This window comes from Schistocerca piceifrons, chromosome 6, assembly GCF_021461385.2.
Source record: "Schistocerca piceifrons isolate TAMUIC-IGC-003096 chromosome 6, iqSchPice1.1, whole genome shotgun sequence".
Taxonomy (NCBI): domain Eukaryota; kingdom Metazoa; phylum Arthropoda; class Insecta; order Orthoptera; family Acrididae; genus Schistocerca; species Schistocerca piceifrons.
In genome coordinates, this window is record NC_060143.1 from 229769460 (window position 1) to 230346175 (window position 576716).

The 576716-nt window shown below is 42.5% G+C and overlaps 5 protein-coding genes, 1 non-coding gene and 1 pseudogene across 16 annotated transcripts; 2 read left to right on the top strand and 5 right to left on the bottom strand.

Annotated features, from left to right (window-relative positions):
- Positions 1 to 14704: 14704 nt before the first annotated feature.
- LOC124802666 (guanine nucleotide exchange factor MSS4) lies at positions 14705 to 88178 on the bottom strand. Its single transcript, XM_047263577.1, has 2 exons — positions 87634 to 88178; positions 14705 to 15518 (listed from the first exon to the last, which is right to left on the bottom strand). The coding sequence occupies exons 1-2, from the start codon at positions 87787 to 87789 to the stop codon at positions 15264 to 15266; spliced, it is 411 nt and encodes a 136-aa protein (XP_047119533.1). The 5' UTR covers positions 87790 to 88178; the 3' UTR covers positions 14705 to 15263.
- A 111-nt stretch (positions 88179 to 88289) lies between these two features.
- On the top strand, positions 88290 to 188290 carry LOC124802664 (PSME3-interacting protein). 7 transcript variants are annotated; one of them, XR_007017137.1, is made up of 9 exons: positions 88372 to 88414; positions 88838 to 88959; positions 108930 to 109028; positions 131804 to 132026; positions 139789 to 139916; positions 158948 to 159278; positions 159900 to 160029; positions 175266 to 175434; positions 188081 to 188290. XR_007017137.1 is itself a non-coding variant. In XM_047263576.1 (7 exons), exons 2-7 carry the CDS (start codon positions 88863 to 88865, stop codon positions 159961 to 159963), a joined length of 942 nt encoding a protein of 313 aa, XP_047119532.1. In that variant the 5' UTR covers positions 88290 to 88431; positions 88838 to 88862; the 3' UTR covers positions 159964 to 160609. The 7 variants fall into 7 exon arrangements, 3 of the variants coding, with proteins under 3 accessions (XP_047119532.1, XP_047119530.1, XP_047119531.1); XR_007017135.1 differs by lacking the exon at positions 188081 to 188290 and adding an exon at positions 179822 to 180047; XR_007017136.1 differs by lacking the exon at positions 175266 to 175434 and having other exon boundaries at positions 188081 to 188233.
- On the bottom strand, positions 174290 to 273652 carry LOC124802661 (embryonic polarity protein dorsal-like). 5 transcript variants are annotated; one of them, XM_047263568.1, is made up of 13 exons: positions 273379 to 273652; positions 273121 to 273168; positions 271745 to 271930; positions 264055 to 264311; positions 257930 to 258173; positions 254185 to 254328; positions 241534 to 241632; positions 237928 to 238158; positions 234284 to 234337; positions 220329 to 220481; positions 214910 to 215229; positions 183512 to 183885; positions 174290 to 175060 (listed from the first exon to the last, which is right to left on the bottom strand). In XM_047263568.1, the coding sequence occupies exons 2-12, from the start codon at positions 273131 to 273133 to the stop codon at positions 183568 to 183570; spliced, it is 2019 nt and encodes a 672-aa protein (XP_047119524.1). In that variant the 5' UTR covers positions 273134 to 273168; positions 273379 to 273652; the 3' UTR covers positions 174290 to 175060; positions 183512 to 183567. The 5 variants fall into 5 exon arrangements, with proteins under 5 accessions (XP_047119524.1, XP_047119526.1, XP_047119525.1 ...); XM_047263570.1 differs by having other exon boundaries at positions 174291 to 175060; positions 271847 to 271930; XM_047263569.1 differs by lacking the exon at positions 273121 to 273168 and having other exon boundaries at positions 174291 to 175060.
- On the top strand, positions 190223 to 198285 carry LOC124802667. The gene is made up of 3 exons (XM_047263578.1): positions 190223 to 190314; positions 197787 to 197984; positions 198081 to 198285. The coding sequence occupies exons 1-3, from the start codon at positions 190272 to 190274 to the stop codon at positions 198146 to 198148; spliced, it is 309 nt and encodes a 102-aa protein (XP_047119534.1). The 5' UTR covers positions 190223 to 190271; the 3' UTR covers positions 198149 to 198285.
- On the bottom strand, positions 235239 to 237909 carry LOC124802663 (embryonic polarity protein dorsal-like). The gene has a single exon (XM_047263573.1). The coding sequence runs from the start codon at positions 237830 to 237832 to the stop codon at positions 236699 to 236701; it is 1134 nt and encodes a 377-aa protein (XP_047119529.1). The 5' UTR covers positions 237833 to 237909; the 3' UTR covers positions 235239 to 236698.
- Positions 273653 to 449164: 175512 nt separating the features above from the next.
- On the bottom strand, positions 449165 to 449282 carry LOC124803648 (annotated as a pseudogene).
- Positions 449283 to 520729: 71447 nt separating this feature from the next.
- Positions 520730 to 520803, bottom strand: Trnat-ugu. The gene has a single exon. It is a non-coding gene; the product is annotated as a tRNA-Thr (tRNA).
- Between the last annotated feature and the right edge of the window lie 55913 nt (positions 520804 to 576716).

The following is a 576716-nucleotide window of genomic DNA, read 5'->3' on the forward strand; positions in this document are numbered from 1 at the left end:
ATTTCAGATGTAATCTTAGAAAAATTTGGGGAAAATTTTCTAAAGGAGATGGAGGTGTTGCACAGCAGAAAAATATCCTGGGCAAATGTAAAATTTTTGAAGTCTCCCCTGGCCACCTCTGAGCCAAGCCAAGACAATGTCTTCATTGGAATGTCAAACAGGCAGGAGATCTTATATTGCAAATAGCACAACACGCAACCAAGGCAACTACTACACACAGCTGAATCGCCAATGCAGCAGTTATGACCTCACTGTGAAGGAAGCATAGCATCCTGCCAACAACGCACAGTGGAGTAATAACACACAAATCGTAGGCAAGTTCGACTTCCAACCCACTATCACTGCAGCAAGTAACAAGTTGAAAGCCTGAAACAAAAGGTCAGATTACTGCAGTGCGCTGAAGTATACTGATAAGCCCAAAAAACCAAGTCACATTTAGTCATCCTTGCCAAGAGACATCGTCTTTGACAGACAGCTACAAATATTTGGGTTCCTGAGCCCTGCAGGTATTCAGTTCCAGTAAGCCAGTTCCATAGCAGGACCTACGATGCGCTGACTACCATTCACCAGATGACTACTACTATTGAGACAGCAAGCAGCTCACTGACCTGCTGGACTTATCCATTGTGAGCTGGCACTGTCTCCTCTGCTGTCATGAAAACTCTGAGCCTTCTACACTACTGGCCATTAAAATTGCCACACCACGAAGATGACCTGCTACAGACGTGAAATTTAACCGACTGGAAGAAGATGCTGCGATATGCAAGTGATTAGCTTTTCAGAGCATTCACACAATGTTGGCACCGGTGGCGACACCTGCAAGGTGCTGACACGAGGAAAGTTTCCAACCGATTTCTCATACACAAACAGCAATTGACCGGCGTTGCCTAGTGAAACGTTGTTGTGATGCCTCGTGTAAGGAGCAGAAATGAGTACCATCACGTTTCCGACTTTGATAAAGGTCGGATTGTAGCCTATCGCGATTGCGGTTTATCGTATCGCGACAATGCCACTCACGTTGGTCGATATCCAATGATTGTTAGTAGAATATGGAATCGGTGGGTTCAGGAGGGTAATGCGGAACGTTGTGCTGGATCCCAATGGCCTCGTATCACTAGCAGTCGAGATGACAGGCATCTTATCCGCATGGCTGTAACGGATAGTACAGCCACGTCTCGATCCCTGAGTCAGCAGATGGGGACGTTTGCAAGACAAAAATAACCTGCACGAACAGTTCGACGACGTTTGCAGCAGCATGGACTATCACCTCGGAGACCATGGCTGCGGTTACCCTTGACACTGCATCACAGACACGAGCGCCTGCGATGGTGTACTCAACGACGAACCTGGGTGCACGAATGGCAAAACGTCATTTTTTCGGATGAATCCAGGTTCTGTGTACAGCATTGTGATGGTCGCATCCGTGTTTGCGACATCGCGGTGAACGCACATTGAAAGCGTGTATTCATCATCGCCATACTGGCGTATCCACCCGGCGTGATGGTATGGGGTGCCATTAATTACACGTCTCGGTCACATCTTGTTCGCATTGACGGCACTTTAAAGAGCGGACGTTACATTTCAGCTGTGGCTCTACCGTTCATTCGATCCCTGTGAAACGCTACATTTCAGCAGGATAATGCACGACCACATGTTGCAGGTCCCGTGCGGGCCTTTCTGGATACAGAAAATCTTCAGCTGCTGCCTTGGCCAGCACATTCTTCAGATCTCTCACCAATTGAAAATGTCTGGTCAATGGTGGTCGAGCAACTGGCTCGTCACAATACGCCAGTCACTACTCTTGATGAACTGTGGTATGGTGTTGAAGCTGAATGCGCAGCTGTACCTGTAAACGCCATCCAAGCTCTGACTCAATGCCCAGGCGGAACAAGGCCGTTATTACGGGCAGAGGTGGTTGTTCTGGGTACTGATTTCTCAGGATCTATGCACCCAAATTGCGTAAAAATGTAATCACATGTCAGTTCTAGTATAATGTATTTGTCCAATGAATACCCGTTTATCATCTGCATTTCTTCTTGGTGTTGCAATTTTAATGGCCAGTAGTGTACTACTGGCTCACTTGGGGGCAAACTGATAGTGTTCAGCACACTGTCATACAGTCACTGTTCCAGCGAGGCACGCTAGCTGCTGCCCAGCCCTCCACACCACTTCCCTCCCCAACTTGTATCTGTGAGTGGACATCAGCATCCATGAACTTCCTCTAATGGAGAGGCTGTGGAGTAACTCTGCATGACCATCATGTCCCATGCAGTGCTGCTGGAGTACTATCTCAGATGTCCATGAATGTGCCCTAGTACACAGTGTCGTTGAGCTGTTGGGTGTCATTGCCAGACAAGTAGCGCCTGCCACCAGCTGGGCTGGCTGCCTTGCATATCACTGCTTCTGCTGTGATGATGCCCTCAACTGTACAGACATGTATGCATCATCATGTTCCAAGCTCACATGTTGGTACCACTGCCATCACCAATGCTGTGCAGATGACGATTCAATTGTAAAACCAAAACCAATAAGTGTGTAAACTGGTAACGCTGTCTTGTCAGTATCCCTGGGCTACTGACAGACCCTCACCACCCCCATCCACACTTCATCATTCTTCTAGTATAAGAGTCACATGCTACTGATCCCTACAGTATTTCAAATATAGAAATCATCAATATGTAAGAGCACAGTTACTGTTCAATAGCATCATGTACTTACATAATAAACCAGCTGGCAACTACTGACGAAAGTTCACATCACTAGTTCCCAAAACTTTAAAGTTCATGCTTAAAAGATTTAGAATATGGATAACCATACAACATTTTGATTTGTAACATACACTGATTAGTCAGAACATTATGACCACCAACCTACTATTGGGTTTACATCAATAGTAGGACAGTGGTCATATACACCCACCCAGGCAATAGCATCATCATCTGGCAAGGAATGACTGCTAGCTGGACACATGCACAGTGCACCAAGTATCTGTCAGCGCACTGTCTGTGCGTAGAATGGGGACGGTGCGCAATCTATCTGAATTTGACCGAAGGCACATTCTAATGGCCCAGAGGCCTAGCACAAACATTTCTGAAACTGCACGACTTGTCAAGTGTTCAAGGAGTGCTGTGGTGATTATCTTCAACCAAGGTCAAACCATCCAGACATTGTGGGGTCGGATGTCATAGGTGGGCAGACTGGTAAAACAGGACAGGCAATGAACTGTGGCAGAGCTAACATCTGACTTTAATGCTGGGACAAGTACAAGTGCATCTGAACGCACAGTGCACCAAACTCTCTTAACAATGGGTGCTGGCAATTGACAAGCCGTGCATGTGCCAATGTTAACACCAAGACATCAGCAACTATGACAAATGAGCACGTGAGAATTGCACAGTGCGATGAATCCCAACACCTTCTTCATGCCGTAGGAGGATGCAAATCTGTCGTCTTACAAAGCGAACAACTCCCGGACACCTGTATGGAGGGACGGAGACAAGCTGGTGGCAGCTCCATTATGCTGTGGGGGGAACATTTACAGGTGCATCCGTGAGTCCAGTGGAGCTCATCCAAGGCACCAGGACGAGAAAGGAGTATTGTACAATGGTTGCAGACCACACACACCCCTTCATGATGATCATGTTTCCCAGCAACAGTGGCATTTTTCAATAAGATAATGCACCATGTCACAAAGCCAGGAATGTGATGGAATGGTTGGAGGAACACAGTGGGGGGTTCCAGTTGATGTGCTGGCCCCCCAACTTGCCAGTTCTAAACCCAGTCAAACACGTCTGAGATGTGATTGAATGAGGTGTCAGAGCTCAATGGCCCCCTCCCAAGAATTTACGGGAATTATGTGCAGATGTGGTGCCAACTCCCTCCAGCAACTTACCAAGGCCTCATTGCTTCCATGCTGCGACACGTTGCTGCTGTTACCTGCACCAAAGGTGGACATACCAGCTGTTAGCTAGTGATCATAATGTTCTGGTTGATCGGTGTTTGTACTTATAAATTCCTTGATAATTATGTTGAAGTGTCACAATGTAAGCATTACGTAAGATCAACTTATACATATCATACTCAGATATATTTGGAAATATCTAATCGCCTGCATATTGTGGAATACAGCTGCTTCCATAAGCTGCAAATCTCTATGAAGTGAATGGAAGACGGTTCCCAATATACCAGTTATTAGTGCTTCATCATTTTTCATTCCCATATGGATCACTGGAAGAATGATTGCTAAATGCCTCTGTGTGTGTGTGTGTGTGTGTGTGTGTGTGTGTGTGTGTGTGCTGCAATCAGTCTAATCTTGTTTTCATGCTCTCGTTGGGAGTTACACACAGTAGGATGGATGGAGTATACTCCTAGCTTCCTCACCTAAACTGGTTCTTGAAACTTTGTAAGTAGACTCTCATGGAAAAGATTGTGTCTGTCTTAAGGGTGAGGCCAGGGAAGGTTCGCAACCATAGCATCATGACACACTCCCATGGGTAAAATAAACTTGTGACTCATACTGCTCTCCTTTGTATCTGTTATCCCTTATTAGACTTACTTGGTATGAGTACCACACTCTTCAGCAGTATTAAAGGAGAGCTCCACAAGTGTTTTGTGAGCAATCTCCTTCATAGCATATTGCATTTTTCTAGTATCCTTTCAATGAACCAAAGTCTGTAATCTGTTTTACCTATTTTACATACCTACAAATCATTACAGTGAAATATTTGTGTAAACTGTCTGATTCTAATCTTGATTCATTAATATTGTAGTCACAGGGAATAACATTTTTGCATTTCCTATATCCCATTTTATTACGTACTCCCACTCCACCTCTCAATGACATAATTCTTTACACTTTTCATCTCCACTTCTCAGGCTGCCCTATCATCGCTGAACTAGGACTGACATAGCACTTATCTTTGACTTCCTATACTTGGTTGCCCTACCTTTCATCTCTGTCGCACAGTAGAGCGACCTGATTCTCCTTTCTAACCTAAGTGCATATATATATATATATATATATATATATATATATATATATATATATATTTTCTCTCTCTACTCAAAGTTAGCACTGCTCGGCCATTCTGTATTCTTGTAACACACTCATATTTTCTAATGGTTCTGTTCACATGACTGTAATAACTATTGACCAACATACAGTGAAACTATATTTCTCTCTTAACTCTATAGTCCTTTTGAATTGCCTTCTAGGTTTCAAAGCTATCAATAGTGATTGACAGATGGAAAATACGTGCATTTTCTATGAACTTTTTCACTCTACTAACCTACTGGTATGCAAGATTCACAACAGGTCCCTTTCTCCTGTTCAAATGATTTGGTCCCTTGCCATTCAGTAAGTTATCATCTAGAAAATTTGGCTTTAGAATGTGTGTTAGACTTGAAATATAAGCTATAAAATTTTTCAGTAAATGATGTATACAGCCAACTGGTTACATAAAGTTCATTGTAAAAAGCCCTGACCAGGTTTCAATACCACTAAGGGAATACAGTCACATTAATTAAGTTACATTCAAATTGTAAGTATATACGAGGGCTATTCAGAAAGTAAGGAATGTTTTGGCATAAAAAAAAGAGAACTAAGTACAAGAAATACATTTTATTATATACATCCGAAAAAGCAAATGACATACTACTTTTCCACATAGTCAACAAACACACACAGAGGCACTTATCAGAGCCGTGGACAAGCTTTGAAAGACCGTTGTAAAATTCTGCCGCCTGAGACTTCATCCAGTGAGTCACGCCCACCTGGAGTTCCGCGTCGTCATCAAAGTGCTGCGTTGCAAGCCAGTTCTTCATCTTGGGAAACAAGTGGAAGTTGCTTGGTGCAAGATCAGAGCTGTAGGGCAGATGAGGGAAAATTTCCCATTTGAATTAAGGAGGTTTTTTTATTGTGGTTTGCCATGTGAGGTCGGGCATTGCCATGCAAAAACAAAATTTGTGGTAGCCTAGCTTTTGAGTGACAATTTCAAACAACATAGTTTGTGAAACTTGTGGAAAAGAAAGTGAAACCTTCGTTATTGTGAAACAGCAGTTTTCACAGATCGTTTCATCAACTTAAGAAACAAGATCATCAGTCACAATGCTTGGACGTCCACTCTTCTCTTCATCATGAACGTTGGTTTGGCCATTTTTAAACTGAATGCACCATTTCTGGACGGAACATTCACTCATTATGTTGTTTCCGTTCACTTCGCACAGTTCACGATAAATTTCTGTAGGTTTTAGGGTATTTTTTTTCTTTTTTCAACAAAATCGTATCGCAGACCACACCTCACAACTGGTGGGATTTTCAATTGCAGAGCAAATTTCAAATTAGAATATTGAAAAAACCAGATGTCCAGATATGTTCCCGCTGTCACGGATGGATGCCGACAGCTGCCGAGCACGCACATACCAAAATATACGCGATCAGCGCATGCTTAGCGGCATTGGACGGAAACATTCTGTACTTTCTGAATAGCCCTCGTATTATGAGCTAACATGCTATACATAAAATCCATAATTTCTACTGTCTAACTTGAGTATCTTAGCTCATAATGTATGCTTACAGTTCTAACACAATGTAATTCATGTGACTTTATTCCTTCTGAAGAAGATACCCCTTAATGGTACTGAAACCTGATCAAGACCTTATACAAAAAATTTTAAGCAAGTACTTGGCTATATAAATCAATTACTGAAAGTTTATTTGTTTTTGCTGCTGTTAGCCATCCTTAAAATTGTGAGCTATAGAAAATTCGTAACACTTGGATCAGCAGTCATGTGGCACTTGAGTCTTATAAGTAAGGGTTTAGAGGTTAACTTACTTTATTGTCAAGATGAAACAGCTGTCACTGAAATTGATCATGTTATGCTTAGCAGCATTTTCTACCACATGGTGGTGAACTCTGCTCTTGGCCACAGTTTGCTACTGACCATTCATTCTGATGGATAGCCGATTGATGGTCTTCCCCAGATAAAAAGCTTTGCGGAGGTTTCACAACCCATGTCATCTGGACTATTTCCTCCAACATCAGCACCTCTGAATTACATACATGGTGGTTGGCCTTGCAATTGTCCTTCGATATCTCAATTCTCCTAGACCCTGTCCCATGACCCTAACTTAACTCGTACCTCCTCTCCACAGTCTAACTCTTCTTCTGTTTTATCTACCCAGCCAATCCTACCCTCCCCCTGCGCCACGGCGTGTCTGCATAGAACTGTTGGTGCCACAATCCTACCCTATGCAAATGTTACCTCTCCCTCCCAGCCATCAGCCACCCTTTCCCAACCCTCCCCCTTGCTCCTCATCCCCTTTCTCTCCTTGTCCACTCCATCTGACAAACTCTTCACACCTATTATTTATATTCTACCAACCACTTTCCATTAGCACCGTAGCCACCCAGAATCCCAAACAGCTCCCCTGGTTCAGATTCACTGTTCACTGATGATAACATCATTTTGACCGAGAATGAGGATGCCCTATCCAGATTCCTTCAGAATCTCAATACCTCCCCCTCCCAATTCATCGCTTCCCCTGGTCTTTCTAGACCATCAAGCCACTTTCCTTGATGTTGACCACCTCATAGATGGCTATCAGTACCTCCGTCCACATCAAACTTACAACCACAAACAATACCTCCATTTTGATAGCTGTCATCAATTCCACACATCCATGGTCATTGCATCTGCAGTGATGAGCAGCCCCTCTTCAAATATATCGAGTATCCCACAGAGGCTTTCAGACAAAGTACCCTCCACACCTAGTCCAGAAGCAGACCTCCGTGCCTTGTCTCCTCAGTTACTTACCGTTCTTCACCTACCCACTGTCCAGCCACAAAGGCTGGAACTTGGCACCTCCCAGCACTGGAGCAACTGAATTATTTTATGTGTCAGGGTTTCAACCATCTCTCGTGCCTTGAAATAGAAAATATTATCTCTACCCCTCCCACTAAGGTACTCTGCCTCCCACTACAAATATTCTCATCAGTCCCTATTCCATGTCTGCTCACAACACTTTGTCCTACAGATTATATCCTCATAAAGAGGTGAGATGCAAGATCTATCCCACACACCTTCCCATTACCACCCACTTCAGTCCTGTCACAAGCATTTCAAACTCCATCGAAATCAAGGCTACCAGTGAAACAGATAGTGTGTTCTCCCAACCTCTATGCCCATATCTGCTGCTGCTGCTGCTCCTGCTCGAGCCTCACACAGGTGTTCCAGTGCCCTCCCCCAAGCATAGCCTCCGGGTGTTGCACCTAACAGCGTACCGTTCACACTCGCAGACACAGCACCGCATCATCATCTCCCATTCCTATCCTGCTATGCTACTTCTGTACACCTAGTAACACCACCAGCTGAAATCACTACTCACTTCAGTTGGGGTTCAGTCCATACACAGTAAGTGCAGTGCATGTTTGAATATGTGTGTGTGTGTGTGTGTGTGTGTGTGTGTGTGTGTGTGTGTGTGTGTGTGTTTTCTAAATCTGCAGAACTTTGCCCAAAAGCTTAGTCTATTTTCAAATGTGCCTGTTCACTGCTTCTTGTATACTCTACGTCGTATGACTTAGCTAACAATTCCCTGACCAGTAGATCCCTATGCAATATATTTGGGTGAAAAACAATGTTCATGGTGGACTATTTCAAAAAAGCCTGGTGGTGTGGCATGTCATAGGGCTATTTTTGTTTTTAAAGTGCTTGTCAGAACCAGTTCTTTGTAGTGACTATTGTCTTAAACAGTAACAAAGTAATTAATGTTTATTAGTAGATCAAAAATAGCCACTGTGGTAAACCACAATCACATCCATCTAATACCACAGCAGTTGTCATCTGAAGGAATATGTGCATCCCTTCCTAGCAAAAACAGATGTATTATTGTAGGTGACAAATAATGCAAAAGGAAACTGCTCTTTAACTCCAAAGCAACCCATCCCTGAGTACTGTTCATGTGGTTTATATCACTAATAAGTGAGAATTGTTGAAATGCTTCAACCAAGTCACTTACTTCAGTTCACAGACACAAACCTCAAGCACCGTCACGACTACTTACTCTCGAAAAGTATTTTCAGAAGAAATCTGAAAAGTTATTAATATCCTTACATATGTAGCATACTACAATCACAATAATCAAGGGAGTAAGGCAGTCTTTCACTTCTGTACACACACTGAGTGGATAGTAAAGGTATGAATAAACCCTTATGTTACGCTTTTTTTATACTCCTGTGGCATCAATACGACCAAACTGAAGAACATATAATGTATTGTAAAAGGAACCATTAAAGTGAATTACACATTTCTACAGTTATTAAGCTGATCTAGAGGCACTTAACAACTTGCATTTGTTGGATTCAGGGAAACAGTGTTGTCTTAACGTAAAATCTGCTGGTGAAACACACAAAGATTTATTAAAAACAACAAAGTACCACATAAAATTATATTAATCAAAATTTTAAGTGTTTGGACAGGTATGACAGCAAATAACTCTATGTATCCACAACAACAGACAATCAATCTGAAATTTCTAAAAACTGTTCACAACTTAGCAAATACAACAATAAGTAACATGTATGGTACTGCAGAAATGAAAATATGAAGCTGCTACTGAACAAATTCACCATGATGAGAGAGTAATAACTGGTTCAAAACAATGGTAGTGCCAGGAAAGCAAATTTTAGTTCTGACGCTAAAATCTGTGCGCCTGGCAGAGAAACAAAATAGATTTGAAACTAGAAAGCAATGCTACAGTTTCATTAATATGACCAGCAACGTAAGACATGTATTTGAATTGCTGTAAACTGACACAGCTACAAATAAATCATTTCAGTAACACATACTATATCTCAATTAGATTTTTTTGCCACGAGATGTGTGAATTTTCTACTGTTGACTGCCCTACCGAGGCTTGACTGAATCACCGTGATATCTTTCTGCAATTTCTCATTAGATACTGCTTTACTAAAAGCGGGATAAGGATACACTTCTACAGAGTTATTAAAAAGCCTTTACTTTACAAAAATTTAACTTCTGATTTTTTTTTAGTGCAGATCTGCTGGCCTTACAACTTCCCAACATGTTAATGATAAAGATTATTTTTCTCTCAAACTACAGAGCAGTTTCCTTCTCCCTTTCATTTTTGTGATGAAACACATAATAGACAGAGTTCTCAGAAAATGTAACAAAATATCGTCCATTCAGTTATTTACAATATCTATTAATTTAGTCATACTCCAAGTCTAAAGTTACAATATTTAACAATTGCAATATTTTACACTACAAAGAGGAAATATTTGCTTCAAAAATAATTTTATTCAATGCCTGAAAGACTCAGGGTATCAAACAATTAATATTCTAGATATTTATATCACGTAGAAAAGCGAAAGCTGCAGTGAAGGCTCGACCCAAGTGGTCCCATATTGGCGGTGAGTGCACTTCCCTGCCTCAGAGCCAAATTCCAGTGCTTGAGGCTGCACACTGTAGGTGATCACATTCAGAAAATGCTGAAGGACACAAAGCAGTTAAATATTTACTAAATTTCATTCCTATAGTTATAAGGCAGTAAACTATCTCAAGAAGCATGTAAAAGTTTGAATAAACATAACATTCTAATGAGAAACTACAAAGATTGAAATACTGACTCACATAAAATGACTGAAGAAATGTTAACAACACTAGCACAGGAATTCTAATTTTAGTGTTTAGAAAAATGTAGACGACAATATGTAATGTCTTTATATAATGAAATAAGTGATGGGTGAATTGCACAATCATGGAATAAACGATACATATGTACAATTACTCTGCACTGCTATGGAAAGAAACAGTTTTGCACAAGACTTGAGACAGACAGAATAAAACAATAAGTATTTCTAGATGCCAGACTCTACAAAGTTGCACTGTGTATAAGTGGGAGAACAGTGATTTAGATCTTACAACATCAGCTAATGTGTTCACAGGTTCTGTGGACAAACATAAAGCTTCACTTATTTTCTAACAGTGTTTGAACATTGTTAAAGATTGTTAACGTCAAGTATTTTGCTACTGCCTAATGTTGACATACAAATAGAAGTAAATTTACCACACATTGCAAAATAAGTTCAATTACAACTCATTCTCAAAACTGTATATTTCATTTTCTAGTTTTATAGTTGCTACTTAGATAGGTAAAATTGACAGCACATTTATAGTAATGAAAGAGACTAATGAAATTATCAAAATAAAGGGTGATTTTTAACAATGGTGCCAAACTACTGGAGGGGTAAGAAACAGTAACGTCTAATGAAAAGGGTGTTTCTGGTGATGTATGGTTTATATGCTGATGGCCAAGATCAACCCTTTCACAAATTATCTAGGATTGAAAATTCCTGTTAGCTGCATGACAATAGCAATACGCTTTGCAAACCGACTTCTGTTTTGCGAAACAAAGGTAACTACTTGTGATAAATGTAACTGTCACCATGCAGATATTAAACTGGCAATTGGAGACAACCTGCAGGTATCAAAATAATTGCTTTCTTGTTGTTTCACTATGCTCAGTATAGCTCGAATTAGCACAATAGTACGTAGCAGTTAATTGACAGCTGTTAAAGCTGTTTTCAACAGCTGTTTCACTTTGTTAATGTAAATTCCCACATCCCAGAAGGTATTCCTCGAAGAAGCGATCCAAAGAATGCAAGGAATGACTAACTCTGTACAGTACAGCCCCATAACTGTCAAGTTTTATTATCAGCCAAAGAGTGACAGTGTCTCCCATATTGGTGGCAGTATTGTTCACTATGTCTCGTGTGTTATTTGACTGCCATTCATCCCCAATACCAAATGAGGCATAGCTGCACTTGAAGACAGGAAGACAATGTGTCCCATGGAAAGAACTTCCTGCTGTACACTAGTGCTCCAGCCCACATCCTACTCCAACAGAGCAGCACAACCACCATGCTACCCACTAGAATAAACTCCACTCCAAGTCGCGTGGTATGACTAACAGGTGTCTAGCATGGAAACCTTGCCTTCACACATGCATGTGTTACACCTTCTATTGGCAACAGTCTCAAGCAGTTTGCTTCTACTGTTCAAAACCAACTTAAACGTGTTGCACAGAGGCAGCTGAGATAAAAATGTCACGTTTTTCGGCAAGTAGTAATGCTGAAGTAATGTAAAAACTATACAATAGACACTTTAACATTAATGGCGCTTCATTTAAACAACATTCCTCTGTCTAATAGTAGGTAGCAGTGAGGGTTAACTCAGAGGATGAACTACTGGCACAAAATTAAAAATGTATATCAATGACATAAGAGAGGAAATCCTACTTACCACTTAACAACCTGAAGCAGGAGAATCAGAGCAGAACAGAACATAAAACAGACATTCTTAAGCTTTCACTGAACATTTTCCACTGTCATCCTTACTCTGAAACAACATTTTATTTTCATAAATATATTATTAATTTACTTTTCCCTCGCAGTATAGGAGACGACCCTATACTCATGTTGTTGTTTTGGCAGTGGATTAGAAAATGTTTCTCTTTAGGGTCTAGAACCAGACAAAAGATACCATGAAATGAAAATTCAATGCATAAGACAGTCAAGAAGTGGACTAACACTTCACTGCATCTCATGTGAGAAGCAACTACACAGATGACAACTTTTAATTAATGATTTATGTAAAATCTCACCACTGTAATTAAAAAATGGAATACTTCACATGGAAGCAAATCAGTTACATTTTCAACAAAGAAGACAAGATGAAAGTGTAGTCCAGTCACACCTAATCATGCCAAAATTTGGGCACACTATTCCTTGCTTTTCTATCATTATATACAAGTCACCAAATAGATCAAAATGATGCTTATTCAACTATAGTGCCTTTCTATCTCTGGCAGTATTGGTGCTCATATGCCCTTCCCTTCCTCTAATCTACTAATCATCATATCCCTCCAAATGTTTAAGGAAGATGGAGGAGGGGGGGGGGGGGGGGGGGGGGGGAGAGACCTGAGACGGTGTGCAATTTTTAACATGTAACTACTTATTGTGCAAACACAAGTGTCTTGCATATATCAAATCTGTGTTACCAGTCATAACAGAAAACAACTTAATAATCTTTGAATACCAGCACATAATTGAATGAATTAAGAATCTAAATTATATGCTTTCTTTATTGTAACATGCAAGCCCACATTTAGGAGGACTGTTGAAGCAAAGCAGCTATGTGGTGTTGTCACCTCCCAGTCACTTGCAACGGAAACTGGGAACTGTAATATCCAATGTAGCATATCCTGACACAAAATGAAACCAAGACAACAAAGGAAAGCTGAAGTTATGAGTACCAACTGCTGAAAAATAAAAAATAAAACTAATGTCCACAGGTAACTAAGGGCCTTGATCACATACATACTAATGTCAATGTAGACTTGTTTCATCCTGTCTTGTTCTCTTGCCTGGTCATATAAAACCATATTTTTTAAATTATGATTAATTCAAATGCATATGGTATGTGTCCAACAATCATCAGGCACATCTGATACATGAAAGATGATATAATTTTTGAAGGACACTTCTGATAAATGGCAATAGCCTAAATGAACAATGTATTATTCGCTAGCAGTACCCTCAAAAAGATACGACTTCAACTAACGAAGTCAATAGTTCTGTATAATAATATACACAATAGTTTTACTCTCCATTATGGAATTGCTACTTTAAGGAAGAAAATACACTGGTTCTGTTAGACAAATCAGCTTCACATAAAGTCTATTATGTAACAGTATGATTCACTCAGCATCCATATTTTTCTCTAGTGAAAACACTGAGGAACCACTTACATTAGGAACTTGAAACATAATTATTTTCATTTAAAAATGTGTGCACATATACAACATATAATTACAAATCACGAGTAATAGTTCACACTTGCTGCAGAACAGCTTGGCAATGTGCATTAATTATCAAAAATGCATGCATAATCTTCGGCAATAATATCACAACAGTAATAAACTCAGTAATAACCTCAGGATTCTAATTTTCCAACATAAAACTCTTAAAATCTCTGAAAATGAATGATGACTGACAGCAGTGCGGAAAAACAAAAATTAATTTCACATTGGCAGTGTTTCTACCATGCACAATAAGCATACTGCTTATAAGTGTGAGAAACGTAAAACACACTGGATAATATTTATAACAACCAAAAACTTCAAGTAAACCATGTTTCACTAATAACATACATGAAAGCAACATCTATGTTATCAGACCAACCTGAGACAGCATTATAACGAACATTAATTTACAGAAAAAACACACATGTAATTGATGAACAGTAAGATATTAGCCCTGAAGTTATGGAAATGCAGCATCTAAGATTTTATTCAATTATTTCATATTTTACTCTAGTATACGTTCTGTGTGCAAAATTGTGCAGGATTTGAGAATAATGTAAATCAATATGGTTTTTATAACATTTTACATTAGCTTTACATTACCATTTACTTCTGTGACAAGCAAATATAGGTGCAGTCCAACGGCACTGATGCAGAACCCTTTGCCGGTGGATCACAAAATATGAACTTTCGCCATCACAATCAAGCAAATAATGGATAATAAAATTTTTAAAGCAAATTAGACTTTGAGCTTTACTGTTATGAATATTTTAATAAAATATTACTAAGTATTTCAGCAGCTGTAAAAATGAAAACAAATAATAACTCAAGCAGTCAACAGGTTAATGTATTAGATCAGTCTGTTTACATTTCACATGCCCACAATGTCTTACACAAGTTAACCTTATCTTACAATAGAAATTACAGCTCAAACTTTGGAAAATTTCATGTCTCAAACTCAATCTCTGTTGCCACTACTTCCTCTAGAGTGAAATGAAACTTCTATGTCTGGAAGCACCAAATGATACTGACAGAACTTATACACAATACATGACACACAATTAACGGTTTCCATAGAAACTATCACAAAAAACCTCACACATTTGTGCAGTCTGTGGTAGCTGATATGTGAACCAAAACTGTATTCTAATGAAAGTATAAACCTGTATTTTGCACAATACATTTAATAAGTAACAGGCTATGAAGTTCACTGAAGAGAGAGAATGATTAACATTTTCTCAGAGTATGCACCTGCTATTACAATGAAAGAAATAACAAGAAGGAAGACACAGAATGGTGCCTGGCATATTGTTGCAAAAAACTAAATGGACTGCATAGACCAGAGTGCACCAGCAGACATAAAAAATATAACTGATATGCACTAGATGTTGCCAGAGATATTGCCATGTAACACACGTGAAAGTGCTACGTAGCTGGTGCGTGCTGCAATGTCGTACCAACCAATAGGGCCCACTTCGCAGTCAGCACACGCCAAGTACTTGACGCCAGAAACTGTATTTGAGAATCCCACATTTTCAAATGAATACATATCTTCAACAACCCAGTAGTCCTTTATCACTTCTTCTTCAGGGTTACTCGGCACTTCCGATTTCTGCTTCATGTGGGGCAACGGGAACTGTGGACAAGTGTTCAAATGAAAACAGCAACTGAGCACAATTAGGTATTTTTCTACGACTGTCATATGTTACAATGAATTCAAATAATCTCTCTCACTAAATTCTGTGTGTGTGTGTGTGTGTGTGTGTGTTTTTTTTTTTTTTTTTTTTTGTGGTTTTAGGGCGCAAAACTTCTATGGTCATTAGCGCCCAGCCCGTGACGTAGGAAACAGGAAAAAAACGAAATTTAAAATCAGCAGCAAGGGGAACAAAGTCATAAAATTTGAGAAACTAAAGGCAGAAGGAATGCTTAAAAATCCCCTATAGAAAGGGGTTGGTTGCCCCCCCCCCCCCAAAAAAAAAAAAAAAAAAAAAAAAAAAAAAAAAAAAAAAAAAAAAAAAAAAAAAAAAAATCAAATGACTGACGTCATTTCACTGTCACTAATAAACTGTAGAACGCGGTCAGCTGAGCGCGTGTCATCTGCTAAAATCAACGATAGATCAGGCGATAGCTGTAGACGGGAGCGTAACGGATTAAAATAGGGGCATTCAATTAAAAGGTGTCTGACCGTCCACAGCTGAGAGCAGTGGGGACAGAGTGGGGGAGGATCACCGCTTAAAAGATGTCGATGGCTAAAAAGACAGTGCCCTATCCGGAGTCTAGCTAAAATTACCTCCTCCCGACGAAGCGTTCGGGAGGAAGAGGTCCAAGCACAAGGAAGGGCTTTCACTTCCTGCAATTTATTGTGAGGAAGTGTTGACCAATGCGCATGCCATAAATGAGCAACTTGGCGACATAAACCGCTCCGTAGATCGGTAAACGGAAGAGACTGAATAGCTGGCCGAGGAAGAGAGACTGCAGCCTTGGCCGCTATATCGGCCGCCTCATTCCCACAGATACCAGCGTGACCCGGGAGCCAGAGGAACGCCACCGAGACGCCCCCCAGGTGGAGCAAGCACAGACAGTCCTGAATCCGGTGGACCAGCGGGTGCACAGGGTAAAGAGCTTGGAGACTTAGGAGAGAGCTGAGAGAATCTGAGCAGATTATGTACTGTATCCGCTGATGGCGGCGGATGTAGTGGACAGCCTGGAGAACAGCGTAAAGCTCCGCAGTATAAACCGAACACTGGTCGGGAAGCCGAAAGTGATTTGGGGTGTCGCCAACAATATAGGCACTCCCTACACCTAACGATGTTTTCGAGCCGTCGGTGTAAATAAATGTGGCTTCCGTCATTTATGCACATAGAGCAGCAAATGCCCGACGGTAGACAAGTGTAGGGGTACCATCCTTGGGAAATTGACATAGGTCTCTGAGCAAGTCGATGCGGGGACGGAGCTAAGGCGGTGCTGTACCACAAGTTGTCAAGAAGGTTTTAGGAAAGCGGAAGGAGAGAGAATGGAGCAGTTGACGGAAGCGGACTCCCGGGGGTAGTAGGGAGGAGGAGCGGCCTGCATACCCGACATCAAAGGAGGTGTCGAAAAAAAGGTCATGGGCTGGATTAGCAGGCATGGAAGACAGATGGCTAGCATAACGACTCAGAAGGACTGCCCGCCGATTGGACAGCGGAGGTTCAGCAGTCTCAGCATAAAGGCTTTCCACAGGGCTGGTGTAAAAAGCTCCAGACACTAAACGTAATCCACGGTGGTGGATAGAGTCGAGACGCCGAAGAATAGACGGCCGAGCAGAGGAGTAGACTATGCTTCCATAATCCAATTTCGAGTGCACTAAGGCGCGATAGAGGCGGAGAAGGACCACTCGGTCCGCTCCCCAGGAGGTACCCTTCAGGACACGGAGGGTGTTAAGGGAACGCAGACAGCGAGCCGAAAGATAGGAAACGTGGGAGGACCAGCACAGTTTTCTGTCAAACATAAGACCCAAGAATTTAGCGACGTCGGAAAACGGAAGGTTGACAGGACCTAGATGTAAGGAGGGCGGAAGAAACTCCTTACGTCGCCAAAAATTAACACAAACGGTCTTACTGGGTGAGAAACGGAAGCCGGTTTCGATGCTCCACGAGTGGAGGAGATCGAGACATCCTTGAAGACGTCTTTCAAGCAGGCTGGTCCGTTGAGAGCTGTAGAAGATCGCAAAATCGTCCACAAAGAGGGAGCCCAAGACATCAGGAAGGAGACAATCCATAATTGGATTAATGGCGATGGCAAACAGTACAACACTCAGCACGGAGCCCTGGGGTACCCCGTTTTCTTGGGAGAAAGTACGGGAGAGAGTAGTGTTCACCCGCACCCTAAATGTGCGCTCTGCCATAAATTCGCGAAGAAAAAGGGGCAGCCGGCCTCGAAAGCCCCAAGAGAACAGTGTGCGGAGGATGCCTGTCCTCCAACAGGTATCGTATGCTCTCTCCAGATCAAAAAATATTGCTACCGTTTGGCGTTTCCGGAGAAAATTGTTCATGATGTAAGTGGAGAGAGCAACAAGATGGTCAACTGCAGAACGATGCTTTCGGAATCCGCATTGGGCAGGTGTTAAAAGACTGCGGGATTCCAGCCACCAAGCTAAACGGTAATTCACCATACGCTCTAAAACCTTACAGACACTTTCCTTTCCAGGTTTCGGAACGGGAACGACAATAGCTTCCCGCCATCGCCTGGGAAAGGTACTGTCGGTCCAAATTCGATTGTAAAGGCGAAGGAGGTAACGCAGGCTATGGGTTGATAAATGCAGCAACATTTGGACATGGATACCATCCGGTCCTGGGGCGGAGGAGCGAGAAGAAGAGAGGGCATGTTGGAGGTCCCGCATGGAGAAAACAGTATTGTAGCTTTCGCGATTTTGAGAGGAGAAAGCAAGATGTCGCACTTCCGCTGCACGTTTCTTCGGGAGAAACGCTGGCGGGTAATTTGAAGAGCTCGAAATCTCAGCAAAGTGCTGACCCAATGAGTTAGAAATTGCGACGGGGTCCACTAAGGTATCATGCGCGACAGTGAGCCCAGAGACCGGGGAGGAACTAGGCGCGCCTGAGAACCGTCGAAGCCGACTCCAAACTTCCGAGGAGGGAGTGAAGGTGTTAAATGAGCTAATAAAGAATTTCCAGCTTGCCTTCTTGCTATCGCGGATGACGCGACGGCATCGCGCATGGAGCTGCTTATATCGGATACAGTTTGCCAAAGTTGGATGGTGACGGAAAATGCGAAGAGCACGTCGCCGCTCACGTATTGCGTCACGGCATGCCTCGTTCCACCAAGGAACTGGGGGGCGCCGGGGCAATTCGGAGGTGCGTGGTATTGAACATTCCGCAGCTGTGAGAATAACGTCGGTAATATGTGTGACCTCATCGTCGACGCTGGGAAAGCGACGGTCATCGAATGTCGCTAGAGACGAAAAAAGTGTCCAATCGGCTTGGGCAAACTTCCAGCGTCGCGAGCACATGTATGGCAGTTGAGGCTGCAGTCTAAGAACACATGGAAAGTGGTCACTCGAGTGTGTATCATCAAGGGCGAACCATTCGAAGCGCCGAGCTAGCAGAACAGTACCGACCGCAAGGTCCAAATGAGATAAATTTGTCGTGGAGGCAGACAAAAATGTGGGGACCCCAGTGTTGAGGCAGACTAGATCCGCTTGGTGGAGGACGTCTAGCAATAGTGTGCCACGTGGACAAGGATGTGGAGATCCCCAAAGCGGGTGGTGGGCATTGAAGTCCCCAACCAGCAAATAGGGGGGTGGAAGCTGACCAAGAAGATGAAGGAGATCAGCTCATGCCATTGGTGTGGACGATGGAATGTATACCGTACAAAGAGAGAACGTGTATCCAGAAAGGGAAAGACGGACGGCGACAGCTTGGAAGGAACTGTTTAAAGGGATTTGGTGATAATGGAGAGTATCGTGGAGCAGAATCATGAGTCCTCCATGGGCTGGAGTGCCTTCAACAGAGGGGAGGTCATATCGAACGGACTGAAAATGAGGGAGAACAAAGCGGTCATGGGGACGCAGCTTTGTTTCCTGAAGACAGAAGATGACCGGCGAGTAGGATCGTAAGAGGATCGACAATTCATCCCGATTGGCTCGAATGCCGCGGATATTCCAGTGGATAATGGACATAGGGTGAACAGAAAATGGAGGAACGTGACCAAGGGTGCTGTCAACTCAACGACTGCTCAGAGCTTGCGACCGACAGCATGGAATGGCATTCAGTCGAAGGCAGAAGATCCTGATCCATAAGTTGGTCAGGAGCAGCTCCAGACACCAACGATCGGCCAGTTGACCGGCCACCAGCAGTGCGCCTTGGCGACACAGAAGACGGCCGAGGGCGATTTCCGCCAGGTGGTGCTGTAGATGGGACACGCCTTGGCGGAGAAGGAGAGGAACTGTGTTTCTTCGTAGCCTTCTTGGAAGTATGATGTTTAGATGAAGGAGGAACCGATGGTTGTGAAGTTGCGGTACGTAAAAACTCTTCACGAGAATGCTCTTTTTTCGAAGACTTGGCGTCTGACTTTTGGGCTCGAGATTTAGCAGAACCCGACGAAGGGTGAGCCATTGAGTGGGCAGGCGAAAGTGGTGAGGTTGAACGGGCGATCTTTGTGCTGGCCGATCTGACGACCGTGGAACTAAAGGTGAGGTCGCAAGTCTGCGTGGCCGCCTCCTTTGTTGGCCGAGGAGAAGCAAGGACAGTGCTGTATTTTCCTTTCTGAGGCACGGTGGGCTGTCGACTGGCGAATAATTTGCGAGCAGCAAAGGTCGACACCTTTTCCTTTACTCTAATTTCCTGGATGAGCTTTTCGTCCTTAAAAACGGGACAATCTCGAGAGGAAGCAGCGTGGTCACCCATGCAGTTGATGCAGCGAGGGGATGGAGGTGGACAAGCACCCTCATGGGCATCCTTGCCACACGTAACACATTTGGTCGGATTGGAACAGGACTGGCTGGTGTGATTGAACCGCTGACATTGATAGCAACGCGTAGGGTTTGGGACATAAGGGCGAACAGAAATTATCTCATAGCCTGCTTTGATTTTTGATGGGAGTTGAACTTTGTCAAATGTCAAGAAGACAGTGCGGGTTGGAATGATGTTCGAGTCAACCCTTTTCATAGCCCGATGAACAGCTGTGACGCCCTGGTCAGACAGGTAGTGCTGAATTTCTTCATCAGACAATCCATCGAGGGAGCGTGTATAAACGACTCCACGCGAGGAATTTAAGGTACGGTGCGGTTCCACCCGGACAGGGAAGGTGTGGAGCAGAGAAGTACGCAGCAATTTTTGAGCCTGGAGGGCACTGTGTGTTTCCAACAACAGGGTGCCATTCCGTAATCTGGAACAAGACTTTACAGCACCCGCAATTGCGTTGACACCTTTCTAAATAATGAAAGGGTTGACCGTGGAAAAGTCGTGACCTTCGTCAGACCGAGAAACAACAAGGAACTGTGGCAACGATGGAAGAACCGTCTGTGGCTGAGACTCAGTGAACTTACGTTTGTGAGCAGACATAGTGGAAGGTGAGGAAACCATTGCGGAAGAATCCCCCATGATTACCGGCGTCTCCGATGGCGCGCTCCTTCCTTGTGGGGGCCCTCACCGAGGGCACACCCGCCTTAGGTGATTGTTCACACCTCAGGTCACACCTCCCGACAAACGGACGGAGGGACCAATCGGCACTTTCGGAAGGTATCAGCTCGGGTAACCAGCCCTCCCTGGGCCTGGCCGTTACCAGGGGGTACGTACGGGTCCTACCTGTCTACCCGGGGCGGGGAATTACGCGTTACCCCGTCACCGGCTACGCATGGAAGTGCGTGGGTCGGCCTTCAGACACGCACAGGGAGGAAGAAAGAGACAGGGAAAGGAAAGAAGAGAGGTCTCAAACGCCGCAGCGGAGAAAAGGGTAAAGAGAAGAGGTAAAGAGAAGAGGTAAGGAAAAGAGAAGGACGAAGAAAGATGAAGACATACAAGCAAGGAAGGCGAAGAGTGCGGTACATTTACAAGCGTCCGTCTCCGGACGTAGGCACAAACCATACTCCCAGAGGGGGAGAAAGGGAAGGAAAGAGCCAGAGGTGAGGGGGGGGGGGGGCGAAGATGGGGATGGGGAAGGATACGGAAAGGGGGGGTATGCAGCCCGGAAAAGAAGGAAGGCCACATTAGCTCGGGGTCCCGTGCTCGCTACACACGTATCCACAAAAGAGTTGTGGATCCCCTGGGGTGTGTGTGTGTGTGTGTGTGTGTGTGTGTGTGTGTGTGTGTGTGTGTGTAGGGGGGGGGGCGCACTCTACTGCATAAAATTTTTTTGAGTATGATCATGCACTCTAATATTGTGTCATGTTGAGACTGCTCTATCATGCGACAACACAAAGAAAAACAAGAATAATTACTGCTGTACACGTGGAAACAATGTGGTGCACATCTCTATGAACATTGTGCAGCAGTACAAAACTATGCAAGCTTAGTAATTTATTATGCCTGCTGAAACAGAGAAATACTTCTTCCGCCAGGCAATGTAATGTTTAATAAGTTTTTCCTATTTTTTACTTTCTAAAACAACTGCTCTAAAAGCTCTGAAATCTACTGTTACTCTATGGCTTTACATTTTCAAATTTATCTGCCATACCCCACCATTCTCAGTTTTGGAAATTTGATACACAGATGATGACGATGATGATTTGTTCCATACAGAATTAACCAAGTAAAGGTGATTTAATTCAGACAGATAATTACAAACCAGATGAAATCTGACCAGCTGAACAAATTATCCTCTCAATCTGAACAAACTGCTCAACTACTTCTAAGTTCAAAGTTTTGAATCAGAAGCAAATCCTTAAGACTGCAAGTAAATAGCTATGCTGTGTATTAAGGAAAGTCAGAATAGCATTGGTAGGTACTAGCATACCCTTGTTACAAAATTTTTCAATTCATTTCCCACCTATGGTAGCTGAAAGTGAACAACCAAAATGGAAGAATTTTGTAATGACATGAAAACGGAAGGGATTTGATGATAGCTTTATTGGCTACATAGGAAGCATTCAGCTTTAAATATAGTAATGAAACCTGGGAAACTGTGGCAGCAAAAGGAGTACGGAAGTAACTGGCCAAGTAAACCAACTATGATGGGCAACAAGAGGCATATCAATGAGCAGTGCATTTCGAAAGAGGTCCATCAGACTTTTGTACTGATCACCAATAGCCAGAAAGCTAAGATAAATCAGTCTGGTTCTAACATTTCAAGATTTACATTACTGTTTTCAGTTCTCAAATCTTCCTTTGCTCAACAATTGTTGTTTTCTTCATCAAGTGATATGGATGCTTGAGCAGTCACTTAGGCCCACAATGAGCAACACCAGATTTCTTAGTCATAGTTCTAGCAGGCCAAGGCAGTACAGTCGAAATTGGTCCATGGAAACAGAATGACAGGTTAGATATCCGAGCAGGAGACCTAAGGCAGATGCCTCTGTACTCTTATACAATCAATAGGTATTAATTACATTGGAAGCTATGTTAACTTTCTTTTTTATAGATCTGCATTACCACCGCTTTATTAGAACTGACATTCATGTATGCCGGCACAGGTGAGACGTACCTCCATCTACCTGCCTTCATAGGAATACTTCACTCATTTTAGTGGACAAACCAGTCTCTCTACATATTGCTTTCTTCCCCTTCACTTCGCTGTGCATGCACACTCTGGATATCATCAGATATTCTGTTAATAATCATGAGCCTAACTCAGACCAGGCCTCTTCCCTGATATAACTCTTGGGATGGTTACTGAACATTGAGTCTAGTACAATGAGCAGGAATGAACTATATTATAATCCACAAAAATCCAAGATCTATTTTCTGTGACACTGAGCATGAATGTAGCAGATTAACTGAACCTACCAACATTAGGTCCCATCCTGTACCCCAATTATGTGAAATGTGATTTCACATGCGTACAGACAGTAAGCGAAAAGAACATTGACAATATTTCTTGGGTGTCTATATTAGTTTCTAGAATGTAGACTGTGTGGTAACACTGAAGTGTAATGTTATCCAAGGTCTAGGTGAGGCAGGAAGGTGACAGTCTGGTGGCAAGTTGGTGAAGCCAACAAATATGGATACGAGATCTTAGGTGCGGTGACATACTGACCTGTAGCGAAGCCTAAGATCTATGTTAGGTTGGAAGGTGGCATTTTTGTTGAGTGTTGGCGAAGTTAATCCAGCAGAGCTTACAATAATATATAACAAATTGTACTGATCTCTTGCCACTCCTTTTTCCAATAGTCCCATTAAGAATTCTCAGTTTACCAAAGTCACAGTAAGACAAAAAAGTAAGGAATAAAGATTAGGATTTAATGTCCCATTAACAATAAAGACCTTACTTACAGACAAGAGCACCATCTCATACTAGTGTCAGTGTATGCAGCACATGTTGGGTATGACACTGTTTTATGTTTTTTGTAGAGTGAAGTTTGAAACTTAGCAGATTTTGCTGTGACATTTTCCTTTTTCTTATTTAGTCTCAAGATGACAGCCATACGGTAGGAACAAGTTATGTTGAGGAATGTTTATGATGTAACAGAATTAGTTCTCCTGGTTTCTGCAGAAGGAATACTTTTTTTTCTTTTTTCCTTTCAAACTGGCGTCACTGTGTCATGACCTGGATAAGCATTAACAATGCTTCAGGTTACTTCTGGTAGTAATTTGGGACATACGAGGTGTGGCTAGAAAAAAACCGGACTAGTACTGGTGAAACAATAAAACGAATGCAATAATGCTGAAAGTCGTGTGGCCTGTCACGTGACTCTCGCTCCGCCTACTGCTCGAGTTTCATCTGCCTCCTGCACTCAGTCTGCCCGTGGCGTCTGTTTTAAGTAGTTGACGTTTTGTCTGTGCGTCGGAAAATGTTGAGTGTACAGAAAGAACAGCGTGTTAACATCAAATTTTGTTTCAAACTAGGAAAATCTGCAAGTGAAATGTTTGTAATGTTACAACACGTGTACGGCGATGATTGTTTATTGCGAACACAAGTGTTTGAGTGGTTTAAACGATTTAAAGATGGCCGCGAAGACACCAGTGATGACACTCGCACTGGCAGACCATTGTCAGCAAAAACTGATGCAAAAATTGAAAAAAAAAAAATCGGTAAACTTGTTCGACAAGATCACCGTTTAACAATCAGAGCAGTGTCTGAGTTAACAGGAGTTGACAAGGAAAGTGTTAGGCAGATTCTTCATGAAAGTTTCAACATGAACAAAGTGTGTTCAAAAATGGTTCCAAAGTGTCTCACAACTGAACAGAAGGAACGCCGAAGAATGATTTGTTCTGACATCCTGGAAAACATTGAAAGTGATCCCACCTTCTTACAAAATGTTATTACTTGCGATGAATCGTGGTTTTTTACTTACGATCCCAAAACTAAACGCCAATCAATGCATTGGAAAACTCCTGGTTCTCCACAACAAAAAAAAGCACGAATGTCAAAATCGAAATTCAAGGCAATGATGATTGTTTTTTTTTTTTGACATCAAAGGGATTGTGCACATTGATTGGGTACCAGAGGGATAAACAGTGAATCAGCATTACTACATTAGCATCCTGGCTACCCTACGTGAGCGAGTACGGAGAAAACGGAACGATTTGTGGAGAAAAAAGTCATGGATCCTTCACCAAGACAATGCCCCAGCTCACAGAGCGTTGTCAGTGAAGACGTTTTTGGAAAAACACAACATTCCCATCTTAGATCATCCACCCTACTCACCTGATTTGGCCCCCTGTGACTTTTTTCTTTTCCCTAAAGTCAAGTCAGCTTTGAAAGGAACTAGATTTGAGACTGTTGAAACAGTAAAAGAAAAAGCGACGGTAGTAATGTATGGACTTACCGAAAATGATCTGCAGCATTGCTATGAACAGTGGAAAATTCGTATGGAGCGGTGTAGACACCGAGGAGGAGAGTACATTGAAGGAGATAACATGAAATTGTAAATAATTGTAAATAAATGTTTTTTCCAGCATCAGTTCGGTTTTTTTCTAGCCGCACCTCGTAATCTCATAGCAATTCAACAAGGGAATTTGAATGTCTTGTTTTTTCCCCTCAGGAGAAAACATTCTAGTAATGTCTTTCAAAAGCCAAATCCTCTCCAACTTGCATATATGGACTGTTTCCACCTTATTGCCACACATTCAGGTCTAGTTTAGTCTCCTGACAGAGAGTATAAGTGTGATCAGTTCAGACTTCAACTCAATATGATTTTATGAGCAGATGTAGGTGGAGGAAAACTTAACATGGGAGACACTGCAATGGTTAGATGATGTCTTCCAGAAACACAATGTGTAAGTATGTAAAGTTAGTAAATATGTCAAAGTCACTATACAGTCAGTCAGTGATCACCCTGTTACTGAAACAGAACATGAGGAAAGTCAAAATACTAAATTAAGTCTTCTGAAATTAGATGTCTTGTATTATGGTTTGTCTTTGCAATAACATCATAAATATCAAAATGATAATAACAAGGGGTTACAGAACAGAAAATCAACTAAAATTGCTAAATGGAGAAAAGACAATGGGAGTTCATGGGACACCTGTAAGTTTTATATAAATTATGCAAAACAACTTCCTCACCTAACAGCAGTTTACTGTAGGTCATTTGAGAAGTGAGGCACTTCAAACAACTGAAAAAAGGCCTCCGTCAGTTTATTTTCCAGGATGATCATCTGACAAGAGCATAACTACAGGCCAAAAGGCCAATATTACTGTTTTGGAACTATAGAACATGTTTAAATCTCCTCTGTAGGACTCAATAATGACTTCGCAAATACTAATCTTGCGAAACACTCATTTGTTTTCTTTTATGAGACTTGATGCCAATGGTAAATCGTGATCATAGAAGAATTTATTGCACTGCAATAGTTAGTCTTGATCTCAAAATAATTTTTATTGAGTACTAGTCTTTACTTCAAGAAATGAAACCCACAAGCAACAAAATTGTTTAGAGATCACAGCAGATTATGTTCCTTGACTCCAGAAGGTCGAGTGAACAAAACAGAGCTTGCAGAATATCAGACTAACTTCGGGAAATGATTGAAGGCTTCCAAGCATACAGAACTCAGCAAGTAATTCTTAATGAGGAGAACTCTTTGGCTGTGAGAGTAATTTTGGGCAAGCCCCAAGAGAGTTGTACAGTCATTGCCATCCGTGATTTACATGTATGATCTGTTGGATAACACTGGAAGCTCAAGAACATTGTTTGCTGATTGCTCTTGTACGTAGAGAGACCAACTCCACAAAATTTTAGCAAAATGAAAGAAAACTTGCTCCAGGTTGACAATTAGTGAAGGAACTGTCATTTGATCAACCTAAATTAAACACACTGCATATATAGGCAGAAAGAGCCCCTATTGACTGATTTCAGAAACACCACAATAATTACAGAAAAGGCAGGTTGATTTAATGAAGGAATATTTTACATTCGTGTAATTCATTTATGAAAGATGTAGCCGACAACACCAATACTTGATTACAGTTTGTTCCATCAGGAACCAGAACCAGGCAGAATTAATAGCAATGACAGAAGATCCGTATTATAGTTGAAAATGTATCCATGGGTTGATTTAGCAAGCAAGCGAGTGTCAAGAAGATGCTCATCCAACTTCATGTAGATGCTGCAAGGGAGGCACGGCACATCATCACACAGGTTTACTCTTAATATTCCAAGGACCTATGTTCCAAAGAGTTACAAAACATATTATCCTCTTCCATTCTGCAAAATGGCTATCATGCTAGCATACAAGGAATCTGTCCTCATATGGAGGTATACCAACAGTTCTTCCCAATCACCATTCACGAATGCAACAAGAAAGTGTGGAGGTATCATGATCACACTAAAGTATGAAATGCACTTACGGTGTTGGCAGCTCTTGTGTTGTGTACTGATGTTCACAATTCGTTGATGTTGGTCACAGTCAGTCAAATGATAGTGTATGGTAGCCAATGAGAATCACTGAATATAAAGGTTTCTTTCAGCAGAAGATACAAATTGATTACATTTGTTTTCAATATGGAGAGCAACAGAATAACTTTCATTTTTCTGGTTATAATGAATTTTACAGTTGGTTACTGATTTTCATATTTTATTCGTGACTGAAAATAACTACACGTGATGACAGACTAATCTGTTGCAAAGCCTGCAGCCTTGGTAAGGTTGAAATGTGACAGCGTGGTTGACAGTTGGCATAGCCAATAAATCTCCACACGAAAATATAACTGCCACAATAGACTGATGTGTAGCACAGCCCAAGATATACATTCACCGTCGCACTTACCTACTTTTATGTCGTCTTTTCGATTTTGCCAAAAATTGTGACAATGTAGTTAAAAGTTAACCCAGTAAAACAACATACCAGCTAACTTTATTTGTGAACATAGGAAATTGCGAACAAGCTCTCCCATTGCCTCTCGACACGAGACTGACAACTTGTCATATTCAGTTCCTATTGTTCAACATGCAAGTCGTTACCAACATCGGCATGCGATACAAGAGCTGTTGACACTGTAAGAGCACTGTTACGAATGATGGTGCCCACTTTGCATCGTAATATGGCTTGCGGAGTGTAAAAGTAAAGATCAGTCTGCTAAGAAGTTGGTAAATTAAGCCTGGCAGCACTCTTTAAAAATAACTTCTCACAATTTAGCTTTTCGATTTTCTGCCTGATGAGCTTGTCTATCTTGTGAATTGTTCGTCTTTGATAACTTGAAATTCTGAAGTGAGCCATCACATCTTTCACAATTGTTTTTGTGTAAAGAAACAGGCCATTCCATTTTCAGTTGCATTTGATCCTTGCATAGTCCATTTTTTTAATTGCTTACCTTTGAAAGAATTGATACAGATTAACATGTTTTGCCCTTTGAAAAGTCTACTAAAGTATGACCTATCACAAATGAAGTTTCTCACTGAAGAATCCTCGATTTTGTGCTGATTTTGCCCTGAAACTCCTCATGCACATGCGGGACTTGCTTTCATTTATCAATTTCTGAAACTCTTCATAGAGGTCTTCTACTTTCTCATCAGAATCTGAGGATGCTAATGGCACTAGTCTGACGTTTTCAAACAAGTTCTTTTATTATAACAAAATCCCATGAAGTATCAAATCTGGTATACCATTGTCAATCTAAATAGGCCCACAATACAAGCAGCCAAAACTGTAACAGTTTTAGGTAATGTAATTTATTCCTATATTGTGTTGCGTAGTGCCCATCAAGGAGGAAAAACTTTACAGATGTGGAACAAGTCAAGGTATACATTAAAATGAGACAACAGACATCACAAGAACTTAATTTGTACATAGCATTAACAATGGATTATAAATATACTGCTTAATGCTATTCACATTTACACCATCTTAATTTAATCACGTAAATGAGTAAGAATTCTGTTACTTTAAAAAAAGTTGCTTCTTCCCCAGTTTCATACCACAAGGTGTTCCAGCACAGCAGTTACAAGCTTTCGAGAGGGAGTACGCCTATAGGATGGAAAAACCACATAGCAATGCATGGTTGGAAATGCTTTCCTGGCACAGTAGGGACTACACAAAACCCAAGAAAGGAAGGACACAAACAGGTTGATAAAACATGTTTATTATGCCTCGTACAGCAGAAATCAAGACATAAGAACAAAAATAGACAACAATCATCATCAAAGAAGGTTTTCGAAATTATGACCTCCGACCATGATGCAGGCCTCACATCTCTGGCACATGGAAGATGTGATGTCCTGGAAACTACAGGGCATGTCTCCGACTTCCCCAGCGGCTGCCACAATGTGCGCAAGGTTCTCAGCACTGTTGACGGGGCTTTTGAACCCAACTGTCTTGACGTATCCCCCAGAGGAAGCAGTCAAGGAAAGTGAGGTCTGGCAATCTCATTGGCCAATGCACCGGACCATCCCAGCCAATCCAATGTTGACAATACACCGTATTCAGGTGGCAATGCACATTAAGACTGCAATGTGATGGGGACCCATCATGCTGAAACTATATGGCAGAACACATCGCAGTGTGTAAGTGTGCCCCCTCGAATCGCTGGGGCAATACTTGCTGAAGAAAGATGAGATAGGTTGCACCTGACAAATGTTAGAGCAACAAGTACAGCCCGACAAGGTGTTTCCTGACATTGCCGATCCATGCATTAACTGAAAACTGTCTGGGCTGCACGGGCTCTTGTTGCATGTGGGTTCTCCTCCAACCACACACGGGTGTTATGTGGATTGAACTTTCCCTTCCACATGAAGGTCACCTCATTGGTGAACAAAATCAGGGTTGGGAAGTGGAAGTCTGTTGTGCACATCTGTACATACCACTGCGCAAAGGACACTCGTGGAGCAAAATCATCTTTGTCCAGTAACTGCACGGCAGGTGCAGGGGGTTGTTCATGACTGATTGGTTGATTAACTGAGAGGATTTATGGGACCAAACAGCGAGGCCATCAGTCCCATGATTCCGAAGTTAGTCACAGAAGAAAGAGGGTCTGCTAAAAGTGGATGGATCCAGTCAGGGGAGTCAAATTATAAAATAATGAAAATAAAACACATACAGAATAAAGCGTAAAAGCTGAGACCAAATCTAAAAGCTGGAAAAATTGGGCAGTCATTCCATGGGGGAGTGGTCATGGGGTCCTAGACCAAGAAAACACGAAGAGAGGTCGCAACTACAACCACCCTGCCCCTGCCCCAAGAGTAAAGTAAAACCTTATATCCGGAAATGAAAACCACTTTCACGGAGGAAACTCAGGACCAGTTCAACCATCCGTGAGTCATCTGCTAATACTAAATTTAAGGAATCAAGAAGACTATACTTAGCATGGAGGGCCAAAAGAAGGGGACAATATGTGGGAAACGAAACTCAAAAAATTGGAGAAACTAAAACCAGAAGGAAAGCTTGAAAAACCACTATAGAAGGGGGTTGGTTGCCCCCAAAAAGAGCTTCAAATGGCTGACATCATCTTACTTGCACTAATAAACTCGAGAACGTGATCGACTGAGCGCATGTCATCTGCTAAAATGGAAGATATATCAGGCGACAACTGTAGACGGGCGCGTAATGGAGTAAAATAGGGGCACTCAAGCATAAGGTGTCTTACCATCCACAGCTGAGAGCAGTGGGGACAGAGTGGGGGAGGATCATCACTTAAAAGATGTCGATGGCTAAAAAGACAGTGCTCTACCCGGAGTCTAGTTAAAATTACCTCCTCCCGATGACGCGTTCGGGAGGAAGAGATCCAAGCACAGGGAAGAGCTTTCACGTCCTGCAATTTATTATTGGGAAGTGTCGACCAATGTGCATGCCATAAAAGAACACGATGACATAAAACACTCCATAGATCGGCGAAGGGAATCGTGTGAATAGCTGGCCGAAGAAGAGAGACCGTAGCCTTGGCCGCTATATTGGCCGCCTCATTTCCACAGATACAAACGTGTCCTGGGATCCAGAGGAACGCCACAGAGACGCTCTCCAAGTGGAGCAAGTGTAGGCAGTCTTGAATGCGGTGGACCAGAGCTCCAAGTGGAGCAAGTGTAGGCAGTCTTGAATCCGGTGGACCAGAGGGTGAACAGGGTAGAGAGCTTGGAGACGGAGGAGAGAGCTGAGAGAATCTGAACAGATAACATACTGTATCCGTTGATGGCGACGGATGTATTGGACAGCCTGGAGAACAGCGTAAGCTCCGCAGTATAAACCGAACACTGGTCGGGAAGCCGAAATCGAGTTGGGGTGTCGTCAACAATATAGGCACTCCATACACCAAACTATGTTTTTGAGCCATCAGTGTAAATAAATGTGGCTTCCTTCATTTGTGCACATAGAGCACCAAATGCCCGACGATAAACAAATGAAGGGGTGACATCCTTGGGAAACTGATAAAGGTCACGGAGCAGGCAGGTCCGGGGCCGGAGCCAAGGCAGTGCTGTACCCCAAGCTGTCAAGAAAGTTTTAGGAAAGTGGAAGGAAAGAGAATGGAGCAGTTGACGGAAGCAGATTCCCGGTGGTAGTAGGGAGGAAGGGCGGCCTGCATACCCTAAATCCAAGGAGGCGTCAAAAAAAAAAAATGTCATGGGCCGGATTGGCAGGCATGGAAGACAGATGGCTAGCATAACGACTCAGAAGGACAGCTCGCCGATTGGATAGCGGAGGTTCAGCAGTCTCAGCATACAGGCTTTCCACAGGGCTGGTGTAAAAAGCTCCAGACACTAAACGTAATCCACGGTGGTGGATAGAGTCGAGACGCCGAAGAATAGACGGCCGAACTGAGGAGTAAACTATGCTTCCATAGTCCAATTTCGAGCACACTAAGGTGCGATAGAGGCGGAGAAGGACCACTCGGTCCGCTCCCCAGGAGGTACCATTCAGGACATGGAGAGTGTTGAGGGATCGCAGACAGCGAGCCTAGAGATAGGAAACGTGGGAGGACCAGCACAGTTTTCTGTCAAACATAAGACCCAAGAATTTAGTGACGTCCGAAAACGGAAGGTTGACAGGTCCTAGATGTAAGGAGGGCGGAAGAAACTCCGTACGACGCCAAACATTAACACAAACAGTCTTACTGGGAGAAAAGCGGAAGCCTGTTTCGATGCTCCAAGAGTGGAGGCGATCGAGACATCCTTGAAGACATCGTTCAAGAAGGCTGGTCCGTTGAGAGCTGTAGTAGATCGCAAAATCGTCCACTAAGAGGGAGCCCGAGACATCAGGAAGGAGACAATCCATAACTGGATTTATGGCAATGGCAAACAGTACAACACTTAGCACGGAGCCCTGGGGTACCCCATTTTCTTGGGAGAAAGTACGAGAGAGAGTAGTGTTCACCCGCACTCTAAATGTGCGCTCTGCCATAAATTCGCAAAGAAAAAGGGGCAGCTAACCTCAAAAGCCCCAAGAGAACAGTGTGCAGAGGATGCCTGTCCTCCAACAGGCATCGTATGCTCTCTCCAGATCAAAAAATATTGCTACTGTTTGGCGTTTCCGGAGTAAATTGTTCATGATATACGTGGAGAGAGCAACAAGATGGTCAACTGCAGAACGATGCTTTCGGAAACCGCATTGGGCAGGTGTTAAAAGACTGCGGAACTCCAGCCACCAGGCTAAACGGCAATTCACCATATGCTCCAAAACCTTACATACACTACTCGTGAGAGAAATGGGGCGATAGCTAGAGGGGAGACGTTTGTCCTTTCCAGGTTTCGGAACAGGAAAGATGATAGCTTCCCGCCATCGTCTGGGAAAGTACTGACGGTCCAAATTCGATTATTAAGGCGAAGGAGGTAACGCAGACTATGGTATGATAAATGCAGCAACATTTCGATGTGGATACCGTCCGGTCCTTGGGCGGAAGAGCGAGAAGAAGAGAGTGCATGTTGGAGTTCCTGCATGGAGAAAACACTATTATAGATTCCACGATTTTGAGAGGAGAAAGCAAGAGGTTGCACTTCCACTGCACATTTCTTCGGGAGAAACACTGGCCGGTAATTTGAAGAGCTCGAAATCTCAGCAAAGTGTTGACCCAATGAGTTAGAAATTGCGACTGGGTCCACTAATGTATCATGCGCGACAGTGAGCCCAGAGACCGGGGAGAAACTAGGCGCGCCAGATAACCGTCTAATCAGACTCCAAACTTCCGAGGAAGGAGTGAAGGTATTAAATGAGCTGGTAAAGAAGTCCCAGCTTGCCTTCTTGCTATTGCGGATGACGCAACGGTATTGCGCACGGAACTGTTTATAGCGGATACAGTTGGCCAATGTAGGATGGTGTCTGAAAACGCGAAGAGCACGCCGCCGCTCACGTATTGCGTCACGGCATGCCTCGTTCCACCAAGGAACTGGGGGGCATCGGGGCAATTCGGAGGTGCTAGAAATTGAACGTTCTGCAGCTGAAAGAATAACGTCTGTAATATGAGTGACCTCATCGTCGATGCTAGGAAAGTGACGGTCATTGAATGTCGCTAGAGATGAAAAAAGTGTCCAATCGGCTTGGGCAAACTTCCAGCGTCTCGGGCGCATATATGGCAGTTGTGGCTGCAATCAAAGGACACATGGAAAGTGGTTACTCAAGTGTGTATCAGCAAGGGCGAACCATTCGAAGTGCTGAGCTAGCGGAACAGTACTGACCGAAAGGTCCAAATGAGAGAAATTTGTCGTGGAGGCAGACAAAAATGTAGGGTCCCCAGTGTTGAGGCAAACAAGATCCGCTTTGTGGAAGACGTCTATCAATAGTGAGCCAAGCGGACAAGGATGCGGAGATCCCCAAAGTGGGTGGTGGGCATTGAAGTCCCCAACCAGCAAATAGGGGGGCGGAAGCTGACCAAGAAGTTGAAGGAGATCAGCTCGTGCCATTTGTGTGGACGATGGAATGTATACAGTACAAAGAGAGGAGGTGTATCCAGAAAGGGGAAGACAGACAGCAGCAGCTTGGAAGGAAGTGTTTAAGGGGATTGGGCGGTAATGGAGAGTATCATGGAGAAGAATCATGAGTCCTCCATGTGCTGGAGTGCCTTCAACAGAGGGGAGATCAAATCGGACTGACTGAAAATGGGGGAAAGCAAAGCGATTGTGGGGACGCAGCTTTGTTTCCTGAAGACAGATGATGATCGGCGAGTAGGATCATAAGAGGATCAACAATTCATCCCGACTGGCTCGAATGCCGCGGATATTCCAATGGATAATGGACATAGGGTGGACAGAAAATGGAAGAATGTGACCAAGGTTGCCCTCAACTCAACGACTGCTCAGAGCTTGCGACCGACAGCGTGGAACGGCATTCAGCCGAAGGCAGAAGATCCTGATCCATAGTTTGTGCGGGAGCAGCTCCTGCCACCAGCAATCGGCCGGTTGATCGGCTGCCAGCAGTGCGCCTCGGCGACACAGAAGACAGCCGAGGGCAGCTACACCAGTTGGTGCTGTAGATGAGACATGCCGTGGCGGGAAGGAGAGAAACTGGGTTTCTTATTAGCCTTCTTGGAAACAGGATGTTTAGATGAACGAGGAACCGATGGTTGTGAAGTTGGGGTACGTAAAAAATCTTCACGAGTAGGCTCTTTTCTGGAAGTCCGGGTGTCTGACTTTTGGGCTCGAGATTTAGCAGAGCCCGATGAAGGGTGAGCCATAGAGTGAGCAGGTGACAGTGGGGAGGTTGAACGGGCACGACCGTGGCACTAAAGGTGAGATCACAAGTCCGCGTGGCTGCCTCCTTTGTTGGCCGAGAAGAGGCAAGGACAGCGCTGTATTTACCTGTCTGAGGCACAGTGGGCTTTCGACAGGCGAATAATTTTCGAGCAGCAAAGGTCGACGCCTTTTCCTTGATTCTGATTTCCTGAATGAGCTTTTTGTCTTTAAAAATGGGGCAATCTCTAGAGGAAGCAGCATGGTCACCCATACAGTTTATGCAACGAGGGGATGGAGGTGGACAAGCACCCTCAAGGGCATCCTTGCCACATGTAACACAATTGGCCGGATTGGAACAGGACTGGCTGGTATGACTGAACCACTGACACCGATAGCAACGCGTAGGGTTTGGGATGTAAGGGTGAACAGAAATTATCTCACAGCCCGCTTTTATGTTCGATGGGAGTTGAACTCTGTCAAATGTCAAGAAGACAGTACGGATTGGAACTATGTTCGTGTCAACCCTTTTCATGACTCGATGAACAGCCATTACACCCTGGTCAGACAGGTAGTGTTGAATTTCCTCGGCGGACAATCCGTCGAGGGAGCGTGTATAAACGACCCCACGTGAGGAATTTAAAGTGTGGTGCACTTCCACTCGGACAGGAAAGGTGTGTAGCAGTGAAGTACGCAGCAATTTTTGTGCCTGGAGGGCACTGACTGTTTCTGACAACAAGGTGCCATTTCGTAATCGGGAACAAGACTTTACAGGACCTGCAATTGCGTCGACACCCTTCTGAATAATGAAAGGGTTGACTGTGGAGAAGTCTTGACCTTCGTCAGACCGAGAAACAACAAGGAACTGTGGCAATGATGGAAGAACTGTCCGTGGCTGAGACTCATTGAACTTACACTTGTGAGCAGACATAGTAGATGATGAGGAAACCATTGCGGAAGTATCCCTCATGATTACTGGCGTCTCCGATGGCACGCTCCTTCCTTGTGGGGGCCCTCTCGGAGGGCACTCCCGCCTTAGGTGATTGATCACACCTCAGGTCACACCTCCCGAGAAACAGACTGAGGGACCAATTGGCACTTTCGGAAGGTATCAGCTCGGGTAATCACCCCTCCCTGGACCTGGCCGTTACCAGGGGGTACGTACGTGTCCTACCTGTCTACCCGGGATGGGGAATTATGCGTTACCCCGTCATTGGCTACGCATGAAAATGCGTGGGTCGACCTTCAGACACGCACAGGGAGGAAAAAAGAGAAAGGGAAAAACAAAGAAAGGGAAAGGAAAGAAGAGAGGTCTCAAACGCCACAGCGGAGAAAAGGGTAAGGAGAAGAGGTAAGGAAAAGAGAAGGACAAAGGAAGGACAAAGACTTGCAAGCAGAGAAAGCGAAGAATTTTTTTACATTTTCGAGCGTCCGTCTCTGGACGTAGGCACAAAACATACTCCCAGAGGGGGAGAAAGGGAAGGAAAGAGGCGGGGAAAAGGGGGGGGGGGGGGGGGCGAAGATGGGGGATGGGGAAGGATGCGGAAAAGGATGGTATGCAGCCCAGAAAGGAAGGAGAGCCACATTAGCTCGGGGTCCCGTACTCGCTACGCACGTATCCACAAAAGAGTTGTGGACCCTCTGGGGCAATGCATAGACAGCATAAAACAGTGGACTACTCCTGAGTTGAGCAGAAGGAAGAGCACCAAATTGCAGTAGACTCCTTGATTGTGGTGAATGCATTACTATGAGCAGTAGAACACCAGATGTCATTCCATTTCTGGGCAAAGAGAGATTTGACGTAGATCCGCTTATCCTCAGTTGGAATTGTGAAAGGAAATGGGGGGTAGGTACCTGCTTCTCTAGCCAAACAGTCAGCCAGTTCATTCCCTGGGATGCCCACATGACTTGGGACCCAGAGAAAGACAACTGAGCAGGCAGCACAGCCAAGGGCAGAGATGAGGTTATGGATAGCAGAGACCAAAGACTGACGAGAGTAGAATCGGTCGATAGCCTGCAGGCTGCTCATTGAACCTGAACAAATTAAAACACTGTGGAGGGAGGCCTGAGAAACAAAAAGGAGGGCTCTGTGAATGGCTAGAAGTTCTGCTGTGAACACATTACATGATCCTGGCAATAGATGGTCTTCTAAGCCAGCACGAGACGTGAAAGTGTATCCCACCTTATCGATGGTCTTAAAACCATCGGTGTAGAAGATGGTGCACTCTGGAACTCTGCAACGATGGCATGTAAAAGACACCAGAAAACCATAGGGGTGACAGATCTTAGGACTCTATAATAGATCAGTCCTAATGTGTGGTCTAGGCACCATCCAAGGGGGTGTATGGGAGGAAAGACACAGGGTGCATTCCAGTGAGTGGAGACTCTGACAGGGGGAAGTGAGACGCATGCCAACTGGCAATCCCACTTGTGGGCTGGAGTCGGGAGGAAGAAATCCCTCGTTTGCAAAGAGGACAGGGTACACAGGACGGTCAGGGAATTGGCGAATAGCGATTGCATAAGAAACATATTTGTAGTGAGGGTATCCCTGCTTCTGTGAGGAGACTGTCAACAGGATTAGTGCGAAAGGCACTAATAGCCAGACACACCCCACAATGGTGAACAGGGTCATGCAGCTTCAAAGTGGAAGGAGATGCTAAGCCATAAACCTGACTACCATAATCTAGTCTGGGCAAAACTAGAGCACCGTAAAGATGGACAAGAGTGGCACAGTCTGCACTCCAAGACGTGTGGGCCAGGAGGCAGAGAGCATTAAGCTTCCGCATGCACAGTCTTTAGGTTGCGAATATTGAGAAGCCATGTCAGCTTTTTATCAAAAATACGGCCCAAGAAATGGGACTGTAATACAACATCAAGGAGCTGGTCGCCTAAATAAAGTTCTCGATCTGGGTGTACTGTGGGTCAATGACAAAAATGCATAACCTCCATTTTGGAGGGAGAAAACTGGAAGCCACGGGAAGTGGCCCACGCAAAAGGCCCGTCATATGGCGCAGGTGCTACCAAGTGGGAGCTGCACCAGATGTAAAAATCGTTGACGTACAACACCACGGTAACCAGAGGCCCAACATAGGTTAAAAGTCCTATGATGGCTATGAGGAAGAGTGTGACACTTAGCACACAACACTGTGGGATACCGTTTTCCTGAATCCGAGTGGCACTGAGTGAATTGCCACCTTGAACCCAGAATAGCTGGAGAGATAAAAACTCATGTATAAAAATCTGAAGGGGACCACGGAAGCCCCAGTCGTGGAGGGTAACTAAAATTTGATGGCGCCAAGCCATGTCGTATGCCTTATGTAGGTCAAAGAAGACTGCAACAAGGTGCAGGCAGTTAATAAAAGCCTGTTGAGTGGCTGTTTCCAATCTGGGTAGATGGTCAGTTGGAGACTCTCCTGCCCAGAAGCCACACTGATATGGGGACAAAAGGCCTTGATATTCGAGTACCCAACATAACCTGAAGCTAATCATCCTCTCGAGCAATTTACAAAGTACATTCATCAGGCTAACTGGGTGGTAACTGTCTAGAGATGCAGGGTTCTTCCCGGGCTTAAGGACGGGGATAACTATACTAACTAACCATTGTGATGGAAAAGCACCTGTGAGCCAAATGCGGTTGAAGACCCAGAGGAGGTGTTACATCTGGGGAACGTCCAAGTGTTGGATCATCTGGTTGTGGTTGGAATCCGGGCCTCAAGAGGTAAGAGCCTGCAAGAATTCCCGTTCAGTGAAAGGTTCATTATAGGGCTCAGCATGGTGTGGGGAGAAACAGAGGTGGTCTGTACTACTGGTTTCTGCTAGAGAAAGGTCACAGGATAGGAAGATGACATCGATGCTGTTGCAAAGCGTGTCATGAGGTGTTCTGCAAGGACCAATGGATCAGAGCACAGAGCACTTTGGAGGTTAAGACCCTGTACAGTTGACTGTCGCTGGTGGCCCAGAAAGCTATGGAGCTTGGGCCAAACCTGTGATGAAGACGCATACGTCCCCAGGGAGGAATCATAGTGCTCCCAGCATTCCTTTTTATCCTGCTTAATAAGGTAACGAGCCTTAGCACGGAGACATTTAAAGGGAGGAGACTGGTTTGTGAAGGGTGTTGTTCAAATCACTGCAGTGCCTGTTGGCGGTCCTGGACAATGACTGCAACATCCTTGGTCCACTATAGTACCGGTTGATGATGAGGGGACTTGTACATAGGGAACAGCAGTGCCAGCAGCATGAAGAATAGTGGCAGAGACGCCTTGCATGACTGCACCAATGGAATTCGAGAGGGAGGTGTCAAAGGGCACAGCAGATGTATATAAAGGCCAATTGGTCCTGCAGAATGCCCGGCGTGAGGGCCTGCTGCCAGCCTGGTGGCAGCAGGGGAATGATAGAATCACCAGAAAATGGTCACTGTCACAAACGTCATCAACGGATGACCAATGTAGGGATGCCAAGAGAGCAGAGGAGGAGATCATGAGATCGATAGCAGTAAAGGTGCCATGAGTGGCACTGAAGTGGGTAGAGGAACCATCATTGAAGAGAGAGAAATCTATACCCATAATAAGTTGGTAAATTAGGAGACCCCCTACCTGTTGAGTGGCACTCCCCCCACAGTGGGTGGTGGGCACTGAAGTCCCTAAGGAGGAGAAATGAGGGCCAGAGTAGCTGGATTAAGACAGACAGTTCAACATAAAGTGACCTACCTGGAGGGAGATGGACATTGCAAATGGTGATTGCCGGAGTCATTTGCACTCTTAACCACTATTGCTTCCAGGTTGGTATGCAGGGAGATCCAGTCATTAATGACATCAGAGCAAACCAAAGTGCAGACCCTGCCAGTTGCTACCCCAGGGCCGGCAAGGTTCCCACAGAACGCCCGAAAACCATGAAATGTTGGAGAGTGGTCATCACGGAAATGCATTTCTTGAAGAACAAGACAGACTGCAGAATAGGAGGAGACAAAACTTTGTATTTCCAGTAGGTGACAATAGTATGCAATTCAGTTCCACTGGATGATTGTGTGGCAAGAGTCAAGGTTAGACATAAAGAAGCCACGTCACACAGTCAGTGGTCATCACCGACAAGGATGGGGAGACATCCATAAATAAGATGTCAGACTCAGATTGGGAGGGGGGACATGGCACCTCCGCAGGAACCAGTTGGGCCTTGTCTTGGGACTACGTCTTCTTTTCCTTCTCCTCTTTCAGTGGAGGAGGGGGGCAGGGCACAGAGGGAGTACAGGCATCTGCAAGATCTGGAACCAAAAGAGAGCAGGTGATCTTGAGGTGCACAGATGGTGTGTCTCGTGGTCGAGTTATGGTAGAAGTCTTCCAACCTTAGAGATAGGGGGGAGAGGGGTCCCAGATGGGAGGTCGTGGGAACTGCATGGGAGGCGGAGGGGAGAGGGGCATGGGGCTGGGGTAATGAAGAGGTAGGAGGGTTTTTTTTTTTTTTTTTTTTTTTTTTTTGGGGTTTAAGGGCGCTCAACTGCTGAGGTCATTAGCGCCCAGTCACTGGTGTTAGAGCACACGGAATCTGCTAAAACTCAAGGAGATGGGGGACACCAGAAGGACCTGACAAAGATGCAGATAAAATAAGTAAAAAGGTTAAATGTCTTTGGACAAGCCAGTTAAAGTTATAAAACGCAGAATACGAGCAGCTGCTCGAGCGTCATCAGCTAAAACATCTGGTAAAGTAGATGGCAGGGACAGGATAACACGAAATTGACTAAAACGGGGACACGACAATAAAACATGGCGCACTGTTAATGCCTGACCACAAGGGCACTGCGGGGCTGGGTCACCGGAGAGCAGGTAGTGGTGGCTAAACCGGCAATGCCCAATCCGCAACCTGGTCAGAAGGACCTCCTCACGCCGAGATGGTCGGGAGGATGTTGTCCAAGCAGTTGGGAGCGGTTTTACTGCCCGGAGCTTGTTTCCTTGGAGGGATGACCAAGCATCCCACCACAACGACACAAGCCTCTTACATATATCCCCACGAACGTCAGATGATGGGACACAATGGGAGGCTGGCCGAGGCAGGAGGACTGCAGCCTTGGCTGCAGCATCCGCAGCCTCATTCCCAGGCACTCCTACATGTCCGGGAACCCACAGAAAGCGGACAGAACCACCATTATCAACGAAAGAATGGAGGGACTGCTGTATCCGTTGAATCAAGGGATGGACCGGATTGGGAGCTCCAAGCAAGGCTCTGAAGAGCACTGAGTGAGTCAGAGCAGAGTACATACGATGAATGGCGGTGGCGGCGGGCATACTGAACGGCCTGATGGAGAGCAAAAAGCTCGGCCGTAAAGCTGGAACATTGGTTGAGGAGCCGGTATTTAAAGGTGGCGGCCCCGACGACAAAGGCACAGCCGACACCGTCGTCAGTTTTGGAGCCATCGGTGTAAATAAAGGTGTGACCGGCAAGTCGAGCACGAAGTTCGACAAACTGTGAGCAATACACTGCAGCCGGAGTACCCTCCTTCGGGAGTGAGCTGAGGTCGAGATAAATAGGAACCGGAGCCTGGAGCCAAGGTGGTGTCGGGCTCTCACCCTCTCTGAAGGTGGTAGGGAGGGCAAAATTCAATTGTCGAAGCAGATGACGGAAGCGGACTCCGGGGGGCAGCAGGGCAGACACACACAACCCGTACTGACGGTCGAGAGAATCGGCGAAGAAGGACTCGTAAGAGGGGTGGTCGGGCATAGACAACAGCCAGCAGGCATACCGACACAGCAGTACGTCGCGCCGGTAGGTCAATGGTAACTCGGCAGCTTCAGCATAAAGACTCTCGACAGGACTAGTGTAGAAGGCTCCGGTCGCAAGACGTATCCCCCGATGGTGGATGGAGTTGAGCCGGTGTAAGAGGGATGGCCGAGCGGACGAGTAGACGAAGCTCCCATAATCCAGCTTCGATCGAACTATGGACCGATACAAGCGAAGTAGGACAGTGCGATCTGCTCCCCAAGATGAACCGCTAAGAACTCTGAGGACATTAAGGGAACGTGTACAACGGGCCGCCAAATAAGAGACATGTGGAGACCAACACAGTTTCCTGTCCAACGTGAGCCCTAGAAACTTAGTTGTGTCCACGAATGGGAGAACAACGGGACCGAGATGTAAGGATGGCGGAAGGAACGCTTTATATCGCCAAAAGTTGATACAAACCGTCTTCTCTTCAGAGAACCGGAAGCCATTTGCCACGCTCCAAGAGTAGAGGCTGTCTAGACAACGCTGAAGGCAGCGCTCCAGGAGGCATGTTCTCTGGGCACTGCAGTAGATCGCGAAGTCATCGACAAAGAGAGAGCCTGAGACATTAGGTGGAATGCAATCCATAATTGGATTGATCGCTATGGCAAAAAGGGCTACGCTCAAGATGGAGCCCTGAGGCACTCCGTTCTCCTGGAGGAAGACGTCGGACAATACGGAACCCACACGTACCCTAAACTTTCGTTCCGTTAAAAAGGAATCAATAAAAAGGGGCAGGCGACCGCGTAGGCCCCACCTGTGCATAGTGCGGAGGATACCTCCTCTCCAACAGGTATCATAAGCCTTCTCCAAGTCGAAGAACACGGCTACCGTTTGGCGCCTTCGCAAAAAGTTGTTCATGATGAATGTCTACAAGGTCACAAGGTGGTCAACAGCGGAGCGGCGGCGACGAAAGCCGCATTGGACATTAGTAAGTAGATTCAAGAAACCAGACTAACCGAGCATTAACCATGCGCTCCATCACCTTACAGACACAGCTTGTAAGAGAAATGGGGCGGTAACTAGAAGGAAGGTGTCTATCCTTCCGGGTTTGGGTATAGGAACAACAACGGCGTCACGCCAACGCATGGGGACTTGACCTTCGGTCCAGACGCGATTGTAGGTACGAAGAAGGAAGCTTTTGCCCGCCGGAGAAAGGTGTGCCAGCATCTGAACGTGAATGGCATCTGTCCCCGGAGCAGAGGACCGGGACAGTGCAAGCGCACGTTCGAGTTCCCGCATAGTAAAGGGGGCATTATAAGTTTCCAGATTCAGCGAGTGGAAGGAAGGTCGCCGAGCCTCTTCTGCCTCTTTCCTGGGAATGAAGGCAGGATGGTAATGGGCGGAGCTTGAAACCTCCGCGAAAAAGCGGCCAAAGGCGTTGGAGACAGCCACAGGATCAACAAGGACCTCATTACCTGACGTCAGGCCAGGTACTGAGGAGTGGGCCTTAATGCCCGACAGCCGGCGCAGGCTACCCAAAACGACGGAAGAGGGAGTAAAACTGTTAAAGGAGCTGGTGAAAGAGGCCCAACAAGCTTTTTTGCTGTCTTTGATGACTCTACGGCTTTGCGCTCGGAGTCGTTTGTATTCAATACAATTCGCCAACGTAGGATGGCGGCGAAAGGTGCGTAAAGCACGTCGTCGAGCACCCTACAAGCCTCGTTCCACCAGGGGATGGAAACGCGACGTGAAGAAGAAGTAGTACGAGGAATGGAACATTCGGCAGCATTGATGATAACAGCCGTGAGGTATTCGACCTGACTGTCACAACTGGGAAAATCGTGGTCCGGAAAGGTCGCCAGGGAGGAGTAAAGTCCCCAGTCAGCTTTCAGTATGTTCCAGCTCGAAGGACGTGGGGATGGGGTGTGGTGCAGGAGACGAACGACACAGGGGAAGTGGTCGCTCGAATAGGTGTCAGAAAGGACATACCACTCGAACCGACGGGCAAGAGTGGTTGAACAGATCGAGAGATCCAAGTGGGAGTAGGTATGAGTAGAGTTCGAGAGGAAAGTCGGGGCGCCGGTATTGAGGCAGACAAGATTGAGATGGTTGAAGACATCCGCCAAGAGTGAGCCTCTTGGACAGGATGCAGGAGAGCCCCAAAGGGGATGATGGGCATTGAAGTCGCCAAACAATAAGAACGGCGGGGGAAGCTGAACGATCAGGTGCATCATGTCAGCCCGACTAACAGCAGATGACGGTGGAGTGTAGATGGTACAAACTGAAAAAGTAAAACCAGAAAGAGTAATGCGGACAGCTATTGCTTGGAGTGGGGTGGTCAATGGGATGGGATGGTAATAAACATCGTCCCGAACGAGCAACATGACCCCACCATGAGCTGGGATACCGTCCACAGGGGTGAGGTCATACCGCTCCGAGGTATAGTGGGTAAAGGCAATACGGTCAGTCGGGCGCAACTTGGTTTCCTGGAGACCAAGGACGAGCGGACAGTGCAGGCGGAGGAGCAGTTGTAATTCCTCCCGATTAGATCGAATACCTCTTATGTTCCAATGAAACAACGCCATGGCTAGTCAAAAGGTTGGGGGAACGAGACGGGGGAAGAGCTGGTCACCTCGACGGCCGCGGAGGGCCAGGTTGCGAGGGAACAACACTACAACCGATGGGAGGCGGATCCGGTTCCATCGACTCGTCGCCAGCCGCGGCCGCTGTCCCTGGTTGTGTAGGAGGGGCCGCATCATTTGCCGACGAAAGGCCGGCGGAGTGCCTGGCAGCAGAGCATCCCGGCGAAACTGAGGACGGCCGGGAGCAGCGACTCACGGGTGGAGCGTCAGACGAAACGCACCGGGGTGGAGAGGGGGATAGAGATTTCTTCTTGGAGGCCTTCTTGGAAGGCCGAGGAGGCACAGGGATGGTGGGCTGGACCCGAAGAAGGTCCTCACGCACGGGGTCCGTTTTGGAACGCCGGACCTCGGAAGCTGGGATCCGGAACGTTGCCCCGATGGACGCCTGAGAAGAGGATCGCTTCACAGGTGGCGTGGGGAGAGGAGGAGGAGGAAGCGTGGCCCCTGGGGCAGAGGGGGTGGGGGCCACGGGGGAGGAGGATTTGGAAGGGAGGGATTTGGGAGGCGGAGGCAGAGCCCCCTGATGGGCGGAGGAGGCGGAGGGGGGACAGGATAGGGGTGAGGATACCGCAGAAGCAGTGGACACAACTGAGGCGAACGAAGTGGTCAATGACACGGGATGGAGGCGGTCGTACTTCTTCCGGGCCTCAGAATAAGAGAGCCGATCCAAAGTTTTGATTTCTTGTATCTTCTTCTCCTTCTGATATGCGGGGCAGTCTGAGGATCTAGGCGAGTGGACGCCAGGACAATTAATGCGCCGAGGTTGTGGGGTGCATGTATGTTCCTCACGAAGAGGACGTCCACAATCGCCACAAAGGGGCTCAGCCTCACACCATGAGGACATGTGCCCAAAGCGCAAACACTTAAAACAGCGCATAGGAGGCGGGACGTAAGGTCGCACGTCACACCGGTAGCACATCACCTTTACCTTCTCTGGGAGAACGTCCCCCTCGAAGGCGAGGATAAAGGCCCCGGTGTCGATGCGACGGTCTTTGGGGCCGCGCTGGACTCGCCGGACGAAATGCATGCCTCGGCGCTCCAGGTTGGCCCTGAGCTCCTCATCAGATTGTAGCAGGAGGTCACGATGAAAAATAACCCCCTGCGTCCTATTTAGTGCCAGATGTGGGACAATGGATACTGGGATGTCCCCTAGGCGGTCGCACGCCTGGAGCGCCGCCGACTGTGTGGCGGAGGTGGTCTTGAGAAGAACGGACCCTGAACGCATCTTGCTGAGAGCCTCGATGTCCCCGAAGACGTCCTCAATGTGCTGAACAAAGAACATGGGCTTGGAGGTGGGGAACGTCCCCCCATCGGTTCGAGAACAGACCAAATAGCGGGGGAAGTACTTCGCCCCAAGCCGGCGGGCCTGTCCCTCCTCCCACGGAGTGGCCAAGGGGGAAAGGGCAGGAGAACCAGAACTAGAAACGGTACCTTTTCTTTTGAAAGACTCGGCCGCAGAGCGACCTGATACATGTTGACGTTTCATCTGCGAAACGTCCGCCCCGATACCACCCACTCCGACCAGGGGCTCTCCCCACGGGCGCCACCCAGCCGCAGCAAGGGCCACCTGGCAGGATGACCATTGCCGGGAGTCCTGATGCCCCAAGGAGACGGGCATCTACTCCTTGGCCGACGTGGGGAGGGTGCAGCTCAGGCATCGGCAGTACGATCCCTGTGTTGTCAGGGGGCTACAACCTAGAGGGTACATGACGACCCCACCACAACGGGCTGGCTACCGTGCTGGATTTCTGGTGCCATGGAAAGTCCATCATGATCGCTGGTGCAGATGGAGATGCACTATGGGCGTAACTTGGACAACCCATCACGCGTTGAGGCCCAATTTAAGGAATAGTGGGTATGGTTACAACGCCAGTGCAATGCTGAGTGCCAAGGTCTTAGTGCACGTAGGACCAGTGGTACACCATGTAAGGTGTCCTTCCCCAAAAGGCTCGTACTTCTGTAGAATTTTGAAAAATGGAGGTCAAACCCCAAGGGGGACCATCACATAGAAGGCCGAAACGGTTGAAACTCCTTTTAGTCGCCTCGTACGACAGGCAGGAATACCGCGGGCCTATTCTAATCCCCGGACCCGCAGGGGTGAGGTAGGAGGGGGAAAGGATGTAACAGAGGCAAGAGTGGAAAATAGTGACACTAGATGGTGTCTCTCATACTTTTGGCGAGCCTCAGTATAAGACAGGCAATCAAGGTACTTTTACTCTTGGATATCCTTTTCTCTCTTGTAAGCTGGGCCATCCAGCCAGTGAGAGGGGTGGCAGTCATGACAATTGCCACACACAGGTGGTGAAACACAGGGGCTTTCCTCATGGAGTGGGTGACCAGAGTCAGCACACAGAGGGTCCGCCGTACATTGGGAAGACGTATGCCCAAAATTCAGGCACTTAAAGCACCTCATGGGTGGTGGGACTTACAGCTTCACGTCACATCTGTAGCACACAACTTCGACCTTCTCTGGGAGGATATCCCTCTCGAAAGCCAGAATGAATGTGTCGGTATTGGTGCAGTTGTCTCTGTGACTCTTCTGCACACATCTAACAAAATGAACGTGTGTCACTCCAGATTAGCCCAGAGTTCCCCATCAGTTTGCTGGATGAGGTCACTATGAAAAATCACTCCCTGGACCGTATTCAGAGGTTGGTGAGGAGTAATAGACACTGGGGTATTGCTAAGACAATCACAAGCACAAAGAGCTGCAGATTGGGCAACAGAAGAGGCTTTGAAGAACAGAGAGACCAACTGCATCTCACTAAGAGATTCCACTACACCGAACTTGTCCTTGATATTCTCCACAAAAAAATGGCTTTTTGGCGATGAATGTGTCCCCATCCACACTAGTACAGACGAGGTAGCGCAGAAAGTGTTTCATCCTAAGACTGTGAGCCTGGCCCTCCTCCCATGGTGCAGCAGGGAAGGGAAGGCTGCCAGGTCATGGGAAGCAGCATTCAATGATCCTTCACTATTCGAAGAGACGGCCGTATTTTTGCAGCTTGATATGCTTCATGCGCCAAGCATCTGCCCTGATACCATCCATGATCAGGGGCTCTCCCCATGGGCACCACCCAGCCACAGCAAAGGCCACCTGGCATGGCGGCCGTTTGTTTTGTTTTGCTTTAGGGCACAAAAACAACTGCGGTCATATGCACCCAAGTCAAAACTATAGAACACAACATAGGAGTTAAACAAATATACGTCAGTACCTGTGGACGGAATAGGAGACAGCTAAAACAGGCTCGTGGAAAACAGTCTAAAAAAACACCATACAGAAATGGAGGTCCAAAACTAAAAATTAAATGGCCTTCGACATATTGTTTTGGTGGATAAAAAGTAAAACGCGGTCGACACCCTGTGTGTCATTCGCTAAACTGATAAATCAGACAGCAAACCCAAACTGGAACATAAATTGTTAGAAAAAGGGCATTCCAGCAGGAAGTGGTGGACAGTTAAAATTTGGGCACAGTGTGTACAAAGTGGTGGTGTAGCGCCACTTAGCAAATGACGATGGCTAAAAAGGCAGTGCCCAATACGTAGCCGAGTTAAAATAATCTCCTCCTGGTGGGAGGGCCACGAGATGGTCGTCCAAGGCGCTGGGAGACGCTTAATACACTGAAGCTTATTCCTGTGAAGGGAGGACCATTGGTGATGCCAAAGAGACACTACCTCTTGACAGACGGCAACACAGAGATCATCACAGGGAATATTGGTACTCGCGGGCTGAGGTACAAGGACTGCAGTCTCGTCAGCAACCTCATTTCCTGGCAGACCGACATGACCAGGGACTCACAGAAACATGACACTGGCTCCACGAAGAGTGAGTGAGTGACAGTTTTCCTGGACCCGCTGCACTAAGGGATGAACACACAGACTTTGGAGGGGACTGACTGAATGAATCTGAGCAGAGGACACAATTGTAAAGGCTGTGTCGCCAAATGTACTCCGTGGCCTGATACAAGGCGAAGAGCTCGGCTGTAAATACTGAGGAGTGTGCCGGAAGCCAATATCGAAAGGCATGGGTGCCAATGACGAAGGCACACCCGACCCCATGATCAGTCTGAGAGCCATCAGTGTAGACAACTGTACTATCGTCAAATTCCACATGAAGGATGGGAAACTGGAGGCGATAGACCGAGGCTGGAGTAGCGTCCTTAGGAAGTGAATGAAGGCCAAGGTTAACATGGGCTGCTTCACGAAGCCAAGGTAGTAAAGGGTTCACACCCACTGGGAAAGTTGCAGGTAGTGTGAAATTAAGCCGCCATAGCAAGTAGCGAAAGCAGACTCCAGGAGGTGACAGAGAAGAGGGACGAGCCCCATACTGACGGTCAAAGGAATCATTAAAGAAGGAGGCATAGGAGAGGTGGCCACGCATGGCAGACAAAAGGCATGCATAACTGCTGCAAAGGAAGTCGATGCTCCAGGAGTAAAGACTATCAAGCCAGCACTGAAGACGCCGCTCAGTGAGACAGGTCCATGGAGGACTGCAATAGGTGGCAAAATCGTCGTCAAAAAGGGAGGTGGTGATGCCTGGTGGGAGACAAGCTGTAATAGGGTTAATGGCAATAGCAAAGAGGAAGACACTCACGACAGAACCTTGAGGCACACTGTTTTCCTGGATAAAGCTGTCCGACAAGGCTGAACCCACATGCACCTTGGAAACTCGATCTTGTAAAAACGCCGGAAGGAAACAGGGCAGGCGGCCACGGAAGCCCCATGTATAGAGTATGGAGGATACCAGTTCTTCAGCAGGTGTCGTTGGCCTTCTCGAAATCGAAAAACACGGCCACAGTCTGGGATTTCCGCAGAAAGCCATTCATGATATTGGTGGACAAAGTAACAAGATGGTCAATTGCAGAACACTGTGTTGAAATCCACATTGTGCATTCATCAATAAATTGCGAGACTCTACCACGATACCAGCCGGGCATGAATCGTACATTCCATCACCTTGCAAACGCAACTGGCAAGAGTGGCTAGAAGGAAGGTTTTTGTCCTTGCTGGGCTTAGGTATAGGTATGACAGTGGTGTCACGCCAGCATCCGGGAAATATGCCCTCTGCCCAGATGCAGTTGTACGTGTTAAGCAGAAAGTGCTTGCCCGCTAGAGAAAGGTGCTGCAACATCTGAATGTGAATGGTGTCCAGCCCTTGGGCGGATGATTGGGATGAACTGAGAGCACAATCGAGCTCCCTCATAGTAAATGTGGCATTGTAGCACTCATGATTTGGAGAAGATAAGGGTATCGCCCAAGCCTCTTCCACTCGTTTCCAATGGAGGAAGGCAGGGTGACAGTGCAAAGAGCTCCAAACTTCCACAAAATGGTGGCCCAAGATGTTGGAGATAGCAATAGCGTCCACGATAACATCGTCTACTACTGTCAGGCCAGAAATTGAGGAATGGATCTTGGTTCCAGAGAGCCATTGGAGGCTGGCCCACATGACAAAGGAAGGGGTGGAACTGTTAAAAGAACCAGTGAATGAAAGCCAGCTAGCTTGTTTGCTATCCCGAAGAATGCAACGATACTTTGCATTCATCTGTTCATAAGGAATGCAGTTTGGCATCATAGGATGACAGTTAAAAACGCGGAGAGCACATCTCCGTGCGTGAATTGCATCACAGCATGACTCAGTCCGCCAAGGGACTGGAACACCGTGTGGTAAAGAGGAAGTGTGAGGAATGGAACGTTCTGCAGCAGTAAGGATAATGTTTTGTGAGATAGTCCACTTGGTCATCACAACTGGGTAAATCTCGTTCTGCGAAGGTCACCAGGGAGTAGTGAAGCTGCCAATCACCCTTATCAATAGTAAGTAGGTCATGCTATGTAATTATGTGTATGTAACTTTGAAGTGATTGTTCTGTACTAGTTAAGATCTTTGCATTGTCAGAGGGGAAGTGGAAGTTTGTGTGTGTGTGTGTGTGTGTGTGTGTGTGTGTGTGTGTGTGTGTGTGTGTGTGTGTGTGTGTGTGTGTGCGCGCGCGCGCGTGTGCGTGTGCGTGTGCGTGTGCGTGTGCGTGTGCGTGTGCGTGTCAATACCGTGGGTGCCAAGTGAGGCATTCGGAAGCTGATTTATGTTGAAATTGCCTTGGATGTGGTTTTAACTGTAATATGCTGCTCTTACCTAAACGTGCAAATGACTGAGTATCCTGTTTCTGAATGATCATTGAATTGTTTCTGATCTAAATGTGACAAAGTTTCAGTGTTTAAGTGTATAAATGTTGCTAGTTAAACCACCTGCTTCAAGGTAATGAAAAAGGCACATAATTTGACTTACAGGAAATTTGATTTTTGCCTTGACTATTACCATAAACTAATTTCTGAAGTTTTATCTGAGAATAACGTTTGAACAAATTGCTATATGGTGTTGAAACACAAACAAATTCAAGTGGGGTTAGAAATCCACATTAGTGTAATGCAATTTGTCTCTGAAATAGTTACAGAATTTGCCTGCAGAGTACATAATGGGCCCCACTATATTCTTTTCTATCTATTATGAATATAATAGAGGGCAACATTCCACGTGGGAAAAATATATCTAAAAACAAAGATGATTTAACTTACAAAACAAAAGCGTTGGTATGTTGATAGACACACAAACAAACACAAACTCACACACAAAATTCAAGCTTTTGCAACCCATGGTTGCTTCACCAGGAAAGAGGGAAGGAGAGGGAAAGACTAAAGGATGTGGGTTTTAAGGGAGATGGTAAGGAGTCATTCCAACCCCAGGAGCGGAAAGACTTACCTTATGGGGGGGGGGGGGGGGGGGGGGGCGGGGGGAAGGACAGGTATACACACTCACACACACGCTTATTCATCCACACATATGCAGACACAAGCAGACATATGTAAAGGCCTCTATTATGAGGAAGTTAAATTGAATATTGCTTTGGCAAAAGGAAGCTGAAGTAGTCCCATAAAAAAGAGCATGAAAAAGTGTTTGTACTGTGTTAATTTATTGGATTTGTGATGTTTGTGTGTTAAACCAGGACTCTTGTCATGCTCACTTAATTAATGATTGAGATAGTAATTATTATTAATAGGAGGAAAGCGCTATTTATCTTTCTGTGATAGCCAATTTATGCAAATGATAATTACTGCTATATACTGTTTAGTTCGTCTGGTAGTCGTGTGTGTTCATTGCACTTTACGAAGAGAAAAAGAATGAAAGTCCTTTTTGCAAAATTATATATAAATTCTTTGAACTTAATGTCCCACATTATTATGGCTGATTAGACTGGTGACCATTTATTATTTCGTTCACGTAAACTTTCACTACTTACATTATTTCCTAAATTAAAGTCTTTCAATTATCTATTAATTGCCATAGTAATGAAACTTATGTTCGATACCCTCTGTCCATTAGGTTAATGCATGGTCAAACAATTCAAAATTCCTCCCAGAGGGTAATGCTTATTGTATGTTAAAGTCATATTTGGCACAACGTATGTATAGGTGTTGTAAGCTGCCATATGGGGCGTGCATGCGGATGGGGCAGGAGTCAGCAAACAAAGAGCACATGGGAAATGGTCGCTCGAGTATGTGTCAGAAAGAACAGACCACTCAAGACAATGGGCAAGCTGGGCAGTGCAAAAGGATAGGTCCAAATGGGAGTAGGTGTGTGAGGAGTCGGAAAGGAAAGTGGGTGCTCCAGTGTTGAGGCAGAAGAGGTTAAGTTGGTTAAGATCAGCCAAAGCCAAGTGAGCACCTCTCTGACCGGTACTGGGAGAACCCCGAAGGGGGGGGGGGGGGTTGGTTAGTTGGTTTGAAAGAGGGGGGGGGGGAGACACCAAACTGAGGTCATCAGTCCCTTGTTCCCAGTAAAATAATTACACGACGGAAAAAAGAAAAGAAGGGAGACATACAGCACAATAACGAGAGAAAGGAAGAACCGGGAGAACGACAGAAGGACAACCAACACTACTATGGAAAAAAAAAAAAAAAAAAAAAAAAAAAAAAAAAAAAAAAAAAAAAAAAAAAAAAAAAAAAAAACCATAGAGAGAAGCAAGAAACAGGTAGAAGGGGGGAAAAAAACGAGAGCAGATGACAGTGGGTGGATAACTATGAGAATAAAAAGGAAAAGCCATCCACTCTGCGACACATTAAAACATCCGCCCTAAAAGCATTAGAGTGGAGAACACAAACGGACAAAGAACATGCACTAAAACTTATATAGAATGATAAAACCCACCGTAGCATATAAAATGTAAAACTAAATTAGCCGATGAGGCGTTGTAAGTTAAAATTAATGGCAACAAGTCCAGTAACTGAAGAGCCCGTCGCAGGGCAGCTAAAGGAGGACAGCTCACCAAGATATGGACCACTGTCGGCCAGGCACTGCACCGACACTGAGTTGGGTCATCACGGTGCAAGAGGTAGCTGTGTGTCACCCAAGCGTGGCCAATGCGGAGCCGTCAGAGAGCCATAGAGTCCCTATGAGAGGCCCACATGGAGGACTGCCACACATTCGTAGTCTCCTTAATGGCACCCAGTTTGTGGTGCGTGCTGAGGTTATGCCATTTCGTCTCCCACAGCCGCAAAACCTTGGAGTGTAGTACTGAACGCAGGTCCTCTGCAGAGAAGCCAATCTCCATAAGCAGTTTCCGTGTAGCCTCTTTGGCCAGTCTGTTGGCAAGTTCACTGTCTGGGATCCAATATGACCTGGGGTCCAGACAAACACCACTGAACGACCGGACAATTCCAGGGCATAGATGGACTCCTGGATGGTCGCTATCAGAGGATGGTGAGGGTAGCACTGGTCGAGAGCTTGTAGGCTGCTCCAGGAGTCAGTACACAGAGGAAACACTTCCCCAGGGCATGAACGGATGTGCTCAAGAGCACGAGATATAGCCACCAGTTCGGCAGTGAAAACACTGCAGCCATCGGGCAAGTAACGCTATTCAATATGTCCTCCATGGACTTACTGAAGCCAACGTGAGCACCAGCCATCGAGCCATCAGTGTAAACCACTTCATGGCCTCAGTACTTGTCAAGAATTGAGGGGAAATGGAAGTGGAGAGCAGCAGGGTTAACTGAGTCCTTAGGGCCATGCAAAAGGTCCAGGCAAAGCTGCAGCCTAAGTGTACACCACGGAGGTGTAAGTGAATGGACTTTAAGTATAGCTGGTACAGGCAAGAACTCCAGTTCAGAATGAAGGGATCGGACACGGACTGCAATTGGAAGCCCTGAACTGAGCCATCGATGTGGGAGATGAACCGCCGTGGGTGGGAAAAGGAGACGGTAATTTGGATGCTCAGGAGAACTACGAATATGAGCAACATAACTGGCCAGCAATTGTACACGCCTAATCTGCAATGGAGGCACTCTGGTTTCCACAAGGACGCTGGTCACCGGACTCATCCTAAAAGCTCCTGTCACTAGGCGAATGCAACACTGGTGCAATGCTGAGGGTGCCGTCGAACCATAAACCAGACTCTCATAGTCAAGGCAGGATTGAACAAGGGTTCTGTAGAGCTGCGGTAGTGTAGAGCGATCTGCACCCCAGTTTGTGTTGCTCAGGCAGCGGAGGATATTGAGGTGCTGCCAGCACTTCCTTAAATGGATGAAGGTGAGGAAGCAAAGTCAATCGGGCATTGAAAACCAATCCTAAGAATAGATGTGTCTCCACTACACAGAGTGGATCATCATTAAGGTAAAGTTATGGTTCTGGATGAATGGTACGACGCCAACAGAAGTGTGCATAACACACGAATTTGTGGCCGAAAACTGGAAACCGTGGGCTAGAGTCCATGACTGCGCCTTGTGGGTGGCTCCCTGTAGGCGCCACTCAGCAACACCAGTACTGGTGGAGCAGTATGAAACGCGGAAGTCGTCTGCATAGAGAAAAGGTGAGACGAATGGCCCTACAGTTGCTGCTAGACCATTAATGGCCACTAAAAATAGAGACACACTCAATACAGAGCCCTGCGGGACCCCATTCTCCTGGATATGGGGGAACTATGGGAGGCACCAACTTGGACACGGAAAGAACAAAGAGACAGGAAATTCTGGATAAAAATCGGGAGTGGGCCTTTGAGACCCCACTCGTATAATGTGGCAAGGATATGATGTCGCCAGGTCATATCGTACACTTTTCGAAAAACGAGAAAGACGGCAACCAGGTGTTGGCATCTGGAGAAGGCTGTTCGGATGGCAGACTCTAGGGACACAAGATTATCAGTGGTAAAATGACCCTGGCGGAAGCCGCCCTAACATGGAGCCAGTAGGCCACGTGACTCCAGGACCCAACCCAACCGCTGACACACCATATGTTCCAGCAGCTTACAAAAGACGTTGGTGAGGCTGACGGGCTGATAGCTATCCACATCAAGTGGGTTTTTACCGGGTTTGAGCACCGGAATAATGGTGCTCTCCTGCCATTGTGATGGAAAGACACCATCGCACCAGATCCAGTTGAAGATGACGAGGAGATGTCACTTGTAGTCAGACGAGAGATGTTTACTCATCTGACTGTAGATCCAATCTGGCCCAGGAGCTGTCTCAGGGTGATGTGCAAGGGCACTGAGGAGCTCCCACTCTGTAAAGGGTGCGTTATAGGATTCACTGTGGCATGTAGTAAAGGAGAGGACTTTCCCTTCCAGCCGCCGTTTGAGAATGCGAAAGGCTGGGGGGTAATTCTCCAATGCAGAGGCTCGAGCACAGTGCTCAGCAAAGTGCTCGGCAATCATATTTGCGTCGGCAGGTAACACGCCATTTATGTTAACACCGGGAGCACCTGTTGGGGTCTGGTACCCGAAAACACCTTTGATCTTTGCGCAGACTTGTGCAGGTGATGGACATATGGTACTCAATGGTCGAGACATCTCTCTCCCAACACTCCTGCTTCTGTTGTTTGATAAGTTGGCGAAAACGGGCACGGAGCTGTTTAAAGGCTCCAGGGAAGGGTGCCACTTATGCCACCGTAGAGCTCGCCGACGCTCCTTAATTGCTTCAGCGACTTCCGACAACCACAAAGGGACTGTCTTTTGCCGGGGGCACCCTAAAGAGTGAGGGATCATGTTTTCTGCCACAAACGATTGTTGTAGTCACCTGCTCAACCATCACATCGATGTTCCCATGTGGGGGAGATTCAATGGTGACCGCTGAGGTGAATGAAAGTTTCCCAGTCTGCCTTTTTTAAAGCCCGTCTGGGCAGGCGTCTGTAGGCTTGACACTAGGGCAGTGACAGCAAGATGGGAAAGTGGTCACTACCACACAGGTCGTCATGTGCTCTCCAGTGGATAGATGGGAGAAGTCCTGCGCTGCAAATTTATAAATCAACGGCTGAGTAACTACCATGAGCCACATTGAAATGTGTGGCGACCCCAGTATTCAAGAGGCAGAGGTCGAGTTGGGACAGTAAATTTCTGATATCTCTGCCAGAGCCAGTAAGCATGGTGCTACCCCACAAGGGGTTATAGGCATTACAATCTCCCCCAACAGTAGGGAAGGTTTAGGGAGTTGATCAATCAGTGCAGCTAATACATTCAGGGATACTGCACCATCTGGAGGAAGATATACATTGCAGACAGTTATTTCCTGTGTCATCCTATTCTGACAGCCACAGCTTCAAGAGGGATTTGAAGGGGCACAGGTTCACTACAGACTGAGTTTAGGACATAAACACAAACTCCATCTGACACTCGATTACACTCTCTACGGTTCCTGTAGTACCCTTTATAGCCGTGGTGGGCAGGGATCTGCATTGCCGGGAACCAGGTTTCCTGGAGAGCAATGCTGATAGCAGGTGTAAAGCTTAACAGTTGCCATAGCTCAGCCAGGTGGTGGAAAAAATCGCCGCAATTCCACAGGAGGATGACATCATCGTGAGACTGGGAAGGCATGGAACATTCAATGAGGCAGTTTTTGCCTCAGGGTCACCTGCTGCCACCGATTTTTTGCCTGAGCAGTCTATATCCATTTTGTCTGATGGTCCACTGAGATCTAGGTCCTTAGTGGATGCCAGAATCTCCACTTCATCTGCAGATGCAGAGCTTGGAGGTAGTGGTGGTGTGGGTGCCACCACAATTCCCTTGGTCTTGGGGATGTTTTTGGATTTCTCTCGCTGTTCCTTGGATTTCCCCGGTTAGGAGGACTACACCGATTCAGTCTCCAAGACTGAGGATGAATGTGATGCCCTGTGACCCGCTGATTTTTGGCTTTTCAGCCACTGGCAGGTGTAATCTTTCTCACTAGCAGAAGCATGGGAAGGGAGTGACCCAAGGGACCCCTTCCTAGCAAAGCAGCCGAAGAAGTTGTATGCTTCTCTGGCTTAGAAGTGGGGATGGATGTCACCGATGGCTGGGAGGGGAGGGGGGGGGGGGGGTTGCACCTGAAGGTAGGTGGTGCAGGAGCAACTGGGAGAAAGTGTCTCCCACGGGGGCAGGTGCAGTCTTCTGGCTCAGAGGTGACTGGGGTTGGCAGAGCTGATGGGGCTAGAACTGTTGTAGCAGTAGCGAAAGACGACGTCATGCGTACAGGATGTAGGCGTTCAAATTTCCTCTTAGCCTCAGAGTAGGTCAACGCTCCAGGGTCTTGTACTCCGCGATTTTCCTTTCTCTCTGGAGAATACTGCAGACTGGCGAGCAAGGTGAATGGTGCTTTCCACAGTTGACACAGATGGGAGGCGGGACATGTGGAGTATTGGGATGTGATGGGTGTCTGCAATCTCGACATGTGACACTGGAAGTACAGCGGGAAGACATATGACCAAACTTCCAACATTTAAAGCACCACATTGGGGGAGGGATATAGGGTTTCACATCACAGTGGTAGACCATCACCTTGACCTTCTTGGGTAATGTATCACCCTCGAGGGCCAAGATGAAGGCACCGGTGGGAACCTGATTATCCCGCGGAACCTGGTGGACACGCCGAATGAAATGTACACCTCACCATTCTAAATTGTTGTGCAACTCATCGTCGGACTGCAAAAGAAGGTCCCTCTGAAATATGATACCCTGGACCATATTTAACCTCTTATGGGGCGTAATGGTTACAGAAACATCCCCCAGCTTGTCACAAGTGAATAACGCCTGTGACTGGGCAGAGGATGCTGTTTTGATCAAGACTGACCCAAATATCATTTTGGACAAGCCCTCCACCTCCCCAAACTTGTCCTCTAAATGCTCAACAAAAAACTGAGGCTTGATCGTCATGAAAGACGCCCCATCAGTTCTTGAACATACATGGTACCAGAGCGAATAAGCCGCTGCCATCCTTAGCCTAACGTTCCTCCCATGGTGTGACCAGGGAGGGAAACAATTTGGGGTTGTACTTCTGTGCATTGAATTGAGCCTGTAAACGCTTAGAGACTGCTGGTGTTTGACCACTAGCAGCAAGAGATGATGTACTACGCTTCATCGTGTGTCATCCTCCCTGATGCCACCCACTCCGACCAGGGGGCCTCCTCACGGGCGCCACCCACCCACAGCAAAGGCCACCTAGCAGGATGGCCATTGCTGGAGGTCCCAATACCCCAGGGGGATGGGCATCTACTCCTTGGCATATTTGGGGATCTAACAGCACACGCATCAGCAGGCATCCCTGTGTGGTCAGAGGGCTCCAACCAACAGCAACAGGGTACATGGCAGCACCACCACAATGGACTGGCTACCGTGCCGGATATCGGATGCAACCAAGCAAACAAGTCCATTATCATCAAGGCATAGAAAATGATACTGCACAGTTGATATAAAAATACACACCCAGGAGGATGACCTCGCCCAACAGTTGGCGAATGAGCAGAAATGCAGATCCACGTCAACGAAGGATGCGATAGGTTTCAGCGCATGATGGACACAATGCACCATGTAAGGTGCCCTTCCCCAATTGGCTCTCTTCGGGAAATTTTTGAAAAATGGAGGTCAACCCTACAGGGGACCATCAAAAAAGGCTGAAACGTGAGAGACTCCTTTTAGTCGCCTCTTATGACAGGCAGGAATACCTCAGGCCTATTCTAACCCCGGACCCGCAGGGGGCCAGAAGGGATGATGTGCATTAAAGTCACCGAGTAGCAAAAACGGAGGAGGTAGCTGCCAAATAAGCTGAAGGAAGTCTGCCTTGGTGACATCGAAGGACGGAGGTACATAAATGGTACAGAGGGAGAAAATCAGGCGGGGAAGGAAAAGGCAAACTGCAACAGCTTGAAGACAGATAGTCAGAGAGATGGGTTGACTATGAAGGTCATCCTGTATGAGCAGGATGATGCCCATATTAGACGGAATGCCAACCTCATGGGGAGAGGTCAAGATGAATTGGTAAGTAATGTGAAAGCTCAAAGCGGTCATAAGGGCGCAATTGCATTTCCTGAAGGCAGAGTACAAGGGGATGCTGCGAAGCTAAAAGCAGCCGAAAATCCTCTTTGTGGGACCGAAGGCCGCGAACGTTCCACTGCAGAACAGTCATGAGGAGGAAGAGATGGAGGAGTGTCAATTTGGCAGGCGCCAAGTGACAGCTGGTGTAGAGTCGCTACTACAGGGCACAGGAGGATCCTGCTCCATGGTGTTCACAGAAGCATCGGCTTGCTTGTGCGGTCAGTCTGTGGAGTCCAATGCTGAAAAACGTTTGGTGGTGCGCACCGGTGAGATAGAGGCTGGCCGTGCTAAGGTACCACGTGGCGACACTGTCTAACAGGATCTTCGAGTTGGCAAAGGACAAGACAGTTTGCCTTTAGCAGACTTCTTCGAGCCTTTCCAGTTAGAGGAAGACTCCGGTGTTGTTTGGCTGGAGGGATAAAGGAAGTCTTCACAGGAGTACTCCTCCTGTCCTTTCCTGCCTACTGGTTGTGTAATCTGTGGCTTCGCCCCCTGATGCGAGAGTTTGACTGTTTGTTGCACAGCGCGGAACGGGGGGATGGCGTTGCTATCTTGACACTGGGCGATTTCACAACCTCCGAGCCAAATCTGAGGTCGCATGTCAGCGTGGCCATGTCCTTCATGGAGTGAGGGGTAACAAGAACAGAACTGTAGATGCCAGATGGGAGAACACAGGGTTTGTGACTAGCCAATAACTTGAGAGCTACTGGGTAAGGCACTTTTTCCTTTACCCAAATCTCTTGGACAGCCCGCTCATCTAGATACATGGGACAATCCCGAGAGGAGGTGGCATGGCCACCATTGTAGTTGATACAATGAGAAGAAGGAGGCAGACAATCGCCCTCATTTGCATCCCTGCCACAGGTTACACATTTGGCTGGGTGTCAACAAGATGTTCTAGTGTGGTTAAAACAATGATACTGGTAGCAGTGCATTGGGTTTGGAATGTACGGCTGGACTGTGATAATTTCATACCCTGCTTTGAGCTTGGACAGCAGCACCACCCTATCAAAGGTGAGGAAAACAGTGTGGGTGGGCACTAAGGAGGAATCTATCTTTTTCATTAAACGATGGACGGCAATGACACCCTGATCAGAGAGGTAAGATCGTATTTCAGCCTCTGTTAGACAGTCAAGCAGCCTGGTGTAAATTACACCACAGGAAGAATACAAACTTCTGTGAGCCTCGACACGAAAAGGGTAGCTGTGGAGAAGTGAGGCAGCAAACAGTTGTTGTGTTTGAGAATCAGAAGCCGTCTCCAAAAGCAAAGTGCCATTCTGTAAACGAGAGCAGGATTTCACAGGGCCAGCAATTGAATCAACGCCTTTCTGAATAATAAATGGATTGACTGTGGCGAAGGACTGACCATCTTCAGTGCGTGAGACCACAAGGAACTGTGGTGCAGCGGGAAAGGTCTTCGAATCAATAGCTTCATAATGTTTACATTTTGTAGACATTAATTGGGAAGATGAGTGACTCGTTGCGAGAAAATCGCCCACAACTGCCAGCATATCCGATGGCGCGCTCCTTCCAACTGTGGGCTCCCTTCACAAGGGGGCACACCCACCTTAGGTGATTGTTCACACCTCAGATCACACCACCTGAACATCTCACAGAGGAACCAATCGGCAATTTGGGAAGGTTGCAGCTCAGGTAATCACCCTCCCTAGGCCTGGCCTCTACAGGGGGTACATGCGAACCCTACCTGTCAACCCGGGGCTGGGAAATACACGTTACCCAGTCACCTGTTACACATCAGACACGTGGGCCGGCCATCAGGAGTGCACAGGGAGGAAGAAGAAAGAAGAGGATCCTCAAACACTGAAGTGGAGGAACAAGAGCAGAAGGGAAACAAATAAAGGAAAAGGGAGTCAAAAATAAAGGTGAGACTGTTCGTATGTCAGCGACAGAATGCAGAACATCCCAATAATTCCCCAGATATGTTCCCCAAGGGAGGGGGAAAAAAGAGCGCGAGAGAACAGACACGCAGCATGGAAGGGAAAAATGCTGCAAAGGCTAGGGCCATGTGGTAGCCAAGCACGAAACCACCAAAGAATGGTGAACTCTCCCAGGGGATGGCGGCCATTGTTGGGAGTTCCGATCCTCCAAACAGGCAAGCAACCACTCTTTGGCATACATGGGGCGGGAACAGCTCAGGTATCAGTAGTGTGATCCCTGTGTTTTAGGGGTCTCAGCCAGATGGGTACATAACAGCCCTACCACACAGACTGGCTACACGTGCTGGTGACCTACCATGGTGGAAGGAGACTACAGGGGGGAAGGGAGAGGGGAAGTAAGGGGGGAGATGAATCCACATCATAGACACTAGAGAGGGATTTGGGGAAGAAATGACTCCCACTAAAAACAGAAAATTTAGAAGTGAGAAGTGGAGGTCACAGGGAACCAAGTTGATAGCCAGGTCGATACAAATCAAAATACCGAGACAGGGGAAGGAAGGGGCGCGTCGGGAAAGGAGCGAGGATAGGGAGGGAGGGCACTGTGAAGGAAATGCAGCCAGGGAAGAAAGAACTGACTGCAATAGCTCAGGGCCCCATGTGTGCCACACACAAACTCACAAAAGAACCATGAACTCCCTATGCAGGGGGGGGGGGGGGGGGGGGGGGCAGTGTTGTCATGCAGAATCTGCAAGACACTGCTGTGGGAAATCCCAATATCACAATGACGTCCTGCATACTGGAACTAGGACTGTTCTGCACTAGTCCCAGCAGTCTTCTTGTTAGCTACCATTGTTAATGTTTGCTGGTGGTGTTGCGTCTCCTCGGCTGAAGGCTCCCCTTTTGGACAGTCTCCTGTGCAAGTGTGCAAAGAAGATGTGGCAGTTAGTTTGCCTTGTGGGGTAACATTGAGTGTATAACCGCTGTGTGCCTCACCCACTGCAATCAGTGGCCCCATATGCCAGTTGCATATCAGCAAGCTCTGCGTACATTTACCGTGCCATCCTACTTCCACTCTGTCGGCAGGTGAAATGGATCTTCACTGTGATTGCGGCCACAATGATCGCACAGATGCTGCATCATCTGACATTGTGGAGTAGATATCGCCATCTACCGCATACACCAGTCAAAGCAGTCCTACAGTCCTAGCTTTTTAGCTGTACAAAGCACATTAAACACATTTTCTTCCCCTGTTCGTATCCTTCCTTCCTTTTTTGTGTTGTCACTAAAGTGCCAGGAAAGCATTTCTTATCAGGCATTGCTGTGCGATCTTCCATTGTCTAGATGTTCTCTCTCTCTCTCTCTCTCTCTCTCTCTCTCTCTCTCTCTCTTCCCCCTCCCTCCCCCTGAAAGTTTGCGACTACTGTGCCAAAACACCCGGCATACCTCTGTGTACCCGCTATTATACAGGGCGAGTCAAAAGTCCTTGGACATCTTCATAAGTTGGAAGATTAAAGGGAAAATTGAAATGTGATGATGGGAACATAGGTTTGACGTGGGGCCGCAACTCTTGAAATCTGCCATTTTGGATTCAAGTCATTTTTTTTTTAAATGGGAAGGGAGGTGTATGACACATCAAATAACACTCGCTTCAGCTCTGGGATTGAGTGGTGTAATTTGTGTAATGTTATGTAATATGCTCATGTGTTTTCTCTTTTTCAGTAGCATAGAGTTTTTATTTCAATAATTTCACGTTCCCATTATATCACTGATTTATGTCTTGTGCATGTTATAATCACAATGTGGTCTATATATTTGTGATTTGGCTATGCCAGTCTTCATGCACTGGACTCCCATTTGGGAAGACCGTGGTTTGTTACCCATCTGTCCATCCCGACTTGGGTTTCATACTTTTCCCAAGTTGCTAAGGTGAATCCTGGGATGGTTCCATGACTGACTTCCTTCCCTACCCTATAATACTTTGTTAATCTTTCATATAGGCATACACTATTTGTGTGTCCTCTGAGTCTTTTACGGTGGCATGTGTGTATAAAATCTTCTCAGTTTTCAAGCCGCGCGAACTGGAATAAAATTCTGGAGCTTTCGATGGCTATCCCCGCCATTGTCGTCTGGAGTAGAACTACTGCCTGCCGGGCCGGCACAATTTGCTGCTTATATACACACTATTACGGCAGCTGGCACCAGTCAGAGAAGGCCGAAATGACGTGTGTGGAAGGTGAGTTGGGCAGCTCCGGCCCCGCTGCGGGACTGAATGATGACGCGGGGGGCTGGCGCCACATTTGAATCTGCTGCTCCCACCTTCCTAGAAGCTTCTTTGGACATACAAAGCCTGCTCCCATGTCACACTCAGTGTATACCCCTGGTCTCTGTTAAAACTGTTGCTGTTCACTCTAATCCCAGCCACCTCTTTTATAATGGAACCCCAGTACTTTCACACATGGGCCAAGACTCTCATGTTCTCGAACTGTACTTTGTGTACATTTTCCTGGCAATGCTCAGCTATGGCTGACTTATTGAGCTACCTTTGTTTAATATGTCTCTTGTGCTCAGTACAATGTTGGGATTCCATTATAAAAGAGGCTGCTGAGATTAAAATGAACAGCAACAATTTTAACATAGACCAGGGGTATAAAATGAGTAGAGTGTGGGTGTGGGATTTGGATGTTGAAAGAAAGCTACAATGGATGCTTAATGCTTGTCAGGGGGCGGGAGTGGCAGTTTCAAAAGCGGCGCTGGACCGTTGCTCCACCTGACGTCACAAAGTGCCGCAGTGGCCCAGAGCTCCTATGAGCCACCCAACTCACCTTTTGCACGTGCATATTTTCGCCCCTCCCTGTTTGGTGTCAGTGGCTGTAATTGTGGGTATATAAGCAGTAATTCAAGCCAGCCCTCGCAGTCAATATGTAGTTTTACTCCTAATGATGATGGTGGAGATAGCCATCAAAAGCTTAAGAATTTTATTTGAATTAATGTGGCTTGAAATCTGAGAAGATTTTATCATATATTATTTCTGTAATGTATCTGACACGACCAATACTACATTCACATCTATACTCTGCAAACCACTGTGAAAGTTGGTTGGTTTAAAAGGGGAGAAAGGGACCAAAGTGCGGGGTCATCAGTCCCTTGTTCCCAGTAAAACAATTACCCAAGGGAAAGAAGAAAACAGAGAAGATATATGGCACAATAACAGGAGAAAGGAAGAACAACAGAAGGACAGCAAACACTACAATGGACAAAACAGGATGAGAAAACCAGAGAGAGACACAAGAAACAGGGAGAAGAGATTAAAAACAAGAAAGAAAAATTACCATGGCTGGCTGACCACGAGAACACTCAGCCACTCTGTAACACATTAAAACCTCCTCCTTAAAAGTCCTAGGGTGGAGGACGCACAGGGACAAAGGACATGCGCTAAAACTCAGATCAAATGATAAAACCCACCCTCACGAATAAATCGTAAAACTAAAGCTGCTGTTGAAGCATTGTTGTCCGACATCGAAGGTAGGATGCTGGGAAAGTTAAAAGTCTGCTGCAAAGTGGCTAAAAATGGGCAGTCCAGCAAGAGTTGGACGACTGTTATTTGGGAGCCACAGCAACACTGAGATGGGTCCTTGCAATGGAGGAGGTAACCACATGTGAGCCACATATGGCCAATGTGGAGCCAACTAAGGACAACTGATTCCCTGCGAGAAGTCCACAGGGAAGACTTCCACACATTCGCAGTCTCCTTAATGACACACAGTTTGTTGTGCATACTGTTATGCTCCTCCGTCTCCCAAAGCTGAAAAACCTTGCAGCGTAAGACGGAATGCAGATCAGTTTCAGGGATGCCCATCTCCAGGAGCGGTTTCCGCGTAGCCTATGTGGCCAGCCTGTCAGCAAGTTCGCTGCCTGGGATTCTGAAGCGTCCTGGGGTCCACACAAACACCACTGAACGACTGGACCATTCCAGGGCAGAAATGGACTCCTGGATGTTCACTACCAAAGGATGGCAAGGGTAGCACTGGTCGATAGCTTGTAAGCTGCTCAGGGAGTCAGAACAGAGAAGAAACGACTCATCAGAACAGGAACAGATGTACAGAAGTGCATGAGATATGGCCACAAGCTCTGCAGTGAATACACTGCAGCCAACGGGCAAGGAATGCCATTCAATATGGTCTCTGTGGACATAGGCAAAGCCAACATTACCATCAGCCATCGAGCAGTCGGTGTAAACAACTTCAGAGCCCCGGAACACATCAAGAATCGACAGGAAAAGACAGCGAAGAGCAGCGGGATTAACGGAGTCCTTAGGGCTGTGCAAAAGGTCCAGAAGTGCACACCATGGAGGTGTATGTGAATGGACCTCAAGTAGAGATGTTAAAGGGAAGGACTCCAGTTCGCAGAGAAGGGATCGATGCGAACCGCAATTGTGAGCCCTGACCTCGGCTGGTGATGCGGGAGATGAACTGCTGCGAGTGGGAAAAGGAGACGGTAATTCAGAAGCCCAGGAGAACTACAAATGTGTGCAACATAGCTGGCGAGCAGTTTTGCACATCGGATCCACAATGGAGGGACTCCAGCCTCCACCAGGACACTGGTCACCGGACTCATTCTAAAAGCTCCCATCGCTAGGTGAATGCCACAGTGGTGCAATGGGTCAAGTAAACGCAATGCTGAAGGCACCGCTGAACCGTAAACCGGACTTCCATAATCACTGCAGGATTGAACAAGGGCTCTGTAGAGCTGCAGCAGCATAGAGTGATCTGCACCCCACTTGGTGTTGCTCAGGCAGCAGAGGCATTGAGGTGCTGCCAGCACTTCTAAGGCTGATGAAGGTGAGGTAGCCAAGTCAATCAGGTTTCAAAAACAAGTCCTAAGACTTGATATGTCTCCACTACAGTGAGTGAATCTTCAATAAGATGAATTCTGATTTCAGATTAATTGTACGACGCTGACAGAAGTGTGTGACACATGACTTCGTGGCTGTAAACTGGAAGCCGTGGGCTAGAGCTCATGACTGTGCCTTGTGAATGGTTCCGTGTAGGTGCCACTCAGCAACACCAGTACTGGAAGAGCAATATGAAATGTAGAAGCCATCCGTATACACAGAAGGGGAGACCTACGGCCCTACAGCTGTTGCTAGGCCATTAATGGCCACTAAAAATAGAGATACACTCAATACGGAGCCCTGCGGAACGCCATTCTCCCGAATACAGGGAGAAGTATGGGAGGCACCAACTTGGACACGGAAAGTATGGAGGAACAAGAAGTTTTGAATAAAAATTGGGGGCGAGCCTCGGAGACCCCACCCATACAATGTGGCAAGGACATGAAGTCGCCAGGTCGTGTTGTATGCTTTACGTAAGTCAAAAAAGACGGCAACCAGGTGTTGGCGTCTGGAAAGGGCTGTTCGGATGGCAGACTTTAGGGACACAAGATTATCAGTGGTAGAGCGACCCTGGTGGAAGCCGTCCCAACATGGAGTCAGTAGGCCACATGACTCCAGGATCCAACCCAACCGCCAACACACTATACATTCCAGCAGCTTACAGAGAACATTGGCGAGACTGATGGGCTGATAGCTATCCACATCAAGCAGATTTTTATTGGGTCTTAGCATCAGAATGATGGTGCTCTCCCGCCATTGCGGTGGAAAGATGCCAACGCACCAGATCCGGTTGAAGATGACTAGGAGATATCACTTTTAGTCAGACGAGAGATGTTTACTCATCTGACTGTGGATCCAATCCGGCGCAGGAGCTGTGTCAGGGCGATGTGCAAGGGCACTGAGGAGCTCCCACTCTGTAAAGGGGGCGTTATAGGGTTCACTGTGGCATGTAGTGAATGTGAGGACTCTCCTTTCCATCCACCGTTTGAGAGTGCGAAAGGCTGGGAAGTAGTTCTCCGACGCAGAGGCTCGAGCATACTGCTCAGCAAAGTGCTCGGCAATCGTGTCTGCATTGGTAGAGAGCATGCCATTGATGTTAATGCCAGTGGCACCTGTCGTCGTTTTATAAGCAGGCAAATGCAGGCACGGAGCTGCTTAAAGGCTATTAGGTGCTCCATCACTGTAGAGCTTGCCGATGCCCTTTAATTGCCTCAGCAGCTTCCGGCCATTACCAAGGGACTGTCTTTCACCGCGGGCACCCTAAAGAGCGAGGGCTCGTATTTTCCACTGCAGAAGTGATCGTTGTAGTGACCTGCTCAATCACAACATCGATGGCACCATGTGGGGGAGATTCAACGGTGCCAGCAGAGGTGAAGGCTACAGTGTCTGCCTTTTTTAAAGCCCATCTGGGTAGGCGTCCATGGGCATGACATTGGAGGAGTGACAGGAAGATGAGGAAGTGGTCACTACCACACAGGTCGTCATGTGCTCTCCAGTGGATAGATGGGAGAAGTTCTGCACTGAAAATTGATAAATCAATGGCCGAGTAACTACCATGAGCCACACTGAAATGTGTGGCGGCCCCAGTATTTAACAGGCAGAGATCAAGTTGGGACAGTAAATTTTCGACATCTCTGCCATGGCCAGTAAGCATGGTGCTACCCCACAAGAGGTTATGAGTGTTACAATCTCCCAAAAGTAGGAAAGGTTTAGGGAGTTGATCAATCAGTGCAGTCAATACATCCTGGGGTACCACACCATCTGGAGGGAGATGTACGTGGCAGACAGTTATTTCCTGCATCATCTGTATCCTGATAGCCACAGCTTCAAGAGGAGTTTGAAGGGGCACAGGGTCACTACATGCCGAATTCAGGACATAAATGCAAACTCCACCTGATACACTTATATTCACTATGGTTCCTGTAATATCTCCTATAGCCACGAAGGGCAGCGGTCTGCATTGCCGGGAACCAGGTTTCCTGGATGACAATGTAGGAAGCAGGTGTAAAGCTTAACAGCTGCTGTAGCTCAGCCAGGTGGTGGAAAAAACTGCCGCAATTCCACTGGAGGATGACATGATCATGAGACTGGGAAGGCATTAAACACTCAATGAGACAGTCCAAACCTCAGGGTCACCAGCAGCCACTGACTTATTTCCTGAACAAGCTATATCCATTGTGTCTGAGGGTCTGGTGAAATCTAGGTCCTCAAAGGATGCCAGAATCTTCACCTCATCATCAGACGCAGAGCTTGTAGGTAGCGGTGGTGTGGGTGCCATTACAATTCCCTTGGTTTTGGGGATCGTCTATCTGGATTTCCCTCACTGATCCTTGGGTTTCTCTGGCTGGGCCTCAGTCACTGATTCCATCTACGGGACGGAGGATGATCATGAAGCCCTACAACCAGCTGCTTTTGGGCAATTCATCCAATGGTGGGTGTCATCTTTCCCACTAGCAGAAATCTGGGAAGGAAGTGAGATGAGCCGAAGAAGACTCCGATGGTTGGGGGGATAATGCTCCCGAGGTAGGTGGTGTGGGAGCAACAAGGAGGGAAGTGCCCCCTCCCCCAACACACACACACACACACACACACACACACACACACACACACACACACACACACCCCATCGTGGGGGTAGGTGTAGTCTTGCGGTTCTGAGAGCCGACTGGAACTCCCGGAAATTCTCTCATAGCAGCAGCATAAGAGAAGGTCATAGCCACAGGATGTAGACATTCAAATTTCCTCTTAGCCTCAGTGTAGGTAAGTCGGTCCAGGGTCTTGTATTCCATGATTTTCCTTTCTCGCTGTAAAATGCTGCAGTCTGGTGAACAAGGGGAATGATGCTCTCTGCAGTTGACACAGATGGGAGGTGGGGCACAGGGAGTATTGGGATGGGGTGGATGTCCACGATCTCAACATGTGATGTTGGAAGTACAGTGGGAAGACATATGGCTGAACTTCCAGCACTTAAAGCACCAAATTGGGGGAGGGATATATGGCTTGACATCACGGCGGTAGACCATCACCTTGACATTCTCGGGTAACGTGTCACCCTCGAAGGCCCTGTGGACTATAATACCCTGGACCATATTTAAGCTCTTATGAGGCGTGATGGTAATGGAAACATCCCCCAGCTTGTCACAAACAAGTAATTCTTGTGACTGCGCAGAGGATGCCGTTTATATCAAGACTGACACTGACTGCATTTTGACCAAGCCCTCCACCTCCCCAAACTTGTCCTCTAAATGCTCTTAAAAAAACTGAGGCTTCATCGAGACAAAGGAGTCCCCATCATCTCTCATACATACGAGGTACCAGGGCGAATAAGGTTCACAGTCATCCTTAGCGTGGCATCCCTCACATGGTGTGGCCAGGGAGGGGAATGATTTAGGATCATACTTCCTTGCATTGTCCTGAGACTTGCAATGCTTAAGAGACTGCTGGTGTTTGATCACCAGCAAATGGTGACGTGGTATGCTTCATTGCGTGTCATCTACCCTGATGCCACCCACTCCGACCAGGGGCCCTCCCCACAGGTGCCACCCAGCCGCTGGCTGGCTGGATGTCCATTGCCAGGAGTGCCGATGCCTCAGGGTGACTTGCATCTACTCCTTGGCATATGTGGGGAGTTAATGGCACAGGCATCAGCAGAGCAATCCCTTTGTAGTCAGGGGGCTACAACATGGCATGGCGTGGTACATGGCAGCCCAACCACAACGGACTAGTTACCATGCTAGATATGAGGTGTATAGAATTCCATGGTCATTGTTGGCGCAGAAAATGACACTGCATAGTGGGTGGAGGAAAATGCAACCAGGAAGGTGTCCTCACCTAAGATATGGAGGATGAGCGGGACTGCAATTGTTGGACGAGAAGTGGGCTAAAGTTCTCAATGCACAATGGACACTTTGCACCATGTAAGGTGCCCTTCCCCAATTGGCTCGGTCTTCGGGAAAATTTTGAAAATTGGGTCAAACCCTACAGGGGACCATCACATAAAGGCCGAAAGGTGTGACTCCTTTTACTCGCCTCTTACAACAGGTAGGAATACCTTGGGTCAATTCTAACCCCCGGGCCTGCAGGGGGGAAACCACTGTGAAGTACATGACAGAGGGTATGTCCCATTGTAAGGGTTAATAGGATTTTCCCCCTCATTCCATTCATGTATGGAGCACAGGAAGAATAACTGAATGCCTCTGTGCATGCTGTAATTATTCTAATCCCTCACAATCCTATGCGAGTGATATGTAGGGGTTGTAGTATAATACTAGAGCCATGGTTTACAGCTGGTTCTTGAAACTTTATTAGCAGGCTATCTCGAGATAGTTTACATCTATCTTCAAGAGTCTGCCACTGCAGTTTCTTCAGTATCTACATGACACTTTCCGATGGATCAAACAAACCTATGATCACTCGTGCTGGTCCTTTTCTTATATTTTTTATTAAAAATGAAACTCCTCCAGCTGTACTTAAGATTTTATATTTACTTAGTTACTAGTTTCGACACTGCATCAATGCCATCTTCAGGCCTGTACACTTTGATGAAATCAGTTGTGTGTGGCGCAGTCTAGAAGTCCGCAGTGAGACCAACACGTGCTCCTATTTGATATGGATCCCACACACTTAAACAATATTCTGGAACTGGTCGCATGAGTGATTTGTAAGCAATCTCCTTTGTAGACTGATTGCACTTCCCCAGTATTCTAACAATACACCGAAGTCTAAAAAACCTGCTTTACCCATGACTGAACCTATGTGATCATTCCATTTCATATCCCTACGAAGTGTTGCACCCAGATATTTCTATGAGTTGGCGAATTCCAACAGTGACTCACTGACATTATAGTCACAGGATAATATGTTTTCTCCCTTTGTGATCACTGCACCACTTTGAAATATCAAAACCTTACTGAATATATATGCAGCTTCTTTCAGATAGTACTTCATTATACAAGGGTGAGTCAAATGAAAACCTTAAATATTTTTTAAAATACTATTTATTGTACAGAAGTGGTACAAAGCTGTATCACTTCTCAACATACTCTCCCCCACGCTCAATGTAAATCCTCCAGCGCTTACAAAATGCATAAATTCCTTTAGAATAAAATTCTTTTGGTAGTCCGCGTAATCACTCATGTACCGCGTGGCGTACCTCTTCATCAGAAAGGAACTTCTTTCCTCCCATTGCGTCTTCGAGTGCTCCAAACATATGGAAAGCACTTGGGGCAAGGTCCAGTGAGTATGGTGGATGAGGAAGACACTCAAAATGCAGGTCTGTGACTGTTACAGCCGGGTCATTCCATGTCAATTTAACCAATTTGAGAAAATGTTCCAGCTGATAGTCTCAGATTTGGCTGAAATTTAGCACACCAATGCTACCAAGTGTGGAACACTCATGTACAAGAGTACCAATTAGTTCCAGAATTATGGCTTGTGAAAGAAGGTGGTGTGACATGGAAATTGCAAACCGCATCTGGTAATCTATCTTCAGACCCAACTTCAGGTCTTAATAACTTTGGAACTATTCCACACAGTCCAGTGAAAATTTTACAACCCAGTAACATCCACTTAGAGAACACACTCTATGAATCATAACACCAACAACATATTTCTGAGGGAAAATAAAAAATTTAAAAATGTGATTAAAAAATGTAATACGTTAAAAGGTACATACTGTATGTGCCCTCTATGCCAAATATAATTCACTCAAAAAGGGTATAAATTTTTTGTGGTAAGCTTAATGTGGCCTAAATACACACACAGAACTCATCTTGCCCATATCAGTAACACAAACAGAGTTACATGCACACAAAAATACAAAAATTTGAAAAATTACCTTAAAAACATGGATTTTCGAAGTGGGGTAGCACAAAAGGGACAAGTGGTATCCAACCCAAATTTAAAACACTGCATAAGTAGACCATAATATAATTTGTGGCAAAATTTCAACTTGTTATTGCAAGGCATTTGCGTACAATAAAAGTTGACAGAGATGTATATGGTTACGTTTCTTTTAACACGATTTAGCAAGTAATAGTGATGATGCAGACAGCTTGTTTCAGATAAAGCTGCAGCAATTGATGGGAACCATTAGGCAACAGAAAGTTAAACAATGGTAGTTTTCAGGGACAGAATGAGTCATTGTTAGGCAGGAACAACAAAGGAAACAAGCAACAATTACAGGTTACTAATGTTTTTAAGATTCTAGTTCAGACTGGTCAGTACTGTTGTGGAAGGTCAGGATGGAGGCAGAAGAGTGTACTAGTGGTGCTTTTGTTCAAACAAGTTGCAGTATTGGTAGAGCACAAGCATCTGAATGTCATAAAACAACATATGGAACAAAATGTGACATTCGCTTTGTACTGTATGATCTGGATGAATCGGACCAAGATTTGTTGCTATGGAGATCTGGGATACATCCTGTGGGCACAAGAAGTACACTTCCAGGAAACTTTAGCGTTTGTTATCATCATATGAAAGTGTTTCTGGATAAGTATTCTTTCCTACAAAGATGTTGTTTTGATCCGTTTCAGTTTGGTTGGTTGGTTTGTGGGATTAAAGGGACCAGACTGCTACGGTCATCGGTCCCTTTTTCCAAATACTAAAAACACCCACAGAGAATAAAAAACGATCAACAGAATAGATGACAGACGACACAGGACAAGAGAAACTTAGACAAAGACCAGACAAAATGAATTAAAATCACACAGAGGGTGACAGTGGTTGGCCGAACATAGAAACAAAATAAGGAGAAGCCAACCTTAAATAACTGTCGGGTGCGGCCAATGCAGAGCTGACAAAGGACGACTGAGTCCCTGTGGTTGCCTCGCATGGATGACCACCACACAGTCGTCGTCTCCTTGATAGGACGGAGTTTGTTTGGCACAAGCAGGTTGCGCCATTCTGTGTCCCATAAATCGAAAATTTTTCGGCGTAAGATTGCCCGCAAATCAGTCGCCGGGAGGCCAATCTCCAGAGACGTTTACTGGTGGCCTCTTTTGCCAGGCGGTCAACATTTTCATTGCCAGGTATCCCAACATGGCCAGGGGTCCACATAAAGACCACAGATCGGCTGCAATGGGCAAGAGTATGCAGGGACTCCTGGACAGCCATCACCAGACGAGAGTGAGGGAACCACTGGTCTATAGCTCGTAAACTGCTCAGGGAGTCGCTACTGATAACGAAGGACTCACCTGAGCAGGAGCGGATATACTCTAGAGCAAGAAAGATGGCGACCAGCTCAGCAGTGAAAACACTGCAGCCAGCCGGCAATGAACGTTGTTCGGAATGGTCCCCTGGAGTTAGAGCATAAACAACACGACCAGCAACCATTGAACCGTCGGTGTAAACAATGCTAGAGCCCTGATACGTGGCGAGGATGGAATAAAAGCAGCGGCGGAAGGCCTCCGGAGGGACTGAGTCCTTCGGGCTCTGTGCCAAGTCAAGCCGGAGGCAAGGGCGGGGCACACACCACGGGGATGTACACAGATGGGCCCAGAAAGGAGGTGGAACAGGGAAAACCCCAAGCCCGGAGAGAAGATCTCTGACACAGACCGCAATCGTACAACCCGATCAGGGCCAACATTCTGGGAGATGGACGACTGACTGCGGGAACAGGTGACGATAATTTGGATGCCCGGGGAAGCTACAAACATGGGCAGCATAAGTGGCCAGTAAATGTTGGCGCCTTAACCACAGTGGAGGGACACCTGCCTCCACAAGTATGTTGTCCACAGGGCTGGTCCGGAAGGCACCAGTGGCAAGTCGTATTCCGCTGTGTAGGATTGGGTCCAGCACCCGCAACGCAGATGGGGATGCTGAGCCATAAGCCAGGCTCCCATAATCCAGACGAGACTGGATTAATGCCTGGTAGAGCCGTAAGAGGGTAGATTGGTCGGCACCCTAGCTGGTGTGGCTCAAGCATCGTAGAGCATTTAGATGCCGCCAACACATCTGTTTAAGCTGCCGAATATAAGTCATCCAAGTCAACCGGGCATCAAAAACCACACCCAAAAACCTATGTGACTCCACCACAGCAAGAAGTTCGCCATCAAGGTAAAGCCACGGCTCCGGATGAACAGTGCGTCGCCAGCAGAAATGCATAACGCAGGTCTTGACAGCCGACAACTGAAAGCCATGCGCTACAGCCCAAGACTGCGCCTTGCGGACAGTGCCCTGCAGCTGACGTTCAGCAGCTGCAATGCCATTAGAGCTATAGTAAAAGCAGAAGCCGTCAGCATACAAGGACGCTGAGACAGACGTTCCCACCGCTGCAGCGAGCCCGTTAATTGCTATTAAAAACAGGCACACACTTAAAACAGATCCCTGTTGCACCCCGTTCTCCTGAACTCAGGAAGAACTATGAGAGGCCGCGACTTGCACGCAGAAGGTACGATGCGCCAGAAAATTGCGAATGAAAATCGGCAGCAGACCCCGAAGACCCCAATCAAGAAGTGTAGAGAGGATGTAATGGCGCCACGTAGTATCGTACGCCTTCCACATGTCGAGAAAGACAGCGACCAGGTGCTGACGGCGGGCAAAGGCCGTACAGATGGCTGACTCCAGGCTCACCAGATTGTCAGCGGCAGAGCGGCCTTTACGGAACCCCCTCAATCGCCGGCTCACCATCCGTTCGAGCAACTTGCAAAGAACGTTGGTGGGGCTAATGGGGCGGTAGCTGTCCACCTCAAAAGGGTTCTTGCCAGGTTTCAAAATGGGGATAACAATGCCTTCCCGCCATTGCGACGGAAACTCTCCGTCAACCCAGACACAGTTGTAAAGGTCGAGGAGCCGTCGCTGGCAGTCCACTGAAAGGTGTTTCAGCATCTGACAGTGGATGCGATCTGGCCCAGGAGCGGTATCAGGGCAAGCGGCTAGAGCACTGTGAAATTCCCACTCACTGAATGGAACATTGTAGGATTCAGGATGGTGGGTGCGAAAAGAAAGGCTCCGATGTTCCATCCGCTCTTTAATGGAGCGGAAGGCCAGTGGGTAATTCGCAGAAGTGGAACTCAGAGCAAAATGCTCTGCCAAGCGGTTGGCAATTATGTCGGAGTCAGTACAAACTGCTCCATTCAGTGAGAGCGCAGAGACGCTGACAGGGGTCCGATAGCCATAGAGGCGTCGAATCTTGGCCCAGACCAGCGATGGAGTGACATGGAGGCTAATGGTGGACACATACTGCTCCCAGCACTCCTGCTTGTGTTGGCGGATAAAATGAAGGGCTTGTGCACGGAGCCGTTTGAAGGCGATGAGGTGTTCTATAGAGGGATGTCGCTTGTGACGCTGGAGCACCCGCTGGTGATCTTTAATCGCTTTAGTGAACTCAGGCGACCACCAAGGCACAGTCCTCTGCCGGGGGGATCCAGAAGAACGGGGAATGGCAGATTCTGCGGCAGTAACGATGCCGGTGGTGACCGAGTGAACCACCGCATCAATGTCGTCATTAGAGAGAGGCTCAATAGTGGCAGTGGAGGAGACCAAGTCCCGGTCAGCCTTATTCATAGCCCATCGGCAAGGGTGCCCAGAAGACTGACGCTGTGGCAGCGACAGAAAGATCGGAAAGTGGTCACTACCACACAGGTCGTCATGCACTCTCCATTGGACAGACGTTAAGAGGCTAGGGCTGCAGATCGAAAGGTCGATGGCGGAGTACGTGCCATGCGCCACACTGAAGTGTGTGAAGGCACCATCATTTAAAATCGAAAGATCGAGCTGTGACAATAAATGCTCAATGGTGGCGCCTCGACCTGTTGCCACTGACCCACTCCACAGAGGGTTATGGGCGTTGAAGTCCCCAGTAACAAGAAAGGTGGCGGCAACTGGGCTATCAGCGCAGCCAGGACATGCTGCGCGACATCACCATCCGGTGGAAGGTAAAGACTGCAGACGGTAACAGCCTGTGGCGTCCACACCTGAACAGCGACAGCCTCTAAAGGTGTTTGTAGAGGGACAGACTCGCTGTGAAGAGAGTGAAGGACATAGATGCAGAAGCCACCAGACACCCTTTCATAAGCTGCCCGGTTCTTATAATAACCCCGATAGCCACGGAGTGCGGGGGTTCGCATTGCTGGAAACCAAGTTTCCTGAAGAGCAATGCAGAAGAAAGGGTGAAGGCTGATAAGTTGTCAGAGCTCAGCTAGATGGTGGAAGAAACCGCTGCAGTTCCACTGGAGGATGATATTGTCCATGGCTGAGAAAGGCGTGAAGAGACTGGGAAGGCAATTTACGCGGCTTGTTCACTCGCTGCCACCGATTCAGTACCCGTGCGAGTGACATCCATGGCGTCTGAGTGACCGGCGAGATCCAGGTCTTCAGCAGACGCCAGAATCTCGATCTCATCCTCAGACACTGAGCTTCTAGGAAGCGGTGGGACTGGTGCCACCGCACTGTCGTGATTTTTACGAACCTTTTTCTTCTTCTGTGTGTCTCTCTGTGCCTTCTGTGGTTCAGGCTGGGAGGGCTTCCCTGGGTCAGTCTCAGGGACGGACGACGACCGTGACGCCCTATGACCAGAGACCGGTGGTTGTTTGAGCCATTTGCGGGTGTACGCTTTTAAACCAGTCGGAACTTGTGAAGGGAGGTCTCCAAGGGACTCCTTCCTGGCGAAAGGAGCCGAAGAAGTCTTACACTTCCCCAGCTGGGAAGGGGGAACTGATGTCCCCGATGGTTGGGGTGGTGTTGCTCCTGAAGTAGATGGAGCAGGAGCAACAGGGAGTGAAGTGGCCCCCACCATCAAGGGGCAGGTGAGGTCCTTTGATTTTCAGAGCTGACTGGAAGTGGTAGAGCTGATGGAACTGTAACAGGAGTGACAGTGGCGGCATAAGAAGACGTCATGCGCACCAGATAAAGCCAATCATATTTCTGCTTAGCCTCAGTGTACGTCAGTCGGTCCAAGGTCTTGATTTCCATATTTTCCTTTCCTGCTGCAGAATCGGACAGTCCGGCGAGCAAGGGGGATGGTGCCCTCCGCAGTTGACACAGATGGGAGGTGGGCACATGTAGTATCAGGATGGGATGGACGACCACAATCGCGCGACATGAGGCTGGAAGCACAGCGGGAAGACATATGGCCGAACTTCCAACACTTGAAGCACCGCATTTGGGGAGGGATACATGGCTTTACATCACACCGGTAGACCATCACCTTGACATTCTCAGGTAATGTGGCACCCTCAAAGGCCAAGATGAAGGCACCGGTGGCAACTTGATGATCCCTTGGACACCGGTGGACGCGCTCGACAAAATGGACACCTCGTCGCTCTAAGTTGGCGCGCAGCTCGTCATCGGACTGTAAAAGGAGATCCCTGTGGAAAATAATGCCCTGGACCATATTTAAAATTTTATGGGGCGTGATGGTAACGGAAACATCCCCCAGCTTATTACAAGCGAGCAAGGCATGTGACTGGGCAGAGGATGTGTCCTCTAAATGTTCTACAAGGAACCGAGGCTTCACGGATACAAAGGATTCCCCATCAGCTCTGGTACAGACGAGATACCTGGGCGAATATGTCTCACTTTCATTCATTGCCTTTCATTCCTCCCATGGTGTGGCCAGGGAGGGAAACGATTTGGGGTCATAAACATTAGCTTTAAAATGAGCCCTCGAACGCTTAGAGACTGCTGGTGGCTGGCCACCAGTACAAGAAGATGTGCCACGCTTCATTGTGTGTCATCCACCCTGATGCCACCTACTCCGACCAAGGGCGCTCCCCATGGGTGCCACCTAGCCACAGCAAAGACCACCTGGCAGGATGGCCATTGCCGGGAGTCCCGATGCCCCAGGGAGATGGGCATCTACTCCTTGGCATACGTGGGGAGTTAATGGCGCAGGCATCAGTAGAGTGATCCCTGTGTTGTCAGGGGGCTACAACCAACAGGGTACATGGCAGCCCCACCACAACGGACTGGCTACCGTGCTGGATTTTAAGTGACATGTCATCCATGGTTTTCGTCTGTGCAGAAAGTGGCACTGCACATCGCATGGCGGAAAGTGCACGCAGGAACGGATCCATGCCCAAGAGATGGAGAGCGGGCAGGACTGCAATGCGACGACGAATAAGCTGGCGAAAGATCTCAATGCAACATGGACACAATGCACCAAGTAAGGCGCCCTTCCCCAATCAGCTCGCTCTTCGGAAAAATTTTGAGATATGGAGGTCAAACCCAACAGGGGACCATCACATAAGGTCGAAACGTTTGAGACTCCTTTTAGTCACCTCTTATGACAGGCAGGAATACCGCGGGCCTATTCTTACCCCTGAACCCGCAGGGAGGTCCACTTTGGTTTCATAAGAAGACAGTGAAGTGTAGCCTCAGAGAAATTGATATAAAATCAGTATTGAGAGTAAATCAGTGCATGGGACTTAACATGAAACCAGGACAAAAGTTATGTTCCAGGTGTGTTACACTGCTAAAAAAATGATGAATATTCTGATAATTTACATGACAGTGACGAATAGTATCAGCCACCCACAATCACAGTGACTGCTCTTGGTTTGTCTCCCATGAAGACATACAAAGTTGGGAAAAGAGACAGGCCCCAGCTATGGTAGAAGAAAATTACACGAAGCTCAAATGGAATTAAAACACAAAACGGCTCACACACTAGTGGTGGAAGACGAAGAACTATCTGCTCCAAAGGAACAGAAATCATGCCAGAAATGCTCTGACTTGAACAAAATTGTGCACAATTTCAAAGAAAAATGTGCCATATCCACACGCCAGAAAAAAGCAGCTCTTCTTACCCTTGCACCTTCCAGCTGGTCTATTCACTACACTACAAAGGAATTCAATGTTTCTACATATATGGTAAAGCAAGCTAGGAAAAGAAAAGCAACCCAAGGAGTGATTCCACAACTTCAGCAGGCTCAGGGTAAGCAATTGAGTTCAGAAATAAAGGTGCTAGTGTCGGAGTTTTATGAAAATAATGACTACAGCTGAATAATTCCTGGAAAAAAAGATTATGTAATGGTGAAAATGGGAAATGTACTTTTACAGATGCAAAAAAGACTGTTGCTATGCAACATATCAGAACTATGTCAAATTCAAGGAAAAGTATCCCAATACCAAAGTAGGTTTATCATCTTTTTTCAATCTTCGGCCAAAATGGGTTGTGCCTGTAAGTGCAAGGGGCACACACAATGTTTGTGTATGTGAGACCCATCAAAATGCTAAGCTAATGTTTGCTGCTATAAAGGATTCTGATCTGAATTACAAAGGTGCAATGAAGCTGCTAGTGTGTGACATCAGTTCCTACCAGTGCATGATACACAGGTGTGAAAAGTGTCCTGGTAAGGCAAATCTTTCAGAACACATGAATAACAAACTGTATGGTGAACGCCTTATGGATGATGATGAACTTGTTTCTTATAAACAATGGACACACATGGATCGCATAAGTCTTGAAACAAAGCAAAGTACAGTGGAAGATTTTGTTGAAATTTGTTATCAAGAAATGGACAAACTGACCACACACAGTTTCACAGGAACAGCACAATTGGCTTATCTCCAGTTTTGTAAGGATAATTTGAAACAAGATGAAATTATAGTAATACTAGACTTTTCTGAAAATTATGCATTTATAGTTCAAGATACCATCCAAGGATATTATTGGGACAACAGTCAAGCAACTCTCCAGCCATTTGCGATTTACTATAGAGGTGAATCAGGTGATGTGTCTGTCATGAACCTGTGTGTTTCTAGTGACTGTTTAATTCATGATGCCACTGCAGTTCATGCCCACATTCGCACTGTCATGACATACGTGAAACACAAGCTGCCTCACATACATTTTGCGAAATACTTCAGTGATGGGCAGCTAGTCAGTGCAAAAACTGTAAAAATCTCAAAAATTTATGCATGCATCACCATAATTTTCAGATTCACGCAGAACGGAATTTTTTCGCAACAAGTCGTTGGTAAAAATGTATGTGATGGTATTGGTGCTACCATTAAGTGCATGGCATCACGAGCTAGTCTGCAGCACCCTACAGAAGGTCACATTCTAACACCTCTTCAGTTATTTACCTGGGTACAGAAAAATATCTCTGGCATACAATCAGTCTGTGTTTCGAAAGATGAGGTGAAATCAGTCGAAGAGTTGCTAAAAAGCAGACTAGAACACGTTAAAACTGTTGCAGGCACAAGGAGCCATCATCACTCCTCTTCAGCGGACTACGGCAATGTGCAGATGAGCAGACTGTTCAGTTATAACTATAGGTTCATGCGCAACATGTGTCTTCACAGTGTGTGACTCAGGATTCAGAAGCAAAAGCAGCAACATACAACCAGGTTGCTATGTTATTGCTGTTTATGATGACAAATGGTACTTAGGATGTGTTGCAGGGTGCTGTGAAGCAGAAGGTGACGTATTTGTGAACTTCATAGGACCAGAAAGATCACTTCATTGGCCTCGTTTGGCAGACAAGTGCTGGATTCCTTTTGAACATATTCTTATGACAGTTCCAGTTCCTATCACAGTGTCAGGAAGACAGTACAATTTGCCACTCAATGTACAGAGTACAGTAACTAAAGTGTGGGAGAACTTCTGTTCGATGCACAATCGACTGGTTTTTAGCAGTTAAGGTGCCGTAAACATTAATGATAGGTTGTGTTAATCTGTCTATATGTTGTGCCTTAGTGATTAAACAGTTGTGGGAGAGGATAAGAAGAGGCAGAACAGTTTACGATACGTTTTTACAAAATTGTGTTTTGGAACAATGGCCACATCACCAAATACATCTGTCAACTTCAATTGTACACAAATATCTTGCAATAACACGCTGAAATTTTGAGATATATATCATTATGGTCTAATTATGCAGTGTGTGTAACTTGGGTTGGATACCACTTGTCCTTTTTGTGCTACCACACTTCGAAAATCCATGTTTTTCAGGCCATTTTTTAAGTTTTTGTATTTTCATTTGCATGTAACTCAGTTTTTGTGACTGATATGGGCATGATGAGTTCTGTGTGTGTTTAGGCCACATTAAGCTTACCACAAAAAAATTTACACCCTTTTTGAGTGAATTATATTTGGCATAGAGGGCACCTACAATCCGTATTACATTTTTCTAATCACATTTTGAAATTTTTTATTTTCCCTCAGAAATATGTTGGTGTTTTGATTCATGGAGTGTGTTCTCCATATGGATGTTACTGGGTTGTAAAAATTTCACTGGACTGTGTGGAATATTTGCAAAGTTATTAAGACCTGAAGTTGGGTCTGAAGATAGATTGCCAGATGCGGGTTGCAATTTCCGGGTCACGCCACCTTGTTTCACAAGTCATAATTCTGGAATTAATTGGTAGGGGAAACTAATACTTTGTACACGAGTGTTCCACACATGGTAGAATTAGTGTACTGAATTTCAGTCAAATCTGAGACTATGAGCTGGAGCCATTGGTTGAACTGACAGGGAATGACCCAACTGTTGTACGGGCAGTGTGGGGCCCTGCATTGTCATGTTGCAAAAGAACACCTGCTGACAGCAATCCATGTTGCTTGATTTGATTGCAGGCTGCAGATGATTTTTTAGGAGATCTGTGTATGATGCACTGCTGAAAGTGGTCACTAAGCATGTAATGCTACAAAATGACGCCTTTTTCATCCCAAAGGAGAGTCAGCATAACCTTCCCTGCTGATGGTTTTGTTCGAAACTTCTTTGGTTTTGGTGATGAGGATTGGCACCATCCCTTGCTCGCTCTCTTCGTTTCCGGTTGGTGGAAGTGAACCCAGGTTTCGATCCCAGTAATGATTCTTGCAAGGAAGCCATCACCTTCTCGTTCAAAGCGCCGAAGAAGTTCTTCACAAGCATCAACACGTTGTTCTCTCATTTCAGGAGTCAGCTGCCGTGGCACCCATCTTGCAGACACTTTGTGAAACTGGAGCACATCATGCACAATGTGGTGTGCTGACCCATGACTAATCTGTAAACACGCTGCAATGTAATTCAGTGTCACTCGGCAGTTTTCCTTCACTATGGCTTCAACTGCTGCAATGTTCTGTGGAGTCAACTCGTTATGCCTGACCTGGACAAGGATCATCTTCCACTGAAGTCACACCATTTGCGAACTTCCTACTCCATTCGTAGACTTGCTGCTGTGACAAACAGGCATCAACGTACTGAACCTTCATTCATCAATGAATTTCAATACGTTTCACACCTTCACTACGCAAAAACCGAATAACAGAATGCTGTTCTTCCCTGGTGCAAGTCGCAAGTGGGACGGCCATCTTTATACTGATACTACGACGGTATGTGTGCATTTGCACTATGCTGTCACCTACAGGCCATTCTGCACGCTGTTTGTAGCACGCTTACCAAATTACAGGATAATGGTGCGAAATTTCGATTTGTTATTACAAATTTAAGGTTTTCATTTGAGTCACCCTCGTAGACAACTACAAAAAATGGATTTTAGTATTAATATTGTTTGCAAGGTCATTAATATACATGAACAGCAATGGTCCCAACACACTTCCCTGGGGTACAACCAAAGTTACTCGTAAATCTGACAATGCCTCTCCATCCAGGATAACATGCTGCATTCTCCCTATCAGAGTCCTCAATCCAGTAACAAATTTCACTTGATATCCTATCTGATCGTACTTTTGACAATACATGTATCTGTGGTTCTGAGTTAAATGCTTTTCAGAAATCAAGAAATACTGCATCTACCTGCCTGCTTTGATCCAAAGCTTTCAATATGTCATGTGAGAAAAGTTCAAGCTGGGTTTCGCATGACTGATGCTTTCAGAATAAATGTCAGTTGGAGGGAGGTCATTCCGTTCGAGATACCTCATTATGTTTGTACTGTTGGACTTCATGATCTATGGATGAATAAATCAAGCCTACAAGAAAATTATTTTTATGTCTTCTATTGTGACAGCGTATGTCCCATTTCAGCTTATCAGTAACAAAAATCCTTACCCTTAATCAGTAAACGTACTGGTGTGAGTGTGGGAATTCAAAGATCCTTAAATGGTTTCTGTACGATACACGATTATCTACTTTACACACTATTCTTATTGCTTGATTCTGCTGAATACTTAATCTATTTTAAGTGCACTTCTCCACAATAAAAATCCATTACACAACAGGCAGTGAAAAATGTGCAAAATAAGCCAACACACTTGTCTTTAGGTGAACAAGTTGAGACATGCTTCTGAAAGCATTATACAGGGACTGATCTTGATAAGATCAGGTTTGATTCCCTGTGGAAGCAGATGTAACCCACGACTATATTTCTAGAAGTAAAGGGTAGAGCAATAATTCACAGTCATGCAACTGATTGCTATACCCTTTGCTACGTCTTTATTACATTATCCCTGTGTTGATGTCATTTTAACTTGTTATCCAGCAAGACCCCAACATATTTGTCACATTGTGCTTCATTTGGTGTATGATAAGGTTTACTTCTGATGCGACTCTGCAAGCTTTCCTGGCGGATATGTTGTATACAGTCTTCATGTTTACCACCGGATCATGATGAGCAAATTCCACAATATTACACAGAATATCACAAATATATACCTAGCCACCAACAAGATTGAACCACCTAAAGATGTCGGATAGTTGCTCTGAGGAAATATTGTGGAATTTGCACAACGTAATCAGGTGGTCCCCCTTCTTGAACCATGGACCTTGCCGTTGGTGGGGAGGCTTGCGTGCCTCAGCGATACAGATAGCCGTACCGTAGGTGCAACCACAACGGAGGGGTATCTGTTGAGAGGCCAGACAAACGTGTGGTTCCTGAAGAGGGGCAGCAGCCTTTTCAGTAGTTGCAAGGGCAACAGTCTGGATGATTAACTGATCTGGCCTTGTAACAATAACCAAAACGGCCTTGCTGTGCTGGTACTGCGAACGGCTGAAAGCAAGGGGAAACTACAGCCGTAATTTTTCCCGAGGGCATGCAGCTTTACTGTATGATTACATGATGATGGCGTCCTCTTGGGTAAAATATTCCGGAGGTAAAATAGTCCCCCATTCGGATCTCCGGGCAGGGACTACTCAAGAGGATGTCATTATCAGGAGAAAGAAAACTGGCGTTCTACGGATCGGAGCGTGGAATGTCAGATCCCTTAATCGGGCAGGTAGGTTAGAAAATTTAAAAAGGGAAATGGATAGGTTGAAGTTAGATATAGTGGGAATTAGTGAAGTTCGGTGGCAGGAGGAACAAGACTTCTGGTCGGGTGACTACAGGGTTATAAACACAAAATCAAATAGGGGTAATGCAGGAGTAGGTTTAATAATGAATAGGAAAATAGGAATGTGGGTAAGCTACTACAAACAGCATAGTGAACGCATTATTGTGGCCAACATAGATACGAAGCCCACACCTACTACAGTAGTACAAGTTTATATGCCAACTAGCTCTGCAGATGACGAAGAAATTGAAGAAATGTATGATGAAATAAAAGAAATTATTCAGATTGTGAAGGGAGACGAAAATTTAATAGTCATGGGTGACTGGAATTCGTCAGTAGGAAAAGTGAGAGAAGGAAACATAGTAGGTGAATATGGATTGGGGGACAGAAATGAAAGAGGAAGCCGCCTGGTAGAATTTTGCACAGAGCACAACATAATCATAACTAACACTTGGTTTAAGAATCATGAAAGAAGGTTGTATACATGGAAGAACCCTGGAGATACTAAAAGGTATCAGATAGATTATATAATGGTAAGACAGAGTGTTAGGAACCAGGTTTTAAATTGTAAGACATTTCCAGGGGCAGATGTGGACTCTGACCACAATCTATTGGTTATGACCTGTAGATTAAAACTGAAGAAACTGCAAAAAGGTGGGAATTTAAGGAGATGGGACCTGGATAAACTAAAAGAACCAGAGGTTGTACAGAGATTCAGGGAGAGCATAAGGGAGCAATTGACAGGAATGGGAGAAATAAATACAGTAGAAGAAGAATGGGTAGCTTTGAGGGATGAAGTAGTGAAGGCAGCAGAGGATCAAGTAGGTATAAAGACGAGGGATAGTAGAAATCCTTGGGTAACAGAAGAAATATTGAATTTAATTGATGAAAGGAGAAAATATAAAAATGCAGTAAGTGAAACAGGCAAAAAGGAATACAAAAGTCTCAAAAATTAGATCGACAGGAAGTGCAAAATGGCGAAGCAGGGATGGCTAGAGGACAAATGTAACGATGTAGAGGCTTATCTCACTAGGGGTAAGATAGATACCGCCTACAGGAAAATTAAAGAGACCTTTGGAGATAAGAGAACGACTTGTATGAATATCAAGAGCTCAGATGGAAACCCAGTTCTAAGCAAAGAAGGGAAAGCAGAAAGGTGGAAGGAGTATATAGAGGGTCTATACAAGGGCGATGTACTTGAGGACAATATTATGGAAATGGAAGAGGATGTAGATGAAGATGAAATGGGAGATACGATACTGCGTGAAGAGTTTGATAGAGCACTGAAAGACCTGAGTCGAAACAAGGCCCCCGGAGTAGACAATATTCCATTGGAACTACTGACGGCCGTGGGAGAGCCAGTCCTGACAAAACTCTACCATCTGGTGAGCAAGATGTATGAAACAGGCGAAATACCCTCAGACTTCAAGAAGAATATAATAATTCCAATCCCAAAGAAAGCAGGTGTTGACAGATGTGAAAATTACCGAACTATCAGCTTAATAAGTCACAGCTGCAAAATACTAACACGAATTCTTTACAGACGAATGGAAAAACTAGCAGAAGCCAACCTCGGGGAAGATCAGTTTGGATTCCGTAGAAACACTGGAACACGTGAGGCAATACTGACCTTACGACTTATCTTAGAAGAAAGATTAAGGAAAGGCAAACCTACGTTTCTACCATTTGTAGACTTAGAGAAAGCTTTTGACAATGTTGACTGGAATGCTCTCTTTCAAATTCTAAAGGTGGCAGGGGTAAAATACAGGGAGCGAAAGGCTATTTACAATTTGTACAGAAACCAGATGGCAGTTATAAGAGTCGAGGGACATGAAAGGGAAGCAGTGGTTGGGAAGGGAGTAAGACAGGGTTGTAGCCTGTCCCCGATGTTGTTCAATCTGTATATTGAGCAAGCAGTAAAGGAAACAAAAGAAAAATTCGGAGTAGGTATTAAAATTCATGGAGAAGAAATAAAAACTTTGAGGTTCGCCAATGACATTTTAATTCTGTCAGAGACAGCAAAGGACTTGGAAGAGCAGTTGAATGGAATGGACAGTGTCTTGAAAGGAGGATATAAGATGAACATCAACAAAAGCAAAACAAGGATAATGGAATGTAGTCTAATTAAGTCGGGTGACGCTGAGGGAATTAGATTAGGAAATGAGGCACTTAAAGTAGTAAAGGAGTTTTGCTATTTGGGGAGCAAAATAACTGGAAGAAGAGAAATTTGTTAACATCCAGTATTGATTTAAGTGTCAGGAAGTCATTTCTGAAAGTATTCGTATGGAGTGTAGCCATGTATGGAAGTGAAACATGGACGATAAATAGTTTGGACAAGAAGAGAATAGAAGCTTTCGAAATGTGGTGCTACAGAACAATGCTGAAGATTAGATGGGTAGATCACATAACTAATGAGGAGGTATTGAATAGGATTGGGGAGAAGAGGAGTTTGTGGCGCAACTTGACTAGAAGAAGGGATCGGTTGGTAGGACATGTTCTGAGGCATCAAGGGATCACCAATTTAGTATTGGAGGGCAGCGTGGAGGGTAAAAATCGTAGGGGGAGACCAAAAGATGAATACACTAAGCAGATTCAGAAGGATGTAGGTTGCAGTAGGTACTGGGAGATGAAAAAGCTTGCACAGGATAGAGTAGCATGGAGAGTTGCATCAAACCAGTCTCAGGACTGAAGACCACAACAACAACAACAACAACCAGGTGGTAAACCTGTGAAGACTATTTACTTCTGACGTTAAAAGCTAATTATTGTTTGTTTGAAATTGCATAATGTATCTTAGTGACAAGCTGTTGGATGTGAACTATTTGGCGTTCTGTTATGTTATCATCTAAACTGTGTCTGCTAGGATTGAGTTTGTACCTTGATTAGTATGCTCGTGTCTTCAGTAAATTACAGCATTTGAACTGCCCTATAAAGTCATTGGACCATCATTTATGTACCTTAGAAATGAGAGCGGATCCAGTACCAATCTCTGTGATACTCCACATGTTACATTCACCTGTTTGAAACCATTTTTATGTCCAGGGTTTAGTCTTAAAAAATTAAATAGATAAATTACAGTCCTTAAAAAGAAAATGCATTGCGTGCTGCACATTAAGCTTTTTTTTATTTATCTAGTGCACAAATGACACTATACGGACTGAAAATGACAGTTAAATTGTTATATGTTGAAAACAGTGACCACAAGGAACTTCCAACCAATGTGGTGCCTAAGAGAAAGCTTTTTGGCTTAAAAGTAATGAATTGGATGCTGATCTGTAAGTAATTTTCCATTTTATTATAAAAACCTTGAAAAACTGTTTTAAATCTATAACCTATAAGTGCAAATGATAACCTGCATGTGTAAATGAAAAAATGATGTAATATTTCAGGACACCGACTGAAGATGCTTTGCAACTAATGTGAAGTTTATGGTTGCACACGATAAATAAAAGAAAACTTCATATGCAGCCTGCAAAAGGCATTTTCTGAATTACTGCAAAATTCATATACAGCTGCTGCAGGAATAGCCTGCACAAGAAACTTGTTAAGTACATGTTTAATGGAAGCACCACAATTTTCCAGAAAGATTTCTTGTTGTCTGTACAACCTTTTTCTTTTTTAACCAATGTCTTGTGAACATCAAAGCCATTAGAAAGATCAACGGTGTTAGTGATGGATGGCATAATATGCAGCTGTAACATGTCTGGCGAGTTAGTTTAGCATTTAACTGAGTCTATTTGAGAAAATACTGAACAATGGAAGATCCATGATGGAATAATGACAATATTATGAAAGCAACAGATTGGTACTTACAATATAGTGGAGATACTGGATCACAGACAGGCACAACGAAAAGAATGCTAAGCAAGTAAGCTTCAGTCTGGTTTCAGAAGCCAGAGACAGTGGTCATGTGTGCAAGTTGCATTTCCATGACTATTTGTGTGTGTGTGTTTCTAATTTGGAAGTAAGCTTACTTGTTTAGCAGCCTTTTCATTGTGCCTGTCTCTGACTCAGCATCTCCACTATATGGTGACTAGCAATCTAACCCCCCTCCCGTTTCTGCATGTGGTTTGAATCTTTCTGAATAGGAGTCCTGCGTTGTAACTGGTACATCACATCATTCTGTGTATCAAAGTGATCTAAAATTAAACAGGTAATATATGAATATAATACTGTTAGAATGCAGAATATGGTTTAATTTTAGCTAAATAGCCTACAACGTGCTGAATTTGTTGTGGTCTCAAGCGGGAAATAACTATTACAGCATAACTTCTTGTAATGACACTCCAACAAGAAAAGAATGTAATGCAATATGGAGAATTTATCTTTTGAAGCAGGGTAACAATTAATATAGGCCTACCAATCCTCTTTAAGAAAAGTGCTTGTGAATGAACAAAGAAAGGGTGAAGATGACATTATAGTAAATATTACGTTTTCTATATTAATGACAGAACATCTGTGAAGTTTCATTCATGTACCTCAACCTGCTTGTAGACACCCATTCCTGGATTCAGAATCTTCGACGGGCATCGTTGGCACCTGACAACGTGTCTGTTCCTTCCGTTCTCAATTTCCTCTTGCAAAGGAAACGTTGTGGCAATTTTTGGATGAGCCGTTATATTTCCTGAAGCCATGCTTCCAGAGAGAAAGGAAAATTACGACCAGGACAAATTGTTAACTGTACATGCACATTTATGCTATTATATGGCGTTTTCTGATGGAGAGTTGTGGCGTTCCCCTTTCGTAACTCTATATTGATTTCATTATGTTCAAAAATCAATCAAGTCATATTTTTTGTGCAATTTGTATATTTTGAAATCTAAAGCCCGTTTCTTCTTTGGTGCATACCTGCAACAAAAAGTACTACCTCATTCTTTGCTTCTTAATAGTTATAATAAAGCCACCAACAGTACAACGTTACTGATTTCATCGTCTCATGCCATTTCACACTTTTCAAATGCCTCCCAACACCTACTGCGGTACTGACGGATGTCTAGGGTACCGGTGTTCGTACAGAATGCATGTTTGTAAGATCTTAGGTTTCGGAAGTATCGAAATGCGACAGATTATTTTCTGATAATAACGCATAATTTGTAAAAAATCTCAGATGTTTAATGTCGGAAATTCCATAAACTTATAAAAAGCGTTAGCCTGTGAATTTATTCTTTAACATATTAATTAGGCAGATGTCGCTCTATGCTCTGAGTTATCTTTCCTTCAGAGAGTTTGGAAAGTTGTGAGGAGAAGTATTGGAATGTAGTGAGTTTTGAGAAAGGGTAATTTTATTTACAGCAAAAACGGCTAGACATTTTTAATAAGATTTGTAGGAAGGCAAAAAAATAAGAACGAATAACACTACTGGGCTTGAGAATTCTGAAACGGTTTAGCTATCTCCAGCTGTTCCGACAAAATTCAGCTTTTTAATAAAGCAAACATATTGTGTATTATTTAGTGCCAAGTTTAAAAGTGTAAATAGAAGCACTGGTTCCTAATTTCCCCTGCCCCTACCCCTATAACTATTGTTTCTACTAGAATGTTGAAATAAACCGTGCACAAACGAGTTCTTCGACAAAGCTAGGAGTCTTTCTGAAACGGACCCTGTTTTAAACTTTCAAACTTTTAAAATAACTGACGTCTCACCATTGTATAAAATGCATACAAGCCGGAATTTTCACTTTGCAGCATAAGGAAGAAACATCATATCGGAATGAGTTCAGGCTTTATCTCAGAAGCAGAACTCGCGGAGCGACGAAGGATTCGACAAGAGCAGTGGGATAAAGTTCGGAAGCCAGGACAACCAGAAGGTAAGTATTGTTGGGCACAGGTGGGAGGATACAAAGCAATGACTGCGTCTTGTGTAGTAGAAGCTTGTCGGGAACAGAAACATGTTTTAAATTAAATGGGGTTTAAAGGTTTTCAGATAGTGATGATGATAAACATATCCCACTTGTTTTGAATGTAATGTGTCTTCATTATCATTAATATGAGCCAGCACAGCTTATTCACGTAAAGTTCAGTAAAATTTTGGAAATGTCTTTACGTAAGCTCGAAATTCACTCCTAGAAGCTGATGATGCCTTATACAGCATGGTCTCTGCACTATCAGCAACAATGGTGTTCATTACTGTCATATGCAGTATGCACGAATTTAAATTGGAGGATTTTTATCTTATCCATTACATAACAATAGCGTATGTGACAAAGGTTTGACACAAGCCATAGAGCCGCGCATTTTCTTCTTGAAGTCACTCCAAATGAATGGGAAGTCAGTTGGGATCATTGGCATATGGGCTATGAGAAAACTTGCCTGCTGCTGCATCTGTGAGGATAGTAGTTTCAGCAGCAGTATTTTGCAAAGTTTAATCTATATATTAATAGAATTATGAAGTCTTGGGCTATTCAGATTCCGTAGTAGAATTCTAATCATAACCATAAATACAACTTTCCTGCTTTCTGTTAAAATCAATTGCAAGTAAGAAATCAAAACAGGATGTAATTGTATGTGCAATTTTTGTGTGTAATTTTATATAAGATGAAAGAATGTGCATGGGAAAACCAGTTTGTCTGATGGTTTAAATGTCATGCTATCATACTTAAAATTGAGTGTGAGAAAGAAAATGAAATCACACATTTTCGTAGCACAGTAAAGTATAGTGTTATCTTACTCACAGTTGGTTTTTAACAGAAAACCTATCTATTATTGTTTCAAAAATGTATGTTGCCTGTGTCCATCTGAATCTTTATTAGAGTAATTTGTAATAATTAAAAATTAAATCGGTCAAGTACTTTTCGAGATTTTTGCCAACAGTGTTTTCTCTTTATATAGTAATAGTGAATGCGGCAATGTTTTGCGGTTTCTCAATATGTACACGAATTGGACACGCATCCTAAACTATTTCCCTCCCTCCCGCTGCCCATCTCCTTTTCCCCCTCTCTTGTCCATTCTCTCCTCCCCCACCTCCCCCTCTCTGTACATCACCTCCCCCCAAATCAGTCTCCTTCTGCCCCACTGTGTGTCCTCTGGTTGTTAAACTTACTTATATTCTTTTTTTTTTAATTTGTCTTTCTGTGATTTATTCAGTTTCAGCCTACTTTTCATAACTAGTAAATTATTGTAGGATTCTATACCTGCTTCTGGAGATCTTTGCAGTTATTTTAAGTCCCTCTGTTACCATCATAGCCTTTAATCAGTCTTAAACTTTTCAGTGTCTTCATGTCCCTTCCTTATACTACTGTGTTATTTTATGATTCTTGGACAAAATATTGGCAATGGATTAGCTTATGAACTGTGCCCACATCCACTTACTGATTTTCCTTTTCTGCTTTTAATTTAATGTCTTCCTTCACTAATTGAATAATTACTTAATGTATCTGCCTCAGTTAGAATAATACAGTCACTATGCTGTTCATTTCAGTTTGGATTCTTATTTTCTTGTTCATTATTAGACCTACTCCTGCATTGCTCCTATTTGTTTTTGTGTAGATAACATCATACTCACATAGCCGGAAATCCTCTTCTTCATGCCATTTCAGTTCTTTAATTCCCACTATATCTAACTTCAACTCAGCCATTTCTCTTTTTAAATTCTCAAGCTTCAGCATGCTCTGATCTGTAGACTGCCAGATTTGTTCTTTTCTAATGACAAAATGTTCCTGAATAGACTGCTCAGAATTACAGACGAGGGACTATTTTATCTCTAAAATACTGTATCCAGGTGGATGTCATCATCATTAAACTATAAAATGGAGCTACAAGTCCTCAGAAAGTAGAACAACTGTAGTGCCCCCTTCCCCTCTTTAACCTGTTCACAGTGCCAGTTTAACAAGAAAATACCGGTTGAATTACAAGACCAGATCACGTATTGAAAGGGAAGCTGCCCCTCTTCAGAAACCAAATGTTTGTCTAGCTCTCTGATGTGGTTGCACTTCTGTATGGCTGGTTACATTGTTAAGGCATACGAGACTCTTCACCATAACAAGGTTCATAATTGCTGGGAAGGGGGCCAAAGGCTGTATTAACTACTAAATATAAATTAAATTGAAGTTAGACGTCATTTAATGAGGACTTTCTGACATTTTATCTGAGTGAAAACAGAATTACAATAACTTACACGGTTCTAGAAACATCTGATGTGAATTGCTTAGCTGAATTTCTATGTGTAATCTATATGAAATTAATGACATCCACATCCATGGAGGCCCCAGGGGTTGGAGGAGTGAACAGCCCCCATATATGCAGGAGACCTGAGGATAAGGGCAAAAGTGGCTGGTGCAAGAATCACAATGCCCTTCCGTTGGAGCATAAGATGATGGAAGCAGTGACGGGCAGTCAAGTTGGGATCCATGGTGATGTCTGGCACTGGTGTGGGCGGTGGAGGTGACGTTGCTGCAGGCGGAGGCTGCTCATGTTGTGTCGAACCGGCAAGGGGTGGTATGCACTCCAGCTGAAGCGCCACTGGAGCTGCTGGCAGAGGCTGCAAAGGCATAGGCTCTTTGGGTGGAGCGGTTGCTGCAGTGGAAGAGGAGGTTGGAACCCTTGCTGGTAGGCGGTAACCGGCAAAGGTGGTGTTGCATCTCTGATGGGATGGGTGCTCACCCAGGTGCGGAGCTCATTTTGATGCCACTGGACTTCCTGGTTGCCTGTCCATGGGATGTAGATGTGGCAGCTCTTCTGATGGATGATGACTGCTGGTATCCAGTGGGGGTGCTGACCAAAACCACACACCCAGACTGTTGTCTCTTGTGTAAAACCTGGTACACCAGAATGTGATAGTGAGTGAGGTACAGGACAGAGGATACGGAGCTGTGTACTTGGCTGGTGCCCGTGGAGAAGATCGCTGAGCTATGACAACCAATAGGACATGTGCAGTAGGTTGTCAGAAAAAAAATAAAAAAATACATCTCTGTGGCGGGGGAGTCTTGCAGGTATACTTTTTCATCATGCAGTTGGCCTCCATGCTAGATTGTGGGTGACAGGAAGCAGAGTGAACATGGAGAATGCCTGACCGCACACTGAAATCATGAAATACCTGGGACAGGAACTGGCATCCATTATCAGAAACGAAGGTCACTGGAAAACCTCCCATTGACAGTGTACGGATAATGCGAAATCGCATCATTGACAGTCAGCTTGAACACTTTCGGAAATGAACCTGCATTTCCAGGGCTGGGTTCCTGGAGGCCATGGAGAGTGATGACCTGGGAGCTTCTTGTTGACTACCAACACTGGGTCACACGGCAACCAAGTGTACTAGCTCATGGTCAGTGCTGAGCCATAAATGTGTCTGTGAGCCAAGACTTCGGTGTGGGAAACATGCCAGTTCCCCTCACATAACAACTGTAAAATGTCCTGCTGCAAATGCCTGGGGATGACCACCCCGAGGAGCTTCGTTATCATGCAGAGAAGAGGAGGACTGCATTTAAGACCAAAAACTGCCCCCCCCCCCCCCAGCATCAGCTGTTGGTATTGATAAAGGATAAATGATGGGTTAATGATCATGACACACTTTGACTCATCATCCAACATGTGATATGCTTCTGAAAGGTCAAGTTTGTAGAAGAACTGACCCCTGCTAAGTGCATGAAAAATGTGTCAGTATGCGGCAGTGAGTATATGTCAACCAAGGACTGTGAATTCACTGTTGCCTTAAAATCGCAAAGGTGGAATTTACCAGAGGGTTTCTTAACCATGACAAGGGGTGTGGCACATTCACCTGAGGAAATGGGAACCACAACCCTGAAAGAGGCCAACCAGTCCAGCTCTGCCTTGACTTCGGGGTGGAAGGCCTGGGGAATCTGTAGCACACAAAAATTTAGGACAAGCTAACTGCTTCAAGGCTATGTGGGCTGAAAAGTCTGTGACACATCCTAGGCTTTTCACAAAGATATTCTGAAATTCTGAGCAAAGAGATTAAAAAGACTGATAGGGGACCTTGGCACATACCAATTGTATGGAATCTGTGACCAAAAAGCCAAAGGACTGAAAGGCATCAAACCCAACAAGATTTGCTGAACTAGTGTTGTAGACGACAATAAAGGTAACAGCTTGGGTCACTGATTTGTGGGTGACTTTCGCCATGAATTGGCCAAGCATGGGGATTCAGTGTTTACCATATCCCTTTGAGGTGCCTATTTACTGGCTACAACTATGAAATACTGAAATCTGAATAGGTTTGAGCAATAAGCGGGGAAGCTGCTATGCCAAGGACTGACTGCAGGTGCAGCTGTAGCGGGAGAACCAAAACCTCGATAAAAAGCTTCTAGGAATCACGATAGGGAATCATCCCTGACAATGACACTTCCTGAATATTCTTTTCCACAGTCTCTGATGTTGCCTTCTGTGCATTTGAGTAGAAGACTATCACAATGTGGCCTTTTTTCCAACACTTACAGGCAGATGGCCCAATTTTTGGGACACTCTTTATCTGTCGTGTTTGAAGGCAACAGGGAGCGGCAGCTGGAACACTGTAGATGGGCTGTGCAGGTATCACCAAACTGGCCGGCTTGCACCACCATGATGTCATCATCTCCAGTTGCAGTGGGTGAGGCTGGGCCATCCTGTACCGCTGCACTAAGCTTCCAGTTCCTGACCAGTGGCTTGTTAGACCTCATACTACTGAGCAGTTGACAAAACCTCTTTGAAGGAGGGGTTCTCTTAACTGGAAGGCCTGTTGCCAGACTTCCTTATTCAGGGCAGACCGGATGATAACATTGCGAACCATGATGCCTGCAGACGACTGTTTTGACTTGTCCGTGACAAAGTTGCACTTGCGATGAAGGCCGTGGAGGGTCGCAGACCAGGTACAATAAGACTGAGGGGGTCTGCTTCTTGCATTGGTTAAATTCAACCCTAGTGGCCACGATGTATGTGCAGCTGCTGTAATAGGGAGCTGGCTACAAACATAGTTGTCAGATGACAATGAGGAAGGTTCCGTAATGGGGCCATCTGCCCCAACACCTGGTACAACGTGGGAGAAATCCATGACAGAAACAGTGTACAACATAGCTCTGCATCTGTAACCTGGAAGACATGGAAATGCTGCCCCAGGTGGTGTTCGTATATCTCTCCTTCTTTCACTGCCACATGGACTGGCAGGTACTGATGACGAAACTGAGACAGAGATGAATTTTTGGAGAGCAATGCATGCAAAACCACACTAGATGACTGGTACAACAAACTTTATTATGTTTAGAAAGTAACTTATTACAGTGGTTATGCTAGCCACAGAATGACTCACAATAGCAGTCCGATAGCACACGTGTAACTGAGTTGTAGCTGACTGGGCCTGCCTCTAAAAGCTGTCAGCCAGGCCACTAGAGTGTGCAGACGAGAGGCAGTGCACGCATCCCCGAGTGGCAGCCTCTTATGGTTGTCCAACTGCTGGCTGTGTCTGCCGACTTCTGTGCTGCACCTTCTGACTGCTCCCCAGATCTCAGGTGTGGATCTATGCGGGTCACTACACGTGTTCTTTTGTACCTGCCAGACCGTATTTGTGGTTTCTGTTCACTGTCTTCCAAATTCGAGAAGGGTATTTAGTGCATGAAAAGATATTTAATGGAAGCTTTTAATGGAAACATGTATTTCCATTTGAGTACCTCATACATGTTTGAAAAAATTGCATATGCACTGTGCTGTACTTCTTGTGTGCCAGTAATATCGCCATTCTGAAACATTAAGATCTTTTTTTAGTCCATTGAAATTATGTACTGCTTCAGTGTTATGTCTTCACAACTAACAAGGAAATCTGTCGTAACTAACTTACTCCCAAGACGACCACGGAGAAAGAAACGAAGAATGTAAACATGCCATTGATGATGAGGTCGTCAGAGATTGGACACAAGCTCAAACTGGGGAAGGAAATTCTCCATGTCCTTTCAAAGGAACTATTCTGGCATTCAGCTTAATAATTTCAGTCAAATTATGGAAAATATAACTCTCAGTAGGCAGTCGGGTGTTTGAACTACTGTTCTCCTGATTATAAGTCCAGTGTCTCTACCACTACGCTTCCTTGCATGGTCCCAAGAGCACCAATTGTCCTTCTAATGTTCAAGACACCAAAGGCTGAACAATATATCTGGATGTAGTGGAACTTGGTAGCCGGATGTTTTTCCATGAATTACGACCCACAGTGCTCTGATACTTACCATAGGACCAATGGCCTTTGTAGTCTGGTCCTTTCAACCGCCACAAACCAACCAACTTACCATAGCCACTCGTATCAAATCGTGATATAGTTTGAAGGCAGAAATTCACAGTTGATACACACTATTGCCTTCTATCATGACTCTTTGATAACTGTAGTGGCATGTTAAGTAACACCTGTCACATGTGTGAGAAAATCTTCTTTTCATCAAGGAAGACATCTGGATACCAGCTGCTTCAGACTTGGCATATTGTTGCACTATCCATCTTCAGAAAAGGATTTCTTGAGGATGTGTTTCTTGAACTTTTTCCACCATATCAAATATTCCGTCATATTCTCTGCATGCATCTAGGATATTATGAATTCTTATTCTTAGAGGCCTATTTCAGCTGATAACCTTTCGGCCATTTTCAAGGCAATCATGATTACTCCATAGTGTTGTATAAAGTTATTTAAAAATCTTGCAAGTGACTCACCTTGAAAATGGGTGAAAGATTGTCAGCCAAAATATGAGACCAAGAATTAACAATATCCTAGTTGCACACTCAAAATCTGATGGAATGTCTCTTGAGGAGGGTATAAGTTATTTTCCAGTATGAAATTTTCACACTGCAGTGGAGTGTGCACTGATATGAAACTTCCTGGCAGATTAAAACTGTGTGCCGGACTGAGACTCAACCTTGGGATCTTTGCTCTCTCAGCTGAGCTACCCAAGCCATACTCACTACCTGTCCTCACAGCTTTACTTCTTCCAGTACAATGTCTCCTACCTTCCTAACTACACAGTAGTTCTCCTTCAAAACTCACATGTTTGGCAGTCCAGGAAGAAAGGAAATTGCGGAGGTGTCGCTTAGCCACAGCCTGGGGGCGTTTTCTGAATGAAATTTTCACTCTGCAGACGAGTGCGCACTGACTGATATGACTGATGCTTCAACTCCGGACCTATGACTTTCACGGGCAAGTGCTGTACCATTGGAGCCACCCAAACACTTCATATGACCTATCTGCACAGCTATACTACTAGCATGCAAAAGGCAAAAGGTCTCAGGTTTGAGTCTGTGTCTGGCACACAGTTTTAATCTTACAGGAAGATTCATATCTGTGCACAATCTGCTGTGATGAAAATTTCAGTTTGGAAACATCCTCCAGGCTGTGGCTAAGCAGTGCCTTTGGACTAGCCTTTCCCCCAGGAGCTAGTCCTGTAAGTTTCACAGGAAAACAGGAAGACGACACTTCTAGGTAATGCCTAGAAAATACATTCTTAAAATTTGAGCAATTTGCTGCTGTTAGTAATGTAGATATCCAATGCTGATGGTGAAAAAATGATGTAAAACACTTTTTTTCAGGTTTTCTCAGGAACCGCTTAGGAACTAATAGTGTCTCCATGAGCCCCTTAAGGCACACCATAGACTACATCTAATTCAAACTTTGACACTACTGTATGATAGCTACAGTAAATTGATCTTTCTGTTGGGTATATAAATAGTCCCTAGCCCTATGGCTATCGACAACACTTGACCCTACCTTTCTATCACCAATAGAACCTGAGGTTTGAGACCCAGTAAAGTCTTGTTTTTATGCATGTAGGTTTGGAACGTATCAGTAGCGCATGCAGTCGCATGTGTACCAATAAAAACCCAATTAAATTTCATGCAGTTTCTATTCCAGAAATACATGGTATCAATATTTCATTCATCATGGGCATTCATCTCTGCCCACCCCAATCCCCAGGTACAGGGTTCAGCAACATGTGTTGGTTGGCACGGCTCACTGTTCGACTCTTGGTGCATACAGTCTTCCCAAGACTCGCTGAGTGTCAACTGCTGGGTGCCTTCTTGCATTGTGGCTGCAAGTGCAGAGTTCCGTGCCGAACTTAGCTGATAGCCCTCATCCCTGTTAACAGGATTGTCACGGTGCCTTATCTCCACTGATACTTCGATGGTGCTCTTCCAAAATTCATTAGCTCAGCACAACATTTTTGTTTCGTCAGATACAAACATAAGTCCTTCACAGAGGCTATCTTACACCACTGCCAATTTATCTTTATGGCCCAGGTGTACACATCGAATGCGTTCCGTGGAGCATTACGAGATGCAGCACTGTGTTTGCCTGATGTACTGATGGCCAGACTCATAAAGGATGCAATATATAACAGTTACTTGCAGTTGTTGTTTGTGCTTCACAGAGCCACACATATTTCTTGTTTTCTGTGATGCTCAAAAATTGGCTTGATGTAGATTTTTCAGAGGATTCTTGCAAATGGTGAAGCCATTTCAACATGTACCCACCACAATGTACTTCAAACGTGGTGAGTAATTCTGTGAGCAAGTTGATGGGTTCACCACTTTCCCCTGGGATTGCCGATCTCTGTATGGAGCTCTTTGAGGAGATTGCACTAAAAACTGTATGGCTCAAACCAAACACTTCTTCTGTTATGTGGATGACACCTTCGTTGTGTGGGAACACGGCAGTGTGTCCCTGGTAGAGTTCCTGGACCACCTGAACAACGTCTATCAAAACATACGAGTTCACAGTGGAGCTAGAACAGAATGGATGTCTTCTACTTTTGGACATTCTAAAAAGAATAAAAACAGACAGTACCCCGGGACATACAGTCTACAGAAAGAAGACACACACAGATCTGTACCTTCATGCTATGAGCTGCCATCATTCAACACTGTGGTGCACTCTGCTGATGACTGTAGTTCAGAGGGTATGTGCCATTTGTGACAAAAACAATCTTCCAGCTGAGCTTCAACAGCTTAGGAATGTTTTGTCAAACGGGTACAGCAAAGTGCAAATTAGACGTTAATTGAAGAAAGCATATGAAAAAGAAAATACATGTTACTAAAGAAGTATCGATACTTTGAAGGGTGGTAGTACTCACCAAAACAAGAAAAATAAGTCCACTAAATGTTGGTCTTGAATTGCATACTTTCTGAGGTAAGTCCAATAAACACGGGTCCAGAAGTGCGTGTTTTCTGCCATAAACATGTATTTACAGGTGGTGTTCAACATGGCGTCCATTCAAGAAATGCACCCCTCTGCCCTCCATTGTAAGGAATGACACACACTTTGAAATATACCTAGTGGTTGTTGTACCTGCTGGCATGCATTGAAGATGCGACCCTGGAGTGCAGCACCGCATTGATTGGCGTGGCATTTTCTTCAAGTTTCCCTGTTACCAAAAGTCTAGGGGATTGAGATCTGGGGAACGAGCAGACCAACAAGGTGCCTCCCCCACCCTTACCCCCCTCCCCCGACTAATCCAGCGGTCCTGAAATGTCTGTGTCAGATGTTCACGCACATTGTGAGGAAAGTGTGTTGGTGTGCCATCATGCTTGCACCACAGTTGTATACGCCGATGCAGTGGCACAGCCTCCAGCAGGGTAGGCAATACATCAATGAGAAATTCCAGATAATGTGCCCCAGTTAACCTTTGTGGTACCATGTGTGGCCCTATTAATCTGTTGCCAATTATGCCTACCCAAACCTTGATTGAGAATCGGTGTTGATGCCCTGTTTTGTGAATTGCTTGGGGATTTACATCTGCCCATATGTGCTGGTTATATGGAAATTCACACCACCATCTCTTGAACCCTGCCTCATCGGTAAATAAAATCTGAGATGTGCGCAGTGGATCTGTGGCACACTTCTACAACAGCCATTGACAGAACTGCTGTCTGCCATGATGATCCTGTGGTCTTGGGGCCTGAACACACTGTAGATAATATAGGTACAGCAATTGTTTACAAAGTACCCTGCAGATAAGAGAGTGAGACACACCTTCCGCTGCTGCTAATCATCACACACTGGTCTCAGGGTTTTCTTCCATTGAATGTAGCACACACTTCTCCACGACAGGCATGTGGACTGTGCGGGGCAGTCCCCCATCGGGTACCTGTATCCCTCAGATGCTGGAAAGTTTGCCAAATAGCTTATCAGAGGGCATGGATATTTTTTATGCGTAAAGGGTGCGGCTCACATGCTACATCCATTGCAGAATATTGTGTCCACCATTTCATTTGATGAGAGTAGGCTTCCATTGCTAACAAGTGGTGGAAGAGAGAAAATGTAAATGTACTACACCATTTGTATGTACAAACAGCACAATAATAGTAAACACATAAGTGAATCCACGTTTGGAAGAAAGTAAAACACCATGATATGTACCCAGGGGTGATGGTACTGTGCAATAAGGCACACAAACATGATGAAAACTAATGTAGCTTACAACACAACTTGAACCACATAACTTTCTGCAGACCACCTAATGGTAGGTGGAGTACTGTAAGACATTGTAATATCCTACCGACACATTTGCTGGCCCGCTTGTGCAACAACTATGCTAATATCCGCAACCAAGCATCACACAGCCTTTCCTATAAACATGGATCCATCCCAAAAAGTGTGTGTTCCTGGATCCATTTTTGTTGGACTTATTTTTCATGTTTCGATGAGTACTACCAACTCTCAAAGTATTAGACACCTGTTTTTGAACACACTGTATGTGCGTGGCCCAACTGCAAATACTGAGTATAAATAGCATCCCTTGCAAGTATGGCTGACAGTACATTGGACAAATACAGTGCTGCATCTTATAACACAGCATGGAACACCTTAGGTATGTACACATTGGGCATAAAGATAAATTAGCAGTGGCAGAACACAGCCTCAATAAGGGTAATTTTTTCGACTTTGAGAACACAAAGTTGTTGTGCCGATTGGTAATGGCTTTTGGGAATGCATCACCAAAGAATCAGCTGAGTTAAGGCTCCATGACAATCTTGTCAACAGGGATGAGCACCCAGCAGTTGACGCTCTGCGAGTGTAGGCAAGACTGAATGCACTAAGAGTCAAACTGTGGTCCATAACCACACCGCCGCCACTTGCAGTTCCAAACTAAAACCTTCTTCGTGGAAGGGAGATGGATGGCTACCATACCATGTGACACCCATGTAGCTGCGAGGGTGAGTTGTGGGGCTATAGCGGCAGACATGAACAAACTGCACTTACATTTATTATGTTGTCGTGGGCTGGAGTGGTTGGCCACTACCTCGGTACCATTGGGTTGCAGCAGTAGGTTGTTGTCAGGATGTTGGCTGTCAGTAGCATATGTGAACAGCATCAGTAATCAAACATTTTATTCGGTTTCAAGTTACAACCCTTGTAACATCGGCCCATAGCAGCTATGCCACCTGTCTGGGCACGTGTTGACAGCAGCAAGGCTGGCGGTTGTGGAAGCAGTGGCCAGCTTGAATTAAGCACAGAATAAGACTGTTGTTACTGAATGCCTGTGATGGTATGTGTGCCAGCCTGATGTGGCTCTACAATTTAAGGCAGCGTACTTCTGCAGGCACGGAGGCCTTCTGTGATTCTCATAGTGGAAGACGTGCTCTAACAGTGGAACCTGCCTGTATGAGCGGTGGTGAGCAGTGACAGTTTGCCTTCACAAGTACTCCACTCAGGACACGAACTGCTGCTCTCCAGGGGAGGAGCCCAGCTGCGGCTGAGGTGAGCCTGAGGTGGCCCACTAGGTGAAAGGCACCAAATCTCTGGGAGTAGACTTAGTCCCAGTACGGAGCTCGTTGGTGGTGGAACCAATATCTTGTGGTGGCAGAACCAATGTCTTGTGGTGGCAGCTTGCAGAACCATGTTACCCCATCACACGGTGTGTACCTCCCGTCATAGCAAGTGCTGCCTGACAGTAAAAACTTCGGATAGAAATGTCAAGTATTTATACTGGTTAGGTGCTCATTTGTTGTGCCGGGTACCACTGCTAACGTCGCACAGCGAATCAAGGCGGCAGTGAGTAGGTGTGGAACTATTGTGCTGTTGCTGTGGTCGGTCCACCTTTTTGCCGTGTCAGCAGTACTCCAAGTGATGGCGTCTGACACAGTGATGTTTTGGCTCTACACACACACACACACACACACACACACACACACACACACACCCCAAAGGCCTTTCTTGGGCCTTATCCATATTGTCTAGTTAATCTTTTATTCATTATGCCTGGCAAGAAGTGTGACATGTGCCTGGTTATGGGCTGTGTTATTTTTGGTGCTCAGTATTCCCCTCTAACTATAAACTGTTGTGGAGAGGTTACTGTCTTCCGAGAGTAGTAAGTAATATCATTTTGCTTTTTCACCAGTGTACTTTTTGAATACAGACTATACTCACTGGGGTATCAGACGTTTGATAAATAACAGAAAAGCTTCTTATAATATTCCTTTAGTGTTGTCAACTTACTTGGTAGCTGTGCAATTGGAAATCACTCGTACTTGTTCCTTCATGTCTTTTTAATTTACCCGAGGGTGAGTCTTCTGCATGAGACCATTCTTCAAGTTTCCTTCTGCAAATGCTTGTCATTAACCTCTGATTGTTACAATGCAGCATTATTTATCTCCCTATTTCGGTTTTCATTTTTAATTCATACCACTATTAACTGCAAACAAAAGTGATGGCATGGTGAAGTATTAAGCGCAAAAGGTCTTTGCACTTCTGAGCTGTCATCATATTGTTCTGAAACAGTGTACTTTAATTTTAGTCACCGTACCCTTCTTGGGAATCCTGGAGATAATACTAAAATTATCGTCACTTCCTATAAGCAGCATTTCTCTCCCTGAACTGTGACTCATTTTAGTCATTGCTTGTTACTCGTTTAAGTCATTGCAAGATCTCATGCTAACAAACATTGTGAACAGTGCATTTTCGGCTGCATTTGTTGCATGATATCATCTACGTTGGGAAAGAAACATAGTTACTACTCGCGGGTGCAGTGTATTAAATGAGAGCCGCCATTTAGGTGACGTATCCTTTAGCTAACAGAATGGCAAGATCATCAGGACTGTAACTCAATATGACCATTAGCTGCTGATGACTGAATGCTATGGAGTAATACAGGATGTTTCAGCCCAGTGTTTACAAATTTTCAGCAAAGATAGAGTGCACCTGGACAATGGGAAATTCACATGGCATTCCTGGCACGGTATTAACAACATGAAACAAAGAAAGGAAGGACATAAAAAAGGTCAGAAAACAAGTTTGTTATAGTATAGCTGAAACTGAGAAATAAGAACAAAAACAGGCTATGATTGGCACCAAAGAAGGTGTTCAAAATTATGAACTCGAACTGTGATGCAAGTCTCACACCTCTGGCATATGGACTCTCATGCGCCAGAGATGTGTGGCGTACATTATGGTTCGGGTTTGTAATTTCGAGTGCCTTTTTTGATGATGATCATTGTCTCTTTTCATTCTTATTTCTTGATTTCTGCTGTACTAAGCTCAGTAAAACTGTTTTGTGACCTGTTTGTGCTCTTCCTTTTTGTGTTTTGCATCATCATTACCACACAAGGAAAGCATTTCTACCAATGCATCGCTATGTGAATTTCCATTGTCTGGACGTACTCTCTCCCTCTCCCCCTCTCTCTCTCCCTCTCCCATGAAAATTCTGAAAATACAATGTGATAGGATAGATAAAAAAATCTAGCAACCAAGTGAGAGCAGGAGAACACACGTATAAAGGTATTTAAATTTGAAAGCTTTCGGAGCCAGTGGTTCCTCCTCCTGGCTGATGGGTTGAAGGGGAAGGAAGATGAGTGAAGGAAAAGGACTGGGGAGGTTAAGGAAATGGGGAGAGTTGGGAACTCGTTGTTAATGAACTTTTTATGGATAATTATGTAATGCAACCATGTGACCTTTTTTAGAGTATTTTTCTTAGAACAAATATGTGAATGTCGGAAGTCTTAACAATTTTTTGTAGAAGTGTTTAATTGTGTTATGTGATAGATTATCTGACCTTGTGACAGTCCCTAAAGAGGTGATTTTCCTCAGGTCACTTTTTTTTTTTTTTTTTTTTTTTTTTTTTTTTTTTTTTTTTTTTTTTTTTTTTTTTAAGAGTTTGTTGACTTCTGTGAAATACACTTGATTGCAAACAATTCTATTTTGTGTGGAGGGGGGGGGGGCACTGTCCATCACCTTATACCTTATTTCCTTTCAATGTACTATGTTTTCCTTATCTATTGTAGTTGTTCCATTTCTTTCAGCGCTTGGGTGACCAGAGAGCCCAAGCAGTAATGACTGATTCACTTTAACATGTCCAGTGCCATGTGGCGTCACCTCAGACGTATCTGGGCAGATGAAAGTCATGTTGATGTAGATATTTGCTTTCTTTCTTTCTTTATTTCTTTCTTTCTTTTTTTTGCATGTTCTTATCGTCGTAGCACTGCTGGGTTTGAAGAGATGCAACATTAACAAGTATGTGTTGTATCCTTGCCCTCACCTTAATAACAGATATTTATAAAATAAATGCACCAGTTACAAATGAAACAGGATTTTTGTGGAAGGGTCAAGACTAGGTTGGGCACGATAAATTATTTTACAGCCTGAAGACCAAATTGTGGTGTGTTCATATATTAGTGGCATTGTGGGCATGAGCCAGACTACCTGTCCAAAGCAACAGGGAGAGAGGGGGTTTTGTTGTCTTAAATGTCCTATTGTTTGTACTCCAGCCAGGATTCACTGATAACAGATTATTTTGATATAATTATGTAGGATTCTAATACCATTTACATATATACTTTTAGGTTTCTATCTATACTAACAATAAAACTATAAAACCACCATGTCTGTACCTATACATCGAAAATATTTGCCAAAAACTAATTTCAGGTGATGTAAAATGTTTTTAAAAACTTTATCTGTCTGTCTGAACATGCTAATATCCAAAACTACTGGACAATTTTTCGTGAGGTTTTCACTGGTACCTTGAGCTTAGCTTGGGGCAACATACAGGCTTTATTTCATCAAAACTGGATCACAGAAAGAAAAGGATATCTCAGTTTAATGTTTTAGGAGTCTGTTCAACTTAGTAGTTCCGATGTTTACCTCAGTGACATGATCATCATCGCACAGTACTCCAAAGAACCAGTAGATAGTGTTGTTAGTTTCAAAGTACACCAAAGAACCAATAGATGGGGCTGTTAGCTTTGTTTTTTTTTTTTTTACCACAGGGATCAAAGTAGTTTCGAAAGTTTACATCAGTGACAGAATGAAGTGCCGCAATCTTATCTTCATAAAATAAAACTAACAATGAATTTATTTAGCTAGGATATATGGATTTACTGATTTGCTTTGTGTTCTAAAAACTTAATGAATTTGCTTTGCTTCTTTCAGTAGGTTTTATTTACGAGGTGCGTGCGGGAAGTAATGAGACTGATATTTTTATCTATCAAGATTGTAATTTTTTTTCAACTAATAACATTGTCTCCTTAAAAGTAGTTCCCTTTGGCAGCTCTGCACCAACGGAGTTGTTGTCCCCAGTTTTGGTAGCAACACTGAAAAGCTTCAGAGGCGACATCCTTTTAAGATATTTTTCAATTTTGGGAAAAGAGAAAAGTCACAAGGACTCAGATGAGGTGAATAGGGAAGGGCTGTGGAATACAGGAATGCCTGTTGAGGTCAAAAATTCTGAGAAGCAAGTGGCCATGTGACTTGAAGTGTTGTCATTGTGCAGCATCGAATTGTAAGCTATGTCCAGTCTCACTTGATTCACCCTTTTCTTGAGCCTTTTAAGGATATCTTTATAAAATACGTGGCTGACAGTTTGTCCTGTAGGAACAAATTCCTTGTGAACAATACACTTACTGTCAAAAAAGCAAATCAGCATTGTTCCAGCTTTTTTTGGATGAGGAGGTGCGTCGGTGTGCCATTCCTCACTTTGTTGCTTTACCTCAGGAGTGTATTCGAAAATCCAGGTTTCATCATCTGTGATCACATAACTAAACCACTCATGCTCATTGGCAGTCCGCTCAAGAAGATCAGCGCACATGGTTCTTTGATATTCCTTCTGCCAAGCTGTGAGGTTCTTTTTGGCACAAGCCAGTCCCATGTACAATACTTTGGTCTAAATTTGATTTACAGTGCAAGTGTTTAACAGGTCACCCATCATCCTTACTGTTAAATGTCGTTCGGATCTCACAAGAGCACACACATGTTCAATGTTCTCATTGGTTTTTTAATTTGGAGGTCTTCCTGAGTTAGGTTCATACTCAACATATTGTTGACCTTCCTAAAATGAACTGTGCCAGCGATAACCTTGTACTCTTGATAAGGGGTTTTCCACCTAGGTATGCTTCAACTTTTCAAAGGTCACACTCACAGATTCTCCGAGTTTTGTGTTAGACTTGATGGCAAAACATTGCACTAAATTAAGCTGTTCCATTTTTGTAAAACACTACAAAAACACAAGTTCACTGATGGCGCTCTCAAAAATCATGTGATGGCTGTACATAGCTGAAGCTTGGACTGAGAATCTGGAAGGGATGAACACACCAGAGTACGCAAGTGGAAAAGCAGTGTTGGTAGATCGCTCGCAGCATTGTCTGTCTCATTACTTTTCTCAAACCATTCGTATATTTGACTTCTGATTAGGAAATTTATTGAGTTTTCTTTGAGATTTGGATACTTACTTTTGTTTTATGTGTGATAAAAATGCCTCAAAAACTGTAGAGTCTTTCTCAATACACTGGGGAACCATTAAAAGACAGAGAACTTGCAGATCTTAAGAATCTAATTAAGATAGTGAAATGAAACTCACTGCAACTCGAGAACATCAGGCTTTAATGCACTCTTTGGAAACTCCTTCTGCAAGTGAGGCACGTCATAAGTCTGAGAGAGAATGTCACACATTATCTCACTGCTTACAAACCCTTACTCAGAGAGAGAACTGCCAAAGTTCTCATTGTATCCACACAAATCTTTCTCAATCTTTTGAAAGCAAAACAAAATGAGAAGTGTAACTAAGCACTGTTCCTCACTGTCACACATTGTCTCGTGTCTCTGAAAGAGAGTCCTGACTGAGCACTGACCATGAGCACCATACATTGTTTTGTACTTCAGAAAGTTTCACCAAAAGAGGATCCTTCTTAAGTTCTCAGCATTTTGGCATAGCTGCTTCATGGTCCCTTGAAAGCAGTGACGAACGAGTAGTGTAACTGAGACAGATTGTGAGCACCATTCATTATCTTATGTCTCAGAAATGTTTATGCAGCATGAGAGCACTTAAGTAATCATTGAGATCGTCACAATATTGCTAGACTTTTACAGAGCAATGATGCGCACCAACGGTGTTCAGAATTAGCTAGGGAGAATTGTGAATGCACACATTAAGATCATGAGAATTTTACAGTGAGTAAGAGGGAGAGACCAGACTTAATATAGCAGATACAAATAACAACTCATAAAAACTCTTGGCTTTGTGAAAGGCCTATATTCACACCTCAAAATGATCAAGCTGCAAGAATTAACTCGGACGTACTTACTAATATTGAAGGAGAAAATGTAGAGTGTGTCTCTGTTAACAGAGTTACCAAGCAAGACCACATATCAATTATCCAGCGAAATTTTTAAATTCTTTTACTGCACATGGCATTCCATTACACAGAATTAATTTGAAAAATGGCATCCTGATTTTTCTGTTGTGAAGTTTAAGCCCACTGAAACTGCATAATGGCATGAGGCTGATAGTTACTTCTCTCAAGTGTAACATTGTAGAACCAGAAATTTTGATGAGAAGCGGTACAAGTGACCAAGTTTTTGCACGCCAAATCCTGATTATTTCTAACAGTTTCCCATTTCACTTTGATTATATAAAACTCCTGGTAAGTTTGTTATGATAAACAAAGCACAAGGCCAGACATTGCATGTTGCACGCATGGAGCTTAGTGTCAGTTGCTTTTCACATGGCTGGCTATATGCTGCTCTTTCCAGTGTTAGTAAAGCAAATAAGCCCAATCATACTATTTCAAATTTTGTCTACAAAGAAGCCTTATCAGTCAAAAATAAAATTCCAGTCTTACAAAGTCTCGGGCATACCTATAAATAAATATCTGGGTAATGTCAGGTTTTTCACCTAGTATTTTTATTGAATTAAATAGCAAACTGTTTGCGTGCAAGAGAAAGTTTTCACAATATAATAGCATACTTAATGAGTCTCCGTGCCAAAATTTTTAGAATGTATTCGTGAGATTGTTCTACTTTCCCAAAATTCCAAATTAATATGGAGTTATATGACAAAGTTTAATTCTTGCATTGCTGCACAACACTTTTGCTAATATAACTCAATGATGCAAAGCATGTGACTGGAATGACAACAGAGCATTGGGGTGATGCGTAGTGTGTTTATGTTATTTTATTCCTTTGTAGTTGATTATTGGGAAGAAGAGAATATTTGCAGTAAGTAATTAAATTTATTGCTCGAACAGTCCACGGGTTTACTGCCAGTCCATAGTGTCCTACGAGCACAATATTTCGACGATCAGACATGTCGCCATCGTCAGGTGTGCTGATAAACTGACCTCCTGAGAGCGGGCAGCTGTCTTAAATCACCTCCCTCTGCGAGGCATGCTCTCTGCAGTCCGTGCCCGTGGCCTCACATTGACAGTCGCTGAGACTCTTGCGTCAGCATCTGTGGTGGCATCGGTGTAATTGCCTCGTCCGTCCTGGTCGCCTGTTCGTTTTCTTTGATAAGCATCTTTTTAATTAGACTCAGTGCTGGTTCCCATGTCTTGCTGATGTTATAGGTGCAGTCTCGATTGATGAGTCCGTCCCTGGTACGAATTTCGATAGCCTCTCCAACGACGCTGTCCCAGTATTTAGATGTCTGTGCCAAGACCCTGGTATGTTGGTAGTCCATTTTGTGATTTTTGGAGAAGCAGTGCTCTGCGACCGCCAACTTGTTGGGGTACCTAAGTCGAGTGTGCATCTGATGTTCTCCGCAATGATCTTCGATGGTGCGCACTGTCTGTCCAATATAAGTCTTCCGACACTGACACGGAATCTGGTATTGCTGGCCTTCTGCAAATCGAGATCGTCTTTGACACTTCAGAATAATGCTGTTGTTTTATTGGGTGGTCAAAAGACAGTTCCTACTCAGTGTTTCCTCAATATTCGTCCTATTGTCCTTGATAGTGCGCCAGTATACTGTATATAGGCAGTGGCTATCTCTTCCTCTGTGACTTCTTCCGTCTCCACGTGCTGTACTTTAGAGGTGGGGCGGAGAGTATGTCTGATCTGCCATTCCAAGTACCCATTTTTCCAGAATACAGTTTTGAGGTGTTCCAGTTCATGGGGCAGACGTCTCGACAACTTCAAGCTGTGAAAGACTCAGATATCCTGGTCTCAGCAACCGCTGACACGAGGCCGTGGGTGCAGACAGTGGAGAGAACGCTTCACAGGGGGAGGGAATTTAAGATGGCCGCCCGCCCTCAGGAGCTCAGTTCGTCAGCACACCTGACGATGGCAACATGTCTGATTGCCGAAATATTGTGCCTATTGGACACTATGGATTGGCAGTACACCCATGGACTGTTTGAGCAAGAAATATACCGAGAGAATCTGAAGAATCAAATTAAATTTTTTTCTGATTCTTAACTTGTTCAAGAGTTAGAACTAGTTGGGGAGAATTACATATGTAAGTGTCAAAATCTTGAGAATTTTACTTTGAGTTCAACCATCTGTTTCACTCTAACACATGGTTTAACATGGTACTGTCCCCATCACTAGGGATGTGTGGTGTGATACATCATTAATTAATATTCATCTCTTTTTGCTTGTGGGTGTTCACAGAGTGTCCTGAGGAGGAATATGATCCTCGATCACTGTTTGAACGTCTTCAGGAACAGAAGCAGAAACGAGAACTGGAATATGAGGAAGCACATAGATTGAGTGAGTAAAACTTGTTGTATTTATATAATTTTGATTGTAATTTTTGTTAACTGTTTATAAAATTATCAGGCCGCCTCTGGTGTAATTTCTACACATTTATGAGATATCATAAACTGAAGCCCTCTAAAATCTTGTCAGTAGACAAACCCAGTAAAGTCCCATTTTTATGCCATATTTTAACTATGGTGTCTCACAGATAGCATTATGTGCTAACAATTAGATGTTTAGTTATTGTATTTACAGTGACGGGTAGTTTACATGCTGTTAACTGTGATAGAAAACAAGGGCTTCCTTATTCATTAGTAAAATTTTGTTTCTGTGTGGATCCATAGATACTAAATACTGCGTAAAAGAAGACATGGTCCATTGTAGGTTGTAATTTAAACATTCTTTAATTAAATAAAGAATGTTTACATTATGGTTTACAACAAACCATGTTTTCTTTACTCAGTTGTTAATAATTGGGAAGTACTTGCAGTGCGCTAAAGTGAGTCATGTATTTCATATAGCAGTTGCTATTTGTTGTTCTACTGTTTTTGGCCAAGCTAATAAATAATGGAACTTAGGCGCAGTAAGTTTCAAACTTTAGTCAAGATTAAATTTGACACTGTTGTCTTTATTTACAAATGTCATAATAATCCATCAAAAGAACTGTTGTATGAGGCAACAACTTTACTTATTGTTTAATACGTACCATATGCTACAACATATAATGTGACCAATATATAATTAGTTTATTGCTCAACATTGGTGTCTTTATCTACAAAATGGAATAATCCATCAAAAAAGTTGTTGTATGAGGCAGCAGCTTTTAACTTCTTGCTCAATACATACCATGTTCTAAAACAAATACTGTGATCAATATATAACTAGTATATTGCAGAAGTAAATACAGAAATAAATCCCTTCAGTAAACTTGGTAAGGCCTTACTTCTCAGAAAAACAAAGTACCTGCCCTCTTCAAATTATGGTATAGAATAACTTGAATGCAGCATGGTTACTTGCTGAGCAGTTGATCTGGGATCGATTCCTGGCCACCACAGGAAAGTTCTCTCTTTTACATAGGAGTGTGTGTTCAACACCATGCTATCCACGAAATTCCAAACTGTCTTGGCATGAGTAATTTTTCTTTGCCTCTCACGTCGCTCCAAGTAAGTAATGTAACCAATATACATTACTGGCCATTAAAATTGCTACACCACAAAGATGACGTGCTACATAAGTGAAATTTAACCGACAGGAAGAAGATGCTGTGATCTGCAAATGATCAGCTTTTCAGAGCATTCACACAAGGTTGGTGCCGGTGGCGACACCTACAACATGCTGACATGCGGAAAGTTTCCAACCGATTTCTCATACACAAACAGCAGTTGACTGGCGTTGCCTGGTGAAACGTTGTTGTTTCCTCATGTCAGGAGGAGAAATGCGTACCATCACGTTTCTGACTTTGATAAAGGTTGGATTGTAGCCTATCGCGATTGCGGTTTATCATATCGTCACATTGCTGCTCGCGTTGGTTGAGATCCAATGACTGTTAGCAAAATATGGAATTGGTGGGTTCAGGAGGGTAATACGGAACGCCGTGCTGGATCCCAACAGCCTCGTATCACCAGCAGTCGAGATGACAGGCATCTTATCCGCATGGCTGTAACGGATCGTGCAGCCACATCTTGATCCCTGAGTCAACAGATCGGGACGCTTGCAAGACAACAACTATCTGCACGAACAGTTCAACGACGTTTGCAGCAGCATGGACTATCAGCTCGGAGACCATGGCTGCGGTTACCCTTGACGCTGCATCACAAACAGAAGCGCCTGAGATGGTGTACTCAATGACGAACTTGGGTGCACGAATGGCAAAACGTCATTTTTTTGGATGAATCCAGGTTCTGCTTACAGCATCATGATGGTCGCATTCGTGTTTGGCGACATCGCGGTGAACGCACATTGGAAGCGTGTATTTGTCATCGCCATACTGGTGTATCACCCAGCGTGATGGTATGGGGTGCCATTGGTTACACGTCTCGGTCACCTCTTGTTCGCATTGATGGCACTTTGAACAGTGGACGTTACATTTCAGATGTGTTACATGTGGCTCTAGCCTTCATTCGATCCCTGCGAAACTCTACATTTGTACAGGACAATGCACGACCGCATGTTGTAGGTTCTGTGCGGGCCTTTTTGGATACAGAAAATGTTCGACTGCTGCCCTGGCCAGCACATTCTCCAGATCTCTCACCAATTGAAAAGTCTGGTCAATGGTGGTCGAGCAACTGGCTCGTCACAATACTCCAGTCACCACTCTTGATGAACTGTGGTATCGTTTTGAAGCTGTGTGGACAGCTGTACCTGTACACACCATCCAAGCTCTGTTTGACTCAATGTCCAGGCGTATCAAGGCCGTTATTATGGCCAGAGGTGGTTGTTCTGGGTACTGATTTCTCAGGATCTATGCACCCAAACAGCGCGAAAATGTAATCACATGTCATTTCTAGTATAATATATTTGTCCAATGAATACCCGTTTATCATCTGCACTTCTTCTTGGTGTAGCAATTTTAATGGCCAGTAGTGTATAATTAGTACATTGCAGGAGGAAATATGGGAATTCCTTCAGTAACTTGGTAAGGCCTTACTTCTCAGAAAAACAAAATACTTGCCCGCTCAAATCATGATAGAGAATGTAATGTTCCTGTTCTCATTGTTCACTACTGATAGTGGACATAGATTAACTGCAATAGCAGTTTACTCCAAAATAATAAGTTTATTGCACTGCATTTCCAGTTATTCAAGAGCAGGAACTGAGAGAAATATTGTGTTCAACTTTTTGGATTGCTGATCATGACAGTTGATTATAGTCATTCCATTGGCTGCCTGAATTCTTTCAGTTTAGTATGCAACTGGCTGCCTGAATTCTTTCAGTTTAGTATGCAACTTGTGAAACTGATTTTTTTAAAAAATAATTTTAACATGTAATTTTGGATAATACTTCAATGTATTTTTGACTTTTTGGTTAAATAAAATCAAAAATAGTATAACTGCAATATAGAACACACTTGTCGTGTTTGCTCAGCCACAGCTTTCCATACTGTTTGCCACAATCCAACTGTGTTGCAACCACTCCTACTCAGAATAGAAAGCAAGTCAAAGATCTAATTTACTTTCAAGGATAGTGGATCATAATTTTTGTGAGTTGGTTAACAATAATATTTTCATTATTAGTTTTCTGTACAGTTGTTAAAATAATTTGGTCTTACAGAAATTAATTTGGTAAAGTGCAATAACTATTTTGAAACATTTTAATTAGATGAATTAAATAAAATAATGTTTCTAATAACTGATTTTGGATGTGACAGGATCACATGAATAAATGCTGTCTATACAAACTTTCCTTAAAAAAATCAATATAAGGAAAAGATAGATTGTTACTTACTGTAAAGATGTGTTAAATTGCAGACAGTTACAATGAAAAGACACAAACACATTAGCTTTTGGCAATAGCCTTTGTCAGAAAATGAAAGACGTGTGTGTGTGTGTGTGTGTGTGTGTGTGTGTGTGTGTGTGTGTGTGTGTGTGTGTGTGTGTGTGTTTTTAAAAAACAGCTATGTTAGGAAACAATGGCTTCTGCATTTCTGTGGTTTCACATAAATGGGCCGCACTGAGCGCACTAGTTAAATTTGTTGCTCATGCAAAATACAGGGACTGAAATTTCCTGTCAATACTTCTTATAGGTCAGAGCAAATGAAAATTAACATTGTTTTCACAATGTGGTGTATTTAAACCAGTAATGTTACTGTTACACAATTAACTGGACCAGAAGTAGCAGGAGTGTTGCTAACATGAATGAGAATTGCCTGCCTGTGGCTGGGAGTCTGATTGGGTGAAAGACCTAGATATTAAATAACTTCATGGAATCATTTGTAGCCCATGAAACTGGAGAGTTGGCTGACAACCCCTATGGGGATGAGATGCCAAGTTGTGAGGTCTGTGGGTTATCATTTTGGAATTCGGGACAAATGGTCCTTCATGATTAACAAGGTAATTTTTCCAGTACAGAAAGCCTACAAAGCATACAAAAGTCCATCTGCGTGTGTGAGTGTAGAAATCTGTTTGGATGCTTTTTTGTTATTCTTGGTGTCTTCAGTGGTTTAGGAAGTGCGGACTGTTTGGTAGGAAGAGCCCTCACAAGTAGAACATGGAGTCGTTAGTTAGCCGGAGGGGATGTTCACTGGAAGAAGCAGATTTGGCAGAGTTTAGTTGAAGCAAGGAAATGTATTTCTTTCCATGGAAATTTACATGTTGTGTTTATTTGTGTCTTTTGACTATTAATGTTGAACGGGATTTCTGTTTTGTTGTGTGGAGATTCACCAGATATCGTTATGGGCCAGTTTTTGAGGTGTTGTATGAACTGTTAGTGCTGTACGTATTCTTGTCTGTTGGTTTGATATTGGAACCTTTCTGGAAAGTAGATGGATTGCTACAGGGCATTAATTATTGATTTTGGAGTAATGAGAAGTTTAAACCCACATCATGGGTTAAAGTATGCCAGGAGACTGGGATACTGTGGAAGTACAGATGATTAATCTGGGTCAGCCAATAATTGTTCCCGATTGACCCTAGATTACTAAATCCTTGTAAAAGTTTTGATTGCCTAGGTTATAAAACAGGACTTTTGGATTTAATTTGGTATGTAATGTATCGTAGGAGATCTAATAACTGTAATTAACTAGTGTATAGCCTATAACTTATGACTTCCTTTGAATAAAATTCGGAATAGTAAACTACGATTGTTTAGTAGCAATGTAACAACCCTCCCCCATAGTGTTCTAGGTTTAAATGTTAAGAGCAATATGGTATTTTTCCATAGTTGTCCATTTTTGTACTTTTACTGTATTTTCCACATTTTTTCCATTTTTACTATATTTTCCACAGTATTATGAAAAGGGTGGTTGCTATTCACCATATAACAGAGTTGCTGAGACCACAATCTCTGGCCGTGTGTGTGTGTGTGTGTGTGTGTGTGTGTGTGTGTGTGTGTGTGTGTGTGTGTGGGCGCGTGGGTGGGTGGGTGGGTGGGTAGGTGGGTGGGTGGGTGGGTGGTTGGGTGAGTGCGCGCGTGTGTGTGTGCATGCATGTGTGTGTATGCTGTTTATTTTCGACAATGGCCTTGTTGGTTGAAAGCTCATGTTCCAGCAGTCTCTTTGTTGTGTCTATGTGTGACTCACCAGTTTTTTTGCTTTGACTGTGATTGGGACTTTGCACAACAGCTCTATAGCTTTTAAGAGAGATGAAAGTAATATTTCAGTGGTTGGTAGAACCTAAACTTGTGCACTGTAGTAATAAGAAACTATTCAAGCAGGCAAATTTAATACACTAAGATTTGCAGAAAAGCATCCAATTACAAAACCCCTCATGCTCCTTCAGTATTACTTAATAGCTAACTTCATCTACTACTGTGAGCTTAACATTTACTATATGACATTGATAAATATCTACGCAATAGATACTTATTAATATAAAACATACAGAATGGAGCTCCTTCATTTGTTTGTCTATGTATTAGTTCTCTTCAGTTTGCAACTCAATGCCAAGGGCTTTTACACAAAGCCTTTCATTTTGTGTATATTTTATCTTCATTCATTTTCAATACCTTCTTGCTCTTTTGGTCTTCAGTCCGAAAACTGGTATGATGCAGTTCTCCACACTAGAGTCTCCTGGCCAAGCATCTTCATCTCTGAATAATGACATGCAACATACATCCAGTTGAACCTACTTACTGTATTCATGCCTTGGTCTCTGTGTACAATTTTTACCCAACACAGTTTCCTTCTGTACCACATTGACAATTCCTTGATGCCCCAGAATGTGTTCTAACGGCTGATCCCATCTACAATGTGGGAAGAGATAGATTGCTACTTACCATCAAAATGACTTGTTAAGTTGCAGACAGGCGTAATTAAAAGACACTTACACACAAGATTTTGGCTGCAGCCTTCATCACAAAAAGAGAGAGAAACACACACCATTCATTCACTCAAGCAAGCACCCTAGACGCACCATTACCGCCAACTCTGGCAGCTCAGACCACATTCTGGTCTGAGCTGCTGGTGTTCGCGGTTGTGTGTACGTAAGGGGTGCTTGCTTGTGTGAATGAATGGTGTGTGTTTCAATATTATGAAACAGATAGCTGCTACTCACCATATGGTGGAGATGCTAAGATGCAGATAGGCACAACAAAAAAAAGACTGTCAGAAAGTGAGCTTTTGGCCAACAAGGCTTTCGTTGAAAATAGACAGCATACAGACAGACACTCGCGCAAACACAACTCACACACACATGACTACAGCCTCCCTGTGTGTGTGTGTGTGTGTGAGTGTGAGTGAGTGAGTGAGTGAGTGAGAGAGAGAGAGAGAGAGAGAGAGAGAGAGAGAGAGAGAGAGAGCTGCATTTGCATGTGTGTATGTTGTCTGAAAGCTCACTTTCTGACAGTCTATTTGTTGTGCCTATCTGCGATTCAGCGTCTCTGCTATATGCTGTGTAGCAGTTATCCTTTTCATAATATTATTACTCCCCCTGCAGGTCCAGGGTAAGAATAGGCCTGAGGCATTCCTGCCTGTCATAAGAGGCGACTAAAATTAGTCCCCCCCCCCTCAAGGGGGTAGTTTGCGCCTGCATCCGGAGACGAACGGTTCACCGACTTACATTTGTGGTCATTTTGGTTTTTCGCTTATTCTGGTTTCTTCCTTCCTTTGTTTCCTTTCTTTGTCCTTCTCCCTCTCTCACTGTCTTCCTTGCTTTTTACCTTGCCTTCTTCTCCTTGCCTTCTTGTCCACCCTATGGTCTCCGCCTCGGCGTTTGAGACAGTCTGTCCTTTCTCTCCCTCTCTCCCTTGTTTTTCCTATTCTTCTTTCTTCCCTGTGCATGCCTGAAGGCCGACCCACGCGTTCGCACGCGTAGCCGGTGACAGGGTAAAGCGTAATTCCCTGCCCTGGGTAGACAAGTAGGGCCCATGCGTACCCCCTGGTAAAGGCCAGGCCCGGGGAGGGGTGATTGCCCGAGCTGACACCTTCCGACCATGCCGATTGGTCCCTCCGTCCGTTTCTTTGGAGGTGTGACCTGAGGTGTAAACATTCACCTAAGGCAGGAGCGCCCTCTTAGAGGGTCCCCACAAGGAAGGAGCGCACCATCGGAGACGCTGGCAATCATGGGGGATTCATCCGCAATGGATTTCTCTTCTTCTTCTCTCTCGACTTCTGCCCAAAAACGGAAACTTGACCAGCCACCAGTGACAAAAGTACTACCGCCTTCCCCAAAGTTCCTCGTAGTTTCTAGAACTGAGGACGGAAAGGATTTTTCATCTGTCAACCCTTTCGTTATTCAGCGGGGCGTAGATGCCATAGCCAGACCTGTCAAGTCTTGTACCAGGATGCGTAACGGTACCTTGTTGTTGGAAACTGAGAGCGCCTTTCAGGCACAAAATCTCCCTCGGGCCACACTCCTGTACACGTTCCCTGTCCAGGTGGAGGCTCACCGCACTTTGAATTCGTCGCGTGGTGTGGTATCTACTAGATCACTCGACGGATTGACTGACGAGGAAATTCAGTCTTTCCTCACTGAGCAGGGTGTGACTGCTGTCCATAGGGTCATGAAAGAGGTTGACAATGACCTTGTACTGACCCGGACACTTTTCTTGACCTTTGATAGTGTTCAGCTGCCATCGCGTATCAAAGCGGGCTATGAGGTTATTTCTGTTTGCCCCTATGTCCCGACACATACGCGCTGCTACCAGTGTAAGCATTTTAACCACACCCGCCAGTCTTGTTCTAATGTGGCTAAATGTGTCGCTTGTGGCAGGGACGCCCTTGAGGGTGACTGTCCACCTCAGTCTCCTCGTTGCGTGAACTGTCAGGGTGACCATGCAGCATCCTCTCGCGACTGTCCCATCTACAAGCATGAACGCTGTATACAGGAAATTTGGGTCGAAGAAAAAGTGTCCACCTCGGCTGCTCGCAAGCTTTTTGCTAGTAGGAAGCCCACGCTGCTCCCAGCGGGGAAATACAGTACCGTCTTTGCCTCTCCTCGGCCTACCAGGGAGGTATCGACGCAGACATGCGATCTGACCTTTAGCGCTACAGTCGTCAGTTCGCCCAGTGCTAAGATCACCCGGTCAACGTCTCCTCTTCCTCCTGTCACCCCTAAGATGCAAGCACCTTCATCAGCTTCTGCCAAGACTATGACCCAGAAGTCTGATGCACAGGCCTTCAAGAAGGAACCGTCCCATGAAGACTTCTTACGTACCCCGAACTCCTAGCCATCGACCAGTACTTCGACTAAACGACCTTCCAAGAAGGCTCATAGGAAGAAAAGTTCTCCTTCTCCGCCATGACGCGTTTCTTCTCCTGTGCCACCCAGCGTTTGCCGCCCCAGGCCGTCATCCGTTTCGCCTGGCTGCACTGCTGGTAGCCGAACATCTGGCCGTTCACCGGCGGAGGAAGCTCCCCCTCCCAACCATCTTAACATGGTGGCTGACGAACCTATTGAACAAATGGACGATGACTCTCCGCCTATTGATAGCGGCAGCAGTGCTCGCTCGAAGCCAGGCCCTCAGCGGCCTTCGAGTTGACCCCTTCTTGCTTCTCCTTTTTCTTCTCATGATGGCACTTCTTCATTGGAATATTTGCGGAATTCGCTCCAACCGAGAGGACTTAAAGTTGCTGCTACGCTTGCACTGTCCGCTCGTAGTAGCTCTTCAGGAAACGAAGCTATGCCCATGCGATCGTATTGACTTGGCACATTATACCTCTGTGCGTTTTGACCTACCCCCTGTAGCAGGTACTCTGGCTCATGGCGGGGTTATGTTGCTGGTCCGGGATGATATCTACTACGATCTCATCACATTGCACACCAATCTGCAGGCAGTTGCCGTCTGAATTACTCTCCCCACTTTCACATTTACCATTTGTACTGTTTACACTCCATCATCGTCTGCCGTTACTAGGGCAGACATGATGCAAATTATTGCTCAGCTACCTGCACCATTTTTGTTGACTGGAGACTTCAGTGCCCACCATCCCCTTTGAGGCTCTCCAGCATCCTGCCCGAGAAGCTCCCTGTTAGCAGACCTTTTCAACCACCTCAATCTTATCTGCCTCAATACTGGCACCCCTACTTTTCTTTCGGACACAACTCACACCTATTCCCATTTAGACCTCTCTATATGTACTACCCAACTTGCACGTCAGTTTGAGTGGTACGCTCTTTCTGATACGTATTCGAGTGACCACTTCCCTTGTGTTATCCATCTCCTGCATCATACCCCATCTCCATGTTCAACTAGTTGGAACATGTCCAAAGCAGACTGGGGGCTCTTCTCTTTCAGGGCGACATTTCAGGATCAAAACTTCGCAAGCGGCGATAGTCAGGTCACACACCTCACACGGAAGTCATTCTCACTGCTGCTCAATATTCCATCCCTCATACTACTTCTTCTCCACGTCGCGTACCGGTCCCCTGGTGGACCGCAGCATGTGGAGTCGCTATACATGCTCTTCGACGTGCTTTACGCACCTTCAAATTCCACCCTACGATGGCGAATTGTATTAATTATAAACAATTACATGCGCAGTGTCGTCGTGTTATTAAAGAAAGCAAGAAAGCCAGATGGGCTGCTTTCACAAGCTCCTTCAACAGTTTTACTCCTTCTGTTGTCTGGGGTAGCCTGCGCCGGCTATCTGGCACGCAGGTCCACTCGCCAGTTTCTGGCTTGATGGTCATGAATGACGTCCTTGTGGCCCCTGAGGATGTCTCCAATGCCTTCGTCCGATTTTTCGCAGAAGTTTCGAGCTCTGCTCATTACTGCCCTGCCTTCCTGCCCCGAAATCAGACAGAGGAGGCAAGGCCACCTAACTTCCTCTCCTCGAATCATGAAAGTTATAATGCCTCATTCACCATGCGGGAACTCGAAAGTGCACTTGCCCGGTCACGGTCCTCTGCTCTGGGGCCTGATTCTATTCATATTCAGATGCTGAAGAACCTTTCTCCTGCTGGTAAAGGTTTTCTTCTTCATACTTATAATCACATCTGGACTGAGGGTCATGTTCCCACATGCTGGTGCGAATCTATTGTTGTCCCGATTCCTAAGCCGGGGAAGGACAAGCACTTGCCTTCCAGTTATCGACCCATTTCCCTTACCAGCTGTGTCTGTAAGGGGATGAAACGATTGGTTAACTCTCGTTTGGTTTGGCTGCTCGAATCTCGACCGCCTACTTACCAATGTACAATGTGGATTTCGTAGGTGCCGCTCTGCTGTTGACCATCTGGTTATGTTGTCGACCTTCATTATGAATAACTTCTTGTGGAAGCGCCAGACAATGGTTGTGACACCTGTTGGATGGTGGGCATTCTCCGCACCATGCATACGTGGGGCCTTTGCGGTCACCTCCCTCTTTCTATTTGTGCATTTTTTAATGGATCGAAAGTTCAGGGTATGTGTGGGTTCTGTCCTGTCCGACGCCTTTCGCCAGGAGGGGTGCCACAGGGCTCAGTTTTGAACGTCGCTCTCTTTGCCCTAGCGATCAATCCAATAATGGATTGCCTCCCAGCTGATGTATCAGGCTCCCTTTTTGTGGACGATTTTACCATCTACTGCAGCGCGCAGCATACATGTTTCCTGGAGCGCTGTCTTCAGCGTTGTCTTGACCGTCTTTACTCCTGGAGTGTTGCCAATGGCTTCCATTTTTCAGCCAAGAAGACGGTCTGTATTAACTTCTGGCGCTACAAAGAGTTTCTCCCACTGTCCCTAAATCTTGGTCCCGTTGCTCTCCCATTTGTGGAGACAACAAAATTTTTAGGTCTTACATTTGACAGGAAACTTAGCTGGTCTCCACATCTGACATATTTGGCTGCCCGTTGTACCTGTTCCCTAAATGTCCTCCGTGTTCTCAGCGGTACGTCGTGGGGAGCGGATCGCACCGTCCTACTTCGCCTTTATCGGTCGATCGTCCGCTCAAAGCTGGATTATGGGAGCTTTGTATACTCCTCTGCACAGCCGTCCATCTTACGCCGCCTCAACTCTATACAACATTGGGGTCTATGTCTTGCGATCGGAGCGTTCTATACTAGTCCTGTCGAGAGTCTTCAAGCTGAAGCCGGTGAATTGCCACTAACCTACTGGCGCGATATACTACTTTGTTGGTATGCCTGTTGGCTATTATCAATGCCCGACCACCTGTCTTATCGTTCCTTTTTTGACAACTCTCTCAACCGTCAATACGGGTTGTATGTATCTGCCCTGCTACCCTCTGGAGTTCACTTTCATCGCCTCCACAGCAACTTGATTTTCCTCTCCCTGCAACCTTTAGAGTGGGCGAGAGCCTAACGCCACCTTGGCTCCTGGCTCAGGTTCGCGTTCACCTTGACCTCAGTTCTCTCCCAAAGGAGGTTACCCCAGCTTCAGTATACTGCTTGTGGTTTGTTGAACTTCGTTCGAAGTTCATTAATACGATCTTCATTTATACAATCTTCATTTATACAGATGGCTCTTTATGGGTACCGTAAAGAGTATATCCCTGGTTGGAGTTCCGAGAGTGAGGAGTTACTAAAAGAATATGAAGACCATCCTAACTCTGACAATGCAACAAGCCTCCTCCAGTCCCTGGGTGATAATCGAAGAAAGATCTGGCATGAAACTGTGGGGTCCCTAGATTACACCCATTCTAGCAGAAAAGCCTGGTCTATCATCAGGAAATTAGACTCTTCAAACCCTACAACAAAAAGATCAAAAAATGCCATCAATTTGAATGACTATGCTAAACACCTTGTGTCAGTTACAAAGAATATAAAGGACAAGCAAGCCAAAAGGGATATCAAACTACAGTTGAACACCAAGAAAAGAGCAGCCCTACAGTCTTCCGAATTCTCTACTCCATTTCAAGAAGAGGAAACTAAAGCTGCAATCAAAAGTATGAAACTTGGAAAAGCAGCTGGATATGATGGAATATACCCAGAATTCCTGGCTCACTGTGGACCAGCTACAGTAAAATGGTTGACCAACTTCCTTTCAAACATCCTGCAAACTGGAAACATCCCACATCTGATGAAGAAATCAAAAATATTAGCCATACTGAAACCAAATAAAGATCCCACAAAAGTGGAAAACTATCGTCCAATAGCACTCTTAAGTATCACTTATAAACTCCTTGAGCGTCTGATCTACAACAGAATCTGTGAAACAATCAACCATCATATTCCTATCGAGCAAGCAGGATTTAGACCTGGGAGAAGTTGTAACGATCAGGTACTATCTCTCACTACGCACATTGAAAATGGGTATGAGAAGAAATCAGTAAGTGTGGCTGCCTTTTTGGATCTATCTGCTGCCTATGACACTGTCTGGCGAGAAGGACTCCTTTTAAAATTTGTGAGTGTTATCCCATGTCGTAAACTCACGGCCTTACTCAACAATATGCTAAGCAATAGGTACTTTCAGATCTACTCAGATAATGATAGGAGCAGAATGTTTAAACTAAATGACGGCTTACCTCAAGGGTCTGTTCTGGCTCCCCTCATTTTCAATTTGTATACACACGACTTACCAGAAACATCTTCAAGGAAATTCATATATGCTGATGATATTTGTCTGGTGACTCAGTGCTCCAACTTTGCTGATGCTGAAACTATTCTATCCACTGATCTGGAAGCCTTAGACAAATATTTCAAGAAATGGTGCCTCCACCTAAATCCTCAGAAAACAGTTATATCTGCATTCCACCTACGTAACAGACAGTCAAATTACAAACCAGAAGTTGTATTCAGAGACCAAGTGTTGCCATACTGTAGTACACCAAAGTACCTGGGATTAACACTAGATAGAACTCTGTCTTTCAAGCAGCATTTATCAAATGTGGCTGCTAAAGTTAAAACTAGAAATAATATCCTTCAGAAGCTTGTTGGTACATCATGGGGAGCCAATACTAACGTCCTGAGATCTACAGCATTAGCTCTGTCATATTCTGTTGCTGAATATTGCTGCCCAACCTGGATCAACAGTGTTCACACTAAGAAGGTAGACGTGCAACTCAATCAGGCAATGCGATTAATCACAGGATGTATTCGGAGCACAAACACGCTGTGGCTGCCGGTTCTAAGCAATATCCCACCTCCAGCCCTAAGAAGATCAGAAGCTCTCCTAAAGACGTGGAAAAACATTCAGCAGAACCCCCAGCTCCCCATCCATCAAGATATTGTACAAGGAACACACCAACGCTTGAAATCGAGGAAACCACCATGGCGCACAGCACTCGACCTTGAAGGATCTGCTTTCAACATTAACAGTTCATGGAAACTCCAGTGGGATCAGTCTTCAGTAGCCAATAAACATCTAGTCGAGGACCCTTCCAAGCAGACGCAAGGATTTGATCTTCCAAGGCGTCAGTGGAGGATCATTAACCGCATTCGAACTGGACAAGGCAGATGTGGCTATCTACTGCACAAATGGGGATGGGTTGGCTCTGCAAATTGTGACTGTGGTGCCCCCTCACAGACGATTCATCACATTGTTGCTGACTGCCCTCATCGTACTTTCAGAGGAACTTTAATGGACATTCATCGTACATCGGATGAAGCAGTCAAGTGGATTGAAGAACTAGACATAGAGCTGTAAAATTGTACGAACTTGTGATTGTACATTTTAGTCCTGAAAATATTGTATATAAATGTAAATCAATGTACACATCATACGATAAATAATAAAATACAGATGGCTCTAAGACCAGTGACGGCATCAGGTGTTCTTTTATTGTCGGGGCACACAATTTCAAATACCGGCTCCATGGCCATTGTTTGGTCTTCACAGCTGAGCTATTTGCCCTCTCTCAGGCTGTTCTTTACATCCGCCTCCACCGACAAGCTGCTCTGATTCCCTGAGTGCCATCCAGAGCCTCAGTGAACTGTATCCGGTTCACCCTTTCGTGTACTGAATCCAACGCTCTCTTCAGCTGGTGGACAACGGTTCTCCGGTTACTTTTATGTAGGTTTCTGGCCATGTTGGTATCCCTGGGAACGAAGCTGCAGATGCCGCGGCCAAGGCTGCGGTCCTCCAGCCTTGGACAGCTTCTTGTTGTGTGCCTTCATCTGATTTTAGAAGGGTCATTTGTCAGCGCATTTTATCGCTGTGGCATGCCAATTGGTCTACACTTACTGAAAACAAGCTTCGGGCCTTGAAACCTCTCCCCACGGCTTGGACGACCCCTTCACGCCCTTCTCGGTGGAAGGAGGTTGTTTCGGCCCTGTTACAGATTGGACACTGCCGGTTCAGCCACCGCCATCTGCTGACGGCTGTGCCGGCGCCGTTCTGCCCATGTGGGCAGTTGCTGACGGTACGCCACATTTTAACATCCTGTCCGAATTTTAACACACTGTGCATTGATCTTGGCATGCCATGTACTCTGGATGAAATTTTAGCGGATGACCCAGGAGCAGCTGCTCGCGTTCTTCATTTTATCCACTTTCTCTTTTATTCCTTTCCCCCATTGCATATTCACCTATCATTCCCATCCGTTTCCTTTGATTTATTTCTAGCCCCCTTCCACAATCAAATTTTCCTTCTGAACAGCTATTTGGCATATAAACTTGTGCTATTGTTTTCGGTGTCGGGTTCATGTCCATCTCAGCTGTGACGATGCATTCATCGTGCTGTTCATAGTATCTTACCCACATTCCTTTTTTCTTATTCATTAGTAATCCTACTCATATGTTACGTTGCAGAGCATGCTCTACAACATGGCATTCGTGGCTTTTGTGCCTGTTTCACCACACTTGCCTTCTGGATTCTTCCCCCAGACACCAGTTTCTCAGAGCTCTGGAGGTGGCAACTAGCACTACAACATGTCCTCTGTTCTTGCGACCCACCTGGCCTTAATTTACATTAATTTCTTCCAACTCAGCTTTTCTTCATTGTAACTACTCTTTGCTTCACTCTGTTTTAGTTTTCTACATCTTTCATTGTCTTTCCCGTCTATTTTTCACCACCCCCTCCAACCTATATTATGTACAAAGCACTTAGCTTTCCACTCTTATTAACTCGTGCACGATGTTTTAGTAGTAATCTCTGTATTGCATATTACATTGTCTTCCACCTATAAGCTCTCAGGTTTTCAAATCTCGTCTGATGGAGTCCCCATCAGTCTTTCCTTCTCATCCTGTAAGGTAAGTCTCCCCTGACCTGTGGTTCTGGGTGACTTTCCAGAAATCTACCCCTTTTCCTAGATCTCTCCAGTCCTTTTCCATCACCTTTCTTCCTTCCCCTTCAACCCTTCTGCCTGAAGAAGGAGCCACTGGCTCTGAAAGCTCGCCAATCACAACAGTCTTTTGTGTGTGTGTTCTGCCATCACTTTGTGAGTAGATTTTTTTATCTATCCAATTAAATAATTTTATCAATAATTGATTGTTTTTGTTGTTATATTACCCCTATTTGATTTTATATTGATAACTCCATATGAACCTGACCAGAAGCCCTGTTCTTCCTGTGACTGCCTTCACTAATTTCCATTATATCTAACTTCAACCTGTCCATTTCCCCTTTCAAATTCTCTCCCATTCTCTGACCCATAGAATGGTAAAGGTAAACAGTAAAGATTCACATTCTATCCCTAGGCAAGTCAATCAAGCCCAATCGACCACTCTCATCCTCTGTCAGTGGTGTAATTGGAAGTGGTATGGAGGGGCATATGGTCAGTACATTGATCTTTCATTCTTTGTCTGGTTTCTTGATGTTCAAACCATTGCAGATCAGTCAAGAAGCTCCCCAGCTGGTCCCATGAGGCTGACTGCACCCTGTACCATTTCTTCCACAAAGGAAAAATCTCTGGAAATACTGGGAATTGAACCGGGATCCCCCATGGGGCAGTCAGCCAAGCTAACTACTCTGTTACATAGGCAGACTGACCATTAGAATGTAGATCAAATGGAAGTAATTTTGCTACCAGAATATTTCACCCTAGAGGATGCCATCATCTTCTTCCTATACAGCAGAACTTCATGCCCCGGGGAAAAATACTGGCAAATACTTGCTTTTAGCCATTCGCAGTAGCTGCACAGAAAGACCAAGTTTGCTAATACTACAAAGCCAGATCTGTCACTCATCCAGAATGTTGCCCAAGCAACTACTGTAAAGGCTGCTGCCCTTCTTCAGGGAGCACATGTTTGCCTTGCCTCTCCATAGGCACCTCTCAATTGAGGCTGCAACTATGGTACAGCTGTATGTGTTGTTGAGCCACACCACCTATTTTTTGTTGTTGTTTAAAAGTATGTAATAATGTTAACCTTTGTGTTGTAAAGAATTAAACTTTCATAGTGAACGAGTTGTTGGTGTTTTTAGCCGTCACCTGGTTGGTGTGTGGTGTGTTTGGGGTTATGGAATTCTGGATATTGATCGTAATATACATAATAAACAGTTCCCAAGTTTCCTATATATACATATATTTTACCATAAAGACTGATACAAATGAACACTGCATGAACTACAAAGGCAGACTGACTTAAACATGGCGGCTCGTCAGAGCGGTTAATGTTCCAAAGATTGTAATTTGTGTGGTCGATGTGACCTATCAACGCCATACCAAGTGGTCCAGCACTGGTTGCTTGACCATCTCAGAAAAATTTTATATTTGCCGGGTGAATTCCCCAATGTTTAGTACTCTCAACAATATTTTTTTTTAAAAAAAATATTGTTTATTGTTTTGAAATGGTGGCCATATTTGTTCCAGGCCGCATGCGTTTTTTCGTATTTGCAAGCATTTGCATTTTTTACAATTATTTAGAAGTGGATTGTCCTCTGCCTTTGAGATAAAATGCATTTAGTTCAACACACTCTGGGCTACAAATTAACATCATTATCACTTAGCTGAATGTGTTCTTTGATATATTTTAATAGTTCAAAGTTATCAGCCACAAATTAAAAAAACTCTATTTTTGAACAGTAGTTTTCCAAAGAAAGATTAATTTCTCAGCTTTAATATTTTTTCTGCTATTACACTGTATAGTATAGTTACTTTTTATAGAGTATCAATGGTGAGCAGCTTACACTTTAAAATAATACACTATTTTTAAAAATGGATTTTTTTTTAATTTTCCATTTTCTTGCCTGCAATATCTTTGTTGGGGGACCAGATAAAAATCTGAAAATTTCACAGTTAATAGACCTTTATGATATCAAACTTCAGTATAATTTCAACTTTGAGATTCATTTGAAAGTTATGGAAAAAAGATTAAAAACAGGAGTAAAAAATACATTTTTGTAACATCTGTGATATCTGGTTGGCTAATCAAATAAAGTATACCAATTGCATAATGTAACACACCACATTACACTAGCTCATGATTATTTGTCAAAACAGTGCTGTGGTAATTGTTTCAGCAGGTTACCAACTGCATCTGCAAGCCTATACAAGTCTGATTGTTGTCTTCCCCTTTACACCAAAAGTTGTCTACTCACACTTATTTAGCTAGAAGTTCTTGAAGTGTGCTGTTGAAAAATGGTGTCTCAGTGTGCTTTTGATGTTATTATTAATGAAGCATGTCATAAAAGTGTGTATGGAGTGTATCCTAAAGACATTGCTTTAATCGAAGATTACAGTGAAGAAGAAAAAGTGTTGTTTTACTTACAAGTCAGCCCAGAGGTCAAATCAACATGCAAGTACCATGAAATGAAATACTTAAAAAAATTTCATCACGTTTTTGATCATTCTTGGATGGACCCTTTTGAGAAACATAAGAAACCTATAACAACAACAACATTTGATAATTATTCGAAAAATAGAAGCCATTTTGTCAATCTCATAGCAGGAAAATCATTGTGTCCAACATGTTATTCTAAGATATTTGTAATTCACAAGAGATAGTGAAACCTCAGATACAGAATTTTGTGACTTACCAGCAACCATTAAAAAAGTAGATACAGCTTGTGTAATCCTGGGTATATCGCCTGCTAGTAAGATTAGAAAACGAAGTCGGTATGAAAGACCAAGTGCCTTGAATCCAAAAATTGAGAAAATGGCAGCTACAATCAAAAAGAATTTGGAATTTTCATTTTAATATACAATTTGTACTAAAACAGATTGAATTTTTAAAACTTCACCAATCAAATATGATGATTTGTTCTAAAAACTAAATGCAGTACGTGAACGAAAGAGGATAAAATTAAGATTATCAGTTTACTGCTGATTTCTTGGAGTCGAACAAAAGTTAGTGATAAATTTAAAGTGTCAGAATGTCTTGTTAACAAGCAAATTAGTAAAAGAACAGGGAATTTTACCAGCATTACAAAATAAAAGTGCATATAATTTGGTAGATGAAAACACAATCAATAAAGTTATTAAGTATTATGGCAATGACAATAACAGCTGTTTGATGTCTGGCAAAAAAGACTGTGTTTCTGTGATAGAAAATGGTTCTAAAATTCAATTTAAAAAAAAAATCCTGACATTAAAATTGGAAGATCAAAGTTTTGTGAGTTGAGACCAAGATGGTGTGTTGTTGCAGGGGCATCTGGCACCCATAATGTTTTTGTGTGTTTGTATCATCAGAACGTAAAGTTGATGATAGATGGGGCCAATCTTTGAGTTGACTATAAAGACATTTTGGAAGTTATGGTATGCAATATTGACAGTTACAATTGTATGATCAAGGGAAAATGTGAAGATTGTCCAGGCAAACAAGCCTTACTTGACATGTTTGAAGAATCTGAAGAAGACGATTTGATGCCTGACAATATAAAATACAAGCAATGGGTGACACAAGACAGAACTGAAATGGTGACAGTCATAAAATCATGAAGAGTTTTTTGAAGTGTTGGTGGCTAACCTTGAAAACCTTAAAATGCATCATTTTATTGCAAAAGCTCAAAGTAAATTTTTGAAAGACAAAAAGCAAACCTTCGCAGCTGATGAACACTTAGTTCTTGCTGACTTTTCAGAAAATTATCCCTTTGTTGTTCAAGATGAAGTAAAATGGCACCGCTGGGTAAACAAACAGGCCACAGTTCATCCATTTGTATTCTATTATAAAGATGAAGATAAACTAATGAACCACAGCTTCTGTGTCATAAGTGACTACCTTGAACACAACACTACAGCAATGCACATTTTTCAACTAAAATTAACAAACTACATTAAACAGCACCACTCTTCCATAAAATAACTGATTTACTTTTTGGATGGGGCAGCAAGTCAATATAAAAACAAAAAAAAAAAAAATTATTAACATCTCCTTTCATAAATAAGATTTTGGGTTTGATGTAGAATGGCACTTTTTTCCTTCATGCCATGGGAAGAATGCTTGTGATGGTGTCGGGGGTACAACAAAGCGAGCTGTCACAAAAGCAAGTCTGCAGCAGGCTGATGACTTTTTTGGTGAAGTTGATAATATTGACTGTCAAAACCAAGATGTACATGTTGTATTTTATCACCCTCCAGGACCAAGGACATCTTTTTAAAAAATTGAGAAGGATCAAGTTTGGATGCCACTTAAAAATGTACTAAGGAAGCTGTCTCCCATGGAATTTACAACTGTGACTGGGCGACCTTATAATCTAACACACGAACTGAGTGAACAAATTTCTCAAATGTTCAGTGAGCGATATATTAAAAACCAATAACAAGAGAACAATATAATGTAATTAGTAGGCTTATTTTCAATAAAAAGTAGGTAATCATAGATATGATTAAATTATATACTGTAACTGAGATATTTTATTCCATTAGCCAAGATATCGCAGATGTTTGACTTGTGTTTGTAATTTTTTTTCCATAACTTCCAATTGAATCTCAAAGTTGAAATTTATACTGAAGTTTGATATCATAAAGGTCTATTAACGGTTAAATTTTCAGATATTTATCTGGTCCCCCAACAAAGATATTGCAGACCACAAAATAGAAAAATTAAAAAAATCAATTTTTTAAAATAGTGTATTTTTTTAAGTGTAAGCTGCTCACCATTGATACTCTATAAGAAGTAACTATACTATACAGTGTAATAGCAGAAAAAATATTAAAGCTGAGAAATTAATCTTTCTTTGGAAAACTACTGTTCAAAAATAGTTTTTTTCGTTTGTGGCTGATAACTTTGAACTGTTAAAAATATATTGAAGAATACATTCAGCAAGTGATAATGATGTTAATTTGTAGCCCAGAGTGTGTTGAACTAAATGCATTTTATCTGAAAGGCTTAGAACAATCCACTACTGAATAATTATAAAAACTGTAGATGCTTGCAAATACGAAAAAAAGCGTGCGACTGGGAACAAATATGGCCACCATTTCAAAATAATAAACAATAATTTTTGTAAAAAAATATTTTTGTGAATACTAAACATTGGGGAATTCACCCAGCAAATATAAAATTTTTCTGAGATGGTCAAGCAACCAATTATTTTTTTCTTGGGCCACGTAGTATGGAGTGACCCTTTGAGTTTGGGCTCTGGATAAGTTTGCAAGAATCATTAGAAGACGTTACAGTTTTTTACAGTTATTTAACATCGTTGGAAGCTCATGTATTTAGAGAGAGAGAGAGAGAGAGAGAGAGAGAGAGAGAGAGAGAGAGAGAGAGAGAAATGTGGAATGAGCATCAAACATAATGGGACTATATTTTATCCAGAACTATATATTTTATGTTCATATGTTTTGTCAATGTTGCCCTCTGTTTTATGTTAGGAAAGTAAAACTCCATTCTAGCAAGAAAGATGTCATTAATGACACTAAATTGTAGTGTATCAATTGTCATTTTATGGTGCATACAATACAGACAGTGGCGAAGTCATGATAAGATTGCTTTTAGTTACCCATTTTGCCTTTGTCAACCCTTTGGCAACTTTTCCTTTTTTCCTGTCCTACATCATGCTTTCAGCTGTGTGGTGTCCTGATCAGCAGTCCCATATTTATACAACAAGAAACTTCTGTTGTGATTCCCTTTTAAGTAACCCTTAACCTTGTATAAAAAGTTATGAAAGTGATCTCTGAAAAATGATTATATTTCAGCACACACAACAACTCGGAAGCAAGGGATAGCCCCCAAACAGCGTGAAGTGTATCACCCAAACACCCAGGTATTGTCATATATTTGTTGTCAGCAAAAGTGATTCCTCTCCCACAATCCCTATTGGCTGTACACATTGAGTTGCAAGCCACGCTGAATTATAATCGAATAATATTTACTACTCCTCCCCCCTCCCCCTTCCCCCCCTCCCTCTTCCCTAGTCACCACACACACACACACACACACACACACACACACACACACATTCCTGCCTTCTTATCTTCACACTAGCCTCTTCTTCTTATGCCTTTAACCTACTCTAGATCCTCCACAGTCCCCTGGGCTCTCCTTTCTTCTCTCAGTGTTCCTTCTAACAGTCCACTAATATGCTTGTGCCCTAAGTGTTTCCCATCCCATCCCATCCCATCTCTCTCTCTCTCTCTCTCTCTCTCTCTCTCTCTCTTCACACACACACACACTCTATGCATTACTGTTCCACCACCATCCACTCTGGCCATGAATGCTAATCTACTCAGTAAGGTGGCTGCTTGGCGAGACTGTTGTCACTGTACTACTGTCTGCTGCTTTGCAAGCATTCAGTTAGGTGAGAAACAAACATCTGTTTCTGTGGTGTGTTTCTTAGGCAGAGATGGTGAACCAGCACAGGATTTGTGTAGACAGGTGTGGAATATCATCTGAAAATCACACACAGGCAGCCGGAGTACCAAACCTGTGGCTGCTTATCAGCTACATAAATTTTATCTACATCTGTCTTACCTCCACACTTCACAATCCATTGCATTGTACATTAAACTGCACAAGCAGGCCAATTGTGCCAGTGCTGATAAGTGCCACTAAGTTCTTTTCAATTGCACCAACTGATATTGCACTTTTTCTCTGTGTTTTTTCACTATTTCTCTCTGTTTTTTCACTATTTCTCTCTGTTTGCATTCAAGGTTCAGACTGAATTTCCTGTTCTTCCCAGAATTTCTCTTGGCTCAAGCAAGACATTCATCTTTGACAGTGTTTTGTGTATGTAACACCATGTTTTGGGTTCCAGATCAAATAAGTACCTTTGCAACTGGTGGGACGAGTTGTCACTTCACAGGTTGAAGGAAAGGAACAAGCGGAATTTCACACAGTCAGGTGCTGTGGTATTTGGAGTAATGTATGGGTTTATGACTGCTGTTGAGTGAACTACAATAAGATTAACTTCAAAAAATACAGCAAAGTGCAATACTAAATTTGATAAATAGCCATGAAACAGAATAGATGTGTTTCTCTGTAGGAAGCAGAATCATAATTCGGTGTATTGAAAGTGTACAAATTATCATATTTTCAGCGCTTCCTTTGGATCTGTGTTAAAAGGATAATTCTTTGCAATTCAATGTTCCATAACAACAATATGCCATATGCACCCATGGTCTTTTTTTATTTTTTATTTTTTTTCACAAATGTTTCTTGCTACAGATCTTTTTTTTATGAAATTTGTTGTAAGTAAACTAGCATTGATGAAAAGGAACAACACAGAAAGCAATAATAATTATAGTGCAATAATCAATGCACAAAAGATGACAAAATAACAGCTTACATTTGACAAAGCATAACTGCTAGTTCTTGCTTTCATATTTCAGTATACTTGAGCTTGAAGGAGTTCATGAGAGCTGTGTAACTAATTTTTTACATAAACGAACTTGGAATTGTTCTCACAATTGACTGAAAGTCATGTAGAACTTCTTTTCTCTGCAGAGAATATGATAAAAGGCCTTGATGATGATGAGATAGAATTCTTGGACCTTGTCGATCGAACAAAGCTTGAGGCAGAAAGACTGAAGTCACAGGAGGAAGCAAGAGAGATACGTGACTTCCGTGATGCAGTTGCTCGTCAGCAGGAACGCAGCATTGAGGACAGAATCAACTCCGAGATCCGTTCGCGACCACCTTCCACTGCATCAAGTCAGAGTTCTGCCAGGTGAAACACAATATATTGGTCATCTTTTTACGGTGTTATAAAATATTTGGTTGTAAATATTAGATTTATTGAAGCTATAATTCTTTTCTAAACTATGTAAATTGAGCCATAGTGAGTTTATTGTTGTGCTGTAGACAACCACTCACTGTGTCTTGTATAAGAAATTGCATGTTCTTGCATGTCCGCTCCCCCCCCCCCCCCCCCCCCCCCTCCTAAAAACGACACACACACACACACACACACACACACACACACACACACACACACTCTTCAGTTTTTCTTCAGTGCTGCAGAGAGGTTAAACCCTTCCACATCGGCAGTTTGACCACTTGATTCACCTGTACCGTGCTACTATGTTCTTCATTTAACAAGTAGTCCCCATAAGAACTTAAATACAAGCAATTCAGCTACACTGTTAGCTATGCATCTGCCTATTCCTACAATTGATCACAGCAGTTCAACTGCTTTTGACCCTATGTATTGTGTGAGCCTGCTGTATGGCCATGTTGTTTTATGTGGTTTCTTCTTTTGCGTGACAGAATGGATTTCGATTTAGGAACTTCTGTTATCAAAGCAGAACGTCATCCTACAATGAGTGTGGCTCCAATTTCTACAGACTGCAGTCGTGTGTGTGTGTGTGTGTGTGTGTGTGTGTGTGTGTGTGTGTGTGAGAGAGAGAGAGAGAGAGAGAGAGTTGTGTTTATGCGTGCGTGTGTGTCTTGTCTATTTTTGACGAAGACCATACTGGCTGAAAGCTTGTTTGTGACAATCTTTTTGTTGTGTCTATCTGCGACTCAGCATCTCTGCTATATGGTCAGTGGCAACTTCCCTTTTTGTTATATTGTTACATTAAATCATTAATTTTCCATTGTTTGATCCTACAATTTGGAATTGAGGTAATGATGGTTACATCAAGAAATTTGAAAATGTAGTTCTTTGGAGACCTATGTAAAAATAACACCTCATCAAAAACACACTGGCATTCCAAAATAGTTACCAAATTCTGTTGAGTTTTCCTTTTAATTTTTTATAAATTCTAAAAAAAAGAGTATGTATTTTTCATGAGTTTAGCATTGGATGAAGCCAATACTTCCTCTGACTTTTTTTGCATCTGTTTTCTTTTCAGTGACACAGCAAATAGGAGCAGTTCCTCATCTCACAGCTATCTTGGGCATATATATAGATATTGCCACAGAGACTCTTGTGCACATTTCAAACGTCCACCAGTGAGTCAACCACAGTGTGTAAAATGCCAGTGTGGAAGTAACCTTATTGTTCAGTGATAACATGCTAGCATCTGGAATATGGAAGGCTGTGTAGTTTCACTAAAACAAGTATCAAACTTTCCATCAGTTACATCCATGAGTAGGAGGAAGTGAAGAGTAGTTCAGGCAACTGCTTTAGAGATTTCAAATGGGAATACACAGAAGACTGTTCTGGAAATCTTAAGTAGCAGCAGAAGGGAAACTAGATATTGTAACAGTGGTTTTATTAAGTCTGCTGCACAAGCTCTGACCTCAGGTAGCAGCATACACTCACTTGTCTAGGGAATATATAATTGTGCTGTATCTCCAAATCTACAAGTATACTTGTTTAATTTATCATTAGTGTATTAGTGTATCTCCTTTTGAGTTCCGTTTCTGTTTGGTAAGATACTTTAATATCTATCTCACAGGTTGTCTTAGCACAGTCAAACAGAAAAAAAATCATGCTGATAAAAATCTGTTATTTCTATATCCCTGCTTTAGTGGGTGTACACAACACAAATCATACATAAACATAAGCACATTCACAATTTTTTCATACTCCATAACATAGCTGGTAAGGTGTGTATGCTGTGAATGATGGGAACACAGTGATGTTTGGAGATTGGGCAAGATGAAAATGAGGGTAATGTGAACCATTCCAGAATATTATTTGTGCTAACAGCCGCTGGAAATTATAATGCATTGCAACTGTATTTGAGAAGCTTTTGTGATAGCTATCCTTCAGCAGTCTCTCTGTGCTATACTCCAATAATTTAGTGCACTACGAACTATCCTTCAGCAGTCTCTCTGTGCTATACTCCAACAATTTAGTGCGCCATGAAAGATACCTAGATTGTTCAAGCTCTCTGCACAGCACAGCAAATATTATTACTTGCTTGGTTGGTAGGTTCACAAGATTTGTTGCAATAGAACAAGAAAAGGATGTCATCATTCAACAGTTGATCCTCAAATATCTTTAGGCAATTAGTAACATCAGTAAACTGTTAACTTTAATCTTAGTTTCACATTCTTTTGCTGCTGCCACCATTATTTTCGAAGTATGTTTTTCTCTCCTACAGTTTCATATGGTCATTGCTGATATCTGTCCTGTTAGTGACTTAGAAATATAATCTAGTCAGGAAACAGGCTTATTCATTTTCTGCACTTACTTGTAGGTGGGGGGCACGGTTAGATCTGCCATAGTTTTCACATTTTTGAAGCTTTCACTTTCTGTCCTCAGCAGTCGTGTTCAAATACAATGCAGCACCAAAGAAACTTGTATAGGCCTGCATATTCAAATGCAGAGATATGTAAACTGACAGAATACGGTGCTGTGGTCGGCAACGCCTATATAAGACAAGTGTCTGGCGCAGTTGGAGTTTGAACATGGTGTTGTAGTTGGTGCATGCGCGATAGGACACAGCATCTCTGAGGTAACGATAAAGTGGGGATTTTCCCATATGACCATTTCACGAGTGTATTGTGAATATCAACAATCCAGTAAAGCATCAAATCTCCAACATCGCTGTGGCCAGATAAAGATCCTACAAGAACAGGACCAAAGATGACTGAAGAGAATTGTTTAGTGTGGCAGAAGTGCAACCCTTCTACAAATTGCTGCAGATTTCAATGCTGGGCCATCAACAAGTGTCAGTGTGCAAACTATTCAATGAAACATCATCGATGCGGGCTTTTGGGGCCGAAGGTCCATTCGTATATGCTTGATGACTGTATGACACAAAGCTTTACGCCTCATCTGAGCCCATCAGCACCGACATTGGACTGTTGATGACTGGAAACATGTTGCCTGTTTGAATGAGTCTTGTTTCAAATTGTATCGAGCGGGTGAACATGTATGGGTGTGGAGACAACCTCTTGAATCCATGGACCCTGCTTGTCAGCAGGAGACTGTTCAAGCTCTGCATTGGTATGGGGCATGTACAGTTGGAGTGATATGGGACACGTAATAGTCTAAATATGACTCTGGCAGGTGACATGTATGTAAGTATCCTGTCTGATCACCTGCATCCATTCATGTCCATTGTGCATTCCAGTGGGCAGGAACAATTCCAACAGAACAATGTGACACCCCATATGTCCAGAATTGCTACAGAGTGGCTCCAGGAACACTCTTCTGAGTACCCCCTGCGGGTTTGGGGGTAAGAATAGGCCCGCGGTATTCCTGCCTGTCGTAAGAGGCGACTAAAAGGAGTCTCCAACGTTCTGGCCCTTATGTGATGGTCCCCTCTAGGGTTTGTCCATATTTACAAATTATTACGAAGAGTGAGCCGATTGGGGAAGGGTGCCTTACTTGGTGCATTGTGTCCATCATGCGTTGAGACCTTTCGCCAGCTTACTCGTCGTTGCATTGCAGTCCCGCCTGCTCTCCATCCCTTGGGCACGGATACGTTCGTGGGTGCGCTTTCTGCCATGCAAAATGCAGTGTCGCTTTCTGCACTGATGACGACCATGGACTACTTGTCACCTAATATCCAGCACGGTAGCCAGTCCGTTGTGGTGGGGCTGCCATGTACCCTGTTGGTTGTAGCCCCCTGACAACACAGGGATCGCTCTACTGATGCCTGCGCTGTTAACTCCCCACTTATGCCAAGGAGTAGATGTCCATCTCCCTGGGGCATTGGGGCTCCTGGCAATGGCCATCCTGCCAGGTGGCCCTTGCTGTGGCTGGGTGGTGCCCGTGGGGAGGGCCCTTGGTCAGAGTAAGTGGCATCAGGGTGGATGCTTTTCGCGGATGATGCTGTAGTATACAGAGAAGTTGCAGCATTAGAAAATTGCAGCGAAATGCAGGAAGATCTGCAGCAGATAGGCTCTTGGTGCTGGGAGTGGCAACTGACCCTTAACACAGACAAATGTAATGTATTGCGAATACATAGAAAGAAGGATCCTTTATTGTATGATTATATGATAGCAGAACAAACACTGGTAGTAGTTACTTCTGTAAAATATCTGGGAGTATGCGTACGGAATGATTTGAAGTCGAATGATCATATAAAATTAATTGTTGGTAAGGCGGGTGCCGGGTTGAGATTCATTGGGAGAGTCCTTAGAAAATGTAGTCCATCAACAAAGGAGGTGGCTTACAAAACACTCGTTCAACCTATACTTGAGTATTGCTCATCAGTGTGGGATCCGTACCAGGTCAGGTTGACAGAGGAGATAGAAGAGCGGCGCGTTTCGTCACAGGGTTATTTGGTAAGCGTGATAGCGTTACGGAGATGTTTAGCAAACCCAAGTGGCAGACTCTGCAAGAGAGGCGGTCTGCATTGTGGTGTAGCTTGCTGTACAGGTTTCGAGAGGATATCTGGATGAGGTATTGAATATATTGCTTCCCCCTACTTACACTTCCCGAGGAGATCACGAATGTAAAATTAGAGAGATTCGAGCGTACACGGAGGCTTTCCAGCAGTCGCTCTTTCCGCGAACCATATGCGACTGGAACAGGAAAGGGAGGTAATGACAGTGGCACGTAAAGTGCCCTCCGCCACACACCGTTGGGTTGCTTGACGAGTATAAATGTAGATGTAGATGTAGACACGCAGTGAAGCGCGGCAAATCTTCTCTTGCTGGTGGCCAACCACCAGCAGTCTCTAGGCGTTCGAGGGCTCACTTTAATGCTAACATGTATCACCCCAAATCGTTCCCCTCCCTGGCCACACCATGGGAGGAACGAAAGGCTATGAATGACAGTGAAATGTATTCGCCCCAGTATCTAGTCTGTACAAGAGCTGATAGGGAATCCTTTGTGTCCATGAAGCATCAGTTCTTTGTAGACCATTTAGAAGACAAGTTCAGGGAGGTGGAGGGCTTGTCAAAAATGCGGTCTGGGTCAGTCATGATAAAAACAGCATCCTCTGCCCAGTCACAGGCCTTAAGCGCTTGTAAGAAGCTGGGGGATGTTTCTGTTACTATCACGCCCCATAAAAGCTTAAATATGGCCCAGGGCATTGTCTTCCACAGGGATATTCTTTTACAGTCCGATGACGAGCTGCACGCCAACTTAGAGCAACGAGGTGTCCATTTCGTCCAGCGCGTCCACCGGGGTCCGAGGGATAATCAGGTTGCCACCGGAGCCTTCATCTTGGCCTTCGAGGGTGACACATTATCTGAGGAGGTCAAGGTGATGGTCTGCCGCTGTTACGTCAAGCCATATATCCCTCCCCCGTTGCGGTGCTTCAAGTGATGGAAGTTCGGCCATATGTCTTCCCGCTGTGCTTCCAGCCTCATATGTTGTGATTGTGGTCGTCCATCCCATCTCGATACTCCATGTGCCCCGCCTCCCATCTGTGTCAACTACGGAGAGCACCATCCCCCTTGCTCGCCAGACTGTAAGATTCTACAGAAGGAAAGGAAAATAATGGAGTACAAGACCCTGGACAGACTGACCTACACTGAGGCTACACGGAAATTTGAACGGCTTCATCCCGTGCGCATGACATCATGTTATGCCGCCACTGTCACTCCTGTTACGGCTCCATCAGTTGGATCACATACAGTCAGCTCTCAGAGCCGAAGGACCACACCTGCCCCCTTGATGGTGGGGGGCACTTCCTTCCTTGTTGCTCCCACACCACCTACCTCAGGAGCAGCAGCAGCCCCCCCCCCCCCCCTCCATCCCCCAACCACTTCTAAGCCGGAGAAGCCCCCCCCCCTCTGGCGATGACAGCTAGAATCCAAGGCGATGTCGGAAACCGAGCACGCATTTCGACAGAGGACACTCCTGTGACAGTTGCCAATGCGAAAGCGTTTCTACGCCAGTATTTTGTTATAAAGCTGGTGCCGGAACTTGCAGTCTCTAGTGATGGACGCTCACCGGAAGATGGCTGGACAATTGCTAGCCGAAATTTTGTGGCAAGAAGTCAACATGATCCGGCTGCAAACCCGAAACCTCATCGAACAGGTGTTAATCGTGCTCCTAAATTACAGTACAGTATACAGTTCTGTATTGTGAATATACTTGAGTTACTCCTTCGTTGCCACTCCAAGTAACATAACCACTTGAGCTGATGCAACAGTTGGGAGCTGAAGCAGAGCTAATGGTTTCATTTTCCTTCTGCTTATCCAAATTCTGTTTTCTTATGAACCTCTTACTATAGCTTTTACTAGCTTCATAGAATAGTGGCTATATGGATGTGTGAATGAAGTGAAGAAAAATGCAACTTGAGTATATGTTGTGTAGGTATATTTCAAAAGTTCAACTCTTGTAGCAGGTGCACATATCGTGTTATACTAAATGACATCTCTCAGAAGTTTCCTGCAACAACAGTGGAAATGTAGTGTTGCAAAAAAATTTGTCCCAGTACAATGAATTCACCCTCTTTCAGACTTCTCTATTAAATAAGCAAATAGTAATTCAATTTTATGGAAATCAGTTCTGTTAAAAAATCAACGAAACTCATTCAAACAGATTCACGACAGGCTTGGCGAACAAGACTGGTTATATGAATCCAATTGACGTGTTTAAAGAAACAAAAATGAAACACTTCACATACAGAACCAATATAAATATGAGAGTGTAACACTTTGTAGGAATATGAAATGTAATGATCACTTAGCTTCAGTTGTGGGTAAAGCTGGTGGTAGATCTAAGTTTATTGGTAGACTACTGGGGAAGTACAGTCAGTCTGTAAAGGAGACTGCTTGCAAATCACTCATGTGACCTGTTCTAGAATGTTGCTCAAGTGTGTACCAAATAGGACTAACAGGGGATGTTGAACATATACACAAAAGGGCAGAATGAATGGTAACAGGTTTGTTTGATCCACGGGAGAGTGTCACAAAAATACTGAAGGAACTGAACTGGAAGACTCTTAAAGGTAGACCTAAACCATACCTAGAAAGAGCCAGCTTTAAATGATGATTATAGGAATATACTACAATCCCCAATGTATCACTCACATAGGGATTGTGAGGATAAGATTAGAGTAATTATTGAATGCACAGAGACATTCAATCAATCATTCTTCCAATTCTCCATACATGAATGGAAGGGGAAGAAACCCAAATAGCTGGTACAATGGGGCGTACCCTTTGCCAAGCACCTGGTTTGCAGAGTATGCATGTATATATAGCACTTATACATGTGAAAAATCATACTATCAAAATATTCAGCTTACACTCAGTTCAGTACTGTGTCCCAAAAATTTTACTGCATTACTTCCAAATAAAGTGACTGGGCTAGTGTGTCATTGCTTGCAGTTTGCTGTATGTGTGTGTTGTTTTGAGCTTAATAATTCGGTATCCTTGCTGTTAACTTATTATCTTGCACAGCAAAATTGAAATATAGGTAACCAGGTCATCACCACTGTATTATACTCAATTATTTTACAATCACAAAAAAAAATTATTAGTTTCTCTTAATAAACTTGATGCTTCCATTTGTAGGTTATGCTTTACTGTTTGTGAAGTTTTACCATGGTGAATATCAGCCATTTTCATAAATCAGTCAAACACAGCTATTATTCTGTTTCATATTAGGCCCATTTTTCATGTTGCAGCAGTCGCAGTTCTCAGGCACGTTTGCTAACTGGAGCAGTCAGGAAGCGCCGAGCACCATCCCCTTCATCATCCTCCACTACAGCTGTTATGGATGGAGGCAACTCTCAGCCAAAAAAGAAACCTTTAGGTGAGCACCGCTTTTTGATGCAAGCCAGAAACTTTTTGAGATTACTTAGCCTTTTTTGTGGCTTAGGATATTGTAATTATAATGTTGTATCAGGATTAATTTGAGTGTGTGGTATATGTGTAAATTCCTAAGTGGAAATATTGGTTGCAGTCATTGGATTCCTAGGAACTCCCTAGCACATGAAAACTGTGTGTCAGACTGGGGCTCTAACCCAGAACCTTGCCTTGTGCAGGCAGTTCTATTATTGACTAAGCTATCCAGGCACAACTTAATACTGGCCCTCATAGCTTTATTTTTGCCAATACCTCTCTCCTACTTTCCTAATGTCACAGGAGATATTCCATGAAGTTTGGAAAGTAGGAGAAAGGTACTGGCAAAATTACAGCTGTGAGGGGCCAACAGTAACTCATGTGGATAGCCCAGCTGATAATAGAATTGCTCGTGAAAGGTGAGCCCTGGTTCAAAGCAGTTTTAATTTTCCATGAATTTTCAAAACAGCACACACTCTGCTGCAGAATGAAAGATCCTGATTGTAAGAGTTCTGTTCAAAAAATCCCGAACTTTGTCCACACCATTTTTCTACGCTGATCTTTTACTTATTGTGCATGGTCTCCTTCAACAATCTGTCCTCCACAACTGATACACTGCTCCCAATGCCATGTCTACTTACGGAAGCAATCTTGATACATCTCTTGCTGGATCGCGTGAAGCACTGTCTGCAAATTTTGTTTTATCTGTCTATTGTTGCAAATCTTCATCCTTTCAATGGGATTTTCAACTTTGGAAGTAAAAAATAGTCCACAGGGGCCAGGTCTGGAGAGCACGGAGGATGTGGCAGCGCAGTGATTTGGTTTTTTGTGCAATAGTCAAACATCAACAGGGATGAATGTGCAGGTGGGTTGTCATGATGCAAGAGCCATGAATTGGCTTGCCACATTTCAGACCGTATCCCTCTCACATTTTCTCAAAGGCGTTACAGCACGTCCCAATAGTTCCATCGATTAACAGTGTATCCCTGTGGCATGAATTTATGATGAACCAATCCTTCAGAGTCAAAGAAAACTATCAGCATGGCTTTGACAATTGACCTGACTTGACAAACTTCATTTGATATTGGAGAGCCTTTGTGAAGATGGAACCTTGGTCTCAACATCATAACTGTAGACTCACCAGTTATGATTCTCATAAGCAACATCTCGTTCTCATTTGCGTGATCGAAAGTCTCTTCACAGATTGCGAGGCGAAGATCTTTCTGGTCTTGACTTATGAGCTGTGAGATGAACTTGGCGGCAACATGATGCATTCCAAGATGCTGTGTCAGGATTTCGTGACATGATCCATCTGAAATGTTATATTTGTCTGCAGGCTCTCGGACAGTCATTCTTCGATTGGCATGCACAATTTTGTCGACATTCCTGAATGAGCGTCATCGGTAGATGTCAAAGGGTGTCCTGAACGAGGTTCATCTTTAACTTCTGTCTGACCATTTTTAAACCATGTGAACTATTTCGTAACACCAAGTACAGCTTAAGCACTCATCCCTGCATCACTTGGTGTGTGACTGTAATAGTTTCTTGAGTTTAATGCAAAATTAATTTATTTAGGTTACTTTATTCAAAAAGTATTGTTACTGGTTTCAAATTGGTACAATTAAAGAAAGAGGGCTCTCATACAACCAATGTAACTTTACAAAAGCAATTTGTGGCTAGTTATTACTGCACACCATCAAGAATTTGTTTCACATAACAGCCACAGTCTCCAATCACATCTTGATTTGACAAAATTGTATCTAAGTCATTTAACATAAAAGAAGGTTAAGTGTCATGGTTCCTATTTTACTCTTAAGAAGTGCTTTCCTCCCCCACTTCTATGTATTCCTTGCATTAATTGTAAAGTTCTCTTCACTTTAATACTGTCATATTATCTGTGAAGCTGGTACCACTGTTAGCGAAATTTATTGTCATTACTCCCTTGAGCTCCTCTTCATGTTCCAATGAGATTTTGTGATTAATTGTTTACTAGACCATTAGTTACTATTGTTTATTATAAGGTGTACAACTTTGCTTCCACCTTTTTCCCCAACATTTGAGGCTTTAGTGAAACAAATTGGTTACATATTTATCATTCAAAGTATTTTCCATCGCTGGCCACTACTTTCTCCCATCCTTCGGGCAGTGAACGAATCCCGTGTCGAAAAAATTGTTCATCTTAAAAGCGATCCACTTCTTCATGAGATCAGAAGTGTTGGCCAGCCAGGCCATGCACCATTGATCTAAACAGGTGATAGTCAGAGGGAGGAATGTCTGGAGAATACGGCAGGTGGGGTAGGACTTCCCATTTTAATGGTTCCAAGTTCATTTTTACCTCTTTTGCAATGTGGAGTCAAGCATTGTCGTGCTGCTGCAAAATCACTTTATCGTGCTTCTCGCTGTATTGTGGTCATTTGTCTTTTAATGCTCTGCTCAAACGCATTAATTGCATTTGATAATGAGCACCTGTGATTGTTTCGCTTGCTTTTAACAACTCGTAGTACATGACGCCGAGCTGGTCCCACCGGATGCAGAGTATGATCTTGGAGTCGTGAATATTCGGTTTGGCCGTTGACGTGGAAGCATGACGAGGATATCCCCATGATTTTTTGCATTTAGGGTTATCGTAATTAAACCGTTTTTCGTCCCCAATCACAATGTGATGCAGAAATCCCTTCTGTTTTTGCCTCTGAAGCAGCTGTTCACAAACACCATTCAATGTCTCTTGGTTTCAGCTCACACGGGACGAAAGTTCCTATTTTCTGAATCATTCCCATAGCTGTAGAATGTTTTGAAATGGCTTGCTGTGTCACTCCCATTAATCATGCCAATTCTTCTTGAGTTTGACGCAAGTCTTCACTCAGCAATGTCTCCAATTCTGAATCTTCGAAAACATTCTCTCTTCCACCACTATGCCTGTCTATGACGTTAAAAATCACCATTTGTGAAGTGTTGAAACCACTCACGACACGTTCTTTTACTAATAGCGCCCTCACCATACGTACTTGAGAGTATTCGATGAGACTCAGCTGCTGTTTTCTTCATATTGAAACAAAACAGTAACACCTCCTGCAAATGATGAGAATTAGGCTCGTAACGTGACATTTTCAATCAAGAACAATTTTATGATGCCGACACAAATCGACTAATGTTTGAATGAGGTTCTGTTGACCAGAGGTCCAAGCTAACTGCCTGATGTCTGCAATCTGTTTCTTTCGACCGCTACTTACTATTGTCGCTACCTATCGGCAAACAGCGGAAGCAGAGTTATACACCTTGTAATGTTAGATTCCTGGGAAGATTTTGAACATGTTCGTTGGGTGAAATAAAAGTGCACTGGCTATATATGCAGGTGATACAACAGGTCTCCATTTTCATCTGTGGATCACCTGGAACCAGTTAGTTGCTTACTGTCATCACTGATACCATTCATGGGTAATTTATTAATTTTCATTCCATTTCATCATAAGGATCATGTCCAAACTTCTTCTGTGTACCATTTTCGGAGAAGGATATTTTAGTAGTTTTACAATATTTTCAGGTCTAGATCTTTATAGCTCCTTTTCTGTGTTCTGTACTGTAAGTCTATCAGAAGTTCAATATCTTTGCAGAATGGAACAGTGCTTGCAGTTCAAAAGCTACTCCACAAGTAGAAGAGCATGTATTTGTCTCCTCCCACCTTCACAATAGGTGTGCCCCTCCGGAATCTGTGTGATCTACACTTCCTTTTTTTTTTTTTTCACCTTATCCTCCCTTCATTTCCAAGGAAGGACGTAGCAGCTCCCAAAGCTGGGCTAATTTCTTTTACTTTTATATGTGTGTATTGGCAGTACCAAGAATTTTTTCTTCTGAAGGTAAGTGCTGAACAACAATTCCGTCTCATACTTTTTATACTATATCAGTCCATGGTGCTGTTGTACCACAGGACTTGCTTTTTTAGCTTAATTCACAGTATTCGGCTTCTGAGACAGAAAAGTTTGTTAGATTGTGCTGAATGAAATATATGAACTTGTTTAGCAATCATTAGTCTGATACACAGTCTATCTGACTACAGGTTATAGGTGGCTTTCCACACTTGTTTAACCAAAATAAGATTGGTTCCTGGTTTCCACCTCAGAAATGTGATAAATAGAAGTTCAAATACAGATACACAGAATCAAAATTTAAATGCATCACAATACCGTATTTACTCGAATCTAAGCCGTACTCGAATCTTAATCCGCACCTGTAAAATGAGACTGGGGGGGGGATCCCGAATCTGAATCTAAGCCACACCTGAAATTTGAGACTCAAAATTCAAGGGGAGAGAAAAGTTTTAGACGGTACCTCCAAATAGAAACAAAGTTGGTCCATTGTAACATGAGACACAGTTTAGGTCGAATGGATGAAGATACAGCTACAGTAGTTTGGTTCGAGTCGTAAGCTTAACAGTTAAGCTGTACCAAGTAGCAATTGCTATGTGTTAGGCGGTCTGTCCATATTTATACGTACTTTGTCTGGTTTGAATCGATTGCTTATTTTGCTTTGATCTGATAAGTGCCGTTCTCTTTGTTATAGGTGTTTATGTCACTTTAAGCTGAAAATGCATTATCGTATTGTGTCATGCATTGTTTGTCGCATTCTTGTAATGAGTGTTTACGAGCTGTCGCCGCTCGCATCATGGCTTGCTTTTGTGCGCGCTACCGCAGCTTACAATAAAAAAAGGGGAGGAATTGTCCCGTAAGCGAAACAATGGCAAGAGACTATTTTTTGTTACTTACACTGCTACTTTCTTTGATAATGATCAACAAGAACCAATCCCCAATCGCCAGCTGGACAAGCAACATCCTCCACTAGAACGGGTTCCTTCCCCTCCCAGTATTCTGGTGATCTGCAACCGGATACCAGCCAGTGGCTGACGGAAACAGTTGTAACGTGGTCGCCATGCCACTGGACCCCACGTGCACTGACTCAGTAACTGAGGCGAAGTTCCTGGTGGCCCCTGCTGTGCCACCAGATCCCCTCCCCCACAGCCTGCTTCAGAACCAATGTGTATTGATGTCGTATCCTCACAGCAGTAGATCCTGAGGCATGATGTGCCTCCATGGTCCCTTCATTTCTCCACAGGATACTGATACCATGATCCTCCAGTGAAACTGTAGTAGTTTATTCTGCTATCTGGCTGAGCTTTGATGTATCTTATGCATTTCCTGTGCTTTTTGCATTGCGTGCCAGGAAATTTGGTTCCCAGAATTGTGAACCCCTACCCTCTTTGGTCATTTTAAGAATCAAGCTGACTGTGACAGAGCGTCCGGTGGAGTTTGTATTTATGTTCTGGACTGTGTCTACAGCGAATAGGAGCAACTTGTTACAACACAGAGAATGTGGCTGATTGTGTGAGGATATCTCCCTCTGATGGTGAAGTGTCTTAGAATGTATTGTCTGCACTGATTTCTTAGTTCCCCCCCCAACCCTTCCTCATTTTGGATGTCGTCAATCCCACAACCCTTTGTGGGGTGGAATTATGACCAGTCTGCAGTAAAACTATAGAAACTGTGGTTGTATAGCTTGATCATCTTCTCCTGAATCCCTGTGCTCCCACACTCTTCATTTTGGTGTATTGATGTTATTCGGCCATTGATCTTTCCATTTGCAACACTGGTCTTTTGCCTTCCATCCACTGGAGAGTCCATGATGGCCTGTGCAGTGTGTCCAGTGAACCTCGAAATCTTGAAAACTTGGAAAAAGCTGGGAATTTTCAAAATCGGGAAAAACAGGGATAAACCTTAAAATTAAAAACCTTCACCTTTTAAAAAAATTTTCGGTGCCGATAATATTGATATAATGGATAGATAAAAAAATCTACGCACCAAGCGGCAGTAGGGAAACATGCACACGCGTACACACACACACACACACACACACACACACACACACACACACACACACACACACACACCCGCGAGCGCACACGCACACACACACGCGCGCGCGCGCGCGCGAAAGGGTTTAACCTTAAAAGGTTTCGGAGCCAGTGGCTCTGTCTTTTGGCAGATGAGTTGAAGGGGAAGGAAGAGGGGTGAAGGAAAAGAACTGGAGAGGTTTAGGGAAAGGGGTAAAGTCCAGAAAAGTCACCCAGAACCCTGGGTCAGGGTAAGCTTACCAGACAGGATGAGAAGGAAAGAGTTTTTTCCTTTTCATCTCGTGCGATTGCATCAGTACTGAAACCAGTTAAACACCCCCTTTAGATGGACAGCTATCACCCACTTAGTCTCACTAATGTTCGCTACAAATTGCTTGAACTGAATGTATGGTGAGCCAGCAGCTGTGTTTGTAACTTTTGTAACTTTAGTCTTGGGCACCCAAGGTGGTATTTGCTGAGGCCTTTCTACTGCTGACAATTTGGTCTGCCTAGAGCATGCAATATGGTCAGTTTCTGCCTGGCATCAACACCTTATTGCTGTCTTCTTCAACTTGCAAAAGGCTTATGACACCTCATGGCATCATTATGTCCTCGTTACCATCCATGAAGTGGGGTCTTCAGGGCCCCATTCCAAAATTTTGTCTGAAACTTCTCATCACACTGTACTTTCCAGGTTCAAGTTGGCACTTGCCACAGTATCGCCCGTATGCCAAAGAATGGGGTCCTGCAGGGCTCTGTATTGAATGAGCCCCTTTTTCTAGTAGCTATCAATGGTTTAGCTGCAGCTTTGGGGTCTGCAGCATCACCCTCACTGTACACTGCAGATGTGTGGGTTTTGCTGAACGCCAACAGCAGGATGCCATATGAAAGGCGCAATACTTGGCTGTCGCCCGTGGCTTCCATTTCTCAGAGTTGGACTCTACCTCAGTGACCAGTTGCTCAATGTGGTAGAGTCTTATCGCTTTCTGGGACTGGTTTTCGATATTTGCTTGACTTAGCTTTCCCATCTTCTCCACCTTATGTGAACGTGCTGGTCACACCTTAATACTCTCTGCTGCCTCAGTAACACCAGCAGGGGTGCAGACCATTCTACACTTCTGCAACTTTCTGATCTCGTTCCATCTTCATTGTGGGAGTCTGGTATATGGCTTGGCCGTACAGATGCTGAGCCTGATACACCATTATGGGGTCCAGCTTGTGACAGGTACCTTTTGAACCAGCCCTGTAAACAGTCTACTCGTGGAGGCTGGGGTCTCTCCACTACAGATCAGGCTCCAACAACTGCTACTCAACATGTGATATACATTCGCTGCTGCCCTGTGCATCTAAACTACCATTTCATTCTTCCTGTTAGGAAGATTTGCCTCCCACAACAGTAGCCCAAGACGGGAATCACTATTGCAATTTGCATGCAATGTCTCTATTCTGAACTCCAACTTCCCCTACTGTCGCATCTTGTCAGGGAGCAATTGCTTAGCCCCCCATAATCTGTACTCCACCCTCAAATCTGTGTTGACCTGTCCTTTGGACCAAAAGACTCTGTTGACCCAAGGGCTATTTGCACCTGTTTCTGGGCATTTTTGATGCATTGCCGGGTTCGGAGGTGGTATACACTGAGAGCAGTGCTGTTGACGGACAAATTGGTTTTGTCCTACACACATGCAAGGTGCAGTGAACTATGATGTGTGCTGCATGGATGCAGTGTATTCACTGCACAATTGGTGGCCATTGCTCGAGCCCTCGGGCATGTTAATTTTTGCACTAGTGAGACATTCTTAATCGGCTGTGGCTGTCTTAGTAGTCTTCAGGCTATTGACCAGTGCTACCCTGGCACCACTTGGTTGCGTTTATCTAAGATCACCTGTCTGACCTTCATCAAAGTGGACGATTGGTCGTCTTTGGACCCCAGGTGATGTTGGGACACCAGGGAAAGAACATGCTGGTTGGTTGGCAAAGTTGAGTATCGAGATGCTGACTTTGGAGATGAGGGAACCAGAAATGGATCTTCAGTCAATTCTACGCCATCAGTTGTTGTAGGCGTGGAACACAGACTGGTGTGGCGTGATTTCTCTGAACAAACTGTGTACAGTAAAGGGGACCAGGGTCATGTGGTAGTCTTCCTTTTGTGCTTCTCACAGGCAATCTACCTTCCTCTGTCGGCTTCATATTTGCCACGTGTATCTGACCCATGGCTTATCCTGCTGATGGTGGCCCACATCCTACTACACTGCCCCAATTTGGCCTTCTTACAGTGACAGGTTGCCTCTAGTGCTGGCAGACAATGCCAGAGTGGCTGATCTAGTTTTATGTTTTCCCCACGAAGATGCTTTCTCCTCCTTTCTGGGAGATAGGGTATGTTGACCTTGGTGGCCGCTTGAGGGCTAGGTGGTGTACCTCGTCACCTGCTCTGAAACAGAGGAGCCATGGCTGCCATTTCTTGGTGTTCCGACCTAGCTCCTGTGCTCCCACCTTTTTGATTCTTCTTACTCTTTTACATCTGTTGTTGATTCTCGTCATCATCATTTTCTTTCCTGAGATTTTATCAATTTGTCCACATCGCTTTTTTCCTTGTGATAATGGAGCGTGAGGAATCAGGTGCATCTCCCATCGCTGTAACGTGTCATAGGGGCCTCCAACTGCTTTGTGTGTGGAGTGACTCACCCACTTTTACCCTCTTAACCCTCTCACTTCTAGTTTCTTGTGTCTCTAGGTTTTATTGATTCTCAGTCACAATTGGGTCCATCAGGATTTCTCTTCTGTGTCCTTCCTCTCAGAGGACTCTTCCTGACTTGATGCATAAAGGATGGAGGTACTGAATACGTCATAGTGTGTGATCTTTTTAACCCCATCAGTCCAATCGTTCTTGACACTCCTCCATTGTATGTGATCTTACGATACAAATTTTTTGAATTCTTTCATAAGACAACCACTTAAGATTCTGCACCAGAAAATAAGGATCCACTAGTCCAATGTGGATATAGTGAGGGTTTATTTAACCTCTCCCCTAGAGTGAGGCTTTGATCTCCTTGTATAGCTATTCATTGTAAATCTGTCACTGTTGAGCCCTAAAAGGTCTATTCACAACAAATTACAAAAAATCATGTTGCCAGGAATTATCTGATTTGTGTTGTTCTGTACTATAAGATCCTTAACTTTATGGATGAGGTGTCCTCTGAAAAAATCCAACATCAACATTTTCCCCCTGTTAAGCAAAGAGCCTGGCATTCTGTTCCAAACAACTTCCAAAAGATCTAACATCAGATCATTTGTCATCCATCCCTTTTCTTGACAGCTAAAGACATGTCTTGCAGGCAGTTTTTCTTTCAGTATCATTTTCGTATTAAGGCTACACAGCACCACTTTATTTGTGGCCTTCTCATTGCCAGAATTTCTTATAGGCCAATTTTAATGCTGTTCACATTGACAGTAACATTTGACGGCATATCAAAATAAACAGGCACATGATTTGTTGTTATTCATATGGTGTAGCAAATAGTCAGTCTGTTTCATGAGATTGATTATATGATGCTGGTATGGAAGTAGTTTTTCATCAAATGCTGCGAGACGTGGAGCCAATTTTGTTCTATATCGTAATGTAGGTGTCTCCCCCTTTGTCACATGCACACAAGCCAATACTTACTTCTATTTGAATTATATGACACATGGAATTGGAAAATTTCTGTTTATCTCTAGCACGCTCATTTGGGTAATTTTTTAAGTAACCAAGAAGTCTTCATTGTATTTCTCTTGCACATACTGAACAAGCTGCTGCTCCAGTTTGTCAAACCTTTCCTGCTTTGCTCCCTGGAAAGTTTGGCTTGTAAAAATGACTTTCTTTAATTTCTAACAATCTTATGGAAAGGATAGAATGCTGCGCTCCATATAGAGGAGACACTGAAAACACACATGCATTCACATAAGCTCAACTCAGACACACAGGACCACTGTTTCTAGCCGCTGTCTGTGGACTGCAACTGCATCTGACGGGAGCAAAAATCTAATATGGAGGTGTATGCATGAAGGAGGACAGATAGCAGGGTTGGGATGGGGATAGGCATAGCCTGCTTGTGGGGAGCATGTAGAAATGTGATGTGGACAGTGTAGGGCTGTTAGGTGCAGTCGTGAGGTTGGGAAATGGGAGAAAAGTATAGGAGAAGAAGACTAGTGGATGTGTTGGCAGAATAGAAGCAACTGGGTGGTCCAGCTGTCTCTTGGCCACTGTTTGGTGCTGGCCATTCACGCGAACAGCTTATTATTTGTCGTGCTCACATAGAAAGCAGTACATTGGTTGCAGCTTAATTTGTAGATCACATGGCTGCTTTCACGGGCAGCCCAGCCTTTCAATAGGATGGGAGATGTCTGTGACCAGAATAGAATAGGTGGTATTGGGAGGATGCATGGGACAGCTCTTGCATCCAGTACTAATGCAGTGATATTAGCCATGAGGTAAGGTGTTGGGTGCAGGGGTGGACAAGGGATGAACAAGGATATTGCATAGGTTATGTGGGCAACAGAATACCTCTGTGGGAGTGTTGGGAAGGATACGGGGTACAGTATTACTCATTTTAGGGCACAATGAGACATAGACGAAACACTGGCAGAGAATGTGATATGTGATTCAGTTGCTCCGGTCCTGGGTGGAACTGAATCATGGGAGGAGTGCTCCTTTGTGGTCGGATGGTGCATATGTGGGAGGTGGGAGGTGACTGGAGAGGCAAGAGATGGGAGATCTGTTTCTGTGTGAGGTTGAGAGAGTAATTTTGGTCTGTGAAGGCGTAAGTGAGACCTTTGGTATATTTGGAGAGAGACTGCTCGTCACTACAGATGTAACAGTCACAGTGGCCAGAGACAGTGGTTTTTTTGTGTGTGTGTGTGTGTGTGTGTGTGTGTGTGTGTGTGTGTGTGTGTTTGTGTTTGTGTTGAGTCTTTGTCCAATTTTAAAATGATTTCAATTCCGTCTGCAGATATATCCAGGCAAACTGCAGTTTAAACATAGTAGATGTTGATAAAAGCCAAGGTTTGCCCTCACATTTGCCCTAATGCTCTGCCAGGCTGTCACTGTTCCCCCTCCAACCCTTCCAAATTCTTCAAATCAAATCTGCACATGCACTCAGTTGAAAAGCATCTTCTGTAAATGTAAGGGCGACCCCTATACTTATCTGTCACACTATATAAAAACATTGATCTCAGCAGAAATAGTTTAATCTTAAAATGTAAGACAAACCTGTGTTTTTTAAATTATGATACGTGGCAAAATCTTCGTCTTCTACTCAGGTAAATCTGTAATGCAGGAAGTTTAGACGGGGAAAAAGTTGTTAATTCTGGTGAAAAAATGGGTAAGGGAAGGACAGATAGAAACAAACTGCACAGCTGTCATTTAGTCATATTATTACTATGCATATGTTTCTTCTAATTCTTATTGATCAAGTAAAAGAAAGCATCAGTACACTTTTCATTGTTATAGAGAAACAAAACTTGTGTTTCATAACAGGTTTGTATTGACTCCACACTGCCTTTCAATCCTCATCTGTTCCGTTACTGTGTTCATAACTAGAATGCCCCCCTGCGGGTCCGGGGGTAAGAATAGGCCCGCGGTATTCCTGCCTGTCGTAAGAGGCGACTAAAAGGAATCTCCAAAGTTTCAGCCTTATGTGATGGTCCCCTCTAGGGTTTGACCTCCATCTTTCGAAATTCTTCCGAAGAGCGAGCCAATTAGGGAAGGGTGCCTTCATGATGCACTGTATCCGTCGTGCGTTGAGATCTTTAGCCAGCTTTCTTGTAGTTGGAATGCTGTCCTGCTCGTTTTCCATCTCTTGGGCGAGGATACGTCCCTGGGTGTGATTACCGCGCTGCACTGTGCAGTGTTACTTTTTGCTGCGACGACGACCTTGGGCATTTTTGCACCTAAGATCCAGCACGGTAGCCAGTCTGTTGTGGTGGGATCGCCATGTACCCTGTTGGTTGTAGCCCCCTGACAACACAGGGATCGCTCTACTGATGCCTGCGCCGTTAACTCCCCACGTATGCCAAGGAGTAGATGCCCATCTCAATGGGGCATCAGGACTCCCGGCAATGGCCATCCTGCCAGGTGGCCTTTGCTGTGGCTGGGTGGCACCCGTGGCGAGGGCCATTGGTCGGAGTAGGTGGCATCAGTGTGGATGACACGCAGTGAAGTGTGGCACATCTTCTCTTGCTGGTGGCCAGCCACCAGCAGTCTCTAAGCGCTCAAAAGCTCACTTTAAGGCTAATGTGTATGACCCAAATCATTCCCCTCCCTGGCCACACCATGGGAGGAACGAAAGGCTATGAATGACAGTGAAATGTATTCGCCCCAGTATCTTAGTCTGTACATGAGCTGATGGGGAATCCTTTGTGTCCATGAAGCATCAGTTCTTTGTAGACCATTTAGAGGACAAGTTCAGGGAGGTGGAGGGCTTGTCAAAAATCCGGTCTGGGTCAGTCATGATAAAAACAGCATCCTCTGCCCAGTCACAGGCCTTAATCGCTTGTAAGAAGCTGGAGGATGTTTCTGTTACTATCACACCCCATAAAAGCTTAAATATGGCCCAGGGCATTTTCTTCCCAGGGCATTGTCTTCCACAGGGATCTTCTTTTACAGTCCGATGACGAGCTGCACGCCAACTTAGAGCAACGAGGTGTCCATTTCGTCCAGCGCGTCCACCGGGGTCCGAGGGATAATCAGGTTGCCACCGGAGCCTTCATCTTGGCCTTCGAGGGTGACACATTATCTGAGAAGGTCAAGGTGATGGTCTACCGCTGTTATGTCAAGCCATATATCCCTCCCCCGTTGTGGTGCTTCAAGTTATGGAAGTTCCGCCATATGTCTTCCTGCTGTGCTTCCAGCCTCATATGTTGTGATTGTGGTCGTCCATCCCATCTCGATACTCCATGTGCCCCGCCTCCCATCTGTGTCAACTACGGAGAGCACCATCCCCCTTGCTCGCCGGACTGTAAGATTCTACAAAAAGAATGGAAAATAATGGAATACAAGACCCTGGATCGACTGACCTAAACTGAGGCTAAGCGGAAATTTGAACGACTTCTTCCAGTACGCATGACGTCCTCTTATGCCGCCACTGTCACTCCTGCTACAGTTTCCATCGCTGCACCACACACCGTCAGCTCTCAGAGCCAGAGGACCACACCTGCCCTCTTGTTGGTGGGGCGGGGGGGGGGGGGGGGGGGGGGGCGGGCACTTCACTCCCTGTTGCTCCTGTTCCATCTACTTCAGGAGCCACACCCCCCCCCCCCCCAACCATCGAGGACATAAGTTCCCCCTTCCCAGCCGGAGAAGCATAAGACTTGTTCGGCTCCTCTCGCCAGGAAGGGGTCCCTTGGGGATCTCCCTTCGCAAGTTCAGACCAGCAGAAACGCGGATACCCGCAAGTGGCTGAAACAACCACTGGTCGCTTGTCGTAGAGGCTCACAGTCGTCGTCTGTCCCTGAGACTGACCCACGGAAGCCATCCCAACCTGAACCACCAAAGGCACAGCAAGAGAAACAGAAAAAGAAAAAAGGTTGCCAAGAATCCCGACATTGCGGTGGCACCCGTCCCACCGCTTCCTAGAAGCTCAGGTCGAGATTCTGGCATCTGCTGGAGACCTGAATCTCGCCGGTCCCTCAGACGCCATGGATGTCACTCACGCGGGTACTGAATCGGTGGCAGCGAGTGAACAAGCAGAGTAAACTGCCTTCCCAGTTCCTTCACGCCTTTCTCAGCCATGGACAATACCATCCTCCAGTGGAACTGCAGCGGTTTCTTCCACCATCTAGCTGAGCTCCGACAACTTATCAACCTTCACCCTTTCTTCTGCATTGCTCTTCAGGAAACTTGGTTTCCAGCAATGCGAACCCCCACCCTCCGTGGCTATCGGGGTTATTATAAGAACCGGGCAGCTTATGAAAGGGTGTCTGGTGGCGTCTGCATCTATGTCCTTCACTCTCTTCACAGCGAGTCTGTCCCTCTACAAACACCTTTAGAGGCTGTCGCTGTTCAGGTGTGGACGCCACAGGCTGTTACCGTCTGCAGTCTTTACCTTCCACCGGATGGTGATGTCGTGCAGCATGTCCTGGCTGCGCTGATAGCCCAGTTGCCGCCACCTTTCTTGTTACTGGGCGACTTCAACGCCCATAACCCTCTGTGGGGTGGGTCAGTGGCAACAGGTCAAGGCGCCACTGTTGAGCATGTATTGACACAGCCCGACCTTTCCATTTTAAATGATGGTGCATTCACACATTTCAGTGTGCCGCATGGCACATACTCCACAATCGACCTTTCGATCTGCAGCCCTAGCCTCTTACCGTCTGTCCAATGGAGTGTGCATGATGACCTGTGTGGTAGTGACCACTTTCCAATCTTTCTGTCACTGCCACAGCGGCACTCTTCTGGGCACACCTGCAGATGGGCCCTGAATAAGGCTGACTGGGACATGTTCTCATCCATGGCCATTTTTGCGCCTCTTTCTAATGAAGCCATTGATGCGGTGGTTCACTCGGTCACCAACCGGCATCGTTACTGCTGCAGAATTTGCCATTCCCAGTTCTTCTGGGTCCCCTCGGCGGAGGACTGTGCCTTGGTGGTCGCCTGAGATCGCTGAGACGATTAAAGATCGCTGGCAGGCGCTCCAGCATCACAAGCGGCATCCATCTTTAGTAAACCTCGTCGCCTTTAAACGGATCTGTGCGCGGGCCCGCCACATCATTCGCCAACACAAGCAGGAGTGCTGGGAACGGTATGTCTCCACCATTGGCCTCCATGTCTCTCTCTCGCAGGTCTGGGCCAAGATTAGACGCCTCTATGGCTATCGGACCCCTGTCAGCGTCCCTGCACTGTCACTGAATGGGGCAATTTGTACTGACTCCAACATAATTGTCAACCGCTTAGCAGACCATTTTGCTCTCAGTTCCGCATCTGTGAATTGCCCACTGGCTTTCCGCTCCATTAAAGAGCGGTTGGAACATCGGAGCCTTTCATTTCACACACGCCATCCTGAATCCTACAATGTCCCATTCACTGAGTGGGAATTCCACAGTGCCCATGCCGCATGCCCTGATACAGCTCCCGGGCCAGATCGCATCCACTGTCAGATGCTGAAACACCTCTCCGTGGACTGCCAGCGATGCCTCCTCGACCTTTACAACCGTATTTGGGTCGAGGGTGAGTTTCTGTCACAATGGCAGGAAAGCATTATTATCCCCGTTTTGAAACCAGGCAAGAACCCATTGGAGGTGGACAGCTACTGCCCCATTAGCCTCACCAATGTTCTTTGCAAGTTGCTCGAACGCATGGTGAGCCGGCGGTTGAGTTGGGTACTCGAGTCTCTGGGCCTTCTGGCTCCGTCTCAGGGTGTTTTCCGTAAAGGCCGCTCTGCCGCCAACAATCTGGTGAGCCTGGGGTCAGCAATCCGTACGGCCTTTGCCCGCCATCAGCACCTCATCACTGTCTTTTTCGACATGCGGAAAGCGTAGGATACGACATGGCGCCACCACATCCTCTCTACGATTCATGGTTGGGGTGTTCGGGGTCCACTGCCGATTTTCCTACGAAATTTTCTGACGCATCGTACCTTCCACGTGCAAGTCGCGGCCTCCCATAGTTCCTCCCGAGTTCAGGAGAGCAGGGTACCACAGGGATCTGTCCTAAGTGTCTGCCTGTTTTTAATTGCAATTAACAGGCTCGCTGCGGCGGTGGGAACGTCTGTCTCAGCTTCCCTGTATGCTGACGACTTCTGCCTCTGCTATAGCTCCATTGGCATTGCAGCAGCTGAACTTCAGTTGCAGGGAGCTATCCGTAAGGTGCAGTCTTTGGCTGTAGCGCATGGCTTCCAGTTCTTGGCTGCTAAGACGTGCGTTATTCATTTCTGCCGGTGACGAACAGTTCACTGTGAGCCGCGGCTTTATCTTGCCGGCGAACTTCTTGCTGTGGTGGAGACATACCGTTTTTTGGGTGTGGTTTTTGATGCCCGGTTGACTTGGCTCCCACATATTCGGCAGCTTAAACAGATGTGTTGGCGGCATTTTAATGCTCTGCGGTGCTTGAGCCACACCAGCTGGGGCGCCGATGGGACTACCCTCTTATGGCTCTACCGGCATTAGTCCAGTCCCATCTGGATTATGGGAGCCTGGCTTATGGTTCAGCATCCCCATCTGCGTCGCGAATGCTGGACCCAATCCTTCACAGCGGTATCTGACTTGCCACTGGTGCTTTCCGGACCAGCCCTGTGGACAGCATACTTGTGGAGGCAGTTGTCCCTCCACTGCAGTTACGGTGCCAACATTTACTGACCGCTTATGCTACGCGTGTTTGTAGCTTGCCCGGGCATCCTAATTATCGTCTTCTGTTCCCACAGTCGGTCGTCCATCTCCCAGAACGTCGGCCCTGGTCGGGTTGTACGATCGCGGTCCGCGTCTGAGAGCTTCTCTCCGGGCTTGGGGTTTTCCCTCTTCCACCTCCTTTCCGGGCCCCTCTGCGTACACCCCTGTGGTGTGTGCTCCGACCTTTCCTTCGGCTCGAATTGGCAACGGGCCCGAAGGACTCAGTCCCTCCGGAGGGCTTCTGCCGCCGCATTTATTCCATCCTTGGCACATATCAGGGCACTGGCGTTGTTTACACGGACGGTTCGATGGCTGCTGGTCGTGTTGGTTATGCTCTGACTCTAGGGGACCACTATGAACAACATTCATTGCCAGCTGGCTGCAGCGTTTTCACTGCTGAGCTGGTCGCCATCTTTCGTGCCCTAGAGTATATCCTCTCCTGCTCAGGTGAGTTCTTTGTTGTCTGTAGCGACTCCCTGAGCAGTTTACAAGCTATCGACCCGTGTTTCCCTCGCTCTCATCTTCGCTCTCATCTGGTGATGGCTGTCCAGGAGTCCCTCCATGCTCTTGCCCGATGCGGCCGCCCTGTGGTCTTTGTGTGGACCCCGGGCCATGTTGGGATACCCGGCAATGAACATGTAGACCGCCTGGCCAAACAGGCCACCAGTGAACTAACTCTGGAGGTAGGCCTCCCGGAGACTGATTTGCGGGCAGTCTTACGCCGCACAGTTCTCTCGCTTTGGGACACTGAATGGCGCGATCTGACCACACCTAATAAACTCCGTGCTGTCAAGGAGACGACAGCTGTGTGGCGGTCATCCATGCGAGCCATTCGCAGGGACTCAGTCGTCCTTTGTCAGCTCCTTATTGGCCACACCCGACTGACGCACAATTATTTACTGTGTCGTGAGGTCCCGCCTCTTTGTCGTTGTGGGGCGGCCTTGACGGTGATCCACATTTTGTTGTCCTGTCCACTTTTAACTGTGCTCAGGCAGACGTTTGCGCTGCCTGATACGCTCCCTGCCCTTTTAACTGATGACTCTGCAATGGCAGGCTTAGTTTTGTGTTTTATTCGGGCAGGGGGCTTTTATCAGTTGCTCTAAGTGTTTATCTTTATTTTGTGTTGAGTCTGGCTTTTGGCCTACGGTTTTAGACTGAGTTTTTAATATGTTTCTCGGTGGTTGGCTTTTCCTTTCTTTCTCTACGGTCGACCAACCACTGTCACACTGTGTGTGATTTTAATTCGTTTTGTCTGGTCTTTGTCTAAGTTTCTCTTGTCCTGTGTCGTCAGTCTTCTTTTCCTTGTTCACTTTTATTCTGTGTGGTTGTTTTTAAGTTTTGGAAAAAGGGACCAATGACCATAGCAGTCTGGTCCCTTTAATCCCACAAACCAACCAATAGCTAGAATGTCTCTCTTAGCTCTGTCACTGCTACAGATGTGCTCTTTGCATTCCATGCTGAGGCAGCTTATGTTATGGTTGTACTGCTCGCCAAATGCTGGTGCCTGTGCTGAGAGACAGTATTCCAGCTGAAATGAAATACTTATCACCCAATTCTTCAAAAAATGTTAGGTGAAAAAAAAATTGGTTTTTGCATATCTTACAAAATAATATCTTCACTCAATAAAGAACTGAATTTCTTTTCTTTATCTGTCATACTCTGCTGCAGAAAATTAAGTAAAACTGTATGTGAACTTTGCATACAGTTCATTTTAGCTCATACATGGCAGTGAATGGAATGCCGGTAATGTATCGTGATTTTATTTAAAATTGAGAGCAGAATGATTCTTCATTTTGTTCTTGAGTTAATGGGTTTTATATCTGATGGACAGTTGGGTGCAAAGCACCCTGTTCCATCCATGTGAACGTGCCGGCTTCTGTGAAATACTTATCATGAGGTTTTAGGTGGACAAAAAATATTTGCACTTCTTACAGTATGATATCTTTGCTGGATAAAGGACTGAATTCCTTTTCAGTATGTGCCATAATTACTGTGGTGCATCAAATTAAGTAAAACATTGCACAAAATTTGAACAATTTTGCAGAGGTGTGGTTGAATTTGGCTTGTGCATTGCAGTGAATGAAATACAGATAAGATATTTAAATGTTATTTAAAACTGAAAGTAGAAGGATATCTCAATATCTGAAGGATGGTCACGTGTGGTGTTCCATTCGTATCCTTGCCATTGTGAATCATGTCATCATAGCAATCGTTTATGTTTCATAAAAGAATCAAGATACCAAAACAAGGTGTTTTTGCAAATAATGGGGCAGATATATTGTGTATTAAATACTCGAAACTTTTTTATTCACTGAGATATGGGAGTAGCTCATCTGCAGCAGTGAGAGATCAGCAGCCCATGACACATTCAGGTGGACAGAGCACTGTAGGAAAACCTAAGCGGCACGCATATATAAACCCATAATACCTGGAGAATGGCGTAGCAGTACGTGTATACATGCCTACAGCAGCGAAAGATAAGTCATGCGTTTTGAATTCCTTTTTCCTCTCTTACATTACATCTCTCTCTGTTGTTTTGATTTTACTGTTGCTATGAGTTGTTCTTGCTGTATTGAACATTTACAAACTACCAATGAAATGTCAGAGATTATAACATTAATGTTCTTACCTTCAAGCTTCATTGTAAATATCATACCTTTGGGAGGGCAGCATAAAGACATCTACTGTAGGGTTATTTAAAAATGTATGTGCTGTCCTGTTGAAATAATAATCACCCTTAACATGTCTTTATCTCTTTTTTACAGAAAACAGCAATGAACAGAGTAAAACAGAAGATGACAGTGGCAGCTCTTCAGATCATGCTGAACTCAACAGCCGTGAGACTGAACAAAATACCTCTCCTGCTTCACAGAATTCTGTCAAGAACATCAGTAGTCTCCACTGTATTGGTATCTTACCAGGTTTAGGTGTTTACCCTGACTCAAGTGACAGCGAGCAGAGTTCAGACACAGATGCGGAGCTGACTCTATCATCAGGCTATGACCTACTAGGTCGGAAGCTGGCTACAGGTGCCGGAGGTGCAGCTGCACGCAAGGCTGCACAGCAACAGGCCAAAGCTGCTGATGCATCGGGAAGGTGAGCGCTCAGCGCTCGTCATCACAACATTCTGCGAAAGGATTGCCTACACATTCCACCTATGCGTTTCTGCTATGTTAGAGTTGTTGGCTGGTGCATTCGGGAACTGACCCTTTATCTGGAATTCTGTGTGAGGCTTGTTTTCCAGCCACTCTTTCATAGTTACAGGAGACATTTCTTAATTGAATGACATATCTTGCAATAGTGCAAAAAAGAGTTAGTAAAAATATCCATAACTGTGCTTTCAGGTCGTTAAACTGTGGTTTTTAAAGGGACAGATATTTCCCCCCCTCGAAATTTCACATATGTTGAACAATGTATAATTTGTTGAAGTATTCTAGATCTGGGGGCTTTGGGAATTTATATCCACATATTTTTACAATTTGCATTGAAAATTCATTTTGGCTGTAGAACAGATGGGTGGAATGGCACAAAGTTCTGACTTTGGCAGTTGCTTACATTTCATTCTCCTGCCCTTCTTTGCATTATCTTACTTTTTACCCATATGTTGTGCATATCTAATCATTGCAAGAAAAATAAAGTGCTGTACTCTTTCAATTGCTGGACAGAACTTTCAACTTGTGGGAAGGTGCTGAAAGTTGATGGTTGTTCTGATTGCAGTGAGGATGTCGATCCAGGTAGTTATGGCAGCTGCATTGAAGATGATGAATATTTCAGTGAATGAAGACATCGTGATCCAATCTGGAGGATTCCACAGCTTCTATCTACAGTAGTAACGGAACATATGAAAGTCAGTTGTTTAATAATGTGTGTATTTTGTTTTATGTGCTTTCAGTATGAGTAGAAATAAAAACTGAGATGCTAATATGTGTGATACGTCTTAGGCAATTGATTCCCACCACTCATTGTTACTGAAATACTAAAAACAAATGCATAAAATGTAAAACTGTCATGTTTTAAAATATTGCAATGCTCATTTAATTGCTTTGTTATGTCTCCAAGCCACGTGTGAACATTAATGTCCCAGTGATTGGTTAACACATCCTTGCCCAGGCACATTTGGCTTATGTTGATTTTGTTACAACCAAGGATTAATGTTAAAGTTGTCTCTTTGTGTTTGTCTTTATTTCCTATATTTTGTAACTGTAACCTGAGTGTTTGTCTTAACAGTATGAAAATGAAATAACTGCATCCAAAAATGCATGTTTGAGGTTGAGTTCAGTTTGTAGGTAGATTTGTTTTGCCTAAGGTCATCTGTTGTATGTGTATAGAAGATATAAATAGTGTAATGCATAATCCTTACGACAGGAAACAGCATTTGTACATTCATACACCGGAAAGAGTTGAATAAAAATATAAATGTACAATAAGTTTATTTTTGAGTATACACACTAAGTTTGTCACACATTCATGTAAATTAAATGTAAAGTAAAAAACAACTTGTTTTGCAGATTATTTTAAATAAGTTGATTGGATGCTATATTTCTGTCAAATTTTTATGCTAAAATGGAGCATTACATGTTGAGTCCTATCATATCCCTAAATAAAATCCCATGAAACAAAAAGAGGGAGTTAGGAGGAGTGGCAAGATAGAAACTGGAATCCAGAATGTTCTGTAGTGTATAGACCATGTAAGTTTGTAGAGGTAGATGTCTGTATTAACAAAGGAAAAATGTGAAGTTGGATTGGGGCATACATTTAGGAAAATCCAAATAGTTAATAATGGAGACATCAGTTATTTTGTCAGATCAGTGACAAGGGAAAATTGTCCAATCTGACATGTCAGAACTCGCCGTGAAATTTTTTCCACAAGAAGAATGCAACCAAATAAACAGTGTCAGAATTTCAGCTGCTAAGACACTGTGCATATATATATATATATATATATATATATATATATATATATTTTTGAATGCAACCAAATAAACAGTGTCAGAATTTCAGCTGCTAAGACACTGTGCATATATATATATATATATATATATATATATATATATATATATATATATATATATATATATATATATATATTTTTTTTCAAACTGTTGAAAATTGCCAACACCAGAGCTGGAGCAGACTGCTCATCCAAAACACATCTGGCACATGGCTTTACATGATGATGCAGCAGTCAACAGATAACAGAACACAATTTGATTGTAATCTGTAAAGTGTACTTCAGTTTCCATTTGTCTTTTCTCTGCTGCAATTGTTGACAATTATTTTTCTCTTGAATTTGCAACTCGTTCAGTATCTGTCTTAGAAACTGTGAAGACAAGATTAGTCTATTACAGCACATACTGAGGCAGTCAAGAATAAAAGTAAATTCTTCCTGCAGTCGTTATGTTAATGGAACAAGAAGAGACCATATTTATATGTGGTACAGTGGAAGTATCCTCTGCAATGCATTTCACAATGGTTTTCAGACTATGGATGTTTAAGTAGATGTAAGCAATAATAGTTAGCAGTTCTTTTTACATTACTGGTACATTTTAATGGTGGAGATAGAACTGAATTAATATTCATTGTTTTCTTGATTTATGCCCCCTAGTGTAATCTGTAATCTTACAAAGGTGAAGTATGAATAATGTTCTATGCAGTAAACATCATGTAATTCTCCAGAAGTCCAACATATGCACAATTTGTTGGGTAATTTCATGAAAATTCAGTCAAATGATGTTGGCATTTTGATATTAACTGCGAAAACATCAGAAAAATGGGAAATAAGTCTGTTGATTCTGGAAATTGTGGTTTGTGTGATTATAGTTGTGCCAATATGAATTCAAAGCAAGAAAACCATCCTAGCCCAAGGAAACCATGCACTGCAATAGCTTTGAGTGACAAGGAAAAGCTTGTGAATTCTTGGTTAAACATAGAGGAGGAAAATGCTTACCCGACACATTCGTACTCAATAATGCCAATGATGGTTATGAGTGGATTACAATTTCCACTTTTTTATGTCTATCTTCAGGAACTTCATGGCAAATCATGACCAAAAGTTAAGAAAAGGACTTAATTTCCAAATATCTTTTAATGGCTGTATCAGAATCTGGAAAATGGAAAAGAATAATTTTTAACGTTTCATTCAATACTTGTGTGTGGAAAATGATTCACTGCTTTGATGGACTCTTGACATAGAGAAATTTTTTCAGGAATATGACAAAAAGACTGTTGATGTATGGATTCACACCAAAACAATTGTGTGATTAGGAAATTGTCAGCAATACAATTTCCAGTAGGTCAGGGTCATTTCAGGTTTATCGGTGGAACAATATTCATAAACTTCAGTCATTTATACATTATCAACGGGAATACTGCATTATCAAATGTTTCCTGGTACACAGCATAACAAGCATGATGACAGGCCATTTCTTACACCACCCTAATTTTGGCTAAGTAAAACTAATAATGACTGAAGTGTCTAAATGTATTAACTTTGCTTTTGTTGTGTGTGCCTAGTGTAGGGAAAATGTTGGGTTTCCATCACTCAGTAGCACAGTGGTTTCAACTATAGAGAATAAATTTAAGAATCCATTCCATTGCAAGTAATATGTACAAAATCCGAAAATTGTCATAATAACTTTGCTACATAACTTATTAAATCACCACCACCTTAGTACAACAGCTAGGTAACTTGATTTTTGCCCTTCTGAGTTATGTAAATGACTCTTGCCTGCTTGATGCTCTCTAATCAATGCTACAACTGGATATCTCTTAGGGTTTACTGTTGGGACACAATACACATTTCAACAAATAGGTAAGTATCAAACCAGGAAGTATTTATGTGCCACAAATAGAACCTTGAGTATCCAGTTGTGCTGTAACACGAACTGCCAGTGAGGACATAACTATAATGCAAGCAGTAGATATCTTAAGTTACCTAGTTATAATATGTAATGAGCATTCAATGTTAAGATGTTTATGCAGCCTGTGCATCTGTAATATGGTCTAAATTGCCAGTAATGTTTGTTGAGCATTGTTTTTTCATCTTCTTTGTGTGGCATTCCAGTTTATGCTGAACAGAGTGATGTTTGTTCTTTAACAATTGCTGAATGCATTGAATCACATTCCATTTCACCATGACCAACACTGAATTTTAAACCAATAACCTTCTATGTTAGTCATTTCCTGAATAGTGATCAAGTACATTGCAACAACAGGTTTGGTTAGAGTGTGTCCTCCACAGTAATTGCTGAAACAGGAAATGTGGTTTACCATTACAAGGAGAGATTGATATACTCGTACATACGGGTTGCTATCTCAAAGTTTTCTCCTTTTTCCTTTACTTCTGACCACATGAAACAATCTCTTTGTTTTGATTTTATGTTATGCACTGTAAAATTGAAAGGTTTCATCCTTTGAAGTAGTTAGTGCCAACAAATTTTGCTGGAGACTTACAAAAGTCCCATCTGAGTTTGGTGCTTGTTCCTTCCTTTGGTTTTTTGTTTCTTTTCCTCTTGAGCCCTGTCTTTAGCTAAAAGGTGAGCATTATAATTAGGTGTAAGATCGTCTTCATAGGCCCTAGCAATACTGTATGCCATGCATAGGCAACACTTTTAGCAAGTCATTTGTACGCATATTTCCAGTTTCTCCCTGTGGTGGTATACCACGTTTACTGTGTGGAGAAAACAATCTAAACAATTTTGTTGCTGCCATATGTGAGCTTGCTGTTCAGGAAATAACTAACCCTATAAACCATGAATTTAAAATTCAATGTGGAATGGGACTCAATGCCTTTGGCAATCACTACAGGACAAAACAGAGTCAGAAAAGTGAAACAGCCTGCTGTCTAAAAGACTATTGCCAGAAGCGCATGAAGTAACACCTGTATTGCCACAGGGCTTTTAGGAAAGAGGATGTGCTGGCTAAACTTTTTTTGTTGTGCGATATAAAGAAGACTATGATGAAGAGTTTAGAGCTCTTCACTATAACAAGAAAAATCAACAAGATCTCCTTGTCAGACACCAGATTTTTGTACATGTCCATCCTTTTTATAGCACAGGAAAAGTACGAGGGTCACTTCAAAAGAAATGCACACTATTTTTGTAAAAATACATTTTTCATTCTGCATGTGTGAAAGTTTTACAGTGTGTAGATACATCCTTCCTGCTTGTTTTCAAACTTAGTTCAACCTTTTCCCATGAGTGGCACCGTCACAGCATGTCTTCAAATTCATATTCTTGAGGAAAAAACCTTGTTTCACAAAGCGCCTAGCATCCAGCGTACTTTGGTCTATCGATTATTCGTATGACTTTGAAACGTGTCCCTGGCAGTGTTTGAACATCGCTGAACAAATTCTAAGTTGATTTCTGAATGAATCATAAGTGGTTTGTGAATGCGTGCATAGTGTGCGTGATGTCTCTGCCAGTGGAATCCTCGTCATATCTAGAAATAAACTTTCCTGCAGGCAAAAGGGGCTATAAGAGCTGAGCAGAGTATAGCCGAATGAAATAAAGGCAACCACTATCTAATTATGTGGTTGATTGGGTTTGCGAATGATGAGCGTTGTTATGATTACCAGCGAAATCCATAGAATCAGACTACCAGAGTGCGAATAAACGACTAACAGGAATAACAGGTAAGAAAAAGTACGTATTATCTTATCGGTGTATCCAAGAAAATGAAATTTTGACATAAAATTTTTGGCCAGATCGCTATACTAGCAAGGGCCAGTTGTACAGTCTCCGACTAGCAGCCACTTTAAGGTCTATTCTGGAAGTAGTGTGGAAAACGTGTCGTACGAACAAGTAACAATACCTAACCGGAGAATAATCGCAGGATAACTAAACTGGTGATTCTGGCAGAATTAGTGAAGTTAACCGGCGAATAAGCTTTGACATTGGCAGGAATCGATACAGAATTAGTAATGACAACATTGTTTGTTAGAACGAGGAAGGAGAAGAAACAGTGACATCACTTAAATTATGGAAGAATATGACAATTCCAAATTTATATAAAAATTTCGCACTACTACTTTTCGATCTCGTGCTTGAGAAATTGGGAGCGTACGAATGAAGTGTGAAACTATTTCCTAACGTAAAGCTTTTTGCTTGTAGTAGGCCTAATAGGCATTTGATATTGTTACTTTGTGAATTATATTCTGCCGTGTTATAAAAATGACCATTTCTGCCAAAACAGTCTGGTTTATTTGGCGTGTGTTACAATTGCTGCAGTATTATAAAGACCTATTTTGTTTTATCTCGCAGACAGTGACAAAATACAAGTAATCAGGTTGAGAAACCACACCAGTCTTGGGCCTATTTGTAATTACAGCTTTTTCAGTATTAGACAACAGCATTTCGATTTTTCATGTAGCAAAACGTTTGACAAACTTTGATGAGGTAACAGATCCTTACGCAGAAAGGAAAGCAGCCTTGTAAAGCTGTAGCAAGATTAGAGAGAACAAAATTCTAGGTGGAAGAAATGTGTACTGTCTTGCCTCTCTCTTCTCTTTACTGGTTTTATGTATCCTATACTTAATTTTATGTCACACAAAGCAGCAAGTTGTTAGCTAAACAGTTGACTGGAAGCAGGAGAGGCACCATAGGACATTTTAATTTCCACTGTCCAGAATATATTCTGATGGCATCCAGTACAAAATAGACACGTTTCAATTCCACAGACCAATAGACAGGGACGTGCGATACAAGAATGCTGTGTGAAGAGCTGTGGCGCTGCACTTTGGCACACTTAAAATCAAATAACATGTCTTACAATTCCTCTGACACGTATGTTTTATGTATCAGACTCTTCAGAAAGATGTGCGCTACAAAATGAACATTTTTTGAAAATTTGATTTTTTTTAAATTTTTGACATCCTATCTCAAACACTCGAGGGACGCCCCTATCTACTATTGTCCCTGTTCGGAAATATCGTAGATACGGGTCTGATGCGCAGAGCAGTCTGAGTTACAATAAGGAAGCAGGTAGTCTCCATGTGACCCGTGTGTACATTTAGTGTTTTTGCTGTTTCCTCATTGTCTACTGCACTCACGTCAAATGAAAACAAAATTGATTTCTTTGGCCGGGAGCTATCATGTGAATTAAAATGCATTCACATAATTATGGAAGGCTAAAATACATTATTAGTTCAGATTTTATTTTATTTTATTTCCACCTTTCTGACAGTCAAGCATTAACTGCCATGCAGAACAATGAAGTTATTTTTATCGGTTTGCTGAAGAAATTTTCTTTTATTAATCTTTTCCCCTGAGGCAGTCAGTATATTTGAAACAAGGGTTTAATTTCAAACTATTGGCTAGTTTCAACTATTCGGTGCATTTCAAGTGTACATTTTCATCTTCTAGCACGTATGGCATTATGTCATAACAAAGAACCAGACATGAGATAACAAAGTACTGGTACCCAAGGAAATTTACATCCCGAAACCACAATGAAAAGGTTAATATCAGGTCGATGCCTACTTCACTGGCAATCTGGGACTCATTTATAAATCAGCTCTTTGATGACGAGCCATTTAGAAGAATTTATAGCCCAGAAGATCACACTTATATGTCATTATTAAAAAATTTACTGGCACATTTGTGTGATATATCTTAAAATGTAATACGTGCATAAAATACCAACATTATATGGGAAAGCTTAGCTTCTCTTGCAGCGCATTGGCCTTAGAGACCAATATTATATGTGAAAGCTTTGTTTTTCTTGTAGCACCATTATATATATTAATTTAAACCATTAACTTTTCCTGTTCGTGTGTTCGCGCTACTTAGCAGTGATGTTGCTATTGGCTGATTACACCACGTGTCCGAAGCTCTGAATATCCACTGTCATCAGCTAGCGAGATCACGTGACACGAGCTATGACTGGCTTACAAATATGCATCGCAATCTCGATTTCAATGCTTTGGAAAATAACATTCGGTGTTTGGTGGAATTCGAATTTATACTTTTGTAAAACAAAAATATGCACCGTACATGTTACTGTACATCAAACACCTTTCCAAAAGGTGTTTTTCACCTGAGTTCTGTTTTCTGAAGCGCCGGGAAATTCTATGCTCATGTATAAAACCATAACCATTCAAAGGACTGATAAGTTATACAGTTCCGAGAGAAAATATGCTGTCAATTAGGAGGGAAAAACTATCTTTCCACCCGGGAAAAAGTGTATTTTTAGCCGGGAAATCCGGGAATTTTTCTTCCTTGTCTGCGTATATACCCTGAATTGGACAACAACAAATAAAAGAGTTACATAATATTACAACTTTAGAGAAAACGTGTTAGTTTGCACCAAATTTAATGGTTATTGACTGAGCTATGAAGAAAACAATTGAAACAGAACACTGTCGGTGTCAGTGACAGAACACACAATATCAAAAGGACATAAGAGTGGAAACTCCAGCAACTAAGAATGTGTGCTCTGACAGACCTACATTTGGAAGTGATAGGTCTGGCAAGCCAGCTTCTGAACAAATGAAATTGCTTTCAAACAGAATGGAAACAATGCAGTGATAAAATAACTATATTTCTCCCTCTAGCAATATTATTAAACACTGTTCAATATCCAGTGCTACATCACAACTAAGGAGGAGAACACACACAACTCATCATTGATCCTGCCAGAATTGTCAGCCTTAATATTCCAATACAAAGAGGCAAAATAGAAGAATGCACGGACTTGATGAAAATCAACATACTTGGACTCAGTGAGACCAAATGGAAGGGACAAAGATCAAAAGAACTGAGTGGGATATCATCTATCCTGGTCAGGAGAATCCAAGCAAAAAACTGTGGTACTATTATGGGTCATCAAATGAAAGATCGTGTGGTCGATGTAAAATCTGTTTCTGATCAGATTCTTCACATTGTACTAAAATTAAGTTCTTCCAAGAATATCAGCTTCACATGGTGATATCACCACAGGCTGGTTGTGAAGATGACCTTAAGGGAAGAGTAATAGAGGAAAGAACAGTTATCACAAGTGATATGAAGGCCGAATGGTGACTGCAAGAGATGGGTACGAGAGTATTCTGTGGTCACATGGGCAGCTCCACAAGAAACACAAGGTAATAGACTCCTTGACTACAGTATGAGGAACTAACTTGTAGGGGTGAACTCTTGGTATCACAAACAAAAAAGGTATAAGATCGAAAGATATGGATGGGAATCTCTTGTATAGTATATTTTGACTGACAAACAACAGCAAAATAGATTGCTAGATGTTAAAGTGATCACAGGTTCCTCATTGGCTGATATAGATTCAAAATGTTAAAACTGAGAAGGGCACAGGAAGAGAAACTCAGGACATCGAAACTGAAGGCCAGTGATAGAGAAGCAGAGTTGGAAGACAACATCAGGAGAGAAGTGGAAAGATCTGAAGAAAATCTTGTTACGATACTGAGAAGTTCTGTGGGGGAATCAGTGGCACAAAAATAAATGGAAGGAAATGCCATTGTGTAATGACAGAATAAGAACTGCTATTCTGAACAAGAACATGTTTACAAAATACTTCATTGCCCATAATGAGGAACTATGCAGTCACTAAGAAATATGGAGGATGTTAATGGCAATATGAAAATGATGTATGAGATGTTGAAGAGAGATAAGGAACATTCCAAGTACCTAAAAAATGTGTGGAAAGAAGAGACGGTACCTGCTGACTGGAAAATGGGCATTATAATCCCAATTTTCAAGAAAGGTGATAGAAAGGGGAAACTTTATGAAATAATTGTACAGAGTAAGAGGGGAACACTGTATGAAGAAAATCCCTTGGAAGAACAGTACGGATTCAGGAAGGGAAAATAGACAACTGCTTTAATTTTCTGTCCCCGCCAATTAATGGAAAAATACTAAGAATGCAACTGTGACTTCTTGTTTGCCTTTCTGGATGCAAAGAATAGGTTCAATACAGTGAACAGTGAAAAGGCGTCGAAACACTGAAGAAAAATAGAATACAAGATGACATGGTACACGTAATCAAAAATTTGTATGAAGGTGCCAACTGTAAACTTCAAACATCCATAGGAATGACACCCACACTTGGCACGAAATCTGGGTTAAGACAAGGTGAAATTCTGTCTTCTCTCCATTTCATTACTGTAATGCACAAGATCCACAGAAAAGTACATCAAATCCTTAAAGCTGATAAAATGAAAACTGTGCTGATGCCTACATCTGTGGAAAAACACTAAAGAACATCTTCAAGATTAAATAAAAACCTGGGCAAAAGTTACTAAAGTATATGATCTCATCTTCAGCAGAAGAAAAGTTTGGTGATGGTCAAGAACAGAAATGGGCAATCAATGGGACATTTTGAAATGGATAGGAAACGGCTACAGATGACCCATCATTTCAAATATTGTGGCAGTGTTGTCTCTTATACTGGTTCCATAGACGAAGTAGTCACTCAGAGAATTCACACAAGCAGAAGTTTCTATCAAATAAAGACATAATATGGAACAAGAAAGAGCACTAAAATGTATCATCTGTGAATACTAGTACAAGGTTTGTTCATAGTGTGGTCAGAAATATTCAAAGCAATAGCAATCTTACATGAGGAAATCTGAAAACAGGTCCAAGTTGTAAGACAAAATAATCTCGCAGCAGCTGAAATGGTATGATGTTGCCACATGGACAATAGCAAGCTGTTTGGTGGTGTGATTTGAAACTGAGACATAAGACCAACTCTCTGGTAAAAGGACATGGTAAAATCTGCTTCGAGCAAAGAGGGCATACCTGGGGCTCCTTATATGACTCATGGTGTGGGCGATAAGAGAGAGACAATAGTAATAAACTAATACAGAACCAAGACCTGTTTGGTGGTAAGAGATGTGTAGGCACAGCCTTCACAGAAGTGATTTTAAACCCAGAGCAATATTTTCAGTGGAGAGAAGTCATGTCACTACAGAAGGAATAGCTAATTGTAACAAATCTTGCAGCATGCCTGTGAATTGCTTTAATGTGTCCCTTAATTCCGACCTGGTGGGAAGACACTCAAGAAAGGGTTGCACAAGTACTCTGTAAACTGTCTCCTTTATATATGAGCTCTCTTTTTCAGAATTCTCCCAATAAACAAAACTCAACCATTCGCCTTCTGTACAACCAACCTTTATATGACTATTCCATTTTGCCACTTTTCAACATTACTCCTAGATATTTAATTAGCTTTACTGTCTTGAGCAGCAAACAAGTAATACTGTATTTGAACATTACAGGATTGTTTTTCCTACTCATCGGCATTAACTTTCAGCATTTAGAGCAAGTTGCCATTCATTGCACCAAATAGAAATTCTGTCCAATTCATCCTGTATCTTCCTTCAGCCAGTCAACAATGACACTTCCTGTAAACAGCAGAATCATTAGCAAACAGTCGCAAACTGCTGCTCACCCTATCTGTCAGATCATTCATATGTATAGAGAACAAGAGTAGCTATCACACTTCCCTAGGGCAATCCTCATAACACCCATGTGTTAATCCTTTTCAGGTCAGAACACTTGTTTTGGCAAAGCAGTAACTGAAAGTAATGCCAGCTTGTAACTCTTATAGAAGAGCGCATTACTCCTTCAGCAACTGTTTTGAAGGCATTAAGATTCAATTGTACTTTTAAAAAAATTATTGTTTCTATACAGTCTTGTTAATTTTTAAACAGGCTGCGAATGTTAGGAACTTAATTCACTCACCTACCAAAGCTTGCTTGTCTCTATGTCTGAATGTACACTATAAAGCAGTCAGATGAAAAAAAAATTACAATTTTACATAAACACCTTTTAGTAACTGTCAAGTAAGACTGTGCTGAGGTGCCACAGCCCATCATTCTTGCAAGTCTATAGGGTGTTACAAAAAGGTACGGCCAAACTTTCAGGAAACATTCCTCACACACAAATAAAAAAAAAGATGTTATGTGTACATGTGTCCGGAAATGCTTAATTTCCATGTTAGAGCTCATTTTAGTTTCGTCAGTATGCACTGTACTTCCTCAATTCACTGCCAGTTGGCCCAATTGAAGGAAGGTAATGTTGACTTTGGTGCTTGTGTTGACATGCAACTCATTGCTCTACAGTACTAGCATCAAGCACATCAGTACGTAGCATCAACAGGTTAGTGTTCATCACGAACGTGGTTTTGCAGTCAGTGCAATGTTTACAAATGCGGATTTGGCAGACGTCCGTTTGATGTATGGGTTAGCACGGGGCAATAGCCGTGGCGCGGTACGTTTGTATCGAGACAGATTTCCAGAACGGAGGTGTCCCGACAGGAAGACGTTCGAAGCAATTGATCGGCGTCTTAGGGAGCACGGAACATTCCAGCCTATGACTCGCGACTGGGGAAGACCTAGAACGACGAGGATACCTGCAATGGACGAGGCAATTCTTCGTGCGATAACCCAAATGTCAGCGTCAGAGAAGTTGCTGCTGTACAAGGTAACGTTGACCACGTCACTGTATGGAGAGTGCTACGGGAGAACCAGTTGTTTCCGTACCATGTACAGCGTGTGCAGGCACTATCAGCAGCTGATTGGCCTCTACGGGTACACTTCTGCGAATGGTTCATCCAACAATGTGTCAATCCTCATTTCAGTGCAAATGTTCTCTCTATGTATGAGGCTTCATTCCAACGTGATCAAACTGTAAATTTTCACAATCAACATGTGGGCTGACGAGAATCCGCACGCAACTGTGCAATCACGTCATCGACACGGATTTTCTGTGAATGTTTGGGCAGGCATTGTTGGTGATGTCCTGATTGAGCCCCATGTTCTTCCACCTGCGCTCAATGGAGCGTGTTATCATGATTTCATACGGGATACTCTACCTGTGCTGCTAGAACAAGTGCCTTTACAAGTACGACACAACATGAGGGTTCATGCATGATGGAGCTCCTGCACATTTCAGTCGAAGTGTTCGTAAGCTTCTCAACAACAGATTCGGTGACCGATGGATTGGTAGAGGCGGACCAATTCCATGGCCTCCACGCTCTCCTGACCTCAACCCTCTTGACTTTCATTTATGGGGGCATTTGAAAGCTCTTGTCTACGCAACCCCAGTACCAAATGTAGAGACTCTTCGTGCTCGTATTGTGGACGGCTGTGATACAATACGCCATTCTCCAGGGCTGCATCAGCGCATCAGGAATTCCATGTGACGGAGGGTGGATGCTTGTTTCGTCGCTAACGGAGGACATCTTGAACATTTCCTGTAACAAAGTGTTTGAAGTCACGCTGGTACGTTCTGTTGCTGTGTGTTTCCATTCCATGATTAATGTGATTTCGAGAAGTAATAAAATGAGCTCTAACATGGAAAGTAAGCATTTCCGAACACATGTCCACATAACATATTTTCTTTCTTTGTGTGTGAGGAATGTTTCCTGAAAGTTTGGCCGTACCTTTTTGTAACAACCTGTATATGACATAAATGATGAATCACTGTGTAGGGTCAAGCTCTCCTCCTGCATCTGCTTCAACTCCACTATATCCACATCCCAACCATATACTCCCATGTATTTTGTCTTCTCTGACATCTTATTTTCACATGTCACAATGTCTAATGAGAATTCAGGAGAAAAATAATTCCTGTTAATTCCTACACATAAGTAGATTTTACGAAATTCATTTCCACTGCCAGTCTTGAAATACGAATGAAGGGAAAAAAATGGGTGTCTGTGGCATAATATGTGACAATACACATACTGATGAGACAAAACATTATGATAACCTGCTTACTATTCCATCTGTGGACTGCAATACAACAGCGATTCTGCATGGCATGGGTTCAACAAGTCCTTGCTAAGTGTACGGACCTGCATGGCACAAAATGTCTAAGGACACGTCATGCAATTACCGCAGTTATAGGCTCACAGTTTATGGGTGCGGAGCTGGTGTCCGATACTGACCAAGACATGTTTCATCAGATAAGGTGAATTTGATGGCCAAGATCAAGGTCCTCAACTACTGTAACATGGTTATAGCCTCATGACATGGGCAATTATCCTGCTGAAAGATACAACTGCCATCAGGGAAGAAATCAAGCATGAAGGCATACAGGTAGTCCACAATAATTTTAACAGTACACAGCTGCACTGGTGCCTTTGATCATACTGGATATACTAGCATAATGTTGCACTCACAGGCTTGCTTGCGTCCATGGCGCAGTGTGCATTTCGAGCAGACCCTCGCCAGGACAACAGTATATATGAACATGTGACATGTGAAACAAGAACCCACCAGGCGTGACATTTATACTGATCTATAGTCCAGTCTCAACGATCTTGTGCCCATTGCAACTGTAACTGATGATGTCATTGAGTCCACATGGGAACATGTAGGGGTTCTCTGTTGCAGAGACCATGTTCAAAAGTTGTGCATTGAATGGTGTGCTCTGAAAGAATTTTGCCTGCACCAGCATTGCACTCTGTCATCAAATCTGCAGCTGATCACCTCCTATCCTGCTTTACTGAGAGGGCAAGTCAGGATCACCACATTCTGTGTTGAGGCACAACATCCAATACACTTGTCTCCTGCATGTGTTTTCATTTTCCTTCAACCACTTTCCATAGAAGCTCAAAACAGAAAACGCAAACAGCCAACCGGCTTCGGCATTTCTGAGAGCCTCATTACTACGTAGATGCTGGGCCATAACAACATGCTGTTTGTGAAAGTCTCTTATGTCAGTGGATTTTCTCATGTGCAGCCAGTAGTAATGCTAGAATGATTCTCCACTTATGTACTTTCCCTGACGCGTCACACTCGCAATGCCGCCTGATGACTTTCTACCTCACAGTGCGCAGTGGTCACAATATTCTCGTTCATCAGTGTACTTTTCCTCAGTTACGACTTTACCACTGAACGTTCTTATTTGTGGGCATATCCATTATTCAACACTTCTATAGTTAGATGAGTTATTACTCTAAATGTACAATTTTGTATCAGTTTCATTTTTCAGTATAAGGAAAAGGAAATCTGTAATGGGAGAAGCGAAATTTTCTGTTTTAGGTTTGCAGGTCATCCACATTGTAGCAATGAAATAACATACGTGACTGAAGAAAAGAATGGCAAATATCTCATGCAAGTAATGGATCTGCAGTCACATTTATTTTAGCTGTGTTTATATAACTGGCTTGTACTTCAAAGTGCATAAGAAAATACATGAAATCAATACAAAGTCACTACTGCAGATACAAAAATCAATTAAATACCAGGCTGAGAGATCAGAGAAAATATGAAAATTGAATGTGTATATTATACTCAAATACAACAACTGAAATAAAATCAGTGTACACTGTTTACTGTAAGCCATTGGCTTACAGAATAAAAGTGAGCAACAGTAGTATTTTGTTTTTCCTGCTATAAAAGTTTTTGTATAAAATATACAAATAAAAGTCCACATGAATAAAATGTACAATGGATAAAAGCCTCATAAAAACAACATTCATCAATAACATTTACACAAATTTGCTTAATACAGTCATTTCCTGCCAGCTTTGTACATTGTTTTACAAGTTTCAAGAGCACTTAGCACTGGAGACCCAAGTGCACTCCACAGCCAACTTTCATTGCACATAATGTATGACATCAATCCGAGATCACTTCTCGAATTTCTCATGGTGTGATGCAGATGATTCGTAACTGGACAAATGATGCACCTGAATTCACTAGAAAATGCTACGTCTGAACTGTACCGTTCTCTATTTGTATAATCTGTCATTACTTTTCCTAGGTGTACTGAAGTCCAGTTTCTTTTATTGCACAGCAAACTGACTGGATGTCGTTGTTGCGTCCCACCACATTTGTTAGTGCTACACTCTTTATCCTCACAGGAGTTACTACTTACACATTCACTGTTCTGCTGGAGGCCACACTCCACTCAGATCTGTAACAATACAGTAGAAAAACAAATAACATGTATATCATAAACACAACAAAGAATAGTATTAATTACTTACTTACAAAAAATAAAAAGTTTTATAAATGTTATTGTGCAAACAGGAAGTAAGCATATGAATGTATTCATTGAAGCATTATACCAAACCACTCCAAACTGATATCAGGTCCTTTCATTTCTGTCTATTCTGCAGGTCTAGAGCTCTAGCATTACCCGTGGAAAAATACAGCACTATCACCTGGCATACAACAAGGGATGTATGAATCCTGTGGTACAGACACGTCGAAAGTACTAAGCTCCCGAGCCTTCAGCACTTTAATGTTTTTGGATCACCAGAAAAATGATGGAAAGTCAATAATAAAGTAAGCTATCTTAACTTTCAGCAATGGAGCTCAATATTGTATACAAGTTTTCATACTGCACCAGCAGAACTACGGAAAGGAGTCAGAGAAAGATCTGAGCTGATTCCATAGTCAATGTGGACATATCGTAATAAAAATTAAGAACTATCTGTAATAACACACACTCCGGGTTGGAGATGTGTGTGTGTGTGTGTGTGTGTGTGTGTGTGTGTGTGTGTGTGTGTGTGTGTGCGCGCGCACGTGTGTGTGTGTTATTTTTCTTCTAAAAATGCTAAATCTGTAAGAGACTTCCTGTTGTGCCAGCCTGCAACTCAACATGTCATCTTTAAGCTGAGTAGCAATCTAATAGATATTCATGTGAACCAAAAAGAAGAATTATGGATTAAGGACACGGAAGAAATTCTGAAGTTAAAAAATTTTTTGCCCAATGGGGAGCCATTCGAAATCCAGAAATAAACCCCCCCCCCTTCCCCGTTGAATGGATAACCCTAACAGCTTGCAATTTATATCTGTTTTCACTGTTATTATCAGCTATGCTTAACAGATCTTCCAAGGTAGAGATTTTTCATATATCTTTACTGGCTTGAACATATCAATATACAAAATATGTACTGGTACTGAAAACTTTAGAAGCTGTAATGTAGCTTGTGAATGAGTGGTGTCTGAAAATGTGTCACCACCTCAGTTTCCTTGCCTGAATTATCTACCGGGAAAATAATGTTGTACAGAAACTCAGGTCGGTGCAAAATAAATTTTTAGTTCAAAATTGTATCTGGCTATATTCAAAGTTAATTGCTGGCCATTAAAATGGAAATAAATAACAAAATTTTAAGTAGTGTGTGTGTGTGTGTGTGTGTGTGTGTGTGTGTGTGTGTGTGTGTAGCATCAACAACAGCACTGATCGAGATGAGCACTGAGTCAAAATGAGCTCAGATGGGACATTTACTTGTGGTCTTGCATTATTCTGTTGAAAGCTAATGTCACAGAGACCTTGAAGACAGGGCACAGCCATCAGCCTTTACATGTCTGAAACGTAATGCCTGCTGTCCCAATTACCATAAGAGTGAATCAGAGGTGATAATTGTAGAGTACTCTACGGTACCCCATAACATTACTCAAGGTGCTGAATCAGTATGACTACCGAATTCCGACACATGCTGGTAGATGTTTCTCTTTCTTACACAAGGCAAAGCACAATCACACAAACAAAAAACATTCAAATACAATTTACAAATGGGAATCTTGTTACAAAATCTTTCATTAAACACAGACTGTAGGTGGCGTTACTCCTGCTCACTTTATGCGGTTGCACTGAAATGTTAATCATGCTATCATTCGAGCTTTTTGTACATTTTATGACACTTTGATGTTTGTTGTATGCTTTCTTCACTGTGTTCCAGTTTTAATGGCTAGTAGTGTATTTAATAAATTAGAAATTCTTGCATTGAGATTACAATACATATACTCACTCACAATTTTTGCTGAAGGGAACCCAGCACTGAGCAAATTACCTATGGGTGATCATAATAAAGCTGGTACCCATTTCTCAAAAACTATTTGCTCAAATCACACTAAATTTGAAACTTACACAAGTTGTCATATTTTCTTCAAAGCATTTTACTTGTACAACAGTATCATTGTTATCAGTAGAAATTTATCGAACGTATGAGACTTAAAAAATTGGCATTTAAAAAAGTATTACCAAAATATGTATCACACCTTTTATTTGACTGTCATAATTCTAGGACACTTTAATGAAAATGATGCATTAAATTTCTGTGCCTAGTTTCACTGACACACACGTATTAGTTTCGGGGAAAATTGTACCTAAAACTAAAAATTTTATACTTCCAGGAAAATGCAATTAAAGTTTTTTGGTATGATATGTTCAACTTAGAGCCCACAGCTCCCAGTCTAGTGATCAGCATTGCTACCTCTAGATCATGGGGTCCTGTGTTTGATTCTCAGCCAAGTCAGAGATTTTCTTTGCTCAGGTACTGGGTTTGTGTGTTGTTATCATTTCATTCATCTCACTTTCACTGACGTGCAAAGTTGTTGAAGTGGCGTCAAACAGAAAGACATGCACCACGCAGCCAAACAACTCCATAAGGTGTCTCCCAGCCAAAATACTATACGATTTCATTTCATTTCTTCAAAGTTAAAATTTGCCACGTACAACACTGCCAACAGGTTTCTATATCCTACAGCTTATGTTTGGAGCCTCTTTTTAAAAATCTGGCCTCTTTTGTCATCTGTACAGCACTTTTCTTGGCCTCCCACACCCTCAACTGCTAAACTGACAAGTGCACTCTTCATGTTCACTCCAGGCTCTATGTCTGTATCACTGAAAACTTCTATCCTGCTGACTGACCCTTCATTGAAACACAATATTACATCCATGAAACCAGGTTTTAGGGATTTGAGGCACACAAATACTGTTTTAGGCAAGCATTTCAACATACAGGATGCTTTGGACAGAGAGAATGATACGGCTCCTCGTCTGTAGCAACCCTGTGAAAGAGGAGGGGCCACACAGCTTCCCTCATTTCTTCTAAATTATTAGTCTTTCACCAACCTCCTACCTAAATGTGTTTGGGCACGATCAAAACATTCAAGTTTCACAATGTTCAGTTCTTTGTTTGGATTATATTGCACCACACACTGAAAAATCTTACTGTCAAAATCACCCATATACCCGGCACAGTGTTTCACCTCTGAATGATTGAACTCTTTGCCTACACCAATAACTTTCATTTCTCCACTGTATCTGCCAGAAATTTTCACTCATCATTACATAATCTTATCAGGACTTGCACAAGCATTCAAATAATCAAGAACTTTCCCAAACTGAAGAGACAACACTTTGAGAGAAGTGTGACCTTTCTTTTGCCATACGCCATCAAAATCTGCAGGATGTCTTTTGCTTCACTTACAGTAGCACACTAGGCATCAGCTCTCATTGATTCCAAACTTACTTTCTCCACTTTTGTTCAACAACTCCAAATAAAAATTGAATTTTCTCAGTGGAGGTGGCAAATCTATTCCACACTGTGTCTGTACAACCTTGTTGCCTTCGCCAATACATCTCATTCCATACACCAACCTCACACTTATGCTGTGCATCCATGCATTTGTTGTCTTACAAGTAGAGGTCCCAAGTAGTGGGATCACATTTTTGAAACCGCCTATAGACTGATGTAGGTTAAGATCCCAGGTATCACACCCTGCAGCCATTCACCCTGATGGAAGGAGGCATAAAAAAAAAAAAAAAAAAAAAAAATATTCAGAATCTGACATGACACTCGTTAGTTTTAAATAAATTCTGATGAATGGACTGGCTGTGTAGCATAATGGACATGGTAAGGGCCTCACATGCAGAAGATTAAATGCTTAACATTTTTTAAAATCTTTGTCAAAGTAAGTTTGGTCATTATTTTTATTCATTTATCAATAATTGATTTAAATGTAATTTTTTATTTCTATTCCTTTGTCATATCATTTTAATCACAGTATGAACTTTTTTATTTGTTCTCATTTTTTATTTGTATCATTCTTCTTCCACTTGGAATGTTTGTGAATGTGAATTTAATTACATTTTAACATTTGAAAATGTTGTTCTATCAGCTACAAACAAAAGACAAAATAATCTATTTCTATTGACTATGCAATATCTAATTCCCCAGCTCATGAGCGTATTAACAGATTATCGACAAATGCTAATTTAAAAAGAGGTGATTTATCATATGTACGGCACTACAGCACCAGAAAATGGGCTTTACTTGCAACAGAACCCACAAACTATATCTGATTTCTAGGTGGGATGTGTATGATACTGCAAGCAGACTGTAAAGCAATTCACTTATCATTCTCTTTATAATTCAAATTGTTATTCTTATTTTCTAAAAAGGTGTTAAGAAAATAAGATCAGTAATAAATGTGATAAGACAACATTATCTGTTAAACAAGATCTTACACAAAAAGAACTGGAACAGAGTCGAAATGAAACAGTTGAGTGTATACTGAATCTCTAGTTTAGTGCTTTTAGCATTTTTAATACTTATTCATTAAAAGACCTCTTTCAGCCAATGGAGAAGGTTTTAAAAACACTTCTGCAGTGTGGAAGTCAATATCTTGTGTGCATGTGTGTGAGTAATATCATCAGTTTTACCTCAGGTGTTCTTGTTTCAGAAATCTGTAAGTAGACACTCATTTTCTGTTCCATGTACTGTTAATACTATCATATTTCAATTTCTTTACTGTCAGCTGTAGAGCAGTAAGGCATAAATTATGTACTTTTATTGTCAATATCCAGTTAACATACTGAGAATTGCCATCATGCCTTTTTATTCTACTACTTGATATTGTAACTATAGTTTTTTCTCTGCAGCTCTGGTCCAACAATCTTAACTCTGGTTTCTACAGCACAGTAGTAGTAAGAAGAAATGGAAGTGAATATGTGAGAATAAAATATATTCTAACAGAAAATTAGGGGAAATGTGTATTTCAGGCAAGTTGTGATAATGTAAGGGAGCATTTCTGCTTATCTATGTAACTGGTGGAATTTATAGACAAATTGTTGCAAAGAAATAAATTATTATTATAGTAAATGTGTGAGAATGTGGTACAAAGGACTGAGTGATATTGAAGTTCTTAAGAATAACAACAGAGTGATAGTTACAGAAAAAATCTGACGGAATGCTAAGTTCATATCTTGACAAACAGCACGCTATGAAACAACAAGTCTTTACCTTGGTGCTTGTTTCAGTATGTGGGTTGTTTGAAAGTTACCTCCCAGCAACATCATCTCAAAAGTATGCAGTTTGAAATATGCTTTGCCACTTACACAGGGTGTACATAAAGTCTGGGAACACTTTCAATTATTTATTGCACATAACTAAACATTGTACCTACGTCATACATACTGCATTTTGAAGAGCAACTCTGAAAGTTTTTTTTACAAATATTCGATATGTGAACCACAAGTGACCCGACAGACGTCAATACGGTAATCAAATTCTTGCCATACCCGTCCCAGCATGGCATCACTGACTGTGGCAGTCGCTTCCCATATTCTCTCCTGAATCTCTGCTACATCATGTGCTAGAGGCGGTACATACACCAGATCTTTAATGTGTCTCCACAGAAAAAAGTCACATGGAGTGAGATCTGGTGATTGGAGAGGCCATTTCACGAAGCAGCTCGCTCCGCACCTAAACTCGCCACGTTTGCGACTAGCGCTGACTATCGGCAAATTACCAAACTATGCTGTGGCAGTATACATGGGGGAGGGGGACACTTCCAGGGTTTCTCTTCAAAATGACATATGTATGGGGGCTATTCAGAAAGTAGGGAACGTTTTGGCATACAAAAAAAAACTAAGTACAAGAAATACATTTTATTATATACATCTGAAAGAGTGACTGACATACTACTTTTCCACATAGTCACCAAACACACTGAGGCACTTATCATAGTGGTGGACAAGCTTTGAAAGACCTTTGTCGTAAAATTCTGCCGCCTCAGACTTCCGTCAGTGAGTCATGCCCGCCTGGAGTTCGACATCGTCATTGAAGTGCTGTGTTGCAAGCCAGCTCTTAATCTTGGGAAACAAGTGGAAGTCGCTTGGTGCAAGATCGGGGCTGTAGGACGGATGAGGGAAAATTTCCCATTTGAATGAATTAAGGAGTTCTTTAATGGGGTTTGCCATGTGAGGTCGGGCATTGTCGTGCAAAAACAAAATTTTGGATGTCAGCTTTCCTCGGCATTTGTTTTGAACTGCTCTTCTAAGGCTGTGCAAAGTTTGACAGTACTGGGCAGAATTTATGGTTGCTCCACGTTCAACAAAATCAATAAGAAGCACACCTTGCCTATCCCAACTTCCTTGCTGACAAGGTTTGCAAACATTTTCTTGATTTTTGGGGGGACCTCGTGTGCTCCCACTCCGTGGACTGTAATTTTGTCTCACAATTGATGTGTTTCACCCTAGTCTCGTCACCAGTTATGATTCGATCCAGTAATGAATCACCATGTTTGTGGTAGGCCTCCAGATATGTCAACATTGCCCCCATTCACTGTTCTCCATGGTGCTCTGTAGGCATTTTGGGCACCCATCTTGCACAAAATTTGTGATAGCCTTGCTTTTGAGTGACAATTTCAAACAACAAAGTCCGTAAAACTTCTGGAAAAGAAAGCGAAAGCTCCATTATTGTGAAGCAACAGTTTTCACGAATCGTTTCATCAACTTTAGCGACAAGATCGTCAGTCACAATGCACAGGCGTCCAATCTTCTCTTCATCATGAACGTTGGTTCGGCCATTCACTCATTACGTTGTTTCTGTACACTTCACACAGTTCACGATAAATTTCTATAGGTTTTAGGTTTTTTGCCAACAAAAACTCTATCACAGACTGCACCTCACAACTGGCAGTATTTTCGATTGCAGCGCACATTTAAAATTCAAATATCGAAAAAACCAGACGTGCAGACATGTTCCTGTTGTCATGGATGGATGCCGACTGAGCTGCCGAGCATGCACATACCAAAATATATGCAACTGGCACACGCCTAGTGGTGTCACATGGCAATGTTCCCTACTTTCTCAATAGCTCTCGCATGATATCTGTACAGTGTTTAGTTCTTGTGCAATAAATAATTGAAAGTGTTCCCGGACTTTATGTACACCCTGTACTTAGCGCCCAGCATACACTTACTATCAGTTTCGCTTTAACTATTACTGTATCTCCTTTCCACCCATTAACTCCCCCCACACATAGTTACAACTTCTGTACCAATTTTCTGCCAGCGACTGTTTAATTTCCTTTCTGCTCAAGTTTCATATTTTGATTTCCCCCCTCCACAATTGCATCTTTCTTGTTGCTGTTCAATTCTGTTCTCCCTACATCAATCATCTCATCCCTTACCTCTGATTTTAGAACAACCCTTTTTGTACTTTCCTTTACTGATCCCTGTTCATCAGTTCTTTTATTCAAAAAGAAATGACCCACAATAGACTAGTGATCTAAAGGATGTACAATCTGGACTGAGGTCTCCCAACTGTTAACAATAATGTGACACATCTTCATGATAGCCTTAATTACATCCCCAAATTGTTTCCTCCGATTTCCCACAAAGTGTCTGCTCATTTTTAACTGAGAGTAAAACACTTCTTTGCGAATCTGATTATTAGATAGGCAAACTACCTGATCTGCCCATCATAAGTGGCATCTTAAAACTATAAATTCTTTACTGGTTGTATGTCTCTCTCTCTCTCTCTCTTTTTGGATTAGGGGCACTGAACATCGAGGTTATCAGCACCCAACTGGTGATATTGTTCCCACTTTGTAAGATGCAGTCTGTACAGCTCCAGGATTCCGATCCTTAAAATAGGGTGGGAATTACAAGTGAATTTCATTTGACGATCTTTGTTGCAACACTGACCTCGTGATTGTAAAGTGCTTGAGATCTTATTCTGCCAAAGAATGCTCCAGCATAGTTAACTCTGTATTCAATTTCTGAATCTATATCTGCAATTGATGGGAGGATGCTGCCCAGATATGGAAGAGTGTTGACTAGTGGAAGACTTACTCTACCGATGACGATACTGGTATTTCTTTGTCCTTCCACAAGTGCAGGTTTGTGAAGAGATTGTGTTTTATTAGTATTGCCTTCATCATATAGCTGTTAAAGAAGATGAGCACAACATGAAGAAATTGGGTGATTATGTTCTTAAACTTTCACTGTCGCATTTTGAACTTCTTTGACAGGTAATCACATGGTATGAAACACGACAGTTTGATTTTGATCCATAAAGCAAAATTAAGATGTAGGGATCCAGGCATCCCAATGCCCACATGCAATGAAGCTATGACTCCCATAGTTATCTAGCAAAGTCATGGACACGATGACTTTGGAACTGATTTACCTCAGTCACAGTACACAAAATTTAGAACTAAATTTGTAACATTTATATAAAAAATCCAATGTTATGGAAATTGTCACCATATTAATTCAGATGGAAAGATGAGATGTTTAAAAATATATGGGAATAATAAATTTCAAAATTGTGACAGACATTACCTCCTACTTCCATGATTTGCAGGGATCTTGCTTGCACCTTGTGCATTAGCAGACTGTCAGTGTCCAGTTCCTTTATACATGCTGTTCAGACTGCAAATGTCCTGCATGGTAGTGTTTGCGAGTCTTGTCAGGCTGTCAGTCATGTTAGTGCTTCCAGCTGCCTCTGTATTTGCAGCTGCACCTCCTCCATCTGTGAGGTTCAAGTTGCTGGACAGATTCTCCGATAGTGAATTGTAGAAAAGACCAAAGTTAGCCAAATCGCCTGAGTCGATGTTTCCCAAACTCAGTTGCTGACTGTCCAGGTCTAGGAGTTCAGTGCCACCTCCAGCACCACTGGTTACATCTGCTATCCTCTGTTGAGGCACTTGTACCGGCTGCAACAAACATGCAAACAATGTGGAGACATGTGAAGCTGTATACCTGTTTTAAAAACTGTAAGTAATTTTAAAAAATGGAAAATCCAGGATGGAATGTAACAATATAATGAAAAGGATAGTTGCTATCCACACTATAGTGGAGATGCTGAGTCGCAGAAAGACACAACAAAAAGTTTCTGACAGTCTTTTTTGTTGTGCCTTTCTGTGACTCAGCATCTCCACTAACTGGTGAGTAGGAACTACCCTTTTCATTACATTGTTATAAGTAATTTTATTTACACAGCTTGACAAAAAAGTGAAGCACCCACAAGACACAGTTGGATGTCAATGTTACCACCAGTGGATACGTAAATAATTACAACTGAAATTCTCAGTGACCAGCAGAATGACAACCAGAGTGCATTAGTATTGTTCACTTTTAGTGTTGTTACCAGGACGGGTAGGGTACATAAGGGGTACAAACAGTGATATATGTTGAGTGTTTACTATTAAGGACACAGAGATGTTGCATACCACATGTAAGACAGTGTCATCAATACCTGATTGTTTGAAATGGGGCTCAATGTGCTTTTACATTTTGCCAGTTGGTCTACTAATGTAATATTCAGATTTGTGAGGCATTTGAATGTGTCAATGGCCGGACGTTTGATGGCTTGGGAACGTGAGGGCAGGCATATTTGTTTGTCAAGGTTCCAATCGATCACATCTGATCACCATGAAGGAAGATCACTGCATCATGCATGAAGCACATTGTAGTGTCTTTCACCTCTGCACCAACCATTCAAGAACAAATAATGGATTCCTCACAACATTCTGTGCTATGCTGTGCCATTAGTTAGAGACTAGCAGTAGCCGTACAAGGGAAATACCATCCCTCGCACTGGTTGCTGTGTTTGAGGTGGTATCGTAATCAGGTGGCATGGACCACTGATGAATGGTATCACATTGTTTTCAGCAATGAACATCAGTTCTGCATTACCATGGATGCCCATTATCATCAAGTATTGCAGCAACCGGGGTAGCAATGTTGTTCTTCCAATGTTTTAGAAAGGACAGTGGTGTTACTTCTGGCATGGAGAACCAGCAGGTGTGACTTCAGGTTATGGTCACAGACATCCTGCGTCCTCATGTGTTACCTCTCATGCAACAGTATCTGTTGTGTACATAGTTCCGTGTAGTCAGCGCGTGCACAACTTGACCAATAGAGTGCGCCCCACTAAGCACAACAGCGCAGGCGCAGCGCTCGTCCGTCTCCGCACTACGAGATGGCGCTGTCTTAGAGACGGACCAAATTCTGCTTCCGCCGGTCTGCGTATTAATATGTAACACAGCCAATGAGATTGCTGCTAACGTAGAACCTTTTCTCCTCGTGGATCACACTTGCGCAGTGATACCTGAACGCTCGAGGTATTATAACGAGTGTACGGACCTCCGATTAGTCAGTCTGCATTAGTCTATAGTCAAGTTTCAGTCTGCGCCTAATAATATTATCATATTCCTGTACATAGCCATGAAGATAAATGAATAGATACTTTGTCAAGCATCAGAAATATGTGAGAATAAGATTAACGTACCAAGACCAAAGGAACTTCAGATTGTCAATTGTAAACAGCATCCAGACTCAAGTTATGTAATATCTATGCCTTTTTATTATTTTAATAAATGTGTGTGAAAATTAATCAAGTTCTGTTTAAAGTTGGTCACCGTCAATCTGCTACTCTAAGCGTGCAAGTGGCATTTCTATCGTCTGACCTAACGGCAGAAGATAAACACACCACGATCAGACCATGAGACATTTTGCTGACGCTCGCCTACTTCGCTAGAGCGACAAGTCAAATAATCTGATGGTGTGTGTAGCGAAGGTCTTACAGTACACACACTACAGTATCATGGTGCCATTTTTTAACATGACACTGTTCATCCACAAACGGTACATCTCTATGAACTGTCTGTGTGATGGTGAGGTACTCTGCAGCTGAGGTACTCCTGAGTGCCTAAATAATGTGTGTGGGCGCAATAATGACGTTAACTCTGTCCCAGTGTCAGTATCCTAGATATCAAGGACCAGTTACAACAGTTACGGCCCAGCTTGCCTGAGAGTATACAATGCTTTTACGACACTTGTCCAAACCCAATCAGTGCAAGTATCCACGTCAGATGACGTGCAACATCACACTGATAAGTGGGCTGATACTGATAAGTTCGCCTGTAATTTTGACTTGTTATTGTAATCACTGGAATAACACAACATGTCCTCTGAACCCATGATGTTTCATTTTGTTTCCTCTTGCCCTTCAGTCTGCTTCACTTTTATTGTCAGGCTGTGTATATATAGAAAAAGTTAATCACTGCTGATCTGTAAATGCTTTAAGTCAATTCTGATCATCTGAATATGATAGTAAATGCACAAATCACGGCAATCATTCTAAGGGCACATAATAGATGAGGAAACTATATGGCAATATAAAGTATGCTTTTGCTGCACTGAGAGTACAGGTAGGTAAGTGATGGATCAATCATCTTGTTAAATAAACCTTCCGTGTTGTAAAAAAACTAGGAGCTATGAGTCTTGTCAAACTCAAATGCCCCCCCCCCCCCTTGCATGCGCGCGTGTACACACACACACACACACACACACACACACACACACAAAGAGAGAGAGAGAAATACTGGCTTGTGGTATCTGTATAAAGTGGGGCATAATGCGATATGCCACAATCGCAAAAGGGAATGGAAATAAATTCCATCCTTTGAAAAAGAGTAAGCAAATTCTCTGGGATGTCTCCGTATACAATCATCAATCACTGTAGCAGTGGTACAATACCCATGTGCCACAGAAACTGAGAAGTCATATTGCTGGAAGTAGTTCATTATGGAGTGAGAACACATTTTTGCCTACATGGGAATGTTGCATGACAACATTGCAAAACTACTGACTGCTTGAAAGAAGACACAGGCCACATTTGGCTCTACTGTAAATTCCAAAACTCATAAAATTTTGTTGAAGATAAAGGTGGCATATATCTCTAGAAGCAGTTCTCTATTGGATGGGTGGATAATGACTTTAATGTTTGAACAATGACTGAAAAGGAAGCACACTGCGCACTAAAATACATTGTTGTACTCCTGGAATTCTGTTGGTAGCTGTTTCAATGTTCACGGTGCTGTTGTCATAGCTAACTGCCATTATCTGCAGATTGGCTAAAATCTTTGTTTTTTTTCCAATATTTGTAGAAATCTGTGGTTGGAATTTTAAAATGTTTTTTACATTATGTTTTAAAGGCACTAACAAAACTCCAATTAAGTAGTATTTGTACTATAAATGGAATTGGAAAAGAAATGGTTATATTCAAATAAGAAAGTAAACACATGATATTTTTGTTTAAATTTCTTTCACAACCAATTTACACAACAAACAAACACAAGTTCAAAGTTAAATTGAACGTTCATGGGGCAGAACAGTGTGCACGCACACCTGCTGACGTCTACTAAGCAACATAACAAATGTTTCAATAACAACATATTTTTACATTGATGCCAGCCGCTACTGATACCTAACAACCACACTAGAAACTATGAAGTCTGCAGATTCTGCAGATGTTTATGGGTGTCTCAAATATATGTTCAACATCATGAAAAAATATGTAGAATACTACGTCTGCCACACTTTCACATTTTCTGTAGTCACCATAATATTACACAAACTGCACATTGACTGTTAAAGTCTTACATGAGGGTTTTTTATTTGGAAAGTTTGCAGTCAGTGGATACTATACACTACTGTAGGAACATGTGGCTCAGGGTTTGGAAGTCTACCGATAGGCACCTGACAGACTTAATTCCAGCTAGACAAAGCCGATATTTCTTGATTGTTAGATCATAACTGATTACAAAATTTGCATGTGCCAATTTCATAGCGAGATGGAACGGCACTAACAAAGTAAGTGTGCGCTCCCATTGCCCTGGTGTTGTAATGAGATCCACACTTGATGCATGCTCCCACATACAGCTTTTGTCAACACAGTATTTCTCAAGTGAGTGTTGAGCCCTGCAAACATTCTTGCATGGTAGTTTTATGTTGTCTGGCCATAACCCTTTTTAATGCTCTTTTATCATGTTTTGTCTATACCGTCATTGCCATGGATACTGTCAGTTGAGAAATGTTAAAAAAGTTCAGCCATTTTCTTCGCAGGTGCTCCTGCTAACTGCGCACCAACAAGATGCCCTTTTACGAAACCTGAGGAATCGTACATTTCACTATCGCAGAACAAAGCATATAATACACTAAAAGAAAACCTCCAAGACTTGGAACGTCAACTGTGCACCGCAGTCAAATCACAGTATTTATGTGTACCCAGTGGTGTCAGCTTGCAACAAGATGTAATAAAGTGTATGATGTTCATATTATTTGGTCCATCCCCTGCATGTGTTGTAAACAAGCACTGAATATTTCAGCTGCTACACTTTATTATATAAGATAAAGTGATCCCTGGTGAAAAAACCAGTCAACTAAATAAAAAAATTGATTTTAATCCTTAACAGAAGAATATTAAGTAACTTGGGGCAGTTAATGTTGCGTGTGATGAGGGAACAGTATTGGAAAAAATGGATGAACAGTTGAAGTAGATCTGAACTTCAATTAAAGATACCGCCATCAATCAGATGCTGGGATGAAAGGATCACAAGATCAAAACATTTTGCAAAATTCTACAGATCTGTTGGTCAGAATAAACTTAGAACAGCAAGTTCCCAGTATGTCTGGATTAATACAGACCTGAAACTTCACGGGTTGCCGATAAACTTGAATAATCCAAAATACATGTTTTTACCACAAACTGCAATTTACTGTATTTTGAAACATGTAATATTTGAAAGCCCATTGCATTAGTTACAACTTATTTACAAAACTACACTTAGAACACATTTTATATTTCATCACCAGTTTTCTGTTCACTTTCCAGAAATTGTCCCTTTTCTCTGTTTCTGCACATCATTTGCTCTTTTCTTGACTAAGGTTCTTGTTTACCAGACTGCCAAAATCAGAAGTACAGTTAAAAGAAGTTTGTCCTATACACTAAGGATGCAACACATTTCTGTGCAGAGATGTGTGTGATAACTGATCCCATAATGATTGTATGCCTATTGCACAAACCGGAGAAAGTTTTACTGCAGTTTTTCTCTCTTCTAATAAATCTATAACTTCTTATATCTCTTCAATCATTAGAACAGTACATTTGCTTTTGTTTTTGGTCACCTTCCTAGTACCCATAAGTTGTCCGCAACAAGAAATGTCACATGGATCATCACTTATTTCCAATGGTTTATTTAAAAAGCTATTGCTGAGATCTGTTGGCGGCTAGAAAAGTACAGTCAACAAGATATTATTCCTCATGGCAATGTTAACAATAGGCTTTCATTTTGTATGAACTCAGAGCAAGAATTCTGAAGACAAGTGTCCCAGAAAAAAACTAAATCATTTTCTTTTGCTAATGGCTTTATGTGAGTTTGAAATTATGGACTTTTAGCTCCTAGAGGAAGGACTAGACAAAAATATAGACAGGAAATTGGCCATAGACATGCTACATGAATAGAGAACGAGCTTTACCAGAAGATGAAATGGGAAACAAAGGAAAAATATATCAGGGATGTTCAACAGTGAGCTTGGGACCTGCATTGTCTTCTGGTGGTAAAACATGAAAAATTCATTCCAATAAAAACAAAATACTTATGGCTCGTATTGTTTCAAAATCTGCAAACCATATAATCCAAGCCTGGGCAACAGAGAACTTTTAGTACTACCAAAATGACAAAAAATAAGAGACAACATGCATGAAATGATAAAAAAAAGAAAGAAATACAGATCAGGTATCAAAGAATGAAAACGTAAATCAAGGCAGTGAAGTAAAAATTCTGCTGACAATTGTACTAACTATACAAATTCTCAAAATTGACATTTCCTTATGAGTGGGGAAAGGTCAATTTCAACAACTTCTTGCACAACCTCATGTTCTACAAAGATATATTACAAATTTTACATGCAAAAAGCTTGTACCATTAAACCTACAATTTGTGCAACTTTTTCACATCAGAGATAGTACTGCACACAAATCTTGTCAGTGATTAAATACCAACTATGATATAGTTCCGTCAACAGTTTTTATTGACAATGCCACATTCACATGGGTGACAACATACCTAATAATATCCACTGGTGGTTGCAAATTCCAATTTCATCTCTATATCAAGGTATTGTGTAATATGAATGGTAATAAATCTGAAGGTTATTTTTATTCTTGTTACATAATAAGTAGTAATTGTTTCGAAGTGTAAAGAATTTTGGTGACAATGAATTTCAGGTGAAGAAATGGATACCTAAAGTTGGGATGCGGGGAATGAATGACATGGTGCAGCACAAGCATTTTTCAAGTGAGACAATATTTCCATCACACTTACTTTTCTGACAAGCCGGTTGTTATAGTTCATTATCTGGCCACTTGAGCTTTAGACTTAACATAATTAGATTTTCCAGAATGAGATTTTCACTCTGCAGCGGAGTGTGCGCTGATATGAAACTTCCTGGCAGATTAAAACTGTGTGCCCGACCGAGACTCGAACTCGGGACCTTTGCCTTTCGCAGGCAAGTGCTCTACCAACTGAGCTACCGAAGCACGACTCACGCCCAGTACTCACAGCTTTACTTCTGCCAGTACCTCGTCTCCTACCTTCCAAACTTTACAGAAGCTCTCATGCGAACCTTGCAGAACTAGCACTCCTGAAAGAAAGGATATTGCGGAGACACGGCTTAGCCACAGCCTGGGGGATGTGTCCAGAATGAGATTTTCACTCTGCAGCGGAGTGTGCGCTGATATGAAACTTCCTGGCAGATTAAAACTGTGTGCCCGACCGAGACTCGAACTCGGGACCTTTGCCTTTCGCAGGCAAGTGCTCTACCAACTGAGCTACCGAAGCACGACTCACGCCCGGTACTCACAGCTTTACTTCTGCCAGTACCTCATCTCCTACCTTCCAAACTTTACAGAAGCTCTCATGCGAACCTTTCAGAACTAGCACTCCTGAAAGAAAGGATATTGCGGAGACACGGCTTAGCCACAGCCTGGGGGATGTTTCCAGAATGAGATTTTCACTCTGCAGCGGAGTGTGCGCTGATATGAAACTTCCTGGCAGATTAAAACTGTGTGCCCGACCGAGACTCGAACTCGGGACCTTTGCCTTTCGCGGGCAAGTGCTCTACCAACTGAGCTACCGAAGCACGACTCACGCCCGGTACTCACAGCTTTACTTCTGCCAGTACCTCGTCTCCTACCTTCCAAACTTTACAGAAGCTCTCATGCGAACCTTGCAGAACTAGCACTCCTGAAAGAAAGGATATTGCGGAGACACGGCTTAGCCACAGCCTGGGGGATGTTTCCAGAATGAGATTTTCACTCTGCAGCGGAGTGTGCGCTGATATGAAATTAATTAGATTTTTGTTAATGTGGTTGGATGTAGACAGATGTATACAGTAGAAAGGTGGGTACAGAAGCTGAGCTACTGCTACCATTAAGAAACATAGTGAGGCAATAAGGTAAGTTCTTATTGAGCCTATTTACATGTGCTGAAGCCAATAGTGGAATTCTTGAAACATTTTTGCAAACTTTTGAAAATTAATTGCAAAGTATTGAAAATTAATTGCAAAGTATTGAAAATTAATTGCAAAGTATTGTAAATTTATTGCAAACTGATGAAGACGTATTATGAAAGGCTGTAAAGCTGTAAAAGTACAAAGCAATTAGAACCAAAAATGGAACTACTAAATAAAATCATTTTGTAATGATAATATACAGTTACAAGTGATTATCTTCAAAAACCAATTGAAATAGAGCAGATGTCTACATGAACAATTTGCACCCAGTGACCATTCTACCATCTCACGGAACACTGACCTTTCCGCCCTCTACAGTCACCACCAACTTTATTATACAGATTAGGATGAATGTCAACTCAGGTGAGCAGACTACTGTCTTCAATTTACACATTAAAGCAAACCCATAGACCAAGTAGCTTCCGTTACAGATTGCAGACCTTATAATAATTTGGAAAGCTTTTAGCCATCTAAGATGAAGCAGTTGGTTGAACCTTTTACGCATTCCTCATAACTGGAGCTGGAGTTTAATACAAATGCATGGTATGTACATATTTTGGCCATTTGGGGAGAAATGCTTATTTTGAATATTTTTTTCTATATAACAGCATGGATTTAGACTGTTATGACAGCCTCCATAGCCAAATGGTTAAGAGTCGCTGCCTATGGTGTGAAAGAAACTGGGTTCAATTCCCAGTACCACCCCAAATATTTCTGAGACAAGGAGCTCTGGTACGGGGTCCACTCAGCCCCGGTCAGGCCAAATGAGAAGCTGCTTGAATAAATAAGCAGCAGAATCATCAGAATTCATCAACTGGCAATAATGGCTGGAGGAATTGGTGACATGCCGATCACGTCACACAATTATAGTTCACTCCTCATACTGCCTTCTAGGCAGCAACTGGCTAGTCAGAATAGGACTATGGCCTAATCTGTGAGTGGTGTTTATTTTATTTACATATATTATATAATTTTTCTGGCTTCAGTGCACATAATACAATAACTTGCATGATAGCATCTTTTACTGATGTTTTTTCATATGAACTATGCCAAAATTACAGAACATGAATAATTTCAGTAATTTTGTTACAGTCTATCAACTTCAAAGTGAGCTCAAGCACCCTAGTCTGGCTCGGTAGATGTCAACAGACTTTGTGCCTTGTTTCACTGCTGTCAATCCTTGCTATCTGTCGGTGGCTGGTACAAATTACTGTACTTGAGCTATATTGCACGAAAAATACGTTAACAGCACTGCAAGAGATACTTGCCTCACAGCACTGCAAGAGATACTTGCCTCTGCCAGATATTCTTCCCTGCTCCTTAACCTGCAATCACCTCTGATGTGAGATCAATATGGAATTTAGAAACTGTATACCAATCATTATTTTAGAAGTGAAAAATTTTAGAAATTGTGAGCAGGATTTTGCTTCATAGAACTGTATGCAAAATACAGCAACAACACATCACTAAATCTTTTCCTTTCTGTGTTTGGTATTATGAAGTCAGCCAACAATGAAATAATTTTCATTATCACTGACAAAGAAATGGGGTTGGATTTTATATGGCCCAGTATTTTCTACTAGAGCTGCAAGAAGAGACCTTACATTAAAATGGATCGAAGGAAAGGAAATTCTAAGAACGGACAGGGTTGACATCTACTGTGAATGTTGCAATAAGGATGATGTGTAATTACTTTATTAGTACTAGACAGTTGTGTATTTTAAATAATATTTTTCTGACCAGTTGTATACAACATATCAAACCTAACAAATATATGTGTAAGAAAAGAAATGTCGATATAGGCTACATTTTTTTTGTACATCAAATACTCAAAAAAGTTTCAAGTAGATCAGCACCTAACTTCTGCATGTCATAGGGCAAAGACGAAACTACGGAAAGACAAAAAGAGTACGAAGTGTGCATCACTTATTAATACAAAACAACTAAAAGAACATAAAATCCATTTCTTGTGGTTTCAACATGCTGCTTTGCTAGGAGCAAACATACTGTTTGAAAAACTGTCATATACCACATTTGAACCAATTTTAGAAAAGTACACAAAAAATTACGTCCTGGATCCAACCACCTTATGCAGAAGTTACCTTCAAGTATCATATGCACAGGTAAGTGAAAAAGTATTTAAGTCAGTCAGTTTCCATGTACATTTACAAACATGTAAAAATTATTTATTTTTGACAGTGTGTCACGGAAATGCAGTAATTTTATCTTACAAAATTCTTGGCCGAACACCTGCGATTTCAATTATCTTCTTCCAAGAATGTAAAAATAAACTGTTATGAACTTAAACTCAACTCAACCTCAATATTAACTTATCATCAATTAGGTGATAGATGAATTTTGAAAGGACTTGGAAATCCCAAACATATGGGCCTCTGTTGACAAAACTAGTGACTGTATGGGAAAATATATTGCAAATCTGACAGTTGGAAAATTAACTGAGGACAGACTAGGACAATGTCACCAAGTGTTTGCAAAATGCAAACCACTTAACAGTCACGATTTTCTTTATGAAGGAGTGAATGTGTAATTGTAAACAGAAAAAAACATTTGAATAGTCTGTAAACATTTTAGTAAGCCCGTGTGCCATTGTTTCAGTCAGAAGAAGTCAGTGAACTTTGTAGCTACTACCTGTTGTTGTAGTTTGTTGTTGTGGTCTTCAGTCCAGAGACTGGTTTGATGCAGCTCTCCATGCTACTCTATCCCATGCAAGGTTCTTCATCTCCCTGTACCTACTGTAACCTACATCGTGCATTCATCTCTTGGTCTCCCTCTACAATTTTTACCCTCCACGTTGCCCTCTAATACCAAATTGGTGATCCCTTGATGCCTCAGGACATGTCCTACCAACCGATCCCTTCTTCTAGTCAAGTTCTGCCACAAATTTCTCTTCTCCCCAATTCTATTCAGTACCCCCCTCATTAGTTATGTGATCTACCCATCTAATCTTCAGCATTCTTCTGTAGCACCACATTTCGAAAGCTTCTATTCTCTTCTTGTCCAAACTATTTATCGCCCATGTTTCACTTCCATGAATGGCTACACTCCATACAAATACTTTCAGAAATGACTTCCTGACACTTAAATCTATACTCGATGTTAACCAATTTCTCATCTTCAGAAACGCTTTCCTTGCCATTGCCAGTCTACATTTTATATCCTCTCTACTTTGACCATCATTAGTTATTTTACTCCCCAAATAGCAAAACCCATTTACTACTTTAACTGTCTCATTTCCCAATCTAATTCCCTCAGAGTCACCTCATTTAATTCGACTACATTCCATTATCCTCGTTTTGCATTTGTTGATGTTCATCTTATATCCTCCTTTCAAGACACTGTCCATTCCATTCAACTGCTCTTCCAGGTAATTGCTGTCTCTGACAGAATTACAATGTCATCAGTGAACCTCAAAGTGTTTATTTTTTCTCCATGGATTTTAATTCCTACTCCGAATTTTTCTTTTGTTTCCTTTACTGCTTGCTCAATATACAGATTGAATAACATCAGGGATAGGCTACAACCCTGTCTCACTCCCTTCCCAACCACAGCTTCCCTTTCGTGCCCCTCGACTCTTATAACTGCCATCTGGTTTCTGTACAAATTGTAAATAGCCTTTCGCTCCCTGTATTTTACCCCTGCCACCTTCAAAATTTGAAATAGAGTATTCCAGTCAACTTTGTCAAAAGCTTTCCCTAAGTCTACAAATGCTAGAAATGTAGGTTTGCCTTTCCTTAATCTATCTTCTAAGATGAGTCGTAGGGTCAGTATTGCCTCACGTGTTCCAACATTTCTATGGAATCCAAACTGATCTTCCCCGAGGTCGGCTTCTACCAGCTTTTCCATTTGTCTGTAAAGAGTTCATGTTAGTATTTTGTAGCCGTGACTTATTAAACTGATAGTTTGGTAATTTTCACATCTGTCAACACCTGCTTTCTTTGGGACTGGAATTATTATATTCCTTCTTGAAGTCTGAAGGTATTTCACCTGTCTCAAACAACAAAGTTAGGAAACTACTGCGAAAGCAAAGAGAGCTCCACTCCAAGTTTAAACGCAGCCAATACCTCTCCGACAAACAGAAGCTAAACGATGTCAAAGTTAGCGTAAGGAGGGCTATGCGTGAAGCGTTCAGTGAATTCGAAAGTAAAATTCTATGTACCGACTTGACAGAAAATCCTAGGAAGTTCTGGTCTTACATTAAATCAGTAAGTGGCTCGAAACAGCATATCCAGACACTACGGGATGATGATGGCATTGAAACAGAGGATGACACGCGTAAAGCTAAAATACTAAACACCTTTTTCCAAAGCTGTTTCACAGAGGAAGACCGCACTGCAGTTCCTTCTCTAAATCCTCGCACAAACGAAAAAATGGCTGACATCGAAATAAGTGTCCAAGGAATAGAAAAGCAACTGGAATCACTCAATAGAGGAAAGTCCACTGGACCTGACGGGATACCAATTCGATTCTACACAGAGTACGCAAAAGAACTTGCCCCCCTTCTAACAGCCGTGTACCGCAAGTCTCTAGAGGAACGGAGGGTTCCAAATGATTGGAAAAGAGCACAGATAGTCCCAGTCTTCAAGAAGGGTCGTCGAGCAGATGCGCAAAACTATAGACCTATATCTCTGACGTCGATCTGTTGTAGAATTTTAGAACATGTTTTTTGCTCGAGTATCATGTCGTTTTCGGAAACCCAGAATCTACTATGTAGGAATCAACATGGATTCCGGAAACAGCGATCGAGTGAGACCCAACTCGCTTTATTTGTTCATGAGACCCAGAAAATATTAGATACAGGCTCCCAGGTAGATGCTATTTTTCTTGACTTCCGGAAGGCATTCGATACAGTTCCGCACTGTCGCCTGATAAACAAAGTAAGAGCCTACGGAATATCAGACCAGCTGTGTGGCTGGATTGAAGAGTTTTTAGCAAACAGAACACAGCATGTTGTTATCAATGGAGAGACGTCTACAGACGTTAAAGTAACCTCTGGCGTGCCACAGGGGAGTGTTATGGGACCACTGCTTTTTACAATATATATAAATGACCTAGTAGATAGTGTCGGAAGTTCCATGCGGCTTTTCGCGGATGATGCTGTAGTATACAGAGAAGTTGCAGCATTAGAAAATTGTAGCAAAATGCAGGAAGATCTGCAGCGGATAGGCACTTGGTGCAGGGAGTGGCAACTGACACTTAACAGACAAATGTAATGTATTGCGAATACATAGAAAGAAGGATCCTTTATTGTATGATTATATGATAGCGGAACAAACAGTGGTAGCAGTTACTTCTGTAAAATATCTGGGAGTATGCGTGTGGAATGATTTGAAGTGGAATGATCATATAAAATTAATTGTTGGTAAGGCGGGTACCAGGTTGAGATTCATTGGGAGAGTGCTTAGAAAATGTAGTCCATCAACAAAGGAGGTGGCTTACAAAACACTTGTTCGACCTATACTTGAGTATTGCTCATCAGTGTGGGATCCGTACCAGATCGGTCTGACGGAGGAGATAGAGAAGATCCAAAGAAGAGCGGCGCGTTTCGTCACAGGGTTATTTGGTAACCGTGATAGCGTTACGGAGATGTTTAATAAACTCAAGTGGCAGACTCTGCAAGAGAGGCCCTCTGCATCGCGGTGTAGCTTGCTCGCCAGGTTTCGAGAGGGTGCGTTTCTGGATGAGGTATCGAATATATTGCTTCCCGCGAACCATACGCGACTGGAACAGGAAAGGGAGGTAATGACAGTGGCACGTAAAGTGCCCTCTGCCACACACCGTTGGGTGGCTTGCGGAGTATAAATGTAGAAATGTAGATGTAGATCTCGCTCACCAGATGGTAGAGTGTTGTCAGGGCTGGCTCTCCCAAGGCTACTATCTATCTCTGTTATATAACAGTGTTCTCACAGGCTTAATGTAATTTCATTCTCTTAGCCTCAGATAGTACAATATTTGGGCATGAGCTGCTTTGTTATGTGCTGTCACATTACTTTGTTACTTCTGAGTTCCATGTGACATTTCTACTACAGTGGATGATTGGTATGAAGCATATGCTGCCCCCACATCATGAGGTGATGGAACCTGATTATCCACACATCACTTCTCTCCTTCCAAAATTGCATGTGCTCCTTCCCCTTGACCCACAAACCAAGGAAGCTGTGTTTGCTAAAATGTCTACAGACTGTATGCCGTGTTTTGAAATGTAACTGTAATTTGATATTTTCATTATTTTTTTTAGGAATACTGAACCAAAAAAAGGTCCTACCATCGTTAAAAGATGCTGCTCCATATGTGATGAAGTCTGGGAAAGCAATTAAAATATTTTATCCTAACCTAAAGAACATTACATGTTTGGCCTATATGCTGTATTGTATAACTGAAACCGTAGGTCTAAAATATGCTCAATATGAATATGCTGATATCCTCAACAAACAAGGTAAATAGTCACACAAAAAACAAAGGTTTAATGATTCTGATGGTGCTTAATTGAACTATATGCTGACTTTCTTTCTAACGATGATATTCTTAAAAGCATCTGCCCCTGCTGCCGCATTAGAGATTTACTGGCAGATTCACCTCTACCACAACAGCCTGTTTTAACTAGAGGTGGTGCCTGGATAAATGCTGCTATCTTTTTACTATGATAATTTTAATGAAGTAGGGTCAGGTAAGAGACAGTAAATTACCATAGATTTGTTGAACTTAACTGTCAGCTTCATTCTATTGAAAAAACTCTAAATTACTGCGCCATTAACTGATTTTTTTTCTTTCTTTTTTTAGTTTTAGGTCACAGACACTTTTGAAGCCACTGCTGCAGTCTGCATTAAAGATGTACAAATGGCATTCAAGAAACAGATTTTAAGCAAGGTCTTATTTACATCAAATCAAGTTTTGTGCATTTGACTGCAGCAACAATGAAGCTCAAAGCCACAGGTATATCACTGATGAAATCTTTAATAATTATTGAAGAGGTTGAAAAATCTTTGCATGCATCCTATGGAGCTCAAAAGATATGCTGAACAAATACTGATTTTAAGTGTATGAAATAAAAAAAATATTTTTTGGCAAAAATACAAAAGACTTTCAAACTGGTCTCACTCTGCCTGAAATTTCTTCATGTTGTATGCACCTATCACTTCCTGTGAAGCAGTAAGTTCATTTTCCATGAACAAAAATGTTCTGTTAGATAAAAGCATGGGCGTAAGTGAAGAAACTTCAGAGAAATTGGTTACTGTGCATTGTTTTAGAAGCAAAGAGAAATATATATATATATATATATATATATATATTTATTACGTTAGTAAGCTGAAAAACACCGTAGGATGGATAGAAGCAGTAAAGAAAGACGCCAACAAAATAGGTGCTACAGAAGAAATAATACGCGACAGGAATAACTTTAGGCTACTTATAGAAAACGCAAACTATGAAGAAGATGCGCCAAAACCTCGACCCAAGAGAGTGTGGACAGATGAGCAGAGACGAGCAGTTGGCGAGAAAATGAAGAAGTACTGGGAAGAACGGAAGAAAAAGAAACACCATAAGTCTTAAGTTGTATGCGGTCCATAGCTGGCCAAATTCATAATTATATATATATATATATATATATATCAATATAATGGAAGGAAACATTCCACGTGGGAAAAATTATATATAAATACAAAGATGAGGTGACTTACCGAACAAAAACGCTGGCAGGTCGATAGACACACAAACAAACACAAACATACACACAAAATTCAAGCTTTCGCAACAAATTGTTGCCTCATCAGGAAAGAGGGAAGGAGAGAGGAAGACGAAAGGAAGTGGGTTTTAAAGGAGAGGGTAAGGAGTCATTCCAATCCCGGGAGCGGAAAGACTTACCTTAGGGGGAAAAAAAGGACAGGTATACACTCGCACACACGCACATATCCATCCACACATACAGACACAAGCAGACATATTTAAATATGTCTGCTTGTGTCTGTATGTGTGGATGGATATGTGCGTGTGTGCGAGTGTATACCTGTCCTTTTTTCCCCCTAAGGTAAGTCTTTCCGCTCCCGGGATTGGAATGACTCCTTACCCTCTCCTTTAAAACCCACTTCCTTTCGTCTTCCCCTCTCCTTCCCTCTTTCCTGATGAGGCAACAATTTGTTGCGAAAGCTTGAATTTTGTGTGTATGTTTGTGTGTCTATCGACCTGCCAGCGTTTTTGTTCGGTAAGTCACCTCATCTTTGTATATTTTTATATATATATATATATATATATATATATATATATATATATATATATATATATATATATATATATATATATATATATATATATATATATATAAAACTTAATTCTGATAACACTTTTTTTATTGTTTTACAACCAAATGTACAAGTAGTGATTAATAAGTCATGGGATTTTTTTCCCTTAAAGGATCTTTATTTATTCATCATCAACTTGTCCCCTTCAGATATAATTGTGCCAAAACTTTTTCCTATCTTGGAAACACTGCTGGAACTCAAATTTTTTGTTTGGTGTTCAGCTCCTTCAGGGATTCTCTTTTTACCACGTCAATGGTGGCAAACAACATACTTTCATGGTTCTCTTCAGCCTCAGGAATAGAAAGAAATGACAGAGGGGCATGTCCAGTGAATACGGTGACTGAAGCAAAGTAACGGTTTTGTTTTTTACCACGTATCATGGACAAGCATTGAGGTGTGAGCGGCTGGATCATTGTGAAGCAGTTTCCAACGAGTGGTTTTGCCAGAATTCTGACAGTTTTCTTCGGATTGCTTCAAGCAAACAGGAAACAGGGTACAACTACCAGGCAGTATTCCTTACCAACTGTACAACCATAAGGCAGGAACTCGTGATGCGCTACCCATTGTAATCAAAGCAAACAATGAGAAGAACCTTCACATGTGATTGAAATTGTAAATTTTTTTGGTCTTGTTTCTTTTTTTCCATTGTGATAACTGGGTATTGGTTTCGACATCATACCCATCTGACCATGTTTCTTCGCCTGAAATAACCTTCTTTAGAAGTTGTCCATTGTTGTTGACTTCATAAACAATTCTTGAGCGATATCTATGTTAAGTTGTTTTTGCCTGAAATTCAAGATTTTGGAATAAAGTATACTGCTACAAGTTTCATTCCCAAAACATTCTAAAAACTTGTTTGTTATTAGTCACGGATATTCCAACATCATCAGCAACCTCTCTGATACTGATCTGATGATTCTCCAGAGCCATATTCTTTACTTCTTCCACATTGTTATCAATTACTAATGTGCTAGGGCATGCAGGACGGCCATTGTCTTCAATGTCTTCTCAACCCTCTTTGAAATGTTTATACCACTTGTAAACTCTTACCATACTCATAATAAATTCACCAAAAGCCACAGTCAATGTTTCGAAGGCGGTGCTGCACTTTATTCCATTTTTCAAACAAAATTTAATGCAAAATCTTTGATCCATCTCATTCAAAAGTAAAAATTCACTGATCACTCAAAAACATGTATAACTTTTTGACTGTCAACAATAAACTAAATATTCGAAACAGCTGGAAGTCCACACACACATCACAAACATACTCACTAACAGGATAAAAAAAACTGAATATCAGCTGTATAAAGGCCACAAAATTAAAAAAAAAAAAAAATCTTTTTGATCACACCTCATACATGTATAGTGAAATGATACAGCATAACTGCATATGTTTTACGATTTGATAATGCACGAAAATCGGTTGTCTACCCGCAACAACAGGAATTACTGTTTTGTATTTTGGAAATACTAAATAGTTATTTTAAATATCTTCCTAAAATGTGAATAATGGAAGAAGTAACAGTTAACAACTCACTGTATGTTTCAGGTGTTGAGTCATTGATACACACATAACAAAATTACAATGTTGCTAAGTTTTTGCACTATCTCCTCCTTCAAAGCTATATATTATGATACAGTACTTCTGAACAAACGTATAGCTGTATGGCCGCACTGTCGCAGCTGAGTACACTGTGAGAGGCTGTATTGGGTTTAGTGGGTGAGGGGAGATAAGAGACAGGGAATGGGAGGGAGGGATGAAGATGAGCATGATTGATAGTACAGAGGTAGAGGCAACAGGTGCACAAGATACGAATGTGGCAGGAAGTTAGGTGCAAGTGCGACACAGGTCACATAAAACTCCCCCTTCCTGCATCAGAGTGTGGCACATTCCCATCCAGCAAGCTCGTGGCCTCTCTCTCCCAGCCGTCGTCATTACTTTCCTCTGATTCTCGTTCCCCCATCCCATCTCATTTCTTCCCTTATCAGCTCCATCTGCTACATCTGACTCCAGTTGAGCTGCAGTGCAAGTACAAAGTAACTGAGTAGACAATGTATCAATGCAGATGCATGTGTGACTGTATATGTATGCCCACGTTTTCTGTACTAGTTAACTTCGAAAGACATCATCCAAAAGTTTAGCAATATTTTCAGTTGTTTTTGAGTGTTTATTGGCCATTCAACCTTTCAACTATACTCTAAGTCATTAATACTTTGGAAACCAGCCACTTAAAAAAATATCGGGCCTAGAAAATCTGTCATTCATGCCATTATTTAAAGCGTTAGTGGCACATATATAATTGATGTAGCTTCAAGAGTAATATGTACTAAAAAGGAGCCAGCTTCAAGATTTGTTTTTCGTATTTACTTCAGTCCTTTGATAGGTTACAGTTTTTGAAATATTGGCAACAGAAAATATAATTATCCTCCATAAAAAAAAGTGTGAGATGAGTTACTGAGCAATTTCTTCCTCTTGAGCTTGCAAAATTTCTTGCCAACACAACAAATGTGATGTATCTGTAGCAGAATTACAGCAAAATGCGAAACCTAAGAAGTACATACACTAAATAATGTCAATGTGAAACATTGGCTCAGCCATTCGCAACAGCAGCTGTTAAATTCTCGAATGTTTCTTTCGAAATAAATCTAAAAATTGGCAACAAAAGGCTGTACCAGACAAGGGACATGTTGTGAAACATCCTTACATTGATCTCATATGAAACAAGCCCAGTTTTTGAGTGACAGTTGGCTTGCTTGTCGAGAAAATCAGAGCCTGACCTATACTTGAGTGTGTTCTTTTTAACACAAAGTTGTGCCCCGACCTATGCTTATCGTATTTCTAAAATGTGAGGCATGTGTAAAACAGGGTCAGTCTAAAGATTATTGTTTTTGATTTTGTAGCAAAACTTTTCCTTGGAAGATAATGTTTATTATTTATTTTAAAAAATAAGAATAAAAACCAGAAATAAAGTTTTAATGAACACGGGGAGGGTAGTTACGATTTAGGGAACTAACCTGGTATTTGCTTGAAATGATTTAGGAGTACATTATCACTCTGTACTTGTCAATTACCACTCCTTGATGACCTAATTCTAGAGTCAGCTCTATCTCCTTGAATGTAGTAAGTGAAAAATTGCCACTGTTTACTTTCAACAATCAACAGATATAAAATAACTCAGTAACAAAATATACTCATTCTGCTGTAAAATAAAATATGAGATCAGTAAAAGATGTTTCATACAGTAAAAACTTCTAGAAAGAATGAAGGCAGACAAAGTAACAAAGAAGTTCCACAGTTCCACACATTCTTCGAAACCAGGGGGGAAAAAGAAAAAGAAACAGTGGTAAGGCCAAACCAAAAAGGACTTAGGAGAAATGCAGACTGCACAGGAGACCCTACTCAAGAGACAAATTCAGAATAGAAGTAAAAAAATTCAAAGATGTAAAAAAAAGGTAAAATGAGCAGAAAAAACTGAGTCAAATAGTCAGATGAGCGGAAAACAGATTATACTGAGAAAAAGAAGAGTTTAGGAGATGAATTAAGGAAAATAGAAACAGAGAGTTATTTTAATGGGGTTCATAGTTAGCCTAAAAAAACCATAGTGATGTCAGGTTCACAAATGTGTACACAGTATTTATTTCACTCAGCTTGTCACACTTCCCAATTCTCACACCCACTCCAGCACGTTTCCAATAAAAAAATTTTCTTCTTCTTTTTTGCCAGCAAAAATGCATTAAGACCTGGTCATTTTACCTTAGCTTATGTCAATTTAGGAAAGAACCATGAGAACAGTGATAACTCAAGAAAATGTACAGCAACTGACACCAAAGTCTATCATGTCATTATCAAACAATGCTTCACAAGATCACCTCATACAAACCAACAGTATTGTGATCTGCTTGCACTATCTATGCATACAAGAGAGTAGAGGGAAGTAATTTTTGTCAGCATGTGACAACACAGCTGGGACAGCCAACTTCGTCAAATACCACCAAAGCATGATTTACTGAACACAATGTGATGGGAAGTCACTGGCAGGTCTAATTTAAGCCAGAGGTGAACAGGTTTCCAGTCCATTGTTAATAGACTGCAACAAAAAGACCCAATCTTTTCAATACTTAGCCTACAGTGATAAAGAGTCAGATGGCACTGATGAATTTTATTTACTGTTCAGTACTTGAAGTACTCTCTAATAACTATGAAATGAGCTAAGTAACCATTGCAAGGATATTACCATCAAATACTGTACATGGAAGGCTTATGAAAGTCGTATGTATGCTACGTGACCAATCAGGTGTGTACCACTTAGTACTATCCTAATATGGCATGCCCCCAGTGAGCACGCCAAATGTGGACACGACTGCTTATTAATTAAGGATTGTTCCCTTTATGGATGAGTAGTAATCATCAGCTTGGCATGCTGCTGTACAGCTGCTTAAGGTAATTGTATTCAGTAAGACATTGCCTATTCTAAACAACAACGACATACCCTTTTAAACATTTGAAACGTATTCAAAGTGGTCACATATTCTTTTCCTGAAATTACGTTTGTAAGTTTCAATAAGCAGTATTCTACACCGTGGGTGAGTTTCACAAAATATGAGGTCTCTAATTCAGTAACTTTTATTTTTGTGATATTTTAATGACATGTGGAAATCGGTAGAACTTACCTGTTAGTCTTAATATCATCCCACTTCGCGTCTATGAAAACTATCACTGCAGACAAATGTCTAAATATTTTCAACTTATTTGTATACATAAAAGCTGCATCTGAACCTAAAATTAGGCCACAACCCCTGACAGAATATGGAAAATTAGCTTACAAAGTGTAGTCTCAATTGTTGTGACAAGTGTCATATAAAAAAAGAGCTGTAACAGCTGCAGCATATACTCATTAAACTAAATTTCACTTCTTTGTTTATAGTTGGATATTTGGTTTTTATGACACATGAGAGAACTCCCAGCTGTTCACATGGGGTTCAAAAATCATAAGTCCAGCTGATACCTGTAGGCTAATTTGTACTACACAACAGACAACAAATGTGTACAGGTAATGGAACTGAATAGTACTGACACAAGAATCAGGAGCTGTAAAGACGATAAATGTTTCTGTGGCAGTCTTTCATCAAAACAGTATCCAGAAATAGCCCAATATCTTGAATATGTTATGTGCCAGAACAGTGTGCATTATTAGTCCTGGAGCATCTTTTGTCTTGCCTCTGCATCAGTCATCAGTAATGTTAGCCTTGTACAACATTTATTCACAAGGTCATCAACTTGTAATCATTGTAAGAGAAGGCCAAGTGTGGCACAATTCTGGGCTAATTTCAGCATTAGGTCCAGTGACACATTACATAATTATCTTTTATTGCTCCCAAATTATTGGGAGATTTATATTTACTTTTCACTGCACACAATGAATGACACTGAAATTGTGAATTCTTGTTGCATTAGTGATGCTGGGTGCTGAAAAAACTAGATACTTTTTTAAAAAATGCAATTGTAACTGCCACAGTTTCCATTTGAACTTTTTCAACTATAATGTTACTTCTTATTTTCTATTCTGAGCCTGTCTTGTTTGTGGAGTTATAAATATTGCAACAAAAGCAAAATTTACTTGAAAAAAACTTTTTAAACTAAGCGACAGCTTGCTTACATTCAGTAGGGGAAATTTTAAGAACTGCCAATGGACGCACGTAAAAAGAAAGCTAGCCTAGCATTCAGAATTTTAGCTCCTTGCTCGGAAAGGAAAGAGATATAGATTGGCACAGGGTATGAGGGAGGAGCAGGTTGCACACACTGACAGGGATCTGCCTACCTTGAGGGTGAGGTTCCTCCCTCTCAACCACTAGTCTGAATGGCCCGCCCATCATTTCTAAACTTATCCAACTTAATTTTCTTTTCTTCCTGAAGAAGAAACAAACAGAACCAAAACCTACAATACATTTTTTTTAACTTTTATATGTGTCTATCAGTAATAATTAAGAGTTTTGTGAGCTGAAGGTAGATACTGACCAGGTATTCTTTTTCCTTATAATGTTATATGATAATAATGAATGCTCCCATTCAACAGATTGAAGAGTATAATAGCTTCAATATTTTAAAGACATTGCTATCATAGAACTTTTAATTTCTTGTTCCCTTAAACAATTCATGCAACCACTGTAAACATGCCAAAAATAGCAGATCACAAATAAACAAGAATGCCAGATGTTTAAGCTTAGATTGAGAGGGGTGAATGTTCGGTAACACTACAAACAGCAATGCTGATGTTACTTTCATACAAAATAAATCACCTACAGCAAGCAGGTGAGTGAATCTTTTCTCTCCTCAATCACTCACTCACATACACATACTACCACTGTACAGTATACCCTTTATGCAACATAAGCTAAAGAATCAGTCCACAAAATCTATACAGCTACAAACATGCTGCTGAGTGCAGTTCTTTCACCCATCTAAGTTTCACTTGCACATATCTGTTCTGTTTAAAATCCCACCTCTCTCTCTCTCTCTCTCTCTCTCTCTCTCTCTCTCATTCCCTCACTTTCACACCTACTTCCTCCTCTTTTATGCTTATTCCCATTGCTTCTCCATATGGCCTATCATTTACAATTCCATGAACTTTCACATTGCTATTTTAAATTTGATTGTGCTTGCCAGGACTCTAATGCCCCCTCTCCCTACTCCCACTCGCATTGTGCGGGTGGAAGAGAGGAGTACACCATTCTGCAGTCCCTGTACAAAAACAATCATGATACCAATTCAGCATTTTGCCAGAAGATAATCAGAGTGACCCTTTCAACACATCATTCCACTTCAAACAACTCATTTGGTTGGAAACCTAAGATCTTTATATTAATTTAACTCACCACGAAAGACAATGAGATCATACTGTTTTCAATCATTTCTAGACAAAGTAAGAATGGTACATACTTTGTTTTCCTTTCAAACTCTATCTCTGTACATAAATTAATGAAAATAATCTGTTTTTGAAAATATAATGTAATTGTGTAGTTTAAAAAAACATACTCCCCAAATGGCAGCAACAGCAAACTCATATAAAGGTTAAGGAAATAGTGTTCAAGCTTTTGAAGCCAGTGGCAGGTTTAGAAAATGGGAAGAATTATGGAAAATTCACCCAGAATGCCGGGTCAGGAGAGACTTACCAGCCAGGACGAGCAAGAAAGACTAACTGTTGGGGACTGCAATGGACAATATTTGAAAACCTGAGAACTTAAAGGTGGAAATTAGTGACCAAACAGTGTGCAAAAGTTAATAACAGCAGAAAGGTAAGTATATTATACATGTTAGAAGTATGTGGCAGAGAAAAATAGACAGGTGAGAAAATAAAAGATATGCAAAATTAAAAGGAATTGAACAGTTACTGAGCTGAGTTTGAAGAAATTAGTGTAAATTAAGGGCAGGTGGATGGTGAAAACCAACGACTTGTAATGCAAACTCCCACCTGTGGAGTTCTGAGAAACTGGTGTCGGGGGAAGAATCAAGGTAGCACCTGTGGTGAATCAGGCACTCAAGCCATGACTGTCATGTTGTAGAGCAAGCTCTGCAACAGGATATTATGTGTTGGTGTCTATGTCCATTCATCCTGACAACTTGGTGGTAGTCATACCAATGTAGAAGGACAAACGGTGTTTGCATAACAGCTGGTGTACCACATGTGTTGTTTCACAGATGGCTCTTCCTTTGATAGTGTATGTTTTGCCATACGGACTCATGGTGAGGCTAACCTGTTAAAATTTTTAGGCGCTCTAAATACATTCTCCCAGTTAAATTTCACATGGTGCTATTCTGAGTCCGATGCCACTTTCCTTGATGCTGACCTCTTTCTCAACGAGGGTTAGCTACTCACTTCTGTTCACATTAAACCTACTAATAAACAACAGTGCTTTCATTTTGACAGTTGTCATCTTTCCATGTCAAATGCTCCCTCCCATACAGCCTCGAAACTCGAGGCAAACATATTTGCTCACTCTTTACAATAATACACCACCATGCTCACCTTAGCCTTCACTGGACATAATTATCCTACCAGCTTAGTCCAAAAACAGATTTCCAGGGCCATCACGCCCAATCCTAGTATTACTGATTCCTCAAAAAATATATAGGACTACACCTCTTCCTGCTCTTGAATGTATTAATCAGATACTTTACCAAGTCTAAGATTCCTAAACTCTTGCTCTGAAATGAGCTCCATTCTGACATTTTTCCCGCTGCAGCTAGAATGGCTTTTCATTCCCCCTCCCCCTTCCTCTCCATCTCCTGCTCAGACCCTATGCTCCTTCTGTGCCCATTTTCCTGCCCTGTGGCTCCTACCACTGTGACTGTCCTCACTGTAACACTTGCCCTGTGCACCCTACTACCAACATCTATACCAGCACCCGTAATTTTCAAAACACACACTATCAAACGGTGAGCCATCTGTGAAACGGCATGTCATATATCAGCTGTTATGTAAACACTGTTTGGTCTTCTACATTTCTCTACAACATGACAGTCCTGATTTTGGTTCCTGTTTCACCACACATGCCATCTGAATTCTTCCCCCTGATCCCTGTTACTCTGAACCCTGCAGGTGGGAACTGGCGTTACAACACAGCCTCGATTCTCGCCACTGCTTTGCCTTAATTTATGTTAATTTCTTTAGACTCAGCATTTCTTCTTCATAACTATTACTTTCTTCACTCTCTTTTAGTTTTCTACATCTATTATTTTCTCACCTGTCTATACTTCCCCATGCCCTATCTCGAACATATTTAATGTACTAAGCTTTCCACTCATATTAACTCTTGCACTATGTTTCATCAATAATCTCTGTCTTGCTTATTACCCTATCTTCCACAGTCAAGCTCTCAGGTTTTCCAATCTCACCCAGTGTGCAGTCCCCAATAATCAGTTTTTTCTTCTCAACCTATCTGTAAGTCTCCCCTGACCCAGCATTCTGGGAGAATTTTCCACAATTCCTACCATTTCCTAAATCTCGCCTGTCCTTTTCCTTCACCCCTCTTCCTTCCCCTTCACCACTTTTGCCAGAGGGAAAAGCCATTGGCTCTGAAAGCTTTCACATTTCCCTGACTTTTGTGTGTGTTTGCTCTTGCCATTGCTTGGTGTGTAAATTTTTTACCTATTCAGTTATGCTATACTCTGAGAGTGCAGTGTTAGGCTGTCTATTACCCACTGCATTTAACGGCTTTTAACTGGTTCCCTCCATTTAAATTTCCGAATTACATATTTTTATGTTTTGTCATTTTTCAACACAGTTTCTGAAGAGTGTGCGCCCAGTGTTTCAAAACACTGGAATTGAAACACCTAACTGTTCCTCTGCCAAGCAAAGTGTTACTGCACATTTTCAAGGCTTGCTTGATAATCATCCATTTGTTCAGTAGTCAAATTTACGTAATTTACCATTACTGTAACATGTTGGAATACTACAGTAAAATTTTTGAGCTTTCCTATAAGTTCATGTACCAAGTCTATTTCATTATACAGGAGTTCAGCATGATGAGAGTAATTCCTTTACACACACACACACACACACACACACACACACACACACACACACACATCTACATTCCTGGAGAACTTCTGAACTTAATTTTATTATGAAGTGTACAATTGTACGATTTTGCTATAGCAATCACAATAAAACTTACAACAACAAAATTGACACACAAAACACAACAGAAATTCCAAGTCTGAGATTCATGTCCTTCACAACCTTACATAACCTTACATACCAGCACTGTCTCTATTGCTTGATCTCCTGCAATTTGTCAAATACGTGTCTCAATGAGTCTACATGTGTTACACTAGTAATGTGTGACTACTTGTGTTTTATGTAAACTTTGCTAACCAACTAACCATCTCTCAAATATGAGACACATTTCAAAAGCAACAACCAACAGGCTAGAAAATATCATGACAGATGCAGATCAGAAATTTATTTCATCATTATTAAACTTTCTGTTTACTCTATTACACATTCAACAAATTCTCCTAGCACTTTTGGCTTGAGGAACAACCTTGTTTAATTTCTCTACTTAGAATTCAGGCATGGGATTTCAGCCAGCCCAGATGAGAAGTATTCAATACTTCACCATCTACAAAATCCTGAAAAGTATATCATTTCTTGATGTATAGAATGTGGTGAAAACTTTCCATCATGAAGTTTAAAATCATCAGGGCAGAGTATACAGCAGAGTGTGAATATGCAAATCAAAACTATTCCTGATATTAACTTTCCACATTCTTGAACTTGAATGTCGTGTTTCAATTCCAAAAATGTACCTAACTCCATGAAATGCAATAAAGAGCACACTTTCTTGATTTTAAAACAAAGTTGCTATGATGTTTTTGTGAATCGTATGTCTGAACTTTTTCAACTTTGATGAAAGTGAATAACATTGCTGCTTTAACTGCTGTTTAGGCTACATACTAATATCAAAAGCCAAAGTGATTAAGAATGTAAAGCATTCAACTTCATAAGTTTCTCAAGTAAACAACAATCTATACCTTCCCAGTACAATACTGGGAAAGTGCAGTCAATGTAAACATTACAAAATTTTCATAACAATCTTATTTATTCTTTAGTAGTGTTAATCCAATAGAGGGGAAAAAAGGGAAGCAATTTGGAGAGGATCAAAAATTCTGTTTGTGAGGTCAGTTGATTTAAATGAAATATAGTTTTCAATGGAAGTCTCTGATAAATGTTATTTCCACCACTCTGCTTTCTTTAATCTCTCTCTCCGTAATGATCAGTGGGATGACACTGGACTCATATTCTGGAGGAAACCAGTGTTCCACTAGTCATCCAGATTTAGGTTTTCTCTCTTTCCTTAAACCACTTAAAGCAAGTGCCAGGATGGTTCCTCTGATAAAAAATGGCAAGTTTTTTTCCCTAATGTGAGCTTGTGCTCAGTCTCTAATGATATTGTCCTCACTGGAGCATTTTTTCCTACAGTAATATCAGGCTTGTTCAATAATAATGTCCCTCATTTATTTCTTTCAGGACGTATTTATTCAAAAGAAATAGAATTTGGTGACAATATTAGTCAACATTTCTTTTATATGCACTATTTTTCTATGTAATCTCCATCAAATTCTGTGGCCTTATATCAGTATTGTATAAAAATTTGTATTCGCTGTTGGTAAAAGCTATTGTCCTGCACTTGTAACAACATTTTCACTGCATGAAATACACTTTCATTATCTTCAAAGTGTGTGCCCTATAGAAAATCCTTAAGTGGCTCCAACAGATGAAAGTGTGAGGGTGCCAGACTTGTGCTCTAGGGTAGATGAGGCAATTCTGTCGAACCCAATTTGGCAATGTGTTCCTATGTGCACTGTCATGTTGGAGGAAAATATCTTTTCGATACTTGTTAGCATGAACACTTCGGAAATGGTTCTTTAGCTTGGTCAGTCTTCACATATCCCTCTGAATTAATAGTTGGTTCATTTTGGAAACACATTCACAAGAATGACTCCATCACAATCCCAAAAGACAGTCCTCTTGACTTCGCCAGCAGAGAGAGCTGTCTTGAATTTCTTATTTTTTAGTGATTGCAGGTGATGCCACTCCAGTGACTGCCTTTTTGTTACCAGGTCAAAGTGACGCACCCAGGTTTTGTCACATGTAACAATCTGAGACAGAAAGGACTCTTCACTGGTCTGAACTGCTTGAACAGTTCAGATGAAATAGTTATTCTTTAAATCTTGTGGTTGTTACAAATATTTGGGGGAACCACCTGCAGCACAACTTTGTCCAAGAGTCCCAATTACTTTTAATACAAGACAGCTGCAGAGCCAACTGTTGAACTGTGATGTGCTGGTCTGCTTGAATAATGGAATATGTGCAATTTCACCACATAACGAGACTGTGACAGGATGAACCAAATGTGGGCTATCATGGAGCTCAATTTTTACACTTCCCAACACTTTCAACCTTTTTTACCTATCACCCAACAGTGCTCTTATCAGTTGCAAACACTGCACACAAACATTTATGGATGTCACCAAAGTTTCTTTTTCCACAACCAAGAATTCAATTACAACAAATTGCTTGTAATGAACGTCTTGCACTGACCTTATTTTGATGGTTTGTTACGGCTCTACCATCTGCTGGAATTGTTCGAAACTTTGCGCACGTGCAGGAGAAACATCAAATTTGATGTATCAAAAAGGACTTTTCCTATATAAATAGTATTGCCTGTAAAAAATATTTGGGGCAGTATTTTTTTTAATGGCCCTTGTACTTACTTTGTACCTTCATTCCACACTTTTTTTCCTCTGCTTTACTGTTACTTTAGTCTAAGTCTTCTTCCGTCTATTGCACTACTACTAGTTGAATGGTTTACTGTCTATAGTGAAAAGTGTACTGGATATATACTCAACGCAGCATTTCAGACGACGTACCCTTCTTTCAATAGGATTGGTCACTTTTCTCTTTCATCTCCTTTTTCTGAAAAGCCTCCTCTGCTTCACAAAGTTGAAGATACACTCAATTTCAGGCTTCTTAGTTCACTATCATTACAAATTTAGCAACTTTTGCGAGATGCTCTAAGATATATGTATTAACGAGAGAGATGGATTTATCATTATGTTTAGAATGTGAGTGACAACAGCCTCCACCGTTTTCCTAACAATTACTTTTATTAGTACAAAAGATATAAATGCTAGTATTAGTAAATATTCTCTAGCTACTATGCATGCAATTTTATGAGAGGCAGCCAAATACGTGAGACTTTTGTAACTATCACAATATTGTCAACCCCAATACATTGCAGCTGAGGACAGATGACAAAACATTAGGATTTACAAATTTTGTGTGCTTATAGATACACTATTTCATTTTAAGGTAATTGTAATAATTGCATATTCAATGACAGTTACATACAAATGTGCTACAGACACTGAAAATGAGTTATACAATGAAAAACATATCATCATTTAACTTGTGAGCAAGCAACAAATGAAACTTTGTGAAGTTAGTACAGGATCCTGAATATTTTGTTAAATAACTCAAGGGATTCTCACTATGAGTGAAATTTGATTACAATTCTATTGTAACTGTTACTTTAACTTCCAACAATGTAGGAAAAGACAGAAGACTGCTACTTACTGTAAAGAAGTCATGTCAAGTTGGAGACAGGCAAAATTAAAAGACACTCACATAATGCTTTTGGCCACAGCCTTTGTCAGTAAAACACACACACACACACACACACACACACACACACACACACACAAGAAAGCAAGCACACCTCACAAACACACAACCATCAACTCCAGCATCTTGGACTGGAATGCAACATCACGTGTGATGCAAGCAGCAATCTGGTGAGTGCAGGGAAGGGGAAGATATAGTAGTGTATGGATGGTGGATGGGGGGAGAGACGAACACTGTCTGGTGGAGTGTGCAGGGACTAGACTGCCAATAGGTGCAGAGTCAGAAGTTGTGGGCCAGGCACAAGATCCATAACAGCTACAAATATCTTGATCTTGTCTAATTCAACATATTAAGTGACATTATTATGAAAAGTCAAACATAGTTGCTATTCATGATACAGCAGAGTTGCTGAGTCGCAGATAGGTGCAGCAAAAATAATGTCAAACAAACCTTATGGCCAAACAGGCCTTCAACAGAATTAGACCACACACACACACACACACACACACACACACACACACACACATACACACACACACGACCACAGTCACTGTATGTCAAGGCCAGACTGGTCTGGCCTTGGCAGCCGAAGACTGTGATTGTGTGTGTGTTTTTTTTTTTTTTTTTTGTCTAATTCTGATGAAGACCTGTCTGGGCGTGGGCTTTGTTTGGCAGACTTTTTGTTGTCCCTAAATGCGACTCAGCATCTCCACTATATGATGAGTAGCAACTATCTTTTTCATAATATTGTCTTCACTGCATTGTTCAACACATTATCTGAAAGACCTGCTCCATGGCCATACATAAAGTGAAAACTATGTTTAAACTGGATGAAGAGTAAAAGATTTTACTGTACTGAGAAACTGCAGGGGTGTGTGACAAATACAAAGATTTTTTATGCTAGTAAACTAAAGACCAGCAACAGGCTATATTTATACAACCATAATTCAAGCATAGTATCTCTTTTATATTATTTTCTTGTATTTACTGTCATTCACCCAGTTATTTCGTTATTGGGTAACATCTATTGGATGTAACAATGCTCAAATATGAGTGAAAACTGACATTTGATAGGCATAATAGAGGGAAAAACCCAAAAACCAAAATGAAGAAAGACAGCTCTGTTAAGTGGACAAACATGTCAAATATTGGACAATAACAGACAACATTTGAAGTGCACAGAAGGTAACAAAATACCATAGATGGAAAGGAAATCATAACTCCAGAATACGAAAAAAAATTCATATGATACAAAAAGTTAGAGGGAAGTAAATAGGAGCCAGTGATAAGAAGAAAAAGTAATGAAAGAGCAGTGAGGGGGCAAAAGGGATGGGAAAGAGGGTGTTAGGAAGCAAGATAGGATGCAGATAGGATGTAAATGGGCAACTGGGGTAAAAGGGAATGAACACAATTGTATGAGGAAGGTTCGTACAAGATGAAAAAATAGACAGGAAAAAAGGAAAGAAGAGAGAGAGATAAAAGAAGGCAGAGGGAGTTTTGATAAGGAGGTGTTTACTTTGACTTTAATTCTCACTGGCACAATTATGAAACACTGGCACAGACAAAATAGGAAAAAGGATAGAAGTAATTGTTACTCCCGTTTCATTTCAAAGGATATCCTGTAAGAAAATACTTTCTGCTACTGTTTTGCACATATTTATAGGATATTATGTCGAAATAACTTACTCAGTTCAGTGTCTCTACAGCAGTACGTCCCATGTTATAGCTTTTGATTCACGTTTACTTTCGATTTTTTGCCCATTTTTCCAAATTTGCAAACAAACTTTTCAAAACTATTTGGCTGACTCTCATATTGTTTTTGGAAATAAATACACAGTATAACAAAAAAAATCTAGCTGCTAGGTAAAAATAGTTACAGCTTGTACTGGATGCTGCACAGTGTGTGCCTGAGATGGAAACTGTGCTGGCTGCAGCCTACCAGCTGCCAGTATTTCCTGTAATTTAGCTTCCATCTGATAGTTCTGCTGCTGCTGCTGCTGCTGATGATGAGGGTGCTGGTGAGGTGGTGGTTGTTGAGGTTGCTGTTGCTGTGGCTGTGGCATAACATAGTCCATGGGTGATGGTGTCCGTCCTACGCTATGTGCTGGACTTGCAGATGCAGACACAGCACCAACAAACATTGGTGATTGAGCACCAGCAAACATGTAAGGGGACGGTCCTGGTGTGGTCACCGTTTCTGAAATTGATGTACCTTGCATTAGATTTAGTAAATATTATATGAATATTATGCAGATTTTGTAGCATCATTTGACATACATGTATATTTGACTAATTCTAGTCAGAGCAACTTGTGCATCGAAGATAGTTCATTTTTAAATTTGTTTTCCATAGCAGAACCTGTCTTTTTACTGTCATATAAAGAGGCTGTAAAATATGAACTAGACCCTTTCTTCACCAAATTTACTTCCACATACAATACACAACAAACTCATGGTACTTTTCTACAAAGTTTATGGGAAAAAAGTTTACTGCTAGGCACCTTCCTGATACCTTTCTAAAAATAGCCAACTGTGCATGAAATAATCAATAGCGCCTTCATTATACCTACGTAATCCATTTTTACCCTCCTAATGCCTCCTTCAATGCCAGAAATTTGTGGAAGTTATACAACATGAGACTATACGGAGCACGCAAGAACTGTAAAGCAAATTTCAGACTATTTACTGCTAGAGTGAATAATGTTGTCCAATGTTCACAAAGCAGAAGCAGAACATCAACAATGAGATGCTGACATATGTCCTGCAACATACACAGTGTGTCCTACAAAGGGGTTTACACTGTTTGAACTTTAATAACAAAAACTGAATTTTTAAATGACTTAGATGGTCATGACATTACTGATGACATTTTACTACTGAAGATGTTCAAAATGTTTATCAGGAGCAATACAGTGTCTGCAAAACAGATTGAAGTACATGCCTTGTGACTACCAGTGGAATGGATTCACAAGCAGTAACAATAGTCTTTTTCACGTTGTCCAACATTGTTCATGGCTGTCTGGTGTAGACGTTGTTCTTCAGATTTCCCCACAGAAAGAAGTCAAACAGCATTAGATCGGGAGATCAAGATGGAAACTCAAGACTTCCTCATCTGCCTATTCATCTTTCAACAAATGTTTCATCCATGAATTGTCGCAAGTCACAATGATAATCTGGTGGTGCACAATCATGCTGAAAAAAACCAGTCTTCATCTCAGCACAGTTGGTGAACAGCTGGTGCAATTCATTCAGCAACATGGTAAAGAACTTTACACCTGTCACTGTTGAATAATGGCCCCACAAGTTCTCTTGTGGACATACCACACCATACTGATAACCCAGGAAGATTAACAGCTCTTTCTTCCACATGGGGCTTATCTCTTGCCCAGAACACACAGTTATGGCACCTGATGGTTTCATTCAGTTTAAAGGTTACCTCATTGGACCAAAGAATGAGTTCAGTCAACTGTTCATTATCACAAATCCATTTACAAATGCTGAGGTGTCTATCTGGATTGTCCTCATTCATCATGTGAAGCAACCTGGGAATGTAGGTACGGTGTCCAGACTAAGCGCCTGCAACTCTTGCTTCCCACGAAGCAGACCGGTACAGCGGGCCCCGGACCAAGTAGGGGTCAGCCTGGCCGGTTGTCCCGGAAACATAGACGCTTCCCAGATACCACCAGGAGGCGTCCACGGCGCCGCAAGAGGTCGCTACAGCCGCGGACCTCTTTCCTTCCGCTTGACACATGACTGCAAATAGAGCCAGCCATATCCATGCGCCAAGCAGTATTTAGGCTGGTGCAGGAGCCTGGAGAGGCAGTTCACGCCGAGCAAGCCCACTGGTGTCATTGTAGGCGCCGCGTCACCATCCACCGCTGCCAGCGTACCGGAGCCATCCTCGCAGGGCCTCTACTCGTCCTCGGACTCAGGTGACGGCAACGTGGACTCCGCGCCGCTCTTCACGAGACACCCAGGGCTTGGTTTGGTCAAGTTGTATGGTTACTACAGACAGTTTATGTTTGGAAGAATTTCTGATTTAGTTATTGGTAGGCTTGGAGGATCAGTCCTACGTCACGAATATTGTTTTGTAAATTTTGAAGAAAGACTTAAGTTTAAATAAAAATGCTATTACTCACACTGTGAGATTTTCCTATCCGTGGACGGCGGATATATTAGTAGGGTTTCCACTTTCTTTGCTTTAAAATGTAGAAATGCATTTTAATGCAAATAGTGAATATTTGATTTGCTTAGACGTGATTCACACACAGCTCGCAGTATGGTCTTCTTGGGGATCTTGTGAAAGGCCACACTGTCCATTCTTTAGATCACACACACTTCCTTCCTTTCTTCCTTCCTTCCAACTCAAATTTGTTGCATAATTTCGTTACTGTTATACATGATGATGGCGCAGTATCGGACTCTGTCCACCATCATCTCTGCACTTCTTTCATGTTTTCTTATTTTCAATAATCCTTTGCAATCTGCTTTCTTTGCTTCAAGGACAAGTTTCCAGCTGTCTTATTATTTACATGTAGTTACTGGCACCATATAGTCGCAACTGGATCAGGTTGCCATTAATACCTCCTCAGTTATTAAAGTTCAAACAGTGTAAACCCGTTTGTGGTACATCCTGTGGTTTTGTGGTCAAACACGCTGCAGCAGTATGTTGCTGTTCTTAAGTAGTGATAACAATCAACAAATATTTTTGGGATGAATTTATCACTTTGCAGTGGAGTGTACACGTTTCAAAACTTCCTGGAAAATTACACTGCCTGACAAGAAAAGTGAAGCACCCACAAGGTGAGGAGGAAACAAAATGAAAGTTCATGGGTTGAGAGGGTATTCCATGTTACTTTGCTACTTACAAAATCGAGTCAAATTTGCAAAAAACTTATGGTGCCTTTTACCAGTATGATGTTGCATCGTCTCTGATCTGGATTCATGCACTAATTCGGTTATAGAAGAGTGTATTAAAGCTACTATATCTTCTCCTGAGAAAAACAGGCCCACATCTGTCCTTAATATCCTGGACACTGGCGCTGAGATGGAGTTGATTTCTGAGCTGGCCCAACACCCCTATCGAAGACAGATTTGTAGTCTTGTGCTGGCCACACAAGTGTCTCAGCATCACGCAGACAGTATACAGAGATATGATGAAAAATGGCACAACAATACTGTCACACAAGAGAGAACACAAGGACACAGGCTGTCCGAGATGTACCGTTGCCATCAGAGTTCCCTCCATCACTACCAGCTGCAACCTGACATTATACCCAATCGCCCCCCAAGCCATGACACCACAAGTGACACTGCTTTCCCTATCCCAAACATTGGAAGAATGGGACATTTTCCCACGTTGGCACAATACTCGCTGACGATGGTTGTCTGGTGCAGTGCAGAACCGTGATAGTTCACTGAACACAACGTGACACCATTCATCAGCAGTCCATGCTTCCTGGTCACAGCACCACTCTAAACGCAGGCACTTCTGTTTTGACGTTGACACTAGCTAACACATGGAATGGCAGTTCCTTAGTCCAGCTGCTGCTAGTCTCCAACCAATGGTGTGGAATAACACAGAATGTTGCAGGAAGTCTGTTACATGTACGTGGATGGCAGGTGCTGACGTGAAAAGCTTATAATGTTCTCAGTGTACAATACTGCAATGCTCCTATTTGGTGGTCAGACTGTGTCAACCAGAACCTTGGAGACAAGTATGCCTGTCCTCACATTCCCATTAAGGCCACTGCCACATCAGAATGCCTCATAAATCCGGATACTGCACACTTCGACCTGCCGGCCAAATGGCGATCCACAAAGAGGCCGCTTCCAAACACTGTCAGATGCTGATAACACTGTTTCACACAAGTATGCAGCATCTTCATGTCCTTCACAGTGATCATTCAACATCTCACTATTCACAGGCTTGGTAACAACACTGAACTCAAACAATGCTAATGCACTCTGATGGCCATTCTACCTGTTGCACAGAATTGTACCTCTAATCATTTACATACCCAATGATGTGTAAGTGTAAGAAGTTACACAGACACTGGACCAGGTTTTGTGGATGTTTCACTTTTTTTGTCAGGCAGTGTAAACCTATGAACTGGCCTGAGACTTGAAGCTGTAACATTTATTTGTCTGGCGAATGCACTTGGCAACTGACCCGTTCCATCACAAGACCAGATCTCACACCTTTACTTCTGCCAGCACTTAATCTCCCCTACCTTACAAACTTCTTAGAAGCACTTCACATATCAATTTAAGATCTACTACATTTTCGTGTAAGGACTGACATTATTTATGATCTTAGCCACAATGAAACATGCAGAGACCAGATAATTATACTGTGTAAAACAGTATTTCCCAATCTTCAGCAAACTGGAAGCTAACACAAAGCAAAATGACATGTTGTGATTGTTGTATTCAAACTTTGTCAATTACTTGAAGTACATTGTTGCTAGAGGCCTAGTGCATCCATGACAACAGTCTTATTTTTTCATTAAGTGTTACGGTAACGCTGAAAGAAAATGTAAATATGGTAGAGTTATTGAATCATTTTAGGAGACCACATTTATTCCATTTACAAAGTGTCTCTAAGACAGTTTGAGGATCATAAGGATGAAATAACTTATCCCATGTCCTCATATTTTTCTTAATCGTATTATCATATAACTTTGTTATGTACTGGAAGAACTGTTGCCAGTCATCCTCTTGCATTATCTGCTAAGAAAAGGAAAAACTCCTTTGCAATGAATTATAAAATAGCACTTATCAGAATTTATGTACGTGGATCCCAGGATGATTTAAACTGTTCTGGATGCCGAAGATGGGCATACATCATATCAGTTGGGTGTTGGTGATTATTTTTCCAACCCATGTTTCATAAACATATAGTAATGTAGCACCATTTTGTCACAACACGTGTGTTTTGGGATGGTATTAGGTACTTACCAGAGGATTTCAGTTCTGGTAAACCAAGACCAGCCTCACTATGAAGAGTGACATTTTTTAACAAATAAAATAAAAAAGTGGTACAAATGGCCAGTTTCAAAATGGATCACCTCTGTAGCCAGATCATTCTGCAGTGTAATAATAGAAATAAAATATGAAAAACAGGGGCAGTGCAGAAACTTGATGCAAGCACAGAAGGGCTTCTTAAAATAAACAAGGCATTAATAAGTGAAATGAAGCACAATGCACTTAACAAACATTTATGGTTCTTATTTTTTGCTGTGGTGAGAATTAAAAAATTGATAAAAGATCATCCAGCTGTTGAGTGCAAACACACCTACTGGTTCCCTCTTGATGGTTGGATGATGCAATACTGGCATTTGCATCTGGAGCTGGGGTGAAGGTTTCTGCTCAAGTCCTTGGGCAGTCGTTTGGATTGGTAATTGATGCACTGAGGACCCATACATTGCACTGCCAAATTGCTGGAGCACTGTAATAGTGTACCGCAAATTGCTCAAATCACAGTGGATCATAACAAGTTCATGGAAAACACAAATATATTAAAACCAGATTTTAAAAATTAGGTATGTTTGTAAAATATATATTACACTTATAAATATACAAATATTAGTGTTGTAGAGTTTTGCTTCTGCATATTCTTTAAAAAATTTGTCTTCACCCAATGAGTAAACAACTGTGTACATCATTTACTTTCATGAAGTCATATTACAAAGTATGAACAGTCCTGAGATAGACTGGATCGAGCTGAACTTGGAGATCTGCATTGTATTAATGTTTATCCCTAAATATTTTGCTGGGAACTACTAGGAGCGACTTTGACTAGCCCCTTTTGTGTATCAAGACAATTCAATTGCAGTCCTAAGTTCAAAACCTAGTGGCACTACACAATATTGGTTGGTGGATTTGAAGGCGGGGACAAAACGGCAAGGTCATCGGTCCCATCAAATTAGGGAAGGATTGAGAAGGAAATTGGCTGTGCCCTTTCAAATGAACCATCCCAGCATTTGCCTGAAGCTATTTAGGGAAATCACAGAAAACTTAAATCATGATGGCCAGACACGGGTTTGAACCATTGTCCTCCAGAATGTGAGTCCAGTATGCCTCCCTCGGTGGCACTACACAAGAACATATTTCATTTTGTGCAAATACTAGCAAAAAAGAAGTGACTGAAAAAGAAGTTGTTAATTCTCACAGTGCAGAAGTTCAAAGTAATTTTTTCGAATTGTAGGTTAAGAAAAATGTCGCTGAAGTAAGTAATGAATGTCCGCCCCCATACCTGAGTGGTCAGTTTGGTGGAGTGCCATGCAGAGGACCCGTGTTCGATTCCCAGTACTGCTCGGGATTTTTTCTTGATGGAAGGACTGGTACGGTGTACACTCAGCCTTGTGAAGCCAACAAAGGAGCTACTCGACCAATCAGTATTGGTTACAGGGTCAAGAAACCCAACAATGACCAGGAGACCAGTATGATGACCACATGTTCCTAAATTTGAACTATCTGCAGTGAACAGTTTTAAGTCTGTGAGTTCAACAACAGTCAATAATGATTGAACATCTGTTACAACATTGTTCTCTTGGCCTGAATAGAAGTAACTACAGAATATTTATTAAATTTGTAGCTACTGAACATGTGCTTATACTGATACAACAATTGCAAGCACTTTGATAAACAGAAATAGTAAGTGCATGTTAAGACAATTATCAATGTCATGTTAATTACGCAGACAAGTGACATTATGTCTGTTATGTGCTGGACTGGGGTACAATGCCGGCTCAGGCATGTTTGTTAATAACCAAAATGCCTAGTTGCACACGCATTCGAATTACACCATGAACTTTTAACATTCTCATACAGCTCAAAGGGTAAGCCTATTAAAGGTATGAGGAAAACATATTGTTGTTGTTGTTGCTGTTGTTTTCATTCCAGATGCAGATCTCTGCACCAGTCTATCCTGTAAAACCCTCTTCACCTCCAAATAATTACTGTAACTTACATTCTTTTGAACCTGCTTACTGTATTCACCCCTCAGTCTCCCACTACAATTTTTAACCCCCCCCCCCCCCCCCCCCGACACTTCCCTCCAATACAAAATTGGCAATTCCTTGACATCTCAGAATGTGTCCTGTCAAAGATCCCTTCTTTTAGTCAAGTTGTGTCATACAGGGGTATTCTAATTAAAAAAGGAATATGCTCACTAAATCACTGTGTTGGTCAAACCAATATTCAGATTTGAGAACAGTTTTTTTGTAGTGACATTCTTGAATAAATTCCCCGTCAGATTTGTCAGTCCCGAGCTTTCAAAAACCTCCTCCGTCGTCATCATCATCATCATCATCATCATCATCATCATCATCATCTGGAGTAATTTTAGTAGGGTGTCAGGTGCTTTAGTTGGCTGAATTATGTCATGGGAACATCATAGAGTCACGGGACTTCGAAGGGTGACAATGGGTACACCTTTAGTGGTGCATGGGTATGGACTCTTCAGGCTGTCAGCCAAACCAGCTACCATCTAATGAGATCAGCATCACTACCAACATTCTTCAGTAACTTTCATAGACACTATCCCTGGTAGCATATGGAAGTTTCCTGACTATGTAATGTATCCAGGACATAATTTGGCCAACTGAAGCACCTAACAGCCTATAGAAATATCTCCTAACGACAATTGACAAAGTTGTTGAAAGCTCAAGACTGATAAATCTGGCATGGCAACAACTGCATGAAGCATTTAAACCTTCAGGTTGATATATGTGTGTGTGTGTGTGTGTGTGTGTGTGTGTGTGTGTGGGCGCGCGCGCGAGAGAGAGAGAGAGACAGAGAATGTATATCTGTCCCTTTTCCCCCCCAAGGTAAGTCTTTCTGCTCCCGGGATTGGAATGACTCCTTATCCTCTCCCTTAAAACCCACGTCCTTTCGTCTTTCCCTCTCCTTCCCTCTTTCCTGAGGAAGCAACGGGGGTTGCGAAAGCTTGAAATTTGTGTGTGTGTTTGTGTTTGTTATTGTTTCTATCAACGTACCAACGCTTTCGTTTGATAAGTTACAGAATCTTTGTTTTTAGATATATTTTTTCCACGTGGAATGTTTCCCTCTATTACATATATATATATATATATTACAAATGTCTGCTTGTATCTGTGTATGTGCAGATGGATATGTGTGTGTGTGTGTGTGTGTGTGTGTGTGTGTGTGTGTGTGTGTGTGTGTGTGTGTGCACGCGAGTGTATACCTGTCCTTTTTTCCCCCTAAGGTAAGTCTTTCCGCTCCTGGGATTGGAATGGCTCCTTACCCTCTCCCTTAAAACCCACATCCTTTCGTCTTTCCCTCTCCTTCCTTCTTTCCTGATGAAGCAACCGTTGGTTGCGAAAGCTTGAATTTTGTGTGTGTATGTTTGTGTGTGTAACAACATGCCATCATCTTTGTTTTTAGATATATCTTTCCCACATGGAATGTTTCCCTCCATTATATATAGAGGGAAACATTCCACGTGGGAAAAATATATCTAAAAACAAAGATGATGTGACTTACCAAACGAAAGTGCTGGCAGGTCGATAGACACACAAACATACACACAAAATTCAAGCTTTCGCAACCAACGGTTGCTTCATCAGGAAAGAGGGAAGGAGAGGGAAAGACGAAAGGATGTGGGTTTTAAGGGAGAGGGTAAGGAATCATTCCAATCCCGGGAGCGGAAAGACTTACCTTAGGGGGAAGAAAGGACAGGCATACACTCGCGCGCGCGCGCGCGCGCACACACACACACACACACACACACACACACACACACACACACACACATATCCATCCGCACATACACAGACACAAGCAAACATTTCTTTTCCCACGTGGAATGTTTCCCTCACACACACACACAAAGAAGCTGTAACTGTAACTTACCAAACAAAAGCGTTGGTATGTTGATAGACAAACTAACACTAACAAACACAAACACACACACAAAATTCAAGCTATCGCAACTACAAACACAAACGCACACACAAAATTCAAGCTTTCGCAACTAACAAACACAAACGCAAACACACACACAAAATTCAAGCTTTCACAAAAGCAAAAGCTAGAATTTTGTGTGTATGTTTGTGTTTGTTAGTGTCTCTATCAACATACCAATGCTTTCGTTTGGTAAGTTACATCATCTTTGTTTTTAGGTATATTTTTCCCATGTGGAATGCTTCCATCTATTATATACATATATATATAGGGAGTGATAGTGATACAAATTTGTATTGTCTACTTAGACAGAGCTGCAATCAACCTGAAGGTTTAAATGCTTCACGCAGTTGTTGCCACGCCAGATTTGTCAGTCTTGAGCTTTCAACAACTTTGTCAGTTGTCATTAGGAGATATTTCTATAGGCTGTTAGGTGCTTCAGTTGGCCAAATTATGTCCTGGATACATTACGTAGTCAGGAAACTTCCATATGCTACCAGGGATAGTGTCCATATATTTGGCACTGAATAACATTGGCTTTAAAATCTGTGAACTACTGAAGTTTTCATTCACACAGAAAGCTGCCTGAATCCATGGCTAATGATCTGTAGTACATAGCTCCTCTAGTGTTTGAGGGTTGACAAGGTTGTCAAGGTAGTGTGTGCTATTGCTCCATATTGCTGAAAATGTCCTCAGAGTCAATCATTTTCTGTGAGTTGATCCACATATGAATTAAACAGCTTATGGGCATATAGATTAGCATCAACAATTTTTCTAAAGAATCATGTCACAGTGTGGACATCAGACATTGTGCACCAGACACCAATCTCGAGATTATGCAACAGATTTTTTATGCATTTCTAAGAGTTCACACATACTGGCAAGTTGAACCAGGCTTCATCTTAAGAAGTGAAATACTGAGGATCCGAAAGAGTTGCACAGACAAGTGATATTGAGATTTCATTTGAGATTTTGTCAGACTTTGTAACAGGCTTTCCTTCACTAGAGCAATGTTTAATGGGGTTCGAACTCTCTTCAGACAGTTTAGTTTTTCCTTGCTTCGGAGCCATTTTCTTGCCATTTTGCTATCGAGTTTAGCATTGAAAACAGTTCTGGAGGTTTCTCAAAAATACTTCCAGTCTTAAGTTCTTGTGCAAGCAACAAGTCGTCCACGAATTTTGCTTCACATACCACTCAAAAATGAATGCACACTGTTTTAATGTGTGCCTGATTTTGAGTTTCATTCGACAGATCACTAAACATGTTTGCTACTGTCACTTACCTAACATCACACTGAAGTATTCGAGACACGAAGTTGAGCATTGTAGACATGTGACAGCAACCGATTCGTGCATCAAAATTACGATTTATAGTGTTTTCTGTGAAGGGCAATTCCGCTGATCATTACCGGGAATCAATTCTGCCTCTGTCCTATAACTATTTTCTGGGTTAGTTTTATTTTGGAATGGTTTTCTTTCTACCCCCATTCAAAATAACTTTTCTACACTTCATTTGTCTCATTAAAGCATCTAATGTTCTGCATAGTGAAAATTTTCCTGAAGCATTAGGATGCTATTTAACTAAGAAGAGGAAAATGTATTTTTCTGAAGCTCCTGTCTAAACAACTCATGTTTCACACATTTCAGACTCTCAAACATCACACAGCCAGTGGCAATGACAGTTGTAAAAGACAGAGATGAAAAACAAATCCCACTGACTGTCATCTACTGGTTTTCTTCGATGCCAATAACACTTTGTCCTTCCTCACTCTTGGCAAATCTCCAACCGGTATCTAAAACTGTATTAAATCAAACTTCATTTCCTCAACACAAAACCTCAGCCACTATTTTCTCTAGAATTCCTAAGGCAAAGTCAATCTTGGACATTAACAATGCTCACTTTATTCATTGACTCTACTGTCCTCTCTCTTGTTCATATTAGCTCTTTTTGGTCCGTTTTGTAATTTTTAATTTTGCTGTCTTTTCACTTATTACAGAATACTGTATAATCCTACTGGAAATGCAGGCTACCAGCTTAGTACTCTCTGTGTGCTAGTTAATGGAACTATAATTTTAATTTTAAGACAGTTAAATGTTTTGTTTTGCATATTAACTTTGGATAATGTAACATAAATCTTCATAGAATCTCACTAAAATTGTCACTTCATGAGATAAAGTATGACTGCTGATCCAGTGAGTATCTTTTGTTCGTTGTCTTTTCATTACAGTTTAAGGGAACAGCATCAATTTCCAAATAGATTGTATGAAAATGTTACACACAGAAAACTACAATCTGACACATGATACAAACCATTTAACAACACAATGTATAAACCAGAAATACGATCTGTATTATTAAATATGTTGAAAGACATGCAAACTCAAAATTAAAGATAAAGAAAGAGGAAAATGCTATCAGCACAATGAGTACTATAAAACCTCATAAACGAAAATAGTGGCTAATAAAACATATAATTAAAAAAAACTACATAAAAATTCCACAACACTAATCACACGATCATAAATATTGTGCAAAATGAAACCTCTAATCGTATACCAAAAAATAAGATTCTGCTTAAAAGTGTTATTCAACAATCAACTATATTTTAGTATCTACACGAATAATTAAATACAGATGATTTAATTATGCTATCATGCATGAATATTTACAAAAAATAAGTTATTTATAATAGCAATTTGTACATGAGCTGGCATTTAAAGCAGTAGCCAAAAGCACAAGCACTCAAAATATGTTAACATTTCATGCCTTCATGCCCCAACAAAGATTCATACACAATATGTACCTCAGCATCCTTGAAGCTGGAGCTGTTTTCCATATTAACAAAGTAGTAGTTTTGCCGTTTCTCTAAGCTGTCCAGACTTTATCAGTTGTACACACTGAAATAAGTTTTTGTAAGGTCTGTCTTTCTCCATTCCTTTGTGATGGAGCCTATCTATCTTCTGAAAAAACTCTAAACTTTCATTCTTACTGGCAGATGAATACTTAAGATATAGAAGCCAAATGAAAATACAATACACTGAAACCAATAAAGCAACTTGAAAATACCCCCTTCACCAAATGTATAAGAAGGAAAGTTTGAAAAATTAATTACAGTTCACTAACAGACATATAAACAAGCACACTGGACAAAAAATTAGTCATGTCAAGGATTGGTCACACGAATACTGTGTAGCCTACCAACCTAGGCTTGATAATGGCCTCACTTTAGTGAGGAAGATAGTCTACAATTTTATTCAGGTATGCCATATACAGCTGAAACCACTCACTGATGATTGGACGCTATAGGCAATAAAATGTGGTTAAGTTGACGGCTATGTTTCACTCACTGTTCCATACTGTTCTATGGGGGACTGGGTGATGTAGCAGCCAGCATAGGTGCAATAAGATACCCGAGTGTTTCGTCAAACCGGGAACACACGTGTGCAGCCCAGTGACCATGCCTGTTGTCATCTTGGAAAATGGAACTGTCCACAGAAATCTTCTCATGAACATATAGAAGAAAGGGCAACACTCGGTCGGCAAAAATGTAAACGTATACATGTCAGTCCATGTGCACAGTAACCTGAATGAGAGGGTCTAATTTGTGGTATTAAAAACGCCCACAGAACATCACAGAATAATCGTCAGCCTGAACTACAACTTCAAAAACTGCGGGTTAAACACTTCATTGGACTTGCAGTACACTTGAAGACTAGCCTCATTTGAAAAAAACTGTGACTTGTCGGACTATTTTAGATGTCTCCAGTCAGCTACTATCCAGTTTCTGTCTTGTTCTACTGGAGACACGCAGCTGTGTGTGTCACTGTAAGCAATGGCCTTTTGGGAGATATCTTACGCCAAACATTTGGTGCATGCAATCTCCTTTACAATGTTTGCTTGTAAACTGGTCGAGACAGACCAGCATTCATGAGCAGCAGCAATTTCTGTCACGTTTGAAACCAACTGTCATTGACAAAGTGTGACACTCAATTCCAGTCACTGTCAGTTATAATCTTTTTATGGTCTCTGTGCTTACACTGTGTTACGTTGTTGCAAGTGGTATGCCATTCCTTGCACACACATTAGTTAGTCCACTTCGATACACCAGCAGTCCAGGCAACCTCATTCAAACTGTGGTCACTGAAACATCCAAACATGATAGCTCATTTCTGCAATTCTACTTAATTTCCACATCAACATATCTAACTGCACTGATTTCATATTACTGACTGGCACATACAAATCGGTTCACTACCACAACTTTCGTCAGCGGTGGAAGGTCACATGACAGCATGACACCAGTTCTACACATCTCCATTGCTCCCAAGTGACAGTGAACTCTTAAAACAGCCTGACTAAAATTTTGTCCAGTGTCCTTACTCTATAACAGGAAAACTGCTGGAGCTTAATTAATAAATAGACCTACTGTTTTATCCCCCCCTCCCCTCCATTAATTTCAATATTTTGTTCACTTCACACCCACCTATACTGCAGGCACTTTGTTATTCCTATGGGTTCTTTCGCATGTACACAGCACTACAGTTCAATTTTCTACCAATCTGATCGTTCTGTACTTTTGAAGTCCTCATCATGGTTGTCCACATAGCTAATTTTAATGGGGGCAATGAAGCCCTTCCACCATAAACTGAAAAGTATTCATTTAATGCACACGATACATTAGCCACTGTTTCCTGTACAACAGTCCAGCAAATAATATCATACATCAAATTTAGAAAACAAAAAGAATTTCCATTCTTTTTTATCCTTAGAGACAAGACATGCTTGTTGTCTCTCATTATTTTAGAATTCCTTGCGTTTAATATGTCTTGTAGCCATAAAATTTCTATTTCATGAACTCGGTGAAGTCCTTAACTCAGAAACTAATAATTTCCTGTACAATATACCCATGTGACACATTATAAGTTGCAAAGGAGTTTCAATAATCAATAAGAACGCTTTTATGATTTTGCAGGCACCTCCTATTTACTGTGATCTTTAAAAAAAACAGACAATGCACAATTTTAAACAAAACAGCCATTATTCAATTTATTTTATCTGTATTCTCTGTGGTCATCAGGGAAATAACATTTAGGCAGTTCAAGTACAGTTTGTATGGTCTTGGCGCTGATAGAGCATTAACTAATTCTTTGCACTTTTCAATTTATCAGAAAGCAGAGAAAAGATAAACCAACCCAACACACGCAGTATTTCAATAGTTATATTGCTGAATAACAAATCAATATTGTTGTACAAACAACACACAAAGTTAACAACTCTTTATGAAGTCTTGACACTACGATACTACTAATTCATGAATATGTCCTAACAAGATACTGCTGTAGTTTCAAAACTCTCCACCATAAAATAGCTGTTGCAGTTTATATTTATCTCACCCAATAATAATTGCAACAAAGTGAAATTTACAGTGTAATTCACTTATTTCTAAAGAAGCTGTCTTTGGTATGTAACTGAAAGGGATCTTCATTTAAATTTTTCTCCCACTGCAATCGGGACATGACAGCAGTGGATGTAAATGTAAGCCTAAATAAGCTCCTCTCCCTCCTTTCACTGAACTTCTCAGCATGCAGTGTTTAGCTGAGTCCAGAATTTTAGCTTTCTCTGTTGCCCCTCTTCCACGAGAAATGCTGATGATTTGTGTCCCACATTTCTAACACTCAGGATCATAAATTACCTTCACACTTTCGTATCTTTTTAATTCTTTAGTTGAAAATAATTTCAGATTAAAGCTTTATAAGGAAAATAGAGGAATGAAATAAATAAAAAGTCAGATAAGAGATTTTCCATAGAAAAGTAGGATTTTTAATAATGTGCAAAAAAAATCACATTACTCATCCACAGACACCAAGAAAGCATTTATGCACTGAAGCCACTGAACCAAACAATAACATTTAACTTTCCCAGCTTTTTTCCAACACCATATCATCATAACACACATTTAAAATCACCATATCATAATAATGTGATAGTGGCAACATGTATTTTCAGAAAAGACAATTACAATTAACACATTCATTTTGCCATAAAGCTCTGTTTTACAATTTTTTACTTTTTGTACTTAAATTTTCTGTAACTGACAATTTTGGAAAAATAGAAAAGAAGATTAAGAAAGGTGAGTCAAGCAAAAGATAATGCACTGTGTAGATATATGTAAATCTGAAGTTACTAATGTAGCTGGAAGTTTTTAAAGCAATAATTTTATCCTAGTAAACCTGCAGCACTTAAAATGTTAATTTTACCACAGAGTCTGAATATGTAGTAAACCAGTCACCTGCTACAATAACAAAATCTGTTGGCATAAAGAATAACATGCCTTTATCTGTTACGATCCAAATATTACTATAAGTTAAGTACTGTGCAGTTTCATATGTTTTGCATATTAAATCCTTCACAGGCCTTGTACAAATATTATATACTGTTACAGTCAGTGTACAGAACAGCCACATAAAAACAACTGCACTACCTGTGGTAGACTGAAACATCGGAAAGTAAACACAGTGACACAACAAATATTTTTTCACATGTCCTATTTGCCAACAAATCTGACTTGATTTGAAAGCTAAGCTGCTTCGTGTTAGTGCCCACCACCATTGGTCTATGCAAAACGCAGATAAACAACTGTGGCTCTGTGCAACTCAATGGTTTATTGCAATATTATAAGTAGTGTGTAGTGTACTTGGTTCAATGTAGCTTAGCAACTGCTTGTAAGCAATCAAGACAATTTCGGTGATTTCTGTTTTATGGACATTGGATAATGGTCCAAGGCCTAGTTTTCTGCCTGATGCTACATACTGCAATGCTGGAAATACCAGCAGAATCTATAATGACTCAGAAAACAGTTAAAATCTCAAACAAGCTCAGTAAGTTGAACTGTTTATACATATAAAAATAATTTGTTTGTGATGTAATCAGACCGCTGTCTAAGATTGCAGAGTTATGGAGCATGTTTTAGGTAGAGTTGTGTTGTTTGCTTTATTTAGTGCTAGGGTCCAAGCTTGTCTAAATTCAAATCTTTTTCTTTACTGTTGAAGTTTGTGATTTTGAATTTCTATGACCTCTCTATCTCTGTACATTATAGCTTAGATTGGACAGAAATATGCCTTGGACCATGGCTTAACTCCCATAAAATAAAAATCACCAAGGACACAAATGCCAGATGTGTGAGTCTGTACTGTATGAAAAGACAATTTTACCACTAATAAAACAAATAGTTCAACAAATAACATGAAAAAACTGCAGTTTATTTGACTTCCTCATGTAAATAACATCAGTTACTATAGAACATTAATGGTTTCTGGCTTTTCTTTCGTAAATAGAAAATTGTTCTACTAACAAGGAAACATCAGCAACTCAGCCTCATATTTTAAGGATATTTTAAGGAGAAAGATGCACAAGTGCAAGACATCAAGCCCCAACAATTGATCCTGCATGAAAATCAGGGCCATTATTCTGATAGCATGCAGTTACGATATTCTGACACTACAGCTTTTAAACACATGTGCATACTACTTGTATTCACTCACTCTGCCCCACTGCACCCACTTCATGCCCAAGCATGAGGTGCTGTAGAGTGGAGTGGGTAAGATTTTGTATTTATAATGACACTGAACTGCAACTGATATTGGAGCACCTCCAGTAGTAGTGCGGAATGACAGCCAAACTGCAACAGTTACACTTCAAAGAATGAACATGACTGATAAGCATCATTATGTGTGGCTGTTCGATTATCTTTTATACAAGGCAAATGAAAGCTTCTGAGGCTTATTTGTGTTATTATTTATGCCTTTCAATTTCATTGCAGAAATCATAGGCAACTTAACAGAGGAAGATGTGGTGGATACAGAACAAAATAGTGCACTGATGTTTGCTGTTTATTTACTAAGAGGTTGGACATGATAGCAATGAGGCTGCACTTTCACCACAGTCACATTCATTGAACAGCATCACTGGTACAATGGGACAGGGAAGTGAAAATGATGAAGCAAGCAATGAAGCCTGCTTTGATGTAATATTGTTGGACACCACTTTGCCCCTGTCCATAAAGAAGAGTATATGATATAAGCTAATGCCTTTTGGAACAGTGGAAAGAAGAGGAATCTGTCTTTCAGGATTACCGAGAGGAACTTTAAATTGTTAAATCAAAAAAGTGATCTGTTAATCTGGAGCAGGTACCTTGAAAACCACGGGACACATCAACAAAAACTTTCCACGGTCAACACAATCTGTTTAGACAAATCTAACCACACATTCAGAAACAAAGATGACAATCAACAACATTAATATACAGCAGTGGTATGTTCAGCTATAAGAGAAGTGGTGCTAAAAAAGTTGAAAGCATCTGTTGGGTGGGTGGGTGTACACCTTCAAGAGAAAACATGGTATTGTGTTGAAAAAAATAGGACATGTGCTATTTCCTCCATAAAATATGAGGTCGAATTGGTGATGTTTTTTCATAAGCAATAACAAAAAAATGTATTAATAAATATGATTTCAGTGTGAACAAGAAGAATGGCAGTATTCACAATTCAAAATAAATGTTAAATTAATTGCAAAGATAGCAAAAATTACATGTGACTTGCAAGCTGTCATTATAATGAATCAGCACACACACATAGGCATATGGGAGAACAATAGGATGACTTTGCACAAATGTGTGCCATACCACTCCCTTCTCAAAATGAAATAACGCTCAGTTGACAGAACGATACAACAAATGAGAATATTTTTTACCTTTGAAATATCTGTAAATGTGTAGTGCTAATGACTGTGATGAATGCTTGTACAGTGCAGTGTTGTGCTTTATTGTTATGGATTTGCATGGGACAACTGGTAGTGAGAGAGTGCGACTCTATATTAACATACAGCCCACATCTCTAGAGAAGTGCACAAAAGGATACCGAGCTTAATGTCCTTATATAACAGCCAGATCTCCATCAAAGTGTTTTACGGTCTCTGGAATTCTGTTAATCTCGTCAAATTCTGCTACTGATCGCGTTTTCAGTCTTGGGGGTGTGGGTATCAAACCAGGTACTGGCTAGTTTCACATAAATGGAAGCTTACACAGAAATTAATAGACAGACACAATGATGAGGCTGTACGATTCCCTCTCAAATAAATGTACAAAATTTTCATATTTTTAATGTGATACTTTCTACTCATCTAATATGGTTCAGAATATTTCTGTGCAATATGAAGGACAGCCTTTCTCATTCACTTGAAAAAGCTCAGAGCGAGCTAACACAGACACTCACATGTGACAATGCTTCACGTGTGCTTCAGAATGCCCATCTGAATACTAATGATAAACCAACATGAAGGAAAGTTACATGAATTAACAAATGCTCAAGTATTGACTGAAAATGTTGAAAAATACAAGAATTTAAGGGGCCAGCACTGGCAATTTATAACAAAATTTCATCAATGAGCCTAAAAAATGGGGTACATCAACATGATGATTCATGAGTACTGCAATTATATTATAAATGTTAGTTAAGTGTAACAGAATTTAGTATGTATGCAGGTGCACCAAAGTACTATGTACAAATAATGGTTCACAACAAAAGGAAATTTACAACTGCTGATCAAAGAAAAGGTATGAAGCAAATTCTAAGCTGGAATACCTAAGCAGGCATTTTGAGAGTACTGATACTAAACATTTTTGTGAATAACTCTTTACAATGTTTGTGTATGAGTTTCTGTGAACAGCCAGTGTCTATAAAATTTCCCTGGGTGAGTGGCTTCATCACAGTGTACAACAATTCACTGTTTTAACTACTAATTTCACACCATTTCATGATTATAATCTGATTAAAATTACTTTGTAAATGGTGATGTGGTGGGGGGAGGACAATGCTGCCAGCGTGCTGCCAGCCGAGCTACACAAAGTGCTACGTGCACCTACAAAACAGGCAACACAAAGAGGACACGGTGCTCAATAGAAAACTACAACCGATGGCAGCTGGTCCCTATCACTCGACTAGCTGAAATGTGTATACAGCTAACGGAATTTTACTGTAATGTTTTGCAAATACTTTTCGATAAATTGAACATCAAATGTACTTGTGTGTGTGTGTGTGTGTGTGTGTGTGTGTGTGTGTGTGTGTGTGTGTGTGTGGGGGGGGGGGGGGGGGGACATACATTAAATAATGAAGCTGTAGTCTCAAAACTTAGCATAAAACAAATATTTCAGGATGGGTTGGAAACACACACAGAGTTTAGACTGCAGATTGCACAGACCAGAGAGGAACAGAGAAGGCGAGGAATCCCATAACCCAGATAAAGAGAGACTCAATTTTGAATACTCACTCGCCTTTTCCACCTCGGGTATACGCATCTCTTTTGGCCTCTTTCTCTTTGGATCTAAAAAAAAATTGTCAAATAATGAATAAATAATTCTAAACAGCATAAGGCTATAAACCATACAACTGAATATAAACTTCAATTTTTCATACTGAAATGAAAACAATATTGAGCGAACAGAGATAATTTGGTACCACTTCTCATTTATCTATATTTTCACAGTAGAAGTCGGTTGGGAATTAATACTGATAACAAGGATAGGAAGTTACAGTGCTTATCACTGATATTATCACTGATATCATCATCATCATCATCATCATCATCATGACAATACAGTGCATGAATAATAACATTCAACAGCAATTTAAAAAATCTCAGTGCTCATACCACATCAACAATTACCTTCTTTTATATAAAAATTATTTACAAAAGCCATAAAAGAGTATAAAACAGTAGAGACTCATAAAGCATCATTTATAAATATATTAAATTGTAAGCCCACACAACACTCAACGTACAAGACCACACAGGAGTACTGCTGAGGTAATGCACACAGAGCAAATGTCGGGAAATCTAGTTGTGGAACATGAAAAATCTGCACTAATAACTACCCTCAAGGGACTAGATCACACTCTGTCTCAACAACAAATAAAAAACAATTACTTGTGGCAAATATAACCATAACAGGAAAATAATGATGTTATTAATCTCTAACGAGTCAAATAAATGCTCAACAGAGGGAAAAGTGACTGTTAACATTACTACAGAGCAATTATTATAATCTGTGTGCATTGCATCGGCACAGTTGAACAGTACAAAAGTACTTAACACTGTTAAAAATCTGCACTACAATGGCTTTAAAAATTTCTCTTAAAATGCATAATAAGTGAACAACAATGTATAAAATGTTATTTTCATTACAAAATCACATCACTTAAAAAATAAAGAATTTTCTTCTCAGTAAACAATCTACATTAATGTATCAAACATGTTAGAGATTTGAGCACAATGTCACATTTCTCTATTATGACAAAAGCAGAAGTCAGTGAACTAATGTGGGCAAATTTTTGAAGAAACATGTTCGCTTGGAGCTCGATATTCTTTTCTTTATCACAAATGCAGAGATTAGGACCTTACTTTCTTGTTTTTGGATAAAATCTAAAATAACCAACATATCACTGCCAGAAATGATAAGAGTACTTTCTCTTAAACAATATTTTCAGTTTCTTCTCTTAAATATCACGTAAGGGGTCCTTTGAGAAACGCCTTACAAGATGACAAACATATTATGAAGCCCTTCACTTTTCATTTGCACTATTTCATGGAAGACAAATTCCCAAATAGCAAAATAGCACTGATAAACATGTGCGTGTGAACGAATTTTTATATCTAAAACCTAACAGACCCTCTGTGGAAAAGTAAACAATAATTCATGTGACTAAATAGGCTTCAATATACATATACCATCTTTCAAACCTCTGAATGCAAGCTTTATGTCTCACTGTAGCACAGTTCTTCTGGAAACAAGAGAAATTCCCTCACCACTGTGTTTTCCATCAATTTCTGCTTAATGGCACTGATAAATGAGTTATGCAGCAGCTAACTTTAAATGATACTCTGTTGATACAAATTAATTTAGCAAGGTAATAAAATCCTGAAGACTGGATGTGGGAGTGTGTCCATCAATATCGATTCATGTACAAATTTAGGTATTTATGCAACATATTTCCACCTGCAGGAAACAAAAGAACTCCAATTTCTGGAATTCGGTAGTATGCTTAGAATCAAAGTAAAAGCATATGTCAACAATAACAAATGTCTTAAAATGCTTCAATAACATGGCGCCTCTAGCAGGAAAGCATCATGATGTTTAATATAATGTAAATTGGAAAGGTCCATGACACATACCCACAAGAAATTTAAAGTTATTGCCTGGAGAGTAAAGTTAAAGCAAACAACTGAAAAAGAAATCAGGGCTCCTTGCTGTTTCTATTTCACTGATTAACATCTAGTTCCAGAAATTCACCTGGATGCTAAACAGAAAAATTGTCAAAAAGTTTCATTTAATATACCACAGTACATTGTTCTGTGGCAGTTTCTGTACAGCATAATACACCAAATGTATATTCAAGGTAAGTTGTGACTTCTGTTGTTTTACATCTGGGAAATCATTATTCAAGATATTTGGAACACTACTCATAAAAATAAAGCAAATGTTTAACACTATGACCATCTGCTGGAATGAAAGACTAGCAGAAAAATAAAACTTGACAATCTGGGAAGTTAGGAACTAAAAAAATACAGAAACGGTGCAACAAAATAGTTATATTGGGAACACAATATGCCACATTTCAACTAATGTAATGGCAAGGAGCTTATTAACAAAGAAATGAGCTGTCCACATCCACAACAGAAACACAATTAAGCAAAAATATCACGTGGTCGAGCTTCTGGAGGCTGGCTCTGCTGTTGTGTAAGAATACGGCCACCTTCCACAGGGCTGTAATAGAAAGACATTTCATCGAATTCTGATGCAGTGGCATGGGGTGCTACGTCAGTGTACAGAGCATAATGCTCAGCTTCTGTAAGTTCAGGCTGCCCAGTTAGGGGAATGAATATGACATCCTCTTCAGGTCGCGAAGGGGAAGGAGATGATTGCCGTTGAGCAGACCCTTCACGTGACCTACCACCAGTACTATCTTTACGGTTTTTCTTTTTTGAGAAAAGCTTCTGGAAAAGTGTTGGCTTGGCTGAGCGAGGTTCAGCTGGTAGGGGTTGGTCTGTTGGAGGAGGTGACGCAGGGGGAGAGGCAGAACTAGGTATTTGTGGGACAGATGCATGCACCTGCTGCTGCAGCTGTGGTGGTGGTGGGTGATCAGGACGCCCCGGTGGAGATTTCCTACTACGTTTCGGTGGCAGGGGTGGCAGACGTTCAGAACCTGCGTCTGGTGTTACTGGTGGTGGTACGTCACGTTTTCCATGTGGAGGAGGGACAGGGGCAATGGAAATGAGTGGAGGAACAACAGGTGCAGCTACGTCTTCGTATCGATCACGATCTGCTTCTAGCAAGTCTACAACGGGATTCTTCATAGCCATTTGCAGGGACGAATAGGTCTGTGTATCATCTTCAGGAAGGTTTTCTGTCGCAGCAACTACTGCTGCAAGTTCTGCTTCTGTCACTTCCATGGGTTCATCTGTAACTGTCTCTGGAGGGTGTCCAGAGTCACCACCAGATGGCATAAGCAACCGAGCACGAGTGTCAGAATAAATTTCATCAAGTTCTGCTACCTGTGATAAAAGTTCCTTAAGTGAGCGACTCGTCTCTGTTTCTTGCTCAGCTTCAGGCTTAGCCTCCATGACTTCCCCGTCATTGTTGTCCTCCTTTAATGTATTTTCACCTTCAGGTTGTGTTTTCAACTCTTCTGAAACAACAGCAGAGCCTACGGTAACTGGTGATGTGGACGCCTGCACAGAAAGGGCAGTATTTGCTGGTTTTGGCACAGTTCTAATATTATTTGTAGGAACTGTGGATACCGCAATGCTCCCACCAGTCATCAAACTAGCACTGGCAGAGAGAATGTCTGAAAATACTCTATAGTCAGCTTTTCCCTGGCGTAAGGACCGGCGCAGAGCCCAGAACGACGGCCTACCTGATTCCAAAGGTATCAATTCAAAGGGCAGGGGCTCGGATGTAGCACCATCACTGGGTCGACGTAACTGGATGTGAGCCCGTACAGGTCGGTCAACATCGAGTGTGCGGTAACGTGGCGTTCGGAGGCAGATTGCAACTTGCTTGTGGACTTGCGTTGGCTGGAACTCACCAAATCCTTCCCACATAACCTGTCCACCCTGCTCCTCAAAAAAACGTACTTGAATATCCTCTGAAAACAAACAAAGAAAAATAGAGGTAAATGTTCTAATTACATTCCCACAGTAAACAATATTTAATATCCATTACACCTGTGCCGCCTGTACACATTTGCTGTATGTTTAGATGACACTAACACGATAATGAAAAACTTCAAATGTATACTGTATATACTACAGTTCCAGTTGTTAAAACACAGGCTTCCATTTTAAAAAAAGCCCCACTCAGACAGGAAAAACACTGAAGACATTACTAATTTCCTTTGCACAACAACAATATATTAGATTCACTGAGTTATCCAGACTCAACTGAGTAGGAAGCAAAGTTTCATATGCAAAGCTTACTGACAAATAATTTGATATATCAAACGTATTAACAAATGTTTGTTCCTGTTAATTCTATGTGGCTTGGTTTTCATTTGTTTCATACTTTTATTGTATACCTCATTCTGATAATCATCTGTTATTGTTATTTATCATTATTTTGTTATTATTCTAGTATCTGACACTCTCTGGCACATTAAAACCGTGTGCCAGACCGAGATTCGAACTAGACACTTATATCTTTTGTGGACAAGCTACCCAACAATGACTTATAACCTGTCCTAACAGTTTTACTTCTGCCAGTACCTCATCTCCTACCTTCCATACCTCACAGAAGCTCTCCTACGAAACTTGGAAATACTAGCACGTCTGGAAGAAAGGATTTTGCAGATACATGGCTTAGCCACAGCCTGGGAGATATTTCAAGAATGATATTTTCACTCTGTACTCTGATAGAGCACTTGCCGACAAAAGGCAAAGGTCCTAAGTTTGAGTCTTCATCCAGCACACAGTTTCCATTGGTCAGGAAGTTTCATATCAGCACACGCTCCACTGCTTAGTGAAAATATCATTCCAAAAAACATCCCCTAGGTTGCGGCTAAGCCATGTATCCACAATATCCTTTCTTCCAGGAGGGTTTTGCAATTTTCGCAGGAGACTATCTGTGAAGTGTGGAAGGTAGGAGATGAGGTACTGGTGAAAGTAATGTTGTGAGAACAGGTCATGAGTTGTGCTTGGATAGGTTGTCAGTAGAGTGCTTGCCTGCAAAAGGCAAAGGTCCAGAATTCAAGTCTCAGTCTGACACACAGTTTTAATCTGCCCGGAAGTTTCATATCAGCGCACACTCCACTAGTATGTATTTTCTTCTCATGTAGTAATTCAAGTTTCTCCATATACAGTACTGTTGAAATTCCATTTTATTATGTTTGAACATATTTCTACAAAAGAAAGCTACACACAAAGACATTATGTTCACACATTAATATACAAAGGGAACGAGAAGAAATGGAAGCCAATACAATTTCAAACCGACTGAATTTCCAAAATCCGTAACACAATGACAAAAGTAAAGAAGCCAATTTATGATCTGTGATGAAAATTAGGATGTCAAATATCAAAAAAAGTATCTATACAATGGACAGAAATAGTATGTATTAATAAAATCAAATATTACATTTCATGTTAATCACAACTGTCATTTTGTTTTCTCTGATCATATTATTTATCTGGTTTTCTTGAAAGCCAATCACTAAAATTTTAATGTGTTTCAGATTTAGTAATCTAATAAAACAGATGTTGAGTGATGGTTACTCAAAAGAAGAACATGGTTACTAAACCAAAACACTTTTCATGGACTTGTTTTACGCAACTTCAACAGTACAACAACCGCTGATGATGTTTTGTTGCCAATTACAAAATTATTAAAAAAAACCTTTTTTATGTTTTGTTTGTAGCTCACCTCTGTTACATCATTTTATAACAGACAAGAGTTAAGTGCGTACACTATCTGATAAAAAGAATCTCGACAGCCCTATATCGGAACCAGACCACTAGATGTCATGAGAAGCAGACCTGTCAATACAAAATAAGGCAGGAGGTATTGTATTGCCAGTAGAGAACTGTAACAGAAGGATGGGCTGATCAGGGGAGCTCAGCGACTTGAATGTGGACTGGTCATTGAACATCACCTGAGTATCAAATTCTCCAGGGACATATGGTATAGTTAATTTGCCTTGAGATATGTGAGTCTCAAATTTATCTACAATAATGATAATAGATTTAAGGTGTGAACTGAAGTTTTTGTTAGATAGGGCATTGGACTATGGTAGTCTGTGCAGCTGTGTTACCTATACTGCTATGGTGGTGTAATGGCTAACACATCTGCCTAGTAAGCAGGAGATGCGGGTTCAAGTCCCAGCTGTGACACAAATTTTAATTCATTTCTTCAGCTTTCATCTTCAGGGACACTTCAACCTGTCTAAAACTGCCCCAGCTGACTGTTGGAGATGTGATTGTGAAACAGAAATCAAGACCAGGCAGACATCACATATTGATGGACAGGGACTGTCAAAGCATTGTGGATGGTGGTTGTAAAAAAAATCACATGAAATCACTTGTGCTCCCAGCAGTCTAGCTACCACAACGACTGTGCGTAGGGATCTAAAAGGAGTAGGTTTCTGCTGTCAAGCTGCTCCTCATAAGACACAAGACTTCTGTAGTCAATGCTAAGCGACACTTGAGGTGATAAAAAAGTGATGCCTCTTGTCAGCAGCTGACTGGAAATGAGAGAATTGGAGTGATAAATCATGCTATTCCCAGTGGCAATCTGATGCAAGGATTTGGGTTTGGCGAATGCTTGGAGAACTTTACCTGCCATCATGAGTAGCCCCAACAATAAAGTACTGTGGTGTTGTAGTGGTTAGTGTGTGGTCCCCTGGTTGTACTTATGGAAACACACAATGCAAAAGGATATCAACACATCGTACAACATTTTGTACTGCATATGGTAGAGAAACATTATAGAGATAGTGACCAACTGTGTCAGCATGACAATGCACGCTGCCACACATCAGTATTTGTGAAGCAATGGTGAGTTGACAGCAGCATCACTGAAGTGGATTGGCCTGTCCAGAGTCATGCTCCGAACCAAATGAAACACCTTTGGGATGTGTTAGAATGTTGACTTCAATTAAGACCCCAGTGTCCAGCTTCATTACCTTCTCTGGTTTTGGTTTTTTAGGCAGCCACTCTTTCATAGACATTCAGAAACCTCTTCAAAATGTCCGCACCCCCCCCCCCCCCCCACTTCCCCCTCCAGGTGAAGGATGGCATCAGAGAGAAGAATGGGCACACCCCATATTAGTGGCTACTAATAAGTGTTCCGATACTTTTGATCAGAAAGTGTACTTTAGCCTTTTCTTCTTAATTTCCCTTTGAAAAACACTTCTGTTTTCAGCAAATTTCAGAGAATACTAACAATGTAGAATAAATAATGCAATTAAAATAATTTCAAATTTGAACTACAAATAAGTTAAGCCAGGTTAACTACGGGTTTGCACATATACCTTTGGCAACCTTCTCACAGAGAAGAATAATCTCTTTTCCACCAGCCACCGTTGCAGTACAGTCACTCAGTTTGCAGATAACTAGGTCAGACATCGCCTCTGTAAAAAGAGAGATTCCCTGGAGTACAAAAGTGGTAATATAATGCATACACTGCAAAATTATGTCATTAAAAGAAAACTACTCAAGTGCCAGAAATCTGCCCACAACAGCCACTTTGAGATAAATCCTTTTTTGAGCTAGAGTACACACACACACACACACACACACACACACAGTGTGTCCATTGCACAACAAGGGAGGCCAATTGTCAGAAGAGATCACATGTTCCGAGTTTCCTGCAAACACAATTCTATTGTGGTATAGATAAGATGTGCATCACAGTGTGAAGTGGTGTAGCAACTGGAAAATACGTATTCCAAAGATGAAGTATGTGGGACAGTGGGATTCTTGTGGGTGAAATGTCTAAATTGCACACTGCCTCTTTGTGAAATTGTGGTGGTACATTGATCAAATGCAATTTTATGTCCAGCTGTAGTGAAATTGTGTCAACAATTTGATCAAGGCCGCATAGATGTGGGAAGCCCAGATTTTGCGCCATGTTATTTCCATCTTTTTAGTAAGGTGGAAGAACATCTTTCCAATGAAGAGGACATATGCGCACAACAGTTCCTGAATAGCTCCATAACCAAGTAGCAGGTATCTATCACTGAGGAACTGAACATTTTAACTGTTGTTTACAGTCACTTGGTGACTACATTGAAAAACAGTGTCACATATCTGTGTCACTTTGAAGTGTAGTGAAACATTCAACGGAAGTTATTTGGGCTGCCCTAATAATATGTAAGTCCCCTCGTATATGTGCTCAGCTCAAAAAAAGGATTTGTCCGAGAGCTAGCAAAGTTTTCATTCTTTTTTTCTGTGTCTGCTGATGACTCAACACTTCTACTATTTGGTGAGTTGTTGCCTTTACTCCTGTGGTATTTACATTCTGCCAGAACTTTCTGCACCAGAATTCAAAGAAAATAAATAAAGAAAGGCAGTAATGAAATAGAAAGCTAAGCAATAGACAAGAAATGATAAGCACACAAGGAGGCACCAAAGTTAGAATAGTCAAACAGAAAGCTAAGCAATAGACAAGAAATGATAAGCACACAAGGAGGCACCAAAGTTAGAATAGTCAAACCTATCTCCACAAAAACCTGTAAAAGCATAAACAGTTAGTCTATACCACATAGAACAAATTTTCAGGATGGCCCATTTTTTACTATGAAATATAATGAACAACAGTCTCATGTAATCAAAATTCAAGGAAAACAAACTTTGTTTATAAGTTAAATCATTGAACTTGTACATCCTGCTAGCCTGCAGATATTTTCTTCAGGTTGTTCAAACAGTGATATTAGGAAAACCATATCAAACACAAACTTCATTAAAAAAGCTGTAAATTTAAGAGACACCACTGGTAACCATTACTTATTTCAGGAGGCAAAATATTTAGTATTACTGATAAGATGATGATAATGATGATGATTATGAGTTTAAAGGGACTTATTTCTTCCATTTCATGAGCGAAACACGTAAAATGGTAAAAAGCGAAAAAAGTTGTGATTGGCTGCTTCAACTACATAAGTAAGTCAAAGAGTTGAAAAAGGGTATGACAGTAGTTGTAACATGAAAGGTAAAATAAAACAGAGCTAACCCAGACAGCATCTTGCACAAGATGGTCTAAAGGGTTCCCAGTCGCAGGTGGAGGCTCCCCCCACCCCCCCCCCCCTCTTTTCAACCACCCTTGACACTAAAAGTGGAGCAATATCATAGTTTAGTGTAAAATCCACTCTCCCTCAGGAAATGCAGCAATGACTTTGTGTCTGTCTCATCATCTGTAAGCATCTGAGGTAGTGAGGTACGCAAGCTGAAAGTGTGCTGCAAATCAGCCAGCAGGGCGCACTCAACAAGAATACTGGCTATCGTCAGTAGACTACAGCAGCTGAAGTGAGGAGGAGTCTCCCGACGCAGAAGGAACTCATGGGTGAGTCTCGTGTGGCCGATGTGTAGTCGGCACAACACAATGGCATCATTCCAAGAGGCCTGGAAAGATGTATGCCACTGCTTCTCATGTCCCCTTGCAAGTGCAAAAGCATAACCAAACCTGTCGTTAACTTTCAATCCATCCATGTAAATGCATACCGAATCAGAATAATTGTGGAGGATTGAATGAAACAGGTGTCAGAGAAGGATAGGATCTGCATCCTTCTTGGGGCCACAAAAGAGGTCCATCTGTATCACAGGACAGGGTACAGACCACAGGGGGTGTTGAGAGGAAGCTCTTGTTGAGAGGAAGCTCTAGAAACACAGACTAAATGAGGCTGTTGGAGTATTGAGTTGGATGCCAGCTGGTCTACCCAGTTTTGGCCAATGTGCAAACAGTCTGAACTGTTGGTAATGGAACAGAGTTGAGGGATGTGGGTGAGTAGGGATGTGACAAATTGTGACTGTGTAATTTGTCAGAAGCTGTTGTCGTCCAACCCACAGTGGTAGGACACCGGCTTCTACCAGGAGGCTGTCAACAAGACTCATACAGAAGGCCCCCATTGCCAACAGCACGTCAATGTGGTGAACAGGATCCAGCAAGCTCAGTACAGATGGTGCTGCCAACCCATATGTAACACATCCCTAGTCAAAGCCTGATAAAATCAGTACTTTGTAAAATCTCAGGAGAACTCTGCAGTTCACGCTCCACGAGGAGTTACTAAGAAAATAGAGAGCATTTATCTTCTTCATGCGAGCTGTCAGTGACACATAGCAGCCAGTTAGCTTGTTGCCAAATAAAATGCCAAGGAATTGAAAAATTTCAATAACTTCAAGTAACTGGTCACCAAGGTAAATTTCTGGGTGTGGATATGTGACAAAGCAAGCTGGGATAATTTTAATTCCCCTTTGTTTTTCCATCTGCCTTCTTATTTTTTTTTTTTTCCATGTTTGACAAATTACCATTAAGAAACGTGAGTATAATCTGCATTTTCATAAATGAGAAAGGTTGGCCCTCAGTTTTAAATAATATAAAACCAAGTCTAATTTTGTGCTTACTTTTATGTATGTAATTGATTTTCTAATTTATTTTGTCTATTCCTAGTTAGTATCTTTTGTTATAAGATGAAATCAGTAATTGTTTCTTAACTTAAATTCTATTGTTGACTTATAAACGAATATAAATTCTGTACTCATTATAAAAACTTGGAGGGACAACTAAATGTATTCTTAAAGGATCCATTTGGCTCTATTCGAAAACATGTTAGCAAAGCCAGCTCTTAATTAATAACAAAGTAATGTTCAGTTTCATCAAAAGTACTGTCTGCGCAACTATATTTGTTAATTTCATGATTTAAACAAATAATATGGCTTAACCCTTATAGTAGACGAAACTGTTAAAAAAGACGCAATTTTTCGATGTATGTAGTTAATTGAATGAGTTAAGTTTTAATTGTAATTTCTGTAAATTACACATCAAACAATGAGTAGTTTCAGTGCCTATTATTGTGAGGATATATAAGGGCCCGATTTTTGGTCACAAAACAGTCAGTTCACAGCTGAATTTCAGACAAGAAACCTATAATGCTTAGATCAATAACAATGCATCAACTTAACAATTAAAAAAGTGTAACACAATTAAGCCATGTGTTAAAACAATGACTGTGTCTGTCCCATACATACCTCTTTCTTCTTCAAGAACTGTGAAATGTGTGGTTAGGCTTTTACTGCTCGTAGATGTTCAACAGTAAATTATTGTAGCAGTATGTGGATGTTTGTCTGCAAACTATTAATGAGGCTTTTCAAAAGTTAAACAATAGTGCACTGCCCATATAATTGTGTATTATTGGGGGGGGTTGTGAACAGCAAAAGTAAAGAACTGTGAAATGCAAATGTGCACCTGTTGGCTACATCATCTAAAGTAGTCAGTGTCTGACTTCCACCCCCAATTTTTCAGCTAGTATAGCAACGCAGTACATCGACACCGAGGACCAATAATGAGAAAATAAAGCAGGCGAGCATCACAGGTGCACAGTCCAGAGTCAGTAAAAGTGAATAGCTTATGATTTTGCAGGCATAGTATGGACAAAGATCGTCCACATACACTGACAGAGAGACAGTGGGGGCCCACTGCGTTTACAATACCATTGATGGCAATAGCGAACAGCATTATGCTCACAACCGATCCCTGAGTGACTCCTGTTTCCTGTACATATTGGTTGCTGACAGTCGATCGTATATGGATCCAGGAAAGTCGGATTCTGGGTGCAAATGGGTAAACTACTCTGGAAGCGTAAACTACCCTGGAAGCGTAAACTACCCTGGAAGCGTAAACTACCCTGGAAGTGTAAACTACCCTGGACGCTTAAACTACTCTGGAAGCGTAAACTACTCTGGAAGCGTAAACTACTCTGGAAGCGTAAACTACTCTGGAAGCGCTGGCAGAAGTAGAGCTGTGGGAACAGGTTGAGTAACTCGGCTGGTAGAGCACTTGCCCGTGAAAGGCACAGGTACTGAGTTAGGTATGGCACAAAGTTTTAATCTGCCAGGAAGTTTCACATCAGCGCACACTCTGCTGCAGGGTGAAAACTTCCTTCTGGAAACAACCCCAAGCTGTGGCAAAGCCATGTCTCTACAACATCCTTCCTTCCAGGAGTGCTAGTTCAGCAAGTTTTGCAGGAGAGCTTCTGTGAAATTTGGAAGGTAGAAGACAAGGTACTGGTGGAAGCAGAGGTTCAGGGATGGGTGAGAAGTCTTGCTTGGGTAGCTCAGTTGACAGAGCACCTGCTTGTGAATGGCAAAGATCCTGAGTTCAAATCTCGGTCCGGCACACAATTTTAGTCTGCCAGGAAATTTCAATAATAATATCGCCATGCAATTGAGAGGGAAATTCTCCTTCCCACCAAATACAATTAAATAGCCTATGAATATGTTTCATGCTGTTGACACAAAGATGTTTGAGTATTTGGCTGTGGATTTTGTCGGGTCCAGAGGCCGTATCTCGACACCCTGCCAATGTGCTGCAAAGTTCCCATTCACTAATAGGGATGTTGTATGACAGAGAGCTAGGTGCATGGAAGGACAGCAGGCGTCACTCAATAAGGTGCTTCCAAAACAGGAAAGGAGGATGGTAATTACTGCAAGTGGACACTTCAGCGAAGTGTGCCACAAAACATTCAGCAATTACCATGGGATCAGTGCAGAAGTTACCACTAACAAGGTTGCCAGAAACTGCTGTGGGTGGTGGATGGCCACAAATGTAGCGGAGTTTAGTCCATACTTGGGACGATGGGGTGTGGGATTACACAGATGATACATATTGCTCCCAATACTCTTGCTTCCTTTTCTTTATTAAAAAATCACATTTTTGTCTTGTGTTTCTTGAATGCTGCTAAATTATCCACAGAGGGATAGCACTTGTGCCGTTGGAGCACCATTCAATACTCTCTTGCACTGTGGCTATATCTTCAGACCACTATGGCACGGGCCTGCCAGTCAGCTTTCTGAAGCAACCAATGTGGAGCACGTTACAGATGCATGCGAGTGGAAAGGGAGAGAACTATAGGAAAATGGTCACTGTCACAAAGATCATCACGGATGTGCCACTGAATCAGGGGCAAGATACTCGGGCTGCAGGTTGTGAGATCAACAGTTGAGTATGGTCCGTGAGCTGCACGGAAGTCTGTTGCAGTTCCAATTTTAATTAGGCAGATGTACAATTCCGAAAGGAGGCATTCTATTACTCGGCCTCTGTGAGACATAGTGTCGCCACTCAACAGAAGATTATGGGCATTAAAGAACCCCAATAAGAGGAAGGAGGGAGGTAGCTGTTCCACTAACTCTTAACAGCTTGTGATATTGGAAAGGTCTGTCTGCAGGTAGATAACATTACATATTTTCATCTGAACTGACAAGTAGACACCAACGGCCATGGCCACTAGTGCAGTGGTAAGGGGCACCTGTTCACTGAAAGTATCGCAGTGTATGAGGGTACAGACACCACTGGATGCTCTCAACATTAACACAGTTGGTACACTAGGGTTATTTTCAGAGGAGGGACATGTGTTGCTATAAACCATGTTTCCTGAAGTGCTATGCCAATTAAATGATGGAGTTTGGTCAGATGGCAATAGTAGCCATTACAGTTACACTGAAGGAGAGCTGGAGTCAGGTCTGAGAAAGTAGTCAACGGAAAAGATGGGTGTGATTACTTTGCTACCAGGTCATAGTTCAACTGATTGTGTGATCCATCATCAGTATGCATAGACTTGACCTCTGCAGGTATGGCGATCGGAACACCTGAAGCCTCAGAAAGTAGTTTCTCTCTTTGCTTATCCTTATTATCCTAGTGAGACTTCAATTTCTGTGTACTTTTTCCCATTTTATCTTCCGTGAGCGAATAGGACTGTACTTTTTAGTCAGCATGCAGCCTGTGGCTGCTGGTTCCTGAGAGGGTCACCTTGGCAGGTGTCCTCATCCCTGACAATGTGAGAGGATGGAGTGGGAACCACAATGTTATAGGTGTTGGGGGCGAGGGAGCTGACATTCCCTCCTCCAACTGTAGGGCAGGCACTGGAATAGGACAAGGGCCAGGTGGTGTCAAGAGAGACCTTATCATGTGAGGTATAGGCTGTGACACAATAGTTGCATAATTTGAGACCGTATCAACTGGATGAAGTCTTTCAGTCGGAGGAAGTCTTTCAAATTTTTTCTTTGCATCTTGATAAGACAGGCAGTCAAGCTTTTTATGCTCTTGGATTTTCTTCTCCCCCTTGGACACTGAGCATTGCGGTGAACAGGGAGGTGTAGTTCCAAGCAGTTGAAACTTTGAGGGGGTTTGTCACAAGGGTTGCTCTCATGGGACATCCATCCACATGGCCTACAGAGATCCTCATCAGAACAGTGAGAGGAAAATAAGGTCTGACATCATGCCTATAAATCATGACCCTAAACTCTTCAGGCAAAATGTTGCCTTCAAAGGCAAGGATAAAAGCTCCAGTGTCTACTTTATTATCCTTGGGTCCCCTCTGGATTGGGCAAACCAAATGGACTCCACGCCACACCACATTAGTATGCAGCTCTCCACCAATTTGTAATGTTAGGTCATGATGTAAGATAAAACCATAAATTTTACTGAGCTTGTTATGAGGAGAAATTGAGACTGGTGTGTCTCATATCTTGACAGAGGCTTGAAGTGCCTGTGATTGGTTGGCGCGCAATGTTTTGATCAGCGAACATCCCATTCTCATCTTCCTTATTTCAGCAACCTATCCAAACTGATCTTCGATATTTTTAACCAAAAAGGTGTAATGAAAGATCCACCACCAGCTCAGGAACAAAACAAGAACTCAGCAAACTGTTCACTTCCATTTCTCTTTACCTGGTTCTCATCTTGAGGCATAATCAAAGACGGAAATGCCAGAGGGTTGTAAACTCTGCATCAATATCGCTGCTCCTGGCCATCGTTAAGTTTGATCTTTTTCACTGCGGATATCCACCCTGATGCCACTCACTGGAATTGGACACTCTCCCCATGGGCCACCCAGCAAAGGCAAAGGCATCTGGCACAGTAGCCACTGCCCATAGTCCTTGTACCCCTATATGGATAGGTACCCACTCTTTGGCTGTCACAGCGAGGTTACACCTCAGGCACCGGCAGGGCAATCGCTGCATTGTCAGGGGCTACCACCAAGAGGTACAGGAGAGCAGCACCCCATCATGACGGACTGGGTACTGCGTTGGATTTCAGGTGCAAAGATAGATCGACTTGATTGGTAGGTGTAAAAGATAACAGTGCACAATGGAGAGTTGATGCATCACAGAAAGGCTTCTTTCCCCAAATGGCCTGCACTTCTGTAAAATTTGGAAAGTGGTGGTCAAACCCACAATGGGGATCAGAATGGTAAAAGCCAAAAAAGGTGAGGAAAAAGTGTTTAAAAAAAAAGCGAAAAGAGTGAAAACCTTTAGAAGTCCAAAGAATAGTCAAAATAGCAAGGTAACAACGTGACCAAATAAAAATATTCCTACTAGTCACCTCTAATGACAGCAAGGATGGCTGCGGGTCTATCCTAGTCCCTGACACCACAGGGAGGAGTATTACCAATAAGACATATATCAAAGTATGAGACACTATCCTAATTGTCGGAACTACTAGTTGCTTCCTTGGGGAGGAGGGACAGTTATCGGAAGGTAAAAAAGAAAGGGCAGATGTCTCATACCTCAGATGTCTTATGCTGTGTGGCAAGATCAGAATGATTGCTATATTGTTGGCAATATGAAATTATTGATTCACAAGTTTAATTTCCACTGCCGGCCAGTTTGCTGGACACTGAGTGTTATTTTGTGCAACTATGTCACTGGTACTCGAAAACAGAGGGGATGGGCGGACCATCTACCAAAGGAAGGAGACAGACATAGCCAGCATCCAGAATCAAATTCACTTGTAAGTAGCAGCATGTCACCAACAAGACCTTAAAGTCTACTGAATTATTGACAATATGATTAATGAAGTATGCTGAATAACACAAGCTGGTTGGATACTTGGAAAAATATTTTTTATCATATAATGGAATCCCAGGTCTTAGTTCTGCCACAGTACGAAGTCACATCAAGCGTTTGGTAATTAATAAAAAGGTTTTGATGTAAGGTGGTAAAAAGAGATCCTCCTCCTCCTCCTCCTCCTCATGTAAATGTTTTTGTTTGAAGACTGGATAACACCTTAATATCCGAAAAAGAAAACAAACAACTGTTATGTAAACCACCTACATGTGAGAAAAATATAACAAGCATTTGGAAATACTTGGGTAAACCAGAGTCAAATGGGTGCCAATTTCAGGACTACTAATTCAGTCTATCTAATTAGAAAGGTCACACAACTGTTTTGCATATAACAGACTATCAGGCTCTGAAGAACCATATTATAGAAGACAATTGCCAAAATATACGTTAGAAGGAAAACAACGCCGAACCTGTCTTACATTTATTAATATAAACTTTACTGAAATGTCTATGTGAAAACTGAATGTACTATACAGGATTTTTTACAACTTTCAGAATACGAGAGTACACTCAAATACAAAAACTCTCAAATTTTTAAAGCGTCTTACAGCTGTTCAACATGCCTTAAAGGGATAGATAGATAGATAGGTAGGTAGATAAGAGATCATGAGAGAGAGCTTAGGTGCATTTAGATACCACTGAATAATACGAGAGTCATGCAATGGAAGATCAACATTAAGACGATTATGGATGTCTCAACAAAAGTGAAGTACAGAGCTGTTATATTACAAAATGAAATCATCAATGTATTCTAGTAATTCTGACATAAACCACTGTGGCAGCATATCCATGAAAAAATCAGTAACAGTATTTCCAGCAAACAAAGTACTTCATAGACTTCAAAACAGGGCATAATGCACAAAAGTATACATCAAGGAAATCAAGGATGTGATGCACACACATATGAGGGTTTTAAATGCTTCAAATGAATACAATGTAGTGATGGTAATGTTGTATTTGAAATGAAGCTTCATCCATACCCGTCTCCATCGACATGCAACTGAAAGTCTGTGAAAGGCAAAAACTGAATCTAAAGATCTTTCGTTAATATTTCTTACACATATTATACCTTCTACAAGGAAGATACTTGACAATCCAGTATTCCACAGTGTATAAGCAGCTAATCTTTCAGAATTCGTCATATGAATAATGAACTGTTTTGCCCAAAGGATCTTCTAGCCGATATTGGCATAAAACCACTACAAGTGACTCTCACAAAGCTAACTGAACGACACAAAATGTACTCCGTGTTCTAAAACTATTCATTTCTGTCATTATGATCTGCATCTACATCGCAGAAGGAAATCAGAATCAAAACTTGCTGACTGATATGTAATGTCTGATGCTCTCTTGTGAGTGATGTGGAACCCTTGAAGACAATGGATCCTTATAAACCAAAGTCTATAAATTCAAAAATAAACACTTGATAGGTGTTGAAATGTGTCTTGGTGAGCACAAGATTGAAGAGTTGTGCTTTCCAGAAGGCACATTACCTAAAACAAAATTACACTGAAGAGCCAAAGAAACTGGTATAGGCATGCATATTCAAATACAGATATATGTAAACAGGAACAATTTGGCACTGCGGTTGGTAACACCTATATAAAACAGCAAGTGTCTGGCACAGTTGTTAGATCGGTTACTGCTGCTACAATGGCAGGTTATCAATATTCATTCGAGTTTGAACGTGGTACTATACTTGGCACTCAAGTGATGGGACACAGCATCTCCGATGTAATGATGAAGTGGGGATTTTCCCTTATGACCATTTCACTAGTGTACCATGAATATCAGGAATCCAGTAAAACATTAAATCTCCAACATCACTGCAGACAGAAAAAGACCCTGTGAGAATGGGACTAACAAGACCGAAGAGAATCATTTAACATGACAGAAGTGCAACCCTTTCCCAAATTGCTGCATATTTCAATGCTGGGTTATCAACATGTGTCAGTGTATGAACTGGTCAACGAAATATCATCAATACGGGCTTTCGGAGCTGAAGGCCCACTCGTGTACCCTTGATGACTGCACGACAACAAGCTTTAAGCCTCGCCTGAGCCCGTCAACACCGACATTCGACTGTTGATGACTGGAAACATGTTGCCTGGTCGGATGAATCTCATTTCAAATTGTATTGAGCATATGGACACGTATGGGTATGGAGACAACCTCGTGAATCCATGGACCCTGCATGTCAGCAGGGGACTGTTCAAGCTGGTGGAGGCTCTGTAATGGTGTGGGGTGTGTGCAGTTGGAGTGATATGGAATCCCTGATACGTATAGATATAATTCTGACAGATGACACATAGGTAGGCATCCTGTCTGATCTCCTGCATCGATTCATATCCATTGTGCATTCTAATGGACTTGTGCAGTTCCAGCAGGACAATGTGACATTCCACACGTCCACAATTGCTACAGTGTGGCTCCAGGAACACTACTCTGAGTTTAAACACTTCTGCTGGCTGCCAAAATCCCCAGGCATGAACATTATTGAGCGTATCTGGGATCCCCTGCAACGCACTGTTCAGAAGAAATCTCCAGCCCCTTGTACTTTTAAGGATTTATGGATGGCCCAGCAGGATTCTTGATGTCAATTCTCTCCAGCATTACTTCAGACATTAGCCTTATCTATGCCACATTGTGTTGCAGCACTTCTGCGTGACCCTACATGATGTTAGGGAGGTGTACCAGTTGGTGTATTTCATTCGTCTAGAAAGGAAAACTGGTTCCCTGTATGGCTCCATAAGCATCCTAATCTCTCGTCTTACTGTCGTTATTTCTACATTAGATATACAAGGATACACAATCTTTCTCAAACACTGTTTCTTTGAATTCATGCAAAAGGGTTTCACGAGAACTACATAAAAACTGTCATTTATTATGGACTGCTTGTTAAGGGCTTTGAATATTTAAATATGAATAATCTTTACTATACTGCTTCAGTAACTTTTATTTTTATTTTAAAAACCTCTACGTGTAGTGAAGTCTACATGTCTGCCATTACTCACTTTCCAATGGCACAACATTACATTAATGTTGGAAAGTGCATAGTGACAAATGAGTAGATTTCATTATGGCAATATAAAGCAATTGCATTCACCCAGATGACCAGGCAAGGCAATGCATGATCTCCCTGACACAGCACTGTCTGTCACACAGACAAACCATGTATATCACAAACATATTCAACCAAGTAAAAATACCGTGCAAGTTATGTCATAAAACTGCAGTGATTACCTGAAAAAGTGGAGGCTTTCAACTGGTTTTCCATGTGAGGGAAAGCTACATTTCTTTCAAACAAAGAATTACGTATTTTACTTTACAAAACTTTCCATTTTATTATGAAAAACTTCCATGAAATCTTTTTAAATCTATAACCAATATGTGAAAATAAAATCCAGGACACCCACTGAAACTGCCTTCTTAATAAGGCAAAACACTTCTGGATGCATAAATAAAATTTTAAAAAAATTGATGTGTAGTATGCAAAAGGCAATTTTTTTGTAAACTACAACAATTTATATACAGCTGCTGCAAAAAATGGCCATCACAAGAAACTTAAAATACTGCAATCCACCTGAAGATGATGGCATGACCACTGAATTGCATAGTGATGTTTAAAATAAAAATAAATGCAACTGAAGCAGTATAACAATAACTGTCTGAGAACTTCAGCATCTCTTTCAAGAATTCCCATTTAAAGTTCCCCGGACATTTCTGTTACACTTTAATATAGGTTGTATTGACCTGGTACAATTCTAGCAGTGTGAGTCTGCATTTGTTTGATTACTGTGGCACCCATTTCATCATTTAGGTAGTTCTGCTTCATTACAATTAATAACGACCCCTGCAGCTTAAATATCATTACAGTTACATCAGTCTCAACTGAACAGGGGCTAAGTTCTGTCAAATATATACTGATGCAGAGATGTAAACAATAATAAGTAAATAAAAATAACGAATTATTCAGAAAAAAGAATTTAAGAATTCCTGATATCTTACAAACTGTCTCACACTGAAAACAAAATAAGAAACCATATCTTAATCCAGAAACTTACTTTTATCATAAATTGGGTCTGAGACAACTGGTGGCAGCTGAAAGGTGAACTTCCCACGTTCACTGCCTTCTAGGAACACTTGGAAGCATAATCGGACAGCATTAAGATCTATGCTTGTTGGTTGACTTCTATGTGCAAATCCCGCTGTAAGTAAATATATGCATTAATTAACAAATAAATGTGTTAATTAACAGAACAAAATCTCTGTAAAATGTTAGTTGAAAGAGCACAAGTTACCTAATATGCTTTAATGAATGTCATTTTTTATGTAATAATATTGACTGAAGCTGCACAATACGAATATTTATTCACAGTCTTGTCTTACTAGTGGTCACCTTCAACAACAAAACAACTGACAGTATGGTCCACTTTATGGGAAATTGATGATGCATAGCAATATTGCAAGGTTGAAAAATAACTTAAAAACCGGAGTTTTTTTTCTGTTTTACAAGAATCCATATCTGCCATATCAAGGCAGACTGCAAAATTTGGCCTTCCTGTCACATGCAACAAATCTTGATACTTCTACCAAACCACTGAAAGAACTCACTAAATAGTATAAGCACTGAGCCACCGTCAGGCAGTCAGAGAAGAAGGGAAACTTTACTACCTTTTGGACAAATCCTTTAACGAGCTATTGTACGTGAGTTTTCATTCTATTTGGTGTGCCATAATAACTCCACCTTCCTACTATTCAATGACTGTGTCCTTTACTTCTATATTATTTATGTCCTGCCATGACTTTCCTTACATCACTGAAATAAAACACGTACAAATGCACGATAAAACTGATGCATTTGGGAATAAACTGATATTGTGTGATGGCCAGGAAAAGAAGAAAAGCAAGTAAACGATTATGACAGTGAAACTTCCTGGCCGATTAAAACTGTGTGCCGACCAAGACTCAGGACCATTGTTTTTCACAGGCAACTGCTCTACCAATTGAGGTAGCCAGGCACAACCCACAACCCGCCCTCACAGCTTTATTTCTGCCAGAGTCTCAGGTAATGGCAGAAGACAAGCTGTGATGATGGGTCCTAAGTCGTGCTTAGGTAGCTCAGTTGGTAGAACACTTGCCTGTGAAAGGCAAAGATCTTGAGTTAAAGAGTCTCAATCTGACATGCAGTTTTAATCTTCTGGATGTTTCAGTTGCTGACATTTCACACAGATGGGAAATGGAAGAAAAAAATTGCTATTTAACATGAGGCAGTGAAGTAGACTTATCAATACTTCTAGTGTGTAATCAATATAATGGAAGGAAACATTCCACGTGGGAAAAATTATATATAAAAACAAAGATGAGGTGACTTACCGAACAAAAGTGCTGGCAGGTCGATAGACACACAAACAAACACAAACATACACACAAAATTCAAGCTTTCGCAACAAACTGTTGCCTCATCAGGAAAGAGGGAAGGAGAGGGGAAGACGAAAGGAAGTGGGTTTTAAGGGAGAGGGTAAGGAGTCATTCCAATCCTGGGAGCGGAAAGACTTACCTTAGGGGGAAAAAAGGACAGGTATACACTCGCACACACGCACATATCCATCCACACATACAGACACAAGCAGACCTGTCCATTCGCATGAATGGACACAGGCAGACAGTGTTTGTTGGTAATGAGGATCACCCTGTGGCTAAACATGCCTTGGTGCACAGCCAGCACATCTTGGCTCAGTGTTACACCGTCCGGGTTATCTGGATACTTCCCACCAACACCAACCTATCTGAACTCCGGAGATGGGAACTTGCCCTTCAGTATATCCTCTCTTCTCGTCATCCGCCAGGCCTCAATCTCCGCTAATTTCAAGTTGCCGCCACTCATACCTCACCTGTCTTTCAACAACTTCTTTGCCTCTACACTTCTGACCAGCAACAAACTGTCCATTCGCATGAATGGACACAGGCAGACAGTGTTTGTTGGTAATGAGGATCACCCTGTGGCTAAACATGCCTTGGTGCACAGCCAGCACATCTTGGCTCAGTGTTACACCGTCCGGGTTATCTGGATACTTCCCACGAACACCAACCTATCCGAACTCCGGAGATGGGAACTTGCCCTTCAGTATATCCTCTCTTCTCGTCATCCGCCAGGCCTCAATCTCCGCTAATTTCAAGTTGCCGCCACTCATACCTCACCTGTCTTTCAACAACTTCTTTGCCTCTACACTTCTGCCTCGACTGACATCTCTGCCCAAACTCTTTGTCTTTAAATATGTCTGCTTGTGTCTGTATGTGTGGATGGATATGTGCGTGTGTGCGAGTGTATACCTGTCCTTTTTTCCCCCTAAGGTAAGTCTTTCCGCTCCCGGGATTGGAATGACTCCTTACCCTCTCCCTTAAAACCCACTTCCTTTCGTCTTCCCCTCTCCTTCCCTCTTTCCTGATGAGGCAACAGTTTGTTGCGAAAGCTTGAATTTTGTGTGTATGTTTGTGTTTGTTTGTGTGTCTATCGACCTGCCAGCGCTTTTGTTCGGTAAGTCACCTCATCTTTGCTTCTAGTGTGTAAGATTTTTACAGTAACAGATGCAAGAAATGCATCTTTGTAACATTAAAAAAGCAATACAGGACTCCAAAGAGTACAATATATTTGTAATTAAAGGTTTTCATTTTTTATACGTGTATAACGATTCCCTGTTTAGCTCTGTGGTGTAGTAAGCCAAGAGTCACTGACTAATTACAAATAAAAGTCAATAAGAGTGTCTAGTGAGAGTATACAATTGTAAAACTGTACTATAGTAAAAGAGACTTATGACCAGAAGACTTTCTGTGGCTTGTTGGGAGAGGGAGGGGGGGGTTGTATGTTTGAAATGAACATACATATACATGAATGGAATACAATTTCTGCTGGGCTAAATTTTATGCATTTGCATTTGACAGATGATTGTTACACCCTATGCTTCCTGTTGCGGCATGGAAGTAATTGGATATGATTGCCAGCAATATTCTGGGAACTGAACTGCATTTCCATCCAGTTTTCTTAATGGCATTATTTTTTAAAATAATGTTCCAGAAATTATTTCACTGATGGCCAAGAAGAAATACCAATGGGGAAATCTGATGAGGCATTTAGGAATGTAAACGGTCTATAAGAAACAAAGCAACTTTTATGTGAGGCAAACACACAATGTAAATTTCTGTATGACATATAGATGTAGATATGAACAGGAAACCTACTAATTCTAAACAGGAAACAAACTGTGAATTTAAACCTATGTGGAGGACAAAACTGGGTGAACATGTGAATGCACTTTGTAAAGAAAATTCAACATGTGCTAAGCCCATTGAACATAGCATAATTGTGTAATATTTTAAGGCAAGGTAAAACAGTCTCAATTAACACTATACCACTTCACTCAGTCTTAAGCTGATACAATGGTGTGTCATCAGAAACAGGTGGTGCATCCATAGTTTTTGAAAGGAAGAAAGATGAAAGATGAAGAAAAAAAATAAAAAAGAAAGCAAGATGGATGAAATCTTACTGGAAATGATAGTTCACTGTTTTAATTATGCCCCTCTCCCCCAAGAAGCAGCTGAAACTCACAACTACCCAGGTTGCAAGAATATTATCATCACTGCTAAGCCATAATTATCTCTAAAGATAAGACAGAAATGGACGCCAATTTTTTATTTTCTGCCATTCTGGAGAAATGATGAGTTTCTCGCTAGTTATTTAACACTTCAAGCCTATTTACAAAAGTTATTATTAAAACTGAAGATAGATCTGAGAATGTCTGCGAAACTTACTGCGAAAAGGATCCACACGAATCTCTTCCCTAGTTTTGAGAGCTTCGTCAATATCCTTCTTCTTGACACACTGGATGCCTAGGTTGGAGAAAGAGGCAGTCATGTTGTCAGGTGATATCTCCACTGTGCACACACCTCGCTTGCAGCCTTCCTTGCCAACCAAATTGTGAGGATGTGGGCGGTATGGAGGATCCTTTGTCACACAGGACACTACCACAACAGCACGACCCTTGTATCCCTCCACCTTGAAAACAAAGAACATCAGTCAGCTGGAATACCAAGTTTGACAGCATGCTTTGACAAGACATACAGTAAAATTAATCTCATCACACCAAGAACAGATGGTTCACAAAGATCAGAAGATGCTATGACAAAATAGCAGAAACTTGATAGGAATCTCTCATGTGGAAACAATGTCCTATCACAACTCTCTTGTGTATTTTGGGGAGTCAACACACTATTCATTCTTGTAATATATCAAGCATATTTCCCACATCTCACCAAGAATACTTTTAAAGTTATGGTGTTGATCAAAAAAATTTTGAGACTGGTCTTATTACAGGTGAATAAGTGACATCAATGCAGTAAATATGGTGGCAGCTGGAACTAACAACTGTAAACATCAGATGTGCATTCGACCAGTCAGTTGTGAGCAACATGCGATCACACTGTGTCAACATTGCCGGGTCACAAATTGCAAAGGAAACAACATATTAAAATGAAGTGTTCAAGACATTTTCCACAATGTTTTGAAGAAGAGAAAATTGTGTGCAGTGTTTGTACTGCACACCTTGACAACTGAACAAAAACAATGACTGTGGACATGGATAATTCTTTTATAATGACAAAGTGAAGAAATTCACATGAAGGATCAACACTTTGAAGACAAAACTGACATTTAAGTCAATGTGAAGTGCTAGTTGAACAACATCCCGGCGAAGGACTTTTCTGTCAGTTTCACATGGTTGCATACCATTCTGTGTGTGTACTCAAGTGGAGCAAGACTGTGTAGAACATCTGAAGCATTAAAACTACCATCTCAACTTTTCTATATTTTTTTTATTAATTCAAGTCTCAAATTTTTTTGGACTATGGGGTTTGTGACTAAGTTTTCAGAAACTCATTTATTATATTATTTTCTTTTGTTCAGTATGCCATAAGATGTGAAATTATAATGGAAATGACAATGACAACAACAATAAAAGAAAAAGTTGGAAGAAGACAACGAAACAGTAGTGCAGGAAGTAGAAGAAAAAATATGTCAAAAAAGGGGAGAAAGAATCTGGATGTGACTGAATACTGCTCCACTGTTTGGTATAAAGAAAAAACTACCCAAGTATACTGCGGAGAAGCTATACCAATGTTAACTGTAAATGCTTCAAACTGCTCTTTGTGGGACTGTGGTGTGTGTGTGTGTGTGTGTGTGTGTGTGTGTGTGTGTGTGTGTGTGTGTGTAGATTGTACCTGACAAGTAGGACTGAAATAAGATTCCACGGACGGAAGATTGCGCAGAGATATAGCTGGGGACACTGAAAGTATGAGCTCTGGAATTAATTATGGAAGAATGCTAAGTATTCAAAAAATAAGTTGAAATTTTAAGGAGTTTACCAAATAAAACTGTTAGAAAAGGTACAAAATGCTAGTCTAGTTGCATCCATATTAAAAGAGCATAAATGGTTATGTTCATAATGTAGATAAGAAAAATTCCTTGCAACTGAATCATTATTTTGTTTCTAACAAAACATGTTTCACATACTCATACTAGACATCATCAGTGGTACCCAGTTTTCTATTCTTTTCCTGTATCCATGGGTTCCTCTGCATACACTACATGCACACACTATACATGTTTCCAATTGACTGTAGTTCACATTTATACAATTCACTATACCTAACTCTTCCAGTTGCATTCTGAGCAAGATCACATTCAGTGTGCACATGGACAGATTTTTATGATATTCCCACTTTCTCCTGTATTAATTATATTATACAAGTATTTTCCTGCCTAAATGAACAGTAAGATACACTAGTTTCAGATTGATTGGTTATTTGTGCAGGGATAAACTCTGCTGTAAAGCAAATACATGTGGAGCTTAGAGGGCTCCTTCAGAAGGATGCAAAAATCTTAAATCTTATGTGACTGCCCCAAGGCACTGTACCCGGACCCAGTTGCAGGATGCCTGTGTAATAGCTTCGAATACCCAAACTATATTCAGTCAGCGTTTGAGAATGTGAACACTTACTGATTTGCAACAACTTTTAAACACAATTCTACACTTATTCTTTAACTTCTTCTCCCATGTGTGCTTATAATCAAATATTTACTCATCTGTAAAATAATCAGAAGTCTGACACTGTTTTATAGATGTGACTTCCCATTTTTTTAAAAGAATCAGGGGTTGTTGCTGTATCAGAAGTTGCTATAGAAAGATGGGGAATTCTTGTCATGGCCTACACCTGAATAAGAGAGATCATTGCAAATTAGCAGATCTTTTAACAGAAAATATTCGGGGACCAGCAGCACATAAAGGCAAATCCCAATGGTTATTTGGGTCAGGTGACACACTGACATTAGGTCAAATTCAGAAATCAGAAAGACAGCATTAAGATATTAAATTTAGAGATATTCCTTGTTCATCTTATAATAAAAGAGGCAAAAGTGAAATCAACTTCCTTCATCAGGAAAGAAACTGATGTTACTTGTCTGCCTGAATGCCACACAACCACAGAGATACAAAATTTTAAAGTAAGTTGTTATAAATGTGAATGTTTGCTTTCCTGGCGTATACAGCTGGCGAAGAGTTCTCGGGCTTCCAGCCGGGTGGCGGTGCCTTCAAACTGCGACGTTTCGATGAGTGACATGCTTGTCATCTTCTGGTGAAGGGCCACGGGTTTGCGGATGCCGGTCCCTTTATACCTGCGGTGTGCCCCCCACCACCTGGCTGCGGGAGGCTGCATACAGAGGAGACGGCAGGCGGGGTGGAGGGGGAAGTGGGTGCGCCGTTCGTGTCTCTGTCAGAGCATTCCAGTCACGTCCCGTGAGCTGGACGGTTCTTGGTGCGTTCCAGGCGTATTGCAGCTAATGCTGGATTCCAGGCCGCGCTCAGTTAAGCCAGAAGATGACGAGTATGTCACTCATCAAAACGTCGCAGTTTGAAGACACAGCCACCCGGCTGGAAGCCCAAGAACTCTTCGCCAGCAAGTTGTTAACTTAGCTGCATATTCATGAAGAGCCAAGATGAATAAAGGAGTCATCACATCCATAAAAAAATTTATATAAATACAAAAAATGTAAGAAATAAATAAATTCTGTTTTGACCAGGATATGGAAGCAAGTGCTTGTGAGTTACTACTAGAAAATGTAATATTTGTGGTTGTTATAGTATACAGGTCTCTGCCGGCTGAAAATTGTCTTGAAAAAATTTGGTGAATTATTGTGATCTTTGTAAGACAGAATGAAGGAATTACTAATTTGTGGTGTTAATGTAAATTTCTCGAAGCAATCTGACAGGAAAAATGATCTAGAGATCCTTCTAGCCACTTATAATTTGGTATCAGTCATGTCTATCAATCAATAAATGGATTCTCATATCACAATACTGAATGTAACAATGCCCGTCATTAAGAAAACCTTGGGTCACTATAGGTATCAGAGTAATTTCACAACAAAAAAAGACTTGTACAAAATGGCCACAACAAGTAGTGACCCAGAAACACTTTCTTATTATAAACAGCACTGTAACATATTTAAAAAAAAGTTGTAAAAAAATCAAGGAGCATGCACATCTTGTCTGACATTGACAGATCAGTTAATAAAATAAAATCAACATGTAATACTGTGAAAACAGAGACAGACAAAAAAGTCATAAAATATGATATTATTTCTGTTAAAGAGAATGGGAGCATTGTGAAAGACAGTTCACGTGTAGAAGATATTTTTCGTAACTACTTTCTAAAAATATGTGAGAAATTTGGGACAAATAGTCGAAAAGAGAAATCAAAGCACTAAATTGAAGAAGCAATACAGAGGATATTTAGTGAATAGACAATTCATCTGACATACCCATCTGAAATAGGGAAGATCATCATAACTCTAAAATGGGACGGATAATATCTCCAAAAGACACTAAAAAGTTGTGGCCCTTATATGTAATGTTCTTGTCATGTAACGCATCATTAACACAATTTGTTTTCCCAGCAAGATTGAAAATTGCCATTTAGGTCTCTCTTTTAAAAAGGGTGACTCCATAGATATCAATAACTACTGCTCAGTGTCATCCTTATATCATGGACTGTGGTCATGCATGTGTGAGTTGTGTTTGTGTGAACCTGTGTGTGTTAAGGCCGTCTTGGCCGAAAACTCAGTTTCCACCATTCTTTTCGCTGTGCCTATCTGCGACTCAGCATCTCCACTGTATGGTGAGTAGCAACTATCCTTTTCATTATATTGTTACATTCCATCCTGGATTTTCCATTGTTTGATTTTACATCATTTTCTAAAATTTCTGAGAAGGTAATGTACTCCATGGATGTCAGCCACCTGGGTAGTAATGGGATACTTAGTCAATCATAGTTTGGATTTCAAAAGGGTCATTCTACGAAGTCAGCTCTTTAGACATTCACTGAGCATATAATACAATTTTTGAATGATAAAATATTGGAGACTGGGATCTTTTGTGACTTACAGAAGGCATTTCACTGTGTCCATGATAATATCCTATTAGAGAAGTTAAGTTTTTAAGAAATAAATTGTTTAGCAAATGCCTGGTTTAGTTCTTATTTAAGAACCAGAATGCAGAAAAATACCATAGGCTGTTTGAGTGATACAAAGAGGGATGTCACATTATCTGCATGGAGAGAAATTGCAATGGGAGTCCTACTGGTTGTGATCACTGACCCGCTACTGATTTTGCTGTACATTAACGATTTGACGTTTAATTTGAATCAGAAGGCAGAACTAGTCATGTTGTGACACTGAGCAAAGAAGCATTGACAGAGAAAACAGTGAATGATGTTTTTGTGAAGATTAATGAATGGTTTTGCACAAATGGGCTAGATCTAAACTTTGAGAAAACACCCCATTTTGTACTGTCAAAAACATCCCCCATTCAACGTATTTATATAATATACCAAGAACAAATAATAAACAGGGTACAAAATTGTAAGTTATTAGGTGTACATATTAAAGAAAACTTAAGCCAAGCAATACCAAGGGAGAGGGGTTATACTATATGCCCACCTTTTCAAAATATTTTTATCTAGACAGATACTTTGCATTTTAAAATTTTGAAAAAAAAGAGAGAGAGAGAGAGAGAGAGAGAGAGAGAGAGAGAGATCATCTACCAGATTCCATAAATGTTTTAAATTTTTCAGGTAAACTTAACCAAAAAAAAATTCCTCGTAACAGATGCGCCATTTCGTAATGAATATCATATTCAATATTTTCATGTTTAGGAGCCAAGTTACACATTTCTTTACAAAGTATGGTGTAAGTATAAGTCAATAACAATTAACAAAATATGTATTTTTTAATTTTTTTGTGGTGGGCATAAAGTATCTTCCTCCCTCCCCCTCCCAACCCTTCCCCACAATCAGTAGTATACGCCATTGACAATGCATTGGTGTTGCTAATAATGTGCTAAAAGATGTTTTCAGGTTATGGGACCTACTTACGTATCAGTAAAAAAATGCACGCACGGAAAATAGTCTCCTGGAACGATCTCAACATTAAACTTATCCTTGCAAAGAATTCCAACGGTTAAATGATTGCCTTGTTCAGATACCCTGAATAGAATGATGAGAAGGATGAATAAGTAACAACTTTCAATGTAGTGAGGAACCTAAAAATTTTAGAAAGAGATGAGGACAATCTGAGTTTAACTTATTAGATACTAGTGAAATGAAATGCAGAAAGGGGGAAAGATCTTTAGTCAGGAGACTATAACATAATATGATAATAGCAGCACCATCAGTTAAACTTGTAGTGAAGTAGGGTGATTATACAAGGACACTGAAGAACTGATAAAATATGTGGAGGGGGAACTAAATCTGGTTCAACATTTTCGTGCTACACTTCACTTATTTTAAAGTTCATTTCATTGTACTTTTATGATGACTATTATTACCTTGATCGTTGGGAAGGTCTTATTTTCTGATGTACTATTTACACCAGGTATGCTCCCAGCTGACCGTCCCTCACACTCATACCGGAAGCGAAGTGCCTTTGGTGCTGGCTGCTCGACAATTCTGACATATGCTGCCGCCTTTTGCGCATCCTCCATAGTGGCTGCCGCCACAGGACCGCCACCACCACCACCACCACCACCATACATCCTACCACTACTGTCCACAAATTCAGGATCTGTTGTCTTGATGACTTCAACTGTAACAAGAAAACAATTAATAATACAAATTCCAGATTCCTACACTTTCTCATCATAAAAAATAAAAATGTCCAATAATCTAACATGCACAGAGGTATTTTCATGTCACACAATACAGCAGACATTTAAGAATATATGTAACCCGGGGGGGAAGGAGGGGGAGGGGGGGGGGGGGGGGTGCGCGCTGGCCAAGTTAGAGGAATAAAATCCGTTGCTTGGGGAAGATTAGTCAGACCTTATGCCTACTTTACTGAGTTTTCTGCTTAGAGTACAAGAATTTTCATCTCATGAATGTAAGCACTGACTAGTCATTCATACTTTCATTATTGCAACAACGAAGATTTTTTTTATATATGATATTCATGCAAGACGTATTTCAATTTAAGGGCCAACCCTGAGTCAAATAATTTTTGAGGCATTTTGCAAAACATGTGCATTTTACTTCAACAGCTGTTTTTGTTCCATACAAGTCACATAATGCACATCCTCAATAAGTGTTATTAACCTAAGTTGGAAAGAACACATACAAAATGTTGTAGGGAAGCCAAACCAAAGAATGCAATTTATTGGCAGAACACCTAGAAGATGCAACAGGTCTACAAAAGAGATTGCCTACACTACAGTTGTCCGTCCTCTTTCTGAGTAACGCTGCGCGACATGGGATCAATACCAGATAGGATTAACGGAGTACATCAAGAAATTTCAAAGAAGAGCAGCACATTTTGTATTATCGAGAAATAGGGGAGAGAGTGACACAGACACGATAAAGGATTTGGAGTGGACACCATTAAAACAAAGGTGTTTCACATTGTGGTGGGATCTTCTCACGAAGATCACCAACTTTCTCCTCTTAATGGGCAGAAAACGATCCTCATTATAAAACAAGGGATATCACAGCTTGCAGGGAAAGGTACAAGTGTTCGTTTTTTCCATGCACTGTTCAAGAGTGGAATAACAGAGAATTATTGTGAAAGCGATTTGATGAACCATCTCCACTCAAGTGTAATTTGTAGAGTATCCATGTAGCTGAAGTAATTACTGGATGGGGCACTGACAAATTCTGGATGAGATACAAACACTGGAATAAAAATTCACTGTACTGCTTTATAATTGTCCTACTGTGTTCCCATGTCCCCAACTACTTCACAATGAGTGGTTGTATTTACTTCACTCCATTGCCCGAGAACATCAATCTGTATGTTAGGTCATTTAATGCACTACTGTTGCTCTTGGATGATTATGTCAATCTGTAAACTAGATTGTTTTATGCACTACTGTATAACACACAAGGAACAATGAAGACCAATCAGGTATCTCTACGTTTGTTCCACCCACCTTTGTTTAATACTCGTACCACTACACAAATAAGAATCAATCAGAGCTGTTGTAGTATGCAAAATGCCTTTATAGCTTAGAAGATAGCTTTCTCCTTTCTCTTCCTCAGCTACAGCTGATTTCTTTTTTTATTTGGTCATAACTACTTCCAAGGCTAAAGCTAATCATCATACAGTCTTAAATAATGAAAGAGTCCACAGACATTAAGGTTATGATAATGACAATTTGATAGTGACGCATTACAGCCTTGAAAGTAGTTATAACAAAACAAAGAAAGAGGTCAACTGGATCTGTGGAAGTTTCATTCACTATAATTATTTTTTCTAATAAATGATAATGCAACCAGGAACACTTCACTATAGAATTTTTCTTTCAGTTTCTCCAGAGAAGTTGGATTACTGACATAAACTTTAGATTTGGCATACCCCGCAAAAGAAAAAAATTCAAGGGGCTCATATCAGGACTGTGTAGTGGACAATTTTTATCACCCCTCCTGGAGATCAATTTTGCCACGAATATTTCATGAACTGACAATATTGATACTGTGACTCTGTCTTGCTGAAACCATGTTCTTTGGCTATAAGCAGGAAAGTTTTGCAAAAACTAACACCAAAAAGTCAATTATCATCATCATATAATATTCTGAATTCACTGTAACTGCAAGATCACACTTGTCCTCGAAAAACTACCAGCCAATTATTCCTCAAACCAACATCACAGCTCGTACAGTACCTTTTCGCGAATGAAGGGGTTTCTCATGTTTCTGTTTATGATTCACTGCACTCCAGTAGCGACAACCGGAATATTTTACCCAAGAGACGCCATCATCATTTAATCATACAGTAAAGCTGCATGCCCTCGGGAAAAATTACGGCTGTAGTTCCCCCTTGCTTTCAGCCGCTCGCAGTACCAGAACAGCAAGGCCATTTTGGTTAGTGTTACAAGGCCAGATCAGTAATGGCTAGTGTTACAAGGCCAGATCAGTCAATCATCCAGACTGTTGCCCCTGCAACTACTGAAAAGGCTGCTGCCCCTCTTCAGGAACCACACGTCTGTCTGGCCTCTCAACAGATACCTCTCCGTTGTGGTTGCACCTACGGTACGGCTATCTGTATCGCTGAGGCACGCAAGCCTCCCCACCAACGGCAAGGTCCATGGTTCATGGGGGGAGGAGCGATGATCTATGTACTTTTAAAGAACTTGCATGCCTGCAAATGGAGAGGTCAGGATCGTCACGAACAGACCAATTTACACTCTCCATAGACTCACCCATTCTTGATGACCTTGACCGCACAGATTCCGATTTGGCCAGTGTTGAACTGGTTATGCTACGGTTGTCGAATCACCATTTTTGTAAAATTCTCGCACACAGAACACATAATCTGCTCCCGAGAAGCCCTCCATATCGAGTGAGTTCCTAGAGGCCAAGCAATTGATGAACGCACCACATCCCCCACAATTTGTTGCGCATGCGCAGAGAGCTCTTCAAATATGAACTTTCTTTTGAGATACCCTGTATACACAACCTGTCACATAGGCTACTTGGTGAAATCTGCTGTTAGAGGGCACATATCATGACGCAAAGTAAACCATATTTATGAATCGTCAAAAAATCTCTAACATAGCTTTGAGACATCAGTCCTGTAATTACAGATACCATGAACATTAGCAACGAGAGTGATCAAGTCTTTCACATGTTTTTAATTTTAAACAGAATAATACATAAACATTCACACTTGTTTATTTTCAAGGAAATTTATTGTGTTTTCCTTTTTAATAAAGAACATTACAAAGCTTGAGTTTGTTCACTCTATTTCTGTCTGAGACAAGCAGCTATAGAATTTACTGTCTTTCTTACGACCTCAATAGATGGAAACTTCAAAATTCTTAGGTATCCATAATAATGAGAATTTAAGCTGGAAAAGGCATATTTTGGAACACCTAAAACAACTCAGTTCAGCCACATTTGCACTTAGAATCATTGCAAATCTTGGGGAGAGACAATTCAGTAAGTTGATGTATTCTGCATATTTCCATTCAAGAATGTAACATGGAATAATATCTTTAAGAAAGAAAGTATTCATTGCTCGAAAACATGCTGTAAGAATAACATATGGCAGGGGCAGGCAAACGTTGCACGCGGCTCATGAGCACACACCGCTGCACATGTGCTGCTCGCGTGCAATTGTCGACCGGGGCAGTGGCGAGAGCAGGCAGGTTGCGGCAGTGTAGTACCAGGCTAAGCTGCGGACACTGACGCGAAGCGACCACTACGTAGTGAACATTGTATAAACTGGAAAATGCAGAGTGAATCAAGGAAACGGAGAAGTGGAGATTTGCTATGTTTTAAAAAGGAATGGGAGAATCATTTTTTCTTTGTGCAAAAATGTGAAAATTCGAAATGTTTAATATGTGGCAGTATTCTTGCTGGTCAACAGAAGTTTAGTGTTGAATGCCATTATAATAAATTTCACGAGTACAATTTATTGTCAGATTCTGAGCAGATGGGGAAATTGACTGACCTTAAGAAGAGTGATCTGACGATACTAGATGAATCTGACATAAGTTGCTGTTGTCACAAGAGATCTGTGACTTTCTTTCGTCATGACTCTCATCTAACTGATTTAAAATTTTATGGAGAACTGTTTTCAAATTTTCAGGATGACAACAATGATAGCCCAGCGGTACGTGCAAGTTATAAGATTGCGTTTAATAAAGCGAGAGCTGGAAAACCATTTGCTGAAGGTGAGTCCATAAAGGAGTGTATCAATGATGCTGCTGATTTACTTTGCCCACTGAATGCAAAACAGTTTCGAGCTATCACTTTTTCTCGGCGGACTGTAAGTCATTGTATAAGTGCCATGGCAAGTGATGTTTACCGTCAATTAAGGCAAGAGTATATTATATTTTCCATCGCACTTGATGAGTCAACATATACTTCAGACACCACGAAATTTGTGATTCCTGTCCACGGCGTGGACACTGCTCTGCACATAACAGAGGACTTTTTAGATATGATATCTTTAAAAAGCACGACCACTGGTGCGGACATCCTAAAAGCCATTGAAGAAGCTGTCGATTCAGCTGGCTTAAAATGGGAACATTTGGTGTCAGTGACAACAGATGGGGCACCTGCAATGAAAGGGGAAAAAATGGGATTTGTTGGATTACTAAGAAAAAAGCCTCAGCGTACTGAAGAATCATTATACAGCGTCCTCTGCATTTTGCACCAAGAAGTACTCTGTGCAAAAGCAGCAAAACTGGGGGACGTCATGCAGGTGGTTATTCGGGTAGTTAATCATTTGAGATCCCACGCAGTTTCACACATATTTAGCTGAAATTGGGGAAGAGTATGGCGACATACAATACCACAGTGAAGGCCGCTGGCTTAGCCTCGGTAATGTACTCAAAAGATTTTTTGAGCTGAGAATACCAATAAATCAGTTTTTAAAGGATAAAGGAAGGTACAATCCCAAGTTAGAAGATCCAGAGCGGGTTGCCAACCTTGCATTTTTAGTGGACGTTACCGGACACATGAATGCAGTGAACACAAGTTCCAAGGACAAAATCAGCTAATATGTGAAATGGCTGAAAAGGTGCAAGCTTTCACTAGCAAGCTTGAGCTGTGGGAACGACAGCTCTCGTCAGGGAATGCACTGCATTCTGCATTTCCCTTCTGTGTCTACTGTGCGAGAACAGAGTCACAAAGAATATGTTTCCGTACTTAGTGCAATAAAAGAGGAATTTCTCCAGCAATTTGGGGATATATCATATTTATCCCAAGCTTTTGAATGGTTCTCGAGACCATTTGCTGTTTCTGTAGATGATATTCATCCCAAATTGCAAATGGAATTAATAAATCTACAGTGTAATTCTCATCTGAGAGACAAGTTCCTTTTGACAAGATATGTAATAGACTCTTATCAAGACTTTCCACAGCAAGAGTTTCCTCATCTCCATCATGAAGCTGCGAAGATAATGTCAATGTTTGGCTCAACATACGTTTCTGAGAGATTTTTCTCTGTCATGAAAATTAATAAGTCTCGGTTAAGAGCAAACATCAATGATGAAAATTTACGTAACTGTTTGCGTTTGTCTGTATGTAGAAATTTTGTTTCAGACATTAAATGTATTGTAAACTCCACCTGTGATAATTAAATAAAACATATTGCAGGTAACAGATACTCTTTCAAAGCATGATTTCTTTCAAGCACTCCTACTAACCTTATGCCTTCATTCAATAAAGCAAGCTAGGAAACAAAACACATTACAGAGGAAGGAGCCGAGAGACGGTATGGTGGGGAGGGAAGAGAAGTAGGTGGCCAGCTTGCCCCTATGTGCAACCAGAACACCTACTAATTGCACATGAACAAGTGCACCACACACATGCAGGATTCCTGTCCGCCTCTGATATATGGTGTCCATCCAAGATCATCATGTAGTAGACACCCATTTAAGTATTAGGTATGTTGACTGGTGCTTAAAGGTATATTTAGTCCCTCACGAAGTTTTTTGGAAATAATACACTGCAGTTCAAAAGGAACAGTGGGATACATAATCACAATTCCAAAAGGAAAAATGACATCACATATAACCTGTGATGTAATCTGACAGGCAGCAAAGTAAAATTTGAAAATGAACTGATAAAGTTTCTTCTTGACAACTCATCCTATTTTGTAGAAGAATTTCTATTATTGCAATGTGTAAAAGGCAATGGATGGGAATTACTAACTCATGTTTATGTAATTATTAATAACAGTACTACTACTAATAATAATAATAATAATAACAACAACAACAACTTGTAAATCATCGGCATGTTGGCATATTTATAAAATAATTTGTGATGTAAAATGATTTGTTCGCAAACAGTCCATGGAACATGAAACTAACTAAGCTTTGAGCGCTTTGGCAATTTCTCACCAGTCATCCTCATATTTCGTTTCTCAGGCATTTGTGCTGTGAATCTCTTGGATCCCAGGAGCACCAATAATATCTATATTCTTCTATCAACAATAAATATTACATTCTCTTCAGACCATTCCATCACTCAAGCAGCTTATGTCAACAACAAAGGCAGACAAGACAGCAGACATAAAGTTTCTGTACTGCAAGTCCCCAAAGCATCAAGGATGCAGAATTTCTTTGATCGATTGCTAAAAATCTGATGACCAGCAGAGCATGAGCAAATGGAAGTGAATGTGAGCCAAACATGATAAAATTCCATTTGCTCAAGCATGTCTAGCATTTACACCAGAAAGAATTCTCATTTGCTGTTGCATACTTGCTTGTGTTCACTTCAATGAAACCGAAACGGAATCAGTCAGACTCACTAATGATAAGTAGGCCTCCAAATCAAAATGATCATAGTACCTTTAACACCTTGATATATTTGAAAGATATGGTGCAGTTATTAGTACCAGTGGTATCATAATAATGCTAAACATTGTGCTAATCAAGAGACTAAACGAGCATCAAGGAAGGTCATGAGGACAACAAATCCTATCAACCCTTTTTGTTTTGCTCTGCAAATTTTATAGACTGCCCACATAACTAACATCTTCATGAAAATATACTGTTCAGAAGAAATGGAAACAGAGCAAAAAATGATGAAAATTTTATATAAACCTCCTGCAAATTATGTAACACTCTGGGAAAATTATTGCCTCACTTCAAGAAAGTGTCTAATGTAATATGAATAACAAAAAGATGTAAAGTTTTCTGTGACCAGAACTTATTGAATCCATATAGGTACTTGACCCCCCCCCTTTTTTTCACAATAAAGGGTATGGTGACCTACAAGCATACTGCCATTCAACATATATCAATATGTTTAAATATATAGAAGTAATTTGGTACTTCTATTTCCATGGATTGTTTTAAAAGACAAAAACAAACAACACAACACAAAAGAGTACTAGTAATCTGAAGACAATAACTGCAACCAAATAGAAGAATGACTCAAACTGAAATACACACAGTGCCACAACAGTGAGAACTCAAGACACACCAATGATGTTTCCACGAACAGACTTCGAAACTCAACTTACAGAAGACAGAAGCACAATGATAGCCATCTTTCCAAAGTTGTCCTTACCAGTTCTCTGAATCACACTTCTATAAGATGGTGCATGGAGCTCACTTTGTGCAAACCTGGTTAAGTAAATCATGCACGCTAGCAGCTTGTCATTGCACTTACTGACATCACTTATGTTAAGGCTGCCTTGATTGAGGTGCTCATGGTCCATTCCTCCTCCTACTCCTCCCAATGAAACGGCCGCATCTGCAACAACCGTGCTGCATAGAACCTTGAAGTTGTTGTAATTCATCCACAGAGGCTGACAAGCTGATTTAGTACAATTAGTAGGGGTACATCTTCAACAACACATCATTACATCAACAGAATTAATGAACACTTATAGCACGCACGCAATGCTTCAACAAGATCACCCATATACGACAGCATATAATGTAATGAAAACAACAGTAATTAATCTATTTTCACTTACAGTCCAGGCATTATTCTACAGAACTGAACGAATTTTAGTATTTTTATGTGTTAATGCAAAACAAAATACATAGAGGGAGGAACAAACGACACTCAAAATGAACTACAAGCATCCCATCAAAGGATTCATGTGCTCTATCTCCATCTCTGAAAGCTAAACTCCAGTGAATCATACATTTTCTTAAGAGATGTCAAAAAATTTGAATTCTACACCTATAAGCATTTTCTGTGTAGTATATTTTTAGTCAGAACAACCATAGATAAAACAGAAAACTATTTCCTCGAATATAGAATCTTAATAGATCTATTCCTTGAAACAGATACTGAAAGTTAACCTTATCAATACAACACATCTGAAATTGTGTTCTCAGTAAAATCTGTTTATCCTCAACTATATTTGTGTGGAACAAGTGAGAATTATTCAGTATAACTGAGAACAAAATTACAAGAATCTTCTAATGCATTCCAGAGACTTCAATGTTTACAGAAACCCAATTATTCTGAAATTTCCATAACTGAAAAAATTAACCATAACATCTTAAAGAAATATGCTCATAGTAATTAATATTGGACATAAGTCAATGGATTACTGTGACACGGTCCACCTTCGTAATTGTTATGAAATAACATTCTGCACACACTCATGTCTGGAAAAACTCAAATAAATAACTGAAAACAGTATATCAATCGGTCATTTACTGTAACCAATACAAGGGGCTTTCAGGATTTCATGAAAACTTTCACTAAGCACAGAGCTAAGTGTGCTTTTTCATGCAGGCAATGAAAAACAAAAAAGCTTTTCTGGTCATTTATAAGCACTTGATATGTGATACTTTCAGTCGGTGGTAATTGATTTAATGGCTTATTGTGTTAATCACAAGTTGCGCCGTTACAGTTCATGCATGGTGCACATAAACACAAACCAATGTAACACAAACATTTCTAAAAACTTCATAATTACACACCTAAACGTTCCATTTTCAGTTGCTGAAAGTATGTCCAAATAGCGATGCCTGTGTCCACAAACAAACAATCAGGTTCCTGAAGGAAACTGACATCAAAACATTTGTATTCCTAACTAATCCAAAATTACACATAACCTAATCTAAATTGTCTTTATTATTTGACTTGAGTCGCATACCTTAACAGAATGTATACATAACACAAGCAGCAGCTTCCCTTCTCCTCTTATTGTATATAAACAAATAATGTCAACGACATACCTCACTGAAATATGACGAAACAAAATCACGATACACTTATGCTCAGCACCGCTGCAAAAAGTTGTCAAGGTCTTCGACGAAAAATTTCGTGCTGTTTTTATAACAACTGTAAATCGAGCCTTATTGGAGACACGCAGTGCAGTTACCACTACCAAACAACCATCACACACCAAAAAACACTGTTATGCATTATCACTTTCACTTCTTCGGCACCAATTCCTGGTCCAGAAGCTACGGCTGGCAGGATGTATTTTAGGAAAAGATGACCACAATTCCTTCGAAGAATTATAATAGATCTGAAATTCTATTGGCGGAAGCCATCACATGACTAGCCAGTGACATAGCCAACAACAAATGCCAAGCGTTACTGCAGCTCGGCGCGTACTGCGAAGAATTATTGTCTGTTACTGCCTTTATAAGCATAGTAATAACACGTTCCTGAGCAGTACGCGTGGCGTTCCTTCGTTTTTAAACTGTGTTTAGATATTGAGCCTGACGCGGAACGAAGAAGTGGTAGCTTCAAGGTCTCGATATGATTCTGTGTACCTTCAATCTGCCAACATCTCGTGTTGCGAGAGATAAAGAAATCTGTGCAGCTGAACGGTCACAGTGAATTATTTCCCCTGTCTTTCGATATTGTTTAACGTCATTCCGAGATAAAGAGCCGAAACTTTACCTTAAAGTGGGGAAAACGCTAACTGTAGATTAGTACAGTCTTTCATAAAGTGGAAAAAATAGTATTTCGCTGCGAAAAACATTCCACATCACGTTGCAGACGGACATTGCCAATTGTACAAAACATTCAAATGAAACAAAAGATGTGTTACAGAAATGACGGGCTACTGTCACTAAACTGCTACTAAGTCTAGCGGAGATGTGCCTGCAGGGTTCCGGCAAGACGAAGACCATGCGTGAGACTGACGACGCGGGGTGAGCTGCGCTCGAATACGCCCTCGCAGTGACTCACCCCAGGCAGCAGTCGATACCAGCGGTCGTGACTCACGCAGAACCCTTCCGACTGAGAATCGCGCCACCGCTGTTACCCTCTTCTGGTGCTGGATCGACCCAGACCTCTGGAATGCTATAACGCTACCGGGCTGCAATAGAAGCGATGATTCATTTCTATTGAGGGGGAAAGACTTCCCATAATAGACAAAGTAGCTATAAAACAGTTCATACACTAAAATGGGAACGGATCGTACGTTGCTGTTTGTGTGATGTTGAACATAATGTTACCCTCGCCATTGGTAAAAAGCGACAACCCGTAATCGACAGTCTTTGTCTTAAGTCAGTTCATGAATAAACAAAAACAAAAATGTTTCTATGATCCATAGTTTTGCTGACGTCCCAGCGATACCTTGCAAGAGACATTTCAAAGGGGGAACGAAACATTTGCTCTCTGTAGCGTGAAATAAGGGCTCTTTGCTCTGGTCTAGTTTGTTGTGATTACCGGTATCAGCGTAGCATGAAAAATACTTGGTGAATATTGTCTTTGTTTTAAACATGTTGTTGCTACGTTCGCAGGTTCGACTCCTGCCTCGGGCATGGATGTGTGTGATGTCCTTAGGTTAGTTAGGTTTAAGTAGTTCTAAGTTCTAGGGGACTGATGATCACAGATGTTAAGTCCCATAGTGCTCAGAGCCATTTGAACCATTTTTTAAACACGTTGTACGTTGAAGTAACTTTAACGACTTCATTTTTAAATAACTTTTGAGCGGAATTCATTTCAATGTTGGTTCAAATGGCTCTGAGCACTATGGGCTTAACATCTTAGGTCATCAGTCCCCTAGAACTTAGAACTACTTAAACCTAACTAACCTAAGGACATCACACACATCCATGCCCGAGGCAGGATTCGAACCTGCGACCGTAGCAGTCGCGCGGTTCCGGACTGAGCGCCTAGAACCGCTAGACCACCGCGGCCGGCATTACAATGTTGCCATTATATGTACTTGCAGAGCTGTCGAATTATTATGTAACACTTAATCCTTTTTTCTCACACCAGGAGCTACAAACTCTTTGAAACATGAGCTCTAATACTTATCTCAGGTGTATGTAGACAACACACATTTAATTGGTTAAACTCATTGGATATTATTTACTTAACGTAACGCAAAATTTCCCATTCTAGCTGCTTTTAGGTAACATACTCGGCATATGCAGTCTGGTACGAGAGAAAGTTGAAGCGAAGCCTGAAAATTCTTACGACTATTATTCAATATTCCACTGTATATTCTAAATTTATCAATTCTATTTAGGAAAACTTGGCTCTCTGGGCCGTATTTAACAACATTAATATTACCTGCTGCAAAAGGCTGCCAACAATGGGAATGGTGCACTAACCTCAATATCGCACTACCCAGGAAAGGACGGTACTTTTACATCACCATCATCATATAATATCATCAGTGTTCCGCCCAAAGGCAGGTTTTTGCGTGGTAACTCCCCATGCTGTCCTGTCTTCTGCCATCCTCTTCAAGTCTGCGAAATATCCACTTCCCTTTATGTCATTATCATATCTCCTCCTTCTTCTCAATCTGCCCCCACGAAATAGACCTTCCTAGGCGTCTGTAACAGGTACTCCTGTCTCTTCGAATGCACCATCGAGTTCACCTTCCTTCCTCTTACAATCTGCAGCAGTCTTCTCCTCTCTCCAACACCCTTTCGGTATTTACTATTTCTCCATCCAGCTTTATAAAAACAAAAAGAATAATATTTCAAACTTCATAATAATAAATGTATTTTCAAACGCAAAGCAAGAAATTATTAGTTGTTCCAGACTTTGAGAGATATACACCCAGCAAAATGTTATTGCGTCCTTCCATTTCAGCGGTACTAGCCAGAGAGATGAAACATTTTATCGAACAAAAACTTTTCCATCCACTTTTCGTAATGTTTTTTTTTTTTTTTTTTCCTGCGAGATCACACGCACGCGCTACTCAGTATTACGTCTTTGGTTCAATTCACGTTGCGAATTAGACATGAGCAAAAAAAAGTACATTTAACGTCTACTAAAGACAGCTCCAGGAGACAGTAAATTTCACTGCCTACCTGCTAATAACTCTGAACCACATTCTTCCAAAACTCAGGAGCGGATTGACATTACGGCTCACAACAAAAAATAAAAACAAATACTGGCTCACGTGGTTTATTTATAGCAGATTTAACGTCATAAGAATTTACTACATTGAAGTAGCGTAAACTAGAAAATGAAATAGAGTTTCATTTTATAAAGATTCGTCATTTACGAGGGTAGTGAGGAAGTTTTCATTATCACCACGAAAACGTAAAGTCACGTTATTGATTTTTTTAAAATTTGTTTCCAGGTACATACGTGGAGTCTTGGTACACAATAAAATCCCCGCGCCACCAAAGAATGGCGCAGTCCTTTAGCTGTTATTCGTTTTCAACAGCTGTGGAAATGTTCAGCTGCAGAATGCCGGTCCAGATGACTTCTTTAGCCGTCTGAGTTGGCCTGACACAGCTTTTCATTTACTTTATTCTTTACTGTAGTAAACATGAAGTTCATGCATTACGATTAGTCATGGTAACAATAAGATACGTGGAATATTAATGTAACATAAGTAAGATACAAATAGAAACTTGTACAGTACCTATAATCAAAATGCAAGATATCAAATAAAAAGTAATAATAATACTTATATTTAGAGGTCATCGTGGCAATATGTACATTTTAATATAACCTAGTTCTTGGGCTTGGTTTTAAAATTTGAATCTTAAAGGCCTTTCAGGTTGCTTGGTAATTTATTATAGAAGATTGCTCCTTTCACGTATGGGCTGTTTACAGTACAGGCAAAATTTCTGCTTATTCTAAAACAATCATTCTTATGTCCAGCGTTGTATTCATGTACTTGACTATTGACGAGGATGTATTTTTGGTTCTCTTTCACCAGCGTAATGGTCTGATAAACAAAGAGTTCACATAATGTGAGCAATTTATGGTAAATAAATAATTCTTTACTTGATCTTCTCGTATCCACCTTGATAACTAGCCTTATTGTTCTTTTTTGCAACAAAAAGTCTATTTGTGTAACTGTGAAAAATGCCTCCCCACAGTACCAAACATCATGCAATTTGGGAGTAAATTACTCCAAAATATACCATCCTTAAAGTGTGTGTGTGTTCAAACAATGGGAAAACCTTCCTGGGAGATAGATATCAGTCAACATCCTTGAGTATACATGATCAATATGCTTGCTCCAAGTAAAATTTTTATAAAAAAGTCCCTAAAACCTATAAAAATCCGTGGTATCAAAACTTATGCTATTATTCATAAATGATAAGGAATGGACATTATTTCCTACACCAAATTTAACTAGGTCAGTTTTGCTTGTGTTTACTTTAAAAACTATTTCTGTGAAGAAATCACTTGTGACAAGCAGAATCGATGAGAACAGCCTATAATTCTAAGTAGTTACTGGCGTATCACATCCCAGATGTATCATCGGCACTTATACAGGTGGATATATTCCCAATAAAAGGAAGTCGTCAATATACTAAATGTACAGATGAGGACGAAGGTGGGAGGCTTGAGGAACTTCTGGAATGGTTATGGGATCGTACACCTCTTATTATCTTTGAAGAAAGGAATGAATAAGTCTTAATATACTCCCAGGAATATCATAAGCAATTAGTTTACACAAAAGAATGTTATGGTTAACCCAGGCAAAGGCCTTCGATAGGTGAAGGTACAAACCCGCTACCTTGGAACTGAAGTCAACCTTGTCAAGTGCTACAAGTACAAACTGTATGTCAGCGGATATTGTGCTCCTATCCACACAAAAGCCATGTTGCAAATCAGCCATAAGTCCTCTGTGGGTAAAGTGAGCATCCAATTCAAGAACTAAAAATTTATCAATTAATTTACTGAAAACAGTTATAAGTGAATTCGGCCCACAGCTCTGAAAGTCAGTTTTGGGTCCCATTTTGTAAATAGGGTCCACTTTGGTAAACTGAAGAAGGTTTGGACATACAACACTCACAAAGGCTAACTGAATAAGGTGAGTCAAAAAAGAGCCATTTCAAGTTTTCATTTCTTCAAGAGATTCGGAGAAAAATTGTCCCAGCCCGGTAAGGATTTATTCTTGAGAGTGTCAATGACTATGACGTGGAGATTTCAACGCTTACCGAAACTGCGGTATATTCCTTTAAACAAACAATAATTTAATTGTGTAACTTCATTTTTATGAAGTGGAAATTAAAAATTTATTGCTACCCCCTGTATTTCCTTTAGCTTGACTGTAGCTTGCTTGCCATCTCCATCCTTATAAGTGTCTTAACCTGCTTTCAGTTATTACTGAAAATATGTGATGTCAGTGATAAACGAATCTGCTGAGAACTAATTCAGAAAACGCCCCTGGTGCTAAGAAAAATCATGTGGCTATAGTTGGAGTCATGAACGACGACCATCGAGTCTAGGCTCGTTCTGCGCAGCTGACCTCAGCCATTCTCCAACAGCCAATGATAGTTCAGCAGTGTTGAGCGCTCTGCCGTGGACTTCGTAGCCTGAGTGAGCATTAGATAAAGCATCGTCATAGCGGTTACTGAACGAATTTTTAATCCATTTGTTGCGAGTTGTCATGGCTGATGATGGTGATAACCGACAAATTTTACACAAGCAAGCTGCTTCTTTCACTAGTATTTTACCTCATAGTTGAGAGCCGGTTTCATGTGGAGGGTGTTGTCTGTAGACATTTCCTCCTGCCTAGAGTGTTTTTTTTTTATTATTGTTGGCCTATTTGGGGTATGTCGTGTATGTGCAGTGTACACGATTCTTGTATTACCTGTGGGGCAGATTGCTGGTTTTCTAGTTTTTTATATATTTTTTATTTTTTTATTTTTATTTTTAAGTGTTTTGTGTGTTTTTAGGCATTTATTTTTATTTTTATGTGTTTTTTGTAGGGTTTTTGTGTGTTTTTAATTTTCATCTAGTGGAAGAATTTTAGCCTCTTGCACCTAAACTGCAGGGGGTCGTATTGCCCTAGACCGCTGATGAGCTCATTTTGTGAGCGGTGGGCTTGCCTGTAAAATGCTAGGGAGAGTTCTTTGAACCGTTCTCGTGGGGGTTTTATACTTGTTATATCGTGGAGATCCTTTGTAGGGAACCGAGGGTCAACGTGTATGGCTCTTTTAAGTGCTCTATTCTGTATAGTTTGGAGTTTCCTCAGGTGGTATTTTGCTGCATAACCCCACACTGGGCACGCATACTCTAATATGGGCCTGACCAGGCTACAGTATAGCCTCATTCCTAGGTCGCCGGAAAGGCCGCTACTAGTGTTTAGGACTGGAAATAGTACCTGCAGCCTGGCGCTTGCCTTTTTTTCTCAAGTTGGCTATATGCGTTTGCCGAGTGAGGCGTTTGTCTAACGTGACCCCGAGGTACTGCGCTGAGTTCCTCCACGGTAGATTCCCGCCTTGGAATGTCAGCACAGGGGGAGGGCGGTATCTGGGAGGCGTTTTCCCTAACTTTTTCCGAGCGGTTCTAGGCGCTACAGTCTGGAACCGCGCGACCGCTACGGTCGCAGGTTCGAATCCCGCCTCGGGTATGGATGTTTGTGATGTCCTTAGGTTACTTAGGTTTAAGTAGTTCTAAGTTCTAGGGGACTGATGACCACAGCAGTTAAGTCCCATAGTGCTCAGAGCCATTTGAACCATTTTGAACTTAACTTTTTCGTGAACATTATTGCTTGGGTCTTGTCAGCATTGAGCGTGATCCGCCACTTTTTGGCCCATGCCTCCCTTTTGTTTAGGATGCACTGAAGGCGCGTGGTGGCGACATTGCGATTCCCACTGAGAGAGAGGAAGGCGGTGTCGTCCGGGAACTGTGCATTTTTGACATGCTGGGCTGTGGGGGTATCTGCTGTGTAGCAGTTGTACAGGGTGGGCCCTAATACCGATCCCTGGGGTACTACCGCTCGTATGTCCCTTTTGGTGGAACGTTTATTGTCTATTTTGAGTACAAAAGTTCGTCCTGTAAGGTAACTTCTTAGTAATTTGACCAATGTCCCAGGGAAACCTTGGGTATACAGCTCGTACAGCAGTCCTGTGTGCCAGACCGTATCAAAGGCTTTTGCTACATCTAGCTTAACCAGTCCACAGTAGCCTTTGTAGCTGTATGCTGGGGTAGCGGCCTCTACTACCCTCATCAGCTGTTGTGTTGCAGAGTGGTTTATTTGAGAGCCAAACCGCTCTTTCGGTATTATCTGTTCCCTACTGAGGTGCTGCTGAATGGGGAACAACAGAAGGCGTTCATATAGCTTGCTCATCTACATCTACATCTACATCCATACTCCGCAAGCCGCTTGACGGTGTGTGGCGGAGGGTACCTTGAGTACCTCTATCGGTTCTCCCTTCTATTCCAGTCTCGTACTGTTGGTGGAAAGAAGGATTGTCGGTATGCCTCTGTGCGGGCTCTAATCTCTCTGATTTTCTCATGATCTCTTCGCGAGATATACGTAGGAGGGAGCAATATACCGCTTGACTCCTCGGTGAAGGTATGTTCTCGAAACTTCAACGAAAGGCCGTACCGAGCTACTGAGCGTCTCTCCTGAAGAGTCTTCCACTGGAGTTTATCTATCATCTCCGTAACGCTTTCGCGATTACTAAATGATCCTGTAACGAAGCGCGCTGCTCTCCGTTGGATCTTCTCTATCTCTTCTATCAACCCTATCTGGTACGGATCCCACACTGCTGAGCAGTATTCAAGCAGTGGGCGAACAAGTGTACTGTAACCTACTCCCTTTGTTTTCGGATTGCATTTCCTTAGGATTCTTCCAATGAATCTCAGTCTGGCATCTGCTTTACCGACGATCAACTTTATATGATCATTCCATTTTAAAGCACTCCTAATGCGTACTCCCAGATAATTTATGGAATTAACTGCTTCCAGTTGCTGACCTGCTATATTATAGCTAAATGATAAGGGATCTTTCTTTCTATGTATTCGCAGCACATTACACTTGTCTACATTGAGATTCAATTGCCATTCCCTGCACCATGCGTCAATTCGCTGCAGATCCTCCTGTATTTCAGTACAATTTTCCATTGTTACAACCTCTCGATACACCACAGCATCATCCGCAAAAAGCGTCAGTGAACTTCCGATGTCATCCACAAGGTCATTTAGGTATATTGTGAGTAGTAACGGTCCCACGACACTCCTCTGCGGCACACCTGAAATCACTCTTACTTCGGAAGACTTCTCTCCATTAAGAATGACATGCTGCGTTCTGTTATCTAGGAACTCTTCAATCCAATCACACAATTGGTCTGATAGTCCATCTGCTCTTACTTTGTTCATTAAACGACTGTGGGGGAACTGTATCGAACGCCTTGCGGAAGTCAAGAAACACGGCATCTACCTGGGAACCCGTGTCTATGGCCCTCTGAGTCTCGTGGACGAATAGGGCGAGCTGGGTTTCACACGAAACCCATGCTGATTCCTACAGAGTAAATTTCTAGTCTCCAGAAAAGTCATTACACTCCTTCACGTACTCTGTGTAAAATCGAACTGGTATCCCATCAGGTCCAGCGGCCTTTCCTCTTTTGAGCGATTTTAATTGTTTCTCTATCCCTCTGTCGTCTATTCCGATATCTACCATTTTGTCATCTGTGCGACAATCTAGAGAAGGAACTACAGTGCAGTCTTCCTCTGTGAAACAGCTTTGGAAAAAGACATTTAGTATTCAGGGTGGGGAGAAAACTAATTGGCCTATAGTTTTGCGGGAAAAGGGGGTCCTTCCCAGGTTTCGCGATCGCGATTACTTCCGCATGTTTCGAGGCTTTTGGAAATCTGCGCGACCGCGTGATCTCGTTGAAGATGTCCGTTAGGAGCTCGATTGCAACGGGCGGTGGGTTCTTTAATATTTCATTTGTGAGCACGTCGTGGCCAGGCGCTTTTTTGTGGGTAATGCTTTTATGGCGCCTACTACGTCTTCTACTGACAAGGGAACCTCCCCATCGCACCCCCCTCAGATTTAGTTATAAGTTGGCACAGGGGATAGGCCTTGAAAAACTAAACACAGATCACTCGAGAAAACAGGAAGAAGTTGTATGGAACTATGAAAAAATAAGCAAAATATACAAACTGAGTAGTCCATGTGCAAGATAGGCAACATCAAGGAGGGTGCGAGCTCAGGAGCACCGTGGTCCCGTGGTAAGCGTGAGCAGCTACAGAATGAGAGGTCCATGGTTCAAGTCTTCCGTCGGCTGAAAAGTTTACTTTCTCTATTTTTTCAAAGTAATGATCTGTCCGTTCGTTCATTGACGTCTCTGTTCACTGTAATAAGTTTAGTGTCTGTGTTTTGCGACCGCACCGCAAAACTGTGCGATTAGTAGAGGAAAGGACGTGCCTCTCCAATGGGAACCGAAAACATTTGATCGCAAGGTCATAGGTCAACCGATTCCTCCACAGGAAAACACGTCTGATATATTCTATGCAACACTGGTGACGGCATGTGCGTCACATGACAGGAATATGTTGTCAACCCACCTAACTTGTACACTTGGCGAATGGGTAAAAAGATTCTTCTACCTTGTCCGATGCTGAGGGAATTAGATTAGGAAATGAGGCACTTAAAGTAGTAAAGGAGTTTTGCTATTTGGGGAGCAAAATAACTGATGATGGTCGAAGTAGAGAGGATATAAAATGTAGGCTGGCAATGGCAAGGAAAGCGTTTCTGAAGAAGAGAAATTTGTTAACATCCAGTATTGATTTAAGCGTCAGGAAGTCATTTCTGAAAGTATTCGTATGGAGTGTAGCCATGTATGGAAGTGAAACATGGACGATAAATAGTTTGGACAAGAAGAGAATAGAAGCTTTCGAAATGTGGTGCTACAGAAGAATGCTGAAGATTAGATGGGTAGATCACATAACTAATGAGGAAGTATTGAATAGGATTGGGGAGAAGAGAAGTTTGTGGCACAACTTGACCAGAAGAAGGGATCGGTTGGTAGGACATGTTCTGAGGCATCAAGGGATCACCAATTTAGTATTGGAGGGCAGCGTGGAGGGTAAAAATCGTAGAGGGAGACCAAGAGATGAATACACTAAGCAGATTCAGAAGGATGTAGGTTGCAGTAGGTACTGGGAGATGAAGAGGCTTGCACAGGATAGAGTAGCATGGAGAGCTGCATCAAACCAGTCTCAGGACTGAAGACCACAACAACAACAACGTTGTCCGATTTAGGTTTTCTTGTGGATGTGACAATCACTCCCAAAAAAGTGATGAAAACATAAGCGTTTGTCACATAAACTGAAAAAAAAGTTAAAACTTTTCACCTGAGGTTAGGCATGAACCAAGGACCTTGAGTTCCGCAGCTGCTCTCGCTAGCCACAGGACCACGGCACTCCTGAGCTTGCTGTTTCCTTATTGTTGCCTATCTCGCGCATGGACTACTCAGTTTGTATATTTTGCTTATTTTTTCATAGTTCCACACAACTTCTTCCTGTTTTCTCGATTGATCTGTGTTCAGTTTTACAAGGCCTATCCACTGTGCCAACTTATAACTAAATCTGAGGGGGGTGCGATGGGGAGGTTCCCTTGTGAGAAGGGTGGCAGTGCGTCATCTTCATCGTCTTCTGCTGCGAGGAAGACCTTGAGTTGTCTTCTGACGATGGCTTCGTGGGCCCTATCCTGTGCCTCTGCCGGTTGGAATTGTCTTTGAAAGACGTCTACGAGTGCGATGTTTAAAGCTTTCCCGGCGTACTGATTGTTCCATAAAAACACGGGAGAACTGCCGGATATCAGTAACGTCCTGCCACGATATTTCGGCGCAGAGTCTTCTGGCCATCTTCAGGCGAGTGCCACTGTAGTAGTACTGGTGAGTACGCGCTGAGCTCCGCTATTTCAAGCCGTACTGAGGTGACATTGCGCATGCGCTGCTCAGCGTGCGCGTTCATAACGGCTCCGTGCGCTGCGCCTCGCGCCCTCCACTGTGAAAGCCTGGCGTATCCGTGTCAGGTCGATTTCCATCTTTATGCAGATAACTACGTTGACTACGAAGTTTCTCTATAACAGGATCTACGAGTGCGTTTGCCTTGTCAGCAGCGCTAAACGCGAGTCCGCGCTCGCCGAGCAAAGGCGGCATTTTTGCGCGTCTTTTAGTAAACTGTTTAGTTGCCTGCCACAAGCTGTTGTCTTCCACCTTAAGGGCGGACAGACGAGCAGACCATTCGTTGTTTCTGTGCTCATCGAGCGCTGCTCTCAGCTCTCGTTGCAATCTATTTAGCAGTCTCCTAATACCTGGATTTCAGGTCATTTTCCATTCTCTCGCGATCCTATTTTTGTGTCGTATTTGCGCAAGCAGGTGCGGGGGGAGTTGCCTACTTTTGGGTGCACTTTCAGAGGGGGGGGGGGGGGGGGGCTCGAAGTGGCCGCTTCCGCTGCTTGCAGGATCGTTCGAGTCACGTTCAAAATGGTTCAAATGGCTCTGAGCACTATGGGACTTAACATCTGAAGTCATCAGTCCCCTAGAACTTAGAACTACTTAAACCTAACTAACCTAAGGACATCACACACATCCATGCCCGAGGCAGGATTCGAACCTGCGACCGTAGCGGTCGCGCGGTTCCAGACTGAAGCGCCTAGAACCGCTCAGCCACACCGGCCGACTCGAGTCAGGTGTTTGAGGGCCTGTTCTGTGTTGTCCCTGTTTGGAGGTGGGGTGTGGGCGATGTCCTCCGTTAGTCCATCTCTGCATTGCTCCCAGTTCGTTCGTTTTAACGATGGGTGGCCGTTCTGGACCGGAAGCCACTCGCCCACGTCTATTTCGAAGAGTATGGGATTGTGCCCTCCCATGAACCATGGACCTTGCCGTTGGTGGGGAGGCTTGCGTGCCTCAACGATACAGATAGCCTACGTAGGTGCAACCACAACGGAGGGGTATCTGTTGAGAGGCCAGACAAACGTGTGGTTCCTGAAGAGGGGCAGCAGCCTTTTAAATAGTTGCAGGGGCAACAGTCTGGATAGTTGACTGATCTGGCCTTGTAACACCAACCAAAATGGCCTTGCTGTTGTGCTACTGCGAACGGCTGAAAGGAAGGGGAAACTACGGCCGTAATTTTTCCCGAGGGCATGCAGCTTTACTGTATGGTCAAATATGATGGCGTCCTCTTGGGTAAAATATTCCGGAGGTAAAATAGTCCCCCATTCGGATCTCCGGGCGGGGACTACTCAAGAGGACGTTGTTATCAGGAGAAAGAAAACTGCCGTTCTACGAATCGGAGCGTGGAATGTCAGATCCCTTAATCGGGCAGGTAGGTTAGAAAATTTAAAAAGGGTAATGGATAGGTTAAAGTTAGATATAGTGGGAATTAGTGAAGTTCGGTGGCAGGAGGAACAAGACCTCTGGTCAGGTGAATACAGGGCTATAAATACAAAATCAAATAGGGGTAATGCAGGAGTAGGCTTAATAATGAATAAAAAAATAGGAGTACGGGTAAGCTACTACAAACAGCATAGTGAACGTATTATTGTGGTCAAGATAGACACGGAGCCCACGCCTACTACAGTAGTACAAGTTTATATGCCAACTAGCTCTGCAGATGACGAAGAAATTGATGAAATGTATGATGAGATAAAATAAATTATTAAGGTAGTGAAGGGAGACGAAAATTTAATAGTCATGGGTGACTGGAATTCAACAGTACGAAAAGGGGGAGAAGGAAACATAGTAGGTGAATATGGATTGGGGCTAAGAAATGAGAGAGGAAGCCATCTGGTAGAATTTTGCACAGAGCACTTGTTTTAAGAATCATGAAAAGAAGGTTGTATACATGGAAGAACCCTGGAGATACTAAAAGGTATCAAACAGATTAAATAATGATAAGACAGAGATTAAGGACCAGGTTTTAAATTGTAAGACATTTCCAGGGGCAGATGTGGACTCTGACCACAATCTATTGGTTATGACCTGTGGATTAAAACTGAAGAAATTGCAAAAAAGGTGGGAATTTAAGGAGATGGGACCGGGATAAACATAAAGAACAAGAGGTTGTACAGAGTTTCAGGGAGAGCATAAGGGAACAACTGACAGGAATGGGCGAAAGAAATACAGTAGAAGAAGAATGGGTAGCTTTGAGGGATGAAGTAATGAAGGCAGCAGAGGATCAAATAGGTAAAAAGACGAGGGCTAGTAGAAACCCTTGGGTAACAGAAGAAATATTGAAGTTAATCGATGACAGGAGAATAAATAAAAATGCAGTAAATGAAGCAGGCAAAAAGGAATACAAACGTCTCAAAAATGAGATCGACAGGAAGTGCAAAATGGCTAAGCAGGCATGGCTAGAGGACAAATGTAAGGATGTAGAGGCTTATCTCACTAGGGGTAAGATAGATACTGCCTACAGGAAAATTAAAGAGACCTTTGGAGAAAAGAGAACCACTTGTATGAATATCAAGGGCTCAGATGGAAACCCAGTTCTAAGCAAAGAAGGGAAAGCAGAGAGGTCTAAGGAGTATATAGAGGGTTTATACAAGGGCGATGTTCTTGAGGATAATATTATGGAAATGGAAGGGCACGTAGGTGAAGATGAAATGGGAGATATGATACTGCGTGAAGAATTTGATAGAGCACTGAAAGACCTAAGTCGAAACAAGGCCCCGGGAGTAGACAACATTCCATTAGAACTACTGACAGCCTTGGGAGAGCCAGTCCTGACCAAACTCTACCATCTGGCGAGCAAAATGTATGAGACAGGCGAAATTCCCTCAGACTTCAAGAAGAATATATTAATTCCAATCCCAAAAAAAGCAGGCGTTAACAAATGTGAAAATTACCGAACTATCAGTTTAATAAGTCACAGCTGCAAAATACTAACGCGAATTCTTTACAGACGAATGGAGAAACTGGTAGAAGCCGACCTCGGGGAAGATCAGTTTGGATTCCATAGAAATATGGGAACACGTGAGGCAATACTGACCCTACGACTTATCTTAGAAGAAAGATTAAGGAAAGGCAAACCTACGTTTCTAGCATTTGTAGACTTAGAGAAAGCTTTTGACAATGTTGATTGGAATACTATCTTTCAAATTCTGAAGGTGGCAGGGGTAAAATACAGAGAGCGAAAGGCTATTTACAATTTGTACAGAAACCAGATGGCAGTTATAAGAGTCGAGGGGTATGAAAGGGAAGCAGTGGTTGGGAAGGGAGTGAGACAGGGTTGTAGCCTATCCCCGATGTCATTCAATCTGTATATTGAGTAAGCAATAAAGGAAACAAAAGAAAAGTTCGGAGCAGGTATTAAAATCCATGGAGAGGTTCGCCGATGACATTGTAATTCTGTCAGAGACAGCAAAGGACTTGAAAGAGCAGTTGAACGGAATGGACAGTGTCTTGAAAGGATGGTATAAGATGAACATCAACAAAAGCAAAACGAGGATAATGGAATGTAGTCGAATTAAGTCGGGTGATGCTGAGAGAATTAGATTAGGAAATGAGACACTTAAAGTAGTAAAGGAGTTTTGCTATTTGGGGAGCAAAAAAACTGATGATGGTCGAAGTAGAGAGGATATAAAATGTAGACTGGCAATGGCAAGGAAAGAGTTTCTGAAGATGAAAAATTTGTTAACATCTAGTATAAATTTAAATGTCAGGAAGTCGTTTCTGAAAGTATTTGTATGGAGTGTAGCCATGTATGGAAGTGAAACGTGGACGATAAATAGTTTAGACAAGAGGAGAATAGAAGCTTTCGAAATGTGGTACTACAGAAGAATGCTGAAGATTAGATGGGTAGATCACATAACTAATGAGGAGGTATTGAATAGAACTGGGGATAAGAGGAGCTTGTGGCACAACTTGACTAGAAGAAGCGATCGGTTGGTAGGACATGTTCTGAGACATCGAGGGATCACCAATTTAGTATTGGAGGGCAGCGTGGAGGGTAAAAATTATAGAGGGAGACCAAGAGATGAATACACTAATCAGATTCAGAAGGATGTGGGCTGCAGTAGGTACCGGGAGATGAAGAAGCTTGCACAGGATAGAGTAGCATGGAGAGCTGCATCAAACCAGTCTCAGAACTGAAGACCACAACAACAAGAACATGGGATTGTGGTCGGACGACATTTTGTTCAGCGAACTCGCGGCCACAAAGCCCGTAATCCTTTTAATTATAGCTATGTCTATAACGTCGAGGCGTGCTCCGTTTCGAGGGAAATGTGTGGGTTCTTCGCGAGCCCACACATTGAGTTGGTGGGTGCGCGCAAGTCTCTGTAACTGGCGGCCAGCTCTGTTGGTTCGCCTAGAACTCCAGTCAGAGTGTTTTGCATTGAGGTCTCCTCTAATTAGGAGTTTGCCTCGTAGCTGGGTTAGTGCCGCTATGTCGGGTTCGTGGAGGATGGTACCTGGTTGCTTGTAGACTGCCACTAGTGTGAGGGGGCCGGTGGCAGTCTGGATTTCTATAGCTACCGCCTCTATTGACTGTGTGTCAGGGGGAATTAACTAGTGGTAGGGGATGCCTCGTTTTACGTAGATTGCAACCCCACCTCCGTGTGTTTGCCTATCCTTGCGGTAGCTTACGTAGTTTGGCGCCGAAGCTTTCACCCCCGGTTTGAGGTGGGTCTCCGACATCAAACACACGTCTATGGCTCGTCTTTCAGGAATTGCTTAAATTCCTGTACCTGTTTGTGGACACCTTCAGCGTTGAAGACGCAGATGGTTAGCCCTTGGATATGTAGGCGCCTATCCATGGTGGGGGGGTGTTGGGAGTTTCGGTGTTTTTCGCGGCTAGTTGCGAGGACATTTTTGCCATTGTGGCTGATATTTCGGCGAATTGCGCTGTTAGCTGCTGCATCTACATTTGCTTTAATGACTTCCATCCCAACTCGCGTATCATATATGCCACACTCTCTCCCCTATTACGTGATAATACAAAACGAGCTGCCCTTTTTTGCACCCTTTCGATGTCCTCCGTCAATCCCACCTGGTAAGGATCCCACACCGCGTAGCAATATTCTAACAGAGGACGAACGAGTGTAGTGTAAGCTGTCTCTTTAGTAGACTTGCATCTTCTAAGTGTCCTGCCAATGAAACGCAACCTTTGGCTCGCCTTCCCCACAGTATTATCTGTGTGGTCTTTCCAACTGAAGTTGTTCGTAATTTTAACACCCAGGTACTTAGTTGAATTGAAAGCCTTGAGAATTGTACTATTTATCGAGTAATCGAGTTCCAACGGATTTCTTTTGGAACTCATGTGGATCACCTCACACTTTTCGTTATTTAGCGTCAACTGCCACCTGCCACACTATACAGCAATCCTTTCTAAATCGCTTTGTAACTGATACTGGTCTTCGGATGACCTTACTAGACGGTAAATTACAGCATCATCTGCGAACAATATAAGAGAACATGGAGAGTGTCGTCGTGACTGCCCCCATGAGCTGGTTCATGGAACTGGCTAGCAGCACAATATCGCCTTGGCTTGCTGGAGTTTGGCTACTGCATGTTTGCTGGCCACTGGCGGCGGTGAAGCAAGTTAGCCCTTTGTTCAGTGGTCGGCTTGTCATGCCGTCTGCAACCCGTGGCTGGCTAGCGGGCGCAGGTCCTTCCGGATTTGTGGAGTGGTGCCTGTCGACGGTGAGAGAGCCGGTCGGATCGGTACTGGCTTGTTCTGGGGTATCGTGGGTTGGCCTCAGTACGCGAGAACATTGGCGCCCATCGACTACTCCTGTGTTGCGGCGGGTTGGAGCTACAGTCTCGCGCAGCATGCGCTCTTTCCTGCTCTGTTCGGTTGACTTGGTTGGCTGGAGTTGGCCCCTCCGACCGTTTCTCGTACCCTTCCTGCCTTTCTGTGGCTGCTGCTGCTCTGTGTGAGCCTGCTGTTTCTCTATCGCTCTTAGGATGGTGGGGCAGCCGCCATAGCTGGCTGGGTGAGGCCCCTTGCAGTTATAGCAGACTGGTTCCCCTCCATCCTCCTTTTTAGTACAATCTCTGGACTGGTGGTTGCCTGCACAGCGCACGCAATGTGGGGGCATTGTACAGTCCCCAGCTACATGGTTCACTCCCTGGCAGTTATAGCATTGTTGGCACTTGTTTTTCTGCCATAGCTATTCGACAGTTACATCAAGCGACATGATCTTTTTGTTGTGTACATAGTTCCGCGTAGTCAGCACGTACACAACTTACCCACTAGAGCACGCCCCGCTAAGCACAACAGTGCAGGCGCAGCGCTCGTCCGTCTCTGCACCACGAGATGGCGCTGTCTTAGAGACGGACCAAATTCTGCTTCCGCTGATCCGCGTATTAATATGTAACGCAGCCATTGAGATTGCTGCTAACGTAGAACCTTTGCTCCTCGCGGATCGCACTCGCGCAGTGATACCTGAATGCTCGAGGTATTATAACGAGTGTACAGACCTCCGATTAGTCAGTCTGCATTTGTCTGCATTAGTCTGTACCAGTCTGCATTAGTCTGCATTTGTCTGTACCAGTCTATAGTAAAGTTTCAGTCTGCGCCAGTACATAGCCATGAAGAGAAACGTATAGACACTTTGTCAAGTATCAGAGATATGTGAGAATACGATTAACACACCAAGACCAAAGTAATTTCAGATTGTCAATTGTAAATAGCATCCAGAACCAAGTTAAGTAATTTTTATGCTGGTTATTATTTTAATAAATGTGTGTGAAAATTAATCAAGTTCTATTTAAAGTGGGTCACCGTCAATCTGCTACGCTAAGCGTGCATGTGGCATTTCTATCGTCTGACCTAACGGCAGAAGATAAACACGCCACGATAAGACCATGTGACATATTGCTGACACTCGCCTAGAGCAACAAGTCAAATAATCTGATGGTGTGTGTACCGAAGGTCTTACAGTACGCACACCACGCTTTTGCACTTGGAATATCTTCCTATTTTGGGGAGGGTCTTTTAGTATTGCTAGTTTCAGTGGCCATTTCATCCTAACGAGCGTGACCGTGGTTACGTCAAAACCCTGTCCTATTAGCTCTACCTTGACGCATGATGACTGGGTGTTGTGTGCTGTCCTTAGGTTAGTTAGGTTTAAGTAGTTCTAAGTTCTAGGGGACTGATGACCATAGATGTTAAGTCCCATAGTGCTCAGAGCCATGTGAACCATTTTTTCTACCTTGACGTCCTCCTGAGACATTTTTCTCAGGGTACCTCTAATCACTGTCTTGACAGGCTTTTTGTCCGCTAACCTGAAGCTATAGTAAGGGATGTTTTGCTCCTGCAAGACATCCCTTACCTTCTTGTACTCCTCTGATGTTTTCACGAAAATTTTTATTTTGTCACCGCCTCCCGATTTTGTGCTAAATTCGCCGTTCCCGAGAGAGTTCTTTAGCAGATCTTCGAGGGCCTTGTATGACTCTGGGCACTCCGCTATTATCGGCGCTATTTTTAGCCTTTTTGCTGCTGCTTTGACCGGAGGTCTTACTGGGGGGGGGGGGGGGGCCTGCCTGCGGGTCTATCGGGTCAAACCGATTTTTTCTTACTATAGGGGGGGCTGGATGCGCCTGGAGTGAAGAGCGGCGAACCGCCCACCTGGCTTGTTCGAAGGGCGGTTTGTCGCTCTGGATGTCACCTGGGACGACTATGTCGTTCTCCTTAACTGTTTCATCGACCATCGGCATGTCTAAGGGGGCACTTTCCTGCGCTCCCCTTTTGGCTGCCGGAGAGACTGACAATGATTCTTCTGATTTACTTTTTCGCATCTCCTGCGGGCTGTCAGCGTCCCTAGCGCTGCGGTTTCTCTTTAGAGAGGTCCTTTCCGTATACAGGGACTGCTGTTTGGGTGTGGATGTCTCTTAGGTATGATTTTTCTCTCCCTGTGTTGTGGGGGATTTTTTCTGGCTGTCCTCTCTGGAGGTAATTGAGCAGGAGGGGGGGGGGGGGGGGGGGGAGGGCAAGGCTTTGGTCGGGAGGGAAAGTCCTTTGAATGACGGTGGTGAGCTCACCAAACGTGTGGGTGTATGTGGTGGTGGTGGTGGAGCAGAGTGCTGCTTGGGGTCACTCTCTATTGTATGAATAATTGTTATTAAAGAGTGTTGTGTACATAGTTCCGCGTAGTCAGCGCGTACACAACTTCCCCACTAGAGCATGCGCCGCTAAGCACAACAGCGCAGGCGCAGCGCTCGTCCGTCTACGCACTACGGCATGGCGCTGCCTTATAGATGGACCAAATTCTGCTTCCGCCGATCTGCGTATTAATATGTAACGCAGCCAATGAGATTGCTGCTAACGTAGAACCTTTTCTCCTTGTGGATCACACTCGCGCAGTGATACCTGAACACGCGAGGTATTATAACGAGTGTACAGACCTCCGATCAGTCAGTCTGCATTGGTCTGTGTGGTGTGCGTACTGTAAGACCTTCGGTACACACACCATCAGATTATTTGACTTGTCGTTCTAACGAAGTAAGCGAGTGTCAGCAATATGTCTCGTGGTCTTATCGTGGCGTGTTTATCTTCTGCTGTTAGGTCGGACGATAGAAATGCCACTTGCACGCTTAGAGTAGCAGATTGACGGTGACCAACTTTAAACAGAACTTGATTAATTTTCACACACATTTATTAAAATAATAACAAGCATAAAAATAAATTAACTTGGTTCTGGATGCTATTTACAATTGACAATCTGAAGTTCCTTTGGTCTTGGTACGTTAATCTTATTCTCACATATCTCCGATACTTGACAAAGTGCCTATTCATTTAGCTTCATGGCTACGTACAGGAATATGGTAATCTTATTAGGCGCAGACTGAAACTTGACTATAGACTGGTACAGACAAATGTAGACTGGTACAGACTAATGCAGACTAATGCCAACTGGTGCAGACTGACTAATCGGAGGTCTGTACACTCGTTATAATACCTCACGCGTTCAGGTATCACTGTGCGAGTGTGATCCGCGAGGAGAAAAGGTTCTACGTTAGCAGCAATCTTATTGGCTGCGTTACATATTAATATGAGGATCGGCGAAAGCAGAATTTGGTCCGTCTCTAAGACAGCGCCACCTCGTAGTGCGGAGACGGACGAGTGCTGTGCCTGCACTGTTGTGCTTAGCGGGGCGCGCTCTAGTGGGAAAGTTGTGTACGCGCTGACTACATGGAATTATGTACACAACAGTCTGTACCAGTCTGCATTAGTCTGTACCAGTCTATAGTCAAGTTTCAGTCTGCACCTAAGAAGGTTATCATATTCCTGTACATAGCCATGAAGATAAATGTATAGACACTTTGTCAAGTATCACAGATATGTGAGAATATGATTAACGTACCAAGACCAAAGGAACTTCAGATTGTCAATCGTAAATAGCATCCAGAATCAAGTTACGTAATGTTTATGCTTGTTATTATTTTAATAAATGTGTGTGAAAAATAATCAAGTTCTGTTTAAAGTTGGTCATCGTCAATCTGCTACTCTAAGCGTGCGAGTGGCATTTCTATCGTCTGACCTAACAGCAGAAGATAAACACGCTACGATAAGACCACGAGACATATTGATGACACCCGCCTACTTTGTTAGAGCGACAAGTCAAATAATCTGATGGTGTGTGTACCGAAGGTCTTACAGTACGCACACCACAAAGAGCCTCCTACTTGGGGAACGACTCTCGCTCCTACTATCTTGGAGGGATCCATGTCGGGACGCCGAAAGGGAGACTAGCTGCCAAGGGAGTGTCGGGTGTTGCCTTCGTCGTCACCGTTATACGTATCCAGCAATAACACCGACCCTATCAGCCTGCCAAGCGCGGGTGACTGGCCAGTGACCAGGCCCTGACTTGGGAAATGCCCTACGCCTCTGAGGGGCAGGTGGAGTACCTGCGGCAGCAACAGACCCTCGGAATAGCCGGAAAACCAGCCCACGACAACAAGAAAGCACGCACCAGGCCGCGCCAACCAACAGCTAGCAAGACACAACGACAATTTGCCAACAAGCTGTTGCTCCAGCCGCTGGTGCCAATGCAACTCGACGTGAGTGATCATCTGGGCTTTAATAAAAGCGCAGCCGAAAGCACTCCTGTTTTGTCTCCCGTAAAGCGGGGGCCTATGGCTGACAGTGCTCAGCGAGACACAAGCAAGCGAAAGACCTCATTTGCTTTCTTCAAGTGCAAAGCCCCTCTACGCGTGTACTGGCATCTATTGCTTGGAACAGACAACACTGCAATCCCCATCTCTGTCTTGACCTTCGCGGGCAGCCATCGTTCATGAATCTGGTTATACTGCATGATGATATTCAACTCAGTGTAATAGCATTTTCTGAGAAACACTAGACATGATTTTCGTCAATAAGAGGGAAAAACTAATCAGAAAACATGCTTCAGTAATGGTCACAGTTCAAGTGATGGCAGCTCCCTCATTAACATCAAACAAGTACGGGGCGATCACGCCTCCTGCCCAGAACCCACATTATACAGTTGTGCGTTTGTGGATGCATCTCATCTTCCACAGTCACTCATGCATTTTTGTTACCACAAATTCTGCAATTCTGTTTATTAATGTACCCACTGATGTGGAAGTACACCTCATCTGAGAAAATTATTCTTTTTGGGAACTTCTCATTCTCTGCTTGGAACAGTTGAGATGTATCTGAAAGTATTCTATGAACTCTCTCTCCCAAGTTCTTACGAGTGAATTTCAGAGTGGTCATGTAGATGTGTAAGTGCTGACGGATATATAAATATTCTGTTTTGTTTCACTAATCTTTGTGACATATATATCTCTGATTACTAATGTAATCAGGTGTAAAACCATGTATGGTGTCCTGTCACTTACTATATGGCATGAAAAATGGTGCCAAAACTTTGGATCATGTTACTGGTGGCAGTGAACGAAGCTGCTGTAAGTCAGATAAAGGAATGAAACCATGTCCACTTGTTTGATGTCATAACAAGGTAAGAGTGGAGACAACCATAGGTATGCAGTGTGTATCTACATAGCCTCATCACCTGCAATTGAGTAGCACACTTTTTTCCAGGCAGGTGAATATTAATTGACTTAAATAATGTGAATTAAATGTACAGACTGAGTAGTGACAGAAACTTCCTGGCAGATTAAAACTGTGTGCCCGACCGAGACTCGAACTCGGGACCTTTGCCTTTCGCGGGCAAGTGCTCTACCATCTGAGCTACCCAAGCACGACTCACGCCCGGTACTCACAGCTTTACTTCTGCCAGTACCTCGTCTCCTACCTTCCAAACTTTACAGAAGCTCTCCTGCGAACCTTCTCATTCTCATTCTGGAAACCTCCCCCAGGCTGTGGCTAAGCCATGTCTCCGCAATATCCTTTCTTTCAGGAGTGCTAGTTCTGCAGGTTCGCAGGAGAGCTTCTGTAAAGTTTGGAAGGTAGGAGACGAGGTACTGGCAGAAGTAAAGCTGTGAGTACCGGGCGTGAGTCGTGCTTCGGTAGCTCAGATGGTAGAGCACTTGCCCGCGAAAGGCAAAGGTCCCGAGTTCGAGTCTCGGTCGGGCACACAGTTTTAATCTGCCAGGAAGTTTCATATCAGCGCACACTCCGCTGCAGAGTGAAAATCTCATTCTGAGTAGTGACAGTTTTTAATGTTAGAGATTGAAATGCAATCAGTAGCTTCTACTGTTTGCAGCACTACAATCTCTGATGGATACTGCATAGCCGTACTCTCAGAGTGCGCAATATTACATTCTTTGATTATTTTTGTAAGATATCAGATTAAGATACGACGATGGACATGAATATACATACACATTTATGCAACTTGAAAAGGAAACAAAAGATTGAAAGAACATTATTAACACAGTTCAGTACAGCAATAGTTGAAGGAGATACAGGTGAAAATACGGATTACGAGAACTTTCAGATGCTCCCTATGACAGGTGGGGAGCTACGGTATCACAGGATACAAGCTCTCCTAACAATTATCCTTTTGGTACACAATATAGGGGGACACATAAACGGACAACATTATACGAAAATTTCAAATGAAGAGCCACTTCATCAGAGTGTCTCGGAATATGTGAAATTGTAAGGAAGTGTTTAAAAACTTTGAAAAGGATGGCAAAAAATACAAGAGTCTATAAAAACATTTGTGTGTGAGAGACAGTCATATACTATGTGATCAAAAGCATCCGCACACCCTCAGAAAACATACCTTTTTCATATTAGGTGTATTGTGGTGCCATCTACTGCCAGGTACTCCATATCAGCGACTTCAGTAGTCATTAGACATCGTGAGAGAGCAGAATGGGGCGCTCCACGGGACTCACGGACTTCCAATGCGGTCAGGTGAATGGATGTCACTTGTGTCGTACGTCTGTAGGCGGGATTTGCACATTCCTAAACATCCCTAGGTCTACTGTGTCCGATGTGATAGTAAAGTGGAAACGTGAAGGGACGCGTATAGCACAAAAGCGTACAGGCCGAACTCGTCTGATGACTGACAGTGACCGCCGGTAGTTGAAGAGGGTCGTAATGTGTATTAGGCAAACATCTATCCAGACCATCAACAGGATCCACTGCAAGTACTATGACAGTTAGGCGGGAGGTGAGAAAATTTGGATTTCATCGTCGAGCGGCTGCTCATAAGCCACACATTACGCGGGTAAATGTCAAACGCCGCCTGGCTTGGTGTACGGAGCGTAAACATTGGACTACTGAACACAGGAAAAACGTTGCGTGGACTGACGAATCACGGTACACAATGTGGTGATCCTATGGCAGGGTGTGGGTATGGCGAATTCCCGGTGAACCTTATCTGCCAGCATGTGTAGTACCAACAGTAAAGTTCGGAGGCGGTAGTGTTATGGTGTGGTCGTGGTTTTCATGGAGAGGCGTTGCACCCCTTGTGTTTCGCGTGGCACAGGCCTACATTGATGTTTTAAGCACCTTCTTGCTTCCCACTGTTGAAGAAAAATTCGGGGATGGCGCTTACATCTTTCAACACGATCAAGCACCCGTTCATAATGCACACCTGCGGCAGAGTGGTTACTCGACAATAACATCCCTGTAATGGACTGGCCTGCACAGGATCCTGACCTGAATCCTATAGATCACCTCTGGGATGTTTTGGAACGCCGACTTCGTACTAGGCCTCAGCGGCCGACATCGATACCTCTCCTCAGTGCAGCTCTCCGTGAAGAATTGGCTGCCATTCCCCAAGAAACCTTGCAGCACCTGATTGAACCTATGCCTGCGAGAGTGGAAGTTGTCATCAAGGCTAAGGGTGGCCAACACCATATTGAATTCCAGCATTATCGATGGAGGCCTCCACGAACTTGTAGGTCATTTTCAGCCAGGTATCTGGATACTTTTGATCACATCGTGTATATAAGGACTACTCGCATATAAGCAAATAAATAAAATTTAATTACTTAAATTTTTTCTTGACATGATAGTTAAAACTTAATGACTACGCCATGTAAAAACAAGAAAACTATATTTTGTGGATTATCTGTGACTTGGAGGTACTGTTAACCTTCGAGTGGGCGAGCCTGTGTACAAATGGCGTCAACCACAAATAACATTGTCTTGTACCATTCCATTTTTGCTTTACAATCTTGAGCCCGTACATATACCTTCGGTATTACTTGACCTACCACAGTGCTAAATTGTGTTATCATACATCCAAGTGAGCAGCAGTAACATGAAAATTTATGATGCGTGCAAAGAAATTACCCATATTATGGACTAGCAGGACAGTCTCACAATGAGGTAGTCATCTAAGAGATAATTAGTAAGTGAATTAGAGTTAAGCTGTTTAATGCTCCGAGTGGGTCATTACTGTGAGGTAACACCTGTATGTGCCAACAGTTTATTTTATTTGTTTATTTGATCGTTATTTAAGTAAACTAAGATTAAACTGTAATCCTGCTAATACATGACCACCTTGGTAAAAAAAAAGGACAGCTATTATTTACATGAGTATAAAGTACACTGTGCACCCACTCGTATTATGAAGGGTTAACAACTCCTGATGATCTGATAATTTAACACATAATTATAACATGCATTTCTACTATGTTTACACAACAATATCTTGAAAATGAAGCATAATCAGATTACGTTTACATGAATTTTTACCCTGTTTTCGACTAAAGAAGCTGCCCACAGTATCTATTGAAGCGGTTAACGGAGCAAGGTGATACAGTAGTGGATTGACTAACCTTCAATCCAGGTGGATCACCGTTCAAATCCTCTTCAGCCACATACGATTTCTCTAACTCAAACTCAGTTAAGTCGAATGCCAAGTGAGTTCCCCTGAGATGGACGACTTTTTCCCTGTCCTTGTTCAGTTTGAATATGTACTTCATCTCAAACGACCCTCTCGTCAATGGGACATTAAACTGTATCATTCCGTTTTCCTCGTTACAAAAAAAAAAAAAAAAAAAAAAAAAAAAAAAAAAAAAAAAAAAAAAAAAAAAAAAAAAAAAACTATTTGCAAGGAACTCTTGGAAAAAAAAGTAAAAAAGTAATATCCTACAAGGTTTCCTTAGTGAGGAGATAAAGTCCGTTGTGAGACATTGTGTGAGTGAAGGTTGCATACATTCAGGGGCAGTCTTGATTGATTTATGACCTCCACCCCCTCCCTTAACCTATTGTTTTGTGAAGTGGTTTAAGACCCCTTGAGGGTTGACTTCTGAACCCTGGCGATAATCTGTTCTTCCAAGAAACCCCCTCTCCCTCCACCACCCCACGCCCCTGGAAACCACCAACCCCCCACTGTCCCCATCCCTGATACACACACACTTTCAGGCCTAAGTTGTTTGGATAGGCCCCTTTCACTCTATCAGTTTGATTGACTAATTAACTAAATTGATCAATTAATTGTTGCCACCCCTCCCACCCCCTCACTAATACCTTCTCAAAACCCTGTAGGAAATTGGAGGGAAAAGGCTCGGCTGATTTAGCTATTTGGTGGGAAATTGATTGCAACATATGGAATACTGTTTAAACAATTTCATGTAGACAAGGCAATGTGTGGAATATTGTTTATTTAAACAATTTAGAGATACCAGTCAGTGTTTGGAATATAGTCTATTTAATTATTTATCGAATTTGTTGGGAAATTGGCTGCAGTGTATGGGATACTGTTCATTTTAACATTTTGAGGGTGATAGGGTAGTGTGGAATATTTAAACAATTGCAGTGTTTTTTATATTGAGTGCAAAAGTAATACCATCATAAAATTGATGCCAATATAACTCACTGCACATAATTAAACTGTAAAAATCTCTTGCACCAACTGCGGACATACTGGCCACTTCGTGTATTCAAGTGACCACTGCGGGTGCCTCACCGCCAACCGTCTCTCGCATATTACCACGCACGGAATGCCAACTCGTGTGGAGTGCAGACAGGAAGTTGTGCTAATTCCCAACAATACATCAGGTGGTGGCATCTCTTTGATATTCATGTTGAAACACATGTTCTCCCTCCCTCTTTCTCTCTCCATCTTTCTCTTTCTCAAGTGGGTGCTTCCTGTCTGTGTGAACCAACATATGGAAACACTCACAGACCAAGATGTTCCCCCCCCCCTCTGCCCTTCCACCCGCCCCCCCAGCCCTCCTCGTCTCTCATGCAGACCTGGCATTGGTAGTAGGTACGTGCCTTTGTTCTCATACTTCCATTGCTATGGAACCAATAGCGGATGGAACAAAGACATACGAGAAGAAGCTGGCAGTGTCTGTCACGTGCCACACAAACCCTGCCTTTGTTCTGAACAAAATAGTGGATACCTGGTAAACCCCCAGCTGTGGATGTTTTGGAAATATCCCCTCATTTTATCAGACTGATTAATTAATTAAATCGATATCCTTTGTGTGCAGCCAGTTTTTCCTTGCATCCTATTGGCGGACACTAGGACTCGTATATTTGGTGGGATTCGATTCTGCAAATGCCCTGTTTCCAAACCTTATTCTTACCCCTTTCGAAATTTTTGTCCCCATCCCTCATCCTGGTGGATACTGGCACAGTCATGTCATTTGGTAAAACGTTGGAGGAAGCTGAAAATTTCGAATTTCAGATTATTGGCTTGCTATGTCCTTAAGGGCGGTAGCACGTCAAACGGGCTGACTTGGAGCAGGAGAGGCACCAGAGGACATTTCAATTTCCACTGTCTATACTTTTACAAGTAAATTCATAAAACTTTGTCAACATGACTAGGAAGGATTCAGGATTCACACTCGTAGCAGCGGAAGTTCAAAAACATAGCAAAATAATTTTTTTTACATGTGAATTTCCTCATTTTTTCACTTACTATTGGCTGCATTTGTTGCTATAGGCACACTTTTCTTCCTAAGTAAGAGAGACTGTTCGATGAATTTTGCACAGCATACAAACCATACTTACAGGTGTCTGAAATTCTAGAATCTATTTAATTTATGAAAAAATGAATGAGCTGTTACGTTTTAAACTTTATGTTTAGAAAAAAAAATCAAATTTTGTAATTAATTATCTCAATTTTTACCACAGTTTTTAATAGATTTGGAAAATTCTAGAGTTTCATACACCTGTAAGTATGGTTTGTATGCTGTGCAAAATTCATCAAAGAATCTCTCTTACTTGTGAAGAAAAATGTACCTATAGCAACAAATGCAGCCAACAGTAAGTAAAAAAATGATGAAATTTCATATCTAAAAAAATTTATTTTGTTATGTTTTGGCACTTCCACTGCTATGAGTGTGAATGCTGAATCTTTCCTGGTCATGCTGATAAAGTTTTATGAATTTATTTGTAAAAGTATAGACAGTAGAAAATAAAATGTCCTGTGGTGCCTCTCCTGCTCCAAGTCGGCCCGTTTGACGGCCTACCCCCCTTAAACAGTTTGCGGGAGTAGCTAGACAGATGCGTGCTCACAATACCACAATCGGAAAAAATAAATTGATCACTCGGCAATCTGGCGTTGTGGTTGGGTTTTTAAAGCACTATAGTATTCCTAAATTGAGTGTCTCTGCTACAGAAGGAGGAGGAAGGGCCTACGGCGTGATAGGATAGAGGCAACAATCTACATCTACATCTACGTACATACTCCGCAATCCACTACACGGTGCATGGCGGAGGGTACCTCGTACCACAACTAGCATCTTCTCTCCCTGTTCCACTCCCAAACAGAACGAGGGAAAAATGACTGGCTATATGCCTCTGTACGAGACCTAATCTCTCTTATCTTATCTTTGTGGTCTTTCCGCGAAATGTAAGTTGGCGGCAGTAAAATTGTACTGCAGTCAGCCTCAAATGCTGGATCTCTAAATTTCCTCAGTAGCGATTCACGAAAAGAACGCCTCCTTTCCTCTAGAGACTCCCACCCGAGTTCCTGAAGCATTTCCGTAACACTCACGTGATGATCAAACCTACCAGTAACAAATGTAGCAGCCTGTCTCTGAATTGCTTCTACGTCCTCCCTCAATCCGACCTGATAGGGATCCCAAACGTTCGAGCAGTACTCAAGAATAGGTCGTATTAGAGTTTTATAAGCGGTCTCCTTTACTGACGAACTACATCTTCCCGAAATTCCACTAATGAACCGAAGACGACTATCCGCCTTCCCCACAACTGCCATTACAAGCTTGTCCCACTTCATACCGCTCTGCAATGTTACGCCCAAATATTTAATTGACGTGACTGTGTCAAGCGCTACACTACTAATGGAGTATTCAAACATTAAAGGGTTCTTTTTCCTATTCATCTGCGTTAATTTACATTTATCTATATTTAGAGTTAGCTGCCATTCTTTACACCAATCACAAATCCTGTCCAAGTCATCTTGTATTCTCCTACAGTCATTCAACGACGACACCTTCCCGTACACCACAGCATCATCAGCAAACAGCCGCACATTGCTATCCACCCTATCCGAAAGATCATTTATGTAGATAGAAAACAACAGCGGACCTACCACGCTTCCCTGGGGCACTCCAGATGATACCATCACCTCCGATCAACACTCACCATCGAGGACAACGTACTGGGTTCTATTACTTAAGAAGTCTTCGAGCCACTCACATATTTGGGAACCAATCCCATATGCTCGTACCTTCGTTAGGAGTCTGCAGTGGGGCACCGAGTTGAACGCTTTCCGGAATTCAAGGAATATGGCATCCGTCTGATACCCTTCATCCACCGTTCGCAAGATATCATGTGAAAAAGGGCGAGTTGCGTTTCGCAGGAGCGATGCTTTCTAAAGCCTTGCTGATGCATGGACAGCAACTTCTCTGTCTCAAGGAAATTCATTATATTCGAACTGAGAATATGTTCGAGAACCCTGCAACAAAGCGATGTTAAGGATATTGGTCTGTAATTTTGAGGATCCGTCCTTCTACCCTTCTTATATACAGGCGTCACCTGCGCTTTTTTCCAGTCGCTCGGGACTTTACGTTGGGCAAGAGATTCGCGATAAATGCAAGCTAAGTAAGGAGCCAATGCAGTAGAGTACTCTCTGTAAAACCGAATTGGAATCCCATCAGGACCTGGCGATTTATTTATTTACCGCTGCGAGACAGGCTCTTCTGCGATGTACTGAGAAGCACCAAACACACCAAATTTAAACTACGATGCAATCCGTTGCAGCAGTTAGCATTGCTGGATGTCGGAGATCGCTGAAGCACTCGCACATCCGGCGCTCTCAGTCGCGATGCCCACGTGGAACGCCCCAGGTCTGATGTCGCGCACCGCTAGTTTCTGCAGTGAGGCGCGCGTGTCAGCGATGGCGAACAGTCTGCACCTGGACTCGGCCCCCCGGACGGGACCTGGGTGGTTGGAATTCGGATGTTATCAATACGTCCAGCGCCAACACTCGCCATACTGAATCTTCTCAATCAACCACATAAAAATCGCAGAATACTCTCAACACACGCTATCACAAACGCTACCCAACACATACTGAGTATTAGTTCGCCATTCACCCGACCAGAGGGGGACATGGCTAGGTCAGCTGCGTCCTCGTTTCCCGCCTTAAGGCAAAATTTCAGTTCCTGCGTCACGGGGTGTCTCTCCCGTGCAGCCGCGTGCCAAGTAGAATCGTCCTGGGAAACCAGCCACATATTTGTCAGCGTAATTAAAATCAAATATTACAATTGTAGCGCCAATCTGGTTACATTCAACAATGGACAAAATATCGGAAATGCCTCCTCCTGACGGCTGTGGCTCTAGAAATACACTACTGGCCATTAAAAATGCTACACCACGAGGATGACGTGCTACAGACGTGAAATTTAACCGACAGGAAGAAGATGCTGTGATATGCAAATGATTAGCTTTTCAGAGCATTCACACAAGATTGGCGCCGGTGGCGACACCTACAACGTGCTGACATGACGAAAGTTTCCAACCGATTTCTCATACACAAACAGCAGTTGACCGGCGTTGCCTGGTGAAACGTTGTTGTGATGTCTCGTGTAAGGAGGAGAAATGCGTAACATCGCGTTTCCCACTTTGATAAAGGTCGGATTGTAGCCTATCGCGATTGCAGTTTATCATATCGCGACATTGCTGCTCGCGTTGGTCGAGATCCAATGACTGTCAGCACAATATGGAATCGGTGGGTTCAGGAGGGTAATACGGATCGCCGTGCAGGATCCCAACGGCCTCGTATCACTTGCAGTCGAGATGACAGGCATCTTATCCGCATGGCTGTAACGGATCGCGCAGCCACGTCTCGATCCCTGAGTCAACAGATGGGGACGTTTGCAAGACAACAATCCTCTGCACGAACAGTTCGACGACGTTTGCAGCAGCATCGACTATCAGCTCGGAGACCACGGCTGCGGTTACCATTTAAACTGCATCACAGACAGGAGCGCCTGCGGTGGTGTACTCAACGACGAACCTGTGTGCACGAATGGCAAAGCGTTATTTTTTCGGATGAATCCAGGTTCTGTTTACAGCATCGTGATGGTCACATCCGTGTTTGGCGACATCGCACTGAACGCACATTGGAAGCGTGTATTCGTCATTGCCATACTGGCGTATCATCCGGCGTGATGGTATGGAGTGCCATTGGTTACATGTCTCGTTCACCTCTTGTTCGCATTGAACAGTGGGCGTTACATTTCAGATGTGTTACGACCGTGGCTCTACTATTCATTCGAACCCTGCGAAACCCTACATTTCAGCAGGATAATACACGACCGCATGTTGCAGGTCCTGTACGGCCCTTTCTGGATACAGAAAATGTTCGACTGCTGCCCTGGCCAGCACATTCTCCAGATCACTCACCAACTGAAAATGTCTGGTCAATGGTGGCCGAGAAACTGGCTCGTCACAATACGCCAGTCACTACTCTTGATGAACTGTGATATCGTGTTGAAGCTGCATGGGCAGCTGTACCTGTACACGCCATCCGAGCTCTGTTTGACTCAATGCCCAGGCGTATCAAGGCCGTTATTACGGCCAGAGGTGGTTGTTCTGGGTACTGATTTCTCAGGATCTATGCACCCAAATTGCGTGAAAATGTAATCACATGTCAGTTCTAGTATAATATATTTGTCCAATGAATACCCGTTTATCATCTGCATTTCTTGTTGGTGTAGCAATTTTAATGGCCAGTAGTGTATAAATACGAGTATGTATACTGTTTATATGACTGGACATAATTTTCCACGTAATATCTTTCATCCCCCTTACTGCTATCGATGAGATGAAATCGCAATTTTCCTCATCAAATCTATACATCCCTTACGATCGGACGAAATGATTTTCTTTGCACATATCGGAACACTGACCAAAGTAACTTTACACTGCAACATATACACATTTCAGAAAAGCAGAGCAGTTATCGTTTATATGTGTATAGCACCCAAAAATATTATGGTATGTCGACACTCACACTGGCTAGGTGTCTCGATTATCCTCAGTTCTGGGAAACTATTCTACGTTTAAGTCTTCCAGTCAGAACTTCCGGAAGGTGCTGCATCCCGCCAAGACTCTCTCAAGCAAGTGTTGTGAAGCACGGGCGTCCGGTACTATGTGATAACCAACGGCACTCCTGCGGATGAAAAGGTTGGAAAGACATCACCGATATTGGTTGGTGTACTGTAATAAAAATCGCAGTCAATAGTGCAACAAAGAACACGTGGGGATATGCTTAGGGGAACCGATGAGAAGACGTTCTGTTTACCCATTTTGTTACAACAGTATTTCCCGTTGTGTTTGTTCACTATAGCGGATCCAGTTGAACCCCTCCATTGCCATATTGTGCAGCTAATTACGAAATGAATCTGTCATCCCTTACGGTCGGATATACTTCTCAATGCCTTGAAATCACAATTCACCATGTCAAATCTATTCTCCCCTTACGACTAGACATATCACTTCCCACAAACGTCTGGTGATATGACGGAACGTAAGCCACACTACTTTTACGTTCAAGGAGCATTGCATTTCTTACTATCAATCATAGCTGTACAGTGCCCGAAAATATTTTTATATGTCCACATGAGCACCACCTAGGTTTCGTAGTAGCCCAGTAGCAAACACGCGCCCCCCTTCCTCTGCACGTCGTCGTTATATTTGTCGATTAATAATGGGTGTAATTACAATTAAAAAAGACGTCGCGTCTTTTTTATTTTCTCTATTTCGCCACGTCAACGAACTCTTTTTGTTGGTTTGATACTTGTAAATCCGGCTAATACAGTGGCGTCTTACATATTCGGACCGCCATGTTGGAGTTTGTGTTAGTGCATTTGAGTCTTAAGCCAGGTTTAAACGCACACCTATCGAACACCTAACACCCAAGGTCACACAAATTTCTCGACTCAGGCATCATTGCCCGCCCGGTTAGCCGTTCGGTCTAACGCACTGCTTTCCGGGCGGGAAGACTTGCCGGTCCTCGGCACGAATCCACCCGGCGGATTAGTGTCGAGGTCCGGTGTGCCGGCCATCTACGGATGGTTCTTAACGCGGTTTTCCATTTGCTTCGGCGAATGCGGGCTGATTCTCCTTATTTCGCCGCAGTTAGACTATGTCGGCGATTGCTGTGCAAACACTCACTCCACGTACGCGTACACCACAATTACTCTACCACGCAAACACTGGGTTTACACTCGTCTGGTATGAGACGTTTCCGGGGGGCCCACTGAACGCCGAACCGCACAGTAACCCTGAGTTCGGTGTGGGGCGGCGGTGGGGTGAGTGGACTGCTGTAGCCCGTTGTGGGGTTGTGAACAACTGGGGGTTGCGCTGGGACGAAGCCTCTCCGTCGTTTCTAGGTCCCCCGTTCCATACAATACAAAGGCATCATTGCGAATACAATATATTAGAGTACGTGCATTCGGGGTTACTTTTCAAGGGCCTAGCGAACGGGAAGAGAAAAGTTTGCATACCATAATGTTACCGCATACCTGTTCTGTACCGTGGCTAAGTACATTTTAAGATCCTCTTGCTAAGCACCGTACCTGTTTAACGCTTTGTAGGAGAAACAGCATGAGACGGATCTGATGCAGCCCGCAAAACTGGGTTTGTTACGAAAAAAAGAAATAACCTGTTAGAGCATCATACAGAGGTTTTGTTTGTTACATGCGCGAGGATATGATGACTTAATGATACATATTTAACTTATGTAAAGCAACAGGTTATTAAAGAAAGCAGTAGCATCTCACTTGGCTGTTGCGACTACAAAACAGATATTATGATTTATTATTGACCATTTAAGTTATACAACCAACGCAATGTATCTTAATCGATGGTAGTCCATCAATCCGGCATCGCGCATTCAAGTCATAGTGCTTAAAGCAGGGCTCATACTTTGAATTGAGTTCATCCCTGTTAAACACACAAGGTAGCAAATTGAATGAGGGCCATATAGCACATAGTAATGGTATAAGTTGAGTAGGTGAACATGTAGTAATCAAGAGCATTCAAGTGGTGACGATCCTTAATCACTTTCATATAAATATCCGAGAGCATATAACGCACAATTCATGATTCCACCCATTCAAATATGTTGTAACCAGTAACATCCGCATTTCTCAGCGAATCCGTAGTCCTCAAGGCTAACTACCGTAACATATGAGTTCCTGAATAAAGCAGAGTCGTGCAGTCACTATTCCCCTTTAATAGCTTTGAAATAGCGATAACTGAAGCATGAACCTCAGTATCCGCGACCATACTATGCCCAGTACACTCACTACCACTGATCAAACCCACCACCAGAATTACGGCACTTCTACCGTTCCTCCTAGCCCCCAATAGAATCATCTTATTCACAGACACCTTGCACGTACGTGAAGTTGAATAACTGAATGACGGTGGACTCATAGCGGTTATTCAGTCAGGCGCAGATGAAGTGACAGACAGGAGTCTATTGCAAGCTTGGAATAAAGCATGCTTAGCATTAAAGCCTATAGGAGGTTTCTACATAACATGGTATTCGTTTTGAAAATTCAGCTTCGACACACGTTTTACAGCATGAAAACAGACACATGTTTAGTATGTATCATTAAGTCATCGTATTCTCGCATATGTAACATGTAAAATCTTTGTATGACGCTCTAACAGGTTATTTCTTTTTTTCGTAACAAACCCATTTCTGCCGGCTGCATCAGATCCGTCTCATGCTGTTCCTCCTCCAAAGTGTTAAACAGGTACGGTGCTTAGCAAGAGGAACTTAAAATGTGCTTAGACTCGATACAGGACGGTTTTGCAATAACGTTATGGTATGCAAACTTTTCTCTACCCGTTTTTTTCGGACGCTATACACCTATAAATGATAGAAATGCAATGCTGCTTCAGGGTAAAGGTAGTGTAGCTTATGTCACCAGTGGGAAGTGATCAGACTACTGTTCATGTAAAAGAATTACATATGTCTAGACATCAGGGGAGGATAGATTTGACGTGATGAATTGCGATTTCAACGCATTGAGGAGTGCATCCGAGCGTAAGGGGTGACAGATTCATTTCATAATTGGCTGCACAATATGGCAATGCAAGGGTTCAATTGGATCTGCTGTAGTGTACAAACACGACAGGCAATACGGCTGTAACAAAAATGGTTCAAATGGCTCTGAGCACTATGGGACTTAACATCTGTGGTCATCAGTCCCCTAGAACTTAGAACTACTTAAACCTAACTAACCTAAGGACATCACACACATCCATGCCCGAGGCAGGATTCGAACCTGCGACCGTAGCGGTCACGCAGTTCCAGACTGAAGCGCGTAGAACCGCTCGGCCACAACGGCCGGCTGTAACAAAATAGTTGAACAGAACATCCTCTCATCGGCTCCCTTAAGCAGTCCTCAGGTGTTCTTTGCTACACTGTCGACTGCGATGTTTATCACAGTACACCAACCCATATTGGTGATGTCTTTCAAACCCTTTGTCCACAAGAGTGCTATTGGTTATCACATAGTTCCGGAAGCCTGTGCTTTACAACACTTGTTTGAGAGAGTCTTGGGGGCATCCAGAACCTTCCGGAAGCGCTGACTGGAAGACTTAACGTAAAATAATTTCCTAGAACTGAGGATAATCGAGGCACCTAGCCAGTGTGCGTACATCAGATTTGAGGAGCACGTTCTGTCTCTCGACCATTTCCACCTGCCTGGATGTACACACCATATTGTTCCCGACGTGAATACCAGACCATTCTGCTGCATGAAGTACACTGCGTCAATGACACAGCCTGCAACACACAACGAATACATGGAACTTGGTCAGAGGAACTTCAATTTGTCAGCGCCATCTACAGTGGAAGTGATTCATTTCTAGACACATGTTCACAGGACCCTTTTTCATCCATTTCCAGTCAGGAACCCATTCTTGCAATTTGTCGGTTTTATTAACGTCCACTCTGTATAATCAGGACTGGCTTCAAGTTGCAGTTAATACTTTCTGCAAATGACAGATGAGGGAAGTACGGAATAATCGTGACGTGCTTAATGTCATAGATTTCGAATGAACCAAACAAAACGATTAAAGGCGTTAACAGCCACAAAAATATACCGGTACCCTTCCTTTATATGTGGCAACGGCCCGACATATTCCGTAATAGCCTTATCCATTGGACTATTTTCACGATATGAACACGAAATGCCCCGGCAGGTGTTCGGATTGGGCTTCGCTGTTTGCATAATTCGCACAGTGCGATCATCCTTTTAAAATCATTGACCAGTCCGTTCCAGGTCATATGTTCTTTAACCTTTAGAAGGGTTTTCGCTAACGCCAAGTGACCACTACATAAGAAGGCATGACAGTAATTAAATTCTGCAGGTGTCATAGCCTGTGCAAGACAGATTTTTAACTCTGAATATAACGGGTCTCATAACAGAGAAGACCTCAAGACGCTGAACAGTGGTCGACCAATTCTTCCCAGTCAATTCTCTCCCGAACCCAGGCTAACTCAGCGTCTTGCTCCTATTGCTCCTTTAAATTAGCAAACAACGATGGGGCTTCCGTCCAAACCGCCGCAACCCTCTCCTCAATCGGCTCAGGTCCATCACGATCAAAACTAAATGCCTTCTGCTCCGCCAGTAACACTCTGCTGAAAGCATCTGCCACCTGGTTTTGGTACACCACATATGTTTTAACACTAAACTTAAACCCGGAAATTTACACGGGCCACAACACAACACAGCCAGTTTTGTAAGAGCTTGCAGTTACCCAGCTTAGAGCTTGGTTGTCACTCCCTAAGTCAAAAGGTGTATGTTCGAAGCAAGAGTGCCTCTGATTCATACACAGAGCGCTTACACTCAACCTCAGATAAATAGAACGATTCGTAAGCGAGAGGTCTACGTTAGCCTTCACTTGCTTGGAGCGAGATAGCAGTAATGTTGGTATTAGATGCATCAATCTGACCACGAAATCTTCATTAAAATCCGGAATGCCCGGGACTGGCAAGTTAACGGCCGCCTGCTTCAAGGCGTCCAATAATGCTTGATGAGTAAATGGCCAACAAAGCTTCTCATTCTTCTTAGGGAGTTGGCTGAAGGGGGCGGCCATCAGGGTGAAACTGGGAACTTTTCCCTGAAAAAGTTGACCATTCCGATAAAACGACTCACCCCCACCTTAACCCTACGCGGCTCAAAGTCATAATGACTTGAGTTCGTCCCTGATGGATGGCATCACCAGCACTCAAGACAATGTATCCCAAGAAGGAGATCTGGTTATGTACCAGATTAACTTTCGAGGACTTGGTCAACCTAGTCTCCTTAAAGTCTTCTTAAGCCTCACGAAATCCTGAGAAAGATGGTCCGGAAGCTCTTCAAGCCTTGTTTGTCTATAACTACATCATCCAGGTAGTTACATATACAGCGAAACTTGAGGTCACCGAGCGCTAAATCTAACATTCTGGACAGGACTGCAGGCCCCATAGTCAGGCCGAAGGACACACAACTAAAGTCAAAGAGATTGTAATCCATGCAAAAGTTGATAACACTCTTCGACTTTTCCGCTAACGGTATCTGGTAGTACGCTTGTTTGAAATCAATAACACTGAAATATTTAGCTCCAGAAAACCACGGAAAAAGTTGTACAGGTCGGGCGTGGGTACCGACTCAAGGATGACCTTCCAGTTCAGAGCTCTCTAATCGACCATCTGTAGGTAACCTGCCCGTCCAGTCTTGGAACCAGAAAGATAGGAGAGACATATAGTGAGACCAAAGGTGTGATAAACCACTCTTCTAAATGCTGGTTGTCAGTTTGCCGAAGTTCCCTCATTTTCGTATGCGACAGTCTGTAAGGAGTCTGACAAACTCGAACAAAACCCGTCGATCAGATGTGATACTGGATACGGTTAGTGACGTCAAATCTGTCTGTAAACACTTCGGGGAACTGTTCCCTGAGTCTCGTTCAGATGAATTAAATCAAACGAACTAGTTTCACTGCTAACAGCGCAAGGATCACTCTGGGACAAATGCCGGAAAAAGGGAATATTAAGTCTCTCTAAATAAAAAAAACAGTGTTTGTTGGCATAACTAAACATGGAACCAGTTTTGACTAAGAAAACGCACGCTAATGTTACAGGCACAGTTCTTCGACGACAAAAATCTGAAGTGGCCACGAAAATTTGCCATCTTGTTTTAACCTTCGCTGACCACGGGTAGAAAGGATACTATCGTTAGCGCCCACACAACTGTTCTGCGTATAAGTAATCAATCCAAATCCTCCCACGCCACGACAGCGATAATGCTCGTAATACCTGCTATCGAGCAACCTCACAGAACTCCCAGAATCAGTGAGGGCACAGAAAGGCTCAGAGTTCGAATATGAACAAACAAAGGGTAAAATATTAACATTAACTTGGTGCACCTCGTGCAGAAAATGCGGTGGTCCACAGTTATATCGGTTTCGCGCCAGTGACCGATGGTGTCATAGCTTCTCTCGCGGTCTCACAATCCCTAACCACATGACCTGGCTGGCGTAAAGCTTACCACTTCCTGAAGCGTTTTTGAAATCTCTGGGACGGTACCCGACTACCAGTGGATTAACGCCGACCACCCACTGCTAGTAACTCGGGCTTACGGCTCACAAATTTAATATTCTCCGCGGCAGATATCATTTTATACAGTTCTGTGAATGAACTTGCTTTGTCACAAAGCGCGAAACAACCACTATCTTGTAGACGCATCCCCTCTGAGATAATGTGTAGCGTTTCCCCTTCCGACAATTTCAGCGACAAGGAAATATACGCAATGCGAACACTATCTAAATAATAACTTAATTTTTTGTGCGTTTCCTGAACACTAAAACCAATTCACCAATTCTTACTTTGTAGGGATACCAGTTCACTGTTTAACAATTGATTTTTGGAATTTACGCGATGAAATTCCGTCTTGAATGGCTTCAGCAACTAATTTATCCAAAAGCCTACTTTTAAAAGGGTATATAACTTGCAACAAAAAAGCGTGTGACAGGTTTGTCCTCCCACTGCTGCAGTTAATTGCAGGAGTTTCATTATCTACTGAATGCTGTCCACCGATAGATATTTATAATTATCCATGATAGATGCTAAAGGATTAGGAAGTTTCGCACATCCCTATCAGAACTTGTTTTGGCTACAACCAGGCTGATGACCACTATCCTGATCGCGTTGGGGGGGGGGATTTCAAATCCTACATCCCCTAGCCAGTTTAACAGGCCCACCGTTTGTTACAAAGCACGCCGATCCACTTGCAATAGCAAAATTTTCGGACGAGAGGCGACCTTCGTATGGATAAACATCAAGTCTATAATCCTATACTGCTGGCAATACGCCCTCAACCCCGGCGCAATCTCTGTCACAGTTCGCTCTGCTTAGGCCAGCTCTCTCACCATTCCCCCTACAGAGGCCAGGTCTGTCACTGTTCCCTTTTCTGAGGCCAGCTCTCTCACAATTCTCCCTACTGAGGACAGTTCTGTCACCATTCCCTATATGGAGGCCAGCTCTGTCAGCTTTTCCTGAGGTCAGCTCTTCACCATTTCCCCTACAGAGGCCAGCTCTGTCACTTTTCCCTCTACTGAGTCCAGCTCTGTCACCATTTCCTCTACAGAGGCCAGCTGTGTCACTGCTTCCTCTACTGAGCCCAGCGCTGTCACCATTCTCCCTACAGAGGCCAGCTCTGTCACTTTTCCCTCTACTGAGTCCAGCTCTGTCACCATTTCCTTTTCCTATACCCAGGCCAGCTGTGTCACTGCTTCCTCTACTGAGCCCAGCGCTGTCACCATTCCCCCCCCCCCCTCCCCCCCGTACAGAGGCCAGCTCGGTCACTTTTCCCTCTACTGAGTCAAGCTCTGTCACCATTTCCTCTACAGAGACCAGCTGTATCACTGCTTCCTCTACTAAGCCCACCTCTGTCACCATTCCCACTACACAGGCCAGCTCTGTCACCATTCCCTCTACTGAGGACAGCTCTGTCACCATTCCCTTAATGGAGGCCAGCTCTGTCACCTTTTCCTGAGGCCACCTCTGTCACCATGCCCCCTACAGAGGCCAGCTCTGTCACTTTTCCCTCTACTGAGTCCAGCTCTGTCACCATTTCCTCTACAGAGGCCAGCAGTGTCACTGCTTCCTCTACTGAGCCCAGCGCTGTCACCATTCCCCCTACAGAGGCCAGCTCTGTCACTTTTCCCTCTACTGAGTCCAGTTCTTCACCATTTCCTCTACAGAGGCCAGCTGCATCACTGCTTCCTCTACTGAGCCCAGCTCTGTCACCATTCCCTCTATACAGGCCAGCTCTGTCACCATTCCCTCTACTGCGGACAGCTCTGTCACCATTCCCTATATGGAGGCCAGCTCTGTCGCCTTTTCCTGAGGCCAGCTCTGTCGCCTGTCGCCGGTCCCACTACAGAGGCCAGCTCTGTCACTTTTCCCTCTACTGAGTCCAGCTCTGTCACCATTTCCTCTACAGAGGCCAGCTGCGTCACTGCTTCCTCTACTGAGCCCAGCTCTGTCACCATTCCCTCTACACAGGCCAGCTCTGTCACCATTCCCTCTACTGAGGACAGCTCTGTCACTATTCCCTTAATGGAGGCCAGCTCTGTCACCTTTTCCTGAGGCCAGCTCTGTCGCCATTCCCCCAACAGGGTCCAGCTCTGTCACTTTTCCCTCTATCCAGCTCTGTCACCATTTCCTCTACAGAGGCCAGCTGTGTCACTGCTTCCTCTACTGAGCCCAACTCTGTCACCATTCCCCCTACAGAGGCCAGCTCTGTCACTTTTCCCTCTACTGAGTCCAGCTCTGTCACCATTTCCTTTTCCTATACCCAGGCCAGCTGTGTCACTGCTTCCTCTACTGAGCCCAGCGCTGTCACCATTCCCCCCCCCCCTCCCCCCCCGTACAGAGGCCAGCTCGGTCACTTTTCCCTCTACTGAGTCCAGCTCTGTCACCATTTCCTCTACAGAGACCAGCTGTATCACTGCTTCCTCTACTAAGCCCACCTCTGTCACCATTCCCACTACACAGGCCAGCTCTGTCACCATTCCCTCTACTGAGGACAGCTCTGTCACCATTCCCTTAATGGAGGCCAGCTCTGTCACCTTTTCCTGAGGCCACCTCTGTCACCATGCCCCCTACAGAGGCCAGCTCTGTCACTTTTCCCTCTACTGAGTCCAGCTCTGTCACCATTTCCTCTACAGAGGCCAGCAGTGTCACTGCTTCCTCTACTGAGCCCAGCGCTGTCACCATTCCCCCTACAGAGGCCAGCTCTGTCACTTTTCCCTCTACTGAGTCCAGCTCTGTCACCATTTCCTCTACAGAGGCCAGCTGCATCACTGCTTCCTCTACTGAGCCCAGCTCTGTCACCATTCCCTCTATACAGGCCAGCTCTGTCACCATTCCCTCTACTGCGGACAGCTCTGTCACCATTCCCTACATGGAGGCCAGCTCTGTCACCTTTTCCTGAGGCCAGCTCTGTCGCCTGTCGCCGGTCCCACTACAGAGGCCAGCTCTGTCACTTTTCCCTCTACTGAGTCCAGCTCTGTCACCATTTCCTCTACAGAGGCCAGCTGCGTCACTGCTTCCTCTACTGAGCCCAGCTCTGTCACCATTCCCTCTACACAGGCCAGCTCTGTCACCATTCCCTCTACTGAGGACAGCTCTGTCACTATTCCCTTAATGGAGGCCAGCTCTGTCACCTTTTCCTGAGGCCAGCTCTGTCGCCATTCCCCCAACAGGGTCCAGCTCTGTCACTTTTCCCTCTATCCAGCTCTGTCACCATTTCCTCTACAGAGGCCAGCTGTGTCACTGCTTCCTCTACTGAGCCCAACTCTGTCACCATTCCCCCTACAGAGGCCAGCTCCGGCACTTTTCCCTCTACTGAGTCCAGCTCTGTCACCATTTCCTTTTCCTATAGCCAGGCCAGCTGTGTCACTGCTTCCTCTACTGAGCCCAGCGCTGTCACCATTCCCCCCCCCTCCCCCCCGTACAGAGGCCAGCTCGGTCACTTTTCCCTCTACTGAGTCCAGCTCTGTCACCATTTCCTCTACAGAGACCAGCTGTATCACTGCTTCCTCTACTAAGCCCACCTCTGTCACCATTCCCACGACACAGGCCAGCTCTGTCACCATTCCCTCTACTGAGGACAGCTCTGTCACCATTCCCTTAATGGAGGCCAGCTCTGTCACCTTTTCCTGAGGCCACCTCTGTCACCATGCCCCCTACAGAGGCCAGCTCTGTCACTTTTCCCTCTACTGAGTCCAGCTCTGTCACCATTTCCTCTACAGAGGCCAGCAGTGTCACTGCTTCCCCTACTGAGCCCAGCGCTGTCACCATTCCCCCTACAGAGGCCAGCTCTGTCACTTTTCCCTCTACTGAGTCCAGCTCTGTCACCATTTCCTCTACAGAGGCCAGCTGCATCACTGCTTCCTCTACTGAGCCCAGCTCTGTCACCATTCCCTCTATACAGGCCAGCTCTGTCACCATTCCCTCTACTGCGGACAGCTCTGTCACCATTCCCTATATGGAGGCCAGCTCTGTCACCTTTTCCTGAGGCCAGCTCTGTCGCCTGTCGCCGGTCCCACTACAGAGGCCAGCTCTGTCACTTTTCCCTCTACTGAGTCCAGCTCTGTCACCATTTCCTCTACAGAGGCCAGCTGCGTCACTGCTTCCTCTACTGAGCCCAGCTCTGTCACCATTCCCTCTACACAGGCCAGCTCTGTCACCATTCCCTCTACTGAGGACAGCTCTGTCACTATTCCCTTAATGGAGGCCAGCTCTGTCACCTTTTCCTGAGGCCAGCTCTGCCGCCATTCCCCCAACAGGGTCCAGCTCTGTCACTTTTCCCTCTATCCAGCTCTGTCACCATTTCCTCTACAGAGGCCAGCTGTGTCACTGCTTCCTCTACTGAGCCCAACTCTGTCACCATTCCCCCTACAGAGGCCAGCTCTGTCACTTTTCCCTCTACTGAGTCCAGCTCTGTCACCATTTCCTTTTCCTATACCCAGGCCAGCTGTGTCACTGCTTCCTCTACTGAGCCCAGCGCTGTCACCATTCCCCCCCCCCCCTCCCCCCCCGTACAGAGGCCAGCTCGGTCACTTTTCCCTCTACTGAGTCCAGCTCTGTCACCATTTCCTCTACAGAGGCCAGCTGTATCACTGCTTCCTCTACTAAGCCCACCTCTGTCACCATTCCCACTACACAGGCCAGCTCTGTCACCATTCCCTCTACTGAGGACAGCTCTGTCACCTTTTCCTGAGGCCACCTCTGTCACCATGCCCCCTACAGAGGCCAGCTCTGTCACTTTTCCCTCTACTGAGTCCAGCTCTGTCACCATTTCCTCTACAGAGGCCAGCAGTGTCACTGCTTCCTCTACTGAGCCCAGCGCTGTCACCATTCCCCCTACAGAGGCCAGCTCTGTCACTTTTCCCTCTACTGAGTCCAGCTCTGTCACCATTTCCTCTACAGAGGCCAGCTGCATCACTGCTTCCTCTACTGAGCCCAGCTCTGTCACCATTCCCTCTATACAGGCCAGCTCTGTCACCATTCCCTCTACTGCGGACAGCTCTGTCACCATTCCCTATATGGAGGCCAGCTCTGTCACATTTTCCTGAGGCCAGCTCTGTCGCCTGTCGCCGGTCCCACTACAGAGGCCAGCTCTGTCACTTTTCCCTCTACTGAGTCCAGCTCTGTCACCATTTCCTCTACAGAGGCCAGCTGCGTCACTGCTTCCTCTACTGAGCCCAGCTCTGTCACCATTCCCTCTACACAGGCCAGCTCTGTCACCATTCCCTCTACTGAGGACAGCTCTGTCACTATTCCCTTAATGGAGGCCAGCTCTGTCACCTTTTCCTGAGGCCAGCTCTGCCGCCATTCCCCCAACAGGGTCCAGCTCTGTCACTTTTCCCTCTATCCAGCTCTGTCACCATTTCCTCTACAGAGGCCAGCTGTGTCACTGCTTCCTCTACTGAGCCCAACTCTGTCACCATTCCCCCTACAGAGGCCAGCTCCGGCACTTTTCCCTCTACTGAGTCCAGCTCTGTCACCATTTCCTCTACAGAGGCCAGCTGTGGCACTGCTTCCTCTACTGAGCCCAGCTCTGTCACCATTCCCTCTACACAGGCCAGATCTGTCACCATTCCCTCTACTGAGGACAGCTCTTTCACCATTCCCTATATGGAGGCCAGCTCTGTCACCTTTTCCTGAGGCCAGCTCTGTCACCATTTCCCCTACAGAGTCCAGCTCTGTCACTTTTCCCTCTACTGAGTCCAGCTCTGTCACCATTTCCTCTACAGAGGCCAGCTGTGTCACTGCTTCCTCTACTGAGCCCAGCTCTGTCACCATTCCCTCTACACAGGCCAGCTCTGTCACCATTCCCTCTTCTGAGGCTTCCTAGATCTGGAGCTCTTAGACCACGCATGCCGTATTGAAATAAGAAATTCCGAGAACAGCTCTAAGTCCCTCCTCCATCTCTGCCACAGTTAAGATAAACTCCCCACACACACTCTTGTACAACCTGGAGTGTATGCCCAAATTACGACGACCAAGTTCTGCTACTACTGTCAGTGACCTGTGGTCGATTTACTTTAAGCGTTAGGATAATCTGACGTTGTGCGCGATTACGGTACTAAAATTGCTTACTTATTTCAATTCATCACAAGCACAACAAAATTACTTAATGCAAAGAGCAATCACATGAATAGAAAAACCGAATTAAGTAGAAAAGGATTGCAGAAGTAAATGGTCAGGCTGTACTGTAAAGTGCTTAAATAAACTTGATGAAGCGAACATTGAGTTCAAAAAATTATCAATAACACATTTACAAAATTAATTAAAATCTCATTAAATTAAACCATTAAAGCACTGCTTTCAAGAAATGATTCAGTTGCAGAAGGAACCACCTACAGGCCATCACATGCCTTCTGAGATCGGCTTTAGTCAACAGTTTACAACAGAATGGACAGGAATTTCTAAAACACACATAAAATAAAACAATTATCGCACATGAAATATTTCAATAAATCAATGAGTTAATATAAAACACCCTTTAAAAGAAAACCCACTCGAGCTTTCAACCAACAAAAGAATAAATAATTAACATCAGTTAAACTTGATAAAACACAGAGATTAGCACGAGATAAAAAAAGTATGTATAAAAAATAAAACTTTAAACCATGCCGGCGAGTATAGCAATTAACATTAACGGCTCAGATCTAAATTTTTAAATAACTACGCTAACAGTTAATCCCTCTGTTTCACAAAAATTATGAGAAGGCACAGTTGTGCGGTAAATGACACAAAACTTGGCATAGCTACTTTATGATTTCAGAAGGAACAAAGGTTTTAAAAACTGTAATGCTTTAAGAAGCACAACAAGGTGCCATAACATTAGACAGTAGCACGTTCCTAACAGCTCATTGCAATTAAAGCGTGACACTAATGACGTTAAGGCAGAGCACTACTACACCTACCTCGCGGCGAAGGCAAGCAATCATTTACACGAAAACTGATCGATGTTCACCGTTTACAAAATGGAGCGCTGTAGACTCCACAAATGGATTCCATAAGGCAGTTATCCATCCACTGTGAATGCTCGACAACTGTGAAGACAGGTCTTAACAGATGCCTCCATTTATCCAACCTGAAACCCCTAAACGCCTTTTGCACTGGCATCATCTAATGTTCTGTGTGGCAATGGAGATACAGCACACCATGCCCCAGTACAGACCCCACACAGTGGGCGCGGTTCTACTTCAGAAAATGGAAACGAAAGTATCCAAGACTGGCTAAAACGTCAACCAAGGCACAATGGGTTTAACTATCGACGACATGATTTTCCCACCTCCTAGTGGTCTAGGGGTAACGTCTTTTATTCATAATCAAAAACGTCTTCGGTCCCGGGTTCGATCCCCGCCACTGCCTAAATTTTGATAAATAATCAGCATTGGCGGCCGAAGACTTCCGGCATAAGAAGTCAGCCTCATTCTGTCAACGGCCTTGTCAAAGAGGGCGGAGGAGCGGATAGAGGTTCAGGCCACTCTCTTGTCCTAGGGGTGGGAAATTGCCCCTAAAGGCGGAAGAATCAGCAATGATCAACGACATGAGGATGCAGAAAGCAATGGAAACCACTGCATTAAAGACACGTAACGTGTATCCACAGGACATGTGGCCTGTAATTGAAGAAGTGTCATGATGATCTCTCCATTGGCAAAAGATTCCGGAATAGTCCCCCATTCGGATCTCTGGGAGGGGACTGCCAAGGGGGAGGTTACCATGAGAAAAAGATTGAATAATCTACGAAAGGATAACGTTCTACGAGTCGGGGCGTGGAATGTCAGAAGCTTGAACGTGGTAGGGAAACTAGAAAATCTGAAAAGGGAAATGCAACGGCTCAATCTAGATAGAGTAGGGGTCAGTGAAGTGAAGTGGAAGGGAGACAAGGATTTCTGGTCAGATGAGTATCGGGTAGTATCAACAACAGCAGAAAATGGTATAACAGGTGTAGGATTCGTTATGAATAGGAAGGTATGGCAGGGGGTGTGTTACTGTGAACAGTTCAGTGACCGGGTTGTTCTAATCAGAATCGACAGCAGACCAACACCGACAACGATAGTTCAGGTATACATGCCGACGTCGCAAGCTGAAGATGAACAGATAGAGAAAGTGTATGAAGATATTGAAAGGATAATGCAGTGTGTAAAGGGGGACGAAAATCTAATAGTCATGGGCGACTGGAATGAAGTTGTAGGGGAAGGAATAGAAGAAAAGGTTACAGGAGAATATGGGCTTGGGACAAGGAATGAAAGAGGAGAAAGACTAATTGAGTTCTGTAACAAGTTTCAGCTAGTAATAGCGAATACCCTGTTCAAGAATCACAAGAGGAGGAGGTATACTTGGAAAAGGCCGGGAGATACGGGAAGATTTCAATTAGATTACATCATGGTCAGACAGAGATTCCGAAATAAGATACTGGATTGTAAGGCGTTCCCAGGAGCAGATATAGACTCAGATCACAATATAGTAGTGATGAAGAGTAGGCTGAAGTTCAAGATATTAGTCAGGAAGAATCAATACGCAAAGAAGTGGGATACGGAAGTATTAAGGAATGACGAGATACGTTTGAAGTTCTCTAACGCTATAGATACAGCAATAAGGAATAGCGCAGTAGGCAGTACAGTTGAAGAGGAATGGACATCTCTAAAAAGGGCCATCACAGAAGTTGGGAAGGAAAACATAGGTACAAAGAAGGTAGCTGCGAAGAAACCATGGGTAACAGAAGAAATACTTCAGTTGATTGATGAAAGGAGGAAGTGCAAACATGTTCCGGGAAAATCAGGAATACAGAAACACAAGTCGCTGAGGAATGAAATAAATAGGAAGTGCAGGGAAGCTAAGACGAAATGGCTGCAGGAAAAATGTGAAGACATCGAAAAAGATATGATTGTCGGAAGGACAGACTCAGCATACAGGAAAGTCAAAACAACCTTTGGTGACATTAAAAGCAACGGTGGTAACATTAAGAGTGCAACGGGAATTCCACTGTTAAATGCAGAGGAGAGAGCAGATAGGTGGAAAGAATACATTGAAAGCCTCTATGAGGGTGAAGATTTGTCTGATGTGATATAAGAAGAAACAGGAGTCTATTTAGAAGAGATAGGGGATCCAGTATTAGAATCGGAATTTAAAAGAGCTTTGGAGGACTTACGGTCAAATAAGGCAGAAGGGTAGATAACATTCCATCAGAATTTCTAAAATCATTGGGGGAAGTGGCAACAAAACGACTATTCACGTTGGTGTGTAGAATATATGAGTCTGGCGATATACCATCTGACTTTCGGAAAAGCATCATCCACACAATTCCGAAGACGGCAAGAGCTGACAAGTGCGAGAATTATCGCACAATCAGCTTAACAGCTCATGCATGGAAGCTGCTTACAAGAATAATATACAGAAGAATGGAAAAGAAAATAGAGAATGCGCTAGGTGACGATCAGTTTGGCTTTAGGAAAAGTAAATGGACGAGAGAGGCAATTCTGACGTTACGGCTAATAATGGAAGCAAGGCTAAAGAAAAATCAAGACACTTTCATAGGATTTGTCGACCTGGAAAAAGCGTTCGACAATATAAAATGGTGCAAGCTGTTCGAGATTTTGAAAAAAGTAGGGGTAAGCTATAGGGAGAGACGGGTCATATACAATATGTACAACAACCAAGAGGGAATAATAAGAGTGGGCGATCAAGAACGAAGTGCTCGTATTAAGAAGGGTGTAAGACAAGGCTGTAGCCTTTCGCCCCTACTCTTCAATCTGTACATCGAGGGAGCAATGATGGAAATAAAAGAAAGGTTCAGGAGTGGAATTAAAATACAAAGTGAAAGGATATCAATGATACGATTCGCTGATGACATTGCTATCCTGAGTGAAAGTGAAGAAGAATTAAATGATCTGCTGAACGGAATGAACAGTCTAATGAGTACACAGTATGGTTTGAGAGTAAATCGGAGAAAGACGAAGGTAATGAGAAGTCGTAGAAATGAGAACAGCGAGAAACTTAACATCAGGATTGATGGTCACGAAGTCAATGAAGTTAAGGAATTCTGCTACCTAGGCAGTAAAATAACCAATGACGGACGGAGCAAGGAGGACATCAAAAGCAGACTCGCTATGGCAAAAAAGGCATTTCTGGCCAAGAGAAGTCTACTAATATCAAGTACCGGCCTTAATTTGAGGAAGAAATTTCTGAGGATGTACGTCGGAAGTACAGCATTGTGTTGTTGTTGATGTTGTTGTGGTCTTCAGTCCTGAGACTGGTTTGATGCAGCTCTCCATGCTACTCTATCCTGTGCAAGCTTCTTCATCTCCCAGTACCTACTGCAACCTACATCGTTCTGAATCTGCTTAGTGTATTGATCTCTTGGTCTCCCTCTACGATTTTTACCCTCCACGCTGCCCTCCAATGGTAAATTTGTGATCCCTTGATGCCTCAAAACATGTCCTACCAACCGATCCCTTCTTCTAGTCAAGTTGTGCCACAAACTTCTCTTCTCCCCAATCCTATTCAATACCTCCTCATTAGTTACGCGATCTACCCACCTTATCTTCAGCATTCTTCTGTAGCACCACATTTCGAAAGCTTCTATCCTCTTCTTGTCCAAACTGGTTATCGTCCATGTTTCACTTCCATACATGGCTACACTCCATACAAATACTTTCATAAACGACTTCCTAACACTTAAATCTATACTCGATGTTAACAAATTTCTCTTCTTCAGAAACGATTTCTTGCCATTGCCAGTCTACATTTTATATCCTCTCTACTTCGACCATCATCAGTTATTTTACTCCCTAAATAGCAAAACTCCTTTACTACTTTAAGTGTCTCATTTCCTAATCTAATCCCCTCAGCATCACCCGATTTAATTTGACTACATTCCATTATCCTCGTTTTGCTTTTGTTGATGTTCATCTTATATCCTCCTTTCAAGACACTGTCCATTCCGTTCAACTGCTCTTGCAAGTCCTTTGCTGTCTCTGACAGAATTACAATGTCATCGGCGAACCTCAAAGTTTTTACTTCTTCTCCATGAATTTTAATACCTACTCCGAATTTTTCTTTTGTTTCCTTTACTGCTTGCTCAATATACAGATTGAATAAGATCGGGGAGAGGCTACAACCCTGTCTCACTCCTTTCCCAACCACTGCTTCCCTTTCATGCCCCTCGACTCTTATAACTGCCATCTGGTTTCTGTACAAATTGTAAATAGCCTTTCGCTCCTTGTATTTTACCCCTGCCACCTTTAGAATTTGAAAGAGAGTATTCCAGTCAACATTGTGAAAAGCTTTCTCTAAGTCTACAAATGCTAGAAACGTAGGTTTGCCTTTTCTTAATCTTTCTTCTAAGATAAGTCGTAAGGTTAGTATTGCCTCACGTGTTCCAACATTTCTACGAAATCCAAACTGATCTTCCCCGAGGTCGGCTTCTACCAGTTTTTCCATTCGTCTGTAAAGAATTCGCGTTAGTATTTCGCAGCTGTGACTTATTAAACTGATAGTTCGGTAATTTTCACATCTGTCAACACCTGCTTTCTTTGGGATTGGAATTATTATATTCTTCTTGAAGTCTGTGGGTATTTCACCTGTCTCATACATCTTGCTCATCAGATGGTAGAGTTTTGTCATGACTGGCTCTCCCAAGGCCATCAGTAATTCTAATGGAATGTTGTCTACTCCCGGGGCCTTGTTTCGACTCAGGTCTTTCAGTGCTCTGTCAAACTCTTCACGCAGTATCTTATCTCCCATTTCATCTTCATATACATCCTCTTCCATTTCCATAATATTGTCCTCAAGTACATCGCCCTTGTATAAACCCTCTATATACTCCTTCCACCTTTCTGCCTTCCCTTCTTTGCTTAGAACTGGGTTGCCATCTGAGCTCTTGATATTCATACAAGTGGTTCTCTTCTCTCCAAAGGTCTCTTTAATTTTCCTGTAGGCAGTATCTATCTTACCCCTAGTGAGACAAGCCTCTACATCCTTACATTTGTCCTCTAGCCATCCCTGCTTAGCCATTTTGCACTTCCTATCGATCTCATTTTTGAGACGTTTGTATTCCTTTTTGCCTGCTTCATTTACTGCATTTTTATATTTTCTCCTTTCATCAATTAAATTCAATATTTCTTTTGTTACCCAAGGATTTCTACTAGCCCTCGTCTTTTTACCTACTTGATCCTCTGTACAGCATTGTATGGTAGTGAAACATGGACTGTGGGAAAACCGGAACAGAAGAGAATCGAAGCATTTAAGATGTGGTGCTATAGACGAATGTTGAAAATTAGGTGGACTGATAAGGTAAGGAATGAGGAGGTTCTACGCAGAATCGGAGAGGAAAGGAATATGTGGAAAACACTGATAAGGAGAAGGGACAGGATGATAGGACATCTGCTAAGACATGAGGGAATGACTTCCATGGTACTAGAGGGAGCTGTAGAGGGCAAAAACTGTAGAGGAAGACAGAGATTGGAATACGTCAAGCAAATAATTGAGGACGTAGGTTGCAAGTGCTACTCTGAGATGAAGAGGTTAGCACAGGAAAGGAATTTGTGGCGGGCCGCATCAAACCAGTCGGTAGACTGATGACCCAAAAAAAAAAAAAAAAAAAAAAAAGTGGGCAGCATTAAGATGTATCCATTAGGTGGAACCAAATCTTTAGGATCGACAGAGAACCGCCTGAGTCTCAAGGCCAATTGAAGGTGGCTTAAAATGGCGGGAAAATCAAGGTCATCACAAACTGGCACGTGTGAAGGTCACCCATTATGAGATTTGTCTGCCTACACTTTTAGGCCACTTGTACGACCTGAAAATGGCGGGAAAAACGAAATACAGGCGGGTGGATCATTCTCCTCTTGTTTGAGGGATGGCACCAAGCACTCCGTCTTCAGGCCACAAGTGGCACATCGGGAACATCCGACTGCCGTATCATCCTCAGCTGACGATGCGGATAGGAGGAGCGTGGTCAGCACACCACTCTTCAGGTCGTTATGATGGTTTTCTTTGACCGGAGCCGCTGCTAGTCGGTCGAGTAGCTATTGAGAGATGGGATAGTCAGATTTATACTCCTCTACATCTCTAGACCAATTGTGTGGCATTAAAAGTGCGGAAAATGCTTTTTATTGGCTGGGGAATAAGCACAGCCAGATTTATCGTTCCCTTCCCCTTCCCTCTCTCTCTCTCTCTCTCTCTCTCTCTCTCTCTTTCTAGGCCAGTTGTGTGAGTCTCGTCACTAATATTCTGTTCGCTGCAGTGGAAAGTTCAGCATCATGAAGCATCATCATTGATCAGCCACCGCCCACAAGAAAAGTAATAAGGAGACTGTCACATTCGAATGTGAGTCTTAAACCACTCTTCTCTCCATACTTGAATATATGTGTGCAATTTCGTCAATAGTCACGATTTTTTTCTTTTTTCAGCTGCACAAAAGCTCTGTGATGTAGATATGTTGGAGCAGGACGTACACCTATTTACAAAACTGTTAAGGCTTTCGTGGCCACTTGTTGAGAAACTGGATGTTGGCTTCTGTCTCAGGTTCATCAACCAACGTTTGACGATTTTTCTGACGTTTCGCCAGCTCGAGTGGCTGGCACTGTCAAAGCTTCACCCGCCATTACTGTTGCTCCGCCACCAGCAATGGAGGGTGAAACTTTGACAATGCCGGCCACTTGTGCTAGCGAAACGTCAGAAAAATCGTCAAACAAACGTCGGCCGAAGAACCCAACAGGCAGTTTTCATACACCCGTTTGCTGTGTCTTCGAGCAGCAGCAGCAGCACGCATATGGGTTACCTGACTTATCCCATCAACAGTTCGAGTTTCCAGCATCTCCACTGCTCCCTACAGTAGGCCTACCTGAGTTATGGGATCAGCCATTGGACTTTTCTCTGTCCTTCAAGCCGCTAAGTGGGCCCAGTGTACTATTCTTTGCCACTATGCAGGGTATTTGGGGAGGAAAGGTCAATATTTTAAACAGTGGTAGTACAAGTAATTCTGAACAAAAAATCTTATATGAACATAGGTCCTCAAATGCTTCGTTTGGGAGGCATGGTTATTGAAAGGAACTGTAATTGATGTGCACAAGGTGAACGTATACGCAGTACTACTGGACCGTAACGTGATTTTCTTGCAAACAATGCAAGGGTACATGCCATGTTTACGCTACGCAACCTACCACATATTATGGTCATGTGACGTACGTAACAGGTAGTACAATCACCTGTTGTTTGCGCAGTTGTGCCGTGTAAGCCGCATTGTGTACCAATAACATGTGGTGTCCCCCAAGATTCTATCTTAGGGGTCTTACTTTTTCTTATATATATCAGCGGTTTGCCATTGGTATAGGGTGTCAATAGAAAAGAGATGTTTATTCAGCTAACAGACATCATCCAACTGGTAACTAATAACATATGGTGTCCCCAAAGATTCCATCTTAGGGCTCTTCATTTTTCTTGTATATATCAACGATCTTTCATCAGTAGCATTACCTGCTGCTAAGTTTGTTTTGTTTGCAGGTGATACAAAAATTGCAGATAAATTGTAAATCTAGTATAGCCCTAGAAGGGTCGGCTAATGAGATTTTCATGGACATTAATAAATGGTTCCTAGTCAATTGTCTGTCATTAAACCTTGAGAAAACATACTATATGCAGTTCAGATCAGTAAAAGGTTTCCCACCAGTATATACCTAAAATATGACGACAAGCAGATAGAAGATGACAGTGCCAAATACTTGGGATTATAATAATTTTAACTTGCAGAAGCGTACTACAGAACTGCTAAAGCGCCTAGACATAGGTGATATAAAAATAAATAAGCTAGAGTGTTATCCTTTCTTTCATTCCATAATGTCATATGGGACTATTGTTTGGGGTTACTCATCAAGCCAAGCTTAAGTGTTCTGAGCCCAAAAACGTGCAAAAGAATTATTTATGGTGTGAACTCAGTGACGTCTTGTAGAAGACTGTTAAGGGACTGGAGGTACTAACTACTGCTTCCTAATATATTTATTCCTTAATGAAATATGTCATTAAGAAATACCTTATTTTTAAGCAACAAGTGAGTTCATGGAATCAGAACTAGGAATAAGAATAACTTTCACAGCGACTTAAAGTCTTTTGCTTTGGTTCAGAAACGTGACCTTTATTCAGCAATACACATTTTCTATAACATGCCAACAGCTCTTAAAAGTTTAATAATTAAGTTCAGTTTGAGAAGAGTCTAAAGTATTTATTGGTGGGCAGCTCTTTCTACTCCATTGATGAATTTCGTAGTAGAACCATTTGATGTGTGTATGTAACAATATCAAATAATATGAATATTGTGTACAATCTGACTTCTATATAAATTTTGTGCAGTAATGCGATCATTGCAAATACGTGCTGTAAGATGTTTTTATTTCATTTTTGTTTGTGATGATGGGTGGCTGTTATAGCCTAGGAACTATTACAAGAACCCAAGTGTACTGAACATTTCGTACTTGGTAAAAAGTTTTATACCCTTTCAAATCTAGGTATGCTTAAGTTATTTTTGCTTTTGATCGAGTCCACATCCACATTCCACATGGGATCAGATGAAGGTATATTAGCATATCTGTTCCCCTTTTCTAAGTATTTATTGTGTATTCTTGTTTTATGACATATTCCACATGCAAGGGGATGTCTTCACTATGGAACAATTAGAACGAAAAGTACAACTAATCTCATCGTTACTGATTGTACTTCCTTTCCTTTCCATAATCAACTAACAAATAAGATCAAGATCTAATTACATTGCTCCAGGTACAAGATGTAAACATTCAACAAGATCGAAGAAAATGATAATATTGCATGCAGGGGACAAAGTTTATTCCATGTCAAAACCGCCACAGATATGTATCAAAATAAGAACTGGTATGGATCTGTTAGCTGTGTAGTGTATGGTGTTAATTATGTTCGTATAAGCGCTGCTAACAATGCCACACGTCTACAGCAATGAGGAATACGCAGATATGGTGTATGTTTACGGCTTCTGCGACGGTAGTGCTACCGCTGCAAGAGAAGAATACCACAGGCGCTTTCCGACTCGACGATTACCTGTTCGCAGGTAGTTTACCAAAGTGTTTATCACTTTACGTGCGACGGGCTCTCTTCCAAGTAGACATTTTTCGTCCGAGCGTGCACGTCAACAAACTTTGCAAGAACAGGAAGAAATTATCGCAAGTGTTGAAGGAAGTCCCAGTACGAATATATGAAGAATGTCCATGAGTATGAATGTCCCACGGACACGGGTATGAGAAACATTACATGAGGAAAATCTGTATCCATTTCACATACAGCGTGTCCAAAATCTCCACGGTGGCGACAATGCCCAACGACTTCAATTCTGTCACTGGGTAGTTGAGAATAGTCATTTGCTTCCATACATATTATTCACTGACGAAGTCACGATATGGAATAAACAACAGAAGCAATAATCATCGATGATCACGGGAAAGTACACACGCTTCAGTGGATATCAATTTCCAGGTTCGTTTTCCCATAAATGTTTGGTGTGGCATCATTGGTAACCTTTTGATAGGTCCATTTATTATCAATCAGCGATTGACGGGAGAGAGATAAATGCGTTTTTTGGAAAATTCGTTTGTGGAACTGTTGGAACTATTTAGCCAGGCGAACTGGAATGTACTTTCAACATGACGGCGCCCCTCCACCTTACATGTGAGGGACCATCTCAGCCGCAACTACCGTCGTCGCTGGATTGGCTGTGGCGGTGCTATTAACTGGCCTCAAAGATCACCTGACCTCACACCTTTAGATTTATGTTTATGGTATTGGATGAAATCAGAGGTGCACAAAGTGAAGGTGAATACACGAGATGCACTGCATCGTCGCATCATGGGCGCTGCTGAATTGGTTAGGAACCAACCACATGCAACTGAACAAGCAACAGAACATGTTCTCGCTAGAGCGCAAAAGTGCATTGACGTTCGTGGTGGGATATTCATACCTGTTCTGTGAACTGTACGATAAGTGTTAAAGCCGATTGTAAAAGACGTGGTGTGGGGCGGCGGATGTATGTTTGTAAAAATATATTTTACTGTATAAATGATTGCATGTTGAATCAGTTTCTAGCTTTTAGAATGTTGTTATTGCTGTCTTTTGCCGTTCTCAACACTGGCTCTCTATTTACTCCGTGACCCCCAGAAAGTGATTTAATAAAACGTGGAGCCAGTAAATAGATATCCTAGTGCCCACTTTACCTGAGAATGTTCTTATAGCTGCAGCTTATAGCTCTGAGGAATTAGGAGATTGTCCGGGATTTCTAATCAAAAACGGTTTTCCAAAATAGTTGAGTATATTCTGAAATTCACTGATAAACAACACAAGTATCCCTACAACCTAACTAACAGAACAGTTCAGAGTCTAATGCGCTGATGCAACTATAAATGTCCGAATCAAATGTTAAAAAGAATGCTCGCCATAATTTGATGAAAATATTTCATCAAACGCCACGCAAAATATTTGGTAGAATGTCTGTCCCGCGACGGCACGTGAAAATACGACAATACGCAAACTGAAGCTAGTTAATGAAAATCATTCCAGAATTAACACTTCACATGAAATGTTCTCATGGTTCCGCGTATCTCTAGTAACTTAATACGGCACCCGAGGCTGTTTGTAGCAGATACACTGATGCGACGCGACTACCGACACAGATGGCGTGTCATTCAGCGTCTGGAGAGAACTGGGGCCTTGCTTCCTCGCGCAGTGTTCTTATATATAAAGCCGCGGTGCGGACGGCTGAGGGATCGCCTGATCAAATCCGCTCTCCCGATTAGCCGCTGGGCTAGTAACGCACCACTTCAAGATACATAATAATTTATAGCTTCTTTGGCTGATGGCCGGAGAAGCTCTTAATTTAAACGTGCATTCAGCACGCAGGTAAGTAGTGATAATAAAATTTTGACGGGGCTAAGTTAAATACTTTGGGCGAGAGAATTAATCTAATTACCCTGCACGCAGCAGATGAGCTCTGAACTGTCCCTTTTGAGATCCGCTATCGCTATAATTTTATAGGTATTAAAAAGAAACTTTACACATCTTCATAATCATAGCGGACCTCCAACCTATTTAAATCTAAACATCCTAGCCTTATTTACTAGCCTACTTAATCTATCTTGCTTCCTTCAGTTTTGAGATGAAAATCAGAAAATCATGAATTTCCACTAAAATCTTAATTTGTGCAATCCAAAGTACTGTTTTTATTAAATCATTATGAAAGATGAATCTAAATATAAATTTTGAAGTCTCTAGCTCTGTTCTGTTGCGCCAATGATTTTTTCAGAAAAACGTCCAAATCTCGGAAATGGCTGAAGTTATCGAACTGATATTTAACACACATTAATTTAGTATTATTTCTGACATGCTAGAAAAGTTTTAGTTCATTTGCTTGATTTTTAAGGTATTGCGCAACATTTATGACGTCAGAGCTAGTTACAGCAGACTGGCTGGCACACAACGGAAACTGATGTGAATTTATTACAGCGTGAGTAAGCTGCTTCCCTACAGTGGTACGTCTTTTTCAACTAAATACATGCAACATGCATGTTGTAATGGATTATGTACTAAATGCAAAGTAAATAAACATTATGTAAAAATATGTAACATAATTGTACTTCTCTTTAACATTGCTTTCAAGAAAATCACGTTACGGTCCAGTTGTATTGCGTATACGTTCACGCTGTGCACATCAATTTTGCAGAATTAAAGTTCCTTTCAATACCCATACCTCCTAACGAAGCATTTGCGGACCTATGTTCATGTAACATTTTTTGTTCAGAATTACTTATACTACCACTGTGTAAAATATTGACGTTTTCTCCTCAAACACCTTGTGTATACGTTGATTGCCAGAAGATCGAAATGTGTAAATATCGGAAGAGCAGCAGCTATAAACTGTCGTGTAGTCTTAGAAATCGAGAATGCTGAACACTGTGTTAAAGCACAGTGGGAGTATCTATGTGCCACAATGGAGTACATCAATACTCTCACGACGATTGAATATGACCCATCCTATACTTCTACCTGCTTCTTAGTTAGGAAGCTAACCATCACACATATGCACTGAGATGTAGCATTCAAGGCAATATCTGGAACACGCCCATTTATTTACATCATTCGAGTGTTAGGTACTTACATGGTCTAGAAAGTGCATTATGTATCACATCAGACATGCTGAGTTGGTAGCAGCCGTATGTCTTTGCACCAGTCAGTGGCTTTGTAAGCTATCTGCATGTGTATGGTGTGCCTGTGTATGATCTAGGACAATACAGGGTGGTCCAATGAACGTGACCGGGCCAAATATCTGACGAAATAAGCGTCAAACGAAAAAACTACAAAGAACAAAACTCATCTAGCTTGAAGGGGGAAACCAGATGGCGCTATGGTTGGCCCGCTAGATGGCGCTGCCATAGGTCAAACGGATATGAACTGCGTTTTTAAAAATAGGAACCCCCATTTTTATTACATATTCGTGTAGTACGTAAAGAAATGTGAATGGTTTAGTTGGTCCACTTTTTTCGCTTTGTGATAGATGGCGCTGTAATAGTCACAAACGTATAAGTACGTGATATCACGTAACATTCCGCCAGAGCGGACGGTATTTGCTTCGTGAAACATTACCCGTGGTAAAATGGACCGTTTACCAATTGCGCAAAAGGTCGATATCGTGTTGATGTATGGCTATTGTGAACAAAATGCCCAACGGGCGTGTGCTATGTATGCTGCTCGGCTTTCTGGACGACATCATCCAAGTATCCGGACCGTTCGCCGGATACTTACATTATTTAAGGAAACAGGAAGTGTTCAGCCACATGTGAAGCGTCATCTACGACCTGCAACAAATGATGATGCCCAAGTAGGTGTTTTAGTTTTAGCTGCTGTCGCGGCTAATCCGCACATCAATAGCAGACAAATTCCGCGAGAATCGGGAATCTCGAAAACGTCGGTGTAGAGAATGCTACATCAACATCGATTGCACCCGTACCATATTTCTATACACCAGGAATTGCACGGCGACGGCTTTGAACGTCGTGAACAGTTCTGCCACTGGGCACAAGAGAAATTACGGGACGATGAGAGATTTTTTGCACGCGTTCTCTTTAGCGACGAAGCATTATTCACCAACAGCGGTATCGCAAACCGGCATAATATGCACTATTGGGCAACAGAAAATCCACGATGGCTGAGACATTGGAACATCAGCGAGCTTGGCGGGTTAATGTATGGTGCGGCATTATGGGAGGAAGGATAATTGGCTCCCCGTTTTATCGATGGCAATGTAAATGGTGCAATGTATGCTGATTTCCTACGTAATGGTCTGCCGATGTTACTTCAAGATGTTTCACAGCATGACAGAATGGCGATGTGCTACCAACATGATGGATGTCCGGCACATAGCTCGCGTGTGGTTGAAGCGGTATTGAATAGCATATTTCATGACAGGTGGATTGGTCGTCGAAGCACCATACCATGGCCCGCACGTTCACCGGATCTGACGTCCCCGGATTTCTTTCTGTGGTGAAAGTTGAAGGATATTTGCCATCGTGATCCACCGACAACGCCTGACAACATGCGTCAGCGCATTGTCAATGCATGTGCTAACATTACGGAAGGCGAACTACTCGCTGTTGAGAGGAATGTCGTTACACGTATTGCCAAATGCATTGAGGTTGACGGACATCATTTTGAGCATTTATTGCATTAATGTGGTATTTACAGGTAATCAAGCCGTAGCAGCACGCATTCTCAGAAATGATAAGTTCACAAAGGTACATGTATCACTTTGGAACAACCGAAATAAAATGTTCAAACGTACGTACGTTCTGTATTTTAATTTAAGAAGCCTACCTGTTACCAACTGTTCGTCTAAAATTGTGAGCCATATGTTTGTGACTATTACAGCGCCATCTATGACAAAGTGAAAAAAGTGGTCCAACTAAAACATTCATATTTCTTTACGTACTACACGAATATGTAATAAAAATGGGGGTTCCTATTCAAAAAAACGCAGTTGATATCAGTTTGACCTATGGCAGCGCCATCTAGCGGGCCAACCATAGCGCCATCTGGTTTTCCCCTTCAAGCTAGACGAGTTTCATTCTTTGTAGTTTTTTCGTTTGACGCTTATTTCGTGAGATATTTGGCCCGGTCACGAACAGTGGACCACCCTGTATATAACCGAGAGAGGTGGCGCAGTGGCTGGCATAGTCTACTCGCATTCGGGAGGACGACAGTTCAAACCCATGTCCAGAAACCCCGATTTAGGTTTCCGTGATTTTCCTAAATCGCTTCAGGCAAGTGCCAGAATGGTTCCTTTGAAAGGGAACGGCCGGCTTCCTTCCCCATCCTTCCCTGATGTGATAGGACTAATGACCTCACTGTTTGGTGTTACTCCTGAATCAACCAACCAACCAACAACATACGCATTCATGCACCCACACAGTCCCCAAGTCCCCTGGAATCCACCACATAACTATTAAATCCATAAAAGCTGAATTTATGAATGGAATACCCGTACATAGTTCTGCCCCACAGCTTTGGATATAATACAGGCCGAATTTAAGGCATACAAATAACAAGTGTTTGTGAAATACTGAAAAAAGAATAATTGTATTCTTTAACTATTGTGATTGACGATGTGTGTACTCATAACCATATAATAAAATAATACACTGACAGATAGAAAAATCAGCAACACCAGAAAATAATTAATGTGGTGTAACTAAATTTCAGGAATACATTTGTCTAGGTAAAATATTTAAGCGATTAATAATGCAAGATCACAGGTTATTGTAAGCATGAGGTAAGCCATAGAAGATTTATTTATTCCATTTCATTAACAGTACAGAGTAACCCAGAGCCTTGAAATGTAAGGTGGGTCGGATGCTTCTGAATCTAATAGCAAAGACTTCTCCTTGTTACAATCTTACTGGTATACAGTTGTTAATGCTTTTTTTAAAAATAATATAAATAATGTAATATATAAAGATTTCTCTGAGGTTACAGCCAACTGAATGCTTAACAATTGTTTAAATGGTTCCATATAATTTGTTACTACCTAGTTGATGAGAATATAATTTATATAATGCAAAAAAGAAAATGTAACACAATGAGCGTGGTGAAAATAATTTGTAGTATGTAGAGGGAAGTGAGATGCTGTATTTGGATGTGTAATACAGTCTACGTAGCAAGTTGGTTAATAATGGCCTGTTTCTACCTGTTTCGGATGAGAAGGTCTCGGTACAACCTCGAGGTATTCTCATCTGAAATGGTTTGTGCTAATGTATGTGTATGCAGATTATACAGATAAAATGCTGATCGAGCACCTAATACAAGGAATACATGAATTTTAGCTTTACATGAGAAATACACTTACGTTTGTAGCTTGTTAGTAGAAATAGAATATAGTTCATTGCTACTTGAATGCATTATTCCTAAAATATCTTAATACATTTCTGATATATAAAGTTAATTGATTGTAGCTTTGAATAGAGAAGAGAATATACTTCTGTCTGCACACAATAACACGAGCAGTACATTACTGTTTGGTGGAGTATACTTTAAACTCTATGTAGGATGTCATTGGGGAGGAGGAGCCTCGGAGTAAAAGTTCTTTGAGCCTTCTCCTCCCAAACGACGTCACCTTATTACTACAGTCTTAGTATGTGGTGCTGGTGTTTATTGGTTTATGATAGATGTTTTGTTTGTGACTGTGTTGTGGCATGCAGTGTCATGCATTGTTGGTTTTGGTCACTTACTTGTTGATCCCTTCTGAGTCATGTTCACTTCTTCACTTAGTGTTCCTTCCTCCCTTTTGGAATCTGTGGTTGTGTTTGTGTCCTCCCATGTGGTTGTTTGTGTTGTTTGTGCTTGTCTACGCCTTCTTCCATATGGGTTTTGGCGCTTGTATTCTTCGTGCAGAGGGTTCGATATAATATCAGCTACGCTATTTATTGTGTTCCAGTCATCGGGATTACGTATTATTCTGGCGATGTCATGGACGTTCTGTATAGGTCTCACTTGTGCTAGTGTGCTGCACAGCAGTGTGACATGTTCTGGTGTCCCAATTTCTCCGCACACGCATACTTCATCGTTAGTTAGTCCCATACGGTTTAAATGTACCGGATACGGCCGGTGGGTCGGCCGTTGTGGCCAAGCGGTTCTAGGCGCTTCAGCTTGGAACCGCGAGACCGCTACGGTCGCAGGTTCGAATCCTGCCTCGGGCATGGATGTGGGTGATGTCCTAAGGTTAGTTAGGTTTGAGTAGTTCTAAATTCTAGGGGACTGATGACCTCAGATGTTAAGTCCCATAGTGTTCAGAGCCATTTGAACGGCCCGTGGCTTGTCAGGAAATGGACCATCCCCCAGCTTGGTCGACATGTTTCAGTTTTAGTCTTCCGTGTACATCAGGAGAGAAAGAGTGTACTCGGCGACCCTTGCCGGATGCATCCCACTCTCTCTGCCATGTTTGAATCCGCCATTGTTTCATTTGTGTTTTGTTCATAGCAGATGTGAAATGCAGGTACATTAACAGCCGGTAAGCGCCAGCATGTTGAATACAAGCTTGCAAACGTGCATACATTGTGTCGGACAGGTGCCAGATGTCAGTTTGTGGGATGGAGTTCCATGCGAGTTGCACTTGGTCAGTCAATGCAGGGGATGTTACGCTGGTTATGGGTGATACTGGAGTTTTCGTCCGATGATGTCCCATATGTGCTCGACTGGAGACAGGTCTGGTGATTAAACAAGCTAAGCCAACATGTCGACACTCTGTAGTGCATGTTCGGTTACAACAGCGGTATGTGGGCGAGCGTTATCCTGTTGGAAGACACTTCCTAGAATGCTGTTCGTGCATGGCAACGCAACAGGTTGCATCACCAGATTGACGTACGTAGTCAGGGTGAATGGGATAACCACGAAAGGGCTCCTGCTGTCATACAAAACCGCACCCGAGACCATAATGCCAGATGAAGGTCCAGTGTGTCTAGCAAGCAGACAGGTTGTTTGCTGGTCCTCAACTGGCCTGCTTCTAACCAATACACAGTCATCACTGGCGCCGAGGCAGAGGCATCTTTCATCAGGAAAAGCAACAGATCTCCAGTGAGGCTCCCAGCGTCCAGTCCCGCACCCGTGGAATATCAAAGCCGGACAAATCAGCGGGCGCGGACAGAAGGATGCCGTGCTCAGCTCAGTATCGTAACTCCTACTTCACCAGTTACACCGAGTCTTGAGATAAACAGAGCTAACGGCCGAATGACCCACTATGTCCGGAACTCGGGCTGCTGATGTCCCCTAGCCCGCTGTCAGTGGCTACCTCGCTCTTACTGCCCCCACTGACACTGCCCGAGGCCTGCTTTAAAACTCGTTCTGTCAGAGATAATCAGCGACAAGCTAAAATCGATTTACGCTTCCGATAGTAGCGTCAGTGAATAATGCCCAAAATCAAGGCACGCGAAATCGATTGCGAGCCCCCACCCCCAGCTCATTATATTTTCTTGTACTGCCACATGGCACAGCAATAGCGTGTTTTATTGCAGGAACCCTTAGAATAAAATGTGGAAAATCTGTTAAAGGAGGCTGCACGCTTACCACTGTATGCATAGTGACGTACGCTATCCCTGTGGTGTCATTAAGTGAACCATGTGTATTTCCAAATGTTATAGAACAATTAAGTAGTGACGGTACTGCTACATGTATGATTTATACTCAGAAACTTTAATAGAGATTGGTTTCAGTCTTTTCAAGACAAAGACTCTTTTTCTTAAGATCTGTGGAATAATAGACCTATCGTTTGTATTGTAGGAACTAACCCTAATTCGGTAATATCAGTACAGGGCTATTACAAATGATTGAAGCGATTTCATAAATTCACTGTAGCTCCATTCATTGACATATGGTCACGACACACTACAGATACCTAGAAAAACTCATAAAGTTTTGTTCGGCTGAAGCCGCACTTCAGGTTTCTGCCGCCAGAGCGCTCGAGAGCGCAGTGAGATAAAATGGCGACAGGAGCCGAGAAAGCGTGTGTCGTACTTGAAATGCACTCACATCAGTCAGTCATAACAGTGCAACGACACTTCAGGACGAAGTTCAACAAAGATCCACCAACTGCTAACTCCATTCGGCGATGGTACGCGCAATTTAAAGCTTCTGGATGCCTCTGTAAGGAGAAATCAACGGGTCGGCCTGCAGTGATCGAAGAAATGGTTGAACGCGTGCGGGCAAGTTTCACGCGTAGCCCGCGGAAGTCGACGAATAAAGCAAGCAGGGAGCTAAACGTACCACAGCCGACGGTTTGGAAAATCTTACGGAAAAGGCTAAAGCAGAAGCCTTAGCGTTTACAATTGCTGCAAGCCCTGACATCCGATGACAAAGTCTAACGCTTTGAATCTTCGGCGCGGTTGCAACAGCTCATGGAAGAGGATGCGTTCAGTGCGAAACTTGTTTTCAGTGATGAAGCAACATTTTTTCTTAATGGTGAAGTGAACAGACACAATGTGCGAATCTGGGCGGTAGAGAATCCTCACGCATTCGTGCAGCAAATTCGCAATTCACCAAAAGTTAACGTGTTTTGTGCAATCTCACAGTTTAAAGTTTACGGCCCCTTTTTCTTCTGCGAAAAAAACGTTACAGGACACGTGTATCAGGACATGCTGGAAAACTGGCTCATGCCACAACTGGAGACCGACAGCGCCGACTTCATCTTTCAACAGGATGGTGCTCCACCGCACTTCCATCATGATGTTCGGCATTTCTTAAACAGGAGATTGGAAAACCGATGGATTGGTCGTGGTGAAGATCATGATCAGCAATTCATGTCATGGCCTCCACGCTCTCCCGACTTAACCCCATGCGATTTCTTTCTGTGGGGTTATGTGAAAGATTCAGTGTTTAAACCTCCTCTACCAAGAAACGTGCCAGAACTGCGAGCTCGCATCAACGATGCTTTCGAACTCATTGATGGGGACATGCTGCGCCGAGTGTGGGAGGAACTTGATTATCGGCTTGATGTCTGCCGAATCACTAAAGGGGCACATATCGAACATTTGTGAATGCCTAAAAAAACTTTTTGAGTTTTTGTATGTGTGTGCAAAGCATTGTGAAAATATCTCAAATAATAAAGTTATTGTAGAGCTGTGAAATCGCTTCAATCATTTGTAATAACCCTGTATTTGGAGGTATTGAGACGGAAAAATATGTTTGTCCTGGTTTAATATCACTTCCTAATCGCTGGTCTTTACTACATTCTAGACAGCCATCCACAGGGTCAAACTCGAACAGTCCATTCCATGGCTATAAATCATAGCTTAAAACCATGTTCTGTAAAAGATGTAAAATCTACTAGACACATATCAGGGCACATTATAAAACAGTACCAGTAAATTCATTCGGCCATGGGCTTGTGATCTGACATACAAATTTATTATATATCTTTAGTCTACTATTGGAGTTTGCCAGTATTAAACAACCTTAACATCCTTTAAATAATATTACTATTCCCTAGGTTATCTTCTTTCTGTACAGATGTTGAAGTTCGATGTTAGGTAATCATATGTTCATTTTGCTAAAAATACTTACAAAAATCTTGCATTATCTCCAAGTCCACAAGCTAATAGTCGTCTACATGAAGCTGTTGCAATAGTCCATTTTAACGTTGGCCAGTTCCACTTTTACATGTATGTCTCTTGTTGACGCAGTATTGCTCCTGTGTAGGAGAAATGCTAGTTTTGTCATATCACCACGTCTTTGCAATGTTTCCTCAATTAATGTACACATATGTGACGTCATCCCTCTCCTATATCTAGGGCCTACGTTAAAGTTCTTCGGCATCTACAGCAAATTTTTGATTATTCCTTCTGTATAATGTTTTTTCTAAGGGTATCAATACATCAGTGTAGCCTATGAATTATAACTGTTAAGTAAAGAGTGAAATATTTTTTCATGCATTGCATCCTGACACAACATCAAGTCGATACTAGCTCAGTGGAGTGTTTTTGAAGGACATCATCTTTACGCCAGTGACTTTTATGGGTTTTTTATTAGACTATTGCAATTTCGGCCTTAGGTCATTATCAAATGCCGACATAATGTAAGCTGACACATTTGTATGTCGTTGTCATGGCTTAAAGCCATACTATATGCACTTGATAATGGCCTAAGGCCGAAATTGCAATAGTGTAATAAAAAAACCTGTGAATCCCAGCTACAACAAGTATATTCAGTGGAGTGTGCTGTACAACCTGCCTCTAACGCGCTATTCCCACATCGCAAAAAGCCGACCGGAGTGGCCGTGCGGTTCTAGGCGCTACGGTCTGGAACCGTGAGACCGCTACGGTCGCAGGTTCGAATCCTGCCTCGGGCATGGATGTGTGTGATGTCCTTAGGTTAGTTAGGTTTAAGTAGTTCTAAGTTCTAGGGGACTGATGACCTCAGAAGTTGAGTCCCGTAGTGCTCAGAGCCATTTGAACCACATCGTAAAACACTTGTTAACAGATGATACAGACCCGAATATTTCACCGATAGCGCTATAGGAGAAATTAAATGGCTTCCTTTTAACTCTGTGAGGGACTACCGACGTGTGGTGTTCTTGTCTGCCAACGCTACGTTATGGCACTAAAAATAGTGATTCTTTAATGCTGACTAGTTATTTTGCAGGAAGTGTTAAGCTCACAATGTAATCATATTAAGAACTAACTTTTATTTACATATCGTCCGTATCTTTACTGGATGTAGGATATATGAACAAGTATATAAATATGCAAGTATTTCTTCAACATCAGGTAGCGCTAATGCTGCATCGTACATACTAAGTGCAGAAGCACAATACACATTGAAATTAGTTGTAAATATGTCTCGGAAGTGTTCTCATAGATGCCTTTTCTAACTTTGTACAATACATTAAAAAAAAAAAAATTCCGAAGACATGACTCGCACCATCAGAGGAAGTCAATCACAGCACACTCCATGGCTGAGCTGGCACACATCAAGTTTTTGAACATTGATTTCTGGGAGTGAGTGCACTCTCCAGCATTCTGGTCACTGTATATTTTTAGTGTTCTTCGGTAGTGTGCAATACGTAATGTATGATAGACTCGGTATATCTGTGTAGTTTGTTTTTATAGTGCATTGATACATATCGAGAGTGTGTTAAATGACCCCACACCACCTCCACGCTGTAACCGGTATGTAGCAAGAGTGTACTTGTTTAATCATTATCCTGTGGTATTTCTGAAACATGAGACTGCCACGTTAGGATAGTGGATCATATATCAGACGTATATAAAAGTAACTTAAGAGCAGAAGTGGGCTTCCACGGGGAGGGGGGAATGGAGAAGGCAGCAAGATTGTATTTGTTTAACTATTTGTCCTGTGGAAACTATTAAACATGGGTATCTGTGTGTAATTTACAAGATATTATTCATGAAAAATGACTGCTTTCGGCAAAAAAATTATCCCAAAACCCCTGTAAAATGCCAAAAATAATATAGATAGCTGAAAATTACAACAGTGAAGGGAAGAGAGTTAATAATCCACTTGATTGTGAAGTTTCTTTCATTATTTTGTCTGGGAGGAACGGTGATGGCTCTTTTCTGCTGATGCTTCATGATGTTGATTGATTAATTCACATTTGAATGACAAGAGGAGGTGTAGGAAGTAAAATACACTACTGGCCATTAAAATTGCTTCACCAAGAAGAAATGCAGATGATAAACGGGTATTCATTGGACAAATATATTATACTAGAATTGAAATGTGATTACATTTTCACGCAATTTGGGTGCATAGATCCTGAGAAATCAGTACCCGGAACAACCACCTCTGGCCATAATAACGGCGTTGATACGCCTGCGCATTGAGTCAAACAGAGCTTGGATGGCGTGTACAGGTATAGCTGCCCATGCAGATTCAACACGATACCACAGTTCATCGAGAGTGACTGGCGTATTGTGACGAGCCAGTTGCTCGGCCACCACTGACCAGACGTTTTCAATTGGTGAGAGATCTGGAGAATGTGCTGGCCAGGGCAAAAGGCGAACATTTTCTGTATCCAGAAAGGTCCGTATAGGACCTGAAACACGCGGTCGTGCATTACCCTGCTGAAATGTAGAGTTTTGCAGGGATCGAATGAAGGGTAAAGCCACGGGTTGTAACACATCTGAAATGTAAAGGCCACTGTTCAAAGTGCCGTCAATACGAACAAGAGGTGACCGAGACGTGTAACCAATGGCACCCCATACCGTGACGCCGGGTGGTACGCCAGTATGACGATGACGAATACACGCTTCCAGTGTGCGTTCACCGCGATGTCTCCAAACACGGATGCGACCATCATGATGCTGTAAACAGAACCCGGATTCATCCGAAAAAATGACGTTTTGCCATTCGTGCACCCAGGTTCGTCCTTGTGTACACCATCGCAGGCGCTCCTGTCTGTGATGCAGCGTCAAGGGTAACCGCAGCCATGGTCTCCGAGCTGATAGTCCATGCCGCTGCAAACGTCGTCGAACTGTTCGTGCAGATGGTTGTTGTCTTGCAAACGTCCCCATCTGTTGACTCAGGGATCGAGACGTGGCTGCACGATCCGTTACAGCCATGCGGATAAGATGCCTATCATCTCGACAGTTAGGGATACGAGGCCGTTGGGATCCATCACGGTTTTCCGCATTACCCTGCTGAACCCACCGATTTCATATTCTGCTAACAGTCATTGGATCTCGACCAACGCGAGCAGCAATGCTGCGATACGATAAACCGCAATCGCGATAGGCTACAATCCGACCTTTGCCAAAGTCGGAAACGTGATGGTACGCATTTCTCCTCCTTACACAAGGCATCACAATAACGTTTCGCCACGCAACGTCGGTCAACTGCTGTTTGTATATGAGAAATCGGTTGTAAACTTACCTGATGTCAGCACGTTGTAGGTGTCGCCACCGGCGCCAACCTTGTGTGAATGCTCTGAAAAGATAATCATTTGCATATCACAGCATCTTCTTCCTGTCGGTTAAAATTTCGCGTCTGTGGCACGTGATCTTTGTGGTGTAGCAATTATAATGGCCAGTAGTGTATCTTTTTAGGAAATATTATTTTATTATATGATTGTGTACATTGTCAATCACAATAGTTAAAAAATTACTCTCATTCTTTTTTTCGGTATTTCGCATACATCTGTTTTTCGTGTGCCTTAAATTCAGTCTGTATTACATCCGAGGCCAACGATAAACACAGGCCGCGGTGCGTACGTCACGAAAGTAGGCCTTCGCTCGCTCAACTCAGCAGTCAAACTACGTTGTTACACGTTTTAACTCGTAACTAGGTGTGTACGTACAAAGGAGAACTGTATCTTCAACTAGAATCCGCTGTTATGGAGTCTTACTATCATTAGTGCTACAATGACCGGAAGTCCATAGCCCTACTTATAATTTGTTATGGCTGTACATGTGTACAATAAAATTAAAATCATGCCAAAAAGGTTATCAGTTGCATAACGCACTACTTCTTGTACGGAATGAGGACTGTTAAGCAGAAGAGACTAAATGTTATAAACAAGCCGTTATACCATTTATATCGAGTACTGATCTTAAATTAAATTTTGTTGTAATACTGTTAACTAGTAAGACTTCACAATAGTAAATTCCGGCATAAGATGCAATTCTCGTTAGTATGTACATATCCAGCTGCGAGTTAACAGGTTTAGAAACGCATTTCGTCAGCTGAGCTGAGCGAGCGAGCGAGTTCAGACCTACGTTCGTGACGTAAGCGCCGCGGCCTGTCTTTCTCGTCTCGTGGGCCTGGATTACATCCAAACTATCGGGGAAGTAATTAGCAGTGGTGTACCTTAGGTATGTAGCGCCCCTGGCAAGAATTTAATATGGCGCCCTCTAAAGAACCCCCAGAAAGCAAAGAATGCACCCCCTTATCAATACAGAGAGATTGATATTTTCCTTTGTCCCAAGAAAATGTGAATGCGTTTCTTGGCAAATACATATATATATATATATATATATATATATATATATATATATATACAGTATTGTTAATTTACAGAAATTTAAGACAGAACTAAATTAATTTACAACCCAGAATCACAGGTGTTATGAAGGATTAAGAAACAGAAACACAGATTTGAATACAAAAACTCGTTATATTTTACAAAGTCTGTTTCAAAATACATTGAGTTGCTTGGAATACCTATATCAAATTTAACTTAACGCTGTTATTAAGCTCAGTTAATCTACTTAAATGCTACTTTCCTCGCTTAGATTTTCGCAAAATTATCAATTAATTCCTTTAAGTTAAGTTTCGCTACCTCTTCATGTCCAATCGATAAAATGGCTAAATTTGACAAACGTTCCTGTCCCATGGATGATCTTAAATAATTCTCAATGAGCTTTGTTTTACTGGAGCTTCTCTCACAAGAGGCCACCGTAACAGGAAGTGTTAAGTAAATTCTAAGAGCTATTTGGATATTCGGATATATATCTTCTAATCTTTTTAAGAATGTCAAGTGGTGTTGCATTTTCAACATCGTTAATGAGTTCTTTAGCTTGCATTCGAAAAATTTCCAATTCTTGTGACAGCTCAACTACATCTACTGAAAGGGTACAGTACCGCCCAACATTGAAAATAGGTACGAAATTCTTGTCAGAACAACACATTTTTGTGTAAAAGTAACTCAATTTCAATTAATACAGCGAAGCCGGATACCAGTGTGGGAAAGAATGACAATTTATTTATTTAATTGATCACATGTGCACTCCCTCAAAATAAATCCCTACATCCAGTTTGGTGAGATCTGTGAAAGGAATGAATGTATGGTCGTCTGCTAACCACAGATAGTGAATCGGAATATATGATCATCTTTGAGTCGATCCTTTGGCTACCTTTGGTGAGACCAAAGAGATGGAAGTTACCAGAGCTTTGAGCGTCTGAAATGTGGCTGACCAATAAGGTAGCAAGGTGCTTCTCCCACTTCGAGAGAGGTGCGAGAGAATCAGAATACGGCCATGTTTCAGCACTCTGCCGCTGAACCTTCTGCTGTAAAGACCTGTTTTTTTGTTGTGCTCCGGAATGAAAGAGTGGAGGCATGGTATGGATGTGGAATATTTAAGAGTAGTTAGAATTAATAATTTCTCTTTCACAGGACCTTTTGTGGGGAAAATTACAAAGTGAGGCAGGTAAATTTAAGGGGATTGTAGTAAACCAACGGTCACAAAGAGCCCACGTGTAGATATAAGTTGAGATACTTCCGTGAGCTTAAGCTGAAATATTTAAGAATTAATAGCGTGTGTACAATAAGCTGGAATATTTAAGAATTAATAGCGTGTGTACAATAAGCTGAAATATTTAAGAAATAGCGTGTGTATCATAAGTTGAAGTATTTAAGAAATATCATTCCGTGTGACGCTGAATTTAAACTCTGAGAGAGAATCAAGGTGAGTCGGCCGTTTTTCCAGCAACGCCACATGGCTTGCATTGCACAGGAAGACGTGCGTTTATCTCCAGAGTTCACATTAGGGAAGTAGAAATTACAAAGTGGGGCAGTGTCGTGTGAAACTGGGATAAATATTGATTGAAGTGGGAAAGCGGAAAGTGATGAAGTTGTAACCGTTCTTTGTGTAATATTTCATATTGTTGTGTTGTGTATGTCTTGTAATTTGGGTATGTGTGTTTTGCATGGGAGTAGCAAGGTAGTTTCGAAAGATTTGTGGGTATGCCTGTTCCTTCTGTATCGCTCGATCTGGAGGAAAGTTTCGTGAGGATTATTGTGAGAGGCGAAGTGTGAGGTATAATAAAAGATCCACCATCCGATCCAGGGAGTGCACTGTTGCGGTAAATAGATTACGAGACCATAGTATAGAGATTCACTAACGTAAAGCCATGCCCACTGGGCGGAATTTCTCATGTGATTTTGTTGTAGGTTGTAGAATTTGTGTGTTTAGGAATAAATCAAATAGTGAAAAGAAAGAGATTGGTGGCCTTTTTCATTAATTGTATGTTATCGTAATGTCCCGAATTTATATAAAAGCCGTTAAATCAAAGACAAAAGGTAAATGTGGTATTGCCAGTGCGTAGTGTACAGTCAGAGTTCTATAAATCACTGATAGTCAGATGCGTGTTTCCGTTGCGTATTATTCATACAGGAGGATAATTTGTAACTAAATAGTAAGATACGAGAATTCATGTTGCTCGATAAATTAAGGAAGATTCCACTCGCTTGGCAAACCACACATCTTGCAGGCCTGACTGCTTGATGCCACAGTATGAGAAAGGCAAGTGGGTGCCTCTCATAATTTCGACCCTGCCAGGATTCCGTTTTTTTTGCCACGATAATTTTGTTACCTGGGTATTTAATTTGCTGCCAGGATTCCGTTTTTTGCCACGATAATTTTGTTACCTGGATATTTAATTTGTTGCCAGGATTCCACTTTTTGCCACGATAATTTTGTTACCAGGATATTTAATTTGTTGCCAGGATTCCGTTTTTTGCCACGATAATTTTGTTACCAGGATATTTAATTTGTTGCCAGGATTCCTTTGCCAGGATCGTTTTTGTTAGGATATTTTGTTGTTAGGGTTTGCTGTTAAGATTTTTTTTATGGAATGTATTGTGATAGCGCTAAGAAGTAAAATTTTTTCTGTTTGGAAATTCTTTCTGGATTGGTGAGGATCTTTTATTTTATTTTATGTAATTAATTGCTATATCGCACAAGGCTGGAAGATCGTTTCATAATTTTTTTTTTGCGTAATGTCCGTAGTAACTAGGTCGCAGTCAAAAGGTGTAGCCACCATGGAGAATAGCGATTCTGGGGTGGACGTAGCAGTGCAGCAGGAAGTAACTGTTGACCATGGGTTAATAAGCGAGAAAGACAAACACTCCGAAGGGGCTGTATTGTTCAGTGGACCGCTGCAAGGGGATCCTTTATGCGGCGGGCTTTGTCCACAAACGCGGGCTTTTCCCGACGACGCGGGCGAGCCGAGACTAGGCCAGGTGTGCGGTGAAAGTGCAGCTACCCTTAGCGAAGCTACGGTTTCTCAGGCGAACGAGGTGAGCGCGTCGAAAGTAGGAAATAACGATGTGATACTGCAGTTTTTACAAGCGATGAGTAGGGAGACTAACGAAAGATTAGAAGCAATCAATAGAGATAATAAGGAGAGAGATAGGGAGGCTAAGGAGAGAGATAGGGAGGCTAAGGAGAGAGATAGGGAGACTAAGGAGAGATTGGAAGCAAATAAGGAAAGATTGGAGGCAATTGATAAGGGAAATAAAGAGGCAATGAGGAAGCTACACACAGTTATCGATGAGCGTCTGTCCGCAGTTAATAATCGGTTAGATGAGGGGGAGAAGAATCTGGATGCGGTGCAGCAAGAATGTGATGCTGTGAAAGAAAAAGCTAATAATTTGGAGGTACAAGTATTTGCAATAGAGAGTGATACTACTGAGCGTAGGGACGTGTTGCCGGATGAGCGAATCAAAGAGGTAGTGGTCAGAATGAATACGATTAGTGCAGATGCAGAGAAGATCAGTACAAGAGGCGAGACAGGTTCTGACAGTACGCAGCGGGAGGTTTATGCCGATCAAGAGGCGATACGATCACCATTACAGTTTAAAGAGGCAAAATTAGAAATAAGTAGGAAACATACTGAAGAACTAGCACAGTTGCAATTAGCGTGCAGTAGCGAAGGTGACACAACACCAGGTAGATTGCAGAGGGAGAGTGAGATAAACTCAAAAAGCGAAAATAGGCAGAAAGAGCAAGACGAATTCACAGAGTCAGAAGAACGGTTGTGTCGGATAAAACAGGTGGTAGACTCAACAGGGTATAGTCCAAGGCGGTCTCAATTTCAAGATTCATTACCTTCATCGTGGGGACAGCCCCTCAAAACGAAGTTTGTGTATAACCATTTGAGGGACGAGGCTAGAGCGAAAATGCAGGAAGACATTAAAGACTGTAGCAGCTATTTAAATGAATTCTGGCCGAAAAGTAAGCAGGACCAGGTTACGCTAAGCATATTGATGATGCCAAATCGTAACGAAGGTGGTATAAGGGATTCAGTGTCGTGCTGTCAGGAAATGTTCAGACGAAACAGGTATTTGGAGGTGACATACGAACCTGGGGAGTTCATTAGAATCTGTATAAATAAGTTGCCAGTGAGATTGCGCAAAGGTATAGTGATGGGAGGCAGAGGCTTAGACAATTCTGCGTCATTTCAGCACTTCTTACAGGAACTGGGTAATGAAAGCAATATTGTGAACGGAAACGCGACTCATAGGTCAGTTAGTGTCGAGGATAGGAACGGCAGAAACTATCATAATGACAGGAGAGCATGGAATCCTGGTATTTCTTTCTTGTCGTAATAGATTGATGGATAGGAGAAACAAATCCAACATATCAGCCCTTAGCATCTTGCCTTAAAACACATGCAGCTGGCACCGAAAATTGTCTATGTAGCGGACATACTCTACTGATATGTAGGAATGCAAATACCATACTTCTGATCAGAGAATAAACCACCAGTTATGGAATCTGTTAGGCTGGTCTCTCAGAGCAAAATTTGCAAATTTTTATTTCGAACTGTAAAGTAAAAGAACTGTTTCTTCAAAGAAACCAGTTGCTAAAATGTTATGTAATAATGCCAAGGAGTCCAGTATAATTACTGCGATTTTACTATTGCAGGTACTTAACACGTAATGTAAAAAGTAAACATTGTGATCTGTATGGAATAGGGTACGTTTATACTGCTGTTACAGGTAACATCAGTAATGTGATCGAAGTTTTTAAATTAGATGAAATGTCGCAATTCTAAGTTGGTGTTTAGCAGAATGATTAATGGGTAAAGCGAATGCGGAGGTAAGCCGATGGAGAGAGGTGCCAGAGTGAAAGGACGAATTCGGAGACTGGAATGCTATCTCTGGAACAGCTTCATGTGTTATGTGGTTGAGTATAAGGGAGCAAAGGTATGGTATGTTGTCGTGAGTGTGGTGGTGTTATAAGTATAAGGGAGCAAAGGTATGGTATGTTGTCGTGAGTGTGGTGGTGTTAAGGTTAACTGACTTCTAGACCTATTCTGTTAGTGTATTAATGGATTGAATGAGAAGGAAAATGTGATGTCTGGTGAGTGAGAGTCGTAGAGTAGTGTGATCAATGCGCCCACTCCTGTAAAGGGGATCCTACCGATCTGTAACTAAAACATTATTGTGTATTGTTTGATTTGGATGAACCTCGATGGCAGGTCAGGATTTGACATCATGTGGATGGTTCATACATGTCCTAGAAATGTTGTTATATATAATAAAATGTAAAATGTATAAAGAGATACTAATTTCAGTCTGTCACAAACACAAAGGTGCATTGTATGTTGTAGATTTAGAGTCACCAGTTTCTAAAATGTTTATTGTGTTAGGATGTTAAAGTAGTTTAATAACCTGTGGTAGGTAATTGTGAGCTGTATAGATTATTTCTTATTTTTTTTGTTAGAACACTTTCAAGTGGTATTAATTTCAATCTGTCACAAGCACAAAGGTGCATTGTATGTTGTAGATTTAGAGTCAACAGTTTCTAAAATGTTTGTTGTTAGGATGTTAAAGTAGTTTAATATTTAATAACCAGTGGTAGGTAATTGTGAGCTGTGTAGATTATTTCTTATTTTTTTGTTAGAACACTTTCAAGGGGTATTAATTTCAGTGTGTCACAAGCACAAAAGTTCATTGTATATTGTAGTTTTAGGATAAAGTTTCTAATATTTTCACTGTGATAGGATGTTAGAGTAGCCTACTATTTGATATTGTAATTATGAGCTGTATAGATTGTTTATTATTCCTTTTGTTTTTTTTTACACTTTCATGTTTTGTATGAGGGACGACAGGTACAATGAATAGAACGAGTGTGGGCTATCTATAGAAAAGAGATAAATGTTGATGTTGTATGTGTAGAAAACTAGGGTGTATAATTTTAATGTAAGAATTTCCTTTTGTCTGTAATGTTGCGAGATGCACGGAAGGCTAACTGATTGGGTGTCGTAACGCCCATACCGCTAGCTGGCCGAGCTGACGATGCCATGGCGACAGGCGACAGAGCCGCGGCACTCCCCACTCCACTGTCGGACGGGGTACACTCCACGCGCCCGCTACAGCAGGTCAACGGCCTGGGGCGACACGCAGGTACCACTGGCCATTCATGAGTTCCGCCACCCTTACGACAGGGGAAGGTATCCCGCGGAGGCAACAGCGGGTGGTTTCTTCTGCTCAACGGCGCGCGCAGCGGCGCTACTGCAGAATGGACGAGGCGCGGCAGAGCCCGGCGAGCATTTTTTTTACCAGCAGCTAATAACTAGTACTGGACTGTGGAGCCGTGAAACAAGATGACTGCGACTTTTCATAATGTGGAAAGTGAAGGACTGGTGTTTCCACGTTGTGAGTGGTGGAAAAGATTTTGTCTTTAGCAGACAGGACGATCGTTTTGTTTTGTCTTGACCACTGAATGGTGGGATCCATAAACTTTTGGCAGTGACTTGTTAAGTGTGCTTTGTGAATTGCATGTGGGACACTTGGTATACTTAGAGGACAGTTGTCGTTTGGTGAACAATTATTGTATGAAGGCAAGAAACTAGAGTGGGACATTGACATTTGCGTCTGTAGTAGGAGACATTTCTTGAACTGGTGCGGGAATAAGTGCTGTTTGTTGAAACTTACGACTTTTAATTACACCATGAACTGAAAGGACAGAACCGTGGGTAATAGTAGTTGTAGGGCCATTTTTTTGGACGAACAGATTCGTGTGGATGGTACTCTGACAGTGACTATGACATTTGTGTTTAATGTGAGATACAGTTTACTGTTCAGTGCGTGTTCAAAATGCCGATTTGAGTGACTCAAAGACTTTCGTCTGGGTAACCATGGGAGAGCTTTGGCACCGAGACAGTGGTTCTAGGAAAACTATCAGCAACTTTTTGACCCCAAGAAAATCACAGAATGAAAGGTTTCCGTGTGACTCGCAAGATAGGGAATAATGTATTTGTAATTGTGTAAATGTTTTTTTTATGTGTTTCATTCCTGAAGGGACAGCAAGTGTAATTGTATTTCATCAACATTTGTGTTTAGAATAGTTAGTGTTTGTTTTTTGTCTGTTCTGGGTTATCAAGTTCACGTAGCATGTTTATTAGAATATTTGGTACAATGATGCTCTAATTATAAGCCAGTGGCGTAATACTAACGTAGCGGTTCATGTAGCATTGATCAGTAAGATTGTCACAGGGGACAAGAGTTTGCATTGCACAACAAATATCGGAATTAACTGATGTATTTTGATGTCGTCCATAGTAATAATTTTGTTCTGTGTTTGGACGGTGAGGTATTTAAAATTTCATGAGTACAATTAGTATTTTTTATTTGTTTTAGAATTATTGAAATTTGGATTACTCATAAAAATAACGAAGATCCCAGTAACTAAAGCAAAATTTTATCTCAAGATTATTTTTTCATTTCTATGATGTGATGTTTTATTTGTCATGTAGATTGTTGTAAATTTGTATGTGTACGTTACTCCGGATTGTGGAGAGTACAATAATGCAACAACTGCCAATTTGGTAAAGTAACAACATTTGGTCGTCAATTTGAGGTCACCAGGGGCTAAGGTCTCCTCCTGGTTATTTTGATGACTTGCTACGTTTGTTCGAATACAGTTTTCTTAAAAAAATGTTCGGAACTACCCTCGCATTGCAAGGATAGTACCGTGCCATTTTTTTCTGCATGGGTAGCCGGTGGTGAAAGGGTACAGTACCGCCCAACATTGAAAATAGGTACGAAATTCTTGTCAGAACAACACATTTTTGTGTAAAAGTAACTCAATTTCAATTAATACAGCGAAGCCGGATACCAGTGTGGGAAAGAATGACAATTTATTTATTTAATTGATCACATGTGCACTCCCTCAAAATAAATCCCTACATCCAGTTTGGTGAGATCTGTGAAAGGAATGAATGTATGGTCGTCTGCTAACCACAGATAGTGAATCGGAATATATGATCATCTTTGAGTCGATCCTTTGGCTACCTTTGGTGAGACCAAAGAGATGGAAGTTACCAGAGCTTTGAGCGTCTGAAATGTGGCTGACCAATAAGGTAGCAAGGTGCTTCTCCCACTTCGAGAGAGGTGCGAGAGAATCAGAATACGGCCATGTTTCAGCACTCTGCCGCTGAACCTTCTGCTGTAAAGACCTGTTTTTTTGTTGTGCTCCGGAATGAAAGAGTGGAGGCATGGTATGGATGTGGAATATTTAAGAGTAGTTAGAATTAATAATTTCTCTTTCACAGGACCTTTTGTGGGGAAAATTACAAAGTGAGGCAGGTAAATTTAAGGGGATTGTAGTAAACCAACGGTCACAAAGAGCCCACGTGTAGATATAAGTTGAGATACTTCCGTGAGCTTAAGCTGAAATATTTAAGAATTAATAGCGTGTGTACAATAAGCTGGAATATTTAAGAATTAATAGCGTGTGTACAATAAGCTGAAATATTTAAGAAATAGCGTGTGTATCATAAGTTGAAGTATTTAAGAAATATCATTCCGTGTGACGCTGAATTTAAACTCTGAGAGAGAATCAAGGTGAGTCGGCCGTTTTTCCAGCAACGCCACATGGCTTGCATTGCACAGGAAGACGTGCGTTTATCTCCAGAGTTCACATTAGGGAAGTAGAAATTACAAAGTGGGGCAGTGTCGTGTGAAACTGGGATAAATATTGATTGAAGTGGGAAAGCGGAAAGTGATGAAGTTGTAACCGTTCTTTGTGTAATATTTCATATTGTTGTGTTGTGTATGTCTTGTAATTTGGGTATGTGTGTTTTGCATGGGAGTAGCAAGGTAGTTTCGAAAGATTTGTGGGTATGCCTGTTCCTTCTGTATCGCTCGATCTGGAGGAAAGTTTCGTGAGGATTATTGTGAGAGGCGAAGTGTGAGGTATAATAAAAGATCCACCATCCGATCCAGGGAGTGCACTGTTGCGGTAAATAGATTACGAGACCATAGTATAGAGATTCACTAACGTAAAGCCATGCCCACTGGGCGGAATTTCTCATGTGATTTTGTTGTAGGTTGTAGAATTTGTGTGTTTAGGAATAAATCAAATAGTGAAAAGAAAGAGATTGGTGGCCTTTTTCATTAATTGTATGTTATCGTAATGTCCCGAATTTATATAAAAGCCGTTAAATCAAAGACAAAAGGTAAATGTGGTATTGCCAGTGCGTAGTGTACAGTCAGAGTTCTATAAATCACTGATAGTCAGATGCGTGTTTCCGTTGCGTATTATTCATACAGGAGGATAATTTGTAACTAAATAGTAAGATACGAGAATTCATGTTGCTCGATAAATTAAGGAAGATTCCACTCGCTTGGCAAACCACACATCTTGCAGGCCTGACTGCTTGATGCCACAGTATGAGAAAGGCAAGTGGGTGCCTCTCACTACATCATGTGAATATTTAATCCCGAAATATGCAGCATGTTTAAGATGAACATAAATTGGCTCTTTTTTTAGAGCTTCTCCCGTTAGAACATAAAATTCTGAAGATATTGAAGCCATAACCTCATACCTCTTAGTGAGTTCTGTTAGGATTTGCTCATATACCAGATTTATTTCCCTCTGAAACTCCTGTTTTGTGTCGAGATAGCCATCATGTATTTGTTTGTTTGAATCTGAAAGACGGTGGCTTATGATCTTCCGTCTTTTTTTCAGCAAAATTATCATCGATACCGATTTGCTTTGTTGCATAGTCGATTGCTAGACCAGTACCTTCATTTCGGATTTCCTGAATCGTATTTGACAATCCCTTTATCATTTTGCTAGCCTTGTCGACCGCAACAGTCTCTTTCTGAAGTGACTTGCTGATTTTATCAACCGAGACTACAGTCCTTTCCCACAGATGCAAAAGACATAGGAATTTGAAGTCGATTTGCTTGATGAGTTCTTGAGCCCCCACTGACGTTTCCAGGTTCCATTTGCCTTGGTTAATATTAGCCATTTCCTCCAAACTTGCATACAGTTCGTTCAGTGTTCTTTTTAAAGCGGTGACTGCTCTTCGTTTGGTTGACCACCTAGTGTTACAATGACCCTTCAACGTAATGTCGAAGTTACTTAACACAGCTTGCCACTTTCCTGTAAAGCCACTGAAGAAAATAAATATCTTTTGAATTGTTCCATAAAAGTAATCATTAGAGGCGAAACAGTGGCAGCATGCGATCCGATAAGGTTTAAACTATGTGCAGCACATGGTACAAACAGAGCACTACCATTTTGTTTGAGAATCTGAGGTTGCACACCGATATATTTTCCAGCCATATTGCTGCCATTATCATAACCCTGACCTCTGCGCCGGCCGCGGTGGTCTAGCGGTTCTAGGCGCGCAGTCCGAAACCGCGCGACTGCTACGGTCGTAGGTTCGAATCCTGCCTCGGGCATGGATGTGTGTGATGTCTTTAGGTTAGTTAGGTTTAAGTAGTTCTAAGTTCTAGGGGACTGATGACCACAGATGTTAAGTCCCATAGTGCTCAGAACCATTTGAACCTGACCTCTGCAATTATCAATACTTAGCCCATCTTCTTTAAGTTTTTTAAGAATGTCCACTGAAATGCCTTCACCTGTTTTTTCATTAATGTTGATAAAGTCAATGAAACTGTAACAAGTGGATGGATGTGTACAGGTATGGAGACAACCTCAGGAATTCATGGACTCTGTGTGTCAGCAGGGGACTGTTAAAGCTGGTGGAGGCTCTGTAATGGTGAGCGGCGTGTGCAGTTGGAGTGATATGGGACCCCTGACACGTCTAGATACGACTCTGATAGGTGACACGTACGTAAGCATCCTGTCTGATCACCTCCATCCATTCATGTCCATTTTGCATTCTGACGGACTTGGGCAATTCCAGCAGAACAATGCGACACTCCACACGTCTAGATTTTCTACAGAGTGGCTCCAGGAACACCCACCTTAGTTTAAACTCTTTTTCTAGACACTAAACTCCCCAGACGTTAACATTATTGAGCATATATGGGATGCCTGGCCACGTGTTATTCAGAAGAGATCTCCACCCCCTTGTACTCCTACGGATTTATCGACAGCCTTGCAGGATTGATAATGTCATTTCCCTCCAGCACTACTTCAAACATTGGTCGACTCCATGTCACGTCGTGTTGCGACACTTCTGCGTGTTCCCAGGGACCGTACACGATATTAGGCTGGTGTATCAGTTTCTATGGCTCTTCAGTGGATTTTAAATTCCATATTTCTCAGTCAAATATACTAGAAAATTGCAAACTATGCTGAACACAGGGTAATTTCTAGTTCCTTGCGCGAGAGCCAGAGATAAAGACGGAGAGCGTATATCTCCAGTGTTGCGGGTTGCATACTTCACAAATCAAGGCGCTGCTGTTACCTCTTTGCTATACCGCCTTCCTTCCTTCCCACTGTACTTTCCCAGGTATTATGAGTCTTGGAGAACTGTGGCGGTGCGCATGCGGTGACTTGATGTTCGTCGACTCGTTCTCTCTTACTGAACTGTGCAGGACTGTAACTCTGGTCGTGATGTAGTGCAAAACTTGAGTAAACGATCTTGCTGCTGAAAAATGGCACTGTTTGCGAAATGACTGACTGCCTGGATCAGATGGTCTTTTAACAAAAGTGTTCTGCGAGACTGTGGAAGGTGTAAGACGAAACTGAAGTTATACAGTGTATAAAATTGCAAATGTGTTCCATTAGAGGTGGAATGATGTCTGAAATAACTTTCATGTTATAGTCCACGCGTCATACAAATTTCGTCCAATACAATGCAAACAAAGTGGTTGTATTCTTGTTTATTCCACCCCCAATATGAGAAAACACGTGCTACGTGAAACAAACACTGGGCATAGAGCAACGTCACTGTAATGTCCGTGCTGCCAAAAAGCGCGCTATTTCTGTCATGGCAACTTGTGTTAATGGGCATCAGCGAGCTGTGTAGCTTTTTCAAGAATTTTGTAAATTTATTTTAATAACCAGTCGTCATTTAGAGACTGCACTTCATCTTCGTGTCACGATTTCTTTTTACTGTTGTCACACATTCGGTAACACATCGAAAATATGAATGTATCAATACATATTTGGTAGCACCGACATTACAGTGACGTTGCACTTGTGCAGTGTTCGATTGACGCAGCACGTGTTTTCGCATGCTGGGGATGGAAAGGGACGTGGAACCATCCTGACTCCAATGCTGTGGCCAGCTGTGCTACGTTTCTTGGAGGAGGATCCATGGCGCGAACGGTGCGATCGACGTGATGTCAGATTCCTCATCGGGTGTTTATTTTATCAGTTACATGAAGAACAGGGAGAGGCTTCAAGAAAAGCTTTAAATAATGTTGAATACACAATTACATCATCTGAGGATACGCCTAAACTGGCGTGAAACCGGTCATGATTTTAATAAACATTCTACAGCCAGATCGGTGATTCTTGCCTTCATATGAAAATGTGGGCATTTGGCTGCAGCTGTCCACAGTTCAAGATAATATGTAAATCCGGGAAATTTGGAGGCAAGGTGAGTGCGGTAATCTCACCTTGGTGCGCTTCGAACCATGCACGTACACGGCGAGATCTGTGACACATTGCATTGCCCTGCTGGTTGATTCTGTCATGCCCTTAGGGGTGGACGTGGGTCGTGGAGATAGATTCATACTTGTGTTGATCCAGTGTGCCTTCTAGAAAGACGAGATCACTCTTGGTAGCCCCTTGTTTCATCTGGGCGTTCACTTGCTCAACAGTTGCACGTATATTCGCCCGTACACAGCCGTTGTTCACCGCCATCATCTGTGACCCGTGGTACACCATAGTTTTGGATAGCGCCATTTTGCCATACACGGTATATTTTAACCACGGCGGCACGCGAATTGCTTACAAACTTAGCCGTTTCAGAAATGCTTCCACCCTTGCCACAAAACCCGATGCCCTCTCACTCTGTTTCCGCCTTACGACGACGACTGCACTGTTTCGGCCGACCCCCGACACACTTCATAGCCCCTCCACCGCTAGTTCTGCCGCCTGCCGCTGTGAGTGGTTATTCCACGTCGACGTCGAACATAGGCCGTTGTCACATTACTGTGACTGGAGTGTCCCTGGTTGTACGAATATATGCAAACTCATATAAAAACATGCACTGAAGAGCCAAAGAAACTCATACACCTGCCTAATATCGTGTAGGGCCCCCGCGAGTACGCAGAAGTGCCGCAACACGATGTGACGTGGACTCGACTAATGTCTGAAGTAGTGTGGGATGGAACTGACACGATGAATCCTGCAGGGCTGTCCATAAATCCGTTAGAGTACGAGGGGGTTGAGACTTCCTCTGAACAGCACATTGCAAGGCATCCCATTTGTGCTTACAGGGTAATGACATAAGAAAACAGAGGAAACTGAACAATGGACTGCCTCAAGGATCAGTTTTAGCACCTATGCTCTTTAATCTTTACATCTCTGACCTACCTGAAACCATCTCAAGGAAGTTCAGCTATGCTGATGATATGGCCCTAGCTATCCAAAGCAAGCAGTTTGAAGACACTGAAAACATCCTCACAACTGACCTAAACAAAATGCATGAGTATTTCAACAAATGGAGGCTAATACCAAATACCACCCAGATTGAAGTCAGCTGTTTTCATTTGAACAGCAGAATGGCGGGACATGAGCTGAAGGTTGATATGAATAATAGTCAACTGCAATATCGGCCATATCCAAAGTACCTGGGGGTCACTCTAGATAGGACTTTATCCTTCAAAAGACACCTGGAAAATGTATCCAATAAAATAAGCTCACGGAACAGCCTCATTCAGAGGCTCTGCAGTACTAACTGGGGAGCAGCAGCAGACACACTACGAAACTCTGCACTCGCCTTAGTGTACTCTGCAGCCGAGTACTGTGCACCAGCGTGGTTAACCAGCAAGCATGTAAACAAGGTGGACACCAGCACATCGCCAGGGACTGTGAATTAAGAGCCTACCAGGGTAGTCGGGCTGACTTCTTCAACGTCACACCGCTCTGCCTCGAAGGGTTTCGCCAATCTGGACGTCAGAATTTGATGACTTGTTTAACGCAAAATATCTGCTGTGATGTTACTTTTTATTGTGTTTATGTATTATATTTTATCTGAATATGTATCCTTCACTTATGTATTTTATAGTGTATTTTATCATATAATTTCATAATGTAATAAGTGTGAACCATGTGTGTAGCGCCATACGCTACATAAATATGCTTAATAATGCTCATGTCTGCGGAGTTTGGTGGCCAGTGGAAGTATTTAAACTCAGAAGAATGTTCCTGGAGAGACTGTGTAGCAATTCTGGACGTGTGGTGTGTCGCATTGTTCTGCTGGAATTGCGCAAGTGGACACGAACGGATGCAGGTGATCAGGCAGGACGCTTACCTACGTGTCACCTGCCAAAGTCGTATCTAGGCGTATCAGGGGTTCCATATCACTCCAGCTGCACACGCTCCACACCATTATAGAGCCTACACCACCTTGAACAGTCCCCTGCTGACATGCAGGGTCCATGGATTCATGAGGTTGTCTCCATACCCGTAAACGTCCATCAGCTCGATACATTTTGAAACGAGACTCGTCCGACCAGGAAACATGTTTCCAGTCATCAACAGTCCATTGTCGGTGTTGACGGGCCCAGACAAGGCGTAAAGCTTTGTGCCGTGCAGTCATCAAGGGTACACATGTCCAACAGTTGCGTATGCAGAGGCAAAGACGTGAGACCATAATTACACTTGCGAACTCGTGCACTCGCTCTCCTTCCTAGCCGGCCGGGGTAGCCGAGCGGTTCTAAGCACTACAGTCTGGAACCGCGCGACCGCTACGTTTGCAGGTTCGAATCGTGCCTCGGGCATGGATGTGTGTGGTGCCCTTAGGTTCGTTAGGTTTAAGTAATTCTAAGTTCTAGGGGACTGATGACCTCAGACGTTAAGTCCCATAGTGCTGAGAGCCATTTGAACCATTTCTCCTTCCTACATGGGTGGAGTCCACTTCTAGCTGACAAGAGACTCAAGCGTTGAGTTTTCAGTTGAATGGTAGCTTCCAGCCGAGTCTTCGAGCACACAGAGACGGCGAGGGGGGAGATGACGTCATAAGACTCGCTGGCGAGTTTGAAGTGAGTATACGGAGCTCATTTCTGATGTCTGCTGAGATTCTTCTCACTTCGATAGGCTTGCAGCTTGGCCGGCTGCAGCAAACTTTCCAGTCAGCTAAAGTCGCGCGTTCTCAGGCTGATCTACTGTACAGCGGTCAACGCGGCGGATTGCTAAGCAAAGGGCCCCGGGTTCGATTCTCGGACGGATGAAGATTTTTTCCGCTTGGGGACTGAGTATTGTGTTGTCCGTATCGTCATAGCTGACATTCCACTGTTGCAATGACTGAATGGGCACGGCCCGAAAGACAATTAAAAAGAAGTCGTACCGTACCTGGTGCCGACAACAAACCCCCTACGCTTCGTGGTTCAACAGGTAGAAGTGACAAAGCGCAGACAACTAAAGCAAGACAGAAATGGAAGACCGTACTGTATGGGTAAAATAAAACGAGGACTGATTTTCTGAAATGTTGGCGCAAACGACTAAAAGTAACAGCACTTCTCTTATTTATATGCTCGCTTAGCTATAGACTGCACGTCTGTGTTCACTATCGAAGAGGTCAGTGAAATATTTATAATGGTCAATGCGGACTTCAATTTTATATATTGTAAGTTATGAAATTATCGAAGATATTAGAGACTGTTGCTATTATAGTTCTTAAATCAATTGTATGACACTTGCAAGTTTCAATTTTTCGGATGATTGTTTTTCAAATTCTGTACGCTTGCAAATGTTAAAGCAACGTATCAAGAATCGAGGAGGTTACTGGAAGAAGGACCCATAATGCAATTTGCCGAATTGAGATATTTGCAATCAAACATGTTTAGAATGTGTATCTTAATAAAAACTATGTGTAATTCATATGCTCGTCAACTTTTTAACATATTCGAATTTTGTAGCAAGAAACATTTTATTTTGGTGCTTGGAAATGACAAAGTCTTGAAAATATAAGAATAAGACAAAATTTGCATATGGGTCCTTTTTTCATAAATCAGTAGTAAATGAGCCATATAAGAGAAGGTAGTGCTGTAATATGATTAATTTTAGATGTATTAGTAACAGTACTGGACTTTACAAATAATTATGTATAAGATACAATAATATAATTGTTTATTTATAACAGTCTCTTGCATTTCATATTTTCTTTCATTACACATCCTGTGCAACCAAACACAACTATCTTCATACATGTATTTAAGCAAGTCAAGAACATTATCTTCTTCTACAGATGTTCCTGGTTTCACGTTCAGTATGTTTTAGCTGTTGGTTACTACACTAAAGAGTTAAAGAAACCGGTACACCTGCCTACTATCGTGTAGAGCTCCCGTGAGCACACAGAAGTGTTGCAAACACGATGTGGCATGCTTTCGACTAATGTCTGAAGAAGTGCTGGAGCGAACTGACACCATGAATCGTGCAGGGCCGTCCATAAATCCCCAAGAGTACGAGGGGGGTTTTTGATCTCTTCTGAACAGCATGTTGTAAGGCATCCCAGATATGTTCAATAATGTCCATATCTGCGGAGTTCGGTGGCCAGCGGAAGTGTTTAAACTCAGAAGAGTGTTCCTGCAGTCACTCTGGAGCAGCTCTGGACTTGTGGGGTGTCGCATTGTCCTGCTGGAATTGCCCATTCCGTAGGAATGCACAATGGACATGAATGGAAGCAGGTGATCAGATAGGATGCTTACGCACGTACCACGTGTCAGAGTCTTATCTAGACGTGTCAGGGGTCCCATATCACACCAACTGCACACACCCCACACCTTTACAGAGCCTCCACCAGCTTGAGTAGTCCCCTGCTGACATGCAGGTTTCATGGATTCATGAGGTTGTCTCCATACCCGTGCACGTCCATCCGCTCGATACAATTTGAAGCGAGACTCGTCCGACCAGGCAACATGTTTCCAGTCATGAAGAGTCCAGTGTCGGCGCTGACGGGCCCAGGTGAGACGTAAAGGTTTGTTTCGTGTAGTCATCAAGGGTACACGAGTGTGCCCTCGACCTCAAAAGCCTATATGGATGATGTTTCGTTGAATGGTTCGGACGCTGACATTTGTTGATTGTCCAGCATTGAAATCTGCAGCAATTTGCAGAATGGTTGCACTACTGTCACGTTGAACAATTCTCTTCAGTCGTCGTTGGTCCCGTTCTTGCAGAATCCTTTTCCGAGCGCGACGATGTTGGAGATTTGATGTTTTTCCGGATTCCTGATATCCACGGTATACTCATGAAATGGTCGTACGGGAAAATCCCCACTTCATCGCTACGTCGGAGATGTTGTGCCCCACCGCTCGTGCGCCGATTATAACACGCAGTACAAACTTACTTAATTCTTGACAACCTGCCATTGTAGCAGCAGTAAGCGATCTAACAACTATCTTATATAGGCGTTAGCAACTGCAGCACCGTATTCTGCCTTTTTACATACGTCTGTATTTGAATACGCATGTCTGTACCAGTTTCTTTGGCTCTTCAGCGTATATTTCTATTTCCAGAGACGAAACGGGCTAAATCTACAGAAGTAAGTTGGTGAGCGCAGCATAGTAGCACTAGTTGTATATTTCAGCTGTGTGTATGACTGTGTATTGAATACACTCCATTTTGCTATGGGTTTAGGGAGACAATATTTGTTGACACCCCTTCTCCAGTCCTTTATTAGGGTCCTGTCTATGCAAACTTCTAGGTTGCAGGATTGGTTCAAATGGTTCAAATGGCTCTGAGCACTATGGGACTTAACATTTGAGGTCATCAGTCCCCTAGAACTTAGAATTACTTAAACCTAACTAACCTAAGGACACCACACACATCCATACCCGAGGCAGGATTCGAACCTGCGAACATAGCAGCAGCGCGTTTCCGGACTGAAGTGCCTAGAACCGCTCGGTCACAACTGCCGGCGTGAAGGATTAGTTCATATACTCTGCCATACCTGAAAGATGTGGTAACGCAGCTGTGATTTTCTCCACTTTCTTCAGCTTTGATATTATTAGTGCGAAGTTGCTGTCTCACTGCCCGATAGAATAATGTCCCCAGACAGCCGGCCGCGGTGGCCGAGCGGTTCTAGGCGCTACAGTCTGGAACCGCGCGACCGCTACGGTCGCAGGTTCGAATCCTGCCTCGGGCATTGATGTGTGTGATGTCGTTAGGTTAAGTTAGGTTTCAGTAGTTGTAAGTTCTAGGGGACTGATGACGTCAGACGTTAAGTCCCATAGTGCTCAGAGCCATTTGAACCATTTTTTGACTCTGGCTAGCCATGAACAAACTGAAGTTATAACTGCATTTTTATTTTGTCTTCCGCAGGTATCATAAATTCAGTAAGATTTTTTTTAAAGCATGGTTTAGAAATGAGGCAACTGAATTTGAATCTTTTTTCGCCTCCATTTCCGTAAATCAGTACATAAACGACGAAGTATCATTCTGTGTGTGAACATAAAAGCCATAAACCGCCTTCGCTACAGCCCCACTCGTCACAACAGGATCTTAGCAGTTCGCCGTACTCGCCGGCAGCTTGTGTGAGTGGCAACGTTGCCGCAGACCGACAAGGAACCATTTTTGTTTGAGGTCGCAAAAGACCAGTGATGTTTACGGCATTCGAAGCCCCACGTATTGTCTATCATGCAACCACTGTGATGGCTGTTAATGGCAACAAGGGGCGATATCCAGTGGTGAGCACAGCATGAGGCTATGGAGCGTAGACGAACTGCTTAGTCGACGAGTAACTAACAACAGTACTACAGTGCTAGTAGTGTTAGTACAAAGAGGAGCAATGGAAACGATAAACAACGCAAACATTACATTATACCTACAACAACAGTTGCCGAAGTTGACATTTCATCAGAAAGGAACCCAAGGAATTTCGCAGAGCGAGAAAGAAGTGTGAGATGGAGTATTAGCGTTTATGCAAGATGAGTGCGTGGAATGTCTGGTGCCGTATACCCTCGACTGTGCGGAAAATGTACATGAGGACTACAGTGATGACGATTCGTAGTTAAGAAGTGAAAGTGATATTAAAACAGGTGTCGAGGCACTTCGTTCATCATCTTGTTTCACAGCCACAAATCTCGCCTCCAGAGAAACGTAGTAAAGGACAGTCGTTTGTCCAAGGAGCGGGTACTAAAGATAATTACGTACATGGAAGATCATCTGCAGTGTAGTAAAAAAAAAAGTTATGAAAAGATTTAGAATAAGTCCGTAGCAATAAGACCTTGTAGTGCATAGGAAAAACTACGGATATTCGAGGGAGAAAAAAAAATGGCTCTGAGCACTATGGGACTTAACATCTATGGTCATCAGTCCCTAGAACTTAGAACTACTTAAACCTAACTAACCTAAGGACATCACACAACACCCAGTCATCACGAGGCAGAGAAAATCTCTGACCCCGCCGGAAATCGAACCCGGGAACCCGGGCGTGGGAAGCGAGAACGCTACCGCACGACTTCGAGGGAGAACAGGTGCAAACTGGCGTTTGCGCGTTTCAAGGATGCTCGATACAATTTACAGGATGTGCATAGTGACTTATTACGTTATGCACATCAAATTGCGCGTCACATAGATTACAGTGATGTAACGGGAAACAGTGGGCGGGTGCATAACTTCAAACAGTGCTATAGAATTGGGAGATGTAAGGTCAAGAAATGACACACAAAACGTCAACTTGATGATGCATAGCAAACTGCGGAATCGGCCCGAATATTTGTAGATGAGATAAAAAAACTTATTCCATCGTTCAGTAAGGTATTTGTTTTCAACTCTGGCCAATCGGGATTTGAAGAGGAAATGCAAGTGAAAGGAACCCTGAAAGTTAGAGGTACCAACAGAATTGTATCAAGATCAACTAACATCAATGCCTTAACGCATACGTATACAATTATGCCGATTGTGAATCTGGACCGTAAATTGGCTGGAAACTCGTTTATTGATCTGCGAGAAGTTGGAGGTGCTCTGCCCCCTACGATACTTTCTCATGTGCGCGATCTTGCACGGGCAGTAGGGAATATTTACGTCACAGCAAGCAAGAGTGGGAAAAAGGGCGTAAGAGAATTACAACTATGGTATGAGCACTGCTCTTGTCGAGTGGTATGAGCACTGCTTTTGCCCAGTAGCTGATCAAAATAACTTACTTTCGCTTGATTCCTGGTACGTGTATAAAAATCATACTCCGTTATAGCAAACTATCCTTCCTGGAAAGTGTGTCACATTGCAATTCATACCACCTGGAACCACTGAACAAAATCAGCTACTGGGTGTTTGTTTTTTCCTTGCCTGTAAAACATACCCTCGCACTATCCGTAGCTACGCCTTAATGCATAGTCAGTTTCACGATAAGCTCCAAGACAGACGGTTTAGCTTTCAGTTGCATGCCAGCACATTCCGTCAGTTCTCATCGCCCCGTTACGTCACTAGGATTCTATATGCATTCGTTAAGAGTGGATACCTAGCTGAACGTCCTTCACGCTTTGTAACTCCCAAGGATTTCGCCTTCGATCTCGATGGTGCGAACCTTTGTGATCACTGCGAGGCGCCATTTTTCGTTGGATGTTTATGGTGCAAGTTAATGGTTTGTTTCGATCATTTCTTGAATGTCGACGTCAGTTTTGTGAAGTGTAATACACGGACGAACAACTTAAATTGGAAGGAACACATAGAAAATGTTGTGGGGCGGGCTAACCAAAGGCTGCGTTTTATTGGCAGGACACTTAGAAAATGTAACGGATCTACTAAGGAGACTGCCTACAATACACTTGTCCATCCTCTTTTAGAATACTGCTGCGCGGTGTGGGATCCATACCAGATAGGACTGACGGAGTACATCGAAAAAATTCAAACAAGGGCAGCACGTTTTGTGTTATCGCGAAATGTGGGAGAGAGTGTCACAGAAATGATACAGGATTTGGGCTGGACATCATAGAAAGGCGTTTTTCGTTGAAGCGGAATCTTCTCACGAAATGCCAATCACCAACTTTCTCCCCCGAATGCGAAAGTATTTTGTTGACACCGACCTACATAGGGAGAAACGATCACCACAATAAAATAAGGGAAATCAGAGCTCGTACGGAAAGATATAGGTGTTCGTTCTTTCCGCGTTCTATATGAGACTGGAATAATAGAGAATTGTGAAGGTGGTTCGATGAACCCTCTTCCAGGCACTTAAATGTGATTTACAGAGTATCCATGTAGATGTAGATATAGATCCCATGGAAGGTAAACCTTTGCACATACCGGACATTCATTTTCTGTTGCCCTCCTGATGCAAATGATGAGACATTAGCAGTTAACATTTTTACTGTCATAATTGTTAACACAACACTTTCAAATGGGCCTTATTAAAGATTGAACTTGCGAAGTCGAACTCAAGGAGTTCCTTGTGAGTCCTATATACGCGAGCACCTCAGAAGTCCTCTAGTGAAAACTGCACGTGCTCTATATTTTAATTCAGTGTTTTACTTTATTCAGAAATCTCAACAATATGTGCCATGTATCAGTTTTAGATTTTAATATCAAATTGTTCGTATTACCTCTTTCGTACAGTTCTGTGTTACATTTTAAGAATGCGTATATAAGTATTTTATCTCTCCTTCCCCCTTTCTCTCTCCCGTTCGCATCACTCATGATGTACGGACTTGCACCCGGCATAGTGGGTTCACTATAATGCTTGATACCATGCAATGTGCTCACAGGCGTACTTTTGTGCTGTTGCCACTACTGTACAACTTTGACTATGATGCTCTTTTATAAGAGTGATGACCTTTCATTAAGCGATTAATCAGGTATTATTTTATGTACCGGGTGATCAAAAAGTCAGCATAAATTTGAAAACTGAATAAAACACGGAATAATGTAGATAGAGAGGTACAAATTGACACACATGCTTGGAATGACATGGGGTTTTATTAGAACCATAAAAATACAAAAGTTCAAAAAATTCCGACAGATGGCGCTTCATCTGATTAGAATAACAATAATTAGCGTAACAAAGTAAGACAAAGCAAAGATGATGTTCTTTACAGAAAATGCTCAATATGTCCACCATCATTCCTCAACTATAGCTGTAGTCGAGAAATAATGTTGTGAACATCACTGTAAAGCATGTCCGGAGTCATGGTGAGGCATTGGCGTCGGATGTTGTCTTTCAGCATGCCTAGAGATGTGGGTCGATCACGATACACTTGCGACTTCAGGTAACCCCAAAGCCAATAATCGCACGGGCTGAGGTCTGGGGATCTGGGAGGCCAAGCATGACGAAAGTGGCGGCTGAGCACACGATCATCACCAAGCGACGCGCGCAATACATCTTTCACGCTTCTAGCAATATGGGGTGGTTCTAATAAAACCCCATGTCAGTCCAAGCATGTGTGTCAATTTGTACCTCTCTATCTACATTATTCCGTGGTTTACTAAGTTTTCAAATTTATACTGACTTATATTTCAAATAATGTCAATCTATGTAATGTCAGTATCTGGGTACAGTTTTAGCGTGTTTAACTTCAAATATTTTTCTGTCGATGTCATACAAAGGAACAGTTATTAATTAATTTGTCCTTTATTTTTATTTTTGGATCCGAAGATGATCACTGCTTATGATCGAAACTAGTAATTCAGGGTGGATATACGCAAGTGACTAGAAAAATAAATATTTTAAAAATATTCCTTTGAAATCCTTCACAGTCGGAGCCTGTGGCACATCTCCAATGACCTCGTCGTGGATGGGACGTTAAGCCCTAACCTCTGTTCCACAGTTGACGCATCACAGACGACACCATTGTTTTCCAAGGGAGTGCCACCAAAGCAAAAACAATAAATAGTTGTTTGTTATGAAACATAAGCTATTCACAGATACATAACTCACACTTATTGCTCCTTTGAGACAGGGCCGTAATTAAGGTGGGGCAGTCGGGGAAATGCGCCGGGGTCCCCGAAAACAAGGAGTCTCAGGGCGCCCAGGAGAAAGAAAGAAAGGAAGGAAAAAACTTGGAAAAATTGTAGGATGTGTGAAGTACAGAATGACAACTCAAACATTTATTAATGAAACACATACAATTTTTTAATAATTTTTTCTAACAAATAAAGCTTAGGCCTATGTGAATCATACAATAAGTAGCACTAGTAGCTACTTAGGCAGAGGATCCATGTCGTTGAGTTCCGTACTGCCAATCAGTTACAGAGTATATAAGAAAATGACTGTGGTCATCTGAAAAATAAATAAAATTAGCATTCGCCAAGACAGATGGTTGCAATTCCTAACGAATAAAAATGCACTTACGGCTATTAAGTTCCTTCAAGATATACATATTATCGCCCAGTCCCAACTAGGAATTAAACTCTTCAGAGTACATTAACAAATCCATAAACTATACTCTGGAAAATAATTGTTATATACAGGGGAATATGCTTTTAAACAAACTCGCTCAGGTCAAAGCGCAACATTTAACAAGCATATCAATAAAATAACTTAAAAAAACACATAATTAGATTAGTATGGTGGGGAACCCCACTTACATTCCAAAAGCCCAAGGCAATCCGGTATCTACACCTGTCTCCACCTACATCTACATGATTACTCTGCAAATCACAATTAAGGGCCTGGCAGAGGGTTCATCCAGCCACCTTCAAACTATTTCTGTACAGTTACACTATCGAATAACTTGTGAGAAAAACGAAGACTTAATTATTTCTGTGCGAGCTCTGGATTTTTCTTATTTTATTAAGAAGATCGTTTCACCCTAAGTAGGTGCGAGTCAACAAAATACAGGGTGTATCAAAAAGAATCATCCTATTTTAAAAAATCATAACTATTATGTTATTTAAGATACGTGCGTGAACAACGTACTGTTGGAAATAACAAACTCTCGAGTTTTAAGTACTTTCCACTAGGTAGCAGCAGTGTGCTCCAATTCAATTCTGGTAAAAATGGTGTCCGGGCAACAGAAAGCGTCTTGTGTTCTACGTTTAGCGCAGTACGGGTCAGTAATGACTGTTCAGCGTGACTTTCGTACTAAGTATGGTGTGGATTTTCCTGCTGCACAGAGCATTAGCCGAAGGCATGAACAATTCCGAGAAATAGGTTGTTTGTGTGATGGCAAATCGCCGGGCCGTCCCCGAATGTCTAACACACACGTCGAACGCATCCGCCGTAGTTTCACAAGGAGTTAGCAGACATCCGTTCGTCATGCTGCTCGACAGCTTAACATGCACCCGATGTCCGTCTGACGTATGTCGCGTTGACGTTTACACATGAAATCATACAAAACTCAGCTACTGCAAGCTCTCCGTGGAAGTGACAAACAAGAACGTGTGGAGTTCTGTAATTTCGTTCCTGGCAAGATGGAGGATGACATAATTCTTCAGGCTTTCCGGGCGATCTAATGACAACTTGGGTTGTCGGGTGTTCTGCCGGATATCAGCGTCGTACTTGGAGAATGACAGTTTTCTTCCACGCTTAGTGTTTGCTGACGAGGCAACATTCCATTTAAATGGAAAGGTGAACCGTCATAATGTGAGAATATGGGTTACGGAACAACCACATGAAGTTGTACAGCATGAGAGGTAGTCTCCACAATTTAATGTGTTTTGTGCAGTTTCACGGAAAAAGGTTTATGGTCCATTTTGCTTTGTCGAGGACACTGTTAGAGGAAGCACATATTTCGGTATGCTCTTCTTTTCCCACAATTGGAGCCTGATTCGAAGGACTTTATTTGCCAACAGGCTGGGGCACTACCACATTGACATCTGGAAGTGTGGGAATTTTGAAATCAAAGGGTTATTGAACGATGGATCGGTCGCACTGGACCAAATGATTCGGCCTTACATTACTGGCCTCCGAGGTCACGAGACCTCACTGTATGCGATTATTTCTTGTGGGGATTTATAAACGACTCTGTTTATGTGCCTTCGTTACCAACAATAATTAAAGAACTGAGACATTGCATAACAGCCAGCTGCGGAAGCTGTAACTCAAGACATGCTCTCTGCAGTGCGGGAGAAATTTGAATATCGCATTGACATATGCCGTGCATTTCAAGGGACCATATCGAACGCCTATGAAAAGGTATGAAAAAAACGTTTTGAGTTTCTCGTTCATCAACAAACAAATTTCATGTACATGTTTATTAGTTTCAGAAATATAGACGTACCAAATCGGATGATTCTTTTTGCTACACCATGTAGAGAAGAAAATTGGTGATCAGATTTCGTGAGAAAATCCCGACGCAACGAAAAACCCTTAATTTTATTGACTGCCACCCCAGTTCACGTGGCTCTCTCTCGCTTCTTTCGCGATAATACAAAACGAGCTGCCCTTCATTGAATTATTTGGATGTCCTCCATCAATCCTATTTGACGCGGATCTCACACCGCACAGCAGTACTTGAAAAGCGGACAGACAAGCATAGTGTAGACAGTCTCTCTAGAAGACCTTTAGCCGATTTGTTGCGTCTTCTAAGTGTTCCGCCAATAAATCGCAGTCTGTGGTTCTCTTTCCGCTCAACATTATCTATGTCATCGTTCCATTGTAAGTTAAGCCTAGTTTACACGACGACAGTAGGTTGCAGGCAACTATGCTACCGGCCACTGCGCATGCGTGTCGCGTGTTTGCGCAACTCGTTGGTGAAACTAAATACTTTCTGCGTGTTCCAGCTTTGGCGACACTAGTTGCATGAGTTTTGAGGTTATGTGTGCGTTCGTACAGTGTAGACAAACTGAAAAATGAAGTGGGAAACGGAGAATAATGTTCGCTTTTTGGATATCTATGTTTTGCATAGGTGCTTGTGGGATTTCAGCGATGCTGATTACAAAAATAAGCAACATATTGCTGCTCCTGAGACCGTCATGTGCGATCATAACATAGATGGTTTGACAGTATCTGAGCTTCAGGGCAAAATTTATTGTGTTAGGAGCACGTATACAACTGAATTAAGAAAAATAGAAGCGAGTAATTCTAGATGTGGTGATGCTCTCGTCTACAAGACTAAAATCCCATCGTTCGAGTTGGACGTCTCTTTGTTAAGGAGTATTGTTGACAGGAGGGAAGGCTACACAAATCAAGAAGCTGCATTCTTTATTCAATATTCATCTATTTAAAACGTCGCAGCAGTAATCTCTATTCACATGTTAGAATTTTGAAATATTGCCACTGTACATATCTATCATCAAAGAGAGTAGTTTTCAAACCATTCTATTCTTAATGCGGCCTGCTTCGAATGATTATTGCTGCTAATGTTAATAATTATTACTGTTAATGTTAATAATTATTGGTGTTAATGAAAAAGCGTCATCACCAGCTAAAAGCGCATCTTATACCATACTGAGTGTTCTCAATTGTAATGCACGCAATATGGTATGTAATTTCAGTTCTGGCAACAGTGCTTCGTGCATTACAGCACCTTTACTCCTTATCGCATAATTAACCCTACTTAGAAGAAAGGTGAACAGTTCTGGTGACATTCTGCTGAAAGAGCTTATAAATTATTTCAGCAAGGATGCTGAGCAACCGAGCTGACGTCTGTGCTTCATCCAGTCACGAATCGAAACACGTTTCTTATTTTTTCTTATGTAGCGATTCCACGCAACTAGATTTAACTCCATCACAAATCGTGCGACGTGCAGCTGCCAAAACTTTCATTTCAGACACGACTCAGAAACCGCCAAAACGACGAAACTGAAGTGTATACTGGTGGCGCCGTGTCTTACAGTCAAACACGAAACCATTTGCGTGCAACCAATTCCATCCAACGAGTGGCGCAACCCAATGTCGTCGTGTAAACTTGGCTTTATTCGTAGTTGTAATCCTTAAGTATTTAGCTGAATTCACAGTCTGTAGATTTGTGTGATTTGTCGTGTAACCGAAATTTAACGGATTCCTTTCAGTACTCTTATGACTTCGCCCTTTTCATTACTTAGTGTCCTTTTCCACTTTTCGCATCATACAAATGTCTTGTCTAAATCAGTTTTCAATAGTTTTTGTGCATCTGATGACTTTACCAAACGGTAAATGACAGCATCATCTGCGAACAGACTAAGATAGCTGTTCGGGTTCTCTCCTAAATAATGTATGTAATTTAGGAACATCAGAGAGCCAACAAGACTTCTCACAGGAAATCACAAATCCAATCGCACAATTGACGTGATATTCCATAGGCACGCAATTTGATTAGGAGGCACTTGTGAGGAACTGTGTCAAAAGCCTTCCGGAAATCTAAAAACATGGAACCGGTTTGACATCCTCTGTCAATAGCACTGGCTGAATCAGGACCTCATTGTATTTGGCAAGAACGACATTTTCTGAATCAGTGTGTGCTATTTGTCAATAAATTGTTTTCTTCGAGGTAATTCATAATATTCGAACATATGTTCCATAAACCAACTACAAATCGACGTTAGTGATATGGATCACTAAAACAGCGGATTACTCCTACTTCCTTCCTTGATTATTGGGGTGATCTGTGCAACTTTCCAGTCTTTAGGTACGGATCTTTCGACAAGCTAGTGGTTGTACATGACTGATAAGTATGGACCTATTGTATCATCATAATCTGAAAGTAAAGTAACTGGTATACAATCTGGACCGGAGACCTTGCCTTTATTAAATGGTTTAAGCTACTTCGCCACACCGAGGATATCTAGCCGGCCGGTGTGGCCGAGCGGTTCTAGGCGCTTCAGTCTGGAACCGCGACACCACTACGGTCGCAGGTTCGAATCCTGCCTCGGGCATGGCTGTGTGTGATGTCCTTAGGTTAGTTAGGTTTAAGTAGTTCTAAGTTCTAGGGGACTGATGACCACAGATGTTAAGTCCCATAGTGCTCAGAGCCATTTGAACCATTTTTTGAGGATATCTACATATAGGTGCTCATGTTCGCAGCCGTTCTTGATTCTGATTCTAGAACATTTACTTCGTCTTCTGTGGTGAAGTAATTCCGAAAGACTATTTAGTAGCTCCTCTTTAATGGCACTGTCATCAGGAAGACGCCGTGAAGGTACTGAATGTGTCTAGACCCTCGTGTACTTTACATGCGACCGGAATCTATTTGTGTTTTATACCAGGTCTCGAGACAGAGCTTTGCTGTCGAAACTGTTAAAGCATCTCACACTGAAGTTCGCGCTAAATTTGGTGCTTCTGTTAAACGTCGTCAATCGTGGGGAGTTTGCGTTCTTTTAAATTTGGCATGGTTTTTTCCTTACTTCTGCAAACTACCATGGTCGATCAGTACAATCTCTTATTAATTTAGATATAAAATAACTTACAAGCCCGGGTTATTGACCACTACAAAATACACAGAAGAGTCAAAGAAACTGGTACACCTATCTAATATCGTGTAGGGCCCCCGAGAGGGCACAGAAGCGCCGCAACACGACGTGACATGGACTCCACTAATGTCTGAAGTAATGTTGGAGGGAACTGACACCATGAATCCTGCAGAGATGCCCATAAATCCGCAAGAGTAAAAGGGGGTGGAGATCTCTTCTGAACAGCACGTTGCAAGGCATTTCAGATGTGTTCAATGATGTTCATGTCTGGGCAATTTGGTGGCCAGCAGAAGTGTTAAAACTCAGAAGAGTGTTCCTGGAGCCACTCTGTAGCAATTCTGGACGTGTGGGGTGACGCATTATCCTTCTGGAATTGCTCAAGTCCGTCGGAATGCACAATGGACACGAATGGATGCAGGTGATCAGACAGGATGCTAAAGTACGCGTCACATGTCAGAGTCGTATCTAGACATATCAGGGGTGTCGTATCACTCCAACTGCACACGCCCCACACCATTACAGAGCCTCCACCAACTTGAACAGTCCCCTGCTGACATGGGGGGTCCATGGATAAATGAGGTTGTCTCCATACCCGTACACGTCCTTCCACTCGATACAGTTTGAAACGAGACTCATCCCACCAGGCAACATTATTTCAGACATCAACAGTCCAATGTCGGTGTTGAAGGACTAAGGCGAGGCGTAAAGCTATTGTCGTGCAGTCATCAAGGGTACACGAGTGGGCCTTTGACTCCAAAAGCCCATATCGTTAATATTTCGTTGAATGGTTCGCACACTGACACTTGTTGATGGTCCAGCATTGAAATCAGTAGGAATTTGCGGAGGGGTTGCACTTCTGTCACGTTGAACGATTCTCTTCAGTCGTCGTTGGTCCCGTTCTTGCAGAATGTTTTTCCGGGCGCAGCGATGTCGGAGATTTGATGTTTTACAGGATTCCTGATATTCATGGCACACTTGTGAAATGGTCGTATGGGAAAATCCCCACTTCATCGCAACCTCGGAGACGCTGTGTCCCATTCGTTGGGCGTCGACTATAACACCACGTTCAGACTCACTTAAATCTTGATAAGCTGCCATTGTAGCACCAGTAACCGATCTAACAACTGCGCCAGACGGGCAGTGCCGGCCGCAGTGCCGTATTCTGCCTGTTTACATATCTATGTACTTAGATACGCATGCCTATACCAGTTTCTTTAGCGCTTTAGTGTATAATGCATACAATTTTTGCATCAACCCCACTGGCCATTACTGCAGTCCAGAACATTAAATCAGTTTGATGCAGCAAGTACTAGCAAAAATCTATTTCAACATACCACTTCTCACAAGTGGGTCACTCAACATTAACGTCAATCCTCCACAGTGATAAAAGCTTCATAAACAGAAGCGCCAGTCACCAGCTAGTTATGCCAGTAACGGGCACTACTGGAGGAACCGCCTGCGAGCTCTCAGCGCATCAGAAACGAAGCCTCAAAACAGCTAGTATGTAATCCACAATTTTGGAGAGGGAGTACACTCGAACACAGTCTAGATTATGTAAGCCACTTTAGATAACAGAAGAAACGTGCCACTTGTATTTAACATTCCTCGGAATGCCGTGCATGCGTTCACAAAAGACTTTCCCATCCTGGAGGTTCAGCTGCACATACTCCAAGGTATCGTGGATAATTATAACTATAATCCGGATTACAGTACAAATGCCGCCCAACTACGTGCTCAGAAAATATGGCCAACGATCAGACCACAACCATGGTACATTTCCTGTAGCGCCTCTAGCTAACAGCAGTCGGCGATTTACAAATACTGCCGACATCTTCCTACTCGTAGGCTCACAACAGGCTGCCTGTACAGGCCGCTCCGGATACTCTTCACAGCAACCGCTTACAGACAGCGCCACGGCACAGGGCCAAAGGTGCTCATGACAATTGTTGCGTCCTCGTTACCACTGTAGAGTCTTGTACCGTAGGAATCAAGGGAGAGGATGTTGTTTGGTGACCAGTATCATCTTTCTACAACACAACTGCACACGTGGATTAACAGGGTTCTTTATTTCCATGAACAGTTGCTACTTAACTTTGACAGAATTCAGGTTCTGTGATACAACCTCTTCAATAATGGTCACGTTAGCCTCATACTGGTGAAGTACGTCCTTCTTTGTAGTGTCGTAGCCTAAGCCCACTCTGCTATGAATGACATATGCCAAACTGGAGTGCGAGGTTGTGCCTGAGCTAGTGATTGAGTGACTGTGACTGACCCTCCGGTCAGCGGCGGGGGCCTAAATACGTCCGATCGGGAGGGTGTTGGCAGCTTGTTGGTTGCGAGCGTGTCCTTGGCCTCTCTCCTGATAGGCGCGCTTGGTCCTGCGCCTACTATCGATTTTCATGCTACATCTTTGCCGACCGGTGTGCTGGCGACAGCTTACGCCAGCACAACAACTACCATGTATCGTCAAGAGCCACAAAGGAAAAGTGAAAAATTACATTCATGCTCATAAATTATGGATAATACTGATACATGGTGAAACAACGCTCTGGTGGGCGGGATATGACCATGCGGTGCATTTGACCTACGGTCGTCGCACGGTGGCGCTGGCAGCAGTCCACATATGTTGAGTGTGTTGGTGCATGTCAGAGTACGGTGCAGCGAGTAAGTGCACAGACGTTTTCAGACATGCTAATGGTGACTGGGTGTTGAAAAAGGCTCAAAGATCACATACTGATGACGTTATGAGGGGTAGAATACGAGGGAGACTGGAGGCTGGTCAAACACAGCAGGTCGTAGCATGGGCCCTCCGTGTGCCACAAAGTGTGATCTCGAGATTATAGCAACGATTACAGTAGACAGAAAGCGTATCCAGGCGCTACAGTATGGGACGTCCATAGTGTACAACACCACAAGAAGACCGATATCTCACCATCAGTGCCCGCTGACGGCCATGGAGTATTGCACGTAGCCTTGCTCAAGACCTAACTGCAGCCACTGGAACAGTTTTCCCCAGACACACAACCAACAGACGCCTGAAAAGACATGGTTTATTCGCCCGGAGATCTGCAAGGTGCATTCCACTGACCTCTGGTCACAGGAAAACCCGTAAATGGTTGGTTCAAATGGCTCTGAGTACTATGCGACTTAACGTCTGAGGTCATTAGTCGCCTAGAACTTAGAACTAATTAAACCTAACTAACCTAAGGGCATCACACACATCCGTGCCCGAGGCAGGATTCGAACCTGCCACCCTAGCGGTCGCTCGGCTCCAGACTGTAGCGCCTAGAACCGCACAGCCACTCCGGTCGGTAAAGCCCGTAAAGCCTGGTGTTAAGAAGACAGTACATGGTCATTGGAACAGTGGTCCCAGGATATGTTCACAGATGAGTCCAGTTTGAACAGTGATTCTCACCGGGTTTTCATCTGGCGTGAACCAGGAAACAGATAACAACCCCTTAATGTTCTTGAAAGGGACCCGTATGGAGGTCGTGGTTTGATGGTGTGGGGTGGGATTATGATTGGTGCACGTACACCCATGCATGCCTTTGACAGAGCAACTGTAAAAGATCAGGTGTATCGGGACGTCATTTTGCACCAGTATGTCCGCCTTTTCAGGGGTGCAGTGGGTCCCACATTCCTCCTGACGGATGATAACGCACAGTCGCACCGAGCTGCCATCGTGGAGGAGTACCTTGAAACAGAAGATATCAGGCGAATGGCGTGGTTTGCCTGTTCTCCAGACCTAAACCCCATCGAGCACGTCTGGGATGCTCTCGGTTGACGTATCGCTACACGTCTTCAAACCCCTAGGACACTTCAGGAGCTCCGACAGGCACTGGTGCAAGAATTGGAGGCTATATCCCAGCAGCTGCTAGACCACCTGTTCCAGAGTATAACAACCCATTGTGCGGCCTGTGTACGTGTGCATGGTGATCATATCCCATATTGATGTCGAGGTACATGCGCAGGGAACAGTGGCGGTTTGTAGCACATGTGTTTCGGGACGGTTTTCTCGACTTATCACCAATACCGTGGACTTACAGATCTATGTCGCGTGTGTTTCCTATGTGTCTATGCTATTAGCGCCAGTTCTGTGTAGTGCCACGTTGTGTGGCACCGCATTCTGCAATTATCCTTAATTTATGAGCATGAGTGTAGAAAATACAACATGTTCACAAATGTCCTTGGTATGTTGATGACAAACGGGTGTCGTCTGGAAATTGTCCTTTGAATCTTAGCTACATGGATTTCAGTCCTTACAGCCTGTGTCAACAGCTCGTATACAGCAGTCTGATATAAGTCAGGCGATTAGCTTCTGCCATGTTTCGTATTTAATCTTCTCTGAAGACTGATTGCACTTCCCCAGTATCATATCAACGAACACAAGTCTGCCATCTGCTACATTACAGAAACCGCATCACCACAAAAAAATCTCAGTCACTGTTAACGGTGTCTGTCAAGTCATAAACGCACGACTTGATTAAACATTGCAACACACCTCAAGAGAGTAGTGTTGAAGTTACTTACACGTCTGTTGATGACTTTCCATCCAAGATAACACGCTAGGTCCTGCCTACCAATAACTCCTCAGTTCAGTCACGAATTTTGTTTGATACGCCATATTATAGTACTTCAGTTAATGAGGTTCAATGGACGGTTGTTGCAGTGGTTATGCAGCAACGGATAGATTTGCGTAGAATGCATAAATGTGGACAGCTGCAGCAAATAAGTCTCTTGCCAGAGACCACAATAGCTGTGTGCAGTATTTGGTATGTTAATGACGTACAGCTGAAAAGCTGTTTCAAGTGTTGACATCACAGAGAAAAATTGTTAACATTATATTTTGTTTTACTAAAATATTAAAGACTAGCTTAGCGCCTACTGCTTCGCTTGCGTTGACTGTATGGCCTGCAGAGTTTTTTTTGTTTTTATTAGTATTTAATCGAATGTTTATGTTGTTCACAAACTGTAACACCTTCTAAGCTTTTCAAGCTAATTAAGGTCATATAAGCATGGTCTTTTACGATTGGACTTCTGACAAAAATGCGATTTTCCTAGTTGGAGTCCAAAGTTTTTGTTAATCATGCATTTTGCGTTCTTGTGGAGATATTTCCATAGCAACTTTCATCCCCTAAAAATATTTGTTTCTATCTAACCGAGAAGTGAAACACCAATTTTTATAAGTTTAGCTTTAAATTTTTTAATGTAACGAAATATTTTCTTAAAGATTTTCATCCACTGTTTCACTCCCTTATGGGTTGTATTTCCAGAAACACTGAAACACCTATTTTTTTATTTCTGACCGAGAAGTCGAATAGCGATTGTTATAGATGCAGCCTTAAAAATTAGAAGTTCTTTAGTAATTATTTAGTTTCAAAAAAACTGTCACCCACTATTTTACCCCCTTAATAGTTGAATTTTCAAAGATGCTGAAACACGTATCTTTTATTTTATGACTGTGAGAAACCAAGTACCAGTTTTCGTAGTTCCAGCTACAAAATTCCCTTTCGAAAAGCCTCTCATCCCCTATTTCATCCCCTTAGGAGTGGAATTTCGGACAATCCCTTCTTAAATGACGCCTACAGTGTAAGATCCACAACGTCTCGAAACTTCAAGTGTCTATCCTTAGCGGTTTGTGCTGGGCGATGAGGAGTCAGCGATTCACTCTGACGCTGTTTCACCCACTTAGGGATTCAGTTTCCAAAAACAGTGAAAGAAGTAGTTTTTCATCTCTAACCGAGAAGCCAAACACCAGTTTCCAAAGATTTAGCTTTAAAAATACGTTCGCAGTGAAATATTTTCATAAGACGTTTCACCCCCTATTTCACACCCTTACGGCTCGAATTTCCAAAAACAGTGACATGCCTATGTTTTATTTCTAACAGAGAAGCCAAATACAAATTTTCACAGATTTAGCCTAAAAATGTTTGTACAGTGAAATATTTCCACAAAAACTTTCATCCCCCATTTCACCACCCAAAGGGACTGAATTTCCAAAAAACAGTGAAATATGTATTCTTTATTTCTAACTGAGAAGCCAAATTTAAATTTTCATAGATTTAGCTTTAAAAATGCTTCCATAATAAAATGTTTTCATAAAAAATCTCATCTCCTATATCATGCCCTTGGATTCAATTTCCAAAAACACTGAAAGATTTTTTTGTTTGTTTTTGTAACCGAAATGTCAAATACCAGTGTTCATAGATGTAGCTTTAAAATACTTTAGCAGTTCTTTACTAAAGATATATTTTCAAAAAAAGCTTTCACCCAATATTTCACCCCCATAGGGTTAAATTTCCGAAAATTCTGAAACATGTATTTCTTTATTCCTGACACAGAAACTAAATACAAATTTTCGTAGGCCTGGCTTCAAAATTACCGTAATAACGACATAAAAAAAACCTTCATCTCCTATTTCACCCTCTTAGAATTGGAATTTCTAAAAATCCCTTCTTAAACTACGCCTACAGTATAAGATCCACATCTTCTCCAAATTTCAAGTTTCTATCCTTAGCGGTTTGGGCTAAGCTATGATACCTCAGTCAGTCAATAAGTTTTATTTATTTATTTATTGTTCCGTGGGACCAAATTAAGGAGAAGTCTCCATGGTCATGGAACGAGTCAATACATGAAATTATAACACGATAGTAGAAACAGATAAAATGAAATACAAGAAACGTATTCAGGCGACAATTCGTAAATTTAAATAAAGAAAATCAACAATGTAACACTGGAATTTGCTTAATTTTTCGGCTCTTCCAGGAGCTCTTCGACAGAATAGAAGGAGTGAGCCATGAGGAAACTCTTCAGTTTAGACTTAAAAGCGTTTGGGCTACTGCTAAGATTTTTGAGTTCTTGTGGTAGCTTATTGAAAATGGATGCAGCAGAATAGTGCACTCCTTTCTGCACAAGAGTCAAGGAAGTGCATTCCACATGCAGATTTGATTTCTGCCTAGTATTAACTGAGTGAAAGCTGCTAACTCTTGGGAATAAGCTAATATTGCTAACAACAAACGACTTTAGAGAAAATACATACTGAGAGGGCAATATCAGAATTCCCAGACTATTGAATAGGGGTCGACAAGAGGTTCTCGAACTTACTCCACATATAGCTCGAACAGCCCGTTTTTGAGCCAAAAATACCCTTTTCGAATCAGAAGAATTACCCCAAAAAATAATACCATAGACGTAAGCGTGTGAAAATACGCGAAGTAGACTACTTTTCGCGTTGAACTGTCACTTAATTCAGATACTGTTCTAATGGTAAATAAAGCAGCATTTAGTTTCTGAACAAGATCCTGAACATGGGCTTTCCACAACAGGTTCTATCTATCCGAACGCATAGGAACTTGAACTGTTCCGTCTCGCTTATAATATGCCCATTCTGTCTGATCAAAATATCAGTTCTTGTTGAATTGTGAGTTAGAAACTGTAAAATCTGAGTCTTACTGTGATTTAGCATCAAATTATTTTCCACAAGCCACGAACGTATTTCATGAACTACATTATTTCATAATGTTTCAATATTACACACAAGATCCTTCACTACCAAGCTGGTGTCATCAGCAAACAGAAATATTTTTGAATCACCTGTAATACTAGAAGGCATATCATTTATATAAATAAGAAACAGCAGTGGCCCCAGCACCGGCCCTTGGGGAACACCCTACTTAACAGTGCCCCATTGGGACTGAACATCACTACCACTTTCAATATTGCGGAGAATTATCTTCTGCTTTCTGTTCTTAAAGTAAGAGGCGAACCAATTGTAAGCTACTCCCCTTACTCCATAATGGTCCAACTTCTGCAGTAATATTTTGTGGTCAACACAGTCAAAAGCCTTCGTTAAATCAAAGAAAACACCTAGCGTTCGCAACCTTTTATTTAATCCGTCCAAAACGTCACAGAGAAAAGAGAACATAGCATTTTCAGTTTTTTTTTCCCTTTTCTAAAAACAAAGTGTACATTTGACAGCAAATTATGTGAATTTAAATGCTCCATTAACCTTGTATATACAACCTTCTCGATAACTTTAACAAACACCGATGGCAAAGAAATAGGTCTATAATTGTCAACATTATCCCTGTCTCCCTTTTTATAAAGTGGCTTCACTACCGAGTACTATAATCGGTCAGGAAACCGACCACCCCTAAAGGAAAAGTTACAGATATGTCTAAGTACTGGGCTAACATACATAGAACAATACTTCAGTATTCTGCTAGATACCCCATCGTATCCATGAGAGTTCTTGGTCTTTATTGATTTAATTATTAACTCAATCTCCCTCTTGTCAGTATCATGTAGGAGCATTTCAGGTAACAGTCTCAGAACACTATTTTCTACGAGCGCTATATGGTTCCCTGTTGGGTCTAGGTTTCTATTTAGTTCACCTGCTATATTCAGAAAGTGATTATTAAATACTGTACACATATGTGACTTATCAGTAACACGGACATTCCCACTATGCATTCATTCTAAATCCTCGACCTGTCCCTGCAGACCAGCCCCTTCCTTTACAACTGACCGTATGGTTATAATTTTATCCTGAGACTTGGCTATTCTATCTGCATACCACATACTTTTTGCTTTCCTAATAACTTTTTTTAAGCGCCTTACAATAAATCAGGACATTGCCTTTTATATATAGAGATTAAAGAAGGTTAATGAACTAGACTGAGACTATAAAATTATTTTTATTATTTATTTTTCCTTTTTGATTCGTGTGGTTGGACAGTGGCTGGGGTGATGAGATAGTTCTCCGAGAAATGGAGGGGATTGGGTGCTGACTTTGACAGACGAGTTAGACAAGATGGGCACATGTTTTTGGTGCCAGTGGATCAGCCTCAGGACTCATAAAATTCAATTTATGTCCATGTTTTGTGACCCCATATCGCCTGAAATAATCTTCGACGATTGGTTCCTCATGTCTAAGTACTCAGATTAAAAGGTACTATCATCTGCATAATTTTTACCTTCGCTAGATATAATAATTGAAATAAAAATAATTTTTTAATATAACATGTTTTTTAAATTGTATAAAAAAACTATTAAGTTATTTCTCCCTGCCCAATGCAGATTCTTAACCCCATACAGACAGTCCTAAAAATTTGTGCTTCCGAATTTTTAATAGGTATGACAATACTGCAAGATTTATAACGAAAAACGTGGGCCGCATGCAGTACGTAATTGATGCATGAATGTAATTGATGCATGAATATTTCACCTCCTAACTTTTATCTCTTGCATGTGCCTTACTTTTTTTTTTTTTTTTGTTATGGCGACCAACCGCTCTTTTCCCAAAATGTTGGCGTACGATCCACTGATGCCTACAACCACGATACACAATTAGCAGCCGGCCGAAGTGGCCGTGCGGTTAAAGGCGCTGCAGTCTGGAACCGCAAGACCGCTACGGTCGCAGGTTCGAATCCTGCCTCGGGCATGGATGTTTGTGATGTCCTTAGGTTAGTTAGGTTTACCTAGTTCTAAGTTCTAGGGGACTAATGACCTCAGCAGTTGAGTCCCATACTGCTCAGAGCCATTTGAACCATTTTGAACAATTAGCAAGACTTTCAAACATCAGTCTGGTAGGTGGGCTCTTTCTGAACTGTGTCAGAAGCAGTCCGTTACTTTATTCCCTTATTGTAGCAGATATTTTCGTCTTTAAATTTGATATTTCATTTTCTTCCGGATTCATAAGAGCTCTACAGTTTCGTAAAAAAAATCAAAAATCCAGAGAACCGCTTATCTACCTTGCTTTATTACAGAGATCAAGTTGACAGTGCTACTGTGGATGTAGCGAATATTCATTCTTGATACTATCTGATTTCGCCTTTTACTGGAGCACATTGTTGTGTCAGATGCGTACTTGTCAAAAATTAGTGGGAAGGGAAATGTTTATCAGCAAATCTCTCTCTTTATAGCGTTGATATGTCCCAACAAGGGATCCATCCAGTCACTTTACTGTGGAAGCTTTCCAATGGTTTAAGAAAAACTACAGAGATTTTTTCGCGAAAGACTAATGATATGTTGTTCTTTTCCTGATGCAGTATAGAGTTGCTACCAACAGGAAATACCTTTACGTTATATTCAAATACGACAGGAATTTCAGTAAACAGTCTGTGTACATAGATCTAAAATATAAGTAAAGATGTTGTACACTATGTCACCAGATGATTTTCTTTTATTAACTGTGGAAGTGACCCGATACAAACAACAGTGTGTGTCATAGAGTTGAAAGCTGTTGTTGACCAGCTGAAGGAGAACTGAGCCCATTGCTGCTCACGTGTACACGTACCTGCCTCACTCGTTATCAGTAAGCTGCTACGGAATGGAAGGAGAGGGTTTAAGTGGAAAGCACTTAACTAAATGTCTCAATATTCCTGACAAATGAATCTCATTTCTGGTCGCAATATCTGGAATATTAATTGGCCAAGATGGATACAGGCTCTGAAGAGAGTAAGTGTCTCTCGGCCCAATTAAAAATCAATTCCAGCAGGTGTGTGCCGCGATGAACACGGCATCGTTCCGTTGGTGCCTGCATGGAATCTGAATTTTCTGGCAGCTGCTTCGAACGACACCGCCGAGACATAGAGGGTGTGACTGTACCTGCTCGACCGAATGCAGGGGGAAGCTATCACACACTCGGTCTGCTCGGAAGTGACGTCAAAACAACATGCACGTGACCAGCAGCACATTCCGATTAAGCCGAGTGTGACACGGACACCAGCCTCTCCCGTGGGTGACTGGACCCTCGGAAATCGCTGAAACAATAGCTACATATTTAACTCGCAGCATTTTAAGCTTCAAGTCTTAGTTTCCTGCCTAGCCACACCCTCGGGAATCGCTACATATTCGGGAAAAGCAGCAAAATATTTGTAACAAGCAAGGGGTATAAATGTCATTGCCGCTCTTTTCACTCACAGCAATTTCATCCTTCGTTTTATAAACAGATGGACGTATCAAAATCGAAGAAACTCATTTCTGAGAGAGCGCGCTCTAATAGGTAAATGTCATTGAATGCTGCGAAAAATACTTCTATGACATTCATAAGAAAGTCCCAGAATGTGTTAAAAACACCAAGAGGAAAAAAAAACTCTTATTAGCATATAGCAGAACACCAATATACTTCCTTCGTCTTCACGATGCACGTCCTTAATCATTACGCTATGCCGCAGACATGCAACTTTATGCTTCAGTGTTGTTCAGCTTAGTATATACTGAAGGCTTTTAGCGCCAATGCTTCATTAATCGAGGTTTAGGTATAAGAAATCGTAACAAGGGTGAAGAGTTCGACTCTGTCGTTTTCAGACAGGGTCTCTCTCACCTCATATTGATGCACTTAGCGTTCTCCAGCATTCCTGAAAGTTTGTAACATCATCACGGAATCATCTTGTATACATAGTAGCCTTTTACCCGTGGGTTCGTCCATGTAAGCATATGTCACATATACTGCACACAGCTCCTCATCCTCCTCTCTTTGTCCATCTCCCCTTCTCCCCCCCTCCCCCTGCTCAGTCATACCCCTCTGCTCACATACTTCCTGGAATGCATTCGAATACTTCCTGCATTACATGCCAACCCTGCAGGGCAGCCAAGATGTCAGGCATTACCAACATTTTTACCCCCACTCTCCAAACCCTACCAAACAGATAGACTGTAAATATCCTTGAGTAAACAACTGTCAAACTTGAATTTTTATGACCTTCAAAATAATAAAAAAACGTATTACAATATGTACGGAACAGCAAATTATCAGACAACTTTAAAACGAGACTGAAAAAAGTATTACCTTCAACTACAGACAGTAGTAATAGTTTGATGTTGATATGTGTCCATATACAAGTCAGGACATGTTCTGATGAAGTCAATAAAGCCAAAATAATCTTATAATATCAAGCAGCATAATGTCTACCAACTCTCTATGTAATATCCCACTGTGACATAATATGTGCTTTAGGGCCCACAATAAAGATACTAAGTACATTTAACCTAAGGATGGTACTATCTCATTTTATCAATAACTTTTACTGCAGTCAAATACTCAAAAAATATTTCAGTAGACAAACCAGTTTAGACTGGTCAGCCTCTTTCAATAGCCCATATAACTACTCTTAGTCTGAGTAACATTGTGCTGAGGGCCACCAATAGTGAGAGGCTCATACCAATACACTCATTCCATGTGTACACCACAAAGCAACGTTAAGGCAGGAATGCAGGACTAATGAAAGCGTGAATGAAGTACACAACTGCCATTAAAATTGCTACACCACGAAGGTGACGTGCTACAGACGCGAAATTTAACCGACAGGAAGGAGATGCTGTGATATGCAAATGATTAGCTTTTCAGAGCATTCACACAAGGTTGGCGCCGGTGGCGACACCTACAATGTGCTGACATCGGGAAAGTTTCCAACCGATTTCTCATACACAAACAGCAGTTGACCGGCGTTGCCTGGTGAAACGTTGTTGTGATGCCTCGTGTAAGGAGAAGAAATGCGTACCAACACGTTTCCGACTTTGATAAAGGTCGGATTGTAGCCTAACGCGATTGCGATTTATCGTATCGCGACATTGCTGCTCGCGTTGGTCGAGATCCAATGACTGTTAGCAGAATATGGAATCGGTGGGTTCAGGAGGGTAATACGGAACGCCATGCTGGATCCCAACGGCCTCGTATCACTAGCAGTCGAGATGACAGGCATCTTATCCGCATGGCTGTAACGGATCGTGCAGCCGCGTCTCGATTCCTGAGTCAACAGATGGGGACGTTTGCAGGACAACAACCATCTGCACGAACAGTTCGACTACGTTTTCAGCAGCATGGACTATCAGCTCGGAGACCATGGCTGCGGTTACCTTTGACGCTGCATGACAGACAGGAGCGCCTGCGATGGTGTACTCAAAGACGAACCTGGGTGCAAGGAAGGCAAAATGCCATTTTTTTGGATGAATCCAGGAACTGTTTACAGAATCATGACGGTCGCATCCGTGTTTGGCGTCATCGCGGTGAACGCACATTGGAAGCGTGTATTCGTCATCGCCATACTGGCGTGATGGTATGGGTTGCCATTGGTTACACGTTTCGATCACCTCTTGTTCGCATTGACGGCACTTTGAACAATGGACGTTACATTTCAGATGTGTTACGACCCGTGGCTCTACCCCTCATTCGATCCCTGCGAAACCCTACATTTCAGCAGGATAATGCACGACCGCATGTTGCAGGCCCTGTACGGGCGTTTCTGGATACAGAAAATGTTCGACTGCTGCCCTAGCCAGCACATTCTCGAGATCTCTCACCAATTGAAAACGTCTGGTCAATGGTGGCCGAGCAACTGGCTCGTCACAATACGCCAGTCACTACTCTTGATGAACTGTGGTATTGTGTTGAAGCTGCATGGGCAGCTGTACCTGTACACGCCATCCAAGCTCTGTTTTCAATGCCCAGGCGTATCAAGGCCATTATTACGGCCAGAGGTGGTTGTTCTGGGTACTGATTTGTCAGGATCTATGCACCCAAATTGCGTGAAAATGTAATCATATGTCAGTTCTAGTATAATATATTTGTCCAATGAATACCCGTTTATCATCTGCATTTCTTCTTGGTGTAGCAATTTTACTGGCCAGTAGTGTATAAGATTTTCTCACGTTGTAGCAGAGTGACGTGTTAGTGGAAGGACTGGGTTGATTACGTAGTCGGAAATCGTTGGGGAATTCATTACTCCGAGACCCACAGCGTCAAGGGCGTGCCGAAAATACTAAATTTCACGCATTACCTCTCAAAGCAGACAACGCAGTGGCCGACGGCCTTCAGTTAACGACCGAGAGCAGAGACGTTTACGTAGAGGTGTCAGTGCTAACAGATAAACAACGCTCCGTGAAATAACATCAGAAATCAATGTGGGATGTACGGCAAAAGTATCCGGTAGGCGAAATTTGGTGTAATGGGCTGTGGCAGCAGACGACCGACGCGAGTGACTTTCCTAACAGTACGACATGGCCTGCAGCACATCTCCTGGGCTAGCGACCATATCGTTTGGACCCTAGACGACTGGAAAATCGTGGTCTGGCCAGATAAATTCCGGTTTAAGTTGGTAACAGCTGATGGTAGGGTTCGAGTGCGACGCAGGCCGCACAAATACATGGACTCAAGTTGTCAACAAGGCAGTGTGCAAGCTGGTGGTGGCTGCATAATGCTGTGGATTGTGATTACATGGAATGGGTCCAACTGAACCAAATGAGACCATCTGTAGCCGGTCATGGACTTCATCTTCCCAAACAAGGAGGGAATTTTTATGGATGACAATGCGCTATGTCACCAGGCCACAACTGTTCGCGATCGGTTTGAAGAACATTCTGGATAATTCGAGTGAATGATTTAGCCACCTAGATCGCCCGATATAAATATATTTATGGGGCATAATCGAGGGGTCAGTTCGACTTGTTGATTCCTTGCAACGTCGAGTTGCTGCACTCCGCAGGCAAACGGAGGTACGACATGATATTAGGAGGTATCCCATTACTCTTGTCACGTCAGTGAATGTCTCGGCGGAGGCGTCCGACGGAGCCGCCAGGAAACTCAAGTGCCTTGCGGGCACCGAAAGGAACGGGGCCGTGTCCAGAACGGTACTCACGTGCTATAATTGATTTGTAACTGGGAAAAACGTGTGCTTCCTGAAGAGGGGCAGCAGCCTTTTCAGTAGTTGCAGGGCCAACAAACAGTTTGGATGATTGACTGATCTGGCCTGGTAACACTAACCAAAACGGCCTTGCTGTCAAGGTACTGCGAACGGCTGATAGCAAGGGGAAACTACAGCTTTACTGTGTGGTTAAATGATGATAGAGTCCTCTTGGGTAAAATATTCTGGAGGTAAAATAGTCCCCCATTCGGATATCCGGGTGGCGACTACTCAGGAGGAGAAACAAAACTAGCGCTCTACGGATCGGAGCGTGGTATGCCAGGTCCTTAATGGGGCAGGATGATGATGAAGTCCCATACTCCTTGACAGAGCGTAGGGGAACGATGCGGGAGACCCCCCACCGCCGTACTAGGCAAGATCCTAGTGGAGGTGGTTTCCCATTGCCTTCCTCCGACCGTAATGGGGATGAATGATGATGATGATGATGATGATGAAGACGACACAACAACACCCAGTCGTCTCGAGGCAGGTGAAAATCCCAGACCCCGCCGGGAATCGTAACCATTACCCGTGCTCGGGAAGCGAGAACGCTACCGCGAGACCACGAGCTGCGGACTAACCGGGCAGGAAGGTTAGAAAATTTACAAAGGGAAATGGATAGCTTAAAGTTAGACACAGTGGGAATTAGTGAAGTTCGGTGGCAGGAGGAACAAGACTTCTGGTCAGGTGAGTACAGGGTTGTAAATACAAAATCAAATAGGGGTGATACAGGAGTAAGTTTAATAATGAATAAAAAATAGGAGTGCGGGTAAGCTACTACGAACAGCATAGTGAACGTATTATTGTAGCCGCAATAGACACGAAGCCCACACTTCCCACAATAGTACAAATTTATAAGCCAACTAGCTCCGCAGTCAACGAAGAGATTGAAGAAATGTATGATGAGATAAAAGAATTTACTCAGATAGTGAAGGGAGACGAAAATGTAATATTCATGGGGGACTAGAATTCGATAGTAGGAAAAGGAAGAGAAGGAAAAGTAGTAGGTGAATATGGAGTAGGGGTAAGAAATGAAAGAGGAAGCTGCCTGGTAGCATAACTTAATCATAGCTAACACCTGGTTTAAGAATCATGAAAGAAGGTTGTATACGTGGACGAGTCCTGGAGACACTAGAAGGTTTCAGACAAATTATGTAATGGTAAGACAGAGATTTAGGAACCAGGTTTTAAACTGTAAGACATTTCCAGGGGCAGATATGGACTCTGACCACAATTCACTGGTTATGAACTGTAGACTAAAACTCAAGAAACTGCAGAAAGGTAGGAATTTAAGGAGATGGAACCTGGATAAACTGAAAGAACCAGGGGTTGTAGAGACTTTTAGACAGTGCATTAGCGAACGATAGACAAGAACAGTAGAAGAAGAATGGATAGATTTGACAGATGAAATAGTGAAGGCAGCGGAGGATCAAGTAGGTAAAAAGATGAGGGCTAGTAGAAATCCTTGGGTAACAGAAAAGATATTGAATTTAATTGATGAAAGGAGAAAATATAAAAATGCAGTAAATGAGGCAGGCAAAAAGGAATACAAACTTCTCAAAAATGAGAATGACAGGAAGTGCAAAATACATAAGCTCGCATGGCTAAGGAAAAATGTCAGGAAGTAGAGGCATATATCACTAGGGGTAAGATAGATACTGCCTATAGGAAAATTAAAGAGACCTTTGGAGAGAAGAGAACCACTTGCATGAATACCAAGATCTCAGATGGAAAACCAGTTCTAAGCAAAGAAGGGAAAGCAGAAAGGTGGAAGGAGTATATAGAGGGTCTATACAAGGGCGATTTACTTGAGGGCAATATTATGGAAATGGAAGAGCACGTAGGTGAAGATGAAATGGGAGATATGACACTGCGTGAAGAGTTTGACAGAGCACTGAAAGAACTAAGTCGAAACAAGGCCCCGGGAGTAGACAACATTCCATTAGAACTACTGATAGCCTTGGAAGAGCCAGCCCTGACAAACGTCTACCGTCTGGTGAGCAAGACGCATGAGACAGGCGAAATACCCTCAGACTTCAAGAAGAATATAATAATTCCAATCCCAAAGAAAGCAGGTGTTGACAGGTGTGGAAATTACCGAATTATCGGTTTAATAAGTCACGGCTGCAAAATACTGACACGAATTCTTTACAGATGAATGTAAAAACTGGTAGAAGCCGACCTCGGCGAAGATCAGTTTGGATTCTGAAGAAATGTTGGAACACGTGAGGCAATACTGACCCTACGACTTATATTAGAAGATAGATTAAGAAAAGGGAAGCCTATGCTTCTAGCATTTGTGTAGAGAAAGCTTTTGACAATGATGACTGGAATACTGTCTTTCAAATTCTGAAGGTGGCAGGGGTCAAAGACAAGGAGCAAAAAGGCTATTTGAAATTTGTACAGAAACCAGCTGGCAGTTATAAGAATGTAGGGGCATGAAAGGGAAGCAGTGGTTGGGAAGGCAGTGAGACAGGGTTGTAGCCTATCCCCGATGTTATTCAAAGAGGCATTTGTGGCACAACTTGATTAGAAGAAGGGATCAGTTGGTAGGACATGTTCTGAGGCATCAAGGGATCACCAGTTTAGTATTAGAGGGCAGCGTGAAAGGTAAAAATCGTAGGGGGAGACCAAGAGATGAATAAACTAAGCAGATTCAGAAGGATGTAGGTTGCAGTAGGTACTGGGTGTTGAAGAAGGTTGCACAGGATAGAGTAGCATGTAGAGCAGCATCAGACCAGTCTCTGGACTGAAGACCACAACAACAACTGGGACGATAGACACTTACTCTCTTCAGAGCCTGCATCCATCTTGGCCAAATAATATTCCAGATATTCTGAAAATAAACGAGCTTCACTTGTCACCTATATTGAGACATTTAGTTAAACGCTGTCTACTTAAAACCACTCCATCCATTCATGGCAGCTTACTGATCACGAGTGAAGCATGAACGTATACACCTGGATAGTAATGGGCTGAGTGCTTCTTTAATTGTTCAACAACAGTTTTGAACTCAGATGAAATACACTTTTGTTTGTGTCGGCTCACTTTCTCAGCTAATACAAGAAAATTATTTGGTATCATAGTGGACCACGAATTCAATTACATTTTAGGTCTATATAAACTGATCTCTTATACGCGTTCTATTTGCTGAGATTCCTGTCATGTATAACACAAAGGTAGTTGTTTTCAGAAACAACACTATAATGTTCAGCGTGTCAATCGTCTTTCGCGAAAAAAACTCTTTAGTTTCTCTGAAACCATTTTAAAGTTTACGCAGTAACGTAACTAGATTGATTTCTTGTTGAGGTATATTAACAAGATACAGAGAGAGATTTTCTGATATACAGTTCCCTTCTCACGTATTTTGAAAAGTACGCGCCTGACGAAATAATGCGCTCCATCAGAGGGCGAAATCAGACCATATCAAGAAAGCAGCGTTACGCCCACGGCAGCACTGTCAGCTTGATCTCGGTAATAGAGGGAAGGAGATAAGCGGTTCTCACGCTTTTTTTTTCAGAACTGCTGAGGTCGTATGAAACTGAAGGAAAACAGAATATTAATTTTAAAAACGAGTATATCTACCACAACAGACTAAGAAACTAACGGATTGCTCGTGAGACATTCTAGAAAGAACTCACGAACGAATGCAACTCTTGCTAACTGGCTAGCGTGGGTGCGTGCTTTAGTGAATGATACGCCAACATTTTTAGGGAAAACGCTGTTGGTCATCATTTGCAACACTCATAGCATACGCCGGAAACGGTTTTTCTGTGCATGTTTTGTAGTCAGATGGTGTGTGTTGCCAGAGAAGAAAATGTTTGAAACTAGCATGAGCCAAGGTCCCATGACGTATGTCGACTCTCAGTAGCTCGGAAGAAGAAGCTGAAACAGTGTCCAAATGGTTCTTCTAATGGCTCTGAGTACTATGGGACTTAACATCTGCGGTCATCAGTCCTCTAGAACTTAGAATTACTGAAACCTAACTAACCTAACGACACACACCCATGCCCGAGGCAGGATTCGAACCTGCGACCGTAGCGGTCGCGCGGTTCCAGACTGAAGCACCTAGAACCGCTCGGCCACAACAGAGGCTGAAACAGTGTCCATTTCGACTTGTGGGCGCACATGTACCATGCTTCCATCATGAAGGTCAGACAGTTAGTTCTTTCAACATGTGAAGCTCTTGCAAAATGTCAGTAATGAAATTATCGTATTGCATTATAAACTGTGTCAAAACTCGTGGGACACCTTCTAATATCGTGTCGGAACTCCTTTTTCCCGGCGTAGTGCACCAACTCGACGTGGCATAGGATCAACAAGTTCCCTGCAGAAATATTGACCCATACTACGTATACAGCCAACCGTAATTGCAGAAGTGTTGCCGGTGTGGATTTTGTGCATGAACTGAACTCTCGATTATGTATCATAAATGTTCGATAGGATTCATATCTGGTGCTCGAACTGTCCAGAATGTTCATCGAACCAGTTGTGAATAATTGTGGCTTGAGGAAATGGCGCATTGTCATCCATAAAATTCCATCGATGTTTGGGAAAATGATGTCCATGAATGGGTGCAAATGGTCTCCCAGCAGCCGAACACAAACAACTGCAGACAATGACAGGTTCAGCTGGCCCAGAGGACCCAGTCCATTCCATGTAAACACAGCCCACACCATAGTGTAACCACAACCAGCTCGCACAGTGCCTTGTTGACAACTTGGATCCATGGCTTCGTGAGATCTGCGCCACACTCAGGCGCTACTATCAGCTCTTACCAACTGAAATCAGGGCTCATCTCGTCAGGCGATGGGTTTCCAGTCGTGTAGGGTCCAACCGATATGGTCACGAATCCAGGAGAAGAGCTGCAGCCGATGTCTTGGTGTTACGAAGGCACTTGCGTCGGTCGGCTGCTGCTGTAGCCCACTAGCGCCAAATTTCACCGCACTGTCCTACTGGATACGTTCGCACGTACGTCCGAAATTGATTTCTGCGGTTATTTCACGGAGTGTTGCTTGTCTGTTAGCATTGACAACTCTACGTAAACGCCGCTGCTCTCGGTCGCTAAATGAAGGCCGTCAGCCACTGCGTTACCCGGAGTGAGAGGTAATGCCTGAAATGTGATATTCTCGGTACACTCCAGACAGTGTGGATCTGGGAATATTGAATTCCCTAACGGTTTCCGAAACGGGATGTCCCATGCTTGTAGTTCCAACTACTATTCAGCATTCAAAGTCTGGCTCAGTTTTTCTGTGACTTGTTAAGTCCACGCCACTTCGAGGTGCTGCACTAAGGCGGGAAAAAGGAGGTCCGACACGATGTTAGGAGGTATTCCATGACTTTTGTGACCGCACCATATTTCCCCATACGAAACTCGACAAGCGGAGACCCGATCAATAGTTTCGGCTACCAGGATTCTCTTCGAAAAAGTAGTATATTTAAGAAGTTCAAAGAAGAGGTGGAGCAAAGCAAGAAAATGATTTTCAAAACGTAAAATAAATAGGATTCTGTTGCAAATATTCTTTGTATGAAACGACGACAATAGGTTAGTTGTTTGATGGGAAAGGTTCGAGAAGTTTCGGGTCTCTCGAGGCACTTGGCTACAGAGCACTTTAACTGCCCTCTCCATTTGTTGCTGAGGCGTGGGATTTATCTTTCATCGGGTTGTCAGAGTGTCTCGATGAGTACCGGCTGGAGCAGTGCGTTAGATGTTCAGGTCGTGCACATCACGTGAAACGCTCAAGAGAATACCGAACAATGTAATCTCAGAGCGCTGTAGGGAATACCGTGGTCACACCGCGGTAAGTGGTAAGGGAAACCCCGAGACCTAACACTCGACGAGACTGCACATCAGTCATGTCTATTCACATCGAGGAGATTTCGAGGCGACATGACAAGACAAGATTATCTTACCTTGATAACAGCTGCTGACGGGTAGTGCATTCATTCCTCTCTGGCTACTGATAGTTGAATGAGAGGTAAAAGTAATACTGCCACAACAAATAGCAACAGCTGTGAGCGTCACACTGAGTTTTGAGTGCCTACATGTTCACTGATGGTGAGTTGTAGGGGTTACCTGCCACCGTATGCAAGGCTGCTAACGAACTTGGTGGCGCAGACTCGCAGGTAGCTGTTAGTGGAAGAAATCTGCACTGCCGGTATTCGGCAGGTCAGAAGAGGAGAAGCGGTAATCTAACCTTTCTCATCACCAGGCTTTCCCCCAACGTTTTGGAAAAAAAAAAAAAAAAAAAAAAAAAAAAAAAAGATGTCATGTGACTAGGGCCTCCCGTCGAGTAGACCGTTCGCTGGGTGCAAAGTCTTTCGATTTTACGCCACTTCGGCGACTTGCGCGTCGATGGGGATGAAATGATGATGATTAGGACAACACAATACCCAGTCCCTGAGCGGAGAAAATCTCCGATCCAGCCGGGAATCGAACCCGGGCCCTTAGGATTGACATCCTGTCACGCTGACCACTTTTTTTTTTTTTTTTAATGTCAAGTGCTCTACCAACTTTTATTTATTTATTTATTTATTTTCAGTGTCAGACTTACAACCTTTGCTGACATACATTTTGTTGTACTACCGCATAAATAGTGTCTACAATGTCCACATGTTGACAGATAGTGGCTAATTAGAAAATTATTTAAGTAAGGAAATGAATAAAACTGAAAATGTCCAAATGAAAGACATGAAGACATCGCGGATAGTACAAATACAAATGAAACAAGCTTCTGTAGCAATGAAACGAAATTCGCGTCGAGGGCGACACATACTCACGACCCGACGTTCGATAGAGCAAGAGAGCCATCTATCGACTCGTTCTCTAGACGTTGGTGTAAGACTGGGTCGTCTTCTCGAAATTAACTAAGGGTCCGTAAGTGTGATCGATGTCTATCTCGTCTTCTTCGTCTATCTCGTCTCTCACCCGTCACACCACATCTGGCCGGCGGGTCGGTAAATGTAAGTCGCTAGTAATTAGCGAAGTCTTGCCTATATTTCTTATGCTGTTGCAGCTTTGTGTGTCCATCCAGGAGAAACTACTCAGCTACCAGGGGCGGACTTGGATTCTCTTAACAAGCGACTGCGCACTGTCTGGTGTAGCGGGATATATGACAGATTCAGCAGTCGGAGGGGGAGTGGTGTCGGCACCGCATTTCACCCTCCCTCCCTCCTCTCTCATTGCGGATTTGAAAATTATGTTTGGTGTGCCCTCTCTGCCCCCCCCCCCCCAATCCGCTCCCAAGTCGTGTTCGATAGTAGGACTTTTTATGAAGGCGTAGTTTTCAACAATCGGAAATTAATCACGTTAAAAGTAGGCATTGTTGTTGGGCGCCTTTGCATTAATGGAACTGGCAAACGCAATTCGTGTCTACGAGAGCGCGATGGCTTGAAAGGCGATCGTTCGAATATTCGCACGCGTGTTGCGTTTATTATGCGAGCGTTTGGCCATTTCGAGCAGACAAAGTGAAATGACGGATTCTCTGATATCAATTAATAACTGTTTCATTCAAATTTAGTGGCATATAGGAACTGTACCTTTCTTGTGTTTATTGTATACCAGAAATAAACGTAAATAAATGACAGTTATTCATTTATAATAAGACTTTTTCATTTATGAATGTAGTAACCAGTATCTCACATGAAGAATTACTTAGTCCCTTCCCCGTGAAATGTGCAGTAGCCAAAAATAACAGTGCACCGCCACAACGTGTCTGATCACTAATTTCACTTCACATATAGCGTTATTATCTTTAAATAAAGAAATAAAGGAGCTCTTGTGGTGTAGTGCTCAAGTGTTACTGTTTAAGTGCGTTGTGGAGTATTTTAGTTTACTTTATTAGTAGCATCATGTGTGACAAATGTGGATGTTGCTGCAGGTTAATTGGTATAGGTGACACATGTCAGCACTGTGGGTTGGTGTTTCATTGAGGAGAATGCAGTCGGGAAGCTAAAATACTGCCATGTAACAGTAGATTACGTAGTCGAGACAAGAAAATCGTGGAACACGGGAAAAAGACTTGGGCGCTCCAGGCACAGTTAGGAATGGCATATTTTGAATTAGATTGAAAGGGGAAAGAGACAGTGGGAAGTGGAATAAGGTGACAGGTGATAGACAAAAGGAGAAAACATCAGAAATCACATTTCACTTTCCGATTAGCAATCAGTTTGAGTTGTTACCTGAAACAGGGGAAGAGCCTCAACTAATGTTTGAGCTTAGTACTGTGCAGGAGACTCGTAGGAACGGCTTTCAGGAGGTTGGTAGAAAAGTCAACAGGAAAGGGAAGAGTCTTGCTATTAGGGAGCATTCACGGAAGAGATGTAGGCTAACTGCTAAAGGAGAAGCTTGGAGTAGCATACCAGGTCACAAGCATCATGAAACCTGGCGCCAAGTTCACCAGGTGTCAGAGAACACAGAGGCCTTGTGTAGAGAGCTTAATGGTTAGGACAAGGTACTTGTTGTGAGAGGAGCAGAAAACAGCCAGGCTAACAACTTAGAATATAGCATTAAACGTGATCTGGCGGAAATAGGAGCAGCAACAGCACACACTCGTGTGGGGTTTGTCGAACTTTTACAGCGACGTGACCGGTCGGGGATAACACGGCTGTTAGCCACGTGAACAAAGAGGTGTGCAAGTTGTTTTTTACTGAAACAAAGTCTAATATCTGTGTCATGGCTGATAATGCGTTTGGGAGATGACATTCACCTAGATACGAGGGGAAGGAAAGATTAGCTGAGCACCTTGCGGAAGGTGTAAGGGAGGGGGGGGGGGGGGGGGGGCGGCAAAGGGCCACAAGCACACAAGAAAAAATCTTTGAGAACTGGAATCAAAGGGGCACATTTTTTATGTTAGAGTAAGGGAAAAAGCAAGAGAATATATTAAACATGTCATTCCACAAAACTTTAAGCAACTAGAAATAGCACCAACATCGTCCACTGAAATTAATAGTTATAAAAATTCTAAAAAACATAACATCTTGTGAGTTTGATGGTATTTCAGACAGAGATCTGAAAAAATGTTCGAACTTCATAAGTAATGTCCTTAGTGGTATATGCAAATGCGTCACTGTGATAGGGAATTTTTCCAGACAGGTTAAAATATGCAATTATTAAACCACTTAATAAGAAAGGTGACAAGACAGATTGAAACAATTATCATCCAGTTTACTTCCTGACATCTTTTTCCAAAATATTCGAAAAAGTGATGCACTCAGGAGTAGTTGTACACTGAAGTGGAGACAATTTGCTTAGCGTATCATAGTTTGGATTCCATAAAGGATGCTCGACTGAGAATACTATTTACACATTCACTCATCAAACAATACAAGCCTTAAATAATATTATATCGCCCGTTGGTATTTTCTTGTATTCTTACAAGGACTTCGATGGTGTAGATCGTGAAACTCTCTAAGGAAAACTCAAGTTTTATGGAATTGATGGTTTTATATACAGCTGGTTTGAATCATATTAGATAAACAAAATGTAAAATTTGGACAATGTCAGGAAGGCAGAAAATTTTAGTGACTGGGGTAAAAATCACAAAGGGAGTCCCACAAGGTTCAATATTGGGTCTACTACTACTCCTTTTAAATGAGAATGACTAACATTCAACAATCAAAATGGTACTTTTTGTGGATGGTGTTAGTGTTATAATAAATGCTATTAGAGAGAAAGCAACAAAAGAGTTAGTAAATGGTTATTCTAACGAATTATGAAGTGGTTCTCTGAAAATGGATGCTCCTTAAATTTTGAAAAAGCACACTACATTCAGTTTTGTACGACAAACAGAGACATACCAAAAACTGTTGTAGCTCATAATCAGGAATCAGTAAGCAGGGTATAATGCTCAAAATTTTTGGGTGGATGTATTGACGAAAACTTGAACTTGAAGAAGCATATGAGTGGGTTTCTCAAACAATTAAGTCAGCTACATCTGCTCTTCGTATAATTGCTAGTCTTGGAAACAAACGTATCAACCTCCTAACATATTTTGCGTATTTTCATTCGATGATGTTGTGCGGAATAATTTTCTCTGGTAACTCATCACTTAGAAAGTATTGATTGCACAAAAGCGAGCAATGAGAACAATAATTGGTGCTCACCCACGCTTCAAGGAGTTAGGCATTTTAACTGCACTCTCCCAATACATCTTTTCTCTAATGAAATTCGTCATAAATAATCCATCCCAATTCAAGAAGAATAGTGATGCACATACCTACAACACTAAAGAGAAAAATGATCTTTATTACCCACTGTTTAAGCTGTCAGTGGCTCAGAGAGGAATTCAATGTGCAGCAGTAAAATTCTTTGATGTTTTGCACAATCACATAAAATGTCTGCCAAGTAGCGGAGCAAGTTTTAAATGTAATTTAAAATCATTTCTCCTGGACCACTCCTTCTATTCCATTGACGAATTGCTACTTAAAAACCAGTATCCCAAATGAAAGACCTTGTTTTTAAGTGTAGTTCCATGGTTAAGAATAAAGTGATAGTGTGTTAACACTAATGTTAACACTAATCACATATACACACCGTGTAAACTGACTCGTTTCAACCATTTCGATAAAAGAATCGTCCAAATGATTTTTGAAACACGTAACTAATCATGAGTCATGGAACTTCTTGCAGTGTTTCGTATTATGTGTGAACGAAAGCCAGAAGAAAGTGCAACAAGCAAAATGCACATAGTAATTATTAGAATAGGGCACCTTTCGCATTAAGGTATATCCTTTTTTTTCAGAGTGTAGAAAAATTTCCGCTACCAGTCACAATAAAAGATTATTTATTCGTCACACGACCCGTTTCGGGCTTGTGCCCATCCTCAGGTGTTTATACATTCATGTACATGTTTACATTGGTGGAGATCACTGTTTGCATACAAAAAAATTATTAATTTATTATTCGGACATGTCCGAAAGAATAGATACCATCTTCAAATATATGTCGGAAATTTGATATCTTACCAGATTCCTGATATTCACGGTATACTCCTGAAATGGTCTCACGGGAAAATTTTCATCGCTGGCTGGGAGATACTGTGTCCCATCGCTCGTGCGCCGACTGTGAATTAATTCTTGATAACCTGCCATTGTAGCAGCAGTAACCGATCTAACAACTGTCGTATATAGGCGTTGCCGACTGCAGCGCCGTATTCTGCCTTTATACATATATCTGTATTTGAATAAGCATGCCTGCACGAGTTTCTTTGGCTCTTCAGTGTATATCTCTGTTTTCAAAGACAAAACTGGCTAAACATACCGAAGTAAGTTGGTGAGCGCAGCATTCAAACTCACTTAAATCTTGATAACCTACTATTGTAGCAGCAGAAACCGATCTAACAACTGCAACAGAAACTTGTTGTCTTACATAGGCGTTGCCGGCAGCAGCGCCGTATTCTGCCTGCTCTGTATTTGAATACACATGCCTATACAAGTTTCTTAAACGATTTATTGTGGTTCAAAATCATCAAAAACAAACTGAAATTACTTTTATTTCTCGAAGCCATGCTAACACTGCGATAAATAGCTTTCTTCAGTCAGATGCTGAAACCTACTGGGACTTTGCATAAAGAGTAACGATTGATGCAAAGAAAGTGCAGGGTGTAAAGTGCACGTACAGTCACGCACAGCCACGCACGGCAAGTTCTGTTAATTACCAGAGCCAGAAGAAAAATGTTGCATGTAACATATATGCCACATGATAACTGAAGAGCTTAAAGTAAGGTGTTCATATTACTTCATCGAAATCTTCTAAATGTAAAATAACTTGCTGTAGGAGGTTAAGCTGATGAGTGATGGCATGTGTCAGATCGCGACATTGGTAGAAGCTACGAGGCATGTCCGGAAAGTAAGTACTGTTTCGTTCTACCGCCACCGCAGCACTAGAGTCGCGGTTCCGCAAATTCGCCTTCGTCTCTCTGGTCCCCATTCTGCTGGTGTCACTCAAAACCTTGAGCAAACAGTTCGGATCGATCACCCACCATACAGCCCCGAACTCTCACCTCTCACTACGACCTGTTCTTGAACCGCGATTTTGCAGGAAGCCTTTGACAGCGAGGACGACGCAAAAAACAGTGTTCAGCATCGGCCGTATTCACTGGCACCACCTCTCTATGATAAATGTCTGAACACTGGTGGCAACTCTGTAGAAGAATTGTTTAAAATACTCTCCCAATGAAAAGAGTTGGTACTGTGATCTGACCATTGATCGCTAGTCTTTCAGTAGAACATTTCCGTGTACACTCATGAGCCAAGACATTATGACTACCTGCTTAATACACTACTGGTCATTAAAATTGCTACACCAAGAAGAAATGCAATTGATAAACGGGTATTCATTGGACAAACATATTATACTAGAACTGACAAGTGATTACATTTTCACGCAATTTGGGTGCATAGATCCTGAGAAATCAGTACCCAGAACAACCACCTCTGGCCGTAATAATGGCCTTGACACGCCTAGACATTGAGTCAAACAGAGCTTGGATGACGTGTACAGGTGCAGCTGCCCATGCAGCTTCAACACGATACCACAGTTCATCAAGAGTAGTGACTGGCGTATTGTGACGAGCCAGTTGCTCGGCCACCATTGACCAGACGTTTTCAATTGGTGAGAGATCTGGAGAATGTGCTGGCCAGGGCAGCAGTCGAACATTTTCTGTATCCAGAAAGGACCGTACAGGACCTGCAACATTCGGTCGTGCATTATCCTGCTGAAATGTAGGGTTTCACCGGGATCGAATGAAGGGTAGAGCCACGGGTTGTAACACATCTGAAATGTAACGTCCACTGTTCAAAGTGCCTTCAGTGCGAACAAGAGGTGACCGAGACATGTAACCAATGGCACCCCATACCATCACGCCGGGTGATACGCCAGTATGGCGATGACGAATACACGCTCCCAATGTGCGTTCACCGCGATGTCGCCAAAAACGGATGCGACCGTCATGATGCTGTAAACTGAACCTGGATTCATACGAAAAAATTATGTTTTGCCATTCGTGCACCCAAGTCCGTCGGTGAGTACACCATTGCAGGCGCTCCTGTCTGTGATGCAGCGTCAAGGATAACCGCAGCCATGATCTCCAAGCTGATAGTCCATGCTCCTGCCAACGTCGTCGAACTGTTCGTGCAGATGGTTGTTGTCTTGCAAACGTCCCCATCTGTTAACTCAGGGATCGAGACGTGGCTGCATGATCCATTACAGCCATGCGGATAAGATGCCTGTCATCTCGATTTCTAGTGATACGAGGCCGTTGGGATCCAGCACGGCATTCCGTATTACACTGTGAAACGTCCCCTTAGAACAATTATATATGACTGTGCTTAAACTGACACACAATATTTTTAGCGCAACGCAATCTGGCTTTCAAAAATCCCTACAAAAGAATGGCCCTGACTAATATTAACCTATACCTTTCACAAATCACTTACCTCACCAAAAATCTTCGTTACTCGAACTACTGCAATATAGCGAGCGCCACTACTGCCAGCTAAATAAAAGATTCAAACTACGGAAGGCACTAACTACTGATAGGCATAGTTAGCAAATGAAAGATTTTAATAGAGAACGAACAATGTATTTACCTTAATAGTGTTGAAAAATCATAATACACATAGCAGTTCGTGACATCCAGTCTTACAAATTTCAAAGCTCCGCCATTTCTCTCCCCACATGCACCACTGCTGACGGCTCACCTCCGACTGCGCCATGCTACACGCTGTTAACATCCAGCTGCCCAACACTACAATGGCAGACAACAATGCAAACTAGCCACAGACTGCACACACAGCACAGCCAGTGATTTTCATACAGAGCGCTACGTGGCGTTACCAATATAAAAACCTAAACACCCTACTTACATAGCCCCCATGCTCCCCACAAAAAATTTTACAAATTGTTTTGGGCACTGGCCAATACAGATTTGAAAAAATTTGTCATAATTACAGTAAGAAAGATATCAAATGCACACACTTATTAATACAATGTTGGTCAAAAGCTAAAATTTTCTCACAGTCTATAAAGACAGTCCTGATAATTCATCACAGTAAAACTGCCGTTTCTTTTCTCAAAGTCTGAGCAGTGAAAGACAATGCACACAGAAGTAGTGGATTTCCATGCAGTCTTGAAGAAGTAGTGCTGTCCTTCCAACAGAAAGACAGTGCTGACTCTTGACATGCTGACAGGTAATGGGCCACAACAGAGCAAACCCACAGCAGAGTCATTCGACGTTTTGAAGAATATTGGTAGGTAGGTCATCACAGAGCAGACCCGATGTAGTCCTGGTAGAGATTATGGTATTGGTGGGCCACCAGAGGTGCAGACCCACTGCAGTCCTTGTAGAAATAATGGTACTGGTGGGTCATCAAAGATGCAGACCCACTGTAGTCCTTGTAGACATGGCCAACAGCCATCTGTTGTGACTGTGCTGGTGCACAATCACCATTGAAGAGTCTTGCGGATAATATAGCAAGTCCATAACCACCACTTGTGCACTCACAAAGTTTTTGGAATTGTCCTTAGAACCAGCAATGCTGTTATCCAGTCCCTTGCTGAATTATTAACACAAGAGCAAACACTAACAGTCCCGACTTCTCACATATTGTCCATATACTATGACCAACAGAAACGTGTGCAGTGAAATGGAACTTACAAGATAATAATATGATGAACTGGTGTCAATTACAATTTTATAACATAAGAATACAATTACAAAGGTACAAAATACATCATTAAAGAACATAACAATACAGATAACATTTGTATTACAGGCTTTACAAAAGAATCGAAATAACATATACATCAGTGTTACAGGAATTATGACATGAGTACATACATAAAAGATCAGAATAACCAACGAAACATCAACTTCACATATGAGCATTAAAACAAAACAGAACAAATAATGTTTAAACATCTTTACAAAGTAAATAACATATTATTAGAAAAATTCTACAACATAACAACATCAGCTAAACACATAAAGGCAGGAAAAACACAAACACACAAGGCAACACAAACACATAGTGGGATAACACAAGGAAAGGGCAGGGTTTCTTTTACTGCAGTATTTTACAAACAAAACTTTCTTTACTTCTCGGAGATCTCCCTTCGTTCTAATTGTTCTTTCCATTCCAAGTGCTCCTTTATCGAAGAATATGGATCATAAAATTATTATTTAATAGATCTGTTGGCAGAAAGTGTTCACATTAGCAAACACACTTAATTTTATTTTATAAAGCCAATGCTGCAACACAGCTGGAAACCAGATATTAAACAAAATGCGCAATCTCTCAACTAGAAAGACAATAGATGTAAAATATTTCTCATCATTACATTAGGCAGTTTAGTAAATATCATAAATTAAGAGCTCCACAGTGTAATCATATGTTTTCAAGTTTGAGCGTGTCGTATTTGCGATGCTTTCTACAAAGGAATGTCAATAGCGAGGATAATGGCCTCTTTTTTTTCACCTGTGCCTCTGAAAGGCACACACTAATGGCTTTTTTTCCAGGCGACTGTCGCACAGCTGGGTGCTTACAGTGACCTACCTTCCTTACCGAAATATTTACGACACCAGTTTGCTCTATAGTGACAGTCTCATATAAAAAATTTCACAGGTCGAGATATTTGTGTTACAAATCTGTAGAAACAAAGTCCTATAAATGTAAGTGTCCAAAAAATTTTCGACAGCATTGTAATACATTCACGCATGTACACACATTTCATAATTCTTAAAGTATGATTCTCGGTTTCCAACATCCTTTTTCACAAGTCAGAGTCCCTAACCACTACTCATTATCCCTTACCTTATTACACATATACATATTTGTCGACACCTCTTCAATATTTCATCATAATAAATACGTAGCATAATCAAATTCCTCATATAGCATCAGCTTATTGATCATAAACATGCCTCAACAGCATACAACACATCGTCATCGTAATAATATCATAACAGATCAATCACATCTCAGAATCGTCGCAACTTCTTTCAATAATTGCAAGACCTTCAATAAAGTCATCTACCTCCAACGTACTTCAAAAATCATGATCCCTTACCAAATACATCATTCAAAGCTCTCATAGTATCACGATGGTTCCAAAAAAATATGAACAGTTCACAAAGTGTAGACAAAATACAGTTTCATAAGTGTGAAATTATCCAACTGTGTAATTGCTTAAACATCTGTCACTGACGTAGTAAAATAAAGGGTTGTCTCTCGCAGTTAAATGATCAGATAGCTGTGTAATTTATGTGTCAGAGAAATATGGTACCGATGTGTAAAGTTGTATAAGCAAATACCATATTAGATAGGGCTCCTTGTGTTTGCCAGACACATGGCACACAAAGTAAGCGTGTACCCCCCTGAGGATTAATGTAATTATACCCTCAGGTGTTACAGATTACAGCAGTGGAATGAAATGTATCACAGAAAACTTTCTTTGTAATTCAAAAATCTTTAAAAATACATGTTTTAAGTAGAAAATTAATCACTCAAATACATGTACTGAAGTGCTAAACTGTGCGTCTTGTTGTAAGATAATCTCTGTCATTACTTAAGAGTAAAAAATGTGCCAAGTGTCATCATTATCGTCGTCCGTAAGCAAAGTTCTGCTGAAGTCAATGTACTTACCTCATCATAAACGAAAGTGAAATGCTTTGCGTATAGATATCGTAGTTATTACGTACCTTACCGTGATCAAGAAAGTACTATAATGTAACGTATTGTTGTGCTACGGAAAAGGCTGTCTCTTTCTAGCTATACCACAAAAGTTACTACTAAAACATGTTTTACTTTCCAGAATAATTCAGAAAAACTGTGCAGATATAAAACGGAAACACCGCAAAAGCAACATAGTAAATTGTCACTCATTAGTAGTGTCGTGATAAAATCGTGTATCTGTCACATAAACTAACCACTGTGTCATCTGGTATCTCACAGAAAGTACTTTAAATCCAGAATGTATTTTCAATTAAACCAAAATGTTGCATTAAAATCTCATTAGTAGTACCAGTATATGTTCTAAGTATGTAAGTCTTATAGTCATTACGTAATTGTGCAACTAACAAGCAAGAATGTACACACACACAATAACACTGTGTCGTCTGTTCACTGTAACAATGCATTCGTAATTACTGTCTAAATATGTTCCCTAGGTTCTAGACTGGATAGTTTATTTTAAAACATAGTTCATGTTAACAGTTTCTAAGTGTGACAAAGAGTACTAGAAACGTGAAGTGAAAAGTTTTATGGCAAAGACAAAGTTAAAAAGCAGATTATATTTCAATAAACGGTTTTACATGTGAAATGTGGTGCAATCATTTACCCTTTCTAGTGCGCAGAGTTTCAACTTCCAAGTAATTATCATGTTGTATACGTCGTTGCGGAATGCTAAAATTTTTCTCCAGGTTAGCGTCTATGTTATTTTTCGCTCAGCCAGCCGGCGCACGTGGCTGCCTGCGGTGCGAGTCATTGTCTGTCTCTTTGTTGGCGTGCGTCATTATTTGGATTAGGAGACCTAACCTACAAATTCACCTTGTCGAGAGGGTCCTGCCCTGTAGGAATCGCGCCAGTTCTGATGCAATTCAGGTCTGTCGTTACGATTATATCGTCTGTCGTCATGTCGGTAGTTCCTGTAGTTTCTTTCTTGTCGGTTAAGTGGTGGAGAATTTCTCCTTGAATCATAACTGCGCGCTGACCTGTTGCGTCTGAAATTATTCTGTCTCCCTTGATAATAATAGTTCTGGTTGCCATATTGTCTGTTTCTATGATTGTTTCTGTCATATTCATTACTACGGAAATGCGATCTTCCTCTGTAACAATTACTCTGCCAGTGGTTGTCATATGGGTGGTGTCTGTTTTGGTCACGATTGACGTTGTAAGAATAGCCTTGTTGTGTCCATTTATTATTTATTTCATCGCGGAATTGCGACCTGTAATTGTTGTGTTCCTGTTTTCGCGTTCCGCGATTGTCAGTGTCAATTTCCAGTTCTTGTAACAGTCCCTGAAAAGCTTCAATGTCGTCTTTGCAACGTCCTGCTAAAATAATATGTCGTAAATGTTCAGGCAGTTTGATTAAGCAAATGCGGATGAGTTCTGAGGGGCTGTATGTGTTTGAAAGATACTGATTCTTATGCAACATGTCTTCAAAATATTTGATAAGACTGGAAAATTGAGATTGTTCGAAACGTTTCATCATTATGATGCTATGTTTTACTCGGTCTTGTGTAGCTTGAGACCAATGCGCTGAGAGGAAGGCATGGTAAAATTCTCCTTCACTGTGACAATCGTGAATGACCGATCGCATTCTTACAGCTGGTTCATTCTACAAGTAGCCACACATAAATTCTAACCTGTACTCCAATGACCAGTTGGGAGGAAAACAATGAGAGAATTGATGAAGCCATGCTTGTGGATGAATGTCGTTGTCAGAATTCTTAAATGTTTTGAATTTACGTGTAGTAATGAACAGCTTATAGTCAAAATCATCGTGTCGGCGAGTCGCACATCGCTTATTGTTACTTCGTTTCGGCGGTTCCATCTCAAAATCCAATGCGCCTTGCCAATTTCTTTCATAATTTCCGAAGTGTCCTGTGTTATTATTTTGTGGTTGTTCCGTATTTCTATGTCCCTCTTCCCATACTGGAGCGCGAGTGTCCTCTGAAATATGTAATTCTTGTATTACTTGTGCCAACTGATCTTGTACTTCCCGGATTTATCTTTTGTACTGTGTATTGATTTGATTTTGATTTTGTTTGAATTTTCTAATTTGTTCATACTCTTCAGTGTCCGTGAAGGCTGCAGGTCTTGTGTCATTCAGATCATCATCTACCTATGTAGATAAGTTAGTGAACTGATCTGAAAGTTCGGCTACTTTATCTGATAGTGAAATTATTTCCTCTGTGTGTTTTTCTGAACCAAGTTTCAGAGTGTCCATTTGTGTTGAAATCGTATCTACTGTGTCCTTTAAGTTTTCCTGAGTTTTTTTAAGTTGCGTAACCTAATCGGTAGATGCAACTGAGTCAATTTTAGCTTGCAAGGTGTCGTGATTTTCATGAACAATAGTTTGCAGTTCTTTTATGGCTGCTTCCTGATTCTGTAATGCATTTTCATGACGCAAAAAAATAGGTTGGAAATGCTCACAAATCTGTGTTTTTACGTCATTACAGACTTTTTGACATTTCGATTCAATGTTATGTAACTCAGTAGTTAAATCTTCACGTGTTTGTTCAAGTGCGGTGTCTAACTTTTGAAGCTTTTGCTGTGTTTGTCTCTGATTTTGTTCCATTGTGTCTAACTGTTGCTGTGTTTGTCTCTGGTGTTGTTCCATTGTGTTTAACTTTTGAAGATTTTGTCCCATTTGTTTCTGATTTTGTTCAAGCGTTGTGTCTAACTTTCGTAGCCTTTGTCCCATTTGTTGCATTAACTGTAATAACAATGCACTGATGTCTGAAACATGTTCCTCAGTGCTTTTCGGCAGTGAAGTTGCACCGGCAACGTTCACATTTTGACAAGCAGAAAATGTGTCTTATTTGAGAAAATGGTGAGGACCCAAAACCTGAATCTACAGTATTTGCAAGATTGTGTCCTGTCATTTCGGATTCCTGAGGCGAACTGTTGCTGACCGATCGATCGATAATGCTTCCCTGTTCACTAATTGTTTCACTGTCTACACCATTATTTGCCACCTGCTCCATTTCCCTATGCACAATTACCAAATTACTACTTTGAACATTAATTAATTCATTACTCGGTGGCGCTAACACAATGCTTTCGTCTTCACTGTCATTTCTCAGTTTACTTTGGAGCCTAGTATTACGTTTTTCACACGCCATTATTGTCACAATAACACAGAAAAGCACAATTGGAAGAGTAAAACAAGAAAACACATAAACATAGCACTGAAAATAATATCTAGTTAATTGCAAGCGCAGCTGCGAAATACTTGGTGCAAATCTACATGCATGCCACAACTGTTTTACTGTACAAGAATGAAAGACTGCAATTGTGGTGTCACCGCCAGACACCACACTTGCTAGGTGGTAGCTTTAAATCGGCCGCGGTCCATTAGTACATGTCGGACCCGCGTGTCGCCACTGTCAGGGATCGCAGACCGAGCGCCACCACAAGGCAGGTCTCGAGATACGGACTAGCACTCGCCCCAGTTGTACGGACGACTTTGCTAGCGACTACACTGACGAAGCCTCGCTCCTTTGCCGAGCAGATAGTTAGAATAGCCTTCAGTTAAGTCAATGGCTACGACCTAGCAAGGCGCCATTAGCCTTACATAGCTTGTATCTAAAGAGTCTCACTTGTCTCATCAAGAGCGATGTACCACAAGGATGGATTAAAGTTAAGTATTCCAGAAGCTACGTACTTTTCTGTATAGCATTCATTACGTATCCTGATACAGACCTATCTCTTGCCTGCGTGAACTAAACGCGTGCCTTTCGGCTACTTCCGTGGCGTGGCTGTCTTGCTACGCCACAACAGCAACTACAAAGGTGATTCTCTCTACAATTATGCCCTAGCAATAAACAATAGCTACACTAATTACACAAACTACAAGAAAAAATCAGAAGATTCCAGTGAGGTATCCTCGGCTAATGGTCGACATATGAAACGTCCCCTTGGAACAATTATATATGACTGTGCTTAAACTGACACACAATATTTTTAGCGCAGCACAATCTGGCTTTCAAAAATCCCTACAAAAGAATGGCCCTGACTAACATTAACCTATACCTCTCACAAATCACTTTCCTCACCAAAAATCTTCGTTACTCGAACTACTGCAATGTAGCGAGTGCCACTACTGCCAGCTAAATAAAAGATTCAAACTACGGAAGGCACTAACTACTGATAGGCATAGTTAGCAAATGAAAGATTTTAATAGAGAACAAACAATGTATTTACCTTAATAGTGTTGAAAAATCATAATATACATAGCAGTTCATGACATCCAGTCTTACAAATTTCAAAACTCCGCCATTTCTCTCCCCACATCCACCACTGCTGGCGGCTCACCTCCAACTGCGCCACGCTACGCGCTGTTAACATCCAGCTGCCCAACACTACAATGGCAGACAACAATGCAAACTAGCCACAGACTGCACACAGCACAGCCAGTGATTTTCATACAGTGCGCTACGTGGCGTTACCAATATAAAAACCTAAACAGCCTACTTACAACTCCTGAACCCACCGATTCCATATTCTGCTAACAGTCATTGGATCTCGACCAACGCGAGCAGCAGTGTTGCGATACGATAAACCGCAATCGCGATAGGCTACAATCCGACCTTTATCAAAGTCGGAAACGTGATGGTACACATTTCTCCTCCTTACACGAGGCATCACAACAACGTTTCACCAGGCAACGCCGATCAACTGCTGTTTGTGTGTGAGAAATCGGTTGGAACCTTTCCTCATGCCAGCACGTTGTAGATGTCACCACCTTGCGTGAATGCTCTGAAAAAATAATCATTTGCATATGACAGCATCTTCTTCCTGTCAGTTAAATTTCGCGTCTTAAGCACGTCATCTTCGTGGTGTAGCAATTTTAATGGCCAGTAGTGTACATCTACATCTACATATATACTCCGCTAGCCACCAAGCGGTGTGTGGCGGAGGGCACAATTCGAGCCAAAATCATATTTCCCCCCCCTCCCCCCCTCCCCCCCTCTGTTGCACTTGCGGATCACGCGAGGGTAAAACGACTGTCTGAACGCCTCAGTACGAGCTCTTATTTCCCTTATCTTTGAATGGTGATAATTGCGCGATTTGAAAGTTGGTGGTAATAATATATGCTGTACATCCTCGGTGAAGATTGGATTTCGGAATTTAGTGAGCAGCCCTTTCTGTTTAGCGCGACGTCTATCTGCAAGTGTGTCCCACTTCAAGCTTTCTATGAGATTTGTAACGCTCTCACGATGGCTAAATGTACCAGTCACGAATCTTACCGCTCTTCTTTGGACCTTCTCAATCTGTTGAATCAGACCCAACTGGTAAAGTTCCCATACAGTCGAACAGTACTCCAAGACTGGACGAACTAACGTTTGTAAGCTATTTCCTTTGTTGCAGGACTGCATCGCTTCAGGATTCTACCAATAAACCGCAATCTAGAGTCCGCCTTACCCGTTACTTGTGTAATCTGATCATTCCATTTGAGATCATTTCGAATTGTCACACCCAGATACTTGACGGACGTTACCGCTTCCAAAGACTGGGCATTTATTTTGTACTCGTACATTAATGGGGATTTTTCGCTATGTTATACGTAGTAGGTTACACTTACAGAGATAACTGAAGGTCATTGCACCACGCATTTATTTTCTGCAAATCCTCATTGATTTGTTCACAATTTTCCTGTGATACTACTTTCCTGTAGACTACAGCATCATTGGCAAACAGTCTCAGGCGGCTGTCAATACCATCAAAAAGATCATTTATGTAAATAAAAGCAGTGGACCTATTACGCTGCCCTGGGGCACACCTGAAGTTACGCTTGTTTCTGTTGAAGTCACCCCGTTCAGGACGACATACTGCTCCCTGTCTGTTAGAAAACTTTCTATCCAACCGCATATGTCATCGGATAGACCGTAAGCGCGCACTTTTTGTACCAAGCGACAGTGCGGAACTGAGTCGAACGCCTTTTGAAAGCACGAGAAATATGGGATCAACCTGGGAGCCGGTATCTAGAGCCTGTCGTATATCATGCACAAAGCGGGCCAGCTGTGTCTCGCATAACCAACGTTTCCTAAAACCGTGCTGGTTTCTGCAGATGAGCTTCTCAGAGTCTAGAAAGGTCATTATGTCTGAACACAAAATATGTTCAATGATTCTACAACAAATCGATGTCAGTGAAATTGACCGGTAATTATGTGCATCTGATTTTCTATCCTTTTTATAGATTGCTAAGACCTGGGCCTTCTTCCAGTCCCGTGGAACTTTCCGCTGTTCCAATGATCTCTGATAGATGATGGATAAGAATGGTGCTATATTTGTAGCATAGTCAAGATAAAATCTTACGGGGATACCGTCTGGGCCAGATGCCTTCCTGGCATCTAAGGATCTTAACTGTTTTACAATCCCAGATAAACTAAACACTATGTCAGCCATCCCTGCGTTTGTTCGATAATTGAATGGGGGAATGGTGCTGCAGTCCTATACCGTAAACGAGTTTTTGAAAGCTAGGTTTAGTATTTCGGCCTTCTGTTTCCATTGATCGACGTCGCTTCGTGATGGTTCAGTACCCAGTACATCGTAACTGACGTTGCCATTTGGTCAATGTATGAGCAGGTAGGTGTGGTCTGCAGCGGAGCTCCAAGTTCAACAATATAGGCTGAACTGTGTGCTCCGTAACACTTGTGCGTGCACCAGCGCTGTGCTCTCTCGGCAGAGATGCCACAGATCACCATCTATCCTACTTTACAGAGCGAACGAGCCTCCTAACCCCACGTTCTGTGAAGAGTTGTGGAAGTTCAACCATTGAGTTCCTAGTGGCAGTTTCACTGTCCTACCTCTTTCGGTAGATGTTCAACGACAATAGCACGCTAACACACGGCCATCTTCGCCGTTTAGAGATACTCTTTGACAGACTTTGCGAAATAACGATCTTTCCTTTCACAAAGTCGCTTATGTCAGTGCATTTCCCTATTTGCAGGCCATATCTTCGCTAGGGTGATCGCCCGTCAGTCTCTGCTGCGCTTACATACTTTTCATAGAGCTTCATGTGGCCGCAACTTCACCAGGCGGCATCCAGCCTCGTGGTGGGCAGCGGTCAAAATTTTTTGGCTTATCAGTGTACTACGAGGCGTGTTTTTTTTTAAGTAAGTACCGTTTTGAAATTTAGAAAAGATATGCTAAGATATCTCAATAATTTTATTTTTACATGAAAGCCTGTACCTTATCTACTTTCCTACATAATTTCCATCAATATTCGGCACTTTTCATAACGCTGTACCAGTTTCTGAATACGCTCATCATAGAAGTCTGCCGCCTGACTTATTAACCACTGCATCACCACTGTTTTGACTTCGTCTTGAAGACGCTGACCCTCCCCCCGCCCCTCAGGTGTTTCTTCAAGTGCAGGAACAGATGGTAGTCACTGGGCGCGAGATCGGGGCTGTACAGATGATGATATAGAGTTTCCCACCGAAAACATATGATGAGATCTTTGGTCTGATTCGCCACATACGGACGGGCATTGTCTTGCAGCAAAACGATGGCCGTGCTCTACTTCCATGGACTGTTCCTTTGATTCTGGTGTGACGTAGGCCACCCATGTTTCATCGCCCGTAACAATTTGGCTTACGAAATCATCACCTTCGTTGTGGTACCGCTCAAGGAAAGTCAATGCACTGTCTAAACGTTTGATTTTGTGCACATCCGTCAACATTTTCGGTACCCGACGTGCGCACAATTTTCGGTAATTCTAGTGCTCGGTCACAATGTCATACAAAACACTACTAGAAACATTAGGAAAGTCATCCCGCAAGGAGGAAACCGTAAAGCGTCTGTTTTCTCTCACCTTATTGTCTACTTCTTGCACCAAACTTTCATTAACGACCGAAGGACGCCCACTCCGTTGTTCATCATGCACATTTGTGCGGCCATCTTTAAATGCCCTCACCTACATTCTAACCATTCCATCCCTCATAATGTTTTCTCTGTAAACTGCACAGCTCTCACGATGAATATCGATCGCTTTTAGGCCTTTAGCACTACAAAATCTTATAACAGCCCGTACTTCACAGTCGGCGGGACCCACGATTATCGGAGGCATCTTAAACTCTCAGTATACAACGTAAACAAGGAAGAAGCAGACTGTAATGGCGGCAATGCGTAGATTAAGGTACAGGCTTTCGTGTAAAAACAAAATTATTGAGATATCTAAGTACGCCTTTTTTAAATTTCAAAACGGTTCTTACTTAAAAACCACGCCTCGTATGTACTCTCCTTCGCAGGAAAATTCTCAGTTTCATGTGCAAAAGGCAGTAAATAGACACAACACAGCTCCAAGAGTACATTCTATTAACGTAGCGTTTACTGTAGCAATGCTTAAAAATTACGACGTCGCTCAGTGCTCCAGTGCTCTCAGAGCCCAACTTTATGACTGCCTAGTGAAAGCAACGCTGGACAGTATAAGCTAAATTTATCCGTCGAACATAAAATTTAACTGCTCCGAAAGACCTTTGAACAAGTGCACAGCAAAGCATTACGGGGATGGATGAAAGTTTTGTAGCGTTCGAGTCCGACAAGAACTTGATATTTGCAAGCAAAGATTTTTACCTTGGGCATAGGTGCGAGTGTAAAACTAGAGTGTGAAAAACAATATTAAGACTTCATTAAGAGATGATTCTGATCTGTATATCAGAACGACGCTGGCATGGAAAAGGGGGAAAGTAACTTTGGCATGACGTGTCACTGAGAAGGAATCGATCTCGATGAAACTAGGAACATACATAGAAAGAACTGCTTCATATAGTGTAGTTGGTAACTGAAAGAAATACCTAATGAGACGAACTGGAATGACACTTTTATTCAAAGACAACTATTACACTGATGTCACTCCGATTTGTTATGGTCCCCTGGACATTACCAGAGGCGGGGCTCGGTTCTCTTTAGGGTGTATGTGATGACCACGGACGACAATGCACGCTTTGCAGCATGCTCCTATGCAGGTCGGGAGATTGGCGAGGAATGCTTGTGGTAAGTCCTTCCATTCCTCCACCAGCAAGGTTGACAACTGGTGGTTGGTGCATTTGGGATTGCCGCAGTACATCGCTCCCAGCGCATCCCATGCGTGCTCGGTGGGATTTGAATAGAGGGAACGAACAGGCCAGCGGATTACCGAATACCCTCTCGTTCGAAGAGCTCCTCCACTACACAGCTGGATGTGGTTCACGCGTTGTCATCCACAAAAAAGAAGTCAGGGTCGAATGCACCCCTGAGAAACGCACGTGGTACAGTGTCACGGTAACGTACAGGGTGCAGCCAATTGCAGGTGGTGTCTCATGTCGGTACCAATGACGTGTGTCACTCTGGATCGGAGCAGATTCTATCTGGTTTCGGGCGGCTAGCGGAAATGGTATAGACTGTTAAGTCTTGCTTCCGAGATTAAGGTGGAGCTCAGCATCTGCAGCATCGTCGATAGAACCGACTGTGGTCCTTTGGTGTTGGGCCGAGTGGAGGGTCTGAATCAGAGGGTCAGGCGGTTCTGTGACCGTGTAGGCTGCAGATTCCTTGACTTGCGCCATCGGGTGGTGGGTTTCCGGTTTCCGCTTAATAGATCAGGAGTCCACTACACACAGGAGGCGGCTACACGGGTAGCGGGGGCTGTGTGGAAGGGACTGGGCGGTTTTTTAGGTTAGAGGGTCCCAGGGAACCACAGAAGGGGCGTCCGTCTAAAACTGGGCAGGTAAAACACCGTAAGGTAGTTGTGGAAACGATTGGTATTGTAGTTGTAAATTGTCGTAGCTGTGTCGGGTAAGAACCAGAGCTCCAAGCCCTAGTAGAAACCACTGAAGCTCAAATAGTTGTAGGTACAGAGAGATGGCTAAAGCCGGAAATAAGTTCAGCCGAAATTTTTTCAAACGCTCTAACAGTGCTCAGATATAATAGATTAAATACAGTTAGTGGTGGAGTATTTATTGCTGTCAGAGGTAGTTTGCCTTGTAGCGAAATTGAAATAGATGGTTCGTGTGAAATAGCATGGGTAGAGGTTATACTTGACAATCGGACTAAACTATTAATTTGATCGTTTTACCGACCCCCGACTCAGAAGATATAGTTGCTGAACAGTTCAAAGAAAACTTGAGTTTCATTTCAAATAAGTATCCCGCTCATACAATTATACTTGGTGCTGACTTTAATCTACCCTCGATATGCTGGAAAAATTACACGTTTAAAGTCGGCGGCAGGCATAAAACGTCATCCGAAATTGTACCGAATGCTTTCTCAGAAAATTTTTTTGAACAATTAGTTCATGAGCCCACTCGAAGCGTAAATGGTTACGAAAGCATACTTGACCTTTTAGCAACAAATAATCCTGGACAAATAGTGAGTATTGTGACGAATACAGGGATTAGCGACCACAAGGCAGTTGCTGCTAGGCTGAATACCGTCAAAAAGAAACCCAAAGTATATCTATTTAAAAAAAGCTGATAAAAGTTCTCTTAACGCCTTTTTAAGAGACAGTCTTCATTCCTTCCGATCTGATCATGTAGGTGTAGAAAAGTTGTGGAATGTTTTCAGAGAGATAGTATTGACAACAATTGAGAGAAATATACCACATAAATTAATTAATAAATGGTGGTACTGATCCCCCATGGTACACAAAACGGGTCAGATCGTTGTTGCAGAAGCAACGAAAAAAGCATGCCAAATTTAAAAGAATGCACAATCCCCAAGATTGGCAAAGTTTTTCAGAAGTTCGAAATATGGCGCGTACTTCAATGCGAGATGCTTTTAATAATTTCCACAACGAAATTCTGTCTCGAAATCTGGCAGAAAACCCAAAGAGATTCTGGTCATACATAAAGCACACCAGTGGCAAAACGTAATCAATACCTTCGCTGCGCGATAACAACGGTGAAGTAACTGATGACAGTGCCTCTAAAGCAGAGTTAATAAACACGGTTTTCGGAAACTCCTTCACCAAAGAAGACGAAGTAAATATTCCTGAATTTCAATCAAGAACAACTGCCAAGATGAGAAACATAGAAGTAGATGTCCTCGGGGTAACGAAGCAGCTTAAATCACTTAATAATGGCAAGGCCTCCGGTCCAGATTGTATACCAGTCAGGTTCCACTCAGAGTATGCTGATAAAATACTCCATATTTAGCAATTATATACAACCTCTCCCTCACAGAAAGATCCATACCTAAAGAGTGGAAAATTGTTCAAGTCACACCAATACCCAACAAGGGAAGTAGGAGTAATCCGCTGAATTACAGACCTATATCACTAACGTCGATTTGCAGTAGGGTTTTAGAACATTTACTGTATTCGAACATTATGAAGTACCTCGAAGAAAACGGTTTATTGACACATAGTCAGCACTGATTCAGAAAATATCGTTCTTGTGAAACACAACTGGCTCTTTACGCTCATGAAGTAATAAGTGCTATCGACAGGGGATGTCAAATTGATTCCATATTTTTAGATTTCCAGAAGGCTTTCGACACCGTTCCTCTCAAGCGTCTTCTAACCAAACTGTGTGCTTATGGAATATTGCCTCAGTTGTGCGACTGGATTCGTGATTTCCTGTCAGAAAGGTCACAGTTCGTAGTAATAGACGGAAAGTCATCAAGTAAAACAGAAGTAATATCCGGCGTCCCCCAAGGAAGTGTTATAGGGCCTCTATTGTTCCTGATCTATATTAACGATACAGGAGACAATCTGACTAGAGGCCTTTGGTTGTTTGCAGATGGTGCTGTTATTTACCGTCTTGTGAAGTCATCAGATGATCAAAACGACGTGCAAAATGATTCAGATAAGATATCTGTATGATGTGAAAAGTGGCAGTTGACCCTGAATAAAGAAAAGTGTGACGTTATTCACATGAGTCCTAAAAGAAATCACCTAAATTTCGATTACGCGATAAGCCACACAAATATGAAGGCTGTAAATTCAACTAAATACTTAGGGATTACAATTACAAATAACCCAAATTGGAACGATCACATAGATAATATTGTGGGTAGAGCAAACCAAAGACTGCGATTCATTAACAGAACACTTAGAAGGTGCAGCAGGTCTACTAAAGAGAGTGCTTGCACCACGCTTGTCCGCCCTATTCTGGAGTATTGCTGTGCGGTGTGGGATCCGCATGAGGTGGGACAGACGGATGACATCGAAAAAGTTCAAAGAAGAGTAGCTCTTTTTGTATTATCGCGAAATAGTGGAGATAGTGCCACAGAGATGACACGTGAATTGGAGTGGCAATCATTAAAACAAAGGCGTTTTTCGTTGAGACAGGATCTTCTCGTGAAATTTCAATCACCAGTTTTCTCCTCCGTTTGCGAAAACATCCTGTTGCCACCCACCTACATAGGGAGAAGTGATCATCCCGATAAAATAAGAGAAATCAGGGCTCGCACAGAAAAATTTAAGTGCTCGTTTTTCCCGCATGCCGCTCGAGAGTGGAACGGCAGAGAGACACCATGAAGGTGGTTCATTGAACCCTCTGCCAGGCACTTAATTGTGAATAGCAGAGTAATCACGTAGATGTAGATGGTGGTTGGTGCATGTGGGATTGCTGCAATACGTCGCTCCCAGCGCATCCAATGCGTGCGCGGTGGGATTTGAGTAGGGGGAACGAACAGGCCAGCGGATTACCGAATACCCTCTCGTTCGAAGAGCTCCTCCACTACACAGCTGGATGCGGTTCACGCGTTGTCATCCACAAAAAGAAGTCAGGATCGAATGCACCCCCTGAGAAACGCACGTGGTACAGTGTCACGGAACGAGTGTACCGAGTTCAAAGATTAGGAGATCAGTGGGCGCTTGCAGTATTATGCCTCCCCACACTTCAACATAGTGTTCGGCAATGTTCCTGGGTGCATCACGCCTTACCACGTCTCACAATTTGAGGATACGCCCAGCACTGCCGAACATGATCGTTTTCGTAGCCCAGGTGTTACAGTGTAGGGAGCCATAATATTGCAGTGGGGTACTGAACTCCAAGTCTTTCAATACGGTACAATCTACTTTATTGTGAAACTGTAGTCCTTCCCCATGTGGGTCGTTTCAGGGGTTCATTTGGTCCTGACTTCATTTTTACGGATGATAATGGGCGACCGCGTCCAACTGTGCAGGTGGAGGACCTCTTAGAATGAGAGGATATTCGGCGAATGGACGGGCCTGCTCATGGAGCATGTGTGGGATGTGTTTGGAAAACGTGTTGCAGGACGTCTACATGCGCCAAAGTCCATCGAGCAGTTACCTAATGCGCTAGTGGAGGAAAGGCACGCCCTACCACAAGAACTACTTACCATTCTCGTGGCAAGCGTCGGAGCACGTCCCGCATTTTGTGGTCTCCAGGGGACCATCGTAAATCACGGTGACATGGTAACGCGCCAGGACATAGTCACTTACACGTTAGCTTACCAACATTAGCATTAATAATAAAGGGACCGGCTAGGGCATCAGATCATGACTCTATTGAATTATGATAAATATGAGGCACTCTCGAGCAGTATTCCCTGCATGTCTGCATGATTAAGTCACTAACTTAAAGCGTTGGTGAAAAGTGTCGGAAGTTGAGAATTGTGGAATATAAAGTCTGCAGATGGCCGTAGCCCGCCGGGCCGCCGTGGGCGGCAGGTAGCGGTCACCGGAAACGAGGGACAATACGGAGCTTTTGAGGATAGCCCGGCATCCGGAGCCACCTGTGCTGGGCAACACGTGGCGAAGACGGGAATTTCGTTTGCCTAGGGGAGTTATGACCTACTCGATCATTGGGTAGATCTCAGAAATGTCGTTGAAGGGATTTCGGCGATCATAGAGCGTTCGACATTGGCCGAAACTGAGTATTCTTCCGCCGCGTTTTCGAACGCGTGGGAGACGGGAAATTGTGTAGAGAGAGGACTTCGCCTTCAGCCATCGAGCGGTACGGACTTGGTGACGGCGTCTTGGCCATCGTCTTCGAAGGGAAATATACGGTCTGTATCGCAGCACTGCACCAACGCGTGTTCCGTGCAGAGTTCTGCGGTTAGAGCTCTTTGTGTGCTCAGAAGCAAGATTTTCACCAACGCTTAACCACTTCCAACAACTTACCTAATATTCTCGATCTGGTAGTTATCCTTGCGAGGTGCCGAGTATTTATCAACGTAGCTGCCGGTAATAGGGGCGCGTAATTGCAAATTGTTAATGTGCCATTCTCAGGAGTGTGTGGATGCACAAAGAAATTCCCCCCTTTTTTTGTAAATTTTGTCAGTTGTGGCGGATATTAAATTAAAATACCAGTATTACAATCGGATCATCGACTTCATTGTAGCTAGCATTTGCTCCTGTCCCAGTAAGCTTTACATGTACTCTAGTCACCGCACAGCTTTCCCAGACGGGAAGGAAAGAAGGTTTGCGGTCTTCTATGTTAGTGACGGACAAATAAGCATACAACATCAGTGTAATTATTGTCTTGGTACAAGGTCGTTTATGAAAATCTCAATGCGTATTTCCTTCAAGTTGGTTGATTTTGGGGAGGGGACCTGTTCCGGCATAACATCAAGCGCCATCACGTCGCCTCGAAACGTTGCAGTAGAGAGGCCTGTGAGACGACGTCAGCCAATAGAACGCTGACCAGGACGACACCACGACAGGAGCGGCACCTAGACGAAGAGAGTATAAGCGCCGCTACGGCTATCCTCGACCGCACTAGAAGACGAGCTGTCTTCCTGACTCATTAGTCGTGACTTAAGTTTTACTTGCATGGAAATTGTATCTACGAGGCTCACTCCTGAAGAAATGCGCACAATTTTTGTAAAAATACAGTTTTCATTCTGCATGTGTGAAAGTTTTACAGTGTGTAGATACATCCTTCTCACTTGTTTTCAAACTTAGTTCAACCTGTTCCCGTGAGTGGCGCCGTCACAGCATGTCTTCAAGATGGCTGCTACACTTGACGTTCGTCAGAAGCAACGTGCTGTCATAGAATTCCTGTGCTGTGAAAACGAGGCAGTGGGAAACGTCCACAAGAGGTTGAAAAAGGTGTATGGAGATGCTGCTGTCGATCACAATACAGTCAGTCGGTGGGCAAGCAGGTTACGTGATGAAAGTGGGCACGGCAATATTGAGGACTGTCCTCGCAGGAGCAGGCCTCGTACTACACACACTCCAGACAATGCGCAGAGAGTTACCGAATTGGTGACTGCTGACAGACGCCTCACAATAAACGAATTGTCACGCTACGTTGGGATAGGGGAAGGAAGTGCTTGCAGAATACTGAAAGTGTTGGCGTTAAAAAAGGTTTGTGCCAGGTGGGTTCCCAGGATGTTGACAGTGGCTCACAAAGAAACGAGAAAAACGGTATGCAGCGAAATTTTGGAACAGTACAAGAATGGTGGAGATGAATTTCTTGGAAGAATTGTGACAGGTGATGAAACATGGCTCCATCACTATTCACCAGAGACGAAGAGGCATTCAGTGGAGTGGCATCATGCCTATTCACCCAAGGAAAAAAAAAAATTCAAAACCATACTTTCTGCTGGAAAAGTTATGGCTACGGTGTTTTTCGATTCCGAAGGGCTCTTGCTTGTGGACATCATGCCAAGTAGAACCACCATACATTCTGATGCCTATGTGACGACACTGAAGAAACTTCAAGCTCGATTGAGTCGTGTTTGACCACATCGGCAAAAGCAGGCTGTTTAGCTGTTGCACGACAATGCACGGCCACATGTCAGTCAAAAAACCATGGAAGCGATCACAAAACTCGGATGGACAACACTGAAACACCCGCCTTACAGTCCTGACCTGGCTCCAAGTGACTATCATATCTTTGGGAAAGTGAAAGGCTCTCTTCGTGGAACAAGGTTTGAAGATGATGACACCCTAGTGCACGCTGCCAGTCAGTGGCTCCAACAGGTTTGTCCAGAATTTTACCGTGCGGGTATAAAGGCGCTGGTTCCAATATGGCGTAAGGCAGTTGAAAGGGATGGCAATTATGTGGAGAAATGAAAATATTGTTCCTAAAGGATGTATCTACACACTGTAAAACTTTCAAACAAGTAGAATAAAAGATGGATTTTTAAAAAAGTTGTGTGCATCTCTTTTGGAGTGACCCTCGTACATGAACGGTCTGCGTGTTGTAGAGGTACTTCCGTTATCAGCAGACTGGCCGTCGACTTCATCTCGGTGCCAGTGTCCACGCTGTCAAATACGTGTTAACAACAGTTGTGGGTCAGCTTGCCTCACGAAAGGCTTCGACAGCTGTATGACACCTTTGACACCGGACATGTGACCAGGCCACAGAGGGGTGTAACATCATACTGATAAGAGCGTTTGATGCCCACTTGCAACAGGGGGAAGAACCGTTGTTCTACGCTGAAGCGCCAAAGAAACGCATAGACATCCGTATTCAAATACAGAAATATGTAAACAGGTAGAATACGGCGCTGCGATGTGCAACGTCGATGTTAGACAATAAGTGTCTGGCGCGGTTGCTAAGTCAGTTACTGCTGCTACAATGGCAGGTTATCAAGATTTTGAGTGAGTTTGGACGCGGTGTTATAGTCGGCGCCGAGCGATGGGACACGGCATCTCCGAGGTAACGATGAAGTGCGGATTTTCCCGTACGACCATTTCACGAGTGTACCATGATATCAGAAATCCGGTAAAACATCAAATCTCTGACGTCACTGCGGCCGGAAAAAGATACTGCGAGAATGGAACCAACGACGGCTGAAAAGAATCTTTCAACGTGATAGAAGTGCAAACCTTCCGCAAATTGCTGCAGATTTCAGTGCTGGGCCATCAACAATTCTCAGCGTGCGTCCCATTCAACGCAACATCATCCATATCGGCTTTCGGAGCCGAAGGCCCACTCGTGTGCACTCGATCACTACACGACACAAAGCTTTACCCTTCGCCTGGGCCTGTCATCACCAACATTCGACTGTTGATGACTGGAAATATGTTGCCTGGTCGGACGACTCTCGTTTCAATTTGTATCGAGCGAATGGACGTGTAAGGGTATGGAGACAACCTTGTGACTCCATGAACCCTGCGTGTCAGCAGCGGACTGTTCAAGCTGGTGGAGGCTTTGCAATGATGTGGGGCATGTGCAGCTGCAGTGATATGGGATCCCTGATATGTCTAGATATGACTCTGACAGGTGACACGTACGTAAGCATCCTGTCTGATCACCGGCATCCTTTCATGTCCATTGTGCATTCCGACGGACTTAGGCAATTCCAGCAGGACAATGCGACGCCCCACACGCCCAGAATTGCTACAAAGTGGCTCCAGGAACACTCTTATGAGTTAAACACTTCTGCTGTCCACCAAACTCCCCAGGCATGAACATTTTTGAGGATATCTGGGATGTCTTGCAACGTGCTGTTCAGAAGAGATCTCCCGCCCCTCATACTCTTACGGATTTATTGACAGTGCTGTAGGATTCATGGTGTCAGTTCCCTCCAGCACTACTTGAGACATTAGTCGAGTCCATGCCATGTCGTGTTGCGACACTTCTGCGTGCTTGAGGGGACCCTGCACGATATGAGGAAAGTGTACCAGTTTCTTTGGCTCTTCAGTGTATGTAGGCTAACACCACGACGACACTGTCAGATACCCCGAAAAATTGCTTCTACGTGACATATTAATTTGGTCTACATCATTCTTTTTTTAGTGTCTGTAGAGTGCCATATGTGTAATTCACTGTTGCTATTCTAATTTTAATATTAATTTCACCTGGAAATATAAAGCGTATCCTAGAAAATTCAGTGCATAGTATTTGTTTATTATCAACTACTATTCTAGACCTGATAGGGCCTTGATCATTCAAAAGTTTCTCGAAATGGCAAGATTTGCTGTGTGACAATCAAACTGAGGTGAATAGTGGGTGTTTGTAAGTATTTCCCACTGGCTACCATTAATAGAAAGTCCCCAGGAAAAAACCTGCCATTACATAGGTAGCATAGCTTTTAAGTTCCTATGGCCATTTCCATCATACGATATCTAAGTACAATGTTAGTACCCAGTATGTATCAAAGATGTTATGCATACTAGACGCATACCTTAATTATATTTCCTTCGAAAAATGTAGGTTTCTAACAATGGTTATATCTGTACAAGTGTTTTGTTACTCTTCTCAGATGTAAAAATCACTACCCTTTCTACATAATGTTCCACAATACTTCGTAGCTAATTTTAATTAATGCTATCGTATTATCTATAAGCATATGAGTTTTCCGGTTTCTTCTTTTTAAAATATATTTCTCAGTTGATGATGTTGTTGGATACTGAAGCTCACTACTTTTAGTCCCAGTTTTATTAATAATGAAATGCTTTTACGTCGTCGGATTCAACAAAACAAACATGCTTACTTTTTCTTTCTCCTAGACATGGGCTCTGTTTACGGGTTAAAACTTAGTTATCTTTCGCTTAACACGGATGTTACTTTGGTACAGCTTCTCAAATCCTTGTTCAGCTGACTCAGTCTAAGCTTCCCGTGATCACTTCCTCTTTTACAGCAACCTTGTGACCGGCATGGGAGCATGTTGCAGGGCATGCACTACCGTTCTTGGTGATCACACACATTATAAAGAGCCACACCCCGCCATTTGTAACGTACAGGGATCGTAATAAATCGCGATGACATCAGTGTAATAGTTGTTGTATCTTTGACAACAGTTTAACAATGCACATGGGATATTGTCATCCAAGTAATTACGGAGCAACGTTCACGCTTTGTGGTACGAATTAAGTAATTAATATACAAAAAAATATGTTATTAAGTGAGATAGCGTAGTAATTAGCACACAGGATTAACTACCGAGTGTAAGGTTTAGCTTCCCGTGATTTCTCTACACTGAGTGTGGCATGGCTCCTTTGAAAAGGACACTGCTTATTTCCTTTTTTCCATGCCTCTCCAAGCCTTGTGTTCCATCTCTGCTGACCTCGGTGTCGACAGGCCGTTAATATTTCTTCACTCTACATCAAAAATGCTGTTATAACTTTTCCACTCATCAGCTCTGTACAGTCTCTGGGTATCTGGGTAATCCCCCCACCCCGTTTTGCAGGAGAGCCTTCGAATCTCCAGCCTCGACCCAAATGTATTTAGCAGGCTCTCCATTAAGAAAAAACCAGTTGATATCAGTAGCCAGTCACTGCGATTTATTAACGCTGTATTAACGTGTTTTATTCTCAGCATCGGGCACACTGTTGTCCAAAAATTAAAGACGAAAGTAACTTCCGCATGATGTGTCACTGCCAAGAATCATAGCTCTATGAAACATGGCCCATATACAGAAAAAAACTGCTACACTACAGTACAGAATGTAACGGAAAGAAGTACGACCGAGCGAGGTGGCACTGTGGTTAGCACACTGGATTAGCCTTCGAGAGGACGACGGCCATCCTCATTCAGGTTTTCCCTAAATCGCTTCAAGCTTCCTTTGAAAGGCCACCGCCGACTTCCTTCCTTATCCATCCTTAATCCTGTGGGACCGGATCTCGCTGTTTCGTCCTGTGGGATCCTGCCCACTCGTCTAACATAGGATGCCTAGGAAGCTGTTTCCTCTGATAGCTGCCGGCCGCGGTGGTCTCGCGGTTCTAGGCGCGCAGTCCGGAACCGTGCGACTGCTACGGTCGCAGGTTCGAATCCTGCCTCGGGCATGAATGTGTGTGATGTCCTTAGGTTAGTTAGGTTTAAGTAGTTCTAAGTTCTAGGGGACTGATGACCACAGCAGTTGAGTCCCATAGTGCTCAGAGCCATTTGAACCTCTGATAGCTAGACAACATTCAAGCAAATCATATTAATGGATTTTATTACAGTAAATTGAATTGGCAATACTTAACTCTGCCTTTTTTACAGCCTTTTTTACAGCGAAGCGTCGCAAGCAATTGGCGACATGCAAATAATCAAACACCCTTTGATACGAAGGTCACTCCAAAAGAGATGCTAACTATTTTTTAAAAAATCAATCTTTTATTCTGCATGTTTGAAAGTTTTACAATGTGTAGATACATTCTTTAGGAACAATATTTTCATTTCTCCACATAATTTCCATCCCTCTCAACTGCCTTACGCCATCTTGGAACCAGCGACTGTATACCCGCACGGTAAAATTCTGGACCAACCTGTTGGAGCCACTATTTGGCAGCGTGCACAAGGGGGTCAACATCTTCAAACCTTGTTCCACGAAGAGAGTCTTTCAGTTTCCCAAAGAGATGACGGTCACATGGAGCCAGGTCAGGACTGTAAGGCGGGTGTTTCAGTGTTGTCCATTCGAGTTTTGTGATCGCTTCCATGGTTTTTTGACTGACATGTGGCCGTGCATTGTCGTGCAACAGCAAAACATCCTGCTTTTACCGATGTGGTCGAACACGACTCAGTCGAGTTTGATGTTTCTTCGGTGTCGTCACATATGCATCAGAATTTATGGTGGTTCCACTTGGCATGATGTCCACAAGCGAGAGTCCTTCGGAATCGAAAAACACCGTAGCCATAACTTTTCCAACAGAAAGTATGGTTTTGAACTTTTTTTTTCTTGGGTGAATTTGCATGATGCGATTCCATCGATTGCCTCTTCGTCACTAATTCGTTAACTCTCTGCACATTGTCTGGAGTGTGTGCAGTACGAGGCCTGCCGCTGCGAGGACAATCCTCAACACTGCCGTGCCCGCTTTTTTCACGTAACCTGCTTGCCCACCGACTAAGTGTACTGCGATCGACAGCAGCATCTCCATACGCCCCCTAAACCTCTTGTGGATGTTTCCCACTGCCTCGTTTTCACAGCACAGGAATTCTATGACATCACGTTGCTTCTGACGAACGTCAAGTGTAGCAGCCATCTTGAAGACATGCTGTGACAGCGCCACTCACGGGAACAGTTTGAACTAAGTTTGAAAACAACAGGGAAGGATGGCTACACACTTTAAAGCTTTCACACATACAGAATGAAAACGGTATTTTTACAAAAATAGTGTGCATTTCTTTTGGAGTGACCCTCGTACAATGTGTGAACGAGCATAGTCCTGTTGAAAAATGGCACTACGATTCTGTCGCATAAGAGATAACACAGAGGACGCAGGATGAACTTGAAGTATCCTCGTGCAGCCAGAGTTCCCTCAATCACTACCAGCCGCGAGCTGCATTTATACTCGATAGCAACCCCCACCCCCAGGAGTAACACGTGAAACGTCTCCATGTGAGCCATTTTGGAAGGCAACTTTCGGCTTTTCCACAATTCTTAATGACTGAAATATTCGGTATGACTATGTCTAGACAGAAAGATGGATGAGAGTGTGTGACACTACAGGGACATTTCATCGTCAAAGGAGAATGCGTTTTTCAATTGCAAATTCATATCTATGTTCTATATGTATCTGTGTAATCCATTATCATCCATTCATGTTATGCCTTTCCTGTCCCCACTGTCGTCTGCTAGTATGAATGTGTCGTTTGCCTGTAGCTGGCACTTCAGGTTTCCTTAGCTGACAGGAGGTTTCCTAGAATGTTAACGGCAGTTTAGCCAGCCTTTGTGTAGAGCTTTGAATACGGCTACGTTGGGGCGGAGAGACATTAGTGGCGACTGGTCAGTACGTATTGTGAGGCTGGTTCAGGTAGAAACCGCTTACGCTCTCTGGGCCCTTCTGGGTTGCTGTGTAGACCCCGGCGAGCGGACAGGTTAGTTTCACTCTTCCCTTGTACACCGGTGAGTAAGGAGGCTGTGAGTAGTATCTCTCGTTGTTAAGTAGTCACTCTGGTGTGTGGCATTGATAATCGTGCCGCACCACTTATTTCAGTCAGGGAACGGAGTTAATTTCATTAATATTCACTTTATTCGATGATGTCTTTTATGCAACTGCAGGTCGACGTGGACGAGCGGTGTCGGCACGTGATGCACAGTTTTAGTTAGTTTTGTGTATTATGTATGACTGTGTCGTTTGCTTTGTGGAATGCTTATGTTAAATTTTAATTTACCGTTCAATTTGTGTCTCATTCCTACTGGTTTAGTAGTCTGCATTCTGCTGCACCACGTGCGTTTCTTTGTAAACCATGAGGCTCCAATTCGACGTAAACACCTCTCCTGTTCGAACTGAAGGCTCAGTTTCATCGCGGAGTAATTGTGCTCATATTTGGTAAATTTATTTATAGAATTACTGAGCTGTACAGAGTTTCAGAAGTGGGTTTTGTTCTCTGTTACTGACCGAGTCGCGCTCTGACCCAGCGTGCTTGCATGTGGAGCAGCGGAACTTACTTACAAATTCTATCTTTCGGCGTGTGAGTGATCAGTGTGACCGCGGTGTGTGTGATTTTGGTAAATCGTAACCAGTAATTTAGCAGATTTCCCCCACACATGTCATATCAGTTGTTGCGCTGTTTAATGTACTATGTACCGAGATTCACGCGCCAGCATTCCAAGTAACTGTTTTTTAACTTAACATCTGTGTGTATATGTTACTTTTAATGTGGACATAAATGTTAATTACTGCTAAATTCGTTCCTATTACATTTCACAGCGCCATTCCGCTCCTATTAAAATCAGTCAGTTTGCATCTTCCCCGTAATAATGTTTCAATGAAATTCATCATGATTGTTGTATATCCAATATATGGATTGGTATTTTATGCAATCCGCAGATGATCTGTGAGGTGGCGCCTTTTTGTCAATTTCATTAATTAATGTTAAATAAATTTGTCCATCTACATCTACGTGATTACTCTGCTATTCACAATTAAGTGCCTGGCAGATGGTTTAATGAACCACCTTCATGCTGTCCCTCTGCCATTCCACTCTCGAACGGCACGAGGGAAAAACGAGCACTTAAATTTTTCTGTGCGAGCCCTGATTTCTCTTATTTTATCGGGATGATCACTTCTCCCTATGTAGGTGGGTGGCAACAGAATGTTTTCGCAAACGGAGGAGAAAACTGGTGGTTGAAATTTCACGAGAAGATCCCGTCGCAACGAAAAACGCCTTTGTTTTAATGATTGCCACTCCAATGTCTGTGGTACTATCTCCCCTATTTCGCTATAATACAAAACGAGCTGGCCTTCTTTGTACTTTTTCGATGTCATCCCTCAGTCTCACCTGATGCGGATCCCACACCGCGCAGCATCACTCCAGAATAGGGCCGACAAGCGTGGTGTAAACAATCTCTTTGGTAGACCTGTTGCACCTTTTAAGTGTTCTGTCAATGAATCACAGTCTTTGGTTTGCTCTACCCACAACACTATCTACGTGCTCGTTCCAGTTTAGATTATTTGTAATTGTAAGCTCTAGGTATTCAGTTGAATTTACAACCTTCAGACTTGTGTGACTTATCGCGTAATCGAAATTTGAAGAATTTCTTTTTGTACTCATGTGAATAACTTCACACTTTTCATTATTCAGGGTCAATTGCCACTTTTCGCACCGCACACATATCTAAATTATTTTCAATTAGTTTTGGTCATCCAATGAATTTACAATACGGTAAATGACAGCACCATCTGCAAATCTAAGAGGGCTACTCAGATTGTCTCCTGTGTCGTTGATATAGATCAGGAACAATAGAGGGCCTATAACACTTCCTTGGGAAACGCCGGATATTACTTCTGTTTCACTCGATGACTTTCCGCCTATTACTACGAACTGTGACCTTTCTGACATGAAATCACGAATCCAGTTGCACAACTGAGGCGATACTCCGTAGGCACGCAGTTTGATTAGAAGACGCTAGTGAGGAACGGTGTCGACAGCCTTCGGGAAATCTAAAAATATAGAATCAATTTGACAACCCCTGTCGATAGCACTCATTACTTTATGAGTATAAAGATCAGAAATTTTGTGTTTGGTTCTTGTTAGAGGCCAGCGAACGTCCAGGGTGGCGCACGAACTGTGTTACCATTTTGTTTTTGAATATAAACTTTATTGTCAATACAGTCTGAAGGGAACATATACTACAATGAAGAGCCGTCCATGGAGATTTGTTCTAACTCAGCACATGCTCAGTATGTCCACCATTTCGTTTCCTAACTTCCTTTAAACGAACACTGAAGTTAGTGATTACACTACGCCACATGTCTTCCGTAATTTCACTGCAAGCTTGAAGAATAAGTCTTCTGAGCTCCGTTAAGTCACGTGGACGTTTCGGGAAAATTTTTTCCTTTAGCTACCCCCAAAGAAAAAATCACATGGATTGAGGTCTGGACTATTGGGGTGCCAATTTTGACCGTCATTGAATCGACCTGGAAACCTGAGTCAAATGGTCCGCATTTAGAAATGCTCGTGTAAAACCTCCAACACAGTGTTTGCAGTATTTGGCCTTGCTCCATCTTGCATGAACCACTGCGTGTTGAAGGGCAAGGCAGTAGCAAGGAGCTGTGGAATGTAATGGAGCTCAGAAGACTTATTCTTCAAGCTTGGCAGTGAAATTACAGAAGACATGTGCCGTAGGGTAATCACTAACTTCAGTGTTCGTTTGAAGGAAGTTAGCAAACGAAATGGTGGACATACTGTGCATGTGCTGAGTTAGAACAAATCTCCATGGACGGCTCTTCATTGTAGTATATGTTCCTTTCTGACTGTATTGACAATAAAGCTTATATTCTAAAACAAAATGGTAACACATTTCGTGCGCCACCCTGTAGAAATCAGAGAAGAGAAATGCCGCGAAGCTGATCCTACCAGTATCTTGCACTAGTAAACGACGACAGGTATCATTCAACCACTGTGCCTCCCCGAAACATTGGAAGAAAGGGACTCCTCCCCAGGTCGCCGCCATACTCGCTAATGATGATCATCATGGTTAGTACAGAATCGCGACTCACTGCTGAACACTATGCTTCCCATTTACAGCAACACCCCAAGCGCAGCCTTTTGTGTCGCGGTGTTAGTGGCAACCTTCGCATGCGACGGTTATTTCCAATACTCTAATAATGATGACGAAACCAGCGGCTGAATTTGAATTTAACGTCGTTTATTCTTTTTAAAATATACAACCAGTTTCAACACCACATGGTGTCATCTTCAGGCCCCGATCATAGTCTGCCATCCACAACCGTTTTCATGTGCAGTTAATAGAATCGAATGCGGCGGGCCAAAATTAAGTGGATTCCGTACTTCCCGCGGTACGAACAAGCCCAGCATGGTCAGACGACAACTGGTACTCCAAGACACACAGAGGTATATAAAAAAAAAAAAAAAGCTGTTGTGGATCCCAGGTTATGTTAGGAGCCTGAAGATGACACTATGTGGTGTCGAAACTGGTAGCATGTTTTAAAATTAGTAAACGAGTTAGATTCATTATTCAAGTACTACGTGTTCGGCTGCAGTCCCACTTGATGGATTTCCCAAGTCCGGTTGCTGCTAAACTCCAACGAATGGTGCAAAGAGTCCATTATTTGTTCTCCAATTGCAGACGCACATATGAAGAGGTTACGCTGTGCTTTTTGCACAATACGGTGACCTCCCCCCCCCCTCCCCCTTGTGACCCAGCGAGTTGGCGGAGTGGTTAGCACGCTGGACTCGCATTCGGGAGTACGACGGTTCAAACCCGCGTCTGGCCATCCTGGTTTGGGTTTTCTGTGATTTCCCTAAACCGCTTTAAACAAATGTCGGGATGGTTCCTTTGGAATGGCATGGCTGACTTCCTTCACCACCCTTCCCTAATCCGACGGGACCAATGACCTTACTGTCTGGTCCCCTCCCCCCAAATAAACTACCAACCGACCCCATTCGTGGTGATAAGGGGTGGTCGACGGTAACCTTGATGACGAATATCTCTAGCCTCGCGTTCCCACGTAGTGAAACATGAGGCCACTGTCACATCCATACATCGGACAACTCTGGAATACTGCAAAATTCGACCAGTCAGTCAAAAGGAGACCGACAATCAGCTGCCTTTCACAGCCTGTTACACGCTCATAACGCAGTAAGCTGCATCCCCCTGTTCCTCACACTGTTTACTCGGCGTCTGACGCTGTTCACTTCCTTTGTATGCCCCACCAGGCCTGGTAACAACACTAAACATGTCAATACTGACGCACTTTGTTGGCTGTTCTACCTCTCACAGAGAATTCCAACTCTATGATGATTTACAGGCCCACCAATAGTGAAGTTACACTGACGTCTTGGTGTTTCACTTTCTTGTTAAAATTTATAGTATACCAGCGAATTTTGCACAATTATACATTTATAAACATTTAATGTAATTTGGAAATCTTTGTACCACTCTGAAGTCTTATCAAGATATGACCAGATATTTGTACATCTCTTTTCAAGTAATGCATCATTTTAGATAAACGCATCACCTGCCAAAATTTTGAGGTTACTATTAATATTGTCTGTCAGTCCTTTCTTTCTACTGTAGTTCTCTGCTTTTTTATTACTGCACTTACTACTGTCTCCCACTATTTATTTTTAAGTATGGTATCCCAAATTAAATGTGAGTCTGTTTTTACAACATACATGTGTCGTTATGAACATGACGTAAAATCTGTAGAAAGCGTGGTTAGTTCTAAGAGATGGTCTGATGGTCCTCACCTTTACAGGATAAATAAATCAATGGACTAGATTAAAAATTAAATAAATAAGCTAATATGCCGCAGAAACAGTGAAGACCAAAACGCAGTCTCCTGCGGCACACGTGATGTTGCTTCTACGTTTACATATGCCTGTGAATCTCTGCCCATGATAACATGATGTGTTCTGCAAAAAAAAACCACAAATAAATAGTGACTGCTGATTAAATATCGTGTTGGATATTTTCGCCCAGTCGAGACAAAGAGATGAACGGAAAATTTTATAATCTGCTCCTACTACTGTCTTTTTAACAGTGTGTTGCAATGCCAGCGCACGTTCGGAGTCACAGCTTCATTAGCAGCGCCAGCTTCATTGGCAGCGCCTCAACTTTTAAGTATAGATCGTCAGTGCGATATCAACGTCTGCGATATTTTATAATGCACGATTGTTTCTTATTATTTTTTTCGCTTACCACAATATCTAACACAATATGTATTTCAGTAAATTTTTGTGGCAAACTGTTTTCTTTATATGTTCCTTTTAATTGTAACAAATGCTCATTCAGTGTAAATTACATGTAATGAAACATTTATATATTGCAGATTTTCTACTGTCACATCAATGTCCACATCGGAACATCTCCGAGAGAGAAAATCTTCGGCACCATTTTATCTCTGATTTATCCATCTTTATATACAGTCTCCCATGAGGTAAAAAACAGTTCGGTGTGTGTGTGTGTGTGTGTGTGTGTGTGTGTGTGTGTGTGTGTGTGTCGTATTCTACACTGTGTGCATATTTATATATCAGAAGAGTTTTACATATATTTTTTAGTATTTCGTGAATACAATCAGTCGAAAATACAACGTAATGACGGAGGAATTTCGGCGTAACTAGCACAGTTCTGTCATAGTGATTTGTTTACATTCTTATTATTTGTTATTAGGTACAGTTATAGTTATCTAGGCTGTTTCTCAATGTTTTGCAGCAAGGCACCACAATCCAAAGAGTTTTCGCCGCAAGGGGGGAAAAAATCAGCCTTCAGCTAATGTAAACAATAGGAAACAGAATCTAAACGTGAACAACTAACGTAAAAAAATAACAAAAGTAATCTAAACGTGAACAGGCTACTGAAGATGAACATGTCTGACCGAAATCGGTAACGGTGCTATTTGTATAAATAAATAGCTTTATTAACAGCGGTTGCTCTTTTCTTGTGTGCAATAATCTGCTTACAAAGGCATTCCTATTGGCGCTAGGAACCAGTTAGTTTCCTGGTATGGCACTTAGAACGTTCTTAATAAAGTATTTATTTCCTGATTTGTCTCGTTATTTTTTGTGGTGGTGCGTTGAGCAGCATAATTCTGTTGCATCAAAATACCTTCTCAGTTGATTGTATACAAATAAGTTATGTTAAAACGGAGGTACATTGTCTTTCCATTCTCCCGACATATGTCAGATTTGGTGCTTAGAACATTCTACATTTCCACTCTTCAACTAAGTAATGATGAATACACGCTACATAGTATAATACAGTATTTGTCCATCGACACTCCTAATGGCATGAAGAAGTATTATTGAATGTGTCTGATTGTTACACTTAAATATCAGTCAGTATATTTTCTACAATAACGGAGTTTCTCGTACTATGCATAACGGATAAACTTAAATTGGTGGTAATATTTTGTCTCCTGCACTTGGTGATCACAGCCTATGCCTGCCAGTATTGTTAGACGTGAATTTCACTGGTGTGTGAAAGTCGATTGTAAATGAACATACATTCATTCATCCATACATTCGCATATTCCCTCCCGTAAACGCCAACACGAAGCAGAACTCGATGGATGTGGGACGAGGCTAGAAACCTTTAAAAGCCCCAGTACGCAGTCAACCTTGTTGGTCAGATTCACTCTTCTCTATCCAAGCGTTTGTCAAACAAGCCCTTACAAAGCACCAGCAAAGTTTGTCAGTTTAACCTCACCATTGAAGGACGCTGCTCATGTCGCGAAATATTTTGACACTATTGACGAGGGCTACAAATGCAGACAAATCATTTCTTACCTTGGCCTTAGAATCAGGTATAAAGAATAAAAACGGAAAAATAATGTTGGTCCAGGAAATGGTTGAAATTGAAAGAGAAACACACACAAGAAAACAAATAATGTAAACAACAACGAATGTAATACAGCCGTCTGAAGATGAACCTGCTAGTTCCGAAACCGGTAACGTCGCTATTTGTGTGAATGAATAGCATTGTTAACAATAGATGGTTGCTGTGTCCCTCTTTGCAAGAATCAACATCAGTAACTTAGACGTTGATATCCTCGGTGTAGCGAAGCAGCTTAAATCGCTTAATAAAGGCGAGTCTTCCATGTAGGTTCCCTTCAGAGTCTGCTAACACAGTGCCTCCATAATTAGCAATCATATGCATTCAGTCGCTCATCGAAAAATCCTTAACTAAAGACGGGAAAGTTGCAGAAGTCACACCAATACTCAAGAAAAAAATAGGAGTAACCCCCTGAATTAGAGAACCATATCACTAATGTCGATTTGTAGTAGGGTTTTGGAAGATACACTGTGTTTGGACATTATAAATTACCTCAAAGAAAACGATCTATTGACAGTAGCCAGCATGGATTCAGAAAATATCGTTCTTGTGAAATACAAGTAGCTCTTTGTTATCACGAGGTAATGAGTGCTATCGACAGAGGATGTCAAATTTATTCCATATTTCTAGATTTCCAGAAGACACCGTTCCTCACAAGCGATTTCTAATCGAACTGCGTGCCTATGGAGTATCGTCTCAGTTGTGTGACTTAGTTCGCGTTTTCCTGTCAGCGAGGTTACAGTTCGGAATAACCAACGGAAAATCATCGAGTGAAAGAGAAGCCACACCTGGTGTTCCTTAAGGAAGTGTTGTAGGCCTTCCGTTGTTGCTGATCTGTATAAACGATTTGGAAAACAAACTGAGCAACCGCCTTAGAGCGTTTGCAGGCGATGCTGTCATATACCGTCTTGCATCATACTACAACAGCCAACTGAAAAATGATTTAGACAAAATGCCTTCATGGTGTGAAAAGTGGCAATTGACTCTAAATAGTGGGAAAAGTTGAAGTCATCCACATGAGCACCGAAATGAATCCGCTAAATTTCGGTTAAGAATAAATTACACAAACCCAAAGGGTGTGAATTCAACTAAATATTTAGGGATTTCAATTACGAATACTTGGAACAATGACATAGATAATGACGTGGGGAAAGTGAACCAAAGACTACGTTTTGTTGGCAGAACAACTCGAAAATGCAACAGGTCTACTAAACAGGCTGCTTGTCCGTCCTGTTCCGGAGTAGTGATGTGCTGTGTCGGATCCGTATCAGGTAGTGTTGACAAAGGACTTCGAAAAAGTTCAAATAAGGGCAGCTCGTTTTGTATACCGCGAAATAGAGGGGAGGGAGGGAGGGAGAGAGAGAGAGAGAGAGAGAGAGAGAGAGTTCCACGGATATGATACGCGAATTGGAGTGGCAATCATTAAAACAATGGCGTTTTTCCCTATGCTGCAGGAGCTTCTCATGAACTTTCAAACAGCAACTTTCTTCTCCGAATCCGGAATTACTTTGTTGTAGCTCACCTATACAGGGAGAAATGATCATCACAGTAAAGTGAGATGTAGATTTTATTATTAAGTTTATCTTCAAGCAGTGATTAGTATCAGTATTTTCTGTTGGACTTTTATTTCAGATCTTTTTTTTTCTTAAGAAAATGGACGACTTCATTCGGCAATGTAAAGTGGCCCTCACATGTTCAATAACATAGTGAAACCGTCAATATATTGACCATCTGAGAGGGCGTATATGTTGCTAACACTAGAAATATTGACGAGCAGTATAGATGGTCTTCAAAATATCCTCAGTATTCTCAGTACATACTGAAAGTGTGAAATCGAGTATTGACAATTTGACAATATTCTTCATTCATATGCTGACAGAGTTTCATGAACCAACCAACTGCCTTGGTGTACATTGTGTATGTTTTCTAATCGTCTGCGTGCATTATCATACCTCAGATTCTATTTTTCTAGTACCGTAGTCTTTTAACACAAAATAATTTCAATATAGCTGTAAGCTGGCGATCATTGTATGTGGCATTTTAGGATGGTCTACGGAGGATTTTCTCTGACAATGCTTAGTTTATTGTGTTGAAAATATAGTATACGTTGGTGAATTACATAGCAATTTGGAAAAAAAACCATACCGCTTCAAAAAAAAAGGTACGTCAGATATCTTCAATGACCATTAAGAAGTCTGAGGAATGCAATTTGTCACAAAGCATTAAAAAATGTCTTACCTTAATTTCCTGAACATATTCGTGCAGGTAGATATAATTTTTTCACAGGTTTATGTAGAATTTTACTGTGTTTGCTGATCTTTTAGTACAAAACTTCGAGAATTAGAGTGACCTACCTGTCGCTATCAACCTCAAAGCTAATACTAATTCCTCGTCGACTGCGAGTGCCTCTCTCATTATCGTATTTTGTTTCACGACTGCGATTGCCTCTCTCACTATCGTATTTTGTTTCTCTATTTTATTGGGTATCAGCATTACTTGTACAATGCAGCACTCGTCGGAAAATAATTTTTGGAATCTTTCGGCCCCTTGCGACTGATGTGTCAGTAAATTAACATGTTATCAGTCGCTTCTTTTCTTCAGCCCATGTCCTCTTTTTCGCCGTACTCTTCTGTCTGTATGCTACAGCTCTTATATCTTGCTTAGGCGACAGTCACCAGCATGTACAGATTTTACAAAATGCATAACACTGTGCTGTCTGTAATAATGTTATTTTATTTTGCTACGGGTTTAGGCTCTGAACCATCATCAACGGCAGTTGTGCAACGTACAAAAATGGTCACTGGTCACATGCCAAACGAAATGAGACAAAACAGGAAAAACCGTTAAATCGATCGAAATACTCACGAAAATGATCAGAGATGTATCACATGTCACACATGTTTTCCACATCTACATCTACATCCATACTCCGCAAGCCATCTGACGGTGTGTGGCGGAGGGTACCTTGAGTACCTCTATCGGTTCTCCCTTCTGTTCCAGTCTCCTATTGTTCGTGGAAAGAAAGATTGTCGATATGCCTCTGTGTGGGCTCTAATCTCTCTGATTTTATCCTCATGGTCTCTTCGCGAGATATACGTAGGAGGGAGTAATATACCGCTTGACTCCTCGGTGAAGTTATGTTCTTGAAACTTCAACAAAAGCTCGTACCGAGCTACTGAGCGTCTCTCTTGCAGAATCTTCCACTGGAGTTTATCTACCATCTTCGTAACGCTTTCGCGATTACTAAATGATCCTGTAACGAAGTGCGCTGCTCTCCGTTGGATCTTCTATCAACTCTATCTGGTACGGGTCCCACAATGGTGAGCAGTATTCAAGCAGTGGGCGAACAAGTGTACTGTAACCTACTTCCTTCGTTTTCGGACTGCATTTCCTTAGGATTCTTCCAATGAATCTCAGTCTGGCATCTGCTTTACCCACGATTAATTTTATATGGTCACTCCATTTTAAATCAGTCCTAATGCCTACTCCCAGATAATTTATGGAATTAACTGCTTCCAGTTGCTGACCTGCTTTATTGTAGCTAAATGATAAAGGATCTTTCTTTCTATGTATTCGCAGCACATTACACTTGTCTACATTGAGATTCAAATGCCATTCTCTGCACCATGCGCCAATTCGTTGCAGATCCTCCTGCATTTGAGTGCAATTTTCTATTGTTACAACCTCTCGATATACTACAGCATCATCCGCAAAAAGCCTCAGTGAACTTCCGATGTTATCCACAAGGTCATTTATATATATTGTGAATAGCGGCACACCCCCTGCGGCACACCTGAAATCACTCTTACTTCGGAAGACTTCTCTCCATTGAGAACGCTGTGTTCTGTTATCTAGGAACTCTTCAATCCAATCACACAATTGGTCTGATAGTCCATATGCTCTTACTTCGCTCATTAAACGACTGTGGGGAACGGTATAAAACGCCTTGCGGAAGTCAAGAAACACGGCATCTAGCTCGGAACCCGTGGCTTTGACATAAGTTACCACAGAAAACGATAAAACAATAATTCAATATTTCAGTTTTGTAATTTGATTATTGCTGAAGTATTTAATGGCAACTTCTTTGGATTCAGTCAAGACTGTCACCTTTGACGTTGAAGCTCTTTGCCTTGTATTGCTGTACGTAACATGTTGTCCTTTTGTCAATGTGCCATCATATTTTAAACTTGTCACAGTTTTTGATTTTTCTTGGCATTTATGGTTTTCTGTGGTGATGTATGTCAACTTACGTAAGACATGTGATACATCTGTGATAATTTTCGTATTTTGATCGATTTAACGGTTTTTATTTTTTTTATCATTTCGTTTGGCATTGTCACAGTGTCCTCTTTCGTATGTTGTACAGCTGCCGTTGATGATTTTTCAGAACCGAAACCGGTGTTACGCATTTTGTAAAATATAGCCAATACAATTGCGGCACTCACTTTCTTGTGTGATCCACATCTTAACCTTGTAAAACCGCGTTGTCAGCTGCCAATTTTTTTCAATATTGTAGATGGTGTGAGGTCGCTTAAGTATTTTGAAGGTTAGAAAAACTAGTTTCGTCAATAAATATTGAACGTGTGCAAGATCCTGAAGCATAAGTCGGGGAGGAAATGGTAAACGTGTGAAGTAGTCGTCTGAAGACGGCAAGGCGCAGACTTCAGAAGCCTGCCCGTCGAATGGCTGCCGGAACGGCAACCAGTGAGTGGTGCGCATTGGTGTGCGGGCTCATTAGGCGGCAGTTTACCTGGAGTAGCGAGTATTTGGGTTTCCCCGTAAGCGCCATTGACAGCAGGAGCGTAAACTGACCAGCCGGATGAATGGGCTCGGCTGAAACCGCGACGGCTCTATGCGGGACGCGGCACTTAATGGCTTTAGCGTGGCCGCCATATCCGCTACGTGTTGTTCTCCGCGGCTGGCTTCGGCACCGCGTGGCCAAAGAGGAACGAGGCTCGGAGATGCGCGAGAGGGCCTCCAGTCCCTAGTCGTTCGATTCTGCCTCCTCTGCACTTCGGAAATCCCTCTTGCTGCTTTTGGCCCGGAGGCGGAACTGCTAACGTGTTTTATACGCGCTTTCATTCATTACTGCCCCGCTGCTGTTGTGGTCTTCAGGCCGAAGACTACTCATTAATCTATCTTGTGCAAGTCGATCCATCTCTCCATAACTGCTGCAACCTATACGAATTTGAACCTGCTTAATTTGCTACGATACCTTCATGGCTCAGTGTAACGTTTATCAATAAAAAAATAATAAAAAGTAAGATAAGATATTTCTATTGTAACCTTATTTGTCCGTCGCTGACATAGAAGACCGCAAACCTTCTTTCCTTCCCGTCTGGGAAAGCTGTGCAGTGACTAGAGTACATGTAAAGCTTACTGGGACAGGAGCAAATGCTAGCTACAATGAAGTCGATAATTCGATTGTAATACTGGCATTTTAATTTAATATCCCCCACAACTGACAAAATTTACAAAAAAAAGGGGAATTTCTTTGTGCATCCACACACTCCTGAGAATGGCACATTAACAATTTGCAATTACGCGCCCCTATTAACCGGCAGCTACGTTGATAAATACTCGACACCTCGCAAGGATAACTACCAGATCGAGAATATTAGGTCAGTTGCTGGAAGTGATTGAGCGTTGGTGAATATCTCGCTTTTGAGTACACAAAGAGCTCTAACCGTAGAACTCTGCACGAAACACGCTTTGGTGCAGTGCTGCGATACAGACCGTATATTTCCCTTCGAAGACGATGGCCAAGACGCCGTCTCCAAGTCCGTACCGCTCCATGGCTGAAGGCGAAGTCCTCTCTCTCCACAATTTCCCGTCTCCCACGCGTTCGAAAACGCGGCGGAAGAATACTCAGTTTCGGCCAATGTCGAACGCTCTATGATCGCCGAAATCCCTCCAACTGCATTTCTGAGATCTACCCAATGATCGAGTAGGTCATAACTCCCCTAGGCAAACGAAATTCCCGTCTTCGCCACGTGTTGCCCAGCACAGGTGGCTCCCGATGCCGGGCTATCCTCAAAAGCGCCGTATTGTCCCGCGTTTCCTGTGACCGTTACCTGCGGCCCACGGCGGCCCGCCGAACTAGGGCCATCTGCAGACTTTATATTCGACAATTCTCAACTTCCGACACTTTTCACCAAGGCTTTAAGTTAGTGGCTCAATCATGCAGACATGCAGGGAATACTGCTCGAGAGTCCCTCATGGCCGGCCGGAGTGACTGAGCGGTTCTAGGCACCACAGTCTGGAACCGCGCGACCGCTACGTCGCAGGTTCGAGTCCTGCCTCGGGCATGAATGTGTCTGATGTCCTTAGGTTAGTTAGGTTTAAGTAGTTCTAAGTTCTAGGAGACTGATAGCCTTAGAAGTTAAGTCCCATAGTGCTCAGAGCCATTTGAACCATTCGTATTTATCATAATTCAATTGAGTCATGGTCTGATGCCCTTGCCAGTCCCTTTGTTATTAATACTAATGTAGTAAGCTAACGTGTAACTGCCCATGTCCTGGCACCTTACAGTATATTATTACTATTTTTTAGATAAATACGAATTAATCAATTAAGTGGAATGTTAACGGATTTTATCCCTGCCAGTAAACATGACTTTCAAGAAAGCATTGAATAATTGTTAAGTACTGGTTGAGAACACTGCACCAACGCTTCTTGCTTTGTTGGAGGCAGTACGATTGAAATGACAAAACGTGTCATAGAAAAATTTTACTCCTAATTATAATTAAGCTGAACTCTGCCTTTCAGAATCGTCATTACTTCAGACCGGCGATTGCATTGGCAGATGACATTGTCTGGAGGCCAATGACCGATATGAATGTTACGCGGTTCGCGTAATAACATTGCCCGGATTCTGAGAGAAAAAGTTCGGTAAAAATGATCACAGGGACGCATAAATTATAATCTGATGGATTTAACGGTGAATGAACACTAACAGTGTTCGGCCGTGGCCAGTAAACAATGCGCCAGCAACTTCTGTTCGATGCATCCTGAAACTGGACTTCAAAAATACATAATAAAATCACATATAACAAGAATACCAAAGAAAGGAATCTTTAAATGAAACACGGCTACTTAACATCAAATCAATATAATTATTCCACAAAAGTGTACAAGTGACACACAGCTTATCTCGACAGTGAAGGCCAAAAGAGAGGGAGAGGGAGAGGGAGAGAGAGAACCGTGTTCGGCTTTCTTATATCTCTAGATAAACGAAGGTACTTACTACGCTCTGTTTGACAGAGGTTTCTTTACACATTTTAATTCATAGATAATTTTATTACAAAATATTTCATGAATAATTAAAAATACATCGTCTCATTAGTACATCATTTCTTTCAATTAATATAAAAATTTATTTACGCACGTAAAATTTATTTACAATATTTTCAGGCGTTAATTAAAATTGGGGGCTACTTTTTATTGATTTATAACGTAACATTTCATCAGGACATGTGCTATACCCTCTTTTAGTCTAATTGTAACTTAAATTTCTTTTTTCCCTAGTTATCTCCAGTATCTCCTCATCAGCTTAAAATAGCATATGAATAGCGTTGCCAGATTAAATTTACGTAAAAAAAAGCCTGCTCCCAGTACGACTCGCGCACTGAGGTTTCCGTACAAACTTACCTATGTACACAGACAGTTAATTCATGACGAAAATCGAGGATCTCGAGCATTTTTACCTGTGATCGACATTGATACTGCCAAGATGTCGCTCCTAAGGATTCCAAAATTTTCGAGAATGTTTTAGTTTCAATAATATAAATGTGACATAAAGTCAGGCAGAAGACAGGCGACCATTGTTATAATAATCGACAGCTCTCAATTCAGGCTGACTGGGTCGCAGTGGTAAAAGTAAAAAATCAGACAAGGAATGACTTTATTGCTCATTTGGCGCGTTTAGGAATTTATCCTTCATCACATACAATTTTAAACGCCATATCTACGTGCAGGAATCGAACCTGGATATATGATGATGGATAAATTCCGAAACGCGTCATATGAGCAATAAAGTCATTCCATGCCTGATGTTTGACTTTTACTGTTGCGACTCAGTCAGACTGAATGGAGAACTCCTGACTGTATTGATATCAATTTGGGCGTCGCATAAGAAATGAAGAGAGTAAAATTTTTTTCGTGTGTTATAGAAAGAAATTAACTGTTTTCGTATTTTTTTTCTTTGTTTGTACGGTGAAAAATTGTTTTTAGCCAAAACGCGTGATCCCAGGCCAACAGGCCGGCCGAAGTGGCCGTGCGGTTAAAGGCGCTACAGTCTGGAACCGCAAGACCGCTACGGTCGCAGGTTCGAATCCTGCCTCGGGCATGGATGTTTGTGATGTCCTTAGGTTAGTTAGATTTAACCAGTTCTAAGTTCTAGGGGACTAATGACCTCAGCAGTTGAGTCCCATAATGCTCAGAGCCATTTGAACCATTTTTTGGAACCCAGGCCAACGGGAAGTATCCTATAGGTTCATGGAAGTATGTTTCGCCTATGCAACTAAATGAAAGGCAGTTTGTTTACTGCCATACGCGTTTCGCTTCTTTTACTTGTGAAGCATCTTCAATGGCCTATAAGACGTGTTTCTTTTTATACATATAATAAATGTATTATGTAGTAATTACAGTATGTCACTATGTTACATTTTGTCATGTTTTTCTCTTGTTTTTCAAATTAGAATCAACTTTTGCAGCACAACTCTCGTGAGATCAAACTATCGTTCGGTGTTACATACGATTTCCATTGCTGTTAGCCTCTACGTGTGGTCCTGGAGATGTGTTCATTAGTCTGCATGCTCCGGCTGACCGATTTCGGCGTTTTTTCACTCACATTTGTTATAACACATCACTGATGTAAGTGATGTCTTACAGGCCACTGAAGATGCTTCACAAATAAAAGAAGTGAAACGCATGTGGCAATAGCTAAACTTACTTTCAGATAGTTGCATAGACAGAACATACCTCTATGAATTTTGAAGCAACTAAGGAACGACGGAAAACAGAAAAAATGACGTTATCCTATAATTTTTGACAAATAAAATGTGTCATGTGACTAGGGCCTTCCGTCGGGTGGACCGTTCGCCGGGTGCAAGTCTTTCGATTTGACGCCACTTCGGCGACTGGCGCGTCGATGGGGATTAGGGCAACACAACACCCAACCCCTGACCGGAGAAAATCTCCGATCCAGTCGTGAATCGAACCCGGGCCCTTAGGAATGACATTCTGTCGTGCTGACCCGTTTTTTTGCGCTGACCACTTTTTTTAATATACATATATATACTTCCTTTTTTAGTGCGATAATCTTTATTGCACAAACTAACTATATATATATATATATATATATATATATATATATATATATATATATATATATATATATATACACAATGCAACACAGTTCTTACCACTCAGCTACCGGGGGCGGACATTTTTGATGAATGACATTTTTGATGAATGAGTGTGTGAGCATCAAAATATGTGACATAATGGCCGTGTCTTTTGACTGTATTTATTTAGATATTTCAGTTTTGTATATCACCAAAGGACCAAAGGCCTTAGTATGTGAGATAAATTTCAACATGAAAAGTGTAGCCGTTCCTGAGAGAAAGGATTCTTAACTAACGGACGGTCTTACAGACAGACAGATCACAAATGACACGAAATTTCTTTAGTGTGATATAATTACAAGTTTACGATTTTTAATTTTTTTTTCTTTGGTTGTACAGTGGATTCTTCGTTTCTGACAAATTTCATGATTCTAGACCAATTAGAAGTGAGTTTGCGAGTATTAAAATATGTTGCATAAATCGCCGTATCTTTCGAGTACGTTGGTTTAGAAGCTTCAGTGTTTTACACGGCCAAGGGACTGTTGGCTTTAGTACGTGACATAAATTTCAACTTGATACGTCTACTCCTTTCTGAAACAAAGGGTTTTTAACAGTCGGACAGACAGACGAACAGACGTACGGATGGAGAACAAAGCGATTCTAAACGGGGTTTGTTTAAACCCTAAAATAAGAAGAAACGTACATGTTCAATTATTGGTTAATTATTTCCTTCAAATATGAATAAAGTTGATACACTGTACAACTACATTTAATTGCAAAATATCGACTGTCCTTGTCGTTTTTAGTTTGAGAATTTATCGTCAATCAAACAAACGTCGTAAAACTACCTCGAGCCTCCAATGCACCACATTGTAAAGCTTTGGTTAGCGGAATTCGCAACTATTTAAAGATTTTTGGAAACATGATAGACTGGAAAAACAATAAGAGTTCTAAGGTCCATGTCGTTTAGCGTTGTAATTTGCAACAGAGTACTCGAATTCAATGTTATATGCATCTTTGCACATATGCAGCGTAAACAAAGATTTCAGTATGTTTCAGGCAAAAATATTAACATTCTTCTCGACGTCTATGACTCATAAGAACGCTTACAAAAAATCGTTACCCGTAAAACGCACATTAAATGGTTAAATACGAAGAAACACACCGCACAATAAAGAATTCTGTGTTTCGCTTGTTTTAATAATAGGCTACCGACGAAACTTTGAAACCTAAGATAGGCCGGCCGATGTAGGGTTCTTTAGTGTAATTACTTAATATACCTAACTAGCATGTAGCTTCATTCGAATTTTTTTGTACTTACTGTGTTTCGAAATAAGTACATGTTCTACAAATTACTTACCAGATGCATATCTTCTGAGTAAATGAACTAAGTGACGACGAATGTTTACAGTTTGGCGTCCTGTATACGACAGGACCAAAGACATGAATCATTATTCAGTTGCACAAAGAAAGGACAAATAATCTATCTTCGGGTACTTGCTATGGAATCCTTAGCGACATTCGCCTGAAGTGCTTTGAGAAATGACGAAAAGCTAAACGACTTTGGTGGGGCAGGAAGTTCATCATCTCTCTCCATAGGGACCTGAAATTTAAAATGGTAGATTTTGGTCTTTTGTCAGTACGTTTTGTCAGTAATCAACTTTAAATATAATTCCCCATCATTTGTGTGCGCGATCCAATATTAAAATACTTTATTATTATTATTATTATTTTACTGTCTGATAATGCTTTACCTGACTTTCGTTGCATGACTCGTAGCCATCATCACTGGATGCCTTGTACTTACATGCACGTGTAAGCCTCACATTTATTCGTAGTCATGGTTCTTTTGTTATCGGTTGCTGACTGTAGCATAAAAAAGCTAATTTTTCTGATAGCTACCCAAGAGTCGTTTTGAGATAGGGCATATTTTTCCCCTAACATATGGGGCACTGTAAGAGCTCTTGATTATCCTACACAATGATGGATTAGATGAATGAGACAACTCTGTCCTATGCCCAGTGTTTCTGTAGTTGCAAACAGCTTCTAACTGACATGTCTATTATCGTCAATCACACGTATTTATTTTAGGCCAACAGATTCGGCGTCTATTGCGACACTCGATTCCTCCTCACACGTTGGTACCTGTTTTACATTTTGCTTCTAACAATCGTCTAGTGATCGTCTATTTCATCTTGGCAGATTCGTGCTGTAGTGGTGAAAATTTTGCTGTCTCCGTCTACAGAAAGGAAATACGACAGTGCATTATATCAGGTCTGATAACAAAAAAGGACAGCAAATAACACTTTAAGATGAAAAAACCGTTCCAGAGGGTGCCAACACGGTGGAGAATTATGTGACGTTATGTACGGTGACTGTTCATGCAATTAATGATACTTTTGTTTGCTGACAATTGCTCCAGAAAGTTTTTGCATCAAACTCATGTAATGCATTATTATAAATTGTTTAGTTGTGAAGCCATTGTGTGCATAGTTGTTTTACAATTATTAAAGATATTTGAAGTCCGTCTTTCCGAATACTAAAAGTATTTATTTGTATTACTCTAAGCATTTAGTTTCATTCATTTAAAACATTGTCTCACTTAAAACATTGATTTCCGCTTACATCGGGAATTATCGCCCAATTGAACATTTTTTGAACTGACACTATTTTTATAGCCTGATATCACACTGTCTTGCAGCGCTACACATGTTTTGACGTAAAATATGGCAAAATATTCTACGACTAGCGTTTATTTACTTTCTTCTAACAAAACGTATGTTCCTCATTTTCGATTAACTTGAGGGCGTTTATTTGTCACAGTACCGATTGCTGTGGTATACGAACAGAATATACATGGGAAATAGTATTGGTTAAAAACAGCCTTGGTTGCGATTTAGTTTTTTATTTTTCAACGACGCGTTTCGCCTTATTTAGGCATCTTTAGGTTATCTACATAGAAAACAGAACAAATACATCTATTTAAGAATAACGATCGCATTGATCGCGCCCTTAAAAGGATGTATTTGTTCTGTTTCCTATGTAGATACCTACCCCCATGAACCATGGAACTTGCCGTTGGTGGGGAGGCTTGCGTGCCTCAGCGATACAGATAGCTGTACCGTAGGTGCAACCACAACGGAGGGGTATCTGTTGAGAGGCCAGACAAACGTGTGGTTCCTGAAGAGGGGCAGCAGCCTTTTCAGCAGTTGCAGGGGCAACAGTCTGGATGATTGACTGATCTGGCCTTGTACCACTAACCAAAACGGCCTTGCTGTGCTGCTACTGCGAACGGCTGAAAGGAAGGGGAAACTACGGCCGTAATTTTTCCCGAGGGCATACAGCTTTACTGTATGGTTAAATGATGATGGCGTCCTCTTGGGTAAAACATTCCGGAGGTAAAATAGTCCCCGATCCGGATCTCCGGAACGGGACTACTCTAGAGGATGTCGTTATCAGGAGAAAGAAAACTGGCGTTCTACGGATCAGAGCGTGGAATGTCAGATCCCTTAATCGGGCAGGTAGGTTAGAAAATTTAAAAAGGGAAATCGATAGGTTAAAGTTAGATATAGTGGGAATTAGTGAAGTTCGGTGGCAGGAGGAACAAGACTTCTGGTCAGGTGACTACAGGGTTATAAACACAAAATCAAATAGGGGTAATGCAGGAGTAGGTTTAATAATGAATAGGAAAATAGGAATGCGGGTAAGCTACTACAAACAGCATAGTGAACGCATTATTGTGGCCAAGATAGATACGAAGCCCACGCCTGCTACAGTAGTACAAGTTTATATGCCAACTAGCTCTGCAGATGACGAAGAAATTGAAGAAGTGTATGATGAAATAAAAGAAATTATTCAGATAGTGAAGGGAGATGAAAATTTAATAGTCATGGGTGACTGGAATTCGTCAGTAGGAAAAGGGAGAGAAGGAAACATAGTAGGTGAATATGGATTGGGGGTAAGAAACGAAAGAGGAAGCCGCCTGGTAGAATTTTGCACAGAGCACAACCTAATCATAGCTAACACTTGGTTCAAGAATCATAAAAGAAGATTGTATACATGGAAGAAGCCTGGAGATACTGACAGGTTTCAGATAGATTATATAATGGTAAGACAGAGATATAGGAACCAGGTTTTAAACTGTAAGACATTTCCAGGGGCAGATATGGATTCTGACCTCAATCTATTGGTTATGAACTGTAGATTAAAACTGAAGAAACTGCAAAAAGGTGGGAATTTAAGGAGATGGGACCTGGATAAACTGACTAAACCAGAGGTTGTACAGAGTTTCAGGGAGAGCATAAGGGAACAATTGACAAGAATGGGGGAAAGAAATACAGTAGAAGAAGAATGGGTAGATTTGAGGGATGAAGTGGTGAAGGCAGCAGAGGATCAAGTAGGTAAAAAGACGAGGGCTAGTAGAAATCCTTCGGCAACAGAAGAAATGTAGAATTTAATTGATGAAAGGAGAAAATATAAAAATGCAGTAAATGAAGCAGGCAAAAAGGGATACAAACGTCTCAAAAATGAGATCGACAGGAAGTGCAAAATGGCTAAGCAGGGATGGCTAGAGGACAAATGTAAGGATGTAGAGGCTTATCTCACTAGGGGTAAGATAGATGATGCCTACAGGAAAATTAAAGAGACCTTTGGAGAAAAGAGAGTCACTTGTATGAATATCAAGAGCTCAGATGGAAAGCCAGTTCAAAGCAAAGAAGGGAAAGCAGAAAGGTGGAAGGAGTATATAGAGGGTCTATACAAGGGCGATGTTCTTGAGGACAATATTATGGAAATGGAAGAGGATGTAGAGGAAGATGAAATGGGAGACACGATACTGCGTGAAGAGTTTGACAGAGCACTGAAAGACCTGGGTCGCAACAAAGCTTCGGGAGTAGACAACATTCCGTTAGAACTACTGACAGCCTTGGGAGAGCCAGTCCTGACAAAACTCTACCATCTGGTGAGCAAGATGTATGAGACAGGCGAAATACCCTCAGACTTCAAGAAGAATATAATAATACCAGTCCCAAAGAAAGCAGGTGTGGCAGTAATGCCACGTTGCAGAGTAACCGTAGGGCCCAGGGAATATCACGACAGCATCACCGATCTCCCGCCATGTTTCACGTTTTGGAGGTAAACTCAATCAGAAATTGGAAACTGTCTGATACAAAACTCATCGGAACAAATGACATTCTTCGACTGCTCCATAGGCCGGATTTTATGGATTAGGTACCATGTTTTCCTTTTACGAGCACTTACATCACGGGTGTGTTGTTTTGGAAATACGTTAGTTGCGTAGAAAGTAGTGCACCGCATTTTTTTTTTCTCAGCACAAGACAATGCTACGAACGCGAAACGTTACGTATGTATTATTTGAAGTCTTCTGAGTGAGGGCGCCAAGTTTCCGTCACTTCCGACAGATAGCGTAGCTGCAGGACAGTTTCAAAATGGCGTCTGGAGGTGATGTGCGTTACAATCAACGTGCCTTCATTGAATTTCTCACTGCAGAGAAAGAAACTGTGGGGAATATTCACAAACACTTTTGCAAAGCCTATGGAGCATCTGCTGTCGACAGAAGTACAGTTAGTCGCTGGGCACGGACGGTGACGTCATCAGAAGACCGTTCGGCAGAGCGCCACGATTTGTAGCGGTCGGTGAGACCATCCACGGCTGTCACACCTTACATGTTGCAGCGGGCTGATTTTGTCATTCGCCAAGAGAGACGCATTACGACTCGGCCTTTTGCGCTGCACCTGGCAGTCAGCAAAGGAAGTGTGGATGCAATTACGAGGCGTGTTTTTTAAGTAGTACCGTTTTGAAATTAAAAAAAGACGTGCTAAGATATCTCAATAATTTTATTTTTACATGAAAGCCTGTACCTTAATCTACGCACTAACGCCATTACAATCTGATTCTTCTTGTTTACGTTGTGTACTGAGTGTTTAAGATGCCTCCGATAGTCGTGAGTCTCGCCGACTGTGAAGTACGGGCTGTTATAAGATTTATTAGTGCTAAAGGCCTAAAAGCGATCGATATTCATCGTGAGATCTGTGCAGTTTGCGGAGAAAACATTATGAGTGATGGAATGGTAAGAAAGTGGGTGAGAGCATTTAAAGGTGACCACACAAATGTGCATGATGAACAACGGAGTGGGCGTCCTTCGGTCGTTAATGAAAGTTTAGGTGAGAGAATACAGACGCTTTACGATTTCCTCCTTGCGGGATGACTTTCCTAATGTTTCTCGTAGTGCTTTGTATGACATTGTGACGAGAGTACTTGAATTACCGAAAATTGTGCGCACGTTGGGTACTGAAAATGTTGACGGATGTGCACAAAACCATACGTTTAGACAGTGTATTGACTTTCCTTGAGCGGTACCACAACGACGGTGATGATTTTTTAAGCCAAATTGTTACGGGATGAAATATGGGTGGCCTACGTCACACCAGAATCAAAGCAACAGTCCATGGAAGTTGAGCAAGGGCATCGTTTTTCTGCAAGACAATGCCCGTCTGCATGTGGCGAATCAGACCAAAGATCTCATCACATCTTTTCGATGGGAAACTCTAGATCATCCTCCGTACAGCCCCGATCTTGCGCCCAGTGACTACCATCTGTTCCTACACTTGAAGAAACACCTGGGCGGTCAGCGTCTTCAAGATGATGACGAAGTCGAAACAGGGGTGATGCAGTGGTTACCAAGTCAGGCGGCAGACTTCTATCAAGAGGGTAGTCCGCCCCGGTAGCTGAGTGGTCAGCGTAACAGACTGTCGATCCTAAGGGCCCGGGTTCGATTCCCGGCTGGGTCGGAGATTTTCTCCGCTCAGGGACTGGGTGTTGTGTTGTCCTAATCATCATCATTTCATCCCCATCGACGCGCAGGTCGCCGAAGTGGCGTCAAATCGAAAGACCTGCACCAGGCGAACGGTCTACCCGACGGGAGGCCTTCGCCACACGACATTTCCATTTTTTTATCAAGAGGGTGTTCAAAAACTGGTGCAACGTTATAACAAGTGCCTCAATATTGACGGAAATTATGTAGAAAAGTAGATTAAGGTACAGACTTTCATGTAAAAATAAAATTATTGAGATATCTTAGCACGTCTTTTTTTAATTTCAAAACGGTACTTATTTAAAAAACACACCTCGTATCTGCACTCTTGGATATTCAAAAGTGTGTGCAAGATGGGTCCCGCAGTGTCTAATGGTGGATCACAAATCGCACAAAAAAACTTTTGTCTTGATTTTTGCAATGTTTTGTAGCCGAGGGGCAAGGCCTTCTTGTCCCGGATTGTGACAGGTGATGAAACGTGGACTCACCATTTTGAGCCCTAAACGACAGTCCCCTCAGAAGGAAAAATTCAAAACAACTGCTTCCGCAGGTAAGGTCATGATCACAGTGTTCTGGGACTGGGAAGATGTGATTCCCTTTCATGTGAAGCCAAGAGGCGGTACCATTAATTCAGAAGCATACGTCAACACATTAACAAAACTCAGGATGCGCTTCCGGCGACTTCGGCTCCACAGCAACCCAGGAGATGTTTTGCTGCAATATGATAACGCTCGTCCCCACACAGGTCTGAGGAGTCGGCCGCTGTGGCCGTGCGGTTCTAGGCTCTTCAGTCCAGAACCGCGCTGCTGCTACGGTCGCAGGTTCGAATCCTGCCTCGGGGATGGAAATGTGTGATGTCCTTAGGTTAGTTAGGTTTAAGTAGTTCTAAGTCCAGGGGACTGATGACCTCAGATGTTAAGTCCCATAGTGCTCAGAGACATTTGAACAAATCTGAGGACTGCTGAACGCATCGCAAAACAGGGTTGGACAGTGTTACGCCATCCAGCCTACAACCCTGGCCTAGCCCCTTCGGACTTCCACTTGTTTGGACCATTAAAGGATGTCATTTGTGGAAGACATTTTGAGGACAATGACAAGGTGGTTCATACAGTGAAGCACTGGTTCCGCCACGAGGACAAGGTTTGGTACCGACAGGGCATACACGCCCTTGTTTCGCGCTCGAGGAAGGCCATAGAGCGGGATGGAGATTTCGTGCTAAAATGGGTGTGTAGATAAAACATCATTCTTTCATGTGTGGAATTCTTATTATTGTCAATAAAGAATTAAAGAAGAAAAAAATGCGGTGCTATACTTTCTGGGCAACAGTCGTATAAAACGTAATGCAATTCCATGCTTCTGGAGCTCCCTTCGTGTTTGTTTTGGAGCTGACAGGGTTTGTGGTTGTTGCTAATTTAGAGCGATATTCAGTTCTGCTGTGACTTTTTCACCTGACGTCCTCTTATATTTTGTCACAATGCTCTTTAATGGGCGTACGTCACGATCACTCAACGCACACTTTCGTCCGCATTGTGACTTAGCAGATGATGTATTTGCGCTTTTCCTGAATGCCTCTTGAAACACCAAATACTTCGGCTACCTCGCTGTACGAGCACCAACAATTTACTGAACTGAACTGAACTCCTCCCGAACAAGCCGTGAAGGTTCAACAGTACCGACCGGCCGCCGTGTCATCCTCAGCCCATAGGCGTCACTGGATGCGGATACGGAGGGACATGTAGTCAGCACACCGCTCTCCCGGCCGTATGTCAGTTACCGAGACCGGAGCTGCCACTTCTCAATCAAGTAGCTCCTCAGTTTGCCTCACAAGGGCTGAGTGCATCCCGCATGCCAACAGCGCTCGGCAGACCGCATGGTCACCCATCCAAGTTCTAGCCCAGCCCGACAGCGCTTAGCTTTGGTGATCTGACGGGTACCGGTGTTACCACTGCGGCAAGGCCGTGGGCACCAACAATTTACCCACGTTCGAGTTCACTCAGCTCCGACATAATGCACTCAAAACTGTACAGAACACAGACATAACGCAGTCGCAAGCAAGCAAAATATTGCTCTGACCACGACTGACAATAGCGACGTATTAAGGACGTTGGACAGGTGATCTTCGTGGTCAGACACGACAATGCAACCTGCAGGTTTGGCTAGCTTCTACCTTTACGTTCAAGCACGCATTTCTCGTGGTGAGCCCATATTTTTGCCCAACCCTGTACTTGCGGCTCTACTATTTTGATAACTGTGCCTAACTGCCTGAAGATGAAGCCGCAAATTAAATCAAAAACGAACTGAGAGTTGTACACTTAGTGCCGAAATAAACACACATCAAAAAAAGTTTTGCGTCACCCCGAACCCCAGAACTCCTGAAGATAGACGTTGACTGTGGATATTGTATCACCGGTGCAGTCCCTTTGGCCGGCCGTTGTGGCCGAGCGGTTCTAGGGGTTTCAGTCTAGAAACACGCGACCGCTACGGTAGCAGGTTCGAATCCTGCCTCGGGCATGGATGTCTGTGATGTCCTTACGTTAGTTAGGTTTCAGTAATTCTAAGTTCTAGGGGACTGTTGACCTCAGATGTTAAGTCCCATAGTGCTCAGAGCCATTTGAACCATTTTGAGCAGTCCCTTTGACTGTTCAGAGATGTCACTAAACCAGCCCAAAGATGTAAACAAACACGCTTGAGCAGCGCCTATTAGACCGAGGGGGTCCGACAGCCGATCAGTTCCAGTCATTCCACCACGAAGGAGGTACACGGCTCGTGTTGTTTGTAGATCAGCCATGCCTACACGATCAGTACCGCAGTTCGATCGCTTACGCATTGTTACTCTGTGCCAGGAAGGTAAGTGTCCAGGCGACTCGAAATGAACCAAAGCGATATTGTTCGGGCATGGAGGAGATACAGAGAGACAGTAACATGTCTCGCTCAGGCCGCCCAAGGGCTACTACTGCTGAGGATGACCGCTACCTACAGATTATGGCTCTAAGGAACCCTGACAGCAACGCCACCATGTTGAATAATGCCTTTTGTGCAGCCACAGGACGTCGTGTTACGACTCAAACTGTGCGCAATAGGCTGCATTATGTGCAACTTTACTCCCGGCGTCCATGGCGAGGCCCATCTTTACAACCGCACCATGCAGCGCGGCAGAGATGGGCCCAACAAAATGCCGAATGGACCCCTCAGTATTGGCATCACATTCTCTTCACCAATGAGTGTCGCATGCACCTTAAACCAGACAATTCTCGCAGACGTGTTTGGAGGCAACCCGGTCACGCTTATCGCCTTAGAAACACTGTCCAGCGAGTGCAGCAAGGTGAAGGGCATTATGTGGGGTCGACGTACGCCGCTGGTGGTCATGGAAGGCGCCGTAACGGCTGAATGATATGTGAATGCGATCCTCCGACCGAAAATGCAACCATATCGGCAGCATATTGGCGAGGCATTCGTCTTCACGGACAACAATTCGTGCCCCCACCGTGCACATCTTGTGAATGACTTCCTTCAGGTTAACGACAGAGAGGAGAGCATGTTCTCCAGACATGAAACCTATCGAACATGCCTGGGATAAACTGAAAAGGGCTGTTTATGGACAAAGACCCCAACAACCACTCTGAGGGATCTACGCCGAATCACCGTTGAGGAGTGAGCAGTCTCGACCAACAGTGCCTTGATGAACTCGACGATACTATGCCACGACGAATACAGGCATCCATCAACGGAAGAGGACGTGCTACTGGGTATTAGAGGTACCGGTGTGTATAGCAATCTGGACCATCACCAGTGAAGGTCTCGCTGTATGGTGGTACAACATGCAATGTGTGGTTTTCATGAGCAATAAAAAGGGCGGAAATGATGTTTATGTTGATCTCTGTTCCAATTTACTGTACAGGTTTCGGAACTCTCGGAACCGAGGTGATGCAAAACTTTTTTTGATGTGTGTATATATGTATGTGAAGCGAAAGGAAATAACGGGGTCCTGCGTAAGGGCATTTTTTATTTTATTTGGCTGTTGTTGATTTTAAGCGACGTTTTAGGATGCGCCCTACTTTCTGTTTTTAGAGAAATATTCTAACGTACCTCCACTTCTTCTCCTGGCTATTGATGGCGGAGATTTGCCATGAGCATGTACAAGTGATAATTTGCGCAATGGGTATTTTAACGCTAATGAAGTCGCCCTGACACTTTTTACCCCCCTAGTAGGAGTACGTTATTCTCATTAATTATGAAAATTGTCATGTGATAACCTACCCGTTTCCTAATCTTATCTTGTAGATACGAAAGAATTTCAGGATAAGCCGACAAAATACAGACCCCGTTTTTACGATTAAGTTATAAAATGTACACAAGAGACAAGGTTAATTGGTACAGGAAAATACTATCTACTAAAGGATAAATACCGTGATTTTAGCCGGCCGTTGTGTCCGAGCGGTTCTAGGCGCTTCAGTCCGGAACCGTGCTACTGCTACGGTCGCACGTTCGAATCCTGCCTCGGGCATGGATGAGTGTGATGTCCTTAGGTTAGTTAGGTTTAAGTAGTTCTGAGTCTATGAGACTGATGACCTCAGATTTTAAGTCCCATAGTGCTCAGAGCCGTTTTGAACCGTGATTTTAACAATTTGTTCATCATAAAAACAATTTAAAGAAATTAAATAATGATTAAAAATCTCAGGTTCTCCCTGTATTAATACCGGCCCTTAAACTGTCTGGTTCTGCCCTATAATGTACTTGCTATCTGTGATTAGGCGCTGAGCAACTGACATCCCCCGTTGTAGTAAACAGAAGAAGGAACTACTACCTCAATGAGCAGTGGGAAACCTCAGTGCAGAACAGAGTGGAACACGTGAATCACCAATGTAAATTCACTTTCCTACACGTGCATAAGCAAGATCACGATGATTATCAAAAGCTATAACCGCAGAACTTCTCGCCTCAGCAAGAGAATAGCAAAATTACAACCAAAGACGTCCGTCGACTGGCGTTGACCTCCAAGACGACTCTCCTACTCCACGACCCCGCAACGACTCTCTCTCTTTTCTTCTCTCCTCTTTTCGCTGCTCGAAGTCTTTACTCCCCTTAAATTTGGGTGGCGAATCATCTTTCCGGAAGGCGCTCGTTTCTGAACACCGACCCATCGCAGTTTAGAATCCAGATCGAAGTTTCTGGAAGTTCTTTCTATGTGTTTTTGGCCGACCAGGCCTCCCTCTCAGGCCAGTCCGCCGGACACGCGCTCCCGTTTTGCAGGTGGTCCAGCTCACGGGTGCGTCCCGGGATTAGCGCCGGAAGTGGCTGTGCTGTCCTATTGTCCGAAGGAATGTGTGAGCTCCCTGTGTCCTTCCGTTCTACCACGGGTTTCACATTCCTGCTTGTTTCCCAGTCACCCAACATGCAGACATTATACAATATATTAAGTGTACTAGACGAGGAGTAGGTTTAAGAATGAATAAAGAAATAGGAGTGCGGGTAAGCTACTACAAACAGCATAGTGAACGCCTTATTGTGGCCAAAATAGATACGAAGCAGACGCCTACTACAGTAGTACAAGTTTATATGCCAACTATCTCTGCAGATGACGAAGATATTGATGAAATGTATGATGAGATAAAAGAAATTATTCAGGTAGTGAAGGGAGACGAAAATTAAATAGTCGTGGGAGACTGGAATTCGAGAGTAGGAAAAGGGAGAGAGGGAAATATAGTAGGTGAATATGGATTGGGGCTAAGAAATGAAAGAGGAAGCCGCCTGGTAGAATTTTGCGCAGAGCATAACTTAATCATAGCTAACACATGGTTCAAGAAACATGAAAGAAGGTTGTATACATGGAAGAACCCTGTAGATACTAAAAGGTATCAGATAGATTATATAATGGTAAGACAGAGATTTAGGAACCAGATGGACTCTGACCACAATCTATTGGTTATGAACTGTAGATTAAAACTGAAGAAACTGGATAAAGGTGGGAATTTGAGGAGATGGGACCTGGATAAACTGAAAGAACCAGAGGTTGTACAGAGTTTCAGGGAGAGCATAAGGGAACAATTGACAGGAATGGGGGAAAGAAATACAGTAGAAGACAAATGGGTAGCTTTGAGGGATGAAATAGTGAAGACAGCAGAGGATCAAATAGGTAAAAATACGAAGGCTAGTAGAAACCCTTGGGTAACAGAAGAAATATTGAATTTAATTGATGAAAGGAGAAAATATAAAAATGCAGTAAATGTAGCAGGCAAAAAGGAATACAAACGTCTCAAAAATGAGATCGTCAGGAAGTGCAAAATGGCTAAGCAGGGATGGCTAGAGGACAAATGTAAAGATGTAGAGGCTTATCTCACTAGGGGTAAGATAGATACTGCCTACAGGAAAATTAAAGAGACCTTTGGAGAAGGAAAACCACTTGCATGAATATCAAGAGCTTTGATGGAAACCCATTTCTAAGCAAAGATGGGAAAGCAGAAAGGTGGAAGGGTCTATACAAGGGCGATGTACTTGAGGACAATGTTATGGAAATGGAAGAGGATGTAGATGAAGATGAAATGGGAGATATGATACTGCGTGAAGAGTTTGACAGAGCACTGAAAGACCTGAGTCGAAACAAGGCCCCGGGAGTAGACAACATTCCATTAGAACTACTGACAGCCTTGGGAGAGCCAGTCCTGACAAAACTCTACAATCTGTTGAGCAAGATGTATGAGACAGGCGAAATACGCTCAGACTTGAAGAAGAAAATAATAATTCCAATCCCAAAGAAAGCAGGTGTTTACAGATGTGAAAATGACCGAACTATTAGTTTAATAATCCACTGCTGCAAAAACTAACACGAATTCTTTACAGACGAATGGAAAAACTGGTAGAAGCTGACCTCGGGGAAGATAAGTTTGGATTCCATAGAAATGTTGGAACACGTGAGGCAATACTGACCCTACGACTTATCTTAGAAGAAAGACTAAGGAAAGGCAAACCTACGTTTCTAGCATTTGTAGACTTAGAGAAAGCTTTTGATAATGTTGATTGGCAGTTATAAGAGTTGAGGGGTATGAAAGGGAAGCAGTGGTTGGGATATGAGTGAGAAAGGGTTGTAGCCTCTCCCGATGTTATTCAATCTGTATATTGAGCAATCAGTAAAGAAAACAAAAGAAAAATTCGGAGTAGGAATTAAAAGCCATGGAGAAGAAATAAAAACTTTGAGGTTCGCCGATGACATTGTAATTCTGTCAGAGACAGCAAAGGACCTGGTAGAGCAGTTGAACGTAATGGACAGTGTCTTGAATGGAGGGTATAAGATGAACATCAACAAAAGCAAAACGAGGATAATGGAATGTAGTCGAATTAAGTCGGGTGATGCTGAGGGAATTGGATTAGGAAATGAGACACTTAAAGTAGTAAAGGAGCTAAATAACTGATGGTGGTCGAAGTAGAGAGGATATAAAATGTAGACTGGCAATGGCAAGGAAAGCGTTTATGAAGAAGAAAAATTTGTTAACATCGAGTATAGATTTAAGTATCAGGAAGTCGTTTCTGAAAGTATTTGTATGGAGTGTAGCCATGTATGGAAGTGAAACATGGACGATAAATAGTTTAGACAAGAAGAGAATAGAAGCTTTCGAAATGTGGTGCTACAGAAGAATGCTGAAGATTAGATGGGTAGATCACATAGCTAATGAGGAGGTATTGAATAGAATTGGGGAGAAGAGGAGCTTGTGGTACAACTTGACTAGAAGAAGGGATCGGTTGGTAGGACATGTTCTGAGACATCGAGGGACCACCAATCTAGTATTGGAGGGCAGCGTGGAGGGTAAAAATTGTAGAGGGAGACCAAGAGACGAATACACTAAGCAGATTCAGATGGATGTAGGCTGCAGTAGGTACTGGGAGATGAAGACGCTTGCACAGGATAGAGTAGCATGGAGAGCTGCATCACACCAGTCTCAGGACTGAAGACCACAACAACAACAACAACAAGTACACGATGTCAGTCACATACACGTTTTTAATGAACGAGCACAAACCTGTCTTTTCTACCATTGAAGGGCCTTACTTATGTCGTATTGGATGTAAGCGCGGTTTCTAAGTTGTAAAATAACGCCACCTTACAATATTACTGCATAATTCATCTGTTACGTAACTGTGATATATACCACCCTATATTTAAGGGTATCGGGAAAGCCCTACCTTTCCAATGTCGAAAGAGCGCTTATAAATTACATGTTTTCTCAGAAAGCATTTGAGCTAGGAAGCTGAAAATTTTCCAGGTTATTTATTGGAGTATTGGCTACAATTTAACACAGGGACTTTTTAAATATGAATTCAGTTATTAGAGACGAATTTTTTCTGTTGCATTGAAAATTCACTAATTTTTGTGCCATTTTTCTTGTTTATAACTTCAACAATATACAGGTTTTTCCAAAAGGGACGTGTTAAGTTCGCAGAAGGGACTATGTAACATTTCCTGAAAATTTAAAAATAATCGTCTTTGTAGATTCTCAGGAAACATGTAATTTTTATGAAAAAATAAAACTTTTGGGAATCGAACGACAAAGTTTGGATCACCTTTTTAGTGCATTCCAGGTCCATAGGATGGATTATCTTCATCTTCTGCAAACTCCTCCTCCTGTCTCCTCTTTGTCCTCCTTCTGTTTACTCTGGCTTGTATTTCTATGCTATTTGCAGGAGCCCGAAGACGTTCCTTGTGTAAAGCAAGCTTCGTTCGTTCCATATTGAAACATATCTTCATTCCCATTTTTCGAAATACTTTACACCTTACAACGTTGGATCTTTTAAAGTAGCAGCAACATCATTCACACCAAAGTGAAGTGTTTCTATTCCAACAAACACAGTCTTGGTGATTCTTGACCATGTAACACTATTTACACTTTCATTGGGGTTTTGAGTTTTTCCATGAACAGCTCATGTGCCGCTAAGTCTTCGAAAATAGGTTTTATCACCTCCATAACCGCATCAGGCAGACATTATCGGTGTGCACTTCACCAGTTAGCAAATCCCTTGTTGTACTTACAGCAACTGTTTTCTCCTTTGGGACACAAATAATGATGGGAAATTGCGTCAGTTGAAAAAGTATGAAAAAAAGAGCCCAAATAGCCTTATTCATTTCATTGACACTGTGTGTGTTTTTCCTAATAGTTGTTCCATAATAGTTCTGTATTTTGTGAATTGCACTGTCAGTTAACCTTATCTTCAGATCCAACCCTTTACCATCACTGAATTTTTGTCTCTTGTACGAAGTTTTCAGTCGCCGAAGTCTTCATCCCATTCGTTTCTGTATATGTCCAATACTCGTACACTCAAATATCTGTACTGCAACATCATCACCATAGGGCTTCAGTACCTGAATATGTTTGAAACTTTCAGAATCACAGTCACCAAGGTAATTTGTAAGGTGGCTATAATTTCGCACCTTACAAGCACTCATCCACATACTTTGCCGTGATCTACAAACACAATTAGGTACCATGTGATAGGTTGTACATCGTATATATGAATATATAAAGGAGACTGACATTGTAACGTACGTCTTGCAAATAATTGTTAACGCTTATTGCATGAAAGGTGACGGAGTGTCTTTATTGTAAAAAACGGCGTAATGATTGATTGCCTATACTGGTAGAGGTTGGAACGCCAGTGGAAATGAAACGGCTGGCGGAACTGAAGCCCTGGGTGGAAGGCCCCTGCTTAAACACAGGAAATAGCAAGACGGACGCCGTAGCACTTAAGCGCTGGAGCACAATAGAGTCGCGACCAACCGGTGTTGTAGCCGAACGGGAAAGACTATACTTCGGAAACGTTGAAAATCTCGGACGCAGGTGAGAGGAACGAAGAAGCGGCACCTCGGAAACCACCCAGGCTGGGTTATTTCCAAGAATTTTTACTCAGAAGCGTACCATTGTACGAGTATAGGCTTTTCCTCGCAAACTTTCCGTGCTGGACAACAAAAGACTAAAATATGGTTGGTCGGCGTTCGGAAGAATCTGTAGAGACGGAGAATATTCAGTGGTTTCGGTAATATACTTCGTTTTCGGAATTACGATGGTGGGGAGCCAAGCCTTGGTGGGAAGCCAGCGCTGGAGAGACGCGGTGTTCCGTTTTGAGCGCTCGTGTGTGACGGTCGCTCAGCATCAGCTTCTTGTTGGTACGGACGGACTTGCTCTCACGATATTTTATAGTTAGAACGGTTAGGCACTGTACTGTTGTGAACTTATACGATTCTGGACTTCGCCTCCGGATTGGAAGCCGTCGTTGAGTACGCAGCATTCAGTGATTGAGAGCACTTCTTCTGCCTATACTTACGTTGAGACGTTGTCTGTAACTCCGTCCTTGCGGCTGGGAGTTCGCGTTTCTCGTCTGTAGAACACACAGAGGAGAAGACAGTATTAGAGTATAGTAGTCAGAGGACCGCCTTCTGCCGTCCTACTCTTTGAAAGAGTTTATTTTGTGGCTGGAGTTCTTCCATCGTCGCAGACGTGTACGAGAACCATCACTCCGACGCACCGGACGCAGTACATACGGTGATATTGCTAATTGCTTTGGCTTATTAGGGGCTATAAGGTTAAACAGCTGTGATCACGTAGGATTTATTTCCACTGACGTTGCACTCCTTTGTAGATCATCTTCTTGTGTTCGGGTACACAGAAGATGTTAGTCATTTCGCGTTATTTATATTAGATCGCGCAGTCATAATAAAAGGGCAGAGTTGTTCAATGGATCAGTAATTTTAGTTAGAAAATATAAACATTTGTAATAAAGATTGTTTTTAATATACAATAAATATATAAGCAGCAACAACGTTTATCATTTAGTATAATTAGTTCCCTTATTCATATCTGTTTATGTTGGAATTTTATTTATGCCAGGTACCATCGAATGCTGCAATCAATTCTCTATTACCACTGTTTTCTATTATTGCCCCTTCCATAGCTTCCTTCATTGATTCTATACATGCATCTTCTACTGTAGACCCTATAAATCCATTATAGTTCGTAAACTTGGTTGGGGGATTTGGAAGATTCATCGTGCCACAGAAAACTGCACCTGCAGTAGCACCCTTACTAACTGTACGCAAGGCATAAACAAATCTAATGTAATGTTAATAGATTTTGCTACCATTTTCTTCATTTGGAGTTACTGCAACACTGTCCCAAAAGATGGTCATGTACGATCACTTACCACACTTCAGTTCCATTTCATTGCAAGTCCCAAGTGATTTTTTACAGAGAGTTCCAGACCGACTTCACTATCTGAATAAATCTTACACAGTTTGCAAAAATTCCGCTGAGAACTGGCATATCAAATATTTCATTCACATCCGATTCGCCCATTCATACTTTTCACTAACTGAACCAAGCATCCTCTGCGAAGTACTTTCTTTATCACTTTCATTGCAATGAGCAGGTGTACCAGCAAGGTTACGTTAACACATTTTGTTATCGTCTTTATTATTTACGGTAGTAACAACTACCATTGGTTTTCCAAGTTTCTCTTCTTGTTAGCAGCCTTCAGAGGATTTCTAGTCGCTTTACGTTTACCCTTGATAATCCTTCAATAAAACAGAGACTTCAATTAACAGAATTCACTATAAATATTTTCAAGATCACAAAAGAGTAAATAAACATGAAACACACGACAATCGAGCGAGTGATGTGCACTGAAACGCCAAAGAAACTGGTATAGACATGTGTGTTCAAATACAGAGGTATGCAAACAGATAGAACACGACGTCGCGGTCGGCAAAGCCTATATAAGACAAGTGTCTGGTGCCGTTGTTAGATCGGTTACTGCTGCTACAATGGGACGTTATCAAGATTTAAGTGAGTTTGAACGTGACGTTGTAGTCGGTGCACGAGCAATGGGATACAGCATCTCCAAGGTAGCGATGAAGTGGGGATTTCCCCGAACGCCATATGACGAGTGTACCGTGAATACCAGGAATCCGTCAAAACATCAAATCTCCGACATCGCTGCGGCCGGAAAAAGATCCTGCAAGAACAGAACCAACGAAGACTGAAGAGAATCATTTAACGTAACAGAAATGCAAACCTTCCGCTAACTGCTGCAGATTTAAATGTTGGGCCATAAACAAGTGTCAGCGTACGAACCATTCGACGAAACATCATCGATATGGGCTTTCGGAGCCGGATGCCCACTCGTGTACCCTTGATGACTGCACGACACAAAGCTTCACGTCTCGCCTGGGCCCATCAACACTGACATTGGACTGTTGATGACTGGCAACATGTTTCCTGGTCGAGCGAGCCGATGGACGTGTATGGGTATGGAGACAACCTCATGAATGCATGGACCCTGCATGTCAACAGGGGACTGTTCAAGCTGGTGGAGGTTGTGTAATGGTGTGGGGCGTGCGCAATTGGAGTGATATGAGACCCATGATACCTCTAGGTACGACTCTGACAGGTGACACGTCCTTAAGCATCCTGTCTGATCACCTGCATCCATTCATGTCCATTGTGCATTCCGATGGACTTGAGCAATTCTAGCAGGACAATGCGACACCCCTCACGTCCAGAGGGCTACAGAAACACTCTTCGGAGTTTAAACACTGCCGCTGGCCATCAAACTTCCCAGACATGAACATTATTGAGCATATCTGGGATGCCTTGCAACGTGCTATTCAGAAGAGGTCTCCACCCCCTCGTACTCCTTACGGATTTATGGACAGCTCTGCAGGATTCTCGGTGTCAGTTCCTCTAACTCTACTTCAGAGATGAGTCGAGTCCATGTCATGTCGTGCTGCGGCACTTTTACTTGCTCGTGGGGCGGTACACGATATTAGGCCAGTGTACCAGTTTCTTTTGCTCTTCATTGTATATCGAACTATTACAGGTTAGCCACCACACTTATTTTGTAACACTTATTTTGCAACACTTATTTTCTCTCACATCACTAAAGTGTACATGATGAGCATGTAGATTCATGAGTACAACATTTGACAGCAGTTGAACGGAGCTGCAGTGGGTCACACCAATGCAGAACATATTTCAAAAATATTTTAAATATGGTTGTAGTCTTCTGAACTGAATAAATTATACATCAATTGAAACGGGAAAGCCTGTAGATTTTTAAAATGCAAAAAAGTAACAATTGAACATTTCTTGATTTTGAACCTTTCTGGATCCCCTTAATGAAACAACCTCGAATGGAACATCTAACTGTTGTTGTTATAGTCTTCAATCACTCCACGCTAGTCCATCTTCTGCAAGCCTCTTCATTTCTGTGTTACTACCACAACCTACAACCATTTTACCTGCTTACTGTAGCCAAGCCTTATAGCCTCTCTGCGCAGTTTTTACCCCACACACTTCCCTCTATTACGAAACTGACTCCTGCTTGATGACTTGTCAATCGATCCCGTCTTTTAGTTAAATAGTGACATAATTTTTTTCTCTCCAGTTAGATTCAGTACCGCGTCAGTAGCTAAGTGATCTTTACATTTAATATTTAAGGGTTCTCCTGTCACACTAAATTTCAAAAGCTTCTTATCTTGACTGTTTATCGTCCACACCTCACTTTCGTACAAGGCCACACTCCATACAAATCTGAATTATCGAATGGCTAACCCAGGAGCGAACCCACTTTCAGGCTGCCTTTCTCACGGCTGCCGTGGGAAACAAAAAAGTCAGTTTGTGTTTCGTACATCTATTGGCCGAATTTAAAATGATGTCGTAATCTAGTCATTAAGAGCTATAATCTTATATTAAAGTCTTAACGCGATATGTGAAGTAGTATAATCAGAAGCTGTATGTATGTCCTGAGGCGTGTAACTCACGGAACGCAAATTATCCATGCCTACGAGCTGTGATCAAAAAGCAACGGAAACTTTTTAATTTCAGGGGCTTCATGCGTCCGATTTTCATATTTTTTAATATTGTTGGTACGCATGTTCCTGATGTACGTTTGCATTTTTCGCGTTTTGAATATTTAGTTTATTGTTGACAATCGAAAAGGTAATGTTGTTGTTGTTGTGGTCTTCAGTCCTGAGACTGGTTTGATGCAGCTCTCCATGCTACTCTATCCTGTGCAAGCTTCTTCATCTCCCAATACGTACTGCAGCCTACATCCTTCTGAATCTGTTTAGTGTATTCATCTCTTGGTCTCCCTCTACGATTTTTACCCTCCACGCTGCCCTCCAATACTAAATTGGTGATCCCTTGATGCCTCAGAACATGTCCTATCAACCGGTCCCTTCTTCTTGTCAAGTTGTGCCACAAACTCCTCTTCTCCCCAATCCTATTCAATACTTCCTCATTAGTTACGTGATCTACCCATCTAATCTTCAGCATTCTTCTGTAGCACCACATTTCGAAAGCTTCTATTCTCTTCTTGTCGAAACAATTTATCGTCCATGTTTCACTTCCATACATGGCTACACTCCGTACAAATACTTTCAGAAACGACTTCCTGACATTTAAAACTATACTCGATGTTAACAAATTTCTCTTCTTCAGAAACGCTTTCTTGCCATTGCCAGTCTACATTTTATATCCTCTCTACTTCGACCATCATCAGTTACTTTGCTCCCCAAATAGCAAAACTCATTTACTACTTTAAGTGTCTCATTTCCTAATCTAATTCCCTCAGCATCGCCTGACTTAATTCGACTACATTCCATTATCCTCGTTTTGCTTTTGCTGATGTTCGTCTTATATCCTCCATTCAAGACACTGTCCATTCCGTTCAACTGCTCTTCCAAGTCCTTTGCTGTCTCTGACAGAATTACAATGTCATGAAAAGGTAATACGTTTTATAAATTATAGAGTGCAGCAATCAGATTTTATTATGCAAACCCAGATTTCGGCTAGTGGCTAGCCATTCTAGCTAATAGCCGGAATCTGGATTTGCATAATAAAATCTAAGAAGGACGACTGAATGCTGCACTCTATAATTTGTAAGTCACATAAAGTCGCTGAGTGCATCCACTTTCCGAATGGAAGGTAACCTGATGAAGGTTATCGTGTTTTCGAGGGCTCGGCGAGTTTTTGGTTTCCAAAAAGGTGGATTACACAATTTGCGTTAAATTTTGCTTTAAAAATAGGGTACAGGAGCACCATATCCGAAATGCTGACTGTGGCTTTTGGCGAATCTTCTATGAACAAGACAAGAGTTTACTAGTGGTATAAAAGTTCCAAATAGGGTCTAGAAGAGGTTGAAAATGACGACCGTCCTGGACGTCCTGGCTCACTAATTATTGATGACAATGTGGAAGAAGTAAGGAAAATGGTTCTGGAAAATCACCGAATCACCATCAGAAAGGTTGCTAATAGTGTAGACATATCCTTTGGCGTATGCCAAGCGATTCTTTCGGATCTTTTGGGCATTAAACGTGTATCAGAAAAGTTTATTTGGAAATTGTTGAATTTCGACAAAAGAAAAAAGACGTCGCATAGGCATCTCTCAGGCACTGCTCAATGAAGTCAACGATCCATAACTTCTGGAAAAGGTTATAACAGGTGCCGAAAAATGTGTATGACGATATGACGTCGAAACCAAGGCCCATCTTTCGAATGGAAACTGTCTGAAATGCCGAGACCGAAAAAAATTCAACAAGTTCGATCACATGTGAAGGTTGTTCTCGCTGTTTTCTTCGACTACATTGGGATAGTGCATAGTGAGTTCCTGCCTTGTAATGGCACGGACAATAAGGAATACTAACTGGAAGCTTTGCGCCGTTTGCGTGAAACAGTCCGAAGAAAACGACCAGAATTGTGGGAAAACTACTCGTGGAAATTGGATCACAATAATGCTTCCGCTAACACCTCAATGCCTGTCCATGCATTTTTGGCGAAAACAAAACCGTTAATGTTGCCTCAGCCCCCGTATTCGCCGTACATGGCCCTCTGCGACTTCTTTCTATTCCCGAGGCTGAAGACAACCATGAAAGGGCGTCGTTTTGCCACCATTGATAATATAAGAACAGTGTCGCTGAAGGAGCTCAACACCATACCGAAAAGTGAGTCCCAGAAGAGCTTCCAAAATCGGAAAAAGCGCTGGCACAAGTGTATTATATCTGAAGGGAATTAGTTTAAAGGGGACAAAGTTGATATTGATAAATAAATAATGATTCTTTAAGAAAAACAAAAATTCCCGTTACTTTGTTATCAGATCTCTTATATTTATTCAGTATTTGAGAATGAGAGCAATTGGCGCCTTGCAACGAACTTTATGTATGTATGTATGTATGTACATATTAAACCGGGAACCTAGTACGACGGAGATGCTTCGTCCTGCCGTAGCCCTCAGTGGTTCACAAACCACAACAGGCCACAAGAGTTCACCCACCACACCGCCGCCCCGCACCGAACCCGGGTTAATGGTGCGGTTCAACACCCAATGGACCCTCCCAGGAACGTCTCATATTAGACGAGTGTAGCCCCAAATGTTTACTTGGTAGAGTAATCATGATGTACGCTTACGTAGAAGTGGTGTTTGCTCAGCAATCGCCGACACAGTGTAACTGTGGCGGAATAAGGGGAACCAGCCCGCATTCGCCGAGGTAGATGGAAAACCGCCTTAAAAACCATCCACAGGCTGGCCGGCACACTGGACCTCGACACTAATCACCCGGGCGGATTCGTGCCGGGGACTGGCACGCCTTCCCGCTCGGGAAGCAATGCGTTAGACCGCGAGGCTAGCCGGGCGGGCAACTTTATACATAATTTCAAATCTTTATGAACTCTTCTATTTGACACTTCTCACAACACTTACCACACTGCCCACGACGAAAGGAAAGAATCTTATCGCTTACTACAATTTCGCTGTTCATGCAGTAAAACGGCAACATCAAACAAACGCTTTAATTTATTATTTCTTTACAACTAACTTTGTTCACAACACATTTTGCAGACTTTTATCCACATATACCACTGAATGTAACTGTAGAAATATATCGTTGCACAACGCATAGTTAGGGACATATGGCGTTTGGTTTTATACATTGGAGGTCGACTTAAAAAAAAAAAAAAAAAATCAGCTGTGGTGGTTCACTGGTACCTGGAGAATAGACTTCTTAACATGTAATTTGTATCTAATTTTAACGAATTTTGCTTTTTCAGATACGCTTTTCTTAAAGTTTGCATTTTGTATCGTCTCTGCTTATGGACGTCATACTTATTTTCTTGATCAAATAACAAAACTCGTCTGCCACTTCTAATGTCTCATTTTCTAAACTGATTCCCTCAGCATAAACCGATTTAATTCGACAGCATTCCATTACCTTTGTTATACTTTTATTGATGTTCATCTTACAGTCTGTTTTCAGGACGCCACCCACTCAATTTAACTGCTCTTCCAAGTCCTTGGGGTTTCTGAGAGAATTACAATGTCATCGACAAATATCCAAATTTTTTTTCTTGTTTGTGAACTATGATCTCACATTAAGCTGTGACAGAAAACATCTGAAGAGGTATATGTACTTTTTATTTCTTGAAGGTCGTACTTCTTTTGGCCCCTCTTTCAAATGTTTATGTGTATACGACAGCACTTGCAATACATCATAACTGTTACAGCTGCTGGTGCCATTCTGAAAAGGTGCCAGCATAAATTCGCCGACGCCGTATGAGAATAGTGCTCTCCTCTGGCACTCATAGTGGTCGTATACATAGCTCTGGTGGAGAGCACATCTGAAACCCTACTATAGGTCTTCTGAGTTTCGTTCCCAAATCTTCGCCATTAAACTAGAAAGAAGTTCGCGTCACTGCGCCTCTATGAACTGTCCGTCCCAACTAGCTAGAAAAAGTATCATTTTACATACCTAGTGATCTAGGAAGTAGCTGTGGGCGAGTTGTAGGCTGGGGGAGTTGAAGGCCTTCAGCTGCAGCAAATGCTAGGGTCAGAGTACCAGGTCACTAACATTTTTAAACATAGTGCGGGGCTTATTCAAGTGATGATGCACCTAGGGCCTTTATGTAGGGATTTTAATAGTGAGTAAGGTAAAGTTCTGCCAATTGGGCTCGAGAGATCGCCATGTCAACCTCTGCCACTGACGACAGACAGCCGTGTCAGCCTCTGCCAATGGCGTCGTTGGACGTATGAAGTGGTAATAGTGGACGGGGCAGCAAACAGGGCTGAGGATGACGCTTATAATGGCTGCCTCTGGACGTGTTGCTCTGGTATCGTTCTATACTCTCAGCAGATGGGGTTTCTGACTGCAGGGTCCATATCTTAAGGGGACTGTAAAGGGGAAGTTCGTTTAACTAATTAGGAAGAACTTGATGAGTCTTGGGCCACACGTGATCAAAAACCTGTTGTCACTGGTAGGAGGACTAGGCCTCTTCTAGAATAATTAAGGCAACATGTGCCTCTGCTTAAAAAGTGTCCGAGTTAATGAAGAAACCTCTCCACTCAGCTCACAGACAGATCCCATCACAAAAAAGAGAGATATTGCTTGTTAAGCATCAGAATCAGAAAGAAGCCACATGTGGAAGTAATAGCGGAATTAATGCAGATGCATCTTTCATAAAAAATAAAATGTAGCAACTGGAAGTTGAACTCCAGTTTTTAAAAGTGTACAGTAATTTACTTCACAGAACATTGATGTAGAAATGCAGAAATCCAACACGTAATATCATCATCATAAGGGAAGGGAACATATTTTTGAGTGACCTCCCTAGAGGTAGGAGGATCATGTATGTATATCAAAAATGAAACGGAGTTTAAACTTCGACATGACCTTAACACAGCGATGAGAGACATTTTGAAATATCAGATATTGGACGAACAGATATTGGCAATTACAAAAAAAAAAACAATAATAGTCATTCAATGTGTGTACCGATCACCTAGTGGAAATATAGACGCAATTTGTGATATATTAAAAGGTCCTGGACAAAGTTTCTATGACCGAGAACAAGATGATATTATTTGTAGATATCAACAACATCAATATCACGGATGAAGCCGGTAGCTGCCTCATAAACATTCTTCACAGTTTTGGCATGTCGCACTTAGTCAGGAGTGCTACAAGGAGACAAAAGCCTTACCATCAGTAATCAATAAAGCTATTCCACTTGTAGATAGAGAGCACTGTGTTGTATATGTGGAAGACATTGGATTCCTTTATCATTTTCTCCAATTAATAAAATCAAAAGCTGCGATGAATAAGCCCAGTTGACTGCAGACCTACGAAACACGTCTTTCTGAATCCAATATCCAAGATTTTTCAAAGATATTATTGGACCAATGATGAGAGGAAATGTTTACACAGAACAATGCAGATGCAAAATTCTATGTGTTCTGTACAATATTTAAACTAAACTTTGATTAATCACTTTCGGTAACATCGACATCAACAGCAATACCCAACAAGAACAAGTGGATAACATCACACCAATAAATATTTCAGTGTCACTGGGGTGGACTTCCTAATTTACTATCAAAAATACAAAAAAATACATACAGAAATCAGAAATGTGTTGCTTGCTGCAAAACTTCTGCAAATGGCAAAACAATACCAAATACTGAAAATCAAAGCAAAGCATTCTGGAGGGTTGTGTAACACGAAACAGGAAAACAGAAACATAATAACTTACAGCTAAAAGGGAGGGGTAGACAAATAAATGATCCACAGAAACTAGTAGATTTTGTGAAACAATTTTTTCTGGTACATCAAGGCAATAATAACAAAAATTTCCAAAATCAAATGTTATTTCATTACAATATTATTTGGCAAGTACAAGGATTTTCATACCCACCACCGAATATAAATTAGGGGGAAAAAGAATTCAGCAGCAGATATATATTTCAATGACGCATTGGCGGTATACAAGCCTCATTAACTGACATAATAACTAAGTCTTTCAGTTCAGGTAGCTACCCGGCGAATCTGAAACAGGCAAGAGCTGTGCTGTCACTGAAGAAAGACGATGCACAATATATAGAAAACTGCAGGATTTCTCTGCTGCTATCATTCTCAAAATATAATCCATTATGAAAGACAGAATAATGAATTTTTTGAATAAGTATAATCTCGGCGAAACGTAGTTTGTTTTCCAGGGAAGTAGAGATTGCAAATCAACCATCGTAGAGTTTACAAATGTGGTACTTGATGCATTAGACAAGAAGTATATTTGTAGTTCAGTCAAAGGTTTTTGATCTACATCTACATCTACATCTACATCCATACTCCGCAAGCCACTTGACTGTGTGTGGCGGAGGGTACTTTGAGTACCTCTATCAGTTCTCCCTTCTATTCCAGTCTCGTATTGTTCGTGGAAAGAAAGATTATCGGTATGCCTCTGTGTGGGCTCTAATCCCTCTGATTTTATCTTCATGGTCTCTTCGCGAGATATACGTAGGAGGAAGCAATATGCTGCTTGACTCCTTGGTGAAGGTATGTTCTCGAAACTTCCACAAAAGCCCGTACCGAGCTACTGACGGTCTCTCCTACAGAATCTTCCACTGGAGTTTATCTATCATCTCTGTAACGCTTTCGCGATTATTAAATGTTCCTGCAACGACGCGCGCTGCTCTCCGTTGGATCTTCTCCATCTCTACTATCAACCCTATCTGGTACGGATCCCACACTGGTGAGCAATATTCAAGCAGTGGGCGAAGAAGCGTACTGTAATCTACTTCCTTTGTTTTCGGATTGCATTTCCTTAGGATTCTTCCAATGAATCTCAGTCTGACATCTGCTTTACCGACGATCAACTTTATATGATCATTCCATTTTAAATCACTCCTAATGCCTACTCCTCGCTAATTTATGGAATTAACTGCTTCCAGTTGCTGCCTGCTATATTGTAGCTAAATGATAAAGGATCTTTCTTTCTATGTATTCGCACAACATTACACTTGTCTACATTGAGATTCAGTTGCCATTCCCTGCACCATGCGTCAATTCGTTAGATTCTCCTGCATTTCAGTACAATTTTCCGTTGTTACAACCTCTCGATATACTACAGCATCATCCACAAGAAGCGTCAGTGAATTTCCGATATTATCCACAAGGTCATTTCGGTATATTGTGAATATCAACGGTCCTACGACACTCCCCTGAGGCACACCTGAAATCACTCTTACTTCGGAATCATAATATTCTACAAATAAGTAAATAAAAACTAGTATCATTAGCAACAAGATGAATTTCTAATGATCAGTTCTGAACCTATTTGAAGAATGAAGGGTAGAAGTGGCGTAGGCTTCAAATAAAGCAAAATTTTTGGTGAAACATCTATCATATCACAAGTATATGAACACAGGAGTCCCACAAGGCAGCATATTAGGACGAATGTTGTTTTTGAAATGCACCGATGGCTTTCTAGGCAATGTTAGACACAGGTAAAAATTCTTTGCTTTTGATGACAGTAAGATTGTGATCACAGATAAAATCCCAAAACCCCTAGTATAGGAAGAAAATAAATCTCTAAAGGATGTTTATAATTGATCACCATGCAGTGAGCTTACACTGAACATAAAGAAAACAGTCAGCATCAATTTCTGCTTAAAGGGAGCAAACAGTTCTGTAAAATTAAATGTGGATGAAAATTTCACAAACTATACCAAACAAAAACTTTGTGCGATTTAATGCTGATGTCGCTTGCGGTGGAAAGAAGATAAAAGTACATTAGGAATGAAAATGATATTCCATTAGAGCCCTGTCAGCAGTGTGTAGCAGATAATGTCTTATACGAGTAGTTTCCTACATGCAGTTCATCTTTAGTTATGAAATAATTTTTTGAGGGATCCACACGTAAAACATAGACAAAGTCTTCAAACTACAGAAAAAAGCCATTGTAACATTAACTGAAAACATTAACCGTGATCCCTGTAAAGACCTGTTTAAGCAGCTGGGGATATTAATTTGATCATGTAATTACATCTACCAATATGTTAAGCACATCAAGAAGAACATCAGCAAATATTTCGCATAAAGCGGCATTCGTGATCACGTAACAAGAGCTAGGCTAAACTTAATATTGAGTAAGCATTCGAAAAACCGAAAACAGTGTTTTCTACAAGGGAATAAAATTGAACAATAAATTTCCCAAGAAAAATTAGAAGAGAATTAATTCCAAATACTTAAAAATTTACTTAAAGCTTAAATCTCATACAGGGTGCTCCATTGATAGTGACCGGGCCAAATATCTCACGAAATAAGCATCAAACGAAAAAACTACAAAGAACGAAACTCGTCTAGCTTGAAGGGGGAAACCAGATGGCGCTATGGTTGGCCCGCTAGACGGCGCTGCCATAGGTCAAACGGATATCAACTGCGTTTTTAAAAATAGGAACCCCTATATTTTATTAGATATTCGTGTAGTACGTAAAGAAATATGAATGTTTGAGTTGGACTACTTTTTTCGCTTTGTGACTGATGGTGCTGTAATAGTCACAAACGTATAAGTACGTGGTATCTCGTAATACTCCGCCAGTGCGGACGGTATTTGCTTCGTGATACATTACCCGTGTTATAATGGATCGTTTACCAATTGCGGAAAAGGTCGATATCATGTTGATGTATGGCTATTGTGATCAAAATGCCCAACGGGCGTGTGCTACGTTTGCTGCTCGGTATCCTGGACATCATCCAAGTGTCCGGACCGTTCGCCGGATAGTTACGTTATTTACGGAAACTGGAAGTGTTCAGTCAAATGTGAAACGTCAACCACGACCTGCAACAAATGATGATGCCCAAGTAGATGTTACAGCTGCTGTTGCGGCTAATCCGCACATCAGTAGCAGACAAATTGATCGAGAATCGGGAATCTCAAACAAGTCGGTGTTGAGAATGCTACATCAACATCGATTGCACCCGTACCATATTTCTGTGCACCAGGAATTGCATGGCGACGACTTTGAACGTCGTGTACAGTTCTGCCACTGGGCACAAGAGAAATTACGGGACGATGACAGATTTTTTGCACGCGTTCTATATAGCGACGTAGCGTCATTCACCAACAGCGGTAACGTAAACCGGCATAGTATACACTATTGGGCAACGGAAAATCCACGATGGCTGCGACGTGTGGAACATCAGCGACTTTGGCGGGTTAACGTATGGTGCGGCATTATGGGAGGAAGGATAATTGGCCCCCATTTTATCGATGGCAATCTAAATGGTGCAATGTATGCTGATTTCCTACGCAATGTTCTACCGATGTTACTACAAGATGTTTCACTGCATGACAGAATGGCGATGTACTTCCAACTTGATGGATGTCCGGCACATAGCTCGCGTGCGGTTGAAGTGGTATTGAATAGCATATTTCATGACAGGTGGACTGGTAGTCAAAACATCATACCCGGATTTCTTTCTTAGGGGAAAGTTGAAGGATATTTGCTATCGTGATCCACCGACAACGCCTGACGACATGCGTCAGCGCATGGTCAATGCATGTGCGAACATTACGGAGGGCGAACTACTCGCTGTTGAGAGGAATGTCGTTACACATATTGCCAAATGCATTGAGGTTGACGGACATCATTTTGAGCATTTATTGCACTACTGTGGTATTTACAGGTAATCACGCTGTAACAGCATGCGTTCTCAGAAATGATATGTTCACAAAGGTACATGTATCACACTGGAACAACCGAAATAAAATGTTCAAACGTACCTACGTTCTGTATTTTAATTTAAAAAACCTACCTGTTACCAACTGTTCGTCTAAAATTGGGAGCCATATATTTGTGACTATTACAGCGCCATCTATCCCAAAGCGAAAATGTGGTCCAACTAAAACATTCATATTTCTTTACATACTACACGAACATGTAATAAAAAATTGGGGTTCCTATTAAAAAAAACGCAGTTATATCCGTTTGACCTATGGCAGCGCCATCTAGCGGGCCAACCATAGCGCCATCTGATTTCCCCCTTCAAGCTAGACAAGTTTCGTTCTTTGTAGTTTTTTCGTTTGACGCTTCTTTCGTGAGATATTTGGCCCGGTCACCATCAATGAACCACCCCGTATAATTCGTACTCCAGAGTCAAAGATTATTTAGATAACACAGAGAATAATAAAAAATTATCTTTATTTAATAACAAAAAACTGCTGTTCTGCAGTCATCTTCTTTACTACAAAAATCTCCGACCGGTATCTGTGATGGACGGTTCTAACCTATTTCCATTTTCTCGAGCTCACCGACTCTTTCACTGTGGCGAGGTGCTGACTGAGCTTTACCAGATAGGCCGAGAGGTCAACACGAAAAATTCAGTAGATTAAATAGAGTGGTGCAAGTAACAATAAAGTCTTAATGTCAGCTGTGTGTGTGTGTGTGTGTGTGTGTGTGTGTGTGTGTGAGCGCCGTGTTATGTTGTGTGTAGCGTCGGCAATGATCAGTGATGTGATACAAAATGAATAGTGTTACAACATTATTTGATAAGATAGTATACTGAGGTGGCAAAACACATGGGATATTTCCTAATATCGTGTTGGACCTAGTTTTGCCCGGCGTAGCGCAGCAACTTGATGTGCCATGCACCCAACAGGTTGAGCCACACTGCCTCTTTAGCCTTAGATAACTGCGAAAGTATTACCGGTGCAGGAATTTGTGCACGAACTGACTTCCCAATTGTGTCTCATAAATGTTCGATGGGACTCTTATCGGACCATCTGAGTGGTGAAATTATTCGCCTGGATTGTCCAGAATGTTCTTCAAACCAATCGCGAACAACTGTGGCCTGCAGAAATGGCGCATTGGCATCCATGAGAATTCCATCGATTTTTGGGAACATGAAATCCATGAATGGCTGCAAATGGTCTCCAAATTGCCGAACACAACCATAACCAGTCAATGATTGGTCTAGTTGGACGAGAGAGGACAATCTATTCCATGTAAACACAGCCCACACCATTATGGAGCCACCCTCAACTTGTAAAATGGTTCAAATGGCTCTGAGCACTATGGGACTTAACATCTGAGGTCATCAGTCCCCTAGAACTTAGAACTACTTAAAAACCTAAGCAAGCTAAGGACATCACACACATCCAGGCCCGAGGCAGGATTCGAACCTGTGACCGTAGCGATCGTGCGGTTCCAGACTGAAGCGCCTAGAACCGCTCGCCCACACCGGCCGGCCCCCAGCTTGTACAATGACTTGTTGACAACATAGGTCCAAGCCTTCGTGCCGTCTGCGTCACACTTGATCCCTACCGTCTGTTCTTACCAACTGAAATCGGCACTCATCTGACCAGACAACGGTTCTCCTGTCATCTAGGGCCCAGCTGATACGGTCACTAGCCCAGGAGAGGTCCTGCAGGCGATGTCGTGCTGTTAGCAAATGAATTCGCGTCGGTCATCTGCTGCCATAGCTCTGTAACGCCCGATTTCGCCGCACTGTCCATAAGGATACGGCCGTCGTACGTCCCACATTGATTTCTACGGTTATTTCACGCAGTGTTGTTTGTCTGTTATCACTGACAACTCTACACAAACGCTACTGCTCTCGGTCGTTAAATGAAGACCGTCGGCCACTGCATTGTCCGAGGTGAGAGAAAATGCCTAAAATTTGATATTCTCGGCACACTCTTGACGCTGTGGATCTTGGTATACTGAATTCCCTAACGATTTCCGAAATGGAATATCCCATACGTCTAGCTCCAAGTATCACTGCGCGTTCAAAGTCTGTTAATTCCCGTCTTGCGGCCATAACCACGTCGTAAACCTTTCCACGTGAATCACCTGACTGCAAATGACAGTTCCGCCTATGCACTATTCTTTGACACCATGCGTACAAAACACTACCGCCATCTGTATATGTGTATATCAAAAAATGGCTCTGAGCACTATGGGACTTAATTTCTGAGGTCATCAGTTCCCTAGAACTTAGAACTACTTAAACCTAACTAACTTAAGGACATCACACACATCCATGCCCGAGGCAGGATTCGAACCTGCGACCGTAGCGGTCGCGCGGTATGTGTATATCGCTGTCCCATTAATTTTGTTACCTCAGTGTATAAATTAGATTTCTTAATTTTTTCCTTTTTAAAATAAAAGGACATTTTTGGTATACTTCGGTATATGATCTAAGAATGAATTAACATCTAACTACACTCTTGGAAATGGAAAAAAGAACACATTGACACCGGTGTGTCAGACCCACCATACTTGCTCCGGACACTGCGAGAGGGCTGTACAAGCAATGATCACACGCACGGCACAGCGGACACACCAGGAACCGCGGTGTTGGCCGTCGAATGGCGCTATCTGCGCAGCATTTGTGCACCGCCGCCGTCAGTGTCAGCCAGTTTGCCGTGGCATACGGAGCTCCATCGCAGTCTTTAACACTGGTAGCATGCCGCGACAGCGTGGACGTGAACCGTATGTGCAGTTGACGGACTTTGAGCGAGGGCGTATAGTGGGCATGCGGGAGGCCGGGTGGACGTACCGCCGAATTACTCAACACGTGGGGCGTGAGGTCTCCACAGTACATCGATGTTGTCGCCAGTGGTCGGCGGAAGGTGCACGTGCCCGTCGACCTGGGACCGGACCGCAGCGACGCACGGATGCACGCCAAGACCGTAGGATCCTACGCAGTGCCGTAGGGGACCGCACCGCCACTTCCCAGCAAATTAGGGACACTGTTGCTCCTGGGGTATCGGCGAGGACCATTCGCAACCGTCTCCATGAAGCTGGGCTACGGTCCCGCACACCGTTAGGCCGTCTTCCGCTCACGCCCCAACATCGTGCAGCCCGCCTCCAGTGGTGTCGCGACAGGCGTGAATGGAGGGACGAATGGAGACGTGTCGTCTTCAGCGATGATAGTCGCTTCTGCCTTGGTGCCAATGATGGTCGTATGCGTGTTTGGCGCCGTGCAGGTGAGCGCCACAATCAGGACTGCATACGACCGAGGCACACAGGGCCAACACCCAGCATCATGGTGTGGGGAGCGATCTCCTACACTGGCCGTACACCACTGGTGATCGTCGAGGAGACACTGAATAGTGCATGGTACATCCAAACCGTCATCGAACCCATCGTTCTACCATTCCTAGACCGGCAAGGGAACTTGCTGTTCCAACAGGACAATGCACGTCCGCATGTATCCCGTGCCACCCAACGTGCTCTAGAAGGTGTAAGTCTACTACCCTGGCCAGCAAGATCTCCGGATCTGTCCCCCATTGAGCATGTTTGGGACTGGATGAAGCGTCGTCTCACGCGGTCTGTACGTCCAGCACGAACGCTGGTCCAACTGAGGCGCCAGGTGGAAATGGCATGGCAAGCCGTTCCTCAGGACTACATCCAGCATCTCTCCGATCGTCTCCATGGGAGAATAGCAGCCTGCATTGCTGCGAAAGGTGGATATACACTGTACTAGTGCCGACATTGTGCATGGTCTGTTGCCTGTGTCTATGTGCCTGTGGTTCTGTCAGTGTGATCATGTGATATATCTGACCCCAGGAATGTGTCAATAAAGTTTCCCCTTCCTGGGACAATGAATTCACGGTGTTCTTATTTCAATTTCCAGGAGTGTAATTAACTAAATTACTGCAACAGCCTGTCTATTTCTGTGCTACTTTGAGTAGCTTCAAAGACAGTGCTCTTGAATATTTCGTTCCGGGCCCACTGTGCCTGGAATCTAACGAACAACACACTGCAAACAGCATTCTGCAACACTAACCACTAGTCTAGACTCTCCTCTAGACACGGAAATTCTGTGGGCTAGACGAATCGACTCCAACGAGGTCTAGTAGAGGACGCTATCGGCTGCCCACTTTTCCATGCCATCTCTTATGTAGAAGAACTACTGCCCTTTAAAAAGCGGAAGAATTCCCGAATTGGTCTATATAAAGATGGGAGACTGATCAGAGTTCAACAATTTATCGTGGTCATTAAGGACGAATCCTAGCTCAGCTGAACAAAGACGGATCAGTAAATCACCCGTAGTCTGTTTGACGAAAGCATCCAGATATTCCAGTAAAGTGATCTGGGTAAAGCGAGAAAACTTATAACGGGACGTCTAGATGGGGATTTGAACTCCACAACTCCCGAAATCAACTCCAGTGTCTTAAACACCATCCTACACATTTGGCTAATATGTAATGTGTTTCAAGTAATTGTTATATCTCTTACATAGTTTCTACATCGAGTTTAATAGACTACATTAAAACAGGAGCACCCAATGTGTTATGCGATTATGTTGCGGTCTTCAGTCCAAAGACTGATTTGATGCAGCTCTCCATGCTACTCTATCCCGTGCAAGCCTCTTCATCTCCGTATAAGTATTGCAACCTACATCCTTATGAATCTGCTTAGTGTATCCATCTCTTGGTCTCCCTCTACGATTTCTACCCCTCCCCCAAAGCTTCCCTCCTATGCTAAATTGGTGATCCCTTGGTGTCTCAGAATCTGACCCTTCCTTTAGTCAAGTTGTGCCACAAATTTCTTGTATTCTTCTGTACCACCACATTTCACATTTCAAAAGCTTCTATCCTCTTCTTGTCTAAACTGTTTATCGTCATGTTTCACTTACATACTGGCTACACTCCAGTAAAAAAAAAAAAAAAACAGTCTCCTGCCGGCCCTGTGCGTGGTAGGCGCTAACGCTACCGCTACGCTACGGAGGCGGACGCTACATTGCCATGTAAGTTTATATTCGATGTTAACAAATGTCTCTTCTTCAGATACCCTTTGCTTGTCATTGCTAGTCTACATTTTATATCCCTTCTACTTCGGCCATCATCAGTAATTTTGCTGCCCAAGTAGCAAAATTCATCTACGTGTCTCATTCCCTCATCGAACCCTCGGCATCACCTGATTTATTTCCACCATTTCATTGTTTTGATTTTGTTGATGTTCACCTTATGCCCTCCTTTCAAGTCACTGTCCATTTCCTTCAACAGCTCCTTCAAGTCCTTTGCTGTCTCTGACAGAATTATAATGTCATCAACAAACCTCAAAGATTTTATTTCTTCTCCCTGAACTTTAATTCCTTTTCCAAATTTTTCTTTTGTTTCCTTTATTGCTTGTTCAGTGTACAAATTAAATAACAGCGGGCATAGGCTACAACCCTGTCTCACTCCTTTCTCAACCACTGCCACCCTTACACGTCCCTTGACTCTTATAACTGCCGCCTGGTTTCTGTACAAGCCTTCCGCTCCTTGTATTTTACCAGTTTTGCCTCTGCTACCTCCAGGTGTTCAAAGAGAACGTTTCAGTCAACACTGTCAAAAGCTTTCTCTAAGTCTACAAATGCTATAAATATGGGTTCGCCTTTCCTTAACCTATCTACTAAGATAAGTCGTAGGGTCAGTATTGCCCCACATATTCCTACATTTCTTTGGTCCAAACTGATCTTCCCCTATGTCAGCTTCTACCGGCTTGTCCAATCTTCAGCAAGGAATTCGTGTTAGTATTTAGCAACCATGACTCATTGTACTGACAGTTCGGTAATATTCGCACCTGTGAGTACCTGCTTACTTCTGAACTGGAATTAATACAGTCTTCTGAAAGTCTGAGAATATTTCACCAGTCTCATTCCTCTTGCTCACCACATGGAAGAGTTTTGTCATGACTGGCTCTCCTAAGGCTATCAGTAGTTCTGACGTAATGTCGTCTACTCCTGGGGCCTTGATTTGGCTTAGGTCTTTCAGTGCTCTGTCAGATGCTTCCTGCAGTGTCATATCTCCCATCTCATCTTCATTTACATTCGCTGAAAGTTCTATAATATTACCTTCAATTTCATCTCTCTTGTATAGACTCTTAATATACTGTTTCACCTTGTTTTCTTAGACTAGTTTTCCATCTGATCTCTCGATATTCATACAGGTGGTTCTCTTTTCTCGAAAGGCCTCTTTAATTTTCCTGTAGGTGGTATCTATCTTTCCCCTAATGAAACACGCATCTAAATCCTTGCATTTATACTCTACCTATTCTTACTTAGCCATTTTGCACTTCCTGTCAATCTCATTTTTAGACGTTTGTACTATGTTATTTCCTTCCGCCTGCTTCATTTGCTGCATTTTTATATTTTCTTCTTTCATCAATTAAATTCAGTATTTCTTGTGTTATCCAAGAGTTTCTACTATTCCTTTCTTTAACCTATTTGATCCTCCGTTGGCCTATCTATTTCATCCCTTAAAACTACCCATTCGTCCTCTACTGTATTTCTTTTCTCTGTTGTAGTTAACTGTTGCCTAATGCTCCCTCTGAAACTCTCCTCAAACTCTGGTTCTTTCAACTTATTCAGGTCCCATTTCCTTAATTTCCTACCTTTCTGCAATTTCTTCAGTTTTAATCTCCAGTTCATAACCAATAAATTGTGGTCAGAGTTCACGTCTGCCCCTGAGAAAGTCTTGCAGTTTAAAAAATGTTCCGAAATCTACGTCTTTCAATTATGTAATCAGTCCGAAACCTTTCAGTGTCTCCAGATGTCTTCCATGTATACAGCCTTCTGTCATGGCTCTTCCATCAAATGTTAGCTGTGGTGTCACCGCCAGACACCACACTTACTAGGTGGTAGCTTTAAATCGGCCGCGGTCCATTAGTACATGTCGGACACGCGTGTCGCCACTGTCAGTGATCGCAGACCGAGCGCCACCACACGGCAGGTCTCGAGAGACTTACTAGCACTCGCCCCAGTTGTACGGACGACTTGCTAGCGACTACACTGACGAAGCCTTTCTTATTTGCAGAGCAGATAGTTAGAATAGCCTTCAGCTAAGTCAATGGCTACGACCTAGCAAGGCGCCATAGCAATTGATAGTTATCGTATGAAGCATGTCTCATCAAGAACGATGTATACAAATGATGGATTAAAGTTAAGTATCCCAGAAGCTACGTACTTTTCTTTATAGCATTCATTACGTATCCTGTTGCAGACCTCACGCCATCCTGCGTGAGCTTATAGCGTGCATATCGGTCTCCTCAAACCACACTGTGTCGGCACTTCTGTCTACACATCATTAGCAATGATTAAATTATTCTCTGTGCAAAATTCTACCACACGGCTTCCTCTTTCATTCCTTTTCCCGTACCTATATTCAATTTCTATTTCTCCTTCTCTTCCTTTTCCTCATCACAACTATTATATATGAGTTACTTAACTGACACATGAATGATCCGATTCGACACATGGAAATCTGGACCGATTTTTTTAATTGCTCAATGCTCTCACTAAGCAAGTGATATATTACCTGAAATGAAAATATCATTACCGTAATATTTTGAGATGTACAGAAAAATGAGTATATAAATATGTTAACATTCGTTGTAATTTTTTGTACGGGTTGCTAACTGAATTTATGTCTTGGCGTAGGTTCTCTAGTACTGCTTTTTATAGTAATATAGGATCCTGTTACCGTTCTCAATCGTGTGAAGCTACAGTATGAAGAATGCAGTATGAATGCCATAATCGTCTAATTCTTGAGTATGATTCTTTGGTTAAATTCTTTTTCGTGGGAACTCATTGGAACGATGTCGACTTTTAGACAAAGGCTGTAGAAAATTAGATGAAATAGGAAATGTAAGCAACAATCTGGGAAAATGATTCCAGAAAAGAAGGTAATGTTGCTACGGGTGATGACGAAGACTACCTTTCCAGCCCAAAAGTAACACTATACGGCCTGGAATAGGTTTTTAGTGACAATAAAAGACTGCAGTTTTTTATTGAATGAATGAAAAAGGTTAAGTAAAGCATTTTTTAGTAATACGCGACTTTGAATTGTAAAAGTTGAAGGAAGAATTATACTAAAAAGGAATCCGCATCTAAATAAACTCCGGAGTGTCTGAAAGAAGGAGTTTCCAGAAATCAGACGGGAGGCGATGTCAGGAGACTACAAAATTTATTTCTGGATAACTTGTAGATGAAATACTATTAATCACTAATGTTTTTTCATATTCCATTTCTGTGCATACCGACACGGTAACTATTACAAACACTGGATACTGTGCAAGCCTCGCAATGACGTGAATAATAATTGAGGACATACGTCTACTACTGTTCTTACCAGAAGTTTCTATAAAGAGGTCGGAAGTGAAGCTAGAGTCTTCCGAAGCAAATTACTTAAATACAATAAAGTGCGACGTCATAATTGTCGGTGCACAGTGATTCATCTAGCTACCATGACTGCAGTTGGAAGAGGCAAAGTTGATCACACGCCTCACCTTTGAACTCTCGGCCATCTACTGGTGACTGTCCTAGGAGTGACAACGACGAAGAAATACGCAGCACGTGCCTCACGCTTATTCTACCACCGAGAACAATTGTATCGATTCTGGCGAAGCCTCTATCTCTTAGGTGTCTTCTGCGGCCTCAGATTTTTTTCTATAGGTTAGACGCGCCTGGAAGTAACCTTAAACCTATGGCAGTACAAGCTTTTTAGTACCTTTTGTGAGTACGTATTGCAAAGGATTGCCTTGGAATAAAATGAACGACGGATTTGAAGCACCGAGGCGACACACAGCATACTTCTCTCCAAAACAGTCAGTGCGAAGACGAAGGAGCACTTTTCACATTTTACGAATGAAGAACAACGAATGAGAATGGTATCATTTTTCTTCACTGTAAGGGTATTGCAACACTAAAACAACTATTTGTCCCAAATCTGAGACAAACCTGACAGCTGGGCCTTCATTGTGACAAAGATCTGGTTGGTCAGTGTGATATTTCGTGCAGTACAGTTAGCTGGAATGTTTTCACACTTCTTGAACATCGAGTCTATAATCCTGAGTTTCCTCCGTGTGACTTTAGCAGGGTTCCAAATCTCACGAAGCGTCCATAAAAATAATGGCAAGGCATTATTCTAGAGCTGGTACAACCGTAGGTTTTCTCTGTTAGAAACTTTATAACTAACTGCGCAATACGAATGAAATAGGAGACATGACCATCAACTTCATACGAAGCTATGACCATCCATCTGACGTTCGTACGCTTTAAAGAAGAATTATCATTGGCTTTACTAGCGTTGTTTGTATGGATTTATAGCAAAGCTCAGCTGAGATTTTGTGGCGCTATCTAAAGACAGGATCATGAAACACGGCTTACATATAAAATCAGAATGACTTACTCATAAAATTCACTGTAAAAACAAAATCATCGATCGTGCCTCTTCAATAACTGGAGTACAGTACACTATATTTACAAATGGACTGAGCAGGAAAGCTGATTACTAAGTTGGGTACTCGGTGCGATCAATGCTAAAACTTCTCCAATTCGATAAGAGATTCAGATCTAACCAAGCTGTTGATCCTAAAGTGTTTTGTTTCAATTTTATAAGTACCTGAGAGCGCTTTTAACGGAGAACTCCTCATTCGAAAAGGAGATTAACGTCAGGATCGAGGCAGAAAACCCATCCTTCTATAGCCTAACAAAACCGCTTCGGTCCAAATTCGAACGCTTCAAGATTTGGCTATATAAAACCCTGAAGAAATATCAGGACACGTTCATGGGATTTGTCGTCCTGAAACAAAAGCGTTCGACAATGTAACATTGTTCAAGGTGTTCGAAATTCTGAGAAAAATAGGGGTTGGTTATAGGGAAAATGGGTAATATACAATGGATGCCCAAGAACGAAGTGCTCCGATTAAAAAGGTTGCAGGATAGAGCTGTAGTCTTTCGCCCTTACCATTCAATCTATGAATCGAAGAAGCAAGGACGGAAATAAAATAAAGGCTCAAGGGTGGGATTAAAATTCAGGATGAAAGACTATCAGTGGTTAGAGTCACTGATGAGACTGCTATCCTCAGTGAAACTGAAGAAGAACTACGTGAACTCGTGAATCGAATGAACAGTCTAATGAGTACAGAACATGGATTGAAAGTGTTGTGACTTGGCAAGACAGCCAAGTCACAATGAGAGGAAGCCGAAAGGCACGCGTTAAGATCACGCAGATTGGCGTGAGGTCTGGAACAGTTAAAGGAATTAATAGTAGCAAATAAAGTACGTAGTTGATGTAATACTTAACTTTAATCCACAATTGTAGAACATCTCTCTTGACGGTACATGTTATAACCGCAATATAAAATAATATCAAATGCTATGGCGCCTTGCTAGGTCGTAGCAAATGACGTAGCTGAAGGCTGTGCTAACTATCGTCTCGGCAAATGAGAGCGTAGTTGTCAGTGATCCATCTCTGGCTAAGTCGGCTGTACAACTGGGGCGAGTGCCAGTACGTCTCTCTAGACCTGCCGTGTGGTGGCGCTCGGTCTGCTATCACTGACAGTGGCGACACGCGGGTCCGACGTATACTAATGGACCGCGGCCGATTTAAAGGCTACCACCTAGCAAGTGTGGTGTCTGGCGGTGACACCACAGAAAGTAAATCGAAGAAAGACGAAAGTACTGAGAAGTAGCAGAAACGAGAACAGTGAGAAACTTAATATCAAACTTGTGGATCACGAAGCAGACGAAATTAAGGAATTCTGCCTAGGCAGCAAAGGAACCCATGATGGACGGAGTAAGGAGGACATTAAAAGCAGACTAGCACTGGCAAAAAAGCGCTTTTCTGATTAAGGGAAGTCTGCTAGTGTCAAACATAGGAACTCAGTTTGAGAAAGAAATTTCTGGGAATGTACGTTTGCAGCACACCATTGTATAGTAGTGGAACATGGGAACATGGGATGTAGGGAAACCGGAACAGAAGAGAATCGAAGCATTTGAGATGTGTGCTTTAGAAGAATGTTGAATATTGGGTGGACTGATAAGGTAAGGAATGAGGAGTTTCTCTGCAGAACCGGTGAGGAAAGGAAAGTATGGAAAATACTGATTGAAAGAAGGGACAGGATGATAGAACACTTGTTAAGACATCAGGGAATAACTTCCATGGTACTAGAGGGAGATACCAGAGGGAGCTGTAGAGGACAAAAGCTGTAGAGGAAGACAGCGATTGGAATACATCCAGCAAAATATTGAAGACGTAAATTGCAAGTGCTGCTCCGAGGTGAAAAGGTTGCCGCGGGAGAGAAATTCGTGGCAGGTCGCATCAAACCAGTCTGAAGACTTGTTACTCAAATGAATCCTTATCCAACTCGTGGTACCACATGGTTGCGAGACGTGGAGTATCCGAAAGCAAAACTATTCGCATTTGAGAGAAAAGCGCTGTGAAAGACACTTGGTCGAGGTTTGACTCAAACACAGTTGAATGGAGGATCAGAAATAACCATGAGCTAGATGAACTGTAGGTTGATGCCAGTATAGCAGGAATTATCAGAAGCAAGCGACTACAGTGGGCGAGGCATTTTTCTCGGTTGGAAGACGACAGGTGGCCATGGGAGTTTCCGGATTTCGTCCCCAAAGGTGAGAGACCTCTGGGAAGGCCAAGGAAGAAGACCTGAAACAATCAGCGATGGATGTTGATGGATGACAGATGACAGCAATGGATAGAAGGAGAAGGAAACTTCTGGCCACACGCGGTCGGCTAAGCCTGATGGCGTAAAAAGTTAGTAAAAAAGAAATACAGCAGCAATAATAGAAAGAAATTTAGGATCAATTCTATATGCATATACACCAAACATGAAATGAGCTACATTTTGTGTCGCATCTACTGGTGTACCTTCATTTAAATGCCTCATGTAACAGAATTTCTCTTTTACCTTTTAAAAATCTACGTTTTCTAAATCTATGGACAATGTATGTTTTCTTTTTCGGTATTCATTTCTAAGATTGTTTTGAGCCACGTCCCCACGCTAGTCTATCCTGTGCAAACCTCTTAATCTTCGGATGACTAATGCAGCCTACATCCACTTGAATCTGCTTACTGTAATCACCCCTTAGTCTTCCTCTACAATTTTTACCGCACAAAATTTCCTCCATTAGCAAATTGGCTGTTCTTTGACGCCGCAAGTTGTGTCCTATCATTCACTCCCTTTCCTCTTTGCCGGCCGGGGTGGCCGAGTGGTTCTAGGCGCTGCAGTCTGGAACCGCGCGACCGCTACGGTCGCAGGTTCGAATCCTGCTTCGGGTAAGGATGTGTGTGATGTCCTTAGGTTAGTTAGGTTTAAGTAGTTCTAAGTTCTGGGGGACTGATGACCTTAGAAGTTAAGTCCCATAGTGCTCAGAGCCATTTGAAGCATTTGAACATTTCCTTTTTCCCCAATTCGATTAGTCACTCGACCTAACCACCTAATCTACAGTATTCTTCTATAGCAACACATATCAAAAGCTTCTATTCTCTTCTCCTCTGACCTGCTTATTGTCAATGTTGTAATGTCGTACGGAACATTCCAGACAAATACCTTCAGGGAACACCCCGTGGCACTTATATTAGAAGTTAAGAAATACATCTTATTTAGAGATGTCTTTCTTTGTGTAGCAAGTCTGCATTTTATATCCTCTCTACTTTGACCTTCATTAGCTATTTTGCTGACCAAATAGCAAAACGGATCTACTACTGTTAGAGTCTCATTTCTTAATCTAATTCTCTCAGCATCATCTGATTAAACTGTGCTGCATTCCATTAGCCGTGTTTTACTTCTGTTATTGTTCGTTTTGTAATCCATTTTTAAGACACTAGCCATTCCGTACAACTGCTCTTCAAATACTTTTCCCGTCTATTGACAATTACATTGTAGTGACAAAAATCACGGGGTACCTCCTAATATGGTGTCCGACCTCCTTTTGACTGACATATTGTAGCAGCTCAACGTGGTATAGATTCAACAAGTTGTTGGAAGTCTCCTGAAGGAACATTGGGCCATGCTGTCAATATAGCCGTCCATAATTGCAATAGATGGTGGTGCAGAATTTTGTGCACGAATTCACCTCTCGTTTATGTCCCATAAATGTTCGACGGAACTCATGTTAGGCGATCTGAATGGCCAAATCATTCGCTCAAATTGTACAGAATGTTCTCCAAACCAATCGCGAACAATTGTGGCCTGATGACATGGCGCATTGTTTTCCATAAAAATACCATCGTTGTTTGTCAGTATGAAGTCCATGGATGGCTGCAAATGGTCTCAAAGTAACATAACCATTTCCAGTCAATGATCCGTTCAGTTGCACTAGAGGACCCAGTCCATTCCATCTAAACACAGACCACACCACTAAGGAGCCACCACCAGCTTACACAGTGCCCTGATCACAACTTGGGTGTAAGGTTTCGTAGGCCTGCGCCGCACTCGAACCCTACCATCAGCTCTTACCAACTACAACCGGGAGTCACCTGACCTGGCCACTGCCGGCCGGAGTGGCCGAGCGGTTAAAGGTGCTACAGTCTGGAACCGCACGACCACTACGGTCGCAGGTTCGAATCCTGTCTCGGGCATGGATGTGTGTTATGCCCTTAGGTTAGTTAGGTTTAAGTAGTTCTAAGTTCTAGGGGACTTATGACCACAGCAGTTGAGTCCCATAGTGCTCAGGGCCATTTGAACCATTTGACCTGGCCACTGTTTTCCAGTTCACATTGGAACAACCGAAATAAAATGTTCAAACGTACCTACGTTATGTATTTTAATTTTAAAAACCTACCTGTTCGTCTAAAATTGTGAGCCATATGTTTGTGACTATTACAGTGCCATCTGTCACAAGTGGTCCAACTAAAACACTCATATTTCTTTACGTACTACACGAATATGTAATAAAAAAATGGGGGTTCCTATTTTAAAAAACGCAGTTGATATCCGTTTGACCTATGGCAGCGCCATAGCGGGCCAACCATAGGGCCATCTGGTTCCCCCCTTCAAGCAAGACAAGTTTCGTTCTTTCTAGTTTTTTCGTTTGACGCTTATTTCGTGAGATATTTGGCCCGGTCACGGTGTATATATATATATATATATATATATATATATATATATATATATATATATATATATATATATATATATATAGGGTGATCCATTGATCGTATATCCATTGATATATATATATATATACACAAAACTACGTATGAAACTACCTAAATGTGTCAATATCTACGTTCCTAATCTATGTAAGGACCGTATCATCAGCTTTCATGAGGTCGTTCTAACTCCCCTGGTCCCCTGGTAGGAACGCAAGTGGCATTCATCCCATCACAAACCGGAGACTCTGTAGCACCCCATTTGTAAAGAAAGTCTGCACATCGTCCATGCCCAATAGGAGCTCTGTTCAATTTGACCCACAGTTTCCCGTCGTGTTCTGTGCCGGCAGTATCACAATTATACTTTCAGAGCCACTTACGCTCTTCAGGATTTTCAATAAGGTGACAGCTCTGGTCCCACAAGTCTCTCACCCCAGTATTACTGGCATATAGCTGTTCTTCTTGCCGTAATGGTGGGTTTCTTGAATGGAGTTTATTTTGTCGTAAACATGGTGTCTCTTCGTGTGTGGGTAATTCCAGGTTCTCCTGTAGCTTGCGGTATTCCTTAGGAAGGCCTCGCTTCTGCGAATTGCGGGTGGATAGATGTTGCTCAGCAGAGGAAGCAAATAAATCGGTGTTGGTCGGATTGTCCCAGTTGTTAACCGCATAGTGTGGTTAAACTGAACGTCGCTCAGCGCGATGTGGCAGCTATTTAGCCGCACTGGTGCACAATACTCGGCTGCTGAAAGACCAGCGCAATGGATGATGTGCGCAAGGTATCTGCTGAAGCTCCCCATGTCATTCCGCACAATTTTTGAATGATACTGTTATGGTTCAAGTGGCTCTGAGCACTATGGGACTTAACATCTGAGGTCATCAGTCCCCTAGAACTTAGAACTACTTAAACCTATCTAACCGCCGGCCGCGGTGGCCAAGCGGTTCTAGGCGCTTCAGTCCGGAACCGCGCGACTGCTACGGTCGCGGGTTCGAATCCTGCCTAGGGCATGGATGTGTGTGATATCCTTAGGTTAGTTAGGTTTAAGTAGCTCTAAGTTCTAGGGGACTGATGACCTCAGATGTTAAGTCCCATAGCGCTCAGAGTCATTTTGAACCTAACTAACCTAAGGACATCACACACATCCACGCCCGAGGCAGGATTCGAACCTGCGACCGTAGCAGCCGCACGGTTCCGGACTGAAGCGCCTAGAACAGCTCAGCCACAGCGGCCGGCCGATACTGTTACGAGTTTTTATCTTGGAAGCAGTATTTTCAAGTTGTTTTCTATATGAACGGATGCTATCAAGGGTGACACCAAGGTACCTAGAGTACTTATGGCATCGAGTGTTCCCGTTAAGTTTCACGCTGAGCTCCGCTTTTGCTTGTTTGTTTGTCAAATGGAATGTAGACTACATACTTCAGTTTTACTTGTTCTGGGCTTAAGCCGCCACTTTTTAAAACAGGCACTCGTAACGGCTAGATCTGAGAGAAGGTCAGTAAGCCCATGCAACATTATGCCTACCCACACTGTAAGACCTGGACCATCAAAACGATCGCGTTCGACAATGTTTCTGGGCGTATTACGTGTTGCCACGTCTCGTCGTATGAGAGTACGTCCAGCGTTGTCGAACATGATCGTTCTGGTGATGGCAGGTGTTACGATGCGGGCTGACAAACTACTGCAAGAGCATACTTTCCTCCAAATCTTTGAACGCGGTTCAGTCACCAGTGAACGTTATAGTGACACTGTACTCCTTCCCCAAGTGCGTATTTTAAGGGGTGCATTACGCCTTGACTTCATTATTATGGATGACAATGAGCGACAACGTCGAACAGCGCAAGTGGAGAAACCGTTGGAACGAGAGGAATGGATAGGGTGACCAGACGTCCGGATTAATCCAGACATGTCCTCCTTTTTAGCTCTTTGTCCGGGGTCCGTGTGGATTTTTGCAGTGTCCGGCTTTTTCGCAAAGTTGAACGTAATACAGTTAATTTTACAATTCGTCCCGTTCTATTGCTCTTTTCTTAAATACTGTAACTATTGGCACAGCCTTCGTGATAAACACGTACGAAGGCGGTGTTAGTAGGTGGCACCAGGATCGTCGATGTTATCGTTACTCGACCTTTAAGCGAATGCATATATCGATTATTTAAAATTTTCGTTTCATATCTCCGCTTTGTATTGGCTTGGCTTCCTGTAGTGCACGTGTGATTTGTGAGTGTAATTTTTAATCGAGTGAGTTACGTAAAATATTTGGCTACGCCTAAACGAAAGTGTACATTTTCTGATGTCCTTTCCTGCAAATATCCGGCTTTCAAGAAAAGGAGAAATGAATTTGAAGCGGAATGTAAGATATGTGGAGTTGGAACGTACGTCTCAGTGGCCAATAAAGGTAAGAACAAACTCGACAGATTAACTGTCATGGTTTTATTTCATTGTTTCATAGTCATTCAGTTTATTTGTATTCGGAAGGTTAAAGTTTACTTTAAATGTCGTCAGCTGCTGTTTGAATTATAGATGTTGGTAGCGGTGCGTCGAATGAAGGGAGGTGAATGGTCTTATCGTTTTTCGCTTTGTAAGCAATTCCGTGTGGTTGACATAACAAAACAGTTGACGCCACACTGTCACCACAATCAATGTTTTTAATTTTTTTATATTGCTCATTTAACCACCATCTGACCATCAGTAACAATTAAGTACTAGTTTTACCGGTAATTCCCGACAGACACGTGCCTTGTCCAAAGCTGACGGGTGGTATCCTCACCTGCAGTTCACCCGTTTGATGTGTCCTCTTTTTTCTTCCTTTGTCCTCCTTTTTGAATCTGTTTGTCCTCCTTTTTAAACAATTGCATCTGGTCACCCTAGGAATGGATCACTTTTTGTTGTTGTTCTCGCTGTTGGTAAAAGTGATTCGGCCCTAATTATGTGGGTCACGTTTAGGTCCTGTCTTGTTCAGAGGATGCACACTGTCCGTCCAAAAAGTTTCGAGGCATTTTATTCCTGGCGTACACGCGCAATAAGCACTGTGAGAGCTTGAACCAACAACTGTAAACAATGGACGTGCATTCGACCAGTCAGTTGTGAGCAGTGTTAAGCAGAGGATGTGCGACCGTTTGCCTAAAACCGCAGTGGGGCAACGTCTTTGCATCAAATGTTCAGGACATACTCCAGAGTGTTTTGAGAGAGAGAAAAGTGTGTGCAAAGTTTGTCTCACACACCCTGGCTGCCGAACAAAAGCAACGGCGCGTGGGCGCCAACCGCTACATGATTGAAATGTAAAAGCGGGCAGTTATTTTCTGGGAAAAAAAATCAGTTCAGGTGATGAAGAGTCTTAGTGTTATCAATACGGGCCTACCAAAATACGGCAAAGTGCAAAAATTCACATGAAAGGTCGACGGCTTGACGTCATAATCGACATTCAAGCCAATGTGACGCAAGAGTTGAACAAAATCCCAAAAAGGAATATGACAGTTTCACATGGTTGTATGAACATTCTGTGCGTGGCGCTCAAGTGGGGGAAGACTATTTAGAAGACCTGAAACATATTTTTATCTTGGAACTCTTCCATTTTGTCCGTGTTTGTATAGAAAAACAACAATATCAGAAACTGAGTCCACCTTGATGCAAAACACCTTGTAATTAGTTTACAGAGTGGCACATTATTACATTTTTACTACCAGTTTTTTGAAATATAGTTTTCTATGGATACTTTTATACTACCTTATTTATTGTATACAGCATGTATTTGAGAATTTTTTTCTGTGCGCTTTTTTTGTTGTCGTTTTTAATCAGCGAACATCATCTCATCTACAACTGTGTGAGCGGCTGTTAATAAACAAAATACTAAAAGGTGAACTTCGTATGTCAGCAATATACACTTGGTGTTGCGGTAGTGTTGTGGAATCCAGTATCCATAGAAAGCCAATAGTAAAAATGTAATAATGTGCCACTCTGTTTGTATAACCATGCTATTTTCTGCATGTTTAAGATTAAAAAAACCACTGATGATGGTGATATTTATTGCCGAAACTAGTTTGGGAAAATAAAGAAATAACGAATAACAAGATGTTTTGCATCAAGACGGACTCAATTTCTGATACCTGAAACACAGAAACCACCATATTAACGTTTCTCTATTTTATTGTTAATACAAGCTCGAACCTGTTGGAGCGACGGGTTATGATGGCTGTTTTCCAGTCCCGTGGAATTTCTTATTCCTCCCAGATTTTGTCTGTTTCATTTTTGAGTTTCGGTCACTCCCGCCGGAGGTTCAAGTCCTTCCTCGGGCATGGGTGTGTGTGTTGTTCTTAGCATAAGTTAGTTTAAGTTAATTTAAGAAGTGTGTAAGCCTAGAGACCGATGACCTAAGCAGTTTGGTCCCTTAAGAATTCAAACACATTTGAACATTTGATTTAGGAGTTTAAAAATTACGTCATCATAGGAAGGGAATGGCAAACCACCTCCGCTAGGACCTTGCCTAATCGGCGGTGCGGGTCTCCCGCATCGTCCCCTATGCTCCTCGGAGCATGGGACCTCATTATCATCATCATAGGGCTTTCCACAACTCTACCTTAACTCATGCTCACCGACTGCGTTAATGTTTGTTATTGAGCACATAATTTCTTCTAAAACTGGGACAGTGTGTCGTTTTGAGTACAGTTTTTACTAACGGTAACTTTTGATTCACGTTCATGACGGTTATTTAAATCTTCAAAAATATTTTCCTCATCGTGTCCCAGTTTTTTATTTTTTTATCCTTTGTAAGAAACACAATGTAGTTGTAATCACTAACCGTTACACTCGCAACAATTTATGTTGTGTTTGTAAGGTCCTGCCTAACCTCTGCTTCGTAAATGGCACCAAATTCGGAAATAAACAGTATAGTTTACACGAGTTACTAAGACAAGGACCGATAACATTTAATAACAGGACGATCTCATCCTTCGCGTCTTGAATTCATGACGTCATACAGAACGTCATGGGTCAAAGCGGACGAGTGAAATCCAAACCGTGCGCTTGACCCGAAATATTTAATGCACCACTAACTCTTGGGTGTTTTTCCAGGCAGATTGAAATATCCTATTGTCAAAGCCCTCTGCCGGCCGGGGTGGCCAAGCGGTTCTAGGCGCTACAGTCTGGAACCGCGCGACCGCTACGGTCGCAGGTTCGAATCCTGCCTCGGGCATGGATGTGTGTGATGTCCTTAGGTTTTTTTTTTTTTTTTTTTTTTTTTGGTCATCAGTCTACTGACTGGTTTGATGCAGCCCGCCACGAATTCCTTTCCTGTGCCAACCTCTTCATCTCAGAGTAGCACTTGCACCCTACGTCCTCAATTATTTGCTTGACGTATTCCAATCTCTGTCTTCCTCTACAGTTTTTGCCCTCTACAGCTCCCTCTAGTACCATGCAAGTCATTCCCTCATGTCTTAGCAGATGTCCTATCATCCTGTCCCTTCTCCTTATCAGTGTATTCCGCATATTCCTTTCCTCTCCGATTCTGCGTAGAACCTCCTCATTCCTTACCTTATCAGTCCACCTAATTTTCAACATTCGTTTATAGCACCACATCTCAAATGCTTCGATTCTCTTCTGTTCCGGTTTTCCCACAGTCCATGTTTCACTACCATACAATGCAGTACTCCAGACGTACATCCTCAGAAATTTCTTCCTCAAATTAAGGCCGGTATTTGATATTAGTAGACTTCTCTTGGCCAGAAATGCCTTTTTTGCCATAGCGAGTCTGCTTTTGATGTCCTCCTTGCTCCGTCCGTCATTGGTTATTTTACTGCCTAGGTAGCAGAATTCCTTAACTTCATTAACTTCGTGACCATCAATCCTGATGTTAAGTTTCTCGCTGTTCTCATTTCTACTACTTCTCATTACCTTCGTCTTTCTCCTTAGGTTAGTTAGGTTTAAGTAGTTCTAAGTTCTAGGAGACTGACGACCTCAGAAGTTAAGTCCCATAGTGCTCAGAGCCATTTGAACCAAAGCCCTCTGTAAGAGAGGTGATAAATAAAGTACTTGTTTTGACGAAACAGTTTGGTGGAAACGATGCCTCTCTTTGATACTCTGAGTCTATGGTGAGCTAAACTCTCCGCTGCATGTACTCCCATAGCAACGAAGGAGAGAGGACACTCTTTTGAAGGGTGGTGGGGATGGAGAGGAGACAACGATTAAGTGCACAAGGTGAAGCTTTGGGACTCCCCGCGAGAAGTGCTTTACAGCACGATTGTTAACCTGTGGAAACTCCCAGAAGTATGAACTTATCTGTGACAACTTGAGCGATGCGACAGAATTATGCCCTCCACTTGAAAAGTAGATCTCCGTAGAGATAAAAGGATACCTCCTTAAGCCGACCTTCGAATTTTCTCACGAAGTAACAATACCGATCGGCGATCATTCTGATTCTGTCACCCATTCAGCAGAGTACAAGGACCAATTTGCGTTGCTAAGATAACAGCGGTTTTTCCAAACGTCACAGATAATTCCTCCAAAGGTGAAGAGGGACAGTTGCTTTATTAGCAATGAAAATTTGTAGTAACAGCCTTTACGAGATATGAAGTTTCGCAATGCTAACATATGAGATGAATGAAAACAGACTCAGGTTCTTCTGCATTCCTCTGACAATAGTAACACTGCGATTTCAAAGCCATTTGGATTGTCTAAAGATAAATAGATACGCTGAATTAGTTTGTGATACACTGTCTGTCTATGGAGTGTGTGAATGTTGGTTTTGTTCAAAGGGCGCACAGATTTCTCGTTTTTACAAAGGTATCTGGCTCTGCAATTTTGTAGCTCGACAGCTCATGCTTCATACGTCGACTGTAAGTGGTTAAATATACTTCGGTGACTGATTTTAATTCTCCCATCAACCGAGTACCCAAAATGTATACTGTCTCCCCCGATCTTAAGATCACAGTTCATAATGTAGAGTCCGGTAACTAAAGCGTAATCGCCAACTCAGATTCCAGCCTCCACAGCCGAGGTCGCACGCGTGTGCGATTGCGCTCGACTCGGAGGTCAACCGATTCGAATCCTATATTGACCTTGCCGTTGGTGGGGAGGCTTGCGTGCCTCAGCGATACAGATAGCCGTACCGTAGGTACAACCACAACGTAGGGGTATCTGTTGAGAGGCTAGACAAACGTGTGGTTCCTGAAGAGGGGCAGCAGCCTTTTTAGTTGCAAGGGCAACAGTCTGGATGATTGACTGATCTGGCCTTGTAACAATAACCAAAACGACCTTGCTGTGCTGGTACTGCGAACGGCTGAAAGCAAGGGGAAACTACGGCCGTAATTTTTCCCGAGGGCATGCAGCTTCACTGTATGATTAAATAATGATGGCGTCCTCTTGGGTAAAATATTCCGGAAGTAAAATAGTCCCCCATATGGATCTCCGGGCGGGGACTACTCAAGAGGATGTCGTTATCAGGAGAAAGAAAACTGGCGTTCTACGGATCGGAGCGTGGAATGTCAGATCCCTTAATCGGGCAGGTAGGTTAGAAAATTTAAAAAGGGAAATGGATAGGTTAAAGTTAGATATAGTGGGAATTAGTGAAGTTCGGTGGCAGGAGGAACAAGACTTCTGGTCATGTGACTACAGGGTTATAAACACAAAATCAAATAGGGGTAATGCAGGAGTAGGTTTAATAATGAATAGGAAAATAGGAATGCGGGTAAGCTACTACAAACAGCATAGTGAACGCATTATTGTGGCCAAGATAGATACGAAGCCCACACCTACTGCAGTAGTACAAGTTTATATGCCAACTAGCTCTGCAGATGACGAAGAAATTGAAGAAATGTATGATGAAATAAAAGAAATTATTCAGATAGTGAAGGGAGATGAAAATTTAATAGTCATGGGTGACTGGAATTCGAGTGTAGGAAAAGGGAGAGAAGGAAACGTAGTAGGTGAATATGGATTGGGGCTAAGAAATGAAAGAGGAAGCCGCCTGGTAGAATTTTGCACAGAGCACAACTTAATCATAGCTAACACTTGGTTTAAGAATCATGAAAGAAGGTTGTATACATGGAAGAACCCTGGAGATACTAAAAGGTATCAGATAGATTATATAATGGCAAGGCAGAGATTTAGGAACCAGGTTTTAAATTGTAAGACATTTCCAGGGGCAGATGTGGACTCTGACCACAATCTATTGGTTATGATCTGTAGATTAAAACTGAAGAAACTGCATAAAGGTGAGAATTTGAGGAGATGGGACCTGGATAAACTGAAAGAACCAGAGGTTGTAGAGAGTTTCAGGGAGAGCATAAGGGAACAATTGACAGGAATTGGGGAAAGAAATACAGTAGAAGAAGAATGGGTAGCTTTGAGGGATGGAGTAGTGAAGGCAGCAGAGGATCAAGTAGGTAAAAAGACGAGGGCTAGTAGAAATCCTTGGGTAACAAAAGAAATATTGAATTTAATTGATGAAAGGAGAAAATATAAAAATGCAATAAATGAAGCAGGCAAAAAGAAATACAAACGTCTCAAAAATGAGATCGACAGGAAGTTCAAAATGGCTAATCAGGGATGGCTAGAGGACAAATGTAAGGATGTAGAGGCTTATCTCACTAGGGGTCAGATAGATACTGCCTACAGGAAAATTAAAGAGACCTTTGGAGATAGGAGAACCACTTGTATGAACATCAGGAGCTCAGATGGAAACCCAGTTCTAAGCAAAGAAGGTAAAGCTGAAAGGTGGAAGGAGTATATGGAGGGTCTATACAAGGGCGATGTACTTGAGGACAATATTATGGAAATGGAAGAGGATGTAGATGAAGATGAAATGGGAGATATGATACTGCGTGAAGATTTTGACAGAGCACTGATAGACCTGAGTGGAAACAAGACCCCCGGAGTAGACAACATTCCATTGGAACTACTGACGGCCTTGGGAGAGCCAGTCCTGGCAAAACTCTACCATCTGGTGGGCAAGATGTATGAAACAGGCGAAATACCCTCAGACTTCAAGAAGAATATAATAATTCCAATCCCAAAGAAAGCAGGTGTTGACAGATGTGAAAATTAACGAACAGTCAGTTTAATAAGCCACAGCTGCAAAATACTAACACGAATTCTTTATAGACGAATGGAAAAACTAATAGAAGCCGACCTCGGGGAAGATCAGTTTGGATTCCGTAGAAATACTGGAACACGTGAGGCAATACTGACCGTACGACTTATGTTAGAAGAAAGATTAAGGATAGGCAAACCTACGTTTCTAGCATTTGTAGACTTAGAGAAAGCTTTTGACAATGTTGTCTGGAGTACTCTCTTTCAAATTCTAAAGTTGGCAGGGGTAAAATACAGGGAGCGAAAGGCTATTTACAATTTGTACAGAAACCTGATGGAAGTTATAAGAGTCGAGGGACATGAAAGGGAAGCAGTGGTTGGGAAGGGAGTAAGACAGGGTTGTAGCCTCTCCCCGATGTTATTCAATCTGTATATTGAGCAAGCAGTAAAGGAAACAAAAGAAAAATTCGGAGTAGGTATTAAAATCCATGGAGAAGAAATAAAAACTTTGAGATTCGCCGATGACATTGTAATTCTGTCAGAAACAGCAAAGGACTTGAAAAAGCAGTTGAATGGAATGGACAGTGTCTTGAGAGGAGTATATAAGATGAACATCAACAAAAGCAAAACGAGGATAATGGAATGTAGTCTAATTAAGTCGGGTGATGCTGAGGGAATTAGATTAGGAAATGAGACACTTAAAGTAGTAAATGAGTTTTGCTATTTGGGGAGCAAAATAACTGATGATGGTCGAAGTAGAGAGGATATAAAATGTAGACTGGCAATGGCAAGGAAAGCGTTTCTGAAGAAGAGAAATTTGTTAACATCGAGTAGAGATTTAAGTGTCAGGAAGTCTTTTCTGAAAGTATTTGTATGGAGTGTAGCCATGTATGGAAGTGAAACATGGACGATAAATTGTTTAGACAAGAAGAGAATAGAAGCTTTCGAAATGTGGTGCTACAGAAGAATGCTGAAGATTAGATGGGTAGATCACATAAGTAATGAGGAAGTATTGAATAGGATTGGGGAGAAGAGAAGTTTGTGGCACAACTTGACCAGAAGAAGGGATCGGTTGGTAGGACATGTTCTGAGGCATCAAGGGATCACCAATTTAGTATTGGAGGACAGCGTGGAGGGTAAAAATCGTAGAGGGAGACCAAGAGATGAATACACTAAGCAGATTCAGAAGGATGTAGGTTGCAGTAGGTACTGGGAGATGAAGAAGCTTGCACAGGATAGAGTAGCATGGAGAGCTGCATCAAACCAGTCTCAGGACTGAAGACCACAACAACAACATTTGGTCAGCAACGTCCTGCGTTTAATTCCAAACCTCTGCGCAGTGTCTCATGACGTGGCGGCACGTAAGGAATTGATTGTGACCGTCGGTCGCATGGAGTCGTTTAAGCTCTGTGGTCCCCTTGGTGCCATTCGAGAGACAATGCAATATCCTTCTTGGATGTCTTCATCATGAGACAGACTGATGGCAGCTTGAAACATAAAGTCTTTTGGAAGGTTACATTTATCGACAGATACTTGCATAAGGATTCCAATCATTATCCACAACAGAAAAGAGGTGTAATTAAAAGTCTAGTGGACAGAGCTAAGAGGATTTGTACGCCGAAACACCTGTACGCCGAGTTAAAACATCTAAAGCAGGCTTTTGAGAAGAATGGGTACTCTAGTAAGGAAATAAATAGAGTTTTGCGACCGAATAACAGGAGGCCTAAGGACAACGATAGGACACAGCGATGGAAGGACACCGTTTCTCTACCCTTCATCAAAAAAGTAACGGATCAAATCGGCAAGATTCTAGGGAAACATGAACTTTGACCGATTTTCAGACCAACTAAGAAAATAGGCCAAGCACTTCGTTCCGTTAAGGATAAACGTCCCCCTCTGTCTGCAAGTGATGTGTATAAGATTCCGTGTACGTGTGGCAAGGTCTACATTGGAACTACAAAGAGAAGTGTGAATACACGGTTGAAGGAACATAAAAGTCTTTGCCGACTAGGGAAAACAGACAAATGAGCCGTGGCGGAACATGCTCTTCAATCAGGTGATCACGTAGTGAAATTTTCAGAAAATGAAGTTTTATATACTATGACGAACTATTATCCACAGCTATATAGAGAAGCCATCGAAATATCTAAACATGGGGATAATTTTAACAGAAAAGAAGAAGCCATGCAACTCATTGATATATGGACTGAGGCGCTACAGAATCGATGAGAAGTTTTTACCTTTGACTTACTATAATCGATAGTTAAAATTTTTTATCTTTGACAAGGTTTATCTCTGCTGTCACGTGAAATCCAGACCACGCCCACTTTCCACGGTATTTCGGCCGCTCTTCGACGTCCGACTTGTCAGTCGGCAAGACTCAGCACAACCAGGAGCACCTCCGAAAATGTCCAACGTAGCCTTGGACGAAACGTCAGGGACTGAAGAATTCCATGGACCATGGCCGTACAACCCGGAAAAATTCTCAACAGCTGAAATATCCGGTCGTGAAAGCCTTCATTGTATGATCATTCGAGAAGAGTAAACTATGTGCCACATAGGGTTTCAACCTCTCCCTTCTTTCATCTTGACAACAATACAAACATTGAACTACTGAAGTCCGCAGCTCGTGTTCGTGCGGTAACGTTCTCGCTTCCCACGCCCGGGTTCCCGGGTTCGATTCCCGGCGGGGTCAGGGATTTCCTCTGCCTCGTGATGACTGGGTGTTGTGTGATGTCCTTAGGTTAGTTAGGTTTAAGTAGTTCTAAGTTCTAGGGGACTGATGACCATAGATGTTAAGTCCCATAGTGCTCAGAGCCAAATTTTAACTACTGAATACACGCATCCATTACACTCAACTACACTCTATAAATATGCATACGACTCAACTCTTACATAATCACAAAGAAAGGGGCCAAAGTGTGCGGATGATGAACATTTCTTCTGTCAGGTGGCTGTACCCATCACGTACGATATCCCTATCGAGAGTCCCATACAATGTTTACATTTTTAGATTTATCAATTCAAATATATACAGGAGACAGGCCAAATAAGGCGAACAGTGGTAGTAATGGGATAGTTATGTTTGACGGCCAATAACGTAGGTAAGGCACGTGTCGCGCTGGACTGCACGTGTTCAGTACGGATTAGGGATCAGTGCAGATTGTTTGCGAGTAGTGCACACTTCGTATTTGCATTCATAGGCCGAGGTCGACGTGCAATGAAAGACCTAACAGAGTTCCGAGGGGCCCCGATTAGCTGGAGCATCAGTAACCAAGATGGCCAACTTATTGAATGTTTCAAGAGCAACTGTTTCAACAGTCATGACAGCCAACACAAAAAATGAAAAGACGTCATCGTGTAAACTTAATAGTGGGTAAAATCAAAACTACTTGACAGAGATCGTCGTACGCTAACACGAATTGTGTCAAATCAAACAAAACTACGGCGGCTAAAGTGACTGCAGAGCTCAATAGCTTAGTTATCTTCGAGACCCCGTATCTATCGACACTGTTCGCCGAGAACTCTATAAAGCAAATATTCGTGGACGAGCTGCTATACCGAAACCATTGGTGGCGACAACCAACGCAAAAAAGGGTAAAACATGGTGTCAGAAGCATCAATCCTGGTCGGTTGATCAGTGGAAACACGTCATATGGTCCGACAAGTCAACGTTTTTGTTATTTCCAACATCAGGTTGTGTTCACGTGTGGAGAACGCCAAAAGAAACCTACAATCGTGATTGCTTGATTCCAACGGTTAAGCATGGAGGAGGATGTGTGATGGTGTGGGCAGCCATATCATGGTATTCTGCTGGTCCCATCGTTATTCTCAAATGCCGTGTTACAGCCAACGATCATATGAACATTTTAGGCGATCACATACACCCCATGATTCAAATGATGCCATATTTCAGAACGATAATGCACACAGACAGGATAATCCAATCATGGCATGAGGAACATACACATGAACTGCAGCGCCCGGACTTGAACATCATCGAACCCTTGTGGGCGGTATTGGAAAGCAGATTCCGGAGGAGATTTCCACCTCCTTCGTCACTACATGAGGTAGACGAGGTTATGATCGAAGAGTGGCGTAACATTATACTGGAGGCTATACAGTGATTATATGCCAGTATTCCAAGAAAGTACGCGAAGGAATTTGCCCCCCTTTTTGCAGCAGTGTACCGTAGGTCTCCAGAAGACCGTAACGTCCCAAGAGATTGGAAAAGGGCACAGGTCACCCCTGTTTTCAAGAAGGGACGTCGAACAGATGTACAGAACTATAGACCTATATCTCTAACGTCGATCAGTTGTAGAATTTTGGAACATGTCTATGTTCGAGTATAATGACTTTCTGGAGACCAGAAATCTACTCTGTAGGAATCAGCATGGGTTTCGAAAAAGACGATCGTGTGAAACCCAGCTCGCGCTATTCGTCCACGAGACTCACACGGGTTCCCAGGTGGATGCCGTGTTTCTTGACTTCCGCAAGGCGTTTGATACAGCTCCCAAGAGTCGTTTAATGAACAAAGTAAGAGCATATGGACTATCAGACGAATTGTGTGATTGGAGTGAAGAGTTCCTAGATATCAGAACGCAGCATGTTATTCTCAATGGAGAGAAGTCTTCCGAAGTAAGAGTGATTTCAGGTGTGCCGCAGGGGAATGTCGTAGGACCGTTGCTATTCACAATATATATAACTGACCTTGTGGATAACATCGGAAGTTCACTGAGGCTTTTTGCGGATGATGCTGTAGTATATCGAGAGGTTGTAACAATGGAAAATTGTACTGAAATGCAGGAGGATCTGCAACGAATTGACGCATGGTGCAGGGAATGGCAATTGAACCTCAATGTAGACAAGTTTAATACGCTGCGAATACATAGAAAGAAAGATCCTTTATCATTTAGCTACAATATAGCAGGTCAGCAACTGGAAGCAGTCAATTCCATAAATTATCTGGGAGTAGCCATTAGGAGTGATTTAAAATGGAATGACCATATAAAATTAATCGTCGGTGAATCAGATGCCAGACTCATGTTCATTGGAAGAATCCTAAGGAAATGCAATCCGAAAATAAAGGAAGTAGGTTACAGTACACTTGTTTGCCCATTGCTTGAATACTGCTCACCGGTGTGGGATCCGTACCAGATAGGGTTGATAGAAGAGATAGAGAAGATCCAACGGAGAGCAGCGCGCTTCGTTACAGGATCATTTAGTAATCGCGAAAGTGTTACGGAGATGATAGATAAACTCCAGTGGAAGACTCTGCAAGAGAGACGCTCAGTAGCTTGGTACGGGTTTTTGTTGAAGTTTCGGGAACATACCTTCACCGAGGAGCCAAGCAATATATTGCTCCCTCCTACGTATATCTCGCGAAGAGACCATGAGGATAAAATCAGAGAGATTAGAGCCCACACAGAGAAATGCCGACAATCTTTCTTCAACGAACAATACGAGACTGGAATAGAAGGGAGAACGAATAGAGGTACTCAAGGTACCCTCCGCCACACACCGTCAGGTGGCTTACGGATTATGGATGTAGAGGCAGAAGAACCACAGCTGTATTAAAGGCAAATGGGGGTCCTGTCCGTTTTTAATAATCCATTCCCAAGTAAGTAGTGGTGTTCACATTATTTTGCCTATCCCCTGTATTAGGCAAGGGAATGAGCTATTCCGTAATTGAAGAAGCCGTTCCAGATCTCATAAAATTTGTGGTAAGTCACGGAAAACTGGAATTAATCGTCCCGATCGTTCAACCATTTTTCTCGCAAAACAGTATCTCGTTTTCACCGTTCATTTCTAGGCTGTATCAAATACTATTCGAATTAAAATAACAATCATTTCTCAGAAAACTATAAAATTCCACTCAAATAACTCTTTGTACACTGTTCGGTCACATTAACGTGACCACCTGTCTAAGACTGAATAACCACCTTTTGCATGGCGGACCGCTGCGTGAAGCGCAGGAAGAGAGAGTGTGAAACGTCCCCTCAGAAAAATTTCGAATGACTGTGCTGTTAAACTACGTTATTTGATAGAGACAGCTGAGTAAAACTGAACGTACTCAGACAGTTCTCTCTTTACTTATTCTGTTCATCACTAAACTGACACACAATATTTTTTGAGCGCAACGTAATCTGACTTTCAATAATCCCTACAAAAGAATGGCTCTGACTAACAATAACCTATAACTTTCATGAATCACTTACCTCACAAAAATCTTCGTTACTCTATCTACTGCAATACAGCGAGCGCCAATACTGCCGGCTAAATAAAAGATTCTAACTACTGAAGGCACTAATTACTGATAGGCATAGTTAGCAAATGAAAGATTTTGATAGAGAACAAACAATGTTTTACCTTAATAATGTTCAAAAGTCATCAAATATATCTATCAATTAATGACAACCATCTTTACAAATTTCTCTTTTCTGGTGGACACACGTCCAGATCGTCCGCTTATAGTAACCTCTCAAAACTCTGGCATCTCTCTCTCCACATCCACAGCTGATGGCAGCTTACCTCCAACTGCCCAACGCTATGCGCTGTTCACATCCAACTGCCCAACACTACACAAGCGAATATTCCAACAATGAGTCCAACCAGCCACAGACTGCACGCAACACAGCCAGTGATTTTCATACGGAGCGCTACGTGGCGTTACCAACATAAAAACCTATACAGCCCACTTACAAGTGTGGCTCCGGAAGGTACCGACACATATGTGGAGCCGTGGAGACTCCAGCGCCGTAGCCAGCTGCCCAAGGTTTCTAGGCTGAGGATCAATCGCGCGAACAACCCGACTGAGGTGGTCCCACAGATTCTCGACTGAGTTAAATACGGCGAGTTTGGTGGCCAGGGAAGTGCGGTTAACTCGTTCTGGTGCTCTTCTAAATGCGCACGTACACTGCGAGCTGTGGGACCCGTTGCATTGTCCTGCTGGTAGATGCCGTCGTGCCGCGGAGAAACAAACTGCCAACTTGTGTCGATCCATTGCGCCTTTCAGAATGACGAGATCACCTAGGAAACGACATGAAAATAGTCTCCAGACCACAATGTTGCCTCCTCTGGCCTGGACCCTTGTTGCAGGTTGTCTGACTTCACGCCGTACACGCGAACGGCCATCTGTCCGATGGACCATAAAAAATGATTCATTTAAAAACGCTACCTGGGCGGTCAATTGATCAACGATTGCACGTCTATTCGCCCGACAAATCCTGGTAGCTGTCATTCAGCCCTGTCATCTGTGGGCCGTTATCCACCATAGTTGCCTCGTCGCTGGTTTTGGATAGCGCAGTTTTGCCATGTGTGGTATACTTTGACCGCGGCGGCAGGCGAACGGTTTACAAACTTAGTCGTTCCGGAAATACTTCCTCCCTTGGCCCAAAAGCCAATGATCACATCCTTTTGGGTGTCACATAAATCGCTTCGTTTCCGTGTTACAACAGGTGCACTGTTTTCCGTGTCCCACCGACGCACTTTATATATCCTGTAGTGTTAGTGCTGCCGACTGCCGTCTGTGGGCGGTTAAAGAAAGTTGACGTCGAACGTAGGCTGTGGTCACATTAATGTGATCGGACAGTGAACGGCGCGCATGTTGCACAAAAGAGCGCACGCACTCTCACAAACAAATATCCATGCCAGTAAGTCTATTGCAGTACACAGAAACATTGATGGAAATGGGAGGTATTGCATCCTGAAGAACAAGTCCGATGTTTGTCAAACTTTTGTGCAGATTCTCATCTCATTACGGATATACAATGATTTAACTTTCATTCTATTCAAACATCAATATGAAGTGTGAGATCAACATTGCACGAATACACTTTTGTCTTCGTCGTGACGTGGAAGCATATAGGCTCAAAACGTAACATTGCGGAAATTCTCGTTACACCTGAAACAGATGCTACATCTACATCTACATTTATACAACGCAAGCCACCTAACGGTGTGTGGCGGAGGGCACTTTATGTACCACGGTCATTATCTCCCTTTCCTGTTCCAGTCGCGTATGGTCCGCGGGAAGAACGACTGCCGGAAAGCCTCCGTGCGCGCTCGAATCTCTCTAATTTTGCATTCGCGATCTCGGGAGGTATAAGTAGGGGGAAGCAATATATTCGATACCTCATCCAGAAACGCACCCTCTCGAAACATGGACAGCAAGCTACACCGCGATGCAGAGCGCCTCTCCTGCAGAATCCGCCACTTGAGCCTGCTAAACATCTCCGTAACGCTATCACGCCTGCCAAATAATCATGTGACGAAACGCGCCGCTCTTCTTTGGATCTTCTCTATCTCCTCTGTCAACCCGACCTGGGCCGGGTCCCACACTGATGAGCAATACTCAAGTATAGGTCTAACAAGTGTTCTGTAAGCCACCTCCTTTGTTGACGGACTACATTTTCTAAGGACTCTCCCAATGAATCTCAACCTGGCACCCGCCTTACCAACAATTAATTTTATATGATCATTCCACTTCAAATCGTTCCGCACGCATACTCCCAGATATTTTACAGAAATAACTGCTACCAGTGTTTGTTCCGCTATCATATAACCATACAATAAAGGATCTTTCTTTCTATGTATTCGCAATACATTACATTTGTGTATGTTAAGGGTCAGTTGCCACTCCCTGCACCAAGTGCCTATCCGCTGCAGATCTTCCTGCATTTCGCTACAATTTTCTCTGTATACTAGAGCATCATCCGCGAAAAGCCACATGGAACTTCCGACACTATCTACTAGGTCATTTATGTATATTGTGAAAAGCAATGGTCCCATAACACTCCCCTGTGGTTACTTTAACGTCTGTAGACGTCTCTCCATTGATAACAACATGCTGTGTTCTGTTTGCTAAAAATTCTTCAATCCAGCCACACAGCTGGTCTGATATTCCGTAGGCTCTTACTTTGTTTATCAGGCGACAGTGCGGAACTGTATCGAACGCCTTCCGGAAGTCAAGGAAAATAGCATCTACCTGGGAGCCTGTATCTAATATTTTCTGGGTCTCACGAACAAATAAAGCGAGTTGGGTCTCACACGATCGCTGTTCCCGGAATCCATGTTGATTCCTACAGAGTTCGCGAAAATTTCTGATTGGAGACATATGAAAGTAAACGTCTTCACGTACCAGACAGTCTATACAGGTGACAAATCAGGGGACTGATGTGAACTACGGTGTGGGGTCATGCTTTATCACACTGGAGTATTGCATTTTGTATACTGGTCACGCTGGGTATAACAGTAGGGCAGTCTTGCTGTAGACTGGCGAGCATTCTGCCTCCCTCCAACACCAATTAAATAAGGTCTGTTGTAATATCCATTATCATCCCTCACCACGAGTCCATAGGTTGGAGAGGTATGGATCACCTGGTCGTCCACGTAAACATTAGTGTTGGTCTGACCGCCACAACACAGAATGCCACTCAATGTTCCAGTTGACTCTGGGTCTACACCACGCAACACTGTTGTTTGTTCCTGACGGTTCACTGTGACACACTGCCTGAATATCAGCTGTCATCTGTCTGTTTGTCAGAGCCAACCGAAAAACCTGTGAACTTCTCATAGCCATTGCACTACAGCCAATTATCTGTGCGATCAGTCGGAATGATGTCCTCATGCCAACGATACCTTTCTCAAAATCCGAAATCTTGTGATAGGCTCCATGGTCATGACATGTGGGCATGCTGCGATGCTCTCTCCAACTGATAAGTTCCAGTAATGTTATTCACACCAACAGCTGTCATATACTCACACCAATCATTTTCTGTAGAAATGTTTATTCATGTACTGAAATAATCTCAAGTAAGGATGAGATTGTGTGCTGGACGTATTCCAATCTCTGTCTTCCTCTACAGTTTTTACCCACTGCAGTTCACTCTAGTACTACGGACATTATCCCCTGATGCCTTAATAGATGTGCCATCATCCTGTTCCTACTCCTTGTCAGTGTTTTCCATATGTTCCTTGCCTCACTGATTCTGCGGAGAACCTCCTCACTCCTTACCTTATCAGTCCACTTAATTTTCAACACATTCTCCTGTAGCACCATAGCTCAAAAGCTTCGATTCTCTTGCGTTCCGATTTTCTCACAGTTCATGTTTCGCTGCCATTCAATGGTGAGCTCCAAACGTACATTTTGACATTTCTTCCTCGAATTTAGACCTATGCTTAATACCAGCAGACTTCGCTTGGCCAGGAACGCCCTTTTTGCCAGTGCTAGTCTGCTTTTTATGTCTTCCTTGTTCCGTCCGCCTCGGGTTAGTTTGCTACCCAGGTAGCAGAATTCCCTAACTTCGTGATCCGCTATGATATTAAGTTCCTCGCTGTCTTCATTTCTGCTACATCTCATTACTTTCGTTTTTATTTGACTTACTCTCAATCCACATTCTCTACTCATTACACTGTCCATTCCATTCAACAGATCCCGTTATTCTACTTCACTTTCACTGAGGATAGAAACATCCCCAGCGAATCTTATTGCTGATATCCTTTCACTTTGAATTTTAATTCCACTCTTGAACTTTTCTTTTATTTTCAGTATTGCTTCTTCGATATACAGATTCAACACTAGGGGCGAAGACTACGTCCCTGTTTTACACCCTTTTTAATTCAAGTACTTCGTCTTGCACCATCGCAATAAAAGTCTTCCACTTTTATTGCTCCCGCTTGGCTCTTGCACATGTTGCATATTATACTTTCCGTAGAGTTTACCCTTCTTTTTCTCAGAATTTCTAACATCTTGCACCATTTGACACTGTAGAACACTTTTTAGAGGTCGACAGATCCTACGAATGTGTCTTAATTTCTCTTTAGTCGTGCTTCCATTATCAAGCGCAACGTTAGAACTGCCTCTCTGGTGCCTTTACCTTTCCTAAAGTCAGTCTGATCGTCACGTGACACATCCACAATTTTCTTACCATTGTTCTGTATGTTATTCTTGTCAGCTACTTGGATACATAAGTTGATTGTGCGATAATTCTCGCACTTGTCAGGTCTTACAGTCTTCGGAATTATGTGGATGATATTTTTCCGAAAATCAGATGGTGTGTCGTCAGACTCATACATTCTACACACCAACTTGAATAGTCGTTTTGTTGCCACTTGCTCCAATGATTTTAGAAATTCTAATGCGAGCTGACCATGTGCAGCATAGTCGACAGGACCGATTGCGGACCTCTGATACAGAGCCGAGTGGAGGGTCTGAATCAGAGGCTCAGACGGTTCTGCGACCGTGTGGGCTGCAGATTCCTCGACCTTCGCCAAAGGGTGGTTGGGTTTCGGGTTCCGCTGAATAGGTTAGGTGTCCACTATACGCAGGAGGCGGCTACACGGATAGCAGGGGCTGTGTGGCGTGGACTGGGCAGTTTTTTAGGTTAGAGGGTCTCGATAAAACACAAGAAGGGCTTCAGTCACAAAGGGTGCAGGTTGAACACAGGAAGAACGTAGATACAGGAACCATTGGTATAACAGTTGTAAACTGTCATAACTGTGTTGGAAAAGTACCAGAGCTCCAGGCGCTAATAGAAAGCACTGATGCTCAAATCGTTATAGGCACTGAAAGCTGGCTAAAGCCGGATACAAGCTCAGCCGAAATTTTTGCGAAGAACCTAACTGTGTTCCGAATCGATAGGCCAAACACGGTTGGCTGTGGCGTGTTTGTTGCTGTCAGAAGTAGGTTTAACTTGTCGCGAAATTGAAGTACACACTTCCTGTGAGTTAGTATGGGCAGAGGTCATTGTTGGCAACCGGAATAAAATAATAATTGGATCATTTTACCGATCTCCCAATTCAGATGATACAGTTGCTGAAAGGTTTAAAGAAAACTTGAGTTTGATTTCAAACACGTACCCGACTCATACGATAATAGTTGGTGGTGGCTTTGATTTACCCTCGATATATTGGCGAAAATACATGTTTAATTCCGGAGGTACACATAAAATATCATCCGAAATTGTGCTACACGCATTCTCTGAAAATTATTTCGAGCAGTTAGTTCATGAGCCCACGCGAATAGTAAACGGTTGTGAAAACACACTTGACTTCTTAGCAACAAATAATCCTGAGTTAATAACGAGCATCAAAACCGAGTCAGGGATTAGTGAACACAGGGTTGCCGTAGCGAGACTGAATATTGCAATCCCCAAATCCCCGAAACATAAGCGAAAAATATACCTATTCAAAAAAGCACATAAAAATTCACTTTACGCCTTCCCACTCATTCCAAATTAATAATATAAGTGTAGACCAGATATGGCTTAAATTCAAAGAAATAGTATCGGCAGCGTTTGAGAGAATTATGCCAAATAAATTAACAAACGACGAAGCTGACCCTCCTTGGTACACAAAACGGATTAGAACACTGTTGAAGAAACAACGGAACAAACATGCAAAAATTAAACAGACGCAAAATCCCCCAGATTGTCAATCTTTTACAGAAGCTCGAAATTTAGCGTGGGCTTCAATGCGAGATGCCTATAACAGTTTCCACAACGAAACTTTGTCACGAAACCTGGCAGAAAATCCAAAGAGATTCTGGTCGTGTGTGAAGTATGTTAGCGGCAAGAAACAATCAATGCCTTCTCTGCGAGATAGCAATGGAGATACTCAAAATGGTTCAAATGGCTCTGAGCACTATGAGACTTAACATCTGTGGTCATCAGTCCACTAGAACTTAGAACTACTTAAACCTAACTAACCTAAGGACATCACACACAACCATGCCCGAGGCAGGATTCGAACCTGCGACCGTAGCGGTCGCGCGGTTCCAGACTGAAGCGCCTAGAACCGCACGGCCACTCCGGCCGGCAATGGAGGTACTATCGAAGACAGTGCTGCCAAAGCAGAGTTACTAGACACAGCCTTCTGAAATGCCTTCACCAAAGAAGACGAAGTAAACATTCCAGAATTCTAATCGAGAACAGCTGCCAACATGAGTAACGTAGAAGTAAATATCCTCAGGGTAGCGAAGCAACTTAAATCACTTAATAAAAGCAAGTCTTCTGGTGCAGACTGATACCAATTAGGTTCCTTTCGGAGTATGCTGATGCGTTAGCTCCATACTTAACAATCATATACAACCGTTCGCTAGACGAAAGATCCGTAACCAAAGACTGGAAAGTTGCACAAGTCACACCAATATTCAAGAAAGATACTAGGAGTAATCCACTAAATTACAGGCCTATATCGTTAACGTCGATATGCAGCAGGATTTTAGAACATATACTGTGGTCGAACAATACGAATTACTTAGAAGAAAACGATCTATTGACACACAGTCAACGTGGGCTTAGAAAACATCGTTCCTGTGAAACACAACTAGCTCTTTACTCACGTGAAGTGTTGAGCGGTATTGACAAGGAATTTCAGATCGATTCCGTATTTCTGGATTTCCGGAAGGATCTTGACACTGTGCCACACAAGCGGCTCGTAGTGAAATTGCGTGCTTATGGAACATCGTCTCAGCTATGTGACTGGATCTGTGATTTCCTGTCAGAGGAAAATCAGAAGTTTGGACATGGCAGGGAAGCTAGAAAATCTGAAAAGGAAAATGCTAAGGTTCACTCTAGGTATAGTGGAGGTCAGTGAAGTGAAATGGAAAGAAGTCAAGGAATTTTGATTAGATCAGTATAGGCTTATTCCAACAGCAACAGGAAATGGTAGTAAGGGAGTAGGATTCGTTGTGAATAGGAAGGTAGGGCAGAGAGTATGCCACTGTGAAGAGTTCAGTAATAAGGTTGTTCTCATCAGAATCGGCAGCAAACCGACACCGACAATGATAGTTCAGGTATAGATGCCCAGGCCGCAAGCTGAAGATGAAGAGATGGAGAAAGTATATGAGGATATTGAACGGGTAATTTACTACGTAAAGGCAGATGAAAATCTAATATTCACGGCGGACTGGAATGTGGTTCTAGGGTAACGAGTAAAAGAAAGGGTTACGGGACAATATGGATTTGGTACTAGGAGATAGGCTAACTGAGTACAAATTTCGGCCAGTAATAGCAAATACAGCGTTCAGTAATCACAAGAGGAGGAGGCGTACTTGGAAAAAGGCCGGGAGATACGGGAAGATTTAATTTAGATTACATCATCGTCAAGCAGAAGTCAGATACTGGATTGTAAGGCATACACAGGAGCATATATAAGATCACAATTTAAGTGGTGATGAATAGGCTGAAGTTTAAGAGGCTAACCAGGAACAATCAATGTGTAAAGATGTGAGATACAGAAGTACCAAGTTCGCTGGCACTATAAAAACTGCGACAAGGAATAGCACAGTAGGCAATTCAGTTGAAGAGCGATGAACATCTTTAAAAGGACAGTCACAGAAGTTGGAAAGGAAAACACAAGTACAAAGAGTGTAACTGCGAAGAAACCTTGGGAAACAGAAGAAATATTTCAGCTGATCGATGAAAGAAGGAAGTACAAAAATGTTCAGGGAAATTCAGGAACACAGAAATACTAGTCACTTAGGAATGAAATAATAGGAAGTGCAGGGAAGCAAGACGAAATGTGAAGAACACGAAAAAGAAATGATTGCCCGAAGGACTCACTCAGCATATCTAAAAGCCAAAACAACATTCAAAAATGGTTCAAATGAGTACTATGGGACTTAACATCAGTGGTCATCAGTCCCCTAGAACTTAGAACTACTTAAACCTAACTAACCTAAGTACATCACACACATCCATGCCCGAGGCAGGATTCGAACCTGCTACCGTAGTGGTCGCGCGGTTCCAGACTGTAGCGCCTAGAACCGCTCCGCTACCCCGGCCGGCCCCAAAACAACATTCCGTGAAGTTAAAGGCAATAGTCGTAACATCGCGAGTACAATGGGAATTCCACTGTTAAAAGCAGAGGAGATAGTGGATAAAGGGAAAGAGTACGTTGCAAGTGTCTATGATGGAGAAGACTTGTCCGACGACGTGACAGAAAAAAAAGCAGAAGTCGATGTAGAAGAGGTAGGGGATCCAGTACTAGAATCAGAGTTTAAAAGAGTTTTGGAAGACTTAAGATCAAATAAGGCAGAAGAGATCTACATCTACATGGATACTCTGCAAATCACATTTAAGTGCCTGGCAGAGGGTTCATCCAACCACCATCAATTCTCTGTTATTGCAATCTCGTATAGCGCGCGGAAAGATTGAACACCTATATCTTTCCGTATGAGCTCTGATTTCCCTTATTTTATCGTGGTGATCGTTTCTCCCTATGTAGGTCGATGTCAACAAAATATTTTCGCATTCGGGGGAGAAAGTTGGTGATTGGAATTTCGTGAAAAGATTCCGTCGCAATGAAAAACGCCTTTCTTCTAAGGATTTCCAGGCCAAATCCTGTATCCTTTCTGAGACACTCTCTTCCATATTTCGCGATAATACAAAACGTGCTGCCTTTCTTTGAACTTTTTCGATGTACTCCGTCAGTCCTATCTGGCAAGGATCCCACACCGCGCAGCAGTATTCTAAAAGAGGACGGACAATCGTAGTGTAGGAAGTCTCCTTAGTAGGTCTGTTACATTTTCTAAGTGTCCTGCCAATAAAACACAGTCTTTGGTTAGCCTTCCCCACAACATTATACTGAGTGCACTATCCGAAAATTACCTCGAGCAATTAAACAGAGAACCGACTCGTGGAGATAACATATTGGACCTACTGATAACAAACAGACCCGAACTTTTCGAATCTGTATGTACAGAGCAGGGAATCAGTGATCATAAGGCCGTTGCAGCATCCCTGAATATGGAAGTTAATAGGAATATAAAAAAAAGGGAGGAAGGTTTATCTGTTTAGCAAGAGTAATAGAAGGCAGATTTCAGACTACCTAACAGATCAAAACGAAAATTTCTGTTCCGACACTGACAATGTTGAGTGTTTATGGAAAAAGTTCAAGGCAATCGTAAAATGCGTTTTAGACAGGTACGTGCCGAGTAAAACTGTGAGGGACGGGAAAAACCCACCGTGGTACAACAACAAAGTTAGGAAACTACTGCGAAAGCAAAGAGAGCTCCACTCCAAGTTTAAACGCAGCCAAAACCTCTCAGACAAACAGAAGCTAAACGATGTCAAAGTTAGCGTAAGGAGGGCTATGCGTGAAGCGTTCATTGAATTCGAAAGTAAAATTCTATGTACCGACTTGACAGAAAATCCTAGGAAGTTCTGGTCTTACGTTAAATCAGTAAGAGGCTCGAAACAGCATATCCAGACACTACGGGATGATGATGGCATTGAAACAGAGGATGACACGCGTAAAGCTGAAATACTAAACACCTTTTTCCAAAGCTGTTTCACAGAGGAAGACCGCACTGCAGTTCCTTCTCTAAATCCTCGCACAAACGAAAAAATGGCTGACATCGAAATAAGTGTCCAAGGAATAGAAAAGCAACTGAAATCACTCAATAGAGGAAAGTCCACTGGACCTGACGGGATACCAATTCGATTCTACACAGAGTACGCGAAAGAACTAGCCCCCCTTCTAACAGCCGTGTACCGCAAGTCTCTAGAGGAACGGAGGGTTCCAAATGATTGGAAAAGAGCACAGATAGTCCCAGTCTTCAAGAAGGGTCGTCGAGCAGATGCGGAAAACTATAGACCTATATCTCTTACGTCGATCTCTTGTAGAATTTTAGAACATGTTTTTTGCTCGCGTATCATGTCATTTCTGGAAACCCAGAATCTACTATGTAGGAATCAACATGGATTCCGGAAACAGCGATCGTGTGAGACCCAACTCGCCTTATTTGTTCATGAGACCCAGAAAATATTAGATACAGGCTCCCAGGTAGATGCTATTTTTCTTGACTTCCGGAAGGCGTTCGATACAGTTCCGCACTGTCGCCTGATAAACAAAGTAAGAGCCTACGGAATATCAGACCAGCTGTGTGGCTGGATTGAAGAGTTTTTAGCAAACAGAACACAGCATGTTGTTATCAATGGAGAGACGTCTACAGACGTTAAAGTAACCTCTGGCGTGCCACAGGGGAGTGTTATGGGACCATTGCTTTTCACAATATATATAAATGACTTAGTAGATAGTGTCGGAAGTTCCATGCGGCTTTTCGCGGATGATGCTGTAGTATACAGAGAAGTTGCTGCATTAGAAAATTGTAGCGAAATACAGGAAGATCTGCAGCGGATAGGCACTTGGTGCAGGGAGTGGCAACTGACCCTTAACATAGACAAATGTAATGTATTGCGAATACATAGAAAGAAGGATCCTTTATTGTATGATTATATGATAGCGGAACAAACACTGGTAGCAGTTACTTCTGTAAAATATCTGGGAGTATGCGTACGGAACGATTTGAAGTGGAATGATCATATAAAACTAATTGTTGGTAAGGCGGGTACCAGGTTGAGATTCATTGGGAGAGTGCTTAGAAAATGTAGTCCATCAACAAAGGAGGTGGCTTACAAAACACTCGTTCGACCTATACTTGAGTATTGCTCATCAGTGTGGGATCCGTACCAGGTCGGGTTGACGGAGGAGATAGAGAAGATCCAAAGAAGAGCGGCGCGTTTCGTCACTGGGTTATTTGGTAACCGTGATAGCGTTACGGAGATGTTTAATAAACTCAAGTGGCAGACTCTGCAAGAGAGGCGCTCTGCATCGCGGTGTAGCTTGCTCGCCAGGTTTCGAGAGGGTGCGTTTCTGGATGAGGTATCGAATATATTGCTTCCCCCTACTTATACTTCCCGAGGAGATCACGAATGTAAAATTAGAGAGATTAGAGCGCGCACGGAGGCTTTCAGACAGTCGTTCTTCCCGCGAACCATACGCGACTGGAACAGGAAAGGGAGGTAATGACAGTGGCACGTAAAGTGCCCTCCGCCACACACCGTTGGGTGGCTTGCGGAGTATCAATGTAGATGTAGATGTAGAACATTTCCTGTGTGTTCCTTATAATTTAAGTTGTTCGTAATTGTAATACCGAGGTATTTAGTTGGCTCAAATGGCTCTGAGCACTATGGGACTTAACTGCTGAGGTCATCAGTCCCCTAGAACTTAGAACTACTTAAACCTAACTAACCTAAGGACAACACACACATCCATGCCCGAGGCAGGATTCGAACTTGCGACCGTAGCGGTCTCGCGGTTCCAGACTGTAGCGCGCAGAACCGCTTGGCCACTCTGGCCGGCGGTATTTAGTTGAATTTACGACTTTTAGATTAGATTGATTTAACGTGTTACTGAAGTTTAACGAGTTCCTTTTAGCACTCATGTGGATGACCTCACACTTTTCGTTATTTAGGGTCAATTGCCACTTTTTGCACCATTGCGATATTTCTTCTAAATCGTTTTGCAGTTTGTTTTGATCTTCTGATGACTTTATTAGTCGATAAACGACAGCGTCATCTGCAAACCACCGAAGACGGCTGCTCGGATTGTCTCCCAAATCGTTTATATAGATAAGGAACAGCAAAGAGCCTGTAACACTACCTTGGGGAACGCCAGAAATCACTTCTGTTTTACTCCATGACTTTCCGTCAATTGCAACGAACTGTGACCTCTCTGACAGGAAATCACAGATCCAGTCACATAGCTGAGACGATGTTCCATAAGCACGCAATTTCACTACGAGCCGCTTGTGTGGCACAGTGTCAAGATCCTTCCGGAAATCCAGAAATACGGAATCGATCTGAAATTCCTTGTCAATACCGCTCAACACTTCACGTGAGTAAAGAGCTAGTTGTATTTCACAGGAACGATGTTTTCTATGCCCACGTTGACTGTGTGTCAATAGATCGTTTTCTTCTAAGTAATTCATATTGTTCGACCACAGTATATGTTCTAAAATCCTGCTGCATATCGACGTTAACGATATAGGCCTGTAATTTAGTGGATTACTCCTAGTATCTTTCTTGAATATTGGTGTGACTTGTGCAACTTTCCAGTCTTTGGTTACGGATCTTTCGTCTAGCGAACGGTTGTATATGATTGTTAAGTATGGAGCTAATGCATCAGCATACTCCGAAAGGAACCTGATTGGTATCAGTCTGCGCCAGAAGACTTGCTTTTATTAAGTGATTTAAGTTGCTTCACTTCCCCGAGGATATTTACTTCTACGTTACTCATGTTGGCAGCTGTTCTCGATTCGAATTCTGGAATGTTTACTTCGTCTTCTTTGGTGAAGGCATTTCAGAAGGCTGTGTTTAGTAACTCTGCTTTGGCAGCACTGTCTTCGATAGTACCTCCATTGCCGGCCGGAGTGGCCGTGCGGTTCTAGGCGCTGCAGTCTGGAACCGTGCGACCGCTACGGTCGCAGGTTCGAATCCTGCCTCGGGCATGGTTGTGTGTGATGTCCTTAGGTTAGTTAGGTTTAAGTAGTTCTAAGTTCTAGGGGACTGATGACCACAGATGTTAAGTCCCATAGTGCTCAGAGCCATTTGAACCATTTTGAGTATCTCCATTGCTGTCGCGCAGAGAAGGCATTGATTGTTTCTTGCCGCTAACATACTTCACACACGACCTGAATCTCTTTGGATTTTCTGCCAGGTTTCGAGACAAAGTTTCGTTGTGTTCCAGACTGTAGCGCCTAGAAGCACTCGAACACCCCGGCCGACCGATTTTCCACGTCCCTAAACTTAGATCGTTATCCTTTCGTTGGTTATTCAATCTTGTTCTCGTCGTCACCTCCTCCTTGACAGTCCTCCCCGGATATCCGAATGGGGGACTAGTCCGGAATCCTTTGCTAATGGAGAGATCATCGTGACACTTCTTCAATTACAGGCTACATGTCCTATGCATACACATCATGTGTGGTTAATGCAATGGTTTCCATTGCCTTCTGCATCTTCATGCCTTTGATTGTTGCCTATCCTTTCGCCTTTAGGAGCAGTTTCCCACCTCAAGGTCAAGGGAGTGCCCTGAACCTCTGTCCGTTCCTCCGCACTCTTTGAGAAGACCATTAGCAGAATGAGGGTGACCTCTTAGGGCAAAAGTCTCCGGTCGCCGATCCTGATGATTTTTATTCAGAATTTAAAAGGGGTAAGTTTCGAACCCGGGGCCGAGAACATTTTGATTCCCAATCAGTGACGCTACCTCATTTTTTTCTGTTCATTTTGTTCGTTATTAGTCGTCGAATTTGATCTGGGCAGGCGTTATCTTACCCCCGTTCAAGTTCATCGTTGATTGCTTCACTAAGTTTCTTTATTTTTATTTACTTTATTTTATTTATTTATTTTTACAGGGGGCGGCCAGCCCGCTGACCGTACACGCTGAGCTACTGTACAGGCATATGATTACAACGCGTTGAAGCATTACTGCTATTTACGCCTTCCGAAAATAGTTGTTTAAACAATAAAAATCGCCAATCGAAGCCCCTAGACCACATATCACACACGGATAGAAAAATCGGAGTATCAATATGGTACTGTTTGGTCAAGCTGTTCATGGTTCAACATTTTCCATTTCTCTCAGTGAAGTTAGTGACAGCCGGCCGAAGTGGTCGAGCTGTTCTAGGCGCTTCAGTCCGGAACCGCGCTGCTGTTACGCTCGCAGGTTCGAATCCTGCCTCGGGCATGGATGTGTGTAATGTCCTTAGGTTAGTTAAGTTTAAGTAGTTCTGAGTTTTAGGGGACTGATGACCTCAGATGTTAAGTCCCATAGTGCTCAGAGTCATTTGAACTACTTTGAAGTTAGTGACAGATCTTGTCCACATCTTGCAAGCTCACCTGTAGTGTTGACACGTCTACGACGTCGTTAATTTTGATATGGAGTATCCTTAGCAACGCATTGTACAGGAACTTGAGAAGTATACACATAGTTGTAGATGCATAGATCCATTTGGAATTAAGTTCCGATGCGATGGACGAAAATGTCGCAAATAACAACCATAATGATGTTAGTTGTACATGTAGCTACACACCATCCGCAGCATTTATACCTAGAGCTCGCGCAAAATAACTTGACTCCTGTACAGAGAGGCGGCATTCTCGTTCACAGCCTTCTTTAAGTCCACCCCTCTGTTCTGACAGTTTGGTGTCTTCTACTGAACTGTGCGGTTCGTCCATTGTGTACAAAAAATTCTCTGCTCACTTTGGCACTGCCAGTGGGCATTGTAGCACAGTGGGACTGAAGGTGTGCACACGCTGGCTGTTCTGCAACTTTTTCTCAAACGATTTTGAAGAAGTTACTCTGTAAAAATATTTGCATCTCTGCCATCTTATAGCCTCATTCGTCAGCTGAATGACGAACTGCATATCACTTCGTTAATGGCCATAGTTATTGTGATATTCCGACACTGGGTAAGCTACAGCAGGAAATTCGAATATTTTGGAATGAAAAACAGGAGCAGCTATTAGTTTGAGTTTGGTGCATGCAGACCACACATTGCTGCGTATGAAGTGTAGCTAGCACACTGAATTTTTCCTTAAACTTGAGGCGGGACGTATTTCTGATCCCAGTCTCGAGAAAATAGATTGTATGTGGTCCACTCACTTCCGATCGTGCACATACAGCATGGAGTAAAAATGAAATATTCATAACATCCCTCACAGTTTGAGATTTCGAAATGAGTTTTTCGCAGTTGATAGCACGAAAAGCGTAGCGTATTTTGCCATGTAGTTAACCTGCAAAGATTTCTTACCTACTGTGAATCTTAGTAGCTACAGATTTTTTCAATGATATTATGTAATTGTTTTAGGGGTCATCGAGAGCTGATGAAATGAGATTTAGTACATAACATAAAGGTAGAAGTTACACGGCCATTTTTACGTCTAGCATGAGCCAGTCGTAAGCTGCCGAGTTCACTTGTCCGTAGTCTTTCGTTTAATAATAGGGAGTTTCAGGATTCTGTCGCATTACCATGTTAGTGAGGAGTGTTTTCGCAAAGAAACCAGTTTTAACATAACAGGAAGAGAAAGAAAGGAAAAGTGTACAAGTCAGACGAAATAAACAGCTCCTTCTGTTGCAACGTGGGACTGTATCCCATTGTGTTTTTAATAAAGAACGTTTGACTTGTCGACTTATTGGTCGTACTTACATAACTTGTTAAATACAATCGTTTGCGAACTAGCTATGCGTAGCTTTCGATCTCTGCTTGTGAGTAACCTTCAGCTGCTGAAATGTACTACCTCTATCATGCTGTGTCTGCCAGCAGTGGGAACTACCCCACTACCGTTGCTCCTGCCCTGCCACGTCGTCTGTGCAGAATCGGATACACACTGGTGAGCCAAAGAAACTAGTACACCTGCCTAATATCGTGTAGGGCCCCTGCGAGCACGCAGAAGTGTCACAACACAGCGTGGCACAGACTCGACTTACGTCTGAAGTACTGCTGGAGGGAATTGACACCATGAATCCTGCCTGGCTGTCCATAAATCCGTAAGAGTACCAGGAGGTGGAGATCTCTTCTGAACAGCACGTTGCAAGGCATAACAGGTATGTTCAATAATGTTCATATCTGGGGAGTTTTCTGTCCAGCGGAAGTGTTTAAACTCAGGAGAGTGTTTCTGGAGCCACACTGTAGCAATTCTGGACGTGTGGGGTGTCGCATTGTCTTGCTGGAATACCCAACCCTGTCGGAATGCGCAATGGACATGAACTGATGGAGGTGATTAGAGCCGACCGCAGTGGCCGAGCGGTTCTAGGCGCTTCAGCCTGGAACCGCGCGACCGCTACGGTCGCCGGTTCGAATCCTGCATGGGCATGTATGTGTGTGATGTTGGTTAGGTTTAAGTAGTTCTAATTTCGAGGGGACTGATGACCTCAGATGTTAAGTCCCATAGTGCTCAGAGCCATTTGAACCATTTTTTTAGGTGATCAGACAGAATGCTCACGTACGTGTCACCTGTCAGAGTCATGTATAAACGTATCAGGGGTCCCATATCACTCCAACTGCACACACACCACACCGTTATAGAGCCTCCACCAGTTTGAATAGCCCCTGCTGACATGCAGGGTCCATGGATTCATTAGGTTGTCTCCATACCCGTAGACGTCCATCCGTTCGATATAATTTGAAACGAGACTCGTCCGACCAGGCAACATGTTTCCAGCCATCAACAGTCTAACGTCGGTGTTAACGGGCCCAGACGAGGAGTAAAACTTTGTGTCGTGCAGTCATCAATGGTACACGACTGGGCCTTCGGCTCTGAAAGCCCTGATGGTCCCGCATTGAAATCTGCAGCAATTTGCGGAAGCGTTGCGCTTCTGTCACGTTGAACGATTCTCTTCGGTCGTCGTTGGTCCCGTTCTTGCAGGATGTTTTCCCGGCCGCAGCGATGTCTGAGATTTGATGTTTTGCCGGATTACTGATATTCACGGTATAGTCTTGAAATTGTCGTAAGGGAAAATCCCCACTTCATCGCTACCTCGGAGATACTATGTCCCATCGCTCGTGCGTCGACTATAACAGCACGTTCAAACTCACTTAAATCTTGATAATCTGCCATTGTAGCAGCAGTAACCAACCGATCTAACAAATGTGTCAAACACTTATATAGGAGTTGCCGATCGCAGCGCGTTATTCTGCTTGTTTTCATATCTCTGTCTTTGAACACGTATGCCTATACCAGTTTGTTTGGCGCTTCAGTGTAATTACATTTTGTGGACTATAATTGCCTTTCTTACTATCGTTGAGTGTTTTACTGTGGCATGGAATAAGTTTTTGTACACCCTCATCGTAGATATTTGCTGATTGTGAGTAAAATAATATTATAGAAAATCTGTTTGCGAAACGCAAATGGTGGCAACGTGACATATTGTTATTTCTGTTCGACACGTCACACATTCCACCAGAAATTCCTTCTCATGTGACTGTCACGCAAGCTCCAAGGTTCGGAACACTTCCACCCACGAAGTAACCACTGATTCATGCATTGCCTCACTAGATATCTAATGTCCACTAATGTCACGTTTCGTGCACAGTAATCGTGAAGTGAATCACAGCCAGAATCTAGAATACGACTGTCGTTCAGAAACTTCTGTCGCTGCTCGTACAAAGCTCAAACCTAACTGCAAATACTGTACGGCCTAATAAAAATAGTAAAGCACTCAAAAGAAATTGCCGGATTTCATTGTAACTTCGTACATGCACACACCATTGGCGGGTAGGTTAACGATCAATGTTTCAGTTCACTGTGACAAGTAGAAAGGGCACCAGAGCGCTTTAGAGTTTATCGTGTTCAGTGTTGTTACCAGGCCCGGTAAGGTATATAAGGAGTGTGAACAGCGTCAGATGTTGACTGATTATTGTGAAGGACACGGAGATAGCGCATACTTGTGTGAGACAACTTTATTAGCATCTGGCAGGGTTTCAGAGGGGACTCATTGTGCGCCTCTTTTTCGCCGGCTGGTCGAATGGTGCAATATCCAGATATGTGAGGCACTGGACTGCGTGGAAAGGTGTGCGCAGGCATTCTGTTCGTCAAGGTTCCGTTCCCTCACGTCTGACCACCTCAAGAACGGATTGCCATACTGTGCACTTGTGCTGCCATCCTGGAACAAGTAATGGACTCCCTGAAACATTCTGTGTTATCCTGCACCACTGGTCGGAGGCTAGCAGCTGCCGGAATAAGCTGCAGTTAATACCGTACGACACAAACTGATCCATTTGGAGTGGTGTCATGACCAGGAAGCATGGACTGTTATGAACGGCGTCGCATTGTTTTCAGAGATCTACGGCTACTACATCTACGTGATTACTCTGCTATTCACAATAAAGTGCTTGGCAGAGGGTTCAATGAACCACCTTCATGCTGCCTCTCTACCGTTCCACTCTCGAACGGCACGTGGGAAAAACGAGCACTTAAATTTTTCTGTGCGAGCCCTGATTTCTCTTATTTTATCGCGATGATCATTTCTCCCTACATAGGTGAATGCCAACAGAACGTTTTCGCAATCGTAGGAGAAAAATGGTGATTGAAATTTCATGAGAAGATCGCGTCGTAACGAAAAACGCCTTTGTTTTAATAATTGCCACTCCAATTCACGTAACATGTCTGTGACACTATCTCCCCTATTTAGCGATAATACTAAACGAGCTGCCCTTCTTTGTACTTTTTCGATGTCATCCGTCTGCCCCACCTGATGCGGATCCCACACCGCACAGCAATACTCCAGAAAAGGGCGGACTAGCGTAATGTAAACAGTCTCTGTGGTAGACATGTTGCACCTTCTAAGTGTTCTGTTAATGAATCGCAGTCTTTGGTTTGCTGTATCCACAATAATATCTATGAGATCGTTCCAATTTAGGTTATTTGTAATTGTAATCCACAAGTATTTAGTTGAATTTACAGCCGTCAGATTTGTGTGACTTATCGCGTAATCGAAATTTAGGTGATTTCTTTTAGTACTCATGTGAATAACTTCACACTTTTCTTTATACAGGGTCAATTGCCACTTTTCTCACCGTACAGATATCTTATCTAAATCATTTTTCATGTCGTTTTGATCATCTGATGAGTTTACAAGACGGCAAATGACAGCATCATCTGCAAACAATTTAAGACGGCTACTTAGAATGTCTCCTATGTCGTTAATATAGATCAGGAACAATAGAGGGAACTCACGGTTCTGCACTGTCCTGGATGACCATCACTGTGATCAGGGAAAAAGTTCAATTCTTCTAGTGTTTTGGGGAGGCTCAGCGGTGTTACTGCTGGCGGCTTTGTGTGGGAAGCCATCGGGTATGACTTCAGGTCAAGGCTGGTAGCGATTGACGAAAGTCCTGCCTTACCTCTCATGCGACAGTATCTTGGTGGCATTTTTCAACTGGACAATGCTCGTCTACACTTGGTACTCGTCTCAAAGAACTGTCTTTGAGATGTTCAGGTACTCCCGTGGGCTGCAGGATCCCAAAGCTGCCCATGATAGAATATTCCGACCTTCTCTATAGGATCTAGTGACGACAATAAGTCATTGTAAATATACAAGACATTCAAGTCATACTGCGTTTGAATATGGTTCAAGTGGCTGTGAGCTCTATGGGACTTAACATCTGAGGTCATCAGTCTCCTAGAACTTAGAACTACTTAAACCTAACTAACCTAAGGACACCACATACATCCATGCCCGAGACAGGATTCGAACCTGAAGCACCTAGAACCGCTCGGCCACACCGTCCGGCCGTTTGAATATCCATATGATGAATATCCAAGCAAAGATACACAGAGTAACGTTACGCAGTTCGGCTGGTGTGACTGTGCTAGACCCAGAGCTTTGGCAGATGGTAAACATTCTAGTTGTTACGACTTTAAAACACCCATGTACTGAGTTATTTTGTAGGTGTTGAGACGACCCCCCAATTGCAGCAGCGTGCGAATAATACTAATGGTAGTGAAGGTGACAGTGCGCGTGACAGTGATATTAATGGCGCGTCGTCGATAGAGACAGCGTCAGTTGACACACCCTGGGGCGCAGGTTACTGACGTGAAAAAGATTCCATTGTGTCGACACAGGCTACCGTCATGAACCACATGTAGACCTTACCCTGATATCTGCTGTAAAGCACAGGATAATACTCACAAACAATTTTCTTAAATAGTAACTGACCTGTTTGCTAACCAGCATGCAAGCTATAGCACTTACTTGAATAAAATGAAATAATATATATGAAGATAGTAACTGTTCTCGAAAGAACAGATACCATTGATGAGCGTACAGCTTCTCTAGAATAAATGATAATTAATTGAAACCCTCAGGTGCCGACAGGTGTTGTTGATATACCTCGATGGGGACAGCTGAAAATGTGTGCCCCGACCGGGACTCGAACCCAGGATCTCCTGCTTACATGGCAGACGCTCTATCCATCTGAGCCACCGAGGACACAGATGAATGGCGCGACTGCAGGGACTTATCCCTTGCACGCTTCCCGTGAGACCCACATTCTCAACTGCCCACAATCTACATACGTAAAGTACCTAATAGATATTTGCCCATCCACTCATTACTCGCGCACACTAAGGTGACGATTCCCCGTGAGAGATCTTTCGAGAACAGTTGCTATCTTCATATATATCGTTAAAGGCTACCCAGCCATTGACCTTTGTCTGTGCGAATGCGCACAGGTTGCCCGAACTCTTACGGGAATCACCACCTTAGTGTGCGCGAGTAATGAGTGGATGGGCAAATGTCTGTTAGGTATTTTACGTATGTAGATTGTGCACAGTTGGGAATGCGGGTCTCACGGGAAGTGTGCAAGGGATAAGTCCCTGCAGTCGCGCTATTCATCTGTGTCCTCGGTGGCTCAGATGGATGAGCCGACACGGTAGTTCAGCGTGTTCGGTCACAGGGTTAGCTGCCCTCTGTAATAAAAAAACTGAGTTAATGGATCAACGACGAACTGAAACGGGTGTCTTGCGACGTCCGCCCCGAGCAGTTGTAACGAACTCAAACGAACAAAATGAGACTTAAAAAAAAAAAAAAGAAGAGATGGATAGAGCGTCTGCCATGTAAGCAGGAGATCCCAGGTTCGAGTCCCAGTCGTGGCACACATTTCCAGCTGTCTTCATCGAGGTGTATCAACAACACCTGTCGGAAGCTGAGGGTTTCAATTAATTATCATTTGAAATGAAATAACTTGTTGCGTAGGCACGTAATCTACAAATAATAATTCGTAGCACTAGACACCAGGTGGGAATTGATTGATTGCAGTGAATAATGGCAGCTTATGCGTACAAATTGCAGTCGTGGAACAACCTCTAACGACATAGTAAGACATCTACGGCATGTGAGCAGATCTGATGTCTTCAAGGGCGCTCGCACAACTGTCAGAACACCTGAGTGAAACAATGAAAAGGCATACGCAAGTGAATGACCACATAGGCTCGGTCGTAGTGTAACGGTACCACCGACCACCTTCAACGGCAATCGATGCTAACATGCAACCGAGAGGAATTTTTGACAAGCTGACCGTGAGGTAACATAATGGAAAAACAAAAATCAAGCTATTTAATAAATGGTTCAGGAACAGACTCCTCCCAGCACAATAGCAAGTTGTAACATTACGTAATGAAATCGGTCGCCAGCCTAATTAGGTTTTCTTGTGTCAAGCTCATTGATAAAGCATAAGGCAGTGCTAAGACTGACCTAACCTTCATTGACACACACACTAAACTCTTCCCTTACGTCTGTTTCTGCTACAACGCAGTAACCTAACCTTGCAGATAAATGTGCTACTAACAAACAAATGGCCAATGAGATAGTCAACAGTAACATATGCCTCTCAACAACACGTACCTTACTTAGATGAGCTAGGTGTAACAGTTTATAAAACCAGTTACCGACACCCATGACAGTTGTAGCAATGCTGTCCAGGGAAAAACTTGAAATAATTCTGAATTTAAATGCAAATGATCTCAATCTATAACTTGATTGCCTAATACAGGGTATCTATGCCTGAGCATTAACCAATTTACATTGGAATAGATAACACAGTAAATAGTGCTTTCTTAAACTCGGTTGGAAGCAACTAAACAGAATGCAAATCTAACTACATTGGCTCTGACGGAGTCTTTGCATTGCTTCATTAATTAGCTAGCATTGTTCATGAGGACCCTTAACTTTCATGGTTTGAAGAACCATGCTCATTAACTAAAACTGCAGCAGTATGTATGAGAAATAGTAAGATGGTTGGTTCAAATGGCTCTGAGCACTATGGGACTCAACTGCTGAGGTCATAAGTCCCCTAGAACTTAGAACTACTTAAACCTAACTAACCTAAGGACAACACACACATCCATGCCCGAGGCAGGATTCGAACCTGCGACCGTAGCGGTCGCGCGGTTCCAGACTGTAGCGCCAGAACCGCTCGGCCACCAGCGGCCGATGAGAAATGGTAAGTATTCTTATCATGAATTATAAGTTAAGTAAAGCACAACAAACTATAACACTTCCAATAACAAATGTGCTTTCATGGGCAGTCGTTTGACCTACTCAATATTATAATTGGCTGTGCAAATAACAACACAACATTATATTCAAGTTCAACCACTTTCTTATAATAAGTTAGGACACTCGGAATTAAATTCACTAGGATAGGATTCCTGTCCAGCTTTGTGATTTGGGATAATCAAGGATGTAAGATACAGTTTTTAGCAACAACACGACTATTATTAAAATCAAGCAAAGTTCACAAATGCCAGGTCCATTTACAGAGTGCCAAACGTAAACAATTTAGTGGAAGGCCGGTGGCACCGGTGGCGCAATTTGCAGGGGCTGTTAACTTGGCGGCGATGCGGTCATAGTAATACTGTTGGCCTCAGCCTGTTACATATCTTCTTGGTGTCGGAATTATATTTTTATAGGGCCAAAACCATACCATGATAATGGTATCACCAAATGCAGCATCCAATGCCCATAAATACTGCCCTTAAGCTCTTCTCGCCTCAAAACTCCAGGAATATGAGTCACAGAGATCCGCTGCTGCTAGCGAGATGTTAACCACAGCACTGCTCAGCCCACACTCCTTCCCCGTCACAAAGGACGAGCTGCCACTTGCGCACCAACCACACCTTTTCCACTCTGGCAGGCTACTTCCGTAGCTGGGGGGCTTCCCCTAATCTTTTACATTTAACCCTATATTCCCTAACTATGGACCAAGTCATTTATAATACGGGTACGTTACATAACAATCATTTCAGTAATTATTTAAATGGCTGGCCGGTGTGGCCGAGCAGTTCCAGGCGTTACAGTCTGGAACCGCGCGACCGCTACGGTCGCAGGTTCGAATCCTGCCTCGGGCATGGATGTGTGTGATGTCCTTAGGTTAGTTAGGTTTAAATAGTTCTAAGTTCTAGGCGACTGATAACCTCAGATGTTAAGTTCCATAGTGCTCAGAGCCATTTGAAGCATTATTTAAATTCACAAAGATAATTTAAACAACATCGTTCAAGACTTCGCATAACTGTAACATGTATACGTAGTTAAAGAATTTCCATGACAGATACAGCGTTTTATATAAGCAACACTATAAATAGACATAGATACGTCGATACAGATACAAAATAGGTCTTATACAGATGTTACAGTAGGTAGCGCAGGAGGCACACTTTGTTGTATAGGTAGAAAATAGTGTCACTAAATAGTAGACTAATTACGAACACATTGGGGCGTCCCACACTAGAATGATGTCAAAAAGGTGGGGCCCATAACACGAAATACTGAAAATGTACGAGGTTGTTGTTGTTGTTGTTTTTGGGGGAGGAGACCAGACAGCGAGGTCATCAGTCTCATCGGATTAGGGAAGGACGGGGAAGGAAGTCGGCCGTGCCCTTTCAAAGGAACCATCCCGGCATTTGCCTGGAGCGATTTAGGGAAATCACGGAAAACCTAAATCAGGATGGCCGGCCGCGGGATTGAATCGTCGTCCTCCCGAATGCGAGTCCAGTGTGCTAGCCACTGCGCCACCTCGCTCGGTCTAATGTACGAGGAAGGGCAGCAGAAATACTCATATGTTTGTTGGTCTCACAGAGGATTGTCACGTAAATGCTGCAACCCAAACTGGCAGATGCTTGGAGAAAGACGTCAAGTTTGACAACTAGTGTTAAGTAAGGAATGTTATGTTACGTTATGCTATGTTAACCGGGGACCTAGAAACGACAGAGAGGCTCCGTCCCCGCCGCAGCCGCAGTGGTCCGCAACCCCACGACGACTGTCGCACTCCACTTCACCCCTCCGCCGCCCCACACCGAACTCAGGGTTATTGTGCGGTTCGGCCCCCGGTGGATCCCCCAGGGAACGTCTCAAAAGAAATGGCTCTGAGCACTATGGGACTTAAAATCTAAGGTCATCAGTCCCCTAGAACTTAAAACTACTTAAACCTAACTAACCTAAGGACAGCACACACATCCATGCCCGAGGCAGGATTCGAACCTGCGACCGCAGTGGTCGAGCGGTTCCAGACTGTAGCGCCTAGAACCGCTCGGCCACTCCGGCCGGCGGGAACGTCTCACATCAGACGAGTGTAACCCCTATGTTTGCGTGGTAGAACAATGGTGGTGTACGCGTACGTGGTGAACTTGTTTGCGCAGCAATCGCAGACATAATGTAGCTGAGGCGGAATAAGGGGAACCAGCCCGCATTCGCCGAGGCAGATGGAAAACCGCCTAAGAACCATCCACAGACTGGCCGGCTCACCGGACCTCGACACTAATCCGACGGGCGGATTCGTGCCGGGCACCGGCGCTCCTTCCCGCACAGAAAGCCGTGCGTTAAACCGCACGGCCAATCGGGCGGGCTTAAGTAAGGAATACTGGCGTGTTCCACTACGGCATTCACTCTCCCTATTCTCCGCGTGCTACATTCGCAAATGAAACAGGATAAAATCCTAATGCAGTTGTAAGCACTTTGTGCCATGCATTTCACAGTGGTTTGCATAGTGTGGAACCAGATGTAGGGATCTACTTAGATTTTATTTCCTTACACAGCTGATGGTTCGTATTCGCAAATGCGAATACATTTTATCTATGAATCGAAGTATAAGGGGCGATCAAATAGTTTCAGTTTGACGGCGTTGCTGCAGCGTGTATGCAACGTAGCGCGACACCGATGCGGCGTATAGGCAAGGGATGTGCGGCATTCGTGCGTGCGGTAGATGCGTAAACGTGGACTATGGCGACGTTATTACCAAACAGGACCACAGTGCTGTTATTCTTTCCTAGTCTGCCGAACGATGAACACCGGCAGACATCCATCGGAGAATGAAAAAAGCGTATGATGTAACATGTCTGTCGAAAACCACCTGAGCCGTGGTGCGCCTTTTTTGGCACACCAGCTCTTATTGTAGTACTATCTATTACCCGGGTGTACTACTATCTTGGCCCCTGTTGTGATCTGGCGGCGGGTTTTTGCGGTAGGGGAGTTGGTCGCCGGACTGTCTACGAGGCGCTAGGACGTGCTTGAGGGGACGACGGAGCAAACACACGGGTGGGGCAGCGGTGGCGCGGCCGGTCTACCTTGCAAGACGGCCGCGAGTTTGTGGTGGACCTGTCTGATGTCAACTTCGGGCGCTGCTCGTCGCATTGCTTTGGGGCCTGTGTTCTAGGAGAGACCCATCCCTCGAGACAATCTCGAACAACGCTCTCCGTCGTACGTGTAAGTGGTTTTGATGCCTTCGTTTCGTCAAACGATTTGCGTTGCGGCGGGTGAACTTGTTGGTCGGTTGGCAGCCGGCAGAGTCTGTGTGACTTTATGCAGACCAGCAGTTACTATTTGCTTTAAAATCTGCTGGTTGGATGACTATTAAAAGGCAGATTAGCAAGAAGGCGTGCGTGTGATTTTGCGTTTATTGCCATCTAGCGACGTCCCTGGTATATTGCTGTAAAAGAAACAAATCGTAACCAGTTGTTCTGTTATTCGTAAAACTCGTATTTGGTAAAGCTACTCATTTATATGCACCTCCTTATATACGTGCACTTATTGAATGCACCCACTCAACAGTAATTGGTTTGTGTATTTTATCGTTTTATTGACGTATATTGATTGATGTTTGGTTGGTGTTTGCCGTGTCATCTGCGGTCTGTTAGTGTTCCAGTTTCCGCGAGTTGGGGTGTGTGGGTGCGGCGCCACGTCCCGCTTCGGTGTACAGAAGCTGTGGCGTGCCGCCTAATGGGAAGTGACTCCTGGTTGAGCCCCGACGTTTAGGTGTTGTTTGGACGGCCGGTCTGCTGTTTCCGCCATTTAAGTCACCCTTGCCCAGCCCAGCCTGGGGTCACTTCCCATTTGATAAATATAACCTATTTCATGTGTCTTTTTAGAAAAGAAAGGGGTTTTAAAATTGTTGAATAAGAATTATTATAGTCACGTGTTGTGCTGATTGGCTTTTTGGGGGTTCTAAACAAACTGATGCTTTTGGTAAATTACCTTCGTGAGCGTGTGGGTGCTATTCTGTCATTCTGCGCAACGGATTAATCTGAAATGTACCCTTCACCCTGTGGCTCCTGCAAGATGCAATTTCCAACCCCACACTACTACAGAAATCAGACAGACGCTCCTAACGTTCTAAAGAGAAATGCCTGAAAAACTTTCAGCAATAAATATCTTATGGAATCGCCCGCTGTAAGGAAATGACACAAAAATTCACAAAATTTCTTATGTAGCTAGTGGGATACTCGGGTACTGGAGTAGTGCTAGTTAGTGTAAGAAAAACATGAAACTAACGAAAATTGTTATTTATTTAGCAAAAATTCTGAGAAATCACAATGGCACTTTTAGTTATGAACTGAACAAGTTACTTCTGGGTTCTTTTCAGAATGTGAAGTTACCTCTTAAGGATAGGATTCGCTAATGAAATTTCTATGCAAGGTTTAAGATTGTTATTGACTTGGTAGAACGGCTGAGAGATGCGCCTACTCAACTTGAATAATTATCCATTAGAATGTTGCTAGGTACGGTTGAGGCTGTCGCGTGTGAAATGCAGTGAAGTGGATTGTTGTGGAGGAATTATGGGGCTTGCAAGAGCAGTAGCGCACAATACCGTAAGCTGTGATGACTGCTGTCTGCGCCGCTTGCTGCTGACAAATAAGATAACTCTCGTTCTGTCTGGATTGACCTTTGCCAATCAAACTCTTCCTACGCCTTGATGAAGTCAAGGACTCCTGTTCGCCCCTAGTCTAACTATTGGCGTGGTACACCGGTCAGATAACCAGTCGACCGCAATGCCACTCAAAAATTAGCTCACAGGCGTTTAACTATAACTCTGTCCGTTCACACTGCACAATAAGTGTGGCGGCCAACAGAGTGAACAACGCTTAATCGCAAGGATTCAATATAGAGTCGCACTCCGATTCGCTCTTGACAGAGGTGCTCTCCAAGTGAAGTACTGAGGAGAGAATTGTTCCTCACTCTTTGAGTACACGTACTAGCGCACACGATCTCGTTATGTGTTCTCGCTCCAAGAGCGACAACGGAACGGCCCCTCTCCATGCCAGACGTGAAGCGGTATATCTTTCAGTCTCTTCCATTACTCCTTCAGCTCAAGGCGTCAGGAATATCGTCTGCCAAACAGCATTGCTCTTCTAAAATCGGAGAGTGACGTTTCGTTTAAGGCGACCAATCCGGAAATCTGTAGCATCGGCGTTTGGCGTTTGCTGTTTCCCTGTGAAAACCTCTGAAACTGCGTGCTATGTTTGTAAAGAATGCGTAGGCTGGGCGCTCCAAAAAATGTAGCGGAATTTGATTTTAAGTCGATCACGGGGTCATTCTCCCTTTCCACTCGGTCAAACGCTGTCCGCTCCACGGGCGGTCGCCGTCCGACATAGATAGGTTGAGTCGTCCTCTGAAGGGACCGGCCTCTCAGTGTGCGGTCCACCTCTCCTGAACTAAAAGCTCTTGTGACCGTCGTGTCTTGAATGTGCGTGTGTACGCCAGCCTCGAGTATCTCAACCCCAGTGCGCACTTGTTATTTGCGTATCGTTTACATGAATTCATACAACATTGACTTTATCTTATCGAGTTTGGGTTCGAATGAAGCGTCTTGATGTGCGGAATATGATTGTGAGGGTGAAATATGTAAGCAATGAAGGTCAGGAGACCACGGCGTCTTACACCTTCATATTGTAAATTATTTTTAAAAAAATATGCCATTTTTAAGTCAGTTTCATAACGTAATTTATTTGAAATCTCTGTGGGTCATCTCTTTAAGTCTGTTGGTAATTGTTATCTCCTGTCTTGCTTGAGAAGCAAGATATCTGTAATATTTTATAAAAAGATGCCTATGTTGATTGTCTCTTACCTGGTTTGAATAAACAATGAATTTTGTAGTTGTTGTTTAAGGAGTGACATTACAGGGGCCTTGACCTTCCATCCTTGGTGTACCCCTCATCCCCACTTCCCAGTAACACCACCGTTGTGAAGCGATGTACCGAGGGGTGCTGCTCCTTTGTGATAACGCACGTCCCCATATCGCAGACGTCGTAACACAGAATTTACGCCAACTCGCGTGGGACAGAGCTCTCGCCCTATAGTCCTGATCTCTCCCAATGTGATTATAACGCCTTCGGTCCTTTAAAAAAGCGCTTGTGGGGTCGACGATTACTGACGAACGAGGATGTGCAGAATTTAGTTACGGACCTCTTCTCGCAGCAGGACACGGTGTTTTATCAAACGGGTGTTTTCAGCCTGGTGCGTCGTTGGTATAATTGCCTCAGTGCTCACGTAGATTTTGTCTGACTGGCATACCGATTGTGGCCTGTACGGCCTTCGTACGGCAAGTCCTTGGCCGTCCTCTTTATACATGAAAGGGCTGTAGTAGTTGACGAGGGAGTGAGACAGGGTTGTAGCCTATCCCCAATGTTATTCAGTCTGTACGCCGAGCAAGTAGTAAAGGGAACCAAGGAGAAATCTGGAAAGGGGATAAAAGTTCAAGTAGAAGAAATGTTAAACGTAAGAGGCGATGCAAAGTAGCGCAGGAGGACTGTGAACGTGATATGAAATTCGGAGCAATTTTGGCATTGACATAAGACGCGCTCTCAAAGAAATAACAATTTCAAAGTTTGCCGATGAGATCGTAATTCTGTCAGAGATGGCAAAGAACTTGGAAGAGCAATGGTAAGGAATGGATTGTGTATGTGTGTGTGTGTGTGTGTATGTGTGTTTCGATGCTCTGAGAAGAACGAAGGCTGCTAGACTGCATTCATCGTTGTCATACGAACCCAGGGTGCCATGTTGCTCGCAACACGATCACCACCTGTGATTTGGATAGCAGGTGTTACGCTTCTGACTTGTTAAGGTGGGAAACCACATTAGCAGGTTCAAAAAACCAGATTTTTTTGTTGCATAAACCGTTAGCTTAACACTATCCAAGAATATAGCAGATTCAAAAAATCCGATTTTTTTATTGCTAAATCGATAGCTTAACTGTGCAAAGAAACGCTGTCAAAATTTCAAAACGAAATTCGCATTCGTTTAGATTTTATGAGCTTAAAACCGAGTGCACATTCTTCCAGTACATGAAGATTTATCAAGGGATGAATTACTGCCGGCCGGTGTGGCCGAGCGATTCTAGGCGCTTCAGTCCGGAACCGCGCGACTGCTACGGTCGCAGGTTCGAATCCTGCCTCGGGCATGGATGTGTGTGATGATATTAGGTTAGTTAGGTTTAAGTAGTTCTAAGTTCTAGAGGACTGATGACCTCAGATGTTAAGTCCCATAGTGCTTAGAGCCATTTGAACCTATTTTGATGAATTACTGGATAGGTGTTTAGGTGGCCACACACAAAATGTGAATGAAAATTTTAATTCCACTATTTGGTGATCGGCTCCTAAATACTTGCACTCCGGACTAAAAGTCGTTGAATTGGCGTCGTATCTAGCAACGTGCTTATTCAATGAAGGAAATTCATTCCTTCTGATGGTCATGAACGAGGCAGGAATTGTAGCAGGCACGCAAAGCTACAATTATGCCGAACAAATGGATAACCAGCGCGTGAGCCTGCAGTATCGACGTAGTTCATTGGAATCGAAGGAAGGCCGGAAAGCTCAGAAAGCACTGCTGCAAGCGCAAAACGAAGCTTATGTGGAAGAAGAAGGATTACTATATTGTGCTGGAACCGCAGATTAATCGGTAAGCATTTCACATTATTGTTAACTTCCTTGAATTTGTAGTTTCCGAGATTTTTTTTCAAACGCTTTCATCTCAAAATAACTTTTTTCACATTTGCGTGCAGTCTAACTCAAAAAGTATAGAACCGATAATTATGAAAATTGCTAGTATGATTCTTTATAAAATTACGAATTATATGAACCAACTTGTGATATCTGATTTTGAGGGTATTTTTCTTTGCATAATTAGAGAAAAAATCTTGAAAATCGAACTAAATTTTTCCAACACCTGCAAAATTTCTAATTTTCATTATTTTCACCTGCATTGAGGTTAATATTCTTAGAAAATAAGTTATTAATATAAAATAAAAACCTTTTTGATTTCAGATGAAAATCGGAATGACAACACAGCACGCAATTGGAGAACTGTATCCACATGCTTCGGCAGACATCACAGTGTAACTTTGTTATTTTGGGCTGAAATTATCCAAATAAATTCACAAAACTGTTCGAAATATGAATGAAACGATGTCTAAATTTTATTAAATTCTAATTAATTCTTCCCACCCAACAAAAATCCAAAAAGATTAGTGTAAAAGAGCCTCCTAATGTGGTTTCCCCCCTTAAGGCCTGTGGCTGTGCCTTCCATTTAACGACTCTGTGATGATATCTCCAACAACATAATGCAAGACCGCAAGTTATGCGTGCTGTCCTGACCTACCGCGATAAAGAGGGTGTTCGACTGTTATCCCGACAATCACGTTCTCCAGATCTGTCACCCACTAAAACTGACTGTTAGATGGCGATCAGTTTGGCATTAAGAACGGTAAAGACACCAGACAGGCAATTCTGACGTGGCGGCTGATAATAGAAACAAGATTGAAGATAAATTAAGTTACGTTTGTGGCATACGTCGACCTGGAAAAATGGTGCAAGATGTTAGAAATTCTGAAAAAATAGGAATAAACTACAGGGAAAGAAGGATAACCTTCCTACTGTTCTGTATGAACAAATTTCTTTGTTTGCTGTCATTCTGGTGTTACCGTTTCAATAACCAGCTGCTTATTACTGAGGTTAATCTCGGCTAGATGTGGAGTCGACCAGAAGTCTGACGTGAAGGGGCTCTAAGCGATTCTTAATGTACTGAAGAATAGACTTGGACAATCTTATAGACATCCCCTTCTCATTATATTCAGGAATGTCCTTAAGAAACGGTATAGGTATAGTTTTCACATAAGATGACTAGGGCCATTACATTCACATATCAAAAAAAGTTTTGCATCACCTCTGTTCCGACCGTTCCGGAACATGTACAGAAAATTGAAACAGAGATCAACATAAACATCATTTCCGCTGTTTTTATTGTTCATTACATGTTGTACCACCGTACAGCGAGACCTCCAGAGATGGTGGTCCAGACTGCTGTACACACCGGTACCTCTAATACCCAGTAGCACGCCCTCTTGCATTGATGCATGGCTCTATTCGTCGTGGCATACTATCCACAAGTTCATCAAGGCACTGTTGGTCTAGATTGTTCCACTCCTCAACGGCGATTCGGTGTAGATCCCTCAGAGTGGTTGGTGGGTCACGTCGTCCATAAACAGCCTTTTCTATCGATCCCAGGCATGTTCGATAGGGTTCATGTCTGGAGAACAAGCTCGCCTCTCTAGTCGAGCGATGTCGTTATCCTGAAGAAAGCCATTCACAAGATGTGCCAGATGGGGGCACGAATTGTCGTCCATGAAGACGAATGCCTCGTCAATATGCTGCCGATAGGGTTGCACTGTCGGTCGGAGGATGGCATTTACGTATCGTACAGCCGATACAGCGCCTTCCATGACTACTAGCGGCGTAGTCGGCCTCACATAACGCCACCCCAAAACATAAGGGAACCTCCACCTTGTTGCACTCGCTGGACAGTGTGTCTAAGGCGTTCAGCCTGACCGGATTGGCTTCAAACACGTCTCCGACAATTGTCTGGTTGAAGGCATATGCGACACTCATCGGTGAAGAGAACGTGATGCCAATCCTGAGCGCTCCATTTGGCATGTTGTTGGGCCCTTCTGTACCACGCTGCGTGGTGTCGTGATTGCAAAAATGGACCTCGCCATGGACGTCAAGAGTGAAGTTGCACATCATGCAGCCTGTTGTTCACAGTTTGAGTCGTAACACGACGTCCTGTGGCTGCACGAAAAGCATTATTCGACATGGTTGCGTTGCTGTCAGGGTTCCTCCAAGCCATAATCCGTAGGTAGCGGTCATCCACTGCAGTAGTAGCCCTAGGGCGGCCTGAGCGAGGCATGTCATCGACAGTTCCTGTCTCTCTGTATCTCTTCCATGACCAAACAACATCGTTTTAGTTCACTCCGAGACGCCTGGATACTTCCCTTTTTGAGAACCCTTCCTGGCGCAAAGTAACAATGCGGACGCGATCGAACCGCGGTACTAACCGTCTAGGCATGGTTGAACGACAGACAACACGAGCCGTGTACCTCCTTCCTGGTGGAATGACTGGAATTGGCCGGCTGTCGGACCCCCTCCGTATAATAGGCGCTGCTCGTGCACGTTTGTTTACATCTTTGGGCGGGCTTACTGACATCTCTGAACAGCCAAAGGGACTGTGTCTGTGATACTATTTCCACTGTCAAGGTGTATCTTCAGGAGTTCTGGGAAACCGGGTGACGCAAAAATTTTTTGGATGTGTGTATTACGCATCTTTTCGCCGATGAACAGGGTGAGGCTTCTGTGGTGACCCAGGCGCCGATAACTAACATGTCTTTTGGAAAACTTTGTTGGACGAACACTTGATCTGGTAACGTAGGGTGCCTATGTAGATTACAAGTAATGTAGGACGATACAGACTGCAGAATTTGACTTGGTGGTTGTGCAGGTTAGTGTTGCGTTCCATGTCCTAGGACACAGTTCGGTATCCCCGTTGACATTAGAATGTTTTTCTGACAGTTAGGGTAACATTTAACTCTGGCAATGCCTTGAGTAAGCGGACAAGATCAGGTGGCAGTGTAGTCAGGAATTCGCGGTAAACTGCAGGCTTTCCTATAATTAGCTGGGTGGGATTATTCTCCGATCTACATTAGGTAGTGCTTTACTGCCTGTAATAGGCTAATTTCTAGTATAACAGTGTAAAGCTCTGAGCAACCTTCTGATTGAAGGCAGATTAACGTTAGATGCAGGTCATCGATAACATATCCGTTGTAAATATGGTCTATACTCTGTACGTAATGCCCTGAGAAGCAATGCTTGATGACCCATAAGAATTCCTGCTGAGGTTGCCTTCATGGTATTTGGCACCGGGAATGTGCTTAACTCCGTCCACAGGCTCTGGCGGTTCCAACGGTACCGACTGACCACCGTCTTATCCTCAGCAAATGGCGTCATTGCATACGGAATGGAGGGTCGTGGAGTCAGCACAGCACTGTCCCGGCCGCTATTACTTGGTCAAGTAGTTCCTCAACTGGCATTACGAGACTGAGTGCACTCCGTTCCATTCCTCCCACCAAGGAAAACTACCTGGCAGTACCGGGAATCGAACTCAGGTCTTTGGCTCGGCAGTCAGCTGCGCTGACCACTCAGCCACACAGGCCGACTGGAGCTTTGCTGTACCATTCGCATACAGCATCAGTGAGTTTCCTACGTCATCTAGTAGGTTCCTTATAAATATAGTGAACTGGACATCTTAGCCGCGCGGGGTAGCCACGCGGTCTGAGGCGCGCGGCTTCCCCCGTCGGAGGTTTGAGTTCTCTCTCGGGCATGGGTGTGTATGTCGTCCTTATCGTAAGTTAGTTTAAGTTAGATTAAGAAGTGTGTAAGCTTAGGGACCGATGACCTCATTAGTTAGGTCCCATAAGACCTTACCACAAATTTCCAAAAAAACTGGACATCTTAATATCAACGGGGCTTCCGAACCTACATCTTAGGACATGGAACACTTGCTCAGGATACAAACTGAGGTACTTTTGCATCCGGCGATTTCGAACTTTCAGAAGTGACTTAGTGTGTTGCTTCTGGCAGAATATTCTGAATAAAATCACTATGTTGGGACTATATTTAGTAAGCTCGTACTTTGTCCACTATGTGACAGTCCGGAACCGTATCGAATGCCTTCAGGAGTCAAGGAACACGAGATCAACTTGGAGCCGATATCCGCGGCTCTCTAGATCTCATGGACAGTCACAAATAAGTGACGCATTTATGTCTATCTGCGGTCAATAGCTATGGTACATACACTCCTGGAAATTGAAATAAGAACACCGTGAATTCATTGTCCCAGGAAGGGGAAACTTTATTGACACATTCCTGGGGTCAGATACATCACATGATCACACTGACAGAACCACAGGCACATAGACACAGGCAACAGAGCATGTACAATGTCGGCACTAGTACAGTGTATATCCACCTTTCGCAGCAATGCAGGCTGCTATTCTCCCATGGAGACGATCGTAGAGATACTGGATGTAGTCCTGTGGAACGGCTTGCCATGCCATTTCCACCTGGCGCCTCAGTTGGACCAGCGTTCGTGCTGGACGTGCAGACCGCGTAAGACGACGCTTCATCCAGTCCCAAACATGCTCAATGGGGGACAGATCCGGAGATCTTGCTGGCCAGGGTAGTTGACTTACACCTTCTAGAGCACGTTGGGTGGCACGGGATACATGCGGACGTGCATTGTCCTGTTGGAACAGCAAGTTCCCTTGCCGGTCTAGGAATGGTAGAACGATGGGTTCGATGACGGTTTGGATGTACCGTGCACTATTCAGTGTCCCCTCGACGATCACCAGTGGTGTACGGCCAGTGTAGGAGATCGCTCCCCACACCATGATGCCGGGTGTTGGCCCTGTGTGCCTCGGTCGTACGCAGTCCTGATTGTGGCGCTCACCTGCACGGCGCCAAACACGCGTACGACCATCATTGGCACCAAGGCAGAAGCGACTCTCATCGCTGAAGACGACACGTCTCCATTCGTCCCTCCATTCACGCCTGTCGCGACACCACTGGAGGCGGGCTGCACGATGTTGGGGCGTGAGCGGAAGACGGCCTAACGGTGTGCGGGACCGTAGCCCAGCTTCATGGAGACGGTTGCGAATGGTCCTCGCCGATACCCCAGGAGCAACAGTGTCCCTAATTTGCTGGGAAGTGGCGGTGCGGTCCCCTACGGCACTGCGTAGGATCCTACGGTCTTGGCGTGCATCCGTGCGTCGCTGCGGTCCGGTCCCAGGTCGACGGGCACGTGCACCTTCCGCCGACCACTGGCGACAACATCGATGTACTGTGGAGACCTCACGCCCCACGTGTTGAGCAATTCGGCGGTACGTCCACCCGGCCTCCCGCATGCCCACTATACGCCCTCGCTCAAAGTCCGTCAACTGCACATACGGTTCACGTCCACGATGTCGCGGCATGCTACCAGTGTTAAAGACTGCGATGGAGCTCCGTATGCCACGGCAAACTGGCTGACACTGACGGCGGCGGTGCACAAATGCTGCGCAGCTAGCGCCATTCGACGGCCAACACCGCGGTTCCTGGTGTGTCCGCTGTGCCGTGCGTGTGATCATTGCTTGTACAGCCCTCTCGCAGTGTCCGGAACAAGTATGGTGGGTCTGACACACCGGTGTCAATGTGTTCTTTTTTCCATTTCCAGGAGTGTAGTAGTAATACTAGTAGTATTAGTAGTAGTGGTTATTGTTATTGTTTTATTCATCCGTGGGTCACTTTTACAAGAAGACTGGGCATGATGTCGTATTACATTTTAAAACAAATAACATATTTCAAATATACAGACATGTACATACTTACTGGTCTGTGCCGTGGAACCAGCTACACATTTGCGTGAAGTAATTTATGGTTTGGAAAGCCTTCATCAGGATGGCCTGATGGCGTCGGGAACTTCCATTCTCCCGAATACATTGTTTCGCTGGTTCTCTGCTTTGTTATTGCTCGCGTAACAATTAATATATGGGATAAAATATGTTGCTACGAAAAGAGCCCTGAGATACTTTTTAGGGATGCTGTGCTGTGACTTCCTTTGGATCGTTAATTTTCAACAAAACAAAATATATTATGTTATTATTCTGGATCTGGCTTTCTACTAAAGGAACATTGTTTCGTTACTGTAACTCGCTATAAAGTTCAACATATCTTCCTTACTTTACAGTTATTGAAAAGGTTACTGAAAACTAATTCGTTATCAGTACTGATGTTACAGTACGCAATGTTTGTTCAACATCAAAATTTTGCAGTGGATTTTTGTTAACAGCAAAACACCAATAAGTACCGCGACTAACACGGGAACATGAGACTATTATCAGAAAAAAGATGTTTTTGCTATAATGTTTGCCAGACCAGAACTACGCACAGCAAGATTTCTTTTATGTTATGAAGGTAAATTATCTTTTTGCACTGTTAATAATATATCATCCACAGCCCGCGTCCACCTGTAAAACACATTGTAAGAGGTATGCGCTATATGCGCTGCCTGCAACAGGCAAGACTTAGGAGAGTCTCTGACCAGAGAGCAGTATGTAGTTAGTTGTTGCTTTTCGCTAGTCGGCGTTAGTCTTCAGTAGTCTGTGCTAGACAGCAGTCTTCAGTAGTCTGCGTGAGTCGGCAGTAGTCGGCGGTAGTCTGCGCGTGTCGACAGTCTGCCCTGGTCGGGACTCTGGAGGATGAGTATTATTGTAGAAGGTAAAGAAGCAGCCTTGCGCATATCTAGTAATGTATGTTAACTGTCATCCAATTTCTTTTTAAAAAATGCCCCAATAATAATTTTTATAATATAAAGTAATTTTTTTTTAAAAAAAAGCATTCATTTCAATTTAAAGATTTTTTTTTTCAATGCATGATAATTCCTTTCACGAGTCACAAAGCATAGGCCAGCATTGCACGGAGCTGTGCGGAAACTTTTCTTAGGTAAGAGCAGATATATTCGCAGTTTTTATTGAGGTAAGAATTTTTGCTTTTTTTATTCAGAATACAGGGCCGTGGCGCAGCGCTGCTGTCGTCATAAAATTTACCAGGTTACTGAATTTTTTTATTATTTTGGTGTTTAGGAATTTTTCTGTTTCGAGCTTACATTCAATGAGAAAAGAATTTTGCAGGTACAGTAAATGGGAATGCATTTCTGCACGGAGATAGTAAATGGGAGCCAAATTTTGTTCAGAGGTTACAATATTTAAAATTCATTTAATTAATATTTTTGCAGGGAGGTTATACTTGGTTCACTTAATTATTATTTCCGTGGGGAGGTTACACTTGGTTCATTTTTAATTATTATTATTATTGTGGGGAGGTTACCCTTGGCGACATCCGGCCAGGATCGTATTTCTTTGTGAATCTTCTGATAAGTAGTCATATATCTGCTCTTATTTACTTAAACGTAGTTTGCATCTGGCGCAACGCATTTACTAATTGGTCACTCTTTCTTTCACAGGTCATCGGCAATTTGTTGCTCTTTGTTGTAATTGTGTTTGTTGCATTTTGCATTGTCCTTATTTCATTTGTGCTTAATTTTGATTAGTGAAAATGCCGCGAAAAACTGTTAACAGTACATCGCGATGTACAATGAGTGAAATAGCCGACCTGAATAATTTGACCGATAATACTAGCGACACTCAGTGTAATGATGATAATCCCCTAATTGTAGACAATCAGTGCGTACCGACCACTAGTAATGATTTTGATCCTAATGATGAACAAATAAATTCAATTGTGTCCTCTGTTAATTTAACGACAATTGATGACGCGGGACGTTCTGTTACAATGAACGCTGCCCAATTTAACACACCCGGTTTGCAAAATTTGAATTGTGAACAGATAAATTTTTCTAACGAAAATGAACAGTGTACTCAGAGTACGACAGATTTATTTGGTTCCGATTTAGTGACTAACAGTGCACATCCGATTGGGAAACATTTTCGAGAATTACAGAATGACCAAATGGTTACAGAAAACGTGACAAATGCAGATACACCAACACAAGCATAGAAAATAGAGTCGCTAATTTTGGCTTGAATCAAATTATGGCAGTATTGCTACAGTTTAAGAAAGAACAAGACAACAATTCCAAACAGTCGAAGAAAGAACAAGACAACAATTTTAAACAGCTTAGTGAAAGTCTTAAACGGTCGAATGATAAGCAAGACAGCAATCACAAACAACTTAGTGAAAATCTCAAACAACAAATTAATGAAATTAATGAAAAACTAGACAACAATTCCAGACAGCTTAGTGAACAGATTACAGCCGTTGCCGCGCAATGTCATGATACTAAAGAACAATTACATGAGGAAATTAAGGCTTGTGCTAGGAAAAGTAGTGAAGAAATTAGATCTGTGGCTCAAGGATTAAATTATAGACATGCAGCTACAACTAAATCACTTAGAGACGAAATTAGTGCAGTCGCTAAACAATGCTCTGAAAACGCAACACAGTTACGCGACGAGTTTAAATTAATGTCAGCAGAACTTTCACGCACACTGGATGCAAAAGTAGACGCGAAATTTGACCAACACAACAGTCAAATTGACGAACGTTTTAATCACCACCTACACAACAGTGAAACGCGTTACCGTAAATTCATACAGGAACAAAATAAAGTAAAACGACAAGTCATGGAAACAATTACCGCACAGAGACAGGAAGATAAACGTAAATTGTTTACGAAAGCAAAAACATACGTAGACAACAATATTGCTACAGTATCAGACGAAATTAATGCTATCAAATAGTTGAACACCGAATTGCGTGATGAAATTTCCGATCTTAAATCAAAAACAGATACACACATAGTAGACTTTCAGACAGTGACCGACAGACTTGAACAATTAGAACTAATACAGGATTCCGATGTCATCAAAGCAGATGTTAAAAATTGAACGAAACCACACGTAAAATACAAAAACAAATTAATGCTTGTGATACTAAAAACAATGATCAGGTAAAAATACTGACTGAAAAATATGATGAATTGGCCAGTCGTATTGACGTTACTGAAAGTAATAATGACAGCAAATCAGACGATACTTCACCGATTTCGTTTAATCAAACGCCTGAATTCCAAAATTTACAGCAGACGATCAGTGAGATAGATTCGTCCAATAATACATTACATAGAAAATTGTCAACTTTACAGCAAGAAGTGACAGAGATGAAAAATGTTTCGGTCAATAACACGTCACAGCATACGGCACATTCCGAACATTTGCCACACTCACACAGCCAGTATAATTTAGGTAATTTACAGAGATTACGTGACTTAGAATACGAAGTGACACAGACAAACAGATTCTCACACAAACCTGAGCCTGTTCACAAATTCAGAGACGATAACGTTGATTACCAGCAATTTTTATCTGTAAGAAAATCTAAGGTATTTAAAAATGACAGAGCACAAGTACACGCTTTGGACTGGATACGACAATTTGCTTTTGTATTTTCAACAGCATTGCCTGTAATGCAGAAACTAAAATTTATTTGTAGTGCATAATAGACCTCAGGGGATTCATTACGCTTTAATGAGTATGTGCTGTAGCGTGCACAGGGCCCCGAGCCGTAGCAGTGCTATTTCATCTTTAGTTTTCTGCACCGCTGCCTTCTCTTCTACTATCCTTTATATCTATCAGAACAGCTCTTCAACTATCGATCTATCTAGGATTAAGAATGAGTAAAGAAAACCTGATAAAACAAGTTTTACCGAAAGTGACAATTTTTTTTAGACACTCCCGAAATGGCAAGAACTACGAGCATAATTTTAATAACAGACAAAAATTTAATCATCAGTATGTGTAAAATTTTCAGCAGTCGCAAACATATTTTGGTAACAATAGAGGTTTTTCACCGCAATAGCAACAAAACCAGCCGGTTAGCATACCTAACCAACAATGTAAAGTACAAGGTCAACCAAGCTTTAATGTTTCGCCGCCTGCATGTATAGCTTCAGCTCCAACAAATAGTAATGCACAGCAACAAGGAAATAACTACGTACAGAAAACACACCATTTCAATTCCTATCGCAATGCACCGTATAGAAATGACTATCATGACAGAAGTAAAAGTAATGAGCAAAATTTTCAGTGTACGTTTAATAACAGTCGGTCTTACCAGCAGCAGAATCATCCGCAACAACAAATTATCATGAATGAACCAGACAGTGGATATCATCCCGAACGTAATACGTCAGGAAGAAATAACAGAACAGTTCAAATAGTTGAAATGCCACAGCATCCTCTGCAAATGTTAGCACGTCAGATAGAATTTGACTAGATACAGTACAGGTTACATCTTCCAGCAACGCAAGCAATACTTCAGATACACAGAATCTTGTTCACGAAAATGTTATTTGAAACATGCTTTGTTGAATGCACCACTTTTATCACATCCAGATCTTACTAGAAATTTTTCCATTGCCACCGACAGTTCTAACACTGCTTTAGGCGTACACATTTTTCAGGAAATTGAAGAAGATGGCACTACAGTAATTAAAAACATAGCCTTTGCGAGTCGCATTCTGTCACCTGCTGAACGCAATTATTCTGTTACAGAGCTTGAAACACTATGTGTTGTATGGGCATTTACGAGATTTCGGCATTTTCTTTATGGAAGACATACGACCGTTTACACAGATCATAGAGCTATACAGTTTTTACTTTCCGCTAAATTTACACACGACTGATTAAGTAGATGGAAACTTTATTTGCAGGAATTTAATTTTACAATTGTTCACATTCCCGGTACACAAAATATTGTAGCAGACGCACTATCCAGTTCTCTCAGTAACAATCAGCAAGACATCGCAACTAACTTCTGCAAAGCAAATTTCAGCGTCATGTACATTCAACAAGTTGCATTTGAAAATTTCATTTCGTCGTCATTAGAAGACATAGCACAAGAGCAGAGTAAAGACAACGTATGGAAAGACATTAAACACCTTTGGTAAGATAGGAATAATGTTACCATTAGAAACCATTACACTGTACGTAATAATATTCTGTTTCGCCGCTCTCACCCTGACAGCAACAATTGGTTATTATGCGTTCCTGACGAACTTGTTAAAAAATTTATTTGGTATACTCATTTAAGTTACGCACATTACGGAGCCAGAAAATGTTTTCTTATACTGAGACAGAACTGTTATTTTGCCAACATGGAGAAACGTATTCGACGAGTTTTAGCGTCATGTAAAATCTGCCAGAAAGCTAAGTCACATACGACTTCACATATTCCTCCATTACATCCCATTGTACCTGTTAAATTGAGACACATGGCCGCTGTAGACATTTTTGGTCCGATTCCCAGAACTAATAGAGGTTTTTGCTACATCTTTGTCGCTGTTGAACTCACTTCAAAATTTATTACCTTCACTCCGTTACGCAAAGCTACTGCTAAAACTGTTTAGAAAGCATTTGTAAAACATTTTCTATTTCCAGAATGAGATTTTCACTCTGCAGCGGAGTGTGCGCTGATATGAAACTTCCTGGCAGATTAAAACTGTGTGCCCGACCGAGACTCGAACTCGGGACCTTTGCCTTTCGCGGGCAAGTGCTCTACCAACTGAGCTACCGAAGCACGACTCACGTCCGGTACTCACAGCTTTACTTCTGCCAGTACCTCGTCTCCTACCTTCCAAACTTTACAGAAGCTAGGTTCGCAGGAGAGCTTCTGTAAAGTTTGGAAGGTAGGAGACGAGGTACTGGCAGAAGTAAAGCTGTGAGTACCGGACGTGAGTCGTGCTTCGGTAGCTCAGTTGGTAGAGCACTTGCCCGCGAAAGGCAAAGGTCCCGAGTTCGAGTCTCGGTCGGGCACACAGTTTTAATCTGCCAGGAAGTTTCATTTTCTATTTCATGTAGGGCATGTATTGAAAGTAATTTCCGACAATGGACCACAGTTTCGATCTGCTATATGGACACGTATGTTACGAGCTAGAAACATTTCTCCATTCTATATATCCAGGTACCATGCTTCTTCGAACCCTTGTGAACGATTAATGAAAGAAATTGGTAAACTGTGCAGAATATACTGCCATAAAAAACATATTGATTGGGATACACATATACACTCATTCCAGGATGTAATTAATTCCATACCAAATGAATCTACTATGCTATCTCCATCTGTTATACTGAAAAATGTTGAACCACCTAACAAAATTAAAGAATTAGTAACCTTTCCTACATCTCGTCGACTACGACACCATGAAATAATTGACATTGCGCTGAACATCAAACGTGCGTCTGCACTTTTGCCATTTGTTAATATGTTTTGTACTCATTGCGTATACATTTTCTCATCGCTTGATATGTTCTGTACTCAGGATATTTTATTTCATCTTCTGCATTTATATATATGTATATATTCTATGATTGTAAACTTAGTTAAGTAAGAAAAATTTGTTGCTCATGGCAAGTCCAATTGACTCACCATCGCTGCCAAATTTTTGCCCCCCCCCCAGTGGAGGGTTATGTAAGAGGTATGCGCTATATACACTGCCTGCAACAGGCAAGACTTCAGAGAGTCTCTGACCGGAGAGCAGTATGTAGTTAGTTGTTGCTTGTCGCTAGTCGGCGTTAGTCTTCAGTAGTCTGTGCTAGACAGCAGTCTTCAGTAGTCTGCGTGAGTCGGCAGTAGTTGGCGGTAGTCTGCGCGTGTCGACAGTCTGCCCTGGTCGGGACTCTGGAGGATGAGTATTATTGTAGAAGGTAAAGAAGCAGCCTTGCGCATATCTAGTAATGTGTGTTAACTGTCATCCAATTTCTTTTTAAAAAATGCCCCAATAATAATTTTTATAATATAAAGTAATTTTTTTTAAAAATCATTCATTTCAATTTAAAGATTTTTTTTTTAATGCATGATAATTCCTTTCACGAGTCACAGAGCATAGGCCAGCATTGCACGGAGCTGTGCCGAAATTTTTTTTAGATAAGAGCAGATATATTCGCAGTTTTTATTGAGGTAAGAATTTTTGCTTTTTTTATTCAGAATACAGGGCCGTGGCGCAGCGCTGCTGTCGTCATAAAATTTACCAGGTTACTGTTTTTTTTTTATTATTTTGGTGTTTAGGAATTTTTCTGTTTCGAGCTTACATTCAATGAGAAAAGAATTTTGTGGGTACAGTAAATGGGAATGCATTTCTGCACGGAGATAATAAATGGGAGCCAAATTTTGTTCAGAGGTTACAATATTTAAAATTCATTTAATTAATATTTTTGCGGGGAGGTTATACTTGGTTCATTTAATTATTATTTCCGTGGGGAGGTTACCCTTGGTTCATTTTTAATTATTATTATTATTGTGGGGAGGCTACAACATCATAAAATCTGCTGCTCCGCCCTACAATCCCGAAACCTGAAAGAAATAATTTTAATTCACTATTACCTGTCCGTTTCTTTGCGGTGTGATTGGTTTCATTTAATGCAGTTTGAATGCGCCGAGGCAGTGGCTCGTTCGTTCGTAGCGCAGCTCTGCACCACGAATAATATTTAAATAGCTGAAAATGTCTTAAGGGGATGGGTAAATTACCAGGCAAGCTTATAACAAATCATAATGCAAGTTTTCACTAAGTAACTCTATTCAAAACATTTAGACAGAGTAAATTATTACACACCTTTACAAATCCGTACCTAATGGCGTCCTTCTCTCAATCTTGACAAAAGAATGCTACACAAGCATACGATATAGCGTCACAGGCTCTTCCTACTCACGTAATTCCAAGAAGACGACAGAGAAATTAATGCTCGGTCACTACTATTTATACTCGTTGTGACATATTCTCATCTTTGTTTGATATTTAAAAAGCATCGACTGTGGCGGTTTCACTACTCGCTGACACAGATAGTATCTTTAAAAAAAATCGGTACATAATTCTATGCAAATATAAAACATGACACATAATGGTTTCTCTTTATTACGTTAAGTTCACACAATCATTGTCTACGCATTTACAATAATCCAGTTCAATTATTCTTTTCTCCTTTTTTATCACATATAATATGTGTTTTGCCAGGAGACGTTACAATTGCCAGCCAGTTTAAAACAGTGCTACCTCGTCCGATTTATTCCTTGTGCGCAGTACTGTTCTGTTTATACAGGATGAGTCAGCTGCCCCTACCGCTGTCGTCTTATGCTACCCACAATATTATAGCTGTCTTTGTAAATCACGTGAGAGATTTTCATTTTCTCTCGCTCGATCCGCACAAACCATCAGTCCCACAGACGAAATTAGCAGGACCGCTTAATAGGAAATTTAATGCAGCTGAACTTTGTACTGGAGTACGTTTTCGCTGAAGCCCACGGTTTTTGAGTTATTCAAGAAAAACCTGACCTTTAAACGCAACTCCACTGCCACAGTGAGCCCCCACCGTTCAGGATTTCTAGTAAGTTGTTCATGGAACACTCTCCTACCACGTACAAAAATTTGCGACTGCACGAGTTATTTCCCACACTCGACCTATCTTTGTCTTGATTGACTGGCCTTATTACCCCAACGGCTTAGTCGAGCACTTAAAAATTGCAAAATTGAAGTTTGTGTAAATTTCAGCTAACGATTTTGTGACTTTTAACAACATGAAATAAACAATTACGTATTTATATTCGTCAGGCCTTCTGACTACGAAACTACAGTGGTTACAAGGGTTATATTTGGATCGAATTGTCAACATAGTTAGTTTTAGCGCAACGTTTACAAAAGTAATTTTTGTTCATTACCCTCACGGGCACGTTTAAATCAATAATGTTAACCAAGTAGCCGACTATACTGGTGGCGTAACGGCGCAGTCAATAAAGATCAAAGAAGGTCGAATATCGGAGATGTTTGGTGTAGTCAAAAATGGTTCAAATGGTACTGAGCACTATGGGACTTAACATTGGAGGTCATCAGTCCCCTAGAACTTAGAACTACTTAAACCTAACTAACCTAAGGCCACCACACACATCCATGCCCGAGGCAGGATTCGAACCTGCGACCGTAGCAGTCGCGCGGTTCCGGACTGAAGCGCCTACACCCGCTCGGCCGGCTTTGGTGTAGACGATATTTTTTTTTTTTTTTTTTTTTTTTTACCGTGGCATGAGGGAGTGCCATGAACAACTTACTAAAAATCCTGACTGGCGGAGGATGAGTGTGAGGTGGACGTACATATGAAAGTTACTTTTTTACGTTTTCGTTCAATAACTTGAACAACTTGGTCTTTAAGGAAAAAGTATTCCAGTAAAAAAAATTCAGCTACATTAAATCCCCTATCAATAGGTCCTGCTCATATTGTATCTGGGACTAATGGTTTGCGTAGATCGAACTAGACAATATTAAGGCCAGCTATAACATTGTGGGTTGCATATATACACAGCGATAGGAGCAACAGAAACATCTTGTACAGTCCTGTAAATAAGTTACTTCATAACGTAAGAAGCTAGTGTTACCTTCTTCATCTGAGCACTGAGGTGCAGATAAGTCACAGGCACATCGACTGACACTTTGCTTCGGTGCTATGACGTATAAAATATTTCATTAGAACTTGTGGCGGACTCATAAAATATTTTGAGCTACTTGTGTGGAGCCAGTAGCCTGAAAATGTTATTTTGCAGTACTGCCATTGACATACGCTATACATTTTATGATGTCAAATTTGTACAAAGGTATCTAAAGATGTTCCGATGAACGTTATCAACCAGTTCTCAACTTTGGTAGCTTTGAGGGATGAAATAGTGAAGGCAGCAGAGGATCAAACAGGTAAAAAGACGAGGGCTTGTAGAAACCCTTGGATAACAGAAGAAATATTGAATTTAATTGATGAAAGGACAAAATATAATGATGCAGTAAATGAAGCAGGCAAAAAGGAATACAAACGTCTCAAAAATGATATCGACAGGCAGTGCAAAATGGATAAGCAGGGATGGCTAGAGGAAAAATGTAAGGATATAGAGGCTTATCTCACTAGGGGTACGATAGATACTGCCTACAGGAAAATTAAAGACACCTTTGGAGAAAGGAGAACCACTTGCATTTGTAGACTTAGGGAAAGCTTTTGACAATGTTGATTGGAATACTCTCTTTCAAATTCTGAAAGTGGCAGGGGTAAAAAACAGGGAGCGAAGGGCTATTTACAATTTGTACAGAAACCAGATGGCAGTTATAAGAGTCGAGGGGTATGAAAGGGAAGCACTGGTTGGGAAGGGAGTGAGACAGGGTTGTAGCCTATCCCCGATGTTATTTAATCTGTATATTGAGCAAGAAACAAAGGAAACAAAAGAAAAATTCGGAGTAGGAATTAAAATCCATGGAGAAGGAATAAAAACTTTGAGGTTCGCCGATGACATCGTAATTCTGTCAGAGACAGCAAAGGACTTGGAAGAGCAGTTGAACGGAATGGACAGTGTCTTGAAATGAGGGTATAAGATGAACGTCAACAAAAGCAAAACGAAGATAATGGAATGTAGTCGAATTAAGTCGGGTGATGCTGAGTGTATTAGATTAGGATATGAGACACTTTAAGTAGTAAAGGAGTATTGCTATTTGGGGAGCAAAATTACTGATGATGGTCGAAGTAGAGAGGATATAAAATGTAGACTGGCAATGGCAAGGAAAGTGTTTCTGAAGAAGAGAAATTTGTTAACATCGAGTATAGATTTAAATGTCAGGAAGTCGTTTCTGAAAGTATTTGTATGGAGTGTAGCCATGTATGGAAGTGAAACATGGACGATAAATAGTTTAGACAAGAAGAAAATAGAAGCTTTCGAAATGTGGTGCTACAGAAGAATGCTGAAGATTAGATGGGTAGATCACATAACTAATGAGGAGGTATTGAACAGAATTGGGGAGAAGAGGAGCTTGTGGCACAACTTGACTAGAAGAAGGGATCGGTTGGTAGGACATGTTCTGAGACATCGAGGGATCACCAATTTAGTATTGGAGGGCAGCGTGGAGGGTAAAAATCGTAGAGGGAGACCAAGAGATGAATACACTAAGCAGATTGAGAAGGATGTAGTCTGCAGTAGGTACTGGGTGATGAAGAAGCTTGCACAGGATAGAGTAGCATGGAGAGCTGCATCAAACCAGTCTCAGGACTGAAGACCACAACAACAACAACAACAACATGTTTAAATAATGAAACTTTATAAAATATGTCTGTTTATGAAAAAGAAATTGTATGTAGAAAACTGGTTCATACTTAGGGAAGTTGTATTGTAAGTAAGAAAAAGGTATAGGGAACCCCCTTCGCTACGGAAATGGGTTTGCGCGCGGGAAAAGGTGGAATTGGCGGTCAATCTGGGCGTCAAGGGAGAGAGAACGTTAGGCACTCAGTAGCCAGCAGTTATACAGTCAAGACCGCGCCTGGCAAGTTAGGCATTCAGAATTCGATTTATGATGAAATGCCCTCGGATGTGGTTTCGGCTGTAAAATGGTGCTCTCGAATTTTGGAACGGCGCTGAAAATTATTAATACGTCGCCAAGAAGAACTGAATAGAGCATTAAACCGCCAGAGGTGAGACCAGGTAGCCGCCACGTGCTTGCCACCACTATTGCGCCGCTGTTTCACCAACTTTGGAAATCAGATATGTATATCAATATGAACCAGTATGCTTGTGTGTGAGTGTTTTTCAATAATAATTTCAGTGATGAAAATTCGTGTTTGACCTTTGAAACTGTCCTGCTCATGAAACTAAGGAAAGTCCTATCCTAAAGTGCTAAAAACATAGCATCCTGTTTACGAAGAACCACAGACTTGCTTCTATTTGAATGTGCCTAAGTTTCAGTGTTAAAGCATATAAATGTTACTAGTTAAATTACTTGTTTCTCAGCTAAAGAGAGACGCACATAATTTTGAACTTATGAAAATACTTTATTTTGCTTTAAATTGTTTTCATTTTGTATGTGTCAAAGTTTTGGTGTTAAAGCACATAAATGTGAACTTATTTCTGGAGTTAATTAAGAATATTGTTAGTGTAAATTGCTATAAAGCATTGAAAGATAAATAATCTTAAGCGGGGTTGGAAATCAGTATTAGTGTGATGCAAATTGTTTTTGAAATGTGTGCATAGTCTGCTTATAGGGACAGTGACAGTTTATGTGTCCCCACTTTAATCATTTCTAGTATGAGAAAGTTAATTTAAATATGGTTCTTCCTAATGAAATCTGAAACATTTTCATACTAGAGTGAAAATGAAATGTGTTAGTACAGTGTTATTTAACTGCATGTGGGTTATTTGGATATTGGTTGAATTAGGACTATGTTCATGCTCAGTTTTGGTCTTGTGATGTCTTTTATAACATCTTGGTACTGAATTGGTTAATAAGCTGAGATAGTAATTATTGTTAACAGGAGTAAAGTTTCATTTATATTTCTGTGATTGCCAATCTAAGCAAATGATAACTACTGCTATCCACTGTGCAGATCGTCTGGTAATTATGTGTATTCAATGCACCTTACTAAGAGAGAAATAACGGAAGTTCCTTTCGTAAAATTATATTTAAATTCTTTGAACTTAATGTTTCCACGTTATTATGCGTAATTAGGCCGGAGACCGTTTGTTATTTCATTCTCGAGAACTTAGTTACTTTCTTAGCATCTTTCAGTTTTCTGCTAATCGCCCTAGTCACGAAATCTATGTTCGATCCCTCTGTCTATTAGGTTAACACATGGTCAAACTATTTAAAATTCCTCACAGGGGGTAACAATTTTTGCACGTTAATGTCATATTTGGCACAAATGCAGCAATAGTGTTATACTGTGTTCCATCGCTCGTGCGCCGACTATAATATCACATTCAAAATCACTTAAATCTTGATAAACTGCCGTTGTAGGAGCGGTAACCAATCTAACAACTGCGCCGGACACTTATTGTCTTATATCGGCGTTGCCGACAGCAGTGACGTTTTCTGCCTGTTTACATAACTCTGTATTTGAATACACATGCCTATATCAGTTTCTTTGGCTCTGCAGTGTAGATTGGGAAATGAGACATTAAAAGTAACAGGGCAGTTGTAGTTTGGGAAGTAAAGCAACTGATGATGGCCGAAGTAAAGATGATATAAAATGCAGATTTGGAATGGCAAGAAATTCATATCCGAAAAAAAGGAATTAAATAATATGTAATATAAATGTAAGTGTTAAGAAATTATTTACGACGATATTTGTCTGGTGTAGACTTGTACGGATGTGAAACGTGGACGATAAGCAATCCACGCAATAAGAGAATAGAAACTTTTGAATTGTGATGCTACAGAAAAATGCTGAAGATTAGACGTATAAATCGAGTAAGTAATAATAATTTCTTGAGTTTCAGTAACCAGGTGTAAGTCTTTCAATTGGAGCCACCTCGCCGGTTTGCGTGTCTAGTCTACTCCAGTTATCCAACCGGAGAAAGGGGTCTACAGTTTAACGTAGAAGCTGGCCGTCGTTCCTGAGGACTTCTGACATCGTTGAGAGCTGAAGGCTACTAGATTAATGGCAGACTAAAATTTCGTTGGTCCGACGAAGCTTCGACCCAGCGACCTCTCAGTTTACAGGCACGAGCTTTACTACTAGACCATCTGGCCAGACGAGTAACTAATGAGGAGATACTTAACCGAGTAGGGTCCCACTTCACTAAAATAAGTGGTTAGTTGACAGGACAGATCATGAGGCAGTTTGGTAAGGAATGGAAGTGTGGGAGCTAAAATTTTTACAGGCAGACCACGGCTTGAATACAGGAAGCAGGTTCAAATAGATGTAGGTTGCAGTAGTTGTACAAAGATTCAGACTTCCAGAGTGTATACCAGCGTAGAAAGTTGCAGCAAGACTATCCTCGGACTAAAGAGCACAACAACAACAACTATAACTACAACAACACAGTAAGTTAGTTATTCCTCTTTAATCCTTTACCATTCTCTGAGGCTCGTTTTGGCAGGACAAAAATCAAACTAATAGTCGTCACTAAGTTAGGGCCATAATTCGCATGTACTTGCTTTGTTACTCAAAAATATTTGCAGTTACTAATGAACTTAAGATAGCTACAAATATACAGTCTCGCTTTGGGAGAATATCAGCTTCCACAGCTGAGTGGTCAGTATGGCTGACTTCCACGAGGAGAACACAGATTCGACTCTTGGTACTGCCAAGGATTTTCCTTTGATGGTAGGAATGCAACAGGATGCTTACAGACTCGTGATGCCAGTTGTGAGCTGCTAACCTAATAACGATTAGCAGTTCTATTATTTTATGGAGAAAAACACCCATGGTAGAGGAAGGCGACCATTCAGACTTCACACAATGTTGAAATATAGAATGGTCTTGATCGTATAATTTTTTATTAAGCGCTACGCGTTTCAAAATTTCATCATCAGACTGAATCCGTGGAATAAAGTGTACAAGACCACCATTTCAGCATTACGATTGCCTAGGCATCAGTTTTTGTCAAATATTGATCCTAATTTCACATTACCCTCCATGAACCATGGACCTTGCCGTTGGTGGGGAGGCTTGCGTGCCTCAGCGATACAGATAGCCGTACCATAGGTGCAACCACAACGGAGGGGTATCTGTTGAGAGGCCAGACAAACGTGTGGTTCCTGAAGAGGGGCAGCAGTCTTTTCAGTAGTTGCAGGGGCAGCAGTCTGGATGATTGACTAAACTGGCTGGTACTGCGAACGGTTGAAAGCAAGGGGAAACTACAGCCGTAATTTTTCCCGAGGGCATGCAGCTTTACTGTATGGTTAATGATGATGGCGTCCTCTTGGGTAAACTATTCCGGGGGTAAAATAGTCCCCCATTCGGATCTCTGGGCGGGGACTACTCAAGAGGACGTCATTATCAGGAGAAAGAAAACTGGCGTTCTACGGATCGGAGCGTGGAATGTCAGATCCCTTAATCGGGCAGGTAGGTTACAAAATTTAAAAAGGGAAATGGATAGGTTAAAGCTAGATATAGTGGGAATTAGTGAAGTTCGGTGGAAGGAGGAACAAGGCTTTTGGTCAGTCGAATACAGGGTTATAAATACAAAGTCAAATAGGGGTAATGCAGGAGTATGTTTAATAATGAATAAAAAAGTAGGAATGCAGGTAAGCTACTACAAACAGCATAGTGAACACATTATTGTGGTCAAGATAGACACGAAGCCCACGCCTCCTACAGTAGTACAAGTTTATATGCCAACTAGTTCTGCAGATGACGAAGAAATTGAAGAAATGTATGATGAAATAAAAGAAATTATTCAGATAGTGAAGGGAGACGAAAATTTAATAGTCATGGGTGACTGGAATTCGAGTGTAGGAAAAGGGAGAGAAGGAAACGTAGTAGGTGAATATGGATTGAGGGTAAGAAATGAAGGAGGAAGCCGCCTGGTAGAATTTTGCGCAGAGCACAACGTAATCATTGCTAATACTTGGTTCAAGAATCATAAAAGAAGGTTGTATACATGGAAGAATCCTGGAGATACTAGAAGGTATCAGATAGATTATATAATGGTAAGACAGAGATTCAGGAACCAGATTTTAAATTGTAAGACATTTCCAGGGGCAGATGTGAACTCTGACCACGATCTGTTGGCTATAAAATGTAGATTAAAACTGAAGAAACTGCAAAAAGGTGGGAATTTGAGAAAATGGGACCTGGATAAACTGAAAGAACCAGAGGTCGTAGAGAGCTCCAGGGAGAGCATTAGGGAACGGTTGACAGGAATGGGGGAAAGAAATACAGTAGAAGAAGAATGGGTAGCTTTGAGGGATGAAATAGTGAAGGCAGCAGAGGATCAAGTAGGTAAAAAGACGAGGGCTAGTAGAAATCTTTGGGTAACAGAAGAGATACTGAATTTAATTGATGAAAGGAGAAAATATAAAAATACAGTAAATGAAGCAGGCAAAAAGGAATACAAACGTCTAAAAATGAGATCGACAGGAAGTGCAAAACGGCTAAGCAGGGATGGCTAGAGGACGAAAGTAAGGATGTAGAGGCTTATCTCACGAGGGGAAAGATCGATACTGCCTACAGGAAAATTAAAGAGACCTTTGGAGAAAAGAGAACCACTTGCATGAATATCAAGAGCTCAGATGGAAACCCAGTTCTAAGCAAAGAAGGGAAAGCAGAAAGGTGGAAGAGTATATAGCGGGTGTATACAGGGGCGATATTCTTTGGACAATATTATGGAAATGGAAGAGGATGTAGATGAAGATGAAATGGGAGATATGATACTGCGTGAAGAGTTTGACAGAGCACTGAAAGACCTAAGTCGAAACAAGGCCCCGGGAGTAGACAACATTCAATTAGAACTAGTGACGGCCTTGGTAGAGCCAGTCCTGACAAAACTCTACCATCTGGTGAGCAGGAGTTGACAGATGTGAAAATTACCGAACTATCAGTTTAATAAGTCACGGCTGCAAAATTCTAACGCGAATTCTTTACAGACGAATGGAAAAACTGGTAGAAGCCGACCTCGGGGAAGATCAGTTTGGATTCCGTAGAAATGTTGGAACACGTGAGGCAATACTGATCCTACGACTTACCTTAGAAGAAAGATTAAGGAAAGGCAAACCGACGTTCCTAGCATTTGTAGACTTAGAGAAAACTTTTGACAATGTTGACTGGAATACTCTCCTTCAAATTCTGAAGGCAGTAGGGGTAAAATACGGGGAGCGAAGGGCTATTTACAATTTGTACAGAAACCAGATGGTAGTTATAAGTGTCGAGGGACATAAAAGGGAAGCAGTGGTTGGGAAGGGAGTGAGACAGGGTTTTAGCGTATCCCCGATGTTATTCAATCCGTATATTGAGGAAGCAACAAAGGAAACAAAAGAAAAATTCGGAGTAGGAATTAAAATGCATGGAGAAGAAATAAAAACTTTGAGGTTCGCCGATGACATTGTAATTCTGTCAGACACAGCAAAGGACCTGGAAGAGCAGCTGAACGGAAAGGACAGTGTCTTGAAAGGAGGATGAACACCAACAAAAGCAAAACGAGGATAATGGAATGTAGTCGAATTAAATCGGGTGATGCTGTGGGAATTAGATTAGGAAATGAGACGCTTAAAGTAGTAAAGGAGTTTTGCTATTTGGGGAGCAAAATAACTGATGATGGTCGAAATAGAGAGGATAGAAAATGTAGACAAGCAATGGCAAGGAAAGCGTTTCTGAAGAAGAGAAATTTGTTAACATCGAGTATAGATTTACGTGTCAGGAAGTCTTTTCTGAAAGTATTTGTATGGAGTGTAGCCATGGTCTTAATTTTACATTCTCAGCCACAATATGCAAAGATGTTTTTTGGACGTCCTCATGCATCTGCTTCAAGCTGAGCTGTTGTACATTCTGGTATTATACCTTCGTTGTCGCTGTGGTCTTCAGTCCAGAGACTGGTTTGATGCAGCTCTCCATGTTATTCTATCTGTGCAAGCTTCTGCATCTCAGAGTAACTAAGGCAACCTACATCCCTCTGAATGTGCTTAGTATATTCATCTCTTGGTCTCCCTCTACGATTTTTAACCTCTGTTCTGTTGATGCCTCAGAATGTGTCCTATCAACCTATCCCTTCTTCCAGTCAAGTTGTGCCACAAATTCCTTTTCTCCCCAATTCTATTCAGTACCTGCTCATTAGTTACCTGATCTACCCATCCAATCTTCAGCATTCTTCTGTAGCATCGCATTTCGAAAACTTCTATTCTCTTCTTGTCTAAACTATTTAACGTCCATGTTTCACTGCCGTGTATGGCTACACTCCATACAAATACCTACAGAAAAGAATTCCTGACAGTTAAATCTACACTCGATGTTAACAAATTTCTTTTTTTTCAGTAACGCTTTCCTTGATGTAGCCTGAAACTTCAAACTAGTTTCGTATATGAAGAAGCTTTTGATACTGTTCCTCACAAGCGGCTTGTAATCAAATTGCGAGCTTATTCAATATCGTCTCAATTGTGAGACTGGATTTGTGATATCCTGTCAGAAAGGTCACAATTCTTAGTATTCAACGGAAAGTCATCGAGTACAACAGGGGTGATACCTGGCGTTCCCCAAGGAAGTGTTGTATGAAGTTTGTCAGAACTCTCCATTACATTGAAAACAATGTAGCCAACTTAACGCTATTCTTTGCATTCTGTAAGCACTCAGATGTTATTGTTGTTGTTGTTGTGGTCTTCAGTCCTGAGACTGGTTTGATGCAGCTCTCCATGCTACACTATCCTGTGCAAGCTTCTTCATCTCCCAGTACCTACTGCAACCTACATCCTTCTGAATCTACTTAGTGTATTCATCTCTTCGTCTCCCTCTACGATTTTTACCCTCCACGCTGCCCTCCAATACTAAATTGGTGATCCCTTGATGTCTCAGAACATGTCCTACCAACCGATCCCTTCTTCTGGTCAAGCTGTGCCACAAACGTCTCTTCTCCCCAATCCTATTCAATACTTCCTCATTGGTTATGTGATATATCCATCTAATCTTCAGCATTCTTCTGTAGCACCACATTTCGAAAGCTTCTATTCTTTTCTTGTCCAAACTATTTATCGTCCATGTTTCACTTCCATACATGGCTACACTCCATACAAATACTTTCAGAAATACTTCCTGACACTTAAATCTATACTCGATGTTAACAAATTTCTCTTCTTCAGAAACGCTTTCCTTACCGTTGCCAGTCTACATTTTATGTCCTCTCTACTTCGACCATCATCAGTTATTTTGCTCCCCAAATAGCAAAACTCCTTTACTACTTTAAGTGTCTCATTTTCTAATCTAATTCCCTCAGCATCACCCAACTTAATTCGACTACATTCCATTATCTTCGTTTTGCTTTGGTTAATGTTCATCTTATATCCTCCTTTCAAGACGCTATCCATTCCATTCAACTGCACTTCCAAGTCCTTTGCTGTCTCTGACAGTATTACAATATCATCGGCGAACCTTAAAGTTTTTATTTCTTCTCCATGGGTTTTAATACTAACTCCCAATTTTTCTTTTGTTTCCTTCACTGCTTGTACAATATACAGATTGAATAACATCGGGGAGAGGCTACAACCCTGTCTTACTCCCTTCCCAACAACTGCTTCCCTGCAGTTTTTCCATTCGTCTGTAAAGAATTCGTGTTAGTATTTTGCAGCTGTGGCTTATTAAACTGATAGTTCGGTAATTTTCACATCTGTCAACACCTGCTTTCTTTGGGATTGAGATTATCATATTCTTCTTGAAGTCTGAGGGTATTTAGCCTGTCTCATACATCTTGCTCACCAGATGGTAGAGTTTTGTCAGGAGTGGCTCTCCCAAGGCCAACAGTAGTTCCAATGGAATGTTGTCTACTCTGGGGGCCTTGTTTCGACTTAGGTCTTTCAGTGCTCTGTCAAACTCTTCACGCAGTATCGTATCTCCCATTTCATCTTCATCTACATCCTCTTCCATTTCCATAATATTGTCCTCAAATACATCGCCCTTATATACACCCTCTATATACTCCTTCCACGTTTCTACTTTCCCTTCTTTGCTTAGAACTGGGTTTCCATCTGAGCTCTTGATGTTCATACAAGCGGTTCTCTTATCTCCAAAGGTCTCTTTAATTTTCCTGTAGGCAGTATCTATCTTACCCCTAGTGAGATTAGCCTCTACATCTTTACATTTGTCCTCTAGCCATCCCTGCTTAGCCATTTTGCACTTCCTGTCGATCTCATTTTTGAGGCGTTTGTATTCCTTTTTGCCTGCTTCATTTACTGCATTTTTATATTTTCTCCTTTCATCAATTAAATTCTATATTTCTTCTGTTACCCAAGGATTTCTACTAGCCCTCGTCTTTTTACCTACTTGATCCTCTGTTGCCTTCACTATTTCATCCCTCAAAGCTACCCATTCTTCTTCCACTGTATTTCTTTCCCCCATTCCTGTCAATTGTTCCCTTATGCTCTCCCTGAAACTCTGTACAACCTCTGGTTCTTTCAGTTTATCCAGGTCCCATCTCCTTAAGGTCCCACCTTTTTGCAGTTTCTTCAGTTTTAATCTACAGTTTATAGCCAACAGATCGTGGTCAGAGTTCACATCTGCCCCTGGAAATGTCTTACAATTTAAAATCTGGTTCCTGAATCTCTGTCTTACCATTATATAATCTATCTGATACCTTCTAGTATCTCCAGGATTCTTCCATGTGTACAACCTTCTTTTATGATTCTTGAACCAAGTGTTAGCAATGATTACGTTGTGCTCTGCGCAAAATTCTACCAGGCGGCTTCCTCCTTCATTTCTTACCCCCAATCCATATTCACCTACTACGTTTCCTTCTCTCCCTTTTCCTACACTCGAATTCCAGTCACCCATGACTATTAAATTTTCGTCTCCCTTCACTATCTGAATAATTTCTTTTATTTCATCATACATTTCTTCAATTTCTTCGTCATCTGCAGAACTAGTTGGCATATAAACTTGTACTACTGTAGGAGGCGTGGGCTTCGTGTCTATCTTGACCACAATAATGTGTTCACTATGCTGTTTGTAGTAGCTTACCTGCATTCCTACTTTTTTATTCATTATTAAACATACTCCTGCATTACCCCTATTTGACTTTGTATTTATAACCCTGTATTCGACTGACCAAAAGCCTTGTTCCTCCTTCCACCGAACTTCACTAATTCCCACTATATCTAGCTTTAACCTATCCATTTCCCTTTTTAAATTTTGTAACCTACCTGCCCGATTAAGGGATCTGACATTCCACGCTCCGATCCGTAGAACGTCAGTTTTCTTTCTCCTGATAGCCGGCCGCGGTGGTCTCGCGGTTCTAGGCGCGCAGTCCGGAACCGTGCGACTGCTACGGTCGCAGGTTCGAATCCTGCCTCGGGCATGGCTGTGTGTGATGTCCTTAGGTTAGTTAGGTTTAAGTAGTTCTAAGTTCTAGGGGACTAATGACCACAGCAGTTGAGTCCCATAGTGCTCAGAGCCATTTGAACCAACCTTTCTCCTGATAACGACTTCCTCTTGAGTAGTCCCCGCCCGGAGATCCGAATGGGGGACTATTTTACCTCCGGAATATTTTACCCAAGAGGACGCCATCATCATTTATCCATACAGTAAAGCTGCATGCCCTCGGGAAAAATTACGGCTGTAGTTTCCCCTTGCTTTCAGCCGTTCGCAGTACCAGCACAGCAAGGCCGTTTTGGTTAGTGTTGCAAGACCAGATCAGTCAATCGTCCAGACTGTTGCCCCTACAACTACTGAAAAGGCTGCTGCCCCTCTTCAGGAACCACACGTTTGTCTGGCCTCTCAACAGATACCCCTCCGTTGTGGTTGCACCTACGGTACGGCTATCTGTATCGCTGAGGCACGCAAGCCTCCCCACCAACGGCAAGGTCCATGGTTCATGGTGGGAGCACTCAGATATCGATAGTAATCTGAGGGCGAAACATGGGAGCGCGATGCTTAGCATTGTTGTGAACGAGGTCTGTCTGCGATAGTGAGTGTGGTAGTGCCGGTCGAGAGCTCGGAGGCAGAAGACGTGTCACGCTGCCCTCACGTCGGTGACGGCAGATCTTACCACACTCAAGGCCTGATTTCATTTATACAGCTAGGAACCAATTAGATGACTTAACTACGCTTGAAGTTGGAATTCAAGGTAAATTTTGCAAGCATAGCGCAAAACCAGTTGCAGGGTTAGGATCGTGATTGGTAGTCCGAGTTCGCAATAATCCCATGTTTTGCTGTCAGTTAAAGAAGCCTCTTTATCCTCCAAATAATAACAGTTATTCCCACATCTAAATAATATGCTGTGGTTACTGCAATTTTGAAAATGAAATAATTTGTAAATATGGCACTCAGCCATTGTCGATACTTATGTAATTGTCATTGTCTGTTATTGGTCACTAGGATTTCTGAAGTTTTAAATAGACTTAATTTATGAAATCCCTTCTTACAAGTTATTTAGTAGTTAACAGGACCCAAACAAACTACCCTTAGCTGCTGCTGCTGCATGCTGTTGCTAATTGCTGTAAACCACATGGAAAAAGGCAGTTATCTAAAGAGGTGAATGCAAAACTTAGGGTCAAAACAGAGGCACTGACACACCACAACATGTCATGTACTCTAATTCAGTAAATTCCGTTGCACAATCCACTTGTAAAAAATTGCAGTCAGGTAGCTTAGGTACTCATTGTTGCAGGCTCATTTGTTCCTGTAGTTTCTCATATTCAAATACGCAGTCAGATAGCTTTTCCAAACGTTAGTTTTAAGTTTTTCATGTAACGATCTGTTGAGGGCTTAAATGACAGTGAAACTGACACTCACACAACGCGCACACGTTGTTATGCAGATTAGTTTCCGATTACTTATAACTCACGTTGCTTATCGAGTCCATTTTCACTAACGAACATACGCATATTTATTATAGTTATGTTACATATTGATTGCATATACGTTTCAGTGTTATAGGCCCTCTTCTGTTACTGATCTAGGTAAACGACGTAGGAGACAATCTGAGCAGCCCTCTTAGACTGTTTGCAGATGATGCTCTCATTTACCCGCCTGGTAAAGTCATCCGATTGTTTGCAGTTGGCACTACCATTTACCTGATGACAAAGTCATCAGAAAATCAAAATGATTTAGACAAGAGATCTGTACTGTACTAAACATTACAACTGACTCCAAATAATGAAAAGCATGAGGTCATCCACATAAGTAATAAAGGAGTCTTAAATTTCGGCTACACGATAAATCACACAAATCAAAAGATTGTCAGTTCACTTAAATACCTAGCAGTTACAGTTACGAACATCTTAAATTAGAACGGTCACACAGATAATGCGTGAAGGAGGCGGGTTAAAGGCTGTGTTTTATTTTAAGAACACTTTTGAGATTCAGTAGATCACTTAAAGAGACTGCACGCACTACTCTTTTCTAACCCCTTATGAAGTTTAACTGTGCTACATAGGTTCCGTGGCAAGTAGGATTGACAGAGAACATCGGTGAAGTTCAAAGAAGGGCAACTCGTTTTGTATTATTGCGAAATAGGGAAGAGAGCGTCACGGATATGATACGCGAGTTGGGATGACAATTATTCAAACAAAGGTGTTTTTCGTCGCGGCGATAACTTTTTACGAAATTTCAATCACCTTCTTTCTCATCCGAATTCAACAATGTTTTGTTGGCGCCCGCCTACATACGGAGAGCATCGTAATAAAATAAGTCAGAGCTCGCACGAAAAGATTAAAGTGTTCATGTTTTTCGTGCGCTGTTCGAGAGTGGAACGGTAGGAAACGGCCTGCCAGGCACTTAAGTCTGAATTGCAGGGTAGTCATGCAGATGTAGTTGTAGATGTAGAGTAGTTGCAGTATTCAGTGTTTAGAGTTGTGTGTCATGTGTTTTGGTGATTGCATGTCGCATGCTTAGTCACTGTTGCGATAGTGTTTTCATAGAGAGATGAATAATTGTGGCAACAAACTGTTTAAATCATACACTACTGGCCATTAAAGTTGCTACACCAAGAAGAAATGCAGATGATAAACGGGTATTCATTGGACAAATATATCATACTACAACTGACATGTGATTACATTTTCACGCAATTTGGGTGCATAGATACTGAGAAATCAGTACCCAGAACAATCACCTCTGGCCGTAATAACGGCCTTGATACGCCTGGGCATTGAGTCAAACAGAGCTTGGATAGCGTGTACAGCTCCAGCTGCCCATGCAGCTTCAACACCATATCACAGTTCATCAAGAGTAGTGACTGGCGTATTGTGACGAAACAGTTGCTCGGCCACCATTGATCAGACGTTTTCAACTGGCGAGAGATCTGGAGGATGTGCTGGCCAGGGCAGCAGTCGAACGTTTTCTGTATCCAGAAAGGCCCGTACAGGACCTGCAACATGCGGTCGTGCATTATCCTGCTGAAATGTAGGGTTTCGCAGGCATCGAATGTAGCGTAGAGCCACGGGTCGTAACACAACTGAAATGTAACGTCCACTGTTCAAAGTGCCGTCAATGCGAACAAGAGGTGACCGAGACGTGAAACCAATGGCACCCCATACCATCACGCCGGGTGAAACACCAGTATGGCAATGATGAATACACGTTTCCAATGTGCGTTCACCACGATGTCGCCAAACATGGATGCGACCATCATGATGCTGTAAACAGAACCTGGATTCATCGGAAAAAAAAATTTTGCCATTCGTGCACCCATGTTCGTCGTTGAGTACACCATCGCAGGCGCTCCTGTCTGTGATGCAGCGTCAAGGGTAACCGCAGCCACGGTCTCCGAACTGATAGTCCATGCTGCTGCAAACGTCGTCGAACTGTTCGTGCAGATGGTTGTTGTTTTGCAAACGTCCCCATCTGTTGACTCAGGGACCGAGACGTAACTGCACGACCCGTCACAGCCATGTGCATAAGATGCCTGTCATCTCTACTGCTAGTGACACGAGGCCATTGGGAGCCAGCACGGCGTTCCGTATTACCCTTCTGAACCTACCGATTCCATATTCTGCTAACAGTCACTGGATCTCGACCAACGCGAGCAGCAATGTCGCGATACGATAAACCGCAATCGCGATAGGCCCCATCCGACCTTTATCAAAGTCGAAAATGTGATGGTACGCATCTCTCTTCCTTACACGAGGCATCACAACGTTTCACCAGGCAACGCCGGTCAACTGCTGTTTGTGTATGAGAAATCGGTTGGAAACTTTCCTCATGTCAGCACGTTGTAAGTGTCACCACCGGCACCAACCTTGTGTGAATGCTCTGAAAAGCTAATTATTTGCATATCACAGCGTCTTCTTCCTGTCGGTTAAATTTCACGTCTGTAGCACGTCATCTTCGTGGTGTAGCAATTTTAATGGCCAGTAATGTATTTACAGGATCACCGCGGATCGGAGGTGCAAGTTTTGATACATGTAATCAGAGCTGAGAAGAAGAAAGGCCATCTGCCAACGTTTGTTAATCAATGGCCAATGTAGAGCCGTGATAGTTACCAAGGCTCTAACATTTCACGGGATTTTCCTCTACATGCTACCGGAGCGCAGAAGCATTCTCCGTAGCCAGACGCAGACAGAAAAAAATTCTGCAGTGTGATGATAAACATCACAAGATGACACTTGCTTTACATTTAGCGATGATCACGAATGCAAAACAGTCTTCGTCTAGCTCATTAGCACAAATTGGAATAAATCTCCGGGTAAACGCCAAAGATAAATCTCTAATATCTCTGATGCGTCGATGCAATTAAATGATAACTAAAGCCCATACGCTACGGCCGAGATAAGTTATCGGTCGTTTCTGATTTCTCTTCTTTCCTTGGCGACCATCTCGTTGCTGCGTCACGTTCTGCTAAAGAGGAGTCACATCAACAGACGTTATTAACTCTTCGACGCATCACAGATTACGCAGCCTTCAATATCACTGTCCATTAGGAGACTGCAGATAAAAGTGAAAGAAATCACGAACCGATCATGCGGTTCCTATCTGCTCCTGTTAAATTTAGATGATAACTGATGACATCAACGAAATGCGGCCTCTGTAGCTGGAACTGGCGTGGCTTGTAATTAAATTGTAATTGCTCTTGGGAATTTCGTGCTGCTGATGAATGAGACTCTGGATTTTCCCCGTAGGACATGACAAGGAGAATAATATTCTGTTGTGAAGTACCAGTTGATCGCACATAAAATCCGTTTGATGTTAAATTCTAAGATATATGGTTGACAGTACAGATTTTCTTGTTTCATCCTAAGCTTGTATTAGATCACTTATTTATCTTTGAACAAGATTGAGGACAGAAGTGATTGTTCTAGAAGGATGAGTTCTGATCTTCGTGTTAATAATCTTGTCCCTATTATCGATGGTACCCTACGCCTGGAGAACGACCAATTATGGTAAACTTCATCATAATATCTAGTTTTTCTTACAGCATCTTTGCCTGTTCCGATTTTAAGTAGATTGCAACAGACCTTTCCATCTCTTCTTAGGACACCCAACATTCCTTTTCCCTTGAGATTTATATTTGTTTATTATTTTAGCTATTCGTTCTTCTGGCATCCTTTGAATGTGCTCATGCCATTTCTTTCTGTAGTCCTCTATTTTCTGAAGTATGCCTTTGACACACAGTTCATTCTTTATTGCACTATTTTTTATACGATCTATGAGTTTGTAACCAGCTAGAGGTCTTAGGAGTCTCATCCCCGCTGCCTCAATCCTCCTCCTCCTCTGATTGGCGGTTTGAGTCCAAGTGTCTGACCTATATATTAGAAATGGCACTGCCATCACATTATAACATTTTAGTACTGTCTCTTCTCTAACATTTTTTGAGGAGAATGAGATTTATAGTTCCTACCAACTCCTGGAATTTTCGCACTTTGTAGTCTTGGTCATTGTGTGTGTCATATGAGACCTCACATACGAGGTATTTAGAAGTATTTATCTGTTCTAGCAGCTTATCATCAATTATTATTTTTGCTCTTAAATGGTCCTTACCATGGAATGACGTTATCTTAGCTTTGCTTTCAGATATGGTCATATTATAATCATGTGCTACATTGTGCAAGAACCAAATTGCTCTCTGTAATTTCTCTTTTGAGTACGATAAGATAATTCGTTCATCTACAAACAGGAGTGCATTTATAATTTTATTATTAAGCTTATAATGGTGGACCACTTTACTCTGTCACTTCATTATGTCGCCGTCTATGTATATATTAAATAATGTGGGTGATAAAGGACACCCTTGTCTCGCTCCTTGACAAAGGTTTCTCGCGAACGGACTTCCCTTTTGTGCCTCTGTTTTGTCGTGTATATACATACCTTGAATAACACTTATTAGATGTTGGGGTATACCATTCTTTTCTAAAATGTCCCATAATTTAACTCTGTTTACTTTATCAGAAGATTCTTCGTACTCAATTAGGGCTATGTATGTGGGATGATTGTATTCTCTACGCTTTTCAATAATTTGGCAAACTGGAAAAACACTGTCAAAATGGCTCTGAGCACTATGGGACTTAACATCTGTGGTCATCAGTCCCCTAGAACTTATAACTACTTCACCTAACTAACCTAAGGACATCACACACATCCATGCCCGAGGCAGGATTCGAACCTGCGACCGTAGCAGTCGCGCGGTTCCGGACTGCGCGCCTAGAACCGCTAGACCACCGCGGCCGGCAAAAACACTGTCTAAAAAGATTGTAACTGAAGACAATATTCTGAGAATTGTCTTTCCTTTTCAATTGTTTCCGCAAAATATTTTATTCCCATCATAGGATGAGTAATTTCTTAGGTTTTGGACTCTTTTTCAGTTGTATATCTTACAGTATCCCTTGAAGCCTGATGCTAATTTAAATACGGTTTTTACACTTAAATATCTGGAAAATGCTTTAGTAATTCGAATTCTATTTACGAGCATTTGTGATCGATAGAACACTCACTAACCTAACTGGATGAATTCAAGTCTGATAAATAATTATGTTTTATGGTTAAAGATCAAACACGCCGCACATTGTGTTCTAGATAAGTATGTGTTAAGTAATATGATAAACACGGGAAACATTCACTAAGGCTCGATTGTAGCGTTCGAGAGCCATTGAGTACACAGATACTGTGAAACTCTTGTTTGCAGAGAGAATGTGGAGATTCTGATAAAGACAACTGAATAGCTGCTCACACGACTGCAAGAAGGACAACGCATGAAGGCCATAATAATCTGCTCCCTCAGATCTTGGTGAAAAGTGTACCAGAAAACCTTAGGTACCTGATCCTACATGAGATAAATTAACGGATCGAAACCATCCTCCCAGCTTCTTGTGTAATAATTTTGTGCTAAATTATTATTGTTATTATTATTACTATTATTATTGCAATAACGAGTGTTGGATTGTTATGCAATTTCTCTAAAAATATTGTTGTTTCTAAATAATTAATTGAATGATTAATATTTATAGTTTCAGTATCTTTAAGGAAATATATATATATATATATATATATATATATATATATATATTATTAAATCTAAAACAATTACAAACATTAGTCTTGCTGTACTGCAATACCCCAAAATGCATGGGAATGACACTAGAGAGAAATCAACCTTACAAGCAGCATCTTTCAAATGTAGATGCTAGAGTCAAAACGGGAAACAACATTATTCAAAAGCTTGCTGGTCCCTCATGGGGAGCTAATGCTCATATTCTAAGATTTACTGCGTTAGCCCTATCGCACTGTTTTGCTGAGTAGTGCTGTTCGACCTACATCATCAGCGGTCACACTAAGAAGATAGGCATGTAACTTGATCAGGCAATGTGAATAATTACTGGATGTATTTGGAGTACAAACACGCTGTATGTCCTCAGCCACATCTCTCATCCAGCTCTAAGGAGATCAGAAGTTCTCTTGAAGGTCTGGAACAATGTTCGGGAGAATCCTCAACTACTCATTAATCGAGACATTGCTTAAGCAGAATACCCACGCTTGACCAAGGAAACCGTCTTGGCGAACAGCAGAAAACCGCTTTAGGTTCTGTTTCAGCGACACGCATTCATGGAAAATCCAGTGGCAGCAGTCATAGTAGGCAACAAATAGCTAGTCGAGAACACTTCCATGGCATACAAGTACTCGATTGTCTATAGCTCGAAACAGTTTTCAGAAAAGACGTTCAGAACAGTCTACTACAAAACCCTGTCACGGTTATATATTTTAATCACCTTCTAGAGTCAGCAGCTTGAAATGCACCTCTACTACGATAGAATAACTAGGATATTTACCCGAGGGATCTTCGTTATTGTCTCTGAAGTCTGCTACGACTACAGTTGCTGAGGTAGGCGTTTAATTTAAGTTTAATTTAACACATTTCACAGAAAATGCATAAAATGCCTCTGTATTCTGTAAAATGCGAAATGAAAACAGGCAAAGTATAAAGTTACAATGAAATAAAACGTGTTCAAAATAGAAATTTATTTATTTAATGAAAGTTAAAAAATAAAAATTTTTGCAATTAGCGTGTGAGCGTGTGTATGCTAATCAGTTTATCCTGAAGTAGATATGTTTTAATAGTTTTTTAACAATTAGCAGTATGTAAGAAACAATTAAAAAAGCAATTCTTGACAATTATTGCAAATCTATAATAAACAATAACTAAATTTTTAAATCTCGATTTTTATACAGGGCGTTACAAAAAAGTACGGTCAAACTTTCAGGAAACATTCCTCACACACAAATAAAGAAAGGATGTTATGTGGACATGTGTCCGGAAACGCTTAATTTCCATGTTGGAGCTCATTTTAGTTTCGTCAGCACATCAGTACGTAGCATCAACAGGTTAGTGTTCATCACGAACGTGGTTTTGCAGTCAGTGCAATGTTTACAAATGCGGAATTGGCAGATGCCCATTTGATGTATGGATTAGCACGGGGCAATAGCCGTGGCGCAGTACGTTTGTATCGAGACAGATTTTCAGAACGACGGTGTCCCGACAGGAAGACGTTCGAAGCAATTGATCGGCGTCTTAGGGAGCACGGAACATTATAGCCTATGACTCGCGACTGGGGAAGACCTAGAACGACGAGAACATCTGCAATGGACGAGGCAATTCTTCGTGCAGTTGACGATAACCCTAATGTCAGCGTCAGAGAAGTTGCTGCTGTACAAGGTAACGCTGAGCACGTCACTGTATGGAGAGTGCTACGGGAGAACCAGTTGTTTCCGTACCATGTACAGCGTGTGCAGGCACTATCAGCAGCTGATTGGCCTCCACGGGTACACTTCTGCGAATGATTCATCCAACAATGTGTCAATCCTCATTTCAGTGCAAATGTTCTCTTTACGGATGAGGCTTCATTCCAACGTGATCAAATTGTAAATTTTCACAATCAACATGTGTGGGCTGACGAGAATCCGCACGCAATTGTGCAATCACGTCATCAACACAGATTTTCTGTGAACGTTTGGGCAGGCATTGTTGGTGATATCTTGATTGGGCCCCATGTTCTTCCACATACGCTCAATGGAGCACGTTATCATGATTTCATACGGGATACTCTACCTGTGCTGCTAGAACATGTGCCTTTACAAGTACGACACAACATGTGGTTCATCCACGATGGAGCTCCTGCACATTTCAGTCGGTGTTCGTACGCTTCTCAACAACAGATTCGGTGACCGATGGATTGGTAGAGGCGGACCAGTTCCATGGCCTCCACGCTCTCCTGACCTCAACCCTCTTGCCTTTCATTTATGGGGGCATTTGAAAGCTCTTGTCTACGCAACCCCGGTACCAAATATAGAGACTCTTCGTGCTCGTATTGTGGACGGCTGTGATACAATACGCCATTCTCCAGGGCTGCATCAGCGCATCAGGGATTCCATGCGACGGAGGGTGGATGCATGTATCCTCGCTAACGGAGGACATTTTGAACATTTCCTGTAACAAAGTGTTTGATGTCACGCTGGTACGTTATGTTGCTGTGTGTTTCCATTCCATGATTAATGTGATTTGAAGAGAAGTAATAAAATGAGCTGTAACACGAAAAGTAAGCGTTTCCGGACACATGTCCACATAACATATTTTCTTTCTTTGTGTGTGAGGAATGTTTCCTGAAAGTTTGGCCGTACCTTTTTGTAACACCCTGTATACTTCGATGCTGTACTTCTTTTATGTTTTATCTGCTGCAGCAAGCAGAACTGAAACGACATTTTGAAATGTAGGTGACTTTTATTTTACACAAAAACAACAGGAGATACGGCATTCATTTTTGCACAGGTATTTCACAAATCGTCTGTTGAAAAAACACTTTTACTCGTCATTATCCGTAACTCCCTCTATTAAATCTTTCTTTCATTGCATTTGCACGATCATTAAGTGCAGTCTCCATTTTAGCGAAAGCGGCACTCAGACAACTGAACTCCAACCGAACTGGAGAGTGACTGTTACAACAATGACATATCTCGATCTTGAAACTGTCAAAATATTTAACTTACCTTTCTTTCATACTTTGTCTTAACGTAACCGGAATTCTATTAAATTACTAGACAGGATTATTTTCACACCGTGGTTAATAATTTTTGGTGTTCTATATATTGTGGAGGCTGCATTCAAAATCACAGCTTCGCTAGAGTTAAAACCTAAAAGACAGGCCAACCTTTCCGCGTGGAAAGATGAGTTAGACGAGGGAAATTATTTACCTGCATAGTGGAGGACATATTCAGGAAACTGAAATGGAATAAGGAAGACGGAGTGTGCCTCAATGGCAAGAGACTAATAAATTTGAGGTTCGCTGACGACATAGTCCTCTTCGCCAAAACTGCCAGGGAGCTGCAATCAACGCTCCAGGAGATTAACACACAAAGCAAGATGGCAGGACTCACAATGAACAAATCTAAAACGCAAGCATTGACAAATGGATTAGATACCCAAATATATCTTGAAGGAACGGAACTAATGTACGCATCACAATACATATACCTAGGCCAAATAATTTCCTTGTTGTTGTTGTGGTCTTCAGTCCAGAAACTGGTTTGATGCAGCTCTCCATGCTCCTCTATCCTTTGCAAGGTTCTTCATCTCCCAGTACCTACTGCAACAAACATCCTTCTGAGTCCGTTTAGTGTATTCATCTCTTGGTCTCCCTCTGCGATTTTTATCCTCCACGCTGCCCTCCAATACTAAATTGGTGATCCCTTGATGCCTCAGAGTATGCACTACCAGCCGATCCCTTCTTCTAGTCACGTTGTGCCACAAATTTCTCTCCTCTCCAATTCTATTCAATACCTTCACATTAGTTATGTGATCTACCCATCTAACCTTCAGCATTCTTCTGTACATTTCGAAAGCTTCTATTCTCTTCTTGTCTAAACTATTGAACGTCCGTGTTTCACTTCCATACATAACTACACTCAATACAAATACTTTCAGAAACGACTTCCTGATACTTCAATCTATACTCGATGTTAACAAATTTCACTTCTTCAGAAACGCTTTCCTTGCCATTGCCAGTCTACATTTTATATCCTCTCTACTTCGACCATCATCAGTTATTTTGCTCCCCAAATGGCAAAACTCATTTACTACTTTAAACGTCTCGTTTTCTAATGTAATTCCCGCAGTATCGCCCGATTTAATTCGGCTACATTCCATTATTCTCGTTTTGCTTTTGTTGATGTTCATCTTATATCCTCCTTTCAAGACACTGTCCATTCTGTTCAACTGCTCTTCCAAGGCCCTTGCTGTCTCTGACATCGGCCAACCTCGAAGTTTTTATTTCTTCTCCAGGGATTTTAATACCTACTCCGAATTTTTCTTTTGTTTCCTTTACTGCTTGCTCAATATACAGATTAAATAACATCGGGGATAGGCAACAACCCCGTCTCACTCCCTTCCTAACCACTGCTTCCCTTTCATGCCCCTCGACTCTTATAACTGCCATCTGATTTCTGTACAAATTGTAAATAACCTTTCGCTCCCTGTATTTTACCCCTGCCACCTTCAGAATTTGAAGGAGAGTATTAACAAAAAAATGAAAAGGAAATAAAACGAAGAGTTTCCTTATCTTGGAAAGCTCTCTGGGCCTTACAGTTCATATTGCTAGACAGAACCCTGAATAGGAGGCTCAAAATGGAGGCACTCGAAAGCTGTGTTTTTCCAGTGTTATTATATGGATGCCAGAGACGCGCCCATAAAGCAAAAGAGAGAAACACTCCTCAGGTATGCCAAAGGAAAATGCAGAGGAAGAACCCTGGCATCTCTCTGAAAGACAGTATATCGAACACTTCGGTACACAAGATGTCAGCAACAACAGACATAGCACAACAGGCTACGAAGACCAAATGGAAATGGGGCGGCCTCGTGGCGAGGAAGTACGAGCTGCCACATGGGACTCTTACATCGGCAAGAGACTCCCAGGAAGACCAAGACGCAAATGGTCGGACTTATTCAGATAACAAGCAGGAAGACAGTGGACCAGTATAGCAAGACACAGAAATGAGTGGAAAGAACTGTAACTAAGTGATCAAGTGTAATTCAATGTGTAGTGTGCATTAAGTGCGGTACCCTCTTACGTGGAGTAGTAGCTCACCGCTTGAGTCTTTAAAAGCAGCTACCCTACTTTTAGGAGGCCTTTGCCCTCAGTGGGACAACACAGCCTATTTTCATTCATTCAATCTATTAAACGCCGGTTTTCACAAAAAAAAAATGGTTCAAATGGCTCTGAGCACAATGGGACTTAACATCTGAGGTCATCAGTCCCCTAGAACTTAGAACTACTTAAACCTAACTAACCTAAGGACATCACACACATCCATGCCCGAGGCAGGATTCGAACCTGCGACCGTAGCAGTCGAGCGGGTCCAGACTGACGCGCCTAGAACCGCTCGGCCACACCGGCCGGCCAGGATTTCACAGTTTGCCGGTAACGTGTAGCCTATATTGCTTGTGAATACTAGTGCTATTACTGTATTCACGTTCAGGACCTTATGTAAACTTTATTTACAATTTCCATCATTGAAACATACGAAGGCAAAATGTGCTACGATGGCAGAGTAGGACACCTTCCAAAGAGCTTTGAAAAGAACGCAAAACGCATGTGCGCGACTTGCTCTGGTGCCTGTTTTCTGTTGACTCTGATGAGGAGACAGAGAACGCAGGACTGCTGGTCGCGAGTGGATGCGAGGATGTATCTAATGAATTTTGGTCAGCCCATTCAGTTTCTTAACACTCCGTGGTCTACAGCGTGCCACATCTGATTACGTACAGGCACTTAAGAAATTACCGTGTCCGAGAGCGCCAAGGGACGAGCAATGCCCGGTGGAGCACTGTCGTCTTCAGTCATTTGGTGCTACCTAAAAATCGTCCATATCGCCATCAGCACAGTCTGCACAAGAACAACAACTTAAGAAGTAGGAATGTCTGCCCGCTGTACCTGTGTAGCAAACTGTTTCTATGGAGGACCTTATTTCACGTTTTCTGCTGCAGCTTGTTAGCTGAACGTATATGTTCACAATTTCAACGCCACGTAATTTATGCGACTTTCCTTCTGAAGAATATACTCCAATTGGTACTGACACGTGGTCAAGGTTTTTATAATAAACTTATGCAACCGGTTGACTGTATACTTTATTCATCAATACACAATTCTCGCGTTTTCGTTTGCGTCGGAAATTAAACATATTTTGTGACATATCACAGGTTCCTAATCGTGAGGGAATTATTTAATCACATCTGAGTGTGTAAGTAGGCTGTTTAGGTTTTTATGTTGGTAACGCCACGTAGCGCTCTGTATGAAAATCACTGACTGTGCTGTGTGCAGTCTGTGACTGGTTGGACTAATTCTTGGAATATTCGCTTGTGTACTGTTGGGCTGTTGGATGTAAACAGCGCGTAGCGTTGCGCAGTTGGAGGTGAGTCGCCAGCAGTGGTGGATGGCAGAGTTTTGAGAGCGATCGATCTGGACGTGTGTCCGTCAGAAAAAGGAAATTTGTAAGACTGGATGTCATGAAGTGATACATATATTATGACATCTGAACACTATTAAGGTAAATACATTGTTTGTGCTCTATCAAAATCTTTCATTTGCTTACTATGCCTATCAGTAGTTAGGGCCTTCAGTACTTAGAAGCCGCGTGGGATTAGCCGAGCGGTCTGAGGCGCTGCAGCCATAGACTGTGCGGCTGGTCTCGGCGGAGGTTTGAGTCCTCCCTCGGGCATGGGTGTGTGTGTTTGTCCTTAGGATAATTTAGGTTAAGTAGTGTGCAAGCTCAGGGACTGGTGACCTTAGCAGCTAAGTCCCATAATATTTCACACAAAAAAGTAGTTAGAATCCTTTATTTCGCTGGCAGTATTGGCGCTCGCTGTATTACAGTAGTTCGAGTAACGAAGATTTTTGTGAGGTAAGTGATTCATGAAAGGTAAGTTAGTCAGGGCCATTCTTTTGTAGGAATTATTGAAAGTCAGATTGCGTTGCGCTAAAATATTGTGTGTCAGTCTAGTGATGATCAGTATAAGTAAAGAGAAAACCGACTATGTTGAGTTTTGCTCATCTGTTTGTATATCAAATTAACGTAAGAGGTTTACTAGCACAGTAATTCATAAATTTTCCAAGGGGACGTTTCAAGTGCTTTGGCAGTTTAAATTTTGCATCTCTACGTGTTAATCTAATTTATTGGACACAGTTATTGCGTTTTCCTCCGTGTCCACAGTAGAGTTCCGTAGCGGGGGTCGTTTGTCCTTGTTTGTCTGTGTAGTATAGTTTACCGCGGTCTTTAGTATGGATAGGGACTGTAACGGCTGTGAGCGGATGCGAACCCAGTTGGTGACACTTCGGTCTTAGCTCCACGCTGTGATGGCTTCGGTTACACAGCTTGAAGCTGTGCGGGCCGGCTGTGCGGATCCAACAGACGTTCAGCACATCTGAGTCCTCCGATCGGTCCGCACCTGTGACCAGCCCAGTTACTATTCGTACTGATGCTGACCAGTCACCCGCGGTCGAGTGGGTGGTCGCCTCGGGTCGTGGCAGGCGGCGAAAGATCTCCCAGGGGGCCGCACGTAAGACCTCCCCGGTTAATCTGACAAACAGGCTGCAGGTGTTGTCTGTGGCTGACACTGTCCCTCAGCTAGATGCAGTACCTTGTCCTGTTTCAGAGGGAACCTCTCAGCCTGCAAGATCTGGGCACTCACAGAGGGTGGGATTATTAGTAGTTGGGAGCTCCAATGTCAGGCACATTATAGAGCCCCCCAGGGACACGGCTGTCAAGGAGGGGAATAAAGGCAATGTGCACTCCCGGTGAAGTCATTCCAGACATAGAAACCGCCCTTCCAGATGGTGGCTCACGTCGGTATCAATGATGTGTGTCACTTTCGATCTGAAGAGATTGTCTTTGGTTTCAAGTGGCTAACAGAAGTGGTAAAGACTGCCAGTCTTGTTTGCAAGATGAAAGCAGAGATAGTCGACAGGACCGATTGTGGACCTCTGGTACAGAGCCGAGTGAAGGACCTGAATCAGAGGCTCAGATGGGTCTTCGACCGTCTAGGCCGCAGATACCTCGACTTGCGCTGTAGGGTGGTGGGATTTCGGGTTCCGCTGAAGTCCGAGTCCACTACACGCAGATGGCGGCTACACGGGTAGCAGGGGCTGTGTGGCGTGGACTGGGCGGGTTTTTAGGTTAAAGGGTCTCGGGAAAACACAAGAAGGGCTTCAGTCATAAATGATGCAGGTCGAACACAGGAAGAACATAGATAAAGGAACGATCGGTATGACAGTTGTAAATTGTCGCCACTGTGTTGGAAAAGTGCAAGAGCTCCAAGCACTAATAGAAAGCACTGATGCATTGAGAGCTTGCTAAGTTCAGCCAAAATGTTTGAGAAGAACCTAACGGGATTCCGAAAGGATAGACTAAACACAGCTGGCGGAAGCGTGTGTTTTGCTGTTAGAAGTAGTTTGGCTTGTAGCGAAATTGAAGCAGATAGTTACTGTGAGTCAGTATGGGCAGAGGTCATCTTGGCAACCGGAATAAAACAATAATTGGATCCTTTTACCGACCTCCCAACCCAGAGGATGCAATTACTCAAAGGTTCAAAGAAAAATTGAGTTTAATTTCTAATACGTACCCGACTCATAGAATTACAGTTAGTGGTAATTTTAATTTACCCTCGATATGTTGGCGAAAATCATGTTTGAATCCGGAGATCGAATGAAACATCATCCGAAATTGCGCTAAACACATTCTCTGAAAATTATTTCGAACACTTAGTTCATGAGCCTACGCGAACGGTTGTGAAAACACACTTGACCTCTTAGCAACAAATAATCCTGAGCAATAAGAAGCATTAAAACGGATAGAGGGATTAGTTAAGACAGGGTTGTCGTAACGAGATTAAATTTTGTAACCCCGAAAACCTCCAAATGTATACGAGAAATATACCTATTCAAAAAAACAGATAAAAATTCACTTGACGCCTTCCTGAGAGACAATCTCCACTCCTTCGAAATTAATAATATAAGTACAGACCAGGTGTGGCTTGAATTCAAAGAAATAGTAGCGGCAGCAGTTGAGAGATTAATACCAAATAAATTAACAAACGACGGAGATGAAGCCCCTTGGTGCACATAACGGGTCAGAACACAGTTGCAGAAGCAACGAAAAGCGCGTGTCAGATTTAAACAAACGCAAAATCTTCAAGATTGGCGATATTTTCAGAACCTCGAAATTTAGCGCGGACGTCAATGTGAGACGCTTTTAATAATTTCCACAACGAAACTTTGTCTCGAAACCTGGCCGGAAAACCAAACAGATTCTGGTCGTACGTAAATTAGTATGCTAGCAGCAAGACACAGTCAATGCCTTCTCTGCGCTATAGCAATGGAATTACTATCGACGACAGCGCTGCCAAAGCAGAGTTACTGAACACAGCCTTTCTAAATTCCTTCACCAAAGAAGACGAAGTAAATATTCCAGAATTCGGATCAAGAAAAGCTGCCAACATGAGTAGCTTAGAAGGAAATATGCTTTCAGTAGTGAAGCGGCTTAAATCAATTCATAAAAGCAAGTCTTCTGGTCCAGATTGTATACCAATTAGGTTCTTTTCACAGTACGCTGATGCAATAGCTCCATACTTAACAATCATATACAACCACTTGCTCGACGAAAAATCCGTGCCGGCCGGAATGGCCGTGCGGTTCTAGGCGGTACATTCTGGAACCGAGCGACCGCCGCGGTCGCAGGTTCGAATCCTGCCTCGGGCATGGATGTGTGTGATGTCCTTAGGTTAGTTAGGTTTAATTAGTTCTAAGTTCAAGGCGACTCATGACCTGAGAAGTTAAGTCGCATAGTGCTCAGAGCCATTTGAACCAAAGATCCGTACCCAAAGACTGAAAAGCTGCACAGGCCACACCAATATTCAAGAAAGATAGGAGGAGTAATCCAATAACTTACAGGCTCATATGTAGCAGGATACTGGAGCATGCATTGTGTTCGAACATTAAGAATTGGTTCATATGGCTCTGAGCACTATGGGACTTAACATCTGAGGTCATCAGTCCCCTAGAACTTAGAACTACTTAAACCTAGCTAACTTAAGGACATCACACACATCCATGCCCGAGGCAGGATTCGAACCTGCGACCGTTGCGGTCGCGCGGTTCCAGACAGAAGCGACTAGAACCGCTCGGCCACTCTGGCCGGCGAACATTATGAATTACCTCGAAGAAAACGGTCTTTTGGCACAAAGTCAACATGGATTTAGAAAACATCGTTCTTGTGAAACACAACTCGGTCTTTACACGCACGAAGTGTTCAGTGCTAGTGACATGGGATTCCAAATTGATTCCGTATTTCTAGATTCCCAGCAGGTTTCTGACACCGTACCACACAAGTGACCTCTAGTGAACCTGCGCCTTTATGGAATATCGTCACATTTATGTGACTGGATTCGTTATTCCGTGTCAGAGAGGTCACAACTGACGGAAAGTCATCGAGTAAAACAGATGTGGTTTCTGGCGTTCCCCAAGGTATTGTTATTGGCCCTTTGCGGATCCTTATCTATATAAACGATTTAGGAGACAATCTGAGCAGCCATCTTAGATTGCTTGCAGATGATACTGTCGTTTTTCGGCTTGTAAACTCGTCAGAAGATCAAATAAAATTGCAAAACGATTTATATCTACATCTACATGGGTACTCTGCAAATCACTTTCAAGTGCCTGGCAGAGGGTTCATCGAACCACTTTCACAATTCTCTATTATTCCAATCTCGTATAGCGCGCGGGAAGAATGAACCCCTATATCTTTCCGTACGAGCTCTAATTTCTCTTATTTTATCTTGGTGATAGTTCCTCCCTATGTAAGTCGGTGTCAACAAAATATTTTCGCATTCGGAGGAGAAAGTTGGTGATTGGAATTTCGTGAGAAGATTCCGTCGCAATGAAAAACGCCTTTCTTTTAATGATATCCATCCCAAATCCTGTATCACTTCTGTGACACTGTCTCCAATATTTCACGATAATACAAAACATGCTGCCTTTCTTTGAACTTTTTCGATGTACTCCGTCAGTCCTAGCTGGTAAGGATCCCACACCGCGCAGCAGTATTCTAAATGAGCACGGACAAGCCTAGTGTGGGCAGTGTCCTTAGTAGGTCTGTTACATTCTCTAAGTGTCCTACCAATAAAACGCAGTCTTTGGTTAGCCTTACCCACAACATTTTCTATGTATTCCCTCCAATTTAAATTGTTCGTCATTGTAATACCTAGGTGTTTAGTTGAAATCACGGCTTTTAGATTAGACTGATTTATCGTGTAACCGAAGTTTAGCGCGTTCCTTTTAGCACTCATGTGGATGACCTCATACTTTTCGCACCATTCCGATATCTTTTGTAAATCGTTTTGCAGTTTGTTTTGATCTTCTGATGACTTTATTAGTCGATAAACGACAGCGTCATCTGCAAACAACCGAGGGCGGCTGCTCAGATTGTCTCCAAAATCGTCGATATAGATAAGGAACAGCAAAGGGTCCATAATATTACCTTGGGGAACGCCAGAAATCACTTCTGTTTTACTCGATGACTTTCCGTCAGTTACAAGGAACTGTGACCTCTCTGACAGCAAATCAGAAATCCAGTCACATAACTGAGACGATATTCCGTAAGCACGCAATTTCAGTACGAGCTGCTTGTGTGGTACAGTGTCAAAAAGCCTTCCGGAAATCCAGAAACACGGAATCGATCTGTAATCCCTTGCCAACAGCACTCAGCATTTCATGTGAATAAAGAGCTAATTGTGTTTCACAGGAACGATGTTTTCTAAACCCATGTTGACTGTGTGTCAACAGACTGTTTTCTTCGAGGTAATTCATTATGTTCGAACACAGTATATGTTCTAAATCCTGCTGCATCTCGATGTTAACGATATGGGCCTGTAATTCAGTGGATTTGGAAAAGATATCTGAATGATACGAAAATTGGCAATTGGCTCTAAATAATGAAAAGTATGAGGTCATCCACATCGTGCCGAGGTAAAACAAACTGCACATGGAGTGTGCATGGTCACCAATGGTAGATGCATTGAAAGGTGGCTACACTGAGCCACAGCGCCAGAGATTGCGCCAAAGAGTTTTATTCCGCCGCCTCCACTGGCAGTTCTTGTCGAGAAGTCGTGGTGGAGAGTGCCTGTCGAGATGTGGCAGTAGTCGGTGCTTGTTGACAAGTAGTAGTAGTGAGTCGGTGTTGAGATGTTGTAGTAGGGAGTGCTTGTTCCATGTTTTATGCAGTTGTTTGATGGGCTAGACAG

What these genes read in the sequence shown, in the direction of transcription:
- LOC124802666 (XM_047263577.1), bottom strand. Translation starts at nt 87,789, where the DNA reads ATGGCTTCAGGAAATATAACGGCTCATCCAAAAATTGCCACAACGTTT. An exon ending in GTGTCTACAAGCAGGTTGAG is followed by an intron (nt 15,519 to 87,633) that starts GTACATGAATGA and finishes ACTTGTCCACAG; the next exon opens with TTCCCGTTGCCCCACATGAA.
- LOC124802664 (XM_047263574.1), top strand. An exon ending in GAAGCCAGGACAACCAGAAG is followed by an intron (nt 88,960 to 108,929) that starts GTAAGTATTGTT and finishes GGGTGTTCACAG; the next exon opens with AGTGTCCTGAGGAGGAATAT. An exon ending in TGAGGAAGCACATAGATTGA is followed by an intron (nt 109,029 to 131,803) that starts GTGAGTAAAACT and finishes TTTTCTCTGCAG; the next exon opens with AGAATATGATAAAAGGCCTT.
- LOC124802667 (XM_047263578.1), top strand. Translation starts at nt 190,272, where the DNA reads ATGCGGGGAATGAATGACATGGTGCAGCACAAGCATTTTTCAA. An exon ending in GCAGCACAAGCATTTTTCAA is followed by an intron (nt 190,315 to 197,786) that starts GTGAGACAATAT and finishes TATTTTTTTTAG; the next exon opens with GAATACTGAACCAAAAAAAG. An exon ending in TGATATCCTCAACAAACAAG is followed by an intron (nt 197,985 to 198,080) that starts GTAAATAGTCAC and finishes TATTCTTAAAAG; the next exon opens with CATCTGCCCCTGCTGCCGCA.
- LOC124802663 (XM_047263573.1), bottom strand. Translation starts at nt 237,832, where the DNA reads ATGACTGGTGGGAGCATTGCGGTATCCACAGTTCCTACAAATAATATT.
- LOC124802661 (XM_047263568.1), bottom strand. An exon ending in AAGTGTGATTCAGAGAACTG is followed by an intron (nt 264,312 to 271,744) that starts GTAAGGACAACT and finishes TTCTTGTTACAG; the next exon opens with TTGAAGTCATCAAGACAACA. An exon ending in ACCCGAGGTGGAAAAGGCGA is followed by an intron (nt 220,482 to 234,283) that starts GTGAGTATTCAA and finishes ACACTATTACAG; the next exon opens with TGCTCCAGCAATTTGGCAGT.